At 39.2% G+C, this 576716-nt stretch overlaps 16 protein-coding genes, 1 long non-coding RNA gene and 1 other non-coding gene across 27 annotated transcripts in view; 8 read left to right on the top strand and 10 right to left on the bottom strand.

Moving 5' to 3' along the window:
* LOC134800524 (uncharacterized) overlaps nucleotides 1-11428 on the top strand; it is a 15267-nt gene extending 3839 nt beyond the window's left edge. Inside the window, exon 3 of the long non-coding RNA XR_010145547.1 lies at nucleotides 11337-11428. This is a non-coding gene — a long non-coding RNA (uncharacterized LOC134800524). The remainder of the gene's footprint in view (nucleotides 1-11336) is intronic.
* LOC134800522 (uncharacterized) overlaps nucleotides 1-99603 on the bottom strand; it is a 111031-nt gene extending 11428 nt beyond the window's left edge. The window contains exons 1-4 of the mRNA XM_063772992.1: nucleotides 99412-99603; nucleotides 45299-45897; nucleotides 3449-3586; nucleotides 2851-2987 (exon numbers count right to left, since the gene is read on the bottom strand). Of these exons, the coding sequence (XP_063629062.1) occupies nucleotides 2851-2987; nucleotides 3449-3586; nucleotides 45299-45866 (843 nt within the window). The 5' untranslated portion in view covers nucleotides 45867-45897; nucleotides 99412-99603. The remainder of the gene's footprint in view (nucleotides 1-2850; nucleotides 2988-3448; nucleotides 3587-45298; nucleotides 45898-99411) is intronic.
* A 12392-nt stretch (nucleotides 99604-111995) lies between these two features.
* LOC134800521 (serine/threonine-protein phosphatase 2A regulatory subunit B'' subunit gamma-like) lies at nucleotides 111996-120811 on the top strand. The gene is made up of 8 exons (XM_063772991.1): nucleotides 111996-112213; nucleotides 113425-113776; nucleotides 114173-114344; nucleotides 114721-114909; nucleotides 115613-115749; nucleotides 118110-118323; nucleotides 119519-119646; nucleotides 119985-120811. Exons 1-8 carry the CDS (start codon nucleotides 112075-112077, stop codon nucleotides 120082-120084), a joined length of 1431 nt encoding a protein of 476 aa, XP_063629061.1. The 5' UTR covers nucleotides 111996-112074; the 3' UTR covers nucleotides 120085-120811.
* A 110-nt stretch (nucleotides 120812-120921) lies between these two features.
* On the bottom strand, nucleotides 120922-158119 carry LOC134800519 (5-oxoprolinase). Its single transcript, XM_063772989.1, has 30 exons — nucleotides 158022-158119; nucleotides 157140-157314; nucleotides 155558-155749; nucleotides 154550-154841; nucleotides 153852-154053; nucleotides 152468-152565; nucleotides 151560-151667; nucleotides 145078-145230; nucleotides 144141-144280; nucleotides 143988-144055; nucleotides 143530-143663; nucleotides 142919-143070; nucleotides 142556-142701; nucleotides 142055-142139; nucleotides 141878-141934; nucleotides 141407-141539; nucleotides 139033-139177; nucleotides 138174-138321; nucleotides 128767-128879; nucleotides 128276-128451; nucleotides 127624-127721; nucleotides 127210-127320; nucleotides 126561-126694; nucleotides 126087-126198; nucleotides 125206-125337; nucleotides 124393-124485; nucleotides 123540-123675; nucleotides 122850-122957; nucleotides 122081-122178; nucleotides 120922-121760 (listed from the first exon to the last, which is right to left on the bottom strand). The coding sequence occupies exons 2-30, from the start codon at nucleotides 157302-157304 to the stop codon at nucleotides 121614-121616; spliced, it is 3876 nt and encodes a 1291-aa protein (XP_063629059.1). The 5' UTR covers nucleotides 157305-157314; nucleotides 158022-158119; the 3' UTR covers nucleotides 120922-121613.
* A 214-nt stretch (nucleotides 158120-158333) lies between these two features.
* LOC134800520 (tRNA (cytosine(34)-C(5))-methyltransferase) lies at nucleotides 158334-178707 on the top strand. The gene is made up of 14 exons (XM_063772990.1): nucleotides 158334-158527; nucleotides 158608-158700; nucleotides 158776-158987; nucleotides 159283-159460; nucleotides 160294-160378; nucleotides 160611-160750; nucleotides 161058-161191; nucleotides 161890-162077; nucleotides 163029-163173; nucleotides 163595-163870; nucleotides 164238-164387; nucleotides 165838-166004; nucleotides 167256-167411; nucleotides 178514-178707. Exons 1-14 carry the CDS (start codon nucleotides 158396-158398, stop codon nucleotides 178651-178653), a joined length of 2196 nt encoding a protein of 731 aa, XP_063629060.1. The 5' UTR covers nucleotides 158334-158395; the 3' UTR covers nucleotides 178654-178707.
* Nucleotides 178708-191029: 12322 nt separating this feature from the next.
* Nucleotides 191030-208180, bottom strand: LOC134800686 (centrosomal protein of 104 kDa). The gene is made up of 19 exons (XM_063773169.1): nucleotides 207811-208180; nucleotides 204033-204191; nucleotides 203693-203828; nucleotides 203350-203437; nucleotides 202834-203014; nucleotides 202397-202608; nucleotides 201995-202147; nucleotides 201231-201805; nucleotides 200818-200968; nucleotides 197716-197942; nucleotides 197248-197385; nucleotides 196163-196294; nucleotides 195246-195459; nucleotides 194512-194913; nucleotides 193990-194407; nucleotides 193567-193663; nucleotides 193093-193232; nucleotides 192702-192794; nucleotides 191030-192598 (listed from the first exon to the last, which is right to left on the bottom strand). The coding sequence occupies exons 1-19, from the start codon at nucleotides 207848-207850 to the stop codon at nucleotides 192477-192479; spliced, it is 3678 nt and encodes a 1225-aa protein (XP_063629239.1). The 5' UTR covers nucleotides 207851-208180; the 3' UTR covers nucleotides 191030-192476.
* On the top strand, nucleotides 195704-195775 carry Trnac-gca (transfer RNA cysteine (anticodon GCA)). The gene has a single exon. It is a non-coding gene; the product is annotated as a tRNA-Cys (tRNA).
* Nucleotides 208181-208974: 794 nt separating the features above from the next.
* Nucleotides 208975-215024, bottom strand: LOC134800945 (venom serine protease 34-like). Its single transcript, XM_063773476.1, has 9 exons — nucleotides 214925-215024; nucleotides 214094-214234; nucleotides 212312-212438; nucleotides 211676-211782; nucleotides 211169-211370; nucleotides 210635-210698; nucleotides 210214-210347; nucleotides 209613-209764; nucleotides 208975-209173 (listed from the first exon to the last, which is right to left on the bottom strand). Exons 1-9 carry the CDS (start codon nucleotides 215006-215008, stop codon nucleotides 208991-208993), a joined length of 1194 nt encoding a protein of 397 aa, XP_063629546.1. The 5' UTR covers nucleotides 215009-215024; the 3' UTR covers nucleotides 208975-208990.
* A 4414-nt stretch (nucleotides 215025-219438) lies between these two features.
* Nucleotides 219439-239336, bottom strand: LOC134800587 (protein Cep89 homolog). The gene is made up of 14 exons (XM_063773077.1): nucleotides 239149-239336; nucleotides 238934-239059; nucleotides 237885-238143; nucleotides 234899-235074; nucleotides 234269-234506; nucleotides 229431-229566; nucleotides 228712-228842; nucleotides 228095-228199; nucleotides 227626-227919; nucleotides 223126-223285; nucleotides 222129-222296; nucleotides 221363-221513; nucleotides 220829-221016; nucleotides 219439-220483 (listed from the first exon to the last, which is right to left on the bottom strand). Exons 2-14 carry the CDS (start codon nucleotides 238961-238963, stop codon nucleotides 220324-220326), a joined length of 2196 nt encoding a protein of 731 aa, XP_063629147.1. The 5' UTR covers nucleotides 238964-239059; nucleotides 239149-239336; the 3' UTR covers nucleotides 219439-220323.
* A 1002-nt stretch (nucleotides 239337-240338) lies between these two features.
* Nucleotides 240339-529260, top strand: LOC134800529 (dystonin). Of its 9 annotated transcripts, XM_063772997.1 has the most exons (108): nucleotides 316580-316875; nucleotides 326783-327390; nucleotides 336354-336415; nucleotides 347384-347482; nucleotides 348622-348711; nucleotides 353027-353197; nucleotides 399858-400051; nucleotides 400783-400868; nucleotides 405216-405403; nucleotides 406168-406299; nucleotides 407528-407697; nucleotides 408161-408382; nucleotides 408505-408709; nucleotides 410494-410598; nucleotides 410858-410976; nucleotides 411585-411729; nucleotides 413467-413583; nucleotides 414041-414165; nucleotides 414735-414963; nucleotides 421221-421400; nucleotides 422214-422306; nucleotides 423417-423591; nucleotides 429466-429681; nucleotides 430325-430421; nucleotides 430929-431049; nucleotides 431522-431754; nucleotides 432321-432471; nucleotides 433386-433469; nucleotides 434885-435154; nucleotides 447977-448092; nucleotides 448370-459350; nucleotides 461827-461973; nucleotides 462945-463049; nucleotides 463448-463566; nucleotides 463931-464129; nucleotides 464733-464960; nucleotides 465685-465822; nucleotides 466155-466378; nucleotides 466819-467019; nucleotides 467503-467703; nucleotides 468175-468277; nucleotides 468558-468665; nucleotides 469230-469373; nucleotides 470025-470130; nucleotides 470461-470589; nucleotides 470772-470929; nucleotides 471357-471488; nucleotides 471936-472048; nucleotides 472400-472541; nucleotides 472770-472936; nucleotides 473861-474020; nucleotides 474488-474684; nucleotides 475176-475366; nucleotides 475748-475872; nucleotides 476383-476543; nucleotides 477001-477125; nucleotides 477344-477543; nucleotides 478020-478214; nucleotides 478978-479205; nucleotides 479677-479811; nucleotides 480330-480569; nucleotides 481226-481396; nucleotides 482050-482244; nucleotides 482846-482977; nucleotides 483670-483803; nucleotides 484449-484641; nucleotides 484929-485155; nucleotides 485876-486140; nucleotides 486681-486878; nucleotides 487423-487586; nucleotides 487907-488006; nucleotides 488154-488339; nucleotides 494446-494564; nucleotides 494986-495144; nucleotides 495964-496195; nucleotides 496771-496959; nucleotides 498097-498251; nucleotides 499711-499936; nucleotides 500516-500648; nucleotides 502384-502507; nucleotides 502933-503053; nucleotides 503715-503872; nucleotides 504437-504588; nucleotides 504996-505236; nucleotides 505576-505671; nucleotides 505907-506089; nucleotides 506985-507144; nucleotides 507564-507641; nucleotides 508058-508177; nucleotides 508806-509078; nucleotides 510044-510167; nucleotides 510827-510954; nucleotides 511497-511573; nucleotides 511959-512030; nucleotides 513594-513671; nucleotides 514535-514706; nucleotides 515288-515405; nucleotides 515869-515978; nucleotides 516759-516881; nucleotides 517744-517861; nucleotides 523954-524165; nucleotides 524596-524750; nucleotides 524860-524966; nucleotides 525061-525223; nucleotides 525493-525561; nucleotides 526177-526533; nucleotides 527222-527314; nucleotides 527559-529260. In XM_063772997.1, the coding sequence occupies exons 2-108, from the start codon at nucleotides 327180-327182 to the stop codon at nucleotides 527737-527739; spliced, it is 27549 nt and encodes a 9182-aa protein (XP_063629067.1). In that variant the 5' UTR covers nucleotides 316580-316875; nucleotides 326783-327179; the 3' UTR covers nucleotides 527740-529260. The 9 variants fall into 9 exon arrangements, with proteins under 9 accessions (XP_063629070.1, XP_063629075.1, XP_063629067.1 ...); XM_063772999.1 differs by lacking the exon at nucleotides 347384-347482 and having other exon boundaries at nucleotides 326783-327354; XM_063772998.1 differs by lacking the exon at nucleotides 347384-347482.
* LOC134800944 (proteasome subunit alpha type-7-1-like) lies at nucleotides 286780-289175 on the bottom strand. The gene is made up of 4 exons (XM_063773475.1): nucleotides 288785-289175; nucleotides 287785-287998; nucleotides 287337-287489; nucleotides 286780-287012 (listed from the first exon to the last, which is right to left on the bottom strand). Exons 1-4 carry the CDS (start codon nucleotides 289042-289044, stop codon nucleotides 286893-286895), a joined length of 747 nt encoding a protein of 248 aa, XP_063629545.1. The 5' UTR covers nucleotides 289045-289175; the 3' UTR covers nucleotides 286780-286892.
* LOC134800649 (uncharacterized) lies at nucleotides 306110-309500 on the top strand. Its single transcript, XM_063773131.1, has 2 exons — nucleotides 306110-306592; nucleotides 308429-309500. The coding sequence occupies exons 1-2, from the start codon at nucleotides 306305-306307 to the stop codon at nucleotides 308957-308959; spliced, it is 819 nt and encodes a 272-aa protein (XP_063629201.1). The 5' UTR covers nucleotides 306110-306304; the 3' UTR covers nucleotides 308960-309500.
* LOC134800555 (protein wntless) lies at nucleotides 519379-522297 on the bottom strand. Its single transcript, XM_063773044.1, has one exon. The coding sequence runs from the start codon at nucleotides 521757-521759 to the stop codon at nucleotides 520122-520124; it is 1638 nt and encodes a 545-aa protein (XP_063629114.1). The 5' UTR covers nucleotides 521760-522297; the 3' UTR covers nucleotides 519379-520121.
* A 5431-nt stretch (nucleotides 529261-534691) lies between the features above and the next one.
* On the top strand, nucleotides 534692-540409 carry LOC134800518 (26S proteasome non-ATPase regulatory subunit 9). Its single transcript, XM_063772988.1, has 4 exons — nucleotides 534692-534969; nucleotides 536929-537164; nucleotides 537590-537703; nucleotides 540022-540409. The coding sequence occupies exons 1-4, from the start codon at nucleotides 534759-534761 to the stop codon at nucleotides 540121-540123; spliced, it is 663 nt and encodes a 220-aa protein (XP_063629058.1). The 5' UTR covers nucleotides 534692-534758; the 3' UTR covers nucleotides 540124-540409.
* On the bottom strand, nucleotides 540306-542111 carry LOC134800517 (dual specificity protein phosphatase 23-like). The gene is made up of 3 exons (XM_063772987.1): nucleotides 541700-542111; nucleotides 541145-541268; nucleotides 540306-540690 (listed from the first exon to the last, which is right to left on the bottom strand). The coding sequence occupies exons 1-3, from the start codon at nucleotides 542087-542089 to the stop codon at nucleotides 540386-540388; spliced, it is 819 nt and encodes a 272-aa protein (XP_063629057.1). The 5' UTR covers nucleotides 542090-542111; the 3' UTR covers nucleotides 540306-540385.
* Nucleotides 542112-543146: 1035 nt separating this feature from the next.
* On the bottom strand, nucleotides 543147-546329 carry LOC134800516 (dual specificity protein phosphatase 23-like). Of its 2 annotated transcripts, none has more exons than XM_063772986.1 (4): nucleotides 546229-546329; nucleotides 544883-545304; nucleotides 544115-544238; nucleotides 543147-543703 (listed from the first exon to the last, which is right to left on the bottom strand). In XM_063772986.1, the coding sequence occupies exons 1-4, from the start codon at nucleotides 546230-546232 to the stop codon at nucleotides 543552-543554; spliced, it is 702 nt and encodes a 233-aa protein (XP_063629056.1). In that variant the 5' UTR covers nucleotides 546233-546329; the 3' UTR covers nucleotides 543147-543551. The 2 variants fall into 2 exon arrangements, with proteins under 2 accessions (XP_063629056.1, XP_063629055.1); XM_063772985.1 differs by lacking the exon at nucleotides 546229-546329 and adding an exon at nucleotides 545384-545689.
* Nucleotides 546330-546892: 563 nt separating this feature from the next.
* On the bottom strand, nucleotides 546893-568543 carry LOC134800590 (partitioning defective protein 6). The gene is made up of 8 exons (XM_063773080.1): nucleotides 568305-568543; nucleotides 566014-566239; nucleotides 558102-558229; nucleotides 557069-557166; nucleotides 554239-554407; nucleotides 551975-552099; nucleotides 547389-551179; nucleotides 546893-547263 (listed from the first exon to the last, which is right to left on the bottom strand). Exons 1-7 carry the CDS (start codon nucleotides 568362-568364, stop codon nucleotides 551068-551070), a joined length of 918 nt encoding a protein of 305 aa, XP_063629150.1. The 5' UTR covers nucleotides 568365-568543; the 3' UTR covers nucleotides 546893-547263; nucleotides 547389-551067.
* A 1479-nt stretch (nucleotides 568544-570022) lies between these two features.
* LOC134800943 (coiled-coil-helix-coiled-coil-helix domain-containing protein 7) lies at nucleotides 570023-570894 on the top strand. The gene is made up of 3 exons (XM_063773474.1): nucleotides 570023-570192; nucleotides 570269-570367; nucleotides 570733-570894. The coding sequence occupies exons 1-3, from the start codon at nucleotides 570142-570144 to the stop codon at nucleotides 570844-570846; spliced, it is 264 nt and encodes an 87-aa protein (XP_063629544.1). The 5' UTR covers nucleotides 570023-570141; the 3' UTR covers nucleotides 570847-570894.
* The last annotated feature ends 5822 nt before the right edge of the window (nucleotides 570895-576716 follow it).

The raw sequence follows: 576716 nt of genomic DNA, 5'->3' as shown, positions 1-576716 counted from the left end.
TTTTTTAACAAACTGCAGTAATTTTAAAATGATTTGTTTATTATAGTACGAAAATCAGCGGGATTGCCTCTTACTTTTTAATTTAATACTTTTTCGTTCTAAAAGCCGCCACAGACTACCGGACCGTACCGCGACCTTGGTGCGTCGCACCACCTAATAATATAATAAAAGTATTTTAAATATTAAATAACAATTTAATTAATGATATAAGAAATTTTTATCTTGTATTTTATTTTATTTTCATGAATATAGTGCTAAATAACTTTAAAAACCAATTTAATATCGTACAAACGTTTAACTGTGGCTGTATAAGAATCTGCCTTTGCTCATTTACGCAAGTGTAAGGTTAAAAAAAATATTTTTGGTGTATTCCTTTTGGTTCCCGCCTTATGAAATCGAGTAAATAGAATTCAACGAAAGAAATCAAGAATAATTTGTTTTAACAATTTACTTACATCATTTTTTATAAAAAAAAAGGATCAACGTGGGATTAGTAAAATTAAAGAATTACCAATTGTTACAGGCGAGGAAATAAAGACACTATTTTTCCATTTTGTTTCCACCCAGTTGTTCGTGCCTCGTGGGACGGGGACGCAGAGGAGTACACCACTTTTCTGCGCTAGAGCATAAACGTATCACTTTCTGCGCACCTTTTAGAACAACAACGACCCACTTTCAGAGCATGAGATATGAAATAGTACATTTCGATGCTAGTGCGGAAGGTATGTCATTACTTCACGAGTACCGAGATATCTTGCCACGAGCCGCAGGCGAGTGGGAAGACTCGGGACGAGTGAAGAATGACATTTCCGCACGTGTATCGAACGACGTTTTTTAATACAGTTGCGAAAAAATAAGTAAAACATTGTTAATCGTACACTAAACAAAAGTGGTAACAGTGACAGCTCGCTTAGACGTCATCTTTAAGTATATTATATCTATGGGCGTTTGGCAGCTATTCCGTTCCATTCAGACACCTTATTAAGAACGGAATTTTCAATATTCAATATTAAAAAATAAACGTGTTATAATGATGAAGAGGTAAGTATTAAAATATGAAATATGTATATTTTTCATATTCTTACATTAACAATAGGTTTTTATGCTGATTACGACGTTTAAAGGAAACTAATATTAACACTCATCAATAAGTAGTCGTGAATTGGAACAAGTATAAATTTAAAAAAATTGGAAAAGTAAAAAGCACTAGTTCGACATAACCAACTTTCCGCACGCTAAACAGCTACGTAAAGTAGCACTTTGTGAGCAACTGTATTAAAAAATAATTTTGATGGCATCTCAAACTGTTTGTGAAGTCGGTTTTTTCTATCAACTATAATATTATGTAGTCTGCAAGCGTACAGAAGAATGCGCTCATACGAATACGACTCATAAGAATGTGCGCTTCGCTTCCTGCCTGGGTTATCCCTAACGCTAAACCATGGGAGTTTATAAAAATGAAGCTCGGCTGATTTTTATCTGCTGTTAACAAGGTTTAATCGATTATAGGAAATATTGCATCAGAGTCACGACCAGTTCAGAAAAGCGACCAGTTACGGAAAAACGACGAGCTTGTAAACTATTTACTGAATCACATTATTAATGAGTTTCAAATAAATATGCAGTATAAGAACGAATTCTACCACTATTCGCAATGATATACAAGAAATGTGCAAACATAAATCTTCATGTAAAGAGAGGATAGTTTCATGTGAAAAAATAAAAGCACGTGTTTCAACTAATAACCAAGTAATCAGAAAATACACAAAACTATACTGCGATGTCGTAAAAAGCTCCTAATGGATTTTTTTTTGTGCCAGTCTGATAAGAGAGATAAAGTTAGCATTATTACAGTAGCGTTAAATTGACTAAAGATAAAATAAACTTTATTGATTTAGATCGAGAGTGTGGATACTGTCGTAAAAGTAAATGTCAATTGTGAAAGATGTATCCTAATTAGATATCATACTAAAACACAACATTTTAACTAAATTAACTGCATCATCAAATTCGCAATTCGCTTGACTCCTTTAGCTTTTTCCATCCAAAGCTAGTTTACAGCATGGCTACTCCATAAAGCTAAGGCGGCTGCCGTCTCTGTGCTCCTATTTGGAATACCTTGAATGTGTTGTTAATTATCTATTAATTGAGATAATTAACGTAATTCATGTTGAAATAGTTAAATGCAATAAGGTGGTGCGTTGGGGCAATTTTTAGCCGTTCCGTAAAGGGTAAAAACGGGACCCTATTACTAAGAATCCGAGGCCCGTCTGTCCACCTGTCTGTCTATCTGTCACCAGGCTAGAACCTGATAGCTAGCTACACATACATACAGTTGAAAATTTCACAGATGATGTATTTTGGTTGCCGCTATAACAACTAATACTAAAAACAGAATAAAATAAATATTTAAGCGGGGCTCCCATATAACAAACGTGATTTTTTTGCCGTTTTTTACGTAATGGTACAGGACCCTTCATGCGCGAGTCCGACTCGCACTTGGCCGGTTTTTTAAATCAGTAATATCTACTAGAGTCGGACCAAAAAAAGTCTGCAGCGGATTTGATAGCCCACGCAGTGCAAGTGTCATTTATACGTCATAATTTCATAGAAGTTTGACGTTTAAAATAACACTTTCACTGCGTTGGCTATCAAATCCGCTGCAGACTATTCTTGGTCTGACTCTATCTAAACCAGAAGCACTTCATACTTTGGCAACGCTTACGCTACTGCAACGATTGTATCTTCATATTCATTTCATATCCAAATGTCACCTTACTGATCATTGTCAAGTGTCAAATCCAAGACGGTAAACAAGAGGCGGGATATCATGAAATGTTAGGAACTCACGTTGCCCTGCGGGTCGATGAGCTGCGCGTACTTGGGTGCCTTGGCCTTGCTGCCGTCCGCGAAGACGCCGGCCAGCCGCAGCGGCGTGCCCGGCCGCGCCGCCGCGCGCTCGTACTGCGCGCCCACACGCCCGCTGTCTGAGGACAATAGCATACCATCAGTACGAACTTAGGTGGAAGCTAGAAGGAGGCCCCCACAGCACGGGTATCCTTGAATCGTAGGAGTAGGAGCCGTTTCGTCGTGCAAGATTTTTGGAGACCACTGTGCTGTCATACAAAATGTAATGAAGCATCGGAATTATTGCACAGAGGATTGAGTAGGCGCAAGTGCGCTAAAGGAGGAATTCTCTTATCTGGCTTGTTTCTTTTGTGATGTGCACCTAAAGGTTGCCTACACACTACCATTATGCCTACTCCGACATCTTATATTAGAGAATTTTAAAAAGAACTTCAACCAGCTCTCGTAACCTGTGGATTAGATGTTGGCTAACAATAATAATCAGAAACATGGACTGTGAATTGTGATGACACGTTCTCTTTTGTGGTGTCATCAGTTGTACTGGCTGCAAGACCAGGATATCAGTAAACAGAAGAGTTACCTGAAGCAGGCCGGGCGCGGTAGGCGGAGAGCGCGCGGGGGGAGACGAGCGCGAAGGCGCGCGCGCGCAGCAGCGCCGCCACGGAGCCGCGCGGAGCGGCCAGCGCGCCGCCGCGGCATCCGCACGCTGAGAACCAGCCTGCAAGAGAAAAGATTGGTCAATATCGTGCTTCCAGTCTTCTTGGCCACTCAATCGCCCTAGAAATTTTACAGTCACCTGCAATAGTATGTTACTCTTCGAAGGCCTCAAAAGGGCGTTTTCAGAAATAAATATCGAAAACCCGATTCTCACAGATCCCGGTGTTTTTGGGTTCTTTCAACTCAGAATCACTAGCATATTCAATTCTGATGACAAAATAAAATGTCCCAATAATTTGTATGAAAATTGTACATTCCACTACGTCACGCACATACAAGTGAAATTTTTTTGCATACTAAAACGTGACGTAATGAAATGGACATTTTGGGACATCTTTTTTTAATGGTGGGATGGAGAATGCTGTCGATTCTGAGTAGAATGAGCCCAAGAACGTCCAGATGTGAAAGAATCAGGTTTTCAATATTTATTTCTGAAAACGCCCAAAAACATGTGACACGCTCTTATGGCTCTACATATAAGATCATGTCAGATATTTTTGCGGCCTTCGTTGTGTATATAATATTTCAGGTGACTGTAAGGCAGACGGCTCCGGCATTGGTAGCGTTCTTGTTGTGATAAGTTTGTTGTTAGCTCAATATTTTGCTTAGGAAGTTACTTTGTTGAATTTATGGGGCAAATTGTTCCGTTTTAAATGCTCTGGAGTGTAGTTATCGTTCGGCAATCATTTTGTGTATAAAAATCTGCTACAGTTAGCAAGCATAGTATGCTTAGGTAATACATATTGTGGTTTTGCTGCTTGTAAGACCAGCCGTGGTCCGAAGTAACTGCTGCAATAGGATCATGCTCAATGCATGGCGTGATCGTACTATAAAATTCACTTTACCAGCCACTAAGTCCACTTTACGGCCCATAAAGTTTATTAAAGTGTCTGCACTTTGCAAATTTCACACATTGTTAAACCGTTTTACTACTCTCATGCATTTTCCTTACAGAATGACATTACCTTAAAAGCCGAGCCGATAAAAAGAGACAGCCCTAACCGACTTGTCAGCTAACTGATCCTGCAAAAACCAGCGACCATAACGACTTTCACAGCGTCATTTGTCATTTTCAACCTTGCGGCTCATTAATAAAACGTAATTTCCTTCAACAATGACCTTTGACTTGGCCTGGGCTAGACGAAACCCTTCGATAGCTGATGTAATTAAGTAAAGGTCGATGTGTTAACCCTTTCGTTTTTATTGTTTCTGATCAACAACAGGTCTTTAAGAAAGGTTTTAGAGAAAAAAGTTGATGGAGGTAGATTAATTGACGATGTGGATAGATAGGCCATGCGAGGCATTTTACAAAAACATAAAATTAAACAACAATGTGCGGTAACGTCATTTTGCCTTGTTTATTCATTGGACTACACTTGCCTTAAGTTGGTATTATTTTGGGCTTCTTTTAAATGTATTTTACCTTTTTTTCCACTCTCCAATAAGGAACTAATAACTACCTATATAATTACATATTACAGTGAAATTATCTCGAAAACAATTCTCATATAAAAGTACCGTTTAGCTTAATGCAACATAATCAATCCTTACCATAAAAGCATCCAAAATTGTAAAATAACTAAATGTTTGCAGGTCAATGCGAACCAGGCTATGCAAATTGTCTGCCACATTTATTTCGTTGAAACATATTTATGTCGGCACTCGCCCGACACCTCGCGGACGACAGCCGACATCAATGGCTCTCGATTGTTATTCAATGTCGACGTTTGCAATGTAGATTGCTCCGTGTATTGCTTGCGAATGACAGCGCGCGGATAATAAGAAATAATTGACTAGGACTGCAGTTAATCTGCATGCATTTGCTTAGATTAGATGGACAAGTTAAGCTTGCTTCTTGTATAAACTTGTTGAAGATTATACGTAACTACAATGTCAAGTTTTGGAATACATATACATATACTACTTAGTGGCTCTGTGAGCTGCAGACCTCGCGATAAGCTTAGAAAATGTAAGTGTTAAAATACTTCGTTCAGTCGTTATCATAGTGAACTCACAATGATCTTAAGCACCATAGACCCTATTGGTGCTTAAGTCTTTATGCACAATGAAAAAAAATTAAAAACTCAATCAATAAAAATAAATAATTCATCATAGTATCTGGTTACAAAATTTCACGAGAATCGGTTGGGAATTGCGACTTGTAGAGGAGAACATCCGGACATACGAAAGCAATTTGCCCGAGTTAAAACGGAGACCAGAAACCTGCGAATTAAACATTCTGCGATTTCTATTTACTTACGACTTGAAAGTAACACGTTGTGCTTAATTTATAATGTCCTGCTGTGTATGCCATAAAATGTGTATGCTTTAATGCATAACAAAAAGTTGGTCGTGTAGGAGTCCCGAATCAACTGCGGTTCGCATCGGCGGGATGCGCCCGCGCCCGCGTCATAACGCGGACGTTCCCCCCGACACTCTCACTGCGCAGACTAATAAAATGCTGTTACAATAAACCTTACACATTTTATTTTTAGCCTCCATAAAATCACAGGATACCAAAAATGAACTTACCTCCTAAATCTATGCTTACCTCTATCTAAGCATGAAAATCGATGCAAAATCGTTCACTTTCACCCTGTCGCATATTTTCAGGATTCCTAGATTATTTAGACATGTTATCTCTACACCTTATAAAACAAAGTCCCCCGCCGCGTCTGTTTATGTGTCAAAAACTACTGAACAGATTTTCATGCGGTTTTCACCTGTTTAGGTGTAAGTTGATACGGTTTTGTTAATATAACCCGTGCGAAGTCGGGGCGGGTCGCTAGTATTTAATGTGATAATTATGTGAAATGTACCAAAATGTTAAGCTTGAGCGCCACATTGTAAACTAGGTACGTTAGTTTTTCTTCCAAATTCGATAAATTATTGTTCTGAAAAAGTGATCAGGTCATATCGGTAAAATTTTCTGAATCTTGTGTAACGTGCCCAACGTATTGTAAATCATGCAAAATACCATCCAAACCTTCCATCTAACATAAACCGACATGATTATTTCGTTGTTTTTAAATTTTCCCCGTTTTGTTTAAAAAAAAAACCATAAAAGCCTCACGTCTGTCTTATGCCGTACTCTATGCCAAGGATCGTTCTACGTCTCAGGCAATTTTATGGTAAAAAAAAAAAAACGTGCGCGCACCGACCTTCCCAAGGTCGTCCACTCGCGCGCCGGGACCCGGGCTGGATATTAATGGGAGGTTGAAACTCGCTGTGGAGATTAAGGCCCTTTTTTGATCGCCCTCGCACGTACAGTACAATGGCTGTTTAGAAAACATAAAGTAACGTTTTTATGTTGGTATTTTAATGTGACTGACTCTGAAATTGTATGTGTATAGGTACTATTTTTAAAAGAATGTGTAGGTATAGGTACCTAATGTATTCACCTGAAGTGTAGTTTAAAATAGCAAACTCAACAACATCGTTCATTAAAAAATGAAGTTGCTTAGCGCGCTCCTTCTTACTTATCATAAAATAATCATTTTAGTAGTCGTGAAAAGCTGAAAGTAAATGTGCACGTACGTAACGTAAGTAACACTATTTTAACTAACTAGAATTAAATGTGTCAATTACCTAACTTTGTAACTCCATCAATTGCAATTACCTAACTTTGTAACTCCATCAATTGGGATATTTGGAATTCACGACGATCCAACGAAACAGATATTCAACCATACATTTAGGTACTTGATTTTACCTCCTGTCATACCAACTAAAGTGTCATTCTATCATGTCAATTGAAATTGTCTCTGAATGATGATTTTACTAGTGACTTTTGTTTACATAGTTAGAGTCAGACCTAGAAAAGTCTGCAGCTATTTTGATACCCCACGCAGTACAAGTGTCATTTTAAACGTCAAACTTCTATGAAATTATGACGTATAAATAACACTTGCACTGGGCTATCATAATTGCTGCACTTTCCTTGGTCTAACTTTAGCAAGTTGCATAGAATGACACTTTATGTCTTCATGCGTGACACAATCTTCAAACCATTGCATTTATTTACCTGAGTCTTTTTATCATTCGGTTTGAAGCACAAATATGAAATCTGAAAATACGCTGAAAATATGATATTACGGATAGATATTCATATCCAATGATTTTAATTATAACGCCTGTTATTCTCAGTCAAGGAAGTGCGATCTAGTTCCTTCACTTCCTTACTCCGCCATTGATTGGAATCATGATGCAGTTCATCCTAATGCCGCGACCAAAATCATCGCCCGCGCAGTCTTCAAGTACAGTATCTAAAGCTAGTGTTACATGCCCTGCGTTGGCTTCATTTCTTATGCGACTGAAAGGGAGAAAAAGGTTTATTGAGCGAATATTAATAAAGCTAATTTTTACCTGAAATTCCGACGTTTCAGGCCTGTGCACACCGGCTTGCGTGTGCGTGACGTGCATGACGTGCGTGTTGGAGCCGCACACGCAGACGTCACACAAGCGGTGTGCCGTCTCTCATAAGGATCTGTATACTACAACGCCGCACGCGCACGTGCACGTCACGCACACGCAGCCGGTGTGCACATGCCTTTCAGCTGAGTTGCACCAGCCGTGGTCACGGAAAGACTGACGTCCCGTGACCTGGAATTTAAGGTAAAAACAATGAAATTATATCGCGGTAGACCCGTTCTCACTAGCCAGTGAATACTCAGTCGCCGAGGCCGAAACCGGCTAGGACAGGATGATGATGATGAGTGTAATTAAATATGTGTACAAAACGCGAGAGTTTAAAGTGCTCCTCTTCCTGTATAGTTCTTGATGCATTGAATGCTGGCTGGAGCTATTATAGTATACCTCAAGCTACTAGCTACAAACTAATTTTGTATGAGCTGTATATAAGCGTAGGTAAATCTGCAACGATTGAATTATGTGGTAAGATAAGAGCAACTGTCAGGTCTATGCAATCTCTATTGTTGCGTTCATTTCAATGCCGATTTGTTAACAAATTCATTCTTAACTAAAAATACGTATGTACTATCGACTTAAAAAAAGTTATCATCGTCCATCATATTTTGCTTCTTACTTTGTCGTAAATAAATAACTTAACCTCCTGTTTTTAATACTAAGTCTATGTTTACGAGTAGATTCTCTAGACTACACATATTCGTCAATTGTCTAACAAAATGTTCATTCAATCCTTCACATGTACCAATTAATCAAATACTCTCCTGTTACTTAATTTATCCTACTGATATTTATGCAAATAATCACACAAGTAATTTTTGTAAAAGTGTTTATGTCTGTTGCTTTGTTCATTTCCCAATTACGTACGTTACGACGTCTAAATAGATTGAGTCACACTTACACATGAGTCACATGACTTAGGTATTAGGTAGTTTTAGACCGTGATTAACATATAGCATACGTTCTGAAAAGCAGAAAATCATCTTAAGTCAATGAAATGAGGGTCGAACTTTGTATCGGATTTCAACTAACGATTTCCGCGTGCTGTAATGGGATTGACAACTGTCAAACTGCCATAGATGGCGCCAGCTATTATTTTTATTTTATTTGACTAAAAGGGCAACCAGGCCATAACATTTCAAAAAAATTGGAGACTATACGTAAGCTTCACAGGTTAAACCATAGAGAAAACAATACATAGACTGCTCACTCCATACATCGGTTTTAGTACCAACACGACTATTATTTTCGTAGTCGACATCGAGTAGCGGAATTATCAGTACTGCTTCTTAACAATAGATGTTGCAACGACCGAAAAGTCTAATGCTCAACAATTTACAACTAATATCATAACCAGATTAACCGGAACTCTATTTCAACTCCTTCTGCTTTTAATATTAGTTATAAATTGTTGTTCAATACAATTTTCGTGTGACACGACACTAGAGAATTCTAGTATCAAGTAGCGGTACTGATAATTCCGCTACTCGATGCTAGATGTCGACTGCGAAAATAATAGTCTTTTTGGTACCAAAACTGATGTATGGAGTGAGCACTCTATTCTTACTATATTTTTCTATGGTAAAACCTACGCTGGCGCCATCTTAAAATACTTCGACCGGCCAACCCTATTGCCAGTGCCAAATGATCGTTGCTTTCTTCTTCACCGGAATGGTCTGTAATTCTGTAGGTTGATAAGCTCGGATCAGCGCGGGCGCAGGGCGTTCACCCCGCCAGCCGGATGTGCCTTTCCGAACACCATTCGGGTTATTGGGTCAACAATACTTTACAGTATACTATTGGGTCTTTTCCAAATTTGACGATAATGTAAACCAACCATTATTATGGCACCCAACAAACGCCAGCTACATTAACCCTTGCGTAAATAAGATTAGTAATTTTACTACTACTACCCATGTCTACTCATTCATACTCTTCTGTACGAACCTGGGTTCATACAATGACCTTTGGTCTGGAAGCCGCACCACTGGGCTATCACTGTTATAATGCTCACTCAAATATTTAAGTAGAAGTATGCACGTGTCAAGTAAATAACGTTTTCAGCGACAATTTTCAATTAATTATAACATAGAGAGAACTTAAATACACAGAACCCTTAAGAACTGAAAGCATCTAATAATACTCCATCAATAAGGATTAGGTATTATATTATGAATGGGGCCCAAGACGAATAAATTGCAACTTAAGTCCTACGCCTCAAATTATCGGAGCGTTATGACTACTTACGATTATTACGGCTCTCAGATGGTCTAATCACTTTTCTATTCGTGGGCGTGGAAAGCTCGCTGTTTGTGTACAAGTTACGAAACTGTTTACTCTGTGCTATGGGATTGGGCAAGTTCTGATGCGTTACTCGTCAAAAGCTTTGCCGGTGTCCAACGGAGCTTTTAAGCTTCGTTTACATAGAGGTTTACACCTCATGCCAACTTACACACAGTGAAAATTACTAACGTTTTTTCTGTGAGCGAGCGTGAAGCGTGAGCGAAGAGTCTCCGTTTCTGTATGAGTAAAATGCTTTCGTATGTCCGGTTTCCTGTTTCCGATTATCGTGAGATTTTGTTGGTAGTCTAATTACACATTGATTTTATTACACATTTTTTTTATGGCGGGGCCATAAGAGCGGTTTCGCACTACGTCCGATCCGAATCCGATCCGAACCTGTGAAAATATGGTCCGTAGTAGCCGTAGAACTATTTCTATAGTAAGTTACGCACTAGATCCGATATCCGTCATCCGATTTATTTCCGTCATTCAACGTGTGCGGTGAGTAACTTACCATAGAAATAGTTCTACGGTTACTACGGACCATATTTTCACGGGTCCGGATCGGATTCGGATCGGACGTAGTGCGAAACCGCTCTAAGGGTTCTGTACAACTCACAGACTCACTTATTAAGCATTTTTTGACGGACTTGTGAAACAGTGAAGCCAACGGTTCATAGATAAGAGTTAGGATTTAACTCGTTAGACTTTCATTTATAAACTAGAGACATATTTTCACATTTAAAATCTAGTGGTAATAATTTTTAATCAGCAAATAACGTAGGTATTATATACAATCATAAAAAAATTGCTTTTAATTTTACTGCCCAACTTCATTAATCTCAATATACTAGGTACTAATAATCCCCCATGACAAATGAATCAGAGTGCGACCATTTCAGCTGTTTAATCTATCTTTTGTGTTGGTTAATACACGACTGATAAATTAGTTTATTCAGTTATAGATTAGTCATTTATTCATACCTCTTTATCAGCAGAGGACTCGCAAACAACCTTATCGTAATGCAAGACCAATCTTGCAGAATCGGAACGCCGAGAACAAATGGGTCTGTTGCATAACGGACCACGCCTTAAGGGTCAACGGTGACCCCGCGCTGCGTCCACATGGCTCTGGTAGGCTTCATAACTATATCATAACCCATCACATAAAAAAACGCGAACATAATGAAACGGATGAACCGATTTTGATAAAATACGCCTTAGAACCGGCGCTAGAAAACCTAATTAAAAAAAAACGCATCCAAATCGGTTTACCCGATTAAGAGCTATAGTGCCACAGACAAATACACACACATACCTATAGCGTACATAAACACCTCCCTTTTTGCGTCGGGGGAATAATTCGTATGCAAAAAATGAGATTCCACACATTGGCGATCATTTTTTAATAGGATTACCTAACGCACTGGATAACGCTTTCTTAATTTCATAAATTTTTAATTTAAAATGTAGAGTTTTAATAAAACCTAACTAACATACGTCGTCAACTCGTCACCGCTTGCTAAAGAGTTTCCGTTTTAAGCTGTATGTGCCAAAAAGAAACAGTGGCCAAGAAGTCCCTAAAGAGTTACAATTAAGGTCACTATTACTACGGAACGCTCTTTGCATACAAGTGTCGCGACACTCGCGACCCACTGATCGAATTTCGCTACACCGGCCGCCACCGCCATTGACTTTCGACAAGTGTTGTATTGCTTGGAGTTCTTTCACTTTGGCGCCAAACAGGCGTGTTGTTTCTGCGTTTACAGTTTGTTTGGGCTACTGATATTTGCTATTATAAACAGATTACGTGCCTGTTTCTTAATACTAGTAGCATTTTAAGTGGTTCGTACAAAACTTTGTTCAGGGAGCACTTATGGGATCACTTCGATGTTGAAAATCGGTAAATGCGTTTTTATCAGCGATAGTTTGACGCGGATACCTACAATTCAAAAAAGTTTATAGCAACCGCCACTAAAAACACCGTAAATAAGTCAAACCCGCTTATTTCTCATTTTATTTTAGGAGAACATATTGGGAGTAGGGAGGGGTAAGCTGAATTTATTTCATCTACAAATTCTACAATAATGTGCTTAGTAAGTATACAGACGCAAACAAAACTGCTTAAGGCCTTTGCACACCGGCTTGCATGTGCGTAACGTGGACGTGCGCGTGCGCTAAAATGTTGGAGCCGCACACGCACACGTCACACAAGCGGTGTGCCGTCTCTCATAAGGATCTGTATACTACAACGCCGCACGCGCACGTGCACGTCACGCACACGCAGCCGGTGTGCACAGGCCTTTAAACCTCACAGACGCGTTATGTAGAACGCTGGTAAATACCAAATGTCGTAAAATAAGCTATGTAAGTAAACCAAACAATGACAAATCACAGTATGCGCACGGCGCAACAATAATTTGCATCGCCCGACCGGGAAGCGACTTATCAATACCTCGCCCGTACATCAGGGCAGCTTTCTCCATCTAACGCGATCACGCACGCAACTACCGACTCTAACCTTATTAACATAAAGTACAAAATACTAAACTAACTCAAGATATTTGCGAGCATTAATCTTTTTCTAAACAGCTAAGCCTTACACCGGCCAGTGTTGGATTGTTTGGAGCCTTCGGCCAAAAATTATCCGGCCGAATGTACCTACGTTGTAATTTCGTTGTAATATCTATTATTTAATCAAAACACGGTTTGAGATCTTTATTACTGTCTAATAAAGGTCATTATGAATAATTCGGTCGAGTGAAAAGAGATCGGAAATAATTAAGTTGTCTGTCGATTCATCCTCACATACATTGAAAGGTACAAATAGATCTAATTTTTGTTACATTACATTACACAAGAGTGTTACTTTGCGAGGCCTTGTCATGATATGATACTTACATCGTAACTAAAAAATAATAACACAGGGTCATGCCCCCACAGAACATCTAAGAAGAAAATGCGTCTTATTAGACCCCGTCTACGCTAAACACGTCAAGTGCTACATTAAGGGTCGGTTGTACCAAACCGTCTGTCACTGTTAAAGAGTTCGCTAAATTTTATTGCATGAGAATTTCATAGATCTCTGCTGCGTGACGTTGATCAGTCTGTTAACTGTGCCAAACTTAGGGTCAGTTGCACCAAACTGACCCTAAGTTTGGCGCGGCGATACATTGTAACTACCTACACCGTGCACCGTGCACCATGTACCGATGCGGTACATACTTAAAGGTCTATATATCAGTCACACAGTGCACGTGCGTGTTGGAATATACAGATCCATAGCTATGACAAGCGGCACACCGCTTGCGTGACGTAGCGTACGTCTACGCACACGCGTCCGGTGTGCTTTAAGGTCCTACCACAAACCACGTTCGACGTGTCGCCTCCCTGTCACACTTACGTACGAATTCACAAGTGCGACAGAAAGGCAACATGTCGAACGTGGTTCGCGGTAGGCCTTCTGGCCTCATAGACGAACTCTATTCTTTCCATCCTTATCCCTGACACTGGCCACAAAATCAAACACCGAAGATAAGTTGAATTATGAATTTAGAATACCGTTAGGTTGTATAAACATGGCGGCCTCGGCTGGCATTGTTTCGGAGATAGTCCAGTAAATTATGATTGCCATTTGTAGCCGGACAGTGTTCCTTTTGTCTTGGTTTAATTATTGATTATCGTTCAAGACGTAGGTTTTGTTAATGGATTATTACTTTCAATTATCATGCCATTTTGTAAACAAAGTTTCTGGATCAGCTATTGATAGTAATTTTTCAAATTATAATCCAAAAAACATCATAATTTACGATTCGATTATGTATGTCATAATATCAATTTGACATTTCTCACACTAATATTTTAATTAAGTACCTATAGATTTTCAAGAAAGCTATAGTCTATGTTTGAGAGAAATAATACTAAAGAAAAAAAATCCTCTGAATACAAAACTAACATTGTAATGTTGCTAAAATTCAAGGGTGACATAACAACACAATTCTATGACAAAACCGTATCAATATATACAGTAAAGAATTCAACCAAGTCATCGAACGTTACAGGATCCATCACCCCGTTATCTCGCGACCTATCGCGTGTAAACAAACAGAAGTATGTGCAAGCTTTACGTGCGTCCCGATACCCATCAGCGGCACAATGGGTGTGGGCGGCGGCGTTACAACAGCCTCATATTCTTATGTAACCATCGATTTATGGACGGCAGATAAATGAGGTGACAATTATTCGCTATTGTTCATATTAGTGAACTAGTTTACATGCTATTTAACGTTTGTGTGAAAAGAACATGCCTTGTACTTAACACTCGCTTGTAATAAATTAAGCTGGCAATTTTCAAACGAAAGAATAGGTAAGTCTCCTTTTCTCTTACAAGGGACGCATATTTAAGGAAAAGTTGTTTGTTTACATAAAACACAATGACTAAATATTAAACCTGATATTTACTCGTCGCGTTGCAAAATACGACATGCCATTTCCGTAATAAGTATTTTTTTCCATTTTGACAACAAAAGCAAGCAAGCAATAATGGCGATTAGATAATTAAGCATTCAATTATTTCTATGTTGTCAAAAACACTGGTCAAGAGTCAACAATAATTCTGTCTTCATCACGTGGAAAATGCGACTATAAAAGGGGCCTAATAGAAGACAGTAATTATTATCCATACCTACATATTTGTCCCACATATTGAAACAAAGGTGTTGCAAGGGAGTTGGTCTGACCCGCTTGCCGCAGTCACATGGTATTATGCACCTTGGTTGAGATGGCTATAGCATTATGCCTGCATATGGTAGCCAGTTACAACATTTGGCAATTAGAAATGAAATAGCGCGATTGTTCCGTAAGCGATGATGGCTTCAACGGTACTAAAGTTGATAAATAAACCAATGGTTTTTTTATCCTGACAATATTACAACAATAGTTATCTAAGTCTCTAAACTAACACACCTGAGGCCCAATGTTTGAATTTCGATCGCTCGATTTCGTGTATTTCGTTCAATAACATCTCCACTACTAGGCATTTAAATTCTACTAATAGAATTGAAAACGAGTGGTCAATACCACTCGATTCCCAATTTCTATCGCTCGTATTTCAAAAATTAGCATTTCTCCGTTTTCCACCGATTTTCGAGCTAGAGTTTGGACGCCACAAACAAACACAGAAAATGGCGTAGCTATGGAGGTTCCCGAGGTCTATAGCTCGCAGAGCCACAATTTCCTCTACTCTTACTATTACTAGTTTCCTGTACTCATAAACACTTCGAGCTTATTAGATAAAGATATCAATCCATAAACGTACAAACGACAAGAAGTACAGCGAGGAATAAATAAAAAACGTTAATTAAAATAACACCTGTCATTCACTTGCAACGATAACGATTTGACGACATTTGATATAAGCTAAACCTTAGAAGTTTGTTATCAAACGCAGTACGCGCTCGACATTTTCTTACATCTCACCTACTGTAGACATTAATAGACAGCTGAATTGAAGTCGATACTGCTGACCCTGATATGTCAATCCAATGATACTTATCGATTGATAAGATAAGGTAAACAGTAAACACACTAGTATTTGCATCCAAAATAAACATTGAGATACATATTCCATTTACTCAGTATTCAGCCTCATGGGAATTCGTTTTTTAACCGATAAGAAAGTACGAAGCAGTTACGTAGGTATGTATAAAGATACCATTAATTCTCAATAGTCCTTACACACCATTGTGGGTGCAGTCTCTCTCTATAACACGAGCAAGGGCAGCATTCGCTCAGTTTACCCCTTACATCTCAATAAAGTGTCAAAACGGACTAGCTCTACCTAGACCTTGTTGGTTGGACGGGTATTGACAATACTTAATCTGAGAGTACAGTCGGCATTACCTAATTAAGGTGTTTTTATAGATGTATTTTTAAGTATTCTTTAAGGTGTGTTATTAATAGTACGGGTAACTTTCATAACATCTAATTATTTAGACAGCTTTGCGACTGCGTTGCGTAAATGCACTGTGTATCTAGCCGGCGAACACCTAATTACGCTCGTGTCAGGGGTTAGCAGAGTGCAACTCTTACCGCTATCTGATCTGATAGCATTGTGGAGAAACGAAAGCGACAAACACTAGATTTGCACAACACAAGTGTGAAAATAAATGATCTGGCGACATTGATATCTTAGGGACATTTTTGCACCTCTTAGAGTTATCAGACAGGTGGAGAAATGTGAGTGAATGACCTATTCAATTTATAATTTATTTCGTTAACATTTTTTCACGTTAATTACTTTCAGCAGACTACTGTGTACGGTGTTCACTAATTGTTCATTACGAAACATGAATCATCGATTTTAGGAAATAAGAAGTGAATTTTGGAACGCATTACAAGCTTAAGAATTTTATGACGTGGTTGGCTTCTTCAACAGAAATACATGGTGAAAGCGTTCTGAAAGTAACTCCTTATAGTTTCAAAATCGATGTTCGATATTTCCCCGGAATTAAAAGTAACCTCAGTTTACTATCCGCTCGTAGATCTGAAGACTCAATATGCATTGTATGTAATGTACGAGAATATAAATTACTATCAGGTAAATATGGTTAGCCAGCGAAGATTAATTTTATCAAGTATGTAGTTTAATCTTTTCGGCCGTTTTTCCATGGATTATATAATATCCTAATGATAACATAGGTTGATCTACTCGTTTGGTGTTTTACATTTCACCATAAATCAAAACTGAGTGAAAATATCACTTATTACTTAATGGAAACTAATATAAGTATTTAGTTTCCAATACAAAATGAACCATTACCATTGCTCTTGAAGAAAGCCTTACAACATATATACCCGAGTATATACTTGACCTGAGGTACCAAGTGTTGCCAACGCAATTACCCGGAGAATAATGTTTATGAATATATACCCCAGAGATCGATATTTGAGCTCGCAGCCGATATTCAAAAACGGTGAAAGGCGCATAGACAAACAGTTCAAGGCAGATAAGTCAAGTTTGCACCGCGATAAATAACTGTTTATGTTTACTAGTAGAAGGGAAGCGGAATATTACTAGATATTTCCACAAATCCACATGTGACACTCCTTAAACAAAAGATGTATTTGGTTCTGTTAACCGTTTACCCCTCAGATGATAGAAAGAAGATTTACCCAATAATGGACTACCCAAAAAATTGTGGCAACCAAATTGCACCGAATTTTCTGACCTGGCCCATCAGTAAGATATGGAAGTCAGTTAAAAACAATTTAAATTATATGAGTAAGTACACAACTACAAATGATACGGGTAGAAAGTAAATCTATGTTTCCACGTATCGCACGGTTCGCACGCCGCTGCGCACGCGTCCCTCTGAGGCACGCGCGGCGGCGCCATTTTTGGACAATCGTGAAACCGTCCCTATTCGCCGCTTTTTATGATAACTTTAATGACAAATTCAGATAGACCTTTGACACAAGCCTTCGGTTTACACAATAAATCTGATAGCGGATCCGTGGCACTTTTATTTGGTATTAAACGACTCGAAATAATCCTGACATCAGTTTATATCGCATAAATAAATTGCTTTACTTTAATGAGTTTAATGAATTAGTACTTAGTATTCCACCATTTTGCCCATAAACTTGTCACAAATGACATGTAAAAGTTAAGCCCATTTCGCTACCCCTTTTACGCCACGACAACAACGACCTAGCAGTAGACCCAGTGCTCATAGCTTCATTACGATGCTGTCAATTTTGCCAATCAATCAATTTATTTTTACCGCTTTTTCTAATTTATATGTGTAATCGAAGAAAGTGTTCCCAATGTACCAGGAAAGCATCGAATGGTGGGACGTTCACACGTCTCTAGGTAATTGTTACCTCAGTTCCTCGGTGAAAACACCCGGATGTGCCGATAGTTTTATCTAGCCCCGCTCTATGCGGGCCTGGTTACATGTAGATTGTTATCGCCCTAGTTTTTGCGACATAGATAAGTTTGTTTATGTATGTATAATGAGGGCGTGGACAGGATTAGACAGCAGGAATTTCACCTATAGCAAAGACACCTATAGTTACAAAACACTTATTAGAAGTACTTATTGGTTTTAGTTGGCCAACTAAAAGCGATAACATGTTCGGTTCCCAATATGGAGTCACAATATTTTTGTCATTGCGGGCCATTAGGTCGGTATTTGGCAATAACTATGTAATGAAATTAAATCGCCGTTAAATTACAAATGATTTGACACTTAAGTATTTAAATTCTACAATTAAAACGTATATGTTGCAAACTATGGTCCAATTAAAGTACACATCCGACGTCCTAGGGTTTTGCTATCCCTACACTCTAAACCTAAAGCAATAAGTACATAAATCAATATGCAACACCCTAGTATTTATGACATTTTATGTGATATCGATGTAATAAGATTAATAAGTCGTTTTAAGTAAAATAACTGTTACCTACCTTTTGTTATTAATTTACATAAGGTAACAGTCATTTGACTTAATTTAGTTGGAATTTGGAAAGTATGAATGGAGCGAGAAAAGATCGCTAACCTAATAAATGTAACTCATCGATAAAACTTCTTTCATTGGTTTAAATGGTATTATGAGTATTATGACCCTCCTTATTTTTTCCGGTCCGTTAAAATCGTTTGGTCCATTGAAGTTTTATTATCGTTGATGCCCCAAATCGCAACCGTAAGTTAATAATGCGGACCAATGAATGCTTCGACAGAGGTTTTAAGAAAAGTTATCAAAAATCTATAATCAGTAGTCTGAATCGGCTCTTTGTTCCCCGAAATTAGCGGTTACCACACTTGTAACGGGCGGTAACGGAAGCATCTTCCCAACTAAGTTCTATTTAGATGAAGATAAGAATGTACAGAATTGAATTTTCGTCAGTTTTCCAAGAGTATGTAAAAAAAAAAAAAAAAATTCAAAATTATTTATTTTTAACACACGTTTAAAGACATAGGTGCCGAATCCTCCTTTTAAGTTAAAAACTTGTGTTAGGAGGTATTCGCTCTTTCATACAGGGTTCAGCGCTAAAAATAAAATAACCTATAACTTAAGGTAATCTTAAATACTATTGTTAACTAATTACATAAGTATTATATTATATAAGAAAAAGACATAACAGTAGGTTACCCAAGTGGTCTACAAAACAGTTAAGTATCTACTAGCTAGGGTTGAAACATGCATATTTTTACACTAATGTTTAACAAACTGTATCTCACAACCGAATTCAAACATTAGCGTGATTAATAAGTAAGAAATAAAGTACATATCCTAAACAATTACCCGTTTGCATAAACGTCCCTTGTTCCGTACCATCCGTTATACAGTTACATAATTTATTTACCTATCCTATCTATTCTATGAGTGATTCAGTCTCATCATAGTTTTTATTTTTTTAACCAAGTTGATAAAAGTTTTTTACACTCTCCATAACTTTTTGTGTAAATGCTCGTTAGCCTGTTCACTTTGTTGTATCAGTATGAATGTTACGAATGTAAGTATCGTGAACGTCTCGATCTCACTGTTTTCTCTCCCGACTTCGAAAAAAAGCAGCCTATAGGCATGTTTATCTATCTATCTACTACCTTTAAACAAGCAATTCTTGTTTATTTATTTATATGTAGGTATATATATTTATTTCGGGGATATCGGAAACGGCTCTAACGATTTCAATGAAATTTGCTATATGGGGGTGTTCGGGGTCGATCAATCGATCTAGCTAGGTCTTATCTCTGGGAAAACGCGTATTTTTGAGATTTTATATGTTTTCCGAGCAAAGCTCGGTCTCCCAGATATTATTGTTGATGTCGTGTGTTTCATCGTAGATCGTAGCCGATTTAACTACGCAAGCGATTTTGATGAAACGAATTCTCTTCTTCATAATCGTTTTTGTGATCCGGGTGACGACGTCAATTTGAAGAAAACCTAGCCATACGATGTTTTCTTAGGTAAATATCAAAAGAGAGAACAACATAGCCGTGATTATTTTTTAAAAGCTGAAGGGGCAGATTTGCATACAGCCTCGGCCACTGTAGGGCTTGGTCACTTTTTCATCTTGAACCTTGATTATCACATACTAGATATTTGATATTAAATTGGTATCACATTTTTAGTTTCCGAATATGCTTCTTGAAACGAAATCTTCCAGCATTATCTTGCTGATATCCATCTCGGTATAACAGATTCAATTGCTACTCGTCCCGGGTTCGACGCCCGACACAGATCAGGTGGAACTTTTACAGGTTGATGGTTTTTGGTGATAATAGGAATCTTCCAAGTACCATAACTGTGTTGCTTGCTGTTAATGTTTAAACGACCGTTTTTATTAACTATTTAAGTCACCGTTTAGTACCTAATGATGATTCTATCTGTGAGTTCCCGTAATTGGCTCTGTATTGCTATTTAAAAAGTTAAATGTATCTGTTGGAATTCCTTTCTTTGGAATTGAAAATGACATTAGACTCATGATATTTTGATAGCATTATATACATACAACTAGGTAACAATTAAATATTATTTTGGATTGTGTTTTTACATAGTCACACTATTTAAGTAAATTATAAACTGAAATAGATGTCAACTAAAGAAAAAGTCAGTAAGCCCTCCGGTGACCAAACCAGACCATTAGACCACCCGGACGGTTTTCATTGGTATATTTCAGTGTATCATATAGAGTCTGTTCGGAAAGAGAAGAATGTATTGGGCCCCAACATTCCACGACTCTTCTCTTTCCGCACAGACTCGACATACCTACATCCACGCCTATGTACGTACCTTACAAAGACCTCAAGAGATTCTGACTTCACTATTAGTTTTTGCGCAACTGAGTATTAAATAATGTGTTTAAGCGACACAGTGTTCAAAGTCGACGGAATCAGACCGCGACCGTCACGGGCGCGCCGGGCGGTGCCGGACCCGAGACCTTTAACTTGCAGGTGCCATGAGATGTTTACATTCATCATCAGTGACGTTAGTTTACCCTCAAGGTCAAAAGGCCTTGAAAAGACCAGAAAAACATAGTTTGGTAGATTGTACGAATAAAAATAAATTTTGTGGGTTTTAGGCTGCGTTTCCACCAGAGATGGGCGAGCAGTGTCGGATTAACCCTTAAAAGCAAAATAAGCACTTGCTTAGAGCACCGCATCTAGGGGGGCACCAAAAACGTAGGCAAAAAAACGCGCAGGCTGCATCAGTATTGCAGTCGTAGTGGAGTGACTTGTAGTAACTTTTTGTACGTGTTCAAATACTTACCCATCTAATAACGAAGGGTCGTAAGAGTAATGACCAGGGCGAGGATGCGTAGGGAGGGATGTGTTTGTTAAGGACCAATAGAATATAGTCCGGTAGACCTCCGCTGAGCGAGAATAGGTAAATGAAGAAACGCAGCCTCATCAGTTTAGTTTATTCATGAAGTATCAAAGTCGTATAGCGTTTACATAATATATGTATGTACCTAAATGTAGCTTTCCCTCCTACGTCAATATAACTTAAAATTATACATGTTAAGTTTTCTTGCTAAAGCCTTTTCAGTGCAATGCAACTTTGGGACTTACAAATTCCACTTACACTACAACTACGTACGAACTAAACTATAAGTGCATCATTCGAGCGTGTCGACATTAAATTTAAAGACTTTAATATAAACAACTATATATATATATATTACACCACCTCTACCCAGTATTTTGTGAGGCGGCAGTCCAGACGTTCGGACAACGTCCTCAGGAGGCCGTTGCCACTGTTACGCACGTGCTTCAGCAGAGACGCTATTCTTATTTAATGCTAGCAAAAGAAAAACATACCTCCCTCAGAACTCGACTACCGAATCATTGCAAATCGTGTTACGCTTTTTCTTACATCACATATAACGAGTGCCGTTATTGTTATGCTACTTGGCATAAGCGCACAATTTACCTAGTTACATTATTTACATACATAACAATTATTAGCGAAACCCACGGTAAGTACCAGGCCTTCATAAATTAGAAGCGTGTTACGAATGTTATGATGTTACGAATCATCCGTAACGGAAGCCGCGCTTCTATTTTGAACTTTATTGTCCAGTAATTTGAATAGAAAATCCTTCATCTAACGTTCCGATCAGCTGTATTTATCGTTTTCCCTTCCTTCATAATGTAATACAGCGTAACTAAATTATGTAGTACCTTACACACGCTGAAACAGCCGATCGGAATCGCAATTATATAGTCTCTATTCCCTCTTCCGTAGGGAGTACAATTCCTTGATAATGTGCAATTGGCGTGATTATTTTGGAGGGAACTTAAGTGTGTATAATTGCCGCTGTTTCCTGATTTCCTAATAATATTTACATATCGAAAGCGGAAAGGAGATATGGTCGGCGAATATTCAGGTTAAGTTATTATATTGAAGGATCTCTAGTTTTACCTTATTTTAACACTCGCTCGTACGTACCTGTAACAGAAGGGAAGGTTTAAGAAGCTATTCAATTTAAACACGTTTACGTGTTCAAATATTTAGATATTCATACATGAAGATGTTTGTTTTCTTCTATTAGCAAATAAAGACACTGTAAAGCAATAAAAATGGACACATTTTGTATAAGTAGAAAATATATACATACAAATAACTGTTTTGTTTACTGTTGACTGTAGTTTACATACATAAATTCTTCATAATGTATTTGCAAACGCACGCTTACCTAATAAAATAAACCTTTTAGAAATATCACAAAGACGGTTGTGCTTCAAAATATATACTGTAAAATCCATTTCAAACGTGTTCGAGAACAGTAAAACTGAGACACTGAAGGAGAAATACAATAAATCATACGCTGACGGTCTCATTTAAGACACAAAGTTATATTTATTTAATAGCCCCGTCAGCATACAGCCTCGCTCAATACGATGAATACAACTAATCAAAGAGCTGGTGGGCACTAAACGTACTAAAGCATACCGATAAATTCTAGGGGTACTGCGTTTTAGTTCCATGGAACTAGAAATAGAACTGTATTTCTTCTCAATTTCAGGAAGCTACTTTCCAATAAACCGTTAATACACATACCTCAGTATAAATATATCCTCTCTAGATGATTCCGTTTTTTGGCACAACTTTTTTTGCCGTATTTTAGCTGCTAAACACTAATTTAGCTAATGATATCCTATCATTAGAGTGCATATCCGCCATAAGTAGTTAACGTGGTATGCTGAATTTCTACTCAAATTGACATTGAGTAGTGCAACCTATACTGATTAGGTTAGTTTACCGATATTCGAAGTTTAGACCAGTGATTTTATAAATTTTTCGACTAGTAGGTAGTTAACACATAAAAGGCTCATTTTGTATCAATTAGAACTAACTTCTGAAATTGGCGCTTTTATGAGTGCTCAATGAAATAACGATTATTAAAACCCTCTCCTACTTGGTTTAGAATTACAATAATTTTCTGATGGTTAGCGACCTCTCTATTACCCACATAATTGATCTAATGGTCAACATCAGGCAATCATGAATCTCGTTCAGTATAACAACATGTTTGCTACAAAAATATCTATTCATTCATTTCAAAACACTGTACCTACACATAAAACTTATCATTCAATCCACTTCCTGCCTTTATCACAAACTCTCAACTCCGTTAATTTCTGTGCCTTGAGCATTACAATCAGTTGTATCTAACCTCAATACCTAATTCTAGGACAAGCCCACTCGACCAGGACCTGTCTACAAAACCTGACACTTAATTATGAACTATATATCCAAAGAAATACCGCCCAATTTTCATTGCAAGTGTACAGCCAAGCGTACTATATGACAGGAGCACCACTTACAGCTAAAACACTAATAGAAACCCTAAGGTTCTTAAAATAGGGTTTATATTTAATTGACACCAGCGGTCGGCTCGACCAAAGAGTAATTTGACAGGACATTCTCGGCAGCCGTTTTGAGATATTCAACAATTAGCAATTAGCATAGAATGGTGACAGCTTTCTACGCGTTACGAAATATAAAGTCACACATTAACGGGTCGAAATGTGTGGAAATGTGACGTAAATGGGAGCCAGTAATGGAGGTGCTCTATGGCGACATCATCACTCATCACGACTCCGCTCGTGGCTCTGGGATTTGTACGAACAAAAGGAGGTACTTAAGGTGTATACATTGTATATGTAGGTAAACTACAAAACTAGACCAGGAAGATAACAGAATGGTACCCAAGAGGCTGTGAAGGTAACCAGGGTGGCCAATGGAAACGCTGGGAAGATAACCTCAAAAAAGTGGCCGGTCCAGGGTGGATTAGACTTGCAAGAGATGTGAGAAATGGCAATCTTAGAGGAGGCCTTTGTCGAAAGACAAACTGTTTTTAATAAACCCAATCGTCGGAAAAGAAATACTTAATTTTGGTTAACATAAAATTAGTTTGGCTTGCAATATCCTGATAAAAATTTTATTCGTTGAGAACACTGCTGGTAGACGGGCACGGCGCCCATCTCCCGCGACCTGGGCTGATCAACTGGTATTCATTCATTTGGTATAATTGTCGCAAAGAACATTGGCAGACGAATGCAAAAAAATCATATATCTTCAAAATGAGTTGTTCCACGTTAAACGTTGATGATACGAAGTGTGGGAAGGCAAAAGTTGACACTTTGTTAACAACGTATACTTCCTGGTGCTAGTTACTTCCGTAGTCAACTAGTCAGTCACCTCAAGACTATGGTTATGAGCCCGCCCTATCCAATCTCGTTCGGTCGGGTGTCCCACATCGCTTGTCGCGGGCCCGTACCCCGCCGTCCGCCTAACGGTCCGCTAGTTAAATAAGCCAGCGATAATGCAGCTGGCCAGTAGGCCGGGACGCGCTCAAACATTTTGACTGTTCACAAGATGCATATCATGAATCATAACATTTTACACTGAAACTATGTATTAACTTTACTCCAGTATTTTTAATCACTATTGGTTAAATGAATGTCCGATCCACTCATTTCCTCTTCTCTACTACCTACTTGGCATAAAAAAAAGAATTCCCGATTTAGTCCGAAACAAGTCCCGAAGAATGAAGGCATAATGAGTGCAGTTGGACTTCAGGCTATTCTAAGGATAAAAATAGCTATATCGTTCAATGTATCGTTGTTATAATGAAATTTATAGTGTAACGAAGTTTATGTATAGTATTTATAGTCTTTATTTGATTGGTAATGTATCTATTTAAGGAGAAAATCCCAATTCGAATGTTTGTAATACCCATTGTGAAGATCTCTATCTAGAGTCTATATTGCCGGCTTTTGTGTTTCAAGACTTTCAAGTAAAAACAGACATGCTAGTTCCTTATTTGCGTGTTGCTTCACATAATCTGTTCATTATGGACCGATCGAAAGTCCAATGAGAAGTAATGCAAATCCGTCATTATTTCTTGCATCCGCCATGACAGTCCTGACCTGTGCCTGTTGCAATGATTGGCCGTTTAACCCGCCGCGGTCGCTGTTCGGCCTGTGGTTATGTCCATGGGGGCATTGGGGGGTTAACCTGGGGTTGCAGCTGCTTTGAAGCGCTATAAATGTTTATTTAGCCAACATTGACTGCTATTACATTTTCTAAATATAAATCGATAAATTATACAGGGTGACGTGAGCAGGATTAACCTTACGGATTGAGTAAATGACAAGCTCAAATTTCTTCGTAGTATTAGTGACATTAATATTGACATCACTTTTTTTATACAGGCATCTTAGAACGTCTCAATTCGACCCAGTAGCAATGTAGAGTACATGTACCAAAACGTTTCGTAAAAAGATAATTACTAAAATAATAATTTCATCGATTTAATTAAGTATCCATCAACAGGAAATATTTAACTGATTGCGTTTAAGCTATTAACTAGAAATAATAGCAATCGTATAACATATTGATATTCGTATATATTGACATTACACAATCGCGAGAACCTTTTGATTTGGATGCTCGTATTTCAATTGCATTTATTACACGGCATTAGCCGCCATTAGGACAGATCCAAACTAATTTATTTTGATGGATTCGTGCCTGCTCGGATCGGTTATGTTTATTTGTAATGATTGTATTTACATACCAGTATACACTTCCTTGTTTACGTTCTTTATGTCGTAGTAGGGCGGGATGTTTGAAAGTATGTTTTAATAAATTTGTAACAAATATATATGCTTGCAATATATAACCTATATTCTGATGCGATATATCTAAGAGTAACAAACAACAAAAAACTTCAACAGTAAAGCGACACATTCCAATGTCTTTTGCTTTGAGTGGTGCAGAAACTGTACTAGGGGCCTAACCATGACGATAATCGTTGATAAAAATCGTAAAATCAAAACTTAAGTAGATAATGGAAAGAACCCACAGGAGAGAAAAATATACTGTTCGCGCGAACACACTAGTTTTCTCTCCTGTGGGCAATAGTTAACAGCTTGTGGGCATGTAAGTAATGATTTTATCATAGTTCTCTAAATAAAAGGAGGACCTTTTCACGTGGATAAGGGTTAAATAAGAAAATTAACCTTTATAGCCCTTAACTCTCGTGTATGTCTACAGGAAAGACATAACACAGTGATCTGTTTGACCCCGATGTACGATTGTTGGCTAGGCCCCCAGGTACTGAAATTTGCATTAGTGCAAGCAAATTTATTGTAATGGAAATTTTCACCAGAGTGTTGGCTTCCTATATTAGTTGTCCAGCGGACCCCAGGCTCGCAGGATAACGCGAGGGAAGAAGAATGCTTCCTGTAATATAGCATTAGAAACATCAAAACAGTACAATCGTATGCGATATTCTAGTGAAATATTGAAATATATTAAGGACAGTATATGTACCTAATGTAATATATTATGGCTATCACAGCTCTCCAGTGATTTCCACGTCCCGTGTGGCTAATCTAATCAGGCGCCGCGCATGCGCGCGAAAAGGAAAGTGCATCTGCATACGACGCGTGTTCCGATGCAGATGGCTAGCCAACTATTACATATACCAGTAGCAAGAATACAAGAATACGTTCTCGGACAGGTTTTCCCTAATTTTATGCAGCAATGGTTATAAACCTACACATTACTGGTTCCGAATCTGGCTCATTGAAGCTGGAACCGAAACGGTAACAACGCTATTCATCTCCGATAGCCCATCTCAAAACGAAAACTATTTAGGTATTTAATACTTTCAAATAGGTTTTGATTTTGGCGTCTGCGTAACGAGTTTGAATATCTACCATACTAGCGGTTGAAAGTCTAATTTTGACAATAACTTGGACAATTATGTCCCTACTATCCTTGTTGGGGCTTAAGAAGCGAATCCACTCTAAACAAAGATTTGTATAAATCTTATCCATTTTGGCGTGAGAAGTCCTTATTCCATGTCCATGACATATTCTACACACCATACTATGTATCCTAGAGATCTACTACCACAGTACAGAGACAATGTGAAGAACAAAGACTGTAAACCTCCATATGAAATTGTATCACTTGGCGAGGTGGCAAAATATTTGATAATACATTCAGGTATAATGCTACCACGCGCGCTTTTAGTTGAGCGCAGTATCAGAAAGCTGACTAACTTTATGAGTTAGTTATCATGTTTAACTATGATCAAAACCTTCCAGTCTGTTATTTACATGTCTCTGCATAGAGCATAGATCACTCAAGGGAGGACATAATCACACTGCACCATTGTATGTCGCAACCGTTCTATGGTCTATTGTCTTTGGTTCCCAGAGACGCAATCAACGTGTTTTAAATTTGCCTTGCCTTGCTAATTTGAGAGATACTTCAACTTTGTAATAGTATTTAAAATTTTACAAATAAAACAATTTGTATAAGTGCAATTATTGTAAATTTTTAAGCATGCATGACAGCTTTGTCGATGAAACTTACAAGTCTAACGGCTCGGCCGCGACATCACGCGACTGGCGACGGCGGCAGCGACAACCATAGCTAGGAAAGAAAGGTCCGATCGCTGTGTCTCGCTCCAACCTATGATTATCGCTGCCGCCGTCGCAAATCGCTCAATGTCGTGGCCGAGCCGTAAGAATAGAAATAGATCTATTATTAGCATCTTTTTATGTGACAAATATATCTTAATGGAATGCTTTTATTGTACTAGATTAGTACAATAAAAGCCGAGAGTTTAAGTATCATTTATATAGGATACGCGGAAATTAAAATGCCCTAAATTCTAAATGACATACTTTTATGGCGTTTTGACAGGAAATTAAGACATTATATTCTTTATACGACGTCTACAAATGGCTTTTTAGTAGTAATTGTATTACCTTTTATTCTGGGTATCATGCACTAGACTAGATTTATAGCGTAGTCTAAGTTGAGCTTAATAGAGATGGGCTGAGTATTCGGGAATAATTCGGTATTCGGCAAGTTTTCCAATGTTCGTATTCAGACAAATTATTCGGTTAAAGTGTCAAATGTTCGGCAAATATTTTGTATTACGTTTGCCTTTTTGCGACATGTAAAATGAAAACTCCTCCAGAACTTTTCAGGGTTCTTCTATCAGGTTACGTTTTCCCGTTGTCATTAAAACACGTGATGAGACATGTTGCTTCCATGGAATGGTTTGATTAAAATAAAGTAAATTTAAGTCTTGAAAATTTGTCGCAAGTACAATGACTTCTGACCTGTTTGTTTCTAGGGAATTGCCTAGGAAGCGAATCATCTTTACCTCCTCCTCTTTACAATTCGTCCGAATTCGTTAAGACCTGAACCGAACATTCGGCCGACTATTCATTTTCGGCAAACTCCATATTCGGCCCATCTCTAGTCGTGTCTGTAACCACTAGGCAGTAATATTAGCGTCATATTTTCAAAGGAGTTATGACTAGGCGTTACACCACTTTTTCGCTGCCAATTGTTGTAGACTTGAATATACTCTTGTACTTGATAGTCAGTTGATACCCATAATGAAAGATACAATTACCATAAGCCATTTGTACACGTCGGATAAAGGCCTTAATGTCTTAATATCCCGTCAAACCACCATAAGGAAGTGCGGTATAACGCGGCCTTAGCTTCGATTCCCATAGAGACAATGGTGGTGACGGCTGATGGGCCTTGGGCTATTATGGCGACATTATGACATAAGTCTCTGTCGGATTTGGGCCCTATTCAAGACGGTTAGACAACTCGTGATATAATGTATTTTGAATAATATAACTTCACAGATATTCGGTTATGCCATCGCCTTATTATCAAAAAGTTGGGTTTACTGGTAATTACATTGGCTGTCATTAAAATTATTGAATAGGAACCTGCAATGAAATTAACTAAGATATTTACACACCATGACAGTACCTAAGTCAATAATAACACGAACATTTCATAGGGAGTTTATGATATGTGTGTAGATACTTAAAACAGTGTTTGTAACTGTACATAATTAGACATTAGAATAGTCGTGTGATTCTATTATAAAACTCGCTTCGCTCTTTTATAAACCCATAGTCCTATTTTAATGCCTTTCATTATGTAGCAGTCACATAAAGTACTATTCTCAACCATGCAATGAATTATTGTCATTATGTTCCTTATAAGAGGCTTCTATTTATCCTGTTTCGGGCGCGAGAACTCAAGAAGTAAATAATAATCCCATCAAAAACATTACATGTAAAAAGATGCAAGTCTCGCAATGCAATTCTTCTACTACAAAAAAGTTTTGATATGTTATGTGAAACCAAGTCGGTTATTTTAGTCAGTGCCAGGGGGTGTTAAACCGTATCAATAGATATCTTTAATTTTTAATACATATAATGACTTGGCCATCGCACGGCTGCATAATGACACAAGGATCATCGTCAACTAATAAAAATAATTAAACGTAACTCTATTTACGATTACGGTACGTGTAAAGACTGTAAAGCATTATTTGCGATTGCCAAGTCATTATATGTATTAAAAATTAAAGATATCTTATTGATACGGTTTAGGGTGGATTTCATCACAAAAAATTTCACCATACAAAAAATTTTTTTTTTTAATGTTTAATTTAACACGATTCTAGCTGGGTAAAGTAATAGGGGGCTGTATATTGAGGATATTTATGGAATTTATACAATCATTTGTGTCTTATATTTGAAGTTATCGCTTTCGGAAAATAAAAACGCAAGATGGTGATGACAATCATGGTATGGTAATGTCTCTTTTATAGACGGTAATGACACTGCATGTACATGTACGGTAATGACGATTTGGGAACTAATTTATATATGTATTAAAAACGTATTAAAAAAACAAAAACTTTTTTTAATTGTAAGGCTTTAGAACTTTAATAAACATTACAAATAACATGTTATTGAAGATAAGACTAGCTACATAAATTATTTTAAAATTATAAAAAATACATTTTATTCATATAAATAAATATATAACAAGTATTTTTATTGTATAATTTTAAATAATTTATATTCCGAAATAGGCAATTTATGTATTCATTAATTTTTTTGGGTTTTTTCAATGTTAAATCATATTAACAATATTGTACTCTTATTATCAGTTTAAACCCGCATCTTCTTTTATCTACTGCATAACTTGGTATTTATATCATATTATAAAATTGCTGGCTTACCAGTGAGCTTAATTTTTATGATATATTACTTTTTTTGGTAATTTGATTCATTGCATAAGTTTGTATTTTTGTTGTTTTATAAATTAACTTTAAAAATAGCTATAATGATTTAAATCCATATATATGTTGTTTAATAGCTAAACATTATATGCATTTATTTACATTATCTGATACATTTTACATATTATGTATTTATAAAACTTAAGAAACTAAAACCCGTTCTGAGCCATGCCGGGTCCAAAGGTCCCCATCACACTAGCAGCGTTACCCCGCTGTATGGCGATGGAGACCTGTTGGACAAGCCATGACTCAGAACGGGGGTCATTCCCCTTTTCTCTGAGGCGCTTTCCAAGCTCCCTGAAGAGCTCTCGTGCCTCCCGTCCCCAGGGCCCAGCTGTCTCGACAGCGACGGGCACGAAGTCGTACGTGGCTCCCAAGGCAGAGTATTTCTGTCGCTTATTTTTGGCGGCAGTCTCTGCCGCTGAACCTGCCGACTTTGCCAACTAACCTAAACATTAATATATAATCAGTGTTTTATAAGTTGCAAGACCCCTACTTGTAATGCATGTCATAAATTACAAAATGTTAGGTATTGGGTCCGGTGACTACCCAATGGTATAATTATTAATTGCTGTAATTATATACATCAATTAATATAATATTATCAAAAAACATAAGGCCATCACGATAGTGAGCCAGTACTGTAGCCTATGGTCGCTTAAAACTTAATATATGTTGCTTGTTTAAATACTTTGTTTTCACACGACTAACATGCAATTACAGACTCTAAGTTGCACGATTTACATTATTAGATAATAAAAAATAAACATTTGTATGTTCTAAGTTCTAAGTGACCTAAATTTTGCCTACTTCAGTCAAAATGTTATTTAAAAACTAACCATCCTCTAGTGTGAAAGAAATAGTCATATCTTCTTCTACATTTATTCTACATTTATAAGGTAGACATTATATAGTGTTAGAAGACATAGAGAACGTTTTTCAAACATACAGCTTAATTTCATAATGAATTATAGCAAAATAACTAGAAAAGTTTCTGAGAATCGTCATCACCATAAACATGAAATCATCACCGGTCGTCATTTTTTCCCGGTGATGATGGGTATGGTGTTGACGATTTGAGAATATCTTGTTTTTATTTCTAGAATACGAATAATAGTAGTTAATGTCTATGCTACACAATAAACTTCATGTAGTTTGCCATTCATTTCAATAATTATTTCTAATATATCATTTGTAACTTTTTTAAACCAAAGCATAACGGTGATGATGCTCTGTTGTGACAAACTACGTTTAACAAATTTGTTCGTAATATTTCTCACGATTCAATCATGTGACTTTATAGTGAAATCATTTTTGGCATTCTATATTAAAGAGAAAAATAGTGCAAGGACCTTTAGCGGTATTTCGTTGTTCATACACGGAGATAAGCTCACATTGACATTACCATGACGGTGTTGACGAATATTCGTGACAAAATTTTAAATATTTTTAAATGTACTTTCTCGGTGAAGGAATTATTGCATATTTTTTCATGTGTTAAACAACAACATGGAAAAGATATAAGTAAATGAAAAATCGCAATCGTACGATAGGTATGCTATAATTTTCACTGCAAACAAAAAGGTTCAGATTTTTCCGGTAGACGGTGATGACTTTAGACACATAAAACATTTTATATAAAAAAAACTATTAAGTTATTGGAGATGGTAATCGAAGGAACATGAAGGTAATAGTTCTTAAAAATATATAAAAAAGTTGCAACTCGCACAACCTACTAGTTTTTTTTATAAAGACCGAACCATAAGTTTTCGCAGGATTTTGAAATCCACCCTTTAACACCCCCTGGCACTGACTAAAATAACCGACTTGGTTTCACATAACATCTCAAAACTTTTTTGTAGTAGAAGAATTGCATTGCGAGACTTGCATATTTTTACATGTAATATTTTTGATGGGATCTCATCTCTTTTTGTAGGTAGTCCTTCTTTTCGGGTACCACTTCTTGTACGTCAGCTACCACTTTTATCAAAGCTCATATTCATACCCATCCCGCACTATACTCGTACTCATACCTATACAATACTCATGGCCATACCAAACTATACTTGTACTCATACAATACTCAATACCCAAGTACCCATTCTACAACTCCCACTCCATACGCGGGTATGCCAAATTCATATCCTTACCATACTCATAGCCATACCATACCTACTCGTACTATACACATAATAACTACATACATATACACATCTTCATACTCACATCGTACATCACAGACCTTTACTTTACCTACTATTTGTTGGAACTGCAACAGTAACTTTGTAATACCATATATTTATATGGGACTACAAACTTACTTATGCAGTTCTAAAATCTTTAAAACGTGACTGATATTGCTATATTTTTAGGTTTTCTATGGCTTGATAAGCTGAAAACTACTTATGTTTAAAATTTGAAGCTTGTGGGTATGCTAGAAGTACCTTAGAATTATGATGATCGTGAGTGAGTGAGTGAGTGTGTCAGTGTTGAAACTAAGGAACTTTGACGTACAATAAACTACTTCTTCTTAAACTACAAGTTCAAATTGAATGTTTTTGAGAATATATCTAAAGCATGTTAAGCCCTATATGTCACTGAAAATTCAGCCTGAATCGCTTCGGGAAAAGGATGGTACGGCCGGTGCCTGTTTGTTTTGCTCGACTTGATTGATTGATGTTGATGTTCTAGCTAGGCCTGCAAATTCTTTTGGGTAAATGCGCACCATTCAAACACAAACATGGCGGCGGTTTTACTGAACAGCAGATTTTTTGCTGGTAACACGATAGTTAATAACAGTAAAATTAAAAAAAAAACCTACGGATTATGCGAAAAAAAATCAATTTTATACCAAAAATTACTTTGGAAATGAGCTTATACTCTTCAAACTGGCGGATCATTTTTTATAAAACAAAGCTGGAACCACCGCAAGGAAACTCGCTTACACTTAAAAAACGCATCGAAATATGTCCACCAGGATAGGTCCAGGTTTGAGAGCTACGATGCCACAGACAGACATTGGCGTTAAACATATAACACCCCTCTTTTTGCGTCGGGGGTTAAAAACCGACTAAGGCGCAACACACACGAGGTAAAAAATAATGTCTGACTATCTTACACAGTTGTGAGAAAATATCAATGTCAAATAAATTCAGTTGTTCGAGTAGGTAAACTGATAAATATTGAACTAGTGTAGTGATCTATTGAATTCACTCGCTGTGGCAAAACACCACGGCACGTGTACGGAATATAGCGTTTCTCATATCAGTTACACGGCAAGGCAGGGTTGGCAGTTTTCTAATTCTTTTATCACTTTTTTTTTTAAAACTACCTATTCGAAAAAAACAACGGGTTGCACTGCGGGAGTGCCGGCAAAAGTGAAAACTCAATGACATTGTAACTCAAAATATTAATAACAGCGCCATCTAATGCAAAATGTCTGTAGCACTATGTATAATTGAGGTTAACGCCATCTAGCGTTATTTCGTCGCATTACTTGAAACCCCTAAGCACATCACTGTTAATACTCGAGTTATATTAGTACCAGTTAGAGGGAAACTCACTAGATGGCTATAAAAACTCAATGACATTGTAACAGTGTCCGTCACACGTGACGTCACGTCTTACGAATCATACCTGTCGCGAGTTTAACATTTTTTCCCCATCACAAAAGTGCACAGCGCCACTAAAGAAGTTTTCACTTCAAAAGTTATTTGTTTTACAACTTGTCGTGCTAATATTGATACCCAAGCAAGCGAAAGATGCCAAAATTTACTCGCTACGCTCGTGGTCTGATAAATGGAATTTTGAGTGTTGCAGGGGTTTCAAGGCAGGAGGGTTAAACAAACTTCGATACCAAGTGATACACAACATTTTTCACCACAGGAAGCCGAGGAAAATACTGCCTGTAAAACGTTATCATTTAAAAGTCAATTCTACTATCAACATTGAAAAGACAGTTCAAAATTAGCATCAGATAACTTTGCTACTCTTGAAGGTAAAATGCAACATTTCGTCACTTTTTGAAGTACCATAAGTATTTTGATAACATAACGGCTCGTGGCAGCCCTGCCAAATTCCTCATCTCGAATGAATCACTCGATACAATCGATTTGTTTTGCCTCTACATATTCGGACAATCGATCGTTCGCATAATGCAGCTGTCATGTAAGCGCAATCACTATTTGTTCGCTCGTACTCGGTACGTGCAACAGATTGTTTAATAGTACCGTACACAAAAATGATAAGCGACTGTCGTTGTGAAATTGTTATAGACGGCCTTAGGTCAATCAATGCGGATATTTGATCTGGGTTTTCTATATCCGTAATGATTTTTAAATTCGAAGTTAAAAATAGTACATCTTTGTTTTGTTGTACCTATGTTTTTAACTGAGTGCAAAAAAAATAAGCTTTTTAAGCTCAATGTATTTTAAGTCAAACAAATTTTGGTAAACATACATTCGATGAAAAGATTACATACAAATTATAAACGAAATAGTACATTTCGATGCTAGTGCGGAAGGTATGTCATTACTTCACGAGTACCGAGATATCTTGCCACGAGCCGCAGGCGAGTGGGAAGACTCGGGACGAGTGAAGAATGACATTTCCGCACGTGTATCGAACGACGTTTTTTAATACAGTTGCGAAAAAATAAGTACAACATTGTTAATCGTACACTAAACAAAAGTGGTAACAGTGACAGCTCGCTTAGACGTCGTCTTTAAGTATATTATATCTATGGGCGTTTGGCAGCTATTCCGTTCCATTCAGACACCTTATTAAGAACGGAATTTTCAATATTCAATATTAAAAAATAAACGTGTTATAATGATGAAGAGGTAAGTATTAAAATATGAAATATGTATATTTTTCATATTCTTACATTAACAGTAGGTTTTTATGCTGATTACGACGTTTAAAGGAAACTAATATTAACACTCATCAATAAGTAGTCGTGAATTGGAACAAGTATAAATTTAAAAAAATTGGAAAAGTAAAAAGCACTAGTTCGACATAACCAACTTTCCGCACGCTAAACAGCTACGTAAAGTAGCACTTTGTGAGCAACTGTATTAAAATAGTACATTTCGATGCTAGTGCGGAAGGTATGTCATTACTTCACGAGTACCGAGATATCTTGGCACGAGCCGCAGGCGAGTGGCAAGACTCGGGACGAGTGAAGAATGACATTTCCGCACGTGTATCGAACGACATTTTTTAATACAGTTGCGAAAAAATAAGTAAAATATTGTTAATCGTACACTAAACCAAAGTGGTAACAGTGACAGCTCGCTTAGACGTCGTCTTTAAGTATATTATATCTATGGGCGTTTGGCAGCTATTCCGTTCCATTCAGACAACTTATTAAGAACGGAATTTTCAATATTCAATATTAAAAAATAAACGTGTTATAATAACTTTGTAGTGGTAGGTTTGTCAGTATTAAAATATGAAATATGTATATTTTTCACATTCTTACATTAACAGTAGGTTTTTCTGCTGATTACGACGTTTAAAGGAAACTAATATTAACACTCATCAATAAGTAGTCGTGAATTGGAACAAGTATAAATTTAAAAAAATTGGAAAAGTAAAAAGCACTAGTTCGAGATAACCAACTTTCCGCACGCTAAACAGCTACGTAAAGTAGCACTTTTTGAGCAACTGTATTAAAAAATACATTTCATAAATGCATTAAATTGCCAGGCTAGTTTCTGGCTTAACTTGAGGGAAGAAATAGGTGCTACGAGTACTAGGATTATTTAAATGTATGTATGTACACATCACGAATAGAAATTCTAGTTTGTTAAAACTTATACTTTTTTTACGTAGGTACATCTCAAAATAACAAAGTTTTGTATCTATTGGATCTTATTCAATAACTTCGACTCTTCCGCTATTCCTCAGTAAAACGAACAAGTAAACAATAAACAAAACAGTTAAAGTAAACGGAATTCACTTAGCGATATTACCCTGCTAACAAAGATATTCGGCCTCGCCTGGGAACGAACCTCGGACCGTTAGGCGGCGATCCCGCTTCATATTTCAGGTTCAGAGGTCGTTTGAATTGAAATCTTTGGTTAAATTTAAACTTCGGAGATTGTGTGATCACGACTCGTTTCTTGTTTGAGGGGGAGTGGTGGAGTTTTAGTACCTAACCTACAGTCAACTGCTATAATACCTTGCACAACGAAGCGAATACATATTTATTTGTTATTTATTTATTTAATATTTATTGTACAATATTATGAATATGATGGTACCGGACTTAATGCCTTAAGGCAAAAATATATGACACGACTTAATTTTTACAACTACCTATGTATTTATAGAGCCATAAGAACTTGTTATAGGGATGTATGTTTATTATATTATCACTATGTTCCTAAAGAACAATGCAAAAAAATCAGTAACTAGCTCAAATTAAATGTTATATTATATTTTAGTTAATTTTAATTCATAATTATTATGTATTAAACTAGGGTGAATTTAAACAAATATTCAATTTTGACTGGTTTTAAATGATTTGATAATCATGTGGTATTTAAGAAAGGTTTCAAGCCTACCGGTTCATTCGTTTAAAACAGCAGTGGTCAGAGGGCATAACCCTAGCCTCCGCCACCGTAAACGGTTAACTCTAGACTACCTCATTCCCAACATTTTATAAATAACTCACGAAATACTTATACGAAATAATTATGTATGAATATATTTGATTATAGTAACAATCAAATATTTTCATACATAATTATTTCGTATACGTATTTATCTGTACCTAGGTACAGTGAGTTGACATACTGTGTGTTAAGATAATGCTTATAATGTGTAACCAAATTGTGTTATCGAGCAGATACAAATTAGGATTATTCACTTTATCCATAAAGTAGAATTCGTTGTAATATTTTAAGCTAGAACAAAAATTTAAGCTTTTACCAAATACTGATCTTAATATAATATGGTAGGTATTTAAAAGGGATTTGTATTTTAAATCCAATATTTTTCTAAGGCTAGGTTCACACGGCGTAATTTTTTCCCGTATACCGTATACGGGATTTTATCGAATACCGTAGTGACAGCCAAATTTGTAAGGGAACGTTCAAAGTCGTTCACACGGCGTCTATGCGGGAAAGCCGTATGAACGCTTTGGAACATCTCTAATATACACATTTTGCTGTCACTACGGTATTCGATAAAATCCCGTATACGGTATACGGGAAAAATTAACGCCGTGTCAACCTAGCCTAAAGGTACAATTTTATACACCCTAATACGAGTACAAATTATAAGTACCTAGGTATTATGTAACTGTAATATACCCGCTACAGTAATGCTACGTATTTAAGACGTTTCTTGTCACATTAGACTATTCTATACTGATTCTATAATAAACGCAACTCATACCAAATAAGGCAAATAGAATAAGTCAAATTTTTTTTAAGTCTTAACATATTTAATTAAGATACACATACAAGAAGTACAACAAAAAATGTATCATATTACAACGTAAATAAAAATGTACATATTAATTAGTCTTATAGTATTAACATTACAAATACACCGTAACATTCCAATAAGCAGGCTCGCTAGTTATTCCTACCGCACAATAATACAGGTAAACATCTATGTAGGTACGCGTATAAATGCACGCACTCCGCCACAGTGGAACTATAAACAGTATGTTGAGATGAAACAAAGCTGATCGCTGTTAAACAAATCTAGATTTAGACTCGTGCTTGAGAGGAGGCCTGTGCCCAGCAGTGGGACGTATATAGGCTAAATTACTTACTTACTTTAGATTTAGACTAAGATAAATCTGCAACGATTTTGATAGCACACGCAGTGCAAGTGTTATTTTAAACGTCAAACTTCTATTAAATTATCTCTCTGAGGAAAGACGTTTTGCGAAAACTCAGAGACGGCTTAAAGGTGGCCACTGACGAGCCTTCCAACAGTCCAAATAGCGTCGCTGCAATCCAAAATCGGTCCGTGAATGTCAAAAACGTACAATATTTAATATTAGGATGCCATCCATTTGGATGAATCCATTGTAACGGCATCCATTCGGAAGGCTCGTCAGTGGTCTGCTTAACAGATCACGTTCGCTATAGTTTTTATTGAAAAACACTCTCAAGCTAAACTCTACTGATTCAAAACACAATTTAGCGGCTTATGAATAATTATTTCCGCACAGTTTAAAATGGTTACACATGTCTAGCAATATCTAACGTAGAAGTGACAAGGTAGTATTGAAGCCTGACCGTAATTGCCACTTCACTATGTCTTCCACAAGTTGATGCTGTCATACGAGTACTCATGCTGAGGTTAAAATACTGTTTGTAAGAGTAGTGTGAGGTCAGTAGTCCTCCGTCTAAGGTCTGCGGTAATGGGCCGGGTCTCCCACGCCGCGCTCAAGGCGAGTATGGGAATTATTAATGTAATTCCGTGTAGTTTTGGCGACAAAGCCAAGAGGGGGTCAAGAGGCCTCAAGCACATGGCAAAGGTCCACGCGTATAATTAAAATCAAACCAATAAGAAATATGAATGAGAAAAAAACCGCGCATCTCTGTTTGGGCCTATGGTTGACTGGTAGAGAATGCCATTTGGCATTAAGTCCGCCATTTGTACATTGTTGTGTATATTTTGTGCACTAAAGTTTAAATGAATAAATAAATAAAAAACCGGACAAGTGCGAGTCGGACTCGCCCACCGAGGGTTCCGTACTATTTAGTATTTGTTGTTATAGCGGCAACGGCAACTATCACGGTTCGTGAGATACAGCCTGGTGACAGACGGACGGACGGACGGACGGACAGCGGAGTGTTAGTAATAGGGTCCCGTTTTACCCTTTGGGTACGGAACCCTAAAAAACTACACAAAAATGCGTTCCACATATTTTAATTCGTTATAAATTTGGGTATTGAACTCTTGAATCTATAAATATTTCAAAGAGAATACCCAAATTACTGAAGACAGAGTTCTGAAGACAGAACTCTTCCAGAAAGACGTATCAAACATAAATGACAATTTACGAACAATGTTATGAAAACATTGTCATTTACAAATAACGAAATTCTAAACGTACTTCGTGGACACAAACAACATACAATGGAGTTATGTGCCCATTGCCTGTGTGATAATAATTACGCACACGACCTTCTTTCGGACCCGTAATGGTTTTAAAGCACCATATTTTTTGTCACTAACGTTTAACACTTTCATTTGATTACGTAAAAAGCCATTAGTGTCAAAGGGCCTCCCTAATGTGGACTTTTACTTTAACACAAGGGCTGTATAGCCCTATTAATGTGTCAAACGCGTAACAGCTTTCCAATGCATGGTCACTATTTTTTACCAAACTCATTGGCGTTTTTTAGAACAGTCAAAAGATGTGAGAACATTTACAAGAGAGTACACTGCTGCATTAATGAATGGATGGATAATTATTATTGTGTGTTTAAATGGGCAACATAACTATAGACTGCCATAATTTCAACTAATTAGTAATTATTTACCTATTAGGTTTCATGTAATAGGTCATTTACAGATGGAATAGAACTCCGTTGATACTCTTCGGAGCCGAAGCCCTAAAATGTTGCCGTTGCTTGTTATTACCGTTAAACTGATACACCAATCATTATCAAATAAAGTCGGAAAACAGACAGAACTTAAAGTGTATTCATCTTTACTTGTCCTATCATGTAAACAAACACTTCTCGAAGACATTATCACAATTTTCTCTGGAATTACTCAATAATCACCACTTAAAATGTTGTTGTATACTTAAAGAAACTCACAAAGTATTAAAATCAATCAAATAACCACTGCAAAATATAATCTCTAATAAGATTTTCACCAATAATCGCAGTAACGAACGGATCACCTCAAAAACATCTGACATTACGATGTCTAGAGTTTCTATGGATTTGCCGTTTGTTTACTTGATAGGACAAGATGAATACACTTTAGGTAACTCCACTACGATGGCGCCATTGCGGCGATGCTCACCTGACAGTTGCTGTCGCGCTATAGAGATGTGACCACTTCCAATACCGATTGTACGGCTGCACTCGCGAGAGCCCCATCGGTTATCATTACAGAAGCAACTCCTAACCACACATCGCTTCCACCGAGGGTGTGACGAAGTTCTTTGTTCTTCACCCGTGACTAAGTAACCGCACCTTCGAAGTCACAACCGTGACCGGAACGACTGTTTTTCCATATCGCACGAAAATTCATCAAACCTTTTATTAAAGTACGTTTTATACCGGGTGTGGCCTGTAACATGAACAAATAATTAAAACTTAGATTGTACTCCTCAAACGGTGACACTTTTGTTCAACAACTTTTAAAAATTATGAAGTATTTAGAGTCCCTATTTTTCATACAAAATAAATATTACCTTCAATGGACGCCATCGCCACGCCATATCATTGTGATTGACGTTGCTTGTCACGCCTTAAACATAACACAATTCGCAATACATTGCGTCTTAGAATAAACTTTAAAGTGTATTAAAAATCAAACCACAAGTTATTTTTAAAAGTTGCTGAACAAATGTTGGTCAGTATAAGGACAGCAGCCTACAGTTTAATTATTTGCTCGTATTACAGGCCACACCCGGTATATTTGTTTGTGATATTTATTTATTATATTTAACAATGTATTAGCTGGTACTTGTTTAACGGAACATATCTCTTTATTATATTTCTGCCGCCATTGTGTTAGTTAACTGTATTGCATGGAATTATAACAAAACTTGACAAGTAATGGAATAGAGTCAGTCAACGGGACATTAACGTTAAATATATCTTTTTAAACTTTTTAAATCCAGTCTACTTGATTTTTCACTTTCACCACAATTTGCCCCACAAAAGACTACAAATAGTGCAGACAAAAGTCTTTGACGTTTTTAATTGGTTTTCTGCCCAAGATGGTTAACTCTAAAACGAGTTACGAGTCGGCCTCCCCGCAAGGCCGGCTATTGTGTTCACGGATCATTGGAGGAGCGTCGGTTTTGTTTTTGCGGCGTGGTATGGGCGGCCGGCGATTGATAGCTTTACGGCTTCATTCCGGCCCGTATTAATTAAGCCCGTTAGATCTTATATCTTTGAAGATATATATTTGCAAAGTCTTAAAGCTAAAGACGCGCCGAGACCTGAGAGGGCAGCTAAGACACTATCAGTGGTTTAAGAAATAAAACAAGTCAAATGGAGTCGTTTTAAAATGTATTGTAGATGTTGCTGCTAATGGCGCGTGCATGGTATCAACTATTGGATTTTTGGTAGTGAAGATCCTTTACCTTACCTTATTTACTCAATAAATACCGAGTAAAGACAAGAGTCATAACATAAACAAATGAACCAACACAGCTAGAATATCCTGTTTGTTGAAACTGAAAAAAAAAATATTTCGACCATTTCGGCTACGGAACCTAAAAACTTGCTGCTGATATCTATACCGGGCGTGGCCTGTATGTAATATGAGCAAAAAATTAAACTGTAGGCTGTAATCCTCATACTCACCAACATTTGTTCAGCGACTTTTAAAAATAACTTGTGGTTTGATTTTTAATACACTTTAAAGTTTATTCTAAGACGCAATGTATTGCTAATTTTGTTATGTTTAAGGCGTGACAAGCAACGTCAATCACAATGATATGGCGTGGCGATGGCGTCCATTGAAGATAATATTTATTTTGTATGAAAAATAGAGAGTCTAATAACTTCATAATTTTTAAAAGTTGTTGAACAAATGTGTCACCGTTTGAGGAGTACGTACAATCTATGTTTTAATTATTTGCTCGTGTCACAGGCCACACCCGGTATATGTCATACCAGTCTATTTCACAATTAAGATACCGCATATTTTAAAGACCTTTTCTCAAAAATGGACGGCAAAGTCGACTTTGCCGTTTAAAAAATAGGTTGCGAAGCGCGTAGTTTATGGTCAGTCAAAAATTAAAAAGTTAAAAACATTGCAGTCTCGATTTTGGGACTGCAATGTTGCATACAAATTCCATTATTTGTCGAGTTCCAAACTTTTTAAAAGTTGAAATGGCCATATCAAATGAAGGCACAGGCCCATTAAACAGCCAAACAGATGATTAGTACCGCGACTATTTAGCTGTCTCAAATAGGTTGGCGTATTTTCGGCAGAAAAATACACTTCTATTTTTTTTATTAAAAAATAAAAAGGCGGCAAAGCTAATTTTTTCAATTGTTTCTACTTTTTTCTATGAAAATATATACGTAAGAAAGTTGCTTTTGTAAAATATTTCTATGATATTTATATTTCTTGCACCATTTTTGAGAAAAGCACTATATATGACTCGGCTGGAAGGCTACTTGCTGGCTTCGGATTCAATTAAACGGACTCCCAAGGTCGTCCGTTTAAAACGAATCCTCAGCCTGCAAGTAGCTACTTCCGAGCCTCGACAATAATGTACTATTTAGTTAGGCATCAATATGGCATAAAATGTACATAATTATATGTGCAAGAACATTTAATAATACACTTGAACTGACTCCATCTTCTACAGAAATGGAATGGCGTACATATTCGATAATCGATTGATGGTCGTCATCATGATCAGGCGCCGATGAGAGCTTTATGAAGCCGGTACGCGCTCTTACAGCAATTAGTTACGTAAGAGCACCATTGTCTCACAAAGCGGGCGTTTCCGACGGTCGCCACAGGTATGCGGGGACCAGTATGGACATCGACTAATAAAATAAAATAAAAACGCAAATAAAAGGAAAGTTTTATATTGTGTTATTTAGACTAGCGAACTTAAAGACTGGAGTGTTCTTTGATAAGAAACAAATACAAGTACATATTAATGTTTTATTATTATAATGCAGTTTCGTGCTACAGATGTAACCTAGTGCAAGGCGCCTTTTGATGGTGCACTTTATCCGGCATACATATTGTTCACACTTACTACCCTGAATATATCATCAGATTAATTAATTGCGATATCGTCCCGTACGAGTATTTAAATTGTATCGATATTCACATTGAAATCAGAAATGGTCCGATGGTACTGTACCGTAAAATGGGGTGAGTAGGGTCAAAAGTGGAATTCAAACCTCGATAACATTTTATTTTTAGGTATGAAAACTGAATGGCGTATATAATGAGTGTTCCGGACGTTTGTATTTTAGTTTTTATTTTATTTTGGGTAGTTCCATTTCATAACTTTGACGATAAAGAGGAAAACCCACCTCACCCCGTAGTGCCTCGTATTTGGGGTGAGAGGGGTTTTCATACAAAGGTGATTTTGGAAGATTGTTGGATCGTTTTTTTTTTATTATGCGTATTACTATAGCTCCATTTTAAATTGGAATACATTATTTTTGTAGCAGTAGCCTTAAAATCCCTTCTCACCCCCCTCTCAAACCTTCTCTCCCCATTCATAACCCACCTCTCCCCGCGAAACCTACTCACCCCGTTTTACGGTAATGAGAAATATATACCTATATTAGTTATCACATTCGTTGTCTTGGGGAAGCTGAGTAAAAATTTCAATTTTAAGTGTAAAACTATTAATAAAATATACTCTATCTTACGTTCAGTCACCTGAAATAATATGTCACTCTTCGGAGGCTGCAAAAATATGTGAGCTCGCTCTTATAAATAAGATCGTGTCAGATATTTTTGCGGCATTTGTTGTGTAACATATTATTGCAGGTGACTGTACAGTGCCTAAATTCGTAGTTTTTGTTCCGATACTGCACCTTAGGTTTACTGTGACTATGTAGTGCTGCCATTGTTACTGCGAACTTAGATGTGCGTCGTTCCGCAACATAATTACTTCAATTGACACTAGATTTCGTTGTAATTTCTTCATTACAACTTAATTAAAAGTATCATTATACTAAGGTATTGTTGTTAGTTTAATTATTTAGACATTCACAAGACAATTCATACTGGGTGTTTGTTAATAATCCACAATGTAGGTTTGCACAAGTATGAAATACCTTTAGAAACTAGAGCTGTTAACAAAAAACTATTCACTCTCATCAAGTCTCGATTAAAATGAAGCAATATCTGCGTAGACCAGGGGTCTCTAAACCCCGGCCAGCGGGCCAAATCCGGCCCGCGATGCGTTCCAATCCGGCCCGCAGACCCCCAGGGGTTCAGCATTCATTGAGAGTGGAACTGTACCTAACAGCAGCAATCAGCAGACACCCTCCTTCGGCGCAAAAACCGACGGTGGCCCGCGCGAAAATTTCTGAGGGCAATATGGCCCTCACCTAAAAAAGTTTGGAGACCCCTGGCGTAGACAGGGACTTTGGATATCTTCCGAGCATAGGATCTTAAAGTACAACTCACCATCATAGGAATCGGGTATGTAGAGCGGCTTGCCCACCAGCTTGCCCTTCTTGCCGGCCAGCGGCACGGCCTCCACGCGCCGGTGCGCCTCCAGCACGCGGTACAGCAGCACCGGTCGCTCCTCGCCCTCGAACCGCACCACCCGCGGCAGCGAGAACTTGTCCACAAACTCCTTCAACGTCATCACTTCACTGCAGTCCTCTTCGGGCTCCACCGACCCGTTCCTCCTGCCGAGGAGGAAGTTGTCGGCCCATTCTGGCGCCGGCCTCCTCTCCAAGTAATCCGGTCGCCTCTCGCTGCTTCTCGGCTTGTATCTTGGCGGTCGGTCTCGTCTCACCAGCGCCTCGTTCGCTTCGGCCAGCCATCTCGTGACCAGCCTCTCTCGCTCGACGTCGAGGTAGCGAGGTTTGGAGGCGTCGCAGGCGAAGCGGGCGGCGTCGAAGCAGTATTGCGGGGGAGGGGGCCGGATGCGAGGGGGGAAGAAGCGCGGTGGGACGTAGGGGGGGTGCGGGGCGTAGGCGGGGGGTGTCCGCGGCGCGGAGCCTTCCACTGACGCCGTCCGGAACATGCTCTCAGGCCATTGATGCGATGCGCTTCTCCTGCAACAACAATGAGACAGAATTTGTCAAATTCGTTGGTACTTATTTTATTGCGTCTTAAATTCTATACGAAAGAAGCTTAAACTAAACCGAATCCTCCGATTTCTGCTGGCTGCTGGGATTATGGTTATTTTTATACTGGTCATATTTTTTATTGTGATCGCTGACAGGATGTCAAATCGATAAAAACTTCTTGACTGACAAGGTCGAAGGGATAGAGGATACGTTTTTTTGCGATTTGGACATGTTCTGATGGCAGCATTTTTTATTTAGCCTACCAAAAGGCAAGGTCTTGGCTTACCGCCTTCAGCTCAATGTCTCTATCCATGTATACAAGTGCCATGGAACCTTTTACTCTAAGATTAAATAGACATATTGGAATTGACCGACTCCAAAAATAAAGTTTTATTAGAAAAAAAGCCGTAGTCGGATCAAAGTTTTAAAAACTATTTACTTTTATCCATTACTATATCAATATCATAACCAATTACTATAGATAATGCATTAATCACATGTATACTTCTATTGTACAATTCTCACCATTATCTCGTAACTAGTTTTTCCTGCAAATTCATCCGCGTAACCAGAATTCTTTAACCCACGGGAACTTCATGCTTTGGTAGGAATTTCAAAATTGTATTATACCTTTTGTGCATTTGGTATTTCCAGTTTCATTAAACTTAACCTAAACTTTAGCTAAAGCTGTTGCTATTTCAGCTACTGCTCCGGAATCCAAAGTCCTCTTTTCAATTTCGCCCTCCTCCTCGCACTATACATGATATATACTCGTAATGTTGCAAATATACTACAGGACATAAATATTCGAGTATAAAGGCAGTACACATAGATTTAAGTACAAGTTTACATTCATGTTAGTAACGCAGAGGCTCTTATGCCACGATAGCTAGATGTTCGCACGATGATATGAGGTGGCGACATGTGGTGGCACACGTTATGTAGTAGTCTACAACTGGAGACAAATGTAAGTACTTAGAATCAGACCTCCCGCATTGTGTATGCGCGGTGGCATTACTGTCCAAGGTAACAAGTAGGTACTAGTAGGTTCTGAGTGAGTTCCCTACATGAATAGACATCTTGTTACAGTTCCTCAAACATCTAATTAGGCGCCATTCATTTATTACCTAGGTACGTAAGACGATTTAGGGGGGAAGGGGGCTCAGACATATCTTATTTTTTCTTACAAGGGGGAGGGAGGGGGTTTTCATAGTTCTTACGTAAGATCACAAAGATGCGATTTTTTCACAAACATGGTAAAAACTGGCAATAATCGTCTTACGTAATATATGAATAGCGCCTTACAAAATTAAAATTAACCTGCTGTGCTTATTAGCGCCACTTGCACCATCCCACTAACCCGGGGTTAACCTGTTAAACCTGGAGTTACCATGGTTACTAGTAGAATTTGACACTGGGTTAACGGTTTAGCCGCTTAACCCCGGGTTAGTGGGATGGTGCAAGTGGCGCTTAGGGAATTAGACCGGGAAACTATACTGGGTCAAGCAGATCTTGTCAGTAGAAAAGGCGGTAATTTGAAAAATGTAGGCGCGAAGGGATCTCGTCCCATAGAAAATTTGAATTTCGCGCCTTTTTCTACTGACAAGATTTGCTTGACCATCTATAAGTACTTATTTCATTCTAATTAGGTTAAATTGGTATGTCTAGCCACCGAAAAACCCACAGATACACAAGTATGAGAATTTTTGACGTTTCATAGATTTTTTAATATTTTTTTATAACGAGAGTTAAGTTTGTAGGTACTTAAATAAAACACTTGTTACACTCAAACATAAATAATATCTACAAAAACAACGCATAAAACAAGATTTATTGTCATCTTTGCATTCAAAGTAAGTCAAGGTGTCTATACCGACAAACTAGTACCTACACCAGTTATTACGTATTGTTATATCACGCAAGTGGTCGATCTATTAAATTTTATTACAAGCAAAAAACTTGCTATAAGAATCGCAGCAAAAACTCTGAACGCGTAGAAATTACATTTGCCTTTAAAGAAGGTGGGTTCTGTGGATGGTTTTGTAATCCACTCAAATTTTCACTAAAACTAGGATTTAGTAACTAAATACTGAAATGGGATACATTTTAAATTCAAGAAAATATGCTACTTTTCCCAACATTTGCAGTTTTAAGTGAGGGTAAAAAGTCGCTGTAATCAAACGATAAAGAAAATCACTAGCATGGTCACTCTCTCTCTCTTCTCTAAAATATTGCAATTTGATTTTCAACAAGTGATAAACACGCCAAATTGACAAGATTACATTATCTGGAATGGATTATTTAAAAGTTTATTTCTGTAATTTAGTCATCGTTCTAACACGTAAACTTTTAAGCGTCTTATACACTTATTAACCTAGTTCTCTAAAAACCATGTACACTTTGATCCACGGTCAGTATTTATCCTCAGCTTGGACCCTAAAATATCGAACACGCAGCTGATTTAAATGAGGTTCACTCGAACAGGTGTGAGTCATGTCGTTTATGTAAATAGTCCATGTACGTGACTAGTGTTGTGATCGGGTACCTATCGATAATGATTTGGCGATGACTATGAGCTCAGATTTGTTAAGGAACCATAGAGCGTTGGTCTAAATAAACTTGTTGCTGAGCGAAGGAAGGAAGACTTAATTGCATTGTTTATTTACTGATATTTTACAAGGGACTACAATAATGATAATTTAGAAAACTATATCGGAAAAGCAGAATATAAGCTCAAGTTTCTTAAAAAGAGAGAGGGGACTTTTTAGTCTGTGTGGAAAAGAGAGGACAAGAGGTAGTTTTTTTGTCTGTAGCCCTATAAAAGCTTGATTTGTACGCTCAACTTAGTTAACAATTAAATTGCTTGATTGCTTTTTTGCAGTTTTTTGATTCGTTACGTATGTTGGTTCTACATAGTAATTACACAAACAGTTCTATTATGTTGTAGGTATGCTACATTTATTCTTATAAAACAGTTGTAGGTATGCTACATTTATTCTTATAAAATTATAACTAAAGACGAAGACTCTTTCTTCATATTATATATTTGTGTAATATGTACCATTAAGCTTTAATCTAGCGCTCCTATTGTAAAGACAAACTACTACCTACTGATATTCATAAGAATGGACTGGCTCTTATCGTCTCGTCCATGCATACCATAACAACAAAAGCTTTATCTTGCACGTGCAAGGTCCTTTTATGAGCAAGCTTGACTATTTTAATGTATTAGATTTCCTGTTCTATATTATGAATAGTTTTTGGTAGACGGGTTCATGACCTATTTTGTGATTCAAATGAGTTTTTTCCATCAAATTATGCAGCCGTCTTAAAATGGAGTAGTGGAGCGTCATAATCGTCAGTCTTATTTTGAATGGCGTCACCCGCATTTCGTCTATTGAAATCTATTCAATTATCGAGTTGAGAAGATTATATAAATACAAAGAGCCTTTGTACTATCATACTATTTAGCATACCAGTAGAATTAACATCATCTTGTCGTTTATTTAAGGGCTCTATATCTGTATAGGGAGCCGACAATTGATCTCACAAACTGTAAGTTTTATTTTTATCGATACCTAAAAGAACACTATACTTAAGTATTTAGTTGTCAAACGAAGGTATCGTGCAGTCATTAAATTGTTTCAGATTGTTTCTTTTTGTATTTATTTTAAATCGTGATTACTTAAAAATAAGTGATTTCCTGTTGTTGATATATAAATTCTAGGTTCACTAGTTATATGTCATTCAACTAGAATACTCCTACCTCGTTAAACAAGTGGGGTACCTACGTGTATACTGTATGTACGTGTCCGACGGTGTACTTACGATCGACAGGTTTAATTCTGATTAAGGCGCTCATTTGATACAATCTCAGACAAAGGCGCGTTAAGGTGCCCACGTGGGCGGAATGGTTCCAAATTGTCCAGCGAAGGACAGGTATTTCTTCCTGTCCTGCAAGTATTGCACTCAAATTACTAATTCATGTCCGAGACATGTTTCTGTTCGAATGAGATGACAAAGAATTTGGACATAAAATGTTATCTGTTGAGGAAATAAACTAAGTAGGTAGTTGTATAATAAATTGCACTGTATTGGAATACCAATATCAGATGAAAAATTTGGGCTAGGGCCGCTGGATTGAAACATTTTCTCATGATACAAGCCCAACTATATGAAGTTTTAAGTTCTCTCTGACATATTTTTGGATTTGAATTATAAATAGTATACTTATAAGTAGTAAACACAGTAAGTTATAGTAGATGTTACGTCGAGGCATACATTTAATATTTAACTAAAAAAAACTCAACAAAATAATCATAAGTTCATAGTCTACTGATTCCTAAAAACTTGTCCTTTTAAAGTATGCAATTCCCTCCCTTCTTAGTCAGTCTCACGGCACCATATTCGGCTCAATTCGCAACATCAACACAATATATGGTTTTCGTAAGTTCGTTTACATGTTCGTCATTATATCCTAAACCGTATACGACGTGGGCAGAGACAGCGTGTCTGACAAGTATTGTCTTCAACTTGCCTTGTACAGTGGCCTGCAATAATGTTACACAACCAAAGCCGCAAAAATATCTGACACGATCTTATTTGTCGAGCCATAAGAGCGTGTCACATATTTTTGCGGCCTTCGAAGAGTAATATATTATTGAAGGTGGCTGTACAGTATCGTAGGCATTCCCTAATTGTTTCATCATTGATTTGACATTTAAGTGTAAATAAAAACTGTAGTATGATTCATTAGATACTACCATGTGTGTGTCCGGTGCAATAGGTTTACGCTCTAAGACGGTATTTCCCGTCTAACTTCAAAGGCAACGACAGGATACGTAACGAGCATATACATCAAAGCGAAAGTTACCGATATATTTCTAAGTATTTAGGTTATAGTGGTTCCTTAGTTTCTGATAATTTCGTAATTCGAGTAGCCCTCCTGGTCATGTGTATCATAACTGCAACCAAGGGTGGCCCATTGGAGCTGACGAGTTTTGAAGACCGCGATTGAATAGGCGTAGCGTAGGATGCCTTGCAACCTGCTGAACTGATGTGATAACAGTAGTACCTATTGCTACGCTTCAGGGATAAACCCTAGGTTCTAAAAATATTTCTCTGAATTGAGGAGTAAGTTTAGTAGTCCTTGGTACGGAACAGGACCGTGGATAAATCCATACTTCCATACTAATATTATAAATGCGAAAGTTTGTCTGTCTGTTACCTCTTCACGTTTAAACCGCTGAACTGATTTGGCCAAAATGTTGGTATGGAAATAGTTTGGGCCCCAAGAAAGGGCATAGAGTAGGTATTGTCAATCATCATCATCATTCCACGCAGACGAAGTCGCGGGCAAACGCTACTAGTATAATATAAAGAAGAATTTTCCCTCGTAAGCCTGGTTCGCAGATTTTCTCCACTAAAAAAGTTTACTACCCATTCTCATATGTATGCAACTACTATCCCATCTAGGTATTTAATAAGCGTCTTCTACATACTGGTGAAATGTTTTTTTGCAACACATTCATGCATCGTGACCGTTAATTCAAATCAGCGGCAATCATCTCTGCCCTACCATAACATTCTCACCTTCGATACCCTAACCTACTATTAGTAACAATTTAACACAAACATGTAACACTTAAACTACGCAACCTTTAGATCATATCAATAGCGTGTAAAAACTTAAAAATCCAAGGACTTTCATACAATTACAAACATTGCGTGTGGGAACTGGCCATTCGGTATAATTGTTTATTGTTTCGCTACTGTTTAAACAATCGCGTTACATTGCGAAGTAGGAAGTGTGACCCTAAAAGACGTCTGAGAATTTGGTTGATAAGTTCATTTTCGGTTTGGCGTGACCCTGGTCAGGCCCTTGCAACGGATGCTTTTGATTGGCTGAGAGTGACAGGCGCGTGAGGCAACGCTAATTTGAATCGGGTTATTCAAATAAACATTCATTAACATTGTCTACGATCTTGTCGATCATTTATTTTATCATGTTATTGTGCATTGTATTTATATGTGTTATTTTGTCTTGTTAATTGGTAGCTTTTATTGTACCAACTTTTACAAATACGGGGTCATCCATTAATTACATCACACGTTTAGGGGGGGGGGGGGGGGGGGGTCAAGAAAATGTGACATGTTGTGACAAGGGGGAGAGGGGAGTCACAAACTTTGTGACGTCACTTTAACTTCATCAGTAACCAAAATCTAGACACGCGGCAGCGTGTCAAGCCAAGTTCAAGCAAAGGAACTGGCTAGCCAGCGCCGAGTGTATCTTTACACGAACCACTTGGTGCCACTTTTGACCCTTCTATAACTCAAAACATATTTAACGTAAACACATAAAACTACGTGTGTTTAATTATATCCATAAGGACATCTAGAAGCCTAAATTTCATGAAGCTAGCTCAAACGGTTATAAAGATATGAAGGTCAAAAAGTCGTAAATTTTGGGACTTACTGACTGACTTATAGTACCTAAACCTAACCTACTTCCAGATGACCTAGAAGGATGAAATTTGGAATCCAGCTTGGTTATTGTGTGTAAGCGTAGGAAAAAATCTAAAAATAAAAAAGAGTTAAAAAATAGGGGGGGTCCCCATACAAAAAAACCATTTTTTATTGTGACTGACATATAAGTACCTAAACCTAACCTACTTCCAGATGACCTAGAAGGATGAAATTTGGAATCCAGCTCGGTTATTGTGTGTAAGCGTAGGAAAAAATCTAAAAATAAAAAAAAGTTAATAAATAGGGGGGGTCCCCATACAAAAAAAAACATTTTTTATTGTGACTGACATATAAGTACCTAAACCTAACCTACTTCCAGATGACCTAGAAGGATGAAATTTGGAATCCAGGTCGGTTATTGTGTGTAAGCGTAGGAAAAAATCTAAAAATAAAAAAAAGTTAATAAATAGGGGGGGTCCCCATACAATTTTTTTATTTATTGTGACTGACATATAGTACCTAAACCTAACCTACTTCCAGATGACCTAGAAGGATGAAATTTGGAATCCAGCTCGGTAATTGTGTGTAAGCGTAGGAAAAAATCTAAAAATAAAAAAAGGTAAAAAATAGGGGGGGTTCCCATACAAAAAAATATTTTTTAATTGTAGCGTTGGAACCGTTACAAGCAGATATTTGAAACTATCCCAATATATGTATTATTATATTTGCTATATAAAAGAAATATAAAAATAAAGTTAAGTCAAAAAATAAGTGGTGTCCCCATACAAAAAACTTGTAATACGCGCTAAACGACCGGCCAACGGTTGGCGGCGCGCGGCACCACATAATTAATACAAAGAACAGAAGTGAAAAAACATGCGGCGGAAACACAAGAAAAAACATTAAATCTCAATACCTGCCTTGTTTTCTTTACAAAAAGTATTGATATCCCATCAAAAACATAAATGTAAAAAAGGAGAGCCAAGTTCAATACAAAAATTATGCTTGGCTGTGGGGTTCGCCGCAAAAAGAATGGAGATCTAAATGAGTGCCAAGTTCTATGCAAAATCCAAATATGTATTTATAAGAACAAAATAACATTATAAACAAGTATTAAACTCTATTTCTTTGCTTTATTGGATACCTATAACAATTGCTGTTATTTAAAAAAAATGTGAGATCTTAAAGTAGGTTAGATTTGGCTTGGCTAGTTTTTATCAGAATTACAATATATATATATATATATATATATATATATATATATATATATATATATATATATATATATATATGTTGAATAACTTTATAAAATGACTGATGTAATGAAAACTGGCCAAGTCAAATCTAACCTGCTTTAAGATCTCACATTTTTTTTAAATAACAGCAATTGTTATAGGTATCCAATAAAGCAAAGAAATAGAGTTTAATACTTGTTTATAATGTTATTTTGTTCTTATAAATACATATTTGGATTTTGCATAGAACTTGGCACTCATTTAGATCTCCATTCTTTTTGCGGCGAACCCCACAGCCAAGCATAATTTTTGTATTGAACTTGGCTCTCCTTTTTTACATTTATGTTTTTGATGGGATTTTATTTACTGTACAGTTCAAAAACAAGTTTTTGGAACGATAATCGTTTTTATTAGTTTAATTTTTTTTCATAATCAGTTTTGGGTTATAAATTTACTAATATTTTGACAAAAAATTAATAATACTTAATTCAATTTGCCGATTTCGTTGAAAAAATGTGACGTCACACCAGGGGGGGGGGGGAGGGGTTTGCCAAATGTGACCAAGTGTGACAAGGAGGGGGGGAGGGGTCAAAAAACCTTGAAATTCGTGTGACGTAATTAATGGATGACCCCTACAGTACAGGTATTTAAATGCAAAAAGATCGAAATACGATTTATTTAACATAATTATATCATTACCATATCACAAACATAGTAATTCAACTGAGTGTCTATTATACATAAGTATGTTTTATGCATATTAAGTATATAATTCCTTATTTATTAACTAACTACTGTGCCATTAGGTGCCATTGATATCGGTATCTGTATCGGTATCGCCGATTATTTACTTCAACAATCGGAATCGGTATCGTATCGGCAAAATCATGTATCGTTACATCCCCAAATTCAACAAACAAAGATATTACTCCTTTTGGATAGCATATAATTCACGCTACAAGTCTCATCTGAATGAACGTCCTCAAATTATTTAAATCCCTTGGGCACCAAAGTGGTCTTTTGGGCATGTCACGTCGACATCGTGTGAGTTGTTGGCTCAAGTCGTCGGAATGGGCCCGCCGACCTCAGCCCTGTGTGTAGTGCAATCAACAAGCGATTGGTGATTACTGATTTGTTTTGTTTCACATATGCTGACCATGTTGTTGTTGTAGTTTAAGTTAATATGGTTTCAGTAGACATTCTTATTTTACCATCGGTCGCCATCGGATATATCGGAGCGGCCATGGTGTCCACAAATATCTGAACACGCCTCTATTGTGTGTTTAGATATTATTGAGCACATCGGCCGCTCCTAATATATCTGATGGCGGCTGTACGTGTAGTAACTGCCATATAAATGTTTATTTAATTATTATTTATGCACTCCAACGAGGCTCTATTAAGTGACAAATACGACCGAGCGATACGTGACGATAAGAAAATCAGTTGTCCTTGTAAAATATTACAACTGGTAGCGAAGACCAGTTAAATAAATACCTATCGCTGATCATCAAATGACTCCTAATTAGCAATGTAAAAAAGTTGCAGAACATCCTCAAAAATTCAGTACCATTCTCGGGAATTTCCGGAAACTTACACGAGAATTTAAATTAAATTTCCAATGAGAACATTCCCTATGAGAATTATCAAAAAATGTACTATTAGTATTACTTTAATAAACTCATAAATAAGACAGTCAGTTAAAATAATTGATAACGGCGGTGTCCAGCGACTTCCTGAATAATTTTTATGGTTCGTAAAATTTAAGTTCTGAGAACATTCCCTATGGAAAATTTCGCAACTTTGGAAACTTCTCCTTGGTGCATTGCTACTCCTAACTCCTAATGCAACTGAACAGGTTGCACTCCCAACGGATGTGTACATTAAATTTTAGTCGCGATTGGGCCGGGATGCCTAAAAATTCTGTAACATAGTCACAGAAAATCTACACAAATGGCTCCTATGTAGACGTGTGCGCCGCGCCGGCGCGCCGCCGCCGCCGGGCTTTTTTGCCACGCCGCCGCCGCCGATAAATGATCGGCGTGAAATCGGCGTGACCTTAAGTGTTGTTAATCAGCTATCTTCACTTGATATTTGGATTACAATAGGATTTTTGCATTATTTATGTTACAGTTGTCAAATATATGTTACTGTAAAAGCCCGAAGTACAGCAAAACCTAGGTTTTACCGGTAAATCCTAGTTTTTACCGATGCCGATCGGTAAAAGTCCGAAATGTTAAATCTTACTAGTTTACCTCGGACTTTTACCAACACCGATATGGTAAATCCTAGGTCTTGCCACGGCGACCGGTAAAGTTTGAGGATTTACCGGTAAAACCTAGGTTTTGCCGTACTTCGGGCTTTTACAGTAACATATATATCAATTATTTATTAAATGAAACAGAATAGCCAGTTGCACAAACTATTTGACACACCAATTTAAGTAATCCTTAGTGTTCAGGGTCAAGAAAGTTGACGTCATTATATGAAGTAGGATTTTTTCCTATAAATTTTGTATTCATATTCAACTATTAAATAATTATAATTTTTACGCCTTCACCTCACATACGAAGTGAGAATGCTATTACATGAAAATACTTACATTGCAATTAACTAGGCATAGAAAACACAGGCCTCATGTACCATGGAACCTCAATGAGCAACAGAAAAGGAAAACTAACTAGCTAATGTTGCGTTGCGATCATCAATATCATCATCCTTGCTTGTACTATTGTCGACTAGCTTACGGAAATAACAACAAGAAATGCATTGAAATGGCGGCTCTTCTGAAGAAAATTGAATTTGAAAGTTCTAGAGTGGTCTTAAGATCAACCATTCCAAGACCAAAGTAATGGTTGTAGAAAGTTTGTATATCTTGGTGGTACGAGTTCTCGTCTTTCCTATATTCCATTATGGTGCCGAGACGCTGAGCCTCAAAAAGGGTGACGTGCAAAGGTTGGCGCTTTAGAGATGTTGTGTTGGCGAAGACTGCTGCTGTGCTGCTTATACCTAGGACAGCTAGAAGAACAAACCCCTTAACTGGGGTTTCCACAACATCTTTCTTCGGAAATAAGTATCATGCGGTTTCCAACGCATGATGTGGCGAAACATAATATGAATTTAGGCCCAATGAATGGCAAACGTGCTCAGAGTGGAACATGTGTGAGATGGTCGATGGCTGGCGGCAGTGCAACGGTTTCTGACAGCACGAAATTGAGACAAATTACATGTCGTCGTAATCGTCAGCAATAAGAAAACGATAAAGAAGATACTTCTCACTGAGCCTGGTGCTCGTACGACAAGAAAACCATAACCCTTTCAAGGATATTTGAAGATAAGCCATGTACAGCATGACAAAACGGAGTTACACAGAGATACTGATCTGATCGACAGTCATTGGGACCAGGTAACCCCTTAATACAAGCCAGTTACTAGGAAAATCAAGTTATTATACCTATCCTATTTATATTCATTTACAAACCCTATTTTACTCAAAACCTATTCAAAACTATACGTAGATTACGTAGTTCACTTACTAGAAACCTGGATTAATCAAAATTTTCAAGATAAACGACAGATTAATGATTTTTCTTTAAAAACCTGAAAGTCAAGGTCACGCCGATTTCACGCCGAAAACACGCCGCCGCCGCCGATTTTTCGGCAAACGCCGCCGCCGATCGTTTTTTAATCGGCGCACACGTCTACTCCTATGTCCCTTGTGTTGTGTCTACTAATTGCTCCCGCTACCGCCTGCGACTCGCGCCCGCTCACCCGTCGTCCTTAGCCTCCCTATTCGGGCGCGATGACACCTGATCGTATACATGTAAGGCACATTTCACATTAACCGCTGCAGCGCGCATACAAATAAGTTGTAATTTGTCACGTCTCTTTGGTTCGGGTCGTTTTGTTCCGGCGTGGGCGGTTTGTTCAGTTAATGTACTGATAATTTAATTAATTAGGTAGTACACGGTAATGTTTTAATGCTATTCAAAAGACCAATGCCAGCTTCAAGCTTAACATTGTAACAGTGCTTTACAAGCAATTATTATTGAATGCATACAGAATTTCAATAGATATCACAGTTATAACTTGACATAACTGCCCTAAAAACTGCCCAGTACGGTTACCATCAGTTTGTCACTGACATAAACGCCGTCGAGAACGTAATTTACTTTCTATACATCCCGTTTGCACTAATATGCGAGTGCGAGCGAGATGTATAGAAAGTAAATTACGTTCTCGACGGCGTTTATGTCAGTGACAAACTGATGGTAACCGTACTGAATTCCAGTGCAGTATCTTACAGACACTGTTTATGGTGAGCGGCATCCTATTTGGTGTATGTTTCTTTATTTAACTTGATGTTGTGCCTAATGTATGTTTTTACGCCAAATAAATATTTTCTATTTCTATTTCTTAATGAAAATAAGCCTAAGATATACTATGGGCTCTTAATTACTAGAAAAAACGTTGTGCCAAAACTAGATGCAAATAGGTTTAGGTGGGCACCATAGTAGTTGTATGCGATGTAGTTTACCTTCGACTAATTTTGCTAAATCCATTAAAGAGAGACTGATATTATCGTGTTCTGTTTATTCGATAATAATATGTGTAAAGGTAGATAAAGTAATCATATGCCATACTGCAATATCGTCGATACCGTCATGTACCCGCGATCATTTTAAAACTATCAATTTGGACCTACGTGAGACAGCAAAGGTGAGCAATAATAAATTGCTTAGTATCACAGTCTAACTAGCTTACAGTACCATGTGCTATGGACAGATCTATCATCAAACTGTCTAGTAGTGCAATCACTGTTCTCGTCGAATTTGATTGCGAATTAAAATGCCTACTTTCGGTCAATTCTTGGGATAAATTTGACTTTGATATACTCCACGTCAGTGACTTTGACTAATTACTTTATTTCGTTCGACAGAAAAAAGTCAACGTACTCATAATGTTTACACTGTAGCAGGCGGATATCACATGTAATGACAACCAGAAGCGACATCAGTTTTTGCGTGAGATCTCACGCGTTGGGCTACGCTGCCAAGGTGACAGGTTTTGTCGGACAGCTACATTGATTTTAAACGTTTGCTTTGTGACAAGCCGGCGTTTGCTTGCTCATGGCGTATGTTTTTGTACACTTATACAGATCAGTATCGCCCAGTTTTTTTTTTAATTCCCAAGTCGTATTTGGCCAGAATAGAAGCTGAGTACATCTGGTAGGAAGCATTTATAATCTAGGAATGCCATTTCTGTTTCTATTCTGTTCTGTTTCTGTATTAGATTTAAGTTTTATTTTTTTTATTTTTGGTACCCTGGAAACCAGCGCCGTGTCTTACAGACACTGTTTATGCTGAGCGGCATCCTATTTGGTGTACGTGTCTTTATGAAAATGTATTGCTGTAATGTATGTTTTTACGCCCACCTGAAAGAGGCATAGATTCAATAAATCTACGAAGATTTCCCTATTAGCTTGTATTGCTTTCAAAGTTGGGGAGGACGACGAAATATTAAAAACACGTGGTGGAGAGAGGTGGCAGTGGCACCCTAATGAAAAGAAATCCTAAAATACGGAACATCTATTAAAACTTATAAGAAACAACTTAACACACAGTCATGTAATGATATAATGTTTGATAGTACCTACTACTACTAATGGCTATCGTTTGTAAAAGCTATCATCAATAATTATTTATCTATGGTAGAAGATCAATTTTCCTGTCCCAGGTCAATGTACCGCTGCAAAAACTTCAATATTCAATAGAACATCGACTTTTTAAATATATACTAGTATTTTTTGTCCAAGTCGTTACCCTAGCTAATCAACCTTTAGTGATCAAAGTCATACCTACAGTGTTAGACGTGCTAAAATCGTCTATATTACTTGAGCATAAAGCTCTTAATCATTTAACTGTATCGACCAGAACCTTAATAAGGTATCACCACGTGCAATCAAATACCAAACATAAATTTATTCTATAGAGCTCAAATTAACTTAGCTCGGAGTTAAAACAGGTTACAATTTCGAATCATAATTTCGTTGACGTAATACTAAGTACAAAATGCAATTAATACAAACCTAGTAATCAGACAATTGAAATTGGACTTCAAGACTGTTGTTTAAGATCGTTTTAGTTACAATTTGTCTGAAGATATTGTACAATTCGGTGTGATAATCAAACGGTATGATATTATCTAATTTATGGGCTATTAGAACTACATATAAGTGTCAAGTGACTTCTAATATTAAAAAAAAAATACAATTGACTATCCTCTTTCTCATGTAGATAGAGACACCTGCAATAATATGTTACACAACGAAGGCCACAAAAATATCTGACACGATCTTATTTGTAGAGCCATAAGAGCGTGTCACATATTTTTGCGGCCTTCGAATAGTAACATATTATTGCTGGTGACTGTACGACATCTCATTTCCCGCAAATATAATTTTTAAAGTTAATTTCCTTATCATGTTCTAGGAATCACAAAACGTGACAATTTTATTGATACAAACGAGCAATCAACCCTCATTCACAACATCTTAAGAGTCAAATTGGAACATTCGATAAACACCAAACATCATTGTCCGCATTGCAACGCACGTGGTGAGGAAATTCCAGACTTAGTCATTCAGAAACAATTTCTAATAATCAATCAGGTGCTTAAGAAAAATATACGATTGTATAATTGTGAAATGTTTAGCGTAGTTGGTATTCAGATATTCTAAGTATTTGTATAGAGGTATCATTGTGGCCCATTCTTAACACGAACAACGAAATTAGTTTTGTAAAAGCAGAAGATAGAAGTAACTTTTTACAAGATACCTACATAATTATGTATCAAAGTCGAAAAACGCTCGACATGTTTCACTCCGCACCGTTCTTAATATATTTAATATGTCTGTGTGTCACGGAAGTTTTGTTACTAAAATTGATAGGATACGTTTTAATGAAGCATTAAATCCTTACGTTGGCTTCTACATCACAGAATCAGGCCTACACGTGTTTTCCTACCCCACGTTATCTTATACTATCTACATACACCTAGGCGGATATAACCAAACGGAGTAGCCATTAACAGGCGTTCCCCTTTGTCGAAACTCTATGACCAATCGTATCTGACATGGCTATTTTTACCTTACATATACATTTGACGTGCCCCTCCCCCGCAAAAATCGGCAGACTATTTTGTACAGAAAATTACAGACAAGGCGTCTCCATTTGGCGATATCCTTTAAGATCTACACGATATACCTACAAGCATGCTTTGTTTACAAACACACGCGTTGCGTCACAGACTAAGCCTAGCGATAGCGACGTACCTATCACATTGTGTTACAAACTTACAACTAAAAACAATTGCGCATCAGCAACACAGTCTGCCACTTTTCTTCACATTTCCATGTGCCAATTCCCAGCCCGAAGAAGAACTGACGTAACTCTCAAGATCCCACGATGAGCATTGTGTATAACCTAATTTAGGGTTTTTGCTGCTTAATGAAAGTGTTTTATGGTATCGTACTATTTCCTGGTGCTCTGATGCGTGGTATTTTTAATAACTAGAGTTTTTAACCTTTGACATGAAAAGGGAGGTTTCTTGGAACGTTCAGGTCATGTCAAAAATTCAAGAGTCGCCTGTCTGCATGAATACCCTTCAATTTATTTCCTACGCTGACACGGTCAAATTATTTTCTACACATTAGTCAAGAAAATCTTCTTGCCTTCTTCACTGAAAAAACTGGTGTAAGCAAGAAATTGTGAAGGTAAGTTGAGCTACGAGAAGAGCGGCCGAGGATTGTGGTCATCACAAGATGCTCTAATTAAATTTTCCTTTTCCTCTTCGCGTCCCTTGGAACTCAGGTCCTTTTATTTAGTAAATGTTTATAACGATATCAAATCCGTACTAATACAGCACCTGCACAGTATAATACCCGAGCACGCGCGGACGTGACAGTTTCCACGTTCTTACGTAACATACACCATCCCAAGCAACAACACACCGACAATACCTATAAGTATACTTAATACCTTTCATAGAAGTCTCGCACGCTTACCAAGCGTTACAGGTCATAGGTAACTTACGGCTTCCCTTTATCTTGCATAATATTGTTTGTCCGAAATACACTTCGCATAGCAGGTTTCGCAGAAACATTTTTAACCGAATGATACTTTTGCATAATTGTATAATTAGCATAACTTTCATGTCGCATAACATTCATTTGGCAGAATTTTGAATAGCAGAATACTAATATCGTCGATTTTACATACACAGAATTGTATGTAGCATAAATTACATTTCACCGAATTTCTTATGGCATATTGCTCATATTGCAGACTTGAATTTCGCAGAATGTTATGCAGCAGAATAAAAGTTCTGCCGAAATTGTTACCGCATGATACTCATGTCGCTGACTGAACCTACACAAAAGGATTGCTGCCAGAACTACAGGTTAGGTTAGGTTAGAACTGCGACCCCTACATAAAAGGAATTGCTGCCAGAACTGTAGGTTAGGTTAGGTTAGAACTGCGACCCCTACACAAAAGAAATTGTTGCCAGAACTGTAAGTTAGGTTAGGTTGGAAACTTGGAACTGCGACCCTTACACAAAACGAACTGCTTCCAGAAGTGTAGGTTCCCCTACATAAAAGGAACTGCTTCCAGAACTGTAGGTTAGGTTAGGTTAGAGCTGCAACCCCTACATAAAAGGAACTGCTTCGAGAACTGTAGGTTAGGTTAGAACTGCGACCCCTACACAAAAGAAATTGTTGCAGAACTGTAGGTTAGGTTAGGTTAGAACTGCGACCCCTACTCACAAAAAACTGCTTCCAGAACTGTAGGTTAGGTTAGGTTAGAACTGCGACTCCTGCACAAAAGGAACTGCTTCCAAAACTGTTGGTTAGGTTAGAACTGCGACCCCTACACAACAGAAACTGCTTCCAGAACTGTAGGTTAGGTTAGGTTAGAACTGCGACCCCTACACAAAAGGAATTGCTGCCAGAAGTGTAGGTTAGGTTAGGTTAGAACTGCGACCCCTGCTCAATAGGAACTGTTGGAGTAGGTGTTCATTGGTGGAGTAGGGTACGGAAAATATTAATCTCATCAACACTATGCCAATGAATTATTCTGCCTAAGGAAATCCTGCGAAAAGACAGTATGCCAAGTAAATATTATGCGACGCAATTTTTGGCAAAACAATTATTCGGTTATAGGATTATTCTTCAAATTGACATTATGCAATTGCATTATTCAGCTTTACAAAATTGTGCGAAACAACAGTATGCCAGGAAACTTATGCAAAAAGTAATTCTGCGAAATGATGATTCTGCCAAAGGTTGCTATGCGGAAGTAAAATATGACAATAAATTTTATGCAACATATTAGTAATCCGTAACTTACATGGGGTAAGATTGGATGGCAAATAAGGAAAAGGGATTTAACTCTTATCATACAGACGAGCTTGCTTACTGCGATCCTTAACTGTGGCATCGGGATTTACCTGTAAGGAAAATAAAAACATTACAATCTTCATTCAAGAAGAAATTCACCCAAGGGGTAACTACAAGAAACGTATTTTACTGGAAGCGGCTTCAAACAAACAAAACTTTAAATTTTTTGATATACATGTTACGTCCACGAGCATATATTTTGAATATGGTTACATTTAAATATCTCGCCGACTTCAACACGGGTGATTTCGGGCGAATATAACTCTCAGGTGAATTAGTATAAATCAGTCGCTCTTCGATTACTTATAAAATCGACTTGGTTCCCTTTGGTTCCCCCAAGAACTCGACCCGCTCCAATGACAACCCACTTGCAAATCGCCAAAATGACTCGTTGAAATTAATCTTTACGGCTACGTGGTGGATGATGCCAGATTCCGCGTGATGTCCACCTGCTCTTTATAGGGATTATTAAACAGGTCTTTTGCAAGCACACGTAAGGTACGATAATAAGGGCTAGTTGCACGAAACTCTGTCTGTCGCCGTTAAAGCGTTCGCTTAATACTTTTGTGTGACGTTTCATAGTTCAGTGCTGTGTGACGATGAACAGTCCATCAAGTGTGGTTGGACTGGATAGTTCAACTGGCCCTAACTACGTTACAGTTAATATTATCGCTAAAGAACTAAATTCGACGCACCGAAAAAAGTTAAAATCGGCGTGGATAACTACCATAAACGATATCACGGCAAAACCACGCGTATAATCAGATTAAGCCATGCCATTGCCATCCCTAATTATGACGATACAGATGTAATGTTACGTGTAACAAGCAAATTAAAAAAAAAACAACGGGTAGCACTCCGGGAGTGCCAGCAGAAGTGAAAACTCAATGACATTGTAACTTAAAATATTAATAACAGCTCCATATAGTGCAAAATGTCTGCAGCACTATGTATAATTGAGGTTAACGCCATCTAGCGTTATATCGTCGCATTACTTGAAACCCCTAAGCACATCACTGTGAGTACCACAGTTATATCAATACCAGTTTGAGGGAAACTCACTAGATGGCATTTAAATAAAAAAACAATGACATTGTCCGTCACACATGACGTCACGCAAGCGCCCTGCGCCGCCTAAACGAAACAGCAGGCTCAAGCATACATTTTCGGCCCGCGGTAGAAAGAGAGGATTACGCCTTACGCCTTACGTCTTACGCTGTCTCAAGTTTAACATTTTTTCCCACCTCAAAAAGTGCACAGCGCCGCTAAAGAAGTTTTCACTTCAAAAAAATAAAACCCGACAGCGTAATTAGTTAAGCGAGAATGGTTGCTAACCAACTTTCAATCGTTATTGATCTTAATCAGTCATTCAAAACAAATTCAAAATGAAATAATACCAAAGAAACCCAAAGATGATTTTCAAACCCCTATAATCCCACCCGATATACGTAGTACCTACCTACGCCGATTTACAATTATTTCTCGTTGACATGGCATCTTATTGTCGCCAATCACCATGATGTTTAATTTTTATTATCATGTCTTCAGTGACACTCGGTCAATGAAGACAAAATTATATGGAAACCTGACTAACCCAAAACATAGCCATTAGCTAGCTATAGGTACATCGCTTTCTTTTGGTATTTTATTTATCACTAAAAGTACAAACTTGACCTGACCTCAGCACAGCCGCATGTACACATACTTATTTATGTACTTGCTACTATTTTAGGGCATTGCGGTTATCTCATGTGGCAACTCTCGGAATCAGGTGACTATTCGAAACAATACGATGTGAGCTTGCGACATGGTTTAACGCCGCTCTCGTACTTATGTAAGCAAGGGACTAAATATTATAGCTTTGTAGAGCGTCTTACCGATATGAATCATAGTGATAATCTTCGTAACGACACTTTAAAAAGCTGAAGTTAATACAGGGTGGAACATTTCTAGAGACTGAGCTGAGAGGATAAATGTTATCTAAGTGATCTACAATCGAGTTATTATAATCGTAAAGCTGAAGTAACAAGTAAAACAAAATCACTAAAATGAAATATTTTTATATCAGTGACAACCCTACAAAGATACTTACATTTTAAATTGACACATGTCATGTCATACAATAGGATCTACTTGCTAGGGTTGAAACATAAAGATTTCTGCACTCATGTTTAACAAACTGTATCTCTAAAACGGTTAGAAATATGAACGTGATTAATAAGTGAAAAATAAAGTACGTAGCCTAAACAATTCCCCGTTTGTGTAAAAGTCCTTCGTTCTGTTCCACCCGATATACTACTTTGGATTACTTAGCAGTCATGTCGTAACTGCTAGCTTTGACAAAATACTAGTACAAAATATCTAACAGATATTATTATTATATGTACAGTTAGCGAGAGTTAATAGGTTAAAAATATGCCTCTAATAGCTTTTTTTGCGACAAGAATTCAAATTACCAAGTTAGTGTATAAATCGCGTAACTAATTGCATTTTGTAAATACCAAAATAAACAGTTATGAGGATTAATTGATTCTTCATTAGGTAATCACCTGTACATTAATATTATACTTACAGTTAGTTATCTAAAAACAGAGGAAAGGAAGTTCGTAATAGCATAACAGTAGCGGATATAACGGTGTATGTTCGCCATTTCGACAATCTCGTCAAAATAGCTGCACAATGTTCTATTTAAATTGGGCTAACTTATAAATTACGTATTTAACTATTTACCCCTTAATTTTAATAGCGATTAAGTCTAGAATCGAATGTAACAATTATCCAGATAATACCGTAACTTGACGCGATGGTGCGATTTCAAGCGGACGATGTGATAAGAGCACACATAACTGCATAGAATCAACACACTTGTAATAGTTTGTGGGACTTGGAACACCTCACCTGTATGTTAGGCAGTTCTTATTATAAGTAAAGTTCCGTAGACATATTTTGCAGAAAATCGGCGGCTACTCAAGCTACTTGTAGCTATAATACGAGTATGGCTTTCGAAGTTTAGTTTGAGAATTTGAGTATTTGTATATGTGATAGAGGCTACGAAATACACTAGAGTTAGACCAAGAAAAGTCTGCAGTGATTTTGATAGCCCACGCAGTGCAAGTGTTATTCATATAAGTTTGACGTTTAAAATAACACTTGCACTGCGTGGGCTATCAAAATCGCCGCAGACTTTTCTTGGTCTAACTCTAAGATTATTCTATCGGCGAATCGGTGGTTGTTAAGGAGAACTCCAAGTGCAGTACGGTTAGAGAATTACACGCCGGAGGGACCGTAACTACTCGTTTTTTCATTGCGTTCTCTCACACCTATTTATTTACTTAGTTTGGTTCACTGAACTCGGACCACTCGACACTGCAGTTTAAAGCAAACTTGCTTCGCGACTGTGAGAGTCAGTCCATGAAAACCCTGCAGCGGATTTGATAGCCCACGCACTGCACGTGTTATTTTAAACGTCAAACTTCTATGAAATTATAACGTATAAATGACACTTGCACTGCGGGGGCTATCAAATCCGCTGCAGACTTTTCTTGGTCCGACTCTAGTAAATTATTGAAGTGCAGTTTTTAAGCAAACATGGTGGAGGCACCGGGATGCATAGCTATGGGTGCATAAAATAACATAACAATGAATAATTTAACGTGTGTATATTTGACGTAGAGAAAGCAGTTGTTATCAAGTGAATTAGAAGGCAAAATGAATTCGCTCAAATAAGAAACTTACTTCCATCAATACGAGAATTAACTGTCAGTGATTACTTAAAATATTTAGAAGAGACTATTAGAGAACTAAAAAGGAGCATACAATATAAAATAACACATTGCAAAGATTCATCATCATCATTGGCCATCATCATCATCTGTTGTAGGTATTTGTTGCGGCGCTTGTGTGTTTATGGGGTCCCGCATCGCCGTTGATGGCTATAAAGTCCTATAGCAGCGCGGCATTTCTTGCCACATCGATCGCACATAAAACACGAGTCCACAGGAGGTGGTAGAGCACTACGAAGACTTTTCTGCTTAAGGTTCTCCAGCCAGTCATATTCATGTTTCGGTGTTCCGAGTTTAATGTCATAACGCCATTCCGGTCTCATTTCGGCGCGTTTCTCCGAACCGTCGGTCCGAATGTCAATGCGAATGCAAAAATTCAACCCACAAGTTATTCAAACCATTTGGTTTGTTCCAGCTAATGCTGGCTGAAAGCTCCTGGCGCAATTTAAGAAAAAAATAACCGTTAGTGTGGGGTCTAACTGAGCGTGTTTTTTCTCCAATTTACCTCACTTAGCGCGTCGATGAATGACTCTCGTCCATTCAGAAATCTGACACCTTGGTTTTTAAATTGCGTAAAAATACGTTCGCCGTGACACTATGGTTGCTCAATCGATTTCAAAAATGTATCGACCAATGGTAGGGTTATGTTACTAAATTATACAAAAAATTAAGATATTTGTTTGATTCAAGTTACCTTGAATTTTACTCTCCCCTGGTATACACCAAGTGTGCCAGCCAAGTACAAGAAAAATGCGATACACTAGTACCCAGGCCCGAGCTAATATTTCAAGAGCCACTTTTTCCAATTTCAACCGTCCTATAACTTCTCGTTGACCTTACATACGAAACTCACGTAACTATTCAAGTTTCGACGATTCGATTCCTATCAACCATTGGCATCTTGGCTAGGCCCCCAATACTTTTTGTGACTGTAAGTTCTCGCTAAATCTTAGGTCTTTCAAAAATATCGTCGCAGATCCAATCGATGACCCTTTTAAACTTCAAAGCCCGAATATTCACCCACGCACGTGCCCGGACTGTTTACCTGTTTCCCAACGTTTCCGCAAGCCTTAACTGTAGTCCAAAGCAAAAAACAATTGACCCCGGCCGACCTCACGCCCGAACTTGACAAAGCCTGCAGCGATGGGATACCGAGACATGCAATCCGATCCAAACCTTATGCAATCGGGTTAGAATTTAGAGTTGAACTCGTGAAGTGTAGTGTAGTCTCGTATTTATGAGAATGCGGTTCCGTAGTAGTAACGTATATGATGTAATTTGAATTTTGTGGCTGTGGGCGAAACTAGATGCCGTCTATGATGATAGCGAGAGCAACTTTACTTTTGACTCTTTTACGTAGCATATGTTAATGTTCATCATTCAAGCAAGTACATAAATATATTTAAGCGAAAACGTGAGAAAATCTGCATAAATCATCGAAGATATTCAAGTGTGTATATGAGTCTCCAATCTGCATAGATACGCTAGCGAAAGCAATATACGTAACAAACCCTCAATTCATGTTAAAAGAGAAGAGAACTGTGCCCAGAAGATGGATTTTATAGATAGATGTGATGATAGTAGACAAATTTTGTGGTGAGAAGGAATTGACCTGTTTTCTGACTCCATTGGCAGTTAAACATTTATGATGAAAGCAAACGCAGTAGTGTAGGAAGATTAGTCTTTATCACACTATAGATATTACGAACTTAAGTTATATGCCTAAGCGACATAAAGTTAAAGACTAACCGCCTACCCACACACATCGGGTAAGTGATCCATCTAACGTGTTACGCTACAGGACTCACAAGGATCTAAATTAATGATCTGATCCGGTTTTTTTTTATTTATAGCCCTTCATTTCTAGAATTATAGGACCAGTTTTGCAACTTGTCAGTAGGCAGATAAAGTTACAATGAACTAAGAATTGACATTAAATTAAGCAATCGTTCACTTTTTGGCTCTTTGGAGTTGGAATGTTAGAATTCGCCACAACGCCGCCGTTGAACTAAACTACCTACTTAAAGAATTGATCAGAACGCAGCTGGCCCCGGCCATCAGGACTTATCTTTGTTTTCAGACACTATAGTGAGCAGAAATAACTATTAGGTCTACGTCTTACCTGATGTAGACCTGCCCAAAGTTGGGGCTTTAAAGTTTAAAGCAAAATTTTCTGATCGAACCCGCGTAACGCGATCTTTTCCTACCTGTCGATACGTGTGATAAAATCATTACTTATTTATAATACACATAATTTAACTATTGTTCATAGGTGCGAGCTTTTGTTTTGTAACCTGTGTAAGACCCTTCTGCGGATCTCCAACCAGCTTTGATGAAGCCATCAAGCCGTTGCCAGCGCACGTACAGAATGACAAACGGTAAAAAAAACCTTTTGTGTGATAAAGTAATCATTTTGTCTATTTGCTCAGCCGTTGCGCTCCTGTTTTTCTATATTTGTTTAAAATTGGCGCGTACGCAATAGTTAAATAACTATTAACTAACCATAAAAACCTGCTTGTCTATGATAATTAATACCTAGTCTATGAAAACAATGGTAATTATAATAATCTTAACGTACGCCACACGATTCAATAATAAATAAACCCCTAAAACCTCATGAACGATATTTGAAAAACCATCCTAGACTTCTAAGTTGACTGTACCAATTTTTAGGGCATTTTGTGCTTCATGCACTTTTTTACAGTCTGGTTATCTACATATGTTGCCTAAGTACCTTTTGACTTATTTTAATAATTGCAAGAAAAGGTTCCCATATATGCATATATCCAAGCATCCAATTACTAGCAACATAACCCCTTTCAAAAGCATAGTAATACCATTATTTTAGCCATATGGGCTCACAGCGTCACAGCTGAGGCGCATGCTACAGAATTACAATCAACTACGTACAAAACGCATCTGCCAAACCATTACAGAGCAACCAACTTATTTAAAACCGGAATCAAGAAATGTAGACCTTAATATAAAGCAAAAGAGCTTCACCAGATGGCAGATAAAGTGGTGTGTGATAAAAGGTCAGAGCAGATGTCAGAAAATCTTGTTTGCAATAGAAATAGGCTCTGTGCAACTGGCCTACGCATGAAACGGTGCGTCGTAAATTTTGTATCCTATCGGCTTGAGCAGAAGGCAGCGGCGATCGCACACTGTTTTCTATTTTATATTTTACTATTAGGGTAGGAGAGTTGACAATATAAAACTTTAAAAGAAACCAACTGTATGTGTGTGTTGCAGATGTTTCATTGTGATCTTACGCACGTGCTATATGGAAAAAAATACAAAAGGTTTTGACACAATTGTTTTTTTACACACTTTTTGTGGCAGTATTGTTTACTGAGCATGCTGCATCAAGGTTTATCTTTAGCTATAATGACGAAACTTTATATTATATGTATCTTTTTAGTCGATTTTAGGTTCTTTACACTCATACCCAAACATTAACATAATTCACAACATAAATTTTATGTTCTTGCTACTTTTAAGGTAACAAGAAGGTAAAAGTTTAGGTTAAGATTTTAAATTGTAATGCATTTCAATGCCGACTTTTGTTTTATTTGAAACGAGATGAATGTATGATACCTAATAAGTCATCGTGTTGTATTTTATAGTTTCTATTTGAAATCAAATATGGAAATACAATTAGAATGACAACAATTTAAGATTTCATCCCAACTAACCGTCGTCAAGAAATTAAAGTTTATTTTGCAAAATTTTAATGACAAAAGCGAAATAACATGAGCTAAAAATATTTAATAACAAGTTGCATTTAAACAGTCGCTTTCTAGCCTAGAGGTCGTCCATCGACCTTTATTGCAGGACGCCCGCAATTACCTAACCGTACAGGTAACTGTATTATCTTTATATTGTACGGGTTATATTCGAGACCCATTAACTTGCTTATTAAAGGAAGCAGGCTCATGCCTCGGCTGATTAGCTGGCTCGAAATAATACAATGTTTTATGAGAGTGGCAGATTAACAGATGATTAGGGCGTTCAATGCAACTAACCCGGTTTAAATCCTTACAAGTTTTATGGTTATCTGTAAAATATCACTTCCTAGCGATAAGTTAATAAGTATGTTACGTTAGTATAGTTTTAAAATATAATATTTAAAACTTTCGCGTTTTGAACACATACCTATTAACTCACATTTATAGACGGGTCTAACGCATCACTCATCATCATCATTTATAACGGGTAAATAAAGGTAATTGAATAAATTTCGCGTTAGACCCGTCTATAAATGTGAGTTAATAAGTATAGTTTTAAGTTATTTTTTTCATAATTTTTGATAGTCTCAGACTCTTTGTTGTGTTGAATATTTTAGACTGATTGTATTTAATATTTAAGCGAATAGAAAAAAATTAAATAGCGTTTATTTATATATCCCAAGAAACATTTTATAATAGTGTTCCGCCTTATGAGGGAAGTATAGCACGCGATCGTCCATACAAAAAGAGAAAACGTTTTTCCACTTCTAAATATTTTCCATTCTCCATGATTTTTTAGTATACTGACACAATGAAAAACTAGGTTTATAGGTTTTCCTTTTTTCAAAATTTACAATACATTTTTTTTAAGCGAAACCTTTAAGTATAAACCTAGAATATATTATGCCGAAGCGATCGAAATCAAAATCAAAGTGATATTTAAGATTTAGTTAGTGGAAAACGTTTTACCCGAAATGAAAATTGTGTGAAAAAGTTACTTTTGTCAGTAACTATACTTCCCTCTTAACTGAGTATTTCACTCACTGTTGTCAACTTTTCTCAGAAACTAATTGCCAACTATTACCGCAATGGTAAACGGGACGATGAAAGTGGTGTTTATTTTTAAACACGTTCTTATCACCAAAATCAGACGCAATCTGGGTGAGATAACACATTATGTAATTAAAATTGCACACAACGTCACAACGGTAATTTCACGAGTTCACGGAAAGGCGTTAAATCCAAGTGTGTAAGTGCATACATGTTATAACACAATCTGTATTTTAATATCATGAGATCAACATTACACGTAGGTATACATTTAGGTAGAAACTATGTTTAGTAATACGCAGGTATGTAGATGAAAAAAATGACTCATATCCTTCTGGCAAACCTTAATATCTCTATCTTCTTTTCAGTCTGCTTTTATCCCGGCGGCCATCTGTGGTGTCCCGTGGGTCTCATTCAGTAAGACACTAATGTCAAGTTAAAAAATCGTATGTATTTATAATACTAGTCTAGAATATTGAACGAATAAATATAACACAAGTGCTAAACAGAAAATTAAGTATGTAAACGGGTCAAACAGATCACTGTGTTATGTCTTTCCTGTAGACATACACAAGAGTTAAGGGCTGTAAAGGTTAATTTTCTTTTTTAACCCTTATCCACGTGAAAAGGTCCTCCTTTTATTTAGGGAACTATGATAAAATCATTGCTTACATGCCCACAAGCTGTTAACTATTGCCCACAGGAGAGAAAAATGTACTGTTCGCGATAACACACTAGTTTTCTCTCCTGTCACAACAGCAATGATTTTATCATAGTTCTCTAAATAAAAGGAGGACATTTTCACGCGGATAAGGGTTAAAAAAGAAAATTAACCTTTACAGCCCTTAACTCTTGTGTATGTCTACAGGAAAGACATAACACAGTGATCTGTTTGACCCAAACATGCAGTAAAAAAAATCTCACGCTTCTACCATGCATACCTCGCCCTATAATCCGATACACAAACACGAGCCTTTCAACAGGCCATTATTAGTGTGCCATACGTGTGAACTGTTTACATACGCACGGATGAAACAATTAGTCGCCGCCAGCATGCGACTTTCACTGCTCTCGCGACAAATCGTACCTTTCTTTTATATCGTATAACGTATCTCTTCCTAACCGTTGCGCAACTACATGCGGGTTATTCCCACTAGTTACCACCAAGTTGTTACCAGTGGTAACTACTGGGAATTTTTTTCCCACCTTTTACCACTGGTACCATAAAAATTCCCAGTAGTTACCACCAACTCGGTTTAGTGGTAACTACTGGGAATTTTTATTCCCAGTAGTTACCACCAAAATTTTGTTAGAGTTAAATACTAATAAAAACACTATAAATAGTGTAGTATAAATGTATAGAGTAATTTAATAAATAATTATAAGTCGATTAGTGTTTTAGTAAACTCCCTTAAAAGTGACCAAAAATATTGAAACAGCTTAACCTGTACTAGTACAAAAACTATGATATATGTACTTAAGGATAAATTTAATAATCCATTTAGATGATTTTTCAAGTGATTTTATTAGGTAATTCATAATAACTCTATTTATACTATTCATACCTACTGTTTTTATTAGTATTTAACTCTAACAAAGTTTTAGTGGTAACTACTGGGAATAAAAATTCCCAGTAGTTACCACTAAACCGAGTTGGCGGTAACTACTGGGAATTTTTATTCCCAGTAGTTACCAGTGGTAAAAGGTGGGAAAAAAATTCCCAGTAGTTACCACTGGTAAAAACTTGGTGGTAACTAGTGGGAATAACCCCTACATGCTGGATGATTAAGCGTTCAAAAGGCAATTAGGTTCTCCGGTCGTATACAGTATGTCTCCCACCATGGGGCTTTAAATACAGGGCTAGATTCTACAGCTACTTTTAAATACTATGGGACCAACCCCGAAATCGCGAAATTTTGTCTGACTTTTCTTGATAGACAACCAGACTTGAAATTAAAACAATCTTACAAGATTTTGTGCTGTTATAGAGATTATACCTAATATACATACTGAACTGAAGTGGGTGTTAAAGTACATAAGTATTTTCACGTGAAAAGCTTGTCTTTTAACTCAGCAGTGGAAAAGTAGAGGAAGGGTATATGGTTATCCAAAGATTCAATAACCACATACATAGACTAATAAATTAGGTGTATTTTCTTTTCTGTATTTACGATAGTGAAGTTCTTAATATATGTAAAGAATTCAACCCTATACAGATGTTGTTCTTCATGGTTACTTATGGAGCTGACTATACAAACAAATTAGTTAGTTAATTTAATTTATACAGTAAAGTCTACGATAATCAACGAATACGACCTAGTAATAAATTTACTTTTTTTCTAATTAGCTACTCTGAGAAGCGGTCTTCTAACTGCCGTAAAGGATCATAAAAGGAGTACAACCACTAAATAACCTAGGCCGCCTCGCTAGTACCATCGGTATTCCTTTATAATTGTTTTTTAATGTATTTTTAATGCCGACAGCCATTAACCATAAAACCGAACGATACGACATGTGCATGCAACTCTTAAACGGCATGTAAAATAGTAAAATAAAGGGTAATACAAAATCACAAACGTAAAAGGTTTTATGAAGCAAAACAACGCTTTTGTACGAGTCGAGCCGGCTCGATACACAACGCACAGGGAACGCAGCACGTCGACATCAAAGATGTTTACATTTTTCGCCTTATTATAAGGGAGTAAGGTGCAAAAGTGTAAACATATCTTTGACGTCGACTCGACTGTACCTACAGTCTAAAGTCCGTCTAAGCTAATTTTGCACTGTCTTGAATAGAGCAAAGAGAGCGAGTATCATTATAAACGTCATATTTTCAGAGTAATTTGACATTAACATTAATGATGGCATTCCACAATTTGTCATTGATTGCAAATGCCATGTAGAGTTATCCCTTCCGACTCTATTTAGTACGCGTTTTGTTATTTAGGATGGCTTTTCAATTGCCAGAAAGAACGCCTAATGTTTATGTTATATTTAATAGTACATTGTGCGACGTGGGGGGTAAGTGGAATATTGTACGAGAGTCTATTATATTCACGACAGCCGTAGGCGAAGACTCGAGTAACAATATTCGATGAAAAATTATAAACATAGAGACGAGGTAAAAGTATAAAGAGTATTACTTCTTACCACGTAAAATTAGTTATGCAAAACGTTCTGACCGCGTCGTAATAGTACTAAACAACAATTTATTAATTCGAATGGGAGCAAATTTGTCTTTCGATATCAAACCTGTTTAGTTAATCTGAATCTGACACAATTCAAGGTGAAACATCGATCATTAATAATATGCTGTGGTATAAGTAGAAGTAGTCCAAATTATATATGAGCACCGGCACATACATCATTAGGCAGTCAAGTGTGTTAAATGATCTAATGTTTATTACCTAAGTATGTTTGATAATGCTAAAGTTTACGATTTTCGGCGTCTTTTATATGTAAATATGTTAAATACTGGTTTCGATGAGGGAAGTAATCTACCAATTCTTTAAATTTTTTATCGCATAGGTACTAGGTAAAATTATATGAGTTACCAAGCAAACAACCTACCTAATTATAAATACAATTTGATTTACACTATAATTCCAAATCCCAAAATAGTAGGTAAATGCTTTTGTGTAAACTTATAACTATTTTTCCTTAAGTACCTTCTTCATTCTTCAGACTTATTGTAAGTAGTATGAATTGGTTAACGGATAAGACATTGTATGAGACCCTAGTAGTACCCATATTTGACAGGACGGAAGTTCACTGTTGCAATAATTAACTGGCTTACGCTTCTGTACATTATATTGTTTCTTGAGATCGCGGATCAGAAATAGGTATACAAGTACATATATAGGTCGGTATATAATAGGCGTGTTCGGTCATGAACTAATAGGTGAACGTCAATAACCGTAATACTCGTCAGTCCAAACTGAGAGCAGAGTTATTTATTTGTAAACTTGACATGTGCATTAAATTATGTGTTTCCCACATAATGATGCTTGTTATAATTATGCTAATATGGTGTCTGCTGCTAACGGTATCTACTAAATTGTGAGCGGCAATGAACCCTATTTCACCGGCTATAAGGTTTACTAATAGGTATTTTTTTATAAGTCTTAAGATAATTAAACTATGCAAGTAAGTGAGGCAGTGCATACCGGCAATTATTTTAATACGGTAGGCTAGAGAATACTGATGTTTACTAATAATAAAATTATATTTTTAGTCCACATTATAAATACATTTAAGTAAGTATAATAATTTACTAGTAAAACAAATTAAAACGGTCATTCCATTGAATCTACATTAGACCGACCGATTTTTAATGATGATACTTTGACAAACGGCAAATCTAAAGTAGGTACCTACTGTCAACAAACACCTGTCGAAAGATTCGACACCAGTTCGACCATTTAGCCAAGTATAAACTATCGTGCCAAAGTGCAGCCAAAGAGGCCAAATATTTATATCGTAACACACCTTAAAAAACACGGATGTATCCCGATATATTTAGCCACTTTGGTCACCACCTGTTTGATGCTGATTACCTAGTTTCACATGAGCAAAACTTTAAACTAATAAAATTGTGTATCCAATGAGAATATACTCTAAGAGATCAGCGCAAGAAAAACATACAAAAGTTTTGCTTCGCAGATAAATGTAACAAGTTAATGTTGGGCGCAATAATTGGGACAATAAAAGCGTTTCAATTAAGCGCAGATCGCATCGCGCGCGCGGTCCGCAGCACGCACGTGAGGTATTACTGCACTTACGCCGCCGCCGCGTTGGAACATATACCATCGGCTATCGATTACACACATTAGGATGCTAGAAAAGTGACATATGTTATCTATATATCCCTGAACGATTTGATTTTAAGGTCAATGTGGCTAATTCTGTCATAGGAACTATTCCGTCCATTAGCGTTTCGACGCTCTCTAAGCGATAATAAATTCAAATCCCTTCCACGAAGACAGACTCCCAGAAGAACACCAAAACACAACTATTAATTCTAATCATTGTTAAATTTTCCCAGTCGATTGTTTTTACTGTGAACTAAACCATCATCCTTGTCACGATCACAATAATTGACTTGAGTCACATCGTAGTAAGAATGATGTATTAATTCAAATACTTTCCAGATGTTTTCGCAAAACAAAACGCATTCAAAGATGCTGGTTCAAAATGATCAGGGCAGCGGCGGCGACTCGGTGCGTAAATCAAGCCGTCACCCCGCCGCTGCGCCCATTATTCCATTCCGCTGCTTATCTATTTAGCGCTAAAGCCTATTCCATCATAGAGCCGTAGAGTTGAAGTGGAAATATTCTACAAGTTGTCACAAAATCGGCGAAGTCACAAAACAATCTCAAAGTCTTTTAATATATCCTAGAGGACGGGAAAATGAATGATCGATCAAACAGCGCCATATCTTGGATGATTTGAATTGATTTTTGCTGCCCTTTGCAACTTTTTGCTGGCCAGCCACTCCAACTAACAGCGACGCTCGTAGTAAAATTATGGCACACTAACTAAAGGGTTTTGAGAGTAACTATAAATTTTATAATATTTGTCTTGGGCTATGTCTTAGACCATATCATGCCATGAATGATAGGAGAACGAAAACCTTGCACAGTATAGTCAGATACAAAGCGCTACCACATGCTGCGCTTCATCACCTGATACATCGTCCAAAATTAAACTCTGAGCATTGAGCATCCATCGGCATTTGTAAACAATCGCTCATTCAGTAACTGAGACACCCTGAGTGCCAATTCGAACATACACTGACATCCAATGATTTTTAAATGATGTCATTTAGATATCGTGAATTTTTTTCGCGCCAATACGCCGCACGATAATTGAATGACATTATTTAGTTGTCATTCTGATGTCAGAGTACGTTTGAATTGGCCCGTCCATATGACCGATGCCTAAGCGCAGCAAAAAGCGGTCGGGACGCGGCGCGGCGCGGCGCGGCGCGGGCGCCGATCTGCATAATGCGCGTGGTGGAATGCGCCGCGGGCAGCGTCTGCGGGGGACATATGCCGGCTGATTGTTCATCCGCACCGTCCAACGTGATAAACACGAACATCAAGTGCCTGGATTCTCGGGAAAATGTAACAGAGGACACTCCACTGATATCTGCTTGGTAAATCGTGTGCACTTGCCAAGTGGGATTTGATTAAGTGATTATATTCCATACTAATACCTACACTCTTTATTGTACACCTCGATACAGAAAACAATTCAATGAATACAGCAACTCAAGTAGAAGAAACAACAGACGGTCTTTCTAAATTTATGTCATGTCAGTAGGTGTTCCAGATGCAATGAAAGAAACCGAACCGATACCTAATTACCAATGTTTTTTGGACACCGTTTGAATGATCGCCAATAGTAAATAAATGAAATGAAAAAGTGTAAACATAGAACTAGAGGAACAAACTTTTGAAATACTAATACTCTTTTTTAAAAACAATCTTAAAATACAATTTTACAAGTGTCATATTTTACATCAAACTTTAAGTTTTCAACGATTACCTACTTAAACAATCAATTGGCCTGAGCTTCTTGCCAATTTACTTTCAAATAATTAATAAACATTGTACGACGTCCGCATCACGATAGCGGCCAGTAAAAGCCTCCTTTCTTCCCGGACTCGATAACCCAATTTCCTGCGTGACCCGCGCACGCGCCGCTAACAGCTAACAGTTCATTTACAAGCCATAAAGCCTGTAATAGAAGGAAGTAGGGTCCGTTGGTTGCCTGGTCGGGCCAACAAAGTAATACTAGGGCTGAGACCTCTAGACAACTCATAAAACAATGTTCCTGTAAATAGGAAACCTCTAACAGATACCTGTTTGTGGATAACAAAATATTTTCTGAACATTGTATAGGATTTTTAAGCGTTAAGTTAAACCGGTTATAATTTCGAGTACATTATAAACGTCATATTATCATGGAAATTTGACATTTATGATGCCATAAACACAGTTTGTCATTGAATTTTCCATGCAGAATTATCTTGGTCTAACTCTATCTCAATTTCGGAAGATTTCTAAAACAGCACATAACACATAACATTGCATAGTCACCAAAGTTACAGGTACTTATGCAAAATTTCAGCTAAACCGCATATCGAGTTAAATAAAAGATTGTGAAAAACAAATCTCAAAAATCTGTGTATAATTTTCAATAAATACATATTAATAAAATCCACAAGACCAAAACATATAAACAGAAGCCAAGTCATGAATAAACCACAAATTGGACATGGCGAAGCGAACACGAGGTGTTCTCGATGCCCGCTCCTTGTACCGATACTTATTAGTTAAAAATAACCGTAGTGGTTAGCCTGTTTAGTAAAAACGTTTACGTACAACAAACACCCGGCATGTTAATGACGGTTCAAGCTCAGGTATAATAGATATAATCATACATATCATAGAGTTGCAATCGTACTAATTGCGTGGTAGAAGCTGCTCGAATAAATAGTCGTTTTTGCAGGAAAAATGCTGCGATATTCCAAAGATCTTATTTTGTGTAAGAACACAAAATAAGTTTTTGGCAAATATTTCATTTTTGGTACAAGCTTTTATCGCTGACTGTACTTTTCTTACGACAGACAACTAATACTCATCGAGACAATTCTAAAAACCCCTAACACAATTAGGTTGCGTTGTTTCATCACAGAGTTCCTATGGCCACCTCCTGTCTCCATCATCAGATCAGCTCGATGGTGCCATAATATTGCATTGTCATCCGATTTATACATGCATGCAAAATTTCAGCTCAATCGGAAACCGGGAAGTGGATCAAATTTAACTTGCAAGATTCCATTACATAGTTACATACAGGTCGACCTAATAAAAGCTTGTTAAAAACGTAAAAAGACAAGAGTAAATAACACTTACCTACCAAGTTCTAACTTGTGTTTGTACAAGTATAAATTGAAATCAAGTTTTGAAACATCAAAACTCAAAAGCATAAAATTGCCTTGATAAATTGTGCACTATCCGAAACGCGTTGATGTCGTTTACTTGTCGATCCCAGTATGTTCATAAACAAAATTATTTCGCATATTATACCTGAACGGTAGCTTTTCTAAATAGACCGGGAGATAGTGACACATTTTACTGGGTCATTTGTACCAGTATGGCGGTTCGTCAGGGGTCTAAGCATGTAATGAAGGAAAGAAAATGCTATGACCATAGCGCTGGTACCGGCAGCCCAATCGCGTGGGCGTTAGTCGAACGTGTCGGATAAAATACGAGTGTCGAACGATTTGTACCACAAAAATCCTCGTATTATTCGATAGTCCATAAAAAAGAAGTAGGCGGTAGCGTAATGCCATACTTCTCCGGTGTGACTTACAGCCCGCCATACTGAGGCGAACACGTTAATTAAAAAAAAACAATTCAACCATTTGTACCAAGCTAATTTTTGCACAGGTGATCATCGTCGAGCAGCCATTCATGGACATCACCATGCCATACTTTTCGGATGGTTCCAAATGCCCGCCATACCGCCGCAAGGAAGTTAATTTTTTTTTTTTGCTAAACGATTTGTACCAGTATTGCATTTAAATTTTTGGAGAGTATTTGATAAAATGTGACCGTTATTATAATTGCCATACTTATAGTAGGGGGATAAAGTGCTGCCATACTTGAAAAACTTATTTAATCGACACGTTTCAAAAATACGACTATGTATACGTAAAATAATTTTTTACAGCATGGCATCATCATATTCTGTTTGTTTGGATACAATTGTACCTAAAAAAATATATTTCAGATTATAACTACGGGGCGGACGACTGTGAGACTTAAGCCAAGACTTAAAACAAAAAACAATTTTTTGACGATTTGTACCAGTATGGCATTTGGATTTTTGGAAATTATATGATGCAATGTGACCATTATTATATTTTCCATACTTCTAATAGGGGGAAAAAGGGGCACCATACTTGAAATAAAAAAAAAATATTGTACACATTTGCCACCTCCTACAGGTATGGCATTATGAGATTTCCATTTATGATCACACAGAAAGTGTTGAAAAAAAAATTCAAGATGGTACAAATCGTTTAGCAATAAAAAAAAATTAACTCCCTTGCGGCGGTATGGCGGGCATTTGGAACCATCCGAAAAGTATGGCATGGTGATGTCCATGAATGGCTGCTCGACGATGATCACCTGTGCAAAAATTAGCTTGGTACAAATGGTTGAATTGTTTTTTTTTATTAACGTGTTCGCCTCAGTATGGCGGGCTGTAAGTCACACCGGAGAAGTATGGCATTACGCTACCGCCTACTTCTTTTTTATGGACTATCGAATAATACGAGGATTTTTGTGGTACAAATCGTTCGACACTCGTATTTTATCCGACACGTTCGACTAACGCCCACGCGATTGGGCCGCCGGTACCAGCGCTATGGTCATAGCATTTTCTTTCCTTCATTACATGCTTAGACCCCTGACGAACCGCCATACTGGTACAAATGACCCAGTAAAATGTGTCACTATCTCCCGGTCTAAAAGGCTTACAAACTTTTCAGTGTCTGATAACTAATGTGGCGTAAGGCAGCGTGTGAAAATCGATTTATACCAAACCAATAACTATAGTTCCATAAAAATCTTGTAGAAATAGTTATTTGTTTTACAAGGGGGCAAAGTTGTTCTTTAACCGCTCGTGCTAATATTGATACCCGAGCAAGCGAAAGAATCTTGAGCGTTGCGAGGATTTCAAAGCACGAGGGTTAAACTTTGACCCCGAGGTAAACACAAAATTTTTCACCACACCAACCCGAAGCAAATATTAAATGTAAAATATCAAACAAAATCTAACCAAATCTAACCAAATCTAATCCAAATGAATGTTATTAAATATTTATCATCCAAAATCAAAATTTAAAAGTCAATTCTACCAGCAAACATAAGAAAACAACTCAAAATTTGCATTTGATTACTTTGCCTGACATGTGAATAAAATGCAACTTTGCTATCAGTTTTTGAAGTGCAAAGTAAGCCTTTCCGAGCTGGTGTGGTGAAAAAGAACTTAATTCCTTTTACGTGCAAACCGCAGCAAACGCGTTTCCCATAAACAACACAATAAAGCTCCTCGTTAAAATATGGTCTATAAATTGAACCGGATAAATATTATCACAGAGACCACAGATGGCCGCGGATGCACGCAAAACGAACACAACATATTTGCCTCACGCTAAATGATGGCGGGAAAAAAAGTAACCAACAATGAACGAAAATAGAAGGGTTCAGTATAGAATTTAAATTGTTTCATCTTTCTAAGGACAATATTACACGTGGTAATACACTATAAGGTAGTCGTCAGACCCGAATAGGTCTAGAAATTTATAATTCATAGACCGTTAAAATTTTCATTTCAGACCAAAAGTACATTTCAAGCGCTATATGTTGTTGTCTCTACTTTAGGGAGACCCCCACAGCCCCACACTTAGCGTCTCCCGAGCGTCAGCGTCTAGTCAACTCTACGGCTGCTGCTCGACGCAACGTCGCAACTGCGCAGCGACGCCATTTTCCATAGCGCTGACTAGACGCTGACGCTCAAAAGACGCTAGTGTGGGGGTGGGGGAAGACAAGAGCTAGATATACCCAGAGTTTAAGAACAGGCACTAACATAAGATTCATTAAGTCCCAAAACATTAACACATCGATTAAAAGGCAAATTAGGCAAAAAGCATACCTATACATATTTGCCTAATTTGCTGGAATTATCTTATGTTAGACAGAACTAGGGAAATTTCATAATTTCCATAGTATAATATGTATGGCAAGCATTATATTTTTATAACTAGATGCCACCAGTTAGGTCTTCCTTTATTTGTGTCTACTACAAAATAAATATACGATAACTTTGTCTCTTCGTGCCTTAAGTAACGATAACGATGCGGCGAGCCATGTAAGAATAAATTTGAATGGATTTTTGTTCGTTTATTGCTATAAATATTGTACACTTGAAGAATATTCTTAATATTTATACTTGAGTATTTATTTTTCACTTATCATGCTTCTACAATTCGTCTTTGTGCGTAAAAATTGTACTTTACCGTATAAAGTGAGCATTAAGTCTAAGACTAGACAGTTAAAACCATTAGCCACCACAGGATACCAAGTTAAGTTACAAATCGATCTAATCTTTGGAATATGCCTCTCGTTTTATGATATAATTTAGTGAAGACCTACCAACGTAGCCATTATAAGTGTACCCTTTAATTTAGCAAGTCTCGTCTCGTAAAACTTTACTTGAAATCGAATAAATAAAGTGAGCAAACAAGAAATGATGACGCTCGTAAAAAAGCGTAATTAATCGCTGACTTTAATGATTGTCTCCATCGGAACATTTCTACCGCGATATACTGCGTCCGTTGGTATAATGCTATATGCAGTCAAATTGAGACAAGCCTTAACCCAAGTATGATCGTAAAGATTTTACAAGTGCAAACCAAAGAGTACAGTTATGTAAAAGCATTAAAGGAGACATTAAAAGAACTCGTATTATCAATGAATTAAAAACACAGCCAAAAAAGTTGATTTTAGTAACTTGTCACGCGGGCAACGAACTCAAAACCGGACTTTTGACACGTTTATTGTCAATAGTCACATGTATTTTTATTGAGACGCCAAAATAAAAGTATGGTAATAACGTACGTCGGTGGGACATGACTTTGTATTGGAAATATTTTAGGGTTCAGTAATTTTGACGACTCTAGTTTCTCTTCGTGTCTGTTTGTCACAAGAATATTTCTTTTTATACATTTATTTATTGATATTAAACCGTGGGAGTCGCGTCTACACCGATAAATATGAGTTTTTAGAATTTATGGTTGAGAAATTATTTATTCTGTAATTTTTTAGTGAATTAAAACATCTGAGTAACCCCAATAAGATCTAGGATATGTAGTTAAGCTGTTTTTAATAGAGTTTCTATTTAATAATACATAATGTTATCATAGTTTTCTTTTACAGCCCTTAAAAATAAAGGTACAAGTTGAAACCCGACCGCAAACTCCGTGTCGCTAACAGTAGGTAATATCGCAGCGACTCGTCGTCTGTTGCTGCTGTTTGCTGTCGGATTCCAACTTGTACCTGTAGTCGGCCGATTTGCTTTTTTCCCATTTGACAAATTCCGCTTGTCATCAACATCATTTTACACCTCGCGGTGCTACCGTTTAACGGGTGTTGGTGTTATATTCCGTCGTTATAACTGGGACGCGGTAAATTCGGCTGCTTATGATATTTACACCCAAGAACACATTTGGCAGTTCACTTTATTTACATTAACTGTGAGGAAAAATTAGCAATAAAAAGCTTGCTGCTATACACCGTGTCCCCGATCAAATTACTGCCAAGAGTTGTCAAGTAAACCGTTAAATAAGTATGAAACACCTGACGGTGTACCCAAAAATCGAATATCATACAATATTATGCAAAGTATGGTCTAGCTAGCGAATATAAATATGTACAATTGTAGATATCGTATTGTTTATAAAGTATGTTTAATGATTTTCTAAGCAGTCATTGAATTAAAAATGCGTAATTTACCAATCTCAGTATTGGATCGTTGACATCATCAAGCTAACCCGGCCAGGCCAACTTAATTGTGGTTATTAATTATTTTCCCACTGTTAACGAAGCGCGATAAACTATCTTCTTAGAAAAATGTCGCGAACTAACATAAAATTAGTAGCAGATACGACTTTATTATTTATAGAAGATTCGCGTATCTGACCCAGGTAGTCTCGGCTCTTAATTGGACGATGAAACATAAATACCGGGTGTGGCCTGTAACACGAGCAAAGAATTAAAACATAGATTGTACTCCTCAAACGGTAACACTTTTGTTCAACAACTTTTAAAAATTATGAAGTATTTAGAGTCCCTATTTTTCATACAAAATAAATATTATCTTCAATGGACGCCATCGCCACGCCATATCATTGTGATTGACGTTGCTTGTCACGCCTTAAACATAACAAAATTCGCAATACATTGCGTCCTAGAATAAACTTTAAAGTGTATTAAAAATCAAACCACAAGTTATTTTTAAAAGTCGCTGAACAAATGTTGGTCAGTATGAGGAGTACAGCCTACAGTTTAATTTTTTGCTCATGTTACAGGCCACACCCGGTATAATTGGTTAGAGAAGTCCTCGCGAAACTCTTTCGCACGGTGTTATAACAAATTGGTCGTTTATGTTATTGTGAAATATGAGTTAAAATATTATTTGTACGGTACAGTGGGTACTTACGTAAGTTTTCAATAACCATTTATTATTCAAATGTGTAAATTATTCTCTAGAATCATTAAGAGCGCTCTTACAAGAAAAGTCGAAATAATGCAAAATTGATGATACTAGTCGACGAAATTCAGGACTTTGCGCTCATTATTAGAAACAATGAGTGCTTGTTCCAGTAAAAGCGTCTTCTTATCTTTATAAATATCGTTGTAAATATTAGAAAAAGGACTTATTAAATTAGTAATGATTTTTTTTCTGATGGTCGTTTCCGAAAAACCCCGTGAAGCACTGAATGGCGAGCTCTTATTTGGAAATGTTGAGAATTTTACTCTGCTAAACCTGGCTATTTTGTATTACTAATACCCTGTACTTTAGGCATATCAAACTATATTTTTCCTACGTACCTTTGAGAAAGAGAAAATCAAAGTAAAACGAACTCGATTTTCTCTCCGAAACAAGTGTCAATTCCTACGAAAATCTACTTAATATCGAAGTCATTTTCATACTCAAGCAATCTGCAACGTTTGCTTATACTGTTGGTATACATTAGTGTTTATGAAATTCTACTATAATTTTTTGGCAATTTTTTGAAAACTACTCTATATTACCGATGACGCGCGCTGCGCCAGCTCAGTGCCGCGGCAGAGCTTGTAGAGGCAGGACGTGTGTCGGTCGGCTCCGCACATTTTCAACGGCGACGACGAGGTTTTTTATCATTGTGTGCGGCGGGCGCCGTGTAAAACGCTATACTGTGTGCGTGTAAACCGCAACGAGAGACTTTGATCCTAGCACTGTTTTTATAGTATTATAATTTATAATGGTACAGTTTAATAAACTACCGGACAGGATTAAAAATATTTGAAACGACCTGACATTCTATATGTATTTATTTGACTCAAGATAGTACTCAGGGTCTGATGATGGAGCCGGAAGGTGGTCACCGGTACCAATCAACCATGCAACTAAACCACTTCGTGTTTAGGCTCGTTTTATTCATCTCAACAAGATCTTTGACACAAGATGGTACTCAGGGTCTGATGATGGAGCCGGAAGGTGGTCACCGGTACCAATCAACCATGCAACTAAACCACTTCGTGTTTGGGCTCGTTTGATTCGGCTCAACAAGATCTTTGACTTAAGATAGTACTCAGGGTCTGATGATGGAGCCGGAAGGTGGTCACCGGTACCAATCAACCATGCAACTAAACCACTTCGTGTTTAGGCTCGTTTTATTCATCTCAACAAGATCTTTGACACAAGATGGTACTCAGGGTCTGATGATGGAGCCGGAAGGTGGTCACCGGTACCAATCAACCATGCAACTAAACCACTTCGTGTTTGGGCTCGTTTGATTCGGCTCAACAAGATCTTTGACTTAAGATAGTACTCAGGGTCTGATGATGGAGCCGGAAGGTGGTCACCGGTACCAATCAACCATGCAACTAAACCACTTCGTGTTTAGGCTCGTTTTATTCATCTCAACAAGATCTTTGACACAAGATGGTACTCAGGGTCTGATGATGGAGCCGGAAGGTGGTCACCGGTACCAATCAACCATGCAACTAAACCACTTCGTGTTTGGGCTCGTTTGATTCGGCTCAACAAGATCTTTGACTTAAGATAGTACTCAGGGTCTGATGATGGAGCCGGAAGGTGGTCACCAGTACCAATCAACAATGCAACTAAACCACTTCGTGTTTAGGCTCGTTTTATTCGTCTCAACAAGATCTTTGGCACAAGATAATACTCAGGGTCTGATGATGGAGCCGGAAGGTGGTCACCGGTACCAATCAACCATGCAACTAAACCACTTCGTGTTTAGGCTCGTTTGATTCATCTCAACAAGATCTTTGACACAAGATAGTACTCAGGGTCTGATGATGGAGCCGGAAGGTGGTCACCGGTACCAATCAACCATGCAACTAAACCACTTCGTGTTTGGGCTCGTTTGATTCGGCTCAACAAGATCTTTGACTTAAGATAGTACTCAGGGTCTGATGATGGAGCCGGAAGGTGGTCACCAGTACCAATCAACAATGCAACTAAACCACTTCGTGTTTAGGCTCGTTTTATTCGTCTCAACAAGATCTTTGACTTAAGATAGTACTCAGGGTCTGATGATGGAGCCGGAAGGTGGTCACCGGTACCAATCAACCATGCAACTAAACCACTTTGTGTTTGGGCTCGTTTGATTCGTCTCAACAAGATCTTTGGCACAAGATAATACTCAGGGTCTGATGATGGAGCCGGAAGGTGGTCACCGGTACCAATCAACCATGCAACTAAACCACTTCGTGTTTAGGCTCGTTTGATTCGTCTCAACAAGATCTTTGACACAAGATAGTACTCAGGGTCTGATGATGGAGCCGGCAGGTGGTCACCGGTACCAATCAACCATGCCACTAAACCACTTCGTGTTTAGGCTCGTTTTATTCGTTTCTATAAGATCTTTGACACAAGATAGTACTCAGGGTCTGATGTTGGAGCCGGAAGGTGGTCACCGGTACCAATCAACCATGCAACTAAACCACTTCGTGTTTAGGCTCGTTTGATTCGTCTCAACAAGACCTTGGACACAAGATAGTACTCAGGATCTGATGATGGAGCTGGAAGGTGGCCACGGGTACTACCAGTCTACCATGTAACTGAACCACTTCGTGTTTGGGCTCGTTTGATTTGTCGCAACAAGATCTTTGACACAAGGTAGTACTGAGGGTCTGATGATGGATCCGGAAGGTGGTGACCGGTACCAATCAACCATGCAACTAAACCACTTCGTGTTTGGCTTCGTTCGATTCGTCGCAACAAGATCTTTGACACAAGTTAGTACTCAGGGTCTGATGATGGAGCTGGACTGTGGCCACGGGTACCAGTCTACCATGTAACTGAACCACTTCGTGTTTGGGCTCGTTTGATTTGTCGCAACAAGATCTTTGACACAAGTTAGTACTCAGGGTCTGATGATGGAGCTGGACTGTGGCCACGGGTACCAGTCTACCATGTAACTGAACCACTTCGTGTTTGGGCTCGTTTGATTCGTCGCAATAAGATGTTTGACATAAGATACTACTCAGGGTCTGATGATGGAGCTGATGATGATAGACAGGTACCCGTCGCCACCTTCGCGCTCCATCGTCAGACCCTGAGTACTACCTTGTGTCAAAGATCTTGTTGAGATGAATAAAACGTGCCTAAACACGAAGTGGTTTAGTTGTCATCAGATCCTCAGTACCAGTTCGTTTTTAAACCCTCGTTGATACAAACTTTACAACCTATAGGTACCAAATGCAATGACGAAACATGTAAATAAGCGAGTAGGTACCTATAATTTCTTTCGAGTAATATACCTTCATAAGTACGAGTATGGGGCTATTCATAAATTACGTCGTTTCAAATGGGAGGAGTGGGGGGGGGGGGGTCAGGACATCGGATGATGGTAACATGACGTAGGAGGAAACAGATTCATCCGAAGCTTGATTTTTGGATGATTTGAGGGGTAGGGGGGGGGGGGGGGGGTCAAAAATCGTCAAAAATAGATGACGTAATTTATGAACAGCCCCTATGTACATTTGCACTGCATTTAGTATTTTCGTACTTACCAAATAACAGTTTTAGAACTTTAAAAGTTAAGTACAGTTAGTGTTGTTATGGTTGATTTCAATATGCTTCGCGAAGGATCAAGAATGTTTAATCCATCATTGTAGTGCGAGTGTGGTAGAAGGGATCGGCATACTGAGCTCGCACGGCCTGCCGCAGCGCGTAAAATACCTAAACTCGCTCAACGCCGAAATGTAATAGCGCTCTTAAATAAGAGCCAAGGCGCCAGTCGCAGTCGTACCTACTAATATTATAATGCGAAAGTCTGTCTGTTAGGTACCTCTTCAACTTAACGCTTAAATTGTTGAACCGACTGAAATGTACTGAAGTAAATATGAAGAAAATGAAAAATTGATTTATTGACCCAAAAAAAAAAACATAATAATAACAGCATAGATAGGTACCTTCAGATCCACAGCGCAAGCTTCGTCATCATACAGATAGCTCATCCACCTAAGTATATAATATGAAGATAGTTTGAAGTCTGGAGAAGGAATAGGAGGATAAATAAGGATGGTTTTTATCATCCTTCATCATAATTCCACACAGACAAACTCGCGGGCAGAAACTAGTTCAATATAATTGAAAATGTGTCAGTGTAAACAGTGTAAACTCTCTTAAACTAACAAACAAAGACATTTTATTAACCAATTCCCGAAAAAGAAGAGGTGCGTAATTCATCTGTATTTTAACTTTCCTTTATTAAATCGTTAACTGTAACAAAAACAAAAAGTGGTAGAAACTTTTTGCCGTTTTTAAGTACCTGTGTTACATGATATTTCGCTTGTTACATAATCGATTTAAGTAGTTATTTTTAACATATTCATTGCCAGCGACCCGCTAGACGGGTTCTCTGCTCATAGGCGCTTGCTACGCTACGAGTATTAGTGCGTACGGAGTCTAAGCCTTGCCATGGCAGTGAATGCACATTTTTTTTATCATATTCATCAGATCCGAGGGCCTAACCATGATGCCAATCGTTTGCGCCGCGCCGTAGCGAACGCAATGGTAATGTCTCTCTATCACTCTTCCATATAACAGCGACAAAGAGACATTTAGCGTTTCGTTCGCTTCGACGCAAACAATTGGCATCTTGGCTAGCCCCCCTAATCTTAGCCAGTTGGGTTCTCATTATTATTATTAATTAATAATAGCTGTTAATAAATATGGGCAAAAACACAACGAAGTGTAAAACCACAGCCTTCGTTTGCCTTATCGCTTCAAATACTGTACTTACGTTGACTGCGTTTCCTGCCCCGCTTTAACGAGACCTTACATATGCACATCCTGTAAGCGTTAGTGGGTCAAAAGAGCAATATACATTACATATTAAATACTCGCAACTTTATACACAAACTGTGGGAAGCCAGTGTCCTCTGCTCTGTACTTAACCTTGCCCCGGTGCATTTTATTTAAAATTTACCTTCACAAACTGCGTTTTCCTCAATGTTCATGATATCATTTATAGAATTTTCGTGTTTTATAATTGCTCTTCTTCTTCCTCGCGTTATCCCGTCATTTTGCCACGGCTCAAGGGAGCCTGGAGTCCGCTTGATAATTAATCCCAAGAATTGACGAAAGCAACTGCCACCTGACCTTCCAACGCTTAACTAGGCCTTATTGGGATTAGTCCGGTTCCGGTTTCCTCACGATGTTTTCCTTCACCGAAGCAACTGGTAAAAATATCGAATAAATTAAATAATATTTCGTACATATAAAGTTCCGAAAAACTTATTGGTACGAGCCGTGGTTTGAACCCGCGACCTCCGGATTGAAAGTCACACGCTCTTACCGCTAGGACACCAGCACTTCCTCGCTCAAGTTGAAACGGAGACGCTTCTCTCACGCGTCGTATGCGCTCGGTCATAATTTCATAAGACAAACAACACACTCGTTCTCACAAGCTTGTATGCCATCAGAATCATTCATTGAAAGACACAAATGTTTGACAGCAAAAACGCTTCCATTAGTTATCGTGTCAATCGTGGCGTTCCCAGTGACGTAACACATACGTTGTACTTACGTACAGATAATGTATCTTCTTCGGTGCTTACTTAATGCATGCTTGGTGCATTTGTTATAAAACAGCTGGATGGATACAATAAGTGTAAGGTAATAATAGCAAATTATTAAATCAAACGCAGAGCGACGAAAAATATCATTAAACGATTGTTTTTAAATACGACTATGATGTCTAATGCATATAGGGTTACCAGATACAAATTTAGAATTTCCTGACAAAATTCCTGATTTCCGAAAATTTTTCCTGACATTCATTTTTGTGGGGGGGGGGGGGGGCGTCTAGCCGTTAGCGATGGCCACCCGATTGAGCCGATAGCCGCGGTTTATTAATTTAAGTTTTATTAAATTCTCTTTATTTATTTCTCATCTTAAGTTAGGTTATTTTATAATATGAATATAAAAGTAAAATATAAAACACTTACAAAACAATAAAAATTTATATAAACACATTATAAAAAACCTAACCTAGGGTGCCGCCAGCAGCGGGGCAAGGCCCAAGCTACCGGTGGTCAGGGCCGCAGAGAGAGGAACCGGCGGACTATCCGCGCCGTGTCCAAGATCACCGCCTTCTGCATCTGACCCTTGATCCAACCACCCAACGAGAGTCTCTCTAGGTGTTGGTCGAGACTCTTCGCTATGAGACCGTTCGCTGACACAACTATCGGAACAATGATCGTCGAGTCAACATCCCACATGGCGGTAATCTCATGAGCTAAGTCTAGGTACTTGCTGGACTTGTCCTTCTCGGCCTTCACGAGATTCTCATCATGGGGGATGGTGACGTCGGCGAGCACGGCCCGGCGCTGCGATCGGTCTATCAGCACGATGTCAGGCTTATTGGCGACAATAGTCCTGTCAGTGATGATAGATCGATCCCAATAGAGCGTGGCACGACCATTCTCGAGAACAGGTGCAGGTAAGTACTTGTAGTACGGTACTTCGCGGTCCACAAGGCCGTATAGAAGAGCAAGTTGCTGGTGAATAATCCTGGCTACGAGATTATGTCTGTGCAAGTACTCACCGTTAGCAAGATGAGAACAACCGGAAATGATATGCCTGAGTGACTCTCCGGGACGGCGGCATGCCCGACAAATGTCGACCGTACCGTCCTTCAGGATATATTTCCGATAGTTGTTCATCATCATCACTTCGTCCGCAATTGCACAGGCAAAACCCTCGGTTTCTCCGAAGAGGTCCCCGAATCGTAACCAGTTCACCGACGCGAGCAGGTCCACATCGGGTCCCGTGAGGGCCTTGTAGAACCGCCCGTGTAGCACCTTATTCTCCCATGCCGCCTTGCGATCCGCAGTACTTAGTACCACAGGTTTGCGCCAGTTCTCGTTTGCCAAGGAGAGCGGCGTGAGGTTCCTGTCTACTGCCACCACATCACGATGCATCCCACACTCGTTATTAAGGAAATAATTCCTGAGATTGTACACCTCGCGGTTGTGGAGATCCTTGGCGTTTAGGAAGCCTCGGCCTCCACACTTCCGTGGGATGTACAATCTCATAACTGACGAGCGTGGGTGTAGCATGCGATGTGTGGTGAGCAGTGATCGGACCCTCCGATCCAGGGCGTCCAGCTCGGTCTGAGTCCACCTTAGTATGCCAAAGGAGTATGTGAGGAGGGGCATTACCCAGGCGTTGAAGGCGCGCACTTTGTTGCCTCCTGACAAAAGACTGTTAAGGACTTTTGTGAGCCGACTGAAAAAGCGCTCCTTCACCGACCGTCTAATACCCTCGTCCTCAATACCCAACGACTGTGACATACCAAGCTATTTATAGGTTTCTGATTCAGAGATAGATCTGAAAGACATTGTCTCAGAAAGTTGTAAATTTGTTGAATTTACAACCCTCCCCCGCTGTACATGCATAACCGCACATTTATCGACACCAAACTCCATGTTGATGGCACTACTGAAGACTTCGGTGGTTTTCAGTAGCTCCAACAAGCCTTGGGTATTTGGTGCAAATAATTTGAGGTCATCCATGTACAGAAGGTGAGAAATAACTTCACCCTCTCTCCGAAGCCGGCAACCTAGTCCCAAATCCTTCAGCAGGGTGCTGAGGGGATTCAGAGCTAGGCAGAACCATAGCGGACTCAGACTGTCGCCCTGAAAGATTCCTCGCTCAATCCTTATAAAATCCTGTGGGCCAGGTTGGTCATCCCCGCCTCCTGGTTGACGAAGGACTGTGGTCCACTGCCCCATACACGCGCTTAGGAAGGCTCTCAAAGCTGCATCAACTTTGTACAGCAATGAGGCACCGAATCATAGGCCTTCTTGTAGTCAATCCAAGCGGCTGAGAGGGCCCCCTTGGTCCGCCGGATTTGTTGGCAGATGGTCATGTCTATGAGGAGGAGCTCTTTAGTACCACGGGACCCAACCCTACATCCATTTTGAGCAGAGGCTAAAATATTGTTTGCGACAATGTGCGCGTTGATTTTTGCTCTCAAAATGGATGTAAGGAGCTTGTAGAGTGTAGGCAAGCATGTGATGGGTCTGTAGTTCTTCGCTTCCGTGGTACTACCGGACTTATAGAGCAGAAAGGTGACACCAGTTGTTAAGGAAGGTGGGAGAGAACCAAGCTCGAGGGCTTGTTGAAATTGTGCTGCCAAGCAGGAGTGCGAGCATCGAAACCATTTTAGCCAGAAGTTGTGCAATCCATCCGGCCCAGGACTTTTCCAGTTCTGGGCCGTGCGGATGGCACAACTTACGTCATCGGGGCTGATGGTAACTGCCCCCATAGGTTCGATAGACTCGCACTCACGCTCGATAACACTCATCCAACTCCCCTCGGTGTGTCCGACAGGCATCGACCAGATGCTACGCCAGAAGTCAGTCATGGCAGTAGCATCCGGCGGCTGCGTGTCGGGCGTACGAAGGTTGGTTTCCTCCCACTTTCGGTACACCTTCCTTTGGTCACTTTGAAAAAGGCGATTCTGCTGGAATCGCTCCACACGCTCTCTGTAACGGCGAATACGGTTTGCCCATGCATAGACTTTCTGCTTTAGAAAGTCGATGCGCTCTGTGACATTGGCCATGTAGTCGCGGGGCCTGATATCCGTCCCCGCGAACGCCTGGTTCACAAAGCGCATTACTCGGGGGCGATTGTTGCCCCCCCTGAAGCAGATTAGCTTTGCGATGAGAGTCCTAAACGAGCTGATACGTCGCTCGATCCGCGCTTGCCATGCAGGGACACCTCCGACGGTCCTAGGTGCACGTTCAGCGTCCGGGAACTTGACGCGAGCAACACGGCACGCCGCGATGGCTCCGCAGTACAAGATCGAGTGCGTATCATCTAAATCTTTACTAGTCCGTAAATGTGGCTCTAGTAAAGCGTTTAGGGCTCCCATTAGCGCTAGATTGCGTCTATTCATAGGCAGACGTGGTAATCGTGGCCTAGAGTTGGTTGTGGCGCGATATTGCGTAATCACCTCTTCCAAAGTCCTCCTCAGTTGCTCATTAGCAGTTGTACTCACATTCTGACTCACGAGGTCCCCCTCGTCGGTACAGAAATCAACCCGTGGCGCCCCCGGTGCCAGGTCGGGTGCGGGCACCGGATCCGGCGACGTGGCGGGCAGATCCCGCACCGAGATGGAGTCCGCGCGAGCAGAGAGAGCCTCCTGGCGAAGCCGATCAAGTGTCGCGTCATCCAAGCGCTTTAGCCGCTGAATGACGCGCACCTGATCCGATAATCACTGCTCCGACACGGTGATGGTGGGTTCAAGAGTCTGAAACAGAGGCAGTATTCTCGAACGGTAGGCGGACAGCTGTGTTCCCCCCTCTGTAGCCCCATAATAGGCGCGCATGACATTCTCGTTCATGTCTCGAGTCCATCTCATGCGTCGCACTATACCACCGGTAGCGGGAGCCGTGGGCGGGGCAGGATGTCCCGCAGGCCCCAAGCGTGCCGGCAGCGGTGGCCGCCCTCGTCGCGCAGGTGGTCGTGGCGGCGGCGGCGGCGGCCCGCTCTCGTCACTGGACCCGTCTGTGTCAGGCGCCGTTGCGAACTCGTCGCCTGACGACGATGTGGACGAGGAAGTGGACGAGGCGGGCGGGGGTGGTGGGCGTGCGCTTGTTGTTACCGCTTTAGCTCGACTCCTTGTAATCATTTCTAATTTCGTTCGTAGTTTTGCCGGTGGTGTATGACAAATGTCAACATGGTATTAATGCGACTGCAACCCATGGTTGCGGTATTTATCAATTATATCAATTGTCCGCATGATTCACTACTAACTGGGTTCACACATGAGTAAATTATCAGTCTTTTAGGGCAAAAACCACATGTAAAAATATATTATATGAAAAGAAATGTAAAAGGACGTCTGTCAGTGTCAGCGGTTATTATTTGTATTGATTTAAGTTAATAAAAAGGTACTTTATAAAAAAAGTCTATCAATTCAACAAATTCCTGACATTTTCGTGTTCCGTCCCCATTCCTGACAAAAGGACAAAATTCCTGACATGTCAGGAAAATTCCTGTCATCTGGTAACCCTAAATGCATGTACCTAATTGTTAATTTTTAGGGTTCCGTACCCAAAGTGTAAAAACGGGACCCTATTACTAAGACTCCGCTGTCCGTCCGTCCGTCCGTCCGTCTGTCACCAGGCTGTATCTCATGAACCGTGATAGTTGAAATTTTCACAGATGATGTATTTCTGTTGCCGCTATAACAACAAATACTAAAAAGTACGGAACCCTCGGTGGGCGAGTCCGACTCGCACTTGTCCGGTTTTTTTAAGATACACCTGTAATATGCACAGGGGGTAAACCAAAATGTAGATTGTATTTTCGACATTTGGGTACCTACATATACCCTATACGTATATTGGGGTTGAACATTCTGAGGTCTTGCAAAATATCTGACTTCGGTCAGTGACACCAAATTAGAAAAGTTGTAACGCTTAATCGCATGACACTAAGCTTCAATAGAGGATTTATTGCCAAATCAAAAATAATAATCGATACATATTCCTCGGTTTAAGCGCCGCCCACGTCCACCTACAACGTTGTGAGCATATTGGCTTCGTCGAAAAGTTGATGCACTTTGCTATAAAACTGATATACGTGCTAATAATAGACGCGTATCGTATTTTTAGAAATTATTTGAGTATATACATAGTTATGACTAGGTATTTATTCAAGAGATAAAAGAAATGTTTTACTAACTGTTTTTATCTAGTACCTACTCTATTTCTTATTGCATTGTCATCTATTCGCGTATTCTTACGAATTTTCGAGTCAATCCGTTCAACAGTGAATAAGCACTTGATTCCTAGTCACAAAGAAAACTAAATTTAAAAATAATTACTAAAACATTTGTGTTCGATCAAATTATTCATCGTCCAATTCGACCATTACGAGATGTCTAAATGAATAATAGCGGGCAATAAGGAAGCTGAACTACTTAAATGTTACCGCAAAAGACATGTACCTATTTAATAGTAGTAAAATAAATTGATCAAATTCCTTGATCCGTTTACTTATGAAAAGAAGATAAAGTTATTTTAACGTATGTATGTATATCTCTTTGTCATCTCATCTGTAACATGTAGAAAATAAAGATCGAAATTTATGCCGTCAATAATTATAAGCATGAATATATGCGTAGTTTCTAACTACTCAAGTTTTCCAGTGCAACAAGTGTCACCGGAAGACTTATTTTTTTTCTCTATTGGCTAATGTTCAGCATAACTTAGCCCTTTGACATGACATTAATTCCATTTGAAGGGTTGGTCAGTGTTTTGACAGCACTTAGCGGTTGTTCTGACAGTTAACAGCGATCCCTTTAGTAAATCGATTAAGGGCATTGTTGACATGTGGAATCACAAGCAGATTGAGAAATTAAGCAAGGCACGCTAGATAGAGTACTTAGAGCCACGAAAAGTTGCGGCTTTGGTCAGTCATACTTTGTGGTCCTACTTTGATTTCAAAACTAGGAGCGTTGGGGTTTGCACGTTGGGGTAAAACAGTTATTTTTTAAGGTAGAGTAGGATATAGATATAGATATTATTATAAATAGGTAGGTACCTGAAGTTTATTTGCTTGAATTGCTTGCTAACAAATCTGTAATGTCAAATTATGTATGTTGATTTCATGGGGTAACAATACTAAAGAGGTTACGAGCCACGCTAGTAGATCAGTTAATTCAGTGCTATACTTTCTACACATTTCGTTCCAAGCTTCGTTTTTTGTGAGTCTATAGACTAATCGCTCCATCTGTATTTGTTTTCGTAGATCATCAATGCCCGTATTGTTCGAGTTATTATGCTTTGTGCGCGATTCGGCACGGCAGTGCTGAAATGCGTGCCTAATGTTTGTTGGTCAGGGTGAAACATATTCTGTTATACTTTTGAATGTTTCATTTAATTTTATCTGATGCAACAAATCTAGCAAAAGTAACGGGGTACCACTTGCGCCGCTTTTTTACTTGTCTTAAGTAGGTACATAAGTATACTCAATATGAGACTATAATCATTATAATCAACAACGTTCCCACAAATTAAAACTTGCTGACGAATAATATCAAAGAAAAGAATGATTTACCATCGTAGGACTCCAGTAAATATGTTATTCAACCATACCATAAAACTCTTCAAACCATAAAAACAAAACCAATAATAGGAATCCAATCATTCTAAAGATAATCAAGCTGTGGAATACCCCTAAGGTGTAACCAAAGAAGAACACGTTCTGAAGCAATCTTGCATTGCTTACGGCAGTAATTAACAACACGTTATTTTCATCTAGATCATGTTCTCTCCGTTCACACCAAGAAAACAAGCACCAGATCAGAAAAGATCAATCTAAACGCATTCATTAATTCATAAAGCATATCGACCACTTCGCTACGGGAAAACCATTTTAAAATTGACGGATAGTTGTTGGAATCTGACGGTCACGTTACATGGGCAGCTAACTTCCATTCGCATACATAATGTTTTGTGAATTACTATATTGGTATCACTGAGCTCGAAGGTTGAATCTTCGAAAGCAAAAGCGAACGGAAACAGGAGCCTCGTTAATCAATCAATGAGTAATCAACGCGTCGAATAACTGCATTACGTGATTTCGGTGCATGTAGGCGCGCTAGTTAACGTCCTCCCGACACGCAACGCAGCGCCGCACCTTTGCTATTATTTGTTTCCAGTAGGAATAGAGATCATGGAGTGTGAAATTGGAAACTTATGATTTGAAGCACATTAAGTTTCTGATGGGGTGATTGTTCTGTTCAAGCGTTTGAAAATCCGTCAAGTAAGTCAGTCCGGGGACTGCTATGCTGAATGCTCCCAATTTACCCTTCAACGTATTTCGGGTATGTGAGTTGTTCCAACGAGGCTGTTACTGCTCATTTTCTAGGGACAGAAGGGACTTAGGGAAGAGACAAACACACCTTCTTACGGACGTGATGTGACGACTTGACTGACACAACTCTCAAGCGATTATGGAGAGAAGAAGAGGCGAGGCTAGAGGCTATGGTAGTAAATAGCTTGTGTCATCTCGTACCACGAGATCAAAAAGCTACCGCATGCAAAAATCAACTAGGAAGTTTAATATTCTACTGATAAAAAATAGGTAGCTAATAAACTAAAGATGAAGTTAACCTTCATGATGTCAGCAATGTACCCATTACATAAATCTACAAATACCTACTTAGTTTATTACAGTGTGCATTATATTTAATTCTAATAATATATAAACCCTCTATTTTGTATAGTTTGAAACCTTTTTCACTTAACATTAAACCGCTGGACTATATTCATTAATTTGTAAGTTGGTTTAGGAGCTGGCTTTAGCAGTGGATGCATGACAGTCATCCAAGATGGATTCAATTGGGAATCTCAATATTTCAAGAAACCTGAAAAGATTTCGTCACAGTCGATCTTCACACTAGTTGTTATTTGTATCTCAAATTTGCAATATGATTATTAATCCTAAAAGTGCAGTTTGCCATCAAATAGGTAGGCTATTGCAATATTCTTAAACAGAAGGGGGTTGACCGGAGCCAAGGTCTCGTGAAGCACATCTAAATGACATTAGCCTACTTCTCTGCAAAAACTCGATTAGTCTGCAGCAAGCAGAAAATAGAGCCATCATTTCGGTACTTTGGGGGCAAAAACGTCAACCGTTCCCACGAATAGGTATCTGAGTAGTGAGTGCTCCTAAATGCATTTCCGTTAAATCATTCCATTTTAAATTCCAATAAGAATTTGAGTCATTGGCTTGGAATTTATCTGTCGCGTTAATAAGGATAAGTTAGTAGTCAGGTAAAGTTATATGTAGTTAGATGTTTTGTAATAGAGTCGGATTACCTGTCAGTGTTGGTTAGGAACCAGTTTTGCTTGATCAAGGTAATGTATTGTTAGGCTTATTAGAATGTTGACTGCACCGACTCTACAATTGTTTCGGATATTGTCAACCTTTTTAAAGTGTTCATCCAATTGTTTTTATCTTAATCTATAAATGTAGTTAGTAAATAGAGACTGGAAGAGACTCTGAAGAGAAATGAAATGAATGTAAACTGAATGTTTGTCAGTGAGTTCTTTCGTTGAGCAATCCAGGAGGCTGCGTGGTTCAATAACTCGTGCTAGCCGCGTTCGGGCCACCTTTTCTTCGCCACATTCCGTTCCCTGACCAAGGCCGGAGAGATTGCTTATTGAATTAAAAAAGCGGGCCACAAATTAGGCGTTTCAAAACAATCACCGCAATAAATGAAGTATCAAACATTTAAATTGGATTTCGTAACGTATTGTTGACAAATGTTACCCGAGAATGCGACTTGCAAAAGTTGCCTACTTAACCCTTTAGCGGAGAAGTTAACTAGTAAACTAGCTTATAGAGGCTCGGCCCTTCGCAACTCGGCCGCGTAAACTCACCTTTATAAAACTCGCTTGCATTTATCCAAGGAGGTGAATGAAAATGAAACACTATTATGTCAGTTGGAACTTTTGTTATCACGGTAACGTTAAGCACAGATTCACTGTTTCCGAACGCACGGCGACTTATTAGTGTGTGGAGTAGGGCGTAAGTCCGCACCCCGCGCAGGCCCGGGCACTACTGAGGCTGGTGCTGACTCCGGCGCAGCGTCGCGGGGCGCGGAACTCGCCCGGCGGGTCGCCCGCGCCGCGCAGCGCGCACCCAACGGATGGTCCGGTTTGTTTCGTTACCTTATTGTTTTGTCAAACGAATAATCTTTTTATGCCAAATTATGTAACAACATTACTTGGCTGCTATTAACATTACAAGTCTAGGTAGGTATGCTATAAAATTCACTTTTCATCTAATGCAGCCATAATATGTCGGTACCTCTGATGGTGCAACGATCTGGTTTTATTGTATCGTAATGCTATTGAAATTTATGAATTGATGTCCCTATTTCAAACCGATGAAAGTATGATTTTGCGGTTAGGTAGGCTTAGGCTATATGCTCCTTGCTTGAAAACTACATACGTAGCGTAGTATTTCTAGAGTAGTGGTCGAATACGTGCAGAAAGGACATTCTCACTCTACTCTACCTTGCTGGTATGGTCCACTCTACCCGTGTAATCGAGCCTCATATAGAGACTCTACTTCACTGTGCTATTTCAGCTGTACCTAGGTACCTACTTATGCTGCAGAAAAAATACGTGTAGTGTAATTACCAGGGATCGTACAGTCACCTGCAATAATATCTTACTCTCCGAAGGCCGCAAAAATATGTGACACGCTCTTATTGCGCTACAAATAAAATCGTGTCAGATATTTTTGCTGCCTTCGCTGTGTAACATATTATTGCAGGTGACTGTACATTATCCAGCATTTTTGGTGCAGCGGAGTGGTGTTAACGGAATTGGTATAAATAATTTCAACCCTAATGATTAATTAGCGTTAATTACGTTAGTATTAACCTTAATTTACCATTTCAGTTGAAATTATCTATACCAATTCCGTTAACACCACTCTGCTGCACCAAAAATGCTGGAAAATGTACGATAACTGGTAATTACCTACACCCTCCGAGTTATATTATTACACTAGCAACCCGCCCGGCTTCGCACGGGTTACACAAATCCGTAACAAATTATGCACTTTACCTTCCTCAAGAATCGCTCTATTATTGATAGGTGAAAACCGCATGAAAATCCATTCAGTAGTTTTGAGTTTATCGCGAACATACAAACACACAAACAGACAGACGTGGTGGGGGGACTTTGTTTTATAATAATTTTTTAATACATTTATTTACATACAATATATATACAGTGGTACTACTAAACGAAATTAATAACTAGCTTAAATCTAAAATAGGCCCTTGAGGCATTGTACCAAGGATGCTGTATTATAATAATTATGTAGTGATTGCAAACTAGCGTCATATTCTCTTGAAATACATATTAATATTTAACTTATGCATTAATATTGAAATCTCGTCGTGTAAGTCGTCGTAGGTATTGTCGTTCTTCCATTTAATCAATTGACACTTGAGGTGTTAATATTAACACCTATATGCTAAATACAAACCTAATTGGACGAAAAACTAGGAGAATTAAAGGCTTTCTACATAAGATAAATGAATTATACTAATAATAAGTAACAGTACAGCCACTGAGTAGAAAGCGGCGCACACCTCTCGACACCCCTGAGCCGCTCGCACCGGTGTTGCCCTTGAGCCATCCTAGATGTCGCTTTTTGTGGGGGCCCATCTTGTGAGGGCGAGTCACCGTCTGCCGGAAATAAAATTGCATACCGTTTTATTAGGCAGGCGTCCGGTTTTTTACCCCATAGCTCAGTTCTTAGTCCATCGCTTTCACCCAATAACCTAGTTCATTTTAGATTCCATCAACTCTCAATAGTCCTTACACCCTGGCGGGTGCTGCCTCTGGGCAGCCTCCGCTCGGTGTACCCCTTACATTTCATTAAAGTGTCAAAAGGGCCTCTACGTGTTGGCTTCGGCTCCGCGCACGCCTCCCAAAGGTCCGGAACACCATTGTTCCGTGATGGGAAAGAGTAACATTGCAATTTTGAATTATATGTAATAAAGGGCTATCGTCATTGCCTAATGTACCTACCTATCATAGGTAATTATTTATTACCAAACAGTGAAAGTAAAATAAACATCTCTTACGTAGGTATAATATAATAATGAATACCAATAATATGTGTATCATCCACTAATGTTTGCAGTTGATTCATACAAAAGTTACGTTTGAAAGGAGAAATACAAGTCGATTGTGCAATGCATTTCTTCTGCTAATTAAGAGTTTAATAAAAACTTTGAATCGTTCCTTCATATCGCACTTTACGTAAGATCTAGATGCAATTTGTTTACACGTTGGTTATGACTGGCTGTTGTTGCGTTCTTGTTCACATAATAATGATTATAATGAGGTTAATAATTTTGAATAGGTAAATGATGCCGGTAACCCTCAACACTGGCCGATACACACGAATGCAAGTTGTACAAGTTATATTCCTTCAAAAAACTTATTATTAAACTAACGTTAAGTATGCACCGTTCCAGTAATAATCCTATGTGGTATTCGTAGTCTTAAATATGTAGTTATTCTTTTCCAATACGGGAAAGGTCCTAGTGATCGTCAATGTCCCAGTACATAGAGTCTGTGCGGGAAGAAATGAGTCGTGAAATACAAGGGAACCAATACATTCTAGGTATGATTCACTTTGCTCTTTCCGCACAGACTCTATCATCGTCACACAACAATGTGTTATCTATAGCAAATTTATTGGGCATTAGCATGTCGAGCACTAGGACCTTAGGGACCTTCACGGTCGTCTGCAGCAATCAGCGTGAACTATTGTCAATGTCGTATCAAAACCAATTTAAATCTATAATAAATTGTTACATCTGAATCCGGCTCCTGTACTAACTAACGTAGCGTACGGTTGTTGAGAAACGGCTCGCATTTGGACGTGTTCAATATAATAATTACACTCTAAAGCCAGACTTTATGTTTAAACTACTTTTCCTTCCTTTGGGAGAAGATGTACCTGAGCGTTTTTCAAAAAAAATGTATATACATTTCATTCATGTCTTCAAAATATTGACTTCATGGGCTCATTTTACTAAGAATCATTTGTACATTCACGCCTCATACATGAATTAATGTATCCCAAAATTTTGTATGGAAAAAAAAACAACGGGTTGCACTCCAGGAGTGCCGACAGAAGTGAAAACTCAATGACTAGTCCAAAATGTCTGCAGCACTATGTATAATTGACCCATCCTCCTTTCTATTGAAAAACTTTAGTTCCGAAATTGCTGGTCAGTGAGCTTGTTTAAAATTCGAAATTCTGTAGCGTTAATTGTTTAAAATTCGAATAGAAATTGTAAAGTTACCTTGCAGACCTCGCATCTAAATATATTTGGTCATGATATTGTGAGTTTTATTCACCAGTACTAGAGATCACTTTTATTAGCGATTTCATCAAGATGTAGCTTTATCTTTATATATAAACGCGAGCGGCTTTGACGGTAGAAACAAATTAAATTATGCTCAAACAAAAGAGCGTAAAAAAATAACACTTTTGAATCGACAACATATATCCGCAAAATTCGTATTGTCGCGTATTTTGCATTTAAAAGTGAAAAAATTTCGACAAACAATACTAAAGGCTCAATTTGTTGGTTGACATTTGACAGCTGTGGTTACGTTCAGAATATGTTGCATGTTGTTAGCTGGATTGTAACCGCGAACACCGAAGTTCGCAAATGATCTCTGTCATTCTTTCTAATTACGCTTTTAGGCGTCGACGGGATGATCAAATCGACCGAAAAGAAATTGGCGTCAATCTCATCTTGCACCCATCCCATTTATTGTGACATTGAAGCGCTCTAAAGAGGAGTTTGAGTTTCCGAACGGTCTTCTGTCACGTCAACGTCATTACATTGTGTTGAATAATTGAGTGTTGAAATGTTGAAATCTAAACTAAATAAAATCAGTTAGGCCTGAAATCACCCTGAAATGTGTAGTTTGAAGTGTAAAAATTGTATAAATAACGATAAACAGTGATTTACATTACGTTTTGTACTTACCAGCCTTTGTAGAAACCGAAGTTACAAGTTTAACGGATGTTAAAATTTGGATTTAACCTGGGCGAGTAAGTATTTGTTTTATTATTTTGTTAGTTTATAAGACAATAGTTCTCATTGTATTGCATATGTGAGACACATTAGCATTACATGTTACAAAGTTCATAACTTATAGCGTCGTGAGCAACGTCCAATTTCTCTTTACTTAACGTATGAGATAGTTTACACCTACATACATTACCTTATAATCAGTATTATGTATGTAGTGTCAACACTTTAAATATATTTGACAAATAAATAAAAATAAATATTATAGGGACATTCTTACACAAATCTCAGTCTCTTTGGAAGTACCTACTTAAATACATAGAAAACATCCATGACTCGGGAACAAATATCTGGGCTCATCATACAATTAAATGCACTTACCATGATTCAAACCCAAGACCATTGGCTTCATAGGCAAGGTCACCACGCACTAGGCCAGACCGGACAAACATTTTATATTGAATATGTCTACTAAGTTGTATTTAATTTCAGAAAGGCTTCAAACATGGCACTGCTAGCCACCTGGACGGAAAGCAACCTTGAAGGAGTTTGCATGACAAACTAATAAGTGAGCGAGATGAAAGTGAAGTGAGAAGAAGTCACAAAAGTAATTCAAAGAAAGTCTCGAGTTAAAGAACCGGCTGACTCCACTCTGATTATATGGACAGTGTAAAACAGTGTGAACAACTACAGTGTATGGTGGACATATTTGATATGTGTGCTTTAGACTAGCTTCAAAGAATCAAACTTGAGGCGTATCAGTGAATCGGAAAGTGAATTGAATGAAGCTAATTTATTAATAAGTGATCTCCGGAGACAATGTAAGTTGAATATAAGGTTAAAAGATAATAAGATATTATACATAGATAGTATATATAATAAGATATATTTTATGCTTATTCAAATAAAAGTGTAAATAACAACTTCAGAGTTTGACTTTAATAAATAGTCAGGTGACAACTAAAACAATATACTGCTAAAATTTCAGAGTCATAGTGAAGCTTAGTACATAGTAAACAAGGTTGATTTTTAGAGTTCTGTACACAAAAGGTAAATACGGGACCCCCCGGGAGACGGGACGGGGAGGGCAATGGGACGGGACTAAGACTTCACTGTCCTATTAACACAAAACAAATTATTTTCAGAAAATATTTAATTTAGGCTCAGGGATGGCCAGGGGGCACCATAAGCCTTCAGTAAGTAGTGCATATTATACTTGGAAAAATTCGACCTATGCCGCTGGGGCCCGGTGGCCGAATGGCACAGGCACCTGCTGCTATAGCAGGGGATGCTGGTTCGATTCCAGCCTGGGGCACTGGAGGCCATGATCACTTTTTAGGGTTCCATACCCAAAGGGTAATAACGGGACCCTATTACTAAGGCTCCGCTGTCCATCTGTCCATCCGTCTGTCTGTCACCATGATCTCATGAACCGTGATAACTAGACAGTAGAAATTTTCACAAATGATGTATTTATGTTGCCACTATAACAACAAATACTAAAAACAAAATTAAATAAATATTTAACCGGGGCCAATGCTAGACTGGATATGACAAATGAAATGAGTAAGTTTTTATTCATATGTTTTAAAATGCCATGTTGGTGGCAAACAAGCATACAAGGCTGTCAGTGCCGATGGTAAGTGGGACTTTAGACTAGATCTCTGCATCTCCAAGGGACTTACATTGCTGACGGGTTACAAATCTATACACTCTTATTAGGGTTCCATACCCGAAGGGTAAAAACGGGACCCTATTACTAAGACTCCTCTGTCCGTCTGTATGTCATCAGGTTGTATCTCATGAAACGTGATAGCTAGACGGTTGAAATTGCCACAGATATTGTATTTCTGTTGCCGCTATAACAACAAATACTAAAAACAGAATAAAATAAATAAAGTGGGGCTCTCATGCAATAAACGTGATTTTTTTGCCGTTTTGTGCGTAATGGTACGGAACCTTGCGTGCGCGAGTCCGACTCGCACTTGGCCGGTTTTTCTTAGTAGGTATATGACATTTATTCAGTTTACTTCACTGTCCGTCTGTCTGTCTGTCACCAGGCTGTATCCCATGAACCGTGATAGGTAGCTAGGCAGTTGAAATTTTCACAGATGATGTATTTCTGTTGCCGCTATAAGAACAAATACTAAAAAGTATGGAACCCTTCGTGCGCGAGTCCGACTCGCACTTAGCCGGTTTTCTTAGTATATGACATTTAAGGCTCCGTCACACAGGCGCGTTTTGCGGGCGGCGCATGAGCGGGGCGCGCCGCTTTTTCATATAAAACGCTCACGCCCCGCCTGGAAAACGCGCCTGTGTGACGGAACCTTTATTTCAGTTTACTCCACTGTCCATCTGTCTGTCTGTCACCAGGCTGTATCTTATGAACCGTGATAGCTAGACTGTTGAAATTTTCACAGATGATGTATTTCTGTTGCCGTATACTAAAAAGTACGGAACCCTCCTCGGTGGGCGAGTCCGACTCGCACTTATCCAGTTTCTGTTTATTTTTTTTTTGTAATCGAATTTAATATTTAACGGACAGGCTTTAATATTAAAGAATGAAATCGTAGTCATAATTTCCATATGTACTTTTATTTTAGTGCCATGAAGGGTAGGTACAAAAGGGTTCCCTCTTTTGAGATTGGAAAGTGGGTTAGGTTATAAATGCGGCTTTTACAGAACCGATCTGCGATCAGAACAGTGGGTCAGGTTAGAGCTGTAATCCTTATAGAACCAAACTGCAACCAGAAGTGGGTTAGGTTAGGTTAGAACTGCGACCCTTACAGAACCCAACTGTTACCAGAAAAGTGGGTTAGGTTAGGTTTTTTAATTACATATTTGTTTTTAGATATATCGAAATAGTAAGTTTTTAGAGTTATAACTGTATGTTATGGATTTAAAGTTTTCTGAGATGAGATTGGTATGTAACCGCCATGATGAAGGTTTGAAGTCTAAAAGTAAATAATTACTCAATTCAAAATGAGTATCTATTATTATTATTTATTTTACCCGAGCGAAGCCGGGTTTTCATCTAGTTGAATTATATTTGAGTGATATAAAGTTAGAATGTAACTGTGAGATCCTCGTATTTCAACCCGTACAAGATTAGAACTTTTTTCATGTAATGTTATTGAGTTTTTCTTTATTGATTTAAATGCCATCTAAATGAGTGGCCATCTAAACGTTACGGTCACGTGATCGCGTTACGCTGTCTCGAATTTATCATTTTTTCCCCACCTCAAAAAGTGCCCAGCGTCGCTAAAGAAGTTTTCACTTCAAAATTTTTTCCAGTGCGTCACGTTCATACAAATAAAAAAAAAACATACAAAAATGTGACGATCTGGAAAGGAAATCTTGGGAATGAAATGTACATTTTTTTGGAAAACGCTCACCTACAGTCAGCATCAATAGTAGGTAGCGAAAGAAACTACGCGCCAAAAGTATCTGCCACCCTCTTATACTTTTCAAAGTTGAGATAAGTTCACTATACTTTATTTTTTATTATACAATAGTTCATGTAGTAACGGCCAAGCCACATAATTTGACTAAAGTGTAGAGTTTGGGAAGTTAAGGCTTGTAGAGTTAGAAGCTTGGCTCTACTTACAAGAGATCTGATAACTATTTGACAGTGTGAGCCTTATGGTTTCGCCTTGGCAACATTTTACATGAAAATATTTTTGGTGGAAAGCTTATTTCCTGAACCTATTGACTAGTATTGACCATATTGTTTAATAATCCAAATCGACAGTAAGAATATTTCCAGCATACTGCTTTAGTTTCGATGCACGGTACTCTATAAAGTAATTAATTCAGACAGCATTTTATGTGGTGTCGGTATATTGAACAGATGATGCAGATAAACCCTGATCGCACGGAACGGTGTAACGTGTAAGGAAAACGCACACTTTAAGACTTTTTATAATGATAAGTGTTTGATGCTAATATGTTTCGCTCGCGGCTCATTTAGCAGGCGTTCATACTCGCTCAATTTCACTCTTACCACAACATAGCGTGTAAAATGTAATGAATTTCCTCGGCGCACTTCTCCATAGAAATTTTCTCTACTGATTTTCAAAGCTGTCTCAACGAAATCAGTTAAATTAAATAATTGTTCTTGAATACACTTCTTAATACGTATTACGGATGCAGTCGCCACCATCGGAACATACTTTTACATTCCAAACTCAAAAAACTCCTGCCTTTTTAGGGTTCCGTACCCAAAGGGTAAAACGGGACCCTATTACTAAGACTTCGCTGTCCGTCCGTCCGTCCGTCCGTCCGTCCGTCCGTCCGTCCGTCTGTCACCAGGCTGTATCTCACGAACCGTGATAGCTAGACAGTTGAAGTTTTACTACAAACTTCCTCGTCCTGACGAGGTGTTGGCTCAAAAGCTGAGAGAGGAGACTCGGGCGCAGTTCCTGCAGAAGAAAAGTAAGGAGTTGTTGGACAACAGTGAGCTGAAGCACCTCTGGAGTCTGCTGGAGAAGTCCAATGGAAGCTACAGCACGTCTAACAATGATGAGCTGATGATAGACTACTTCCAGTTTAAAAAGATCAGGGATGAGGCTGGGCCCAAGTACAGGTATGATCACAATAGATATGACAGCAGCAGCAAGCTGACACACGAATGTTGCTACACAAACAAAGTTTAATAAAACGGGACCCTATTACTAAGACTTCGCTGTCCGTCCGTCCGTCCGTCCATCCGTCCGTCCGTCCGTCCGTCCGTCCGTCTGTCTGTCACCAGGCTGTATCTCACGAACCATGATAGATGACAGATGATGTATTTCTGTTGCCGCTATAACAACAAATACTAAAAACAGAATAAAATAAAGATTTAAATGGGGCTCCCATACAACAAACGTGATTTTTGACCAAAGTTAAGCAACGTCGGGAGTGGTCAGTATTTGGATGGGTGACCGTTTTTTTTTTTGCTTTTTTTTGTTTTTGTTTTTTGCATTATGGTACGGAACCCTTCGTGCGCGAGTCCGACTCGCACTTGCCCGGTTTTTTTCCTCACAGTTGGGTAAGAATAAAAGAAAAGCAAGGTTCATTAATTTTAACATAAGTATTTTATTTTCTACTAGCCAATACTTACGAGTTACGAGTATATTGAAATATAAAATAGTCTGCAAAGTGATTATAAGTTATAGCTGGCTGTTTGCAGTAGTTAACATGGCTGCGGACTCTACCACTTCTTTACCTAATTAACACTCAACCAAGTCAAAACCTGGTAAACCATCATGTTTACTGACCACGAGTCGAATCCGATAATGGATTGAAAGTGGCGTTAGAATGTATGAATCCAACGTGCAACAACTGGAATACTGAATTTATTGTTCTAGAGCAGTAATGAATTGTGTTCACGTTTGGTTCCTCGAGGACTAATTATTAGCAGCTTTGAGCCGCACAGAACTGCTGGCATTGGTAGATTTACGAGTATTAGCTTTCTAGGGTTCCGTCTCTTAGAGGTAAAATATACAAGCTTCTGCCATTATTTCAATTTTATTAGGTAAGTATTTTAAAACCATTTTCATGAACCGGATCTCGACTTCATTGTCGTAGTTTAATAACAGTCTTCCGTCTTCATCACACTTGTAGTGTTTTACGGCCCACCTTATTTAGGTACAAGGTATTGCGTTAATTTATTAAGCAAGGGAAATGAATTAGTTCCCACTGTCTACACAGTGCATTTCAGAGAGCTCCATAATACTTAATTAGTAACGCCCTATTGCAACCAACTCCATACAATCTGGCCTGCGAAAAAGAGGAGGCCTGGCCCTCGGTACAAAAGGTAGGTAGGTAAGTGGGTACTTAAAGTCCCATCTAAGCTAACTTTGCACCGACTTGAACAGAATAAAGTGTGGGAGTGTCACTATAAACGTCATATTGTCACATTAATGATGCACCACACTGTCATTGCAAATGGCATGAAAGCAAGTAAAGAAAGAGTGGTAGCTCCATATCCATACATCAGTTTTCTTACCAAAACGCGCGTTATTTCGTAATCGACATCTAGCGTCAAGTAGCGGAATATATCAGTACTTCTAGTCGACAATAGATGTCGCGGCGAACAAAAACTGTAATGCTCAACAATTTTCAGCTAATATTATAACCGGATTACTTGAAACTCTATTTTCAACTCCTTCTGCTTCTAATATCAGTTGTAAATTGTTTTAGCAGTACATGTTTCGTCAGTAGCGACACTTGTGCCATCTGGTGTCAATTAGCGTTACCTACTGATAGTTCCACTACTTGACGTTAGATGTCGACTACGAAATAAGATAACGCGCGTTTTGGTAAGAAAACTGATGTATGGAGTTACCACTCTTGCTTTCCTTATATTACTCTATGATTCGCTGTGTGTTATGTACTTGTTTTGTGCATTAAAGTGTTTACTACTACTACCTACTTATAGATTTATTTGGGTTAACTAAAACCGACTGCTTCACCATCGACACTTACTTAAATAGGGTATCTATAGTGTGTTATTGTCGCCTACATAAATATCTCTGTCTCATTAGCGTGATTTAGTAAAGGAAAGCGAAATGACAGGCTTGCAAGACATTTGTTGAAACCTAAGTGAAACCGTGGATTGAAGGGTGTTCAGAAAGCGTCATAAAACCACGAGCTCTGCAGGTATATCACACCATACCGCCTGGGATATAGGGTTTCTAGATGAGACAAGAAAACACAAAACTCCGTGTAGGTATTTGGTTAAATCAACTATTTCTTGTTGTTATTCTGTCCCGTCAGCAAATTGCCCGTCAGCCAGGCAACAATAGTCTCCTCATCTACTCGAAGTTTAGCTGGAAGCAATCCCTTATAGGGATAAGTTCGCCTTGGTACCTCTAGCTATTTCTGTAAATTTTATGTAAACCTGTGTGTACAATAAACTGATTACTACTACTACTACGACTACAACAGTAACACAATTTGTTAGAAGAACTCGATCTTGTACCACATTCAATTATCTTGCTTGGTAGATGGCCTATCGTGGAAAGGGCTTATAATAGCATGGATAAATAATGAATTAATTAATTGATAAAGTCACTATGCATTTTTACGGCTGATGGTATGTTTGGTTAATTTAAATGCCATAAAACCAGGATTTAAAGAGTAACCCAGACAAAAAAAAAATATTCACCAATTGAATAGCCGCCAAATCATCTAACGCAGCATTTCTCAAACTATGGGTCGCGAGCGAATATTTAGTGGGCTGAAACTACTAAGGGAATCTGAGCGTTACCACTAATATTTTATGCCCCCTTTTTAAGACTGCCAAGAGGTGGGTCCCGAATTTGGCAGTATTTGTTAGGTGGATCGGAGCCTAGTTAACTTTGGGAACCACTGATCTAATGATCAAAGTGAGAAGTGAGTTTGTTTGAAATCATACTCTTAAGTATAATTTATCCAACATCCAGGAGAGGTAGGTAGGATCGTAATCTCTACAAATAACTAACTCTGTCTGTGTTTTCACTAAGGAATTAGAAGAGGGACACCTCATAATAGCGTTGTTTATGTTACTTTATTGAATTCAGTGCTTCTACGACTTAACTATCCGGCAGATGTAGTTATCTATATTGTTGTTAGCATATCCATACAATCTAGGTGCGCGCACGCAAAGGGGTTTCACTCGCATTTAACGCGTCGTCATGTAGTATTAGGCCGCTAATAGGCAGATTGCTGCAAAACGGCGGTTATTGTTAACTGATTACAGCTTGTAATCCGCGCCTTATTAAATTATTGGGTTTAGCTTACGTTGTAAGCGGTTAATGTGGGAGAATTAGAAAATGTTTATAGAAATTATGAGCAGAGTTAAGTTTTCGTCGTACGTAAGTACCTACCTCCGTAAATTTAACATATATGTATATACAAACCTTAAGTTAACTTGTGCTAACAGCGTATTAACGTAACGGAATCTTTTAAGTCAATTTAAGTCCACTTCTGGTTGTGGGATTGACTTGAATGAGTTGAATGTCAGTAAGCTTTTTAAGTGGATACGATAAAGAAAGTACCGTTAGCAAAGCTTGTATTACAACAATTTTTGTGCCTTATTAACAACTTTTACATAGAGCAATGAACTATATCAGATTGTTTACTAGCGCCATCTGTTGCCCAATAGAAATATAACATTTTCCTAACCGTTCCTCTACACGTTTTTTTTTATAAAATTGAATTACTACTCTACATTAGTATAATTATGTATTTATTTACGATCTTTTCAATAAAAATATAAATAACATTGTGCTTGTAACTCGTATCAATACACATTTTTAAGCGATGATTATAAGATTTGATTATAAAAATGTGGTTGGTTTTTATGTAATTCATGAAACGAAACGCGTTTGACATTGACACTTGACAGTTTAGAATAGTTGGTTTGCAGCTGTCTGTGCATTTATTTATTTACTTCTGAATTAGTTCTGCAACGACACAAGAATAAATTGAATGCAATATGTCCGAAAAAGACAGTAAAAGTGAAAATGATGACTCCAAAAACACACAGACGGTCGAGAAACCTTTGGACGAAGCACAAATCAAAGTTAACAACATGCTAAAAGATCGCTTACGGAAGTACATCAAAAAGTTGGACGGTGAGAGCTTGTGGTTTATTATTCCGATCTTTACAGAAACTTACTAAAATTGTACACCTTTTATTAAATCAAACTGAAATCCTATGTCACTTTATTTGTGTAACTACTTCAATGGCACCTTCACCTTCTAAACGAACCAGAATAATGGAGAAACTTAGGCTAAATACTTTATGAGTTTAATTGTCTTCTGTTTTATTTACACATGTAAAGTGTCTTTAGGACTAATTTTTGTATGGTGTCATAGAGACATAAGCCCTTTTAAAAAGACTCTCCTGACATAGCATCAATTTATTTATGCTGATGACCTTTTTAGGGTTCCGTACCCAAAGGGTAAAACGGGACCCTATTACTAAGACTTCGCTGTCCGTCCGTCCGTCCGTCCGTCCGTCCGTCTGTGACCAGGCTGTATCTCACGAACTGTGATAGCTAGACAGTTGAAATTTTCACAGATGATGTATTTCTGTTGCCGCTATAACAACAAATACTAAAAACAGAATAAAATAAAGATTTAAATGGGGCTCCCATACAACAAACGTGATTTTTGACCAAAGTTAAGCAACGTCGGGAGTGGTCAGTATTTGGATGGGTGACCGTTTTTTTTTTGCTTTTTTTTTGGTTTTTTTTTTGCATTATGGTACGGAACCCTTCGTGCGCGAGTCCGACTCGCACTTGCCCGGTTTTTTTTCAATACTTTCTGTATATTTAATGCTTATTTCATTTACTGCTACAATTAAACAAAACTAGGCCATGGCGTGACGTGAGCTTGTCAAGACACTTTTCCTATTCGATTTACCCCTCTCGTGTGACGCTTCAGGCCTTCGGCCCTATGAGGAGGTCGGCCTTCGTCCTTCGTAATCCTCGACGCTTCGCCATCAGGCCAAGTTGCTTGAGTGAGCACTCTATTCTTACTATATTTCTCTACCATTGTGGGGAAGACCAGCATATAAGAATTGCAGGGAAGGTCATCATAGGGCAAGAACTCTCATATTTGTATGCATTTGTCGCTCAGACACAGTCAGAGGGGTAGAGCTTCACACCTTCTGCTCTACCAACTATCTGTAAGTGGGTTATGTCTACAAATACAAGATATATACGGTTTTTCTCCACGCTGACCTTATTACAAAACATGGCAACTCATAGGTATGGTGTTTTGTTTTTGACACAAGATGTAAGAAGTCCTTTGAGTATTAAATGTGGTACTACTATTACAGACACAAACACTAGCATCACTAAGGAGGAAAGTAGGAAAATAGAAATAGAAACTTTCAAACAGCTATACAAGCCGAAAATAGAAGGAGACGAAGAGTCTTACAAGAAAATACCTAAGTTTTACTACAAACTTCCTCGTCCCGACGAGGTGTTGGCTCAAAAGCTGAGAGAGGAGACTCGGGCGCAGTTCCTGCAGAAGAAAAGTAAGGAGTTGTTGGACAACAGTGAGCTGAAGCACCTCTGGAGTCTGCTGGAGAAGTCTAATGGTAGCTACAGCACGTCTAACAATGATGAGCTGATGATAGACTACTTCCAGTTTAAAAAGATCAGGGATGAGGCTGGGCCCAAGTACAGGTATGATCACAATAGATATGACAGCATAATTACCTATACATACAAGCTGACACGAATGTTGCTACACAAACAAAGTTTAATAAATCCGTTTTTCTTAACATTTACTTGTTGCTACTTAAGACATTAAGGAATTTATTGGTTAAACATTACTACTGAAAAATTATTTGTTTTCAATGCCCACACTCTTTAATGTAAGCTCTACATCGGACTAAAACATTGTTCATATAGTAACGTCGGTCAGGGTATGGCTTCTATAACTCTGATGATGGATGCTTTTGATTCGTTCTTGTTGCTAGGTCTGGTCCTGAACACTTCTTCCTTATAGTCTCCCCACAAAAAAGAAATCCGGAACATTAGTTTAGCGTTTTAGTGATTTACAAGATCTTGATTTCGCAGGCCATACTTCACAGCGGAAGTGTTCGGCCGGCTGCAGGCGGCGGAGGGCGGCGCGGGGCGCGTGCGGGGCGTGTCGCTCTTCAACTACGTCATGCGACGCGTGTGGCTGCAACAGACGCGTATCGGCCTCTCGCTCTACGACGTCACCGGGCAGGGCTACCTCACCGAACATGTGAGTAATGAAGACTGTACTTCACTGTGGAAGTATCTTCAACTACGTGATGTAAAGTGTGGCTACGACAGACATGTATCGCCCTCTCGCTCTACGACATCACCGGGCAGGGCTACCTCACCGAACACGTTTGTTTATTATTATTGAGTTTTTTCCATTCCTCCCGGTTTGGAGCAGTCTTCGGCCATTCTTTTAAAAAGAAGTCTAGCTCGTCTCGCCATCGCCGGATAACGCAACGTTTGCTTATTAAAAAAAAAACCCTATCGTTAAAATAGTAACAATTCACATGTAGAAAATTGTGACCAACACCCAGACAAGCAAAACACTTACTCATCCATCCCGATTTTTAAAACAATGACATTTAATTCTGTCCCAGGACCTGGAGAGCTACATCGCCGAGCTAGTCCCATCTCTAGCAGCACTAGACGGTCTAGACTCCTCGTTCAGCTCGTTCTACGTGTGCACGGCGGCGCGCAAGTTCCTGTTCTTCCTGGACCCGCTGCGCGTGGGCCGCGTTAGGATACGGGACGTGCTGTCCTGCTCATTCCTGGACGATTTGCTTGAAGTAAGAAGGAGACAATTGCTGATCTACCTCGTTCTAAAGACGCAAAATAGGTGAAAATACGAATTCCGTAAAGTATTTTTATTTGACGAAAATCTTAGCATTACTTGACAAATCTGATTCCGCTCAATATGCAAGAGTGCAAAGAGATTGGTACTTGTATGATATTTGTTAATTATTCAGGTTTTACCATTTTCTATCTTTACTTGATAGATACGGACTAAGGTAATTCTGCACAGACTTCGCAGTAGTGTGAAAGTCCATTAACGTCAAATTCCTATGAAAATATTACTTTAATAGTAGAACTTCCACAAGCTTCCAAGTCGATGTAAAGTTAGCTTATACGGACTGTGGTTCTTGTCCGTGATATCTTTACCAAAGAGAATTTGAAATAAGAGTTACTGCCATGGTAATATTAATTATGTAGCTACAGTACATTTACTGCCATCTTTCGAGAAGATTAAACCTGTTAGAATGCCATTTGATTTCAATATTTAACAAATTAACACATATCAGTGAAAGAATAAGGATCAAAGTCAAATAGCGTTCTAACAGTTTTAATCATCTGTCGAAAGATGGCAGTAAATTTACAGTGGCTAGATAATTTACTTTGACTATCCGCGTCTGTACATTCTATTCTCTTTGTCTTTACTATTGCAATATAGTATTATATATTCCATCACAATGAATACAAGTGACTTTGCAGTTGCGCGAGGAAGACCTGCCGATGGAGCTGCAGGAGCAGAACTGGTTCAGCGCGGCCTCCGCCCTGCGCGTGTACGGGCAGTACCTCAACCTGGACCGCGACCACAACGGCATGCTGTCCATCTCGGAGCTGGCTGGGTAAGTAACTCTGATTGTAGTTGGGCGAGGAAGACCTTCCGATGGAGCTGCAGGAGCAGAACTGGTTCAGCGCCGCCTCCGCCCTGCGCGTGTACGGCCAGTACCTCAACCTGGACCGCGACCACAACGGCATGCTGTCCATCTCGGAGCTGGCTGGGTCAGTAACTCTGATTGTAGTTGGGCGAGGAAGACCTTCCGATGGAGCTGCAGGAGCAGAACTGGTTCAGCGCCGCCTCCGCCCTGCGCGTGTACGGCCAGTACCTCAACCTGGACCGCGACCACAACGGCATGCTGTCCATCTCGGAGCTGGCTGGGTAAGTAACTCTGATTGTAGTTGCGCGAGGAAGACCTGCCGATGGAGCTGCAGGAGCAGAACTGGTTCAGCGTCGCCTCCGCCCTGCGCGTGTACGGCCAGTACCTCAACCTGGACCGCGACCACAACGGCATGCTGTCCATCTCGGAGCTGGCTGGGTAAGTAACTCTGATTGTAGTTGCGCGAGGAAGACCTGCCGATGGAGCTGCAGGAGCAGAACTGGTTCAGCGTCGCCTCCGCCCTGCGCGTGTACGGCCAGTACCTCAACCTGGACCGCGACCACAACGGCATGCTGTCCATCTTGGAGCTGGCTGGGTAAGTAACTCTGATTGTAGTTGCGCGAGGAAGACCTGCCGATGGAGCTGCAGGAGCATAACTGGTTCAGCGTCGCCTCCGCCCTGCGCGTGTACGGCCAGTACCTCAACCTGGACCGCGACCACAACGGCATGCTGTCCATCTCGGAGCTGGCTGGGTAAGTAACTCTGATTGTAGTTGCGCGAGGAAGACCTGCCGATGGAGCTGCAGGAGCAGAACTGGTTCAGCGTCGCCTCCGCCCTGCGCGTGTACGGCCAGTACCTCAACCTGGACCGCGACCACAACGGCATGCTGTCCATCTCGGAGCTGGCTGGGTAAGTAACTCTGATTGTAGTTGCGCGAGGAAGACCTGCCGATGGAGCTGCAGGAGCAGAACTGGTTCAGCGTCGCCTCCGCCCTGCGCGTGTACGGCCAGTACCTCAACCTGGACCGCGACCACAACGGCATGCTGTCCATCTCGGAGCTGGCTGGGTAAGTAACTCTGATTGTAGTTGCGCGAGGAAGACCTGCCGATGGAGCTGCAGGAGCAGAACTGGTTCAGCGTCGCCTCCGCCCTGGGCGTGTACGGCCAGTACCTCAACCTGGACCGCGACCACAACGGCATGCTGTCCATCTCGGAGCTGGCTGGGTAAGTAACTCTGATTGTAGTTGCGCGAGGAAGACCTGCCGATGGAGCTGCAGGAGCAGAACTGGTTCAGCGCGGCCTCCGCCCTGCGCGTGTACGGGCAGTACCTCAACCTGGACCGCGACCACAACGGCATGCTGTCCATCTCGGAGCTGGCTGGGTAAGTAACTCTGATTGTAGTTGCGCGAGGAAGACCTGCCGATGGAGCTGCAGGAGCAGAACTGGTTCAGCGCGGCCTCCGCCCTGCGCGTGTACGGCCAGTACCTCAACCTGGACCGCGACCACAACGGCATGCTGTCCATCTTGGAGCTGGCTGAGTAAGTAACTCTGATTGTAGTTGCGCGAGGAAGACCTGCCGATGGAGCTGCAGGAGCAGAACTGGTTCAGCGTCGCCTCCGCCCTGCGCGTGTACGGCCAGTACCTCAACCTGGACCGCGACCACAACGGCATGCTGTCCATCTTGGAGCTGGCTGGGTAAGTAACTCTGATTGTAGTTGCGCGAGGAAGACCTGCCGATGGAGCTGCAGGAGCAGAACTGGTTCAGCGTCGCCTCCGCCCTGCGCGTGTACGGCCAGTACCTCAACCTGGACCGCGACCACAACGGCATGCTGTCCATCTTGGAGCTGGCTGGGTAACTCTGATTGTAGTTGCGCGAGGAAGACCTGCCGATGGAGCTGCAGGAGCAGAACTGGTTCAGCGCGGCCTCCGCCCTGCGCGTGTACGGCCAGTACCTCAACCTGGACCGCGACCACAACGGCATGCTGTCTATCTCCGAGCTGGCTGGGTAAGGCTTTTTATTGTGGTTCCCAAAGGGTAACAACGGGAGCCCTATTACTAAGACTCCACTGTCCGTCTGCGTCTGACTAGACTGTTAAAATTTTCACAGATGATGTATTTCTGTTGCCGATATAACAACAAATACTAAAAACAAAATATAATAAATATTTAAGTGGGGCTCCGATATGCTCCAACAAACGTGATTTTATTGCCGTTTTCTGCGTAATGGTGCGGTACCCTTCGTGCGCGAGTCCGACTCGCACTTGGCCGGTTGTTTTATAATGTAATTCTAAATCCCAACAAACAGCCTTATATTTTTGTTCCTTCTAGCTATGGCTCCGGCACCCTAACCCGCGCGTTCCTCCAACGCGTGTTCCAACAGTGCCTAACCTACGACGGCGAGATGGACTACAAGACCTACCTGGAACTAGTGCTGGCCCTGGAGAACAGGAGGCAGCCCGCCGCGCTCGCCTACCTGTTCCGCCTGCTCGACATCAACTCGCAGGGCTACCTGGACAAGTTCACGCTCAACTACTTCTTCAAGGTTAGACTACAAGACCTACCTGGAACTAGTGCTAGCTCTAGAGAACAGGAGGCAGCCCGCCGCGCTCGCCTACCTATTCCGCCTGCTCGACATCAACTCGCAGGGCTACCTGGACAAGTTCACGCTCAACTACTTCTTCAAGGTTAGACTACAAGACCTACCTGGAACTAGTGCTAGCTCTAGAGAACAGGAGGCAGCCCGCCGCGCTCGCCTACCTATTCCGCCTGCTCGACATCAACTCGCAGGGCTACCTGGACAAGTTCACGCTCAACTACTTCTTCAAGGTTAGACTACAAGACCTACCTGAAACTAGTGCTAGCTCTAGAGAACAGGAGGCAGCCCGCCGCGCTCGCCTACCTATTCCGCCTGCTCGACATCAACTCGCAGGGCTACCTGGACAAGTTCACGCTCAACTACTTCTTCAAGGTTAGACTACAAGACCTACCTGAAACTAGTGCTAGCTCTAGAGAACAGGAGGCAGCCCGCCGCGCTCGCCTACCTGTTCCGCCTGCTCGACATCAACTCGCAGGGCTACCTGGACAAGTTCACGCTCAACTACTTCTTCAAGGTATTGTCTTTTGCTTCCTTCAGTCTGATAAAAAATCTTCATGCACAATAATCCTGGACTGACCTTCCCCTAAACTCTTTCAGTTCTCATTGTGTATTTATGGGCAATTCACAAGTGGTGGATACTTAAATAAATAATTTCTAGTCAATTTTTGCAGTCACCAAGGCGTATTTTCCTTTTGTGGTGAAAAAAATATACACGTTTTTAACTCATTGAACTTAATAGGCCAAGTAAAACAACAATTTGTGACGCCGCAATGACATATAATTAATTTATGTCCTGTAACCACGTCTACACTATAAAAAACTCAACCGGAAATGTATTATATACTGTTGAAGTTTTAAAATCCGGTCACTATAAAATGAAATATCTGGGAGACCTAGATTTGCTCAAAAAACATAAAAACTCAAAAATGCGTGTTTTCCCTGAGATAAGACCTAGCTAGATTATTTTTTCGCCCCCGAAAACCCCCATATTGCAAATTTCATCGAAATCGTTAGAGCCGTTTCCGAGATCCCCGAAATATATAAATATACAAGATGTACGAGTAAATACTCAGACGTAAGGTCAGTTTTCTGTCTCGATTGAAAAACAGTATTATGAGAGTGTTAACTATTCTCTGCACAGGCCATCCAGGAGCAGATGGTGGCGCACGGCGCGGAGCCGGTCAACTTCGAGGACGTGAAGGACGAGATCTTCGACATGATCCGCCCGGAGCACCCCTCGCGCATCACCCTGCAGGACCTCATACGCAGGTTTGTATACTTTTCATAATTATTTATTTATTTAAAAATTTAAATCAGGCTACAAGGGCCATATTACAATTACCTTACATACTAACATGTACATATATGCATTTTATAAACTTAAAAACTAAACGCTATTTAGGCGACAAAACGGGGTGGCTCCGTTGAATCGTCTGGTCTTGTGTCGCGCACCGCTACGGAACGGACGCCTGCTCGCCTTTGCGCCACCTTGCGGTCATAGACGTAATAGACGCGTTTTGTTAGAGAGTGAACCATCTGTACCTAGTACTATTATTTATTCTGAGATGGAGGAGAGGCAATGTAACAGGATATTGTTATCGTTGCAGCGGTCACGGGCACACGGCGGTGTCTATCCTGCTGGAGCTGCACGGGTTCTGGGCGTACGAGAACCGCGAGGCGCTGGCCGCCGCGCCCGACCACTCCTGACAGGGCGCCGCGCACCCCGTCGTCGACGAGAAGAGGTTCTACGTCATCTAGAGAGGTTCTACGTCATCTAGAGAGGTTCTACGTCATCTAGAGAGGTTCTACGTCATCTAGAGAGGTTCTACGTCATCTAGAGAGGTTCTACGTCATCTAGAGAGGTTCTACGTCATCTAGACAAGTTGTACCTCTTGTCAAGACGAGCTACTTACAGTATTAGATCTAAAAAGATTCTACATCATGTAAGGAGGTTCAACGTACTCTAAATTATAAATTGCCGTCCCCGACCACTCCTGACAGGGCGCCGTCTGCCCCGTGGTTGATGAGAAGTTCTACGTCATCTAGAGAGGTTCTACTCGTACACACTCGTGAGAGGTTCTACCTCTTGTAGAGAGGTTCTACCTCTTGTACAGAGGTTATACTTCATCAAAAGGTGTCATGTTGGGAATGAAGAGATTTTACATCGTCTAAACTTCTAAAGGATCATTTTAGTTTCTGCTGAAGTATCTCACAAAAGACAATTTTAGGTTTAGGAGTTTCTTTTTCTATGATAAAAGGACTCAAAAAACTTTGTAAAATGCAGCAAGATTAATGATGTAGAAAGAACATTCATAGGCGAAATAGGTTATATGTAATGTAAGGTACTATGTAATCAAAATTATGAAGTTTTAGACTGTAGAAATCTTCATGCTATACATGTTGCAAGACCCCGAACCACTGGTCGAAAAAAGAGGGGCTATTTCATTCAAAATTATCTAAACATTTTAAAGATCTGTTTGAAGGATCAAAAACTGGTTTTAACAAACTTAACGTAATAAGATAGCACAAAAACTCTAGTATCAAACTTTGATATAATTTGTTTATTGATTAAAAACATACAACATTAACAATACTTTGTATAAAATTGAATAACAACATATAAATCAAACTTTATTTAAACTGATAACATGTAAGTAAATAATAACTTGCGTTATTCCTAAAAAAATCTTTGATATTATACTAATATTTATCTTAAATGCATATTTCGATTTTATTGTACTTTTTTCTTTATTGTTATTTTAAATATGACACGATTAATATTACAAAAGCATTATACCTATTATTAAAATAACAATGATACATAAAAACTAGTAGAAAAAACACGGAGTTAGTTTCTTTACTTAATGAAATTCGCTTTCAAAAACCTAATAATATTTATATAAAAATATAGACTAGCTGCCCGATTCGAACTTTAAGATACGTCAATTAATAGATCTAGGAACGATATGGATTAGATGTGTCAGTGTCAAAAGTGACGTTTTTGTTTGAATAAACGTCACATTTGACACTGACACATCTAATCCATATCGTTTCTAGATCTATTAATTGACGTATCTTAAAGTTCACGTTCAATAACTTTATAACATCTTGAATTAAAAAAGATCGACGTTTAAGTTTTTAAAAGGTTGAATATGTTCTTAAAATTGCATGGAAAACTTCATGAGAAATAAGAGAAGTTTCCATTTTGGAGTGGAAAATTTCACAATTGTGAAACTTCAGACAGATTCTTGGGCGCTCCTGTACTCGTAGACGCTGCCGCGCTCGAGAAAGCCGCTGCGCTGTTCGGCGCGGGAGTCGGCGGGAGGCGACTCCGAAGGCGACCCGTAGCCGCCGCCGGCAGGCGAGTTCATTATGTACTTATCCTGAAAAATGGATAAAAATGAGAAATGTACGGATTTTTTTATAATATAAAAATGGCAATCAAATTACCAATGTTTTTTTAGCGTAGCGGTACTCGATAAGGTTAAGTAAATCCAGGTCATACCGGACCACTCAGAACGTACATAATATTGGTGTTAAATGGGCTTTGATTGGGGAGAAAGATCCTTAATTACAGTATATGTTTTTGACAAATTAATATGCCGCTTTATCATTATCAGAAAGACTTATGTAGATGAATTGCAAAAGAAGTTGACTTTTTCCTTGAAAACGGCTCATATAACAAAGCTTAGTGAATATTTACCCCTGGGTAGGCTTCGACGGAGGCTTTCCCTCCAAGGTTGATGACCCGTCCGTCCACTCGCTGCAACAAATTCAAGCCTCTCTCACCCGGCTCGCCGCCTGTAATTATATACAAAACAGAGAATATAGGATTGTAACATCATGCTAAGACCTAAGTAGTACTAGGTATGTATATGTTTAATATAGGAAGTGCGCGCGTTACAGGGTCTGCAATCTTGTGGCAGTTGTGGCTGGAATTAATAGCTTCACGCTAATAAACAGGGCATTCCTTTGTTGTCCCCTACAGGTCCCGCATACTCCCTATATAAGTAAACGTAGAAAACATAGAGAGTTACTTGGGAATGCTGAATAAGTAGATGGATGGAAAGTAAGAGTTAGCATTTATAGTAGTTTGTGTTACAAGGGATCAAAATGATATATTTCCGTCAAGGGCGTACATTGAATCCTGAGCGTAATGAGGGATTCAAGTGTTAACGCCCAAGACGAAATAATTTTGATACCGTGTGACACATACTGCTTTTCACATACACTATGAGGAAAATAAAAAAAAAACTTAGTGTTGACTCAATCTGATGCTTAAACAGATTATTTAAGCTAAAAAAAAATTTGCAATAAAATATAAAAATAGTGTGCTAGAACAGAAAAGTGTTACTTTGATCCCTCCTAGCAGGGAAGAAAAAGCCTTTTTCCAAATAGGTGATGTGAAAAAAATTGTCTGGAATTGATCGAAAGTGTGGGGTGTATGAAATCTATAGTTATAAGAGATATACCGTTCATGCCGTAGGGCTGGAAGGCGCGGCGCTCGGTGAGCACGGAGAGGCGCAGCGGCCGCCGGACCACCAGCGCGCGGCGGCTGCCGTCGCCGCCGCGCCAGCGGCCTGCAAGCAGCCAGTTATCACACACGCACACTGTATAAGACAGCAGGCCTAGCCAAGGTTACAATCGCTATCGCTTCGACAGCGAAAAGCATTATGTCTCTCTATCACTCTTCCATATTAGTGCGACAGTGACAATTGCGTTTCGATCGCTACGGAGCGTAAGCGATTGGCATATTGGCTACGCGGCCAGATCAGAGAAAAAGCATCGCATGAAGCACAACAGTTTGTTTCTTTGACAAATAAAATCAATGCTAGCACCAATCGCCTTGGTGAAAATAAAACTGCGGATTCCCAAATTTGCCAACCGACAGAGACGCCCTATGAAGCAAGGAATTCGTAGATTTTTAACTTAGTTCGATTAGTCTTTTTACATAATTCAGAATTCAGAGATAGGTCCCAATATCTATGCTTATGACTACAAGTATAGTGTCGTGCGCTAAGTTACGAAAAGCGCGAGATTTCCTTAGAATATTGACTACGTGACCAAAACCTAAGAGCCCCCCTTCCCTAACCTGGTCACGTATGGTTCCCCATACGTTCCCTGAACGTGGCCGTGCCCGGCCCTGACTAGTATAGTGTTACCTCGGCCGCCCGAGTGAAGCCGCAGCGAGAACTCGGCCACGAGCATGGGGTAGCGCCGCTCCACGATCTCCACGTCCGTGATGCGCGTGTTGGTCATGTGCGTGTGCACGCCGCCTGATCCGTGCCAGCCTGGACCCTGAGCAAGAAAAACTCACATAACCTCCTAAGGCCCATCCATACAGAAACCCAAAATTTGCCAATGAAGTTTGAACCTATAGTACAGAGAATAGAGTTGATTTTTAATTGTTTGAAAATTTAGCGAAACAAAAGAAATGCAACTCTGTTCCAATTGAATATGGTATAAATTTCATCGAACTGAAGAAATACTATAAGTAGGACCGTGGGCCTTAGGAAGATACAATAATTGTATGAGGAAACAAATTGATAACAGAGGCTACGCATCACTAATAATAAAAACATAACGGAAAACTACAATAGGCCGTACACAATTCTTACAAAAATTGGCATGAGTATCATCGCCCACACTGTTAACTGTACATCGGTGGACCTTATGCCTTTCGTAACAAGGTCCACCGATGTACAGTTAGGAGTGTTGCTGTTTGTACATCAGAAACATATGTATAATTAGTACCGCCTTGTAAGTACGAGTTAGATATCCTGGTATCGGGCACCAAATTGTAAACTGTTGACGTCGTTACAAATTATAGTTTGTGCGCCACAATTACGCATGCGTTTATAAGACAACATGTAATTTCTACATGAGCTAGGTAGCTGTTAAACTAAAAAATATCTAATTCAAGTTGAACGTAAATTGTTACAATCCATCTTGGATTGAAGTAAGAATAAATTCATGAGCTTCTACCGTTTCGGAAATTTAGAGTAATTAACTTACCGCCCCACTGCCTCCCGCCACGGTCTCGTAGTAGCCCCAGTCGTCCTCGCCCAGCGTCAGGTTGTTCATGCAGCCCTGAGACGCGGCACACACCTGAAACATACATATTGGATAATACTAACAGACGCGTTTATTTGGGATTTTCTTTGTGTCGTCACTACCAAGCGATTCTCACTATAAGCACAGAATAAGTAATAGTACTACCGTACAGAAATGAAATTTCCTACAAAACCGAAGTTTGACAGCGATTCAGGGACGAATCATGCTGTCCCTTTCTTATGTATATAAAGGGAAAATACCCCTAATTATTATACTCCCTTTCGGCTATTGAGGGTTGTCAAAATTGAGGTCATTATCTGTGGTCGTACACGCAGGGGACGTCAAGTTGTGCCAACCCTAATAATTGCTCGGAGCAATACTGAGCCGAACAGAGCCGAGAATGCCCGAAAGGAGGAGTTTCGCACCCCTGCTATAAGTTGGAGAGATGTCACGCTTATTATAACATTATAAGACATAAAACTGTCAGCGACATTCACATTTTAAATTTCGAATCCTTATCCTTCTAAGGCCCATGGTCCTACCTATAGTACTTATTCAGTTCGATGAAATTTCAATAATATTCAATTGGAACAATCGCATTTGTTTTGTTTCGTTCAATTTTCAACCAAATCCAAAATCAACTCTATTCTCTGCACAAAGATTCAAATTTCAGTGGCAAATTCTGGATTTTTCTATTGTATGGCTGGGCCTTAGGAGGATAATCACCTTTTTCCAAATTTCGTTTCAAAACAAGATGGTTACATGTCAGTTTACCTGGAAGGCCTTGAGCACGACGTCGACGATGCGCTGCGAGGTGAGCACGTTGCCGCCCACCACCGCCGCGCACTCCGACGGGTCCAGGATGGACCCTGCGGGGATTATCACCCGCACCGGGTTCAGGCAACCCTGCCAACAACGTTAGGTTAAGCCCATAGACTAGGAATCCTCTAGACGGAGTTTAAAGCAATTATTTCATGAAACCGATGCTGCCAAAAATACAGGGGTGCGGGGGACGAGGTGAGCGAGTCCCGTGCTGTGATTGATCCGTTCAAAGACACGGGCGTCACACAAAGACACTTGACTCGAAAATGGAGTAAAACTACCGTATATTTGTGGCAGAGGGGGTAGCGCTACTATGCTCAGTCTGGAGGATGTCTTGTCCGTGGTTAAGCCACACACGATAAAGTCCAGTATTAATCGACAGTATATACAGTCAAAAAATTTAATTTCCTACCCATTCTGTACTTTGTCACAGTGAATGAGTATGAGGTTTCTAGCGACTTTCATATTGATTGTCAAGGTACGAAATGGGTCGGAAATTTAATTCTTTTGGCTAACATTAGCGTTCCGTGGTTCTCAATATTTTTAACCTTTTGAACGCCAAAGGGCGGATCCATTTGCCGTGCCACTGACGCTACGGGGGTAAAATTTAGTCGTGTGAATAAATAATGCCAACCTAAAAGTGGGGTGTTATTCAGTAGATTTTCATCAAAAAACGATCGACGTCAAATGCCATCTTTGGCGTCGCTGTCACGATTTTGCGTTGACGTCAATTGCCGTCTGTGGCGTTCAAAAGGTTAAGGAACTATAAAATACTATAAATCCTCGTAAATAAAATGGAATCAGACTTTATTGATACATTGTTCAAAGCGTACCTGGTTGAGCGGCACGTCGTGGCCCACCATGCAACGCAGACAGTAGATGAGCGCTGAAAGCGTGATAGCGCGCGGCGAGTTCAGGTTTCCCCACACCTCCACGCCCGTGCCCCTGCAACATACAATCAGTTCCAACTACACGATCATACTTATCGGGCATGTCATGATATAGCGTTGATCTCTTACTAACGCCACAGGGCGGACACGCCATACATCAAAAATCATTTGCGTTTATATGTGTGCGCGGCACGTCTGTACACGCGTCATTGTGTATGTGTGGGTAAGTCGCTTTACTGAGAAGACGCCAGAAGTCCGCCAGATTCATGTCGCGGCCAGTCGCGGGGCGAGGTAATGCGAGTCGGGGCGGGGCGGTGCGTACCCGTTCTGTATAATACTATTACTTATTCTGTGCTAACGCTTCACGTCATGGATTTAAATTCCTTCCTTCCATTGGTTTTCATACGCTGTACTCACGTGAAGTCGCAGAGCGCCGTGCCCGTGTCCTTGTCAATAGTGACGCTGAGAGCTATAGGTGTACCGTTGTCCAGGTACTCGACCGCTTTCAACACTGTTGCTCCTGTACTCGCGTACGTCTTATGCGCTATTTCCTGAAATGTCAGTTAAGGATAATATTTGTAGTCTTCTGCCGAATGCTAGATAAGGTTGTATGGACATGGGACATCTAATATTCCTTGTTTTAACTCAGAGAACGTGGCCCTTATTGGGATAGTGAAATGAAGAAGCTACATAGTCTACACCTCATGCAAAAGGTAACAATAAGGGGTCGTCCGAATACAATGCGATTATCACAAGTTCGCGCAAATTTTACTCGTGCGAACACGCGATCAAACATGTTGAACTCGAATAGGTGTACTAATTGACAATCGCGCGACTCGCGCTTGCGATATATCGCGTATAGTCGCGTTGTATTAGGACGACGCCTACGGATACGGATTAACGACTCGAACCTGGTTATGAACATTATAGTAATATAACTCTCACTTGTGAGCGAGATAACCAAAGTATTACGTCACAAGGACAAGACATTTGCGAATATTGTACATTAAAAACTTGCAGTAGTCAAATTTCAACCCTACAACTGTAACGATAAGGTCCAAATTACCTTGAGCATGTCCCGCACGGCGATCTCTGCGTTCTTCTGTATGTGCGCCATGTACGCTTGCACCACGTCCAGCCCGTAGTGGCTTATCAGCTCGCCCACTAGCTGGATACCCTGGATAAGCGAAATTTATTGGTGCAAGATATTTTCTATTAAATTTTAATTTAATTGCTACTGATTCACTTAAAAATGATTAGAAACCGAGAGCCCACATGGAAGAGCGGCCAATGCGGTAACTAGGTTTCTTACTGTTTGATAATAATGATAATCCAGTTTAAAAGGGCTATACAGCGCCAATTATGCGCTTAATTGTTGTTTGCACTTGCTCAAAAGTTAATTTACAAGACGATGTACCCAACTGTGTCGGCTACTTAACTTCATATAAACCTTGAAGGGATAATTAAATAGATAGGTTACCCGCTGGTTAGCGGCGACCTGCGCCTTCAGGTCGGACAGGTTGTCGGCCAGGTTCCGCGTGCCCGAACAGCCTTCCTCCTTGCCCGGCTTCATAAGCTCTGGAACAGTAATCATTCAGCATATATACGTCCCACTGCTGGGCAAAGGCCCTCTCATGCGCGAGAAGGTTTAGGCTATAGACCCCACGCTGGCCCAGTACTCTTCTAGAGTAAAGTAATCAGTACCGTCTTTACCATAAGGGCACACGGGGCCCATGCCCAGGGCCCCCATCCTCAGGGGGCCCCGAAGGACAGACAGTAACAGTATATTTGATTACCCATAATAAATAGAAGATCATAGTAGAAAAATGTTAGTTTAATTCGCTTTTTTCCAAAAGGGCCCCAAAATCTTATGTGCCCAAGGGCCCCATAGTGCGGCATAGATTAAGACGGCCCTGAAAGTGATAGGTCTGGAACAGTACTCTTAACAGTTGTCTACCATGCGGTAAGAAAAGGAATTACTATTGACCATTATCTTGCGCCAATCCCGTATGACTTAAACATGTTTCCACATGGTAATATCCCTCAATTTATCACAACAAATATGACTTGAATGTCCAACCTGAGTACAAGTTACTATACTAGGCTCTAATGCTTCTATAATAAGGTCTAACCTGCCGTAAGCTCTTTCTCATTGAATTTTCCTGCATCCACCAGCAGGAATGACTTGAAGGCAGCCCCCTCTTGTTTAAGAGACACGGAGTGGGGCGGCATGGAACCCGGGGTGAGTCCGCCGATGTCGGCGTGGTGTCCGCGGGACGCCACGAAGAATATCGGACGGCCACGACCGCTGTAAAAGAGATGAGTGAGGAATGGTTTCTTTGGTAGATCTTAGACATAGAGGGCTTTTAATTATTGATGCAAATGATTGGCTTCGATTTTTATCTACAGCAACATCATCAACAAAGTGTATGCACAAAAGCACGCAAGCCACTGCTGCGTCATGTTCCGGTGTGGTCGATCCTTAAGAACCACCCAACACTAGCGTCTTTTGGAAAAGAAAAATCGTCGCGCAGCAATTTCACGTTGCGTCGAGCAGCGGCCATAGAGTTGATTAGACATGGACGCTCGGGAGACGCTAGTGTGGGGTGGCACTAACACTCACTTGTGGAAAACGGGAGTAATGACGGTAAGGTCCGGTAGATGGGAGCCGCCTGCCTTGGGATGGTTGGCGAGCAGCACGTCGCCCGGCTTCAAGGAATCACCGCGAACCTTCATCTGAAAAACCCGAAATATGCGTGTTCACTGACTACACTGCACTGCACTTCCTACCTTTTTAACCGACTTCAATTTCATAGAAGGAGGAGGTTCTGTATTCGGTTGTGGCTATTTTTTTTTTTTTTTTTTTTCTATGTACGTTCACCGATTACTCCGACATCCGTAGTCCGATTTGAGTAATTCTTTTTTTGTTTGAAAGGAGCTACCTCCGAGTTGGTCCCATTTTAATTTGGTTCTGTTCTGATGATGGGATCCATGAGGAATTGAGGGAACTCCTCAATTTTTAAAGGCACATGCATGGTGTTTTGGGCGTTTTCTTAAGCAACTCGAGCATTTTCTCCCGAAAACCACCAATTTGATGAAGTAGACCTGATGATGATGATTATTTTGATGATAATGATGATGATTTCTTTAAATGTAAGTATGTTCAGCGATTACTCCGGCACCTGTGTTCCGATTTGAGTAATTCTTTTTTTGTTTGGAAGAAGTTACCTCCAAGGTGTTTCCGTATTATTTTTGGTTCTGGTCTGATGATGGAATCCATGAGGAATTGAGGGAACTCCTCAATTTTTAAAGGCACGTGTTAAGTGATTTCGGGGTTTTCTAAAGTAACTCGAGCATTTGCTTCCGAAAACCACCAATTTGATGTACTGCAACTGTAGCCTTACCACGAGTTTGACATTGACACATTCGCTAACAAGTCGTTATTCCCTAACAAGATGCATCTAAATGTAACTTTTTATGCATCTCGCTCACACTAAGGTTAGTACGAGCGAGATGCATAGGAAGCAAGTTACAAACATGCTAGCGAATATATCAATGTCAAACTCGTGGTAAGCTGGTAAGGCTACTGATCGGGGATTAGGGTTAGGAGTTAAGGGGTCAGGGATTAAGGGGTCGGGGAATGGCGGTTGAAGGGTTGCTGGTTCAGGATCGAGGGGTTCCTGGATCAGGGGTTGATGTGCTGTGAGGTTGAGTGATCGGGGGGCTGAGGGATTGGGTCAGTGGCGGGGCGGGCGGATGGATTTAGTTGACAGGAATTATAATTTCCTAGACGGACACGAGAAAATTTCTGGTTCAGGGTCGAGGGGTTCCTGGATCAGGGGTTGATGCGCTGTGAGGTTGAGTGATCGGGGCGTTGAGGGATTGGGTCAGTGGCGGAGCGGAGGATGGATTTAGTGTAGTAGTGACAGGAATTATAATTTCCCAGACGGACTCGAGAAAATTCCTGATTACATATTTATTAAAGAAATAGGTACACGAATTTAGTGTTAAACATGATCTTGTTTTTCATTCATGCGTCGCGCTCTTAACAATGCGTTAAAACTAAAAATGGAAAAATAAAAACTTTTTACAAAAAAAAGCAAACCGACTTCAAAAAGGATGAAATAAAATATTATCCTTTTTGAAGTCTATGCGTTACCAACTGATATGTTTGAAGTCGGTGCCAAGCCAAGTAGAAACAATACCAGTCAAAAATAATCAGCTTTATGGCTATAAATCCCATTAGAACTGTACTAATAACTATTACAAATGTGTAAGTAATTCTGTCTGCCTCTTTGTCGCCTTTTCATGGCTAAACAACTGAACCGCTTTAGGTGAAATTTGGCAAGAAGGTAAATTTCTTGAATTGTTTTATATTTTGAAATGTAGTCCTCTGGATAAGGGACGGGAAATTACTCAGTCCCAATCTCACACTTGCGTGCTATAGACTGTTCGAGCATTAGTAAGAAATGCTCTTTAAAAAATACGACGGAAAAAAAATGCATTGGATTTCCACTAATGTGCCGACAAACATGGTACAGACTGCGCCAAGAAGGTTTGATCGTGTGTTCTGAGGTGTGTTCTTAGATACAATCGACGTCAAAGATATGTTTACACTTTTGCACCTTACACCTTTGTTATAAGGCGAAAAGTGTAAACATATTTTTAACGTCGACTGTACCTACAGAAAGTATGTTCATTGTCGTCGTGTAAGGCAATCCAACGTAGGTACATCCTTATCGAATCGCACCAGAATCATGGTATGCTTCAAAATTTGGCTTGGCACCGACTTCAAACATATCAGTTGGTAACGCATAGACTTCAAAAAGGATAATATTTTATTTCATCCTTTTTGAAGTCGGTTTGCTTTTTTTTGTAAAAAGTTTTGTAATGAAACACTTCACTTGACAACTTAACGCATTCACTGCCAGGGGGCGTGGCCTAGGAACAAACTTGTATGACGGTGGACGTACACGTGGGTGTGTAATGATCCGTATAACAACTTTTGATATATTTTCAAAAGATATAACAACTTTTGATATAATTTCATGGTGTATAATCAATTAAGCGGTATAATGAACTTTTGATATAACAACAAAATAACTATTTTCATGGGGTATAATGCTTAATCGATATAAAAGCTATTCGATATAACGTTTACTGGATATAATGAATATTTGTTATAAGTATTCATGGTATAATGTATTCAAATGTATAAACATAAGTTGAGGTTATAATAAAAAAAAGTCGGTTCTGGCGCTTCGCCGGCCGCTACCGCGGCACGCTCGCTTCGCTCGCTCGGCTCGCGCGCTGTAGGGTCGCAGTTCTACCTAACACTCCTCCTCGCTTCGCTCGTCGTCGTACCTAACTGAGACCTGCCTTAAGTTCGAATACGTAGGTTGTTATAATAGTAGTAAATATTACAAATTATACCAGTACTACAGTATGCCAACTGAGCGTTATATCGAACATAATTATATGACATATACGTTATACGCTGTTAATGTTAGATTAGAAGTCGTTGTATTACAAGTTCATTATGCTTGATGTTAGTTAGACGCTCTAAGAATATACCATGTGTTGTATACATACATAGGTATATCATCATAATTATAGATGTGGGTAGCTGAGGAATGTGCGGTAGGTTTAGAATTAAAATAAATCAGTCTTGGTCTAGCTATCTTGGTGGTTTTACTTAGATCCCTAATCCCGAATACTACATGGTGTCAGGTGTAAATAACTCAGTGTATTAATCGTAAATCGGACGTCTCGGTTGTTTAGTGATGACGGGAAAAGAAATTGCAGGGTCGGCCGCTCAGAATAAGGGCTATGCAAGTTTACAACAGCCGCCGCCGTTATGCGACGGCAGCAACGGTAATATGGCGGACAATTGGCGTGATTGGAAAAAGACATTCGATTGGTACTTGGTAGCTTCGGGGCGTGATGGGGCATCGGGGAAGGAAAAATGTGCGTTATTCTTACATATCATTGGTAAAAGTGGGCGTGAAATATATGAAGAATTGGACTTTGAAGAGGCCGAAAAGGACGATTTTGATGTGTTGTGCGAAAAGTTTGAATCGAGGTGTGACCCAACAAAAAACATTAACTTTGAGAGACATCTGTTTTTTGAGTGCTCTCAGGGAAGTGACAAGTTTGAGAAATATTATGCCACATTGAAAGTGAAAAGTAAATCGTGTAAATTTGGGGATCTAAGGGATAGCTTGATTTTGACTCAAATGATAAGGGGGATAAAAGATGGCCAGCTGAGGGAAAGGATGCTCAGAAAGTCGGACTTGGAGTTAAAAGACGCCGCAGCATGGTGCAGGGCGGCCGAGGTGGCGAGCGAGCAGGCCGGGGCCGTGCGCGCCGCGGAGCCGCCTGCGCCGAGCGCCGCCATCGAGCCCGTCGTGGCGCGCCCGCGGGCCGCCGGCCGCCCGGGCCCGCCGCCCGCCGGGCCCCGCGCCACGACCGCTGCCGGTGCCGGCCGAAGGGAGCGCCGATGTTGGAATTGTAGCTACGCGCATGACGGCAACAGATGTCCAGCTGTGCAAGTGACATGCTTTAGGTGTAATAGGAGAGGCCATTTCGCGAGATGTTGTCGGTCGTCCGGATTTGTGAGTCATACGATGCGTGAGTTATCGTGTCAATCGACGGAGGAAATGAGCGAAGAGGAGGAGTTTATGATAAGGGGAATTGAAATTGGAAGTGTTGACAGAAAGGGCTGGTACGAGTGGATAGTAGTAAACGGAGCACGGGTGCAGTTTAAATTGGACAGCGGCGCGGACGTGACAGTTATCTCGATAAACAATTATGTGGGTGCCGGATTTGATAAGCAATTATTATGTAAGGCGAGTTCAATATTGAAAGAGGTTAGTAAACATATATTACCAGTTGTAGGTTGTTTTGAAGCGGATTTGAGTTTTAATGATGCTATAATTAGACAAAAAATATATGTGCTAGACGCCGACTGTGACAGTTTGTTATCGCGAGATGCTTGCGTACAATTAAGATTAATAAAGCGTATTTATGAAATTAAAGACTCGAGCATTAGTAAGATGATAGCGTCGCATAAGCACATATTTGAGGGAATTGGCCAGTTACCGGGGTTACATAAGTTAACAATTGATGAAACTGTCCCGCCTGTTGTTAGAGGGTCTCGAAAAATACCAATTAAATTACGGCCAAAATTAGAGGAGGAGTTGCAAAGGCTTCAGCAGTTAAATATAATAGTGCCAGTTAGTGAACCGACTGACTGGGTCTCCAATATTGTGATAGTAGAAAAAGCGGATGGAAATATTCGACTATGTCTGGATCCTCAGCATTTAAATAAAGCGATAAAGCGAAGCCATTTCCAACTCCCCACTCTTGATGAAATAACGGCTAATATCTCGGGTGCCATGTATTTTTCGGTGTTAGATGCGAGTAAAGGGTTTTATATGTGTGTTCTAGATGAACCTAGCTCAAAACTTTGCACATTCGCGACCCCTTTTGGGCGCTTCCGCTTCCTCAGGTTACCGTTCGGGGTCAGTTGTGCGTCAGAAGTTTTTCACAGTATAATGTATAAATTATTTGCAAGGCAGGGTGTGGAGGTGTTTATTGACGATATATTAGTTTACGGAAAGACGCGAGATGAACACGATCAGAGGTTGGGGGAGGTAATGCGCGTAGCGGCTGAGTATGGGGTTAAGTTCAATAAGAACAAGTGTGTGTTTGGTCAGGATACTGTAAAATTTTTGGGCCACATACTTGATAGAAATGGAATTCGGATTGATCCAGATAGGGTGAAGTGTATCGAAAATATGCCTATTCCGGAAGACAAAAAAGGGCTAGAACGCTTTATAGGCATGACAAATTATGTGTCTCGTTTTATCCATAATTATGCAGATAAGGTGGAGCCGTTAAGGGAGCTATTAAAAAAAGATATAAGTTTCGACTGGCATGAGGGGCACACGAAAGCATTCAATGATCTTAAGCGTCAATTAGCACATACGCCGACACTTAGGTACTACTCGCCGAATGAGCCGGTGACGGTGTCGGTGGACTCGAGTTCGCGCGGGCTGGGCGCTGTGCTGCTGCAGGGCGGGCGGCCCGTGGCCTACGCCGCGCGCACGCTCACTCCCACCGAGTCCAGATGGGCTCAAATAGAGAAGGAGCTCCTCGCTATCCTGTTTGGCTGCAGTAAGTTTCACCAATTTATCTATGGGCACTCTCAGGTAACGGTAGAAACGGATCATAAGCCATTGGAGGCTATTTTCAAAAAGCCGCTGAACGAGACACCGATAAGACTACAACGTATGTTATTAAAACTGCAAATATATTCTCTAAGTATTTGTTATGTACCAGGGCGACTGATGTACGTGGCTGACACGTTGTCAAGGGCGACCACGGATTTAGGCGGTAGGAGCGATCACCGGGTACAAGAGGAGGTAAATTTACATATAAATACTCTAGTGAGTAACCTACCATTTAGTAGCACTAAAATGCAGGCAATACGAGAGGCAACGAGAATAGACCAGAGTTTGTGTGAAGTAATGGGGTATTACAGAAAGGGATGGCCGCATACCAAAAGTATTGTAACTGAAAAAGCTAAGTCTTACTGGGAGGTCAGAGATGAGATCCATGTCGTGGAGGACGTAGTCTTTCGGAACGACTTGGTGATTATCCCTAATGGTTTACGGGCCGAAATGATCAAGAAGGTACATGAAGGTCATCTCGGCATCGAGAAGTGCAAGAGACGAGCGCGAGACGTGATGTGGTGGCCGGGCATGGCGGCTGCCGTGGAACGCGCGGTGCGCGAATGCGAGACGTGCGCGCAGCGGCGCGCCTCGCCGCCGCGCGAACCGCTCGCGCCGCACGCCGACCCCGATAGGCCTTGGCAGGTGCTCGCAGCTGATATTTTTCAGGTAAAGGACAAACATTATTTGCTCGTGGTTGACTATTACTCCAAGTACGTGGAGGTGGCCACTATAGTGGATTTGAGAAGCGCGACAGTGATAGGTATTTTGAAGCCGATGTTTGCACGTCACGGGATACCGCAAAGATTGGTATCAGATAACGGTTGTCAATTTGTGTCGCAGGAGTTTAGAGAGTTCGCTAGGGATTGGGATTTCGAACAGGTTACTAGTTCACCGCATTATCCTCGCTCGAACGGTCTTGCGGAGCGTAATGTGCAAACGGTCAAGAATATGATCATAAAATCACAAGAAACTAAAACTGATTTTTACGTGGCACTGTTGAATTTTCGCAACACACCAATATCGGGTGAAAAATACTCACCTGCTCAGTTATTGTTTGGTAGGAGATTAAATACAAAGTTACCGGTAAAAAGTAGCCTATTGAACCCTAAGACTCCGGTGAGAAAAGAAATAGCAATCAGACGCGATATTAGGAATGACAAAGCGAAGGAATATTACAATAGAGGAACTAGGTCATTAAAACCATTAAAAGATAATGAGCAGGTGCGTATTCGAGACCCGACCGAGATAAACGGCAGAGGGCGCTGGGTGCGCGCGCAGGTGGAGCGCGCCGCCGCCGAGCCGCGCTCCTACTGGGTGCGCACGCCGGACGGCCGCCGATACCGCCGCAACAGGCAGCAGATCATACCGGCGGCGCCGGCGCCGCCCACTGACAGCTCTGGCAATAGTAGCAGTTCAGGGGTAAATATTCCAAAATACTATTACGATGACTTGGAGGAGTGTGGCGGAGGTCAAACACCGGGACCACAGAGTTCCCGTGGGCCCCAGGCCACAGCTGATCAAGATTCCGCTTTCCGCTACACTCGTTCAGGCCGGCGAGTACGCACGCCGGATAGGTTTTAGTTATAAAGCTGAAGTTAATATGGTATAAATATTGCCTATGAATGGTGTATTTGCTATTATATATATATATATATAAAACCACTTAGGTACGTAATACGTAACGAAAAACATTGTCTATATCTAACTTACGTATCAAGTTTAAAATGTCAACTAGTAAATAAGGATATCATAAATAGTTATAAGTTATGGTTATAGGTAACTCGTAAATAAGTAATGTGCTTAGCAAAAGTAAACGATATCAACTGCATTGTATTCATACACTAATTACAGTTAATAACCTTGTGATGAACCTTAATGCAATGTAATAGGGTTCACAATGGCCTAGTGCAAGTATCGCTGCATGTTAATTTTTTTTGTAACATTAATAAAAAAAAAAAAAGGTGTAGAAGTAATATTATAAAATATAAGATAGAAGCTTAGTAGTGTTACTGTAGTGATTGTTAAATAAATATATAAACTTAGATATTAAAAAAGATATATAAATATATAGATGGTCTTGTTATGCATTTAATAAGATAAGATTCTAGTTTGATTTTGCTTGGCTAGGTTAACTGTGTTTTAAGCTTGGTGTACCTCAGATGAAAATATGCATGTTTATTCATAAGGGGGAAGATGTTGTATACATACATAGGTATATCATCATAATTATAGATGTGGGTAGCTGAGGAATGTGCGGTAGGTTTAGAATTAAAATAAATCAGTCTTGGTCTAGCTATCTTGGTGGTTTTACTTAGATCCCTAATCCCGAATACTACACCATGTATTGTTATAGCAAAAGTGCATTATGTCCCTCAATCGTTATATCGACTAAAAATATATCAAAAGTTGTTATATGGACCGTTACGCACCCCGTACACGTGCGTCGGGGGCAGTGAATGTGTTAATACTATTTTTTTTTTTATTATAAACTGATCGGCGATGGGCTCTAGTCATACCTGATGGAAAGTGAAGACAGATTGGCAGAGTGGAGAGCGATTTATTCCGAAACCAAATTTACTATATAAGGGGCTGTGGAAAAATCTTAACAGCGCGAAGTAGCCGACAGAACAGCGAAGTGGCAAACCCCTGGAGGCGTAATATTAACCTTTATTATTTAATTTATAAGTCTTAACCAAAAGATTTAGTACACTTGTCAAGTTACCATGAGAACCAAACACGTTCGCGGACGGTAAGTGACGTCATGGGTCATAGGCCAAAGGAAACAGCGCCCTGTAGCCCGGGCGTAAGAATACGGCTACGGTATCCCCTGCCTGTCGTAAAAGGCGACTAAAAGGGGTTCTCGGGATCGGAGACGGTCGCAGCTAGGGACTGCGACTGAAAAAAGAGGGGACCCACAAAGGGGCATAGCGCTAGGACGGCACTGGCGCGTTCATTGGAGATCCCAGAGCCGTCCGAAATGCGCCGAGGAGGACTACTGGGAGGTTTCAGTCGGTGAAAGTCCGACATAACCTCCGCGCTGTCCCTGCGGTGCGGAGGTATCCATAACGGAAAACACAAAACACTACGGAAACAAAAAACTACGTTAATGTTTATAGCATGCGTGTCCGCGAATATGTTAACTGGACTACGATTCGTAAAAATATGACAGCGTACGCTAACGCTACGGTGAACTGAGTAGACTGCTAAAATCATAACTCTTCCTGTGATCAAGTAAATAATATTGTATACTCACCACTAGCGACACACGGGTAAACCTTGACAAATTATACACCTAAATATTACTCAAGAATCACTCTATTGATATCTATCAATACCACATAAAAATCCGTTCAATCGTTTTGGAATTTATCGCAAACATACAGACAGATAGACGCGGCGGGGACTTTGTTTTATAAGATATAGTAAATATGCTAAGCATCATTTCAGGGTTCCGTACCCAAAGGATGCCAAAGGGTAAAAACGGAACCCTTAGACCGTCCGTCTGTCTGTCACCAGGCTGTATCTCAGGAACCGTGATAGCTAGGCAGTTGAAATTTTCACAGATGATTTATTTCTGTTGCCGCTATAACAACAAATACTAAAAACAGAATATAATAAATATTTAAGTGGGGCTCCCATACAACAAACGTGATTTTTTTGCGGAATGCTAGATGCTTGCGGAGTATAGATACGGAACCCTTCGTGCGCGAGTTCGCCCCTCGCACTTGGCCGATTTTTTAAGTACATTTAATTTTAAAATTGGTAATGCCTTTAGACATCTGAACGATCTTACCTGGTACTGCACGGTCTCCTGCATGGCGCCGAGGTGCACGGGTATGTGCGGCGCATTGGACACCAGCCCGCCGTCCGGCCCGAACAGCGCGCACGAGAAGTCTAGACGCTCCTTGATGTTCACGGAGATTGACGTTCTTTGCAGTACTCTGCGAAAAACTCAAAATATTTTAAAAACCCAAATAGAAAGACTAATTCTCAGGATATCGAACGATTTTAGAAACGGACACACCAGACAAAAGGGACTCTTAAACATCATTTTCAGGGCTCTAAGACTTAACTGTAGGTACGTGGTATACCATGGTGCAACCTGCACTAAACCAAAGGAACAGACTTTTGCAGAAATCGTACAACTCTTCGCTACATACACAAATTTCCGGAATCATGGGAGTTAATAATCCCTGCACGGAGAAGATTCCAAAATCGATCGATAGAAAAAAATCCTACTTGAAAAACCTTATCATCGTTTTACTCCCCCACTGTACAACATACACTTTCATCATCATCATCTTCATTCAGCCTATATACGTCCCACTGCTGGGCACAGGCCTCCTCTCACTCGCAAGAGGGCTTGGGCTATAGTCCCCACGCTGGCCCAATGCGGATTGGGGACTTCACATACCCCTTTGAATTTCTTCGCGGATGTATGCAGGTTTTCTCACGATGTTTTCCTTCACTGAAAAGCAAGTGGTAAATATCAAATAATATTTCGTACATAAGTTCCGAAAAACTCATTGGTACGAGCCAGGATTTGAACCCGCGACCTCCGGATATAAAGTGGGACGTCATATACACTCGGCCACCACTGCTTTATATATAATACATACACTTTGTACTGACTGTAATATTAGGTTTACTACCTGCCCATCTGCTCAGCGATAGACATGAAGCGGTGTGAAAAGATGCTGAGCTGTATGGGCTCGAGCGCGGTGGTGATCCGCTTGGGTTGGCCGGAGCCAATGATTATCTTGATGTCACCGAGCTTGGTTATCTCTGCACGGCAGTCTGCAACAACCAAAATACTATTTGTAAGAAACTTACCTACTTCTGGTATATCTCAAAAATCTGTTCAAAAAAAACTTATTCTAGCTAAGTCATTAAACATTATGAAATAAAACTATTGAAACGGATTATATCGCGTATATTGAATTCATACTACATCCCGACGTTTCGAACCCTTTACAGCGTTCGTGATCAACGGGTGACTGAGGAAAAACTACACAGTGCAAAAACTGCCCACTTACAAAACAATGAACCATCATAAACTATTAATTTTAAGGCCAGTTATACATGCAAAATTGGTTCATAAGACTTGTTCTACATTACAACCATACCATTACTTCCAAGTAGGTAAAGATAAAGATACGCGATAAAACTAGTTTCAATAGTTTTATTTCATGAGTAACTATCGCGGTAACCGAACACAATATCATTAAACATTAGCTTAGGAGAAGGCCAAGGAAAGACTACTCCTAGAGCAGACAGTACTTTTAGACCGGGAGATAGTGACACATTTTACTGGGTCATTTGTACCAGTATGGCGGTTCGTCAGGGGTCTAAGCATGTAATGAAGGAAAGAAAATGCTATGACCATAGCGCTGGTACCGGCGGCCCAATCGCGTGGGCGTTAGTCGAACGTGTCGGATAAAATACGAGTGTCGAACGATTTGTACCACAAAAATCCTCGTATTATTCGATAGTCCATAAAAAAGAAGTAGGCGGTAGCGTAATGCCATACTTCTCCGGTGTGACTTACAGCCCGCCATACTGAGGCGAACACGTTAATTAAAAAAAAACAATTCAACCATTTGTACCAAGCTAATTTTTGCACAGGTGATCATCGTCGAGCAGCCATTCATGGACATCACCATGCCATACTTTTCGGATGGTTCCAAATGCCCGCCATACCGCCGCAAGGGAGTTAATTTTTTTTTTATTGCTAAACGATTTGTACCATCTTGAATTTTTTTTTCAACACTTTCTGTGTGATCATTAATGGAAATCTCATAATGCCATACCTGTAGGAGGTGGCAAATGTGTACAATATTTTTTTTTTATTTCAAGTATGGTGCCCCTTTTTCCCCCTATTAGAAGTATGGCAAATATAATAATGGTCACATTGCATCATATAATTTCCAAAAATCCAAATGCCATACTGGTACAAATCGTCAAAAAATTGTTTTTTGTTTTAAGTCTTGGCTTAAGTCTCACAGTCGTCCGCCCCGTAGTTATAATCTGAAATATATTTTTTTAGGTACAATTGTATCCAAACAAACAGAATATGATGATGCCATGCTGTAAAAAATTATTTTACGTATACATAGTCGTATTTTTGAAACGTGTCGATTAAATAAGTTTTTCAAGTATGGCAGCACTTTATCCCCCTACTATAAGTATGGCAATTATAATAACGGTCACATTTTATCAAATACTCTCCAAAAATTTAAATGCAATACTGGTACAAATCGTTTAGCAAAAAAAAATAAATTAACTTCCTTGCGGCGGTATGGCGGGCATTTGGAACCATCCGAAAAGTATGGCATGGTGATGTCCATGAATGGCTGCTCGACGATGATCACCTGTGCAAAAATTAGCTTGGTACAAATGGTTGAATTGTTTTTTTTTTAATTAACGTGTTCGCCTCAGTATGGCGGGCTGTAAGTCACACCGGAGAAGTATGGCATTACGCTACCGCCTACTTCTTTTTTATGGACTATCGAATAATACGAGGATTTTTGTGGTACAAATCGTTCGACACTCGTATTTTATCCGACACGTTCGACTAACGCCCACGCGATTGGGCCGCCGGTACCAGCGCTATGGTCATAGCATTTTCTTTCCTTCATTACATGCTTAGACCCCTGACGAACCGCCATACTGGTACAAATGACCCAGTAAAATGTGTCACTATCTCCCGGTCTATTTGGTTAAGTATAATGATTACTCTTATAGAGCAGTTGTATTGAGGTGCCAGACTAGAGTCGGGCCACGCTTAGTTTTCGTGCCAAGTGTTACCTACGTAAAGTATGGTGCTCCTATATGGGCACAAACTTAGCGTGGTTGCACTCCATCTAAATTAACACGAATCTCCTAACCTCTAGCCGACCAGAGGCCTATAAAAAGATTTCCCTCTCATTCTAATTTGAATTGTTATTGTGACAAATCAAAATTGCATTTGTATTGGCAAGTTTTGATGTCAGGGCGGAGAAGATGATTAGATAACACATTCCTCACCAGGTTCAACAAGCACGGTGGACAGGCTGTCCATGATGATCGCAGGGCCGGGTACCTCCTGCTCGGGCCGCAGCTTGTCCAAGAGATACACAGCCGTATCTTGGTACCCGCCTTCGAAGTACACCTTCACTGTCTGAAAACGTAGTACAGACAGCAGAATAAGTAGCTAAACGGCCAAGGTATTCAAAATGACCTTGAATTAAATTGACCGAAATTGAATTGAGGTATTGAATTGAATAATTGGTGTCATAAGAGCCTTTAATCTTTGCTTAAAACCACAACAAACACGTGGGCCATACTGAAAGTTTCTGGATTCTGATAAATGAGACGACTTTTTTTTTCTAAGTGGCCAGTTCCAGGAATTTTCAGTATGCCCTAAGTATCACCTTAAATGTATTACAAAATTTTGGGGACCATTCAGATCAAATCATTCAGTCATCTGAACCATCTTTTTTCACATATTTCACTAACCTTTTCAGGCACCGATGTAGTCTCCTTTCCGCTGGGTGGCGCTGTTTCTTCTACCACCTGTAAACGAAAAACTGCTTAATAAGCAATGTATAAAGTAACACGTTCTAAAGTCTGGCCAGCGAAAATCTGGCTGTGTACTCCCGTTTCTTTGTATATTTACAGTCTTAATGGTCTTACCTCACTCAAACCAATGCCTCTAACTCTAATGTCATCCACTATGACGTCTCGGTCGGCTAGTGTGAACCCGAACTCAGTCTGGTACCTGTATATCACAAAAGTCACTTACAATAACTTTAAACACAAATATGTATACAAGACAGGATGTTTCGAGTAGTAGCTCTCATTTTATTTGGCAGTATAAATACAAATTATTTCCAAAGCTTTCTTCTACTATAGAACAACTCGCAGCTGGCAAGGTCGCCATGTGATGAGGGGCTTGAAATGATGAAACCTGGTATGGAGTATGATTATATTGGAACGAAGTTCCTTATCGGACGGTTGGCGGATGGGAGCTAGGCGAAAAAGAGTGTGATATTTTGCCGTCTCAAGCCATACTATTGCGATATATGTAAGTGTCAAATTTTGCCGTCACATACCATACTATTGCGAAATATGAGGATGACGAATTAAAATGAGGATGACGGACACGGACACTGACTCATTTTACAGCAGAAGTACCTAGTGACAAACGCGTTGTAGAAGTCGCCATGTTGTGTGGCAGGCTTGGTGGTGGCCGGCACAGGGAAAACCATGAGCGCGCAGTCTGTCCCGACGTAGCGGAGGTGCAGGTAGGGCTCCGTTTGAATGCGGGCGTCCGAGAAACCCTGCCAGGAATGAAAGTATAGCATTAGTATTCGTTAATTGTATGTATATATCTGACACACTTACATGTGTTTATATGGTTGTCGAAACGGGAATGATTATTTTTCATTAAGATCGATAAGCAACGCGTATGATAAAGATAACGTGGGTTAGAAAGGAGTAGCATGATTGGTGAATTCGTGACCTTAAAAAGACTGATTTCTTAGACAGCGGGCATACCTGTTTCCTCAGCTTGTCTCTACACACAGCCGCTAGCACGTCCAACTGTCGGTCGATATCCTGGAAGTTGTTCGGCGCGTACACACAGCCGCTCGGCTGCTGCGCCTCGTGTACAACGTGAGCCAACGCCATGCCGTAAGCCGATAGGATTCCTGCAATTCACAAAACAACGGTTGGACTAAGGGCCTCTCCACACTAGTCTTTTGAGCGCCGGCGTCTAGTCAGCGCTATGGAAAATGACGTCGCTGCGCAGTTGCGCCAACGTTGCGTCGAGCAGCAGCCATAGTTGACTAGACGCCGACACTTGGGAGACGGTAGAGTGGGGTATCTCTGAAGCAAGGAGGCTGTAAGAGTAACTTTGCCACGTCGGAATTTGATTAATACATACAAATGTAGTGCATAATTCTTTTCCATCGTATTTTCTCGGAAACATTCGTATTTGTCATGCTGCTTCAGTCAACCTCAGTACTGTTTGTGCCGAGACTGACTGAAATAGCAAGACAGGTTCGTACGTTTCCGTGAAAATACGAAGGAAAACAATTATGCACTACATCTGTAACTACATCTTCAGAGCTCTATTGATAGAGTTGTTAACGGCGTTATCGACTAACCTGCGTACTTGTGTAGCAGTACGGTGGTGACGCCGAGCGTGCGCGCCACGGCGCAGGCGTGCTGGCCGCCCGCGCCGCCGAAGCACGCCAGCGCGTGCCGCGCCGCGTCGTGCCCGCGCGCCGTCGTCAGCGCGCTGCAAACGGTAACCAACACACGCAATGCTAACACGCTAATAACGCACGCTGGTAACGGTAACGGTAACAGTGAATAACCAATCCACCCCAGAAATTAAATGGAATGAGCGGTCAAGTTTCAGAAGAATTCCCTTCTGCAAACGCTGCAGGCCTTTTCTAGCCCTGTTTTTTTTTCGAGATTTAGTTTAGTGAAGTTCTTTTCTAAACGACGTTGGTTTAAATTTCAAAATGTGGGTGAAATTCCACATGTCATATGGATAGTGCAACCGACAACGATAATGTCAGTAGCGAAAAAATAGTGCTATAGCTATTGATAAACTTACTTTATAGGTCTGCACATTGCTTCATTAGCGACATTCAGGAATCCCATAGCTATTCCTTCCATGGTCATCTAAAATGAAGAAAGTCAATTAAAAACTTTATTAATAGAAGTAATTCCAGCAATAAACTAACAACTTTAGTAATAAATGTTCTACCTCTTTTCCGCCATCAGCTTTCAGGAAACTGTTGATTTCGTTTGTCATCTTTTTGAAAGCCGTAATAGTTGCTTCTTTGTCTAAAGGCTCGTTTTCATTCGGACCAAAGATTTTCGGGAAATATTCGGGTAGCAGACGACCTAAAAATAAAGGGCAAATATTGCAACTGCCTGTGAAAAGTCCAGGTGAAATATCTTAAAGGAAAGGTAAATAGTGCGACATAAAATAGTAGAAATTAAATGAAATGGAACTACTTAAACAATTTATTCCATAGTAAATTGATGCCATGTTTAAGCATTTCACGTCAATAATGTTACAGTTACGTAGGAAGTGGCGCCCTCCATTATTTTCTACAATTTGTTCTAGCACTATACCCATGGGTTTATATTCTTTTGAGATTTTGTGAGGACCAATCCTGCTTTCAATTTTAAAAGTATAAGGTAATTATGAAAATGTATCTTTAGAAAAAGTCTGAAGGACAAAATGGTACCTGCCAGCCAACAGTGGGCTACTTCATGCAAAGAGCTCTGAGCCCGTACCACAGAATAAACAATAGTACTACCGTACAGAAAAGAAACTTCCTACAAAACCGAAGTTTGATAGCAGTTCAGGGCCGAATCATGCTGTCCCTATCTAATGTATGGCACTATCCCTTTCGGATAATTCTTCTCTTCTTCTTCTTCTTCCTCGATTCCTCATGACTGAAGGTCGCGACCACATGAGGTCGTTATTTTGTGCACCAAGGCTCTCCATTTAGCACGATTCTGCATTCGGCTAATTAGCGTTGTCAAAATTCAAGTAATTACGTGCGTCAAGTTGTGCCGACCCTAATAATTGCTCGGAGCATTGCTGAGCCGAACGCTCTAGTTTCCCACCCGTACCCGTACCCGTACCCAACGGTGAAAAAGGTTTACAGAAAAAGAAGCAGGTTTCTTACCCAAAAGCAGATTGGCGTCGGTGACAGTGAGCGGGCCGCCCTTCCTGTAGCAGGCGGGGCCGGGGTGGGCCGAGGCAGACTCCGGGCCGGCGGCGAACAGTCCCGAACGGAACGACAACATGGACCCGCCGCCGGCCGCTACGGTGTTTATGTCTGGTAAACAAATGGAATTAGTAACCACTACAACTTATAAAACAAAGTCCCCCGCCGCGTCTATCTGTTTGTGTGTATGTATGTTCGAACTACTGACACACAATAAATAATAGTACTACCGTACAAAAAGGAAACTTTCTACAAAACCGAGGTTTGACAGCAGTTCAGGATCGAATCATGCTTTCCCTTACTAATATATGGCACTATCCCTTTCGGCTATTTAGGGTTGTCAAAATTTAAGCCATTATCTTATCTGTGGTCGTGCACGCAAAGGGACGTCAAGTTGTGCCAACCCTAATAATTGCTCGGAGCAATGCTGAGCCGAGCGGAGCCGAGTTTGCCCGAAGGGAGGTTTCGCACCCCTGTTAATGAACGAATTTTCACGCAGTTTTCAACTCTCAATAGAGTGATTCTTGAGGAAGGTTTAGGTGTATAATTTGTTATGGCTTTGTGTAACCCGTGCGAAGCCGGGACAGATCGCTAGTAACTGATAAGTCACACACAAAAATATAAACAACAAAAACTTAAATTCTATCTGTTAGTTTGGAGGTTAAGGGGGCAGGAAGATAAACAAACGTGCTCGCTTATAGAAGTCCTGTATTCGACTGACCGTCGGCCGTTGGACGCAGCCAACGGTACTTAGCCTATACTTATAGATAGCTATAACATCCCTCCACCCTTAGTCTAAAAATATTTCTTATAATTAACTACGTTGCGGGGCCGTTTAGATGGCTCATGAGATGGTCGGTCAGAAACACTCGTAGAAACTGGCGCCGCGGTATTCTGCGCCGGCGACGGCGGGGGCGCGCCGACCTGGAGCGGCGGCGGTGCCTCGGCGTCCTGGGGGAGCGCAGTATTCGAAGGGGCGACTTGACTCGAGGCATTGGTGGCGGCCAGAGTCAAACCCTCTTCGCAGTCAGCCCAGTTGTCGGAGGCGACAGGGTCAGGTGCTGCCGGCGCATGCACCGTCGAGGTGGATTCGGACTGAAGTTGCTGACTGGAACCCGAAGACGTAGGTGACAAAATGATGGCCGGCATATCCATCTCATTCAGTGAAAGTTGACCATTATTACCACTCTCTCTTTCGCGCCAATTCTCAACGTTCTCCCCTTTATACTTCAAAAGTTGATTTGAGTGTTTTTTTAACACAGTATTGCAATCGAGTAAACTAACTAGGTATACAGTAGCACCGAGTTTTTTTACTATAACACCTTTCACCCAGCTCGTTTTCTGAGCTTTATAGACTTTAACTAAAACTAATTCTTTATCTAAGAACTCCACCACACGGTTACCACCATAACTAATAGCCTGCGAGCACTGTTTTTGTTTTACAACTTCGTCGAGTGTTGCGTTCAGAGGAGGTGGTTGTTTGCATTTTAAAAAGTCTAATCTGCTACGTAGTTTGGTTCCGAATAAGATTTCGGCAGGTGATTTTCCTGTTGTACTGTGAATGGAGTTTCTATAATTGAACAAAAATTCATTTAATTTACACGGCAAATCTCTTTTGTTATAACCGGATACAATGATGCCCTTAATAGCATTTTTAACAATTTTTACAAAGGATTCCGCTTGTCCATTACTTATAGGGTTGTACGCCGGTGATGTTACATGTGATATGCCATTTAAACTACAAAAATCCCTAAACTGAGTGGAAACAAAAGAACTCGCGTTATCCGAACATATTGTATGAATTAAACCAAATCTCGACATAACATCGCACAGCTTTTCAATCACGACTTGAGTACTCGACCCCGAAGATATGTCATAACATTCTACCCATTTGGAGTAGGCATCGACAATTATTAGGTAAAGTTTGTTATTTATAGGTCCTAGCATATCAACATGTACGCGATACCAAGGCTGGGGAGGGTACTCCCAGCAGGCAAGGGGCGCGCGGGGAGGGGCGGGCCTCAGCCCGGCGCAAATGCTGCAGCTGGCAACAAAACATTCGATATCAGCTGACATGCCTGGCCACCAAAACCGGTTGCGCGCTTCTAACTTCATTTTAGTACTACCTAAATGACCCTTATGCAGTTCTGAGATTATTTGTTTCCGACAGTTTGTTGGAATCACAACCTTGTGCCCACGTACTAAGCATGAGTTTTCTAATGATAGTTCGTGTCTGCAACTGTAGTACGGTGTTAAGCGCTTATCGCTATTCTTTTGTGGCCATCCATTTAGCACGCTATGTATAACATCTGATAATAATGGATCAGATTTAGTATAACATATTATGTCATCTAGGCTTAAAAAACGAACACCGTCGTAAACAAAATTAATATAAGTTGCTTTATCTAACAATTCATCGTCATGGTTAGTGCATGTCTCTGTGGCACTAGTCGTGGCACGACTCAAAAAATCAGCTGTGTTGTGGGCACTGCTTACGTATTCTATCTTAAAGTTATATGAGGCTAGAAATATAGCGTAGCGTTGCAACCTGTTAGCTGTGACTTCCGGTATGCCTTTGTTTGGGTTAAAAATTGATAGGAGGGGCTTATGGTCAGTTCTCAATACAAAAGGGGTGGATCGGCCGTATAAGTACTGATGGTACTTACGAATACCATAGATAATAGAAGTAGCTTCTTTTTGTATCTGACTATATGATTTTTCAGCTGAGGTGAGTGAACGAGACGCATATGAAATTGGTCTTTCAGGGCAGCCTTTTTCTTTTTGGGACAAAATGGCTGCCAAGCCAGTTGGTGACGCGTCAACTGTCAAAAACAAATCTGCATCTGGGTTGAAGTGTGCTAAAACTTCATCGGATGCCAGTATATTTTTTATGTTCGTTACCGCCGTCTCATGTTTGGCCTCCCATGACCACGGGGTGTTATTTTGCAATAAAGAGTGCAAAGGTTGCAAGATGGAGGCGGCATTTTTGACAAACGATCTATAATAATTTACTAGTCCAAGAAAAGACTTCAATTCTGTTACGTTAGAAGGAGTTTTCGCCTCTAAAATGGATTTTATTTTATCAGGCGATTTATGGAGTCCGTTACGATCGATTATAAATCCTAAATAAGTAACGGAGTCCTGGAACAGGGAACATTTGCTACTTTGTAGCACTAAGCCTGCATCCTGCAAACGTTTGCATACTTCTTGCAGCCTATGCAAATGCTGATCATGATTTTCCCCAGTGACCAAAATGTCGTCCTGGAACAAAAGGACCCCCGGTATACCGGACAGGAGGCTTTCAATTGTACGTTGAAAAATAGCCGCTGAACTAGACAAGCCAAAAACAAGGCGCGTGTACTTATACTAGTGGCTCTGTGAGCTGTAGACCTCGCGAGCAGAGCTTGAAATAACATGGTGCTAAGAGCTTTAAATACATATAGTAAATTAAAGAAAAACAATACGAAATTTATGTGTAAAAAAATACAAAAAGTTATAATATCCCAGCATACAATTACTGGGGATCGAACCCAGACCCTCTGTGCAAACAGAAAAAGCGAACGTTTACAAACTGAGCCAAATAGTTCTTAGATGGGTTGACGAAATTTAGCTACTCCTTCTCAAATTAAAATTAGTTAAAATTAAATATCTAAATACGGCCTAAACCAGCGATAATTTTTTTCTGCATTTTTTGCTATTAACTCTGTAAACATGTCTCAAAAAGAAAAAAGTCTTATGATATCGATACGACTATTTGTTTAGGCGCCAGGTATCACGACTCCGCCATTTTTAAAAATTTCCAAAAACCGGATTGACAAAAAAATTTTATTTAGTCATAAAATTCGGTCACAAAATTTCACGAGAATCGGTTAAGAATTGCGACCTGTAGAGGAGAACATCCGGACATACGAAAGCAAAATGCCCGAGTCAAAACGTAGACCTTCGCTTCGCTTCGGTCAATTAATAATCCACCACTAAATATATACTAGTGGCTCTGTGAGCTGTAGACCTCGCGAGCAGAGCTTGAAATAACATGGTGCTAAGAGCTTTAAATACATATAGTAAATTAAAGAAAAACAATACGAAATTTATGTGTAAAAAAATACAAAAAGTTATAATATCCCAGCATACAATTACTGGGGATCGAACCCAGACCCTCTGTGCAAACAGAAAAAGCGAACGTTTACAAACTGAGCCAAATAGTTCTTAGATGGGTTGACGAAATTTAGCTACTCCTTCTCAAATTAAAATTAGTTAAAATTAAATATCTAAATACCGCCTAAACCAGCGATAATTTTTTTCTGCATTTTTTGCTATTAACTCTGTAAACATGTCTCAAAAAGAAAAAAGTCTTATGATATCGATACGACTATTTGTTTAGGCGCCAGGTATCACGACTCCGCCATTTTTAAAAATTTCCAAAAACCGGATTGACAAAAAAATTTTATTTAGTCATAAAATTCGGTCACAAAATTTCACGAGAATCGGTTAAGAATTGCGACCTGTAGAGGAGAACATCCGGACATACGAAAGCAAAATGCCCGAGTCAAAACGTAGACCTTCGCTTCGCTTCGGTCAATAAACCCTTATGAGTGTTTATGCATGTTAACATCTGTGACTCGTCGCTAAGCACTAACTGATTATAGGCACGGGATAAATCCAGCTTTGAAAATTGCTGCCCGCCGTGCAGTTTCGCAAACAACTCTTCAATTCTAGGGAGGGGATACTTCTCAACTTCTAATTGCTTATTTAGGGAAACCGAGTAATCTGCACATATTCTAATTTTGCCGTCCTTTTTGAGCACAGGTACTATGGGACTCGCGTATTCGGAGTAGCTTACGGGTACCAAAATTCCAAGGTTTACCAGCCGGTCTATCTCACTTTCAACCATGTCACGGAGGGCAAAAGGTATTGTTCGAGCTTTATAAAAAATTGGTCTCGAGTTAGGTTTTAGGCTAAGGGTGACAGCTACACCTTTACAACACCCTAATTCCTCAGAAAATAGACCTGGGTATTTACTGGCTAACTCACTTAAGACCGTGTGTGTGCTAGAGGAGCTGTGTGATTTTATAGACGATATTTGGAGATTAAATCGCGAAAAGAAATCACGACCTAAGAGAGGAGCGCGACGACCACTAACGATATGAATATTTATGTTATTTGTGATACCCCTATAAGTAATAGGCAAGGACACTACGCCTACAGTTTCAATAGGGTCCTTATTATAGGAAGTTAAATTGGAGTTACATGGCCCAATCGGCTCAGTGAAGTGTTTATAATAGGTGTGTTCCGACAAAACCGTAACAGCGGCACCTGTATCTATTTCAAATCGTAAGTTGACTCCATTCACAAGTACTGTCTCATACATAGGCTCACCTTTTAAAGATTTAATATTATGTAAGGCTCGCTTACCGTCATCGCCGACCTCTTCCTCCTCTGGGCAACACTCGATAAAGTTGACTTTCGCACTACTTTTCTGACACATCCTACGCAAATGTCCCCGCTGACCACACGTTTTGCACCTGTACTTCGTAAACTTGCAAGTACTCGAACCGTGACCTTTGTACCCGCACGCCGGGCACACGTTGTCGCGCTGAGCTGGCCCCGGCGCGCGCGCTGATGACGACGCCGCTATCTTTAGTACAGCCTGCTCCTGCACAGTTGTATTCATCCCTGCGTTCGCTACTGTCTGGGATGAACCCTGCCGAGCACACCGTATAGCTTCTGCTAGCTCCAACGCTTTGTTCAGCGTGAGGTCCACTAACGGCTTGGTGAAAAGCTTGTCCCGCTCCGGGCCTGGCTGCATGCCGAGGACAAATCGATCACGAAGAGTCTCGTTCAAGACTGATGTCGAAAAGCCACAATGAGCGGCGAGCCGACGGACTCGCGCCGCCCATTCTGATAAGCCTTCGTTGGCTTGCTGCGCCGCGGAATGAAATTTAAACCTCTCCGCGAACCCGCACTTAACAGTTTCGAGATGATCGTTCAGGAGTTTAACAACGGCGTCGTAGTCTAGAGTTGTCACATCACTTGGAAGGGCTAAATCACGCACTAACTTATAACTGTTTTCGCATAGACTACTTAATAAAACCGCGCGACGCTTAACTTTCGATTTATCTTCCGTATCGTCCAAACTATTTGCTAAAAACCACTGCTCGAGTCGATCTTTGTAAGTCGACCATTCTTGTACTTCATGGTTGAATGTAGTGAGCGACCCGATGGTAACTTTAGCCATATTTAATTCGTGCACACGCGGTGTGCGACCCGTCGTCGCCAGTGTTAGTTTGGAGGTTAAGGGGGCAGGAAGATAAACAAACGTGCTCGCTTATAGAAGTCCTGTATTCGACTGACCGTCGGCCGTTGGACGCAGCCAACGGTACTTAGCCTATACTTATAGATAGCTATAACACTATCTTAGTATGTCTACTAGATAAACTCACCTAGTTGAGGTGCCTGGATGGTGACACCAGCCGTCGTGGCCTCGTGGACATGTTCCAGCGCGCCCGCGTACCGCGACACGTCCGTCGACGTTCCACCCATGTCGAAACCTAAAACATACCACCATTAGGACCACAAATAGCCACATAAACTCCTTCTTTGAAATCTTAAAAGCGGGTAAATAAGGCCCAATGGGATAATATGCGCAATAGGAAGCGTGCGTGAGCTGTAAACGGCAGCACTTAAACACCGTTTATGTGCGCGAAATGTCAATTCGGCCCTATTCGAACTTTAAGATACGTCAGTTAATAGATCTCGAAACGATATGGATTAGATATGTCAGTGTCAAATGTGACGTTTCTATAAACAAACACGTCACTTTTGACACTGACACATCTAATCCATATCGTTTCTAGATCTATTAATTGACGTATCTTAAAGTTCGAATCCGGCAGAATGTCATGTTTAAGTTTTAGATTTAGGCCACTAGGTGGCACAGTCACTTGGGCAGCACGCTGATATGGCTCCACAAATAACAATATATCAGTTATTTTTACACGATTCGTTTCTAAAGATAAATATATTATTCTAAGTGACCGTATGTACCAGTCAGCAGCAAAAGTTGCTAAGCGGGCGAGGTGTTCAAAATTACCTTGACACGCACTAATTGTCTTAACAATTAAGTCGCGTCAAGATCATTTTGAACACCTGGCCCGCTTAGCAACATCTGCTGCTGAATGTACAGTCAAGTGTAAAAATAAAGGTGTAGACGACTTACTCAAAAATATGTCCAATAGTTCTTACTCGTAATTCGCTGACATAAGTACTATGGGACATATTGTTGAGATGATTTGTGCACCCATATTTTAACACTTGACTGTACCAGGACCATGTCCATTAGTTCCATTACCTATAACTGGGAGTCCTGTCTCCTTCTGGTATGACGTCATGGCATACCCGACCACCCCGCCCGCAGGGCCGGACAAGATTGCTCGTGATCCGTTGAACCTATTAATACAATTGTAGATATATTTAAGAATTTCCAATCTTATTGCCATGACATAAGACCCATCAGGTAAGTCATCAACTGCGTGTTTTGTTATTAGCACGAACGTGTCAATACCAGAGGGCATACCGCGAGCACCCAAGTACGCAAATGTCGCTCTAATTAGGTATGCTGTTCTTCGGTGTTCGCGGTAGCTACAACCTAATGATTCGGCGTTTCATCAGGCATTGCATTGAGTTTCAAAATATAACATAGCTAATTAGCCATCTCCTTTAAAATTGACGGTACCAACTTTCACCAAAATGTTAAATAAATATGCATTGAAGATTTTATTTACATTACAACTCTATAGCAAAGTTTTATTGACATACACAAAACAATGAAATGAGCCTTTAGCAAATTAAATAGCAAACGTAGTGTAACAATGACATCATCATAATGTAGCTATCACAAAGTAAACTAATGGCTTTAATATATGTACCTATTGTACCTACATATAATTTTTCTCAAAAATGGACGGCAAAGTCGACTTTGCCGTTTAAAAAATAGGTTGCGAAGCGCGTAGTTTATGGTCAGTCAAAAATTAAAAAGTTAAAAACATGCAGTCTCGATTTTGGGACTGCAATGTTGCATACAAATTCCATTATTTGTCGAGTTCCAAACTTTTTAAAAGTTGAAATGGCCATATCAAATGAAGGCACAGGCCCATTAAACAGCCAAACAGATGATTAGTACCGCGACTATTTAGCTGTCTCAAATAGGTTGGCGTGTTTTCGGCAGAAAAATACACTTCTATTTTTTTATTAAAAAAATAAAAAGGCGGCAAAGCTAATTTTTTCAATTGTTTCTACTTTTTTCTGTGAAAATATATACGTAAGAAAGTTGCTTTTGTAAAATATTTCTATGATATTTATATTTCTTGCACCATTTTTGAGAAAAGCACTATATATGACTCGGCTGGAAGGCTACTTGCTGGCTTCGGATTCAATTAAACGGACTCCCAAGGTCATCCGTTTAAAACGAATCCTCAGCCTGCAAGTAGCTACTTCCGAGCCTCGACAATAATGTACTATTATCAGGCCTGATGATGCTGAGTTAAGCTGGTTCCTTAGGGTGGTATTCCATCTGTCCAATATCTTTGTCCCGTGTGTATTTGCATCTCACATTTTGCTTAATGAGAGAGTGAGACGCAATGACATTGGACAAAGAAATTGGAATACCACCCTTAGGAACTCGTGAACTAAGTTCACGAGTTACTGTGTAGTGTTAGAGAGAGTCAGATACACACAAGTCCATAGGCGTGAGTCCGCCGTCGCTCTGCATGAAGAGTACATTGGTGCCTTTCAACTCGTCCTTGAAGCCACGGGCGAAGCCGCGCAGGTAGCGTTGTATGTGCGGGGTGAGGTACGCGTCGGCCGCGGCCGTGTAGCCGCGCGGAGCGAGACGCACCATAGCGGTCACCGCGTGCGAGAGAGAGACGAGAGGGAACCCTATGGGGGATAAACTTCTTAATACCTATGAGCTTCTGGTACATTGTTATACAAATGTATAACAACGTTGTAGGTATAGTGTACCTACTGCTGCAGAGATAAATTAACCGCGGAATACTGGAAAGCCTTAGGTCAACAAATCAACACTAATGGCACACAAAACAAAACCAAGAATTTATTTGTAATGATTATGTAATTATGTACGTGAAGCCTTGACTTGCATTACAAAATGATTATTGCTACGTATGTAGCTCTATACAATTAGCAGGTACAGTAGATACTTTACTTTGTTCTTATGTGACACGTTTAGTCATCTCCAAGGCTGTCTGAGCGATATATAATTGCAAGTACGTTATTCCTTCCATATTTAATTATTATTTATTCGCCGGATCTTAAGAGCCATGTAACTTTCAATTTTTTTTAAGATTAGGTTGTGATTGTGCCAAAAGAACTCTTTGATTGACCTTAAGCTAAAATTACCAAATCATTAACTCACCAATCTCCTCAGCAATCTTCCCAATCCTAATCTCATGCTCATGATACGTGTAACTATGCGCCAGCACCACGGCCACGCTCTCTATCCCCTTCTCCCTCAGACTCATCAGATCCCGCCTGACTGCGTCCTCGTCTAACTCCTTCATGATGAGCATCTTCTCTCCCGTGATGCCGGTGACTGGACGCCATTGGCTCTTGAGGTCTCCGAGCTGGCAGCGGTCATCCATGGCGGGGATGACGCGGCAGTCCACTTCGATGACGTCGGTGTAGAGGACGTCGGGACGTTTTATGTCCTGGTGGTATAATGAAAATGAAAATTCTTTATTTGCATAAAATATGGTAATAACGAGGTGTTATTAGAAAGATCTTCCCGTACAGCGTAATACTCTTAATAGTTTTAATCTAACTAATATTTTTAATTAATACTATTACATTTCGAACAACTCACTTACAGAGTAAAACACCTGTTTTTTGAGCCATCAATATAACTGCACTTTAAATGGATTTAGAGGCAGGGGTTTGATGTTTTCCTGAAGGGCATTAAATATATTTCGGCTTTAGTTTAGATATAGAATGTTAAGAGGAAATATCTAATCGATAATTTACTTTCAGCCAATTAAAATTACGGAGCATAACGAAACGGAATGTTGTTGTTTGGCGAATTCGACTTAAGCATCTGAACCTTGGCTGCAATGCTAGTTATTACCCAACTATGGGATAGTCAACAGAAAGGGTTATGATTTAAAAAATCTATAAATGTCTTTGTATTTTTATTACGTGTGTTTCATTGTAGTGTCAAAATTACACAATCAATCATGTTGCAGTGTTTTAAAATTTTTAGCCCATTTCCCGACTTCTAACGTTCTGGCCACCAAATACGTCAACTGACGTGTCAGCTATAGCTCAATATCAACCTTTGTGCATTCCGCCAAGGTTTACGATGACGCACCACACACGATTGGCGTAGCGTTCAAAGGGTTAACAATGTGGTAAAAGTCACAAAACTTACCAATTGGAAAATGTTAGGCCTGGCCTGGTTGCCGATGAGCAGCAGGTCCTTAAAGCCCTTGTTGATGACCAGCGCCATCTTGGCGCCCTTGCGCTCCAGTAACGCGTTGGTGGCCACCGTAGTACCCATCCGGATGGACTCTATGAGGGAGGTGTTCACCTTGCCGTCTTTGTCTAGCGCATTACCAGTTTCCTATAGGAGAAAGAGAACAATGTTAAATAAGAAAATCGGCCAAGTGCGAGTAGGACTCGCGCACAAAGGATTCCGTACCATTACGCAAAAAACGGCAAAAAAACATGTTTATTGTATGGGAGCCCCACTTGGCACTTACATATTTATTTTAATCTGTTTTTAGTTTTTGTTGTTATAGCGGCAACAAGTTTCATCATCTGTGAAAAATTCAACTGTCTAGCTAACATTGTTCATGAGCTACAGCCTGTTGACAGACAGACAGACGGACAGCGAAGTCTTAGTAATAGGGTCCCGTTTTTACCCTTTAATGTATTTTGTACCATTGACAATTTATCAATTCCGTACACGGCAGAAAGAAGTTGATAACTCGAGATATTCTACCGAATAAATTTGAACTTTAAATAACACGAAACGAGTCGACCAAACAATAGCACACTGAAAAGAAAAAAATAATTATTTTGTCTTCAATAACGCAAGTGAATACCTATGAACTATGTATATACATACTTCTGAAATCAATCACAGAAATCTGCGTATTTATATATTTACAATCTGTTATTTTTGGAGTCGGTGCAGCTAGGTGCTTCACTAAGGTGCTCAAGTTTGTTTGAGGCTGGCATTCACTTGCGTTATTGAAGACAAAATAATTATTTTTTTCTTTTCAGTGTGCTATTGTTTGGTCGACTCGTTTCGTGTTAGTGCCGGTTTTTTATTTCCTTTTAGTTTTTTTTCGGCGGTTATTTTTTTGTTAAAAAGTTTTTATTTTATAATTTTCTGTGGCTATAATTTATACAAATTATTACATGCTTAATTTTTGATTACTTTTAAAATAGCTACCTACCTTGCTTTAGCTATTAACTGTTATATTAATAATCCTACTTTAACTATTATGTTCTGTAATATAAATAAATTACCCCTATTTTCCCACCCTTAGGGTAGGATTTTTTTCCAAATTTTTATTATTATTACGACTACTCTGTAAAAGGTTATGCGTGGTCATACGTTACAATCGGTGAGTGAAAAAATCAATCATCCCCTATTTTCCTACCCTTAACGTTGGATTTTTTTTTCCAAATTTATATGGGACCAACTTCGGGGTATACCCTTTCCAATAAAAAAAAAATTATCAAAATCGAACACCTCTGTAAAAAGTTATGCGTGGTCATACATAAAAAAAAAAAAAATATATACGCGTCGACTTGAGAACCTCCTCCGTTTTTTTTTTTCGTCGGTTGATAAAATTACATAAGGTGCAAATTTCTTCCATTTTTTCCCACCAGATATCAACTTCTTCCCGCTGTGTACAGAATTTATGAGGATACTAAACACCAGTGACAGATAACTAGGCTCATAATAAAACTACAGCACAACTTAAACATCATTTACAGACCTCCTGAAGAATCCTTCTAATAGCCTCCCTTGGGGCATCATCATAGTTTTGTGGGTCCACAGAAAGAAGTTTCATAACTCGCACTTTGCCATTGGGGCATCGGGCAAACACATCTGTAAATGTGCCACCTCTATCAATAGCGAACTGAAAACCCGGGGGAATCATTGTATATAATCTGGAAGCAAAATTTTAACTATTAATGAATAATTTAGTGCAATTGAAAAAAATAAGCATAATAGTAAAGTCAGTGGCGGATTTGCAGTCTTTGCTGCCCTAGGCCCAAGGCCCTGTACCCATCACATTGACTACATTTTGAGTTATTTCTTGTTAATTTGTTGCGAATTTGTTGTCACAATTTGCCGCCCCTAATATCTTGCCGCCCTAGGCCCGGGCCTACTTGACCTTAGGGCAAATCCGCCACTGAGTAAAGTAGCTACAAAATAAAAAAATTAATGGGATTTAACATACATAAAAAACGTGACACAGCAGTAAAAATGCCTTCAAGAAAAACTACTTAAGTACATGGTAACAAGTTAAAGGATAATGAAACAATTGATAGTATTCACCTTCTAACAAATAGCTATTTGTACTTCAATATCTAAATTGAATACGGCAATAATTTATCTTCCTTCACCGTGGAGATATGAGATGAAAACCAATATTGTCTGGGTCTCAAAATTATCTTATTAGTTCTTGTGCTACACGAAATACAACTTTAATTCTATTCGCAAAGAGTTAAATGTTTAACATACTAGGTGCACTATTTTGCACAAATGAGGAAGTAAAAATAAACTAAGATTCTTAAAAGACGAATCATTAGTAACATGCCTCTTCTTTGGACTGGGGCAATGAATTATTCTATAAAGAAAAGCAGTTACTTACGTGCAGACTTCTTCACTTTAAGCTTAAAACTAAATAAATGTTATGTTTACTTTTGATAAACTTCGAGGTTGTTTTGCTGACTGACAGTGACATTACTGATAAGACTAGGGCTGTGTTCAGATTTAATAAAAATATTGTATATTTTTCATCCAAAATGTTCTTAAATTACTTATTAAAAATATGATATGGTCTTTTGATGCATATTTATTAGGCCTTTATCTATTTTATTGAATAATAAATGCAATCCTAAACTACTTATTGTGAACCATTGTGAACAGACCAAAACTGATTAACATGAACGCTCTCATAACAGTAACCTAACCTAACCTAACTTTTTAACTGTCAACGTCACTTCTACTTGGTGTGTTTGTTGAATGCTGAACTTCTCATATTTATCACACAAATCCTATACAACACTCGGTGCCCTCCTTAGAAGAATGGGGAATAGAAAACGAAACCGTAATGTCAACAAATTCGCACAGCGAAAACGGGACAAGAAGGAACAGGTAACTAAACTAAATAACAACATTATGTTTTCATCTGTGCCGACTCTCATGTTAACTTTAATTATGCTTTCAACTCGCAGGAGAAAAACCCTCAAGCCAAGCCAGAAGGTGATACACGTAAGCACTATGAAGATATAGTCCGAGAAAACGCTACTTTTGAAGAATATTATAAGGTATGTTTTACAACCTTTTACATAGCAAAGGCTTTCACTAATTCAGCCTAAAACTTATAAGATTATATTTTTCAGGGACAAAAAGTATGCCCTGAAGAAGAATGGCCAGCATTCATGAAGGCACTTAAGGAAAATCTGCCCACTGCATTCCGGATAACTGGCTCCAAATGTGAGGCTGACGCACTGATGAACATTGTGAAGAGTGAATACTTCTCGGAGCTGCTCAATGTCAAGCTGAAGACCGAGGGAGAGGAGGAAGTGGAAATCAAACCTATGAATTTGCCTTGGTAATGACAAATTTTGAATTTTCATTATTTTTATATGTTAACTATTTACTAATGTGTTCCTGACAGGTTAAAATTTCTATCAAAATCAATTTTGGTAATGTTGATTATTATTACTATTGTTTGCCTGAAACTTTGTCCGCAAAGAACTCATTAACAACATACTTTATAACTGCTTCAGGGAAGATTTCTGAGATGAGAACTCTTAGTGACTAAGAGTGACTGAATGGACTAAGACTTAGTCCATCTTTTATGATAAAGCATGCAAAATTTATGTCAATTATCATATCATCATTAGGTACCCAAATGGCTTGGCATGGCAGCTGCGCCTGTCCAGAACAGACATCCGTCGCAGCGAGCCTCTCTACAAGCTGCATAACTTCCTGGTAGCAGAGACGGCTGCAGGCGGTGTGTCCCGTCAGGAAGCTGTCTCCATGATACCACCTGTTGTGCTGGATGTACAGCCACATCACAAAGTGAGTAGTGACTATACTAGTGGCTCTGTGAGCTGTAGACCTCGCGAGCATAGCTTATTGGGACCGTGCACGATGACAGCGCCACACAGTGGTTTGATCAATCAACAATACAAAAAATTTAATTTATTAAAAAAAATACGAAGTTAAGGTAAAAAAAAAATACAAAAAGTTATGTCTTACTGGGGATTGAACCCAGACACTCTGTGCAAACAAAAAAAGCGAATGCTTACAAACTGAGCCAAATAGTTCTTAGACGAGCTGACGAAATTTAGCTCCTCATTCTCAAGTTAAAATTAGTTAAAATTAAATATCTCAATACCTCCGGAACCAGTGAAATAAATTTTCTGAATTTTTGGCCATTTAATCTATAAACATATCTCAAAAAGAACAAACTCTTATGATATCGGTACAACTATTTGTTTAGGCGCGAGGTATCATGACTCCGCCATTTTTTAAAATTTCCAAAAACTGGATTGACATAAGAATTTTATTTAATCATAGAATCTGGTCACAAAATTTCACGAGAATCGGTTGAGAATTGTGACCTGTAGAGGAGAACATCCGGACGGACATACGAAAGCAAAATGCCCGAGTCAAAACGTAGACCTTCGCTACGCTTCGGTCAATTAGCAAGTAATTATAAAAATCTTACTATGATTTACCAGATTACTTAGAGTCTCTAGAGCGCTCATTGCGCAACTGTTATTTTAAATGTCAAACTTCTATGATATTATTACGTATTAATAACACTTGCACTTCGTGTTCTACCAAAATAGTTGCAGATTTATCTTGGTCGAACTCTATCTAATTAATCTAAATATATATGTTTCAAGGTACTGGACATGTGTGCGGCCCCTGGTTCTAAGACAGCTCAGCTGATTGAGTTCCTACATGCAGATGAGGATAAAATGCCAACAGGTAATGGTAGAATTATGTAGGTCTATTTTACCTGCCTATCTCTGGGTCTGTCAATTAGTTTTTTTTAGTTTTATATTACTAAGCTAAAGCCTCGTCTCCATATCGCGCGGCAAACCATCGAACATTGGCTCGCGCGGCAGCCGCGCGCAATGGATACCGGGCTGGCTCGCGAGCCATCGAGTTGGCTTGCCGCGCGATATGGAGACGGGGCTTAATAATGAGTTATCTTCAGGCTTCGTGATGGCGAATGACGTGGACAACAGCCGTTGCTACATGCTGGTGCACCAGGCCAAGAGGCTCAACTCTCCCTGCATCGTCATCACCAACCACGACTCCGCCGTCATGCCCAACATACAAGTCACGGACCCCAAGGTGACTCATCATCATTTTCAAATCCTTGTTCTAACTTTTTGCTAAGAATAAATAGGCGTCCGCTTGGCGATCGCGAATTGGCGAATTTTTACGTAATCTATTGCCATTTGACCTGTACTCATTAGGCGTGTCAAACTGAACAAGCCGCCTTAAAAAAAACTCGCCGCGCGAAGCAACTCGGTTTGTAAAGACGTGTCTCGCCCAAGGCAAACACACTCGCTTCCACAATGTTTCGGGCGAGGCAAGTATTCAGAGACCGTCTGTTAAATGAAATCCAACAGTTGTTAATGTTGTTATATATTTGCAGAACCCAGAATCCACTGTCCCGCTGAAATTCGACCGGATTCTGTGTGACGTGCCGTGCTCCGGGGATGCGACGCTACGGAAGAATCCCGACATCTGGCTCAAATGGTCCACGGGCAACGGGAACAACCTACACGGGTCTGTCAAATAAAAAATCCGCAATTATATATTCTGTCTTCACAAGCTTATCTTTATCTTGCAATGTTTATAAAAATCTGCAAGGAAGATTCGAACCAGTTCCTGGTGTCAGGTTGAGCTGACATTTATAATCCACCTACGTCCTACGCAACTGCTAGTGTTGGTAGGAACACGAGTTCTTTGAGTCTGAATTTGAAGAACTCAGTCCGTTTTTACAAGACTCTGCGCTTAAAAACTTCCGAGTCTTTTAAGTCCCGAGTCGAGTCCTTTGTTGAGTCTTTTTTAAGACCAACTCAAAGGACACGAGCCTCCGAATAAAAACTCTGAACAATTTTATAGATTAAATAACAGTTTTTAACAGTCAGCATCATTATTCATTATATGATTAGTGTACCTAAACCACAAATTTATACAAAAACAAAGGTTAATTTAAGAAAATAAAACATTCGGTTGAAACAAAGTAAAGAAAGGCTCGTGACGTGTTCATGCTCATGTTTTGTTTTGTTCTGTTCTTGTATATATCGCACAAGTATGGCCTCCGCAAACCGTCCGATAAGGAACTTCGTTCCAATAATCATCTGTGAAAGTTTCTACCACAATTGTATTTTTTTTACTAATGACTAATTAATATTGATGAGTTAAACACTCGTATTTGTTATTGGTCCGTTGTTTTTGATCCCAAATTACAATCCCTATAGCATCCAATACCGCGTGCTAAAGCGCGGCTGCGAGCTGCTGGCCTTGGGCGGGCGCCTGGTGTACTCCACCTGCTCGTTCAACCCCGTCGAGAACGAGGCCGTCATACACAGGATGCTGGCCGAGGCCGGCGGCAGCATCGCCCTAGTGGACGTCCGGGCCTCGCTCACCGGACTCAAGTCACACCCAGGTCATTATGGTGCTTAAGTACCTCACCTTTAGTTCATCTATACAACTTGGTTTGTGAGAGAGCAGAGAATAAATAATAGTACTACCGTACAGAAATGACACATCCTACAAAACTGAAGTTTGACAGCGATTCAGGGACGAATCATGCTGTCACATTCTAATGTATGGCACTATCCCTTTCGGCTATTTAGGCTTGTCAAAATTCAAGTACCTAATTATCTTATCTGTGGTTGTGCACGCAAAGGGCCGTCAAGTTGTGTCAATCCTAATAATGGCTCGGAGCAATGCTGAGCCGAACGGAGCCGAGAATGCCCGAAAGGAGGAGTGTCACCCCACTCGCAGTATTTTTTTTATTATATACCTACATAGCAAACACCATAACACGAGAATCTACTGTCTACCTTCTTGAGAACCAACGAAACCGAGCCTTTGACCAGTCGTTGAGTCTGTTAACTGAATATTAGTAAACTTTAGTCCAACGAGATTAAGACTACCAAAGGTCAGTCAAGCGTGTTATTGTCAGCACTTTTAACCTTTTGCACGCCAATGACCGATATACCGGCACTGCAGGTCCAACGCCAAAGACTGATTGATCCGTCACAGACCACAGAGCAACATAGACCTACGTGCATATATACATAAAATTGAATTTCAGTTTAGACACTTCGGTGACGTGGCGTCCGAGTGACAGCTTTTGTGTTTGACACGGCGTCGAAAAGGTTAACACGCTCAAGTCATTAACTAGAGTCAGACCGTGAAAAGTCGGCAGCGATTTTGATAGCCCACGCAGTGCAACTGTCATTTTAAACGTCAAACTTCTATGAAATTATGACGTATAAATAACACTTACACTGGGCTATCAAATCCGCTGCAGACTTTTCTTAGTGTGACTCTAACGAGGTTTTGGCAGAAATTAGTGACGTAAAATTGAATTATTTCAATGACTATTCAGGCATGACACACTGGCGTCCGGCGTCAAAAGACATGGTGTTCTACGACAAGTACGAGGACGTCCCGGAGAAGTGGCAGACCGTGGTGCGCCCGCAGATGTTCCCACCCAACCCTGAGGACCTGGACAAGTTCCACCTGGACAGATGGTAAAGTGCATTATACATCATCAATCTCATAATCACAAATCACATAATGAATTGCTAAATAGTGTAAAAATTGCTACGTACTTTGTTGTGTTCTTTTTAGTTTTTATGTATGGTCGCGAAAACTTAAGACGATAACTTTGTTACATCTAGTGATGTCATACCAAACTTTAAACACAAGAAATCATCATAGCTGCGCCCCTCAGAGCAGAGCTTGGACTGGAAGTCATTTCCACGCTAACCCAATGCGGATATTCAATCTCATCAAATAACGAACTATAGTCTGACCAGGCATTTCCGTCAGTAGAATAAGCGGCAAATTATTAAAGAAGTAACTTTGGCCCCTTAGAAAATTTGAATTTCGCGCCTTTTCCAGTGTATAAATGGTAAATTTTCCTAAATAACCCAAGTCAAAACCTTTCAGCATACGAATCCTCCCCCACCACCAAGACACGGGCGGTTTCTTCGTGGCCGTGCTCGAGAAGTCCGCGCCCCTGCCGTGGGAGAAGGACCGCGAGACGGAGCAGCCCCAGGAGAAAGAGAGAAAGGAAGGGAAGCCGCCCGCCAAGAGGAGGCGCATGGGCGGCTACAGGGAGGACCCGTTTGTGTTCTTCAAGGGGGATGATGAGGATGTGTTCCCCTCGATCAAGGAGTTCTATGATCTGAGCGCGGAGTTTGATTCCAAGTGTCTGTTAACTAGGTAAGGTACAACAGGATTTTTCAATTCTTATGTTAGTCAGACACTCAGTCAGAAATATCTCGATTTTTAGATGTATGTTACCTTATTAATTGGTTGAGCTATATTCATGAGATCTGGGGTTCTCGTTAGCCTTAAGGGTAAATGAACCAAATTTCATATGTTTATGTTTAATACATTTTGAGTTACGTATGGGTCAAAAGTGGCTCCAAATGGTTCGTGTAATATAACACACGGCCGATGCGTCGCCAGTTCTATATATCTATTCAAATCATTTTCCAAGGCTCTCTCTCAACACATTTTGTCGCTTTATGTATGATTGAAGTGTTTATGTATGTATTAAAATACATTGTCCACGTATTTAACACAGGTGTCACGTGGGCAAGAAGAAGAACATCTACCTGGTGTCCCCGGTAGTTCGCGACGTGGTGCGCCGCAACGAGGACAGTATCAAGATCATCAACACCGGCGTCAAAACCTTCGTGCGCTGCGACAACAAGAACATGACCTGCGCCTTCAGGTACCTACACTACACCAATGATTTATAACCCAAGATAGTATAGTATTTTTTTTTCTTATTTACTCGTGATGCATGTTAATTATAAGATGTAATAATGTTTTGAAAAGATGTGTCCCGCCGAGTTTGTTGCCGGTCCCATATTGGGATACCCTCCTCCAAATGAGGGGGGATTTAAATCTTCTCGAAACAGAGGTGTAGGGTTGGAGCCAGTATAGCTTTATTTGACGTTCATAAGCGCATTGTAATATGCCTACTTGAATAAACTATTTTTTATCTTTTAAGATAGGTTATAGGCGTTCCAAAATTGAAGCGCTTACCTTGTGACAAATTGTACAAGTTGACTTTAGTCGCACCTGGGCAAGCGAGAATTGTGCACGTGCTAATGAGCTGCCGCACACCGAAAGAGAAGACGAGCTTATGTTTAACAACAAGTATGACAAAGATGGATGGAATGCGAAATTTACTCAAAAATAACAGATTTCTTCGTAGGCACAGAAATAAGTATTTTTTCACTTCTCATGCTCAAAAAGTGCACCTTTATGTCGTGCGTAGACGACATAAAATCGCATTTTATGCTAGAGCATTTTATGCTCTAGAGAGCATAAAGTAAAATCATCTATTACGACCCTTATTGACTTCGCAATAAAGTCCAAATTCTGCCATACAAACTGCCAGCCCTGCCGGCGCGCCCCGACCGGCGCTGTCCCGATCGGCGTGCCCCGCGCCTCCGACCGGCCCAAGAACAATTTTCTTTAGTCTTGAATAAATACGTTAAAATAACCTAAAATATTTGATTTAGTTGTATATTTTCCTCGCAATCGAAGTGAAAAGCAGAGTGTACAACAAGGCCATAAATGTCCATGTTTACCCTCATCTACTATTTTGGTCTTCGATTCGCTCAGACCAAAAAATTGCCTCGGGTAAAAATAGGTCACTTTATGCCCTTGTTGTACAATCTACTATTTATGCTCCTCAAGTACGAGTATAACCTATCTACACAGTTATATAATATCATTGCACTACACCAACTAAATATGCATTCATAGCGTCAGTGGTAACCGAGGGATCCCATCGAGCAAAGATTGGATCGGCTTTAAAAAAACCAGCCAAGTGCGAGTCGGACTCGCGCACGAAGGGCTCCGTACCATAATTAAATATCTATTTTATTATGGTTTTAGTATTTGTTGTTATAGCTGCAATAGAAATACGTCATCTGTGAAAATTTCAACTGCCTAGCTATCACGGCTCATATATGAGATACAGCCTGGTGACAGACGGACAGTGGAGTCTTAGTAATAGGGTCTGTTCTGTTCTTATCTTCGCCTCAACTGAACCAGCACTATCCACCTCACCGCTGAACAGGGTCCCGTTTTTACCCCTTGGGTACGGAACCCTAAAAAGATTTCTTTAGCATGATGTGTGCTCTAAATTTTAATTTGTACTTTCCCAGGCTATCCCAGGAAGGGCTGGCCAGCGTGGCCCCGTTCATCGGCCTGCGACGCCGCGTGCGCATCCTCAAGGAGGACTTAGTGCTGGTGCTGCAGAACGACAACCCCAGCAGCCCCCCGGACCTCAAGCTCTTCAGCGAGCACGCGCAGGCGCAGCTCAAGGATCTCGGTGAGTTTTAAACAGCGCCCTCAGCGTCCGCAATGACAATCAAAGTTCACTCCTAAATTTAAAACTACAAAGTCATTTTTGCTGACAAATTTAGACCGTACAGTAACGATTAGAGTCTGTTCGGAGAGAGAAGAGTCGTGGAATGTATTGAGCCCCATACATGACGTTTCTTTTATTTTTTGCCATTTTTAAATATTGTGACTTTTTTTGCCTCTGTTGTGTTATTTGTACTCAGAATCACGAGCTCTTTCGATCCTAATGGGATAAAAAAATGTCCCAGAGTTATTTCCTATTTTGTTACCATTTCCCCATACACTTTGTATGGCGGTAACAAAAAGGAAACTGTGAAAAATGTATGGAAATTTTAGGACACTTTTTTTCTCCCATAAGGATGAAAAGGGCTCGCGATCCTTACTAGAAATAACACAAAAGTGGCAAAAAAGGTCACAATATATAAAAATGGCAAAAAATAAAAGAAACGCTCACATTCCACAACTCTTCTCTTTCCGAACAGACTCTATCAATATTACAAACAAAGATTACTTATTGTCGGTTATCAAGGATGTGCCTAAGGGTGGTATTCCACATGTCCAATGTCATTGTCTCTCACTCTCTCATTAAAGCAAAATGTGAAACGCAATACACGTTGGACAAAGAAATCGGATAGGTGGAATACCACCCTAATCAAGATTTAAATTTAAAACTTCAAAGACATTTTTACTGTCAAAGTTAGACCATACAGTAAGGAGTATCAATATTACAAGCAAAAGGTGCGTTAGGATGTGCCTAACGTAAGAATGAAAATTAGAATCACTAACGACAATATTTAAGACCAATAGCTATGTGCCCCATCAAAGAATAAATAATAGTACTAGGTATAGAAAGAAGGTTCACTCTCTAATAAAATGCGTCTATTACGACAGATATGACCGCAAAGTGGCGCAAGCGCGAATAGGCGTCCGTTCCATAGCGGTGCGCGGCAACTACTACTGCTAGATACCAAAATTGGTGTGATCGCGGAGTGAGCCACGATTGGCCTCATTTTGATTTAAAATCCCCCATTAAACGCAGAGCCTTTTAGTGAGTTAAGATCTAAAAACAATCACTAATGTATCACAAAACTTTTATGCAAAACCGCAACTAAATCGATTAATCCGTTTTTATTCAGATGCATTAAATAGCAGTCGAGTCTTAACTTTCTGACTTTTAGTTGTAATAAAACGTTACAAACCCAAAACAATGTGTTTCCAGCAACCGGCAGCTGTATCCTGCAGTACCAGGACCCGGAGTCGAGCCTGCACCTCACGCTGGTGGGCTGGCGCGGCGTGCACTCGCTGCGCGCCTACACCGCCACGCCCGACACCGTGCACTATCTGCGGCTGCTCGGGGCTGACTTTAGCAAATATGGTACGTAAGGGAATAATGTTAAGGTTCACATTTGATTGGAGAGGTCATGACATCTAATTATTATGTTAATATTATGTCGTTGGCGTACGTGTCGCCATCAACTTTAGTTTAAGCATAAAGTAATAAGTAAAGAAAGAGAAGGAACTCCATAGTCACACTCACATGTTTGACTAACCAAAGCATAGATGGCATTACTATACACTCATGAAAAATAATATTGATGAATTCGCCACATTGTTTCACTTAAATAACCCAATTCGTAATATTTATAAATATGAAACTCAATCGTACAAAATTATCACTTTATAACACCTAAAATTGGAAAATCATTTAAGGCAATTTTTACGAGTCGGCTACTTGAATCGGCTTGAATTGATGGAACCTTTTTTTTGTAAGTTAAATGACTAAATAACGAACGTCGTATTCCGGTAGATGGCGCGTGCGCAAGGTGCACACCAGTGCGTGCCAGTGTATCAAGGGCCCAACGTTTTCTGTTCTCTTTCACGGCGCAGCAACTAGTATCATTTCTCTCTCCTCACTCTTTTAAAAAGGCCGTTTGTCAAAAAAGGACAACCATACTGTTGACAAGGTGAACTTCAAATCAAGTGTTGCCTTTCTTGATGCGCCCAGGCTGTGTATGTGTGCGTAAAAGCGTATATGTGTGCTCTTTTAGGGATGTGAAAAGTCGATTTTAATCATGTTATATATCGATAAACACTACACAGCGGAACGAAATAGCGATTAATTGAAGCTTCAATATCTTCGTTAAACATAAACATAATTGAAATGCTAATGGATAATGAATATATTATGATATAATCATATAATTCAATTATTGCGGAACACCTATTTTAGGAGGTATTTATGTATTTTAATTAAATATCTGAACTTTCCCTTGGTTCCCTGCTGGGGCGTGACTATAAAAATTGTGATCTGATAACCACAATAAAGAATAAAAGCGTTTTTGGTCATTTTAGGTATCGTTAAGCCTTTGAAGTAAAATTAAAATTGCAAGAAATGTCGATAGTTTATCGATATGACTTTATCGACATGGCTACAGCAAGGTGGGCCTCATTGTTAATCGTACACTAAACAAAAGTGGCAACAGTGACAGCTCGCTGAGACACCGTCTCTATATATTATAAGTCTATGCAGTGTATGCCAAATAAAGTTGCCATATTGACGAAAAAAAAGAGAAACCTAAAATTTATATACAATAACGCATTCCGATTAAAAATAAATATTGCTAAAAAAACTACATTTTTATACTTCAAACTTCTTTTTTACAGTTTCCAAAACACATACAACATACAATAAATGACTTGACACCGTTTATCCACGCTTGAAAATCACAACGGCGACAATTAATTTTATGTGGATGGGATTGTTTAAATTTCTCAGCTTATGTTGCCTACATTACAAATTTCAAATCTGGAAAGTCTATTTGAACATTTCATTAGGTACTAGAGCCTGTGTGCAAGGAGAAGAGTCGTAGGGCTTTCGCATAGACTCTGCATAATTAATGAATTTTAGTTATTTAAATCAACCATTACAGTATTTTGAACAAATTATTTAGCTCTACTCATTAATTATACAAAACTAGACTAGAACATGAACTAGACTAAAGGAATATTTTTATTTATTTTTTGTTTCATTGAAATGGCAAAACTGACACTACACTAACTCGAATAATGAGTACACAATACAATGCAACGACAGGATGCGACGTTGTCTAGTCAGTGGTTTGGCGGTCATTGCGATTTGGCAACGCCGCGTGGTTCAGATACACACAAATTTATTATCAAGATTGTGTTCGCATAACGTTTCGTTTCAAATTCTTATTATGACCACGGTAAAATAAATTAAGTATATCTTAGCTAATATAAATAATAACAACGTATTAATGTATTTATAATAAAATCTTCTACAAAAAATATGCTTATTTTTTAGGCTGTTGCTAGAATGGACGCATGTATTTAAATTACAAATTATGTTCAATAGGGAGCCAACTGCGTAAATAGAAACTGTACCAAGTACGGGTTGTAATTCTATTAAAACTGTACCCTACTTCGGGGTGTTGTTATAATGCTGCTTCTTAAAACACGACTGGAAATTTTAGGCATGTATTTTAAAACTCAAACATTATAGTAGATTTATATTTAAAAAGTATTTTTGGACATTATTTTTTTATTTGATCCATTAACATGTGCAATTAAGAAGCAGAAACAATAATGACATGACAGATATATTTAGGGAGACTAAAAAAATCAATGGCAACACTAAATATAAACTGTCAGAGGGCCTACCGCGAACCACGTTCGACGTGTTGCCTCTCTGTCGCTGTAAATTCGTACTTAAGTGTGACAGGGAGGCAACATGTCGTACGTGGGTCGCGGTAGGCCCTCAGGACAGGACCATGGCGTCGACGGCCGCCTACTGCGTAGCGTCTGTTTATAACATCATTATGAACTTTTTTAATTTCATGTGTTAAATTTAGTTCGGTTCGGTATTTGATATTATTCGAAATGTAGTTCACAATAGGTACTGAATTCCTGTGGATTCCTGAAGTACCATCAGAATTAAACTAAAGCAGGTCAAACAAACCTGAGGAGAGGGTGTCAACGGTTTGCCAATCAATGATGAATATTGCCTTCAAATGGATTAATAATATGCATCAGGTAAGTTTATTAAAGGTTATTTATTGTAAACTACTGAAACATTTTAACATATTCAACGCTCTATACATATAACTTTTTATTTTAACCTCTTGTCAATCCCGAACTAACGACTGTGAACACGGTTAGGTATGTAAACTTGAGTGGTGCTTTGACATTATTTACCAATTATTTACTGTCGAAAATAATGAAGCAAATCACTCATGGCTGGTTTTACTTTAGTGAACGGAATTTATTGGTTATGTAATCTATTGGTTGCTCAGTTATTGGTAATAAAAGTATAATTATTCTGTAACTATAAGTTTTCCAGTTCTTAATTTCAAACCATGTAAGATAATCCTCAGTAACATTTTACTGAATCTATGTAAGTTGTTAATATAATCTAGTTTTACCAACAGAAAGGTCTTAATGTAAGGTTGTTTTAATTTTTTTGAAAAGTAACAATTTTAGAAAATACAGATGTAGTTATAAACACTCAAGTTATGGACTTTATTTTGAAAAAATAATGATTTTTATGATGAATGCTTGCTTTCCCTGCAAAAATGTAGTAAAAATCAGGGACCGTTACCGGGATCCGGTATAACTAATAATAAAATATCACATAGCATTCACAGTATTTTTTTTATAGTTTAGAATAGTATTTAGGTAAGGATAGTGATTGATAAGATAGCTAAATTAAATGCAAAAATATAGTGAATAGCATCAGGAATCAAAAATATACATAAACAACCATGATACTGAAATTGAATACCCGTTAATTTGTATGAAAAATATACTGGTATTCGGTCCCTGGTCAGAATTGTATCTTTAAGATGTTTTTGTATGCAACAAATTATTTTTTTGATTTCAGGTGCTCCCATTCTAGCTCCTATCACCCGAAAAGCGAACGATCGGAAATATGTTTTAAATTTAGAAGGGGAAACATGTCGTTAAACATCATACGCCTGCTAACCAATGGATAGAGTTACTACTGGTCAATGTATTATATCTGACTGAGCCGGAACGAGGCCAAGATGGATGCTCAAGACAGAAAAGCGTGGAAGGATGTTGTGGAGGCCCTACACACCTCCGGGTTGCCATTGAACAATCAACAACAACAATGTATTATATCTGAAAAAATGAAGTGACAAAGTATTATTTATATGGAATAAGAGGAGAAACATGAAATTGTCAATTCCTGCTTCAATGGATGCAGTTCGATGCAATGAAGAATTTTTAATTAGTTATTAATACCCATTAATAAATTTTATCCTTATTTCAATCCATGCTTTATTTTTGTCTACCCACCTTCATTATATTTGCTGAATTGCCACAACTGTGTTCTGTGTTCAATGATAGTTGACAACAGGATCCTATTTGCTTTAACTATAATTTGTAATATGTGGCTTTCCATCACAGAAGGGTCCTTATGGTTCAAGTACAATAAGGTCCTTTCCATCTGAAATTCCAACTGAAATTCTGATAAAAAGGTCCTTATTGTACATGAACCATAAGGACCCTTCTCTGTTGGAAAGCTACATATTTATACTCTGGTACACCAACATTGTCAATAGAAAAAGGCAGCAAATTTTAAAAATGTAGGCGTTTATTTACTGACAAGGGGGTTGTGTTTGTAGTTTAAAAAGTATTATTTGTAATTTAAAATTTTAATTTCTTGTAAGTGTGTTGGCGTAGGCTGTAAAAATATGAAATAAACAGAATAAGCCTAAATAAAGTTTTACATGAAAAGCCATAGCGTTACGAGTAGGTATTCTAGTTTCTGACGTTAGCACCAAGAGGGGAGTTAAAAATTTTAAGTCAACGCATTCAAAACATAAGTTAGGTTGTGTCAAATATTTCATACAAAACCCAACTAAGGTCTGTCCACGATAAAAAGTGGTCAGCATTTAATAAACAATAAAAAATAAAATAAAAGACAACTGACATCTGTCACTTTGATTGTTAGATAGCGGGAAGAATAAACTATCGTTTAGGGCTATTTGGAGTTTATAAATTCGTAACATTTATAAAATGTCGTCTAGCCAACTGGACATCCGAAAAAAGATCGTGTACACCTACAACCAAAATATCGGTATATCACAAGGAAAGTTAGCCAAATTATTAAAAGTTCCGAAGTCAACCGTGCAAAAGGTATTGGCTAATTATCAGTCCAGATTGTCTGTTTCAAGAAAAGGTGGTTCGGGTAGAAAACGCGGTCCTGCTGATAAAACTAAGGCAAAAAAAGTAATCGAGCATTTTAAGAAGAATCCAACTCTCTCTGTCCGTGACGTCGCCAGAAAATGTAAGGTATCGAAATCGTATGTCCAAAAAATCAAGCAGCGTGCAGGTTTACGATCGTACAAGGCAACTACAGTTCCTAATCGCGATGCTACAAAGGATAAATTATGTAAAACCCGGGCTCGAAAGTTGTATACAAAATATTTGACGAAGTTTGGTTGTATTTTGATGGACGACGAAACATACGTGAAAGCAGATTTTAAGAGCGCTATTACATTTCGGCGTTGAGCGAGTTTAGGTATTTTACGCGCTGCGGCAGGCCGTGCGAGCTCAGTATGCCGATCCCTTCTACCACACTCGCACTACAATGATGGATTAAACATTCTTGATCCTTCGCGAAGCATATTGAAATCAACCATAACAACACTAACTGTACTTAACTTTTAAAGTTCTAAAACTGTTATTTGGTAAGTACGAAAATACTAAATGCAGTGCAAATGTACATAGGGGCTGTTCATAAATTACGTCATCTATTTTTGACGATTTTTGACCCCCCCAAATCATCCAAAAATCAAGCTTCGGATGAATCTGTTTCCTCCTACGTCATGTTACCATCATCCGATGTCCAGACCCCCCCCCCCCACTCCTCCCATTTGAAACGACGTAATTTATGAATAGCCCCATACTCGTACTTATGAAGGTATATTACTCGAAAGAAATTATAGGTACCTACTCGCTTATTTACATGTTTCGTCATTGCATTTGGTACCTATAGGTTGTAAAGTTTGTATCAACGAGGGTTTAAAAACGAACTGGTACTGAGGATCTGATGATGATTAAGGTGGTCACGGATACCAATCAACCATGTAGTAACATGATTAGGCTCGTTTGATTCGTCTCAACAAGATCTTTGACACTGAAGATACACAGGGTCTGATGATGGAGCTGGAAGGTGGCCACGGGTACCAGTCTATCATGTAACTAAACAACTTCGTGTTTGGGCTCGTTTGATTCGTCTCAACAAGATCTTGGACACAAGACAGTACTCAGGGTCTGATGATGGAGCTGGAAGGTACCATTACCAATCAACCATGCAACTAAACCACATCGTGTTTAGGATCGTTTGATTCGTCTCAACAAGATCTTTGACACTAGGTGATACTCAGAGTCTGATGATGGAGCTGGAAGGTGGTCACCGGTACCAATCAACCATGCAACTAAACCACTTCGTGTTTAGGCTCGTTTTATTCGTTTCAACAAGATCTTTGACACAAGATAATACTCAGGGTCTGATGTTGGAGCCGGAAGGTGGTCACCGGTACCAATCAACCATGCAACTAAACCACTTCGTGTTTAGGCACGTTTTATTCATCTCAACAAGATCTTTGACACAAGGTAGTACTCAGGGTCTGATGATGGAGCGCGAAGGTGGCGACGGGTACCTGTCTATCATCATCAGCTCCATCATCAGACCCTGAGTAGTATCTTGTGTCAAACATCTTATTGCGACGAATCAAACGAGCCCAAACACGAAGTGGTTCAGTTACATGGTAGACTGGTACCCGTGGCCGCAGTCCAGCTCCATCATCAGACCCTGAGTACTAACTTGTGTCAAAGATCTTGTTGCGACGAATCGAACGAAGCCAAACACGAAGTGGTTTAGTTGCATGGTTGATTGGTACCGGTGACCACCTTCCGGATCCATCATCAGACCCTCAGTACTGCCTTGTGTCAAAGATCTTGTTGCGACAAATCAAACGAGCCCAAACACGAAGTGGTTCAGTTACATGGTAGACTGGTACCTGTGGCCACAGTCCAGCTCCATCATCAGACCCTGAGTACTAACTTGTGTCAAAGATCTTGTTGCGACGAATCGAACGAAGCCAAACACGAAGTGGTTTAGTTGCATGGTTGATTGGTACCGGTCACCACCTTCCGGATCCATCATCAGACCCTCAGTACTACCTTGTGTCAAAGATCTTGTTGCGACAAATCAAACGAGCCCAAACACGAAGTGGTTCAGTTACATGGTAGACTGGTACCCGTGGCCACCTTCCAGCTCCATCATCAGATCCTGAGTACTATCTTGTGTCCAAGGTCTTGTTGAGACGAATCAAACGAGCCTAAACACGAAGTGGTTTAGTTGCATGGTTGATTGGTACCGGTGACCACCTTCCGGCTCTAACATCAGACCCTGAGTACTATCTTGTGTCAAAGATCTTATAGAAACGAATAAAACGAGCCTAAACACGAAGTGGTTTAGTGGCATGATTGATTGGTACCGGTGACCACCTGCCGGCTCCATCATCAGACCCTGAGTACTATCTTGTGTCAAAGATCTTGTTGAGACGAATCAAACGAGCCTAAACACGAAGTGGTTTAGTTGCATGGTTGATTGGTACCGGTGACCACCTTCCGGCTCCATCATCAGACCCTGAGTATTATCTTGTGCCAAAGATCTTGTTGAGACGAATCAAACGAGCCCAAACACGAAGTGGTTTAGTTGCATGGTTGATTGGTACCGGTGACCACCTTCCGGCTCCATCATCAGACCCTGAGTACTATCTTAAGTCAAAGATCTTGTTGAGACGAATAAAACGAGCCTAAACACGAAGTGGTTTAGTTGCATTGTTGATTGGTACTGGTGACCACCTTCCGGCTCCATCATCAGACCCTGAGTACTATCTTAAGTCAAAGATCTTGTTGAGCCGAATCAAACGAGCCCAAACACGAAGTGGTTTAGTTGCATGGTTGATTGGTACCGGTGACCACCTTCCGGCTCCATCATCAGACCCTGAGTACTATCTTGTGTCAAAGATCTTGTTGAGATGAATAAAACGAGCCTAAACACGAAGTGGTTTAGTTGCATGGTTGATTGGTACCGGTGACCACCTTCCGGCTCCATCATCAGACCCTGAGTACTATCTTGAGTCAAATAAATACATATAGAATGTCAGGTCGTTTCAAATATTTTTAATCCTGTCCGGTAGTTTATTAAACTGTACCATTATAAATTATAATACTATAAAAACAGTGCTAGGATCAAAGTCTCTCGTTGCGGTTTACACGCACACATTATAGCGTTTTACACGGCGCCCGCCGCACACAATGATAAAAAACCTCGTCGTCGCCGTTGAAAATGTGCGGAGCCGACCGACACACGTCCTGCCTCTACAAGCTCTGCCGCGGCACTGAGCTGGCGCAGCGCGCGTCATCGGTAATATAGAGTAGTTTTCAAAAAATTGCCAAAAAATTATAGTAGAATTTCATAAACACTAATGTATACCAACAGTATAAGCAAACGTTGCAGATTGCTTGAGTATGAAAATGACTTCGATATTAAGTAGATTTTCGTAGGAATTGACACTTGTTTCGGAGAGAAAATAGAGTTCGTTTTACTTTGATTTTCTCTTTCTCAAAGGTATGTAGGAAAAATATAGTTTGATATGCCTAAAGTACAGGGTATTAGTAATACAAAATAGCCAGGTTAAGCAGAGTAAAATTCTCAACATTTCCAAATAAGAGCTCGCCATTCAGTGCTTCACGGGGTTTTTCGGAAACGACCATCAGAAAAAAAATCATTACTAATTTAATAAGTCCTTTTTCTAATATTTACAACGATATTTATAAAGATAAGAAGACGCTTTTACTGGAACAAGTACTCATTGTTTCTAATAATGAGCGCAAAGTCCTGAATTTCGTCGACTAGTATCATCAATTTTGCATTATTTCGACTTTTCTTGTAAGAGCGCTCTTAAGCAATTACCAGGTTTGCAGTTCTATGTGGCAAATCAAAGAGGGAATGCCGATAAAAAATTTACAACAAAAAAACTTGATAAATTTGCAAAAAAATTCCTTGTCTGGCAAGCCATCTGTACATGTGGTCAAAAAAGCAAATCGTTTGTTACTACGGGTACGATTAACCAATCCATTTACACGAAAGAGTGTTTAAAAAAACGTTTATTGCCGTTTATAAGAAACCACACCGAGCCTGTCATATTCTGGCCTGATTTAGCGTCCTCACATTATGCCAAATCTGTTTTAGAATGGTACACTGAAAATAATATCTCCTTTGTACCGAAATTAGCAAATCCACCAAACTGCCCAGAACTCCGGCCGGTAGAGCGTTATTGGGCAATAATGAAAAGAAAATTGAAAAATAGTGGTAAAATTGCTACAAATGAGAAACAGTTCAAAAGAATGTGGGATACGACATGTAAAAAGGTGACCGAAAGTGATGTACAGAGATTGATGGAAGGAGTCCGAAGCAAAGTCAGGGCATTTTACCAGTGTTAATTTGTTAAACAGGAGGTTTATTAATTTTAAAGAACACTAATAAAGCTTTAATTTAAATAGCCCATGAAATTGTTTTTCTTAGTTTTTTTTCTAATTTGTCGTTATAACACCGACCACTTTTTATCGTGGACAGACTTTAAAGTAAGGGAGTTTTTTTCGAAACTAAAGTGAAGGAAAATGAGGTTGGTGTCCAGGGGACAACTGCAATTTTAAGTTTGTATCTCAATGATAGGTAAATATCTAGATTCTATTTATAATAAGTATTATTCGTTGCATCACTAAGAAAAATCTATAAATCAGGAACAACTAATATTAACTATTTGAGAGAAACATATTACATACCTATCGGTAAGTATATTCTAAGTCCAAGGACTTCTTGTTTTGATATGATATATGAGCACAAATTAACATAAGATTATTATTGCTTTCATTTCGGGAAAACATACTTTCGAGTATTGTAGGTATGTCTTTTGTATCTCATTGAGATACAAAATGCAATATACATTACACTGTAGAACAAACACTCTCACATAATAAATACATCAAATACATGGCGTTAAATACAAAGATATTTTTACTAATTATGTTTTTTACATATAGGATGTTTTTGATTTTTTTATAATTTTTAATATGTAGGGGTTTCTTCAGATACATTTATGGATGTAACAATGTTTACTTCATGAATTGTATATTACATTAAAAAAAAAATATTTTTATTTATTTCGGATAATGTAAAATAAAATAAAAAAAGTGCCATCGGAGCTGGGTCTCGAACCCGAGTACTCAGAATTGCAAGTCAAATACTCAAACCTCTCGACCAAAACTGAAGTGGCGCAGGCGTCAAAATATAAAATCAATTCTTAGATATGGTTACTTGACGGTGTAATTCATTGCTACCTCACTAGATGTCACTATTATTTATTGATAACAACGCCATCTAAAAATAACGCGAAGACATTCGAGGTACCGGCGAAGATAACGCGATTTACGTAAGCCGTGTAGCAATGTACTGAGTTACTTTTCTTCGTTACTTCTTTTTCTATGGTTTAAGTCAGGTCCCCACAGAAAACCAGCGCCACGGTTTGCCACGGCATTATGCTGAGTAGGGATCCTATTTTAGCGTCCAAATGTTTTTTTATGTCTGCATTGCCTTTCTTTTTTCCATGTACTATGTTATGGCATTAAAATAAATGTATTTCTTCTTAATTTCTTAACCGCGAAGCGTCTGGTTGACGTAACTGGTGACCGAAGAGCTGGCGGCTACCTCGCACAACGTATCAGCATTGCGATACAGCGAGGAAATGACGCCAGCATCCTTGGTACAATGCCTCAAGGGCCTATTTTAGGTTTAAGCTAGTTATTAATTTCTTTTAGTAATACCCCTGTATATATCTTGTTTGTAAATGAATGATCCTTTTAATGTATATTTAACTTTATAACTTTATTGGTCCAGTAGCCGTTGGGTAATTCTGTCATAGTGCAATGCGGTTCTATAGGACTGACTTTACCTAATATGGTACGAGTTGAAATACGATTAAGGTCCATTTTTAATGGGGTTGGCCGGTCGAAGTATTCAACAGATGGCGCCAGCATAGCTTGCCCTGTCAATCCCTAGAATCTGGTTGCCAGCCCTTTAATCCAAATCTCATAGAAGAAGGGGCAAGCTATGATGGCGCCATCTATGCAAACTTTTGACAGTTGCCAACTCAATTGATATAGAGAAAAGTCGTGCACAATCTCAAGCTTATAGGGGACTGAATTTATCAAATATAGTCTATGTACTAAAATAAAATAGGATTAAGCTTAAACCTAATTTATGTAGCCATCCTTTCACAAATATTGATAGGTAAAATTAAAGCTATAGGTAAACCTTCGATAATTGGGTGACATTTAAATGATTACTGATTGTTACAGATGTAAATAAGTTTAAGAAGGCGTCAGATGTACCAGAGGGTGACGCCGACGCGACAGAGACATCAGAAGCGATGGAAGTGACAGCGACGGAAGAGGCGCCATCAGAGACGGGCGAGGCTAATGGCTCCGACAAGTTATAGCTTTAAGTATGTATTATAATGTTATTATTTAATAAATGACATTTGTAAACATTACTTCGAATTTAATATGCATAGTCATAAATTTAAATATTACTAGTAGTTCGCCCCGAACTGAGAACTCGCGGTTTGCCAAAAATTATATAGAGCGATTGACTTTGTTGCACCTACTTACTCGCATAGTTCGACATTAAATAGTAGAACATAATTTTCAAGAAAAAAAACAACTTCTATGGGGGCCGGTGAAAGATTATTGTACATAGATGGTGCACTATGTAGAAAAGGATGTAAAACCACCCACTTTTCTAGTAGGTATAGCATTTCGTTTCTGTAAGGATCGCAGTTTTAGCCTCACGAACCCACTTCTCTGATAGCAGTTCGGTTCTGTGAGGATTGCAGTTCGAACCTAACCAAAACCACTTTTCTAGTAGCATTTCGTTTCTGTAAGGCTCGCAGTTCTAACCTAACCTAATCCACTTTTTTTCGGTTATGTGAGGATCGCAGTGCAAACCTAACCTAACCCACTTAACGGTGCGTGCAGTGCGCTGTACGGTGGTTTGAGCGGGAGGGGCTAGTAAGTTTGGCATCATTATAATACCTACATTTTATGGTAGGTAAACATAGTGGTTTATTTAGATTAGGTATCAGTGGTTTTCCGGGTCAAGGTCCGAGTCCGGGTCCGGGTCCAGTTCCGGGTCCAGGACCAGGTACAGGTCGTGGTCCAGGTCTAGGTCCAAGTCCAGGTCCAAGTCCGGGTTCACGTCCGGGTTCAGGTCCAGATAAGAACCTGGATCCGGGTCAGGTCTGGCTCCAGGGCCAGCTCCGTCAAAATCGAAATTCGAAATCGCCAAACGTGTATTAGTCATTGAAGAGTTCTATTCTGATCATCATCAGCAGTTCCACTTCATCAAATGCGACAGTTTTTAATGTAAATTCTTGATTTTCTGATGAAAATACACAAATCGCTATACGCATGCCTTTAAGATTTGAGGAGTTCCCTCGATTCCTCATGGTTACCATCATCAGACCTCGAGCTTGACAAAAATGAGGCTTAAAAACTTAACTTCCTTAACAAACATAACGAAGAGGACAAATCGCCAAACGTGAACTATGCGTCGTTGAAGAGTTCCGTTCTGTTCATCACCAGCAGTTCCACTTCATCAAATGCGACAGTTTTTAATGAAAATGCTTGATTTTCTGATGAATTAAAATAAAAAGGATACATTCCGATAGTTTGATGTGATCTTTGAATACGGTGTACCATTTCTTCAGAACTATCTTGTCGTATCTCGTGCCGGTCTGCGCTGCAATCAGCTTCTTGAGGTCCCCCACGGTGTCGTCGGGATTGCATTTCACCCTCACCTTCTTCCCTAGACGATCGTTGCAAGTAACTTCGAGCATTTTCTAGGACAACAAAAAACGGGCAAGTGCGAGTCGGACTCGCGCACGAAGGGTTCCGTACCATATAAAAAAAAAACAAAAAAAAAAGCAAAAAAAAAACGGTCACCCATCCAAGTACTGACCACTCCCGACGTTGCTTAACTTTGGTCAAAAATCACGTTTGTTGTATGGGAGCCCCATTTAAATCTTTATTTTATTCTGTTTTTAGTATTTGTTGTTATAGCGGCAACAGAAATACATCATCTGTGAAAATTTCAACTGTCTAGCTATCACGGTTTGTGAGATACAGCCTGGTGACAGACGGACGGACGGACGGACGGACAGCGAAGTCTTAGTAATAGGGTCCCGTTTTACCCTTTGGGTACGGAACCCTAAAAATCGCTATACGCATGCCTTTAAGATTTGAGGAGTTCCCTCGATTCCTCGTGGATCCCATCATCAGAACTCGAGCCTGACATAAATGTGGCTTAAAAACTTAACTTGGGTAACTAACCTAACGAAGAGGACAAATCGCCAAACGTGAACTATGCTTCGTTGAAGAGTTCCGTTCTGATCATCATCAGCAGTTCCACTTCATCAAATGTCACTTCTTTTTAACCGACTTCAATTTCATAGAAGGAGGAGGTTCTGTATTCGGTTGTGGCTATTTTTTTTTTTTTTTTTCTATGTACGTTCACCGATTACTCCGACATCCGTAGTCCGATTTGAGTAATTCTTTTTTTGTTTGAAAGGAGCTACCTCCGAGTTGGTCCCATTTTAATTTGGTTCTGTTCTGATGATGGGATCCATGAAGAATTGAGGGAACTCCTCAATTTTTAAAGGCACATGCATGGTGTTTTGGGCGTTTTCTTAAGCAACTCGAGCATTTTCTCCCGAAAACCACCAATTTGATGAAGTAGACCTGATGATGATGATTATTTTGATGATAATGATGATGATTTCTTTAAATGTAAGTATGTTCAGCGATTACTCCGGCACCTGTGATCCGATTTGAGTAATTCTTTTTTTGTTTGGAAGAAGTTACCTCCAAGGTGTTTCCGTATTATTTTTGGTTCTGGTCTGATGATGGAATCCATGAGGAATTGAGGGAACTCCTCAATTTTTAAAGGTACGTGTTAAGTGATTTCGGGGTTTTCTAAAGTAACTCGAGCATTTGCTTCCGAAAACCACCAATTTGATGTACTGCAACTGTAGCCTTACCACGAGTTTGACATTGACACATTCGCTAACGTCTTATGCATCTAAATGTAACTTTTTATGCATCTCGCTCACACTAAGGGGCTGTCCATAAATTACGTCATCGATTTTTGGCGATTTTTGACCCCCCCCCCTTCAAATGACCCCATTTCCTCCTACTTCATGTTACCGTCATCCGATGTCCAGACCCCCCCCCCTAATTTGAAATGACGTAATTTATGAATAGCCCCTAAGGTTAGTACAAGCGAGATGCATAGGAAGCAAGTTACAAACATGCTAGCGAATATATCAATGTCAAACTCGTGGTAAGCTGGTAAGGCTACTGATCGGGGATTAGGGTTAGGAGTTAAGGGGTCAGGGATTAAGGGGTCGGGGAATGGCGGTTGAAGGGTTGCTGGTTCAGGATCGAGGGGTTCCTGGATCAGGGGTTGATGTGCTGTGAGGTTGAGTGATCGGGGGGCTGAGGGATTGGGTCAGTGGCGGGGCGGGCGGATGGATTTAGTTGACAGGAATTATAATTAGTCCCAGACGGACTCGAGAAAATTCCTGATTACATATTTATTAAAGAAATAGGTACACGAATTTAGTGATAAACATGATCTTGTTTTTCATTCATGCGTCGCGCTCTTAACAATGCGTTAAAACTAAAAATGGAAAAATAAAAACTTTTTACAAAAAAAAGCAAACCGACTTCAAAAAGGATGAAATAAAATATTATCCTTTTTGAAGTCTATTCGTTACCAACTGATATGTTTGAAGTCGGTGCCAAGCCAAGTAGTAACAATACCAGTCAAAAATAATCAGCTTTATGGCTATAAATCCCATTAGAACTGTACTAATAACTATTACAAATGTGTAAGTAATTCTGTCTGCCTCTTTGTCGCCTTTTCATGGCTAAACAACTGAACCGCTTTAGGTGAAATTTGGCAAGAAGGTAAATTTCTTGAATTGTTTTATATTTTGAAATGTAGTCCTCTGGATAAGGGACGGGAAATTACTCAGTCCCAATCTCACACTTGCGTGCTATAGACTGTTCGATCATTAGTAAGAAATGCTCTTTAAAAAATACGACGGAAAAAAAATGCATTGGATTTCCACTAATGTGCCGACAAACATGGTACAGACTGCGCCAAGAAGGTTTGATCGTGTGTTCTGAGGTGTGTTCTTAGATACAATCAACGTCAAAGATATGTTTACACTTTTGCACCTTACACCTTTATTATAAGGCGAAAAGTGTAAACATATTTTTAACGTCGACTGTACCTACAGAAAGTATGTTCATTGTCGTCGTGTAAGGCAATCCAACGTAGGTACATCCTTATCGAATCGCACCAAAATCATGGTATGCTTCAAAATTTGGCTTGGCACCGACTTCAAACATATCAGTTGGTAACGAATAGACTTCAAAAAGGATAATATTTTATTTCATCCTTTTTGAAGTCGGTTTGCTTTTTTTTGTAAAAAGTTTTTATAATGTATACGCTTCATTAGATGATAAAACACATAAATCACTATATGTATGCTTTTAAGATTTGAGGAGTTCCCTCGATTCCTCATGGATCCCATCATCAGAACTGGGTTTTGACAAAAACGGGACCAATCTGTATGCATATACATACAATCAAAAAAGTAATTTTCAAAATCGGTCCAGTAATGACGGAGATATATTATATGGAGTAACAAACATAAAAAAAAACACAATCGAATTTCCTCCTTTTGAGATTTGGAAGTCGGTTAATAAATGAGGGCGCCACTTTCTAAGTAGCTGTCACATTTTTGACGTAAAATGCTTACACATACCAACAATTTATAGTCTGTCAAGCCATTTCCGTCAGTAGAAAAAAGCGGCTAAAAAATGTAGGCGCGAAGGGTTATCGTCCCATAGAAAATTTGAATATCACGCCTTTTTCTACTGACAAACTTGTTTGACCGACTATAGTATGGAAATTTTAGAGTTCAATTTTATTTTATGTCCCACTATATACTGAAAATCGTAATTAGATTCCAAAAAAAAGTAAGACAATGTTGCCACTGCAATAATTTGTTTATAAAATAGTAAATTCCTTTTTATAAATAAACACGCTAAGATAATTTATTTATTGGTAATTTTACTCCTACGATTTAAAAAAGTACTTTTTCTCCAATATGCTCGGAAATGTTCACCTTATTGTAGCAAAAATAGTACGCGAAGTTCTTCGTTATTGTCAAACTCTAATAAAAAAAATCAAACTATCGCTGTCCTGCTCTAGCGGACGGGAAGTAAAAAAACACTACAGTAATAACTTATTACTGTAGTGTTTTATACTTTTTAAAAATAAAAACGCAAACAGCCAATTATTATAACCGCGAGCCGCGTCTACACGTCCCGATCAGCTATCATTTCAAGCTATAGGATAGAGTGAGATAATAAGATAAACGACCTTACTTGTCTCGTTCTTACAAGACCGTTGTGCTCGTGTATGATCGTGCGAATACTGCTTAATAAAATCAAAGATTATTTTTATATTTTTTTAAGGATTTCATCGGTGTTCATAAAGCTTATATAGTTTGTCAAAGGACTTTCTCATTTCAATCATAGACAAAGATAATCATACTATCTTTGTCTTACACTAGTACTAGCACCCAAAAGAAAAGGATGAGTATAGTTTTTCTGGTTCTTACTGACTGACAAATTAGTTTGACCAACTATATTGCACAATTATATTGAATGAACGAATATTGAATGGTACTGAATGGCAGAATAAGTTTGTGTCTTTAACTTTTAAAAATGTATTAAAGAGGGAAATAGTTTTTGACTTGACATTTTGATGTGAAGGTTCGATTTGAGTGATGCTTCATGCTTAAATAATTATTTTACCTTATTTCCTCGCATGTTTGGAGAAAAGCACTATATATGCCTCGGCAGGAATAGCAATTCGTGGATTCGTCTTCTTTGTCGGACTCCGCTTCGCGTCGTCCGACAAAATCGAAACTCATCCACGAATTGCCCTTTCCCGGCCTCTGCAATAATGTACTATTATTTACTTTTTTTACGTAAATACAAGACGCGCTAGTAAAAAGTGGCAACATTGTCTTACTTTTTTTGGAATCTAATTACGATTTTCAGTTTAGGCGGCAATGGATCAAAAATCGCGTGGATATAGACGGTCAAGCAAATCTTGTCAGTAAAAAAAGGCGCGAAATTCAAATTTTCTATGGGACGATATCCCTTCGCGCCTACATTTTTCAAATTTGCCGCCTTTTTCTACTGACAAGATCTGCTTGACCAAGTTTATATTACAGGGTCTGTGGAGCCCTTAACTGATACTGTATCTGTGGTAAGCCGAAATATTTCCTGTCAAATGTCAAATACCTATATTATGTTTATTTTTATCATGCTAATTATTTCAAAATAGTAAATTTAAAAACGATATAATAAAAGTGCAAGCCGAGCACTTTCATTTGATACCAAACTCGACCATACTTTCTTGCAAAAAGATGACCAGAATAGCAAGACCCGTCACAAATAGCTTTTTAGCCTTCTAAGCTCTTCTAGCTCAATAACCCCTTGATCGAGCCTGCTCATAATTTAATGACTAAAATATAATGCCCTCAACTATACGTTTACCCAATTTCATTTAAATTAGAACAAATTTACTTAAGTTCTTGAGTATCAAACTATCCTCTGATAGTTCAGCTTAAAAACATCGAAATGCCGGGACGTGCCCCTAGCCAGCCGCGTGTCCCAAGTCGAATGTAAGAACTTCGTTCGCTTCGCTCGCTCGTTCGATTAGGCTCTTATCATAAATTTGGTATATATTAGGATATTGTAACTCAATTACAAGGAAACCGGTCCAATCGTTCTGAACCAACTGAGCTACCGAAGCTTATCAGAAGCGTACGAAATTTTTTATTCCTTCCGTTTTCACCGCAAAAATTCACGGCTTCGGGCAAAACTTTCCATATTCCCTTTAAGATTCTTACGGTAGGTGTCGCTTAATGCGTGTAAACGAAAAACCGGGCAAGTGCGAGTCGGACTCGCGCACGAAGGGTTCCGTACCATAATGCAAAAAAAAACGAAAAAAAAAAGCAAAAAAAAAAAAGCGGTCACCCATCCAAGTACCGACCACTCCCGACGTTGCTTAACTTTGGTCAAAAATCACGTTTGTTGTATGGGAGCCCCATTTAAATCTTTATTTTATTCTGTTTTTAGTATTTGTTGTTATAGCGGCAACAGAAATACATCATCTGTGAAAATTTCAACTGTCTAGCTATCACGGTTCGTGAGATACAGCCTGGTGACAGACAGACGGACGGACGGACGGACGGACGGACGGACGGACGGACGGACAGACGGACGGACGGACGGACGGACGGACAGACGGACGGACGGACGGACGGACGGACAGCGAAGTCTTAGTAATAGGGTCCCGTTTTACCCTTTGGGTACGGAACCCTAAAAAGAAAGGAATAGATAAACTACACACGTTCCTGGTAAACTTCGGTTGCTCAGTTGATTGATTACAAGTAAGGTAAACGTACTGGTGCTCGACGCGCTCCCAGTACATGTCATCTTGAAACTAAAGTCATTGTCAATAGAGGTGACAGCAGGGTGTGATTTATTGGTCATTAGCATGTCGAGCACTAGTACGTTTACCTTAAATCTTCGAAAATATTACTTCCCGGTTAGGAATAGACCCTAAAGCACAAATAACTTGTATGTCATGGAAATGAAACACAGATTATAGTCAGAAACCCTTTATTCACTTCTTCATCCAAAATTCGCGTTCGCGATAACAACCCTTACGCCTTGCCGTTAAGATTCATAGTGCTACATCAACAAAACGGTGCTAGAATAATTGTACTACGAGTAAACACAAACATAAACAAATGTATGCTCCCATATGGTATAAACGTGATATTTTGTCGGTTCGTTTTGGGTCAATATGTGATATAATCAGGAATAATAGAAATGACCTATAATGACCACCAAAAAGAACAATTCTCTCAATAATATTCATATCACATCACATAATCATATGATCATAAATAACTTTAGGCATTAAGTCCGTCACTTCTATGTTTTTTGTATTTAAAATATATAAATAGTAATTTTTCTTCTGGATTTTCAGTAATTTCTTTGAGTATACCGTGTATAGTATTTTTATATTGGAAATAAAAAAGAGAATTTACCCATTAGAAGAATACTATTTATTATTAACCATGTTCAGATATTTATGAAATTACTGTATAGGAGGTACGAATGATAGCTTAGATAACGAAGTCAATACCCACGATATGAGAGCATAAAATATAAACAACAAAAAAATACAAACACTTGCACGCGGTTCCATTAAATTACTTTCGTTAAATTCGCAAATTCCCTAATTCATTTTCAGCTTAAACTATTAGAAACAACGGCTAAGAGATTTCTGTAGTACCTATGCTATTTCTGAAATGGCTCAAAATATGCTACACATTTACCCAGGCACCTTTCTCAGATATTCGCTTTTAAGTCGGTACATGGTATAATAATATACTCCGCCTGGTACTCTCTTCCCGCCTATTCGTGGTCACGTGACTGACACAAGCCTACGTCATCATGCGACAGCGCTATAAAGTGGCAATGTTATTGTGACGTAGGCTTGTGTCACTCTGGGAAGAGAAGACCATGTTTTATTAGACTATGAGTCGGTATAGGTTTCTTCAATGGGCATTATTAAAGGCAAACTATTACAGAACCACGGGAAAATTTGACATGTTTGAGTAGGCATATGATATTTTTTATATGTTGGATCATAACTTAAATCCAGTAACTGTAATGCCATACGACAAATAAATAAACAAGACCATAAATATTAAAACATATCAGCTTATTATATTTTACTGACTGTGCCTGGGCATGGATAGACTGGTTAACTATTGACTGACGTTAAAATGATGTGTAGCTAATATAGTGGCAAAAAATTGTAAAAATTTTGCGGCACGCTCGATTCAGTCCAATTGTTTACATTAATACTCTCTTAAATACAATTTTAAATACTGGCCAAATCGTAACCCCACCTCAACTTTAAGAAAAATGCTAAAAGCCACTGATATCATTACGCATATATGTTATGGCATTGAGCCTTTTATAAGGCAGAGGAAATATACCTATTTCCCACTTGATTTTGAACTTCATTTCAAAGTGATAGGGTTCAGTTTTGCATAATTTCTGGCACCCTTATGCCTTACTAAATCCTGATGAAACTGACACAACAGGCGCTATAATTTTAGCTTTATTTTATAACAAAATTATAAACGTGCTCTTCAGTCAGTCCATCGTAATTACCATAGCACTTGTTCAAAAAGTTGAAGTAGGGTAAATATATGTAAATATTCGTTTTATTATTGTTGTGCGAGATCTTGCAGTTAAGCTCAATTTTGTTTTATAAAGAAGAGAGAAGAGTACACAATTTAAAATAAATGCATTGTTTGAATATAATTTCAAAATAATATCTCCTTACATAGAAATAGGTAAACTGCAATATCAAAAGAGTCATCAGTTAAACGCTTATAAAATATGTAGGTATATTTTTTACCAATACCCTGTAGGATAGGATTAGTATATGTATATAAAAAATCTTTAAATCAAGTAATACATCTTACAATTTTAAATTAAGCCCTATATGTGCGTCACGTCAGGACGAAGTTTTAATAACATTGTAGACGGTTTGAAATCATCTTAGTTTACCATCGCCCACACTGTTAACTGTACATCGGTGGACATTATGCCTTTTCTAATAAGGTCCACCGATGTACAGTTAGGAGTGTTGCTGTTTGTACTCAGTTTATTTTAAAATATTTGTAAAAATTGATGTAAGATCACTCAAGAGTCGGAAACTAACAAAATGTAACTACACTTTATTTCTTATTCATCTCGTTTATACCTATAAAGTGCACACTATCCACAAACTTGTAGCGTCAGTTTATATTTACATAACGCACCTTAAGACCTACCTAATGTATATCTCTGCGGAATTGCCACCCGTTTGACGCGTTAGTGACCACTTAAAACTATCTAATACTACTTCGTGGTAACGCTCCACCGAAATCACACCTACCTTTTGATTGTATGTTCACGAGACACACTTCGGTCATTTCAATCTCACTTCATGCTCATCAAACGCACACATCTATATTCTACTCTATTAAAGGATACTTACGGCAAAAATCTTACGTAGGTTTTTTTACAGACATACTGGAATGAGCCACGTATAGGAAGGAGCAACCTTATTTACTTATATAATAATCGAATTGCATTTAGAAGAAGACCTTAGATCAACAATAACATATTTAGATATTTCTTGATTCTATTATCGTTGAGGTTCATGTGTATTTGGTTTTAATCGATTAACCTATCGCATATCAAGACAGATAACGCCCATATTTCATTAAGAATGTTTACCTATTTAAATTTCCTACTCAGTGTCCTCAAGACAGACCTTGGTATTGGTATGTGTATTTAATATTTAAGATCAGCCACCGTAATTCAAAAGCACAAGTCAAAATGATAGGATACATACATAAAGTTATCTTTATATCTCGTTATCGAGATATTGTGTATTAATAGAAGACCTGCTTTAGACAGTAACTTCTGAATTAGGTAGGTAGAGTGCTTGACCGTCTTGGAGCCACTTTAGATGGCACACATGCTGCTGAAACATATATTAAATATTGGAAACATATTATGACTTACATACAACTATTTGACTACCTATTCATTTACGGCGCTTTTGACCCTTTCCTTGTTCATTACATATTTACTTAAGTTTGCTATAAATACTGAGTTATGTTGAATTTTAGTAAAAAAAACGAAACTTAACTACTTACTTACTTAATACATAACCTCCTCCTTTTTTGAAGTCGGTTAAAAATACGTAACTATACCAATCTTATAAATCCAAAACAAATGAAGTGTAATTCAAATTATAAATATAGAATCACTCTCAAAATCAATGAAAACGAGGAATAAAGAATTCAATAAATAACCAACTTATTGAAAATGTTTTTAAGCTGTAAAACAAATAGTTAACTATTAGCATTTTGAACGCCAAGAACACCTAAAGGCGTCTTAACTAGTCGTGCCCACAGCGCCATGGACAACTAAGTGTTATGGCGTGCGCTGTCATAGTAACCTTCACACCTTCAAGTAAGGTTTACATTAGCTCGCTTGCGCCCATGACCTTGGCGTGTGAGTGACGTTTTTTGTTTATGACGTAAAGCGTTCAAAGGGTTAATAATGTTGATATCTACTACCGATACTTATTTCACTTACTATACTAATGGCACTGTTCTACTAAGGAAGAGCATTCGTAGTGAACTTTTGTTGTTTTACTAAACTAAGTATCATTACGTGTTATGTAGGTATCCTACTCTAAGCCATACACTATAAAATCCAGAACAAACTACCTTCTACCTATATTGTGTGTTTACGGTGTTAACTCTAATTAAACTTCCGCCTTTTCTTGCAATGACGACTACAAGTTCATCTTTTATATATTTAAATACCATAGACAGCATTTTATGTAAACAAAACAGTGATGATTCGTTCTAAAGCATACCAAGCATAAGATGCCTGAAGAATGAAACAAAACTTAAAAACGTATGGTTATATAATCATAAAAATATAGAATATAAATAATGTTGGAGCAGAATGTAGAAGATTTGAAGAGTTACATTACATTACGTATCCGGCTCAAACGACCAAATTTTATACCAGAGAGGTTCTTCGAAACAAAGATAACGAGGATTTTTAGAAAAGTCACCAACTTGTGTGAGGGAGATGCGAATATACGAGGAGAGTGAAGGAAAGAGGAAAAGCTTAGGGTAAACCTTCGAGTAAAAAACATAGATGAACCTTTGAATTCTTACAAAACAATCTAAACAGGACGAAGAGAGTTTACTTCAAGTTAACAACATCCTTTACTTATCGCGTAATATGTACACGTCTATTTAGGTTAATACGTATTTATAATCATTTAAATTTCTTCCACGTCGTGATAGTGACTACGTACGTGTACGTCATATCTACAACTTATGTAATTAACTTATACTACGACTATTGTATACGTATACCTGTATGGCCCAAAAATTCGTTGACAAAAAGAATTATTAAAAATATTTTTCTTATAAACATGTTTTAAAAGATATGTTTATAATAAAAATAAAATTTAACTATAATCATAATTAAAACCAAACGCAGATACTCGTATCTTCAAAATATTATCCACCAAAACGCAAGCGTTTGTTAATATTATCAACAATATGCCGCAGTAAATATTTACCCCCTTTACCATAAAACTTTGGCCTGATTTAGTTAAATTATGTTTTATCCCTTTCTTACAAATACATAAGTCAGAACGACAGATAAAGACAAACGATTATTAGCTAATCGAGGTTTGTAGCGCGTTTATGAAGAAGGAGTCAACGTATTTTTGAGCCACCATGTACTTATCAAGTTACGATTGGAACAGTGGTATATATCGCACATTTGAACTAACCGCGCCAACAGGTTTAGCCGTGAAACGTTCATAACAGTCCAAAAAACCAAAGGATTCTGCATGTTTAGTATTATTTTCTGTCCTTCAGTTAATGTGCCTGCTCCTTACGAAAGTCTAACGGTGGCGGTGCCGACTATTCAAAACTGTAAGTATTGTCACCTCAAAGACAATCACAGATCGTCAACAAAGTGCACTCTAAAGGGGTCTTCTCAGTTCTTGACATACATAAATACTTTGACCGCGACAGTAAGTAGTCCATTCCTAATTTAGACCATGCAGAATCCAGGGGTTAAATAGTCTGTGTACACATACTGAGATAATATGGAATATACAAATGCTGACAGTTCCAAATGTGCGAAAATATACCAAGAAACTGAAGTGGAGTGATTAATAGTTCTATGAGTCTTAAATTTAAGTTAAAATCTAAACCGTCAACGAAGTCCCGCGCTTTATTCCTGATTTAACGAAAACTCGACCCTATCACAGTGGGTGATGTGGCTACGCTAGTTAACTTTAACTACGATTACATTAAAACTATTCTACAACTAGTTCGCGCAGTTTGGTAGCTATTGTTTTGTGATCTACAACATTGTAGGGCATTCCGTGGCCTTATATGATATAGAACGTATTTCTGAATATCATTCTATGCAAAAAAGAAAACAGAAGTTTTGATTGCTACTCTAAACCATAAACGACTAATTTCTAGCGAAATTTTGCCAAATTCACTGCTGGTTGATGAAATAAATGAAGTACATACGATTAACTAATGACTCTTTGTGACATCTAATGAAAAATACTAACTTCAATAAATGAACAAATTAGTCTCTACCCTATGGTAATATTGTAAGTAACACGTTACATAACGAAAACAAACTGTCATAAAATTAATAACAACAATGTAACTAAGTTTAAAAAACTTTTTGTTAACAATAGATTAACGTTTAACTAAAATGTGCATATAGTTATGGCCAAGTTCTAAACATAAATAGTGCATATTTGTAAGTTAAATATAAGTAGGTAGAGTTTGTTTAATTTTAAAACTAAAGTACAAGCGTAACTGAGCATTTGTAAGACGGATTCTAGAATTTTGGACGGTAGCAGTGGAGGAAAGCAGTGCCTTAAATTTCATATACTAAATAATTTTGAGATAAAACATATTTAAAACTGTCCGATATATGCTTGCTATTAACCCTGAAAAAATGACTATTTACCCTTTCATCGCATATTTATTTCTAAAAAAAGTTTAATTATGAAGTTCTACCAAGAATTATGTAAGTTTTCTGTTATATATTTGTTATAACTTGTCGTCTATTACCTATACCTTTAAATTCATATTTTAATCATTTCAAAATGGACTTTACGTATTAGAAGTTAAAGTTCAAATTTGGCCGGTCAACTAGTCGCATATCATTTCATGATTTTAAGAGAAATTATCTAATTAAATTAGTTATAACTATCTAATATCTACTGAGATCTTTTTAAAGTCTAAATGAGTATTTATTCCAAACTTTGTGAAAAACAATGGACAGTCAATGGACAGCCTTAAATTCATACAAAGATGTAATATCCAATCATAGGCTTTATTTGCCTCTAACATACCCACTTTGAATGTGTGCGTTACTCTCAATAAGGCCTTCTATGCATTATCATTATGAAAATTGACTTCACTGAAAACAAAACAATCTCAGATTAGATCTATTTCTTACGTTACGAGGTTTTGCTGAGCCGTGGGTTTCTAGGGCACTGCATGAGATGGCGCTGCCAGGGCAGGTCGCGCGCCAGCACGTTCGTCAGGCAGTACGGACACTTCCACTCGTCCATGCCTAATGCTGTTACACAACAAATTGTTTGTTAGGAAAATAAACAATACTGTTCTATCTCTGTGTGTTGTGCCTGTGTGTTTGTTGGCTATTGAATTGTGTGTATACTTACGTATGCAGTTGTGGTATTCTGGATCGCCCACTGCTAGCGCGGCACCGCATTTCGCGCACGCCTTCCACGAACCCTCGCCCATTGAGCACTCTTCTGCAAATAACAACAACAAATAATTTAAGGAAAATTCAATAAAAGTTAGTTCCACTTCGCGTTAGTTGGGGCCGAGAGAGAGTGGGGAGACCAATTGATGGTGTGAAATCATGGACTTTGTAATACAAAGTAAACGAAAGAGAGTATCTGTATGATGGCTCGAATCACCAAATCAGCTTGGCGTCGTGGCTTCAAACTTCCAAGGAATTTGATCAGCTTTGAGGCCGTTCGCATACGTTTGCATTTGTTTAATATGCCTCGCTGGTCGCCCCGCTATTAAAGCATCACGCACACTTACCCAGCAAGTGTAGGTGCAGCACCCGCGCCTCCAAGGCCACGCGACAGCTGGGGCAGCGCGCCAGCAGCACGCAGCGCCGCCAGTAGTGCGCTTCAAGCCCGTCAGCGCGCACGCGACGCCCGCACCAAGTGCAGGTCGTACTGAAATAGTTAAGTTACAGTAGTGACCATCTCATTTCTGTAACCGTCTTCATCTATGGGTCTTCCTTTATTTGCTTCCTTGACAGCTAAAAGAGAACCAAACTCAAAATGTCTCTGTGAAGGCTGATATATATAGTGGTCAGAAAAAGTGGACTAAGAAAGAGCGTTTATTGCCTTTGAAGCCATTTTACTCGTTACTGTAGGCTGGATTAGATTCAGCAGTATCCAAGAAAGATACTTTACTAGATCGCTTGACATATTGAGACTATTGAGAGTACCTAGCTGTAGAGTTATCAAAGTATTTGAAATTAGTCTCCCAATATTCGGAACTTACTTGCAGACCGGCTCGGGCGTGGTGTCGCTGCTGACGTCCCCCGCGCCGCGCTCGTACGACTCGAAGTGCGTCTCGCTCACGGCCTGCTGCCGCCGCCCTGCCACATCATTATCCTCAAAAAATATTTGTCCCTCCGTTAAACTCATTTTTGCGGTAATTCTGACATAATGAAATACAGGGCCAAAGAAGTTGTTACCATGGTCCATACGGGCTCAGTCATGAATGGGACCCAGATCGTATTTTTGGTGGACTGCAGATTACCGGAGTGAATTCAGATAACAGTGGTATAATGTGTACTTGGGATAAAACTTTTCGGCGTAGTTTTAGACACAACATTAGACAGACAACATTATAGAGAACCAGAATAGTAAAAAAAATACTGAATTTAAAACCAGTTAATGTTATGTACGGTTAAATACTTACCAGGGCTGTAGTAACCGCTCTCATCCATCTGACTGTCATCCAGTTGTAAGTTCCTTAGCCCAGCTACTAGCTTAGGAGATTCCAGCACCGCCTCCCTATAATAATCCGCCTTCACTTTAGGAGAATCCAAGCTCCTGCTATCAGAATCACATCTCAAATCTATTCTGGACATTTGTGGTGAATCCATAGGCAGAGAGTCCATACTTCGAACGTCCATTCTGGATGTTTTAGGTGAACCTAAAGACGGAGAGTCTCTGTATTCCAAGTGCAGAGGTTCGTACACGGTGATAGGTCGCTCTTTGAGCTGTGGCTTGGAGTTGTCGTGATCGTAGTGGATCATGGAGTGGCGGTTTTCTGTGTTGCGGTTCGTGCGCCGGTACACCACTGTTGGCTCCTCTTCCTTGTCCTGGAAATGAACCTGGGAGAAAATATACCATTGCGAATTAAGAGCTACTCAGCTATTAGTCTCTTAAATTTTATCGGCAAGAAGTTTTATGAAGCGTTAATCATTTTGACAATTACCTTCTCAGCAGCATTGGACCTCGGAGAATGTTTCGGACTCACAGCACTGTCCAACCTCAGTTTATTATAACAAGGATAGTTTGCGAAATCCTTAACAGCCCTGCTCGGAGTATACCTCTTCGTAGGAGATTTTTTAAGACTGCTTTTCGACTTGGAGGTTGTATAACTTCCGCTTAAGCTGGATGGTGCTAGTGTAGCTCCACTGATGCTGGAGGCCATAGACTTGAGGCTGTAGGAGGAGGTGGCCCCGATGGATGACGTCATCCCGAACGACGAGGTTATGCCGCTGGTGGTGCCGCTGCGCGTGGATTGGGCGACGCTCGCGGTTTCTGCGGCGGAGTGAGATGCTGATTGGTCGCCATTCAGGAGCTGTTCTTCTGAAGGCGCTTGGTTTAAAATTTTCTGTAACAACAATGTTTTAATTACAGCCTGTTGCTTAGTTGTTTTATTGCTGCGATTGATTGATTTAAACGGAAACATCATGGAGGATCTTAATCAAATGAATTGCTACGTCATTGCCAAAATCAAGAAGAAATTATTATAGTCAATATATTTGCACCAAACAGGACACATACAAAACTCCAAGCGAGGCCAGAGAATCCTGTTAATTTACTGATAGCATATTTAATGCGGTGTGTCATGGTATCACCAAGGAGGAGTTGTGCTTTGACTACTCTAGGGGAAAGGACATAGACCGCAACGCGAAATTTCTGTTCAGTGACCCTGTCACTGACCTGCATGTCAATCCTGTCGAACTGCTGGAACAGATGTCTATAGATAAGGTTTCGGCGCGTCACAGCATCGTCGGGCGGCAGTTGAGCCCTGACTACTCTCGGTGAGCGCGCGTAGGCGGCGAGGAGGATGCGCTCCGCCGCGGCGCGCACGGAGCCCGCCGCGTGCTGCGCGCCCGCCGCGCCGCACTCGGCCAGCCGCCGGACCGTCAGCCCGCTGCGACACACATCAGACAGTGGAATCGATAAGTACCTACTCTTCAATTTATGATGATGAAAAGAAAAATGCAGTGAAAAATGCAAATATAATATACGAGTATGTATAAAACACGTATTAATTGATAACAGCTGACGCAAGTTTCTTAGCCGACGTTAATTAGTCATCGTTTTAATTACTATCAATTTCACAACTAGAGTTGATAAGTCAGTACCTATTCGTCATTTTCAACAAGAGAGAAGACGGGGATATAGCTCAGTGGTAGAGCAATCGACTGCAGATCGATAGGTCCCCGGTTCAAATCCGGGTGTCCCCTAAGATGTATTTTTGGATTCCGTATAAATGTAGCAACGTTATTAGTTTTATTTTTTTAATAAATCTTTCTCTAGACTATTTACGAAAAGATTTAAGGGTACAGACAGACGGAATGACTTTGTTTTAAGTATAGATTTAGGGCTCATTTAGACGATGAGAGAACTCGCAAGCGAGTTTCATTACATTGCGGGTTTTGATCGATTGTAACTAAAATCGCATGCGAGTTCGTACGCCGTCTAAATCAGCCCAGCCCTTAGCTAACACATTTTATGCAAAGTCGCACCGCAAGCAATCTATCAAGTAGATACTTACCTACGTCAAAAATTTGTTAAAGTCGTTTGCATTAAATCTAAAACTAGCCATAACGCCAAACATGATGTGACGTTACCTATTCTTATCAGTAGAGATGCCGTGGCTGAGTATGAGTTGCTCCAGCATCTGCAAGCGGGAGAGCGCCAGGCGGGGGTGCATGGATGCGGGCACCGCGCGCACCAGCTGTTGCGGGATTATGTGCAGGGCCCTGCAACCGGAGTTATCATAACTATAACTATACCATCTTATAAATTAGCGCTCCACTATTTTTTCAGCCAAGCGACATTTATTGCTGGAATATAGATTTCCAAAATCCACAAAGATCTATTGTATCATTAGGTCTCAGTCCAATTTACTTGACGTAATACTGATCAGACAGATAGCTGATCCAATTTTGATGATACTTTTATAGAATAAAATCAGTTTTATTATTCCTCTCTCGGAACACATGGCTCAAGAAAAATTATAGCAGTAATTGAGTTCCATATTATTATTTAGCATGGCGAAACAACAGGCATGATTGATTATGGCCGGGGCACCACAGATAATCAATGATGAATGATGCATGACAAACGTTTGGCGACAGCAAATGTGACCATTAGAAAACTGACAATAGTTATTTGTACAACAAGAGATCAAAGTTTGATATTTCTTCGAGTGCTTATTTTGAGTCCCGTGCAAGCGAAAGATTCTATAATAGATTCACGAGCGTAGCGAGTGAATCTAATTTAGAATCTTGAGCGTAGTAAGGGATTCAAAAGCGCACGAGATGTAAATAACTTTGATCTCGTATAGTACACAAAATTTTTCACCCTAAGCAGTGAGAACATACCTAGAGGGACAGAGATAATAGAACCCAAGTATATCGAAATTGTATTAGACCCCGCATGTTGAAATGACATTTGACTATAAAGGTCACTTGAATGTCATTTTGTCTCACTCAGTGAGCAAAATCGCATTTTGCTCACTGAGTGAGATACAAGCAAAATGCGATTTTGCTCACTGAGTGAGACAAAATGACTCAGTTAGCAAAATCTCATTTTGCTCACTGTTTTTAAGAAGCAGAGTACCCTTGTTCGAGCTGCTGAGGTGAAAACTTTTTTAAAAAACCATTAGAGATCAGACGATTATATGCATTGTGGTAGCCACGTGGTAGCTCACCTGACTTGCGGGCAGTCAGCGACAGTGAGCACGGTGTGTTGCGCGGTGGAGTGGACCCTGGGCGCCGGGTCCCCGCAAGCTCGGAGTAATTCTGGCAGCAGCTTCTCCAGACATCGGCCCACTTCAGCGGCGCACACCCTGAACCATTTTAACCAGTATTAATAATCATAAGTGGAGGTGGAGGTATGTACCAAAAATAATTACATATGACAATTACAAATCTAATTTTCGTGATATATATTATATGCAAGAGGCGAGATTTTCTTAACTGATAATAGGAACTTCACTGAAATCAGAGATGATCAAAATCCTCGAGTGTAGGAATTTGCATCCGTCTCTTTGTTTGCACGTTCTATATTATATTCGTTTGTATATCTCATCCAATTGCGAATAACTGTGATTAATCCAGGGGTCATGGTCCTCCAATCAGCTCTGACTGAGTAGTACAATGCTGTAAACGATCCTCACCTGCCCGGCACGAACTCTTGGAACAGCGTCTTGAGCACCTCGTTGGCCTGGCTGTACACGGAGAACACCTTGTCCCTGAGGGCCCGCTGCAACAGCAGTGCCGCCGCTCGCGCCGTCTTGTTGGGTGAGGTCTTTGTGCTGCCGTTGGATGGAGATGTCAGCTCGGCGCGCAATCTTGCCAGGCCTTCCTCCTTATCCAGGTAATTTTTCGAATAGAATTTCTCCACCTGCAAAATTATTTTGGTAATTTTAGTGGTATTTGCAAGTTTGGTAGACTAAAGCGACGATATTGTAGCAAGTCAATAGTAGATTGTTAACCAAGGGATGAAAGGTACTCATTTCTGCCTGCGTTCGAGCCAATAGTCCGAGGCTGAAATGATGCCTTTCACCCGAGTTAAACACTACTTTTCAATTCGAATACGAGGAAATTAAAATGCGTGTGTTTTTTTAAAAACCTGACTAAGTATACATTTTTATAGTATTTTTTTAGGGTAGGTACTTTCAATTAACAATTTAGGCAAAAGTATCGTTATTGACCGAAGCGAAGCGAAGGTCTACGTTTTGACTCGGGCATTTTGCTTTCGTATGTCCGGATGTTCTCCTCTACAGGTCGCAATTCTTAACCGATTCTCGTGAAATTTTGTGACCGAATTTTATGACTAAATAAAATTTTTTTGTCAATCCGGTTTTTGGAAATTTTTAAAAATGGCGGAGTCGTGATACCTGGCGCCTAAACAAATAGTCGTATCGATATCACTAGTAGCTCTGTGAGCTGTAGACCTCGCGAGCAGAGCTTTAAATAACATGGTGCTAAAAGAGCTTTAAATATAGTAAAGGGGTCATCCATTAATTACGTCACACGTATTTCTAATAGGTTATTTTACCCCTCCCCCCCTCCTTGTCACACTTGGGAAACTCCTCCCCCCTGGTGTGACGTCACATTTCTTCAACGAAATCGGCAAATATTTATTTAATATTTTATCAAAATATTTTTGACAAAACAAATATTAGTAATTTTATAACCCAAAACTGATTAAGAAATAAAATTAAACGAATAAAAACGATTATCGTTTCAAAACCTTGTTATTTAAATGATAATTAGCGTATAAAATAATTTAAATACATTTTCGGTTACTGATGAAGTTAAAGTGACGTCACAAAGTTTGACCCCCCCTCCCCCTTGTCACAACATGTCACATTTTCTTGACCCCCTCCCTCCCCCTAAACGTGTGATGTAATTAATGGATGACCCCAAATTAAAAAAAAACAATACGAAATGTATGTGTAATAAAATACAAAAAGTTATAATATCCCAGCATACAATTACTGGGGATCGAACCCAGACCCTCTGTGCAAACAGAAAAAGCGAACGTTTACAAACTGAGCCAAATAGTTCTTAGATGGGTTGACGAAATTTAGCTACTCATTCTCAAATTAAAATTAGTTAAAATTTATTATCTCAATACCTCCGAAACCAGCGAAATAAATTTTCTGAATGTTTGGCCATTTAATCTATAAACATATCTCAAAAAGAAAACACTCGTATGGTACCGATATCACTATTTGTTTAAGCGCGAGCTATCACGACTCCGCCATTTTAAAAAAATTCAAAAAACCGGACGGGCAAAAAAAATTTATTTAGACATAGAATCCAGTCACAAAATTTCACGAAGTTCGGTTAAGAATTGCGACCTGTAGAGGAGAACATCCGGACATACAAAAGCAAAATGCTCCAGTCGAAACGTAGACCTTCGCTACGCTCCGGTCAATAAAACTTTTTTCTTTTTGAGACATGTTTACAGAGTTAATAGCAAAAAATGCAGAAAAAAATTATCGCTGGTTTAGGCGGTATTTAGATATTTAATTTTAACTAATTTTAATTTGAGTAGGAGTAGCTAAATTTCGTCAACCCATCTAAGAACTATTTGGCTCAGTTTGTAAACGTTCGCTTTTTCTGTTTGCACAGAGGGTCTGGGTTCGATCCCCAGTAATTGTATGCTGGGATATTATAACTTTTTGTATTTTTTTACACATAAATTTCGTATTGTTTTTCTTTAATTTACTATACACCGTGTTTTTATTGAATTCCGTTAACTTTGGGGTATAGTTAAGTACGTTTATAAGAACTAAATGGCATAGTTAATTTTCAAAAAAAAAAATTTTTTTTGTTTTCTTTTTTGTTTTTTTTTTGTTTAAAAAGTAATTAAATGTAGCATATAGCGTTGTTGTAACACGGGCATTACATTTAACTCAACCAAACAATTGAAATCTGTGACATATCAATGTCATTTCGTACATCAATCGACCGAGATTGTACTTAAGTTTAGTAGCAAATGTATGAACTCATTCTAAACACTAATCAATATGTAAGCCGGCCCTAAGGCAAGTGTACACGCTTGTAGAGGCCTTATAGTAAAAAAATAAATTATGGATTATCTCCGAAATGGACTTAATTAGAACATCGGTGTCTTTGAGAAAGTTACTTGATTTAAGCTCAGGAATGCACCCTTGAAATTAACGGAAATCAAAAAAAAACACGGTGTATTTAAAGCTCTTAGCACCATGTTATTTCAAGCTCTGCTCGCGAGGTCTACAGCTCACAGAGCCACTAGTTTATGGAATGGGGAGTCAAATATCAGGCCGCGTAGCCAAGATGCCAATCGCTTACGCTCCGTAGCGATCGAAACGCAACTGTCACTGTCACACTAATATGGAAGAGTGATAGAGAGACATAATGCTTTTCGTTGTCGAAGCGATAGCGATTGTAACCTTGGCTAGGCCGGCAGGATGGAAATTGTATAACAAATTCATTTAACCCAAATTTCAATTGCTTATCGTAAAAAAAAATCGTACTTGGAACCTAAAATGCTCTAGTGCAGAAACGTATCATTTTCTGCACACCTTTAAAACAACTTTTAGTTTTCTGTGTTCTGCCTAAATTTCTCTTAGAAATAGACAGTTCTTGCAAAAATTGTCGCTCCAGATCAGGTACAGAAATCTATGGCTAAGATTTTATTTATAAACTGTTTTGCATAGTTTATGTATCATATTCTCAAGTAATCTGCCTGGAGCAGGCCTGGATATATAACTGGTCATACTTACAATAGGATAGCCGAAGATGAGTATGGGCAGGGCAGCCTGCTTGCGTTCCCGCTCGTTGAGCTTGTGAGGTGGCCGGGGGTGGGAGGAGGCGCTGCCGCCGCCGCTGCACTCCTCCTCGCGCGCCTCCCGAAGGTACTCGTTCGTGTGAGAACTGAAAACAAATCCATATGTCACATTATAAATAAAATACCGGTGGTCACGTCATACGCTTCATAGGAAATTTCTATACGATTAACTACGAAGATTTATTGCCCGTCACTGTCAGAGGCTCTCGTGTCAGGCTTTTGTTGAAGGTTAAAAGTAAAGATCCTTGGCATCATGAACTTATTCAGAAAACTGTATGTATATCATTAATTTTCTCATTTTAATGTTATCATTCTATACTGTCGATATCTAAACGGATCTTTACTTACTGTCTCAATGCTGGAAGCAGTCTTTCTTCATACGCTTCAAAGGTAGATCTAGGCCCCGCGCTTTTATTCCTCCGCCGGACCAAAGTGCCATTGGCAGCGTTAGGCGTGATGCTCCTTCTAGGACTATCGGTCTCTTTCCTCAACTCTTCTTCTTCCCTCCTCTGGATTTCTTCTCTCCTTAGGACCTCATCTCTCCTCTGAGTCTCTTCTCTCCTCTGAATCTCTTCTCTCCTCTGAGTCTCTTCTCTCCTCTGGATCTCATCTCTCCTCTGGGTCTCTTCTCTCCTCTGAAAATCATCTCTCCTCAGGGCTTCTTCTCTCCTCTGGACTTCTTCTCTCCTCTGTACCTCTTCTCGTCTCTGAAGCTCTTCCATTCTTTGCATTTCTTCTTTCTGTTCAAAATCATCCCTTCTTTGTGCTTCTTCTTTCATTTTCTCATGTTGGGTAGTTTGTAGTAATGGTTGCTGGTATTGTTGCTGCGTTGGTTGTTCAATTTGGAAGAGCTGGGGTTCTGGTTGAGCTTCTTCGTGCAATTGTTGGATTGGGGACTGAAACACAACGCTATTTTTGAGTATTCAGAGCAAGATACTTACATACTGTTGTATTTCCTGACAATGATCTTAATCTACTACGACAGAGAAAATAGACTTTAAGATGTAACCATTTAAAACAGCCACCTATTACGGATTTTTGTGAAAAAGTAAAGCTGATAAAATAGCTGCTAAAATAAAGGTGGGATTTTGCGTAAGACAATCAATCCTTACGTGAGGCACAACATCTTCCTGGCAGTCAGGCTCGTCGATGGGCGGCACGGGCGACGGGATGTCGAGGCTCAGCGCGCCGGCGGCCACGGACGGAGACAGGTGGTGGGAGAAATCGTACTCTTGCGCCATTGATGAGTCGTTGCGGGTGTCCGGCTGAAAAATAGGTCTATTAACCTCCCATGAACTCTTCCTAACGCTCTTATAATCACACTGTTTACGTACGTATGTTAGTGTCTAAACGTTAAAACAATGTAGCCGATTTTTGTAAGTATTTAAAGTAAATTAAAATGTTGATACTTATTTCCAACATTTGTAACCGTATTTGAAACAGGAAGATTTTTTTTAAACTGTGGTCCGCTTGAATCTTGTATCTTTGACTAAATTTTCAAATGAGCTTCTTACCCCTTCCTCCTCAAACAGCCTCATGAGCGCCGGATCGTCCTTGATCCCGGCGAGCGCGTCCGCGATGCGGTCCCGCATGCGGCGCGCCAGCTCGAAGTCGTCGCGCGCCGCCGCAGTGCGCTTGCGCAGCCGCCACCGCCCGATCCTGATGCCCGCCGCCGCCAGCGCTGACCCTGCTGACTTCAGGCGCCGAGCGTACTCAAATCGCTCTTCTGTACGACAAAAGGAATATGCTGACGTGAATGAAATAACCTAAACGAATGACATCGCCGACTACCACTCCATAAGTTCCGATTCTAATAATTGGCAAAAGTAAATTAGTCGGCAACTGAAACTGCTGATGATACTCTTTAGTCCGGACTATAGTGGGCCTATAGGCAACAAATGTCACCAAAAAAAGCTCTCCTAGATCAAACAGAAATCTAAATTAGGCTTACCACACACTGCAATCCGTTTCTTCTCATCCAAGCTCCTGACCAGGTCGGCGATCTCGGTGTCGACATACATGACGAAGGCCAGGTCGTCGTAGGGCGAATAGCACAGCTCCTTGTTGGACACGGGCGACTTCTCCAGGTCCTCCACCTCCTCGCCCAGCACGTTCACTGCCATTAGTGCTACCTGCGTACCAATCTTTATTAAATCTTCAGGTATATTAATCAAGAGGTATATCTACATAATGGAATATTAGATGTTTTGCTAACATATCGTCCACGATATATTTTAAGTGAGTCTTGATTCTTACCCGTAAAAAGAAATTGAATGTTTTACTCTTAATCACACTGAGGGCCTAGCCATTATGCCAATCGTTTGCGACGTAGCGAACGCAACGGTAATCTCTCACTATCACTCTTCCATATTAGTGCGACAGAGAGACATTAGCGTATCGTTCGCTCCTGAGCTACCCTGATAGGAATAGCTCCCTTTGCAATGAGTTCTTGTACTTCGTATTTTACCTGGTCGTTATCGTTTGCTGGTGGATGCGGGCCAGATAGTTTCAGTTTCACGAATCGTGCGATGGTAGGTTCTGGAAGAGCTGCCGACCTACAAAAATAAGCATATATAATATGAAGTATACGCAAAAAATATTCGGTTAAATACTTAAAACGGTTTCATAATTGCATTGCATTGCATGCCGTTGAATAGAAATCCCTTGAAGGAGTAGAAGCGTCTATCAAGAGTAGAGGTAGTTGCATTACCTAGGTAAAGCCACACATTTTGACACATGACCGTATAACACAAATATCTGAAATATCACCAATGGTTGATGCGGTGCATTTGAATGTCAACCGTAGGTACCTGAGCTCCCTGGTCCTGGCCTCTAGCGCGGGCCTGGCGAGGGTGACGCGGCCCACGCTGGTGTAGGTGGCTCCACAGGGCGTAGCAGCGCCCTCGGACACCAGGCCGCCAGATACGAGGACCTCCACGCTTGATGCTGGAAAATATCACCCATTTAAATCCTCTCTGAAAGATTGCTCAGTACAGGTGTTACTATGTTTTAATATGAAACCCAACAGTGGTCTTATAACAGTTAACCTGTGGAGAAGTTTGTATACCCGTTCTCTTGCTAAATTTAATTGCATTACAAAGTGACGTTAATTAGTGGCTCTTAGACAAGCTATAGAAATAAAATAATCACGGATTAGCTGGTGGTGGGCCAGGAGCTGGAGCTTGTGTACGCTGGCGACGCTCGTGAGCCGCAACAGTAGCTCGTGTGGCGGGCCGCCGGCGGAGCGCCAGCCGCGCGCCGCCGGGCCTTGCGAGTTCAGCTCGCATGCTGGGTACGAGCTGTCCTCACCTGGAATGATGGATTTTCAGTCTGTTTAGACATATACCTAGATTAGGTTTACCTCCTCTTCGAGGAAAGAAGCTTAAATGGCATATAATTTATTGGTGCCTTAACTACAAAATATCTGAATTTAAATAATTAAAACTAATTTCTTACTTATTTTCTTAAATATTTATATAATACCTACTAGCAGCTACTAGGGAACGAAGAAATCACTTGCTTAAAACAAAACAACAAAATAGCCATGGTAATGTTTAATCGAGTTCTAAATGTAATATGTATACCCATTTCTTTACATGACTTTGCAAAAATGATTCATACCTACAAATCGTTTTAGAAGGAAAATAGGTCGCGCGATTCTCGAGTCATGTTTCCGTAATGATAGCGTACAATTCAAACAACATCAGCCTTGCAGTGTAGGTAGGTATTACTGTTTCATATCTCGTTATGGCTATATGTACAGTCACCTGCAATAAGCAAGGGCGTATTTACTCTAGGGCCATCCGGGCCATGGCCCGGGGCGCCAACCTCCAGGGGCGGCATATGCCAACCCCCAGGGGCGGCATGCCGCCCCTGGCGGAATGCATTTTGGTTTTCTTCCTTGACTTCTGGGGCGGCGAAACGTATTGGCCCGGGGCGCCAAATTTCAAAATACGCCCCTGGCAATAAGATGTTACACAATGAAGGCCGCAAAAATATCTGACACGATCTTATTCGTAGAGCCATAAGAGCGTGTCACATATTTTTGCGGCCTTCGAAGAGTAACATATTATTGCAGGTGACTGTACCTATCATGATAAATGTCTAAGACAGTAGGTACGTTTCAAAAGTTTACACGTGATAACTACTTATTTGTTATTGTTAGCCTGTTGTGTCCCACTGCTGGGCAAAGGCCTCTGTCTCTTTCTTCCACGCGTCTTTTCTATGGCAATATTAGGCCAATCTTCCCGAAACTGTTCCGAAAGACGTCAAGATCGTGCCGCCATCTCCTTCGAGGTCTGCCGTGACGCCGCACTATGTTTGGTGTCCTCGGTAGTTTTCTTGGCCCACAAGTCGTTTGGCATACGGCAGATGTGTCCGGTCCGGCCCAGATAACTACTTACGTGACTAAAACTAACTTAATAAAGCAATAAGAAATCAGTTTATGTAATTGCACGGACCCATAATCAATGCAGTCCATTCATAAACTGACCATGCACTTTATAACACCTTCCTTCTAATAAATTTTTTATTTATAAAAAATAGCGTTATCAGCAACCGGTTGTCCGGTCGATATGTCACCTAGCCCTAAGTATTGATTCGAGCAGTCACTTAAATATTGAAGGCATAATGATGTAGCTTTGTAGCTCGCCGCTCGTTCGTGCTGTTCGACACATCTGTAGAGCTACGCGAATTTAGACCTTGCCACAATAACATTAAGCTTTCATATGGTTTGTTTAGACAGGTAACTTTTACACAATAGATGAGCCTCTGCGCTTTGCCGTACCATAATGTAATAATTGGTTCAAATTCAAAGGGGTGAGACAGTGTTGAAGTGCTATGGAACTTGTATTCTAAACTTCGCCGAGTTCGTCCTATACCGGTCAGGGTCTACAATTAGAACTCTATCTTATATGCTTACGTTTTTCACCTAGCAGCAAAAAGTTGAAAATATATAAGGTATAAAACTACTAGTGCTCGACGTGCTAATGCCCAATAGATGACTTAAGTTTCAAGATGACATGTACTGGGACCGCGTCGAGCACCAGTACGTTTACCTTACCTCTACCTATGTACATTTGCTTTGCATTTGCATTAGCGAGTTACAATGCAGCACTACAAACAGAGGCGCATAGTGGAAAAGTTAAAATGACACCCTTCTGATCTGATAATTCCTACACGGCCGTCTAATAAATGCTGCAATAAATGGTTCAATAAAGCATTGAAGGTCGTCTATTTAATTTCCATGCGCGCACAGAAGGAAATTAAAAAACTTATTATTAAAGTTTGTACTAGGGGCCTATACCATGAAACTTACAATTACAATTTACAAGTGACAAGTTACAAATATGTATTTAGTACAACTGGGCATATCACAAAATTTACAAATGACAAAATTGTAATGGAAAATTTATACAAATATGTAAATTGTCGCGACAAATCTACAATTACGCGTATCACAAAATATTACAATTTACAAGCAATTTTCCGGAAAATTTGACAACTTTGTAATTGTCAATTGTACGTAAAAGATTTGTGTTATAACTAATTGTAGAAGAAGGTATACATATTTGTGGAAATGTAAATACAAGTTGACAATTCTCTCGGCGTGAGTCAAGAGCTGCAAGAGCATAATACAATTATTGTAGATCCATTCTACCGCAGTACTTTTTGTTTCGTTAAAATGTTCAGTACCAGTGATAGTAGTAGCGAAGAAGAATTAGTTGTTAGGCGTCATAGGACGTACAGCGATCGCATAAAAATCTTGCATAAATATTTTCAACCAATTTTAATGACAACGTAATAAGATATGCTATTTATGCTCGTAAGGTATTTTTAACGATAAAAATGAAATACTCTCAGCATAAACTAAGTGAGGAATATTAATACATACTTATTTGTCAAATTGTAATAAATACAATTCTAAGTATGTCACAATACCCTCTAATATCTTGACATACCCTCTATGTTTTGTGTTACGGGTCCTCAAATGCAAAATATTTGTAAATTGTACATGTGACATATGTAAAATTATTGTGGTACGTATTTTTGTTTACAATTTAACAATATTGTCGAATTGTATACTTGTAAAGTTTCGTGGTATAAGCCCCTGGTACCAGTTTGTAGTTTTTAGCATTTACAGACTAGTTAGTAACGACTAGTTGTAGAGTTATGAACAGGACTGAAAGGGTTATCCCTAAAGGTGGAGGTTCGCGCCGCGACAGAGACAAGCGAAACATTTATGTTTACGCAATCAAATCCCGTTTCTCGTAGGGTTATGTTATAGTTATCATTTACGGGTCTACGGATCACCGTAGCGCCGTCTACGAGAATTCGTAGCGGCCTACCGTTCATTGTCGCTAGACCTAAACGAAGCATTTTTGCTACCTATTTGGAAAACTAATAGCGAAGTTAGTCGTAGCCTATTAGGCTACATCCACACGACACACACACATCTGACATCGACATCCGAGAGAAACTCTGAAATAAATCTGTAAATAAAGTACAATACTGAATTGTTCCAATTTCAATATTCTGATCCTCTTTAAACCACGCCGAGAAAATTTCAATTACCTACCTACAACGGTTCTTAAGATAGAGCCCGCTAACAGACGGACGAACAAGGTATGCATAATAATAGGTTCCGGTAGTTACCATTCGGGTACGAAATCCTAAACATTGGTTGATGGTACCAGACCCCTCAGGCCGCGATTCCAACTCTCACTGGGTTGTTTTTGCTGTATAATTTTACATGCTACATTTTTTTATAAATTTTCTATATACCTACATTAAAATCTCAAGTAGCCTGGAAAAGTACAACTATTTTATTATCTTTTATAATTTCTAATTTCTGGAAATTAAGGGGAGAGGCCTTTGCCCAGCAGTGGGACACTCAATAGGCTATAAAAAAAAATTCTAATGCACTTACTTGTTGCGTACACGACGTGGAACGGGATGCGTTTCGGCATATCCCTTTATCTGGCCACCATCACCACTGCTCCCAAATCTCCCATCACTAACATAATAAAATCCCCACTAACAAAAAAACACTAAATAAAAGGACACTTCATTCGTCAAATCATAACTAAGAAAATGTTTAGAATTACGTTTAACTACATTTACTGAGATATTTAGTGTAAAGTTATACCGGAGAGCTTGCGAGGAAATGAAAGAAGAATGCGAAGTCAGTAGGGAGAGGAAAATCAATAAGTTCGACGCGAAGTTCGCTCCTAATGAAAATTTTACTTTTTGATGACAGCGCCATCTATGCACGGCCCGTGAAACTAATTTATGGGTTTTCCCCGAGAGTTTACCTTTATTACATGCAGCGTTATAATTTGATATTAGACTTTAGAGGGTTATTAATGGCCGGGAATAAACGAAGGGAAAAATTTTAGGATGGGGTTATTACAAGGTTTTTTTTGTTTCAGACTTAGAGCGGGTTGCACCAAATAACCGTCTGCCACCGTTAAAGCTTTCGTAAAAATGTGTTAATAAATATTGGGATGGGATGTTTTGTTTTATAGTTCACTGGTAAGTGATAATGAGTGCAGTTATAATTTTTACATCGCAATTTCTCATAAAGGGTGGTATTTCGCAAAAGTTTAGTGGGTAAAATAGCAAAAATAATAACCCAAAATTTGCAACATATTACTTTGCTACTCATCATGTGGATAAAATATAACTTTCTCATCAGTAACGAGACATCTCAACAATAAAGAGAGCGTTTACCAGCTGTTGTGATAAAAATGTTGAAATCGGTTCATATGATAAAGAATTATCCTTGTAAAACCTACATACTGTAGGTCGAGTAGGTAAATTAGCCGATAGGTTTTTATATCCGCCGCGCCAGGAGTGTTGTTCTGTATCCAGGTGAGCGCGCTGCTCACTCGCTGGTGACTCGGTTGTGGCTTCGGGTGGTATTCCATCTGTCCAATTTATTTATCCAATGGCATTGCTTCTCATTCTCTTATTAAGCAAAATGTCAGACAAAATACACTTTGGACAAAGAAATTGGACAGGTGGAATATACCACCGTTAGTTAGGTACTAATGATAATGATGAATGTGTATGACAGGTATATTAAACACAGTATGCATCGCACCAGTTTATTTATAGCAATACGTGGCGTCGGGCGTGTTGGTGGTTATCCAGGTGAGCAGGGCAGTGACCCTGGTGTTGATGCCGGGCTGGCCGCTCTGCGCACACAGGCGGCCGTAGCTGCTGATGCCGCCCAGGAACAGCAGGTTCGTGGACGGGTCCGTGTACAGCGCCGGACCGCCGGAGTCATCCTGTATACAATACGTGTATCATATTTGAAGGATCATTTTTTTATTATGCAACGTGGGGGGGTGGGGGGGGGGGGGGGGTAAGTGGAATATTGTACGACAGTTTATTATATTCACGACAGCCGTTGGCTGAAGTGAATTAAAAACTCGAGTTCAGGTATTCATCGTCGGGTCACTGAATAAATAATAGTAGAAGACTCACTCTCTAACAAAACGCGTCTGTTGCGATCAGCACAGATATGGCCGCTAGGTGGCGACAGCGCCACGCGCGGCTTATGGCTAGCCACCAAAATTGTGTGGAACGGATGTACTTTTAGCTACCTGTAGCAAAGCGACGAAATCGCGGATTGAGCCACGCCTGGTCAGGTAGTCTCTCAAGTGGAACCCGACATTTTAAAACCATAAGACTATATAATACGAATGTCTGTAGGTATATACATACCTGGCAGGCATCTTTCCCGGCAGTGTAGTGGCAGACCTGGCGCGGCGTGAGCGAGGACACGACTCGCTGGCACGCGGCCTGGCTCAACACGTCCACGTCCACCTTCTGCAGCGTGTTGGACACGGGCCCGCCGATGAACAGGGAGCCCCAGCCTGCAAATTATTCATGCAATCTACACCTTCATTTGAGTACTGTGTAGACGCACTACTATAAAATGGAGTAGAACAGTAGGTAATTACAAAATTAGCTACAGATACGATTATTTATCATGACGAATCATGGTGATGTTTCATCATTTAAGCCGAAACACTTACGGCCGGGCAGAGGTCTTCATTACAGATTCTACACATACACAACGATATCGTACTGACCACGAGTAAGTAAGAAATAATGATGGCGTCAGTGGATAGGGTGGGTAGTGGCGCCCAACTATACAAAAGCAAAATCTCGCCGTTGGTCACCGTGGAATAGTAGGTAGTTTATGTGACTGCTACATAATTAAAGGCATTAAACCTCAAGTGTTGGTTTATGAAACGAACGAAGTGAGTTTTATAGAAGGTTTATGATATGTGTGTATATAAAGTTTCTTAAGAATAATTACCTAACAAGGTGAACCGACTGCCAGCAAAGTCTGTGTTGACAAACTTGAACGGCAGGCAGACGGGGCCCACGCGGTCGCTGTACACGATGTCCCTTGCCAACCGCAAGATGGCGATATCATAATCGTAGTTAGAACTGAAATCCGACAACGTTTTACAATTTAATACATTTTTAGGGTTCCGTACCCAAAGGGTAAAAACGGGACCCTATTACTAAGACTCCACTGTCCGTCTGTGTGTCGGTCTGTCTGTTATCAGGCTGTATCTCATGAACCGTGATAGCTAAAGAAATGAAATTTTCACCGATGATGTATTACCTACTTTTGCCGCTATAACAACAAATACTAAAAACCCTTCGTGCGCGAGTCCGACTTGCACTTGGCCGGTTTTTAAGAGCTTGGAAAACATGTTTTAAAAACTTACGATGTGTATTGAGGGTGAACTGTTACGCGTTCCACATTAAATCCTTGTGTTGCAGATGTGTCTCCTAAAAAAATATAAATAATTAAATTTCTATGCAACCAGTGGTCTGTACGCACAAGATCACGACGTAGGGTTGCCCCACATATGTCGACGCGGAATCGGCAAAATCCGACAGGCAAAAGCTTTATTCTGCGCAATAAGAGCAAAAAAGTCGTCATTCGGCTCGGCTCGCATCGGCTGGCGCCTGCCGACGCATAGTAGACGGCTTATTCGCTCTTAGGGGCTATTCATAAATTACGTCATTTCAAAATAGGGCGGGGGGGGGGTCTGGACATCGGATGATGGTAGCATGACGTAGGAGGAAACGGGGTCATTCGAAGCATGATTTTTGTATGATTTTAAGGCGGGGGGGGTCAAAAAACGATGACGTAATTTATGGACATCGGATTTTGCCGAATGCGCGTCGATATCTCTGGGGAGACCCATATTCGTAAGCTAATGGCGTCCACCAGGATTTTTCTGAAGTAAACTCACCACCAGTGGTCTTATCGTGCTCGCCAACCACGACGGCCAGTGCGCTAGCGGCCCTGCCCACCACGCAGTGGGCAGCGGTCACCACGTATCGCGGGGCTATGATGGTGGCTCCGCACCGAATTTGTTCCTGGTCCAAGTATATGACGCCGGCCATCATTGGGAACTCGTTTACGCCTGTCTCCTGGCCGCCGACGATGCGGTTCTGGAATGTATGTTATTTACTAATTAGTGCCTCATGTTGGCATGTACCTATAGTTAACAGAACGCAAGCGTTCATTATTGGTTATTCGCCGAGCGAGCGCGAAACGCGAGCGAAACATCTCTGTTTCAGTTTTAGTAAATAAGCTTTCGTAGGTGCTGGTCTGTCGTAGGTAAAACTCAACTACTTTCTTACAGTCTAAATTTACAAATGTAAGCCATAACAAGTTACGAGAGCACACTATATGGATAATTCTCCAGCTAAAGTTTGGGGTTTTAGTGCAAGTAACAGTGTATAGGTACACCTACCCTCTTCCTATAGCCGCAGCTACACGGTGTTGGAGTCGGCGTTGCTGCCTCCGCCCGCAGTTCGCAGTAGAATCTGCCTCCTTTGGTCGTGGCTGATGTGATTAATCCTGAAATTAAAAAAAATGATTTAATATTTAGGTAAACCTAATTCGACAAATATATTAATATACCATAGAGAATAGACGAGGCAAAATTATAGATCACTTGATAAGACAAGAAACTTTCTTCAAAACTATATTAGAAGGCAAAATCTAATCTACCAAAGGAAGAGGAAAACCACGAGCCAGCTTACACAACAACTAAAAGGGAAAGCAAATGTCGTGTCTTCCAGGGACCTAAAGAACTTGGCCGAGAGCCGCGAAAAATGACGCATACTCCACCAACAAGAGTCATGGTCTTAGATTATGATGATGATAAATTCTATAAACAGCGTTGGTGAACTGTGTGGCCTGTAAGTAAGGCAAAGATACATTCTAGCTAGACATATAATTAGGTACCTCGTTTACATATGCTCAAAATGTTTCTGCAAACAATGCCCCAGCATGATCGGGGGCATAAGGGAAGTGTTTACGGGGCATTATGATATTTAGGCATTCGAAGGACTAGCACACACGGTTTTTGAGTGGTTTCGCTCACCGACGCTAATCCGCTGGCCGGTGGACACGACGGAGGTGGAGCCTCGCCCGCAGTACACGTCGCCGCCGGCGAGCTGTGGGTCCCCGCTCCGGGAGATCAGCAGCCGGTCCACGGAGCACCCCGAACTCTGTTCATAAAGCGTAAAGCGTAACGTAAAAGATGTTAGAGAAAATTGTACGTTCCATATGATACCCTTCTTAGTTACCATTTTAGTCTTTGTAAAGAAATGCTAGTGATGGCACAGTATAAGCAAGCGCCAAGTGCAGTCGTGTAGTAAGAGGTCTGGTCCAACTAGACTGACTACAGGGTTGGGCAGATTAAGTGTCCTAGTTTAAAATAGCCATAAAATTAAAACAAAGCTTCAAATCTGAATATTAAACTTGTTTTTATTATAAGCATACTCTATATTTACAAAATTAATTCATTAGCTCAAATCGCTCTCCTTTAACCTGTATAACTTTACGCATTCTACCATAGAATGAGTTGCACGCGGCTACCTCATCTGTTATATCGTCCCATATCTTGATCAACCGATAATTGAATGAATTTAAATTAATTCCCTGTGTGCTGCCAATCCTGCTGAGCATGTATCCCCATATAGAAAAGTCCAACGGATTCAAGTCTAGTGAAGATGCAGGCCATTCTGGCCACGGTATAAAATCTGTCAAATTTGTTCGACACCAGTCTTGTGTACGTTTAGCTTTGTGAGACTGGGCACTGTCTTGATGAAAGCAATAATAGTCATCCCCAAACAACTTCCGGATATTTTCTAGCATGTGACCCTGCAACACGTTCTGAATATAAAAGTCTTGGTTAATTTTTACTCCCTGATCAATGAACAGCAGTGGTAGTTTGCCCCTAGGTGATATGGCACCCCATACCATGCCAAGCTAGCAAGTCCCTGCATTTTTTCACTCTAGCTTTTTACTGGGCTTCTGTTAATCCACGATTTTTTTATTTTTTGAAGGCCTTCAATCCAAGATCATGTCATACTATACGCCTCATTGATCGTCGGGATATTTTCATATATTTAACGAGTTTACTAGCACTTTGAGATGGATTTCGCCGAATACGCTCACGAACACTTTTAATTATATTTTTGACACAAACAGATGGTCTTCGAGCAGGTTTGGGCCTGATTCTTGAAGATCCTGATTTTTTAAATCGCTTAATGGTCCGAGATGTGAACCTTACATTAATATTCTAAATGTTTTAACTTCTTACTTATCTCGCACGGTCGGAATTTTTGCTTGCACAAATTTACAACGAGCTGGCGTTTCACGTCCATGTTGATAACAATATAAAAACAATAGATATCAAGCTGACATCTAGAAATCATAAAGACGCATAAATTCTCGATTATTAATAAAAAATAGTATAGTTACAAAAAGTTGCGCTATATTTAAGTAAAATGGCAGTACAAAACTAGGACACTTAATATGCCCAACCCTGTAGATTATGTTAACTGTATTTTTACCCAGCAAGCAACAGCAATGGACCCACAATGGACCGACCGACAAATAATGATTAAGCGCGTCTGATGTGTGTTGGTGCTGGTCTTCTCCAGGCACTACAGCCCGGTAGCTTGACTGGCAGATGCACCAGCGGCATTGTGGAATATCAAGGGCTGTAGATAGATATACGGAGCGTGGGACATATCGCGAGAAGGCTGATCTCCGGGCATTGCAGCCGGCAGCGGTAGCCAGACGAGCCGATTAACCAAGCGACATTGTAGGAATAACCAGAACTGTAGATATAACATTTCTGGAGTGTGGGACATACCGCGGGTAAAAGGATCTCCGGGCAGACCAGCCGGCAGCGGTAGCCCGAGGGGCAGATCCCGATCCAGCGACACTGCCGCGCGCCGGTGTAGTTTTGAGGGTAGCCGGGGCTGTATATATAGTACACTTGACCTGCTTGAACCTAAAAACAAACTGACATTACAGGATATATCGACAATTGGGTAAAGCCAACGACATACATACAAGGCTGTTGTAACGTAAAGTAGCTAATTGTTATATTCGCTGATATAATTTGTATAAATAATCATAGGTAGCAGGGGCGTATTTTGAAATTTCGCGCCCCGGGCCAATACGTTTCGCCGCCCCAGAAGTCAAGGAAGAAAAACAAAATGCAATTCGCCAGGGGCGCCATACGGACCATATGCCGCCCCTGGCGGATTGGCGCCCCGGGCCATGGCCCGGATGGCCCTAGGGTAAATACGCCCCTGATAGGTAGGTATCTCTTTAAATAATAAATAAATATATCAAATTTTAAATTGTCATCTATTTAAAAGGATCATGAAGAAAACAACATTTGTTGTATGAATCATTCGATAGGGAATCTGTTAAAATCCGCGATCGTTATGTACTTAATAGTAGTCATACAGACACTATATTTAGGCACGCCTCCCTTATATACAGTCACAACACGGGATTGTTATGACATTTACGGTTCTTGCTGACTTGTAAAAAAATATATATACCTATCTAAATATATACGGTATATAAAGAAAATTTTCGGCTATAAGTATCTACATCTCATCTCATAGCTCTTATTTCCATGAAGACGTTTTTGTACAGACAATGTTAGGTACGTATCATTTCTACTCACGTTTTGCGTGAAATCACAGTTGGTATCCTGCCCTGCAGCGAGGTGCAGCAAGAGCACCAACACCACGACTTCAGACACCGCCATCTCTGAACACAAGCCCGACTAATAAATTTGGTGAAAAGTTAAAAAGCTTCGTACATGAATATTATTATTGGTACGTACATAGCCTAATTAACTACCACTAATTAAGAGGTATCTACTATACAATACAATCAGTGCCGGATTTAGACATTTGCCGCCCGTAGGCTATGCCGATTTTGCCGCCCCTATCCACCTCGCTTATAGCTTTTTAAAGTACTTTCCAATCAGAGGCGTTTAATTTAATAGTACAACGCACCATAGTCATATTAAAATGCATATAAGGTGATGTCACTATGAGCCGTTTTTGTCAGCCAATGACGATGCGACCTCGTTATATTTGCCTGATCTGATCGGCGACATGGGTACCGCTGGGTTTCGGCCATTGAGAATCAAGGTGAGGCATTGGCAGTCAGGCTGGATAATAGCTAAGGAGTTTGGTCGGGTCTAGCATCGAGTGCTCGAGGGACTATGCTATACAAATGGCTTATATTGATGGGTCACAGATAATGTTCCTAAATAAAAACGCGAGCGTAGCGAGCGCGAAATTTGTTCTGTAGAAATAGCGCAAATTGATAGAACTAGGCTGGTTATGTCTACCACATGCCCAACAACTTGTGGGCCAAGTTAACCACAAAGTGGATGCCCCACGAGTCAAACCGGGGAACCGGTAGACCTCGTCGGCGATGGCGGGATAACTTGGACTCGTTTTCGAGAGACTGGCCAGATGTAGCTCAAAACCGAAACGAGTGGAAGAAGAGGGGAGAGGCCTTTGCCTAGCTTTATTTGTAGCCCATCAATAACGTTCCTAAATAAAAATGCGAGCGTAGCGAGCGCGAAATTTTTTCCGTAGAAATAGCGCAATTTGATAGAACATGGTATATTTTTAGAATTCCAATTTCCAATCTTCAAAACGGAATAGGATCACTTTGTTGTCCGTCCGGCCGTTTATCTGTTTCAATATAAAGGGTCTTGACATAACAGAGGGCGGCAAAATCGACAAATAAAGCCTGTTATTTAAATTTTACAAATAAATAGGGGAGCGGCAAAATTCTGGTCAACCCTATCTGAACAGCAAACAAAATATTTTTTAACCCAAATTTGCCGCCCCCTAAAATCTGCCGCCCTAGGCTTCAGCCTACTCAGCCTAGTGGTAAATCCGGCACTGAATACAATACAATACTCTTTATTGCACACCTCACATACACGTAGTTTACAATAAATGTACAATCTCCTCATTCATGGTAAAAATCCGTCTTTCAAAGCGTGCCAAAATAAGACATGCTTACATACATAATTATTGCAGGTACGAGTATAGGTACCTGGTGGCTAACAGTGTTATATGTACTTATGAATCTTATACTTAATAATTATAAATCTTATATTTAAAAAGCACCATTCATACTAAATTGATGATCTTACAAATTATGTTGTCCTCTAGTTGTACCTACACGAACTTTATCTTATACTCTGAATATTTTTAGTTACAATAGTAAACTGTTAGAAGCTACACCAACAATTACTTAACAAACAAAAAATATACTCACACAGAGAAACATACCTACACATAAAATATGTATAAGAAAGGGCTGTTAAAAAATAAGTTCTTAGATAATTTTAGGCAATTATATTACCTAAAATACGTTCAGGTGCTAATGAAGGTTTTTATTTTTGGTTACTCCTAGAATAACTTCACTCTTCCTCAGGCTATTTATTCCATATATTCCATTAATCCATATCTTACTGCCCATATAATATTTTGCAGAAATTTCCACAGACAAGAATACGCACTTATTTTCAATGATCCCACCACTCGGCCACTACTATAGAGCTCTACTAAATTTCAGCATTTTACTAATTAATTGACGTCAAATGAACTGTTTACTTAACTGAACGTATACATTGAATACCACCTGTACAAACGTGGAACATCTAGCATGATTAGCCACCTTCGATGGGACTACAAAGGCATGTTTGGCTCTAGGAAATAGGTTCGAAGTTACGTTGGAAGTAGTAATCGCTGAAATTGTTTTCGCATTGGTTAAAGTCACATAATATTTATTACAGGTATCATATAATAAAATTTAACTATCGTAAAATCCACCATAATTTGTAGTCTATACGGTTGGTTTTTAAAAGATTTAAATATGAAAGAATTCAATTGATATCTTTGTTTACCTATTTGAAAACGTTAGCCTGGCTGAAGGTTTGACATTCAAATAATTCCGTTAGTCTTATTCTGAAGAACCCGGATAGATCCCAAGCAAAAAAAGCGTTCTTACAACTAAATTACACTAAAGATATCTATATCTCACTGCTCTATTTCATCTGCCTGCTTCTCCTAAAATCTTTTTTTTACTAAGTAATTGAAACTTACCTAAATAACTTTGGACTGTAATTGAAATTAACTGCGAATGTCCCTTTTAATGGGACAACAAATATCCCTTAACCACTTTAAGGTAAGATCACTCTAGTTTTTTTATAGTAGCATTAAATGTGAGCATAACGACGCGTCCACGACTGAAGGCGTCGTAGGACACGACTCTCCTAGAAGCGATTAATTGTTTCAAACTAATTAACACATCAACTGATAACGAAGCAGAGCGGCACTAATCGCCTCTACCTTTGATAACAAACACATTTTCCGTCAAAACATCAGGAAAAGATAGCTAATCCATCCAAATTGACGTCTTCGACTATTTATAGTCGCTAATCTTAGGTTAGGGGCATTGCCATTACAACTACGTACCTACAATGTACAGTGAACTGTAAAAATATGGGTGTAGCCAAGTTATTCAAAAATATGTCCCATAGTTCTTATTTCGCTGACATAAGAGCTATGGGACATACTTTTGAGATGATTTGTGCACCCATATTTTTACAGTTGACTGTATATGTATACGGGCGTCCGCTAGCTGGCGCGGGTGCAAGCTCGCAGGTGCCATTGTAAGTAAAATCCGACGCAAGCGTCCGCGCCAGTTAGCGTAGCTCATACTATTTTTCGTTAACCCGCTCACCCGCTCCGTGCACCCGCGCCAGCTAGCGACCGCCCTAAAGATCTCATCTGACTGATAACTGCAACTAGTTATGTGCTTTGAGAACCTATTTTAGAATTACATATCGTTTCTGAAACCTTTTATTCATTAAGAATATTCGCTACGATACTTCATAAATAAACTCTAACTGATTTTAACTATTGTCAATACTATTATTTAATTATAAAAGATACTTACCTCATACTTTTGATTTCCTTAGGATCTCTACAGCTTGAGTATACCTTTCATTTCACTAGTTTTTCATTATAAATGTTTTCCGGCCGATTGCTCATAGTTTAAAACTAGGAGCTTTCATATAGGTAACTGATCACTGACAGTACAAAATTTTAGGATTTGATTGATTATTAACTTTCAGCCATATCGTTCATTTGTTACGAAAACATCAGCACCAAATGTTCACTTAGTTTAATAACATGACTACGCGAATATGTACTGAAATTTTAAACTGTAACTGAACAAAGTAGAAACATGCGTTTGACAATGCGTCTCGCAACTAAGTACCAACTAAGACCTTTCTCAATAAGGAACAGACGCAGTGAATACGTTTTGCAAACTCTTTACCTTTCCCAAAACTAATTTAAAACCCTGTGCGCCTGTCAAACGATTTAATATCCAGCATCGTGTGAAAATAAGAGCTTTCTTAAGTAAACTCTCTCGATGAATAATTTCTACGGCTCATGCTGGTGCAAGGAAACAGTCGACGTCACAAATTAAAATAAATCAGCCTTTGAGATAATTGAACGCTTATGCAGGTAGGTATGACGTCACAATGTCATGTATCGTCTTTTGCTCATCGCATTTGCCTTTTTGACGTAAAAATTTGGCATGTGTGGGTACAGAGATACAAATAGGAAGACTCTGTGCGGAAAGATAAGAGTCGTGGAATGTATGGGGCCCAATACATTCCACGATTTTTCTCTTTCCGAACAGACTCTACTTCGGCCTCGTTTGTATTTTCTGTAGAATATGGGTAAAACAAATGCTTAGTTTTGGTTTAGCCAAAAAATACGCTGGGTCCAGTTTCAGACGATATAAATCACCACTATAATGTTGGCTCCCGTTTATCTTTTGGGGGAAAAGTGGCAACTATTGTATTTTTAGCATGTGTTGACCCAAATTTGTTGTTGCACTTTTCCAATTGCAAGGTGCAAACGCGAAAGTGGGCACCGAGTCTCACTATACCGTATAAAACAAAATCCCCCGCCGTGTCTGTCTGTTTGTGTGTGTATGTTCGCGATAAACTCAAAAACTACTGAACGGATTTTCATGCGATTTCACCTATCGATAGAGTGATTCTTGAGGAAGGTTTCAGTGTATAATTTGCTAACCCGAGCGAAGCCGGGGCGGGTCGTTAGTGTAAAATAAAACTAAACAAAACAGTAATTTATCTACATTCCTATATTGCTCCAGTCTACATAAAAGCACATCTTGAACCATCTCCATATATCTCTTAAATAGCTCTTTTCAAAATTTCTAAATACATACTTGAAAAGCTTATAAACTCCGATCTCCGCTGAAATCTAAAACTCTACATCTATGACTAGGATGAATTAATTGACTTGCGTTTGGTGTCCAAATTTCACGTTATGTTTTTGACATACATCATGGCATAGAAATATTTTAGGTACTTAACTTTAGGTATTTAAATACGATTATCAACGGATAGAACACCTGTAAACGTCGACGACATAACAAGTTTAAAGACTTGAGAACCATTACAACAACACATTTATGCTAAACACTATTTTCACGGAATGAGCAAAACATTTTCAAGCGTAGACAAATATGTACAGTAGGCATGTGAATTTACGTCCTTCGTGTTTATTTGAATTCTTTCATTTAATATGCAGAAGCCGCAGACGGCTATCGACAGCTACAACCTGTCAACTTTACTAGTCTAAACATTTTAGCAGACCTTATCTCGTTTTATGACTGTCTTGTAGTGTATAATTATTTTCCATCGTATTTTCACGGAAACGTACGAACGTGTCTTGCTATTTCAGTCAGTCTCCGTACAAAAAGTACAGAGGTTGACTGAAGTAACATGGCAAATACGAACGTTTCCGAGAAAATACGATGGAAAACAATTATGCACGTGTCAACGATGATCTACATATAACCTGAAGGACTCTTTAACAGCTAATGGACTGCATTCACCTTTATATCAAAGCGATATTTGGCGTTCTGTTTAGCATTCTTATGGGTTCCTATGTAAAGTATTAGTATCGTAATATCCTTAGAAGACTCCCAATCATCTATCTGTTCTTATCCTTTGCCCTTCTTTTTCCCCCGATCCTCTTGAAAGTACCCGCCAGGGCCGGGCACGAGCTTAACGCCGGTCCGTTCCGGTCGGTCAGACGCGGTCCGCTCCGGGGATGAGTCCGACACGATGCCCTGCAGTCGGTGCGCGTTGGTTTGACTTAGCCTGTTGATATTGTCAAAAACTGTTGCTCAATCTGTTGGACGATTCATAAGAGCTGGTACGAAATTTGTACTGTACTCTCAATATTCTCAAACAAAATCCGCGCCAACGTTTGTGAATCAAAATACAGTGATAGCAACAGGGGCGCAGACGAAAAGGCAAACGGAAAACAACTTGGCTCAAAAACCTTTCGATGTGGTTCGGGATGAGCACTCGATTTTCGTTTAGAGCAGCCTTAAATAAAGTGTGAAGATCGCTAACCTCCGGTAGGAGATGGCAACGTATGACTGTAATAAGAGTATGATTTGTGAATGATAATGATGAATTCTCTACTCAAGGTTCACTGACCTGACCTCCTCGACGTCGGCCACCTTGTCTATGAGGCTCCGTATGATGCCCTCCTTGTGCTCCAGCGCGAGATTAGCTCGCTCCAGCTCGCGCCGATACTCGAGCTGGGCGGAGCTCGCGCGCCGCTCCTGTTCCACTATGCGACGCTCTAGCTCTTCGAGGGAGGAGTGAGCGCGGGATTTCACTTCCTAAAACAAACAGACATCTATTTTAACCTCTGGTCTGTGTATGATATGGAGCCTGACCGAATTTTAAATTTTCCTTTGCATTTCTTTGTGGTCCGTTCCAGCGCGTCCAATGCTCCTGAGCGGCTCGGCTTGTTGAGAACTTACGGAACGCTTGGCCTTGGTGACGCGCTATAAGGTACACAAACCGTAGCATATAAGGTACAGAATACACATCTTGATCACGAGGGATCGTGATCTGTTTCAGTGTGTCCGGCGCTCTCCTGAGCGGCTTAATGGCGTGTTGAACTGATGGAGCGCTTGGTAACGCGCTATAAGGTACACAGACCGTAGCAGATAAGGTACACACCTTTATCTCTCTCTTGATCCGCTCCAGCGTGTCTAGAGCTCTCCTGAGCGGCTCGGCGTGTTGCGAACTGACGGAGCGCTTGGCCTTGGAGGCGCGCGCCGCTGCGCTGCGCATGCGGTGACGGAATATCACCGCCGCTTTGCGATATAGCCTGAATAAAAAAAATACTTTTGACTACTTTTCACCCCTCTGAGTAAGTATCTTTTTTTTCGCATAGAAGTTCCCCCACTGCGGAATTCTATTAATAATGTGTGTGTTAGCTTATGTCCCTCTGCCTATAAAAATGAATTAACTGACATTAATTTATCAAAATCTGATACTCAACAGAGTTCAACGCTACTGAAACACGATTCAAGGAAACAAACTTACATACAAAGACTTAAAATCTCAACTCCCTCACCTCATTATGAAACCAATAGGGTATTATACTGTATTTAAATAAATTATTTTACACCATGCATGAAATAAAGCACCAGATAATTGTTAGAAAAACACAGATAGGAGTTATTTTTAAACACAAGTTCTATTTAATAAATCGGATAGAAATATAAAAAGTAGGCGAGTTGACCGTGACGTCACGATGTAATGTTTCATATAAAGCATATCGTTTTGACAGTTCTAAAAAAGTAACTGATTTGACTAGTAAGAAAATACCCTATTGTGTCATCATTAATCATAAAATTAACATTAGTCAGTTAACATTTTCATTCTCATGATAACACTATGGACATGGTCTGAAATAAATTAATTGATTGATAATATTCACCTGACGTTCTTTAGCGCCGCAGTCAACTCCTCCTTGGCGGTAAGCAGCTCTTTCTCCGCGTTGCTGCAACGCTCCTCGGCGGCGCGCAACTGTTGCTGCAACTTGGCCACTTGCTCAGTTTTGCGCTCGTTCTCCATGCCGTACTGGTGTTTCAGCTCTTCTAACAACCTGTTACAATGCAAGGTGTTGTGTATTTAAATAATGTGTATAAAATGGAGTTTCAAGAGGTGTGTAAGAAGAAGTTACGAATAATGCTACGAGAGTTTTAGCTGCTATTCAAAACCACGTCTGTAGAACAAAAATGGGTCTATAGACTAATGGCGTTATTCATAAACGATTCCGATCCGAACCCGTGAAAATATGGTCCGTATTAGCCATAGAACTATTTCTATGGTAAGTTACGCACTAGTCCGATCTCCGTCATCCGATTTCTTTCCGTCATTCAACGTGTGCGGTGCGTAACTTACCATAGAAATAGTTCTACGGCTACTACGCACCATATTTTCACGAGTTCGGACCGGATTCCGATCGGACGTAGTGCGAAACCGCTCTTACTGACCTGAATTAGCTGTGAATCGTTTGTGTTTATCTGTCATTTTGACGTATATGTTAAGAAAGGAATAAAACATAATTTAACTATATCAGGCTCGTAAAGTTTTATAAATAAGGAGGTGAAGAGTAAACTATCTTGATGTCCAACGCTTCCTGTACCGTGTCTGTGCAAACCGAGTGGATGTTTAAGCGGGAAGTTCAAATCCCTTGGACCTTGGAAGCTTTACATCACGCTGTACGCCTCATCGAACGACATTGGAGCAAGACAGCGATCGGACCTTTCGCTCCCACTTATGGTTGTCGCTGCCGCCGTCGCAAGTCGCCTCAATATCGTGGCCGAGCCGTAACCCTAGCTCCGAGCGTGCACGCTCGACGCTAACGTCGACTGCCATGCTTATTTTAATCAATGTATGGTGGCCGAGGAGTATCGCTAACGATGCGTTACCGCTTGCAGTGGTCGAGGCGGCGCTCGTGCAGGTCGGCGGGCACAGTGCGTGCCCGCAGCGCGTCCAGCGCCGCCATCTTGCTGTCCGACGCCTCCAGCGCGTGCTTGAGCGTGAAGTACTCGCGGTGGACCGTCTCGTAGTCGCGCATCATGGCTGCCACTGATCAAAAATAAACAGGCTGAAATGAGCCCGTGATTCTAAAGTGCAAATAGGCAGTATAGGCACCTGCCTATAATTCGTTCGTGTGAGAATATAATCCGATTTAGAACTAGTGGCTCTGTGAGCTGTAGACCTCGCGAGCTGAGTTTAAAACTGAATAAATGTATGGTTCCGTTGTTTTGAAGAATTTAGAGAATCTAATTTGACCATAAAAACTGAACTATCAATTGCTTACAAAATTCGGGAATTGGTTTAGATATGCGACCTGTAGAGTAGAACATATGGACATACGAAACAATTTTTGGCTAACAGGCCAATTCCAACTTACACTGATATCAGAAAGACATCTAACTGATGTCATTTAGTTATCGTGCATTTCACTCGTTCTTGTCCGTACATGTATTGGCGCAAGCGAGACGCACGATGACTACTAAATAACATGATAAAAATATCATCCCGATGTCAGTGTACGGTCGATGCCCCTAAAGTATACACGTCGCCATACTAATTGTATAGAAAAGTGGATAGAGTTAGACCAAGAAAAGTCTGCAGAGATTTTGATAGCACACGCAGTTCCAATGTTATTTGTGCCAGTGTCAAAATCTCTGCAGACTTTTCTTGGTCTAACTCTACTTATGTTAGGAAACCAACATTACCTTTGAATTAACCTGTAAACTGCAACTAAGAAGCTTCGTGCGCGAGTGTGGCCCATAATTTCCGAAAATCATTTTTTCTTCGAGGCAATTACTCCGTTCTCATATTTTGCGTTGCCCATAATTTCCCGAAATCATTCATTCTCGGTAGCAATTACTCCGTTCCCATATTTTCCCAATGGTTTTCTTCCGCAATCGCCTATTTTTAATATTTTTAAATTAATCTTTTCTTTATAGTTTTCGTTGTTTTAAATATCTAGGATAATATTTTCTTGTTACTGTATGTTAATAGTGTAGTAATTATATTTGTTACTTGTAGGTATTTCACATACAACAAATATCAAAAACACTAAAATTAAAACATAATCTAAAAAACTACAAGTAAAAAACCAAACGCTGTCAGCCAATAACTCTAACCTACCTATCTCTGGGAGCAGATTCGATTTTAGGCTCATCAAAAAAAAAAAATAACCCTAACCTACCTATCTCTGGGAGCAGTTTCGTTTTTAGGGTCATCAAAAAAAATAACCCTAACCTACCTATCTCTGGGAGCAGTTTCGTTTTTAGGGTCATCAAAAAAAATAACCCTAACCTACCTATTTGAAAAAACCCTGGTTATTTTTACCACTAGCATTAAAAAATATGGAGATAGAGAATATTTAGTTAGTGAAAAAAAAACCTACTGGTTATTTTAACTACTAGGATTAAAAAGAAAAGGGAATAAATTGAGAAAAGGAAAATTTAGTTTATGAAAAAATGTACACGAAAAATTAAATAAAGCGAAGAAATTCCACTGGGAAAAAATGAGAACGGAGTAATTGCCTCGAAGAAAAAATGATTTGCGGAAATTATGGGCCATTTAAGCGAGGCGATCCAAATTAAAAGGCTCAAAGTCTAACTAACATTATTGTTAGTTAGACTTTGAGCCCGGGAAAGCGCAACGTACGAGCAACCTACAGCTAGTTCCCTGAGCCCAAGGTCGACCACTACCCTAGGCAATGTTAACCCCTGCGATTTATGGATGGTGACCGCCCATGCTATAAACGTAAGTGGAAACTGACTCCTGGAACAGCCATGCCCTTGAACTAAAACCGCTAAAAAATGTTCAAACAAAAACTCAAACGAATACGCTTACCTCGCGCTTCGCGCTCGCTTGATCAATCAGCAATACGATGTTTAAGTGCAAAAAATAAATAAAAAAATTTGCATTTACTGGGGATCGAACCGGGTACCTATCCCATATCCTTGCTTGTAAGCGTCTTTCCAACTGCGCTATGATAGCATTTAGATAAGCTGACGAAATTTGGTTACTTATTCTTGAGTAAGAATTTAAATATCTAATCTAAAGAGAATAAAGTGTATAGGGGACGTGCATGAACTATAGGGGGCAGCACAGGAGCCGTCAGATCTTTGGCGCGAAGCGTAGATGTGTAGTTTATGATTCCGATGTAGCCCACAAGATGGCAGAACCTACTATGCACAAGGAAACGTACTTACAAGAACGGTAGATGGTAGCACTTGCTTTTGCAATGTACATGTGCACATATGTTTCCGATTCAGGCCACAAGATGGCAGGCCCTCCAACGCGCACGGTCCCTATAGTGGGCGTGCGTGAACTATAGGGGGTAGCATAGGAGCCGTCAGATTTTTGGCGTGAGGCGTAAATGTGACGTTTATGCTTCCGATGTAGCCCACAAGATGACAGAACCTACTATGCATAAGGAAACGTACCTACAACCTACAAGAACGGTAGATGGTAGAACTTGTTTTGGCAATGTACATGTTTCCGATTCAGGCCACAAGATGGCAGACCCTCCAACGCGCACGGTCCCTATATGTAGTAGAGGGTTATTGTCATACTAAATTTTGTAGTCACAGTAAATTTACTGCCATCTTTCGATACAGGATTAAAATGAAAATGAAAAAAAAATCAATAAATGTATATATGTATGGATAAATGATTTTTTTTATTTTTAGAACGCCATATGATTTTGACCCATGTTCTTTTACTGATATGAGTAAAAATTGTTAAATATAAAATGGTGTCGCCATCTAGACGAGCATAGGCCAAAGGTATGGCGCCGTATATTCAAGAATCAAATTTTCTTTAAAGCGCAAAAAGCCATCATCTCTTGCAAAAAATAAACGAATGCGCTTAGCCCGCGCTTGATAAATAAAAAATACGATTTTTTTTTTCATTTTTTCAAAATAAAATAAAAAACAACAATTGATACGAAATTTAAGTATAAAAAAATACAAAAAGTTATGAAGCAGCATACAATTACTGGGGATGGAACCAGGGACCTCCCTATGCAAACCAAAAAGCGAACGTTTGCAAAATGCGCCATGATAGTTCTTACTAAAGCTGAGGAAATTTAGCTACTCATTCTCAAGTAAAAACTAAATATCTAAATACCGCCGAAACCAGCGATACAAATTTTCTGAATTTTTGGCCATTTAATCTATAAACATATATCAAAAAGAAAAAACTCTTATGATATCGATACGACTATTTGTTTAGGCGACAGGTATCACGACTCCGCCATTTTTAAAAATTTCCAAAAACCGGATTGACAAAAAAATTTTATTTAGTCATAGAATCTGGTCACAAAATTTCATGAGAATCGGTTAAGAATTGCGACCTGTAGAGGAGAACATCCGGAAATACAAAACTAAATATCTCAATACCGCCAAAACCAGCGATATTTTTTTTCTGCATTTTTTGCTATTAACTCTGTAAACATGTCTCAAAAAGAAAAAACTCTTATGATATCGATACGATTATTTGTTTAGGCGCCAGGTATCACGACTCCGCCATTTTTAAAAATTTCCAAAAACCGGATTGACAAAAAAAAATTATTTAGTCATAGAATCTGGTCACAAAATTTCATGAGAATCGGTTAAGAATTGCGACCTGTAGAGGAGAACATCCGGAAATACAAAACTAAATATCTCAATACCGCCTAAACCAGCGATATTTTTTTTCTGCATTTTTTGCTATTAACTCTGTAAACATGTCTCTAAAAGAAAAAACTCTTATGATATCGATACCACTATTTGTTTAGGCGCCAGGTATCATGACTCCCCCATTTTTAAAAAAATCAAAAAACCGGATTGACAAAAAAATTTTATTTAGTCATAAAATTCGGTCACAAAATTTCACGAGAATCGGTTAAGAATTGCGACCTGTAGAGGAGAACATCCGGACATACGAAAGCAAAATGCCCGAGTCAAAACGTAGACCTTCGCTTCGCTTCGGTCAATTATCAAGGAGAATAGAGTGTATAGAGAGTTACTGCCATCTACTCGACAGTAGGCCAAAGGTTATGGCGCCATCGCTCAAAAAAATTGCACCATACCTTTGGCCTACTGTCGAGTAGAAGGCGTTAATTTCAATATTTAACAAATTAACACATATCAGTGAAAGAATAAGGATCAAAGTCAAATGGGGTTCTATCAGTTTTAATCTTCTGTCGAAAGATGGCAGGAAATGTATTGTGGCTACATAATTTACTTTGACAATCCGCCTCTATTTCAAATTCTCTTTAGAATTATCAAATAGTTGTCACGAACATGTCGTAAAAGATCCCTTTATGGGTTCTGTTCTTGGCAAGCTACACGCACGCTACATGGGCTAAAACATATTTAATAACTCTGTGAAAAAATGGTCACTAAATTTTCACTTACTCTTATCTTCATACAACTCGTAAACCTTTTTCAACTTGGACTCTGCCCTTTCAGCTCTCTCCAACAACGTAGCTTTCTCAATATCGCCTGTCTCTTTCTCCACCCCCAGCTTCTTGTAGCTCTGTCTCACTTGCGCCAACTCCGATTCTAGGGCTGTCACCTTATCGAGCAAGCTTTTGTTTTCGGCCACGATCTGCTTGGATTTCTTGTTGATGTTTTCGAATTGTTTCTCGTAGTCTAGAATGAGGGTATCTTTCTCTTGTAGGTTTTCTTGATATGCATCAAATAGAGGCGCTGTAAATTTCACAGTAACTTTAGGATTTTTTTTTAAATCATTAATGGTAAGTAACCGAAAATGTACTTAAAATATCCTCAATTTGACTCTGTTTTCACCGGTTAGCTACATATTCAAGCCAATCTTGGCACCACGCCTAAAGCAGACAGCAGTATATATCTTTCATTTTCTTACCTAAAGCCTGTGCACTCAATAGTCCAGAAAGATCGACGACCCTAGACGTGTGCGGTTGATCTTCCGTCCCGCTCTTCGATTGAGCATCGTCAGTGTAGCCAACTTCTAAAATAAAATAAAAATGTTTGTTAGGCCCACTTGCACCATCCCACTACCCCGGGGTTAAGCGGTTAAACCGTTAACCTAGTGTCAAATTGTACTGGTAACCATGGTAACTCCAGGTTTAACCGGTTAACTACGGGTTAGTGGAATGATGCAAGTGGGCCTTAATATCATTTCGTGTGCGTCACTTAAATGCTTCTGAAAACTTAGAATCTCGAAATTAATCTATTTTAGGGTTACCTACGCAAAAATCAAATTAGCATTTTTTAGATAAACAAGGCAAATAACTGAACTAAGGGAAAGTGTTCCTAATGAAAGCCTCTTCTCTTCCTAGGTACTAACCTGCCTGCACGCGGTCGAATGCTGATAGCGACCCTGCGGCACCCCATCTAAGGCGGAGTCGGCACTGGTTGGTGGTTTTAGACGGTAGTCCTCCACTGGTTAGTCCGTCATCCCCCCTGGTTCAGGTGACATGCGTAATCGCATTTTCCCAACGTAAATAAAAAGGTACTAACCTGGCCCTTTGTACCCGAGACTGGTGGTGACGAGGGAGTCCAGGTCGAATTTATCAGCTTTGTTATCCGTCGCCAGACTTTGTATGTTGGCGCGGAGCTTCTCCTGGTATCTCGATAATTGGACATTTAATCTGGAAATTATAAGTTACACAACATTCGTACAAATAACACACATACAGACACACACGCACACATCACACAAGACGAGAGCACATCCCGTGAGGACCATCAAGTTAAGTTAGACTTCACATCTTCAGCACAATTTATACAAATCTTATCCTCATAAGGCCCAAGGTCCTACTTACAGTACTTCTCCAATTCGATGGAATTTAAATCATATTCAATTGGAACATAGACGCTTTTTCTTTGTTTTGTTCAACTTTCAAACAACGCGAAATCAACTCTATTTCCTACACTATAGGTTCAAATTTCAGTAGCAAATTTTGGATGTTTCATTTGTATGGCAGGACCCAAATGGGAGACGCCCGATTGGACGTCCTACGTACCGCTGGAACGACGTAGTAACTCAAGACGTCAAGACCTGCTCAACCTCATGGCGACTGGCGAGAGCTATCTCAAGACCGAGAAGCATAGCGTGATCTGGTGTCGGAGGTCCGGACTCACTTTTGGTTGTTGGTTGTTGCGTCACCGAAGTAAGTAAGTAAGTATGGCAGGGCCTAAGGAGGGTATAATAAGCACAACAAATGGTTGATTGATACCTGTAGAGCACATCCTTGAGTGCCTGCATGTCTCTCTGCATCCTGTGCGTGTGCTCTCGAGCTTGCGTCAGCAGGATCTGACGGCTGCTGCAGCTCATGCATACTTCCACTAGTGGGATCGCTGTTTCCACGCGATCTAAAATTTAAAGAGGTCTTTAGAACCAGTGTTGGCCGTAATGGTTAATTCTAATTAACAATTAATCAATTGCATTAACCATTAATTCCGCAATTAATCAATTGCATTACGCATCAATATAATTAAAATTAGTTAGAATTGAAGTTTGAGACGTTTAATTACATTGATTGTCAATCTGCATTAACGTTTAATGGAATTAAATAATTTATTTCATAAACTAATAATTAATGTTACTTTTGCTTGGAACTATTAAAATTATAAATAAAAATAACTATTAATACAAGCTTCAGTGAATTATCAGATCGTGATACATATTTTAACATGAGACTCTACACTATATGTTTCTATACACTCATTATAGGTGTATTCCTATTTGTCGCTGCCATATGTGAGTTGGAGACAAATGGGAAACGGGGACTAATGGGATTTATATGCAGAACCTATTCCATCTGTTCCAGGTGGGAACAAATGGGAAAACATAAGAAAATGATGTGTTCCCATTTGTCCCCACCTTATTGGTGTGGAGACAAATGGGAAACGGGGACAAATGTGATTTATATGCAGCGTCTATTCCATCTGTTCCAGGTGGGAAAAAATGGGAAAACATGGGAAAATGATGTGTTCACATTTGTCTCCACACCAATAAGGTGGGGACAAATGGGAATGTTTTATACGAATGAATATGAACGGCGGGAAACAAAAGGGATACACCCGATATTAGTGTTCCCATTTGTCTCCGCTCCAATGAGATGGGGAAAAATGAAAATATTTCTATGCAGCGTCTTTTCCCATGTTTCTATACACTCATTATAGGTGTATTCCTATTTGTCCCTGCCATATGTGAGTTGAAGACAAATGGGAAACGGGGACAAATGGGATTTATATGCAGAGCCTATTCCATCTGTTCCAGGTGGGAACAAATGGACATACATCAGAAAATTATGTGTTCCCATTTGTCCCCCCCTTATTGGTGTGGAGACAAATGGTAAACGGGAACAAATAGGATTAATATGCAGCGTCTATTCCATCTGTTCTAGGTGGGAACAAATGGGAAAACATCGGAAAATGATGTGTTCCCATTTGTCTCCACACCAATAAGGTGGGGACAAATGGGAATTATTTATATGCAGTCTTTTCCTACATGTTCCCCGCGGGGACAAATGGGAATACACCCATTATTGGTTATAATGGGTGCATTATTGGTGTATTCCCACTTGTCCCCTATGCATGTGTCCTACGCCATACATGAGAAGGGACAAATGGGAATACATCATTTTCCGATGTTTTCCCATTTGTTCCCGATTCGCGTGACCTACGCCATGCATGAAGCTGGGACAAATGGGAATGTTTTATATGAATGAATATGAACGGCGGAGAACAAAAGGGATACACCCGATATTAGTGTTCCCATTTGTCTCCGCTCCAATGAGATGGGGAAAAATGGAAATATTTCTGTGCAGCTTCTTTTCCCATATGTTTCTATAGACTCATTATAGGTGTATTCCTATTTGTCCCTGCCATATGTGAGTTGGAGATGAATGGGAAACGGGGACAAATGGGATTTATATGCAGAGCCCATTGGGAAAATGATGTGTTCCCATTTGTCCCTTCTCTCATGTATGGCGTAGGACACGTGGATAGGGGATAAGTGGGAATACGCCAATAATGCACCCATTATAACCAATAATGAGTGTATTCCCATTTGTCCCCTCGGGGAACATATAGGAAAAGACTGCATATAAATATTTCCCGTTTGTCCCCACCTTATTGGTGTGGAGACAAATGGGAACACATCATTTTCCGATGTTTTCCCATTTGTTCCCACCTGGAACAGATGGAATAGACGCTGCATATAAATCCCATTTGTCCCCGTTTCCCATTTGTCTCTACACCAATAAGGTGGAGACAAATGGGAACACATCATTTTCTGATGTTTTCCCATTTGTTCCCAACTGGAACAGATGGAATAGGCTCTGCATATAAATCCCATTTGTCCCCGTTTCCCATTTGTCTCCAACTCACATATGGCAGGGTCAAATAGGAATACACCTATAATGAGTGTATATAAACATATGGGAAAAGACGCTGCATAGAAATATTTTCATTTTTCCCCATCTCATTGGAGCGGAGCCAAATGGGAACACTAATATCGGGTGTATCCCTTTTGTTCCCCGCCGTTCATATTCATTCATATAAAACATTCCCTTTTATCCCCACCTTATTGGTGTGGAGACAAATGTGAACACATCATTTTCCCATGTTTTCCCATTTTTTCTCACCTGGAACAGATGGAATAGACGCTGCATATAAATCCCATTTACCCCGTTTCCCATTTGTCTCCACACCAATAAGGTGGGAACAAATAGGAACACATCATTTTCTGATGTTTTCCCATTTGTTCCCACCTGGAACAGATGGAATAGGCTCTGCATATAAATCCCATTTGTCCCCGTTTCCCATTTGTCTCTACACCAATAAGGTGGGGACAAATGGGAACACATCATTTTCTGATGTTTTTGTGATGGGTGTGAGTGTGTATGAGTGTGTGTAAGGTGGGAACAAATAGGAACACATCATTTTCTGATGTTTTCCCATTTGTTCCCACCTGGAACAGATGGAATAGGCTCTGCATATAAATCCCATTTGTCCCCTTTTCCCATTTGTCTCCACACCAATAAGGTGGGAACAAATAGGAACACATCATTTTCCGATGTTTTCCCATTTGTTCCCACCTGGAACAGATGGAATAGACGCTGCATATAAATCCCATTTGTCCCCGTTTCCCATTTGTCTCTACACCAATAAGGTGGGGACAAATGGGAACACATCATTTTCTGATGTTTTCCCATTTGTTCCCAACTGGAACAGATGGAATAGGCTCTGCATATAAATCCCATTTGTCTCCGTTTCCCATTTGTCTCCAACTCACATATGGCAGGGTCAAATAGGAATACACCTATAATGAGTGTATATAAACATATGGGAAAAGAAGCTGCACAGAAATATTTCCATTTTTCCCCATCTCATTGGAGCGGAGACAAATGGGAACACTAATATCGGGTGTATCCCTTTTGTTCCCCGCCGTTCATATTCATTCACATAAAACATTCCCATTTGTCATAGCTTCATGCATGGCGTAGGTCACGCGAATCGGGGACAAATGGGAATACACCAATAAGCACCCATTATTACCAATAATGGGTGAATTCCCATTTGTCTTCGCGGGGAACGTATGGGAAAACCCTGCATAAAAATACAGAGACAAAAATTACGATGTTTATTCTTGTTAATTGTTAATTATCAATCACATTTTTAATTTTCATTCAAAATTGATTTAATTTTTAATGGTTTGTAAAGCAATAACCATTAATTATTTTTAATTGTTAGTGGTTCGAAATAAATTAATATTAATGCAAATTGATGATCAATGCAATTGATAATTTATTTCCCTTCAATGGTTAATGGTTAATGGCAATTAACCTTTTCAATGGTTAATTTTTAATGGTCAATTGCATTAACGTTCGGCCAACACTGTTTAGAACAAATAACAGTGCAAAAACTAAAAGGGATAGTGTCATATTTTTAATTAAGGTAAAAACGACGAAAATCATCGAATTTCAAGCTTTTGGAAGACTGTTCCTCGATCTTATCAACACGATGCTTGCTCGACCCCAGTGAAACTCTCCAGTACACCCTTCTTAATTTACTCGCCTTAACGCGTAGCAATATCTACCATTATAGTACGGTCACAGAGATTAATTGTTTATCCATCTAAGGTTCAAGCACAGAATAAGTAACAGTACTAGGTACATAAGGTTCACTCTCTAACAAAACGCGTTTATTACGAGAGATACAAGCACGAGCAGGCGTCCGTTCCATAGCGGTGCGCGGCAGGCCGGCAACTACTACTGCTAGACACCAAAACTGGTGTGGCCGCATGTACTTGTAGCGACGCGACGAAATCGCGGAGTGAGCCACACCTTGGTCAAGCTAATTTGGTTGTCAATATCAACAGTATGAAATGTCCAATGTAAAGTCAACCCTAAATGGCTCAACAATTAAAGTCCGTGAACCGTGACTGTACGTATTATATTTCTTAGCAGCACTAAAGACCCAAATCATATTGAGTATCATCGTTGTTAACAAATAAATCTCCACTAAAGGTACCTTTGTCAGGCACATCCAACTGCTTGACCCTATCGCCGAGCTCCTTGCACCTAGCCTCCAGCTCGCTGTTCCTCTCTCTCTCCCCCTTGAGCGCCGTCTTGCACTCCTCCATATATTGCACGAGGGTCCAGTATTGGTTCTTCAGCCCCAAAACATAAATACAGCTTCACAGAACATACCTTTGTCAGGCACATCCAACTGCTTGACCCTATCGCCGAGCTCCTTGCACCTAGCCTCCAGCTCGCTGTTCCTCTCTCTCTCCCTTGAGCGCCGTCTTACACTCCTCCACATATTGCACGAGGGTCGAGTATTGGTTCTTCAGCCCCAAAACATAAATACAGCTTCACAGAACATACCTTTGTCAGGCACATCCAACTGCTTGACCCTATCGCCGAGCTCCTTGCACCTAGCCTCCAGCTCGCTGTTCCTCTCTCTCTCTCCCTTGAGCGCCGTCTTACACTCCTCCACATATTGCACGAGGGTCGAGTATTGGTTCTTCAGCCCCAAAACATAAATACAGCTTCACAGAACATACCTTTGTCAGGCACATCCAACTGCTTGACCCTATCGCCGAGCTCCTTGCACCTGGCCTCCAGCTCGCTGTTCCTCTCTCTCTCCCCCTTGAGCGCCGTCTTGCACTCCTCCACATATTGCACGAGGGTCGAGTATTGGTTCTTCAGCTGATCGTTCTCTTCTGCAAATAGTTTGTTGTATTCGAGGACTGCCTTCAGTTTGTCTTTTAGCTTTAGGATGTAGGCGTCTTTCTCGGATATCTGCGAAAAAAATGAGATGTTGGAGTTAAGGCTATTGGCTATAGAAAAAAATGGTAGGTACTTATAAAGCATATCTTTCACATGGCTAGTACACAAATGTAATAGATAATCAATAATCAACTTATACTCGAAAATCAGAGTACCTATGACTGATTTAGTTGCTGACTTCACACCACATACACCACATTAGATTTATTTAGGTTTTCCAGTGTGATTAATTTTGCCGCTTTTTGCAGGCAGTTGATCTATAAAACCCCGGTGTAATCGTACTTCTTAGACTGTTCCGTCTTCTGTTCTTTAGCAGAAACTTGCTCTCCCGACAAGTCTGTGTGACGTTACAGTCAAAGCTCTGATCTGATCTTCTCATCTATATACACGTGGTAAACTCTTACCGTGATGACGCTCTCCTCACACCTACTAATAAGAGTGGTGATGAGCCCCTCGTACTTTTTAGATAGTTTCTTCTTCTGTTCTTTGAGGAGCGACTTACTCTCCCGACTTGGTGGGGGAGAGGTTATTGCCACGGCTTGTATGTTGCGCTTCCGTGGAGGCTTCGGAGGCTTCGCGCCTACGTGGAAAATATTTAATGTTGTATTTTACTACAAATTGGATACATAGTGGTAAGTGGTCTTGGTTAAGGTAGAGTTAGCAAAGAAAATAATGCTTGTCACATTTTTTTGTTACTAATTATAATTATTACAACTTGCATGGAAAACATGCATAAGTATTCTTTTTTCCCACTTTTTGTTAGTGTAACCTCAGTATTACTGTAATTTTTGAAGTGAAAACTTCTTTAGCGGCGCTGAGCACTTTTTGAGGTGGGGAAAAAATGATAAACTCGATTCAGCGTAACGCGTAACGCGTAACGTAACGCTGACGTCATGTGTCACGGACAATGTTATTCACCAAAGAACTTTACTCATAACGTATCATAATCAGGTCAATTATTTAAAACTGGAGTTTTATATTAAGCAATAAAGCTCAATGTTCTAATCTTGTACGGGCTGAAATACGAGGATCTCACAGTTAGGGGAGATGTGGGTATAATGATCTCCTTAAGGGAGAAACTTTACTGTGTTCACAGTTGGAGACAAAAACACAAGATTTAGGTCTTTATCTTTATGAATAGTCCATTTACTTAACTAAGTCTCTGCATACTTATTTCTCGTGTTTTTTATATATTTAAATAATTATGTTATGTTTTCTAAAGGTTTAGTAAAGGATCATTTTATACATAGGTGTGTATAAAACGATCCCTAGGGTAGAGTTAAAATAATCACAGATGATTCCTTTATAATATCAAGATTTCTTCGTCTTAATCATTTAAGTCAGTCGATTCCAGCGTTTATTTATTTTCAGAAGATGAGTGCTATTTTTTTTTTCTATTTTAGCCTTATTTTTAACGCCGCCAGGGGCACAGATTTTGCTTGCTATTTTAAAAGGCAATCCATAATTTACTCGCATTAAGAGCCCTTAGTATTTCTTCCTAAGGTCATTTTTTCGGAAGTAAGTGGCTTTGCGCACATAAATTCGGGACATGATATGTTATGGCCTATACAGGAAATGCTCATAGTAAATTACTTAGGGGGTAAAATTATTTCAGGGATCATTTTACGCCTACGAAAAGGGATCATTTGACCTCAAACACCAAATTTGAAATATCGACAAAAATATAACTTTAAATTCAACTTTCTTCAATATAAACATCCTTAAAGTATAGATAAACATCAGATCAAGATCCGACAATGAAACATAATTTGAATAAAACGCAACATGCTAAAAGTAATGGAATTCGGAAAATAGGCTACCGTAGATTAGACGTATATGTTTTAATTATTTTCTAATATAATCACGCTACGTGCTCATACTGCCATGACACTTTAAGAGGCAACTGGCGGGGTCACGGGGAAGACGTTTAATGCATATTTAGATTGATGGCATCAGTAGTTGCTCAGATAAGAGGGGGGATCATTTCACCTTGAGGGATCATTATGTACACATCTCCCCTACATTCTAACTTTATATCACTCAAATATAATTCAATAAAGCTACATCTTGATGAAATCGCTAATAAAAGTGAACTTCAGTACTGGTGAATAAAACTCAAAATATCATGACCAAATATATTTAGATGCGAGGTCTGCAAGGTAACTTTACAATTTCTATTCGAGTTTTAAACAATTAACGCTACAAATTTGAAATTCGAATTTTAAACAAGATCACTGACCAGCAATTTAGGAACTAAAGTTTTTCAATAAAAAGGAGGATGAGTCAATTATACATAGTGCTGCAGACATTTTGGACTAGTCATTGAGTTCACTTCTGTCGGCACTCCCGGAGTGCAACCCATTGTTTTTTTGAAGTGAAAACTTCTTTAGCGGCGCTGAGCACTTTTTGAGGTGGGGAAAAAATGATAAACTCGAGACAGCGTAAGGCGTAACGCTTAAGGCGTCTCTCCTCTCTTTCTACCGCACGGCGAAAATGTATGCCTGAGCCTGCTGTTTCATGTAGGCGGCGCAGGGCGCTTGCGTGACTTTATGTTATGTGTGACGGACAATGTTATTCACCAAAGAACTTTAGTCATAACGTATCATAATCAGGTCAATTATTTAAAACTGGACTTTTATATTAAGCAATAAAGCTCAATGTTCTAATCTTGTACGGGTTGAAATACGAGGATCTCACAGTTACATTCTAACTTTATATCACTCCAATATAATTCAATAAAGCTACATCTTGATGATATCGCTAATAAAAGTGAACTCTAGTACTGGTGAATAAAACTCAAAATATCATGACCAATATATTTAGATGCAAGGTCTGCAAGATAACTTTACAATTTCTATTCGAATTTTAAACAATTAACGCTACAAATTTAAGCTCACTGGGCAGCAATTTCGGAACTAAAGTTTTCCAATAGAAAGGAGGATGGGTCAATTATACATAGTGCTGCAGACATTTTGGACTAGTCATTGAGTTTTCACTTCTGTCGGCACTCCCGGAGTGCAACCCGTTGTTTTTTTTTGTAAACCTGTGTTGTGTACAATAAAGTGATTACTACTACTACTACTTTTAAAATAGTAATTTGTGAAAGTAACATCTGACATTAAACATTAAAAATCTTGGCTTTCATAAATAAACAAGTAAGAACAGTGCTTCTGATGTGCTTCTTCTCAGATCTAAATATGACATCAAATTTAGATGTGTATTGTAACTGTATACATAATGAAATGAAATAATTATTCATTACTTGAAGACTTTACCCTATGCAAAGTCTGTTGACTACATGCAATATTTATTAATGCATTTTCTACCATCTGTAAATGGACCTTAATTTATTTTCATACAATATTAAAATTGTTATTGGAAAATTCATACCAGCAATAACATCACGAGGATCTTCATACAAAGGGTTCTCATCAACCAGCTTACACGGAACCTCATCAGTGCCCTCCAGTAGCTTCGACTCGGTCCTCTTAATGACGGTGTTGAGTATGTCTCGTCTCATACTGGCTCGTTTTCCTGTACCCTGAATGTCAAACAGTCTGTGGTCTAATGTGAAGTTGCCGGAAAATGTTAGCTTCTCCGGACTTATGTGAACTAAACATTTCTTGGACTTTCTTTGTATTGAAGATGTCTGTAAAGATGTGAAATAAGAGCTAACAGCAATTTGAAAATACTGATGATTTTAGAATAATACATGTAACATTTTTAATATATTGAAACATCATCGTAGCATCATACACATATCAGTCGTTCACCCAGTAATATCATTTCAAAGATAGAAAGTGTGGTACCCCAGAAATTGATTCATAAGTATGTATAAAGTCCCCATTCTGCAATGGGCTAATGTTTGGCCATTAGCTCAAAACTTCAGAAGAGAAGGCTGCTGATGCTAGCAATTGCATCTAAATCAGTTGAGAGATTTAAGCGTGAAGAAGTTGTACCCAAACCACTGTAAATATCCACTAGTACCTTCATGTGTAATAATTAGACATCGTACATTTTATAGCATTTTTGGTGCACCGGAGTGGTATTAACGGAATTAGTATAGATCATTCCAACTGAAATGGTAAATTAAGGTTAATATTAACGTAATTAACGGTAATTAATAATTAGGGTTGAAATTGTTTATACCAATTCCGTTAACACCACTCCGCTGCACCAAAAATGCTATAAAATTTACAATGTCTGGTAATAATAAAACACAGTTTATCTAAGGTCAAATAAAGTAACTCATTATGCTGCTCTACGTAATTTAAAGACTCAAATTTGCTTTTGACTATAATAAAGAGTAACAAAAAACATGATTTCAATAGACATGCAAACATAATGATCTTTTTGTTAAATTAATTCAAGTATGTTATATGTAAACATTATAGCTTGGAACCAGTCATACCTAACTTCTTAATAAAAACGTAATTTACCTTTGGACTTTGATAAAAACCATCTTCCATCGTCACCTAGATTCAAGAAGCGAAATCTTAGCACCCATATTGAATATAAACACAACAAAGGGAAGAGTTCCGCTCTTTGTTCCGACGAAGACAACGCTGAAAAGATTTGCGTGTTCCGAATAATTTGTAGGCCACGTATTTATGTGAAATGAAATCTAAGTAGGTCACAAAAGTTCAATACTTACACGCGAACAATGTATTGACAAAACTTTTCGCTAAAGTATAATAACTGGTTTGTACTATAAGCACTATTCAGATTCAGTCATTTTTTAACTTATGAAAGAGGTGATTCTATTTGCAGCATATTTATTATTTCCATTTGAGTTTAGCTCTGATTTTTTTACTATTGCAGTAATCAAGTAGTAATAGTAAACACCGGTATTTTGACATTCGGTTGCCATAGTTACTGGGTTCGAACTATTTAAGACATTGTTTTACACGTACGGATACTGTTAAATTTTGCCATTTAGGTGCATTTTTATTTTTGGCCAGTTACTTGATAGAGGCGGGAAAAATTTAATATGTATAATCGTTTTGTTTTCATCATTTGTTTTTATTTTATTAAAGTTTTGCGTATCTTGCACTTAATTTTACTATGTTATAAATTTTTATGAAATTTACATAAAAAGTATAGTGTTTCTTAGTGCTACCATGGTGTTAAAATTCCAGGATTTCCTGCACTGGCTGCATAAGTATTACGTGAGTTTCAAAATTGTATTTCTAAAACAATTTTTTAAATCCAAATGTTTAATAGACCAAAAGATATTCCAAAAAAATTAACTAACCAGCCCATAACCAGCCTCTGTATTTTGCTATGTAAGTACCTATATTTTATTTCACTTTAAGTTTTTTTTGAGCAGATACCTATTTGAACTCCTTTATACAAATACAACGAAATTGATTTTCAGTGGATGGGAACCACAAATTAGAACTACACCCTTCCGCGGAATTTATTTAATTTATAAGGAAACACAAATAAAACGCAATGGAAGAAAATTGTACTTAATCATTTCGTTATTAATTTAATAAATTCTCATTATTTTCTAATTTATATGCAGAAGAGGATCATATGCGTTCAGTGACCCCGCATCTTCTTCTCAATAAGATTTTTATCTTATCACCTTATCAGTTCGTAGGCACCTGTTTCAATGTTTGCCATTCGCGAATAGATGTCGTTACTAGTCTCAAAAACACGTTAAAACATTATAATCGGGTAATTGCAATATGCTTCGTAACTTGAAAGTAAACCTGTGATACTGACGACTTTTGAATTTAGTCGGGTTATACTCAATAATGCGGCTGCGCTGAAACAGCTGAGCGACAGCAGCGACGCGGCGTGATGTGATTGAAGTTCGAACTAAACAGTCGCATCATGTCTGCCCGCCGGTTCGGTGTATAACGCTCGGCATTTAGAATAACCTAAAAGCATTTGTCTTACTCCGTCCTCGCAAATTGAGGTTCCTTTTAGTTAATCATATTCACTAACTTTAGTTACTTGTTACTTAGCAAGTATCGTTTTAATGTGTTTGTAGAGGTCACGGCAGTGTTCATCAAGATCCGCACTTGCTGCCGTATTCTGGCTTGCGTTTATCGATTTTCATTTTTACAATGAACATATTGTTTTGTTTACTTTATAATAGTGTGTAACGTTAATAAATCGATGCAAAATGTGTTGTATTCGTTGAGTGTTGTGGTGTAAGATTGATTCAAGTATGTGCGAAGGTGCGCGCGAGACTTCGTGTTTTGGATGACAAAAACATGGAATTTGAGAACGACTTCAGTCTGAAAGAATGGGCGAAGGACAAGCCTTTGTCCATTCTCCAGCTGGACCCGGCGGATAGAGCTGTGCTCAGGATAGCAGGTTAGTTAAAAAACTTAAAAAGCTCGATATACAAAAACAACACACCCATTTTTCGTCGGTTCGTCTCTAGCATATGGGTGTCATTTCCCCATAATTGTCTACATTAATCAGGACGCGTTATCACGCTTTTGATAACGTCACCATTCAAGATTAATGCCAGCAGTGTAAACTTGATAAAAACGGTATTAAAACAAAATGCATCGTGTTATTTTTGTACCGTGTTTTTTTTTTCGTGCAATTCTGGCTTCGCGTAGGTTTTCACTTTCGTCCAGTCTCGTAAATTGGTCTAGAACGATACATGCAACTTGAATAACTTGGTTTTACTGTTTTCGAATTAAAACTCAAGGTTGAGCACACCGGTTAATTAAGTAGGTATCTACGTACGTAGGTATTTGCAGTTTGTTTACATCCTGTTGTAGTAAAAATGTAATGTAGGTACCTAGTAAAGTTGATTGCCCTAGTCCCCTATGGACCGGTGGGTAAGTCGGTAGCCAATAGGATGGTTGTATTTTGCATGGACGTTTTCAAGGCCGGTCAATTTCCTCGGGAGTTTCCGAAAGGTAATTCTATTGTTGACTTCCTATTTCGACGCATTTGCAGTTACATAGGTACCTAGTTAATTATAAATTATAAACGTTAATTACAAAACTTAACTAACAGCATAATTTTTAATAGGTTCCGTAATTTGAAAATGTTATAATCACATTATCACGTAGGTATTTAATTTACCTATTATGAAGCTTATCTACCTGGGTACATAGTCTAGCCTATCAAATATTTGTGTGAATAAGGTAGGTATTTGGTTTGTTAATATTCTGAAATCTAGGTACTTACCTTCTATGTACTTGATCATCTATCTACCTATTCCACCTATAGGGTCTCAGTGTTTTACCTACTACCTAAATATCGATCTCGTATTGGGATATTTCATAAATCTATAGAGTCCATCTTGTCTTAAAAATGATGCTAAAACGTATTTAATATTATTATTACGTAGATTGATTTAATCCATTTTCTCCCATACTTACCTACATGACCAAATGTAGATAAGTACATACGATTTTAGGGTCTAGAAATTCTAGAACTAACACTAACATAAGTACCTATAACAAGTCTGTTTTTCTATAATACCCATAAGGGTGGTATTCCACATATCCAATTTCATTGTCCAATATGTATTGCGTCTCACATTTTGCTTCAATGAGAGAGTGAGACGCACTGACATTGGACAAAGATATTAGACAGGTGGAATACCACCCTAAGTGACTCAAACATTGTTTTCTTCATTATGCCTTGTGCAGTGCAGTGCAGACAATTACTTCATCTTCATTAGCACTTTTTTACCTACTATGTAGGTAAAAAAGTTGCTATGCTAATAGTAGGTATGTAATTAATGTAATACATACCTAACTTATAATAATTTTCATGTAGTTTACTCGAAAATGTAGAATCTCAGTAATCACACACTCATACAAATTAAAACTTGTTCTTCTGAAAATATGTGTTTTACCCGCGTGTATTCTAAAATAAGCTACCTATGTAGGTATCTACCTAGCAGTTAGCAGTACCTACCTAGTCAAATCACGTATCTTGAGCACTACGACTTTTTACACGACTGCCCGAAAAAAAGGAGTGTATTGTTTTCAGGGTTCATGTTTGTATGTGGGTATGTAAATTTCTTCAAAGATCGCATATTTATGGCCCTCACCTTCGGTTCGGGCCACAAACACCTGCGATCTGGAGCATTTACGAATTTACCTCCCTAGGTATGTAATGTACTATTGTTCCACCATAACTTCTGATTTCTGAATGACTGAACTCATTTAGATGTGTGATATATCATTAGGATCCTTACATCATCCCGAGTAATTTAGGCTATGTGACGTCATAATGAAAACAATATGGCGGACTTTTCAGTTCGCTTTCAACCTGTAGTCGTGTTTTTTAATTTATTATTAAACAGTCACATTTCATTTTACGGTCTTTGTGACGAAGTTGAAACACGTTGAAGCACAAAAGCATTGAAACAGTAAGGCGTGACGTCACAAAAAGCATCACAACACCTTTTCTTTCCTAATCAACAGTTCATTAACCCCCGGTATCGTGATCTTTTTGTCATTTCCATGGCTTTCACCGCGACCGGAGGCATTAGAATGGAAACTCAATGAAGGTTGAACTATAGCGTGATTAGGATTTTAAGTAGCCTAGTTAGACTAGAAACTAGCCTGTGTAATCTATAGGTGTAGGCCTTCAGGACTTTCCTTATTGGTTTCGCTTACAACTCTTACAAGCACTCTCAACTCCAATCTTTTTAACCAACTTAAAAAAGGAGGTTAATCTATTCGACCGTATTTTTGTTTATTTTGTTTCTAGCTTCGTCTGCGTGAAAAGATGGTGACGGTTCATAAGAAAACTATCCTTTGTCCTTCCTCGCGCCTCAGACTATCTCTATCATATAAATTGGTTTAGCGATTTAAGCGTGAAGAGGTAACCGACAGCCGGACAGAGTTACCTACTTTCGCATTTATAATATTACCTACTTTCGCATTTATAATATTAGTACGGATAATTTATATTAATCAAGCGAAAAAACTTGTTATCATTTACGACTTACGTAAAATATAATTTCCTCTAGATACTAGGCATGTACATTATCTCATAAATACATTTTGTAGATAATGCGTTATTTAAATCTACATGAACAGGTACTATGGACGAACTGCGTAGACGAGTGGACGAAATGCGATTTGGACGAACTGCGTATTGGACGTGCAGGTAACAAATCCTAAATAGATATGCAATTATAAGCTAATCCAACTCTCTACTAGTTATTAGCGAAGAAAAAGTTGCAATAATTATAAACGATGTAAAGGTTGATGACATTAAGCATTAGCTACTAATCCTATTCGAGTCTTCGCCCGTTTATTACTAAGACATATCAAATAACTACCTATTTAGCCGCACAGAAAAAGAGCCCATCTTTTATCGCTAAAAATATCTGAACTGGTTAATAAAGCGTGGGTGGATGCCTACTTTTCCACACATTTCAAACATTTATACATCTTAACGGCCAATCCCAAGTTTATTTATATGTAAATTCAGAACTATATCATAAAATTCGCATAATCTACATTTCATAATCCTACTTAAAAATACTTAGTCAAAACTAGTTTCATAATAAATGTGAGAATGTCCATATCACGAGAAACACTGTAATTAACGAAACAGACGTAAACCTGTTTGCAAATTACCTGTTGCACAATTAAATTTATAATTTATAAACATACCTAAACTTTACGTTCTCATTGAAATTAGTTAATTAAAAAAAACCGGGCAAGTGCAAGTCGGACTCGCGCACGAAGGGTTCCGTACCATAATTAAAAAAAACTGAAAAAAAAATGCAAAAAAAAAAACGGTCACCCATCCAAGTACTGACCACGCCCGACGTTGCTTAACTTTGGTCAAAAATCACGTTTGTTGCATGGGAGCCCCATTTAAATCTTTATTTTATTCTGTTTTTAGTATTTGTTGTTATAGCGGCAACAGAAATACATCATCTGTGAAAATTTCAACTAGCTATCACGCTTCGTGAGATACAGCCTGGTGACAGACAGACGGACGGACCGACGGACGGACAGCGAAGTCTTATTAATAGGGTCCCGTTTTACCTTTTGGGTACGTAACCCTAAAAACTCCTTGTGAGGTCGATCCTTCAAGAGAATATTAAGCGTGACTAAAGTTCGTAATTGTGAATGCAAGTTGATCTGTTCAGCTTTTAAAATCTTTGTTTATAAATAACAATATGCATGTACAGCGAGCTTCACAAATGCTTGAACACATTATGAATGGAATTCATTCATAAAGTGGCCATAGATTATCCAACTGTGTGTACATACGTTCGTAAATCAATTCTTTTAAACCAGGGGTATCCAAAAATTTTATTGCGCCATATTGCGCCTCAGAAAATTTCGCGCGGGCCACCGTCGGTTTTTGCGCCGGGGGAGGATGTCTGGTTGCTGCTGTTAGGAACAGTTCCACTCTCAATTAATGCTGATACCCGCGGGCTGGATTTGGCCCACTGCCCGGGGGTTGGAGCCCCCTGTTTTAAACGGTTCTCCCGATTTCAAAAGGTTCTATTATGGGTATATGCAGACTACGGAGAGCCCTTTAATTTCAAGAAATTCAAATGTTTTATTCACATTTATTATGCGGAGATGTTGCGGGTTACACATAGGTATTTATTATAGTTAGACGTTAAAGTCGTCAATGCGGCAATGATCTATAGTAAAAGTGCCATGTTTTGCAGACCTGTTTATATAATACCTTCATTTCCCATATCTTAAACAGTATCGTAGTACAAAAAAGCAACCATTACAATAATTATTATCCGAGCCACTTTCTTGGCAAGGCACCAAAATCACCACGCTCCGCCGGCTCAGGGCTCTAATTACAAGGTAAAAACCCATAGAAGATCTTTGTCTTACACCTTGCACATGATATACTCTTGAATATTTCTTAGGCAAAGAGTAATTTGTCAATGATTCGCTTAATTAAATAATACGAAACCTAGGCGATCACCCGGATCACCCCTTCAATTTTCGTTTCAATTAATATTTTGATCGCATGTTATTTTTATTAAGCCTGCTCTTCCTTCCACATGTCCTGATTTAATCAGAAAGTAACTAGGAACTAAAGTCTATTTTTTTATTCGGTAGACTAAAATGACATTTCATACTATGAAATGTTATTTTATGGTCATACTAGGAAATGTCATTTTAATCTACCGAATAAAAAAATAGACTTTAGTTGTAGTTACACAGTAAATATTTAACTACGACGATAAACGCTGCAAAATAAAACAGCACGGATACGAATGGTCGTTCTTGTCTACGTGACAGCGTGATAAAACGGTGTCCGTCACTTTCTATCCCGCAGTGTCAAAAAGTTACAGTTATTTTATCACGTGGATAAAGCCATCCATAATACGTACGCAGATGCATTGTTTAATGAAATAATGAACTACGGTTTGTTATTAACGTCCTAACACTCCTTAGACCTTACATATCTACAAAGGGCATCACGATTTCAAAACTGTAATTCCAACTTGGGACCAGGAAGTTGCAATTCCTGTCGTAAACGCAACTTCACAGCGTGCCTCGCCACTAATCAGCGCTGGCTACAGCTGTCATCGTAAAACAACACTCAATTTGTGGACTTCACACTTTACGACCCTAGAGGAAGTCGTCTAATTCAGGTTTATTGACCTCTTGCTGTGGAATACAGATCAAGACGCCTTAAGCTCTTCAAAGCGACATTTTCTGGCTTGAAGCCATACCTGGTTAGACGGTAACTTTTGACTGCAACTTGAAGTTGCTTTGTCTGCAATTTTAAAGAACAGATTGCCTTAGCTCATCGTACCAACTCTTTCTATGAACTTGGAACCATGCCATTGTCATGGCGAACGGTAACTCGTTTTGAGCATGTTATTAAATTACGCTGTCAACTCGTCAGATCAACTTACTCATGGTACATTTCACGTCTACGTGATGAATTGAAACATGGGAATGTGTCGAGAAGTTGACTTACAACGTTTGGTTAAACAATGATAAGTGACAATAAGGTAGGTGTCAAGATATTTTGATACACGATAGTAGCAAAGTTTGCAGCCTGCAACTGTAAATATAGCGGAATATTAACTTTTATTACCAGACCCCGTTATCAGTGGTGAACTTTATTGAAACGCAAAGGGTTGGCACTAACTCCCCTACCGTGAGGGTAAAATTCCGCAAGCTATTGGGTAAAAGTACGCATGTGGAGTAATTGTTCGCATCAAGAAAATTTCAATGGAATTGTCAATAAAATAAAGTTTAACGACTTTTTATGAAATTGTCTGATCAATATCCACGTAAGTACTAAGTTAACAATATTAAATAACTATTAATACTTTACTTAAGATATTGAATAGTGCTCGAAAATTGCATCAAATCTTCACTTAAATGAACTATAGAGGTCATAATTATACATCAATAATGCGACGTGTGTCGAACTGCTTTCGCTTTGCGTCCGCATATCACGTGGTTCCAAAATACTGATCAGACAATTTCATAAATATTCGTTAAACTTTATTTTATTGACAATTCCATTGAAATTTTCTTGATGCGAACAATTACTCCACATGCGTACTTTTACCCAATAGCTTGTGGAATTTTACCCGCACGGTGGGGGAGTGAGTGCCAACCCTTGCATTTCAATAAAATTTCACCACTGATAACGGGGTCTGTTTATTACAACTGTGAAAGGAAATTCTTGTTTATATGAGTTTACATTAATTAGACCCAACAAAAAACACATGTTCTAAGAATTAAGAAACTTTCCAACACTTTGCTTCGGTAAATATTGAAGACGAGCAACGGGATTTGTGGGATGTACCTACATGGTGGTATATAGACGGCGCCCGCTTACCTGCAATAAATCTCGCCATATCAGCACAATCAGTGTAACAAAGGCGTGGTTTTAATTGCCGGCTAAACTAAGGTTTCATCACGCCAAGTAAAACGAACTGAAAAATGTACATAGTACCTATTACCCGTTTTAATTTAGATTCGTTTTCGTAACTATGAATACCGTAAAATGGAGTGAGTAGGGATTGCGAGGAGAGTCGGGTTATGAATGGGGAGATAAGGGGTGACAGGGGGGTGAGATGGTTTTTAAAGGCTACTGCTACCTAAATAATGTATTCCTATTACAAATGGAGCTATAGTAATATTCATAATAAAAAAAATCGATTCAACAACGTTTCAAAATCACCTTTTGTATGAAATCCCATCTCACCCCAACTACGAGGGACTACGGGGTGAGGAGGGATTTTGTGTTTATCGTTAAAGTTATGAAATGGAACTACCTAAAATCATAAAAAAAACTTAAATACAAACGGCCGGAACATTTATTAATAAAATTAAGTTAGCATAAAATGTAAAAATAAAATGTTATCGAGGTTTGAATGTCAGTTTTGTCCATACTCACCCCATTTTACGGTACCTCCTACGACGGACTAAATTTGCTCAAACAGACAATCCGTTTTCCCGACAATGACATTTGGCTTACCTATAGCTTTTTTGCCGCCGTATGCATTCATATTATTGATATATACATTATTCAGAAAGGACTCTTAAGACGAAACGGGAGCTGAGCTAAAAGTCAATTTTGAGATTTCAAGCTGAATATACCCGTCGCTCTGACGGGGCGTGAGAGACTGTATTTGTGTGTGTAATGCACGCACACAGATGCGTACGCTTGCACCCGCGCGCGCCTCATTGCCGACAATTTGCAATGTTATTTTTCGTGCGTTACTGCCACGAGGCGTTCACTTATTACTTACTGTGTTGCGATTGAATTTTTTGACCCGGCTTACGTTTACGGAACTCGATAATCTTTCTACTACTGTGACTGGCTTTGTTTACTTGACTTTGCTGATCAGCTTATTGTTTTGGACTCCGTGAGTTGTGGTTACCTATTGGACCGCACGCAATTCATCTACCTTTATTCAAGTAATTAAGCGTAATTAGCCGAAACCTTTATAAGAGTGTAATTCATAAGAAGTACATAAGATATAATTTATGTACTGGTTTGCTGTTAGCTTTTAATTGTATCACTTTACATATATGTTACTCAAATAACTAACACGGTTACACTGTTGTAAGAACATTATTTTTCAGGTAGGCCTTATTATACCTACTATAGGCCTTATTACCTCCTAGTACCTTAGTAGTAGTAGTACTACTACGGAAATTGATTCAAAGACTCAAGACTGACTTAAGTGGCAGTAGGGTGTAGGGTTTTTTCTAGGCTTAATGAGTTCGCTGAAGCTTATTTTTTATACTTAGCGCACAGAACCACTAGTTTAACAGTATCAGCTCTAACCACATGTCACCATTTTGTCCTTTACGTAACAAACTCAGGGGCCCAGAATATCCGATGTACCTATCAAATCAAGGTTCTGTACCAAATAAGGCCCGGTTATTATAGTTCGTTATTTTTTTAGCATTAGAAAGAAGGTAAACAATCATGACGTGTCTTTTTATTAATAATTATTGAAAAACGCTTTCAAAAATTAGTTTATATTACTTATGAAAGCAAAAGAATATAAAAAAGTATATGATTAATACATACATACATACATACATACATACATACAATCACGCCTATTTCCCGGAGGGGTAGGCAGAGACCACGGATTTCCACTTGCTACGATCCTGACATACCACTTTCGCTTCCTTCACATTCATAACATTCCTCATACACGCTCGCCGGTTTAGGGTGCTCTTGCTCATTAATATGATTAATATGATTTATAATTCTAACATATTTGCTATGACTTATTTTTCAATGGTAATTTTTAATAAGACATGTCAAAATCTGTTACCTTAATGCAAAAAAAACGAACTTTAAGCGTGCTAACTTTCAAAATTTCATTTTTTATAAGATAGTTAAGTAGATGGGCAAAAATTTTGCGTCCATGTCCACCAGTGAGTAAGTGATTGAGATACCTAAACATTTAACTTTATAATGTAAAATGATATAATTTACTAACCTACTCGTTTAATTTCAGGTAGGTTGAATAAGGAACGCTGCTGGAGCGCTGGTGGCCTAGCGGTAAGAGCGTGCGACTTTCAATCCGGAGGTCGCGGGTTCAAACCCCGGTTCGTACCAATGAGTTTTTCGGAACTTATGTACGAAATATTATTTCATATTTGCCAGTCGCTTTTCGGTGAAGGAAAACATCGTGAGGAAACCGGACTAATCCCAATAAAGCCTAGTTTCCCCTCTGGGTTGGAAGGTCAGATGGCAGTCGCTTTCGTAAAAACTAGTGCCTACGTCAAATCATGGGGTTAGTTGTCAAGCGGACCCCAGGCTCTCATGAGCCGTGGCAAAATGCCGGGATAACGCAAGGAAGAAGAAGAAGAGGTTGAATAAGGAACCAAGTAACCATGGGGAGGAGCAGTATTTACTAACATTTTCTTTTTGGGTCTTCAGAGTGTATCGTTTCCTTTTTTTTGCACATATTACACTTAAATATATATTCTCTGTGTAAACCCTTACGTCTTTCAATGACAAAGGCAAGATCAGCAAATGTACAATTTGTATGATCGTGCCTGATATTTGAGATCACAGAAAATAAATATTTTAAATCCACTATTCTGCGACCTTCTAAAATTTTGTTTTATCATGATTCATGATCAGAAAGCTCGGATTCAATAGTCATATCAAACGTCGATTATGCAGTTGATGATGAGCTTGCATTTTCTACCATTGGTGCTGCAAATGCATCAACCGGTGGCGATAAACTTTGCCCTCTTGTAAAACAAATTACTATTGTGATTGTGTCCAGCAAAAGGCCAAAATTCGGTTTACTTTCCTGTTTAAAATATTACTAATTTATTCATATTTCAGATTAGGTACATAGGTAACTGTCTGAATGTTACAATGCCAGCTGGCAAATTCTATCACATTTGTTTGTTTGGTAGTCATGGTAACATTCACTTACATTGATATCCTTATTAAGATCTGTATCTTATTATCCAGACCTTAAAATATTGCCACCGTTGCCCTTTAAAAAAATACTGTTTAAATAATTGGCTACTCAAACAATGCTTCTATAGTATAAATAATGACTACACAAAAATGGGTAGTATTGTATATAATGCACGAAATAAGGCCCGATTCTTAAGCGGGTTTAAATTTTGAGGCTATGTCCGCTAATACTATAGACAAAATATCAAGTTTAATAAACACAAAAAAAAACATTGATGGGCCTTATTTTATAATTTAGGCCTTACTTTGTAATTTAAAGTAGAGTTAGGCCAAGAAAAATCTATAGCGATTTTGATAGAACACGCAGTGCAAGTATTATTTCAAACGTCGCTTCTATGAAATTATGACATATAAATAACACTTGCACTGCGTGTGCTATCAAAATTGCTGTAGACTTTTCTTGGTCTGACTCTAAAATATTCTTTATTACACCACAAACATAAAAACAAATTTAAAAAAAACCGGCGAAGTGCAAGTCGGACTCGCACACGAAGGGTTCCGTACCATTATTTATAAAAACGGTCACCCATCCAAGTACTGACCCCGCCCGACGTTGCTTAACTTCGGTCAAAAATCACGTTTGTTGTATGGGAGGCCCCACTAAATTTTTTTATTTTATCCTGTTTTTTAGTATTTGTTGTTATAGCGGCAACAGAAATAAATCATCTGTGAAAATTTCAACTGTCTAGCTATCACGATTCGTGAGATACAGCCTGGTGACAGACGGACGGACGGACAGCGGAATCTTAGTAATAGGGTCCCGTGTTTTACCCTTTGGGTACGGAACCCTAAAACCGATTTACAATGTAGATAAAGGTAGCAACAGGCGGTCTTATCGCTGTTAGTTCTTATTCTTCGTTTGTTTAGCATTAGAGTGAAGGTGACGTGTCTTTTTTAAGCATGCAATCGTATAATTATTTAGCTTTTTTTGTAATAGTTATGTACTTAGTGGTTAATATTAGTATTTACTATTTTTTTTTCCAATAATGCTTAAAAACGAAGTATAGACATGACAACCAAATATTAACGCCATTGTAGGGCAGGATATACAGAACATGAAACATTAGTACTGTCACGCTCCGTGATTGTTGAGCCATTTAGGGTTCTAGCTAAATTGGACATTCCATAGAGCACGAGTAAGTATGGAACAACCAATTCAGCTAGGACCCTAAATTGCTCGACAATTACGAAGCGTGCCTGTAGGTACCTAAAAATTTTGTTAACCCATTTTAACCATGCAATAAAATATTTTTGATTTTGATTTCTAATTTGAAATATTAGAATCAAAAAGTTCATAATAGATTGTATATCATAACTACAAAAATGTGTTCCCTACTCTCAACCCAAAACCCCTTGTATCTTAGGATCTAGATATTTTCACACAAGACGGTTTATCGATAACTTCTTACATCACTAGATTATCGACATTAAATGTCGACTATTGCCCATCACTTTTCTGGCTGTGTACGTATTTAGAAACTTGACTCCGCCCCTAAAATTAGTGCGATAGGGACAACTGCAGCTGAGGCGAAAAATCCTGCGTAAAAATGACAAAAATCGAGGTTTCGTAGTCCTCTTTTTCCTCCCCCAAAACTTAACCAATCGTAACCAAATTTGGAAATCTAAATGATTATGAAATTATCTGTGTCGGACCGTTTTGCTTTTTTGGCTAATTGATATCAGTTTTGAATACCACGCCTCTCATTGCGGCATAGTCTATTAGGCCATTTTGGCCGTTTTTGAAGGGCTCTAGCGCCTTAAAAAACAAAAATATCAAAAAAAGCAAAACGGTCCGACACAGATATTGACAATATTAATCTGTGTTGAAAAAATCATTGCTCTAGCTTCAAAAACCACGGAGGAAAACGAGGACTACGTTTGTATGGAGGAATGACCACTCCTGTTGGCTCTTAACAACAACCTTGATTGATTACATAATCCAGATTTAATGCCAAATAAATCTTGATATCCCTCGAGCGTTTGGCCCTTTGTCAGTCTCTAATCCCTAAATAAATGGTGCAGCAAGAAAAGGCTAAAATTGCAATTTATCACGAGGGTCACTGAACGCGGTACATAGATTCCACCTTTGTCAGTTACCATTAGTCATCAGTTGAATCAGGATCGCGAATTACCTTTGTCACACATCCGTACATTGGGGACAAAGATGTCAACACCGTTTTGCACTTTTGTTAAATATGTAAAATACAAAAGCCTAGTAGTTGACTACGAATTGTCTGTAACGCTTTCCACAAGAGATGGGCGAGGATGCGTAGAAAGGGATGTGTTTGTTAAGAACCAAGATAATCACTTCACACTGAGCAAGGATAGGTAAATTAAGTGATTCTATTGGTTCTTAACAAACACATCCTTCGCTACGCATCCTCGCCTAACGGGTGACTCACGCTAGACCGAGCCGGGGCCGGACCGGAGGTTCCTGCGCTTCGTTTTCTATGGAAAGCACCACGTGATCACCGATCAGCCGTCATAGAAAATGACGTGATGGCCGCATCGGCCCGGGCCCGGCCCTACCTGACTAGCGTGAGTCATCCTTAATATTGTAGAATATGTTCGAGGTTCACGAGTGGCAACCACGTACCGGGAGGCGCAGCCTGGGTAGACCCCCCCACAAGGTGGACTGATGACCTGGTAAAGGTGGCGGGAGCCCACTGGATGCGGGTGGCGATGGCGCAAGACCGGTCATTGTGGCACTCTTTAGGGGAAGGCCTATGTCCAGCAGTGGACGTCCTCTGGCAGATCAGGCCCCAATTTCACCACGGTGACAGGTGCGACAATTGTAAAACATCACTGTTGCTGACGTCACAGGCATCCATGGGCTACGGTTACCGCTTACCATCGGGCGGGCCGTATTCCTGTTTGCCATCATCGTATTATTAAAAATAACTTTATTATATCGGAAAAAACAGATATTTCTCTTGCTAAGTTTATGACAATTATCACAAGAAACACTACAATTGTCACGAAATTCCGACATATAACTCATTTCCTGTCAAGATTCACCGACAATTGTACAAATATGTCGACTAGAAAAAATAATTCTTGTTTCACAACATAATTGTAATACATACAATTGTAGCAAAATGCCTGTCATGTTTGTAAGTATTTCTATAGAAAATATTTTATAAAATTGTAATATGTCACCTGTCGCTTGACAAATTGTCGCTCGACATATGTCACTGACAACTGTAGCCGTGGTGAAATTGGAGCCTGATGATGATGTAGACCAGCGGTCGGCAACCTTTTAGCAGCCAAGGGCCAATAGTAGTTAACGGAGGTGACGCGGGCCGTACTTTGTTAATATATACGACTTTATGAGACATTGTCGTTTGTCACTATTACATACAAAATAGCCAAGGCGCCTCTCGGGTCGCAAGTGACAGTTTCGCGAGCCGCATGCGGCCCGCGGCCGCAGGTTGCCGACCGCTGATGTAGACGATGAAACGTTTGTGTTGTGTCCCGTCCCGTGGTGGCCGTGGTGCTGCAATATCCTGCCCTGAAACAACTTACATCACTACAAATCGATGTCGCAAAGTGGAGGCACTGAAGCGTAATAATGTCAATAAATAAGCACTAGATAATTTATCGAGTCCCGTCTCCTATCCGTATCTATTGTCTACTGGCATATGTATTGACACAAGAAACCTCTCTAACCGGTTTATTTTAAAACTCGCAAGTTTTTAGCTTATCTTTGTCTATTACAAATTGCCATTCTTCCTAAGACTAAGCAAGACAAGTTTCAAAACTAGATATTTTAACACCGACTACCTACTCTATAATAGAGCGAATTAGCGAATTTAAACACGCATCATTTGGTTACCTACTGAAACAAGTGAGTCAGCAATAAACAAAAGATGAAACGCAGGTTCAAGGTCAGCACGTTTTCAATGTACTAAATTTAACACGGTTAGAATTACTTCACAGATGTATTCGTTAGATATTTCTTGTGTAAATAATAGAAAAGATATTGAATGATTAATTGATTACCCCTCTGGTGTTGCGGGTGTCCATGGGCGACGGTAATCGCTTACCATCAGGCGATTCGTCTGCTCGTTTGCCTCCAATATCATAAAAAAGCTACTGTCCTACGTGAACGTGTGAATACATCCAATCCAAGTCCATTTCACGCACCTTACTAAAGAAACTATTTTTGATCTGTTAGTCATAACAGGAATAGTTTTCACTAGCGACCCGCCCCGTCTTCGCACGGGTAAACAAATTATACACTTAAACCTTCCTCAAAATTCACTCTATTGATAGGTGAAAAAAAATCCGTTCAGTAGTTTTTGAGTTTAACGCGAACAAACATACAACCACACAGACAGACGCGGCGGGAGACTTTGTTTTATAAGGTGTAGTGATTAGACATGGCGTTTCTGATGTATTGCTGGCTAGACGGTAGCTTGAAGAAAACAAGTCAGTAATAAACAAAGGCACAGGTCTGGTTCAAGGTCAATGCCGCCATCTTTCTCATATTGCTCGTACCTGCGTCCGCGCAGGTCTCTTATTCACATCACATACTTATAGAGGCATTATTCTCGGATGAACCATTATAGTTGAGACTTTGAGATTCATAACAACTTTATGAGCCCCAGTGCTGTGTTGAATAGTTTATTACAAGCTTTCATGAACTTCAATTTATTCTCTAGCCGCCCATAGGCCTATAAAAAGGTATCTCGTTCCATTCTTATATGCTGGACCTTGAGGCGAGCATTTACTTAGCTAAAGGAATAAATAGCCCTGGAATGGAGTTCCATGGACGATATTAAAACTATTTATAGAGCCAGCACGTTGCAATTTTACCGTGGATAAATTTTAATAACCGGAGTTAATGGTTCCAAGGGCCGGTATTATCTTGTCATATGTCGTAAATTGTATAGAAGAAATACGTCTGAGATCACAGAACTTACTCCCACAGTATTTTATTCGATTAAAATGTCCTGTGAGATGTCTCCGTGGAAGTGGAACCCTAAGGTTGCGCTGTAATGACCCGTCACACATGTTATAATTATGCAAGTTATAACAATGGAAATGTAATACTTTATACATGGACCTACGAGTACATGTGTCTTTAATGTCTTTTCTTTTGAATTTGATATAAATCAAGAAATAATCGCAAAATTACTGTAAAGCTGGACAGAAAGATAATATTCCATACCAATAAATAAAATTCGATAAAACAGCCGTCTGGCATTGCAAGAGTCATGCGCAATTCTTACAAAGAAGTTTTAGAATTTTCAATAAATCTTTGGCAATATTTAAAAATTTAAGCTTAACCAACCCTCAGTTTCACAGTGTTTGGTGTGAACCATTTCCTTAGTTTCACAGTGTTTGGTGTGAACCATTTCGAAGATATGACAGGTTTGTAACCATGTTTTCATGTATAATTATAATTAAACAGCCGTTGTGAAAATCTTCATTATACATTTCAGACGACCTTCGCCATAGGCACGCTTCATGTAAATTGGATGACGTCACTACCTAAATGGCTAAAGGTGTGTTCTTTATACAGGATAAAATACCATGAACTCAAGAATAATGAGTACATACCTGTGTGCAAATGTATAGAAATTCAGTACAAGGTGCACCCGTGTGTGTATGTGGTGTAACCTGTTTGAAAATTTAGATAAAATTGAGCGGGTTTTGTGTTTTGAATTAGCAGTAACACGTTTTTACTACTATTTGAGAATGTCGATAATTGCCTATGACATATATAGGCAGGCAAACATATGCCTATTATAGGCTTCGTCGAGGGAAAATGTTTAAAATAAAACAAACCAAGAATGATACAAATTGAACATCTCCAGGCTATGTCACAGGCCGTTTAATAAGACTGAATTGGGCAATGAAGCTCGATGTCTATTGTTATTCAACCTACGCTGGTTAATCAATGTAAATATGTAAATGCTGTAAAACTTCATGAATTAAGATTCTAAATAGACCGTACACAAAACGCGGGAAATAATATCTAAAGGGAGATCCTTAGAAGTGTATAAGAAATTTTGAAAAGACTGAATTATTTATTTTAATAAGGCTAAGAGTAGCCACTAGCGAAGAGTTTTTGCCTTGTAATAGCTCGGACCCGACAAGTATGATCTACATGCGCGTATTAAATTACAATACGCTGCACTAGTTAAGTGTAGTACGGTTCAGTGCCCTGTAAGGCGATGCGTTACTTTCTCTGCAGATGCACTAGCCAGTTTTATTTACCAACTACGAGACTAGGTAGACAAACTATTACTTAGGTACTTGTTTAAGACTTAATATTTTTTAGAAATTAAGTGGTGAAATGTTAACCGAGTAGTACATTTTTAGAATCCTTTTTTGTGGAAATACAATTTTAATTGTAATGTTGATTCGTAACGAAACTGATGCGGCTAATACGTCATATGGGCTTTGTGATTATAAAGCATGATTTCTGTAGTTCATTGCAATAACTTAGCAACCGTTTAGTAATAAATTATATTGTAACAACGATTTAATTAACAACCTACCACTTACACGGAACTGCCAATTATTGAATTGAATTTCCTGCCTATCTTTATTTGCAATCAAAACCAGATTTATAACGGGAGAAGGTAATAAACTAACTTCTCGATAATTGCTCATTCAATTAATTTTAATCTTTTAACATGGTTCGCGGTGAGTGAGATATATTCTCAGAGACTTGCTCTTGCTTCTCATTTGATATTTCGTCGTTTTGCATTTATTTTTTCTACACAAATGACACCGTGGTGTCTGATTCACTAGATGAAATTCCTGGTTACCCTAACTAGCAAAATAAAGTAAAAATTGTCTTTAGATACAAGAATGATACAAATTGACCACCTCCAGGCTATGTCACAGGCCGTGCTCCATTCTCCAAAGGAAATCAATACGCTACTAGCTGTTGAAAAAGTTTATCCGGCACCTAGAGAAGCTGGAAACTATCGGAATGTAAACCTTTGAGTTGGTGTAACTAAGGCTTAACTTGTAACAGTTGTAACTAAGAAACAACTGGATCACAATGCCATCTACATCTGTGAATCTTGACGTTAGGGAATCCCCTATCCTCTGTGACCTATAAACTCAGGCGCCGGGGAGACTGGCGACGGAGTGACGGACGCTCGTTGGTCCAAACTGGGCCATATTCCTTGAACGTCGAACTTGGCTTGCATTGTTGCGTTTTTAGTGGAAACTTTTTTTAACTGGAAATCTAGTTAAGTAATGTCATAAAAATGTATGCGGGAAAGAGTTTCTGTTTTATATTTAGGTATTGGATGACCTCTTCAAATAATTCTAGACCTTCTAAAGTACACACAAAACTTGGTATTTTACGTACTTAAATATCTTTTGATAAACCACGTACTACTTTTGTCTCAATAGCATGCGGTTAGCAAATAACCTTAATTTCAAGCTATTTTAGAAAATAGTTCTCTGAATCCCAAACATATTTCGTTTCGACGTGAAGTCATTCGTGACCACAATGCGAACTAGAGCACTTTCTACACCTTCGCTAGCATTGTAAACAAGATTAATTCAATTTATGCATACTTAGCAATCATCTTATTATCAATAATTGGTTTGTATCATGATATGTACTGTATGGTTACTTTCTCTAAGACTAATATTGTAAACGATTTGTACAACCGTATACAGTCTTGAGCTAATCTCGATAATTATCTCCCGGTAACTTCTTGGCAATGCAATTAGTACATGCTACTAAGTAGAACTACCGATTATGGCATGAACAATCTAACGTGACATCATGAAGGAATAATATAAACGTTTCGTTTGTGAAACATAATAGCGGGATTGATTATGTTAAATAGAACTATTTATTAAAATTTAATTTTTAAGTATAATTTCTGTTGTCGGGCATCTAGTGGTTTATAATGAGCCTAATAATTAATTACCAAGGCTACTGTCAAGCAACTACAAATTTTCAACACATGCACATTTTCAGCAATAAGTAATAAATAAATCTTCGTTTATTGTCTGCTAAAGCGGTCTAGACTTAGACTAGACTGATCGGCTATTAAGGTAGCAAAATCAATACGAAAACTCTTATAGAACTTAGACCAGTTGCTCGATATTTTTATAATAGGCTCGAGCATTGTCAATCCGGGACCCTGACCGCTCACTGGTCAGTCCGGCGGGCGTTCACCCGCCCCTCCTGTTACGAACACAATAATTGGTGGATTACGCGTATGCATTTAATCAAATCGCGCGGGAAAACGCGGTTGGAATTCAAAATTCGAACGTGACAGTTAGTAGCGGAACTAGACAAATATGGCGGGCCTTCTTGATGGCCAGAAGACAATTTATTTCATGAATGGACGATAGTAAATCATAATGAGTCATGGTATCTTGGCGCTGAGACCGAGTGCTCCTTTCGACGGGCCCGCTGTTAAATTTACTATTTCTATTTTTATTCTCATTCCTTCGGCTGGGCTACTGTTAATTTCTTATAGATGATTAACAGTTTGTTGAAACATTTGTGGGTATCGGATCCTTTTATTCACGATGCATTTATTGACCGAAGCGTAGCGAAGGTCTACGTTTGACTGACTCGAGCAATTTGCTTTCGTATGTCCGGATGTTCTCCTCTACAGGTCGCAATTCTTAACTGATTCTCATGAAATTTTGTGACCAGATTCTATGACTAAATAATTTTTTTTTGTCAATCCGGTTTTTGGAACTTTTTAAAAATGGCGGAGTCGTGATAGCTCGCGCCTAAACAAATAGTGGTATCGGTACCATACGAGTGTTTTCTTTTTGAGATATGTTTATAGATTAAATGGCCAAAAATTCAGAAAATTTATTTCGCTGGTTTCGGAGGTATTGAGATATTTAATTTTAACTAATTTTAATTTGAGAAGGAGTAGCTAAATTTCGTCAACCCATCTAAGAACTATTTGGCTCAGTTTGTAAACGTTCGCTTTTTCTGTTTGCACAGAGGGTCTGGGTTCGATCCCCAGTAATTGTATATTATAACTTTTTGTATTTTTTTACACATAAATTTCGTATTGTTTTTTTTTTAATTTACTATATTTAAAGCTCTTAACACCATGTTATTTAAAGCTCTGCTCGCGAGGTCTACAGCTCACAGAGCCACTAGTGTTAATAGCTTCGTGGAATGAGTAAATCTAATTGACCGGAGCGTAGCGAAGGTCTACGTTTCGACTGGAGCATTTTGCTTTTGTATGTCCGGATGTTCTCCTCTACAGGTCGCAATTCTTAACCGAATCTCGTGAAATTTTGTGACTGGATTCTATGTCTAAATAAATTTTTTTTGTCCGTCCGGTTTTTTGAATTTTTTTAAAATGGCGGAGTCGTGATAGCTCGCCCCTAAACAAATAGTGGTATCAGTACCATACGAGTGTTTTCTTTTTGAGATATGTTTATAGATTAAATGGCCAAAAATTCAGAAAATTTATTTCGCTGCTTTCGGAGGTATTGGGATATTCAATTTTAACTAATTTTAATTTGAGAAGGAGTAGCTAAATTTCGTCAACCCATCTAAGAATTATTTGGCTCAGTTTGTAAACGTTCGCTTTTTCTGTTTGCACAGAGGGTCTGGGTTCGATCCCCAGTAATTGTATGCTGGGATATTATAACTTTTTGTATTTTTTTACACATAAATTTCGTATTGTTTTTTTTTTATTTACTATATTTAAAGCTCTTAGCACCATGTTATTTAAAGCTCTGATCGCGAGGTCTACAGCTCACAGAGCCACTAGTTATGTACCTTTTGGTACAAAAACCGTATCCTAATATGACTCAACCTAGGTTTCCCCGTCGTACTGTAAAGATTAAGCATTTTAATTTGAGGCGTGTATCATCAGCAGGTATTTCATAGTATTAATTAGCAAATATTACTAATAAATACCAGTTTACTAGGAATTAAAACGACACTAACTTATCCATTTTAAATAATTGAAAATAGCTTCATCATGACATGATAAATAGTTATAACGATAAGTTGTGGACAGAAGACCCTGACATTTGCCTAATATTAAACGACACTTAGTCTAGGTTCTAAATTCTTATGTTATTGACATTTACATAAATGGGTTAAGCGTTTAATACCTATGTATGCAATGATGAAGGTAAATTTTATTTGTAACTTAACACCCAATCAAAACAGATTTAGGTTGCTTAATCTTGAATCTCGTATAATCTCATTGCTTATTCAAACTGCTACTAGTTAAATTGACTCGTTAAAGTGATCATATCAGGATTGCATTAGGAATGACCCAGTTATATGCTGCTGAATATATTGTGCAATTTATTTCTACTTAAATGTAAAACCTATCTTAAGACCGTTTTCTGTTGAAGTGTAGAAAGGACATTTTGGACATCAAATCTGTCGCGATTTTTGACAAAGTTGCGTTCAGCGTTCGAGGTCACAAACTTGGACTATTCATTGGGCCATCATCAACATAAACAATTCAGTAAAAAATCAGAACTACCGGATTTGACGCAAATGAACCCCGTTACGTATTTTCAGGCGACAAAGTTACTGGATTATTTACGGATATAAGAATATTAAGCAATACAATTAAAGCAAATATACCGTAAAATTTTAAAACCAAATTAATGACCGTGTCTCGAAACGCCTAGAAAACTTCCAGTACGCACGCTGCAACTTATCCGAGATCGATGGAATCTTACGTCACTCCCAGCCTTGGTAAGTACGGAATTATCATAATACCGGCGGTATTATACCGCATTATATTCAATCAGACTCTGAAACAGTAAGAGACTCTTAAGAGGAAATGGGACCGGCCGCTTGTCCATACAAATGTAGTCGCCATTTTCCTCTCTAGATATTGACAATATGCAAATTATTTTTTCCCCTTCGTTTAATTTTTCTCGATTTTTTATAATTTTTCTCGATTGATAGGTAAGTATCAGAATTAGGAGCGAAAAACAATTTCTATAAAATTTTGAAATAGGTATCCTTAACTCCTATAACAATTAAAAGTTCGAAAGAAAATTAAACGAAGGGGCATAGCTGTAGTTGATATACATCTTATTGTGTCAACATATTTTTAATAATGTTAATATCCAGACAGGATGAAATGAGGACTTGAGGGCTACGTTTGTATGAAAAATTTCACACGGCCGTCCACTTTCGTCTTAATAAAACTATATAATCAAATGGTAAAACTAAAACTATGGATACGAGTATTTAATGACGTAGCATAGTGCGTCGCAGCACCTTATTTATCATAGAGCAAGAAAGCTTGTCATATCATCTAACTTATATTGACAGCGAGGCAGCAGCGTGGAATAAAAACGCGTTTAATTTGTCTAGTTCAGCTTTTCTCATAGCGTGAGCTGTCGCTAGTGTCAACTCTAGCGCATCATTCATCATAGTTTTGATCGCAGCCCGATTACATTCTGCGAATGAATGGAATTGAAAGATTGCTGTTATTCAGTTGATAGATAAGCAGACAGTCGCTTATATTTATATTAATATTGTAGTTTTTCTACTTCATGCATCACTGGGCTTGAAGTTTGATAATAGGTAAGTATCAGTAACACATTTTCACACAAAGCGCTGGTGGCCTAGCGGTAAGAGCGTGTGACTTGCAATCCAATGAGTTTTTCGGAACTTATGTACGAAATATCATTTGATATTTACTAGTCTCTTTTCGGTGAAGGAAAACATCGTGAGGAAACCGGACTAATCCCAATAAGGCCTAGTTTCCCTTCTGGGTTGGAACGTCAGATGGCAGTCGCTTTCGTAAAAACTAGTGCCCACGTCAAATCATGCGATTAGTTGTCAAGCGGACCCAGTTTCCCATGAGCCGTGGCAAAAATGCCGGGATAACGCGAGGAAGAAGAGATCAGTAACACATTTTTGTGAAAATATAACGTTTATTATACTTTATAGAAAAACAACCTTGCATCTTGGTGAAATATTCAAGTTAGTTGACTGTTGCTAATACCATATTCCAATAAATAACCGGTATTTGTTTAATTCAACCTCTAAACCACCCAATATCATACAAGCACTTCAGCAACTAGTATTAAACTTCCGCGAACTGCCGTGGGCGGTGAGGTTGAGTCCTAATGTGATGACGTCACAGGGTGCGGCTCACTTGACACCTGTCATGCCCACTAATAACGCTCTAGGGTGCATAACAAAGTAACTAGACCAAACTAGACATGATCATAACTTACAGCAAATGAAGCTAAATTAATTAGACATAATTGGCGGGCTGTTACTTAAGAAAATAACAACATCAACACACTTAATTTGAACATTTATTGACCGAGCGTTAGCGAAAGTCTCCGTTTCAGCTTTGGCAAAAATGCTTTCGTATGTCCGGATGTTCTCTTCTGCAGGTCGCATTTCTTAATCGATTCTCGTGAAATTTTGTAAACAGGTTCGGTAGTTAGATATAATTTTTCTGTTCGTTCGTTTTTTTGGAAAATATTTAATGAGGGCGGAAGTTGCAATTAAGAACTTAAGCGCCAGTAGCCATAGAACCTAAGTCACGTACGACTGTCGTGAGTGCACTGTGATAATAAATCCACGAAGTATTATTTTATTATTACATTTTTTAAGCTAATCGCTAGGTCTACAGTTCACAGAGCCACTAGTATTTTCTTAGTCAAACGCGCGGTACGGTGATGTAATAGCCTGATTATTTATTCAATGTACCAAATCTGTCAATCTCGACTCGAACTAGTCCAAAAATGGTTACTGGCGTTGTTTATAAAGCAAGCACGTTCCTGCCAGGTGGGCCGGGTCTCCGAGAACCCAGTTTCACGGAGTCAGGTGTCACCCAAATATGTGAGGTCTCGGGTTTCAGCTAACTAGAATCATTTAGGTTAAGAATGATTTACTGTTTTTCAGAGAGTTTGTACGATTTTATTTCCATATTTTCTTGAAATGTTAAATGGCCACTTCCGTCAGCCAAGCCAGCGGTCAGCCAATCTTATACCTTTAAACGAGCAATTCTTGTATATTTATTTATATATATATTTCGGGGATCTCGGAAACGGCTCTAACGATTTCGATGAAATTTGCTATATAGAGGTTATCGGGGGCATTATATAATCTCCTTGATATGAAGGCGCTGAACACAATCCGTCCGGGACATCCATTTTTTAAGGGGAAGTAGAAAATAGGTACACGCCTCTTTAGGTGATGTGACCACATTCACAAAACTCATAAAGTTGTTGGTCAGTTAATGAAAACACGATTTGCTTAAATAAATTGCCTTTATTTATGTGCAATTTGCAGTTAAATTTTCTATTCCACTATTTTACTCGTGTCATGTTAGCTCAGAATAGAAATTTATTATTAATTCCTGCACGATGTCTATTTAGGTAAAGTACCTACCAAATATTAATCGGAAAAGGTATCTGTGGAATATGTGGTAGCCCTACAGGATGTAATAGGATTGACTCACTCTGTGTAATCTTAAAGTGCAATAGGCAGTTGGGAATTTGTTCCAACCACTGCTAAGTCTGGATATTCGAATTAAAATTCCATAATTATGCAAAACAATTTACCAATGACAGATAATACAAATTGCCCGCACAAATGCAACCCGCCCGTACTAGGCCAGGTGGCATTGTCACCTGCCCGCGTTTGTTCTCGCTCGCTGAAGCATACACAATCGCATGTCTCCCGAGCTCACGCCGAGTGTCGTTGCTCCTCCAATGAAAGTTAATTGTTGCCACATGCAAATAACTTGCTCATTATGTTTTTAATCAGCTGTTTGAGCTAATTTTATAGCCGACGCGGTCAATTAAGCCGGTTATCAGGTTGATCGGTGAATTAATGATTTATTTGTCGTATACGGTGTTTAGATCGATTATTAAAGGCCAGACCACACCGGCAGAGCTAAAATGTTTGAGCCGCGCACGCACACGTCACGCAAGCGGTGTGACGTCTCATAAAGATCTGTATATTACAACGCGCACGTGTATATCTACGTGCACAGGCCTTAAATATTACTATTTACAATGCGTTTAGTAGCTGGTTTTACGCAACACTGATTCATTGTTTAGGTTTTTATCCACAGCGTCATAACCGTTTAGGGCCACTCGCACCATTCACAAACCCGGGGTTAACTGGTTAAACCTGGAGTTACCATGGTTACCAGTACACTTTTACACTGGGTTAACGGCTTAACCGGTTAACCCCGTGTTAGAGAGATGGTGCAATGCAAGTGGCACTTATTTTCAACGTGGACACGAATCAAACGTTTTTCCTTGTCAGTCTAAGTAAGATCTGAAGCCGTTCTGTCACTGGAATGCGTGAGAGCCTGTCCCGTCACCTGGACCACCGTCCATCGCTGTGCCATGAATACTAACGAACCGGGAGTGACAAATGCACAAACTAACTGTTATATACCTACCACTGAAAAGAAACACTTATGGTAATTACTTCGTGCAGCGCGGAATAAACATTTTAGTCTGGTTTTGTTCAAACTATAAGCCGTGGAACTTTGTTCAAATTAAGATGGCCTCCCGTTTGTCAACCATATTTAAATTCTTTAAGAAGTTACATTTACTAATTAACTTTTTTCCGTGAGCGCATTACCACAGTATAGGGACAATGGCAGTAAACTATCTTTGGCTGTTTAGGAATTCTCTCGACTATAGCGTAACAACTGCTCGCAGATATCATAGGTCCTCTTTGTCGGATTCAGACACGGCTTGTCCTTGTAACATGTATCGTCACTTTGTTTTTGCGTGCTTCGTATGAACCTTTGTTTGAAGATGGATTACTCTGTAATAAATCTGTTCTGGTATCGTATGTCGTCTGGCAGCCGCACCAAACTGGGAAGGGAACGGTTCGCTCGAGCTCCTTTTTCCCCGCGAGCCTGATTTATTGCCGTCATGTAGGGCCGTTGGGGATGTAATTAATACGATCCTCATTTTCTTTATTAGAGCTTCAGTATTCTAGCGGTATGCAGAGCTTTAAGCATACGCACGATATGCAGTGTATGTTAAGGGATATGTATGTTTGGGGCAGGCAAAGATCACGCGGATTCCTTAATACCGTTTTTACCAATAGTATACCTACTCCACACAGTTTTCGGTTTATACATTTTTATAACATTTTTCAATTCTCTGTTCGTCCACTCTTGACTGACTGACTTTTCGTAATTTCTCCTTTAGTTGTTAAACTGATGGTTGAACAATCGTGCCAAAACTGTCTTAAACTGACCTATTCCCATTTACCAACGTATGAGGTAAGATCTACTATGATTTAACTTATTTCTGCACGTGCACAATGACAACTGTCCCGATTACAACAGGACTTACATTAATAAATTCTCGTTCTTGGCTCGACCACTTTTTTCTCCAATGAGTGCCAGCTAAGCACTGATATTCTGCATTACAAGTACCGCAGTCTGCATCGCGGTATGGCATCGATACAAGCTTACCCCAATGCCAATGAAGAAAGATGCCAAATGCATCACAAGAAAATGCTTTGTTTTGAAAATGCAGACGAGCTGATCCAGTTTAAGTACAGTATTGGATTGCAATAATCATATTTTTTACACTGAACTTAGATTCAACTAATAGTTTATTAAGTAATATAAGGCAATTTAAAGAAAAACTTCAAATATTTATTTGTAACGCTGCGTTTTTGTATTTACGTTAATCTTACAATCTTATACTCTAGAGTCATTCACATTCGTTAGTTTCATTACCCTTGCGTTAAACGAGCATACAAAATGTATGAATAAAACGTAACTTGTTAATAAAATCGTAGTTTCTCATCTCACCGCAACAAGGCGGTGTAAGTGTTAAGCGTAAACTTTAGCGGATTATTAAATGGCGGACTTGGAGTCCATTTCTTTTATAAATACTTATGTGAAAACTCATGTTACTTAAAGTTACAGACTCGATACCTTCTAAATATCTAAGTTAGAGTCGGACCAAGAAAAGTCCGTAAACGTCAAACTTCTATGAAATTATGACGTATAAATAACACTTGCACTGCGTGGGCTATCAAATCCGATGCAGACTTTTCTTGGTCCGACTCTAGTTACTTTTAGTTTAAGTAAAATTTGGCAGAAGCCGCTTTTCTTTGGTTTAAAGGTTAAATGTAGAGTTCTAGATAGTAATATGGCAAGTTAAATACCAAATTCGTTGCCGAATAAACAATTCACCACTTCAACTACCTAGGCTTTATAAGTCATGGCGCCAGGCCCAGGTTTAGGTTTAGTAACCCCTACGCTTTACTAAAAGTAACACTGAGTTTGTGCCACACGCTATTCGCGAAAAAAAATCGAATCTCGTGCTCATCGCACCGTAACCAGCACTTTCCCGAGTTCGCACGCGCGGGACGCTTGCAAATTCATTCTTCACTCTCATAACCTCGTATCTTGTAATATTCTGCAAGGAAATATCAACTATGCCTCAACAAAATAAGGATTAACTTCAGAAACATATAACTTAGGCACACGAGAGTGATAGAGTTGTCGTCGAAATCCGATGTTCGACTGTTTATATTCTTACAATTGTATAATACACGAATTCATTGTTAGAGAAACACCTTTGTTCTACGTAAAATAAAGTTCAAATTGCAATGAGACGTAAGCTACAATACAATGTTTGTAAATTATATCAATATCTGTTATAAAACTCGTGTCATCTGACATTCGTGATAGTGATGCGGTCTGAAAGAGTTGATTGATATTTCTTATCGTTACGATGTTTAATTGATTGGGAAATTTAAGCAGCCGTATGAAAGTAAGCATAGCGCAGTCGCGAGTGCACGTATTCAGCCAAAATATGGAAGACATTTTCCGGAATGTGGAAGTAAAGTAAACTTATTACTTGACATCCCACTAGATTCAGCATTTTGCAACAGGATATGTACAACTCTTGTATTCTTTATATCAGCGAAACCAATCTTAATAGTTACCGTCTAACGTGAGAAGGTAAGATAAGATCACTTTTTCTGCTTCAATTAATTACCAGACCATGCACAAAAACAGTGCATACGTTTAACTAAATATTAACACCTGTCAATCTCCACACACAGGCGAATGAACTTCAATTGATTGATTTAAATTATTCACGACAGCCGTGGAAATCAATCACCGGTTATTTTTACTTGACCTATGCCAACACTATCACCACGTGTTCAACACTAATAGAATCGGACAGACGTGATTGAAATATGTAAATATGTTGTGTATATATGAGCTAGTGTGCCTTATCGTTGGTTATTTATGTCGGTATTTGATCTTTGTGAACGCGGTGAAACGTGGGATTGTCACACATTGCCATTTTAGTTAGTAACTAGGCCTTTTTAGGGTTCCGTACCCAAAGGGTAAAACGGGACCCTATTACTAAGACTTCGCTGTCCGTCCGTCCGTCCGTCCGTCCGTCCGTCTGTCACCAGGCTGTATCTCACGAACCGTGATAGCTAGACAGTTGAAATTTTCACAGATGATGTATTTCTGTTGCCGCTATAACAACAAATACTAAAAACAGAATAAAATAAAGATTTAAATGGGGCTCCCATACAACAAACGTGATTTTTGACCAAAGTTAAGCAACGTCGGGAGTGGTCAGTACTTGGATGGGTGACCGTTTTTTTTTTGCTTTTTTTTTGTTTTTTTTTATATGGTACGGAACCCTTCGTGCGCGAGTCCGACTCGCACTTGCCCGAATTTTTTCCAATCAAAACAGATATTGTTTTCAACCAATGCGTTTTTAGGGTTCCGTACCCAAAGGGTAAAACGGGACCCTATTACTAAGACTTCGCTGTCCGTCCGTCCGTCCGTCCGTCCGTCCGTCCGTCCGTCCGTCCGTCCGTCCGTCCGTCCGTCTGTCACCAGGCTGTATCTCACGAACCGTGATAGCTAGACAGTTGAAATTTTCACAGATGATGTATTTCTGTTGCCGCTATAACAACAAATACTAAAAACAGAATAAAATAAAGATTTAAATGGGGCTCCCATACAACAAACGTGATTTTTGACCAAAGTTAAGCAACGTCGGGAGTGGTCAGTATTTGGATGGGTGACCGTTTTTTTTTTGCTTTTTTTTTTGTTTTTTTTTTTTTGCATTATAGTACGGAACCCTTCGTGCGCGAGTCCGACTCGCACTTGCCCGGTTTTTTTATTTATGTCTGGTTGTGTGCCGATTAATGGCCGACGAAGTAGATACCTTTATATCACGATCGGTTTATTGACCGAGCGAAAGCGATGGTTTCAGATGTAGCTTGGGCAAAAATTCTTTCGCATTTTTCAACAGATTTTCGTGAAATTTGGTGATCGTTGGGTAATTATTTAGATTGTTTTGCCGAATCAGTTTTTGGAATTTTCTCAAACGAGTTCACGAGGTCTACAGCTCACAGGACCACTAGTGTATTTATTCGTCTTGTAAATCAATTGTAAGCCACCTTATCCCTAGCATATAAACGAAACAGGAAACATGTGTTACCAAACAAACATTGAAACACTAGAGTCCTTAAATAGCTAATTAATCAACTTCAAATAGATCGTGAAGCCAAGATCAAAGATTCATCTCAGCATGTTGCGCAGGTCAGTGCCTTGTGGGCGATACGAGTACGTTCACGTTACTATAGTTTTTGTTCGGCTGAATCGTTTAATTTATGCAGACATTATTGGGACAACGACCGATTAACTGTCGTGATCCGATTGCTTTGTTTGCGTGGGGGAGATATTTGTGACCCACGAGTACAGACATTCCCTTTGAGGGAGGGATTCTTTGGCGTTACTGTTAATTGTGTTGTATTTGTTTATCAAACATTAACAGTTAATTAATACTAACAAAGTGTAAAACATAATAAAGAAATAAAGAGGCTTTAATTATTAAATATTGTATGTACTAACGAAACAGAACCAGTCACTATCTTTAAAATACAAGATTGTGTAGAGCGCCTCAGATTATCGTAAAATTAAACAATATGTATCCCTTATCATTGCTCTTGAAGGAGCTAATTCTATAATTTTTGGTACGTCACTAAATACCTATTGCTGCTAAAATTCAAAAAAATCCTAAGCAAGAATGAAGGGGAGGGTAAGCCCCACGAGCGATGCTCTATTTTTAAAGACGTTCGAAAATGTATCACCAGGGGTAAACCAGGCTTACCGTGTACGCGTAATGTATACCCAACTAATTTATCATCCCACTTCAGTTTTTTTTAAACCTAAATAAACCAAAATAATGCTAACGACCATGACACCGTAAATTCACATCCTGACGAAACGTGTTCTCTAAATCTTGAGCTCCTTCAAATTATCAAGTTTTAAGATCAGAACCTTGGGTAAATTGTTTACGTAGATAAGACCTTCGAGATAAACTAGATTAAACGGCGATTAAAGGGCATCTGGACAAATAAGTGATGTCATTTGTTACACAATGTTGGCCGTCACTGTATGCATAAGTACAAAGTTGATTGACCATTCATGGACCTTATTACAACGAGATAGGAATGAACAATAGTCACTTAAGTGTGTTGCTTTTAGTAGGTGCGATTAAACGAGTAAGCAGTTCGCGAGAGGGTGTAAAGTTTCAACTAATGATTTCCTCAAAGATGAGAATTAAGGTACAAGTATTTGCACTATAACGTCTATAACGCTAGTCAAGTTATGTCGTGTTGTAAGTTTACGGTTACGCCCGTTTGACACTATCCTTTCTAGTGAAATTTTCCTAATCGTTTTTGTTAGGGTTCCGTACCCAAAGGGTAAAAACGGGACCCTATTACTAAGGCTCCGCTGTCCGTCCGTCTGTCTGTCCGTCTGTCTGTCACCAGGCTGTATCTCATGAACCGTGACAGCTAGACAGTTGATGTATTTATGAAGCCGCTATAACAACAAATACTAAAAAGTACGGAACCCTCGGTTGGCGAGTCCGACTCACACTTGTCCGGCTTTTTAAGTTCTACGGGCACAAACATACAAAAAATTAAACCTAATTGAGACATTCCTTCTTTTTTCGTCAGTCAGTTAAAAGGCGGGTGATTTGATTCGGTGGGGTCGATACTCCGGCCGGCGAATCAATGGAACTCAATGGTCAATACTGGACGCCCACGTAGCATCACATTATTTGAGTGAATGACGTGTAACACAAGGGAACGGCGTTTTATTTAATTAAGTACATCTAACAATCGAAACTTTTTACAAACGTTTAATAATCTAACAGTGTTTTGTTATAGTAGTTTATGTGACTGCTACATAATGAAAGGCATTAAAATACGAGTGTGGGTTTATGAAACGAATGAAATGAGTTTCATAATAGTATCACACGAGTGTTTTAATGCCTAATTATGTACAGTTACATACACTGCTTTATCTACACACATATTATAAACTTTCTATGATATATTCACTAACCTCATATTACAACCGACATTGGAGCACTTTCCTCTCTGGCGGAACTCGCGGATATGAGATGGCGTCTCCGAAATATCTTTATCGCACATTTTACACGAAACTTTTGTTTAGTTACTTTAAAAACAACAAAACAAATTATTTTTTACTACAAACTAATTAAAAGATAAACTGTACGTCAAATGGCGGCAAATGAAAACTTTTTTCACGCATGTCACGCATCCGTAGTTTTTTTTTAAATTCAGAGACAAACTAGAGTCGGGGTCGATTACCATATCGTCCGATACCAACTTACAAGCGAGATTTGTCAATATTGTATGCAATTGACATTTGATTTCGAATAAAACGTCATCTCGACTGATATTAGAATAGGGGTCAAAATCAAATTGCTTTTTTTTTCAGAGATGTTCGAAATTTGAATTTCATTACCAAATCGATTTTGATATAGTAATGAAGCTATTACCACATTTTCACAGATAAGAAATTTGCTGTAACAAAACAGTTTATCATAATGTGGGCCATTATTTACGGATTTTGAAGGCATCATAGAGAGTTTATGATATGTGTGTAGATAAAAAGATGTTTTAATCAAATCTTGGAAACATGAGAATTAGTCATGTCAGTAAGCAGTAACGTTACCGGTTACTCTTTTAAAAGTTTACCTTAAAAGACGAGATTTCGATCAAAATGCACTTTATCCTTAGATTAATGTGAGATATTTCGTAATGCCTCATGTCATGGCAATGGTACAGACAGCAGGACACTGACATAATATGCTTGCAAATTTTTCTAACCAATTGCGCAAACGCATGTTATATTTCATTTGGGTTTTCCTACATTTAACGGATTACTATGAGACCGCTGTCATATCATCACTTGTGTCCCGACAATCGACAACTCAATTGAACCTGGCGACGGCTACAATCATGACATTTGCATATGTTTTGGGATATGACATGCGTACTCGCATGTAGTACATACTGCCGTAATAGGCAGTCTCGCTTAGGGTTGCCAGATGGTCGAGATTTGGCGGGATTCTCCCGATTTTAAGCATATGTTCCCGATTCCCGACAAAGTGAAAATTGTCCCGAAAAACAGCTTTACGTTATAAAACAATAATTTCAATTTCCCAACTGTCGTCGAGCAAGCGACCCGCGTCGAGCCGCTCGCCGCCGCGAATTTTTTTTGTTTGTTCATAATCTCAAAGAATTTTTATTATTTTTATATAAAAACGTCTATGGGCAGAGCTGCTGACATAGTGCCAATAATGTAAGATATCGTTGTTTTTAATACAATTACTTTAATTTGAATGTGTTTTTTTTTCCCGATTTGAGTCCCAAAATCCCAAAAAAAATATATTTTTTCCCGATAATAGCGCCTTTCGATCTGGCAACCCTAGTCTCGCTAGTTGCAACACTTGCAACTACAAATGTAGTGCATTATTATTTTCGTTCGTATTTTCACGGAAACGTGCGAACGTGTCTTGCTATTTCAGTAAGTCTCGGCACAAAAAGTACTGAGGTTGACTGAAGTAGCATGACAAAGACGAACGTTCCCGAGAAAATACGAAGGAATATAATTATGGACTACATCTGTACACTAGTTTCAAACACATTAAGGACTATTTATATTCATGGAGTAGGTAACATAAAAATGTAGATATGCTCGAATTGCTCGACTCACAAAGTCTCTCCATCTTTCGGTATTTTTTGTATTTGACTCTGAATATCTTGAATGACTTGATACAAAACCGACTAACAAAGCATTGTGGGGCTTTTACTACACACATGGTAATCTACTTGAATGTGTCCACCCGGATCATTAAAATAGAACAATTTAATCATTATCGTACAAAGCCCTTAAAATATTTCTAGTCGGCGTTGATAGAAACTTCAAAGAGATAGTTATCTTTATATGCGTTGTTAAATCGATGACTATCGAAGTATATGCATAGGTATACGATTTATTGAACTGAATTATATACAGTATAATGTATGTAATTATAACTTGTTACTAACGAATAAATAATATAAAATAATCATTTTAGGAAAAATATAATATTAATTTTCTACATACGCTAGAAAACCTGCGATAAGCGGTATTTATCAAATCATAAAACGAACTAGCATAGACATAGTACTTTGTTATCACCGAACACTCATACTATGAAATCTTATCAGTACATACTAGGTAAACTCATTTACCTAGAAATTACCTACACTTATATTATTAGGATATTATGAAACTTGTTAATACACTTGAAATACTTGAATACACGGCAAAAGTGCTGGGATAACGCGAGGAACAAGAAGACACGTGAATACAGGGAACCTAAACTGTGATAGTATTTTTACTAAGAAATTGACGGTTCGCTACTATCGCTTGTAGCTAATTAATATGTAGCTTACATTTACGTCTTATATTTTTCCTGCTTTTACTTTCTTCAAGCAAAGAGGCGTGTTCCAATTTATCTATCCATGCACGACTTCATTAAATACGAAGTTCCTGTATACATTATAGACAAACATAAAAAAGTAAATTGATTAACGTGCTGAAATTGATTGTAACCACTTTGTTACAACTATTCAATGCATAGGTGTCTCTGGAAGAGTATCTTAGATGTGTATGTTGATTAAATTAGCCACTATTTTCTCTCCCTATATATTACGAACTGGAATTCCCATGAACGTACTTCTATAATTATCAATTTGTCATTTGTCCAATCAGCATCATTCATACTATATTGTATATAAATAGATAATGATTGATAACATACCGGATTGCGGTTATAAGCCACGAAAACAACTTCACATATAGGAGGTAAATCAATTAAGTCATCCGACCTTAAACTTTGTCATCATATATCACCGCTGATGTCACGTGTCAATTCTTGACAAGATATTAAAGCGATGATGCCGCTCTATACCGGTCTGTAGGTAAATACCAGTAAAATATACTACATTCATGGCATGTACCTAGTCCCTACTGCATTTTTTATATGCAGAGGTCAGATATGTAAGGTCAATGATGACAGTCGATTTTCAAATCGATTTTACTGATGTTTCGATCAATCCCCTTCACAAATGCTTTTCATAAGTTTCATAACAATACAATTTCATTTTAAGATTTCTGTTTCAAATGTTGGCTTAATATATATTTAACAGATAACTGAAATAAAAGCTGTTTAAAGAAGAATAGGTAATTATTTTCAGGATCTACAGGCGCTTACATACATTTAAATATCACTTTATTTAACAACATGTATGATAATATACATATAATTAGGTTTAATATTGTGTTTACAGTAGTCATGGCTTAAAAAATATATCGTAGTCCTTAGCTCACAGAAATAAACAACTCATAAACCGCCACAAACTAGATAACCGGATCCAGGGGCCCCACAAAAAGCGGAGTTTTACTACGTGGAAACTGTTACACTTACCTATATGAGTGGCTGTTATGGCTATAAAGAGGTAACGCGTAACGCACTTAAAGTACCCTACTTAACAATTATGGTTTAAAGTAGAGCTGCATGCGACTTGTTTACGACTTGAACCCGATTTTAGTTTTAAAAGATGTTTAGTTTGACGGTTTTTTCAGCCGACTTTAAAAGGAGGAGGTTCTTAATTTGCTAGTTCGTGCTAAGCCGTATCATCGCCATGTATTCTGCTTTTATCGAACATCCATCAAGGGAGTTCTGTAAAACTGTTATTGGAAAAGTGTCTGGAATCTCTAACTGTACTGTACAGTCAAGTGTAAAAATATGGATGTACAACTATAGGTACATTTTATTCAAAAATATGTCCCATGGCTGTTTATGTTTGCGAATTAAGAACTATGGGACATATTTATGAGTACCAACTTATCGTATACACGGACATTTTTAATACTTATCGTGCGTTCTTCTTAGTTCTTACTCGTAAAAAAATGTCCCTGGCGTACTTTACACCAGGGGCCCGTTTCTCAAAAGTTTGTAACCTGTAATACAAGTGGAAGTCCCTTTCTAACAAAAGCTGTCAAAAAGTAACATCCGCTTGTATAACAAGTTACAAGTTTTTGAGAAACGGGCCCCAGAAAGAGTAGGATGCTTTGCGATGGCAATAACCGGTGTCGTGCTCGCCCTACAGGTCAAACAAAGCATAAAGGTAACAGGGATAATAATAGACTGTGAACGTTCGGACTATTCTAAACGCGGAGCGGCGTAAGAAAGGGACCGAAATAGACCGCTTCCCGGTTTGACGAACTTGACATTAAGGGTCTACCCGTCTTTCTAGTCAAGTATCCCTGTAACTCATCATTCAACGTGCCTCTGTTATAAAATGACACTAAAGCCGACCACTGACTAACAGTCCGCCGCACGATATCGGCCGGTCAGTGGTTCGGAAATGTAAAATTTTTGTTCTAACTGACAGGCCGATATCGTCCGGCGCCCTGTTAGTCAGTGGTCGGCTTAAGTTTCATACTTAGCAAGTCTGAAATGAAACGTCCAATAAGCTTACAAAGCTTAGTGAATTGTCGCCCTGATGCCATCCATCTTGTAGGATTTTAGTTAAGCTCCCTGCGGGGTACATGGCACGTCTTGGGATGATTTTTACCACTGGCTTCAGGGAAAGGATTTTCAACTCTATGGATCATGCAAGCATATTTCTGACATCAAGCTTTTAAGCCGCAGTGGTGTCTTAGTCGATGGTGACTCACTTTTATTTTTTTGTCATATCATAAATGTACTAAATAGATATTACTTAAAATTGACAAGTAGGGAAGTAGGTCAAACATTAATAAAGTAACACTTAAAACTTCAATCAAAATGATGAATTATCATTTTGTTATGTGACCCGACCTTGAGTGATACCTACTGGTTATCGTTCATTTCCTGTGTACAGTGCAAAATATTCACTGCACAATCGGAATTATCTGCTTTAACACTCAATAAATATATATGTAAACATGTGTTCAATTTAGAAAATCTGAGCGAGGAGTGGTAGATTCGGGCGGACTTTCAAGAGCGAGGTTGAATTTAATCCTATGTAGGGTTGCCATAATTTTTCGGAACTGATACGGACAGGTGAAAATACGGGACGCGTTACTCAAATACGGGACAGTCCCGTATATACGGGACGTATAGCAATCCTAATCCTGCCAATAAGTTAGGGACCATTTCATGTTTGTGAAATCAACCACCATTAAGGATATTGCCACTCCTTGTCTTTAAGGCGGAACATCTTGCATGTGAGGTTACACTATGTATAAACGATTTCAAATAGCATTTTAACCACTAAACAATCCTAAGCACTTAGCGTATCCCACTTCCAAATAACGACGTCTCACGTAGGCTGAGGGTAACTGTTGTCACAGCATGCATCCATCATGATCATCATAGGAAGCGAGCAGTTGCTGAATACCGGTTCCTCCGCTGACCTAATGGCGTCCCAATTGGTGGCTTCCTCGAGGTGTGCATGGGTTCGGTGCTAATGACTGGTCATAGTGGTCATAGACGGATTTAGGTACTAATTTGTCTTTCCTGGCGGCCTAGCCAAGGTGACAATCGCTTGCGCTTCGCTATCGAATCGCTTTTTGTCTCTCTATCACTCTTCTATATTAGTGTGACAGTGACGGTTCCGTTTCTTTCGCTACGGAGCGTTAGCGATTGGCATGTTTTCTACGGGGCCTGTTTATGATACAAGGAATGGAAGAATATCTGACTATATGTCTGCCTAGTAAACAGGTCAAAACAAAGTTGGGAGCGCCGTGTAAATAGTCGGCTTTCCAGCATAAAGGCAACTGTTTACTCGTATAAGATATGTATCGTTGATTCGCTATCCTGTATGTCCATCGTTGGACCTTATGCCTTCTGTAACAAGGTCTACCGATGGACAGTTAAGAGTTTTGCTGTTTGTACTTACAACGGGTAACGAATCACTACACTTTAATAAAACAAAGTCCCCCGCCGCGTCTGTCTGTTTGTGCGTATGTTCGCGATAAACTCAAAAACTACTGAACTGATTTTCATGCGATTTTCACCTATTAATAGAGTAATTCTTGAGGAAGGTTTAGGTGTGTAATTTGTTAAGGTTTTGTGTAAGTAACCCTTGCGACGCCGGGGCGGGTCGTTAGTTTCTTCTAAGAATGTCATCTATACTAATTATCAGTCCATTCATTTGATTTTCAAATTATTTAGACTAATAATTTAAATTAATTTAAGCAAGGTATTCGTGTCAATAGAAAAATATATTGCTTCAATGACATTGTAAATTTAAAATGCTGTAACTGTTAGATTATCTCAATGTTATACTCTCTTTTGCCATTGAATATTAGCGTAGCAGCTAATAGCACTATATTTACATGAACAAACGTTTTCTCAATTGGAAAAACTCCACTAATAGCCTTATTCGAGTAATTGTACCTTTTGGACAAGAATAGCTCCAAAACCGTTACCGTCATTACCCTAACAATATGGTCCCTACGAGACAGAGATAGACATAGGAACTCATTAAAGACGGACGGAGACGCTGTTATGTGGTATGCTTTTGTTCTTTGAGCTGAGCTTCTCAAAGTCTAAAATAAGATAGTTATTTTGGAAACACTAGTATTGAGTGGCTGCTAAAGCAGTGTTTTTCAAACTTTTTCATGACGCGACCCCCTTCGTACGAACAAAATGTTTCGCTTATGTATTGATTCAAGGCAGAGGCTTCGCGACCCACAGTTTGAAAAATACTGTGCTAAAGGTTAGATTTGTTAAGATTTTTACTATTACTCCGAAATCTCAATTATTTAATGACGATGACGATGCATAGATCGACATCTATCGACATGGAATTGATTACTTGGTCGTTCAAACGATATATTTCGATCGATCGATCAATGTATTACTTCGTTCATCTTCGAATAGTTTATTTTTAATCACCTTATCAGTATTTTTTATAAGTTACAGATTTTGATTTGTCGACATTCCTTCTTTAATTGGATTTATTTCTTAGATTCATCATTACACCTTATAAAACCAAGTCCTGCGCCACGTCTGTCTGTGTGTTCGTATGTTTGTTCGCGATAAACTCAAAAACTACTGAACGGATTTTCATGCGGTTTTCACATATCAATAGAGTGATTCTTGGTCTTCCCCAAGAATTACACCTAATTATACACCTAAACCTTCGAGTAGGTGTAATTTGTTAACCCGTGCGAAGCCGGGGCGGGTCGCTAGTATGATATATGATTTGGTGATGTCAAGTAATACATGTTCGTAAAGTGGTTTAGCTTTTCCAAGGATCAAGCACTTTGAGCACCTCTGTGTGTAAAAACTGGTTCACACGGCCGCGTTAATTGCCAAAAACCGACAATGTTTGCCAGTTAGCGTCGTTTGCGTCCAATTCACTTCCTACTAAACGAACACACGTTGTCTTCAAACATGCTACCTCATGTGTAGAGCTAAATGTATAAGCCAGGTCGCCGACTCCCTGCGTAGAAGAGCGTGTCTACACCAGTTGTAATGTTTGGAATTATTAGACAGATGTCACATCTCATGCATTGCATCTGTAATGTGTTCACGCCCTTATCTAATAAGCAGGGATCCGGAACCGTGTCTACCACGAATCTTAGTTATCACACAGGTGCGCAACTGCACGCCGCTCCGGAGTGTGGACGAGACAGCGCTATGCAAGTAAGCATGCACGCATAAACAATGTCCAGTTTCGCTAGTCCAATGTGAAGTGTCTGTGTGGAACCGCATCCAATGTGAAGACCACCACAAGCTTTCACGGTGTATTGGATTTTAGCTTCCGAATAAAATTCCAATCCTATATGGAACAGGCGGGTCAGTGTACGCAATTCCTTGTGATAAGCGTCCGTTCTTTAGATGTCAATTTCGGAACTGCCACATCGGATATCGCATCGCAATTAAAAATGTGGCATCATGGGGCTGTCCATAAATTAATTACGTCATCGACTTTTGACGATTTTTGACCCCCCCGCCCCTTTAAATCATCCAAAAATCATGCTTCGAATGACCCCGTTTCCTCCTACGTCATGCTACCATCATCCGATGTTCAGACCCCCCCCCCTAATTTTAAATTACGTAATTTATGAATAGCCCCCAATGCCCCCATACTTAAATCATAATGCGGTTAAATCAAAATATTTACCACCCAGGTTGCAAACTGTCATGAGGTCATGAGTGTCGTAATAATTACGGACAATAAGATCGCCTGTCCGATGACAAGGAATCGAGATTACAGCTCGGCTACCGAGAACGATTAACAATGTAATTGACGTCGTTAAATTACGATTACATGTGTAATTATTGTTATTAAGTCATTACAGGTCTCTTCATTGACTTTTATGACTTGTCAGCTTATCGAGAGAATGACTAGAGTTAGACCCAGAGAAGTTTGCAGCGATTTTAATAGCCCACGCAGTGCAAGTGTCATTTTAAACGTCAAACTTCTATGAAATTATGACGTATAAATAACACTTGCACTGCGTGGGCTATAAAAATCGCTGCAGAATTTTCTTGGTCTAACTCTTAGACTGACCCATCTCTAACTCTTAGACTGACCCATCGCTGGTACCAACGAGTGTGATCTAAGCTCTATCTATCGGTAACTGCCGAAGTAATCCAGACTCTACCGCTTAGAATTATCTCGAAGGGCATAATATTAGTTACAATAGCATGGCTGACGTTGAAAGTGACAGTGATGGTCATGGACCATTGCTTTATAAGCTTCCTCCATTTCTCCACTTACTTTACAGCGTCCTAACCACAAGACTAAAGTATAATTATTACGCACAGTATAGTGTTGTAAATACTGTCTAGTAGAGCAGATCAGTTACGAAATGTTACCGTTGGCTAGATTACATTTGCAGTTTGCACGTGTTGCCTTTACATATTAATTAACTTTCTTCTAGATTCATATTAGAAATTTTACTGTATTGACTAGTCAGCATCTAATAAATAGTGGCGGCCAGAGCGCCAAATATATCGCGATGTCATCTTTATTTGGATGGTAAGCAAAGGTATGGTAGGTAAGTACTATACATTTGGATACTTTGGCCGTGTATCTATTTTATGCTGATTGTACGAAAGTGAGCCCTCATACCATTTAATTTTATATTAGGTATCTCTAAGATTTGGCTAGACGGGGTAGAGTGAACGACATACAATATGTAAAATTGGCACTTTTACATTACCTAAGTTATTAATATAAATATAACCCATGAAAAGAACTACCAAGAAAATAGAAGTCAAAGCTAACGAAATACTGAATTAAAACATCGAGTCATTATACTGTTATAATTTATGTAATGCGACAAAACGTTTTGTATAGCGTACTTTCACACGGTAACCACCTCGCATTGCAGGTGGAATGCTAATGCAAATGCCATGTAGGTCACGGTTCAAATTAGCCATGTACGGGACAAAAAGAACAATAACTCCTTAGTCTCCTTACTGAGAATATGCTCCTTTGCTGCAACATTTTGCAATTCACAACAGTGAATTGAAAAATCCATTCAACCATTGATCGCTCATTGATGGTTTAATTTGTCATTGTGGTTAAAAGTCACGTTTACTTTCAAATTATAAGTTTGATGATGATGACAGTTGAATCAAATAACGAACAAATGTCATTTTGCTAGCAAGTTTTCGAAGTACAGTCGACGTCAAAGATATGTTTACAATTTTGCACCTTACTCCTTTGTAATATTGCCGACAAATGTAAACATATATTTGACGTCGACTGTACAATTCAGCGTTAATAGGCCAATAATTACGTTCGTTTCGAATTGCATAAAACATAACCTCTCAGATGTCGCCGGAAAGCGCGCCGATTTTGATTGTTTTGCTCCTCGGTCGTTGACCAAGTCATATGACATAACAATATATGCGTACGCGCCGCGCAACTCTCCCCATCTATCGGCACTCTCTAGCAACTCTACGCAGACTCGAGACCGAAACGCACCGATGCGTGGGACGCCACTCGAAGTCATTGTATTTTATAAACATTTGAGTAGATGGCGCTGAGAGCAATAAACTAATTTTATTTTTTATTATTCTTACAGGTAAGAATTCGGCCTCATGGATTGGTGTTTATGGTAAATATGTTAAGGCGACGGTAGCGGTGGGTAAAATTTCAGATTCTGTCAATTTACCCCATTTCACACACAAGCGCACTTCACGCACACTACCTCACTTTACTGGGACAGGTCAGTGACCCATCATGTTTTTTTAAGATTGGACTTTTAGTTTAGTATTGACCACTAGCCTCCTTTGAGGGTAAAAGCGTTTCATTGAAAGATGAAAGAGAAACAATTCATTTAATCTTGCTTTCCTTGTCTGTTCATGTCACACGTGACGTACTTACCTATTTAATTAATTTGATTGTTGACTGTTTTACTACCTAATATTGCTTTGTCGAGATACGCGTTTTGTACAATTAAAGCGAATAAAACAAGATGTCATTAAGTCAGATGTAAAATGTAATTTACTACTCTATACGGTTTTTCATAAGGTGCAAAATCCATTCAATAGGAATTTAAATAAATAAAGTTTCAGCAGGGTGGCAATTCCATTTTGGCGGATAAAGCGAAACAGAATAGTTCTATTGAACCTGCTTACAAATTTTCACGAGAATCAGTTGAGAAATGTGATCTGCAAAGGAGAACATACAAAAGCATTTTTGCCCAAGCTGAAACGGAGGCCTTTGCTAACGCTCGGCCAATGATGGTTTAGGTACACCTATAAAAAATGGTTGTCCCTGCTGTAATTTTAATATCTTTATATTTCAACTGTATAGTTTTGCCTTCAAAAATAATCGGTATCGCTAAACAATAGCGGTACCTTACTACTTATACGTTCACGAAATCGGTATCTGCATAACTTGATTGTTAGTAAACTAACCTGGAAAATAATCTCAAAATCACCGAAACATTTATGTACAGTCACCTGCAATAATATGTTACGTCATTAGCGCCAACTTTGCCTCCAGGGAAACTTTGCCCAAAACGACAATTTTAAACAAATTCGTTAATGTAGAAAAAAATATAATAGTTATGGCCACCCTGCTATTTTTAGTAGAAAATAGGTTATATTTCTGACAAAACTATATACCAAACTTGTGCATAACTTGACTTGGGAATTTAGAGTTTGAGCGAGTTGTCTAATATAGGGTATATTTCGGCGGGCAAAAAATTGATAAATAATGAATGCAAGTAGAAAAAATTGAGAACCCTTTGACAAATATTTCCGGGTTTGAGTTATAACACATGAAGCATAGATTATGTCTATTGAGATTTAAACTAAAAAGGCCTAAATACACAAAAGTTTTAGCGGTGGGCAAAGTAATCCGGTAATTTGGCATCTATACCAACATTGCCCACCACCAAAAACGGATTAGGGTTGTCACTTTCATCTAATTTACCCAACTTCGCAAGTAAAAGAAGGTTATGTTTGTACACTAAAATAAATTTATAAATATATACTGTATTTAATTTGTCTTATTATCCTTTATTTAGATGTTTTATCCCGTTAACGAATGAAAAACAACAAAAATCATATTTTTGGCCATTAAACTATTGTAACAGATTTTCTCAAAAGTGACAACCCTAGCCTTTGTAAAATGCTTAGGCGAGCCTTATTTGGAAATGGGCAAAAACGGGTAGGCAACATTGCCCAGCAAATTTATTTTAAAGTTTTTACACTTATCGCTAAGTTATTAACAGGGAATGGTAGGATTGCCCAAAACCTTTAAGTGATCCTTAGACATCATCATCATACGAGCTGTATTTGAATACCAAATTGACGTGGGCAATGTTGGCGAAAACCCCGGATATCTTTGCCCGCCCTCTAAAACGCAAAAAAATGAGTAAAAACACGATAAAAAATATTTTTTTTTTTCAAATAATCTGATGCGTTTGATCACAATGGACGTGCTGAGCAAAAAAAGTCATATGATGTGATGTTTTTTGAGAAATTCGTTTTAAAAAATAAGCGGGCAAAGTTGGTGATAATGACGATACCTACTCTTCGAAGGCCGCAAAAATATGTGACATGGTCTTATGGTTCTACAAATAAAATCGTGTCAGATATTTTTGCGGCCTTCGTTGTGTAACATAAATTGCAGGCGACTGTACATTTGGAATAATTATTTTATTTAGTTTTAACGAAAGTTTCAAGTTTAGTACGAAAATACTTCAGATATGCAATATGCACAAAATGTAGACCTAATCGAAATAAAACATTGCTTTTTATAGGTAATTTATAAAACATTCGATACATAGGTATACATAACAATAACTAGAGCGCTATTGGCCTGTAAGCTTCATCTCGGTCTCCAAAGCCGCAAAAACTCGCTAGTACTTAGTGCTGGTCTAGCCGTTATTTTTTCTTGAAGATTTTCAGAGAACAGCACGTACACGCATTATACATATAGACGGAACGAACCGCATAATCATTATCATTTATTCGTCGCAATCCATGGTATTACAGATCTAGGTACAAGACTTTCAGGTATTACTTATACGAATTACATAACTCTTCCTGTTAATAGGCATTATTTTAAGATAAAAGTTCTATAATATAATACAAGATTACAATTGTCATCAAAATTCATTGACGTACAGAAGTCAAATACGTTTTTAAACTGACGCAAAATGATACCAGCATAATAAAAATTGATCCCAATCAGTAAAGATGAGTCTTTAAACTTTTTTCATTTTAAGCGAGTTTTGAAGGAACATAATACTTAAATTCGATGTAATCGTATTGTTTTAAGATAGTTTACTGCGGTTTTCAACCATTATAACAGCAAATCAAATTTAAATGAGACGCGAGCTAATATTTATGTACCCTATTTTATGAAATACAATTTATCTACTGGTATACTTTCTCGTGTGCGTATATGATTTAATGTCAATATAATTGTCAAAAGCAAGAAAATCAAGCTGTCATTTTCATTTGAAGAAGTACACGTGTGCTCCGGTGTAGCCCCAACGGGCATCTGACTTGAAGAAGAATTTTTAATGATGTCGTCAATGTATGGAAATTGTTCGAAAGTTTACATTTGAGATTGAATTTCTGTGTTGTCTTTGTGAGTAAAAATATAAATCGATAATAAATTGGTAGCTGAATTATCTAGCTTTCAGAATCATACAATAATTCAATTACTGTCAAAGACAAATTTGTTTTGCTTCCGTCTCAAACGGAACTCCATATTTAGATTTTTTGATACTTTTAGTGTCGATTTGTAGAGAATAACAGCAAATTAAAAATACAATGGCATGAAGAGTCGGTACACGGTTTCTTCGTGAACAAATTTACGTGTAATTTTATGCAATTATTAAACATTTATTGAACAAATTATGGTTACAAAGTGAGGTCTAAATCGAAAACGTCATATACCGGCCCCTTAAGTTTATTCTGTACACAGCGTAGTCATTTGGAATATTTTTTTTAAGATTTCATGTATGTATACGCGAATTTTAAATATAAACGACTAGTGTAGTAAATGAAGCAAGTTGTTGTATGGAGACCCATGCATTAATTTCTCAGTCGATGAAATTTAGCTTGGTTATTGTATAGTATAAGCCGAGACTAACATTATAAATATCCAAAAAAAAACACTCCTAAGTTAGGTAAAAACACAAATCTGATTATATATTGAACCGAGTAATTCCTCAGTCCAAAATTATTTTACAAAATAAGTTATTTGTATCAGTATGTGATACTAGAAAAAAATCTAAGAGTTTTGTCAAACATGAGAATATTTTTTTATGATACTTCCTTTTTTTGACGCTCATTTTCATCGGAAAATTGCTCTGTAATTTTTTTCTTCTTATATGATCTTAGAATATAATTTGGCGCAGTGGGTAAAAAAATCCAAAAAAAATGCGTATCGAAATGTATGTATTATAGAACTATTAAAAACTGAGAGTGGAAATTTTTTAGATTTTCATTTTGTAGGTATAAAACGGCAATAAAATGGCATTCCAGTGAAAAAATTAGACTGAGCAATTTTCCGGTCCAAGACACGCCAAAAATTTTTATTTTATTAATTTCTGCTGGGATATTTTTTTGATATTTCATATATTGTTGCAATACGTTACATGAATATGGCTGGTGAAGAAAGTTTGAACGGAGCATTTTTCCGTAAAAAGATATTAACGATTTAAGACTTTAGGTATTTACTTTAATTCTATTATTATTATTCTTTGGAAATTTATACAATGCTTTTTATTTATTGATACTTTATCATACTGTAAAGTTTTTTCTGGCTGAGGAATTACTGCGGGGTCCACTACCTTTATTTACTACACTACGACAGGAAAATTTAAAATTAGAAGTAATAGTTATTTGTTTTACAAGGGGGCAAAGTTGTTGTTTAACCGCTCGTGCTAATATTGATACCCGAGCAAGCGAAAGATTCCAAAATTGAACCACGAGCGTAGCGAGTGGTTCGAAAAATGGAATCTTGAGCGTTGCGAGGGTTTCAAAGCACGAGGGTTAAACAAAATTTGCCCCCGAGTGAAACACAAAATTTTTCACCACACCAACCCGAAGCAAATATTAAATGTAAAATATCAAACAAAATCAAACCAAATCAAATCCAAATGAATGTTATTAAATATTTATCATCCAAAATCATCATTTAAAAGTCAATTCTACCAGCAAACATAAGAAAACAACTCAAAATTTGCATTTCATTACTTTGCCTCACACGTGAATAAGATGCAACTTTGCTATCAGTTTTTGAAGTGCAAAGTAAGCCTTTCCGAGCTGGTGTGGTGAAAATTAATCTTATCTTCTTATGATCAATATGCATTAAAATTTGTGTAACAATCTAAAAATGAACTTATGACGTCTCGTAATTAGGGTTACCAGATACAAATTTAGAATTTCCTGTCAAAATTCCTGATTTCCGAATACTTTTCCTGACATTCATATTTTTGACGACGACGAGTGGGGGGGGGGGGGGGTATAGCCGTCAGCGATGGCCATCCGATTGAGCCGATAGCTGCGTTTTATTAATTCAAGTTGTATTAAATTTATTATTTGTATTAATTTAAGTAAATAAAAAGGTAATTTATAAAAAAACATCCTGACATTTTCGTGTTCCGTCCCCATTCCTGACTAAAGGCCAGAATTCCTGACATGTCAGGAAAATTCCTGTCATCTGGTAACCCTACTTGTAATCCCTAGTCTCTGAACGGATACAAAACTTTATGTTTTGTTTCTTATCTCATAAATCGGTTAGTGATAATGTATCGAAAAGATTACGTTATGTCTGTTTGTCTTTAAACGTAGGTACCTAAGTAGTATGATGCCGCGTCAGGCGAAAGTGTCACGTAGACACTAACGCCCTAAAACACCGTGCTTATATATGGAATCTTAGGATTGAAAGTTAGGTCTTAACGACTTAAATATAAAATAAAAAGTGTAGTTTTTGAAAAATGCTTATGTTACGTTTTTTTTACCCAATAAAAAAGTTTCTAACTCTTACGTGCCTATTTTCATATTCCTACATGTGTTAATTAGGTACACATGTATATTGTTATGATACTTACGATTATATGATTGCCAGTATAAAAAAAATTACATGACGTGCTTTATGAATAGGATACAATTAACATATGTAAATTATGAATTTGTGATTGAAAGCATAAAAACGTAAGTAAATTGGGTGATTTTACAACGGCCTTAGATAACGACCTTGACGGATACGAGTAGTATAAAAAACTCATGAACATTGTAGGTAATGAACTTCAAGTTAAGTTGACTACTAAACGAATGCAGAGATGATTTATTTGATACACGATTAAATACTCGTACAGAGAAAAACCGAAGGTGATGAGTCGTCCTAATTCCTAAATAACGAGTAAAAAATCTTGTTTATTTATTATTGAAGAGCTTATTAATTATTATTAATGATACGTGAAGCTAAACAAATTGTTAAAATTATTGTGGACCGTTTATTCAAACTATAAACAGTAGAACAATTAAAACTGGTCAATGTACATGAAAATGTTTATGCAATCATCTAATGCCTGCCTACAACTTTTGAGGAAAAGCTTATTCGAGTGTCTGTGAGGTTTAGGTCTTTAAATATAATGTAATGTCTCAATCATTTGTTTTAACCGTCTTTTATTTCTTAAGCTTAAGTTCCTTATCCTCTTCTTTATCTTTCCCTATCTCCGCGATGATAGAGGCTATCGCATGTAGATCCAGCATTTTGACTGGTTTGCCACTCTTCAACACAGCCACCTATGAACGATGATTTGTTTCAGAAACGTTTCTTCCCAAAATACAATACGAGAAAGATTTTGAATCTGCATGTTAATTATCCTAGTGTGTACATCAGCGCCACGGTGACACAAGTCGTGCTTTTCGCCATTACTCGTATTCTCGTTTTAATTTGAAGACGAGAGTTTTGTCTTTATCGTGATTGTCATAAAGCAGTTAGCCTACATCTAAAAATCATATCCTCATAAGAGTTACTAAAACAATTGCTAGGCCAATTCAGCCCCAATTGCACCGAAGCTGCTCGAAGCATTCATACCTTCCTAAGTTTCTATGAATGCAACTTACTTCTAATTTTCTTTGATCTCTCCCCTGTACTACCTCTAGCAGCGCTCTGATGGCTAGCTTGATAGTCCCCGCATCCGTGGCAACTGCCTGCGGACTGTAGTTCTTCTCCAGGAACTCCAGAACCGCCCCGTCGCATCTGCCCGCTGCGCAAGCCTGACAAGACAACAGGCATAAATAAGTAATAGAATTTCATACAGAATTATCACGCTCCACCCCACCCCAAATGGAGTTACCTCACCTCTGTACCATCACCAGAATCTCAGTTCGATAAGCAACCGGTGACGGAGCGTTGAGAGGACCAACTTAGCTCAGATACTCCTGGGGACACGTGAGGGCCGAGAGTTGCAAACATCTTATAGACTGCGAAGACTAATACCTACCACCATCAAAATAACATCATATCAAGCTATCAGACTTGCAGCTGTTCAAACAAAGAATAAATATATACCTGCCACTCGTAATACGTTCCCGAAGGGTTTGTCTGGAACAGATGTGGTGTCCCGTCGCAGTCGAATCCGCCAATGATGCAGGAGATGCCGAAGGGCCGGCGGCCGTTGCCCTGAGTATACTTCTGCTTCAGGCCCGCGATGTAACGCGCGACGTACTCGACGGTCACCAAGTCTTCTACCATAAGCCGGAAGGATTGGCATTCGATTTGTGCCCTGGGGAATTTCAATATTTATTAAAGAGATGTCACACGTCACACATAACATAAAGAGCAGTTGTTTAGTTGGCTAGATTTAAGTCTATCACGGGGACGCAGACAGCAAGTATAAAATAATGCGACTCTGTAAAACATTGGAAGTCTTGTTTAACCTTATTATTATTGAATTAGAAGACAGCAAGACGGCGTGGATTATGAGCGTTCATTATAAGGTTTGATTTATTGAATCAAAGAACTAGTACGAAAAATATGACGTTTACTAATATCGCAGTTTTGTCCAACGCGAGACTAAAGTTCCAAATCATTTATAAAGTTTTATAATTTTACTGCCTGCAAAAAAATAAGTGTTTCGAAATTAAAATTCCTTGTCGCTCCATATTGCCGCCGCTTTAAATCAGATGTTTTATGTACGTCAAATTTGGCATTTTCTGGCTCGTAAAAATATTTAGTCGAAACCGGAATGACATCAGAAGGCACGGACGGATGCTACCACTGATAACATTATAAAATTATACCCAAGGGATTAACATTCCTGCTAAACTGCGTCGTAAACAAATCGTACAATTTGAATTTTATCTCGTTCAAAGTCGGCGCAGTCTAACGATGGAGCTTTACAGAAAATCACAGCCAAAAACACCTATAGCATTGGACAGAAGCCCATTGAATGCCCATTTAGAGTTTCGTTTACAAAAACGGAAACCTTATAGTCTCGTCAAGCCTGCGTATTGGCAATGCAGCATAAAAACTTTGCAATGCAGTGGAAATAAAAATGATAGCATCGAACCTAGAAACCATAACTCTGGCATCAGCGGCCCACCCACTAAACACCAACCCCAAATGCTCGTCCAGCGGGTATATCTTCTTCTCCATCCTGTCTTCCTGCAGTTTTGCCAATGCTCTCTTCTCCCCGGCCAGTACAACAATATTCGGCCCTCGAATACCCACGGCTGCGAAGCCCCTCTTTACTGCTTCTTGGGCGTATTGGACTTGGAGAAGTTGGCCGTCAGGAGAGAATACAGTCACAGCTCTGTCATAACGAGACATCGTATTCTTCTTTCACAGGATTTTTTTGATGTAGCTTTGGTAAACGGTGTAAAACATAAAAAAAATTATAAAGATAAAAAATAATGCTTCTGTATAAAACCAATATTATGACGTGCTGTCAAAAGCTGACAATACTAAATCATTCCCAAACATTGTTTATGGCCCATAAGGCGACCTGCACATTAACCGAGCTATAAATTATAAATATAATAAGAATAACTACAACCTTTGTAAGCCAAAATATGTAATATTACATTAAAAAAATTGTTTCTAAAGTTTTACCCACATTGGTGGTAACATACTTAGCATGGTCGCGCTTTATATGTTTGTAATTTATAACATATATTTGAAACATTTATCATTTTACGCAATAGTCACTATTCCCCCAGAATGAGGCCACAATGCATCTCTGTATCTAGACATCCATCAGGTCCATCAGTGTAATCTTCTGAGATAAGATTGTCAATGGAGGTATTGTGATTGGAGATGCAGCGAACCGTGGTATCTTTATTATATGGCTTCTAGTGTATGTCACCTGCTTAAAGAGATCATTGTTTGAGTTGTTGTGTACTTAATTACTGATTAAATTCAAAGAACAATGGCGTATGATATGGATAAATCTAATTTAAATCCAAGCAGGTTCATAATCGTAACATGATTATTGCAGCATCAAACAGGATTAAGGTAGAATATTGTGGTAAGGTAAGGCTTACCCGTCAATCGCAACTGTAAAGGAGCCCACAGGTTACCAGTTCGCCGGACGATATCGGCCTGTCAGTTGTTCGCAACTGTTTTAGTAGTTTCCACCGCAACAAAGATTCTATTTAGCATCATGAAAAAACGCCTTAATCCTGTTTTAATAAAGTTTAACATCAAAATTTAATCAGGTCGAAGAGTTATTGCAGGCACTGACTGCCACAGACGCGGAATTCGGACAAAGAGTCGTAACGACCAATTTAGCTCCAGTCGAGAGAACGATCGTTATTAAAAAAAAATCGATCGATCGTTATTAATTTATCTTAGTACTTTGGTACCGATGTGAGATTTACTTGATGAGGCATTATTTGCTTATCGTAAAATGTAGTGCGTGTGATTATAGAAACGTGTATAATATGCAAGTGAGATTAAAAAATGTTCCAGTGGCCTAATTATAAATAAATAAACTAGTGGCTCTGTGAGCTGTAGACCTCGCGAGCAGAGCTTTAAATAACATGGTGCTAAGAGCTTTAAATATAGTAAATTAAAAAAAAACAATACGAAATGTATGTGTAAAAAAATACAAAAAGATATAATATCCCAGCATACAATTACTGGGGATCGAACCCAGACCCTCTGTGCAAACAGAAAAAGCGAACGTTTACAAACGGAGCCAAATAGTTCTTAGATGGGTTGACGAAATTTAGCTACTCCTTCTCAAATTAAAATTAGTTAAAATTAAATATCTCAATACCTCCGAAACCAGCGAAATAAATTTTCTGAATTTTTGGCCATTTAATCTATAAACATATCACAAAAAGAAAACACTCGTATGGTACCGATACCACTATTTGGTTAGGCGCCAGGCATCACGACTCCGCCATTTTTAAAAATTTCCAAAAACCGGATTGACAAAAAAAATTTATTTAGTCATAAAATTCGGTCACAAAATTTCACGAGAATCGGTTAAGAATTGCGACCTGTAGAGGAGAACATCCGGACATACGAAAGCAAAATGCCCGAGTCAAAACGTAGACCTTCGCTTCGCTTCGGTCAATAAATAAATATAAATAAATATTATAGGGACATTCTTACACAAATTGACTAAGCCCCACGGTAAGCTCAAGAAGGCTTGTGTTGTGGGTACTCAGACAACGATAAATATAATATATAAATACTTAAATACATAGAAAACAACCATGACTCAGGAACAAATATCTGTATCATCATACAAATAAATGCCCTTACCAGGATTCGAACCCGGGACCATCGGCTTCATAGGCAGGGTCACTACCCACTAGGCCAGACCGGTCGTCGTAGTAATTATTTATTTTATGATTGTATGGAATTACAGTAAGCTCTATACATTTTCAAACATACAAGCTATTTATTAATAGGGAATATTAGGCAAAGCTCTGCGTAGGTGGCACCTTTGTGGCACATACAGTAAACAAACCACATTGACACATGGCGTACCGCGAAACAAGAAAATCGAAATTCCGTTATCTAATATCTCTATCACTCTTGCAAATTCGAGCGATAAAGAGGCAGATAACTAAGTTTAGATTTTCGCTTTTACCGGTAGGCCCTTGTTAACAAACCGCCTTGATGCATCAATGTCATATTTTATTGTCTGTGAAAACTTGTCAAAAAACAGTTTAAGGCACAGTATGTATAAGTTAGTCTATGAATTTACTGAGTCGGTAGTGCTGCACTCTGGCGGCAGAACATTGCAGTAATATCCCCTATAGTAGATAAAAACCTTCTTGTAGTTCCTTCCCAGTAATTTTATTTTTATTTAGAAGTAAACACCTATGTCATTTGTCACTAAAGTTCTCATTTGTCACTATTGCTTTGTATTTGTTTGTGTTATTATATGGTTTTTCAAAAGAATAGTCTATATTTCTGGAGGATGTGAAACATTGTGAAATTGCTGTCCTTAATATTAGGAACAGATTATTATTTATCGATTAACCTAGAACTTGTCTTATTGGAAACTAAAGAAGAAATAACACAAGATAGTGGCCCTATGTGACTCTTTCATCATATTCGCGCGTATCGTGCATCGTATTGGTCTTCCGCCTTCATATCAAGTCAGTCGCAAAAACAAGTAAGTTACCCATCATACTGCTGACGACTAATTTCTTACTTCTTGAATTGGTTTGTCTTAAAAATCATAATGTCGCTCTATAGGACTCCGTTGTTTTTAAATCAACCAGCCCTTGTGGGGATTTTTTTTAATCTTGTATACCTATTTTAGTTTTTCAGACCACAAGATGCCTTTTTGACCTCTGTAATTTTACACATCGTTGGTAACATTGCCGGTATTGATAGATGTTCTTACTGAATGTGCTTGTCGCTAATTCCTGGACGCCCGCCTATATTCGGCCTTCGCTAAAACCGACCGTCTGCATTCCACCCGTATTGAGATAACCCTCAAGTAAATAAACATGTTTTAAATTAATATGATTTCAAGTCGGTTTTGTTATTCAACTTCTTCTTCATTCTGACGATTTTGGTAAATTATGATGCCTATTTTTTATAAAGGATATCGCTTCGTGATCTGAGGTAGTTGACTTTGGCAATGTATTGCAATGTGGTCCAGCCCACGCTTCTAAATATGTATGTCATATAGGTAAACACATAATTAGTGCTCTACAACACTTCTGTTGTAGGTAATACCTTACCTGGTTTTCGTACTAAACTTCGCGCTGCCCTGTGCAAGTTGGTTATATCTTCCCACCTAAGGTACGAATACTTTGTATTAAGATTGGAACAGTAAATGCAGGATTCCACCAGTGTACGGCACTATGCGGCACAAACACATTGGTGGAATCCCGACTTTAAACGTGATATATGATAAACGTTTACATCTTCTTTACTTACACCACCACAGATATTCATCTGTTTCTGTTTTATTGCCATTGCCAAAGATGTAGGGGATGTCGCAACGCGTTTTAATCAAATAGAGTTAAACAAAAGCACATGTTGAATATTGAGATATCTCAATTTGATTGCAAAATATTCCACACGTTTCTATGTATGGGCATGTATGGTTTACAGCCCTAGAGTCCCATTAACAAAATGATTCACGCACAGTGGGCCGGATCGTCGCCATGTATGTCTCGGCAAACATTACACAATTATTGACCGCCTTGTGATGTGATTGTACAAATAAGCTACCTTCCACTTAAGTAATAGTATAAAAATAACTGTTAACACAATCGGCCTGTTGACAATATCACACCTTTGATCTTATTCGTTGCCACAAGTAGATCCGGTTATTTGTGGTCTCGACTTAACTCTATAGTTGCGTTAGCGAAGATCTCCGCTTGGGCAAAAATTATTTCGTATGTCCGGATGTTCTCCCGATTTTCCTGAAATTTTGTGAGCAGCTTCAAAAATGAATTAATTTTCACAGAGCCACTAGTATAAAGTACCAAGTCTACGGAAATGTGGTAAATAGGATAGTTTTGGAATTTTTTAACTTTACCTATACATATATAGGTTGAAATAGGCCGTTATAATAAAAAAAAAAATAACAGTTTTTGACAGTATCTTAAGTCAAAGCGGTTGCTATGTCGCGGCATGTTTAGCCAGAGATAGTATCAGTCTTGTTTAGATCTTTGAAATCATAGATGTGTCCTCTTTTGCTATTGTATAGCCTTACCTTACAAGAGAGATTGATATATTTTTGATAAATTATTGTGATTAAGTTTCTTAATTAGTTATTTTGTGGCCGAACTAACCTAATGCAAAAAACATCTCTTTTACATGTAATCACGAGCAAAGATCTTCCTATTCGCAGCGAGACGCGATTGGTCAAATTCATTATAGTGCACTAAAGTGTTTCGTAATAAAATCATTATAGTTGATCGTCCATAAGTATGCAATTATAGTTTGGTTTACGAAGTCTTAATTCAATCATTAAAGTAGAGGACTAGAAAACATAGTTATCTTTGTTTTATTGGTCAAAGAACGCAGTGACTCCGCATCCACTATGGATTTCATCTAGTATTTGTTTCCCATGGCCGTTGTCTCGCGACTTTCGCCCGGTTTCCCTGCGGTGGGAATATTATAATAAGTTAGCGCGAAATTAAGTAACGCTGGCAGGAAATTGCACGTTATCCCCTTCTCTAGGACACTTTGAGACGCACGGTTAATACGTATTCCTCAGCGCTTACTAAAGGGGCCCACTGTTTAACAGTCCGCCGGACGGTATCGGCCTGTCAGTTGTTCGGAACTGTCAAAGTTTTGTTCTAACTGACAGGCCGATACCGTCCGGCGGACTGTTAATCAGTGGGCCCCTTTAAGTGCTGTAAACTAAATATGTAATCAGTTGTGTTAAATTTAAGTTGCTTCCACGACAGTGTCTTAAATTTACTAAAAACAATATTATAACATTTATAACTTACTTTCGTAGAGATTTCGCTCGAGTATAGTGAATAGTAATTTAGATAGTTATTATAAATTAACATACAGTTTATTTTATTGTCTATTGGCCCATTGTCTTGTAAGTTTCTTTAAAAAAATCTTACACCCGAGAAAATTTAAGCGACGAAGTATATACTAGTAAGTATATCTAATCAATTATTTCCCAAATTCGTAACGTATTTCCCGTAGCCTTTTGCAGAACATAGTTAAGTAGTTTCAGAAATATGCAAATGCCTCAGGTTAGTGACCCACACCGACAAAAACGGCCCGTGAACACGATTTTGGGCTGAATAGATAGAACTAGTTATACTGTTTTATGCCTATTTAACATGCAAAGGAGATTGTAAAAGGCAATTTTATATGTAGCTAAATAATTTTCTTTTTTAAAACATATATTTTATATCGAAAAATAGTAAAATGCATCTAAAACTCAATACGCCATTAATTTATTGCGTTTGAAGTTGCTATCATAAGTACCAATCTGCCCCACCACGCAAAAAAGCCGAAACTGCTATTGAAAAACATCAAAAACAAATTCAAACTCGTTTCTGAACTGGTCTTTCAAATAATATTATGTATATTACTGTAGACAATAAAAAGTTGAATTGTCAGTGTTGCGATCCGATTGGATCCCGACACAACCGGGATAAAAGCTGTAGTGATGGTTCCTTATATTATATTCCTCGTAAATTTCTTATTGAAAAGTAATATTTGATTGAAACCAGCAAGTTCAAGTTCGTCAGTTCAAGGCTCCCGGCGCCACGAGCGGCATACGAATAGGCTTCGATTAGCCCGCACCGGCGTGACGTGCGCGGCTGCGCGTGCGTCTGTCTTTGGGTCGTTACGTTACTTAACTCATTGTAGAAAATTCAAGAGCCAAGTTTGTACGACGATAAAGACGTTCCATGTCCAAAACTAATATGAAAGAACTGTCATTATAAATTTAACAAACTTTGTTCCCGATTTAAGCATTGAATGGGTTAGTATATCTTCTGAACTTTGCGTGGTGCAAAATTTTCGCATTTGCCGACGTAGGATTGTAGGTAAATTATGTCCATGTTTATTTTTACCTTAGGGGCTGTCCATAAATTACGTCATCGATTTTTGGCCATTTTTGACCCCCCCCCCCCTATAATCATCCAAAAATCATGCTTCAAATGACCCCATTTCCTCCTACTTCATGTTACCGTCATCCGATGTCCAGACCCCCCCCCCCCTAATTTGAAATGACGTAATTTATGAATAGCCCCTTAATTTATTGTTGACTGCGATACAATACCTTAATAATATAATAAAATTCGACTTAATTATATGTAACGCAAAACGCAACCTAATATCGCTTTATTAAACAGTGTATTGAGTTTCAAGCTCGTCGAATTTTCTGGATAAACCAAGCTAAGTTTGTCTTATATGGATATGGGACAATGTCATTGGGCGAGTTGGCAGCCTCCTAAATCACGCTATTAAATATCGAGTATTGTCTCCCTTACATCGCACTACATACATTTTAAACAGTACGGCATTTATATGACCGCATCACTAAAACAGCAAAGCATCACCAGCTTTCTGTTATTATGGTCCCGTATTTCCAAATCGATTATTCTTCAATTTACTGGTCTAGCATTTGTTCTGGCCCGTAGGTGGTCTGTGTTGAGTCAACCACACTCGTTCTGCGCACGAGTACGATCTGTGGTGTTAACCGCAGCGCAGTACCGATTTTTGTAAATATATCACGATTTTGATTAGTTTCTTACAGGGTGTACGACGCCATTTTAAACAGTCGACGTCAAAGATATGTTAACATTTTTTGCCTTGTTACGGTGTAAGGTGCAAAAGTGTAAACATATCTTTGACGTCAACTATACACGACGTCTAATAATCTAAATTGTAATGGTACCAGAACATTGAAAGTTTCCTGATGGAATTGTTTATTAATCCCTATCATGTTAATTAACTGCACTTCGGGCTGCAAAGTTCGGGCTTCTTCTCCAAATAACACGTCGTCAAACTGTTGACCGTATTTCCACTGTGCCGCATATCACGTAGGCGCAGTGGAGGCGGCTGTTACCAAATCGGCGCCGGTTCGATCTCGCTGATCTCATCGGCTCCACAAACAACATTATGCTTATTATTAACGAATAATGCTGTCACAAGCACTACATGCTATCGATGAAACAGTGGACCGATATGGACATTTATGCTTGACTTTTGAATTGTGATATCATGTTTGATTTATTTAAGGTCTTAGGTATGATTCAATTCGAGAATCGCCTGAATCAATAGAACCATATGTGGGCAAGGCTTATTGGTGTTTATAATCGTCAGTTTACCACGTTACGCGTGGCTTCTTCATATCTACATCTACATGAGAGAACCAAACAATTTTCGGTAATTCATTAATTCAACCTGATATACGGTAACATTCCAATAAGCTTCTTATGTGACTCCTTGTATCATTGTCGACACAATTAACATACCATTTGTAAAGATTACTGCGACTTGATAATGGTCATTTAAGTATATTGTTGTTACTGCATATAGATTTATAGAATATAATAATGCACTACCCTCGTAACACTGCATTCATGTAACATATAAATTTATAACTGGGAGGTGCATTTTCCTCTAAAGAAAGTTAGTAAAAATTTCGGTATCGGTCAAAGGTATCAAAACATGGGAATTCGGTTTTAAGAAAGCCTCATCGCTCACAATCATATTTGCCGGTGGCTAATTGTAGAACTAAATCGGGAACAATATTTACCGGTTCCAGTTCGGTATGCTTTCAATTTAAGAACTGTCAATACTGACCCGCCGGCGGACACTCGGACAGTCACCGTTAACTTTTTTGTACAATTCTCCCGCGCCGTATACGGCCAGCTACTTGACTACTAGTAAGTGCCTCGCCTCCGCTTGCCACGTCACGTTGAGGTTTGGTAGCTGTTGTAACTCTAGAGTCACATATATTATGTAGCGGAGCCGATTTTGAATGTTGAAAAGAGTCGGGTCAGTTCAAGCGCGAACACTTTCGGTTGAAGCAAAATTCGGCATTCGTTCTTTGCATGTCAATGCGAGCTATAGAGCGCTCGTCATTGATTAATACAGTTTGTTTGCCGCTGTATTATCGCAGGTCCAACATTTCGACAGTATTTCCACGATGTAGTATTATTGCTATAAAACACAGTGACTACACGTGATACTTACAAAATGATGTCGCAACCACAAGCTTATAAAAGTATACACAACTTCATTGTAAAACAAATGAACGCCGTATAAGTGCATTCAATTTATCGTTAATCGTACCAGCCTCAATAACGTAACGGATCGTTTCATCCCACACCATTCCAGGGGTCTCATTCATGGCTGGCCGAGCATTCGCCTCAGTAACACCAGTATTTATATGGTTCCCAATAACCCATAGTTACTAAGGATCGCAAGATCACACTTATATTGGTTTCTTCAATACGACGAATAAGGGAATGACATTTTAGTTTTTGCTCGCAACAAAGGAATTACATAATGTTGGAGTTCGCCGTGAACAGCTGATTCAATCAGCCTAGACCTCGTTCGATACTAACTAGAATTCATTGCAAATTGAAACGTCTTCAGAATAAACCTACTAATACCTACACTAGCTTATAATACCTATCCTTGCGAGTTTGCTGGCTTCGTGATGACGCTGATGACAAGCGATGCATAGGAAATCTAAGTTTGCAAAAAGCTCTTTGTTATCATAACCGGAAGATTGCTTTCCTTTAAACTTTAAACCAACAAAATTCAGAGGTGTAATATCCTTTGCTTTTAAACGTTCCATATAGTACTGTAAAGTGTAAATGTCCTCTTGTTTCACTATCTTTTAACTCCAATTCGACGTTGTAATGTGCTACCAGTGTAACCAACAGCATGACACTATAGTTACTAGTTATAGGTTCTATAAATACTAGATTAACCAGTAATATTTAACTATGTCAAATCCAGACATTAGCATATATCGGCAAGATTTATTCACTTGGTTTCGGTAAGGCGAGCCAGTCGGGTGACTGGTGAGTAACGAGGATTGCAGTAACGCCCGATAGTGGCGAAAGTGCGCCGGTCTGATCCCGCCTTGATACTGTTTAAAGATTATATTAATGTTAGACTAGGCTCGACTACGAGCCTATGATGATCGCGTTTATGGCGTTTGTCTTTGTAGAGTAAACTTTCATAACTTCATGACTTGGTTGATAACCAACAGATACAATTAGTTTTATCTACTTAATGTGTTTTTCGTGTAGCCGATATTTCGGGGATAAAGAAAGATATAGAAATTAGTAGTTTTTTGGGATGCCAGATCTTAGCCCCATTTATAAAATTAAGATAATCGGTATTGGTGGAGCAAGCTAAAAATACACGTAATTTGTGCGCATATTGCAATGGGACCCACAAATATTGCACGCGCCATATCGTAAAGCACTGAAACAAAGATTCACATACTAATAATCTCTAAATAAATAAAAACCTCATCACTTTTGCATCATCATTTCTGATCTAGATGCATGATAGATGCATATTAGGTAAGTTAGTCAATTATATGTATTAATTGTTATGAGTACAGTCGACGTCAAAGATATGTTTACATTTTTCGTCTTATTACAAAGGAGTAGGTGCAAAAGTGTAAACATATTTTTGTCGTCGATTGTACTTACTGCGTCTTGCATCTACGGTATCTAGTATGCAAATTTGAGCGATTTATAGCCACCTCAGTGATTTGTTAGTCCTTGACAACCGTGGGCGAAATTATTCTGTTACAATTAACTTTCCTTTCTGTAGGTTATCCTTATGATTTACTGTACTGCAACCACTTAATGTAACCGGATATTTTATAATATTTCTTCTCTAACCAACCCTGCCTGCAAAGGAAAATGACTGTGTGGTAACTTCACATAACATAACCTTACCACTTTACAAGCAAAATTTAAAAGGAAGACATTCTAAATTTCCGTTATGGTTAATTAAACACACGTTAAAAAAGTTGACTCGCAAACACTTCATTTGGTCTATGAAGCTTGTCATATGTCTATTAATATGAACGTTGCGTATACTGTTCATAATTTATATTGCTAATCATAAAAGTATCATGATTTTCATTTCAAACTTAAGCAAAACCTAGTAGCAAATTAAATTGATCTTAGACTATAAATTCACGAGTTCCAGGAATCATTCTCAAAAGCTCTATTTATTAAGCTTATAAGCCAGTTAATTAGTTCTAAGCTTTCAATTGACTGTTTCTTAGAACCCAGCACAAGTTACATTACAGCGGCAAGTAGGTGGCCCAGTTAACTCACCAAAAGATCTATTATCTTATCAAAGAGATTTCTAATCAACTATCAACACAAAAGGTGAATGGACGCCGTATTACAAGGCTGCTTAGTGACGGTTCGTTTAAATGGGTATTCATTCGGTGTTTTGTTCTAAGATAACGTTCGCAAAAGGCATGTTTCAACGATACTTTAGAAAGGAAAGAAAGTACTCGAACATTATTTATACTAGCTTAATAAAGCGTGTTAATAAATGTTTTAACGTTAAACCCTAGTTAATTAGCAGTATTCATTAAATAACTGGAACTTGCTGTCACAATAACGTAGACTACGTAGTCTCTACGCAAAGTTTGCGGTTTGCACCAACTTGGCAGTAATAATATGGAAACCGCCATATTTGATTTAGCACTTGGCGTGCGAACTTAGCTGCAACGGAATCTTCAATACCTTTCAGCACCTTATATACAGAGAGCTGCAATATGTGTACTTTATGAATGAATGGAAATCATTCATAAAGTGGGTAGGGTGCAGGGGGGGCAATTGACTGCGGGCTAATTTAAACAAATCGAAATATCTTCCATGTTTTACATTATTAACTAGAATCACACACAACTCTTCTTTTTCGCTATCTGGACACAGGTATATGGCACTTTAGTTAATAATGTAAAACATTGGAAGATATTTCGATTAGGTAGTTTAAATTACCCCGCAGTTTAAATTGCCCCTCTGCCCTTTATGCACTTTGACAACTGTATCACCATGTTTGTGTCTGCTTTGGTAAGTAAAGGCTTGTTTACGCCGCCGAACCCATTCGCTAATGCACGGGTAGGTTCAGCAATCCATCAACATTAGGGTTCATGCACCCTTCTATTTGCGGACGCACCCAACTTATATTATAGGTGAATTATGACAGGGTTGCTGCCTGCATTTGATATAGGTACACCTTCGACAAAAGGAGCATTATTTTACATAGTTGTTTTTACTTTTTATTTGTATTTTTGTTTTTACAGATTTTTGCTTTAACGACACATAAGTACAGATCAAGTTCTCAATGACCTATTGACCTGATGTCATGTCCAATTAGCTGCAAATTGAGGGTTAAGTTATAGTCGAATGGTCATGTTAGGACCGCAAACCACCTCTAATTCTCATCATAAACCGGACCAAACTTAATGTAAAGTTCACCTTTGGTGACGCTGTGGTGTCAACCCTCGCTGGCTCAGACTCATAAATCCAACTTTGACATAACGTAACCCTTGGACGAAGGCAACTAATTCCGTTCGCCTTCCAACTTTAACATTTTCAAGTTTTACGACTACTCTGAACTATAACTACATGCGTTTGCAATAAAACCTATCAAACACGGCAAGTTAGCTCGTATTTCAAGTGATAGAAGAGTCACGGTGCAAAGATGCCTACAATGTTCTGTACACGGTTAACGATTTACTCTGAACTGTTAGAATGTGAAGTACAATCCACTAAAACATTGGTAAGTGGTTACACGTATTATAGGTATAGGTAAGGTAAGTATTAATAAACATCAAATCTAGGCATTCGCCGAAATTACCATTTTATCTGCAAGATCAACGTGAGAATGTTGACAGCTACTCGCCGCAAGAGAGCGTAGGTGATGCGTAGGAGGCATGGTGATCTAATGGTGATCTGGGGAAATATTTCCACTTTGGCTTTTAAAAACTGGTGACAAACCCAATTTTGTATCTTGGCCGCCATGTAGCGAATTAAGCTTTGAATCCACTTCAAAATTGTATGACTTTCGAACATTTGGAACAGCAAAACTTGACAATTCGCCTTTTACATCGAGACTTATTATTAAACTAATCAATGTTAATATCTGTCATTAAGAAGAGTCGAATTTGGCCTTCTGTTCCTTACAACCTTTTATGACATCGTGGACAAATTCGGAAGTAGCATTTCTATAAACATATTAATAGTATTTGGAGCGATGACAGCGCCATTTGTCGCTCGAAGTAAGATGGTGATGATCTAATTGCTGCCTCTTTATGGCAATATTCCAAAAATAAGTAACCTATCAGAAATAGACCGATTAGGATTTTATAGGATTCTGATATGGTGTTGTTGATTTGTTTGGATCATCGTACAAATCAACAACACCAGTCGGGCTTACATGTACCTGTCCACTAATCGTACTCTATAAATTAGGTAAAGCGTTTCCGTTTATCCCATAATATGGTTAGCTATATCATATACATTGTCTACTTTTAGAACCGCTGGATCTTGTCTAGTATGAGGAGATGTATATAATCACATAATGACACGCTTACATGATTAGACATTTTCATAGATTTCGCTAGTTTCAAATGAATTCGAATCGAAAATATGAGGTATCTCTTCAATACACTACAGGGCAACTAACCCATAAAGGTGGGATCAGACGGTTCATTTTTTGTTCATTTTCTAGTTTCATTATTCATCTTTCACTCAAAGTGACACGTCTGAACACAAAATGAACCAAAAATTAAAAACGAATTAATTAGTGAAAGAATCCAACAATGTTGGATATTTTCATTCGGCATCTTTCACTCGCCCTCCGAATGAACAAAAAATGAACAGTGTGAACACAGAAATGAACGTTCATTCGGATTTTGCATATTTTTCTCGAATCCTGTGGGTATATAACCTACTATCTAGCTAGACAAAGATAACGTAAAAGCAATAAAATGGTGTTCAAGTGGAACGAACAAAGTAGGATATGCGGTATTTCTAGGTACTCTGTATAAATACCCCAGAGTTCCAAAACAATCGCCAGTAGCAAGGTATCGCAGTATAATTTGGAGTTTTATTCGGCTAGGTATACTGTCTCTCATTAAAATGTTTTCATTCGCTATTAACGGACCTATTACTAATAATAGAAGTTCTACAATAGTAGTTTATGTGACTGCTTACCTACATAATGAAGGCATTAAAATACGAGTGTGGATTTATGAAACGAATGAAATGAGTTTCATAATAGTATCACACGAGTGTTTTAATGCCTAATTATGTACAGTTACATACACTGCTTTATCTACACACATATTATAAACTTTCTATGATATATTCACTAACTTCATCCACCCACTAACTTCAGCCGACTTTGCTCTCTGGCGGAACTCGCGGATATGAGATGGCGTCTCCGAAATATCTTTATCGCACATTTTACACGAAATATTTGTTATAAGTAGTTCCTTTAAAAACAACAATACAAATTATTTTTTACTTATAAACTAATTAAAAGATAAACTGTACGTCAAATGGCGGCAAATGAAAACTTTTTTCACGCACGTCACGCATCCGTAGTTGATATTAGAATAGGGGTCAAATCAAATTGCTTTTTTTTTAGAGATGTTCGAAATTTGAAATGCATTACCAAATCGATTTTGATATAGTAATGAAGCTATTACCACATTTTCACAGATAAGAAATTTGCTGTAACAAAATAGTTTATCGTAATGTGGGCCATTATTTACGAATTTTGAAGGCATCATAGACAGTTTATGATATGTGTGTAGATAAAATTACTTTAAGTCATCCGCAAATGACTGCAATACGATTTCGGATCTTCATCGGCTAGTTCTCTCAGCAATGTATTCGAGGCTCCAAATAAATTTCTTCTTGCGATCCAAGGTCGCAGCCACTACCGACGACGCTTTCTTTGCATCTTGTTTGTTAAAATCTTTATTAAATGATCACAAATTAAACTTATACCAACGCACAACTTCATTCGACGCCATAGTGAAAGAAAAGAAAAAATGAATAATCTTTCCAGCAGCCGTGTGAACGTGAAATGAAAGGAAAATGAAACATTCACTCGAGTGAACATTCATCCGAGTGAACCGTCTGATCCCACCTTTAAGGATGAGTATTCAAAACTACATCTGTAATTGTTGCATCGTTTTCCGACAAATGTCCCACCAGCAATACTATATCCCTAATCCCTATAACATTTTATTGTGCTTTTGCTTTATATCTAACTTAATGAACGGTGGCTTAGCGCCAACACCGCTTTCCATTGCTAATGCCCGCCCGCATGCGTTGTTATGACACCTTTAACTGCGCGTTACACTCACAACTATAAATGCGCGATTTGTCTGGACGACTGCCATAGTTGGTATACCAAGCAAGACAAACGTACTGTAACTGATCTCAAGATTCGTAGTTTGAGAACTTATTAGAATGGTTTGTTTTCGATTTGCCTGGGTTCACTCAACTACAGTAACACTCCCTTTTGGTTACAAACATGTCAACTTAATCAAATGTTGATTTTTGGCCTTGTTGGTTATTATAATAAGTCGCCCTTTGTGGATATATATATTTTAGTGAAAATCTTTGTTTTTTCCTTTTGTGTAAATAGTAGATTGTACAACAAGGGCATAAAGTGACCCATTTATGCCCTTGTTGTACACTCTGCTTTTCACTTCGATTGCGAGGAAAATAAATTATATTTTTCACGGCAATTTACACCACGAAATTGTCGTAAAGCGGAAGAACATAATACATAACCAATTCCCGCCAACTAACTTTTTAATTGTTTTTTAAATTTTCAACATGTGATCAGATTTCAGACGCTTGGTTTTCTGCCAAGTCAAACATTTCGGAGCATTTTTGAACGATAATTGACTCCTATTTTATGTGATTTTCTAAATTTAATGACAGAAAATACGGATTTCTAATAAATTGTAGCAAAAATAAAATAATCTAACAAGTTTTGTCATCTACACAATTGTATTGCTCACTAAAATTGTGCAATATGTTTTAACTGTTTGGCTGTTGAGACCGATTACCTTAGTCTTAGAAGAAAATTTTACTTTTATGCTCTACAGCATAAAATGCGATTTTATGTCGTCTAGGCACGACATAAAGGTGCACTTTTTGAGCATGAGAAGTGAAATAGTAGATTGTACAACAAGGGCATAAAGTGACCCATTTTTACCCGAGGCAAAATAGTAGACGAGGGTAAAAATGGACATTTATGCCCTTGTTGTACACTCTGCTTTTCACTTCGATTGCGAGGAAAATAATTATATTTTTCACGGCAATTTACACCACGAAATTGTCGTAAAGCGAAAGAACATAATACATAACCAATTCCCGCCAACTAACTTTTTAATTTTTTTTTTAATTTTCAACATGTGATCAGAGTTTCAGACGCTTGGTTTTCTGCCAAGTCAAACATTTCGGAGCATTTTTGAACGATAATCGACTCCTATTTTATGTGATTTACTAAATTTAATGACAGAAAATACGGATTTCTAATAAATTGTAGCAAAAATAAAATAATATAGCAAGTTTTGTCATCTACACAATTTTATTGCTCAGTAAAATTGTGCAATATGTTTTAACTGTTTGGCTGTTGAGACCGATTACCTTAGTCTTAGAAGAAAATTTTACTTTTATGCTCTAGAGCATAAAATGCGATTTTATGTCGTCTACGCACGACATAAAGGTGCACTTTTTGAGCATGAGAAGTGAAATAGTAGATTGTACAACAAGGGCATAAAGTGACCCATTATCACCCGAGGCAATTTTTTGGTCTGAGCGAAGCGAAGACCAAAATAGTAGACGAGGGTAAAATGGACATTTATGCCCTTGTTGTACACTCTGCTTTTCACTTCGATTGCGAGGAAAATATACAAAAAATCAAATATTTTAGGTTATTTTAACGTATTTATTCAAGACTAAAGAAAATTGTTCTTGGACCGGTCGGAGGCACGGGGCACGCCGATCGGGAGAGCGCCGGTCGGGGGCGCGCCGGCAGGGCTGGCAGTTTGTATGGCAGAATTTGGACTTTATTGCTAAGTCAATAAGGGTCGTAATAGATGATTTTACTTTATGCTCTAGAGCATAAAATGCAATTTTATGTCGTCTACGCACGACATAAAGGTGCACTTTTTGAGCATGAGAAGTGAAAATACTATTACAGATTTCGTTGCATTGCAGTCTAGCTTCTAGACCTTCAGCTTTTGAATTTGGAACTTTCTTTTATTTCTATAAAAGTTCAAAACTCGAATTTAATTTGTACTTGTACAAGTACGCCGGTATTTACGAGGCTAGATATACATGTCAGAGAAGCTGTCTGCTAGTTTGCTGTTAATTTTTTAGCCATTACCACCTGAGGCTTTTCACTATGACCTATATGTGCAGTAACTTTCATTCGTGTTCTTAAATGTGTGCTGTAAAAAAAGCCTATGAAGGTGATATGTGTTTAGGTATCACATTACCCCACTTATTCAGTGCAACATATAATCATTCGCAATTGACGTCACCATTACGAATGCAAGATCGCTCATTTAATAAAGCGATTATCATTCAGTATGTATGTTGGTCCCCTTGCCCATCTAGATATGGCGGCGACCCAGAATCTGAGCCTTGGTGTATATGGAAATAATACTTGGCTTAACATTGTCGGCTGTCAACGGCGCCGATTCCATCAATGGCCTGATGAATAGACAGGTTGAATTATTAGACTAAGTTAGTTTGTATTAGACTAACTTTAAGGCGGTCATATATTATCGCCGAGGTCAAAATAAGGGTAATAGCAATGAGGTTACATTAGACTTGTAAAATGTAAGCACTAGAGCTTACACTAGCAGCAGCTTACACAGCAAAAAAAAAACGGGTAGGCGAAGTAGAGACACGTATTTGAATTTTGCTGGCGAATTTTATTTTATTAAAATTATTAGACTACAGTTTTGAACACAAAAAGTTTCAAATGTGTTAATACCTCACCTCAGTGCAGTCAGCAGCTGTTTTCTCTACAATATTCTCACACATAAGCACATAACTGCAAGTCACTGTCAAGCACAACACAAACAATAATGGATCTCCTGTCAAAACTCCAAAAGGAAATGAACAGTATGAAGGAACTTTTCAATTCACGGATGGCTACTTTTGAGAACTCCATTTCCACTCAGGCACCAGCACCTCCAGCTGTCCGGGACGACTTCAACAGCTTCAAAGATTTTATAGGAAAAATGGTCTCGGGCCTGCAGAATCAAATGGATATAGTCTTGAAGACTTTGGAGGAGATGGAGACGCGCTCTCGGGCTGGAATATTATTGCTACACGGAGTCCCGGAGGCTGAGGGTGAGATAGCCCCATCTAAAGTGACCTGCGATCATATATAACCATGGATACCGCCTTTAGGAACATTACCGTTCAAATTCTCGGGCCAAATTAGCACACATACACAATTACGCCTACATTCAAATAAGACGACGCGTTTACAGAGCCTGTAATCAAAGCTGGTAAACAAAATAAGAGTCATCTTTATTACACTAATGGTACATAGCTAAGTGTAGATGAAATGCATATAATGTCAATAACTACCAATCAGCGACATTAATCCGCTAATAACCTTCTTGCTGTACGTACTGGCCGCTGAGAGTTCGCGGTTCATATTTGATTAGAATATGACTTGGACAGGGATAGGTTTATGCCATACAGTGAAGAACCAGTCAAATAATTCACGTATAATAATTTAATGCAGATTAAAAGATAACTAGTTAAAATGTTGTTAAGACATGACAGACTAACTCAACATAAGTAAATATATCATTGTTGTATATATGTTTTCCGCTATAATAAGTATTTTGTATATTTTATTATCAATCTGCATGGCAGTGCGAAGTCACGTTCAGGTATAGTCTATCCGTTTTTCTAAGATCAAGTACGCCATAGTAAATGTATGGCGAACTTGATCTTAGAAATCGGACTGGCTATACAGTCTGCAAAATTTACATGGGTACACGAATCGGGTCAAAAATATTTGAACAGGCGGAGTCACAATAAATCCCCACTTTCAGTTCAGAATATTTTATATGTATATAGCCGGTCAAGCAGAAAAAAGTTTGTCAGTAGAAAAAGGTGCAAAATTAAAATTTTGTATAGGACCACAGCCGTTCGCGCGCTTACATTTTCTAAATTTGCCGCTCTTATAATATTTTAAACTTTCGCGTTTTGAACACATATTAACTCACATTATACGAAACGAAATTTACGTCGGTAAATCAAGGTAATTGAATATAATTCGCGTTAGACCCGTCTATAATGTGAGTTAATATGTTTGCCGCTCTTTTCTACTGACGGAAATGGCTTGAGAGAGAACCTACATATATGTGACAGTAGAGAGTGGATTCAAATGATCAACATTTTCAGATAATGTGTGTATTTGTTAAATTAATTCAGTGAAAGCATGATAGGAAAAATGTATCTACATATAGGAGACCGGGTATGATTATCTCACGGGTTATATCTCATAAATAGAACATATTCTAGATATCTTGCCAGGCATCCACTCAATTTCATGTCTCTCTAATTGGACAGCTTTTTTCCATAGTTCTCTGCGAATAACATCTTGTGGGAATCTGAATGGAAAGTAATGTAAAATGACAATACCAAATTCGATTATTAATTTGAAATAACTAGGTAGTTTTTTTATAGCTCCATCTCATGAAATAAAAAAGGAAAATACAAATCTGTAAGAAGGAATTTATTACTACATTTATAATTATATAGAAAATACCTAAAGCAAACACAAGTTATTAAAATAGTCTACTTCATTTAGCATAACACCATCCCTATTATCCTCGCAATTTAAAAAGTCGTATGTTGTTATGAAAGTCGTATGCACTTGTTACGTTTTAGCTTAGCACGGTAGTATTGAAAACAAATCGTCATGTTTTTTCCAAATTCTACTGAAGTTATCTGTTTACTACAAGTGAAAAGTGATTCCACTGTCCTTGGTATGAACTAAAATAACTTCTGCACCACTTCACGACACATGAATATATTTTTAATTACAAAAAAACGTTGTTTTTATAAATCAATTTAGCCATTTGTCACTGACTGTCATCTCGGTGGTACTGAGATTGCCAATCGAGCAGTTTGTAAGTACCGCCTATCGCGGGGTAGTTTGCGTTGGGTCATAATTGAGCGGACAGAATACTTCCATGTATAGCATTTCGCTGAAAGTGACAGACATTTGTCAAAATAGGCTTCAGCTGAGTGACATCACAACTAACTCATTTGTTAGTTGCCACCGACTTGGTAAGAACAAAGCAGCTTCCAAACCTAGGGCAATATTAATCAAATTTTCCTGCTCCAGAACCCGGGATGTTGTGTGGGCTGCCAAGAAGCTCCTTAAAGGGTCTGGCTTCACTTTATCAGAGTTTCTAACAAATACCCGGCATGCTGTGTTTCTTGAGGCCAGGCGTATCTACGGAGTCAAAGGTAGTTGGACCAGCGATGGCCGGATTGTTGTAGTATGCCCAGATGGTTCACGACATAAAATAACAACTATGGACGAGCTTCGTGCACTGCCCTTGCCCTCTGATGCCAATGGGGCCGCCCTAAAGTCCACTGCGAGTGTTGGTGCAGAGGCCAGCGGTGAACCCGTGCTGCCTAACGCTGCCAACGCAACTTCCGCAGCTGCAGCACGCAGGGTTCTTCCAAATCGAGGCACGCGGAAATGAAGCCTCAACGCTGGTAGTACAGTGATATTTGCGGTTCCTCATTGTTATAGCTGATTTGCTCTGTTATCAACTTTCACTCTGCCATGTGAGCACCTTTACTCAGCAAATACTTGCAAAGTTCAACTTGTACCGGATAATACGTCACATTTATTTTAATTTGCATTGTAACATAATTATATTGAAGGTTGGGCGATAAATTTTGTTATTTTGTTTGCGGGGAGTTTGTAAGTGTCACTAACGTCATTGTCACTTCACTAGTGTCATTTTGACAAGTTACGTTCCGTTTCTCACTATTGTTTTGTTTTGTATGTCGTTTTTCAATTTACGTATCTGTTCTATTGTGTTAAAATTTTTGTGTGACTGTATTCAACTACTTAATTAACACTCATACTCAGAACGCATATTCAGTATATTTAGTAGCTTTAATTATTTTATTCGTTATGTAAACCAGCTGCTGGCGAGTATTTGAGGTGAATTGTGGAGTTTAGGCGTAGTATTTTCGCATGCAACTAAATATTTACATTTTAAGTATAGTTATATATCGTTAGTTTAGGAATATTGTTTTATTTATATATTTTATATTAGTTTTTTTTACTTACCGCAAATGTCTGATGTTCTGGATATAAGCCTGGACAGCGAATTCTTCTCCTTATCTTCGTCTAGCCTTTACGATTCTTTTAGCGATGCGTCTGATTTGCCGGATTTAAATGAGCGTTTGCACGTTACCTTCGATTCAGCGGGTAAGCGCTTTAACATTGTACACATTAACGCTCAAAGTATTCCGGCACACTTTCCTGATTTGTTAGCAACTTTTGACGTTAAAAACATACACGCAATCCTTATTTCCGAATCGTGGCTCAAGCCCTCATTGCCGTCTACTCTCTACCCATTGCCGGGTTACCGTTTATTTCGAAATGACCGAACTGGCACTAGAGACGGTAATGGCGGTAGCATAGTTAGGGGAGGCGGTGTTGCCATATATATTAAAAGCGATCTGGCATGTCAAGTGGTTTCTCAGTCCCCCGCGGTCTACTCGAACGCACCAGAATACCTTTTTCTTGATGTGAAGTTGCATCATAGAAGTGTTCTTTTAGGAGTTTTTTACAGCCCCTCTTCTATGGTCAATTATTTCGACATCCTTGAAAATGCTTTAGTCGATTTGTCTCCACGTTACGATCATCGCATTATTATGGGGGACTTCAATACGTGCCTTTTAAAAAACGACCACCGTTCGCGCAAACTTAATTCCCTAGCATCTTCCGTAAATCTTGAAGTCTTACCCCTCGGCCCCACTCACTTTCCACATAATGGTCCTCCCTCTCTTCTAGATTTAATTCTAACGTCTTCCCCGGAAATCGTGGCCTGTCATGGCCAATTTAATGCAGCAGCCTTTTCAAATCACGACCTTATTTTCGCCTCATTCAAAATTCGAGCCCCCAAAAGGCGTCATAAGATAGTTTTGCGCCGAAACCTACATGACGTTGATCTACAGGCTCTCCAAGATGATTTGCGGAATGCTGACTGGTCATCCTTGGAGTTGACAGATGATATTGAAGTTAAGCTGGGGACCTTCAATGACGTTTTGCTCGCGGCTTTTGATAAGCATGCTCCATTGAAACCTACTCGAGTCAAGCACTACCCCGCGCCATGGCTTACACCTGAGATTAAGTCACTCATGGTTAAGCGGAATCGTGCTCGCGTCAAACTCCGTAAAGACCCTACCGATGAAAACCTGCGTGCTTTTACTTCTTTGCGCAACCGGTGCAACAAAGCGTGTCGAAATGCAAGGCGTAATTATATTCACCAGTCCATTAACGATTGTCCTCCCGCAAAGCTGTGGAAATTTCTTAAATCTCTTGGGGTGGGCAAGAGTCATCAAGGTCACACGGGTGTACTCGATTTAGAAGCTATCAATCGGCACTTTAGTTCTTCCCCGGTTGAGCTTGACCCTTCTGTAAAGCAACGTACGTTATCCATTCTAGCCAATACTCCTCGGCCCGATACGTCCTTGTTCCACTTTCGCTCTATCTCACCGCAGGAGGTCCTTGCAATTCTTAAAACAATTAAAACTAATGCCGTTGGTGAAGATGCCCTGAGCTTGGGCATGATTGTGCTCGTGGCGGAAATTATCGCACCCGTTCTGGCCCAAATCATTAATTTCTCTTTCTCGTCTGGCTCCTTCCCCTCTTCTTGGAAACTTGCACATGTAATTCCTTTGCCAAAAGTATCTAATCCTTCATCCCTTTCCCAGTACCGTCCCATTTCTATTCTTCCAATCCTCTCAAAAGTAATCGAACACTTTGTACACAAACTTCTCTCCTCCTTTCTAAATAACTATAACCTCTTGAATCCCCTACAGTCTGGTTTTCGCCCCGGACACAGTACTGTCTCGGCTTTGGTCAAGGTTACCGACGACATTCGGCTCAATATAGAGAAAAAAGAGCTAACGGCTTTGGTTCTTTTAGATTTCAGCAGTGCTTTCAACACCGTGGATTTTGACGTACTTCTAGGTATTTTACGTAATTACAATCTGTCCCCCTTAGCACTTTCTTGGTTCCGCGATTACCTATTTGGAAGGCGCCAGCGGGTCATGGTCGAGGACACTGTTTCTTCGTGGTGTGAATTGACCGCGGGGGTCCCTCAGGGTGGGGTCCTGTCGCCTCTACTTTTTTCTCTATTTATTAACGGGATCACGAAGTCACTTGTTTCTTCCTACCACCTTTATGCAGATGACTTGCAAATTTACTCGGCGGCTAGTATAGATAATTTAGGACCACTAATAAGCCAAATTAACGGGGATCTTGACTCTATTCGCGACTGGGCAACATCTTTTGGCCTCATGGTTAACGCGAAAAAGTCGCAGGCAATTCTCATTGGGAGTCCTCACTTTATCTCTAAGTTGTCTGAAGTGACAATGCCTAAAATTCTCTTCGATGGAACACACATTCCTTTCTCAGCCACTGTAAGAAATTTAGGCATTGTCATGGATCAGACTCTTTCTTGGTCATCCCACGTGACTGAAACCAGTAGGAGGCTTTTTGCTTCCCTGCACTCGCTTCGTCGGCTGCAGAGTTTCCTCCCTGTCCACACGAAAGTCATGCTTGCACGTTCTCTGCTAATTCCCCTTCTTGATTATGCGGACATTGCTGTTCTGGATCTCACGGAGGAACTACTTGACAAGCTTGAACGTTTGCAAAATGTTTGCATCAGATACATTTTTGGCTTACGCAAATTTGATCACATTTCATCTTTCCGCTCCCAACTCAAATGGCTGCCCATTCGGCGTCGTAGAGACATTCATGTACTTTCCCTTCTATTTAACGTCCTTTTCTCTCCCTCTTCTCCCCCTTATCTCTCGGAGAGGTTTAAATTTTTAGCAGACGGCAGCGGGCACCGGCTCCGTTCCAGTGCAGATCTCTCTCTGGCTATCCCGCCACACAAACACCGATCCTATGACAAGTCTTTTACTGTGTACTCTGTCAAATTATGGAATTCCTTACCGTCTTCTCTTCGTAAGTGTCAATCGGTCGCATCGCTAAAGGCGAATTTAAAAAAGTTATGGCTTTCTGACGGAACTTGAAATCTAAAAGATGTATGCGGTTAGGTAGTTTTAGTATATATGTATTGTATCATATACAATGTATTATATGTATTATATATTTTAAATATATATAGTTGTTTACATATTTGTTATATTTCATATCCCATACTTTGTATATAGGTACATAATTATAGTAGGATATAGGTTTACCTATCTTGTAGGATATTAAATATTTTATCTTTATGCCGTTTAGTACAGCTTTTATGTCTACCGTTCTCCAATTTTCCCTCAACTGCTCAAGGGTTAACTGGAAGAGATCCCTGAAAGGGATAAGTTCGCCTTTGTACTAATGATGTGTGTTCTTTCATGTTTTATGTTTCTTTTTGTACAATAAAGTATTTTACTACTACTACTACTACTACTAGTATGCCCAAGCAAGTGGTTTAGAATGGGGTTTCAATACGAATTGGGTTGCTTGAGTCTAAAACAGTTGTAATAGTGGTTGTATTCGTTGTTTAAAAAATATCTGGGCTGTCGAAAGTACAAATGTTGGCGCATATCATAGTAATATAGCGTTTTGCCGGTAGCAGACTGCCACTTAACATCAATTAGGAGTGATAAAAGAGTTAAATTATCACAAAGTCACCTTCATAACAGTGTCAATCAAACTAATGCATGCAACTAATATTACGGACTACTATCAGCAGAATGATTTACATATTTATTAATTATAACCAATCCAATGTGAAAGCATTGTCCCAAAAGGGTCAAAAAAACCTAATTCAAAGTCTTGAATATTATTGACTATCACTAAGTTAGAGTTAAAATTTAAACCTAGCATAGCCTGAGTCAGCGTTAACTGGGTTACTTTAGTTATCAGGCATTTTTAAAGCCGTTCAGAAAGTTTGGTGGTGAAGTTATAAATGGGCGTTACGCCACCGAGTGACTAAACGAACTAAGTAATTAACATCAGTGGGAGGCTTAGTCACCAGATGGGATGCTAATCATATTTCGAGTAGGCTTTAATAGTCAGCTTGAGCAATCAAAATAACAGTTGCTGCAATGTTCCTGTCTGGTTTAATACCATACAAAGTAATAGACCTGACTGCCAGTCTAAATCTTTCTCAATTGGTTTTAACTTTAACCCCAAGTGCTGGGTCGAAACTGCCACAAGCAAATTCCTCCGAATTGACTCTCAAGTTTAGTGCAAAGAAGAAAGTTAGATAAATTATAGAAGAGTAAATCTAAAGGCTGCTTATTACACTAGTGCTTATCTTGAACGACCGTTTACGGAGTCCGGCGCCGAGGGAGCTAGTTAATCCAACACACATAAGTGTAGCTAAAAAGATATGTATGCTTTAACTCAAATCTCTGACGATGTGCAGTTATGTACAGGATTATTTTTTCAAGCCTGGGGCTTAGTCTGGACTTTACTTATGTTAGTTGTTTCGGTATCTGCTTTTTCCAATATATTACTAACTACTATGCTGCTTGGAATGTCTATTAGTAACAACGCAGGCAAGACTACAATTTTTGTTTCGTTTTCTACATATTCTCTACTTAACTTTATGGTGGTTGTCAAATACTGTCTCCTAGTCTGCGACGCGTGGCATCCATAACTAAGTTGTCGAAAAGCAAGCCCCCGAAGATAGGTAAATCCTATGCTTTCCGGGCAGATTTTCATAAGGTAAGATATACCTATGAAATACAGAAATTATCTTTCACATGAGGCATTCAATATATTTTAATACATTGATTAGGTACTGCAGAAGTTGATTTATTTAATATTCCTGTTCTCTTGCAAACTTACTTTAAACTTTCAGCAGACTATAAAAGTCGCTCCTAATTGATTAATTCTCAGTATTTGGTCTGAATAACATACCGATTTCATTAATGACACCGATGATTCAGTGACAACATCTGTTTACATAGAAACTACATGACATCATTCCCTGTTAAAAATGTCTTAAGAGGAAAATAATGAAACTGCATTAAATATACATAAGTAGGTTAATGTGTGTTCATACCTAAAAGTTTTCAATTATGAGTAGGAAATGTTCGTGCTAAGTTTATTTAATTGGATCATATTCATAATTATTTATTATCTTTGCTAATTTAGGTCAATTGTCTGTTTCTGCTCGTTCTACGAAATTGGTGACACGTTTAATTTATAACATAATTATGTTTAATATTTTATTTATTTCGCTTGAAATCATTAAGTACCTAGTAATCATTGTTTTATTTTTGTTTCAGGTAAATCCCGTAAAAAGCAGTTTTCATACAGAAATTGTTGTAGGTCGCATTGCAATGCCGGACGAGGTAATCCTTATAATCCTAAAGCTGTTGTCGTCCTAAAGCTCTAGCTGCAGACATTTCGTAAGTAGTTGTATACTTGTAATTGTTGTTTAACCACTCACATGATTGATATTTTTCAGTGACCTCTATTATTATAATAAAATAAGGGTGACAGCTGGTAGCTACAGTTACCAAAAGCATGTGAGTGGTTAAAAGGCAACTTATTACTAAAAGGTATATTTTAGAACTCTTTATACGATATTACTCCTAAAAATGTTAAAGTTTTACTGTCTATAGAAGATGCAGCCTAGAGAAGGTAAACACAACATCAGATACAGACCAGGATGTCTAGTCAAGGAACTGTGACGTCACTCTATTAATTTCTAACAGCATCTATGACGTCATCCACTTAATCATCAGTTTCTAAAGTATCTCAAAGGAAGTTTGCCAATATAACTTATTCAACTGAACTACCTTCTAAAAACGGTTTGTTGTAAATAAAGCCGCCGTCTCTTTCCGGTTTTATTGACGGAAGTAGGACAGACATTGCTGGGAATATTTGCTAGGTTAAATCGTTTCTACATGTTCATTAAGAAATGCCGCAGGCAAGTTATGATTTAAGGTTGCCTAATAGTCAAATTTTACACTAGCGTAGACATAAAAAAATACACGTATTGAGATGTTTTAGAACCTAACGATCAATAACTATTGCACAAATGTGTCATCTAGATAGCTAACTGCCAACACCATACCAGTAGAATTATCTGCATCGGCATTAAAACGCAAAATTTGGCAGCTCTGACCAACTGACAGGCCGATATCGTCCGGCGGACTGGTAATCAGTGGGCCCCTTTAGGCCCGGCTTTTTGCCCTAAACACGACACTGTAATCGTAATTATATTACGTTCACTGAAATTTCATTCTGTTTACATTTATGACTTCCGGAAGATAGAGCGGTTCAACGGTTTCTTGATTCTCATGTTCCACTTAAGGTGACACTCTGGTGACAAGAGACATTCCGCCAAAACTAAAAATGCTCGTCAAAATAGTATTTTCTCAAATTGTTTGCAGGAAAATGCACGGCAATGACCCTAGCGCGGTGACCGGCACCGGCTGCTGGGCCAATCAATCGGCCAGTCGGTTTATTAGCGATTTCCGAACCAAGATTTCAATCAATTTACCATCGTTTAGCCAATTCCACGCCAGCTCTTAACGAGCTTCAACTGAACGGCCAGTCGAGCAAACTATGTAGGCATACATAAGTATGTGTTGCGATTTCGTCTTCTGTTTTTTTTTTGTTGGATTCCTGATATCATCCAGATTTTAGTTCTTTGATAGGATTAGGATTAGGAATGTTGTGATTGTTGGACTTTTATTTGGTGTAGGTTTACCTTCCATTTATTGATTGAATTAGATATTAGAATAAATAAACAGGAATATAATTTAACTGGGTAGCCTAACCTAATGTGAGATAATAGGGTAAGCAGACGTCCTGAATTTTTTTGGAACGTACCGATTTTCAGCTGCTGAATTTGGCCATGTCTGAACATTGTCCTGAATTTGGTCCTTAATTACCAAAACCTAATAAATCATTGTTTTCAATATAGTCTTGGTAAATATATGTTTATGCATATGTATATGTATACATATGCATGTTTATTTTATTGAACTGCGTCTCTTGAATGAGATATAAATAAGCTAAACATCATTGTTGTCATAGATAGACGAATCTTGAAACGCAATACATATGTTTCAAGGTAGGTACGTTGAAAGATGAGACAAAAAACAACCTTGACTTAAGATAAGAAATTCGCTGCGTTGTTACTATTTAATAAATTGAGCAAATAATTGCAGTTCTTAATAATAAGTTGAGTCATCAAGTATTAGTAGGTATGCGCGGTGGGTTGCTTGCCTTATCCATTCAAGCCTTCACCACACCGACACTGTCCGACACACAACACACACACAGCTGAGCGCAAGCCAGTTTGACAGTTCTCGCCACACTCAGTTGGCCGGTGCACGGCGTCGCGGCACTATCGTCCGCCATTTTGTATTTACAAAATTCGGAGTTAAATAAACCGTACGTGTTACCAACAAGTGTTGTGTGTGCTAACGCTCTCTCGGAGGTTCGAAACATAAATTCAAAATTGGAAATTCGATCCAAGGACCCACTTTGTGATTTTGGTATTTTCAAACGGTTGTTTTTAAGGTTATAAACGTATTCGCGCTCTTGCCCGGTGTTTTTTTTTCTAACTCACCGATGGCGTGAGTCTGTATGATGTAATGCAATAATTATTGTTATTTATATTTCTCGTGAGTATTTAACATATGTGCATTAGAGTTTCCATCTCATTAAAAAAACCTAAACGCAGGTAAAAATGGCCCTAAAAATGAAAATAGTATAACAACATACATTCCAACCGGCTTTTGACGTTTTAAATAGGTGCTAATACTCAAATTTAAAAATAATTCAGCAACACAGACTTGATTGATTGTTCATAAAACTTCGTAGTTTGGGAAACTAGTTATCTGCACATCTACGATCGTATCTTTTTAAAATAGTCGGGAAATGGGTTACGGTTAACGTTCAGGAATTGGGTTACTTCGTCGGCCAAAAGATTTCAACGCACGCCGTTATCAAATATACATGATTTTATACAATATAAATAATGCCACAAAAGAATTTTGTTTGACGTTTGTCATTATTTTTGTTCATAAAATTAACGTTTATTTTCAAAATATGAGATTTAAATTTTGTGTCTGTTCATTAGCCGTCCTATTAGCGTGACTAATGAATGACATCCTATTAGAAAGTTATTAATAAGTCATTAGTTAAATCTTGATGCAAGGTCACTGTCATCAATTATATCATTATTAAATTTACCGCTACTGATGAGGAAACAATCCTTAATGTTATATTCGTATAAAATGTATTATTCAACTTCCGTTTTATTTATAAAATGAATATAGGTAATAACTTCTGAACATAAATTAATAAACAACAAAAACTACAAACATCAATTCATCATTACAGAAAACGAAAAAAATATTATTCTGTATATTGCGAAATACCTCCAGGTATTGTAAACCATAGACTAAATACTTCCCAATAAATACAAAGCGGGGAATCCCCTGAAAGTCTAACGCTTAACCTTTAAAGATTGTCCTGATGGCTTATTTCCTTACAAAAACTATAAAGTTCTCAACTTAAAAACTCGTATCATTTTATGTTTGACTCATTGATAACGTCATTCGTAACATGTATATTGATTATAAAGAAGCAACTTTATTACATTAACCGTAGGTTCATATTTTAAACTCCTGGTTTAGATATGTGACTTGCCGCTAAACCTTTGAGCAAACATTTTCATCAGCTCGAGGTAAACATTGTGTTTTTGTTGTCATTGGATTTTACTTAACGTTTCTTAGCTCAGTCCATGTCTGTGCTTCCTGCCTCTTATTTGAATTAGAACTATAGTCAATTCAGTAAAAAATACAAGAGCAGATGAAGTATAGTTATTGTAAAATTCTTCCTTTACTTTTTTGGATTAACGCACTACTTCAAACCTATAAATATATAACATATATATATGTAGATATTTTAATCGCAATCAGGTTTTCTCAATTGATAAGTTTAATCATCTTAATAGTCTTACCAACGGGTAAGTATAAAGACTCAGTTAAAAAGATTAATGATGATGTCGACTACTCAGATGTGTTTACAAACTGAAGACAATTGAATACCAAAGTTCTGAAAGGACATCGAGAGATAATGGCAATTATCTGTGAATGTACGCTGATAACAGCTACAACATGCACAAGCCAAAACGATAATCCTACTACGTAATCGCAATGATCAGATAATGTGATAAAGAAGGTCGTCGATTCGATTATTTTTGGAACTCCTCAAGATTAAGACAGAAACAAAAATTCCGACTTAAAATACGAGTAATGCATCAAACAAGCATCTCTTAATTTGTGTCTGGTGGTTTGGTCTCAGTCTGAAATATAGGATTGGGTTTATGTAGGTATTTTATATCCAAATGGCATTAGACTTCCGATGTAGTTGCTAAATCGGACGAATCCGATATTGTCATCGTGATAAACACAAAAAATGCTGATTGTCTAAATTAAAATATTATCAATCAATATCCGACATTTTTGAGAGAATTATTTAGTCACATCACTACACTGCGATTTCCACGTATGCATATTTTGCAAGCAGGCACATAAGCTGAAAATACAATATTAAGACGTATATTACATTGAATTCTCCTTATCTGGCATTTAATTCCGACCTCAACACCGACCTTCAGCCAGATTTCGCAACGAAAAAGGAAATCCAGTGCATTTCGAATGCACCATTGTGTCCGAAAATGACGCAATTGTTTTATCTGAAGTTGTTACCGTTTTGATTGTTGTTATTATGCTGTCTATCTTAGATAAGATGGATAAACACTTAAGCTAGTGCTTGGCCTTCTAAGTTAGGTCAACGTTTAGTTGAGACCTAGTTGTGGTTTTGTTAGAAGCAAAAAATTGTTTCAACCTGCTTTTTCTCTTAGTAATTGAAGGCCTGTATTGCATAGAATAGGAGCATAATGCCGGAAGTCTGGGTTGGAAGGTCAGATGGCAGTCGCTTTCGTAAAAGCTAGTGCCTACGTCAAATTATGGGATTAGTTGTCAAGCTGACCCCAGGCTCCCATGAGCCGTGGCAAAAATGCCGGGATAACGCAAGGAAGAAGAAAGGAGCATGATGCCGGATAAATAGAATTTTTCATTTTATGAAAATCATCAAGTTCAATTAATCTTTGGTACGTGGGCTACATTCCAAAGTTTGTCATCTATAGCTCATTCAACTATTGATTGCTCTCTACGATCTACGTCACTCTTGATAATGTGCCAAAATACAAAAAAAAATTCGTATCCGCCTGAGCGTTTACGCTATTTGATGCAAAATTAATGACTCGTGTCATGTTCGTGAATGTTTAACATATTGATGGAGAAAAGTATCTCTCTTCACGCGGTATTTGCAGAATTAGTGGAGACATAAGTCGCCCTAGCCCTAGGTATTAGTATGTACATTCGCCAGAAAATATATTAGAGCGCCAAAGGTACTCTAAAATATCTGAAGAGAACTTTAACGTCTTGGCAATAGAGGCTTTGTTCAGATATTTGTGACTGTGAACTATTATCTAATGGTTACTTTTATATTGGCTTTTAATCTTGTTTTTCTTATAATCGTTTACAATACTTAAGCGATTATATATGCGGCCAATCAATTCAATGGCGAATCGGCTGAGAAATGTGTTTTTAGAGTTATAATAACATATTAATATTCATGAACAATCGACCTTGTAAGTATTTTTATAATTCTTCCTCGATGTCCGATTCCGATCTCTATGATTGATTCATCGATCATATCATAAAAAGGCTAACTAGATACCTCTATGACAAGACTGTATTGATATTGAAAGATATTACGTTCACTCATTTTCCTATAAACTTCTGTTCTGCCTCATTCCAATCCATGTTGGCATCAAACTTTAAAATTATCAATGGTTAACAAATGCGAAAACACGTAGTAATTTATAAAATGCAACACTGATTGAGTATAAAATCTAACCACGTTCGGTCAAAAATAGTAGACTTTGTAAATCAGCAAGTTCTATAATAACACTTTCAATGTGTTTGGGTGAGCGTTGTTCATAACTATTCCAAATTTCAAATCGATAGCTCAAGTAGTTCTCGAGATACTTAGCAATCTGACAGACAGGCGGACGGACGGACGGACAGAGTCGCACCATAAGGGTTCCTTTTGTACCTTTTTGGTACGGAACCCTAACAAGCACTGGAGATAAGCACTGAAGACTGTAATAGTATAGTAGACCTATTCGCAGACTAAACAATGATACTTTTGCCTAAGTTGATTTTGCATTTTAAACATTATGCATTAAACAAATAAGATCACAACAACATGCAAATAAGATTGAAAAAAAATATCGCCTTAGATAATAGAAATATGATCGCTCTACTAAAATTTGTTTCTTTTGATATTGATTTGCAATCTGTACGACAGTTAATGACTGGAAACAAAAAACTGTCTTGTAAAAAGTTAATTAGAAGGTTATTGAGGGCGCCATCGGTGTACCGATCAGGTATCGAGACCGGCGAGCAAAAACCTCAGGTCTTTTACTTCACATCTGATACGTATTTAATGTGACACGTGTAACATTCTATTTATATGTAACTCGTGACACTTTTGTTCATAGACTAATTAACCAATTCTAGTGCAATTGACACTTTATTAAGTAGCCATAAAGAATACAGGACCTAATTGCCGCATCATATTTATTTTCGTAATTGTTCTAAATTCCAAACTAGTCGAATCCGAATTAAGGCTTTTAATATCGGTAGACGGGTTATAATAATGAAATCATGGAATCCGTTGGTTCATCTCTCCTTAGGTCTGCATGTGATACAAGTCCGTATATCTTTGCATATATTTAATTTGAATTAAACGCAATATTCCAACAAGTTACAAGCGATAGGAACGGAAACCGTAATTACATTGGCTAAACATCACAACTAATTCATATTTCAAATCTTTATCATTCTAAATCTTGCTGTTTACTTAACTATGTGCGTCCAAATACTATCCAAGGTAAGAAGATATACTTACGTTAGTTACATACCTGTTCATTATTGAATCAGTAATTCAATACATTTGGGAGTAGAGATGCATGGAAACCTACACCACACCGCGTTGATCATGCCGCATCGAATCTCGGATACTAGTTTCGTACGTGAAATGTACTTAGCGGTACCGTTAGAACCGGTCGGATGGCCCGCGTTCCGATCATTGTTCCCCATGTTTTGCTCGTTCCTCAATGGGCCAGTGTTGTGATTTTTATCTCCACTGTGTGCTTATCGGACACTTTTCTTATTGTGCGAAATTGCTGCGTTACTGTAAATATGATGATTATTCTGATTATTGCGTTCGTAACAATTAGCCTTTGTAGCAGCATGTATTGCATTCTGTGCTTATTATGGCTCTTCCTTTTATTTTTTAAAGTCAAAGTGTAAACGTTCAATCTGAATATTTTAACACCCTTGTAGATTAGACAGAAATACTAAGCATAATATACTCGTAGTCGTATTCTTAAATTATCGGTACCCAAAATGTACATCTTAAGATTCTTAAGTATAATTCTTGATTCATTGTATTAGTCGAAGTCATTATGACTAATACAGTTTTAATTAAAAAAGTTTCTGCTGCAGTTATTAACTTAAAAAATTGCATTTATAAATAAGTTAATATAATAGCGTTAAATTTATTTGCAAATATGAGATCATCCATATTATTCCCAATAGAAATACACAGTACGAATCAACAAGAGTCTTCGTTTGTAACAAATGTTTTGTTTCTTTGTGGCGTGTTATTGAGAAACGGTATTATTATGGTAATTATTTTATTGTCTTTAAGAGGTTTTCGAGAATGTTTGCCAGTGATTCAGCTGGATCGCAGTCAACGTGGTCTTGACATAAATAAGTATTACGGTAAACTAAATGTTCTGGTACATTTCTTTATGTTTGTTACTTAATATTATATGGATTATACTTGAGTAAAAACTATCATTGGGTTCATTTCGAATTTTCAATTCTATCCCTTCACATATTACTTACATATCTCAAGAGAAATACTTTCAAACACGTTTACGTGTTTAGAACCAGCTCACTAAGTACCGACCAAGAAATACTTGCGATCGGCCGAGGAACGTAAAACCATTCAGCGAGAAAATGGCCAACTGCATATTAGAGATTTCACGGCAATAACTAGTAACGGTGATCCCGGTCAATGGTCAAATGAATTGGATTATTTTTAAACTGTATTCTTCACAATGGCAGATCCGGCTCGAGATATTAAGCTTCCCACGGCAATGGGGTTTAAGTATTATCATCAAATTTGGTCTCATGCGCTGGCTGGCTGAGCTCTTTAACGGAATGAGGGAAATGTTTGTGATTCTTACATTTAAAAAGTCGTTTTCAAATTGTTTTAAACACAATAATTCCGGGGAAGTTGTATACGCCTACTTCGTTCACGTAGGTATGTTTTCTTTATATTCACAAAATAGGAAATAATACAATAAATCCTGAAGATAAATTGTGATGTGTTACACTCTTGAGGGGGATCGGTTATAATTATAACAAACGATTTTTATAAACGAAAATCGTAAATCTTGTAGCAATATCTGTGAAGTATAGTTGAATGAAAGAAAGTGATTTAAACAATATCTATAGAAACAAATGATCATATTACTGTTTATCTCTTAATTAAGCATTTCAGCTGAAATTTGTTATAAAAATCCCTTTAACGCAACATTGTTACACCGAATTTGCTACACAATTTACGATGTCTGATTATAAATACGGTTATTTTGGCTCATCGATTTCTTTTACTACTTATATTTTAACAGTAGGTATAACGTTCAACTGTTAGCCACTGTCCAAACAAGCAAATAGTATTTGTGTACCCTGAATAGACTTCTGTGGACATATCTGTTTGCAGTCGGTCAGTTTTACCCGCGAGACATGTTTTAAATACATCCGCGTATTTACTTGTTGCCGTTATTTTGCAATGCCTGATGTTGACGATGGCCTGAGTTATGGCTGACGATGTTAGCTTTTCATTCCATTAATCTATATCATATTTCATAAGAAATTTGCTTTATGATTACTATGTTTAGATAAAAGTTCTAACATTTCTTACTATGAAGAAAGAACGGCTAAAGAATACGAGATAGCGTCTTTAATTTTAACAAAATATGTATAACTAGAAATCTATGCATGCAAGCTATCATGGGAAATACTGTTGGGTATAGCATCGTCTTTTGTTTCATCGAACACAATTTTTCAATTAGGAGCAATTCGTGTGACATGTTACGGCCTAATTGAGTACAATGATAACATTAACGAAGAAAAACCTCATTCATTCGAACACTACTGTACTCCCAACGCGATAAGGCTTAGAATTGACGGAAGTTAGTTTCGAAACGGAACTGATAATATTGTTAGGAAGGTGTGTTTTTTAACCATCTTTAGTAAAAAACCGCCGATCACCACATAGGTTGAAAACAATTGAATGAAACTAATGCAATTAGGCAATGATTATACACGCTTGAAAAGAGGATGTCTCGATTGAAACCTTCGCAAGGAAACGCTACGTCTGGCAGTGATGCCATTCATTAATTAAACTCTCGTTTCCTAGGATAGCGGTGTCATATAGCGGCCGTCTCCATACAACATACTACTCTTTCCACATACTTTGTATGGAGTCGGCACCCCTATCCTAGGAAAACAGACCTTTACAAATTTAAGATAAATAATTTTCGCTGATTCCTCCCAAATGTACAATACGATACACTAGGTCTAGGACATTTTATCAGGACAGTTATCAGAAATTTCAGTAATTATTAGGCTTAAATGGTGAACGATACATATTTATAATAAACTTATGACTTAAGCTTTAAGCAATATTTACTCAGTTCATCTTTTCAAATACGTCATATTACTACATACAAATCCTTACTTTTTGCTTTAATTCTAACTTCATAAAATTAAATTGTTCCTCATAAACTTTTTGCCGTCAAGTCCCATCAATCATCTTGTTCTCGTCTGTGGCCAGATTACCCTGTAATGACAGCATTAGCTGCAATATTTAATCATGGCTGGTATCATTTGGAGTTTCGAAACCGTGTCACATGCTCTTGGCTCGGTTTGGAAACTGGACAATGCAGTGAAAATGCCTTGTGTGACCTTACCTGACGAGGTGGCTATGCGAGCGGTTACATTCGCTGAGCGGATTGATCGTATTTTTACTTGAACTGAAATTACGTATTTACACAATTTTATAGATTTAACAAATTGAACTATTAACTCATGTTGAGGGCGGAAATCGAATAAAAGTTATACTAAAACTATGTTTTCTTATGGGATAAATAGCTGTTGCCCGCAACTTTGTCTGCGTGGGATGATGAAGATGATTAATAAAAATTATCCTATGTCCTTTCTCGGGCCTCAAACTATCTCCATACCAAATTCATTTAAATATGTTTAACGGTTTAAGCGTGAAGAAGTAACAGACAGACAGAGATTACATCCGTCACTAAATATAATCAAATTACGATGTTGTTATTCTATAAATAACACAATCTCAAGTGATTGCTGTGGCCCCACTATGTACACAATCAGGTTATAGCCCAAAAAAGTGTTGGCAACTTGGCACCCATTGTCCCCGCTGGCACTGGGGCGCCGGCACCCGTCAGATTCCCACGGCGGTGCGCAAGGTCACCGCCTAGGATGAGTTATTTGTCTGTGCGTTTGGGGACTGTGGCACAATCGGCTTTGGCGATTCCGGACCCGAAAAGCGGGTTTTACTTGTTATTCGTGCCCGCCTGAGATTAATATGCGTACTTGGTAGATCCGATTAGTAAATTATTATTAAATTTGATGTTTTCCGAATTTTTAAAACTGTCAGATCTGCATATTTAACAATTATTATTTATTTATCGACCCTGATTTAACCTAAAAGTATTTTTCCTTGGCTTGGCAAGATGAATTTATTGAAACAATATATTTATAATGTTAAATAATATCTCAATGTCAAAACGAAAGAAATCTAGTTTATTGACTAACTTTTGGCGTCTTAATTAACTCGTCTGTTGTTTTGCTAGGTATTAGGTAATTCTAGGAAAACTCAGTCATCTTGAACCAGAGATAATCAAACTTTATAATTGGTAACAGTAGATGATGAAGGATTGCAATTAAAACCATGACGCGTCCATTTTTAGCCATCGATGTCAAGGCCGTACTCGTAAATAACAAAGTAATAATTTTCACTTAATCAACCCAACTCTGACAGTGGATGTACGAGTATGTACGAATTTATTTTGATGTTATAATTTTCTCTTTCGGAAATCGGCCGTGAAGCAAGATATTATTGTGCCAAATAAAGGGATAATTCCGGCCGCTATTGCGCTTAATTTCGATAAATGCACCGCTCTTAGCATTCCGGATTTTGAGAAATATTTACAACGTTATAGTAATTGGCAATGACGGATCAAGGATTGCTTTTTCACTTTGTTTTCAGTTGAGAGATGTGTTGTGAACACGAAATTATTGAATATTTCCATAGATATACGGTGGCAGTTTTACGGAATGAAGCATTTCTTAGGCATCTATGGAAACGTAGCCTTCTAATCATTTAAGCCTATTACTGATTTTACTTAATTGGCTATACTTTTGTTAGTCACTTCGACGAATAAGATTCTCGATTTAATTTCGGGTGTATCTTTGGTATTATGGTGCTGGCGTGCGATTTCGATTTGGTCAGTCGGATCCTCGGACCATATCCAAAGGTCTAACGTACGCGCAGGTAGATACCCCGTCAGACGGGTCGGTTATTTTTATCGCATTTATAACATATATTTGTAACATACCATTAGCTTCTAATATATCCGCAATTCTTGGAATGGATTTTAAAATTTTACGCCTTGGATAAGTTATGGATATATATAAGGGAAATGCGTATGATTTTATCATTATATGCTATGATTATATGCTTAGGTATTTATAAAAGAGTAGCCGCGTAACTTGATGAAGCAAAAACTTTAATAAAATAATTATACTTTATTCATAATCGTCATTTCTTATATTGCGTATAATCAAACAGTAATTATTCCTCATTCTTAAACGAGTTCGTCATCATCAGGTTTTGATCGAGGATCAAAATATAAAACGCTGATCAGAGCCGCGAATACCTACTCCTTAACAAGGTTTTTAAATACCGAAATCACCGTCGGGTTTTTATAATAGTCGTCATTAACTAACCTCCGAAAGAGCGTAAATAAAATGATAAGTGTATGAGGCAATCTGGACCTCGAAACTTGATATGGAAATTATCTCATTCCATTGTGTTTCCATTTCCGCAGGTGTTTCCACTGCTTCTCTATTTAACCAGATGCAAGAAGCCATGTGAAACCCCACGTGAATCATAGACAAACGAAAACGAACCGACATTCGATCTAAACGTAACCAAGCATTCCAAATTAACCAAAAGTTGCCATATTAACAAACTTTTAATCAATAAGTAACACAGTGACAGATAAATTAAGTGGAAAAAATTGTGTCAAGATCAAAAAGTGTGTGTCAAGGGATCTGTGCAACTTTCCTTTTGTGGAGTCGATGCCGTGATACTCTGGTGAATCATTACCAACCTTGGTCGCGAACGGGTTGCAGGATTTTGGCGGATCCTGTCTCATCGTTTCTGCGGATAAAAACGAAAGTGTATAGTGTTTAAAGTGACCGGCATGCGAGTGTTGATCTAACATGTCGACGCAAGCGTACTACAAGGAGCGGCTCGGGTTCGACCCGCAGGAGGTGGACGGAGTGACCGGGAACGGATTCTACGAGGGCCACCAGCCGAAGCGGCACCGCAGCGACAGGCGACAGGGCAACGACTCGCACGACCAGGTGTACGAGGAGAACTTGACCAAGTTCAAAGGTACCACATGTTGGGGGTTCTTTATACAGCAGGCAGGTTCGTGGTGGCGGTTATAGAGAATGCGCGTGTTGTGTTGTTTACAACGCTTGCGTTCTTTGCGTGCGTTGCTTTGCGGCGGTTTTGTAAACTTATAGGATAGTATAGTCACAGTCAGATATATCGGAGCCAAAGGCGCTCAAAAATATCTGTACACGCACCCTAAATGTCTTGATAACAGAAACTTTGTTCAGATATTTGTGAACACCTTGCCCGATCTGATATATTTGATGGTGACTGTATATTTAGCAACTAGGTATTTACTCATTGCACAACTCTTCATCATCTACTCATAACTGCCTTAAAAGAGAACGATGTACCTAATATTGGGTTCGTGACTGTCTGTCGTACCAGAAATTTCGTACGCCTCTGACTTTAATATTAGTCTTTTGGCGTAGTTATAATACAAAAACTAGCCAAATATTTGTACAATAGTTCGATTTTCATATCTATGTTGGACTAGCATAAGAAAACGGCACTGAATAGCAATATGTAACTGTATTTCAAAACAGTGAAAACTGTTTGTAAACTGCCGCAAAGTAAACCACATCAACAGTGAGAGCAGTGCGAGTGCGTGTGACTACTTGACAAGTTTCACTAACTCTTTGAACCAATGATAGGTCTCTCATTACATTTGCATATTTTGATAAAAACTAAACATTACCGACTCGACTCTCTTTAACTGCAATCTTTAGTGACAGATAAAAGCCGCGAAATAAACTAATTAGAGTAAAGATACCTCCATATTTTCAAATCAAGTCGCTAACACATTTACATATTTGACATTAATTGGTTGTTGCTTTTACGCGTGGCGATATATCTAAACGTCAGCATAGTAATCAACTTAAAATACAGTAAACGTATCGTGATTCAGAATACTGGTTTTACCTTCAAACTAAAAGTTGTGAGCCATTTTAAAAATCCAGTCATTAAAAAGTAAGACACATTAACATTGTCATTTATTTTTAATTGCCAGTTTTAAATGCTGGCAGTTTTTCGTAAATGGCTACAATGACAATAATTTAAAAGGATTTATCCAGTTGTTTCAGCCATGGATATTATTGAATATGTTATGATATTCTCTGCGACATTTAGTTTTGATAAAATTAAACACAACTAACCCCAAAATAAATGTGTAAGTGATACATATGTATGTATTATATGTATTGATTTGTGATGTGTTGTCAAACTTGTTTTGAGCGTGAAGTGTGTTGCTACTAGTTAACATCGAGCCTGTCTGTTTTACTTACTAACTAGCATTAATTAATGTGTAAGATAATAACATTATTTATAAACGTTTACCGCCACTTAAGTGGCCATTAATATACCCTGTTTCATTCTCATATGGATGAAATGGTTTGTTAAGTGTATCGTCGTTAAATTCGAAGTGTATGTAACGAAACAACATGCGGGGTATTAAGGAGATGTAGAATACAAGTTTTTTATCAAAATTTATGATATTCTTCGAGTTTTGTGTCTTACCCACGCAATGTGGAACGACTCCATACTCGTGGTTGGACATGAGAATTTTCTGTGATCCGATTTATAACTTTTATGATGTTGACAAAGAACCGTAAAATTTGGGAGGGTTAGCCCTAAACATATTCCCAAGATTTCATAGATTTTAGTTTTCGCCGAAAAACAGAAAATTCTTATGTTTATAACCACAAGTCCATGGCGTCGTTCCACACTCCACAGTGCTACGCTGCAGCGCTGTTGATTGTTTACTTTCATTTCTCTATAAATGTTTTTCTTGTGGTATTGAATAGGTATATTAAATTCCGCTAAAGTAAATTAACTTGCCTCAACAAGTCGGCTGTCATGTCTAATAGTAGATAAACAATAAATTTCAATTTCAAATTAACTGCAATGCAATGCAGCACTGAAACTGTCCCGACTGATCGAAGCCAATTAAATTCCTCGTAAAATACTAATTAAAGCCAATAACTATGAAAGCCGGTACCTGTGGCGGCATCTGTTGAATCAGCTAGAAGGTTAAAGGGTGACCAGTGAAGACCAGACGACATTGGAACGAATTTCTTAATAAGACCAATTTGGTGGCCAGCTCTCTACTGCACGGGTCTTAAGTGGTGACTTGCAGATATTCTTATTCAGATCAGGTCATAATTTAATAATCAATATTTTGATGTCCAGTCAGTGTCAATGATGATTTTAAATAACATGATATTAATTGTATGTAATATTTTGTAACGTGATCAAAAATGGATCACTTTCTTGCATTGGTTGGTTGACAGAAAATATTCGATGCTTCACACGATTTTTACCTTTTTATTGACGATGGTTTTAACAGTCTCAAACATAATGTAATCCTGGCGTATCTATTCGCGTTGTCGTAAAGTAACTAACGAATCAATTATAGTTCCAAGGATCGGACAAAGGTCGATGTTCTCTCAAATTTGTCGCCTATTTCGAAGCTCATAAACATCCGCCAACGCGGTTAAAATGGTTAAATACGTGTGTCTGCTCATAGTAACAAATCAACGATAATCTACCTAGATCTAGCAGACAGTGAAACAGACTGTTAAAGTAGTTGCGGAACTGACTACGCCATGTACGGAACAGCAGGAATCCGATAAACTCACAGATAGACTCCAGTTGGCAGTGGGTCAATGCGGACCGGTTACCAAGGTAATTAGGTAAACGAATAATACCTATAGGATATGTAGTTCCATTGAAAAGCCTTCATTATTTCTGTCAATTTAAGTGAATGAAGTTGTGCTGCTGATGTTTGTTTGAGCAGGTTGTATCCTCACGAGAAATTATATACATAGGTATATGAATGGCACTATAGAATCAGCAAATAGCGAGTATTGTAACAAATAGTTTGTATGCCACAAATAAATAAACATAGAAAATGAATTGTTTAATTGGAATATGGAGTCGTTTAAGTGATGTTAAATTAGTGCATATCAAAACAGTACAGATGACTAGTGCATAATTATTTTCTATTGTATTTCCACGGAAACGTACGAACGTGTTTTGCTACTTCAGTCTGTCTCTGTACAAAAAGTACTGAGGTTGACTGGAGTGGCATGACAAATACGAATGTTTCCGAGAAAATACGATGGAAAACAATTATGCACTACATCTGTAAGTGGTAAACTGAAGCGGGCTCGACTACGACTTGTGAACTATATATTCAATAAGTTAGTATATTACAACAGCACGCATACGGGCATAATAATCGTAAATCCTAGTTGCATCACTTGCTAAAGCCAATGCAGCAAATTAGCGAACAGTCGCTAACTGAGTGCGCCTGTGCTCGTCAGATGAGCATCTTATCAAGTGTAGAGTGCACTTGGGAAATCAAAGCACAGTCGTGGAATAGTCGAAACTAATCTAGGAACTAATTTATCATATGGACTCCTAGCCACTGGTCGTGGGGGAAGTTTGATTTTATAAGTTGTAGTTAAATCACGAACTCGTGATGAAACGAAGCCTTGTGTCAATTATTGACCGAAGCGAAGCGAAGGTCTACGTTTTGACTCGGGCATTTTGCTTTCGTATGTCCGGATGTTCTCCTCTACAGGTCGCAATTCTTAACCGATTCTCGTGAAATTTTGTGACCGAATTTTATGACTAAATAAAATTTTTTTGTCAATCCGGTTTTTGGAAATTTTTAAAAATGGCGGAGTCGTGATACCTGGCGCCTAAACAAATAGTCGTATCGATATCATAAGACTTTTTTCTTTTTGAAACATGTTTACAGAGTTAATAGCAAAAAATGCAGAAAAAAATTATCGCTGGTTTAGGCGGTATTTAGATATTTAATTTTAACTAATTTTAATTTGAGAAGGAGTAGCTAAATTTCGTCAACCCATCTAAGAACTATTTGGCTCAGTTTGTAAACGTTCGCTTTTTCTGTTTGCACAGAGGGTCTGGGTTCGATCCCCAGTAATTGTATGCTGGGATATTATAACTTTTTGTATTTTTTTACACATAAATTTCGTATTGTTTTTCTTTAATTTACTATACACCGTGTTTTTATTGAATTCCGTTAACTTCGGGGTATAGTTAAGTACGTTTATAAGAACTAAATGGCATAGTTAATTTTCAAAAAAAAATTTTTTTTTTGTTTTCTTTTTTGTTTTTTTTTTGTTTAAAAAGTAATTAAATGTAGCATATAGCGTTGTTGTAACACGGGCATTACATTTAACTCAACCAAACAATTGAAATCTGTGACATATCAATGTCATTTCGTACATCAATCGACCGAGATTGTACTTAAGTTTAGTAGCAAATGTATGAACTCATTCTAAACACTAATCAATATGTAAGCCGGCCCTAAGGCAAGTGTACACGCTTGTAGAGGCCTTATAGTAAAAAAATAAATTATGGATTATCTCCGAAATGGACTTAATTAGAACATCGGTGTCTTTGAGAAAGTTACTTGATTTAAGCTCAGGAATGCACCCTTGAAATTAACGCAAATCAAAAAAAACACGGTGTATTTAAAGCTCTTAGCACCATGTTATTTCAAGCTCTGCTCGCGAGGTCTACAGCTCACAGAGCCACTAGTTTAGTTACCTACTACACTTACTACATGTGTACAGCACCTGAGGACTGATAGCAGTTAAATAGTACCGAGGAAAGAGGAAAACCTTTCTGAATAATTACAATTGGATAATTTCGGTCAACAAGTAACTTCGCGAAAATGTCAATGTTGCTGATCGACCTTATTCCAAATTCTTGTTAAATTAGCTCCAATACCACCTCAAAAATAATCAGCCTTATAATTCAATTTGCTAACCAGTTTTGTAACACTTTTATCACGGAATTAAATAAGAATGCAAACGTAACCAAACCACGCGACCATTTGACACCGTTATACCTTCTGCCTTTTCGTTTGTCGAATTATAGCATTGTCCACGTTATCGTTGTTATATCATATCACAGAAATTATCATGTTTTTCAGCGGCCTTCATCTGTCCTTTAGCGATACGTCAAAAGTAGCAGTGGGACTCTAACTATGTTAACACAGTCACACAGTTTTGATTCAAGCTTCGTTCTTATCAGCGAATCAGATTCCAATAAGATTTAGTAACTTTTCAATTGTTTCCTGTACCACGCTTTTCACTTTTTTCAGATTTCGAAGAATTGTATGATACATAGGTACACTTCGATAATAAAAGCCCTCGTTTTTAAAGCCACATAAATTATAGTTGTACATTTGAGTTGGTAGACATAAGTTGTTCTAACAATCATTATAACTATCCGACAAATCATTAAGAAGAAAGTCAATCGATTAGAGTAAGTGTGCTATGTTATAATGAGGTTGCAATGATAATTGATCGATCATCACAGGTAGCTTTATAAACCGCCGATGCTGTTGAATTAACGTTCTTAACTCTTTGATCTAAGGTTCAGGTCATTATGGATAATAATCAGAATAAATAAGAAGGTCTGATTAAGTGCACGCGCGGGAATTCTTCCGTTATATCAATCGAAGTGTTTATGCTAGCTTTTTAGTTTGCTAGTCAATAAAACCCGTCTGCTAGGCGACTGTTGCTGTATGACTGCTAATATCTAATGGCTGAGATGCATGCAGTGAAGTTTTTAATTTAAAGAAAACAGAGCCGGAATAGTCATTTTGTACCTAACTTCCTGATGCATTTATTTATCAACCACTGACCAAAGTTAGCTCCAATTAGATTGTACATTCAGCAGCAGAAGTTGCTAAGCGGGCGAGGTGTTCAAAATAATCTTGACGCGACTTCATTGTTAAGAGAATTTTGAACACCTCGCGCGCTTAGTAACTTCTGCTGCTGACTGTACAGTTTGTGTCAGATAACATCTCCAAAATCAAACGGTGACAAATCAACTCCCGCAAACACTTGAAATAATTTCGCATCCCGTCAATCTTAATGATTCAACATCACATGTGTAATTGAGTTGTCAATCACGGCATCGGGTCCGCTAACTGATGATTCCATCTTGACTCGCCATTACACTTGATATGAGTAGGTCAGTCTGCAATTTTAATTAAGTAGTATGAAGAGCTGCAGATGTTAGTCAGCTCGGAAGTCCTAGTCGGTACCCGTACATTTCCATTGACATGCCAGGTTTAGGTATAATAACGTTAATCGGTAACAAGATGAGCTTGAGCAACCGGTTAAGGGAGTTTAGGAATATATAGCAGCAGTTGGCCCCACTAATGATTGATGTTTTAGTCGAGATAGACACCTTTTGCAAAAACATTTCATTTGTAATAATAGCCGATCGGACACTTTTTTGATGCATCAGGTATAAGATATGGATCCAAACTTACATTTAGCAACTATGCGAAGGAATAACGCAAAAATTATGTACCACTACCACCATATTACACACTGTCCTACTCATAACTATAAGGCCCACTTGCACCATCTCAATAACCCGGGGCTAAGCGGTCAAACTGTTAACCCAGTGACAAATTGTACTGGTAATCATGGTAACTCCAGGTCTAACCGGTTAACCCCAGGTTAGTGGAATGGTGCAAGTGAGCCTAAGTCTTTTGTAAGTACAATCAAACTAAAGTTAGTGATAAACACAATAAGTTTGATCGTCTGTGGTTTAAGCACTACGAGTATGCCATTCGAGAGCTGACGCTGGGCGCTACCAAAACAACAAGACAAATGACTGTAACTGAATAAGAATTTCATGTCAGATGTTACCTTCTCAGAACAAGACTTGCAGTAGTTAACAAGTGCAGTGCACTCACAATGCTCAATTGCAGTGATAACAACAGCCGCTCGTTAAGAATGCATTTCAGCGCACATCGCTTCAATTGTTAAGAAGTTTGCGGTGAAGGTTGTCCTAATTTGTTTAAGGTTAGGTCAAGTAACTTTATTCAAACGACTTTGAGAATTATCGTCAGAGGTTGCCGCGATACAATTTCAGTGCTATATTATAAATGAAAGGAAGATACACAAAACATTAAAGCCTATTAGAATCGGTTGAAGCAGAAAGTTTCTTAAGTGCTGGAAGGTTATCCTTACCAGGATAAAACATGGTAAAATGATTTTGTAAACATCACAGGGACAATTTCACCGGTCGCTCGGTCCTGTATAAGAACCTATTAAGTAACACCACTGTTGGCGCCAACATCTTTTTTTCTGTACTTAAATGAAGTTTTAAGTTTGTTCCTTGCCGTCTGTGAAGTATGCTGCACGCAAGTGTAGGTACGCAGCATATGTTTCCGCCGAGTAGCTTATAATTTCCGTCGTGTCGGCATTTCTCGAGATGATTGCTAATGAATGACTGCGATTTCCTCTAAATTGCACCTTCTACACCAACAATTTGTTAAATGTAACATCGCTGCTCGATATATATCCACGTTATCTCGTTTGTACAATATTACCTAGTTAGCTAATATTGGCAATGCCTAATCAATATGAACTTCGTTCGACTCATACAAGGATCTGTCTATATTCTTACATGTCTAGAGATTGCACTCCACTCCATACGTAACACGAGAAGCGAACATCTGCGAATGGTAATCAACTTGCTGATATGCTTAAGTGCTTATATTGGTACCTAACTGGGAACGTAAGTGTGTCAGACTTTCGTGTACTACACATACATATCTGTATATGTAGGTGGAGATATTTTGACGTCAAAATAAAGTCAATTATGCATACTTGACGCTCAAATGAATATACCATACAATAAATCTTATGGTGTCCCGAGTCTCTTTTATTTTGTTACAACAGTAGGACTCACTTAGCAAGCCGAGTATTTGCGCTACCTGCAGCACATATAAATCAATAAACAAATGATACCTAAGCTAACACTTCACAACAGATCTGCATAAACAGTAAAATGCATCACAACTAAGTAATACGGAATTCTTGCCCTAACCAGTCTAGTTGGAACCATCAATTCGAGATTGTGATCTGTATAGGCCATTACGTGGGAAGATCTGGCAGCGTTGGCCACACCTTACTTGGTCATCTAGCTCGTGGTGTGAGATATTTTAATTAGTACCACGGCTTACTTGATGTTGATTAAGACGTGTCTGAAACGGTTAGTGCACCATGAGATAGGACGAATAGCCCTGCATTCTTGGCATAGTAATCATAGACGTAATAACACTAGATGACTATAATAATTCAGTTTGGTGAATGCTCAGCCAATAAGGGCTTAAACAGATAAGGAGATAGATTCGAACCAAGTTCAAAGCCGAAATTACTTATATGAAAATTATGACGTTTATAATGAAGTCCCCACAAATCATAGTAAATTAAAGTCGGTGTAGAGCTATAGTTACCGTAGCTTAGATGGACTCTATTGATGTCGAGTTGAGGAAATGAGAGAAATGCTTTTTTTTTTCAATAAGCACCATGGTCATACCTAATTTACGTTCAAGGAAGTATTACAAAACATCCAGCCCTAATGCGTTATTGCAAATTCTCATAGCGAATGTTTGGCAAACAGTTCCTACTTCCGATCTAGAAATACGCGGTTCCCTGAAATAGCTGTGCCTATGTTTAGCCTAGCCGTCGATCCGTTCGTTCACCTGCTGTTATTGGATAACGCCTAAACTCTGGCTTAGGTGGGCTTATTGATTTTGTCGTGCTTATGTGTATGGTATCTTTGGACTATTTGATACGACTATTGCCCAAATTTTTTTATCAAAATTTTAAGGTAGACTATCATTAAGACCGGAGTGCGTTAATATTTAACTTACGTAAGTAAGTTCTATGTTACCAAGATAAAATATTTATGTTAATAACATATGTTGATTATATTGTACATCCTTTTTTTGAAAAGGGTTTTTATTATTGTTAGGGCGCACTTTTGAGACAAAGCGAAAATTTTCATTGGAAATTTCGCCGGTCGTAATTTCGGTTCGACGAAAGGGGGGCCAAAAACACCTTAGGGCGCGATCAATGTTAATACCATCGGCAGTCTAAATACTAAGCATCTATATCTGTATTTATCTTTTTTTTTTTTCTTTCCAGACGAGCGAGATGCCATACAGAAGAAGACGTTCACAAAATGGGTCAACAAACACCTTAAAAAGGTAAACATACTACTTTCATTTTATTAGTTTCTTAATATTATGTGTTCTTTTCGAAAGTTTTAAAATGTCTTATCATGGCTAAGGAAAATCTGTCTCAAGTTGATATCATACTCAGTGTTGAATAGAATAATGACAATGACCCGATCTGTCAACAATGTGAACATACACACGTGTGTCACCGTCATCGTGGTGGTCAATTGTATGAATCGACAGTTTCATTGGTTAGATCATCTGGGGATTTCATGATGTTTTTAATTATAGGTATTCAAGTCGCATTGAATTTTTGTTAATTTTTTACTCTAATAAAGTAAGCTTCGTCTTTAGCTAGTTGTAAATTCCAATAAATCATTTGTACGTCAACTAAATTTTAAGGTTATTGAAAACTAATAGTCCAACAAATAAAGCAATGAGGTAGCCTTAAACGTTACACTTCAATACGACTACTTATTAAACAAGTCGTGTATTACAAATTGACACCGGTGTCATGACATGTCAGATGACGATTGACGTAGAATCGTGACGCTGGGGAGTCAGCGCGGAATAGTAATGTATCATTACATAAATGCAAATATAAGGAAAACTATGGTAAAATAGACCTTGACTTAAATAATAAATTCCATTAAACTAGTTTTAATATTGTTGTTATTGACATCATCTTACCTTTTGCAACAGGAACTATAACTAACTAACCCTAACTTATCTAAGACGGTTGGGTGAGTACTTGCGCAGTTGTTTCTTAAGAACAGTCGCCATTCAGGTATATCGGAGTGGCCAAAGTGCGAAAAAATATCTTGATAAATTGATAATAGAGGCTTTGTTCAGTTTGTAGCTAACAGCTTGGTTGTTTCTTCAACGCTTTTAGCATTATGTACATGTACCTAGTATATTTCAACAGTAAGCACGAAACCTGGCTTTACTGATAGATCATGACTACACACGTCTTGATGACCTAACCTTTCTCTTTAAGTATGAGAACATACGCTTAATCAATCTAAGTGATGACTAACCGCTTTGCAACCAGTCGTGACATCCCTTTGTGTTCAATTTGCAGGCAGTCTTCCAATAACAAGGATCAAAGGACCAAGTACAGTCAGAGTAAATAAACCTGCATATACGATTCAGGCCACTGCCTTTCGTCTTAATTTGTTTTGTAAATTCTTCATTTAACATATTCGTTGATTATTTCATTTCATCTTCTCGAATGACATTTTGATTGTTTTGATTATTAATAAGTCTATTTCCTTATTGTATTGAGAGCCCTAAAATAACAGAAGACGCAAAAAAACCGCCTTCTTAGGCAATATTTATAATGTTATGACGGAAATTGTGACTTAATGGCACATACAATGTTCCATTAACTGTATAACAAATAGCTTGAAACTACTCGAAAATTACTTCCCCGAAATACGAATACGCAGCCGCGGCTTGTAGCTTGAGATCAAACATACCTACCTCAAACAAAGGCAGACTAAGCAAATACTCCTCTAAGGGGTCATTGCATTGCAGATTAATTTGTTTATTCGTTTGTTCTTCATTGCTTTGGTAACAGTAATCGCTCAGGAATTCCTTTTTGGTATTTTTCCTTGCACGTTCATTTTGAAGTTACAAATATGCCTAACGAGTTACAGGAAAATATCAACTCGACAAAACTTTAGGTAGGTACCTGGTAATGCTACTAAGTATTCACAAGTAGTACGGTTTATGGTCAATGTGTCAAATTTTCGATAATATGATGGCCGTAGAATATAAAGTAGAGTTTAATGGGCATTAGAAATCTAGCACCGAGTGCTGGCAAAAATATTAAGTACTTAGTCTTTAAATGTTTACTTATGCTTTCGTTGAATCTTGAAAAACTAATCATATTCAGATATGAAATATTGACTAAAGGCTGCAAACTAGACATACATAGCTACTTAAGTTATGTATGTACAATCTTTATCGTCGTTTTATTATATACCTACCTCACGAAAGAAACAAAGACGCGTTGAAACTTTTAAGGCTTCCTGTGAAAGAACATCAAACTCCACCAAAGACTGCCCCATTGAAGTAAATACTCACAACGACTCGTTACAGCAAACAGTACATACTAATGCTTATCGGACGTCTTTGCACTTTCACACAACGTCCGTCTGTCTGTCTGAGTCACCAATACTTTTGGCTCGTTGTTCTTTGTTGATTGATATTATGATTACAATCTTGTGCGAGTCCGCACATGAAATTACTTTGGCGGTTACCATATGTAATTTAGAGCTAATGACCTGGCTTGAACTGCTGAATGAATTCGCTTATTCTTATTGGGAGTAAGTATATCCGGGTATCGTTTCGATGATAGAAATAAACTAAATTAACTTCATACCTAACCTAATCTACACACATATTAGAAAATTGCCATTCTTTCTCGGGTTAGCTCCGTTCCGTCTAGTAAATTAGTTCCGGTTAGATACCCGTGGCTTAGCAAATCTTCCTAACAAGTTCAGTTGTTCTTATTTTTTGCCCATAAGAATGAATGCTGATTAGTAAATACATGATTACTTGCTTTGTTCCTTAACTTATTACCGCCACTCCTTTTCACACCGTTTAAGCAGCGGATCTTATGACTAAAAACTCATGATTTTCGGTCCCAAATACTAAGAGTGATTGCAATGCACCATTCACAAAAGATGAATGCGCCTGCAGCTGCCATCCCAAAAACTATAAATTTTCATTCAAGAAAATTTTAAGGAATTTCAATTATGTACGTTTTGATACAACTGATTCAACGTAACTTATGCGCATCCGTAAATCAATCCTGCTTGCACTCAAGCGGCATGTGTTGCAGATCCGAAGCAGACATTACCTTTCCTCCAAAAGTGGTGTAAGATTGTGTCGCTGCTTGCTCATGTGCGTATCGTGTTTAGAACATAAATTACCGTTTAGCAATCACTGTATAAAATATTAATAATCCGTAGTTCAATATTGACATAGTAGAGTGGGTCGACTGCTGGTTTAAGCAATAGCGATAACAAAGGATGTAGTGACGCATGCCGCGGGCGCGCTGGATGTTGTCGTTATCCGATTGACCCGCTGCTGACTCACAGGTGAAGTAATCTTAAGGGCGCTTTCAAAATAGGTACAACTAGCGACCCGCCCCGGCTTCGCACGGGTAGTTCAACCAATTTACACAAAACCTTAACAAACTATACACCTAAACCTTCCTCAAGAATCACTCTATTCAAAATCCGTTCAGTAGTTTTCGTGTTTATTGCGAACATACATACAGACAGACCCGGCAAGGGACTTTGTTTTATAATATGTATTGATAGCACCACGTAGCACACTCCCTATCTTTTCTAATGGCCTTTGGCCTGCCTCAAGACAGTCGCATTGGTACCGTACAGACAAAAGTATTCATGTCTGCGTATGTTACAATATTTGCCACCAAGAATATCTCTGTAAAAAACAATCTCTAATTGCGTTAGTAATAGTAGAACATTTGGAAACTGTAACTGTAAACTTACCTATTCCATTTCCATAATTTATTCTTTGATTGGTATACAAGGGCAAATGAAAACTTATGAACATTTTAGCACAAATCTTACGACACGAATAATATTTCCTTACAGTACAGGAAATTAATAAGATTAGCTTCATTTTATGGATTCTAAAATATGAGCTTTATCCCTGGTTTGGTTTTAAGTATCCAAGCACATTCCAACTTTATTACCTAACGGTGGGTGACTTAATTCGTTTAGCTCAAGATAAGGAATTTGCTTCGATATATTCCGAGAAAAACTTTTAATGTAACGACATTTACGCTAGGAGCTATTCACCAGAAATACAACACTAGCAATAGTACATTGTAGGAGAGGACGGAAAACCGCTAAAAGATGGACGAGTGCGTTTGAGGGCCGACACGTTAGTGGAGGCCCTCAAATAATACGAGTCCATCTTTAGCATTTCCGGCCGAGGCATTACATAGTGCTTTTCACGACTACTGCGAGGAAATAAGAAAACATTTGCATAACTATAAGTACTAGCCCGCGATTTCCCTGGTAGCAAATTACTAGCCACTGCCTGTTCTGTCTCTTGAATTTCGGTAGGGTCAGCGTAAGAATATCATTTTCTTCACTAGAAGAATTCATTTTTATAGCGAGCGTAGATACTTGTTTCTTGTATTTTTTAGTTAAACACAATTTACACTATCCATTTCAGCAAGTATTTTCAGATCCCGCCTTTTTTACTTTTTTTATCACTTTTAAGAGACGTTTTTCTGTTATTTGCTTCAAACCGACTCTAAACTTAGAAGCGTTTTTGCTAAAAAAAAACACAAATAGCTACAAAAGTAAAAAACGCCTTAAGCGTGAACGTGAACTGAATGGATAATTGTAAAAAAAAATAAACTGAATGGTTTTGACATTTCTTTTTTTTTAACAAGAAACTGGTCCTATAAATAACCTAAACGGAAAAAGTTGCGCCAAAAAAGACCTTTTATTGATTTTTATGTTTTAAATGATACTCATAGACTAGGAATCCTCTAGACGGAGTTTAGACCAATTATTTCATGAAACCGATGCTGTCAAAAATACGGGGGCGTGGGGGACGAGGTGAGCGAGGTCCCGTGCCGTGATTGGTCCGTTCAAAGACACGGACGTCACACAAAGACACTTTCGACTCGAAAATGGAGTAAAACTACCGTATTTGTGGCAGAAGGGGTAGAGCTACTATGCTCAGTCTGGAGGATGTCTTGTCTGTGATGATACTCATTGCTGTAGCGAACGTCACCAATGACAGATGATGATAACAATGAAACATTGTAGTAGTGGTGGTTCAGGTGCTACAGCTATTGCCTACTTTCCAGCTTGGTTTTAGACCATCTATTGCCACATTTCCGAACAGTGGCGTGAAAAGTAAATAGCTGGGTTATTCAGTTCCCAATTTGGGATGGATGAAAAATCACTGGGTCCTTAATCCTTCTTTGGAATTGATATTTCTGTACCTACATCTCCCTAATTTTGGCGATCGAGCTCCAGAGGATGTGTAAATGCCTCAATTGAAGAATAAAGAACATTGATTTTTAACTTTACTGTTGGTTGAAGCGTCTGCAACCGAATGACGGACCACCCTGCCACGGGAGTCCCTAACGTCTTAACGTTAACGTTCTATCATCCAACCCTTACGGTTGGTTTCCAGTCATCATTGTGGTATGAAGCCAACAGAATGACGGAATTATTTCCCAACCAGCCCACTCTCCAGAATACTCCGTCGTCATCAACAATGACCGATGACGCAAGGCTGTAGGTTGAAGTCAGATTTACGACTAAACCTTATGCGGAGTGGTCAATCCCGAACTGCCACCCACACAGCTAAGACACCCACGTCAAAATGACACCCTGTAGGTGAACTAAATGTCGATGAAGATGTTGTTATAAGTTCTGACTGTTCTGAGAAATATTGTATTTAAGCACACGTATGATTAGCGAGTAAAGCTTTCCCATGTCAAACTCTTGCTGATATTATATTACCATACGAATAAGGTTTAATTTTAGCTGACTCGTTTTAGTTTTACCTTTAAGGTTACCATACCAATTAATCTATGCACATCAGTCTCTGCGTTGATTGATCCCTTGGGGTACAGGCAAAGCCGCTTCTATACGATAATACCAGGTAGTGCGCCGTTTAATAAGAATAAAATCTGATTGATGCTATGATGAACATTGACATCTCGAAGAGAATGTGCAAGTTGTTTATGCAGTGTCTTCAGGCATCTTATATGCTTTCAAGGAAATATTAAAATATACTAGTAGTTCGCCCCGAACTGAGAACTCGCAGTTAACCAAAAATTATTATAGAGCGATTGACTTTGTTGCACCTACTTAGGTATCGTATAGTGCGACATAAAATAGTAGAAAATAAATGAGAGCACCACTTTCTACGTAACTGTCACATTATTGACGTAAAATGCTTACACATGGCAACAATTTAGTATGGACATTTTTGAGTTCCATTTTATTCAATTTCTACTATTTCATGTCGCACTATAGGCGGCAATAAGGCGGCAATGGATCAAAAATCGCCTGGATTTATTGCAAGGTCTGTGGAGCCCTTGACTGATAGATTTAAGCAAAGAGTAGTATGTATAATATATAGGACAAAGAGAGCCCTCTCGTGGAACTTTTTTGCATCCTTTTTGAAGTGCCATCTGTAATTATTAACCAGAAATATCAACGTCAATATCAGGGGGGGAGAGGCATAAATAGCGTCTAAGTATGTTGCGAACGTAAAAAACTTTGAAGAAAGGCTTCAGGATAATTATTAATACACGAAAACAGATTAGATACTTTTAAATTGACTGTTGATGTAAATAAAATACCTATCATACACGGCTGGAATACACAATTGACCACGAAACACAATTACACGCAGCAGGTTGTGAATCTACCCGCCATAATCTTTCTAATTTTTTGGTAATAAAGTTCTCAGCAACTATGATGCCGTATGAAAACTTTGTTTCTTTTAACATTGTAAAACTGAAAGTATTTTTATTTATCTGAATTATGTCGTAGTACAGACAATAAATGGGGTGCTATAATATTTTGAGTTTTATTTGACAAAGTTGTTTTTTTGTGACAATCGCCTCCATGGCAACGATGGCCATAAATAATCTGTTCTAACAGATGTTTTTTTTGTTTTATCCATGCCTTAGATACAAGACTTTTAAGACGTACTGACGAAATAAAGTGAAGCCATATTGAAAAAAAAGTTTAGCGTTAAGTAATATAGATGTCGCTATTTTTTCGAATAAAGTGCTTTATATACGACTGTCCCTCCCCTAGATTTAAGTCATCATAGAAATCATAGAAATCATAGAGATTAAAATAAACTGTATCTGTGCTAAGCCGAAATAATTCCTGTCAAATGTCAAATACCTATATTATGTTTATATTATTTTATTTTTTTCTTGCTAATTATTTCAAAAAGGTAAATTTAAAAACGATATTATAAAAGTGCAAACCGAGCACTTTCATTTGATACTAAATTCGACCATGTTTTTTGTAAATATGATGACCAGAATAGCTAGGCCCCTCACAAACAGCTTTTTGGCCTTCTAAGCTCTTCTACCTCAATAATCCCTTAATCGAGCCTGCTCATAATTTAATGGCTAAAATATAATGCCCTCAACTACACGTTTACCCAATTTCATTTAAATTAGAACAAATTTACTTAAGTTCTTAAGTATCAAACTATCTTCTGACAGTTCAGCTTAAAAACATCGAAATGCCGGGACGTGCCGCTAGCCAGCCCCGTGATCCAAGTCGAATGTAAGAACTTCGCTTCGCTTCGCTCGCTCGTTCGAAAAAGTAATCCAAATACATTTATATTCAGAATAAAAGAAATCACTGCAATCTTCCATCGTTTAAATCCAAAGGATATTTATTTACCTTTTGTATACGGATGAATATTGCAACCGAGAACGTTTATTTACTTTCTCCATTGTTTACGAAATGTGAGATTCGCTCCTTAAACACATTTCCCAGAAATCAATTAATCATCACAAACCGAAGCATTATTTACGCTGAGTGCTACTTTTGCAAGTCTACGCCTTACATGTTGCTAGGAACTATTATATAGCTTAGAAAGTTGATGAATGAAAAAAACATACAAAGAAAAGTATAAAATTTAAAAGTTATTCTCAATAACAAACATTGATTTCGCTAGCCTGCTAGTAGAGCAATACGAAAACGACGAAGAATCAATACGACTAGGTATAACATCATAATGGCAATAATCCCATAACATGAGCATCATGATTCAGAATTTATAGAAGCGCGTTCCGAGAAGTAGGGGTCACAAAACCGTGAGTATTTTAGAAAACCGGTTATTCGGTTCTTGTGAAACAGCAAAACCAGGTTTCCGGTTTTTTCGGTGATTTCGATTTTACGTATAATTTGTAAAATAAGCAAGTATTTTTAGGATCAATGCTTTAATATTAATTCTTCCACAACATATACACAACACATACTAGCTGGGGATATAGGAATTCTGGGCAGATATGAACAACACTGTTTTAGCCATTTCTAACAAAGGCAAAGGAACGTTCAAATCAGCTCGATGGAGAAGTGACCATAACCCGGATCTAGTCTTCACAACGAAAGCAATAGATGGTACCTCAGTGGCCCCCGAGCGGTACATGCTAGCGGATTTTCGACACTCTCAATATCGCCTTATCGCCTAGTATTAGTTGTCATAGGTCTGAAAATAGCGGTGGTTGAGTTGTATCCTGCCTAACACCACCTCGCGGAAGTTTGCTTATGCTGATGACCTGACCCTTTTATGTGACACAAGAAGACAGCTTGGAAATGGGACAAAATACCCTGGAGAAGGACCTGGATCTATTAGATGATTATTTCTCTCGGTAGCGTTTGTGCCCCAGTACTTCCAAGACCGAGGTGTCCTGCTTTCACCTGTGTAACAAACTGGCCAACAAGGAGCTGAGAGTAAAATTCAGGGGCAATCTTCTCCGACACAACTTCCTTCCTAAATATCTTCGAAGCATCCTGGATTGAAGCCTCAACTTCAAGGTGCACCTAAGCAGCCTATCTGCAAAACTGCGCAAATGGAATTTATATCCATTTGCGCAGTTTAATAACGTTGGAGACTAAAAAGCTGTTTATTTATACAATTAGTGCGTATAATGTATTGTTTTTTTATTATTCGCTTTTAAAAATAATTAACTTATATAAAACTGTAAAATCAAAAAACTCGAAAAAGCCGGTTTTGTCAAAGTGAAAACCCGGTTTTTGCAATTGGCTGTAAACCCCGTTTTGCCGGTTTTTTCGATTTCGGTGAAACCGGGTTTGTGACGCCTACGGAGAGAAGGTATATAGTTGGTTTGTTGATCGAGCAAATTTTTAACGTGTTTAACAATGCGTTATAATCTTGTGAGTAAGTTATTTGTTACCTTATTTAAGTCAAAATACATTAATGTAAGTAATTCAGAAGTAAATTTTGCTAGAGCAACTTAACTTAAATACGTTCCTTTCTCGTACGAATTTTTTACTACTGTGTTTGATCATTTTTTGCGCCCAAACCGGCTCAAGGTCGAAGGTCGAAGCATCGTTAGTGCTAAAAATAACTTTAAGATTGTTGTAAATCTTTCGAATTCGCCGACGATGCATAATGAACCAAACCTAAAGGGTTGTCTGACATCACCCTCGGAATGCCCAACAAAGATGGAGCGAATGCATATGCAAAGGTTCAAGAATATGCATTTGGATCCATGCTACCGTGTCCTAAATACCGAAGGGGTGATGTATCGTGTTTACCGTAAGGCTAGCTAGGAAACCTGAGCCCTAAGCACTGTGCGTTAAGCGTTGGCTTATTATTATTTTCGGACTCGGAAAAAAATGGGATTAAAAATATCGAGTTTTAGAACTTTGACAAACAAAAAATCGATCTAGCTGGGGTTGTCTTCCTTATAAAATTCAACTTGGCAAAGCCTTGAGACAGATTTTCTTTAAACTAACTAATTGGAGTTGAACTTAATTTTTTTGTAATATTTCTATCTTTAAATATTTAAGTACTCATTTTTAATATCGTGTTTTTCATTTAATACGTATTTGAGGATTACATCGAATACAAACTTCACAATTGCATACAGGTATGTGTACATATCGACCCGCAACAAGAGCTTTTTCTCCTGTTTGTCTTCTGATTGTATATTGGTCTGTTTCCGAAATTACAAGAAAATACTTTGCTATTTATATAAAAATTCAAGAACCTGTAGGAAATTTCTACAATTTGCCCAGTTAATGCTTATCGAGTACGTATATGTATATGGGAATGCTAATACTATACGGTAGGGTAATGAATGAGGTAGTTTAAACTTTTTTCTCTCAAGTGTCGTATATTCCTGTTCGTATGTGCAATAAAATCTGAATGAATGCAACAAGGTATTCAGAGTTGATTTGTATAATATCTTCAAGCATTAGGGGATTTTCAGAGTTTAACTTAGCTGGACACGCATTTTACGTGCACGTTTTGTTCAATAATACATTCTTTGACTTTTCATCGCTTATCATTTGGATGGAGCAGCACTGGAAGCATCTCAAGGTCTGTAACATACACTGCTTATTTAACCTCATTTTTATTTGCTTTGATTCTTTAATATCAACTGATTACTTTTCAAACTCATTTGATAGTAACTCGTTCTTATAACAACTTTACCGGCAAAGAGCCAATTGCTTTTTGCATCATTATGATACGAGTTTGCGAATATTATGTCCATTTTGAAGTCATTGAACTCGTCCATGTCCAATGTTCATTGACAGACTAATAAAAACTTGTCTTGTTCGTTTGTTTTGCTTCGTTGTATATTGTCGGCTTCTTTTGTTTTGGTTGTGCATGCCTCATCTGTTTAGGTATTTCATTAAGCAACTGTGTTAGTTGACACGAATCAATACTAACTAATATTAATGTAATGAATAATAAAAAATATCTGTAAAATATGACAATGTAGTAATAATTGTAATAGTAATATATTTTGTTCAAAAGTAGTTGTCATTTTACTATTCCTTCTACAAGACCCATTAGCGGTGCCTACCACAATGGACCGGCCACTAAATGTCAATTTGGCGGATAAATTTGTGGTTAAACTTCGCGGTTTGTGACTTTAGAGCATCCGTCAAGGCTGAAAGTTTAATGATTTACATGCGTACGTGCAAAAAATGTTATGGTGTTCGTAGAACCTTTGCAAATTTACTAATAATAAACTGACTTTGAACGCTGAATATTTGTAAGTATATCACATCATGTATTGTAATACAAAGTGTAAAACTACTAAATACTTTAATGTATTTGGGCTTTTGATGGACGAATTTATGCTATCGGTAGTTTATGGTATAGATTAAACTCATCGGACGATGTAACAGGATAACAATTAGGATTGTTTTGTGTGCTCCTTTGATTACTACTACAGTATATCTTATCCAGGTGTTATCGTATCTTTCCACCATGCTGCTCGGACAGACATATACGAGGCTACACGTATGTGAGATCGTCAACAACCAGTCGTGTTGTCCCCCTCAACAAGTAAGTCTAGGTAGTGTTGACTTTACAAATAGGATGAACCGTCAAACTAAGTAATATTACCTCTCTCAATCTCATATTTTTTTTGTATCTTAACCAGATATACTTTTGAATGATTTTTCGATGTAGGTACTGTAGATCCAGGTAGAATTTGTCTGTTTTTTGGGAGAGTGATCATTTCTTCCAAACAAGGGAATACAAGTTTGACGGTCATTCCATGTAATTTTGGAGTATGTAGAGTCAGCACATTGTTGTTGTTCGTTGTTGTTTAGATTCGCATGCAGATGCCAATAACGCAATTGTTTCTTTAGTTTATTTTGAGATCGTCATCGTCATATTCATCGACTACGTTATCATACACATCATTATATTTTTGTTTGTGTTGAATTTTTTGGCTTGTGTGATTTTCTTCCTAAGTTAATGAATTCTGATTTTTTATTGTTGAATTCCACTAATTTTCTTATAAGTTTCTTGTTTTCATTAGCTGGCTTCGTTTCGCTTTCTTATTTTGTTTCAATAGATTGTTGACTTATATGGTAAACAAGTTTTGCTTGTAGATTGATGAGTAAGTTTGGTCTCTGAAGTGACATAACTGCTTTTTGACACTTTTCAGCCGCCTTTTATAACATCATCTATAATGAAGTTTAGTGTCGTTGGAATTTACTTTTATTAATAATTATTATCTTATAACCCATTGACCGCCAAAAAACGCAAACTAGCGTGTGTGGCTCCAGCATCATATCAACTTCCGTGCATTCAGACAAGGAGACTTGGTTCACACTGACGCGCCGCACACGATAGGCGTGGCGTTCAAAGGGCTGTTACATATATTTTAGTGCCGTTGTTTTTTCCTTTTGGTTAGCAGCTTCTGTGATAAGACCTGGAAAATGCTACCTCTGCGGGATGCGACACAGAAGCCTCACCGCAAACACCGTGGCGCAAATTGCGGGCATCTTTCTCTGTCAGTCTGAATTACGACTTAATTGGAGTAAAGAGAAAGATGCCCGCAATTTACAAACTTCGGTGTTCGCAGTGTGCCCTCAGTTGTGAAACTGTTTAGAATTTGCAACTTCTTTGCTCTCCAGCGTTGCAAGTTTTGCTACCAGTAATGCAACTGTTCTAACGACAATGCTTGTGCGCAGGTGAACCGGCACGTGAACGACCTCTTCGAGGACCTGCGCGATGGACTCAACCTCATCTCGCTGCTGGAGGTGCTTTCTGGCGAACACCTCGTGAGTATACGCTTCTTTTGTTTTATACAACTCTTTAAACTCTCTGGCACTTCCAATATCGTGCACTGATATTCATATTTAAAGCAGTGAAATGCTATGAAAAGACTTTGCTTTGAAAAATCATATACTTAATTTTCTTTTCACTGTTGTTTTTTTAAGAGTAGTAAACTAGAACTAAAACTTTTGTGCACGTGGGCAGTATAAATATACAATAAAGTCTCCTTTATTAGAATCGAAATACTAAAAACATAACTTAGTCTTTAGTGCTTTGTCATGGTACAAAAGCGAATGTTTGTTTATAACGCTAAAAACAAAACGTCGTTTTGGTCTTTATCAACATTATTTATTTAGTACATTTCGTATTATAAGTAAGTCAAACAATATACAAATAACTACTTAATACTTTGTTAAAAGCATCTGATTACCATGGGAATGGTTCAAATCCATTATGGAAGATGATAATGCAAAATAGTTCGTCCTCTCAATATACTCATCTCATTTGCAAGCAATCACTTATTTTCTATTCAATCTGTTTTTAATGCGAATAAAAAACTTTAACTGCTCTGAATAAACGCAACATTAGATACGAATTGAATGTAAATTAAATTTGAAATGAATTATATACTTACTACTTATTTTATAAATCCATTTAGTTGTTAGGAGTAAAATCAATTAAATGTGAATCAAGGCATATGAGGCAGCATGATGTTAATTAAATAGCCATTTAAATGCAAGGTTCCTAATTAGAATAAGAATTTGGGAAAAACATGAACCTTAAACGTTTTTGATCAAATTAACAAAATCTTAGTAAGTTTCCTACAAAAATATGTGATGACGTCCGCTAATATGTATAACACTGATCTACCAGCGACGTTCAATAATATTCTTTGATAATTTGACTTTGGGTACTAACAGTTTACTAGTAGCTAAAAAGCAGATAAATTTGTGGAAGAATATATTGATTGGGTCATATTTTCATGTATATTATACAGACATACGGTATTAAACCTACAAAACCATGTAACTTTATGTGGGTCGCCAAAGAAAATTCTATCACAAAATGTTAAGCCATTAAACTTGACTCAAATCAAACTACACCCGACTATTCCAATTTTGAACCAATCAACTAGCGAACTAATGGCCATAGATTAAAAACTTTTGCACTCCATTGGTTAATTAAATTTTAAATTTCCGCCTGCGCCCGTTAACGTGGTATAATGTTGGTATCGCGTGCCATGGGGCCGATTTGCACCGTCTGCTCATAGATAACTATGTTGTGGTGATACATAAAATCTTTAGCCGCTTGACTTACTTTTGCCATGTACGTATTTAAAATTCATGAATCTGACTATACTATGATTAAATAAATAAGAAAATGTAAATAAATCAAATTACCTTTATTATTTCACAACTTGTCAACTAATCAACAATATATTGGTTTTGTAGGTATTAACATGCACTTTAAGTTAAAATCTGTTAATTATTCATATTTTAGTAATATAGTACATTTCGATGCTAGTGCGGAAGGTATGTCATTACTTCACGAGTACCGAGATATCTTGCCACGAGCCGCAGGCGAGTGGGAAGACTCGGGACGAGTGAAGAATGACATTTCCGCACGTGTATCGAACGACGTTTTTTAATACAGTTGCGAAAAAATAAGTAAAACATTGTTAATCGTACACTAAACAAAAGTGGTAACAGTGACAGCTCGCTTAGACGTCGTCTTTAAGTATATTATATCTATGGGCGTTTGGCAGCTATTCCGTTCCATTCAGACAACTTATTAAGAACGGAATATTCAATATTAAAAAATAAACGTGTTATAATGATGAAGAGGTAAGTATTAAAATATGAAATACATATGTATATTTTTCATATTCTTACATTAACAGTAGGTTTTTATGCTGATTACGACGTTTAAAGGAAACTAATATTAACACTCATCAATAAGTAGTCGTGAATTGGAACAAGTATAAATTTAAAAAAAATTGGAAAAGTAAAAAGCACTAGTTCGAGATAACCAACTTTCCGCACGCTAAACAGCTACGTAAAGTAGCACTTTTTGAGCAACTGTATTAAAAATTTTGTATAAATATTAGGTTATATACCAAATGCTCACAGTCTGTCACTTAATATTTCTTTACTAACGATATTACTTTTTCCCAGTTAATACTGAATGCCATTGCAACTTAGATTTCATAGCCCTTATTCTTTGTTAAAACACGAACTTTTAACACACGTCTTTAATTACGATCTCACTTTCTATTTTTTTTTTAGGGTTCCGTACCCAAAGGGTAAAACGGGACCCTATTACTAAGACTTCGCTGTCCGTCCGTCCGTCCGTCCGTCCTTCCGTCCGTCCGTCCGTCCGTCCGTCCGTCCGTCCGTCCGTCCGTCCGTCTGTATCTCACGAACCGTGATAGCTAGACAGTTGAAATTTTCACAGATGATGTATTTCTGTTGCCGCTATAACAACAAATACTAAAAACAGAATAAAATAAAGATTTAAATGGGGCTCCCATACAACAAACGTGATTTTTGACCAAAGTTAAGCAACGTCGGGAGTGGTCAGTACTTGGATGGGTGACCGTTTTTTTTTTCGTTTTTTTTTTTCGTTTTTTTTTTGCATTATGGTACGGAACCCTTCGTGCGCGAGTCCGACTCGCACTTGCCCGGTTTTTTTTTTTAGCCTATTAGTGTGTCCCACTGCTAGGCAAAGGCCTCCCTTCTTTCCCGCCACTTGTCTCTGTCTAATGCACACTCCCGCCACTTCACACAGAATGTATCTAGGTTGTCCCGCCATTCTATTTCTTATGTAATATAAAACAATGATCATTAATAATTAAAGAAATAGACTAATAATTGAGAACTAGATTAGATTAGATTAGATTTCTTTATTTCAAGATGAAAATTACACTATAAATTTGCTACATTCGTCAAAATTATGTTTATCTTGTTTATGTTTAGAAACCCCTGATAGAAGAAAATCTCTTTATTTTCTCTTGTTGAATTGAAAAGTTCATCTAGTAAAGTTTTCTTCCAAAAAACAGGAACAGAAAGCATACTGTTGGCAGCTTTTGCTCAGTTATCTAACTTACCTATTCCCTAATCAGTTTTAGTAGGCAGGTGTGGTGGAAGTTGAGCCACTCCCCCACAAAGAGTTTCAAATGGGGCCCAGGGGGTTGATGCCCTTAGTTTAATCCTTCTGCCTATAGATGCATGATTCAAACTTTACCGGTCGCCATGGTAAGACCTAGGATTTACCATATCGGTGTTGGTAAAAGCCCGAAGTAAACTAGTAAGATTTAACATTTCGGGCTTTTACCGATCGGCATCGGTAAAACCTAGGTTTTACCGGTAAATCCTAGGTTTTGCCGAACTTCGGGCTTTTACAGTGACATAGACATTGAACGAAATAGACCACTAAGTAGGAAAATAAATTCATATTATGCCTTTCTTATCCAAGTAAAAGTGTAGGTACTTTCAAAAGCATGTTAAAATATTTCCGTATAGTCAGACTTTTTCATAACCTCTTAAAAGTAATTCAGCCATATCATGCCCCATTTATCTTTTGAATATTTAATTACCGGAGAGGCGTGGTTTATGCGCCACTTATTTACGATGACTTTCATGGTTATATCACGTGAGTAAGCTTTTTTCATGTTTTGGAATAATACAAATATGCCTATATTTACAAGTTACAAAATGTGCAAGAGTGCCTAAATAAATGGACAGTTCTCTTTATTCAATTATAGCTTTTAAATAATACTAGCAGTTGTACAAAACTTAGTTGAAATGAATTACTTTCGAAAGTTTCGAATTCAACTGAGTCGTTTGTCCCTTATATTTATGTATAATTAATATTATTGTACTGTACAGAATGTACAGTTAGCATTAAAAGTGACCGATCAAATTCCGCGTCAAAGGTATATTCATTCTCTAATAACTTAACAAAAATAGTAGGTATGTCTCTACATGTAGAACAATAAAATTAGACTGTAAAAGATACTCTTGAACGCAACCTTTAGCATTATAAGTAGGTATCTCTATTTGAAAGAGTGTTCCAGGGTGGCATATACTTTTGGCGCGTTGTTTCATTCGCTACTATTGATGCTGACTGTACACTGAGTCAGCGTATAATTTTACGACACCTATTCGTCATGACCTTTTCTGGAGTTTCATATTTTTGAACTCTTACACGTAGAAGAAACTAAATGTTATTGGGTTAGATTTTTTCAAGCAACGGCGACTTGTTATTTAGAAGTTTGTAAATCATCTTCCTAGTAATAACCACAACATTCCACAATTCCAGCCGCGCGAACGAGGCCGCATGCGGTTCCACATGCTCCAGAACGTGCAGATGGCGCTCGACTTCCTGCGCTACAAGAAGATCAAGTTGGTCAACATCCGGGCAGAAGACATCGTCGACGGCAACCCCAAGCTCACGCTCGGCCTCATCTGGACCATCATCCTGCACTTCCAGGTCAGTGGCTAGGTCTAAACCTGTTATTACTCTTTGAACGCCACGCCTATCGTGTGCCTAGGTTGATTTTGGGCTGTAGCCGCCAGCCAGTCTGTTGATATCTTTGGTGATCAAGGGTTAAATGAGACAGCAATGCTTTGTCAATTATCGATATCGTCACACTTTTCCAGTATCTACTGTCAGTGTCTCTGCGTTAAATAGTAACACCGGAGCCGCTCTTTTCAAATTTCAAGTTTAATGATTAAGGACGATTAAGTGTGGGCCATCAACAAAATTAACGAACTGAATTAAACTTTATCGGCTTTTCTATAATATCTATGATAGTAATCATCAGTACTTATATTAGGCAAATATTTACGTTTGATTCGATTGATTTAATTTTCTCTTTGCAACTCGTTCTCAATGACAACGTTTAACTTAAGTAAAACCAACCAACATTCATTCATAGCTAGACATATGTCCTGTATGTATATATCGCCAGTGTAATAAACTCTCCGATCTTTTGCTGCGATATACAGCTGTGAGTTATCTACAATTTTAAAAGAGTTCCAATTTAATCAATGATTTTTCTGATAAACAAGCGTCAACTCTGTTTTCCCACTGCGAGGGCTCTTGGAACCCGTCTGCCACAAAATGTTTAACATAAACGAGCTTGTTGCATGACATAACATAATCATTGATGAAGAGGGCCCCTGGCGGCATTCCTGGTGCTTCATTAGAGATGAGAAAATAATGCCGCATGTGAAGAAATTCCCCGGCGGGCTATGAATTCTGTATCACATTGTAATATTGTTGAAAAACTTATTTTGATCCATACAGGGATTTTTAACAATTTTAACGACAGTAAGTGTAACTTCTATTCATATAATATTTTATCTGATGGGCTGTAGGAAATCTGATATGATTGTATTAAATATTTACGTCATCTAAATTACACTAGCCTATATGATGTTTATTTTATTTATATCTTCTCAGCTTAAGTAAATGACTTTATTTCTACTAGAGCTTCCTCACGCGCGATTAAATGTATCAACTTAATCTAATACACCTTTGTAGCTTCGAAATCCGTCTCTATCGCCATATAACAAGGCTGAATGTCCGTTGCAGGGTTAGTTATAGTGGTATTCTTGTATGTAACTTTGACACGTACTAATCTAATGATATTATGTAGATGTAATAGGATTATGTCTAAAAACACGCTATTGGGGCCAAGGTTTATGTCATACAGCCAGAAAATACCAAATTACGTTGTGGTTTCGTGGAAACGCGTTTTACGCATAGTGTTAGCGTTAGTCATTGTAATATTACAAGCACTACTTGTTAGGCTAATGAGAATGAAATGCCTAAAGTTGTTGTTATGTATGACTTGATAAATTAATTAGGTAAACACTTACGAAGCTTTTTAAATGAGGAGTGTGTTTTCAAAAGGGATTATTTCTCTATGAAAACCATACAAAAATAAGCCCTTTTGAAAAGACACTCCTCATTTAAAAAGCTTGATAAGTAGTTACCTAATTAAAAACCATATTGTAGTTTAGGTAATTGGAATTAAGTAACTAACCGAAAACGAAATGTAATAATTAATTGCCGTACGTTAATTTAACAGCAATTTTACAAAACAAAATACTCTGTTAATGGTGCTTAAATACGTGAAAACTGAAAATGCTACCCGAAAATTGGCATAAATATTTATAATGGTCAAAACATTTTTAATTTTATGTTAATCTCACAAGATCTTATCTATGTTAATTCTAGGATAAGGTCTAGTCCTACTTTCGCACAGAATTGCGACAAACCAAATTGGCAACCAGAAGGCGCCAGAATTTCACAAGTTGACCGGTCGGCTTCTTTTAAATTCAAATCCAACAGCCACTTACAAAGCCACGCCAAATATCCTTATTTGTGCACGGCGATCAGCATTCAGATCACACCGGGTGATTCTAGCGACTAGCCTGTGGTAATCCATATCCGAAAGTAAAACAGACTTGGATGTTTTTTGTAGAATCAGTAAGAGTTTCCAATTCTTTAATGTAATTGAATAACTCTGAAGGTATTATGTAAATATTTAAGCTCAACTAACAGCTATGCAAGTATGATAGCTATGAGGGGTGAGGTTAATGTTTTATGACAAAACGTTTGGAAGGATTTGTCATAAACATAGGATGTCATAAGGATACGTTGAGGATCACCAATTAGGTACAAATTTAGAGAAACGTTGTACAATTACCCTAATTAAAAAGCTGGTCCTAGTTACGAGTATATCATTTGCAGTAGAAAATTCTGTGAGTAAGCTTTCTTGGAACAGGAACTGAGTTTTATATAGGTATATTTAGATGTACGATGTATGTACATATAAGTAGGTACCTATAGAAACGTTTAAATGTGAAATTCAAGGTATGTTTAGATGTACGATATATGTATTATTGTTATTGCTGTCTGTGTGTGTGTTTGCCGATTTATGATTTTGTTCCACTAGCACTTAGTTTTTAATCTTAATAGTTACTAACCATTTTGGGCCATTGTTGTCTTTAAATAAATAAAAAATTTAAATTGAATAAGTAGGTACCTATAGAAACGTTTAAATGTAAAATCCATAAACCACAGAAATTATTCCGAAGCAACGCAACCTGCGGTTTTATTACGGCTGACATTGTATTAAAACAATAAGGCTACAGCTTCCGACTTCTGTTTGCCAACTTCATTACATTGTAGTGGTCCGATGATCTAACTAATATCAGTAATTATCTTGTTGGTTCAAATTATGAGGCGTGAAATAACATTGCAATTTAGTTACGCTTATGATTTTGCTTAACAATGTGAAATTATTTATAATATGTATTTACTAACTTTATGAAGTCGATTTATTTTACTAGACTTTATATTCAATTTTGCTATATCCTCTAGATGCCGAGATATCAAAACCTGCCCAGATAAATGCAGTTGTGATTTATCAAAATAAAGGTTCAAATTAGAATGGAACGGGAGACCTTTTTTCTCAAAAATGGACGGCAAAGTCGACTTTGCCGTTTAAAAAATAGGTCGCGAAGCGCGTAGTTTATGGTCAGTCAAAAATTAAAAAGTTAAAAACATTGCAGTCTCGATTTTGGGACTGCAATGTTGCATACAAATTCCATTATTTGTCGAGTTCCAAACTTTTTAAAAGTTGAAATGGCCATATCAAATGAAGGCACAGGCCCATTAAACAGCCAAACAGATGATTAGTACCGTGACTATTTAGCTGTCTCAAATAGGTTGACGTATTTTCGGCAGAAAAATACACTTCTATTTTTTTATTAAAAAAATAAAAAGGCGGCAAAGCTAATTTTTTTCAATTGTTTCTACTTTTTTCTGTGAAAATATATACGTAAGAACGTTGCTTTTGTAAAATATTTCTATGATATTTATATTTCTTGCACCATTTTTGAGAAAAGCACTATATATGACTCGGCTGGAAGGCTACTTGCTGGCTTCGGATTCAATTAAACGGACTCCCAAGGTCGTCCGTTTAAAACGAATCCTCAGCCTGCAAGTAGCTACTTCCGAGCCTCGACAATAATGTACTATTAAAGGCCTCTGCGTGGCTAGAGGATAAACGGGATGAAAAAGGGGGTGGAAAAGTTACCTGCCTAATTTGTTTTTTCACGCTCACAAATTCGCCGCATAATAAATCGGTGCTAGACAAGTAGAATAAAGTTTAGATCAAGTGTGTAGAGTTACCCGGCATGAAAGCTGTCTGTTTGTTAGTTGGCACGTAACTGCGATATCATGGGTGCAAGATCACGACTTGGCCGACGGTTCGCCAACAGTTACCGCACTTTAAGGTTCCCTCTAATTTCATAAACTGTGGCTTAGCCGCTGTCTAGAGGAAGAATAAAGTGGGAAATTGTGAAATAATTAGATATTTCTGTATCACTTCAGGAAACCATGACCTTATCGCTAGTTTACAGATCAAAATGCCGGATATATATCAAATTTTTGATAGTAGTCGCAGTAAGGTCTATTGTCTATCAAAAATATCATAATGGAGGTCGCTTTACGATCACTCTTGACGGTCGAGATTTCGCCAAGTTTTGCTTGCAATCTTTGCTAATAGACATTCATCCAACTATTCCTTTGGCATTGCGGAAATACTCCTTGACGGAGTTCAACGCGGTTTAACATTAATTCCTCGATTTAACGGTAAGCGACAGCAGGAAATTACTGTACTTTATTGGATTAACAATAAGAAGAAAATATTTTGCTATAAATATATTTCTCGGATATTTATTTCCTGTTGCTATTATGATGCTAACTTCATTGCTCTAAACATAATAATTTCATCTTATGTCTTTAATATAATCTCATATCACAGTAACAAATCGTCTTTTGAAAGCGAAAATTAAATTACTGTAACATAGCAATCATAATGCGATCTTTAAAATAAATCGTTCACAAAAACTCCACCATTACCCAAGCCCACCCACATGCTCCTAAAATGTCAATTGCATTGCGCAATTGCTCTTCAAAGAGATCGTACGGACCCAAAACTTTCGCTGTCACATTCATTACGTCATTTAAATCCTGTATGACTTTTAAACTTTGGCGATACCATTTTGAATATTTTAAGTCAGTGTAGAGAATTTAAATCGTTCGCGGATTAAGTAGGGGTTACTCTTTTACTTATATTTCTAAAGCGATGTTGACTCGTCATGTTTGCAAACCCGGTTTAATTCATATTTACATATATTCAGTCCTTACAAATTCGACATGATTCGTGTAGGATTATGCTGGATTTTGCTGTACAAGTGAATGATTTTACGATAATTACAAAATGAGACCATTGAAGAATTTAAAATCTTGAAGCGTTGTTTAATTTTCGCATAGTCGCATACATTCGCAGTTATTTAAATTTGAGCTTTATGAAAGTCAGATGATCGCTTAAGTTCATATCTTTGCAAGGAACGTTCAAAACGAAAGCGAATCGGTATTTTTGAACAGCTTTAAGTGCCGATTATTGGTTACTCTGGTGTAAGAACGAAAGTTTGTTTTCAAGTTGCGGAGTGTTTTTGTGCGATCAAGTTTCACTATAATTTGGGGTCTCATGCCATTTAAGGCCGTATTTGTTGTTGCTAATTACATGATACTTAAACAATTAACTTTAACTTTTTTTTAATTGGCGAAGGGTGTTGTTATAATGTTTCACAATCGACACTTTAGTTAGTGACTAACTTAGTAGGAATCAATGTTTCTGTTAACAGATTAAGGATAATGTCAACGATATTAATATATCAGTAAAAATCATATAAAGAGATAAAAGATAGTTTATATTTCTAATAGGCATGTTACAATCCGCTTATGAACGTCAAATAAAGCTACGCCGGCTCTAACCCTAAACCTCTCAGTCTCACCCGAGAAGATTTAAATCCCTCCTAAATCGGAGGAATGTAGGCCATTATGGGGCCGGCAGAACCTCGGCGGGACACATCTTATCAAAACATTACATCTTTTATAATTAACATGCATTAAATTAAAAAAAAACCGGACAAGTGCGAGTCGAACTCGCCCACCGAGGATTCCGTACTTTTTAGTATTTGTTGATATAGCGGCAACAGAAATACATCATCTGTGAAAATTTCAACTGCCTAGCTATCACGGTTCATGAGATACAGCCTGGTGACAGACGGACGGACGGACGGACAGCGGAGTCTTAGTAATAGGGTCCCGTTTTTACCCTTTGGGTACGGAACCCTAAAAAAGAAAACAAAAGTATAGAATTCGGTAAAATATATAAGGAAACTATTATTAAGAAAGTATATTAGGAAACCCCTAATTGATATGTTAAGCGTACCTATAAAATGAAACATTTGTATGTGATATATGTCTTTTCCTACAAAATCCCTGCAAAAACCAGCCTCATGGCATCACCCTCGCATCACCGCATGACTCAGCTTGTGGTAGGTACCGTACGTGGGCAAAATTTAACCGAATAATCGCTCATTTCACTTTCGCTCCATAACATATTGTATTTTACTACTCGTACTTGCGTATTGTCTGCCAGTTATTTCATTGTGTTACGTTAAACGACATCAAATGTGACTCACAGAAGTATCATCCTGTAATGGACTAGAAACTGCCCGATGCAGCGCATAAGGTGGATGTAAGAACGTTTTGATTGTCTCGGTGCTATTGCGATTTCTTCTTCTTTGTCGTCACACTCTTGCCAGAGTGGTCGTGGTCGTCATATCAGGGCCGGTGGCAAGCTTCACAATCCGTCGCCATTCCTCCCGTACTGCAGCCCTTCTTGTACATTCATGGAGTGGTTCATTGAATGCACTTTTGATTAACCATTGGTGACCTACCGCGCCTTGTCGACTTTTCCCTGCACTACAAGTCGTTCCACAGATGTATCGTCTCGACGTGTAATATGTCCAAAGAAAGTGAGCTATTGTGATTAACATTCGGCAATAAAGCTTACATAGTAAGATTGTACATAAAAGTTTGCGTAGATTTGTTTACTCCGCTTCATTACTTTATAGGTAAGTATAGGTATGTATGTGAGATAAGAGACAAATACTATCTTACCTAATAGTAGTAGGGGAGCCCACGATGCTAAATCGGGATTTACTCGAGCATCATACGGTCTGTATGACGCTTTATGGATTATTGGATTCGAAATATTAGGTCCTTACCTATGAAATTGGCGTTTTTGTTCATAGATATAAGTCTGATCCTAGTTTTTTTTTTTTACAAAAGTACATACACAATTACAATAAAACTACAGTGCACTCAATAAACAACGATTTTACATACAATTAATTGTTATTTTTTATTGTTAAGTGTTCAGAATTAAGCCTTGAAAATAGGTCTTTTCATGTGCTGTCGGTTCGAGTATTAAAATTACTTATATTTTTCTAATGGTACCAATTTTCAAGAAATGGAGATATTGAAAACATACCTTAAAGGTGTCAAAAATTACTGGAAAAATTTTGTTTGGTTTGAATTAGCCATCAAAAAAATATCCGCAAAATTAATTGTATGGAAATTCGTGTTTCGTTGAAATTCTCCCTACAAAACGCCAATTTCATAGGTAATGACCTAATATTAGATGATAAGAAGAAAAAAAAAGTTATATAAAGTTTTTTTTTCCAGCGAGCCGGAAAGCGTCTACAATTTTTTTTTAAATTTCGAGAGGTTGGTGGAGGGTTAATAATCGTTAAGCAGTTTGTGGATTTGGTCGTTTTTGTCCACGTTAATGCTATATTTTATCTATAACTTAATATAACACTTATTTGTAGGCATTTTCTTAATCTTACGAACACAAGTTTGACGCCTAATTTTTACATTGTAACCCTCAGATTAAGGAAATGCGTGCAAATAATTATCTGATTTAGTAATAGCACAATTATAGCGTTAATTTGGACTAATATGACCTAATCCACAATCTGCTTAACAATTTGTTGAACCCTCCACCAACCCCCCACCAACCAAGGGCTCAACATAGATGGCTAAAAGGGGTAAAGGTAGACTACACGGGGTAGCAAGATATCATTCATATCTTAATATGACGCGCTCGAGTAAACACAAAAATCCCCTCTTGGGCTCCCCAACCATAGTCCCAACAGCCCCCGCAAAGTTTCCTCATCTATTCGTACAGTTCACTTTTACTTTTGCAACAAAAACAGTGCTAGTCTAATTGCAAGTGGGGTATTAATGTAATCGCCTGAGACGCGTGGGCCGGCCCGGGACCTGTCGCGGCCTTATAAGGAGCGCTATACAGCATGTCCTGACGAGACTGTATACAAAAACAACCACTACCGTTACTAAAAGCTTACTAAAATAGTCTTGGTATAGGTTAGTCATGTTTTGTTGACGGTACTATGATTTATACATGTGGATTTATAAATCGTATCATTGTCGCAAATGAAAAGCGACTTAAAAGTTCAAATGAATGTACAAACACTGCGAACTTAAATAAATTCCCTTAAATTAGGTATTGTAGCAATAATGAGAGCGACAAAAGTCACCCTAAAATCCCTTTAAAAAGTCTCACACAATTATTTGCAGAATTATTGAAACGAACAATGTCAACAAAATGGTAAAACAACAAAACTTGTATAATAAACCACGTAACCTATTAAGCCATTACACATCAGCCTCTAAGTACACCTTTTATGGGCAAGTCGTTATAAATAATAACCGATATGATTATTCATACCTGCAGCCGGATACTTGCTAGACGACTTACCGTGGTTTATAATCTGGTTTAATAGGATTTTGATTAAATCCTTCATTCATAATCCGATTTCAACAACCCAATAAGCTAAAAAAGCAAGCAAGTCTAAGCTTTTATTGTTCAAATCTCATTTACTACACGGACGTCACAACGTCCTATAGTTACATTTTTACAGGATTCTTCTTCTCCGTCGAATTACTCTTGGCAGAGCAGTCGTGGTCACGTTGAACGACGAATGACCAGTTCTCCCTGGCAGATGCTTCTATGGCACATGTGTTAAGTGGGGTGTTGGTAAGGGCTTTTATCTGATCCGTCCAACGCATTGGGGAACGTCCTCTTACAGGATAATCTTACACTAAATCGACTTAGTCCCACAGTAATCTCAATAAGGCTCCGTGTCAGGGTGAATTGGGATCCTCAGTATTCAGTGACAGTTCCGAAACTATACTTCACAAGACTGCTTTTATAGAAGTCAGACCCCGTATGGAGTAGGTACTGTTGTCGTTTCTTACCTATTGCCTATTTGAGCAGAAGCACCCTGATACAAACAGCTTTGTTCCCTTGGCTCAGTTCAAAGACGCGCTGTAGGAATCCTTGACGAATCCAACTAATTAAAGATTAAGGAAATATTTAGAATTATGCTAATATACTTAAATTTTAAATTGGTATATGTTGCGGAGAATTCCTTAACGCTATTTATAAGTATTAGTAGCAATTATTAGCTTGACATTGCGTCAATATAGCTCAATCAAATAATAATAAGGAAGTCTTTGGTGCAGTTGCATTCTTCGCATAATATAGAAAACATTATATTATAAGCATAGTCACTATAGTTAGCAGCAGAAGTTACATTGTAGACAAGCTATAATCCAATTTGACAAATTTCAGTTCATTTATGGCTTTAAACTTGCAAGGAAAGTTGTAGATAGGCATGATAACACAACATTGACTGCGATGGTTATTTTTTTAGGAAGCATTTTATGTGGTTATCTATAGGTACTTACACCTAAAATAGGTGTAGAAACAATGAAGTGTATGTAAAGCTCATTAGTCCAGGCGCGCGCCTTACGGCGACCACGGCGCCTCCGGGCGTGCACCCGGGAAGCTAGAGGCTGCGTCGGTCGCGGGTCAACGAACCGCATTGTGTGCGACACTGGCGTGCCCATGACATTCTAATGCTGTTCCTTGCGGTTCCGGTAAACACGCCGTCTTCAACAATCACTAACCCCCTTATTCATAACATAAAACTTAGCATGTTTGCTAAATGTTGTTTCTTGCCAGCCAACCACAAATGTCAAAACAAACGATTATCAACGGCGGAATAGCACATTACTTGTAATAATATGTAAATGTTCAAATAATTAACGATGGCGTAATCATAATAAGTCCAAGTTTTTCGTAACTTGCCGTTCTGACTTCCTATTTTTATCAAAACGGATACGCTTAATTACTTAGTTTTTGCATGTGATGATTATCTTCACAAAATTGACTTTATTAATTATGAAACTAAATTGGTTGATTTAATATTTCGGAAAACTTAAGGTTGCTCTGAAATGCACATATATATTCTAATTTTTTGTTTCACATTTAAATAATTATGAAATCAAATATTAATTTTATCCTAAAAATCTAAACAGAAGGCTTGTTATCAGTAAGACAGCGTGTCCCATTCTTTATTGTTTCGTTCCAAGTAGTAAACATTGCGACGCCTAGCGCCATCTGTATTAGAATAGCTGAAGCTTCATTTCATTATAATAGCTTCGTTCGTTCTTCACTAGATGGCGCTTGTGCTGGTAAACAACTTTTTGTAGGATTTACATACATGTTGTTGAGTTGACATCTAATATTGTTTATCGTGACAAAATTAGTTTCCAATATTTTTTTACAAGTTAAACGAGAAAGCTAATTTTCAATTTTTCTTTCTGAAAATTGCTAAATTAATTATCTTTTAGAAAATCCTCTTACCTCAAAATTCATGAACTATATTACCTATTAAAATACAGCAACTGTTAATTCATTTATATTTGTGACAATATTCTTACTGAACGACAAGACAAATGCCCTGAACCTGAAAGTACTAAATTTAAACTTAATAGGACAGAGGAGAGCCTAAAATAGGTAGTTTTAAATGTGTAAGGAAATCTGGTAACAAGAAAGGAATGTTTCTTAGAAACTTTCTGGGACATTTTGGGAAATATAGTGGAAGTTGTTCTGCTTCATGTACTTTACCAGCATACCAAATTTAATGGAAATTAAGATAAGATCGAAATGTACAAATTTGAGAATTGCTCTACTTCACTCTATCAGAGGCGTGAACGTACGTTATGTTTCGTGCCAAGAAGGTGTGAACCAAGACTTCAATTTGGGAAGTTTGGTGATCAGGGTAAAACCTTTCTTGGGGATTTAATTATAAAGTTCTCCTTATGCTATCCTCGGTGGTAATATAGTATTATCAATGACGTCAAAGCGGAATGTACAAAGGATACTAGAAAGCCGAACGCGGGCGGCGGCGGCGTGGGTGCCGCCATCTGGTGCGGCCTTCCGACCTACGTGCGCCCTGTAGGTCGCCACACGTTCGCATTCAACACATCACGAGAAAAATCTTTCGAAATAACGTGTACCACAATATTGAGGGTCATTTGAGATATATGGGTGTCTGATATTACTTGAATTTTTCACAAGTCTAGAAATCACATTTTTTTTACATAAATTTCATAGTTTCAAAAATCTCTAGCTAGTAGTTAACTGTTGGGAACCGATTGAGATGATGATGCCATGTGAACTATTGTGAACGCTTTGTGACAAATGTTAGGTTCACATCTCCGGTCAACAACTGGATAGTTCTAAATCACTGAAGCGCATATGTTTCTTAAACTGAGCTACCCAGAATGGCGAATATTTTATTATTTTGTGGTAATTAATAACACATATACGGTATACATACATTGCGGTGCCATAAATTTTTATAAAACAAGTAATAAACAACTCTAATTACGATTGAAATGTATGCAGCTGCTTATAGCATCTACCGATCGTTACGATAACATGTCTAGATCTCTATATATAGGTCAACTAGTTGTATCTGTGCCATTGTTACCATACCAGTATGGCGCCATATATTCGAATCAAGGACGGGGTTAGGCTGTACTTTTGTTAAGATTTAATTTTAGGTAGGGAATTTGTGGAAATTCCACTGTTTAAGTGTAGGCACATTTGTTACTCGATCTTGGAGTGAACGCGACGCACTGATATTAATATTAGGTTTGTATTAATATCAAATGTAAAATGTAAGTAGCTGTATACAGGTCCAGGCTAGATCTTTTAGTTGTTACAAACAACAACACTCTTAACTTACAACTAGTGGACCTTACGTCTTTGCAAAACGGTATTAATATATGTATTTATGTCAATTAGAACTTGGTGATCATAAGTAACACTTAAGGAATTTAGGATCAATGATTGACATTAAAGTCCTTTCTGTTAGATATAGAAAGAGATTCGCGTGCGTTTTTCTTTTTACCACTTTTTCCAAATTATTTTCAGAAGTAGGCTGACTGCCACAGTGAATTGCAAAATTGGCGTAAATCAAAGAAGTGGATCTATGCCGTCTCTTGTAAATTATGAACTATTCTCACATGTTTTATCTGTCCATGCAAACGATGCAGACTGTGATGGTAAGTCTGGCGGAAAGGCTTTCGCTTGGCGCTTACTGTTGTGGCTGAGAGGTGGCGCTAGGCGTGCTGCGCAGGATTACGGGCTGAGCTTCGCTTGGCAACGGCTTCTGCCGCTTGACGATAGGTGGCGCTAACAGTGCCTGCGTATATATCTCGAATATATGAGAAAACGTTTGTAAAAGCGTATGTATGTATAGTGCTTTCATAATCATGAAAATTGTAGAGTTTATAGAGTTCCATAAACAAGTAAGAGCCAGGTTTTTTTATATATGTATATAGGTAGTAAATTTGCAATCCGATATGTATCTTTTCTAGTAGTACTTATACATAATTACATAGATCATACCTATACTAATACACACAAGTTGTCTCTCGTGTTATCGTAAGTAAGGAGCCTGTAGTTTAACTTCTGTTCTCGACTTTAGCACGTAAGGCTTCAGTGTATAAACCGACCTGTATCTATAATGGCCATAAAATTGCGACATGATATGTCCTATAAGTTTCGGTAGGTAACAGAAAAAGCAATATAGCATTTAAATATTTTAAATCTGTGTATGGCCCAAGTATGCAATTTATTAGCACGATTTTTTTTTTAATTATTGGGAGCCTATAATGTCCCACTGCTGGGCAAAGCACGATATAACACTTATTTATTTATTACTTAGTTCTTATCTTATCAATAATATCAACTGTATTTAAGTTACTTCTGTGCATGTAGTTGTAGTACTTACCTATTACTTACCTAACTAGTTTGTTTAAACAAGACTCTAATTTTATGTCGTGAATTTATGTTGACATTAATTTCTGGTTATTAGATCATCATAACAAGGTTGAACAGCTTACATATACTATTGATCATATAATTAAATTTTAGGCGGCTATCCTTTTATGGGATGTTAGCGTCGTATTAAAAAAAAACTTCCACATGATATTGATACCATGCGATTTATGTTAAGACTATTGTTTTCAATAACTATGTAACTCGATATTATAGCTACCGATATGTTCCTCGAATGTCACATAGATAGGAAGTAAGTATCAGGAAGAAATAGCATGATACTCGACAGGTGTGACCAGGTGCAACCCACGCCGAGCTTGTTTACTTCATATTAAGCGAGTGGGCATATGGGCGGTCTAAAATGTATTACATATTGTCTATATGGTATTGTACTATATTATTTAATTATCTTAGCTGACGAGTTTATGAAATATATTATACAACGTGTGGGTGCATATCGGTATGATTGTATGGAATGTGAACTAAATTTGCAATGACAAATAGTACAGTCAAGTGTAAAAATATTGGTGCATACAACTTACTCGAAAATACATCCCATAGTTCTTATTCGCTCACATAAGAGCATTGGACATATTTTTGAGTATGATGAGTTTACCCATATTTTCAGTTTTTTACACTTGACTGTAGGTACAAAGGTTCCCAAAAAGTATATCGCGTGAATCGCGTGATTAAATCAAGATAATCTTGATGTGGCGGGGTGTAAGGGGTCCAAATTCCATCTCACGGATCCCAAGCCAACCTCCCCTGCTCATGGCCACCCTGCTAAATAACGAACGAGACTCTGGCGACCCACCAACCCGCACTGGACCAGCGTGGTGGGCTTTCGGTCCAAATCCCCCTCATGAAGTACAACTCCCCGTTACGGCCCCGAGTGCCCGGCAAAAGGGGTGCTAAGAATCCCCGGGCGGAGATTTCCCACAAAATGAATATAACGACCCAAGCAAGAAAAACGGATTCCGATACGCTTAATGTCTTAACCTACAATGTTCGTACTTTAATGAAAGAAGAGCGTCTCATAGAATTAGAACACGCTTTGAAAGAAGTTAGGTGGGACGTTGTAGGTTTATCTGAAGTTCGACGAAATGGCGAACAAACAATAGAACGCAAAGACAATGTATTCTACCACTTCGGAACAGCCGGCGGTCTGTACGGGGTCGGTTTCCTCGTTAAAAAGAAGTGGAAGAACAACATTGTCGAATTCTTAGGTTACTCCGAAAGGGTAGCTGTGTTGAAGTTAAGTCTATCCCAAAATCACACTCTGACGCTAATCCAGACCTACGCACCAACATCTTCACATAGTGATGACGAGATAGAAGAGTATTACGATCTCCTAAACAAAGCTTGCGACGAGCACCGAGGAACATGGACCATGGTCCTCGGTGATTTCAACGCCAAAGTCGGAGTAAGGGCTGAATTGGATAACACCGACATAGTTGGACCACACGGCCTTGGTGGCAGAAATGACCGTGGCGCTCGGCTTATCCAATTCGCCTTTGGACAAAGCATGAGCATTAGTAATACCTTCTATCTCAAAAAACCTCAACGTCGCTGGACCTGGATCGCGCCAAATGGAAACGTCAAAAACGAAATTGATTATATCCTTTCTTCCGACAAGAGTTTAATAACAGACATATCCACTATCAACCAATTCAAATTTAGTTCTGACCATAGACCAGTAAGAGCAAAATTAAAATTTAATATCAAAATTCATCGCAAACAGCTCTTTCTGAAAAAGATAAGACGATTAAACAAAGGTACGCTCATTTCTAATCACGATCAATTCAACCTAGAGTTAAAAAACAGTTTTGACGCATTTAATAATAACACAAATACTCATCCCGATGTTCAACTACAATACGACACCATTATAAACAGTATTAAATCAGCTAGCAACAAAATCAAACCAACCAGAAAAAATAACAATAAACTAACAAAGGACACATTACAGTTGATAGAGGACCGAGAACACTACAAACACAACAGGGAACAATATAATACCATAGATAAACAGGTAAAAAGAAGTATCCGGCGTGATATACGTAACTTCAACACGAAACTCGTTGAAATAGCATTAGCAACACAATCATCTCTTCGAACAGCCAAGCAAGGCATAAATAAAGAAAAACCCTGGATAACAAGCCTAAGAGACGAAAACGGGATAAAATGCAGCAGTAGGGACCAAATTACAGATCTATGCACTAAATATTACAAAAACCTTTATTGTTCCGACACTTTGCAATAGCCACTCTTGTCCAGATAATATCCCTCCTATAACCTGTTGTGAAGTCAACGCCGCCCTCAAGAGCATGAAGTACCAGAAAAGCCCTGGGGATGATGGTGTCACAAGTGTCACAACCGAAGCACTTCAAACAGGAAAGATTACATTGTTACCATATTTAACGAACTTTTTCAATTCAATTTTGTACAGCGGTAAAATCCCTCCTAAATTATTCCACTCAAATATAGTACTTCTGCACAAAAAAGGCGATAAGTCAGATATAAATAATTACAGGCCCATTAGTTTAATCTCTCATATTTACAAATTGTTCATAAAGGTAATGATAATAGAATTGCCCCACTGCTGGATAAACATCAACCACCCGAGCAAGCTGGTTTTCGCCCTAGTTTCTCCACAACAGACCACCTTCATACTTTAAATCAATTGATAGAAAAGTCCAACGAGTTCAACGTGCCTCTATACCTTGCTTTTGTAGACTATAGCAAAGCATTTGACAGCGTTAAACACTCCGCTATATTTTCCGCCATGCAAAGTCAAGGTATAGATCCGACGTATGTTGAACTCGTTGGAACAATCTATAATAACAGTACAGCCAACATTAAATTACACGCACCTGGTCCTATATTCAAAATAGAGAAAGGCGTTAAACAGGGCGATCCGCTGTCTCCTAAACTGTTCACCAGTTGCCTAGAGGAGATATTCAAAAAGCTAGCGGTCTCGTGGGAGGGGTTGGGCATTGTCGTCGGTAATAAGCGGTTAACTTAGGTTACGTTTCGCCGACGACATTGTCCTTTTCTCCCACACTGCATCTCAACTGCAACTCATGCTACAAGACCTCAGCACTGCGAGCCTTGAAGTTGTACTCACAATGAACGGAGCGAAGACCAAGTTGATGACCAACAGAGCAAAACATAGGGTCACGGTAGATGGGCAGGATATACAGTATGTTGATGAGTACATTTACTTGGGCCAGATAGCTTCCTTCGAAAACAGGCAAACCATAGAAGTCAATAGACGTATCGATAACGCCTGGAAGAGCTTCTGGTCCATGAAGGCGCTATTGAAGGGTGACCTTCCCCTGTGTCTCAAGCGCAAACTCATCGACATGTGTATCCTGCCTATCCTAACCTATGGTGCTCAGACATGGTCATTGACTGAGGCTTTGAAGTCCAAACTCAAGGTTTGCCAGCGAGCGATGGAGCGCAGTATACTGGGTGTTCGCAGGACTGATAGAATCAGAAACACGGAACTGCGCTTCAGAACTAGAGTTGTAGATGTAGGTGTCAAGACCGCTAAGCTTAAGTGGGACTGGGCTGGACATGTCTGCCGCATGCACCCTGAAAGGTGGGCCAAAATGGTTACGGAGTGGGACCCACGGAACACCATAGATGGTGCTAGCCGGAGTGCAGGCAGACCGAAAAGGAGATGGCGGGACGACTTGGACGTATTTTGTCTGGATTGGCGGGAAACTACAAAAGACAGGGTTGAGTGGAGGGAGCGAGGGGAGGCCTTTGCCCAGCAGTGGGACACTTAACCAGGCTAACAAAAAAAAATAATCTTGAAGTAAACTTTAGTTTTAAATGCTACCTTAATTTAACAAATTACATAATTATTATAATTAACTTAGAAAATAATTGCAAAAACTTCAAAGGATTCGCATAGGACGTGCAGTTAAGAAAAATATATGAGAGATAGTTTAACTCTATGCTTCGTCTGAGAAGTCGGTTGAAAACTGAGAAAATCTTTCGCTTTCATCTCTATCGTATAGCTTTACAATTTATGCTCGTCACCTTCATGCTCGTGAACATAGCCCGCCAAAAGTTACCAGATGGTGCCATTTAGAAAGTTAGCATTGGCGCTGCTGACATATTTGCCGTGGAATTTCTATTGTGTATTATACTCGTAATCCGATACTTATTTAAATCTGTCATGAGGTCACACACAACTAAGTCACGAATCCATTGCAAAAGTCAAAAATCATGTTTGCAACGTAACAATGCTGATTGTAGTTAAACGTCGTATCATTGTTATTCAAAACCCGATTGAATACTAAGTTAAATACTTATACAAAATGAAATACGGATATGAATATTTACAATTAATAATCATCTTCTATGATTGATTTACATATGCTCTTCACACATAGTATTTAAACATTTGTAAAATAAATACACAATGTTAAACGACTTGTAGAAATGACTTCATCACAAAATATTAATGTTATAGTTAAATCATAAATCTGATCTCATATTAGTGACGTATACTTTAAGATGGAAAATCGTTATCATCAACTGACTAAGAGCCATTCGCCAATATATCAGCCATTGTTTTTATAATATAATCTAGTTAAAAAATCCTAATAAAATAAGTCAATATGTTTAATAACAAACCTGCATACGCCTCCGTCCGTCACGCTGCCTGCGCCAGCGCACCAGCAGCACGCCAGTCACCTGTCAACCCGCGCTCTGCTCGCACGCGCCGCGTCCGTCCCAACTCAAACACATACGAAACGAAACGAACGTTCACTAACACGACTAATTACTAACCAGTGACTTGAAAAAAAAATTGTGGTGTGTTTTTTTTTAATTAGTGACGTGTTTGGTGGATTCGATACGCGATTTTTATGCCGGTGACAGCTTTAACGGTTTAGTAGTTCGGTTTAATTGTAGAGTCGTTTGTTTGGCGTGGATTTTCCATTGGAAATTAAAATTATGAATTGAATTAAAGGCAAATGAAATAAACCTTAGGCTCCTCCAAGTCCCCGAACATGCTTATATTTAGAAATTATTAATTTTATTTATTATACACTTACAGTACCTACTTGGTAGATGTGAGGCAGTTATTAAAATGTAGTCCCGTACTATACTATGCAAAGGCTGTTTTCCTCTTAAAATTTCTTTTAGCTAATCATTTTGTAAAGGGTCGCCAATTGAAACCAGATTTTTTTCAAATTTCATACAGATGATAGAGACATTTAACATAACACCCACGACGACACACTTCACGACAAAGTGAAATACCGTCAATTCGCACTATACTTATAATGATCAAAAGTAGTATTCTAGTTAATGCTTTAGCAAATTCTACGTTAACTCCTTTTAATTAGGCAAGTAAATTTTTATTGCCTACATACAAGGACTGCATTGTCTAAGCGTTTGACGTAACGTATGAGCCAGAGCAAAGTTAACGCAAGGTAGCAAAAAGGCATATGCGCTGTGCTAGTCTTCATACATTTACTACCTTCGTCAATGGTGGACACCAAAGATTATTCATTAACGCTACAATCATGTCAGTCTATTGTTACTGGTTGTTTTTAAACAAAAATAGCAAAACACTAAATAATAACACCTGTGAGGAAAATAGATATAATTAATATAGGCAGGTATTTGGTGATACTTATGTCTGAAGAAAAGTTCTTATAGGAAGAGAATGCTAATATTTATCGATCAATGTTATTAGATGTGTAATTATTTACCTCATAAAAATGGCTCGGAAAAAAACCTACTCTCTCGGTAAACCCTGCAGACTTTTGTTTCGTCCCATTTTAAAACATCAACATTAACAAACTTGAAAAATAAGCCCATAAATGCAAAAAAATTAAAAGCAGATTTAAACGTCGAAATCTAAACATAGCCTGGCAATTATATCTAATAATTTATAAAAAATGCAAACTATTAGCTGGCCTTATCATACAATTGAACACATTTGGAATCGTTTTTTAGTCTCAAAAGTGACATCACTTTTTCCATAAACATTCCAATATAACATGCGTTTAATTTTTTTGGAAGACCGGTTTAGAGCAAATTGTTTTGAAGCATCGAATAGGTAAATATTAGGTATTAGTTTACTTGTTTGATTTAGGATCATTATTAATACTGATCACATATTTGTAATAAACACACGTATTTATCATTTTTATCATGTATATAGGTATATGCAGTTGCAGTATCTGTAAATTGATCAGGACCTCTTAGTACATTTGGTTAACGGAAATGTATACGAGATATACAGATCCTTTATCGCGGAAATCATTTATCTTATTTTTTTCATAACCTAAATGAACACGTATGCGGGCAAGATTTATGACCGACATTTTGGAAATAATCTGTAAAGAGTTTAATGTCTTAATTCGTGACTTTAACTTGGTTTCCACGTATGCTTGCGTGATGCGTCACAGGATATATTATGTGACACTCGGTTCAAAGCGCCCTCCTTACCCGTTAGCGTAACGTCTTACAACACATGACACATTAAATCTTTTGCTTGCCACCAAAGGACCTGATTTATGATATCTGGATTAATCTGAAAATTTAACATTTTTTCAATCGGTGATTCGAGGAAAAAGTTTGCTTCTCAAACCTGGATCTGTTAGGAAAGACGCTGATTGAAATTGATTTATAAGAAAACCTGAATTGGACGTTAATAACCTAAATTTGGTATACATGTATGTTATATTTTTTTGTAAAAATAGTGTTTCGTTAAATTCCGTTATTTGTGCTTCATTTGTTTGAATAAAACAATAAGTCACGATCGCTCAAGGTGCTGTTGCAAATGGACACTTGTATGTAGGTATGAATCTAGTTTAGCTTCGCATTCCTACAGTAAAAATACTGACAATTACAAGTAGCCATACAAGGAGTAGCAAGGCCCGTCGTAGGCGTCACCATTGACTCGACCCCCGCAAACATAACCCACACGCCAATACCTCAATCATTTGCATTATTTCGATAATGTTCTAATGCGAAAAAAGGCGGCAGGAATTTAAGGCATACGAAAATGTCTGTTTGAAAACGAAAATTAATTATACAAGGAAGGTTAAATTAAGATGTAATGTGCCTATTTAAAACGTTTGATAGCAAATGAAGATTAATGATAATGACGATTATAACCTTGTCAATAACACATGTTCTAAAAAGAACCTTAGGCAGATGATGACTAGAGACATATTGGCACTTGCAGGTTTTGATATCTGTTTGTAAGGTAGCTTTCTTTGACACCCTAAAGTCCCTAAACTAAAGGAATATAAAGGGAGGTAGATAGATGCTAAAGGGGTGCCCACGAATGGTGTTGTAACAAAAACTTTAATACAATCTAATTACATTTATTGAAAAATACTCTATTCCTAGTATATGCAATGAAATACTCTAACGAGAGTAGTTATCGCCAAGTTGTTTGCATCTTAGGTTGCTCGTATGCAACGCGGCCGCAATTAGCAAGTCCACCTTTTGCATAACTGTGTGCTTAACCAATCCAACATACCTGCTAGAAACACAGTATAGAGATGATAGTAACCTATCTCTGAACACTTAGGAATCCTAGATGCAACTTCTAATCCAGGTTAATCTAGGCTATCGGTACACAACGCATGTACATATCACCACTTCTTTCTTGTTTGTAGCTTGTGTACCTTTGTCCGAAGATAGACTACTCTATATAATTGTAAACTTCTATAACACTTCATAGTTAGTTGTAAAATCTAGGATGTGTCTAGTAGCTGCATTACCTTGTCAGAGTGTCAACTGTTTTATGTCACATCGGAAGCATATGGTTCCTAATGTATTCAAGCCATGTAATGGCGCCGCATACTTGATCTCCCATTATGTCAACATGTTTATTCATGTGTTTGCTCTCGTATTTCGGTCAAGGTTTACCTCATTTGCCTCAAATGTGCGTTCATAATTTCCAATCTTTCCCTTTGATCTTTCATTGATATTTATATCACTGAATTGCTTAATTAGTGCCTTGTCAGAAAGTTAACTTAAACGGTACCATTGTGGCTCAACATTTTCAGGGGCCCTTGTTAGGTACTTACTACATTTCCCTGACGTCTCACATTTCCCGTTTAACTCAAACAACCTGTTGTTAAACATTTATTTTAGCTAAGGTTTAACTCGCCACTCGCCTGGTCTTTACATGCCAAATACGATGTCACCGGTTGCTTAGCTCCGCCGCAGGCATGTGACGTCCGCCGGAAGGGTCGCACCATATTCGGCGCCCGCGCACCCATGGCCGCCTAATCCGTCAACTAAAGTCACGCCTTTCAATTTCAACATTTACAATTCACTTTCAAGATCATTGTCTAAAATTCCCACTTATTGTCGAGGAGAGAAATGAGCTTGTCTAAGGTTGTCACCGGTTTTATTAGAGAAATGCGTATCGAATTGTTAATTCCACATTTGTTGTAGTCTGCGAGCGATGATAAAATTACGCCTGTGAAGGCGTGAACGAATCGAAAATGTCAATGTACAGATTCGTAAAAGAAGGAGGCAGCAGCAAGCGCCTCTTTGTGCAAGGGACGCTCGAGAACGACGACTCGAAGCCTTTGAAGTCCAGCCTGAAGAAATCGACACCGTCTCCCGTCGGCTCCCCCATCACCACCAGCCTCAACTTGGCTTCCGTACCGAGGAGTCTCAGGGAGGGATTAACGAAACACGAGACGGTGTACGATGGTAACTACCCGGGCATGGAAAGGACGTCGAGCTACCGATCCGGATCGTACCGCGAGGAGAACTACAACGGTCGGATAGTCCACGACGGGAACCAAACCCACTTCGAGTATGACGCGGCCGACGGCGCGCTGGCCGTGCCCTCCTCGGCCGGCGGCTACGGGGTGTCGGAACTGCAGGCGATTCACACGAACAAAAGATTGTCGACCGAGATACTAGGCTCTTCGCTAGAGTCGACGAAGATCTCGAAGAAAGACGAGAACAGCGGCCAGAGGCGAATCACGACCAGGATCGTGAAGAAGGTTACCACCCTCACGCGAGGGGAGGAGAAGGCCGCGGCCGAAGAGTTGGCGCGCCGCGGAGAGGCTCGCGAGGTGCACAGGTCCGCCGAGCACTACAGGCACGTGGAGATGGAAGCGACTCACCCGAGAAGAGTGAAGGTAATTACGTCTAAAATTTTAATAGAGGAAGCCGTCTTTTTAACGAACGGATACCGATGGACTTGTCATGATAATGTCCATTAAGACCGATAATGTGTTTAAGTCGTTTGCTTTTGTTGTTTAAGGTTTTTTAACTATCAAGATTTTTGTTTTAACCAGTCTCTTCGATCATTCCTAATTCTTTTAAGAATATATTCTAACAATTAGCTTTCAAAGTACATCTTATCTTTGTTCTACATATACGATAGATTGGAGATAATTCGACGTTCACGAAAGATTTAAAGAGGCAAACAGTCTAAAAGCTCTCATCAATCTTGAACTCTTGCTATAAAAGCGTCGCTTAAAATCAGTGCTTAAATGAACGCGTGTAATGACGAAATTGCCTACTATTAGTTATACGAGTGATTGCCTGCACTAACCATTTACTATTACATCCTTGTAAGTTGTGATTAAGTATCTGTGGTTGAAAGAGAGAACGCTAAGATGCAATGGTATTTATCTATCTGTCTTCGTTAAATATCACCCATTTCCTAGTGTTTATGGGTTGTTTGGTTAGTGAGAGTGCCCTCTGACCTAGGTTTGGTAAATAAATCGCTCCCAACGAAGGGTGGTTCATTAAAAGCTACAACATCACGTCGGCCGTTTTAGATACAATCCCAAAATAGATAGAATGTTCCTTGGCTGTTCAAGTATATTTCAGATAAGGCTTAAAATTCCAATCAATTTAATAGTCCTTACATCGACCATAGAGCTTATATTGGATTTACTTATAAACCGTAGTGCTTTTCAGAGTATAAATAACATATCGTTGATGATGATGGGCTCTTTGTATTTGCTTATACGAGGGTAATCCGTATTTAAATTTCAGTGACTATCGCTTTTTGATGCCCACAAAATGTCAAGTGTAAAAATATGGGTGCAAAAATCATCTCAAAAATATGTCCCATAAATGGTCCCGTAGCGCTGGGCATATGGGATATATATTTGAGTAAGTTGTCTACACCCGTATTTCTACACTTGACAGTACCTACCTACGTCTAATTTTTAGAGGCTCGTCCGAAAATTTACGCATGTGATCAGACTATAATATCGGCCTGTTTGCTCCCTCTTTAGATAAATTAGCTCGACCGTATTGGGATGTTTCGATTGCGTTCTTCGCACACACATGGTCGAAAGTAACGGTGCGCTCCAAATCTGAAGGTGTTAAGGATGCGGAGGAGTGTTCATGCAACTAAAACATTTTTCAACGTCTGCCTTCATTAACCGTTATTGTGGCACTTCTAATAAATGCACCTAATTATAAGCTTCCAAAAATAGTCAAAGGATGGGTATTTAATATAGGTACGAATACATTCTGCTTTCCTCTTGCCGTTGCGATTATTACAATAATATATCTTCAACAGATAAGATTAATTGTATTAAAATAAACATCTAACATTGATAGCTTAGTTCACAATTCTCACGTCTTATGTGTGTTTTAAATAAATTTAAATTAAATCAAACATAACAAAGTCGGGTTGAAAAAATAATATATAAGCGCCGAATAAATTAGATAACAATAGCAACAATACAAATATCAAATCATTCTACAATTCAAATTTTGGGGTGGTCATGAGTGGAAAAAGCGCCCGTGACGTCATCGGTGGCTTCACAGCGTGGGTGACGCGCTGGCGACGATCAAGATCCGTATAAGGCTAAGAGCATAAGCTGGATTTATAATGGATCTGTCATAAATATATAATAAATTCTGATTGCCTACTTGTTGCCAATCGATAACATACTTAGACTTATCTCACAGTATATGTCTCTGTAAAGTAGTGCAGATGCACGTAGTGCATAATTGTTTTGTAAAAACGTTCGTATTTGTCATGCCACTTCAGTCAATCTCAGTACTTTTTGTACTGAGCCTGACTGAAATAGCAAGACACATTCGTGCGTTTCCGCGAAAATACGAAGGAAAATAATTATGCACTACATCTGTATGCTGTGGCGTCATTTTCCAAAAAAAAAACGTCAAAATCAACAACATTGATAATAATTTGAAATATGTAGAGCGATGTACTGCTACCTCTTGAAGTTGGTCTCTAGCGCTAAAATAAACAAAGTTTTACATTGGAAACAAATAAGGTGCGGTAATAAAAATCACTGTAATTATGTAAAGCAATAGCAAACCATAAACCGCTTAGCTTCAGGCTACACTTAAATAAATAATTGCACATTTCCGACAATTGCTTCGTACATCAAGGCGGAAAATACAAATATAAAGTAAATAGACCGCACACTAAACGCACAAGGTTTTTTCTGTATGATTCAAAATTCACTCGTAAATATTGCCTGCTTGCAAAGAGAGATCCTCTCTTGGATAATTGGGACCATGTCATTTTATCATTGCATTATTTAGCAGTAAGTATTGCTGCAACCTATTTGCTATCTCTTTTTAGAAGGGAAGAAAGGCAAAAATACATCAACTGTCAAAATGTGCTCGTTAAAATAACCGTTGGATTTGGATCGAAATTTAACATGGCAGATCGAAAGCCGGAGATAAGACCACAATAATAGCATAGACATGACGACGACGCCTAAAGTTCAACTCTTGAAATAACCGGAGTAATGTCAGTAGTTCAACCGTCTGTGAAGACGAAAATATTATACCAGGTTAATCGAGAACAGTCCTTATAAACCGTGTCATAAGAATCATATTTAATACAATATAGATTCCTTCATGTTGCGCTCGCGTTTAATATTTGAAGTTTGTAATTAAGATCTTCAATTCTTTTTTTAATTAACGCGTTGTTGGAATCCATTCAGCCAGTGAAAGTACGTTATCATTTTAATTCCATACAATGGATAGATTTTCTCTTAATTAGTAATAGGAAGGCCAGGCGTGGGCGATTTGTTCAGTTAACTAACCATGAGATATGCGCTTACATTGTCGTGGGGCCGGTATATGACGTTTTCGATTTAGACCTCACTTTGTAACCATAATTTGTTCAATAAATGTTTGATAATTGCATTAAATTACACGTAAATTTATTCACGAAGAAACCGTGTACCGACTCTTTATGCCATTATATTTTTAATTTGCTGTTATTCTCTACAAATCGACACTAAAAGTATCAAAAAATCAAAATATGGAGTTCCGTTTGAGACAGAAGCAAAACAATTTTTTCTTTGACAGTAATTGAATTATTGTATGATTTTGGAAGCTAGATAATTCAGCTACCAATTTATTATCGATTTATATTTTTACTCACAAAGACAACACAGAAATTCAATCTCAAATGTAAACTTTCGAACAATTTCCATACATTGACGACATCACTCAAAATTCTTCTTCAAGTCAGATGCCCGTTGGGGCTACACCGGAGCACACGTGTACTTCTTCAAATGAAAATGACAGCTTGATTTTCTTGCTTTTGACAATTATATTGACATTAAATCATATACGCACACGAGAAAGCATACCAGTAGATAAAATGTATTTCAAAAAATAGGGTACATAAATATCGGCTCGCGTCGCATTTAAATTTCATTTGCTGTTATTTACGGGTCATTATTGTTGAAAACCGCAGTAAACTATCTTAAAATAATACGATTACAGTCGAATTTAAGTATTATCTTCCTTCAAAACTCGCTTAAAATGAAAAAAGTTTAAAGACTCATCTTTACTGATTGGGATCAATTTTTATTATGCTGGTATCATTTTGCGTCATTTTAAAAACGTATTTGACTTCTGTATGTCAATGAATTTTGATGACAACTGTAATCTTGTATTATATTATAGAACTTTTATATTAAAATATTGCCTATTAACAGTCTTGTAACTAGATCTGTAATACCATGGATTGCGACGAATAAATTATTATGATTATGCCGTTCGTTCCGTCTATAATAATGCGTGTACGTGCTGTTCTCTGAAAATCTTCAAGAAAAAATAAAGGCTAGACCAGCACTAAGTACTAGCAAGTTTTTGCGGCTTTGGAGACCGAGATGAAGCTTACAGGCCAATAGCGTTGTGTCCTGGTTATTGTTATGTATACCTATGTATCGAATGTTTTATAAATTTACTATAAAAAGCAATGTTTTATTTCGATTAGGTCTACATTTTGTGCATATTGCATATCTGAAGTATTTTCGTACTAAACTTGAAACTTTCGTTGAAACTAAATAAAATAATTATTCCAAATGTACAGTCACCTGCAATTTATGTTACACAACGAAGGCCGCAAAAATATCTGACACGATCTTATTTGTAGAACCATAAGAGCATGTCACATATTTTTGCGACCTTCGAAGAGTAGGTACCGTCATTACTCATTATCATCAACTTTGCCCGCTTTTTTTTTAAACACGAATTTCTCAAAAAATATCACATCATATGACTTTTTTTGCTCAGCACGTCCGTTGTGATCAAACGCATCAGTTTATGTGAAGAAAACATTTTTTTATTGTGTTTTTACCCATTTTTTTGCGTTTTAGAGGGCGGGTAAATAAAAAAATATCCGGGGTTTTCGCCAACATTGCCCACGTCAATTTGGTATTCAAATACAGCTCGTATATATGATGATGATGTCTAAGGATCACTTAAAGGTTTTGGGCAAACCTACCATCCCCTGTTAATAACTTAGCGATAAGTGTAAAAACTTTTAAATAAATTTGCTGGGCAATGTTGCCTACCCGTTTTTGCCCATTTCCAAATAAGGCTCGCCTAAGCATTTTACAAAGGCTAGGGTTGTCACTTTTGAGAAAATCTGTTACAATAGTTTAATGACCAAAAATATGATTTTTGTTGTGTTTTCATTCATTAACGGGATAAAACATCTAAATAAAGGATAATAAGACAAATTAAATACAGTATATATTTATAAACTTATTTTAGTGTACAAACATAACCTTCTTTTACTTGCGAAGTTGGGTAAATTAGATGAAAGTGACAACCCTAATCCGTTTTTTGGTGGTGGGCAATGTTGGTATGGATGGCAAATTACCGGATTACTTTGCCCACCGCTAAAACTTTTGTGTATTTTATAGGCCTTATTCGTTTAAATCTCAATAGACATAATCTATGCTTCATGTGTTATAACTGAAACCCGGAAATATTTGTCAAAGGGTTCTCAATTTTTTCTACTTGCATTCATTATTTATCAATTTTTTGCCCGACGAAATATACCCTATATTAGACAACTCGCTCAAACTCAAAATTCCCAAGTCAAGTTATGCACAAGTTTGGCATATACTTTGTCAGAAATATAACCAATTTTCTACTAAAAACAGCAGGGTGGCCATAACTATTATCAATTTTTCTACATTAACGAATTTGTTTAAAATTGTCGTTTTGGGCAAAGTTTCCCTGGAGGCAAAGTTGGCGCTAATGACGTAACATATTATTGCAGGTGACTGTACATAAATGTTTCGGTGATTTTGAGATTATTTTCCAGGTTAGTTTACTAACAATCAAGTTATGCAGATACCGATTTCGTGAACGTATAAGTAAGGTACCGCTATTGTTTAGCGATACCGATTATTTTTGAAGGTAAAACTATACCGGTTGAAATATAAAGATATTAAAATTACAGCAGGGACAATCATTTTTTATAGGTCTAAACCATCATTGGCCGAGCGTTAGCAAAGGTCTCCGTTTCAGCTTGGGCAAAAATGCTTTTGTATGTTCTCCTTTGCAGATCACATTTCTCAACTGTGTCTCGTGAAAATTTGTAAGCAGGTTCGATAGAACTATTCTGTTTCGCTTTATCCGCCAAAATGGAATTGCCACCCTGCTGAAACTTTATTTATTTAAATTCCTATTGAATGGATTTTGCACCTTATGAAAAACCGTATAGAGTAGTAAATAACATTTTACATCTGACTTAATGACATCTTGTTTTATTCGCTTTAATTGTACAAAACGCGACAAAGCAATAGTAGGTAGTAAAACAGTCAACAATCAAATGAATTAAATAGGTACGTCACGTGTGACATGAACAGACAAGGAAAGCAAGATTAAATGCATTGTTTCTCTTTCATCTTTAAATGGAATGCTTTTACCCTCAAAGGAGGCTAGTGGTCAATACTAAACTAAAAGTCCAATCTTAAAAAAACATGATGGGTCACTGACCTGTCCCACTAAAGTGAGGTAGTGTGCGTGAAGTGCGCTTGTGTGTGAAATGGGGTAAATTGACAGAATCTGATATTTTACCCACCGCTACCGTCGCCTTAATTAAGTATATTACTTAGGGGCTTGCAAGTCACAGGAGAGTAGTGTAGCAGGAGCATAATCCTACTACATACCCATTCATAAACTAGTGGCACTGTGAACTGTAGGCCTCACGAGCATAACTTAAAACTATGGCTCCGTCATTTAGAATATTTCTAAACTGAATCGACAAAAAATGTCTATTCAATCATTGAATCTGCTCACAAAATTTCACGAGAATCTGATGAGAATTGTGATCTGATCAAAGTTGGACCAACAAACAAATTCTAGATTACATTATGATTTATGAACTCCATTCGGCAGGTGGTATTTTAGGTCCGTAGGAATATATGTAGTATATTCTGCTCGTATAAATCGTCTCACGGCCCGTTGCTTCGACTAACGCATAATTGTACTCGGATTGCAACGATTTTGCATAAATTGCACTGCCAGTGTGTAGTTAAATTGCGATTCTGATTTAGCGTTAGACTTCAAACGACGATTAGTTTCTTTGATAAGAATTGTACCCATGAGTCTATTGATGGCATTGCATGATTTTCACACATTTTAAAATTAAACTATTCTGATAATCCGAGGATTAAGCTGTTATCTGATTATTAATGATATACGCCCATAAATCCGCTGGCATACCACAAGGCACCCATCTGAAACCGCTGCTGCATATAGTTGTTAGTTGCATATAATTATTCTCCATGCTTAACGCTTTTTGCTCATTTCTAGGTTTTTTGCATAATCATGTGCTTTCTTTTGTTTAGTAATTAATGACCCATTATATCAATTCAATGGGACGAGCTTGGTTTTTCTGACCGTTATTTATAAGCGTTTATAATACATATAGTAGGAACAAATAGATTGAAACTTCTTTGAAAGGTGAATAGAATGAAACTTAACTATCGGCTGTAGATGGAAATCTATGGGAGGATACAATGACACTTATTCGCTTTTTGTCACGAAAATAATGTTAGGGCAGATAGTGTTTACGTTATGTATGTTCGAGTCCTAATAGCAAGATGTTGATCAGCGTGGATAGGAAGAAACATGTTTCTGGTACCTATACACCTTTTAACCTCATACCTTCTGAGGTTGAAAAGTGAGAAGGGTGCAGGAGTAATCTACGTGACGCAATCCGTAAATAGACGATAATGATATATAAACTCCATTCAAGCACTTTTCTGACGTCACTTTAATGGGACAATTAGCCACTTAATTTAAAGAAAAATCTCACAAATATCTATCTTAAAGCTTAATAGGTTATGAAGAAAAAAAAACAGCTGTTGAGGTGGTTGAACTCTGAAGTAAGTAGTGCAATTTACTGACTCGTGATACTTGGCTTGTCCTTTAGCCGTTGAGATTTCGCGGATTAGACACACTAGAGAGGTCCCCGTGCTGGCGATAGCTGTCATTGAGATAATAAAGTGAAATAATTTGTCTTGTGATTTTGGGTCCTCTGTTAATTTGACAATTTCTATTTACTTAAGATACTATAAAAATAAACAAGTACTTACTTGACATACATACATACATAAACTTAAGTGCTTACTTACAATTTACATGCGAGTAGGTACAGAGATGACTCGTACCAGTCCTTGTCAATATTTTCATAGACAATCGGCGCCAGCTCTTGCTAATCATAATCAATTTATACAGTGAACAGCAGAAATATAAGCGGGCGAAGTGTTTCAAATCGTCTATACGCGCTCTTATATTAGTCTTAACAATGAAGTTGTGGTCAATATAAGATTTTAACATTTAAGAATCAAATTCAAGAATTGAATTTGTGTTCAGATCATTTCACTTTGCGCCACTTCTACTGCTGATTGTACACCTAAGTTATGTCGAAATCGTGCACAGGCAATTTATTTAAACATAACTTTTCTAAAACCGCATATGTTCGTGAACTGACTTGAGTTTTATGTGAGATATCTCGATCGGTTTTCGCATCTCACAGTAGCGGTCGTACTCGTAAATCACCGGAGACGCGGAGATGCGCGCCGATGCGCACGATTGTCGAAATCATGTGCGCAGACGTTTGCGCAGCAGGTCCCATTGTCTTCCATTGTTTCGTTTAAAAAATTATGTAACGGTTTTAGGTCAATGTCGATTTTAATTGATTTTCAGCTGTTCATAGCTATACTGCATATATTATGTTATCAACAATCCAACACGATGCGATTTGTTATGGTTGCAAAACAAAAACTAATAGAGCCGTAGAACTGTGAAATAACTACGGTTAAAATCATGTTGTTTATGAGTAAAAATACTGAAAAAAAATCTAATATTCATGTGTGCTAAACCGAGCGGAGTCCAAAAGTACTTGTATTATTGAAACTCTACATTTTGAGTTTTATTTAGAATCAACGGTTTAAGTTTTAAAAAATGTTTTTTTATTTGCTTCTTCTCCAAATTTGAACAAAATCTGCTCATATCTAATGACCTATTTGAGTCGCTAAGGAGGCTCCGAGCGGTCAGTGTCTTTGATTGAAACAATAGTTAATCGCCAACCGCCAAGCTCGCAAGATGGCGGACAGGAAGGAGACAGGTGCGGCGCGCGCGCGCCGGCGCGTGAACACTGTGCTCTATGGTCGTGCTCTATGGGCGCGGGGTGACAAGACCGGGTGCCTCAAATTAAGCTACTTAACTCTAATATTTATTAAAACACAAAGGAGTATGTTCCATGTCGTTCAATACTGGTATCTTGGAATTAGATCTGAATTTAATTCAACTTTGCGTGTGTTCTTGCAAATATTTAGTAGAGATTTATCCCATCAAAAACATAAATGTGAAATGAGAGCCAAGTTCAATATTAAGAATATGCGTCGTTGTTGACTTCGCCGGAAAAATAATTGAGATCTATATGGGTGCCAAGTTCTAGTTCGCTAGGGATGTAATTAAAGTTCTGGATTTTACTTAGGTTAAGGCAAAATATGTGATCGCTTCACTCCTGTTAATATTCTTCTTCATAAAATGATAATCCGCGAACTTGTTCCGTTAATCTTATTTGGCAAGATGCAGTAACCACCTTATAAGGGTCTCTTAAATTTTTATTACCCTGTTATATTTTATTTACATCATTTAAGTCAATCTGCAGTTATAAGCTCAAAACAAGATGATTCAAGCTCTGACCGAACCATCTTTTATTTTTTACTGCTGAATCATTGCAGTGTTAAACATAAGTGAGTCAGATTTAAAAACGTTTACATTCTAACTAACTGCCTTTGTTTTAACTTTAAATTCACTTACTCTATATCGAATGAGGTTGTTTTAAACCATTGTTTAAACTTGCCATAAAATGAAGTATCCACAGTGGAGCCAGCATCGAAAGTGTTAGTTCCGAACTAATAACCACAGACAGAGAAAGCAAAGGGCTTCTAATTGGGAAAGTGAGACGGAGATTAGTGGACACGCGATACTGGAGACTGGCATTCAATACCGGAGATTGATAACTCTTCTGTTTAATGAGTTTCCTTGTTCTTTATTTATGACATTGGATTTCTTTGGAAAAATAAACGTCTTTGCATCAGATTAGATGTTCTTATATGGTTTGAGTTGCTTTGATAATTTTGGAGCTAGTAAACTTCCTGAATCATCTTAATGCTTTAATGCAGAATAACGCAAACATATTGAATAAACAAGTGTTTGCATTTGTTGTTTGTGATAATGTTGCTCCCCGTATAAATGTTACTGTACAGACATCAATCAATAGATCTGGACTATGCTACATTGGTGCTCAAAAATGTCTTGACATGCACTCTAACGCGGTGACAATAGTCGTGTTCTGATATTTCTATGCACCTTGTTTGCGATGATCTTGCGATCTTGACTCTGCCTTAATAATATGAAATCTAAAAAAAAAATGGAAAATGTTATCCAATTACGCTTTCTGCAGAAATGATAACAAACCGGGTTTAAGTCGCTATAACCGAGTGCCTAATGAAATCACTATCTCGCTAGTCTTATGCAAATGATTGTATTTGCATGGCGAATGATAAGAGCTCGAATCTAGCGCCCACGTAAAGTAAATATTGCGGATTGTGTTGTTCACCCCGGCCTGTTTTAGATGAACATGCAAAAATGGTTAGCCAATTTGCATACATCGGCGAAGATATTCTAAGTTGTAAGCACATGAAGTCCCTGCCTTAAACCGGTGTATATCAGAGGTCTGTGCTAGCTTTGAGATGGATATAATCTGATGATGATGAAGCAAAAAGTCATTCGTTTACCACCAAACTGAAATTCGTAACAAACTTTAGGTGAGAAGTTACGTAGGTACTTTATTTGTCGGCGTCACATTTTACTAAGCGACAGAAGTTTAACTGCATAAAATTCAGAGAATTTGCATTTCACCGTTGTGTCAACTAGCAAATTTTAAATAAATATGCGATATAAATGTATCCGTAACGGCATATTAAGTGATTTATATTAAGGCAGACATTTTTACGGTTTGCGGACCGTAAAAAGGATCTGCACGTGAGAATTTATGGAGACAGTTATACAAACGACTCATAGTTAGCTCTTATTATTTTATGTCTTACAGTAAGACATAAAACTATCGTGCCATCAAAATTGACTTACGAGTTATTGGCGATTGACATGACATGATTGAAACATAAAGTGATATTGATCATAGATTTTTATCAGGTTATCATTGGCAGTGTAGGATAACTTACTAGCAATTGGGTAGTTTTTAGCGAGACTAAATAAAAAACCGTAGCTCTTTATTTTTCGTTTGTTACTGTAGATTTTATAGACATCTTTTAATATTTTGTTGATGCAAAAGTTGATTCGCAAGAGAATCAGCAATCAGCACCTGATAATCCGTTAACTCCTTCCAAAAGTTACAACTGTTACAACTCTATCAGATCCCAAAACGGCTTCCCACATGGACCGTTACCTCCCCGTATGGTTCCTTCGCTCATTTAACTACGATTGTCCGTCGATCCAGTTCCTACAGATTTATTCTTAACGTGGATGTGGATTAATGGGCTTTATATTGAGCGACTGCTTTCCTATTCTTGGTGGTGTTGGTTCACATTATATAGTTAATAGTTTGGCTAAAGTTGTTTGTGAGAGAAGCGTAAGAAGAGAGAGTCATACATTTTTTTTGCTAATACTTCTTTATGGCTACTTTACCGGCTGATGATTCATAGGATGTTGAATAATAGACTTAATTAACAAATAAAAGGAATTGCAAATAATTATTTGTACGTAGTCTAAAGAAATTAAATTGAATGAGTGGTGTGTGCTTAATCGAAGAAAATTTTTAGACTTATTTTAAACATCCCAAATCCGAATTATTCAAGCAAAAATCAATACCAGCACCGAAAAAAGTATAAATACCTACCGAAATAATATTGGAATGTTTATTAGAGGTACATAAGTACGTCGGTTACTTCCGACGCGATGTTTTTGCCGCGTTATGATAATCACGATGATCTATCTATCGATGCCGGCCTTGTCGAATGCCCATCTATAGTCATGATGTCAACGGTTCTGCGATGACCTCACCCGCCTTGTTATTTTACTTGGACCCATATTTTTAGGGTATATAATTCAGTTCAACCTTATTATTATCCGAAATAGTCTGGGCTACATCAAATTTTGACCCATAGGCGGTAGGTGAGTGTCACAGTAACATTTTATACAACGACACAACTCACATTTCAGTCCGAAGAGGAGGCTATTGTTGGGCTTCTGATATTAGGTACTTTGTTTGAATATGCTTTATGATAGATTCACGTCCACCTCTTAATATGCATGCATCCATGTTTAAATGAGCCACAACGCAGCCAACCTGAAAGCGAGGTGCGAAACAATTAGCCAATTATTTTAACCATGCGACTCCAGAGCCGCAGACTAAATAAAGATGGGCGATAACGTGGGAGCAAGGATTGTCGGACGTGAAATGTTGCCGGATTGTTTCCTTATCTGTGCCATCGTCGGCGCTAACGGAGCAGCAGTGATCAATGTTACTTTAGTGCCCTCTTTTTCTTTCGAAAGTTGGAGTCTTGAGGATGGCAGTTACGTCCAGATTAACTCTGTTCTCAATTAAAGTTTTGTCAGTTATCATACCTAATAAACAGCTCCGATCATGATATTCGGAAATTATGTTGCTAATGAAACTACATCAGCAGTTTCGTCAATGAGGATCTATCTACGATTTACCTACATATTAGATTAGATTTCGGGATAGATTCCGGTTGATTCTTTGTAGTTGTTTTTTTCTCACCATCACGCTAGGATCTATACCTAATCCCGTTGGTTATTCCTCAATCTCTTTCAGTGCAAACATTGCCCACTTTGAGCAGCTTCAGCTCATCGTAAGTTGTTCTAGTTATAATTGTATACGAACTTCCCTCGTGCCCCATGGCTTGGCTCAAACCCGCTATGTTTACAGAGCGGTGACGGCAGCTCATTAGGTCGTGGCAGACGGTTATCGCGGCATCACGCTCGCAGCCCCACGATTCTTATGTTTCACTCCCAACCCAACCAAGATGCCAGGTGCTTGATACTGTTTGGACTTTATAGTTACTGGGATCAAATATTACGATGAAGCATTGCTTAGGTTTCTAATTTGGGATCCTTTTGTGCCTAATTTTTAGTGGTGTTGTAGGTGGGTGATGTAAAAACCTAAATAGAGTGTCCAACCACAAAAATTGATGAAAATTGACCTTAATTTACATTCATTTACAAATTATGTTTGACGCATTTAATATAGAAAGCTGCAATGCAAATTATTTAATTAATGTTCAAACGGTATGGCACATTCAGTGTTCAAAAATAGAGCCTTGAACAGTTAAATATTATGGTACCTGTACCTACTTTATATTTATAATAATGATGTTCTATCAGAATGTTCATAAATCTAACCAACTACAGTTAGTAAACATGAATTGATTAAATATTGTTTTGTTTCATCAAAGATGATCGATTACATCTGGCAATGAACATCATCCAGCATTGAACTTCAAATGCCAATGAACTCTCTATTTCAGTCAAGTGGCTAATCCAAAAGCAGACCACTTATTGCCATAATCATATTATATTGATTGAGGAATTTCAATATATTTCTTGTTGTATTGAATGCAAGATGAACTTCTTCTTTGGCACTGTGTAAAATGAAGTTACATTATAGGAAGTTATTACCTACGAGACGTCAAATCAAATGTTAAGAAGGAAAAATATTCCCAAAAAGTAAACAAAAACAACAAGATACGATCATCAAAAAATTGTTCAACACTTGCTCACGATTCGATTGACAAATAAGATGGATTCACGACTAAAACAAATTGGTGGGCACAATCCGATTCCGAGTGCTTGCACGCATTCTTGCCGATTCGATTGGGATGTAATGTCGGCGCTATTCGTTCCGCTTACTGACTTGGCGGTGTTCAGCAACTATGTTAAGATAGTGCTCTATTGTTTTAACTGTCAATGAAACTTTACTATCAGGTTCGTTTAGCAAGAAAGAACAAGAACGCAACGTGTACCCATCATCTTAAGGATTTGATTAATCTATCTCTAAGGACCATACATTAACCACAATTAGCGGACCGATCCACGTCATTCAACAGTGAACTATGAAACTTCCCATAGAATTAAGTTTAGCGTACGCTTTAACAGTGACAGACGGTTTGGTGCAATCGACCCTAAGAAAATCCGTAAATAATTGATCGGCGACAGACTATTTATATCTAAGTAGGGCTTGTTTTTTGTTTTGACATTGCCAAGCATATTCAATCTGTTTTAAATAGGTTTTTGATTATATATTTCTAAATAAATATTCCGCTAAATTTGCAGTTTCTAAAAACTACCTTTGAGGGTATCCATTGTGCTTCTAGCTGCTTGAATCGTGACTTGAATCCGCGCTTATATTCCGCACCATAGATCAACTGCATTAGGGTCAAAGATTTGTAATAACATAAAAAACGGTGAATCCAATCCGGACAAAACCTAGCTCGCTCCATATTTCACAGTGTCAGTCCATTGTCCATTCTGTTCGAAACCGCAGATCTCGCTCGAGCGAATCTAAACTCAATAGCGATAGCGATAAAGTTCTTAATGACAATAAAGACGACGGTGATTACTTGGAGCATGACCAACGTTTCATTAAAGTTGATGGACAATCACTACAATCAGCGGCCGCTTCGCGATTATTGTTTGCAGTCAATGATACTTGAGGTGATGGCGCTACTAAGATGCTAATGTTGCCAAAGTAAGGACAGTTGGGTAATATGGACATCCTGCCAGTTACATATGCTTCTACGCTACAAGTTTGACGACTGTAGGAAATGTTGCATTGTAAACTTACGTTTGGATTTAAGTTTTCGCCAAAGTTTTTGAACTACATTTATAATAATTATTTTCTTGGTTATGGTTACGTAATTATGTTCTTGTCGTTCTATTTATTGAGGTCATTGTCGAACTTGTACATGTATGAGCTATTAAAACTAACAGGTATTTAGTGGGAAGTCAAATTGGAAGACACCTGCTATATTTTAATACAAACCAACAATTGAAAAGTGGGCGTATAATAAACGGTTTTAATTGTTTTTTAACGTCGTATATATTAAAGACACAAGCCTATAAAGCAATCAGATATGCAATAAAAAGCCAAGTGTCGACTAAGTGAAGGCCCTGACACACTACCCGATGACATCATGGATTCTTTAGCCTCCGAGACTACACCCACGTATCCACGTATCCATACTAACCCACAAATTAATACCGCTACCTTATTGCTTATGGTTTAAAACTCAATATTAAACATACAATGTTACACCAGGTGTAACAGCTTATTGGTATCAAAATAGCCTCAAGCTTATCAAAATAAGATTCTTAGGGAGTATTAGTCTCCAAAAATGGTTGGTCTTAATTCATATTAAAGGGCAACTGGTTGGTAATGTCTTACGTAACGTGCGGACTAATTAGCATTTTCGTAAGATGGATGGATGGCCTTAACTTAAGGATGGCACTTTGACTCTTTTTGTTTAGCTTTTCTTTTCCTTTCTAACTCATTCTGCCTTAAGGTTGTCCTAAATTTTTACAACAACAGCAATTGCATACATTTGAGCAACACTTAGAATTTTTTCAGAATAACGTCGCCTTTCAGCAAAGTGTAGCCCTTTACGAGTATTATGATGATTTAAAAGTGCCTAGTTAAACTACAGTACCTACTCATTAGTACATTATTGTCGAGGCTCGGAAGTAGCTACTTGCAGGCTGAGGATTCGTTTTAAACGGACGACCTTGGGAGTCCGTTTAATTGAATCCGAAGCCAGCAAGTAGCCTTCCAGCCGAGTCATATATAGTGCTTTTCTCAAAAATGGTGCAAGAAATATAAATATCATAGAAATATTTTACAAAAGCAACGTTCTTACGTATATATTTTCACAGAAAAAAGTAGAAACAATTGAAAAAATTAGCTTTGCCGCCTTTTTATTTTTTTAATAAAAAAATAGAAGTGTATTTTTCTGCCGAAAATACGTCAACCTATTTGAGACAGCTAAATAGTCGCGGTACTAATCATCTGTTTGGCTGTTTAATGGGCCTGTGCCTTCATTTGATATGGCCAATTCAACTTTTAAAAAGTTTGGAACTCGACAAATAATGGAATTTGTATGCAACATTGCAGTCCCAAAATCGAGACTGCAATGTTTTTAACTTTTTAAACAAACAAACAAACAAAATTTACTTTATTCATGTAGGCCTAGCAACAAGCTCTTATGAATCGTAATTAATCTTAATCTAATTATCAGAGCAATTTATTGATGTTAATATTATTCCATAATAAAATTGGATTATTATACATATCAAATTTAACACTAAAAATTTCACAAAAGGATCGTCAAACATTAAAAAGATTGTATAAAAAAATACTAGTCTAGAATTTCTAGAATAAAATCTAAATGTCAAAAAAAAAGCATAAGTGACAAAAGAAGTAGATAGTATTACATCGGAATATCCATTTCCTCATCAATAATCAAATATACCTAATAAATAAATAATCATTTCGAATAACAATTAATCCCACGTTGTAATATCATTCATGTAGTCTTGTGTGGTATAATAAGCTTTAGAAATAAGTTTACGCTTTACATAATTCTTAAATTTATTAATAGATAATTCAGTAATATGGTTTGGAAGTTTATTATAAAATCTTACACAATTACCCATGAATGATTTTTTAATTTTATGGAGCCGAGTGAAGGGCACTGCGAGCTTATGTTTATTTCTAGTATTAATATTATGAATTTCACAATTTTTCCTAAAATTTACAATATTTTTATGTACGTACAGAATATTCTCATAAATGTATTGACAGTGCACTGTCATTATGTCAATTTCCTTAAATTTATCTCTAAGTGAGTCTCTATGGTTCATTTTGTATATTGCTCGAATAGCCCTCTTCTGCAGAACAAAAATGGTATTTATCTCTGAAGCACCGCCCCACAGTAAAATACCATATGCCATAATGCTATGGAAGTAACTAAAATATACTAATCGAGCTGTTTTCACATCAGTTAACTGACGGATTTTGCTCACTGCAAAAGCTGCAGAGCTCAGTCTATTCGAAAGAGTAGCAATATGGGGACCCCACTGGAGTTTAGAATCTAAAGTTATACCAAGAAAAACTGTACTATCAACTAATTCCAATTCCTCATCCTTCACAATGACACTTGTTTGCACATGCCTTACGTTACTACTAGTGACAAACTTAATACATTTAGTCTTTTTCTCATTTAACAGTAAATTATTAACATTGAACCAATTTACTACTTTTGAAATAGCGTTGTTTACATCATTGTAAGCTTGTTGCTGTCGTTTGACTTTGAAAATAAGTGAGGTGTCGTCTGCAAACAATACTATATCATGGTGGGTCTTAATAAGGAATGGCAAGTCATTTATGTAGATAAGGAACAGGAAAGGCCCCAATATTGACCCCTGTGGAACACCCATAGAGACCAATGACCCAGGTGATCGCTGTCCATTCACATCGACCCTTTGTATTCTACCATTTAAGTAGGACTTAAGTAAATTCAGTGCCGATCCTCTAACTCCGTAATAATGAAGTTTCCTGATTAATGTTTCATGACAAACACAGTCGAAGGCCTTAGATAAATCACAGAAGACACCTAAAGCATCTCGTGACTCCTCCCAGGCATCGAAAATATGCTTAATTAGCTCAACACCAGCATCGGTTGTTGAGCGACCCCGTGTAAAACCAAACTGCTTATTATGCATCAAATTATTAACGTTAAAATGTCGTACTAATTGAGAAAGAACTAATTTTTCAAAAATCTTGCTAAATGTTGGTAGCACAGATATCGGTCTAAAGTTAGTGGGGTCAGAGCTGCTACCAGATTTAAATAAAGGAATTACTTTACTATGTTTCATTAGATCAGGAAACTCGCCGCAATCAACACTGTTGTTAAATATAACTACCAAGTCAGGCGCTACAATTTCTACTAAGGATTTGACAGCATGGACAGAGACTCCCCAGAGGTCATTAGTTTTTTTGACATTAATTGATTTAAACGCCTTTATTACATCTGAGGTACAAACATGTTCAAAATGAAGGTCTCCACAACACTCTGGAGCGTTATGTTTTAATAATGTAACAGCAGATGAGGGTGATGAATTTAAATCCTTAGTTGTGGATACTGGTACCTCGGTGAAAAATTTTTCAAATTCTGTAGCTACTTCTAAATTGGAATCTATAATTTTGTTATCAATGTTTAGTTTAAGTTCTTTAATTGTATGTTTCGAGCGACCAGTCTCCACATTTATAACTTTCCAGGTTGCTTTAACAATGTCGGAACTACTTTTTATTTTCTGACTTAGATAATTTCGCTTAGCTATATGACAATCTACTTTAAACTTCTTCGAATACTCCTTCACATGTTCTTTAAATTCATCACTCTGATTAAACCGCCGTTCCTCATATAAGGCATACAGTTCACGTCTTCTTTGATGTAAGTCCGCAGTAGCCCACTCACTAAAAACTGATGCACCACTAACTACGACCGATTTTGAGGTGAATATCGCATTATAATGATCCATAAAAGTGTGAAAGAATGAATTATACATACTATTAGGACTCATATCGGAAGACAAAAAGGGTAGCGCCTGAACTAAACTTAGCTTCATTCTTTCCACGCGGTCCGAGGTTACTGGTACAAAAGTTATTTGTTTTCTCATGGTATTTTTCCTTAATGCCTCAAATACCATTAATTGACCTAAGTGGTCTGATTCTAAATTGCTGATAACTTTTTTAGCAATAGGAAAAATATCTGTGAAAATATTATCTATACAGGTTGCACTAGTAGCAGTCACTCTAGTGGGCTCCATAAACATGTGGTTGAGATTACAAGATTTAAAAAGATTCAATAATCTACAAGACATTGTTGAATTTTCCATAATATTTACATTAAAGTCGCCGCATATAAGCAATTTCTTACTAGAAGATGATATTTTAAGTAGGGCAGATTCCATTATGTTTTCAAATAATTCAAAATTACTTAATGGCGGCCTATACACACAGACAACAATAAATTGCTCTAATTCTACTGCACTTAGTTCTATAGTCCGTTCAACAGACATGGATACAATGTCCTTACGTTCCTTAAATTTTAACTGACTATTTAATATAATTAATGACCCACCATGTATGGAACTAAGTCTGGTGAACGAACTTCCTGCCTGGTGATTATTAAATTGGGGCATTAATTCATTATTATTTAACCAATGTTCAGTAAGACATAAAATATCAATATTAAAATCATTCAAAAAAAGTTCTATCTGTAAATTTTTCCCTCTAATACATTGAATATTTTGATGCACCAGGTGGATATACTTTCCATGTTTGCAGTATTTTTCATTATATTTATTTAAAACTAAATTGCCAGAGACAGAATCTTTTGTCTTAACAGCTAGTTTAAATCTATTAAATCATTGGTTATGACTGGAACCAATTCCATGTTCATACTGGGCTGCTCAATAGGAGCAGAATTGTCTGCCAAATTCTTGGCAGAAATGTCAAGTAAATATGATAGCGATAAAGCTATTTGTCTTTTGTAATAATTTGAAAGGCAACACTTGCCTTTAGTCAAAAACACCATAGGCATATGGTATTTACTAACAAAATTGTTAGTGTCAATTATGCTAAACTTACTACTATATGTACAAAGATTATATAGAGATATATTTAACTTATGTCTAGTGGTATTTTCTGCCTCTGACATTTGCTCACAATAGGGGAATGTAAAAAAAATAATTTCATGCACTGCAAGCGAGTTTAACTGTTCAAAGTATTTAATTAAATTATTTTTGTTCACATTACCCCTATTCCCCATAAGAATAAGCAGTGTTGTCTTAGAATTAATATTACTGTCATTTAAAATTTGTTTTAAGATATTTTCAAAGCTACTGTGAGGCAGACAATTGCTGATTGTACTAAGTCCCTTTAGGTAAAAGCTTAAAAATTAAAAATTAATTTTTGACTGACCATAAACTACGCGCTTCGCGACCTATTTTTTAAACGGCAAAGTCGACTTTGCCGTCCATTTTTGAGAAAAATATATTTACTAGTTGGACTATTCAATTATGATCACAGACGTACTCGTTTTCGACTGTTGCCAAATATAGTAGTCGAATGGACGAGCCAGATGTCAATAACAAAAACTTCGCACATTACACATTAGCAAACATTTGTATAGATAGACAGTGAAAGTATGTCCGCGTGCAATGCTCATACGTCCAGCTTCATGGACTGATTCCCCTGCCCATGGCATTTGCTATGATAATGATACTTTCATTTGATCCGATCATTCGAAAACTAGTTTCCACTGCAATTCAAGACCAGTGCAGATATAAGGTCGTACTGGATCGGTTGGAAATTGATTTAATACTCGTTCTCTGGTCCTGTCGAGTGTTTATCCAATCGAAAAGAAATCACGTAGATAATTTATCGATATGAAATCCTATACACCGACCTTGGCGCAGTTTGACAGGTTTGGTTACTAAATGTAGAAGTCGCGATCGTCCCTAGATATACCTACGCAGTATACACATGATCAGACAGTCAGAAATCCTGTATGAACTACATATTTAGTTCATCAATTGGTTTGCGATGCATCAAGCGTGGTGTAGACTCTTGAATGGACGGTATAACAAAGACATTGACACGTGCGCCTCGGTGGCGAGGTGCAAACAAAAACGGTTTAGGGATCTGTATTCTAACAGAAAATCCCGTTGTTTATGTCAACATTTACTAAGAAAAACGGCGAAGAACACAATACGATAATATTGAGTATTATGATGACTTTTCTAAGCAATATCTAACGCGAATTGATATTTGGAAACTGATCAAACATTCTAATTCTGCAATCCACCGTGTATACGGTAAATACGTTAGATTATGGTTCCTTTCTCTTGATGTAAAAATGTGCTGGACAAATATACTGAACCGTTCGCATGTAAGCCGTTTGCAAAACTGTTGCAGCATTGGTCTTATTTCTTTAAAGAACCGTTGTAACTATCAACTTTGTTAAAATACGAGAAGAGTTTGCTATGCAAAGTACCTATAGCGCCTATTGTCCACACGTAGGTATTTCAGCTATCTCTTTTGATGCGACAATGACCAACGGTAAAACAGGTGTACCTTTACTTTATTTTGGAAGTTTGGTTTTGTTTTAGAAGAAAATTCACATTCCATTGTCACATACCATCGAGAGTATGGAGACTTTTGTGTGTAGTTGAGGAAACCTATTAGTATTTTAGTTATGAGAGAATTTTATCCTGAGATTCAAGATTCCTTTTTACAATACGACTGAGTAGGTTCAGTAGGTAGTTGGTACCTACTTAAATGCCCTAAGCCGTTTGGCAAGTGGTCAAGCAGTTCGATGAACTATAATCAGCTGATCGATTCGATTTAGCATTGACACCGAGTTCATTGTCCGAGATTCGTTATTTCGTTAACAATAAAAAAATTACGTGATTCGTAACATTTTACAGAGGCTTCGTAGATACAAATAGGCTTCCCAATATGTAAACATTGAACTTGCTGTACTCGTTCTCAAATCATAAACATTTCTTATTAGTTATTACCATTTATATGCCCAGTATATAAGGCTATTCAATGTTTTTACTATTTTATAGTCATTAGCAGTACAAAATAGCAAAATGATTGCAATTATTGAAGTATAATTTCTTTAAATTATAGACATCTTTTTTGATGCCAGCTCCTGTATGATTGGAGCAATCAAAATGATTTATTGGCCTTTCTGTAATTATATGGTAGAATAATGGTAGTTAATCTTCATTTGTGGATAACCCGTATTGTGAATCCTATTTTTTTTATTTTATAAACCAGTTTTACTAATAACTATTTCATAGTTGGGCTGCACGCGTAAATCTTGGTACCTACTGCAAATATGGTGCGTTGATATGGCTCGGATATGGTTGTATAATAATTAACCACACACAGGGCAGTATGTTCCCACCCCTATAAGCAGCAGTATTTGCATATACGAACGTATTATACGGATTCTGGTAAACAGACCAGTAAGCACTCCTTTGAAAATTTTTACTATCATTAGTTTCTAAATTTGAGTTAATTTAACTGCCATTACGGACAAAATGTTTACCATATTTTCACGTTTTCCTGCAGTCAATTGCAAACCACTTAAAATAACTGTTGTTTGTCCGCTTATTACTTCTTAGAGCTTACTACTGGCGTGTTTTTCTCTAGGCTCTGGCCAGCTGCAGTTTTCCTTATAAGACACCGATAGCTTCGACATTCCAGGGCCTCAATAAACCCTAGGTTATCCAGTCAGGCTTAAATTAGAACTTAATTCGACCATTACACGTCCAGTGCGTGTTCGCTTCCTCATACTTTCATGCTATTATTGGTTTCAGTTAGACGCATTCGATCTATTGAGTCTTATTGCTGAGGTGTCAGTGGTGAATTTTGCCTGTTGGTTTATTGGTGCGGTTGTCGCTGTCTATGGTTGGCCACTGCTTGCGGTTAGTTTTAATTTCGCATGCTTGCATTTTGTATGCTTGAATCTCGTTATTGCCTAATATAATCAAAAGGAATGGAATTAAGTATATTTTTCACATAACCCTGGTAATACACTTACGTTAAAATACTATTTAAAGCATCACGCTTAACAACTATAGCATTATATGCTTGCTTAGTAATCGAATACTTACAGCAACAACGAGCAATGTTTCCGAGGTAACTTTGACTCCTATCATGGCTTATTGTCATTAGAATTTGAACCTTAGCTACCAACAACACAATGTCTATATTACCTTTCACATATTTGATGAAATCTGATGTTAGAATTTAAAGAAGCGCTAAGTTTTTTGGCGCATTCTTGTGGCCGTGGGAAGATGGCGTCATTGTTTATATGAAATGTATCGGCCACTCCGAATGCGATATGAGGTAATCGGGCAAAAACCAAGTAATCGTGGGTTAGTAGAACTCTGCTCTCGTAACTCTGTTGAGTGGAACCGATGATTGCGTTTATGTCTCCTACTCGTGTATTCCATGTAACTTGAACAAAGTATAAGCCAGGCAGTTTCAGTTGCCAGTTATCATAAGCTCTTGTAATTAAATTGTTTGACATTTTGTTATCGTTAAGGCCTAGGGTCTTAGCTTAGTATTAGGTACTTCAACTGTCACAAGGATGAGGTCAGGGGTCACCAAATGACGGACAGCGGTACGGACCGCCGACCTAGTTTATTTTTTTACTTAATTTATAAACTCAAGTACATACACAGTAAGACACAACGGACCGCAATGGTCATTTTATTTTAAGACCTGGATCCCTGCCCTGTAGAAACTAATTGGTGACCCCTGGATTAGGTTATGGCTGATTACGCAACTCAAAAACACGTAAAATATGTATAATTATTCCTTTGTTTTAAATTTTTTCTTTATTTATTTGTAATAGAGCTTTGCTCCGTAATAAGGACAGTTGTCTTAACTGCTATAATTAACATGAGAAAGTTACGTTGTAAAAACGCTACTTACCAATAAACCTATCTGTAATCATCTTGTTATTTATCGTTCCCGTTTGCATCTTGTACGAACTTACTACTAATTACGACAAAAAGGTACAAGTATTTTAATTACACTCTATTAGCTTCAATATACGGCTCAATTTCCTGTAACATCGAGTGCGGTACTGGTCTATTGTTGGTAGTATCATCATAATTGTTTTTTCCCAAAGCACGCGAATCGAGATTAAATCTTTAATAAGCTGTAGATGGCTTTGTTCAGTTCATTTGTATGTTAATGTAGAAACTTCAGAGACATGTTAAGATCTCTATTAAGTCATGTTATAGGTACTCGTATTTTCTCTGGCATTTTATTTGAGTCCAATATGAATTTGATACTTCATGATTTAAAAGTATTTATCTACACACATATCATAAACTGTCTATGATGCCTTAAAAATCCGTAAATAATGGCCCACATTAAGATAAACTGTTTTGTTACAGCAAATTTCTTATCTGTGAAAATGTGGTAATAGCTTCATTACACACACGACACAAGAGCAGCCGATGCAACGGAGCCACGCCGTTTTGTCGACTAAATAGTGTTTAGTTTTAAGTTTATAAAATACATATGTATGTTAGTCTGTAAGGTATTTGTAATATGGGCCTTGTTACCTGAATTAAATTTCTAAATAAATAAATAAATTACTATATCAAAATCGATTTGGTAATGCATTCTAATTTCGAACATCTCTGAAAAAAAAAGGAATTTGATTTGACCCCTATTCTAATATCAGTCGAGATGACGTTTTATTCGAAATCAAATGACAATTGCATACAATATTGACAAATCTCGCATGTAAGTTGGTATCGGACGATATGGTAATCGACCCCGACTCTAGTTTGTCTCTGAATTAAAAAAAAAACATGGATGCGTGACGTGCGTGAAAAAAGTTTTCATTTGCCGCCATTTGACGTACAGTAAAGTTTATCTTTTAATTAGTTTGTAAGTAAAAAATAATTTGTTTTGTTGTTTTTAAAGTAACAATAACAAAAGTTTCGTGTAAAATGTGCGATAAAGATATTTCGGAGATGCCATCTCATATCCGCGAGTTCCGCCAGAGAGCAAAGTAGGCTATATGAGGTTAGTGAATATATCATAGAAAGTTTATAATATGTGTGTAGATAAAGCAGTGTATGTAACTGTACATAATTAGGCATTAAAACACTCGCGTGATACTATTATGAAACTCATTTCATTCGTTTCATAAACCCACACTCGTATTTTAATGCCTTTCATTATGTAGCAGTTACATAAACTACTATAAAACTACATAATATTTAATTTAGTAATAACAAATCATTATTGTTGATGGCCCTCTCTAGTCTAGGAACGGTTAAGGTTAGATATTTTTGTTGTGTGTGAAATAATATTGCGATTGCTTATAAAGGATCGACTACAGCGTAAAAGACGTTGACGCTGCGTTAAGATGCTACGTTTCTGTGTAGCCCATTTTACGTACTAAGCTCCTAAAGCTCTCCCAAGTTGTACGTTCAGATTCGTCTCGACAAAATGTAGAAGTTTTTAGAGACAAAGTTCCATAGGTTTTAACGGATTTTCTTCTCCCTCAGATCTCTGACATCGTGGTGGGCCAAGAAGCAAACGTGACAGCCCGCGAGGCGCTGCTGAGCTGGGCGCGGCGCTCCACGGCCAAGTACCCCGGCGTGCGGGTCACGGACTTCACGTCCTCCTGGCGGGACGGGCTCGCCTTCAACGCGCTCATACACAGGAACCGGCCTGATCTGATAGACTGGCGTAATATCAGGTGAGGATCTGCATATGACTAGTTGGTCTGTGGGCCAGAGCACACCGGCTGCGTGTGCGGTGCGCAGACGTGCACGCCGTTCACGCGCACGCACACCCATCTGGTGTGCACAGGCCTTTAAGCGACGGCAGCTGAGTGTTAGGCTTACGACTTTCCATCTGTAAGTTTATGGTTTCGAATCCTGGTTCGTGCTGAGCCTTGATTCTCCTCTAGGTTTTAATGTTATTCATGTCTCATGCTAATGCTTGACATAAACTAGTCGAGAGGAGCTATGGCCTTAATTGAATGCCCGCGAGATAGAAGACGAGTACGGATATGTTTGTAATTCCTTTTCCTCTCTCCTTTGTGTGATCTCATCTTATCCATATTTAGCCGTATGAGCCTTCATTAGTGGAAATTAGTGTCCGATCAACTAAATGTATATCACCGGTTCAGAATCTGACATTTCTCGCGCTGTAAACATGCACGCTATTAAGCGGTCCCGTTAGTATAGCAAGCTTTCTTCTCCGGGCTAATAAAAGCCACGAGTAATTTACTTCGTGTGAAAATGATCATTAACACATTATGACGTGACGTGATATTTTATTGAAGGAACTACTTACCGTTAACTTTATTTATTGGTGTAATCCGTGTAGTCATATATTTACAGTACATATGGTGCTACTTTCCCTAACTTGACTTTACATAATTCATTGCGTGCTATGGCTAATATGACAAATATTGTTCTGCAGGTCAAGGCAGGTCCGCGAGCGATTGGAGACAGCGTTCCACGTGGTCGAGAAGGAGTATGGAGTCACCAGGCTACTCGACCCCGAAGGTAAGTTGACGTTTTACCCTTCAATATCCCAAACTTTTAGATTTTCAATACAAAGCAGTAAAGAATCGTTACTCTCAAGATATATGATGGAAAGACAGAATATCATTCGGAAGAAGGTTTAAATAGCCAATGATGTTTTAATTCAACATTGATAGTTTTTATTTATTTAGCGTATTTTCATATTTATTTGTAGGATTTTTTTAATCAACGCATATATACATTTTATCTTATAACATAAATTTCATTGCACCAGTAGGTAATTGTTGTATGTACGATGTACGACGTTGCTTATTTGGAAAATGGAAAAAGAAGCAAGTTGGGCGCCGGTTGGCGCTTAATTTGACTACCCAACGTTCATCCTCACGCGTCCCAGCTCTCCGCTTCCCACGCTTGAGGTCAGCTATTGACATGTCAGCGTTGCGGGCAACGTCCCGCGCTCACCACTCACATGTCAACAATTATCTCGCCGGGCATGACCGACCGTTGAGGCGATGACGGGACTTAAGTGTAAAAGCTCGCTGATCGCGACACGACGTCGCAGCACTAAAATTAGATGTAAAGTCAATTTGGAATAGACCGTTTACAAGATGTTTCGTCGCTTCTAACTCTTGCATTTATACATATTCTACACTTTTAGAAGGTCAGTAGAGAAGAAGGAGTGCAGCTCTTCCTTTTTGACTGTGTCTGAGCGACGTACGTATACAAATACGAGAGTTCTTGTCCTCTGACGGTCTCCCCAGCAATACATTTTATATGCTGGTCTTACCCACATAGATATATAGGTACAATGTGGCCGGTTTAAGAACCGAAATTTCTATACAAAGCGACCTATTTCGATTGAATATGAAAAAATATTGCTTTTAAAATATTACTGATGACTTTGGTACTGATATATTGCACAGGTTTCTCCCACTCCTTAGCACTAAACCAATAAAATTGTATGTGTACCATACGCTTCCCTCGTCCTTCCCACCTGTCCACGCTCCCTAGCCACGTATCGTAACGGTTCCGCGCCGGCGCGCGCGCCGGTGCATCGATTCATCGATCGCGATTATGCTAAACAATCAATTATGCGACGCTCCACTGCGTCCGGTTCGGAAGTGAAGGTTTAACTGGACAAAAACGACTGATATGCGCTCTTTAATTAATATTGCAGTGTTTTTATTAGATTTATGTAATGATAAATCACTTTCCGGTCGGTGTATAAACCTCTAGATTACGTTATTTTATTATGGCTACAAACCATTTAAGTACATCTCTTATTATAGCAGAGTTGCCTTATAATATTGTATGATATTTTGTTTAGAAATGTGAAGCCGTCCCAGTAAATAAGTAAGCTAAACATAAAAGGTAAGGTAAGGTTGTTGGCTCATGCGCTATTTACGGTGGATATGGCAAATACATATAAGCTAGAAAAACATACAAAGTGCACTAAACATTTTATTACCTATATACTGGCTCAAAAACAATGACCGGACGATTTCAAACAATTTCAAGACGTTTAAGTGGTGGTAAGTTGGTCAGGGTTGTCAAATTATAATTTATTTCGGTGCATTGAAATTGAAATACTATATTTTGAGTAGAGAAATCCATTTTAATTAAATGTTGATTTTGTATTTATAAACTAGCTATGTGTTACCTGTATAAAAAGTAGTGTCCGACCGAAGGTTCGGTTTCGGTTTCGGCCAGTTTCGGCCAAAAAATCATGTTTCGGCTGTAGTTTCGGTTTCGGCCAAAAAACGGCCGAACCTTTCGGCCGGGCCGAAACTTGCGAAATGGTACTTCAAATCAGACAAAGACCAAAAGTTGGGCAATAAGTAGGCTACGCTCAACTAGTGCCGCGAAGTTGATTTTCTCAATAGTTAATATTTTGCGAGGCTGAACAGCCGATTATTGATTAAAACGAAGAAAAAACCCTTAAAAGTGTCCCCAGTACAGTTTTTCATACGAGTGCTCGACCTTAGCCTCACTTTTTACCTCGATTTACCATTTTTTTGTGTTCCACATGTCCTCTACTTCAGCTTAGCCTTTGGCCTCGCTGAGCCATGCTCGGCCTGCGGTCTCGCTTTTTAATACAATGGACATTGGTTGGAGTCTGTGCTCAACTACTTATCCTGAAGCCTGAAACACGGCTTTGACTTCGCATGGAAATTCGCCTCACTGACGCACTTCGGACTTTTAGGCCCAGGTTAAGATCGGTACCCGGCCTTTCAATATTGTCAACAAAAAATTTCGCGCTCACTACGCTCGCGTTTTTGGTTCATTCTTGGTTGACCCTGTATCTACATGTTAGCATACGCAGTGTAACTGGTGCAAATGTTATTTATACGTCATAATTACATAGAAGTTTTGTCGTTTAAAATAACACTTGCACTGCGTGTGTTATCAAAATCGTTGCAGAATTATCTTGGTCTAACTCTAGTAATTTTCTTAAAAAACTGCTTAAGTATCATCAATTTCAAGGACATTGGGTGTTGACAACCCCATAATATGTGTGTAAAAGCGGTTTTAGGAAATTTTTTCAACGATTTTAACAAGTCTACGAAAGTTTCGGTTTCGGTTTCGGCCGAAACTAGAACCAAAGCCGAACATTCGGTTTCGGTTTCGGTTTCGGCAAACACATGTTTCGGTCGGACACTAATAAAAAGTCCTGACAAAATTACGAGGTGTTACGGCGCTAGTGCTCTACTGGAAGCTGAGTAGACGTCTTTTGACGGCTCAATTTTAACTTTTCTCATCTTGCAAAGCTAGTAACTATTAAATAATAGACCTTGTGACAGTCGTGACGTTTATCATATTCGAAATATACAGGGTGACCTTAGCCATTGGATAAAACCCTGAAATCCCACGTAAGGTTGCTGCTCAGAAATGCTCTAACGGTAATATTTTTTTAATTAGAACAAAAGATAAAAAAATTAATTATCAAACAAAAGTTATTTCCAATAATCGACAACAAAAAGAAACATACTTTAGTAATCATTAGCAGTGCTTTTGACAATTTGTTTGAGAATGTGCGGCAATGATGACATTTGTCAAAAGTCAGAATCTTATTAATGTCATAAATAAAAAAGATAATCAAAACGGTCGAAGAAGGTTTCATACTATTTATTACCTCAGGAGCTACTAACGCATACAGGTTGCTCCAAAGTAAAAAAATCGTAATTTGTTAATTTCTTCGTAACCGCTACACCGATTGTTATGATACTTTGTATACTGATTCTAAATACCCTAATGCATATGTACATTTCGGCTTTGTCCAATGGCTAGGGACACCCTATATATGTATATATGAAGGCTGTCCTTCAACCCAACTTGATATATTCCAATGGGCAGGGATATACCTTCCGTTTGCTCACTGCGGGGCAACCCTGCCCCGTGAGAGCTGCGCAGGAGTTTACGAGGCATTGTTTACGGCCGCCGAGCATGACGTCACTCGCAAAAAATACACCCACAACCAGTGCAAAGCATATTTGTTCCGATTTGAAACATGTAGCCAGTGTTGAACTTGATTTATGTGACATGATACATAACGTTACAGATATTTACGTGCTAACGTCACCAACGTATACTTTACGTTTAAACAGAGAATGGCTAGTTAGAGGCTTGTATACGGAACCTTCAAGTAGCAAGTCGCGGCTGGGCACGTATGTGTTGTCGCGTGGCGTAAATAATCGCGCAGCCTTCCTTTGTCGGCGACTAGCGACCCCGCAGATAACAAATCGTTTCGAATTAACCACCGCAGTTAGATGCACCCCTACCATGACTGATTTAATGGTTTTTGAAGATGCTCTCTTAAGTAGAGACTCCTTAGATAGTTTTGGCATGTGGGTGGTGAAATCAGACTTTAGGCAATTATTAATCCATAGTTACCAAGACAGGATTATCAGTTTTTTGTTAAAACCTTGTACCAACATTGATTGATTGTCAACGTGACAAGCAAGAAACCTTTTCACATCACCTATACGGAAATGGGCTTTTTCTTCCCTGCTAGGAGGAATCCAAGTGGCACTTTTCTTCCCTGCGAGGAGGGATCAAAGTAACACTTTTCTGTTCCAGCACACTATTTTTTAATTTCTTTGCAAATTTTTTTTTAGCTTAAATAATCTGTTTAAGCATCAGATTGTGTCAACACTAAGATTTTTTTATTTTCCTCATAGTTGATGTGAAAAGCAGTATGTGTCACACGGTATCAAAATTATTTCGTTGTGTGTTGGGCGTTAACACTTGAATCCCTCATTACGCTCAGGATTCAATGTACGTCCTTGACGGAAATATATCATTTTGATCCCTTGTAACACAAACTACTATTCTTCGGTTCACATAAAATAACCTATGCACTTATTCCAGATGTGGACACCCACGAGCCGGACGAGAAGTCCCTCATCACGTACATCTCGTCGCTGTACGAGACGTTCCCCGAGCCGGCGGCCGTGCACCCGCTATTCGACGCGGAGTCGCAGCGCCGCGCCGCCGCCTACACCGAGCAGGCGGCCTCGCACCGCGCCTGGTTGCACGAGAACATTGCGTTACTGCAGGTATGTCACGAGCCTCATCCTCCTTGCTTCGTTCTCCTCAGTGCTGAGGGTCGTGACCTCCTACCATATGATTCCGGATCGCAGTTTTCCAGCCTATGCGATCCCTTGCGACTTCTAAGGCATCATGGACTTTGTTGGGTAGCGATCTGCGATTTGCTAACCTGGTCGGACCATCGCATTGGACTGCGACCCCTTCTCTTTCCTTCCACCGAACCAGTGACCTTTTCCAGGTTGTCGTATAAAACCCTCTGAATCTCTTCATGCTCTTGAGCAGTTGAGCGCCCAATTGCACAAAACTACTGCGTTGCTGCGGATATGTCCCCCGTTTGAGGATTCTTCATGACCCACTTGGTCTTCAATCAGGCTGTGCGGGAATATTCCACTGCTACAAGTAATACATGGTACTCTTGGCCGAATTTAGCGCCTGTCTTTTCGAAAACATTGCATTGCTGCAAGAAACCACTGCAGAAATCCTGACATTGTTTCGGAGTCAAAACAATGTCAGGATTTCTGTCCGTCTTGTAAATTCAGTGTACCCTGTCTCACAGTACAAGAATAATCAATGGCACACCAGAAACTTCACAACGTAAAAAGTGTTTACTAGCTTTTTAACAAGATGTGTCATTGAACAGAGAGATCATACTGGAGCTATGCCAAGATAACAAACAGGTGGTTTAAATTATATAAATGGCTAATCCAGGAAGAACCAATGAGATCCCAATGAGCTTCCGTGAGGAATGTCTGAAATGTTGTTGTTTCCCCAGGACCGTGCTTTCCCGTCAACTTTGATCGAGATGAAGAAGCTGCTCAGCGAGAGCACGCGGTTCCGCAGCGAAGAGGTGCCCATCAGGCAGCGGGAGAAGCAGAAGTTGTTCCACCAGTACAGGGAGTTAGAGGTTAGTTTTATATTCACACATCTCTTGCTGTGATTATTATTTTCAGATGGCATATGGACTGAGATTATTGATAAAGTGTCTGACTTGTTTATTGTGGAGCCAAAAAAAGATATACTGTGGTGGTTAGTTCTCGCTTGTCACATTGCACAGGCTATATCGCAACTCCTTGCGTCTGATACACCAGATGACCAACTTCTAAAGTATAATTCTAAATCAATAGTTTTTAGAGCACCGTACAAAACTTTGTTCATGGTGCTCTTATGGGATCACTTCGGTCTTTCAAATCGGTTAAATGCGTTTTTCTCAAAGACCGTTTGATGTAGGTACCTACAATTTGGAATAGTTATGGCAAGTACCATCATTAACACTGTGAATAAGTCAAAACTGCTTATTTCTGATTTTAGGGGGAAATTTAGGGGGTTGAGAGGGGTAGCCTGAATTTTTTTTTATTTGTAAGATACGTGTGGGGTACCATTAGAAAGCTTGCAAAAAATTGAGTCGATGGACTGATTTTGACTTCATTTTAGAGTGCAATTAGTTTCATACAAAAATTTTCACCTCTGTCCTGGCGATTTTCGCGAAAACTATAGCTAACAGGCAGCTGACCAGTCAATACCCAACTTAAAGAAGCATGGAGACGGCGGGAAAATTATCAGCTTAACTTTATCTTTATTAGTTTTCCAACTGCAGCCTGATCTTTGGTTGCTTAGGGCTAGCTAACTGATGCTTACACTGGTCATTTCATATTAGGAAGTAGTTTTAGCGAGAAGGATCCTTAGTTAAAACTTTGGCATTGAAATTTATGACTTATGTCTTTGATACAAAGTTTAATTCTGCTTGCTTATTTTTGTGGGATATTATTTTTTTTCTGAATAGCCTACTATAAGTATGAGAGAGATCTACAAAATACAACCTTATTATATTGCAAATAAGTTTAAATTTCGAACAGGCTTTCCAACCAATTGACTATCTCAATGTGCTCAGTAAGAATCATATTTATTATTGCAGTTTATCTGAAAAAAATCCGTTCTTCACTGTCGTTGAGTTTTTTTTTTTTTCACAATAGAGCACATAGAGTTAGTAAGGCGTATAGAGAAAGGGAACGGTGCTCTGAACACCGTAGTCTTGACTTCGTGCTTGGCCAATTATTTAATTCTGATTCTAAAGAAAACTTTTCAATATATGTCATAAAGACACTGTAGTAATCTCGGTACCGTTGTGATTCCAGAAATATTTCGAATCGGTGGGAGAATGCGACATAGAGCCGACGCTCCGGCCGGAGGCGCTGGAGCAGGCTTGGGCGCGGCTGCTGATGGCGCAGCAGGAGCGCGAGCGCGACCTCGCTGACGAGATCCGCCGCCTCGAGCGCCTGCAGCGCCGGGCGGAGAAACTGCACAGGTAACATGAGTACAATTGAGTGTTCGATTTGGTTGCAGGGCTAGATGACAAGCCAAACAGGCCTTAGTTATTTTGTCTTTCTATGGAGTGGAGAAAAATGAGCAATATTATTATACTAGTAAGAATGTATGGCCAGTGTTTAATTATTCCACACCAGATGCTTCCACTTCCGATAGTAGTTCGGATAATGATCAGTTTTGCATTCCATTCTTCTTCGTCTGCTATTGCAGTTTGATATAAATTACAACCTGCAATCATCATATTTTCAGCCTTTTACACAGCAGCTCTGAAATGTGATCCGAGTGCATTCTACTTCAATTTTATTCCATTCCACTAGCACTGCCTTTGTTCACCTTTATGTCAAGCTTCATTCTGACTACTTGCCAAATTATCAAACGTCTATTTAATTGATTCCGTCATTATATGCGAATATTTTTCTTACGTGCCTGGTATGTTTTTCCAGAGACATAAAACAAACAGAGTCCGGCCTCGACAGCGTGGAGCGTCACATCGAGAGCGAGATCCGGCGCGTGGAGCGCGGCGTGCACCCCGCCGAGGCCAAGATGGCGGCCGAGCAGATCGAACAAGAGCTCAGGACCATGGAGAACACCATCCACGAGATGTTCCAGGACGCGCAGGCGCTCAAGGAGGGCCGGTACCCGCAGGCCTCGGACCTACAGCGACGGTGAGTTTGCCAATATTTAGATGTAGCCAAGGCATTCGTCTCAGCCTGCCGTTTGAATCCTGCAGAGACGGTTAAAACGGATATGAATAGTCATAACTAACTTTGAATGGTTGTTATTGCAGCGTCCAACAAATCCACGACCGCTGGCTGAGCGCGCGAACTGCGTTCACCGGCCGCCTGCTGCCGCGGCTGTCGTCCGTGCGCCTCCCCGTGCAGCACACCACCGTGCGCCGCGAGACGCGCACCGTGCTCGAGACCCGGGTGCACGACGCCGACCCGCTGTTCCAGCAGCTGCAGGACGCCACCAAGTGGTGCAAGGAGCGCCTGGTTAGTACCACCGCCCACACTGTTAACTGCGTTCACCGGCCGCCTGCTGCCGCGGCTGTCGTCCGTGCGCCTCCCCGTGCAGCACACCACCGTGCGCCGCGAGACGCGCACCGTGCTCGAGACCCGGGTGCACGACGCCGACCCGCTGTTCCAGCAGCTGCAGGACGCCACCAAGTGGTGCAAGGAGCGCTTGGTTAGTACCACCGCCCACACTGTTAACTGTCTATCGGTGGAACTTAATACAAAAGGCATAAAGTCCACCGATGGAAAGTTAAAAGTGTAGTTGTTTGTACTTTTACTAGTTCAGTAACTTTGGGTTGATCGACCGGTTGACGACTAATATACGTAAGCTCATTTCGTCCTGCAAATCATGATCCGTATACTGGTATGAAAGTTCTGTCAGACTAATTCTAAACCTTACAGAGATAAAATAAGGTATAATAGGCCTGTTGCAAGTAACAAAGAATCATGGAAATAATGGTTTCAAAGAAACATATATGTTAATATGATTCTAAAAAATGGCCTAATCTCAGTATAAACTGAAGGATTATTAAGATATTCAATAAAATAAAAGTGCAAAATTCTCCAATCGGCCATTATTACTGAAACGCCAATCAGAAGCGTTCCAAACAGTGACGTCATCAATCCATAACATATTTCTTAGAGCAACATAGACAACCTCATTGACCGAAATCTATACGTCCTCACCAAAGAGTTCGAAAGGTGCAAAAAAAATATTATTTCGCCACTAAACATTTATTACGTACAATAAATATTATTACACGATATAAAATAGATATCTATTTGTTATTATTTAAATAAAATGCTAAATAATACGATATTTCAACAACAAACTTTTAATTATTTGGCTGAATGGAACTATCATTGCCTTGTTGGCTGTCGTAATTAGAAAAAATGAAAAATTAAAAAGTAAAACCGGCGCTCGGTGATTTTCACTCAAAATTTACATGTATCTAAATAATTCATCTTAAACTGCAACCGTGTGAGAGTTTTTGTGTAAAATGAGTTATTGTGATAAATTGTTGTAATGTATTTATCATCCCTAACCGTAATATATGGTGCTGAATTAACAATATCATTCGGATTCAAGGGAAATTCGTAACTGTAAGTATGTAAACAATGTCTACCACCTTACCACCAACTAAATAATGACGTCACAAATGGCATGCGAGGCGTTTTCGCGCGAAGTTTAAACTAGCTATAATAAAATGCAATTATCTATGTTAAATCTTATGAGTATAGCTGAAATATTGTGTTTTTCGGAACCAATACAAGTGTACCGACAATAATAAAAGGGATTTCAAAATTTGTCATCAGGCCTATTATACCACACAATAGAAGTCGTGTAGAAGCCGCAGCTGTGCATTTCTGGCACCTTCTTTTGAGGTGCCAGGTGTTTTTAGGGTTCCGTACCCAAAGGGTAAAACAGGACCCTATTACTAAGACTCCACTGTCCGTCTGTCTGTCTGTCACCAGGCTGAGTCTCATGAACCGTGATGACAACCGCTAGACAGTTGAAATTTTCACAGATGTTATATTTCTGTTGGCGCTATAACAACAAATACTAAAAAGTACGGAACCCTCGGTGGGCGAGTCCGATTCGCGCTTGTCTGGTTTTTTTAGACATGTCTTCTCTGATATCTTACAGGTCGTGACTTTAAATTCCAGTTTTACTTATATCTTTAAAACCTTTGAAATGATTCCTCAAGTAAAGTAAGTAACAAAAGAACGATACTAAATCCCCGTTGGTTTTGTTATTGCAGAAGAGACTCCACGAAGCAGAGTACGGGTCGGACCTGCCCGGCGTGCAGCACGAGCTCGACAAGCACCAGCGCGAACACAAGACCATCGACCAGTTCCATTCCAAGGCATGTATCCAACTTATCTAGAGTCAATACAGTTAACTGTGAACCTTATTTCAAGGAAATAAGGTCCAGTGCTATTCTAAGCCACATGGCTTAGAATACATATTCTATTAGCTAAGAAACGTGATCGACAAGACAATGAACGTTTGTGATCCTTACTGCTAGGAGATCTGCCGTTAGGTGTATTGCTCATCTCTTTCTCCTCGAGTGTTTAATTCTTAGTACGTTATGTTGTCCCTTTCTAATGATAACCCGTGTCCAGGTGGAGCAGTGCGTGCACAACCGTGCCAACTTCTCCGGCGAGGAGCTGACGCTCTACAACCAGCACCTCAACCAGCTGCAGAAGCTCTATGCTGAGCTGCTCTCTACCAGCACTAAACGGTAAATATGAAGCTTTGGTTTAGCATTTGTTTTGGTTTCTTTAGTTGTAAAATTAGCTTAGCCATCAGCCAAGACACGATTTTCACTAGCAAAATAAAAGCACTACAAAGAGTTTCACAAAATAAAAGCAAAGGAAAACCTCGCTTTCAGTTGTAACGAGAAGTAACTATCGAAAACTTAACACGTTCGTTGTGGCAACGATTCGGTTTGGTCAGATGCAGTATGTTTAACTGTGTTGTGACAATGTGGATATATTCGAAAACATAAACATAATTTTTCTCTATCACTCTTGCATATTCGAGCGATAAAGAGGCAGATACCTAAATTTCGATTTTCGCGTTTCCCGGTAGGCCCTTGTTAATTAACCGCCTTGATGAATCAATGTCATATTTTCTTGTCTGTGAAAACTTGTCAAAAAACAGTTTAAAGCACAGTATGTATAAGTTACTCTATGGTTTACTAGAGGCGCTAGTGCTGCACTCTGGCGGCAGAACATTGCAGTAATACTCCGGGGATTCAAAGAAAATGTTAATGCAAGGGCAACATAGACCATCTGAAAATTAAACTTGCTTGTGACTCAAAATGAACCATATTCTGTATATTTGCAGTATGTCGGACCTCGACGCGCTGCAGGAGTTCCTGCAGAGCGCGACGGCGGAGCTGAACTGGCTCAACGAGAAGGAACAGGTGGAGCTGTCGCGCGACTGGGCCGACCCGCACATCAACCTGCCCGCCGTGCAGCACTACTATGAGGTAACTAACTACACACTATTCAGTTGTCCAACCAATAACGACCTTGACCTCTTGGATTTAGAGTTGAAATTTGACTGATATTTCGGATACGTATCGTGTCCATGGGATTCAAAAGTTGAATACTTACTAGTAGCAAAGACAATAGAGTGTATAGAGAGTTATTGTCATGGTAAATTATGTAGCCACAGAAATTTACTACCATTTTTCGACAGAAGATTAAAACTTTTAGAACGCCATTTGACTTTGATCCTTATTCTTTAATTGACGTGTTTTAATTTGTTAAATATCGAAAAGTACACGCCATCTACTCGAGACTAGGCCAAAGGTATGGCGCCATCGCTCGAAAAGATTGCACCATACCTTTGGGTTAGTCTCGAGTAGATCTGGCGTTACTTTTTAATATATAAGGTGCTACTTTATTAGTTGCAGATATTTTAACAGATGATACTTTACTTTAAAACAATTAACTTTAAATAGGAATTAAGAATATATATATTTTTTTTGTTTTAATTTACCGAACAAAAAATTAAATTTAATTATGGTTCGGCGGGAAAACTGCAAAAGGTTATTAGGATGAAGTGGCCAGACAGTTAGGTATTAGGTAAAAAAGGTTCTAGAATCTGTTCAATGAGTTCACATTTAATAATCAGTGATTATTAATCACATTAACAGGGTGTTTTTACGTAAATTTGTTTTTCAGTTTTCTCCAAAAAAACATCGTAAAAGCTATAATGTTTCATACTTAAATATACTCCAGGTACCGAGTACTGTCAGCTGTGTAAATATCTGCAACTAATAAAGTAGCACCTTATATACAAAAACACATAATATGTGTTTTTGTTATCTGTAAAAGAATAAGGATCAAAGTCAAATGGTGTTCTAAAAGTTACAATCTTCTGTCGAAAGATGGCAGTTAATATACTGTGGCTACATAATTTAGTTTGACAATCCGCCTCTACCTCAAATTCTCTTTGCTAGTAGTTTGCCCCGAGCAATGATCCCATTTGATTAGAGCATTGTTGGCAAGGTTAACCATTAGTGAACCTTATTGCTATGGTGTAAGGTATAGCAATGATCAGTTTAGTTTGTTGCTGTAAAACCTCAGCTTGATTTCGAGCAGATACTTAGCCAAGAATACTGTATGTTGATATACCACAAATAAGATGAACCAGACTATAATAGGCATGTAATTAAACATAATCTTAACTCGATATTGTAGATAAGATGAAGCATGTTTGACTAGATAAATAGTGTTCTTTTCTCTCGTCCTGAATGACGTAGCAGTACTGGTTGCAAAATAACTATTCGGAATGTCAATAAAGTCTAGATTTCATTGTCAATTACCTCTCTGGGTATTTTTTGTAGAAATTAAACTAGATGGCCAATTGTTTCGTAGATTTTAGTGCTCACTTGCATCAGCTAAAAGCTACTTTTACTCATTGTTTCTTCATACTAAAGAGTAACTCCGAGTTGAACATGCTTGCTCTAGCCTTTGTAACTGAGCGCTAAAATTGTGAATGACATATCCATAAGACGATGTTGTTGTACCGTTTATTTGAAAATATGTTTACCAAATTCCGTTTTCAATCCTTGCAAGCATTCCTTTGGAGAAGATAGCGAGGTTTGTTCATTTGTTTTAATTTAATTTACTCCTCAGTTGCCTTTATATTTTCACGCTTGTTGACGCTTAAATAAATTTAAGTCTTATGTAGATAATAAATAAGGTTCGTTTTGCAGCAACTGATGTCATCGCTGGAGAAGAGAGAACTCCAGTTCAGCAACGTGATCGACCGCGGAGAGGCGTTGATCGCTCAACACCATCCGGCGACGAAAACGATCGAAGCGCACTTGCAGGTACAATTTCAACTTTATTTGTAGGTACATAGAGTCTATTTTTGACTACCACTTAAATTTTGTTACCTTAGGAAGTCACCTGTCTTCAGTGCCCAAGGGGTACAAGTCTAACGATTCTATTTCGGCGATACAATATTAACCCTTTGAACGCTTCGCTTATCCTGTAGTATGTAGGCACCTTGACTCTGCTTTTAAGTTCATGCACAATCTTATTTAATATTGATATTAAATGGTGTCAGCAGAAATTAGTCTTGAAATAGCAACGATTCAGTGTGTAAACAAACAAGATGGCTGTCAATCACGATCGACATTCCACAGATAATACATTGATGATACGCGATTTTGGAATTATTCGAAAACAGTGTTGCTAACCCGCGTTTTTTCAAATTTGCCGCCTTTTGCTACTGACAAGATTTGTTTGACCGAGTATATTTAACGTTTCTGTTTGATATAACAGGTGATGCAGTCGCAATGGGCGTGGGTGCTGCAGTTGACGCTGTGTCTCGAGACTCACTTGAAGCACACCACCCAGTACCACAACTTCTTCGAGGAGGTCAAGGAGGCCGAGAAATGGATACAGAAGTAAGTATACTAGTAATAAGCGTGGCACAACCAACAAGGACGTAACAAGTGGAGTTTTCACTAGTAAGATTTATCATTGTCGGTTTTTTAATAAAGGCCACTTCAAAATTACGTATTTGAAGTACATTCTCGCGTGTGGCGCTTTTGGCCTCTACCAAAATAAAGATAGTTTATTAAGTAAGCATATTACAATGCGCTTATGAACGTCAAATAAAGTTACTCCGATTCTAACGCTGCACCTCTGACCCGAGAAGATTTAAATCCCTCCTAAATTGTGAGGATATCCGAACATGGGATCGTCTAGATATTTTTGAGTTGCGTCACGCACAATCAACAAATTTATCAACATGAAATATGGTAGCGGTAGCTGTCATCTCATAGAGAACTATAAACATTTCAATTTGTTATCCAGCGCAGGGTGGTATTCCATCTGTCTAATGTATATTTTGTCTCACATTTTGCTTAATGAGGGAGTGAGGCGCAATGACATTGGCTCAAGAAATTGGACAGGTGGAATACCACCCTTAATAAATGTTGTACAATTATTGACTCAGGTTTTTTCTCCACAGACGCGAAGAAGCTCTAAACTCGACCTTCTCCCAGTCAGAGTTCACCCTTGATCAGGGCGAGCGCTTACTTAAGGGCATGCAAGAGCTCCGTGAAGAGCTGAACTCCCACGGCGGAGTAGTGTCTCGGCTGGTGGAAGAGGCCCAGTCCGTGAGGCCGGTGAAACAGCGACGGGCGCCTATCACCAGGCCGCTCAGGGCCGAGACTGTGTGCGCCTACAAACATGCCAATGTAAGTAGAATGAGTTTGTATTCTTTAGCAATTGAAAATTAAAATTCTATTAGATTAGAAGATATGAACGATCTAGAGATGCGTCCATGCCTGATGACTGTGTTGCATCACTCATGTTTCGCACGCGCATTGTGAGTGCTGCATGTCGCTGGCCCAATATTACAGGGTTACTATGTTTCGCTTTTATCGAGCTGAAATTTGAACATTGTTATAGTGACATTAAGTAATTTAAGTCGAATTTCAATTATTTTGAAAATGTAACATAGAACTCTGTAATATTGGGCCAGCGATATGTGTAGTTATTGTAATTGTTTGCGTGATAGAGTGCACTATGCGCTAGTTTTCTGCAAACAGGCGTAATCGCTGCGCGTTTTCTAGACGACGGCGGTCGGCGCATCTTAAGAATAAACGATGTCAAGTAAAGTAACGGCAGGGACGCCATGTAAGGCTTAATATAAATTATCCGTATAAGCTAGAGTCAGGCCGAGAAAAGTCTGCAGCGATTTTGATAGCCCACGCAGTGCAAGTGTCATTTTAAACGTCAAACTTCTATGAAATTATGATGTATAAATAACACTGGCCTAAGACTGTGACTGAATGGACAGGACCACCTGGAAAAAGACATCAAGGAAGGCCACAGAAGCGCTGGTCAGACGACATAGTTCAAATAGTTGGAAAAACAGGAATAAATTGGATGAAATTAGCTACAGATAGAGAACAATGGAAGGGACTCGAGGAGGCTTTTACCCAATAGGGATCAGTGAAAAGAATTAACAAATAATACAACAACATATAAACAAACGTTATATTCGCTGAAATAAATAAAGCTGTAATAATAATAATAACCAATGAGCAACTGAGGAGGACTCTGGACGAGGCGATTACGCGGTACCGCTCCACACCCGATACTAGGCCACGATTACCACGTTTGCCTATGAATAGACACAATCTAGCGCTAATGGGAGCCCTAAACGCTTTACTAGAGCCATATTTGCGGACTAGTAAAGATTTAGATGATACGCACGCGATCATGTATTGCGGAGCCATCGCGGCGTGCCGTGTTGCACGAGTCAAGTTTCCGGACTCTGAACGTGCACCTAGGACCGCCGGAGGTGCCCCCGCATGGCAAATACGGATCGAGCGACGTATCAGCTCTTTTAGGACTCTTATCGCAAAGCTGATCTGCTTCAGGGGGGGCAACAATCGCCCCCGAGTAATGCGCTTTGTAAACCAGGCATTCGTGGGGACGGATATCAGGCCCCGCGACTACATGGCCAACGTTACGGAGCGCATCGACTTTCTAAAGCAGAAAGTCTATGCATGGGCAAACCGTATTCGCCGCTACAGAGAGCGTGTGGACCGATTCCAGCAGAATCGTCTTTTCCAGAGTGACCAAAGGAAGATGTACCGAAAGTGGGAGGAAACCAACCTTCGTGCATCCGACTCGCGGCCACCGGATGCTACTGTCATGAATGACTTCTGGCGTAGCATCTGGTCGGTGCCTGTCGGACACACCGAGGGGAGTTGGATGAGTGTTGTCGAGCGTGAGTGCGAGTCCATTGAACCTATGGGGGCAGTCACCATCAGCCCCGATGACGTAAGTTGTGCCATCCGCACGGCCCAGAACTGGAAAAGTCCTGGGCCGGATGGATTGCACAACTTCTGGCTAAAATGGTTCCGATGCTCGCACTCCTACTTAGCAGCACAATTTCAACAAGCCCTCGAACTTGGTTCTCTCCCACCTTCCTTAACAACTGGTGTCACCTTCCTGCTCTATAAGTCCGGTAGTACCACGGAAGCGAAGAACTACAGACCCATCACATGCTTGCCTACACTCTACAAGCTCCTTACATCCATTTTGAGAGCAAAAATCAACGCGCACATTGTCGCAAACAATATTTTGGCCTCTGCTCAAAATGGATGTAGGGTTGGGTCCCGTGGTACTAAAGAGCTCCTCCTCATAGACATGACCATCTGCCAACAAATCCGGCGGACCAGGGGGGCCCTCTCAGCCGCTTGGATTGACTACAAGAAGGCCTATGATTCGGTGCCTCATTCATGGCTGGGGAGGGTCTTAGAGCTGTACAAAGTTGATGCAGCTTTGAGAGCCTTCCTAAGCGCGTGTATGGGGCAGTGGACCACAGTCCTTCGTCAACCAGGAGGCGGGGATGACCGACCTGGCCCACAGGATTTTATAAGGATTGAGCGAGGAATATTTCAGGGCGACAGTCTGAGTCCGCTATGGTTCTGCCTAGCTCTGAATCCCCTCAGCACCTTGCTGAAGGATTTGGGACTAGGTTGCCGGCTTCGGAGAGAGGGTGAAGTTATTTCTCACCTTCTGTACATGGATGACCTCAAATTATTTGCACCAAATACCCAAGGCTTGTTGGAGCTACTGAAAACCACCGAAGTCTTCAGTAGTGCCATCAACATGGAGTTTGGTGTCGATAAATGTGCGGTTATGCATGTACAGCGGGGGAAGGTTGTAAATTCAACAAATTTACAACTTTCTGAGACAATGTCTTTCAGGTCTATCTCTGAATCAGAGACCTATAAATACCTTGGTATGTCACAGTCGTTGGGTATTGAGGACGAGGGTATTAGACGGTCGGTGAAGGAGCGCTTTTTCAGTCGGCTCACAAAAGTCCTTAACAGTCTTTTGTCAGGAGGCAACAAAGTGCGCGCCTTCAACGCCTGGGTAATGCCTCTTCTCACATACTCCTTTGGCATACTAAGGTGGACTCAGACCGAGCTGGACGCCCTGGATCGGAGGGTCCGGTCACTGCTCACCACACATCGCATGCTACACCCACGCTCGTCAGTTATGAGATTGTACATCCCACGGAAGTGTGGAGGCCGAGGCTTCCTAAACGCCAAGGATCTCCACAACCGCGAGGTGTACAATCTCAGGAATTATTTCCTTAACAACGAGTGTGGGATGCATCGTGATGTGGTGGCAGTAGACAGGAACCTCACGCCGCTCTCCTTGGCAAACGAGAACTGGCGCAAACCTGTGGTACTAAGTACTGCGGATCGCAAGGCGGCATGGGAGAGTAAGGCGCTACACGGGCGGTTCTACAAGGCCCTCACGGGACCCGATGTGGACCTGCTCGCGTCGGTGAACTGGTTACGATTCGGGGACCTCTTCGGAGAAACCGAGGGTTTTGCCTGTGCAATTGCGGACGAAGTGATGATGACGAACAACTATCGGAAATATATCCTGAAGGACGGTACGGTCGACATTTGTCGGGCATGCCGCCGTCCCGGAGAGTCACTCAGGCATATCATTTCCGGTTGTTCTCATCTTGCTAACGGTGAGTACTTGCACAGACATAATCTCGTAGCCAGGATTATTCACCAGCAACTTGCTCTTCTATACGGCCTTGTGGACCGCGAAGTACCGTACTACAAGTACTTACCTGCGCCTGTTCTCGAGAATGGTCGTGCCACGCTCTATTGGGATCGATCTATCATCACTGACAGGACTATTGTCGCCAATAAGCCTGACATCGTGCTGATAGACCGATCGCAGCGCCGGGCCGTGCTCGCCGACGTCACCATCCCCCATGATGAGAATCTCGTGAAGGCCGAGAAGGACAAGTCCAGCAAGTACCTAGACTTAGCTCACGAGATTACCGCCATGTGGGATGTTGACTCGACGATCATTGTTCCGATAGTTGTGTCAGCGAACGGTCTCATAGCGAAGAGTCTCGACCAACACCTAGAGAGACTCTCGCTGGGTGGTTGGATCAAGGGTCAGATGCAGAAGGCGGTAATATTGGACACGGCGCGTATAGTACGTCGGTTCCTCACTCTGCGGCCCTGACCACCGGCAGCTTGGGCCAAGCTCCGCTGCCGGCGGCACCCTAGGTTAGGTTTTTTATAATGTGTTTATATGTATTTTTTATTGTTTTGTAAGTGTTTTTTTATATTTTACTTTTATATTCATATTATAACAAACCTAACTTAAGACGAAAAATAAATAAAGAGAATAATAATAATAGCCTGGATTGACTACAAGAAGGCCTATGATTCGGTGCCTCACTCATGGCTGGAGAGGGTCTTAGAGCTGTATAAAGTTGATACAGCTTTAAGAGCCTTTCTAAGCGCGTGTATGAGGCAATGGACCACAGTCCTTCGTCAACCAGGAGGCGGGGATGGGAGCCCTGGCCCGCAGGATTTTATAAGGATTGAGCGAGGAATATTTCAGGGTGATAGTCTGAGTCCTCTGTGGTTCTGCCTAGCTCTGAATCCTCTCAGTACCTTGCTGAAGGATTTAGAACTAGGTTGCCGGCTTCGGAGAGGGGGTGAAGTCATTTCTCACCTTCTGTACATGGATGATCTCAAATTATTTGCACCAAATAGCCAAGACTTGGTGGAGCTACTGAAAACTACCGAAGTCTTCAGTAATGCCATCAACATGGAGTTTGGTGTCGATAAATGTGCGGTTATGCATGTACAGCGGGGGAAAGTTGTAAATTCAACAAATTTACAACTTTCTGAGACAATGTCTTTCAGATCCATCTCTGAATCAGAAACCTATAAATACCTTGGCATGTCACAGTCGTTGGGTATTGAGGAAGAAGGTATTAGACGGTCGGTGAAGGAGCGCTTTTTCAGTCGGCTCACAAAAGTACTCAACAGTCTTTTGTCAGGAGGCAACAAAGTGCGCGCCTTCAACGCCTGGGTAATGCCTCTACTCACATACTCCTTTGGCATACTAAGGTGGACTCAGACCGAGCTGGATGCCCTGGATCGGAGGGTCCGACAGCTGCTCACCACTCACCGTATGTTGCACCCACGCTCGTCTGTTATGAGATTGTACATCCCACGGAAATGTGGAGGTCGCGGCTTTCTAAACGCCAAAAATCTCCACAACCGTGAGGTGTACAATCTCAGGAATTATTTCCTCAACAACGAGTGTGGGATGCATCGTGATGTGGTGGCAGCTGACAAGGGCCTCACGCCGCTCTCCTTGGCGAACGAGAACTGGCGCAAACCTGTAGTACTAAGCACCGAGGACCGCAAGGCGGTATGGAAGGATAAGCAGCTACACGGGCGGTTCTACAAGGCCCTCACGGGACCCGATGTGGACCTGCTCGCGTCGGTGAACTGGTTACGATTCGGGGACCTCTTCGGAGAAACCGAGGGTTTTGCCTGTGCAATTGCGGACGAAGTGATGATGACGAACAACTATCGGAAATATATCCTGAAGGACGGTACGGTCGACATTTGTCGGGCATGCCGCCGTCCCGGAGAGTCACTCAGGCATATTATCTCCGGTTGTTCTCATCTTGCTAACGGCGAGTACTTGCACAGACATAACCTCGTAGCCAGAATTATTCACCAGCAGCTTGCCCTCCTATACGGCCTTGTGGACCGCGAAGTGCCGTACTACAAGTACTCACCTGCGCCAGTTCTCGAAAATGGTCGTGCCACGCTCTATTGGGATCGATCTATCATCACTGACAGGACTATTGTAGCCAATAAGCCTGACATCGTGCTGATAGATCGATCGCAGCGCCGGACCGTGCTCGTCGACGTCACCATCCCCCATGATGAGAATCTCGTGAAGGCCGAGAAGGACAAGTCCAGCAAGTACCTAGACTTAGCCCACGAGATAACCGCTATGTGGGATGTTGACTCGACAATCATTGTTCCTATAGTCGTGTCAGCGAACGGTCTCATAGCGAAGAGTCTCGACCAACACCTAGAGAGACTCTCGCTGGGTGGTTGGATCAAGGGTCAGATGCAGAAGGCGGTAATTTTGGACACGGCGCGTATAGTACGTCGATTCCTCACTCTGCGGCCCTGACCACCGGCAGCTTGGACCCTGCCCCGCTGCCGGCGGCACCCTAGGTTAGGTTTTTTATAATGTGTTTATATATTTTTGTTATGTTTTGTAAGTGTTTTTATATTTTACTTTTATACTCACATTGTAAAACCCTAACCTAAGACCCTAATTGAATAAAGAGAAAATAATAATAAAAAATAACACTGGCACTGCGTGGGCTATCGAAATCGCTGCAGAGTTTTCTTGGTCTAACTCTAACTTTGCACCGACTTTGACAGAACAAAAAGTGAAAGTGTAAAATTTCATAAAAAAATTACGGTTTTAATAACATTCCACACTTTGACTTATTAAATTCTACGCAGCATTAACTCGCTCCGACTGTACACACAGTACGTACAGATCGTACAATATTTTAATGTCGATGTATTACGTGTATGCTAACGATGATGATGTTCTCCGTCAGATCGCGATCGAGAAGGGGTCGGCCGTGACGGTGGTGGACAACTCGGGGCGGTCGCGCTGGCTGGTGCGGCTGGGCGGCGCGGGCACGGAGGTGCAGCTGCCGGGCGCCGTGGTGGCGCTGCCGCCGCCCTGCGCGCTCGCCGCCGAGGCCGCCCAACGGCTCAGGAACGCCTACGATAGGGTAACTTGCTAGTCGACATTTCGAAGATTTTACGAAAGTTTTCCTCGCGCTTTTGTACCTTCCCATTCCCTCGGCTTGAGTATAGAGAGACTCATATGACAACTGTACAGTCGGTACCCTCCTCCAACATTCCTCTGGTTACCCACGTGGACTTCAGGGTTACGCTGAGTAATTCAGGGTTTGTTATCGCTTAGTAAAGCTATACATTGAAAATTTCTGCAAATACTGTCATATGTGTTGCTTGTGTAGCTAATTGAAGTAGCTAACGTAGTTAGTTCCCTCCTACACACATAAATACCAAGTTATAAACAAATATTTATATGATTTAAATAATCTTCATCACACGATAAACGCAATAACTTGTTACGATAAACTTAATAATACATTGGAAACAGCAATTAGAATTATATGTGTCTACACAAATTTTACCTCATATGAATGAATAAGAAATTCATATTAGAAACTCCTAAATATATCCTTTGTTTACAAATCATTACCGCTAATCTTATTGTTAATTATCTACGAAAACAAATATTAATGTTAATTGCATATTGAACTCTACATTACTGTCAATAAAAACTATGAAAGCACAACGACTCATTTTATAAATAATATTAATTAAATTAAATGTAAACAATCAATTTAATCCATATGTACAAACTTAACAATAACATCAGTCGCTTTTAGCCATTCAAGTGCACTTGACCGTTTTATTTCCTATTTCCCTTTTACTCGTGATCAACTAAAGTTATGTATACTGTATACATGTTGTACAGCAGTACAGTGTTGTTAATGTGGTGGTTGTGGACACAGGTGATCCAGCTGTGGCAGCGCAAGCAACTGCGCATGCGACAGAACATGATCTTCGCCACCATCAAGGTGGTCAAGGGATGGGACTTCCCGCAGGTAAGATTGTTAAGACAATCTAAGTAGTTTGTAAATGTGTTTAATTTAATGTCATTTACACATTTTGTAAATGTGTAAATAGATAAGTGTTATTGGCATTGCAAAAGGATAAGCCTCACTTTTTTTCTAATAAGTTTGAAGCTGCATTTTATGACTATTTTTAAACAGAGTGGAATGGACATATAAACTTTCTAGTTTTACACTGGGACTTAATTGGCCATTTTTTGTTTGACACACAACATGAAGATTATTTTTAAGAACCGTGTTGATACAGTGGAATAAAATATATGGTAGAACTGTGCATAGCTGGTCGAAACATCTATAATTCGACGTAGCAGCTGCTAAATGTCAATACGTTAACATAACTGCTAAATAAGTTTTTGTCAAAAATTTCATTTTTGGTACAAGCTTTGCTTTAAGACAACTAATACTCATCGAGACAATTCTAAAAACCCCTAACACAATTAGGCTGCGTTGTTTCATCACAGAGTTCCTATGGCCACCTCCTGTCTCCATCATCAGATCAGTTCGACAGTACCATATTATTGTATTGTCATCAGAACAACATACAGCTGCCAATTTTTATGACGCTACAATCCTTGGAAGATGGTTAAATTAGTTACCTTAGATTCCATTACATAGTTAGTTACATACAGGTCGAGAGTACCTATGGCCACCTCCTGTCTCCATCATCAGATCAGTTCGACAGTACCATTTTATTGTATTGTCATCAGAACTACATACAGCTGCCAATTTTTATGACGCTACGATCCTTGGAAGATGGTTGAATTAGTTACCTTAGATTCCATTACATAGTTAGTTACATACAGGTCGAGAGTACCTATGGCCACCTCCTGTCTCCATCATCAGATCAGTTCGACAGTACCATTTTATTGTATTGTCATCAGAACTACATACAGCTGCCAATTTTTATGACGCTACGATCCTTGGAAGATGGTTGAATTAGTTACCTTAGATTCCATTACATAGTTAGTTACATACAGGTCTACCTAATAAAAGCTTGTTAAAAATAAGGTCTACGATTGGTCCGTTGATAATATTTCTGTTAGTTCCTGTTTCTAAATAGTAATGTACACGTTTGTCCGACAGTTTGTGGCCATGGGCGCGGAACAGAGGCAAGCGATCCGGCGCGCGCTGAACGAGGACGCCGAGAAGCTGCTGGGCGAGGGCGACCCCGCCGACCCGCAGCTGCGCCGCCTGCGCCGCGAGATCGACGACGTCAACCGTCTGTTCGACGAGTTCGAGCGACGAGCCAGGGCCGAAGGTACGTGATAAACAAACAGCTAGCCTAAAGTGTCATTCTATAAAACTTGCTAACTATGTAAACAAACTGCCATATTGAAATTGTCTCTGAATGATGAATTTACTACTGACTATGGTTTACATAGTTAGCAAGTTCCATAGAATGACACTTTATGTGACAGTTCGGGCCATGGGCTAAAGGTAGGTGATTAAGTCCATGGATAGAGAAACTACGGCCTGTGGGCTGGATCCGGCGAGCGAGCCTGCCAATACGACCCACGTAAACAACCATATTCCGTGCTGTCAGACATGCAAGAATATAACAGAGGCCTTAACGTTGGGGAAATGCGTTTACGCATGCCACCTGGCCCGGGGGAACCAGGAGCGATGACGGACTAACCAGTATTAGGACTACCGTCTAAAACCACCAACGAATGCCAACTCCGCCTTGTAGAGGAGCGCCGCAGGATCACTGTCAGCATTCGACTGCGTACAATATAACAGAGGCCTAGTCGTGACCCTTAGACCCAAAAATTTGGAGACCTGTGATATATGAACAGCTAGCTACAGTAACCCTACTATTACAACGTGACAAGATTTTTGACGTAAGAATTTGATGAAATGTGTCAACCATAGACTAGGAATCCTCTAGACGGAGTTTAGAGCAATTATTTCATGCAACCGATGCTGCCAAAAATGCGGAGGTGCCCGGGACGAAGTTAGCGAGATCCCGTGCCGTGATTGGTCTGTTCAAACGACGAACGAGTTCACGGACGTCACACAAAGACACTTTCGACTCGAACATGGAGTAAATTTACCGTATGCGTGGCAGAGGGGGTAGCGCGACTATGCTCAGTCTGGAGGATGTTTTGTCTGTGGTGTCAACAAACCTAGTTGATTATCTTATGCTTTCATGATTGCTATTTGATTTATTTAACCTTTCAAGTCTAAAGCACTTATTCATTCGCATTTATAGCATGTACTGATTCGATTAATCAAAGCAATTCATTGAAGAAAGTCGTTCTAGCGATAATTTCACATTGACAATAGCAATAAATATCCCGAGTCGTCGGGAGATAATTGAATTGAAACCGAGATGCAATTAATCAATTTTACTCTGTTACCAAGACGCACACCAATTAAATAATTGTAGGACAATTGGTTTGTTTTCTTACCATATTTAGGGCACAACTGTTGAAGAGATCTTGGGTTTTTATGACCGAAAATTATAGTGTTTAATAATATTTTAACTTCCTCTAGTTAGTCTAATACTTTAATAATATAGGATTGCTATGATATGATGTTTGTGAAGTGCATAGGTTTGCGATTATCTACAGCATTTTATTGGCAACATTTAACATAATCAAACTTAGGTATCTTTTGATAAAATTACCACTAATATATAAACTGTACTTTACGTCTACTAATTCAAAAGTATACTTTTGTCAAAAAATACTAATCTAAAATTCATCCATCAGTAAACTCAACCTTTTTTTTAAACGGTTCTTAAAATCAATTCGGTTCTCAGTAGTTTATTATTGATCTGTCAAATAAAGTCTAGGCTATTAACTAGAATGTCCGGCCTTGCAGCAAAGTTGTCCGTATGGGCGGGACTGTCGCGTGCGATGGCGAGTGACGGACTGATAGCGTAATTAGGTAATTACAGTGTGGGTGGATGCACCTTAACGCTTTACTTTTAGTCGGTCTTGATACTTGCGTAACTTGCCCTGTAGATGATCAGTTAACTCAATATCTGAATACTCGTAGAATGAGCGGGATACGGGCGCCTTTATGAGACCAGAATTGACTTAGATGAAAAGAAGAATTTTCTCTCTGACATAGGGTAGAGCGCGTGCTTGACAGTACATAATTAATAACTATAACCATTTTATTTAGTAACTAAATGCTGCATTAGAGGCAGAGCAATGCAGTGAGCGACTGACACGTACATATATTACATTGCATTGTTCTGATTTGGAAATTTGACATATTTTACCCATTTTAGAAGACCACAAATCCTCTCTTACAAGTATCAAACTTTGCGCGTGTAGCCGTTAATGTTGAGGTCATAAACTCTCAAACGACAGTAGCGTAACCGTCCTACGGGAGCCAGCCGCAATTAGTCCGTACTACGGGGACGAGTCCGAGTGACGCTGGACGCGTTCTCCTTTCCAAACAAGTGCCGTTCATTGCTTTAAATTACGCCCTTTTATTGGTTAAAAGTAGTGTGAGTTAGGCTACTGCACGCTCTGTTTTGATCTGTGTTAATAATACATTTCGCAGGAGTAAATTTAAATTGCATTGTTTTAGTAATTTACACATCATTTCGAATTTTGTTTATCAACAAAAGTTATGAATACGACATTTTGTGCCATATTGTGTAGGCAATAGAGGACATCAAAAATGAAGAAGATAAAGCGAATTTTCTCGAGAGGAAAAGATGGTAAATATTCCAGAATAATTCTAATATTAGGGCTACAACTGTCTCAAAGTTTTTGCTCAATATGTGCTAAAATTTCTCCTTAGTTTTATAATTATTACGTTTACTTTTCGAATGTTAATGTTTTATCGTGTAAAAAAATTTAAACTGTGCTCGTGCTTAAGATAATATAACATCACATACCACATGAAATTAAGTACTTACTGAGATTATAATTTTTGTTTAGCGTGGCGCGCCGCTTTTACATATAAGACGCTCACGCCCCGCCCGGAAAACCCTGTGTTACGGAACCTTAATTCTTATGCACAAACAGCCTGTCACCCTAATACATACCTGTTCAGTTCTGCCGGGGGTAAACGACTCACTCCAATAATAGAGTTTATAATCACACTAATTAATTATAAAGATCACAGGTAAGGTATTCATAAAGTGTTTATTCTGGCACGAGCTGTCAACCAACCGAGCTTTGATATTTATCTAATTATAGAACTCATTTGCACTAACCATGGTATAATAATATACTCCGCCTGGTACTCCATTCCGAGATTCGCGTATGACCTAACTGACACGCGCCTACGTCATCATGCTGTTTACAGGTTCTCAAACTTTGAAATGTGGGAGAATTTTAACCAACGGTGAAAATTATTTTAACGGCATTAATTTTAAGTTATTCATGTAGAAACATAGTAAAATAAAACAAATCTAATGTATTAAATTAAACTTTATTTATCTATACAAGACAAACGTTTGAAAAACTAATTCACAGTTACACATTAATTACCAAGCTTACGGCGTGAAAAGTTTGGAAAACACTGCGACTGCTGACACTGAGCGAGAAGGAAATAACAATTAACACGCGTTCGACAAGGATGACGGTCAGGGCATGAAGTTATCTAGATCCGAATTGTCAAATGTGCACAGCGCTATCCTGTGTTGCCAGTAGTATAAACAGAATTACCCGAAAGTCTGAAATTTCTTTCGTGAATCGGAAGATATTGCTAACGAGTAATTAAAAATGACGTGTTATTGTAAAATTTAAGCTAAAATACATATAAATGAAAATTATAAAATTATAAAGAAATATTTTAACTTATTAACCATAGGTATAATGTTATGTAACATGTTATGTTGAAATAAAGTGGCAATGTTATTGTGACGTAGGCCCGTGTCACTCTGGGAATGGAAGACCATGTTTTATTAGACCATGGCACTAACTGCCTGTTTTCAAGAAAAAATATGCCTCTAGCTAGTCTGGACCGTAGTGAATAAGGAGTGCCTTCCTTAATAATTTAATACGAAATCGATCTTGTCAGCATTTGATCAGTAGCTTTTTTTAATGTCTTACGACTAATTTTTGAAAATCCAGTACTAAAAAAAATCAAGGCCTGCCTACAGTGCTATCAGTTACATTATGGTTTATATTCGTGGTAAACACAAACAACACATACCTGACTGTCAAACCTATTCGTAACAGGCTAAAAAACTGCAAATGTCAGTAACGTGGAGACGAGACCGAGGTACCAACTAAAATTTGACAACAATTTAAATAATGCAATTACACCAACGCCTGATATGACCTTCAGCGTGTTTTCAACTGCCTCAGGTCATGTTATTGTGGCCCGCTTCTTGTGAAGTGCCATCACCGTTATATATAGTCAACAAGTAACACAATCGTTCGAATGGATCTATAAATGCAATCGTGACAAATGGCAGTAGTTACGAAGACGTTATCGTACACCTTATTGACCTAGGCTTCTAACTTGTATGAAAAACGTATGTCAATATTCTCTATACGATGTTGAGTTAGTATCTCCTGAAACACTGTAGCCATAACCCATTGGCTTGTCACTTGTGTTTTCAATATCGACACATGCTTTTAATTTCTTACTTTTACCAAAAGTAAATAGGTATATCAAAAGTATTGCTGTCTTGACAGTTTAAAAACTCAAGAACTGTTATTGTTATTATGATGTATCTATCGGCGATATTTGTCAGTAAAAACATCAAACCTTATTTTATTTCAAAGCAACAGTGATCCTTGGAAAAATCGCCACTGATAGCTTGTGTTTCCAGTCTAATTTGGCTTCTCGTCCTAAAAAAAAACAACCAAACCAAAGTACAGACGTACTTTATTAATGATAACGACTCCTTGAGAATAAGAGAGCGCCTACACGAGAGTGACATCACGGTTGTCATTGCTCAATTGCAAGGGCAATTTTAGGTGTCGGGCGGCGATCGGCACTTAGGTGACCGCATGTCCAAAACATTTCCTGTGTACAGTCAAGTGTAAAAATACGGGTGCATACAACTTAGTCAAAAATATGTCCCATAGTTCTTAATTCGCTGATATAAGAGCTATGGGACTTTGAGTGGTGAGTGAACCCATATTTTTACACTTTACTGTACAAAGACAATTTTGGAGCCGACTGATTCGGTTTGTTAATTTTTGGCAATTAAAAATTGCAAACACGGGTAAAAGCGGTGTTGTCGTATCAGTATGATGCAAAACTTTAGTAATAGTTATTGTTATGTTTATGCATAGCATAATTTAACATTGAATAAGGCTATCGAAACCAAACCCCAAGTCAGCCGTCAGTTAAAATAGCAATTAAATTGATCGACTGTAGTATATCATTGCTCTAGCTCTATATTTTTATAGTTACGTACAACGTTAAAAACAAAATGTTCTTAACTCATTATATGCGAATGAGCATAAAATATTTCTAACATTGGTAAATAAATAAACAACTAAGTGAGTTTGACCTCCACCTCTTAGGCCAAGTATAAAATGATCCTGATGTTGGGCGGCAATTTGTCATACGTCCAGAATTCACCCGCTCACTGGTCTCGATCGCTTACACACGGTTTAAATGTTTCAGAGAGTTGTGACAGTGTTTAGGGCGAGGAGTTTTGAACGCACGTGGTGTGACTATATGCTATCAGGTGATTTATACAGTTGTCATAGTGTATTGTTTTGATATTGTAGGTTGAAATATAGTGTCATTAGGTCATTATCTGACTAGTTTTGTTTGAAGTATTCGTTGTGTAACTAGGTAATAGGAATTTAGGACATCGTATGTGTCCATATTCTTATGTAGGTAGATATAGTTTGTAACTGACAAAAATGTGCCACAGAATCAATTGGTTCAGCAGTAAAAAGATTTATAGTGATAATCATTAATGTCTAAATCAGGTTTTATACATCTTTAACTGTAGGTTATATATATAGTCCTCCTCGCCGTGTCCGACGATAGCGGTTCCTCCAAATGTTTTTATTAGGAACATGGAATTCTCTAATATGACTTGCGAAGCCGAACTTGTTTGAAAATGCGATTGCATGGTGCGCAATGAAGCTGGCCGGCTGATAAGTTATAAGTGGTATTTAATGGCTACATTTTTCATTTTCATGTTTAAATCTCGCTTAATAAAGCAATAAACAATCGTTCACGTTTCCAGAGGAGAGCAAGAATGCCGCGCGCATCTTCACCGAACAATCATCCTCGCTGCTGGAGCGGCTCGAGGTGCTGGAGCGACAGCTGCACGAGCGCATCGCGAGCCACATCCCGCGCGACCTGGACTCGCTCGAGCACCTCGTGCTGCAGCACAAGGACTGGGAGAGCTCCGTGCACGCGCTCACCAGCCACGTCGAGGAGGTGCAGGCCACCTTCAGAGGTAAGCCACGAGACATTACTGCCTTGAACCTGCCTTGTAAACCAACTGACTGTCTCTGAACCTTTCCTATCACAGCATACCTCCTTTAGTAGCCCGTCTGCGCACACTTCTTTCGAACTTTTAAAATTAGAGATCGAGGCAAGTCAGTTAACGACTAAGGGCCTCTTATAACACTTTAAACTCTCGCGTTTTGTACACATATTTAATTACACAACCGGGTCTACCGCGATATAATTTCATGACAACGAAATTAACAATGAAATTATATCGCGGTAGATCCGTTTGTGTAATTAAATAAGGGCCTCATGCATCATTCACTTACCCGGGGTTAACCGATTAAACCTGAAGTTACCATGGTTACCAGTACAATTTGACACTGAATTAACGGTGTAACGGGTTAACCCCGGGTTAGTGGGATGGTGCAAGTGGCCCTAAGTACGCTTGGCCTTCCCAAGTTTCAATCAACTCGTCTTGTAGTGTGAATTTACTGTTACGAGTATAAACTCGGCCTCACTTTTCCGCTTCCGCACGGAACTCGAGTGCGGGCCAAAGATGCAAGATTTCCAGTCTAACTTTTTAACCCTCGAACCAACAGTAAAACACGCTCTTCACAAGCAATTTTCTCACGCTTGTTTGTTTTCAGGCATTGCCCTAAAGACACCAGCCATGAAGAAGAACCTCGACAAGGTCATGGGCAAGTGGAACGACATGCAGTCCAAGAGCCAACTGTTCGTCGAAAGGTGGGTGACATATTTTACTAATTCTTTCATTAACAGTGCAAAAACTTTATGAATTAAAAAAAGATACCATATAGTACTTCGTAGTTTTCCCCACTTTAAAATCTTTATCTTTCTTAATGGACAAGTGCGTTAACGTAATATGGTTATATTGAGGATAACACCACTTCCAGCACTTTTTCCTTCAAATTAATTGTCGCCAATATTTCAATAAAATGTTGTATGTATGTCAACGAAGCATATCAAACATATGAGCTAAATATAACTAATTATCTCAACTGCGTAGGTTTTAAATAAGAAACCTACGTAACATGTTAATAAAGATTTCAAGTGATTTCTGGACCTCGACACCACACAAGTTATATCCTAATACATATTTTCTAATCGATTTTTTCTGATAAAGTGTCTCCGTTAATTGATTCCCATATTACTGCGAAAGCTATATTTGAACTCGAACAATAACTAAATACAACCTATCTATATTCTTAATTTCTTATGTTATGTTTACAGGCTGAAGTACGTAGAAATCGTGGTAAACAGTATGGAAGAGAACCACCAGAGCATCACCGAATTCGAAATCAAGCTCGCGCAGTTCAACGACTTACCCAACGACATCGAACTGCTGAAGGATGTAAGTAAACAAGTCCTAAACACTTTCAAATTCAAATGAGTACGTTCAGCAGAAGTAGGCAAGCGGGTCGGGTGTTCAAAATTATTGAAACGCACTTTAATTGATGAAGTATCAAAAGGGTGTGTGTGCAGATCATGTTCAACACCTCACCTGCTTAGGAACTTCTGCTGCTTACTGTACAATTAACGACACTTAGTACTTTTTGTTTTGGCTCCAAAGTCCAAGTGATACACTAAATTGACTTAAACATATCTGGGTGCGTAGCCTACGTGCCAATCGTTTACGCTCCGTAGCTAAACGCAATTGTCTCTGTCGCACTAATATGGAAGAGTGATAGGAAGAGATGACTACGATACGCTACGGAGCGTTAACGTCTGTTTACGTCCGATATCGTAGTCAGTGCCTTTCTGGAATCTTTAAACTCGAACGTTGTAGATTTGATATTAATAGAATCTTGGTACTCTTCCCCCAGATGCACGAAGACCTGCTCCGCATGCAGGTGGCGGTGAGCAAGCAGCAGATCCAGGTGGAGGCGATGAACGACGACGCGGAGAACTGCCGCCGCCTGGTGGAGAGCTCGCGCGCCGCGCTGCCGCACGCCTCGCTGCCGCGCGCCGGCAAGCACCTCGACCTCGAGCGGCTCGACAAGGAGGTCGCGCAGCTCAACACCCGGTGGAACAACGTGTGCCAGCAGCTGGCTGAACGGTCAGTACCATACGAGACGTATATTACTAATTTATAGACCTTAATTCAAGGTGATAAAGTCTAAAATGGCTTTAAGCATGTTGCTTTAAAAGTGTAGGTATATGTATAAGCCCAAAAAGGCTCGAAGGAACTAAATGTCACTTACATGTGACTGTATTAAAGACACATGAACTTCATCATAGGAAAGGTGACATTTCCAACTGTTGGTTGTTGCCAGATATGTTTTTAATTTGGTCTTTGTGCAGTTGACTGTTAGTAACCGTTTAACTTACCACAAGCTTAGTTATCATTTGTCGAATAGTCGTCTTCCTATAATGGTTTATCTTACCTTAGGATAGGTACCTACATATGTAGTGCATAATTGTTTTCCTTCATATTTTCTCAATATTTTTTGTACCGAGACTGACTGAAACAGGAAGATACGTTCGTACGTTTCCGTGAAAATACGAAGGAAAATAATTATGCACTACATCTGTATTTTACAATTCATTTGATCTTTTTGGTTATCCAAGAACTTAATTACACTTACAAACAGCATAAACGACAAGATAATTCTTCCATTGCAGCCTTCGAAGCTGCGAAGCCGCCTACCAGCTCCTGCGCAACTACAACGCCGGGCTCGACAAAGAGGCCGAATGGATTGACGACTCGTTCGGCAAGCTGCAGGCGCAGCCGCCCATCGAGGTGCGCCCCAAGGAACAGTTCGAGCCCACCAGGGTGAGTCCTCTGCCAACAACTACCTGCACTGGAATTCGCAATATCTATGCAACCGTTTCTTGACAAACGTGTACCTATACTTATGCTCTGGTTTCCTAGGATAGCGGTGCCGTCATATAGCGGCTGTCTCCATACAATATACTACGACATCCATATTTAGCCGTATTATTTTGTATGGAGACGGCCGCTATATGACGGCACCGCTATACTAGGAAAACCGAGCTTTACACCATGAAATGTCGACAAACTTCAACATCTATCGATGCGTCGAACGTTGAACGATCGATTGGCGTGGTAACATAACATTGTCGACACGGTTAACTAAACATTCGTGAACTAAACATTTGCAACCCAATTAGATTCACGAATAGTCAATGAAGTGTGTTGCTGCTCTTTTGCGTATTTAATGCGAATTCACAGCGTATTCGTCATAATACTTAACTATAGCAACATTTTAATTGTTGTTGGCAGTTTAATATTTTCAGATTTAATTGTCTCAGATGAATTTCGACTTCAGATATCGACTTGTTAGGTCTCGAGTCCTTTCTTTCTCGTCTTCAAGTTGGTCATAAATATTAAATTAAACCAGTTATAACTAAAAAGCATGTGATTACTGACAAACTGGAGACGTGGGCTGAATGTGGATTACCACTTACAGGTCCTAATTTAAAGTCATTGCATGTACAAATATATTAACTTCAAAGAAATCAAAGATACACTATACCTACTAATTTCATATTGACTAGATATTATTGGTTATATTATAAATAAAATTCTCGATAAATTTGCATGTTGTTCAACCTATAAACCTAAACTATAATTTATCCGTCACGAAATAAGGTCGATTATTGCACGTGTGCACCTTATTTACTAATTAATATTCATTTCTGGGTGTCTTGTGGTTTATATTACAGAATCTACTGACCAGTGTTGTGGAGCGAACGCCAAAGATAGAGAAGGTTAACGTTGACGGTGGCAGATTCATAAGAGAGGCGAAGGTAAATCACAGAACACTAAAACACACCACATAATTTACTTAATCTGTGACCTGTCTGCGGACTGGTTCGAAATTTGAAACTTGTTTTTCGAGTCAACATAATGTTTTCAAAAACAAAATAACTGACGATCTATACTCAGGAATTCATTTGTTTTTGTAAGTTATTTTGTTTTTAATAAGAAAATTTGACAATTTCAATTCGTCAGATTTTGTTACAATTATTTTATGGAGTTAAATATGCCTCATGTCTATTGAATGAGGGTTGTTTATGATTGTCGTTGGATGGAAGATATGAAATAGTTCAGCATTTCATCACCTTTCCTCATTCCTCGTTTTCGCTTAGTCGTCTTGTCTTCTTTGTTTTTTTGGGTCTCTTCGTCTAGGTTCTATTGTCTATGAATCGTCGCACCTTTACTTTTAGACGCACGTCCGCTTTGGCCGTACATACCCCTGGAGTGAATTTTTAATTTTCAATCTACCTTCACAGACGTAGATTTAAAATTGTGACGCATGTGATCACTCTAGTGGTGCTTTTGCGCTTATAAAATAATATCCACGCCTTTTGTGACTAAAGTGTGTGCAACTTACTAACATTAACATGTATGTGTGACGTGTGGATGAAAATATGATGGAACCAGCAATATATTACTGCTCATCTGAAATCGCATTGTGACTAAAGCGAAATAGAATTAGCAAACAATTATGTTACGCACCATCTTGAGCATACATTTGTGATTCAAATTTTGTACATACCCATTTTAGTAAGATCTTATTTTACATTAAAAGTGCTATGAAGAAGAGGTCAAGTTATATTTGTCTTGTCGTTTGAATTGAGGTCATTGATCTCTAATGACTACCTTTGCATGCATTGTTTGAGTTTATCAGTGTAGTGTTGCTATAAATTTTGTAAAAAAAATATTGTTTCTTTTTTCTCGCTTTGGTGATTTCTTGGGGTGTTAATGCACGAAAAATGGGTATGAAAAGTAAAGTGTTTCGGTGTTGCACGCTTTAAAAGATAAGTTAAAGCTTTGACTGTCTCCCAGCATGATTCTCTCCTGGGATACCTTGAAACTGAACAAATTAGCTCTATTAATCTATATTATGGAAGTGTGATGTTTGCAAGGAATAATAATTTTGCGTGAAGTATGTATGACTCTTACCAAACATATATAAATCATTCCCAAAGTAGGTATTGTATGAATGGTGAAATGAATGTCTCGAGAATCAATTTTCTAATATTTAATGCTTAATTATAACAAAGCAGCTGATTGCTCTTTCTCTAAAATCTCTAAAACAGGTATTTCAATTTTATAATTGCTACATACATCAACAGAAATTATAAGAAAAGCATTACTGCACAAAAAAGAGCAATCAACTAACTAACCTATAACATGCTTCGATCCTAACTCGACTTAGATCCACTCATCGAGATGCCAGCGTTACGCCGAATGGCTCTGCGACGAGGTGCACCCCTCGCTCGACATGAAACAGGTCAAGCGGCAGGCCGAGCTCGAGCAGGCCGAGAGACACCGCAGCAGGAACAAGCCCGTGCCGGAGCTGAGCGGCGCCGAGAACGTGGCAAGAGAACTGGATGACCTGAACGCGAAGCATCAGAGACTGTTGGATATGCTATATGAAAGATTGAGGAGGATCGCCGCCGCCAACCCTGGAGACATTGTCACATTGGTAAGTGTTTTTATGTTTGCTTGGATGAGGCATCGACGAGTACCTATGTGATGCCATATATTCGGCTTCTAAATGGAAAATGCTACTCGTCAATGTGTCAACCAGTTGTGAATGCATTTTGTTTATTTTCGTAAATTCTGTTACTACTACTACTACTACTGTTTGAAACTTGTATATGCTTCGCAATAAATGGATGGTGTTTAGCAAAAATGAGTCATCCCACATCCATTTTGTAATAAAATGTCAACTTTAAGCGTCAATATTTTGAGTTGACATCTTATTGAAAAACCGGGCAAGTGCGAGTCGGACTCGCGCACGAAGGGTTCCGTACCATAATGCAAAAAAAAAAACGAAAAAAAAAGCAAAAAAAACGGTCACCCATCCAAGTACTGACCACTCCCGACGTTGCTTAACTTTGGTCAAAAATCACGTTTGTTGTATGGGAGCCCCATTTAAATCTTTATTTTATTCTGTTTTTAGTATTTGTTGTTATAGCGGCAACAGAAATACATCATCTGTGAAAATTTCAACTGTCTAGCTATCACGGTTCGTGAGATACAGCCTGGTGACAGACGGACGGACGGACGGACAGCGAAGTCTTAGTAATAGGGTCCCGTTTTACCCTTTGGGTACGGAACCCTAAAAATGAATGTGGGTTGACACATTATTGCGTATCAGCATCCAAATAATTTTAAATACAATACGTAACCTATACCGGAATTTTCGAAAACTTTTAAATTTTTAGGACCTTAACTAGATTTAGAAATACTCCTCCTTGGTTTGGATTTAGGATAAATGAATCTTATCTTACTCTGACATATTTCACACAACGTTTATGTTGAAAGACTACAAAGCGCTACGTTTTATTGCAATGCCAATTGCATAAATTAAAATTTAAGTGATTTATCGAGTTATTGTTTTATAAATATGACCGCTCTGACACTGCGGTTGTGTTGTGTGTCACGTTTAACGTCCACTTTCAAGGTCATTTAAATAAATAGGAAACGGAAATATTATGAGCACGCGATCCGAACTGCAAAACTGCAATATAAATCAAAAAGATTACATTTCAATTGCGGTAAATAAGTCCATCACTTCACGACTCTTTGCCTAATATTGACTTTAACGTTATAAACTGTCATGAAAGTTCGTTAAATTCTGAGGAATTGAGTAATAAGCTAACCGAAACGAAGTTTAAATTAGTATGTACGCGATATATTCTCTAAATTGCTGACACGCCTATTATAATTATTTAAAATATTTAACCACCACGATTCCACGGGCGAGCATCACTTCGCGTGTTTACGTATAATTCACGACAGTGATGTCACCACATTATGTCATTAGGCTGGCCTCGAGGAAGACCGGCTAATGCCAAGATAGGCGCCTTAACGACATTTCGTTTTTACGTGCTTTTCATACTTCCATTAAGAGGTCTGTCATACTTATTCTACTTAGTCGTATGAAATCCTATGTATCTATAATAAACAGATGTAACTTAAAAAAAAATAGTCTTCTTGTTAAGATAGACTATAAGTTATTAGTTAGTGACTATAGATATAAGTTATTGTTATACCTAACCCTATATATGGACTACATGTTCGAAATAAATATTTCATTCATTCATTCATTCATAAGCCTATAGAAATTATTTAAGAAGTTTTTTACTTTGTTTGCACGTTACATGCATTTTTATAAGACCTACATAATTAATCGTTCCAACCTTTTAACATTATGGCTAAACATTGACTATGCTTAACTATTATACTGGTAACAAATAGTAGGAACTGGACCTCCAACCTGTGCTCTTACAACAATCATATTATATGTACAATAAAAGTGACTTGTTTATTACCTAGCGGTGTAAAATGGTGCGCAATTCCGAGCACATTGTTATGAAATGTGGCAGTGTGAAGGTCGCACGGATAATGCATTCGTTGCACTAAAAATTACTCACCTGCCGAATCTTCAGTCTTCCGTCTAATATATCTTCTTGGATATTACATATGAAAACGTTCTGGAGCGACCATGTGGCGACATTGTGTGATCGCAATAGGGTTGAGAATTGGTCCGACAGGTTTGTCTATGATGGTACTAGTACAAGTTCTAAACCATGCATCGCTTTTGTTTATCTCGTTAAAAAACATCTACATTAATATAGGCACAATATTAGGGTATGATACTTGGTTACTGGAAAATAGCTACACACAAATTTATCTTTGTCTGCAACCAAGCAAAACCAGATAGATTTTAAGTGCCAAACTATGCAAAATCCCACACATGAAGTAATTGTAAAAACCTAGCCTTCTAATTATTTACGCCATGCAATTAAAGTCTCGATAAAGCCTCCATTTATCGTCCACCCACAGGCTGAGCTCATGCCGTGGGCAGCACCTATATATGGCAGTTGGGTGAAGTTTGTTTTGGCTTTTAATCCGAAAATATAATATCCGCATATATAACAGGCACGTTTTGTCTAAACGGGTGATGTGATGTTGTTGAAATCAGGGATTATTTTGCTAGCTTAGTATTTATATATGATATATGATATACTATTGTATCATTTGTCTCCAACTAGCAGATACGGTGAAAAGGGACGACTTAACTTCCTATTTGAATTTAGATTAGTTCCCGACTAATTTTAATAGAGACGTAGTTATGTCTTGACTAACCATCTTTGTTACTGGCCATATTGCCTCGAAATAATTGAATGATACAAAGAAAATTAACCCTGGAGCTTAATACGTCAATTGTGTGTCTGGATTACATTCATACAGATAATAACGGCTCTTATAAACTTCAATTTATTATATTGAAGGGTAATCGTAATGATTTGAAGAGGCATTTTAAGATAAGTAGTGGCTTACTTACTCGTATCGTAAATAACAATTATAATATTCATATTTTACGAATGAAAATTTCATGATAAATGTGTTAATGCACATTTTATCAAGGAGGAATTTAGTTCAACTATTAGTGGTTAAATTAGTAACGGTTTTAATGGTCGATTGTTTAGATGGTCGGTGTCAACGACTTGAATTCTTTATTAATAATATTAGCATACCTCTGTTAAGTTTTGTCTTTTTCTAACAAACACATTGTCTAAATGACAGAGATAGGGACAACTGAGTATCAAAGGCTTGTTAGATTTGACAGACGTATACGAGTAGTGATCCAAAGGACTCGAGCCCTGTTAGCTCTTTTTTTAGGGCTCGCCTCATTTCTTGACGCCTAAAAGGCTAAAAGCCTATCTTACTAATGAAATATAAAAGGCTTTTAGCCTTTTAGGCGTCAAGAAATGAGGCGAGCCCTAAAAAAAGGCTCACAGGGCTTGAGTCTTTTGGATCACTATACACCGTGTTTTTTTGATTTCCGTTAATTTCAAGGGTGCATTCCTGAGCTTAAATCAAGTAACTTTCTCAAAGACACCGATGTTCTAATTAAGTCCATTTCGGAGATAATCCATAATTTATTTTTTTCCTATAAGGCCTCTACAAGCGTGTACACTTGCCTTAGGGCCGGCTTACATATTGATTAGTGTTTAGAATGAGTTCATACATTTGCTACTAAACTTAAGTACAATCTCGGTCGATTGATGTACGAAATGACATTGATATGTCACAGATTTCAATTGTTTGGTTGAGTTAAATGTAATGCCCGTGTTACAACAACGCTATATGCTACATTTAATTACTTTTTAAACAAAAAAAAAACAAAAAAGAAAACAAAAAACATTTTTTTTTTGAAAATTAACTATGCCATTTAGTTCTTATAAACGTACTTAACTGTACCCCGAAGTTAACGGAATTCAATAAAAACACGGTGTATACGAGTATGAATAATGCCATTAAAATTTAACCTGACAAAAAAAAAAGGATGCTAAATAGTTTCGTAACACTTTTCAAGTTCAACGTTCAAGCACGCTTGATTTTACTAAAGATAAGAGTGATTTTAGTAAAGCTTACACCTTGAGCAAAGTCAACAATAAGTAGCAATATTAAATTAGTACATAGATCAAACACCTTTGCACGATACCGGAAAAGGAATTAACGGACGAGAGCTAATAGGGTTACATTATAATTAGACGTGAAATACCTATTACAACTTTTCATTCAGCTGAGTGAGTTGAACGTTTTAAAGCATTACATTAGGTATTCTAAAAACATTTTAATTGGTTCATTATATGGTATAACTTGGATCGTACCTTCTTGCCTGCCTTGGACATTATTTAAATGTAGTATTGTTACACTGAACGTATTAGGTCACACTCTGACCCACACATATCTCTACTGTAATAAGGTAAACTATATTTAGACGTTACGTGGACTGGTATAGTTAAATCGTTGTCATTCGTATGGTGCTAATTTTATTGCTGTAACATGGAACCGGTTTTTTTATGACGCCATATTGCCCCTGTTGTGATTTTGGATAAGTTGGATAACTTTTTTACATACTGAAACATTAATGACTTCTATACTTTTAAACTCTCACTTGGACAGAGATGAAATAATTCAATGAGATCATTTTAAGTACCTCTTATTAAGATCATATCTTTGGGCCCACTTGAATAGGACATAATAAGTAGGCGTGACAAGTCTGCGTAACCAGACGGACTTTTTTTGCATCTTTAATGTCTCGGGCGTGTTGTTTGTATTGATGAAAATGTTTAATACTTTATCGTTTCTCAAAGTAATTATATGAGAATCCCAAGTTCCGACACAATTTTAAATTACTGCGAACATTCCTATAAAATTCGTTAATATAATTACTCATCATGACGTCATTTTACTTGGAAGCAAGCATCGAGTTAAAAAATCTTATTCCGTCGGCTAGTAGGTAGCTAGTCTTCAGTGCGGAAAAGTTTTAGCTTACTAAATTCTAGCTAATTATTTCAGATACCCGATTCATTAATTCGGCGGTTCAACGACAACCAAACTTTACAAGTAATTTAACTTTGTCAGTACTCTTAGTTATAATTTTCAACTTGAATACTATCATAATAGCTAAGAAATCAGAAAATCGTTGCAGTTACGTTAAAGTGCTGCTGTATTTTTGACGGCAGAATGTATTTGCGTGACTGCTATCCGTGAACGGGCTTTGAACCTGCCAAAATACCGCAGCGATGGACGCCGGTCACGAAACTCGATGAATGGGCGAAGGGTTTTTTGCGATTAGGTTTTTGCTCTACTTTTTGTCCTTATGCGCTGATGAGTTGATGACAGACAAGGAAAAAACTTATCTATTTGGCGCCAATGCTCTAAAAAACCTGAAAATAAACAATGTTAACATAATAGTTTTAACTTCTAGAATTTAGAATGATTGATGAGTTGTGATCGGTCCGTTCAAAAGTTGCAAGTTGCAACTGTGATGTAGTGTCGTGCCCTAACGCATCCGCTTGCCGTGGCCGACAAAATTAAGTTTAAATGGTTAATTAAACTATTTCATATGACGGCAGTATTTTTGCTATATAATCTGAATCATGAGTTAACCCTCAAGGTTTTTCCTCGATATCCCATCCGCATACAAAGAGTCGTTTCACCTCTCGCCAAAAACGGCCATGTATCAAGTACGTGTGGAATTCGCAAGAGTTAGTGTTGTTATTACTTGGGTGACGTAAGGCGACATCAATCGTCATGGTCATGATGTCAAGGTTTGCAGATTACCTCCACTTGTTTGAATCGAATACTAAACAGTAATCGGGGATAACCAGTTATGGCTTTAAAATAATCTATATTAGCAATTTAGTTCGTTCGTAAGGTTAGATCAAATGTCAGGGACTCGCTATCACATGTGAAATAACGATAAGAACTGTAGGCACAAGTACATATACCAAAAGAAAACATAAGTATCGTTCAAGACGCCCCGCTCAAAACGGGGAGTTGGACTCCTTTTTAAAAGAATGGCTGAAGACTGCACAAACCCGGGAGGAATGGAAAAAGCGGCGGTGTTACAGAACAAGGTCGAAATAATAATAGTCCTTCAAGATTTGACTTTAAAATTCAGCAGCTACTCTTAAATACAATGACGTGGCAAAGGACATTGCATCGAATTATTCAGTCGAACTGATAGCAAATTCGATACGATGACGCGTGCTAGTGTTTTAGTAACGCGCGAACGACGGCCGGCGACCGACGCTCGGCGCAAACTAAACCGCTTTACGAGCGACGAACGAATTTTACGTTTCCGAATATCGAAGAGTTAATGAGTGTTTGAGTGCCAGTATTTTTGGTGTTGTGTTGAAAGGTTGTCTAAGGATTAGTGAAGTTTAAAAAAAATGTGTTTTTAAAAAGTTTACGTTTCGTTGTCAAGCGTTTTTTTTTATCAAAAACCTTGACTTACGAGTTTAGTATTTCTGCAATTTGGAGACATGTTTTTATTGCATTTGATAAGACACGCTGTTTATCCGACATTGTATAGATATAAATAAACAACATACATGTGCAGCTATCTGTCAGATAACACTTGAATATAGATCTAGAGGCCGGATTGGCATACAGGCGAATAATAATTATTGGTTAAACTTTAAAACTTTTTGAATTGAGTAATGGACGTCAGGGAATTGAACATTTATGGTTACGAAATTTAAACATTTTCGACCGGCATGTCAGATACGAGGAAAAGCACGTTTAAAATAAAACCACTTTTTGCTGTCACGCAATTATGCGGTTTTGTCGAAACAAGATTTAAATGGAAAAACTTCTTTTTTTTAAAACACCAATTCTCGTTTTTATAGCTCCCACTGTAAAAGTTTTCGTTTGGGATTAACATATTTACCGGTTTGCGACAATAAGACAATGCGGGCTGCAACATGCGCTCTGGTTCGGATACGAGTACTCGTATCTGATAAAGTTTACTTATGCTCGAAATAATATTCGATAGGTACCTAGCTGAAATTATTGCGATAGCTTTTTGTTATTATTACGAGATAACACAATAACGAATGATAGCTTTATCGATTTCTTAGAAAACAATGATGGTATTAATGTAACAAGCTACTGTAGGATTCTCCTCTGATTATGAAGTAGGTATTCGTAAATTAAAACTGTATTTGTTGACATTGAGAGTGTAAAATTACTACATAAGTAGTCTTAAGTAGCATTATTATCTCTGCTCAATAAGAGAGTGATATCCTAATGTTGTTATTGTTACATATCTAATACCTTTAAACGAGCAATTCTTGTTTATTTATATGTATGTATATTTTGGGGGTCTCGGAAACGGCTCTAACGATTTCGATGAAATTTGCTATATGGGGGTTTTCGGGGGCGATAAATCGATCTAGCTAGGTTTTATCTCTGAAAAAACGCGCATTTTTGAGTTTTTATACGTATGTATTCCGAGCAAAGCTCGGTCTCCCAGATATTTAATATGATGAACAAACTTATCTACAGACGAAAAGTTTAACAACTCACTTAAAAACCTTAGATTAGATCATAGCGCACCGTGACATCACAGCTTGTTTCAGCAAAACGAAACCAAATACGCGCCGGAAACGTGTTTGTTGGTCATTGTTTTTTTCCTTCGTCTGGCCGTTGACAGATCCTTGGATCGTTCATGTCAAATATTTTAGAAAACATTTTTTTTAGGGATGTACCGACTAGTCGCCGACTAGTCGGGAAAGCCGACTATCCGGCCACATATGTAGTCGGCGATTAGTCGGCGACTAGTCGGCAAGAATGGCCGATTAGTCGGCACTTAATTAGTGAAAGAAAACAGAAAAATAAAATCAACATTCAATATTTGCCATATGTTTTATGTCTTTTTTACCAAAATACCTATTCAGGGTGCAGACGAAAACGTTTATTCATATAATTGACCGTTAGATCGTTATCGTATGTTGGTGGGCTGGTGTTTTCCTCTACAGGTCGATCTCAATTGATTCTCATGTAATTTCATGGCCAAGTTCTATAGTTAAATGATTTTATTAATATTCCGTTTTTGTTTTTTTCTTTAATGGTGTAGCCATGGGGAACTGTTAATGTTATTGCAAAATATAGAGACTTATAAACAGGGCACGTCGCTCGTAAAGACGCTGACTACTGGGGATAGGTTCTTAACTGGCGACTACGCTACGTACGGGAAATAGAGCCTTGGAAATACTTCCTACAAGTTGTACTGACGGTCTGCTCAGAATCGCAAAATAAAAGAAAGACAGAAATTTAACGAGGATTCTTGTGTATAGGTCTTTGAACCTGTAGAGAACACCTTTTAGCCATGTTAATATAATGAATAGCGCAACCAAAGGAGCAAAACTATTGTTTTTCACCTGAAATTATACGAAACTAATGATCTGGCCGACTAGCCGACTAATCGGCCATTCGTGCGCCGATTAGTCGGCTAGTCGGCCAAATCAATAGTCGGTACATCACTAATTTTTTTACTTGGAGGTTGTATCGAAAAAACTAATGCTTAAACATATATGTCTTGCTTTTAGTTTAAGGATAATTAACAACAGCTTTCAATTATCGGTATAGACATAAAATCAGACTTATGCGATCAATTCAAAATTATTCAGATATTTAGCTGTAGCCTTTTACAAATTTCATTTATTCGTGTATATATCTAAATATTCGCTGTGTATGTTACCTGTTTGTGTTAATTTAAATACATACCTAATTAGCATCGGCGCGTCCAACTAGTGTGATCGTAGCTGCATATACAGAAGTGGACCAAAACAAATTGCCGCAGTGCTGAATTAATCATGGCCGGGGCCGAGACGCAACGTGCATTGTGCATTCGGAAAATTTTACACCGACTTTTTATCCTGTTTGTAAATTTACTTTTTTTTTTCGTTACGCCCTAAGTTCTTTTGTCAAATATACTATGCCATTTACTACAATATTCTATCTGTAATAGAAAACTCGGTACAGGAAAAACATGGCTAATCAATACCGCGTGTACACTGTACCATGTGATGAAGTAAGGATACGCTTAGTAACGATACAGAGATAAAATCAAGAGTTTATTGTTGCGAAACCACCGGGGAAAACGCGTCAATGCATGATTAACTGCCATCTTGGAAAACTTCACGCTTTCGCCCAGTTATTAAATATGAGGAATTTTACATTTAGAAGAGACTGGGTCATAAATACGATGCAGGCGATGCAGCCGTTATATGCAACGTCAATCTGCGATTTTGAGCTCCTATTCCTGTATTCCCGATTTAAATCTTATAATAACGTTATTAGAATCGATATTGTTTTCAAACCTTTGTAGTGTTTGGAACTTTTCTAGTCCCAGGCATCGATTTGGCAACGATCGCACTACAGAATGCGTTCACGTTACTATTTTTACTCACTGCCATATGACATTGCTTAATTTGCTGCCCTTAAAACTCTTTTCGGGCTTTCATCGATCTTATACTCTTGTATATAAGAGTTATGTTTATTTTCCCGCAACGCATCTTAAATATCGGCGTGCTTTTGTTTTCATTAGGTCTTTCACTAGTTTCAATATGTTGTAATGGACCTCTTTACATGTCTTTGCCGTTCCGTGAGTTTTTTAATAATTAAATCTATATGACTTCTAATTAAAATGTACTTATCTTTGTACTTCCAAGTGCATGTGTGTCTACTTAATCTAAGTAAACACATTTCCGTTTTCCCTAACCTTGAGTGTGTTGTTTAAATGAAGTGTTTTTGTTCATATATATTGCTGGCGGTTAATTTGAAGGTTAAACATCACATAAATGGCAATAACAAATGTTGCACTAACTTTTATTGTCTAAATTAAGGTATCAAGGTTGCAGTTAGTCATTTCTTTGATGTTGTGCGGAGTAAATTAATTTGCTCAGATCTTATCCAAGGTCTCGGTCGCGCGAAGTGAATTTAGTATTATAATGTATACCAGTTTTATTTTGCTTCCTTGAATGTCACTAGATATACCTAGAAATACCTAGACATGCTGTCTCTTCAAACTTTACTATGTATTTTTAACACAAAAACCGGTTTACAGTGGTAAATAGATAGAATAAATATAATTCCATACTTTTCGTCTTTAATTAAAACAAACAGTCATTTTATAATCACCGTTCTTACTCATGCTATTGTAGAATTTGTAGAAGTGGTCTCGCTCTCTAGAATTATGCATTTTTAAATTTAAGACATAAAATCTTGAGAATACGAACGAACGACATTTGTAAATTGTTATTGTTGCGTTTGGACCCTACTGCGTATTATCGCAAGGTGGTTCCTTAGGATGACATCACTAAGCCCCTGTTGACAAAAATATGCATAAATCGGTCACATTATTATTTAAGTGTGCGATATTATATGCGTATGCGCTAACGCAACCCGTTCCCTTTTGATTAACAACCCACTGCGGAACCCATCTGGGTCGCTGACCCCATTTAGGGCTTTTTGAATGACTGCCAAAGACAATTTTGCTATCATAGCTCCAGTTTGGTTTGTTGTTCAAATATTATTGTAGATTTTTGGTGACATCATTGCTTGTTCGGTCTAGAAGTTTTCTTAATTTTGGCTATCGCACTGATCTCGTGTTTTTTGTCCAAAGGCAGTTATTTATTAGCAGTTTCCTGAATGAAATGTACGATGACGTTACTTAAATTTAAATTAGCGGCATAATGACGTTTGTATGATAATATCAGTAGGTATTATCTTCCAGCGTGAATCTCTTAGTGAGTTCGAATAATTGTAAAATAATTTTTAATGTATTGAAATGACGGAACAGTTGCATTTCCAGCGATATTGAAAATTCTGTAACAGCCTTTTGCTTTCCAGTGTCCTATTTGTTGTGTATTTGTAGTCACTTAACATGACTAGGCTAAACTTGGAAGTGGGTAAATACTTGTAGTTGAGTTCACAACTCACGCCTCATTGTTTACTTATGTTCAAGTTGTTCAACAACTATTAGTACGAATATGTTTACACGTTTGTTAATCAGTAGCATGTTTTCTACGTTATGTTTATGTTAATCCTGTTGTAGGTTTATCTTAAGCATTTAAAAATGTCACTTATGTAATCAAACCTATTTAAATTCAGAAATTGGAATTATGGTGCAAAGAAGTAGATATTCACATATACCAGCCACTCCATCATATCCGGAATTTGGAAGAATGCCGCCGTTGGATCATTGATCTAAATATAGCGATTACTATATGTCATAACTCATAACCCCTCTCGCGTTACTTCATATACGTCTAGTCTCTGTTTATACACGTCTAATCTCTGTTTATACAATAATACCATACGCTTTTGAAGTGATAGTAAAATGACCGCTAATTTTTATTCAATTAATTAATTTTTAAAAGTCATAAATTTAATTTACGTCTGCCGTAATTACCCAAAGCGAATATAACAAAAGTCATTAAGTTTGAAGTCCTAGGACGTAGAATTAAGTCGCATAAATTATTTTTCGATAAACTTTCGATGGATACGAGGAACGTCCCTTACAGGGAAGCCTTAGTAGTACGAGAGACTTCGTGAAAGACGTCAACTTTTTAATAAGCTCAGGGTTTGTAGCTGTCAAAAGATCCGTAAACGTCATTCATTTGACTCTACTGTCGAGTGTTGTTACAACCGCGGTCTGCCGACTTTTGAACTACATCTGTTCTCGCTATTCGACAATCACAACCCAATGTCAACATGCGAAATTTTAACTGAACCCAATTTAACCTTTCAATAAATTAAATGCGGTATGTTATACAATCCACCCACCTTTACATAATGCGATTTTGTTTTCAAAACGGTGTCAGAGTGTCAAGATTAAGCGGTCACCGCACCGGCGCGGCGAAGTGCGCGCGCACTATTTCCACGCATTTTCCCAATCGAATCAGCCAGTCACCACCCTAACCTCAAAAGCTGTCGAACAGCTGTTTTATCTAAACCTTACTTGCAGGAAAAGTTAGCTCTATACACAATTAAAATGATGGTAACTAACGACCAAGTAATTACACGCGCGGGCTAGACGCGCCGGTCGCCAGTTCGGAATGATTTAAAATTAGAGTCTGTAGTTTTTTCGATTTACGGTTTTCTGGCTTCCATTCAGTTTCCAGACAGGACGTTTGTTAGCTGTATTCTTAACTCGTTAACTATCGTTTGTTTTAATATTTTAGTTTTTAATCTCTCTATTTTATTTACTTGTTCATCTTATAGTAACTTAGAGTTTAACCGGTATTTATTTAGGTACAGGTTACATTTTAGATAAGCATTTTATAGTGATGATTAGTAGACGTTGTGTGAAATGTGTCAGTGTTGTGTGAGACGGATTTAGTGTTTGTGTTTTAAAACTGACAATGGAGGAGTACGAGTATGATTTCGCTTACGAGTGCCGGGTTGGTATTACAATAACAATAATTGCTTTCATTGATAAAAAATCGCATTATACTATTTTCCCTTGACTGCAGAGGTCGCACCCTTTATGATTGGTGGTGATATGACCTAATAACTGTTAAAGTTAACGCTATAATTCTAGATTTAGGGTGTCTATTATAACTATAATGGCACATGCGATCTCGACCTGGCCTGCCCCGTTAACACGCAAGCAAAATAGTACATTTTTATAATTATAAGTTAGTAACTTACCAGCTTTTGGTCAAGTGTGTTGATGTTTTCATAGAAATTTCTGAGGACTATTAGTCAACACACTAAAAATGATTCGGATTCTAGGTTGTTGGGGTGCCGGCTCGAGACTTCCCACAGTAATATTGTTGTAGAACCTTATAATTAAAACGTATTTTGTTGGATAATAAATCACTATTACACTCATTTGAGTCTAATATTAAAATCATTGCAATGTTAATTTTCCAATTATCTGGTATAGAGTTGTAAGCAAGCGGATTTTAAACTGATACATTTTTTATAGCGTCTCGTGGAGGCTATGGCGCCGCGCTCCGCGCGCTCCTTCCGCCAGGAGTTCAATATGCAGGACCTGGCCACCTCCACCGAGCACACCTACACCTCCACATATACCTCCGAACAGTAAGTGTTTCATAGATTTAGGCTTTAGCTATACCTAAACATAGTAACTTTAGAGACTTAAGAGTAACTTGGGAGTGTTTCCTTTCCTTTTTCAATAAGCAAAAACAGTAACGTCAAAGATATGTTTACATTTTTCGCCTTATTACAAAGGAGTAAGGTGCAAAAGTGTAAATATATCTTTGACGTCGACTGTACATTTCACTTGTTGGTTATAAGAGAGATCAGTTAATTTATAGATTTGCGTGTCAGTTGTTAAGCAAAATTACTTTGATAACAGATACGTCAGGACATCGCATTCGACAGAGCTAGACGGGCACACGCCCATATCTAACGGCAAACTAGTCTCGCCCAACTACACGACCAAAACTATCATCGAAGACGACAGACCTGACATAAGGAATCTCAAACGAGTACACAAAATGTACGAAGGGCCTAACATAATAGAGTCCAGAGGTATCGTCCACCCAGAGACGAAAGAAATACTCACAGTCGGACAAGCTATAAACATGAGAATACTCGATGTTCGGACGGGCAGATTACTATCATCGCCCGAAACGAGACAAACTATGACAATCGAGCAAGCAGCCAAGCAAGGGCTCATAGATCCCAAACTCGCTGCGAGGTTAACAGGACCTTGTGGAGTAACAGAAGACGGAAACGAAGTTACCTTACTGGAAGCAATCCAGAGCGAACTGTACGACGCCGAACAAGGACTGGCGGACCCAGCGGAAAAGAGAATAAAGGTAACAGTTCAAGGGGATAGACCGAGCACACAAGGAATGAGTATCTCCGACGCCCTCAACAGGGGACAAGTCGATCTACAGAACGGTCTCTACAGACTGCCCAATGGCAGCTACATTACCATCGCCGAAGCGTACCAGAGGGGTTACCTCATCTACAATGAGATTATCAAAATAAAGTCTAGCGTTCTGTCTTTATCTGACGCGATTAACCAAGACCTTGTTGACAACAACGGTTGGATTTTGGACAGAAATTCGGGCGACAAGTTCCAGTTAGATGTCGCCATCAAAAATGAATTAATCAATCCCAACGTTAGGGAAATCGTTGATCCTAAAAATGACGTAAAAATAACGCTTGCTGAAGCAATAGAAAAAAATATAATAAACACTAAACATTCGAAATACGTACACAATGTAACTAAAGAAAAGCTCTCTTTCAAGGACGCGGCTAATAAGCGCTTAATTTGCAAACCCATGACACTTAAAGACGCTTGTGACCATAATTTAATGACAAACGACGGCAAAATATTATCGCCGGCCAAAAGGACACCTTTGAATATTTTGGAATCTATTTCAGTAGGTGTATTAGATAGCGATAACGTAAAATGTGTAACAGATACTAAATCTGCTCAGTTACTGACCTTGTCGGAAGCCCTAGGCGCGTTCATCATTCAACCCGATAGCAAGTTCCGGGACAATCTGACAGGAGAGATCTGCTCCATTCCTGAAGCAGTTGACCGCGGTTTGATTACGTCTGTGTCCCAAAGATCTATTTTCGACATCGACGGTTTCAGAGACCCAAAAACAGGCGAATTTGTCTCATTCAACACTGCCATGAGCCGTGGCAACCTTAAGTATGTCAACGGCGAGACATTCCTTAAATCGGAAAGCGGTGATTTCGTTTACCTAGAGGACTGCACGAAAGTGTCCATTGTTAGGCCTGAAGTATTAGAAATGTTTAATCGCAAGATAGGTATTTACGAAAACGGAAAAGAGCTCAGTGTTCTAGACGCTGTGTTTAAAAATATTCTAGACCCTAAAACAGGTTATTTGCTCGATGCCACTACCAAAAGACCCATTCCTTTCAATCAAGCCGTCGAAATTAACATGATTACTCCCGAAGGAGCGGCATTGTTGAATTCTCTCCTTAACATTACTCTAACGTTGCAAACTGTTACAAAAACCGTCAAAAGATACGTCACGGTTACCAATACCAACACCTCACAAAGATCTGAAACAATTATTACTTTCGCGGAGGCCGTAAGACGAGGGCTCATTGACGAAACCACCCAGACGTTCACAGACCCGCTTACCGGTACCGTCTTCCCCATACAACAAGCTTTGGATGAAGGTTTATTAGGCGTAGAGAAGAACGAGCCCCGCGTCATCCAATTACAGGATCGTATTAATAAGAAAGACCTAGCTCCGGGGCAAGTAGTTGAATTTAAAATTACGAAAAAATCTTATATCCAGGACTTGCCGGTTAGTCCTGAGAGCAAAGTTCAAGGAGACTCTCGACCTGAAACCGTCAAGAGTCCCGACCACATAGTCCGTGAAACCGTTCATCCGTCGAACATTACGATGCACGAAATTAGATCATCAAAGTCAATTGTCACAGAGCCGACAGTAACTTCTATGACTATTAAGAAAAATACGATTGAGCTACCTCGTGGTGGCTGGTCCCTCAAAGGCGCGATAGATCAGCGTTTGTTTGACCCTGAATCGGGAACATTTACTATTCCAGGAACTGACAGAGTCCTCGACTTTGAAGAGGCATTAAAACTAAACATAATCAACCCTGATTCTGCCATGGCAATCGACCCTAAAACGAAGAAACAAATCCCTCTAGATAAAGCTCTCGAATTCCGTGTACTCGATAACACCGGGCGATACAAGCAAATTTCGGGAACACTTAGTATGAAAGTAGCAATTGAAAAGAAACTAATAATCTTCTTACAATCTTCTATATCTATGTCCTCGCAGAAAATTATAACTATCACGTCAGTAGCCGGTATGCCTGACAAAATGGAAATTTCAGAAGCCCGCGACTCTGCTTCACCTTATGACGTAACCAAAGAAGATCAGTCTGCGCTTGAACCCGTTCAAGTAACCTCTGGTGTTATCTTTGACCCAGCTACTGCTTTAGTCATATCAACCTCAACTGGTATTTCAGAAAACGTTTTAGAAGCCGTCGATAGAGGTGTAGTACCAGCAAATACAGTTAAGGTCGTTGAGCCTCAAACAGGCATCCCTATAACTCTTAACCAAGCAATAGAACGAGATATTATTGATAAGAAAACAGGGGAATATAAAGATAAATCTGGTAAGAAAATGAGCCTTACGGAAGCCGCTCAGATAGGACTCATTGCGGTGGTCGGAGCACCACTAGTAGGCGCGTCTAAAATTATTCAAGTGGTTAAAAGCACTATGGTCGTAGATCCACGTACTGGACAGAAAGTGCCTATGGAAGTAGCATACGAAAGAGGATTGGTCGATGCAGTTACTTTTAAGAAATACGAGGAATCTTTAAGAGACAAGACACCTGACAGTGACTCAACCGATAATGCCCATGGACTGCCAAGCTCTAGCACAACAAATGTTTCTCAAACTACAGGGAAACAAATTTCTGTAGGAGCTGCCGTATCGGAAGGCTTTATTACAGTAGAAACTATTCAGAACAGTCTCTCAGCCGACACTAGACGTGTTACTGAGCTACCTGCGGACAAGCATAAATCACTTCATCCCGCGGATGTAATTCAAGTAGGTAAAGTTACACAAAAACCGAAGTACAGCGTCAACGTAGCTAAGAAAAACGTAGTTGAACAGTTTGAAACAAAACCAATCGTATTACAAAAGCTTAGAAAACAAGTAGTTACGCCTTTAGAAGCGGTTGAAAAAGGTCTTATTGACAAAGAAACAGCTACCATTTTGGAAGCTGTCAAAGTTTACAAGGATGAAAGTGGGTCATCTATAACCCTTGAAAAAGCCATCCAAAAGGGCTTAGTAAAAGAAAACACCGGTAAAATCATAGATCCCCTACATGGTGATGCTGTCACTATTAAAGAAGCCCTGAAAAGAGGTTTGTTAGACGGAGAAGGTCAAGACGAGATTCTGATTCCCCTGGCCAAGAGTTTATCTATCCCTGAAGTCTTAGAACAAGGATTATTAAATCCGGCGACTGGAAAAATAATCCACCCTGAAACCGGTAGCCAATTAACACTACGAGAAGCAATTATTTGCGAAATAGTTGATCCTCTGTCAATGGTGACCATTTCTCCAGGCAGAAAAATAACACTAGCCGAAGCTATTGAAAGGAACATAATTGATAACGACAAAAATATCCTAACAACTAACGAAGGTTCACTGGATTTAGTCACGGCCGTCAATGCAGGCGTATTTCCAGAGCCCAAGACTGTGAAGTATTCCGAAAATATTCCACCTGCTGCCATGACGCTCTCGGTTGCTATTAAACAAAACGTGATCAATCCTAAAACGGGTGACATCAAGCATCCTCTAACAGGAAAAATAATACCTGTTCAGGAAGCTGTTAAGAAGGACCTCATAATGGCTATACCGTACCCACAATCGGAGGAAACTATAACACTGGAAGAAGCTTTAAATAAAGGGACAGTCAATTTGAAAGACGCCACTTTCACAGATCCTAAAACAAAAGAAATTATTCCGTTAGATAAGGCAATGGAACAAGGTCTTCTGGCAGTCAAGCCGAATACAGAAATAATGGGAGGCGTAGTTACAACAATTACTGAAACCTTTACGTCTCAACATACAATAACAACAAAAATGATTGAACTTCTAGCCGATTACGTGCTGGTAAATGCCAACGAAGTACAGAATACTAAGACTGGAGAAGTCATCACAATTGAAGAGGCACGAGAAAAGGGCATTGTTAGAGACGAACAGGTTAGCAAAGAAGAATTTACAACCAGCGACACAAACATTAGCTTTGAGGATGCGCTCACTCACGGGTACATTAACATTGAGCAAGGTACGTTCACTCATCCAAATACTGGAGAAACCATACCTATTGCTGAAGCTGTAAGCACTGGGTTATTAAATACTGAGGTACCTAAAGAAGTAACTGAACCCAAGCAGAAAAGCGAAATGGAAATGCTTGACTTAAATGAAGCATTCGATCTTCTGTACGACGAAAGATCACAGAAGTTTAGAGATCCCAAATCTCCAAACAAAACTATCACGTTTAAGGAGGCTTTGGACAAGAAAATTATTAACCCTGACTCAGTTATTTACAACATTAAAGCTGGCCAACCAGTTACTTTAAAAGATGCCGTAGACTCGGGTCTGATCGACAAGAAGACAGGTAAATTAAAGGAACCGAAAACCGGAAAGTCAATCGACGTTAAAAACGCGGCCAAAATGGGCTTAGTAGCTGTAGTTGCCGCTCCAGTACTTGCTGGTATGGCCGTGGTTCAAGGAGCTAAGTTGGTAACAAGTAAAATTATGAAACCAAAACAAGAAACCGCCCAAGCGACAGAAACGCAAGGCCGAGTTATCACAGAGAAGTCACTCAAAACAATCGACATACGTAAAATAGAAGAGCCAAAGAAATCTGTAGTCGAACAACACGATGTGGCTCCTAAGCCAGCAGCTGTACCAGCCAAACTTTCTCAATCAAAGGAAGTCACTGTAGAAGATATTAAGCCGGTAACAAGTCAAACAATTGTAGTAGAAAAGAAAACTGAAGTAGAACCCAAGACAACCAAAGCTCCTTTAAGCAAGAAAGACGAGCCTATGACACAGTTCCAAAAAGAATCCAGTGTTGTAGAAACTAAAAAGGCAGAAGAAATACTAATAGTATCTAAGACTGCTAATATTGAACCCGCTCAGAAAAAGTCAACGGAACAGAAATCAAAAGAAACTACTCTTATTCAAGACGTTAGTCCACAAGAAACGCTTAAACCACAACAGGCCATATTAGAAGAAATAAAACAGCAAAAGTTGCCCAAAGAGAATGATAAAAATCGTGTGGCAGACAAGACTGTCATAGTAACACAAGGCCAAATGCCAGAACATTCAAAAGTTGATTCTGCTATTCACGAAACACCTATTACAGATATAAGACCAAAGCAAACACCCGGGCAGCTGATTCAAACTCTCGAAAAAGGGCCAGTTATACAAGAATTCCGAAAGACGACCCCCGAAGGCGATGAAATAACGACTATTGTTAAAACTGTTGTGACTACATCTGAACCTACTGAACACGTTACGGAACACGCCACTAGTACAGTAGTCACAAAATCTTCTAAAGTAACAACAGTTGAAATAACACAGAATGAAACATCATCTTATCACGTAATTAGTGAAGAAGTTTCTGTTCCTCCTAGTTATTCTGAAACTACTATTGAGAGCTACTCGGAAGCTCCTGATGAGACAGATAAAACAATAGTAAAAAACGTAGTTACAGACAGAGTAACGCCAACAAAATCAAAACCTGTTGAAGAATCCAAAGACCCGGCCCACAAGGAGGGATCGCCGTCTAAAGATGATATTGCTCCAAAAAAGAAAATCCAAAAAGACCAAAACTCCTCTAAAGAAATCACAAAAGTGGTACAAGAAGTACAGTCAGCTACACCAGTGGAGGTGGCTCCGGGCGTAGTATATGATCCTAAAACAGCAGCCGTGATTTCCACTGAAACGGGCTTACCAGATGATTTATTGAAAGCTGTGGATAAGGGAACGGTATCTAAAGATGCTGTTAAAATTGTTGATCCCAAAACAGGTAAGGAAATTACATTGAAGGACGCCATTGCTAAAGGTGTAGTGGACAAGAAAACTGGAGAAGTCAAAGATAAATCGGGAAAGAAAATAAGTTTTGCAGACGCTGCGAAACTTGGCCTAGTGGCTGTTGTTGGAGCTCCAATATTAGCAGTTTCAAAAATAGTAGAGGTTGTGAAAAATTCTTCTATATTAGATCCTAAAACGGGTGATAAAGTAACCGTAGAAGAAGCCCATCGACGAGGTTTAATTGACCCTGACACATACAAACGCACCATTGAAGTTGTAAAGGTCCATACATCACCTGCACATGGAGTTGAAATAAGTGAAATAACTCCAGCTGAGGCATTGGCTATTGAAAACTCCTCTAAAGGACCTAAAATAACGGATAAAATAGAACAAATTTCTACTAAAACGTCAACACGTCCAGGTGAAGTCACTATCACAACAACTACGCAATATAAACCGGTAGAATCAGTGACTACAACATCGTCGTCAGTAGAACACAAAACTTTGGAAGTTCTGGTCACCAAACATACATCTATTGAACATGACCCTAAGACAGTATCGGCAATGCTCATTGACGCTGAAAGGCAACCTCTGAGAGTCATTGACGAAATTACGGAACAAAATGTCACAAAAGTTAAATCAGAACCAGTGCAGATACTTTACGAAAACATTCCATTAATAGACGCAATCATGCAAGGTAAGATTGAGCCTAAAGTGTGTAGAATTATTATTAACGGCATTGAATCACCTTTAACAGTACAAGACTCATTAGAGCAGGAACAAATTAGTAGATTCACCCCTGTAGATGTAGTTTCGAAAAACGTAGTTATAGTCAGAGAGTCTAAGCCAAAATATAACGTGGCCATTTCACAAAAGCTCACACCCGAAGAGCTTTCTGAAATGGGTGTCTACGACATAGAAAAACAAATCTTTATGAATCCCAAGACACATGCCAAAATATCCTTCGAAGAATTAGTTTATGGATTGCAAATTTTCGACCCTGAAACTATTTTAGTCAAAGATTTAACTTCCAAATCAGATAACTATGTTCCATTCGATGAAGCAATCGCACGACCAATTATCGATAAAACGACTGGTCATATGGTTAATCCAAAAACTGGTAAACGCGTTTCATTCTTAGAGTGCGTACAGGTAGGCTGGATTGTTGAGAAACCTGAAGATGTTTCGGTACCTGAACAACTTACTATCGAATCTGCTTTAGAACAAGGATTGTATAATCCTACGACCGGTGAAATTAAGGACATCAACACTGGTGCTTTGGTACCCATTGGTTCAGCGATTGAAAGCGGTCTTGTTGATAATGAATCACTACTTATTAGAGTACCTCATTCAAACGAAAGCATAACCTTGTCCGATGCCATTGAACGCGGCATCGTTGAAGTTCGACATGGCGTTATAACGATTATTGAAACGCAAGAAATTATAGATATAACTGTCGCCATACAACGAGGTTTAATTATCATCTCAAGGAGACCGATTTCAATCGAAGCAGTTATTGTAAATGACATGTATGAACCCAAATCTGGAAAAATTAAAGACATTGCAACGGAACAACTCGTTACTGTTAAAGATGCTGTGGATAGAAACATAGTTCATCCCACAATATCTGAAATCAAGGACACGCAGTTAGATAAGTTTGTACCGTTATCAGAAGCTCTTGACACTAAACTTATCAATCCTGAAACAGGTAAACTTGTAGACAAAAAGACTGGAAAACACATTCCATTAGATGATGCATTGAAAAAAGGTTTAGTTGCCACCAAAGCGGTTACTTATTCCTTATTCGATGTGATCGAGTTAGGTTATTATTCCCCCGATTCCTGCAAAATTTTAGACCCCAAAACTGGTCATACCATTCCCCTTAGCAAAGCGATTACACAAGGACTAGTTGATCCTTCTGATGTTAAAATTAAAGAAGACAAATCTGAGGCAGTCGTGCCTTTTGACCAGGCAGTTAAATCTGGACTGATTGACTTAGAAAAAGGAATAATTACAGCGCCAGTTCTAAACCTTAAAGACGCTAGTGAAAAGGGCTACTTGCTAAGTGACAAAAAGCCATGGACGTTACAGGAAGGACTGGTACAAGGCTGTTACGATCCAGATACGGGTTTACTAACTATTAATAACGCTACTATGACTCTCGAAGACGCTATCAAAATCGGAAATATTAACTCAGAGGCCATGACTGTCAGGAATTCTGTAACTGGTGACATGATCTCTCTATCAGATGCTATTACGGCAGGTATTATTGACTCTAAAGAGGGTAAGGTTAGAGATCCAATTCAAGGAGATAAAATTTCTTTAACAGACGCATCCGAACGTGGTCTAATAGTCCCAGCCAAACGCAAGTTAAGCTTGCCTGAAGCAGTTTTCAAGGGTTATTATGACCCTAAAACTGGCAAGTTCTCGCATCCTCAGAGCAAAGAAAAGATTCCAACCGATAGAGCTATTAAGAAACGCATATTAGATCCTCAGTCCACCTTAGTTCACGCTGGTGGAAAGGTAATTCCGTTTGAATTTGCAGTAGACAAAGGTATTGTAGATAGTAGGACAGGTACTATCATATTAGGTGACGAAAGGATAGATTTCCGCGAAGCATTTGAACGGGGCATCTTGGTTGAAGTTAGAAAACCGCTTTCTCTCATCGAAGCCATTGAAAAGGGTGTTTACAATGAAATAACTGGTCTTTTCATGGACCCTCAGAGCGGTAAGAAATACACCCTAACCGAGGCTATTCAACTGAACTTAATCGATCCGCATTCAGTTCATATTCAAGACAACAGATTGGGCAAATGGGATAAAATCACAATTCCCGAGTCACTAGAAACCGGTGTAATTGATGATAAGACGGGCAAAATAATAAATATCAATGCAGATAACGAGGAAATTAGTCTTCGTCAAGCTTTCGAGATAGGATTGCTCGTTGATAGCAAAGCTTCAATTAGTCTACAAAGAGCATTGCACCAAGGACTATATGATGATAGCACCGGTAAATTCATCGATCCCGCTACCAGTCGCAAAATCACCTTGCATGAGGCTCTTAGGAGGTCAATAATCAGTCCCAAATATCTTTGCTATTTCGATAAAAAATCTGAGAAGCCGCTGACTTTGGCGGAATGTTGTCGTAGTGAGATCATTGATAGGAGGACCGGCAAGTTCCACGAGCCGTGTTCTGACGTTCAAATCCCTCTTTCCGAAGCCATGAGCTTGGGTCTCATCGTCGATATCGAAAGTGCGGGCTTCACTTTATATGACACACTGGCTATGAACTTATACGACATTGGCGATCACGTCTTTGTACACCCCGTTACCGAAAGAAAAATCTCCCTCCAAAACGCGATAGTTGAAGAATTAATACACCCCGAAACCTCATTGATTAAAAACATTCCTACGAGCAAGTACATCAAATTAGATGAAGCAATTAAATCAGGCATCGTTGATGATAAAAACAGCGTTTACGTTCTACCAAACGGAAATCAAATCAATTTACTTGACGCTAAACACCGCGGTTTAGTAGTCACGGCTAAGAGAAACCTGGGCCTGGAGGAAATCATTAGAAACGGTTTGTTCAGGGCAGATAACGGTAAGATAGTTGATCCTAGCACCAACGAATTCATGGATATTACGAAGGCTATTGAAACAGGTCTGATGAACCCAGAGCTAACTGTGGTTAAGGACAGCTACACCAACAAATTCAAACCGCTGCCCCTAGCAATTCAACAGGGTGACGTAGACGTTACGAAAGGTAGGGTTCTTGACACTAAAGCCAAGAAAACCTATAGCTTGGACATCGCGTTCGATAAGGGTCTACTTGTAACCATCGTTCAACCGATTACTTCTCAAACGGTCACGAAACGCCACGTCACTGACTCGTCGGCTCCTAAAGAAGCCATGCTTAGAGAATTCACGTTAGACGAAGCTATTAAGTACGAATTCATTGATCCCGAAACGGCTGTCATTAAGGATCCTCATAAAAACAAATACATTCCATTAAAATTAGGTATTACTGAAGGTTTAATTGATAAGAATGCTAAGGGATCGTTTGATCCCCAAACTGGTAGGTCGCGTACGCTTTGTTTCGTCTTTGAGAACGGTCTGATTGTGTACGTCCGCGAGCCTCTAACGTTTGAGCAAGCGATAGAAAACGGTCACCTGAACATCACGACAGCTCGCTTTACTGATCCACATTCCAAAGAAGTACTTACCATCAAAGACGCTGCCACGTTGGGCTATATCGATCCGGACACAGCGCTAATAAAAGATAATCTCAAGAAGAGGTTAGTAAAACTCCCTGAGGCATTCCGTAAAGGCCTTATGGACGCAGAAAAAGGCAATATTTTAGATACAGAGACCTCTAAGTTAAACACGCTCCCATCGGCTATCGAGAGTGGTCTGCTTATGACACCGAAGAAAAGTTTCAGTTTGATCGAAACCCTGAACTTTGGGATTTACAACCCCACCACCGGAGCGTTGAATGACCCGTTCATAACGACCAGTGTTATAGATAGAAAGAGATTGAACCTGGGCGAGGCCATCCACCAAGGCATCGTCGATGCTTCAAGCACTGTCGTCAAAGAACCTAACACAGGCAAGATCTGTCCGTTAGTGCAAGCCATTGAACAGAAATTGGTCGATCCCGTTGAAGGCAGACTAGTTATTGATCCAACCAAAGCTATCACATTGGACTTAGTCAAAGCTCTAAAGAAGGGATACCTACTGCCCGCAGAAACTAGGGTAAGTTTCACTATATTATCTTGTTATTTGTGCTTCTATCAAGCGAAGGTGTTGCTTTATTTCCTACTCTACTCTTAAGGTGATCTCTAAAGCGTTTGGCTTGAACATTGGCATGGCACGACACCCACAAGACTTACAGTGTCGATATGTAATGGGTTACATGCAATGGGGGAGTCACTGTTGTGGCATACACTATATTACAATGTTTTTATCAATTCATGGATTAGAATTTTGGAAATATTTTGAAGGGCGATTTTCTACCGATTTTTAACTGAGCTTCAACAAAGTCTGAACATAAATATTAAATCAAAAGATATAAACTTAAACACACAAGAGTGTAAAACAGAATCACGTTAAAAATCGGTTGAAACATTCGTTAGTTTTCACTGTAAGAAGTAGTTAAATGCTTATCACAAGTTCATTGTACATTTTATATTGCCGCATAGTTGACTTTACACTTAGGGATAGAGCAAAAATTTTATAGACAAATCTAGTAGTTGATCAAAATTTCAATAGCATATTTTTACTCTTTGTTCTCTAGATCATTAGAAGCTTAAGTTTAGGTTTTATCGCTTTCAATTGTGAGTTTTCTACTAAACAGTGTTCTGTTTGAGCGAACTAGCAATTGCGTTAAGTTGCGCGTAAACGGGCTGCCTTTTCACGGAAATATGTGCTGCAACTAAGGGCCTCTTGCGCATATTGCTGAGAAAGTGTAGCTTTTTTACCCGCGCTAGAAGCGACGATGCTTATTCACAGTGTACTAAGGCTCGATGTATGTTATTTTTATTTCCAGCCGTTGCCTGCGATGCTAAAGAACCCTTTTGAGCTAAATCGTGAATGCTTGCCTGTGAGGGATCATATTAACGACGATAAACGAACCATCACCGTCTCGCCAATACCTAACATCCCATGATCACTATGTGCTAAGAATTTGCGAAAGAGATCGAATGGGTGTTCGTTCATTACGATCCACCTTTCGAAGCTTTCTTTTGTTTGCTTTTTTCATACGAAAACCAGTGATTTATGACTGACTGGTTTTTTCGGTTTATACCCTGAATAAGTCGATATACTCATTCCTTGGACCCGCTCACGTTTTGGAATGCATGACAGCGCTATGCTATTGTGATGTTTCCTGCGGCCTCTCGCGACAAACACTCACAATATCATCAAATGGTAAAACATTTTCGACAAACACAAACACTGAAGGTATTTGAACAAATTAAATTATTTTTCAGAAAATATTTTAATTTGTTTTTTATCAAGTAGAAACACTACTATATAAATTATAAACTGAAATAAATGTCATATACTAAGAAAAAGTGACCAAGGCCTCCAGTGCCCCAGGCTGGAATCGAACCAGCGTCCTCTGCTATCGCGGCAGGTGCCTGAACCACTCGGCCACCGGGCCACAGCGACATTAGTCAAATTTTCCAAGTATATGCACTTCCTACTGAAGTCACCCTTGGTCACTTTTTCTTAGTATATGACATTTATTTCAGTTTACTGAAGGTAGTATTTATATTTTCGTCTTAGTTTAAATGCTCGTTTTGTTTTGGGAGTTTATTTCATTATGAGATTGTAAGCATGTTTGATATTATTTCTCTGATTCGGAATTTATGTTGATATGTCTAAATCAAATACAATAATATCCATTAAAATTACATGACACCTAATAGTTAGTAATGAAATAAAATCTCATTTAAATTCAATGTTTCTCGTACAATTTTAAATTTACGTGTAAATCTTTAAGTTACTTGTTTACCAAAATTTTCTTGTACCTTTTACCTTACATCAAAACATTTCAAAGTTTCAGATTTCAACAGGTACTTTTAATTTTAAAACTTAAACCCAATTAACTCTAATCAAAACGTAATTTTAATTTAAGCCTAAGGAAGATGTTAATACCATAGCTCACAGATGTCAAAAGCGGTCATTATTGTTTTTGTAAACTTTTGACGTTTGTGGCATTGATTCACTGCTTGCATGTCACGCTTTGCATGTTATGTTACGGTGTACGCAACGTTCTGACTGGTTGTGTATGTGTTGTCATCTCCACGCTATCGTGTATTGGCTGTCTGTGGTCTCGCCTTTGTCTATTTGTTTTTTCGTGGACTCGTGTCTTTGCTTTTGTCTCTGCGTAGTGTTGTCTGTAATTATAAGCTTCCTTTTCAGGTACACAACAAAAATTTTCGTTGTAAAATTTACAATTTGCATGAAATAATCGAACTTTAGAATTTTGTAAATATTTGAATGATTTTTAACGTCTTGGTACAATATTGCATCTTTATAAAATTCAAAGCACTGTATGATTTTCCAAAATGAAGTCGTCCTGTATAAACTGACTGACTGCACTTGTCTGTAGATAGATGCATTGTATAATTTGCTCAGTAGTTAGAGGCACAGCGAAGCCGGCGGGCTTTGTACATCCGCGTAGCTACATGGTGTGCAAATAGTAATCCGTGTGTTGTTAATATAGCAAGCAGTAGAGGAGAAGTACAGACTTTGCGACGAGACGCTGTCGAAGCTGTTGGAATGGATCGCGGTGGTGGAGGAGCGGCTCGCCAACCAGGAGGCCGTCAAGGAGGACCTGGACGAGCTGCGCAACCAGATCAATATTCTCAAGGTACGTCTATAAATTCATCATCTTAATGACTTTTACTTGTGCCATTGGGTCATACACACGCAGAAAACTCGTGTCTTACGTGTTTCGGAAAGTTAACTGTAGTGGAATCTAACTCTTAATTTCTGGGAGAGTCTGATTTTTGGGTATGACTGTAATTGGTGCCGATCTTATTTAGCACAAAACCTAACAAAACTGTGCTAATTTCTTTCACCAATCCGAGAAGGCAAATGAAAACCTCATTATGTGTAAAACCCAATAAAATCGTAAAAGGTCAAATTCAAATACCGTAAAACGGGGTGAGTAGGTTTCGCGGGGAGAGGTGGGTTATGAATGGGGAGAGAAGGTTTGAGAAGAGGGTGAGAAGGGATTTTAAGGCTACTGCTACAAAAATAATGTATTCCAATTTAAAATGGAGCTATAGTAATACGCATAATAAAAAAAAATCGATCTAACAATCTTCCAAAATCACCTTTGTATGAAAACCCCTCTCACCCCAAATACGAGGCTCTACGGGGTGAGGTGGGTTTTCCTCTTTATCGTCAAAGTTATGAAATGGAACTACCCAAAATAAAATAAAAACTAAAATACAAACGTCCGGAACACTTATTATATACACCATTCAGTTTTCATATGTAAAAATAAAATGTTAACGAGGTTTGAATTTCAGTTTTGACCCTACTCACCCCATTTTACGGTACTTCATGAACTCATAAGATTATTTTCAATTTACTTATCCGTGTTTTAACTCTTAACCGGATAACAAAAATCTCCGACGACATAAAAGGCCGGCGCCTAGTCGTGGGCGAGCGTTTTTGGAGAACAATAATTAAATGTACCTAATGTTACGCCATAAACATTGCAATTTTACTGCTGCTGCATATTTAGACATTTCAATGGTTCTTAAGTAGGTAGGTCCGATTCAGCTGTATTCGTTGTGCAGATCTATTATTAACTGAGTGTTTATTCCACAGCTGATCAAGGATGACCTGGAGAGCCACCAGCGCCAGGTGTCGGCGTGCGCGGACCAGGCCAAGCAACTGCTCGTGTCCGGAGGAGATGTGCTGGCACCGCATGAGGTCAGGAATCACTCGAGTTTTACCATTACGGCCTTAACCTTCTTGTATAAAACTTAGCAAAACTTATGTCAATTTTGTCTTTTCTAAAAGTTTTAAATGTCAAAATGACGGTGGTACAGACTCTACAAACGATTATCAACGGCATTTTAGATTGACAGAAGTTTAATTCTCCCTCCCTCATTCTGATACTGCAACGTACTGTGTCAATCGGATACCTTAATCATATCATTATTATTTGTGTCATGCCAACGTCATTCTTGTAATGTCGCGGCAGGAATATTTTAAAGCGTATTCATAAGATATATCCTTCAAAAAGATTAAACCCATGAAGCTTGCATTTCATGCAATTATAACAAATGTATGTTATGTAACGTATGACATGTAAACTCGCGATATAGGTGGCAGCACTGGAGCGCGGCGTGCGCCAGCTGAAGCAGCGGTGCGACAAGTGCTCCGACAAGTGCGACAAGATGCTGCGGCGCCTCGCCGCGGCGCGCGACGAGCTCGGCAAATTCAAGTGAGTCTCGACTACTTATCTGTGCACTGCCGTAACCCTAAAACACGATCAAAGCTGTGGATCTTTGCCCAAGTTGACTTATGGACCAGGTAATGCGAAAACCCTGAAGAGAAAACAGATCACAGTATGTAAATTTTGCTAAGGGGTCGTAAGTGTTACAAGCTACTTGAAGACTTCTTTTAATGTTTAATGCATGGGATTTCATGCGTTCCAACCAAATCAAAATTGTTATTCTTATAGACATTGACAATGATGGTAGCTTGCTTTGGTCTTACAATTTAATTTTAATATCTGTTTTCCGCGCGCCGCTACCTTTAATTTTGCATAATCAGAGGACAACCATATAAAACGGCACCTTTTCCAGTAACGAGCTGAACACGTTCAACACTTGGATGGAGGGCGCGTACCGCACGCTGGAAGAGAAGGAGGCGGCGATATCGAAGCTGAAGAACCTGCCCGGGCAGAGCGAGGACGTGCGCGAGTTCGTGTCCGACGTGATCGCGCACCAGGCCGACCTGCGCTTCATCACCATGGCCGCGCAGAAGTTCGTCGACGAGAGCAAGGTATGTAGACCATCTTACTTACGGAACTGGGGCCTTGCCATGATGTCCTTATTACGATTCTGTTTAGGACCTAAACTGAATTGCTAAACGACGGAGTTATGCGAGTTATATAGCTCCATCCTTTAGCAGAATCGCAATAAGGACATGTTGGTAAGGCCCATGATCTTAAACCATGACAATTGACCATTATTTGTGGGAGTCCAAGTGGATGGATGCGACGGCCAGGACTCTCATCATCGCTGCCTTTTTATGTATCCCTTGTATGAAACAAGGAATCTAGACACGAAAAGAAAAGAAGAGTAGCAAGAAAAATGTTTTAAATGTTGTAAAAATACATGTTTTATGTGCCCATACTTACGTAAATGGTTTGTTATGTGTCAATACATTAAACACCTGAAGAACGCTTACCTGTGATGTACTTACGATATGGCTTTGTAACGCAAAAGTTTGATTCGTAAGTAGTACAAAACAAATTGTAAATGGTACTTCAAATCCAGACCAGTCTAGTATGGGGTATAAAAATTACCCCAGTGTGTCCAGGTTGCATATATCTAGTTTCGAATCATCATTATCATCTGGCTATTAATCTCTTTGTAATTCCAGGAATTCCTTACAATCCTGAACGACTACCGCACATCACTGCCCTCTCGCCTATCGCACATCCACCCGTCGGGCGACAGCGCGCTGCGCGAAGCCGCGGCTCTAGCCAGGAGAAGGCACGCGGAGCTGGCGGCGCGCGCGCAGCGCCTGCAGGAGAGGCTGAGAGGCGCCGCTGACGTCACCAAGCAGTACCACGACGCGCTGGACCGCGCGCAGCGGTGGATGAAGGAGGTACTAACATTATATCAATTACTCTATACACTTGTCAATTATAACCAAATCCAATCTGCCAAATCCTACACCGGAACATGCGACACAAATGAAAACCGCCGTGTCGCCGAAATAATTTTTAGCTTGTAAGATTTTTACTATTGTATGTATGTTAGTTTGTAAGGTATGTATCTATGGGCCTTAGTTGCCTGATAATAAATGATATTTAATTTAATTATTAATTTATAAAACTTTGGCATCAACATACAAAACTTAAGCTATGCAATCGTGAATTTATCTCTAACTACACGTATGTGATTCACAATTTTAAGTTTAGGCTTAAGGATAGGGTAGATGTCGCTAGGGTCCCCTAGACCAGTGTTTATCAAACTTTTTCATGACGCGACCCCCTTAGTACGAACAAAATGTTTCGCTTATGTATTGATTCAATGCTGGCAGAGGCTTCGCCGACCCACTGTTTGAAAAACACTGCCCTCCTAGACTCATATGGTGGAAAGATTCGCTGGCTATGGACGAGGTCTTGGTGGCTCAGTTGGCAGAGCGCTGGAGTATCGATCCAGAGGCCGTAAGTTCAAGTCTCCCCCAATGCAGTAATTTTTCCACTTTTAAATTTATTTTAAGCTGCATCGTTCGCAGACGTTTCTGCTTGTAAAATTAATTTAAGCCTAAGGACTTCTGAACTTGCTAATTTTATAATTGGTTTGGTTGGTTGGTGGTTGGTTAGGTTGAACCTCAGGCGCGCTCGGTGCTATCAGAGCCCGTCGGCGGCGAGCCTCGCGCCGTGGAGACGCAGCTTGCACGCGCTAAGGCGCTGCACTCTGAGATCTTAGCGCAGGGCCGCCTCGTCGACAACGCTAAGGACGTAAGTACTTGACATTGTTGATACACGTGTTTTTCAATTTGAAATACGCTCGCATACGGTGTAAGGGCTATGTTATATGCAAATGGGCGAACTTAACCGACCTTCCCGTGCCGCACGTCACACAGATTTTGATATTTTTGGTTGAACTGTATTGGTATTATACCGAATTATTTTAAATTCGTATTAGTATTTAATTTTGTTTAATTTATGACGAGAAAATTGGTTTCCTGACTCTTGTTATAAAAGGCCTCGTCAATGCTTCGGCTTCTAAAACTACACACGTCAAATACTTTTGGGAGTATCTGCTTTAATAATACTCTATCGTCCAACAGGCATGCGACCAGCTAGTCAAATCCCTGGAAGGCAACCTGACACCAGCAGAGATCCGGCAGCTTGAAGTCCCGGTAATAGACCTGACGGCGCGCTACGCGGAGCTGACGGGCGCCGTGGGCTCAAGATGTCAGGAGCTGGAGGCGGCGCTGCTGCAGTGCCAGGGGCTGCAGGACGCCGCCGAGACGCAGGCGCAGTGGCTGCAGCAGGCCGAGACCCTGTTCAAGTGAGTCTCGTTTTTGCAACACTTTTGCTGCTGCCTGTAGCTTAGAAATGAACAGAAGAATCTTTTTATCAGTTTTTGAAAATAACTTGCGTGATTCTAGACATTTAACATTTGAAAATAGCGGCCAAGTGCGAGTCGGACTCGCGCACGAAGGGTTCCGTACCATTACGCAAAAACGGCAAAAAAATCACGTTTGTTGTATAGGAGCTCCATTTAAATATTTATTATATTCTGTTTTTAGTATTTGTTGTTATAGCGGCAACAGAAATACATCATCTGTAAAAAATTCAACTGCCTATCACGGTTCATGAGATACAGCCTGGTGACAGACAGACGGATAGCGAAGTCTTAGTAAACGGGACGTTTTTACCGTTTAGGTACGGAACCCTAAAAAGGTATAGAATGGAAATTTCAATGTACTAATTACACTCTGATTACAGGACGCAATCAAAACCAGCGTCCCTCATCCGCGAGCGGCTCGACGAGCAAGTCCGCGAGCAGCGCATCGCGCACGCGTCGCTGGAGGCGCGGCGCGCCACGCTCGCCAAGCTGCTCGGCCAGGTGCGCGACGCCGCCGCCAACCCCAGCAACGCCAGGATCGCCAAGAAGCTGGAGCAGAGAGCGGAGGATATTTACAACAGGTATGTGCAGTCGAAACTGTTATGAGTAGGTGTCTCAAACCTGTCAGTCGTTTTTTTTTCAACCCTAGCAAATGACCTAAAACTGAAAATTGAAGTAAAATACAACATGCATTTTACGCGATAACAGTCCACGCTAATACATTTGATTCGATCGTTCTGGACCAAAAAGGCGGTGGGTAATATACAGTACACACACACCCATACGCCCATAGAACCCATAGAGCCCGTAATACACCCATAGAAGGGATAGAAGGGTATTTCTAATTAACGAGAGAAATGATGAATTATATCAAAAAATTTCTTAACTTAAGATTAAATGAGAAACAACGTAGTAATTATTTCTACAAGTTTTTCGGCTTTCTTCATGACTTGACTTTGTGAATTCAAAGATTTATTCATAATTAAGATTATATTGTATTACTAACAAATGATATGGGCTTCTGTCTGAAAAAATAAATGATTGATTGATAATTCCTCCCACAGATACGAGAAGCTACTGGAGCGCTCTACGAAGCGCAACGAGTTCCTGGAGAGCGTGTGGAGCGAGCTGTCTCACTTCACGCAGCTCGCCGGCAAGCTCGACGCCGCGCACGCTCAGCTGCTAGAGCAGGCCGACTCCAGGGAGCTGGCGAGGATGAACGCCGATGAGCTACGCTCCAGGCTGAGCGACCTGGCGCACTTCAGGTTAGTTCTCACTACTGTAACTACCACATTAGGCTTGAAATTATGAGCTTCGATAACCGACGTCTTATTCTTGATGATGGCATAACACATGATTGATGATTAAATGTCAGCGAATTTGGCTCACACAAGATGTTTAAACGCTCGAACAAAGTGAAATTCTAATTATGGTAAATGGTCTCATAAATAGAAGCTTTTGATATTTATTTGGCCAGGATTAACCTTTTCGACGCCAACGACGGATATTCCTAACCGCAGGTCCAACGCCGAATACGGATTAATCCGTCACTGACCACAGAGCAACATAGACCTACGTGCATATGAATAAAGTTCAACATCAGTTTTGACACTTCGGTAACGTGGCGTCTGAGTGACAGCTTTTGTGTTTGACACGGCGTCGAAAAGGTTAAACCACGCAGCATTCATATTTACCTCAATACGATGGATTTTTTTTAATGGTAATTGATTTTACAGAGACGTACAAATGCCGCTGCTGGACGAGTGCCTGCAGCAAGGCAAACAGCTGATTTCGAAGAAGGATGTCACCGACACACACGTCGTCCGTGACAGGATGAAGGTAAACAACCTTGTAACTCTTTGATAGCTATTGCTTAGGATCAGTTGCGCAAAAACTGTCTGGTAACGCAATAGAAAGATTTGCTCTGTACAAGCAACACTCCTAACTGTATACATCGGTGGACCTTATTACAAAAGGCATAAAGTCCACTGATGTACAGCTAACATTATGGGCAATGGGTCTACTGTAGATCCAAAACCACTCATCTTCCATCCTTAAATGGGTTTATGCATATAGATGTGAGAGTATTATGGTTAAATTAATGGCTTGTATGTGTCAGCTCCTGGAGAACGCATGGCGCGACTTCAACACGTCGCTGGAGGAGAAACAGAAGCTGTCCAAGCAGCGCGCCGACCAGCTCAGCCAGTATGAGACCCTCCGCGCTCAGGTGAGCCCACATTACACTATTTATTACGACATTTTTACTGAATAAATACCTAGTGGCTCTGTGAGCTGTAGACCTCGCGATAAGCTTAGAAAATGAAAAGTGAAAAATACTTAGTTCATTGAATCATTATTACAGTGAACTCACAATGGTCTTAAGCGCCATAGACTCTATTGGTGCTTAAATAATTTATGTCAATTTCCACATGTTGAAAAATTTTCAAAAACTATATCGACAAAAAATCTATTTAATCATGATATCCGGTCACAAAATATCACGAGAATCGGTTGAGAATTGCGACCTGTTGAGGAGAATATCCGGACATATCAAAGCTTTTTTGCCTGAGTTAAAACGGAGACCTTCGCTAACGCTTCGGTCAAAAATAGCACCCGCACTCAAATTCTTTTGCATGGTTGATGAGCCCCGCTGTGCGGGTTTGTCATTTCGGATAAGTAGTTTAGTTAGTGTAGAGATATGATATGAAAGACAAAAAGTAGACTTTTCAGATAGTCACCTAAGTTGACTAAGTTACTGGTATATTTGAATAACATAAACCATGATTCCCAGGTGTTGGAGTGGCTCCAGTCGTTCGAGAACAGGGTCGGCCGCCTGCAGCCCGTGGCGCTCGACCTGGAAGTGCTCAAGCAGCAGGCCGACGAGCTGCGACCGCTGGCTAAGGAGTACCGCGACTACTCCATTACTATCGACAAGGTAATATTCTAAGATTTCGTACGTAAATACGACCATCTTTCACTTTTTTACATTATTATATTCTAAGATTTCGTACGTAAATACGACCATCTTTCACTTTTTTACATTATCCCCGTCCTATGAGTCTCTAAAACACTAATTTCTTGATTACATTGCTCCAACATAAGCAAGCTAAGTGAAATTTTGATACGTAACAATGGGAATCACCAAATCGGGAGTCATGGAAATTCAGGGGAGAGGCCTTTGCCCAACAGTGGGACACTCAAATAGTCGATATTAAACTTTCGTGAGACATGTTTTAAATTGTTTATACGACAACGGTTTCACTCACTTGAATTTTTAGTCGCTATTGGCGACATGTTTAGCGACTAAAAATTCAAGTGAGTGAAACCGTTGTCGTATAAACACTCAAATGGGCTGGAAAAAAAAACAATGGGACCAACATCAAAATGTTTTGCAATTAAGCCCCATTTATTGCATGCAATATTCGATACATTGCTAACCACAGAGTACAATGAATTAAGTTGAGCGACTAATTCAAGTTCTTGATCCGTCTAAATGGGGCTTCTAGTTGTGTTTTCTGACCGCTATTTTGAAAGCGATGATAGTTGCAGCTTAGTGTACTGAAATAACGAAAAATCAATTAAATAGGTGAACGAGGCAGGAGCAGTGTACGAAGCCCTGACACGTGGCGACCGCGTGGACAGCCCGCACCGCAAGAGGCAGCTCTACAGCCCCACCAAGCGACAGACGCCAGGTCAGTATTCTCACCTATGTTGTGACAATTAAGTTTGTGGTGGATTAATATCAAATATCTTTGTATCAAGTTTTGGTTTCTTTATCGACGTTTGGATGTATTATTTATAAAAATCATCAGACTTTCTATATTATTGTTGATAATAAAATCACTTATCATATTTATATTAAATATAGTGATGTGTTATGTTATGTAATTTAGATGTAAATAGTTGTAAATATGAAGTTTGTAATTGCCATGTAAAACTATGTTTTATAAAGGAATAAATGAATGAATGAATATTAATTGAATTTATTTACCAAAAATTTTTGAATTGCGTTTTTCTTGCAGTACGCACACTGGACGGTCGCTCGCCCTCTCCAACCAAGGGCCACGGGCTGGTGAGCCCGGGATCTACGCACTCCACCTCAAGTGGCTTCTCATCTCGCCGCTCGTCCAGCGACCAACTACATCTTGAAGGTAACATTCTCATTCCAAAGAACACGAAAGAAATTCATTAAAAAGATGAACTATTATTCGCCAACGTCCCTTTTTTGTATTTTTTCCTAACCAGAATCATTACAACTAACTTGAACTCAATCTTCCGTGTTTTATGTGAATAAGGGTTAAGAAGAAGTGTTAACTGTTGTATTTTATTACAGAACTGTCGCCGGTACAACAACAGCTGTCAGAGATCAACAACCGCTACAGTCTGCTCGGAACTAAACTGGCTGACCGCCAGGGCGAGCTCGACTCAGTCCGTGAAGAGCTGAGACGCCATGAAGACACCATCCGCAACACGCATCACTTCCTGGACAAGGTACGTGCAACCTAGAAAACGATTAACTAACCAAATCTAGCAAACAGCATAAATTACTAAATTAAAAAAAACAACATTACGCAACATATCAACAAAATCCATTTTATTCCAAAATTGCCTAACATCATTTTGAAAAAGAGCTGCAATTCTTTAAACTGCTGGATCGATTTCTATGAAACATAGCTAAGAAACACCGCAAGTTAACCTGCTTTCACGTAAAAAACTGCTTCGTAAACGGTCCATTCGTTGGAGAGCTACGATGTCACAGACAGACACTGGCATCAAACATACGACACCCCTCTTTTTGCATCGGGGGTTTAAAACACAATATGGTGCCGTGACCAGGATATTACAGTTCCTTAGTCTTACGAGAAAATAATTGAATAAAACAAGAATTTAGTTGACATTCCTGTGTTGTATTATTCAGGTCCAGAGGCAACTGCCAAAGGATTGCGTCCCCAACACGAAGGAGGAAGCCGACAAGACCATCAAGCAAGTCCGCGCCGTGCTCGAAGAGATGTACGAGAAACAGAGCGCGCTAGATTCCGCCAAGACTCAGGTATTTTGGATTCTTTTTACCCGACTACGGAAACGCCTAAACGATGGAAAGGCAGATTGTGTTTGTGTTGCATTCTTTGTGTGTGTGTCTGTGCCCTGCAGGCCAGCAGTGGGACACTTAGCTATTAACCTAATAAAAATAAAATCTACTGTAACGTCAAAACTACCTAGTCCGGTTTGATAGGTGGGGTTACAATCGGTTCATTTTTATAACCCGACTTATCAGGACAGTTAAGGATGTCTAACTTTTTACTAAACTTTCTGTCTTTGCACCGTCATTGGATCTGCAGAAGTACCAAAATTAAAAGCTATGTGATAATTATAACAAGCTTGCAATTTAATTCAAAGAACGCAGATAAGGAAAGAACGAATCGACCATTCACGTCTTCTAATTTAAAAAGTAGGCTATTTTTGATTGGTGATGATATATTTGGTATGTTTCGTATAGGTTCGCGAGCTCCTGAAGCGCAAGCAGGGCGTGGCGGGCGCCGACCGGCTGCACGACGCCATGGAGGACGTCGTGTCGCGCTGGAGGAACCTGCACGACGCCTGCAAGGACAAGTACATATCTGAATTCATTTACCAGCCATTTACAAGTTGTATAACAAATTCACAACTTGTATTACGAGCAAACGTCTCATAATTAATAAAATAATGTCCACATGTATCAAATAGTTCGTGATAATAGATGAGTTGTAAAGACTAAGAAGAGTTTTAGGGCACAAGAAGAAATTGGCAATTGAAGTAGCTGCGCTCTTGACATATTTTTTATGGTAACTGAACTTATGGATATTTCTTAGACTATTCAAGTCCGTTATTTGACTTCTGCTTTGTTCACATTTAAGAACACATTGTTTATAATATTCTAGTTAAATCACACGATATATAAACGTATCCCTATCATTTTACCAGGATCCGCCTGATGGAAGAGGTGAAGGACTTCCAAGACACGCACAGCAACCTGTCCTCGTGGTTACTTTCCAAGGACCGCATGATGACTGCGCTGGGACCCATCTCCTCAGACTCGCGCATGGTGCAGACGCAAGTGCAGCAGGTATGTACTGACAGATACTTAATTAACCTCTAGCGAACCAGAGGCCAAAATGACAGATAAAGACAAACGATTCATAGCTAATTAAAGCCAGTAACGTGTTTATGAGTAACGCCATTTGTTTAACTTAAATCCCTTATTGACTTTACTATTTATACTACTTTACTAAACCAACTCATAGACCTGCGAGTTTTGTATATCGTACAGAAAACTAAAAGCCACTATTTCCAGGTGCAAGTCCTTCGCGAAGAGTTCCGCACGCAGCAGCCGCAGCTGTCCCACCTGGAGCAGGTGGCGGCCGGCGTGCTGGAGCGCCTCGAGCCGCGCTCGCCCGACGCAGAGAAGCTGCGCACCAAGCTCAAGGACCTGCAGGACCGCTGGAACGATCTGCTCAACAAGTGAGTTACATGGCATGGAATAAGCAGGGCGAGAAATATGATTTACTTTCAAGCAGAAAAACTATTCTTCTTCCTTAAATGGAATAAATTTTCGATTACGAAGTAATTATAATGTAGATTGAACGCTAAAAATACTGGCATCAATATCAAATTACCTCATGTAAGGAATTTGGCTTAGTCTGCTTCAAAGGCTACAGTCGGTTTTCCATAGTAAGTTGGCCCTTAAGTCAATTTGATTCGGGTTTTTTTTTGTGAGTACCTCTTATGGTGAAGGATATTTTTGCTGAGTATCAACATCCTACTAGTGACAGTTTTTGACTTATGATTTTATTGTATTTTTTCTTTAATGTATAGTTTTTCGGGATGTATTCAAGCGAATTGCTTCAATTTTTTAAATAGTGTTCTTTATTTAGGTATGCATCGATACTCAAAAAACGAATACCAGTAGTCATATAAAAAAATAAAATAAAAAAAATAAAACAAAAATAAAACATTTTTTTTATATTGTGGTGAAGTAGTGACACCTCTAATTTTTTTAGAGGTTTTTTATAAAATCATAAGTCAAAAACTGTCACTAGCAGGAAGTTGATACTCAGCAAAAATATCCTTCACCATAAGAGGTACTCACAAAAAAAAACCCGAATCAAATTGACTTAAGGGCCAACTTACTACGGAAAACCGACTATGGCCTTTATGGAAGTATTTTAAATGACTGATGTATTTTTCATATACCTAAATTGTTAAATCGTCGTTGCGTTAAATAACGTTTAAATTGTGAATCACTAGGAGCACTTAACTTACCAGTATTGTGTAGAGTAAGACGTGTGTCACTCCTTATTTTTGCTATTAACCTACATAGTATGGTCAACAGTTTATTGCGTGAATCTCTTGTACTTGGGTACTAATTTATATCTTGTGATATAGACTGGAGCAGCGTGCCTCAAGCTTGGGCGCGGCAGCGGACACGTCGCGCGAGTTCGACGCCGGGCTGACGCGCCTGCGCGACGCGCTGCAGACCATCGGCGAAAAGCTCGACGACCTCGCCATGGAGAAGGAGCCCGAGGAACAGCTCAGGAAGATCGAGGTGCGTTACACTTTGGGTGCCGTGACCAGGATACCACTTGTTCATATATGAGCTTTTGTAGATTTTGTTGACTGTGGCTATACATTTGACTTTGAAGTAAATATTTGTAGATCTAAGTTCCAAATTATGCTTGAATTTCTAAAATAAAGTATTTCTCTGTTAAATTAAGAAAATAACAGAAGATTTGACCAATAAAATAAGGTTAGGTCACCACAACCTTATATTTTGTTCCGCTAAATTCTGTGAACAGGTTTTTGACGAAGTGTTTCGGAATTTGATGATATTCTTGTTTAGCATGCAGAGAAAATTTAATGATATGTCGTGTAAAAGGGGTTTAAAGAAACTAGACGTTCGAATCGCCCGTGCTACTGACGCATATGACTCTTAAAATGGCAGTTTCCTTCTTAAAACTGGCTGCTACTATCCATAAAAATCAACACTATACTAATGGCCCCTTCATTCGTTAGAACCTCGAGCGTCAACTGGAGGGCCAACGGCCGCTGCTGGCCGACCTGGAGGCGGCGGGCGCGGCGCTGGCCGACGTGCTGTCCGACCCGGCCTCGCGCCAGGACATACAGAGCAAGCTGGCCGCCGTCGGCCGCCAGTACGACAACCTGCAGAGGAAGCTCGACCACAGGAAGGCGGAGATCGAGGCGGCGCTCAAGTCAGTATCGTACATATTATGTTATAAAATTTGTGGTGTTGTAAATTATGAATGACAAATAGTTTACTCACTCCACCAACCCAAGCCGAAAAGTTCACTTGATATATTTTAGATCAACTATAATTCATTAAAAAACTATGTAACCTCTTGTGCAAAATAATACAAAGAAACAACAAAGAAAGGCAGTTTTTCGGTTGATTACTAAATTAGTAGACAACTAGTCAATTACAAGTTTATCAAGCCAACAAGAAAGCATGTTGGGAGAAATTCTGTAACATAACGTCTAACCCCCTTATTCATAAACGCGCTACAAACCTCAATTAGCTAATAATCGTTTGTCCTTATCTGTCATTTTGACTTATGTATTTGTAAGAAAGGAATAAAACATAATTTAACTAAATCAGTCCCGTAAAATTGTATGTATAAGGGGGTCATTTACTTAGAAGACCAGTTCCTTAATAACGTTTATAACATGAATATTTCGTATTCAGGGACGGCCGCAACCTGGAGGAGAACGTAGCCCGCACGCTGGGCTGGCTGCAGTCCGAGCTGAACTCCCTCCCCGGCAAGCTGCAAGTGTCCGCCGACAAGCACAAGCTGCAGCAGCAGCTGGAGCGCCACGAGCCGCTGTACCGCGAGGTCACACAGCGCGAGCACGAGCTCATCATGCTGCTCGACAAAGGTAACGCTAACCTTCAGTAATTCTCAATCAAAATGTGCTGCTTTGTCTCCGGATAACGAGGTGCTGCTGGCGTTATGGTACTATTAAAATGGTCCTTATTGACAACGTCAAAATGATACATTTTGCATGAAAACATCTCTCACAATATCCCTCGAAAATCGGCCAAAAGTATGCAAGCAGCAAGTGTTCAAGACATGTTGCACTTTGAATTTAGCCTTTAAACAAGGCAAATTTGTGATTTTATAGTAATGTCAGTATAGCACATAGTAGTATATGTTTAGCTACAGAATAAATACCAAATCCTCTAGATCTCGACTGTTCTGATATAAAAGCTAGCCATAAAATTACAAGATTAATTTACGCAACACTCTCTTTGTTTAGGTCGTGAGATGGAGAAGAAGCCCGCCCACCAAGGCTTACGCAAGGACCTGGACCGCGTGCAGACGCAGTGGGAGAAACTCAAGCGTGAGACCCACGATCGACACACTCGTCTACAGGCCGCTATGGTAAGGACATCTCTAACCATATTCTTGCTTGATATTTTTCATTGATTAATATATTGCCTAGGTATCCTACCGACTGCGCCATGTCAGGAGATATATAAACGACCATTACCGTGCATAGACTACATAGTTTATTAATATTTAGCTAAGGGCACAAACAAATCTGCAGTCAACATAACAAAACCATCTATCAATGTCAACTAGATAATGTCGTTCTGTCACATGATTTGATTACTACGAATACTAGTTGATTCGTCTTTATGCATGGACACAATGTAAGATGGTTACAACATGAAATCATCTTATTAGCCCTTTATCGCCCACTGCTGAGCATAGGCCTCTCTTCTAGTACGCCACTTCTCCCGGTCCTGAGCTAATCTCATCCAGAACATCAAATCAACAACTGTAAACCGAAGATCTATAGTACCTATGTGAAGGCGACCTAGGACACTTTTATTTAACATCGTATTATTCAAAAATGTATATTATTAAATACTTGTCATCCCCTTACAGGAGCACTGCCGTAAATACTCAAAGGCGCAAGAGAACTTCCTCCCCTGGATCTCAGAGGCAGAGGAAAGAATCAGCAAGCTGCCGCCCGCCGTGTTCACCAAGCGGGACGTGGAGAAGCAGCTGCGGGAGCTGCAGAGCATCAGGAACGACATCTGGAAGAGGTACGTACCTCTGTCTCTCTCACACACATACACACGTGTCTGAGTACCATTAGCTAAGTGGGTTTCGTTAAATTTTCTGTCTGTGAAAGTATCATGTCAGTTATGATGATCCTAGATACGATAACGATAACTCGTGAGGTTTTTCTGCTTTTTTTGTGGTTTTACAAAGTTATGTCTATGCACTTGTATGCGTAGCACAAAAGCGCGAGCGCCGCGACATTATCTCGCCTGCGAGATAGACTACCTGTCTTTTTCTAACTGTATGTAATTAGTGAGGGATGGCTAATCTATCTCGTGGGCGAGATACTGTCGCGGTACTTCTGCGCTGGCATTATAGCGCGATTGTTGTTGTTGCGAGGTGTTAAAATTGACAGTGTCTTTACGTAGCTGCCGATTTAGTCATTATAAACTATATATTTGGCGTGATCTCAAACTAATATTGATGATATGTGGTCAGGTCTGGTGAATATGAGAACAACAAGACGCTGGGCGAGACGTTCATCTCGGCTTGCGACGTGGACCAGGACATCGTACGATCTCAGCTCGACAGCATGAAGCAGCGATGGGACCGCCTCAACAACGGTGAGATCTTTTTACTATATTATTAGGGTGGACTCTCTCATTATCTAGACATAACATTAAATAGTACATTGTCAAAGAGTTTAAATAATTAGCAATGAATTCTTGATTCTTAATTGACGAAGTTGATTCGAAGGGATAGTTTGCATACCTAATGCGGGTTGAAAAAAATAGTAAATTCGAAAAAAGACATCAAATAACCATATATTTGTCCCTAACAGAGGTATTCCAACAAGTGGAATTCCTGGAGTCGACGGCGCGCAAGCTCGGCGAGTTCCAGGAGCGCGTGCGCGCGGTGGAGACGCCGCTGCAGCGCTGCGAGGAGCGCCTGCAGGACGCGCTGGGCGCGCCGCCGCAGCAGGCCGCCGACGCCGTCGCGCGCGTCGCCGACACCGTGCAGGCGCTGCGCGCGCCGCTGCAGGTAACCCTGCCCACTGTAGCCTCTGTTACAGTGTCTGTGTCTGTGTGTTTAGGTGTTGTCGACTATGTGTCGGGTGATGGCACACACACACACACACACACACACAACACAGAAAAAGACAATGATGATCGACCAAATGTTGAGTGCGCGAATTTGATTTTGAAGAAATCGGCAGTATCTATTTTCTTGTTTTCAAAAAGTTTGAACGTTCAATGCACATATTTCTGTGTTGATGTTGCTAAATTAACACCGACTATAATTTGCTCTAACTGAAACTGTTTAGTTAATATGAATAGTCACAACCCAATTTATCAACTCGATTATTCAACCAATACCATAGTTTCTCAAATATTTGTAAATCAATTAATTAGTATTTCTTCAGTTCAATATTTCTGGTCATTTACCAAAGCATTTTTTTTACCGTTTAATCCTTTGCCGTTTGCAGTTATTCTTAAAACTAACCTCTTTGTTGACAGAGCGTAAACGCGGCAGTAGACGATATCGTGACGATGGCGCACGAGATGGCCGGGCCGGACGCGGCCGGGCGCGCGCGGCAGGTGCTGGACGCCACGGCGGGCGCGCTGGCCGAGCGGCTGGACGAGCTGGACGCGAGGGCTGGAGACGCCCGAGACAGACTCGCTGGCGCTGCTAGCGCTATGACGCACTTTCAGGTACGGAACGGCACGAGTATTATTTTTATGGACAGATCTTAAACTGTTCTAAATGACATAGACTGATCAGTTATATTAGTAGGACAGAAAATGCAGTAGCTCTGTGACAACTAGTCTTACTCAAATACAAAAAAACCGGGCAAGTGCGAGTCGGACTCGCGCACGAAGGGTTCCGTACCATAATGCAAAACAAAAAACGAAAAAAAAAGCAAAAAAAAAAACGGTCACCCATCCAAGTACTGACCACTCCCGACGTTGCTTAACTTTGGTCAAAAATCAAGTTTGTTGTATGGGAGCCCCATTTAAATCTTTATTTTATTCTGTTTTTAGTATTTGTTGTTATAGCGGCAACAGAAATACATCATCTGTGAAAATTTCAACTGTCTAGCTATCACGGTTCGTGAGATACAGCCTGGTGACAGACGGACGGACGGACGGACGGACGGACGGACGGACAGCGAAGTCTTAGTAATAGGGTCCCGTTTTACCCTTTGGGTACGGAACCCTAAAAAAAAAGTTTTTTTAATTTACATGGATTGTTTTATGTCTTAATGGTGTTTTTAAGATACTTCTGTATAATCTAACAAACTGCTGTTAATGGTTTGCCTTTATTCGACAATTTTGTAAGAAAGAGGTAAAATTACTGAACAGTATGAATTAATAAGGGGAAAATCTCTACGATGCGATAAGCAGTTTAAGTTGGCTGATTTTTAATTGTGACCGTACTTTAAACCCCAAAAACTAATTCAATCTTCACTTTCAGGAGAAAGTCAAGAGCCTATCAGCTGACCTGTCAGACTTAGAGAAGGAACTAGACACGATGAAACCGCCCGGCCGAGACATCAAGACCGTCCGCCAGCAGCTGGACGACATCACGCGCTTCTACAAGCGGCTGGAGCGAGCGGACGACGTGGTCGCCGACGTGCAACGTGCAGCTGAAGGACTGGTCGACAGTGGGTACGCGGGTGACGCTGCCAAGACTAGAGACCAGGTGAGGAACTACACTAACTACTCGTATATGTATAAAGTCTTATATACCTACTATAAAATCATTAATTGTAATTAATTTTGATCTTATTGTAAATTGTAATTTTTAACCAACGTTGACAGTGTATGATCAGTACCATTAAATCAATATATCTATCTATCTATCTATGATTATCTGGGCCATGATTCGACTTTGAGTTGGGTATATTTCTTCGAAAAGATAGGCCAGACAGAGTAGATGATCTTTAGTAGCTTATTTCAAGCAATATTTCCCTAACTATCACATACCTGGGATAATGGATCCCATTAACAATAGGATTTATTTCAATATGAATGTTCATTATAACTATGAATTATTGTTTCTACGTTCTCTGTCTGAAAGGGCAAAATACTCACATAAGTAAATACTTCAAATTTATTGTGATTTTACTCCGATAAAGATACAAAAATATTCATACCAAATGTCCGTTCCCAGGTTGAAGGACTCCGTAAACAGCTGGGCAAGTTGGACGAGCGTGCCCGCGCCCGCGAACAGGATCTCGACGACACACTCAGCAAGCTCGAGGCCTTCTACAAGGCCTACGACTCCGTCATGGACGACGTTCAGGAGGTAAGCACAACATAACTTAGCTTAGTATAAAGATAAACTAGTTTGGCAACGCTTAAATCAGCCAAAATTTACTCACAACTTTAATCATATCAGAAATCGTGCTAGACATACGTGTGCAATGTAATGAATGTGTCAAAATAATAAAGCGTAGATTCGTATCCTACCGGCTGCGGTCTTCAAATGAATGTTAGATTCAGGACTCAATAACACACATAAGCTGGCTATTAGACTGAATGATTGTATTCAGATATTCAGAAGCAGTGGCAATCTTAAGAGTGTCTTGAAATTGTTATACACGCACAGCGCTATGTATTTTATGCTTTGGTCTCTGACTGACGCCTTGTGTGTCTTAAATGTCGCTGTGTATCTATAACCGCTGTGTCGACGTCAACCGGCGATCAAAACTTTTAATAACGACTCATAAAACGCACGCAGCTATCTTTTTTACCAGATTAACATACATTTTTAAGTTGAAGTTCTCATTCAAATACCATTAATACCACTATGTATTCCCCCAGGCCTCCGAACAAGTCCGCAGCCTCAAGCCCGTATCCTCCGAAGTGGAGCAGATCCGCGCGCAGCAGAAGGACTTCGCGGAGCTGCGTCGCCGCACGCTGGAGCCGCTCGGGCAGAACGTGGCGCACTGCAACAAGATCGGCCAGGGGCTCGTGCGCTCCGCGCTGGCCGCTGTCTCCACGCAGCAGCTCGAGAAGGATCTCGAGAAGATGAACGACAAGTGGAACGCGCTCAAGGAGAAGGTGAGCTAAGTTGTGTAATAAATACAATAATCAATGATGCTTTGTATTCAAGCATTCATTCTGCTATCAAATATTAAGGATGTTTTCATCATCCTTTGCATCCAGCTGGCACTAATGGAATTAACTGTATGATCACTCATATCACCTGTGACACCTGTATCGGTATACATTCAGAGCCACCATTTAATTGGTTAATGTGATTCATACATAGATATTTTCATTCACTTATTCATTCTATTCGTGCTAGCTCTTGTGAATCGACCAGTACTTTGCAAACATTGATGGAAATGGATTGATGGATGGAAACTTGTGGGAAGAAAAGCCAAAGGAATTCCCCGTATGAATACACTTATGCGATGAACAGTTAAACCGTTGATGACATTATACATGACACTACAAACTTCGTCGCAATAAATGAAGATGTTATCACACGTTCTATGCATACTTTAAAGTCTAATCTTGATCCCCCGTACTTACACTACTTTCAACTATGAAGCAAAAGATCATCTGTAGGGCAAAGATGGTCGCCTCTTTATCTTCAGTCACCTGTCACGTTCTAACAAGAATGTAAGTGCGAAAGTGACGCATGACATGACATCATGCTATCCGTTCTGAATGAAGACTTCAGACTATTAATCTATATATTTCGTCAATAGATGAACGAGCGCGAGCGCCGCCTGGACGTGGGTCTGCTGCAGTCCGGCAAGTTCGCGGAGGCGCTGGCCGGCCTCGACAAGTGGCTGTCCGACACCGAGGACATGGTGCGCAACCAGAAACCGCCCTCCGCCGACTACAAGGTCGTCAAGGCGCAGCTGCAGGAACAGAAGGTATGGTCTTAGCTCATTTAAACCCTTTGTTTATAATCAACAGAATGTACCATTACCCTCCGCGATTGTTGCGCCATTTAGGGTCCTAGCTAAATTGGTTGTTCAATACTTACGCTATAGAATTCCCAATTTAATAAGAACCCTAAATGGCATAACAATCCCATGTGGTGACTGTACATTTTGTGAGTGCAGATGGAAACAAATCAGTGAAGTAACACGCAGCACAACGTAATACATTTGTCATGAGCTGTGCTTATTGATGTAGATAAGAGAACACGCGACGTTTAATTAGAAATTTACCTCCAGTTTCCTTCCAGTTGTTTCCCCTGGCTGTTCTTTACGGCGCTTACAAAGTGTACATGTCCTGTTTTAACATTGTTTTCTTCAGACAAAAATAACACGGTCCTTATATATTGATAAAAATATGTATCCTACTGACTGCGCCAGTTAGGTAACAGCAGTGCACGACCAAATTGTATGTTCTTCTTCTTTTCGTGTCTTTGTTTCTTGTTCCAATAATTTGATAAAATCATCGCAGTAAAAGGATTAGCCGCTCAAACTCTAGACTGTGCCACCGTCATAAAATCATAGAAAGCAGTGCAGGAAGTCTCCTTTCAAGCATATCAATCATATGTTGTCTATTTTGTTAACAGTTCCTGAAGAAGATGCTGATGGACCGCCAGAACAGCATGTCGTCGCTGTTCGCGATGGGCAACGAGGTGGCGGCCGGCTGCGACAGCGGCGAGCGCAAGGCCATCGAGAAGCAGCTCAAGGGGCTCATGCAGCGGTTCGACGCGCTCACCGACGGCGCGCAGCAGCGCATGCTCGACCTCGAGCAGGCTATGAAGGTATTTACTATTAACGTTTGGCCCAGGACTGGTTCATTTCAAATACAGCCACAGAGAATCATAATGTCTTTGTCTTACGCTAGTACTAGCAACCAAAAGAAAGGGATGAGTATAATTTTACTGGTTCTTGCTGACTGACAAGTTATGTTTGCCAGACTTTATTTCAAGACTAAGTCTAATGGTGTGCTCGAAGTGAGGCCTATGCTCAGCAGTGGTATATATAACAGGTGACAGCACTGACAGGTTAAATATGATGATAATAAACTTACTGTGTAACATCGTTAGATTGTAATCACTAATCAAATATCAAAAATCTTAACTGATATTTGATAAACTTCGTTCGCTACACGACAAGTGATTTAAAATTGGTCTATGTTTTTTTAATGTCATCTCACTCTTGGGCAAAGATCCTTTAATGGAAGTCCATAAAACCTACCACTAAATCAACAAATGTGAACTAGGAAAGAGCAAATTCCATATCAAATATACATAGTTCAAACATCATATTTAAAATGGCTTTAATATAATAAAGCAATTGGAAATCATTTCCCATTTTAGACAACTTCTTTGTGTAAATATACTCATGAGTGTAACATTGCAGGTTGCAAAACAATTCCAAGAAGAACTGCAGCCCCTAGTGGAGTGGCTGACCACCACCGAACGGAAGGTCAAGGCGTTGGAGCTGGTGCCCACCGACGAGGAAAAGATCCAACTCAAGATCAGAGAGCACAAGGTACGGTACTATAAAATAATACTCTGCAACTACCGCGATATAATTTCTTTGTTTTTACCTTAAATTCCGACGTTTCAGCTGAGTTGCACCAGTGTGTGTGTGTGGTGTGTGTGTTGTGTAATTAAATACGTGTACAAAACGCGATAGTTTAAAGTGTTATAGTCTGCTACTAAATAAAACGGAAATACACACGGTCCAAACGTATGGCGGCATATAGCGTCATTCAACCCTTTTCCAGGCATAGTACGATTTATCGACCACATAAGCGCCAATAGAATTTCAACCTTAGCAATCCGATTTAAGGTTGAAATCGAAGAATAATGCCGACAACCCATCACGGAAAATCGACGCAATACTATGACGTCGAGTTGCGGAAACCAAGCTCGCGATAACCTATAAGGTTGAAATTAGATTGGACTTTCGGAAAATGTGACTTGTCTTCAAATTAATCAATTATAATCATTTAAGCTGGAATAAATTTGGATTTTTTGGATAAAGCTTGTAGATTAGTGCGGCTGCGGCCTGGAAAAGGGTTCGTCGACTACTGACAAATATGCAGATACTTACAATATTTTTCCATGATTTATGCGTGTTACCTTTACCGTAATACATTGTCATTTATCATGATGTTATTGTCCGCACGTTATATTGTACCTCTTTTACCTGCAAACTCACCGCGTATCTGGTTTCAGGCGTTGCACGACGACGTACTATCGAAGCAGGGCGCCTTCCAACAACTGACGGAGACGGCGTCGGCGCTGATGGCGCTCGTCGGTGACGACGAGGCCGCCGCGCTCGCTGACCGCCTGCAAGCTGCCACTGACAGGTACATATACCTTATACCCAATAACAAGCTGCTAGTAACAACACTGATAACAGTATGGGAATACCATACCCTCACTGAAGTTCAGTCTGATCGGAGTTGAGACATGGACAACCTGTCGCCTGTCAAAATTACAAGTAAAAATCAAGTCTCCAGCACACGAATATTAAAAACCGTTTGTCCACATTACCCATTTAACGAATTCTTGCTTATTTTGGTCTCATAGTAATGATAAGAAAATATGGAAAAACTCTAGTGGTTGAGAAGAACTATATATTACTAGACCTATAGATCAGATGACCAGACTGATGAATTGAAGAATTTAAGTTACAGAGTATGTAGTAATGATGACTATCGTTTATTTGGGCTAAACAGTTTGATTTTGTTTAGTAAGTATATGACATTTATTTCAGTTTAAATTGGCTGAATTGGCTTTAAAATTTTTCTATGTACCATCAGGCTCCCTCCGCGATTGTTACGCCATTTATGGTCCTAGCTAAATTGGTTGTTCCATACCTACACTTTGGAATATCCAATTTAGCTAGAACCTAAATGACGGATCACGGAGCGTGATTGTACTTAGTTGTAGCGAAACACATCAATCAAATTTTATGAGATAGCCGTTTACAATGTTTACCCTCTCCCCAGATACCAAGCCCTGGTGGAGCACAGCCTGAACATCGGCGAGCTGCTGGACAACTCGCGCAAGGGGCTGCGGCACCTGGTGCTCACGTACCAGGACCTGTCGGCCTGGATGGACGGCATGGAACAGTACCTCGCCAAGAGGAAGGTGCTGCCAGTGCACATGGAGAAGCTGCTGCGGCAGATGGACGAGCTGGCCGTGAGTACCGAGTCCTACTGACTTGTTGGCGGTAAATTTCGAACTCTGTACAGAGATGAATACGATTCAAATTACTTCAAGCCATTATTTCCAAGAACTTCATAAAAAGCTCGCCGTCGTATTTTTATTAGCGATACCTAGCGTTGGAATTATTAAACTGGATATCTGTGCTTAAAGCATTGTGTTTGTTTGTGACAGTTGTCATCGGTGTACAATATTTACTTTTTATATTGAAAATACTGTGTTTACTGTAAATTTTTAAACCTTATCGATACTGTGTTCTCCAGGAAAAAACCGAAGAAATATCCTCCAAACAAGAGGCCGTCGACAGCACCGTGGACTCCGGCCTCGAGCTGATGAAGCACATCTCGGGCGACGAGGCCCTGCAGCTCAAGGACAAGCTGGACGCGCTGCAGAGACGTTACAACGACCTCACCAGCAAGGGCGCCGACCTGCTGCGCATAGCCTCGGAGACGCTGCCGCTTGTGCAGCAGTTCTTCAATGCCCATAACAAGTTAGTTTACAGTGCTATAATAATCCCTTGCGATGCTATATAGGGTCAGCAATGATGATCAGAATTGTATTCTAAATTTTAAAACGATTCTGGACCTTTTTTTTAGCTCTTTTACAGGCTTTTAGATCAGATGAAAGTGACTTCGTTTTACGTTTTGTAGGTACAGTCTACTGTAAAAATTTGGGTGTAGTCAACTTATTCAATAATATGTCCCATAGTTCTTAATTCGCTGACATAATAGAGACATATTTTTGAGATGATTTGTGCACCCATATTTTTATATTTGACTGTACATATAAAGGCTAATCTCTGTACCTAATATTCATAAAACTTAGCAAACCTCTGTGAAATTATGTTCCTTTATAACAAACACAAATGTCAAAATGACGGACAAACGATTATTAAGTTAATGAATAGAGTTAGACCAAGACAAGTCTGCAACGATTTTGATAGCACACGCAGTGCAAGTGTTATTTTAAAAGTCGAATTTTATGAACGTATAAATAACACTTGCTCTGCGTATGCTATCAAAATCGTTGCAGCCTTTTCTTGGTCTAACTCTAACACCGTATTAGTATAAGACTGTGTATGCATTTAAAACACACCAATTGATCAACAGTACAGATAAATAGGCAAGTAACAGTGGGAAACTAAACTATTCCTTTCTGTATCATAATTTGCAAAAGAAAATCAAGTATGTAATTCTCATTTTGCTCGTAGCTTGACGGAATGGATGTCAGGCGCGGAATCGTGCCTACAATCCGTGGAGCCTCGCGAGGAAGACATCCTTCGCCTCGAAGGCGACTTGCAAGAGTTCCGTCCGCTGCTCGACAATATCAACCTGCTCGGGCCGCAGCTGTGCCAGATCTCGCCGGGAGAGGGCGCCACGCACATCGAGGGCATCGTCACGAGGGACAACCGCCGCTTCGACGCTATTGCAGAACAGGTGCAGCGCAAGGCGGAGAGGCTGCTGCTCAGCAAGAAGGTAAGGAGAATGTCCTGTAGTTGGGTTTATCAATGTACATATGAGTTATGAATACATGAGTTTCCAGCAATTCAGTATCGATTCTTAATTATTGCGACATGTAAAAACTAAGTTTGCAAAAAATCACGAATGATAAAGATAGAAGAACTCTTAGGGAGCATTCCACGGGCTGTCCCGTACAAACGCATTTTATATCCTGTGTTGCAACTTGTTTTTTTCGGCATTTATGGCAGGCGATTATTTTTCTGTGCATATTTTTGACCATTTGTCATAGAAAAGGTAACTCTTATACCATACCTGCAAATCGCAGAAAATCGCGTTTGTACGGGACAAACGGTAGACAATTTCATGGAATGCTCCTTAGGGCTATTTTTAACTATTACCACTCAATGAATTCTAATAATCTAACAAGTGCCAAAGATAACGCGTCATGCGTTAGCAAGGAGCAGGGATTCATGTATTTCCGCTGATGTTTTACAGCTCGGTTATATTAGAGTATGAGAATTTGATTTATCACCGGTATATACTCTCTTTCCGCAGCGCTCTCTGGAAGTGGTCGGCGACATGGAGGAGCTGCTGGAATGGCTGCGCACCGTGTTCGCGCAGCTGCGCGACGCGGAGCCGCCGTCCAGCCAGCCGGCGCTGGTGCGCGCGCAGCTCAAGGCGCAGCGCCCGCTCAACGACGACGTGGCCGCGCAGCGGGTGCGCGTGCGCGACCTGCTCTCGCAGGCCAAGAAGGTGCGTGTACTTGTGGTTGCTGGAGTTACTAGCGCCCACCCTTATTACTAACTGTCCGCAGTTGACCATGGCCCCTATTCGACAAACGAAGTATGACGTATCGTGTTGATCTCCCGTTGATGTGGGAAAAATCATTAGTTCTCGAATACGTACAATGACATAATTTGACATTAGCAATCCACAGTTAGGTGACAACCAAACCAAACCCCCCCGAGTTCAGTGTTGAGTTTTGGTTGTACCAATGTATTGCCCACAGGTGATCGAATCAACATGTAATAAAATCAACTGTTGATTTGACGTGGATGCGAAATCTGACAGTTGTACATGTCGAATGTGACCCCATTATTTCTGTACGACCGTCACAGTTAAAGGGTTGATCTAATTTCTTATGACATAACATAAGATATTAGTATAAGTGACCTGATCTTAGTTGACTGAACTTTATAGGCAGTGTAAGCAAAATGTCAATTAAATGGCGTGACAAAAAAAATGAGGTTTCACGTGTCTGACTAGACATCTCTAGAAACTTTTGCTATGTGTACAGGTGCTCCGCGAGTGCCAGTCATCGGAGGAGACGGCCGTGATCCGCGACCGCAGCGAGGAGCTGAAGGAGATGATGGAGGAGGTGGGGCAGCTCAGCGCCGAGCGGCTCGCCGCGCTAGAGCAGGCCCTGCCTCTGGCCGAGCACTTCGCCGACACACACCACGGGTAAGAGTTGTCAAACCAGCTGTTATCATAAGCCTTCTTGAGCTTACTGTGGGACTTAGTCAATCTGTGTAAGAATGTCCTATAATATTCATAATATTTATTTATTTATTTTATTCATTTATTTATCATACACATCTGAATGTATGCGAAGGGATATTGGAATTTCGTTCATTTTGACGAGGCTACAAGTCCCATGAAAGAATTTTTCAGCTTATCCGTCTGTGAACCCTGTTCGATGTCAAAAAGTAGTCCCTTTAGAAAATTCTGTTTATCTCGTGTTTTCTAGCTGGTAACTGATACTTGTGTTATGTTATGTGCAGACTGTCGATGTGGTTGGACGACATGGAGAAGCAGATTCAGATGCTGGCCATGCCGGCGCTGCGCCCCGAGCAGATCGCGCAGCAGCAGGACAAGAACGAGGTATGTTCACTATTTACACACTTACACAGACAATCTTAAATGAAGCAAAGCAAAACGAAGGATTTCATACTGAGGGATTTAAATGAGCGTTTCTAAGAAAAATAAATAATGAAGGTGCCGCTTCTAACTCTATATTGTATTGTACAGATGCTGCAACAGTCGATCCTGGGGCACAAGCCGCTGGTGGACAAGCTGGTGAAGACGGGCGAGGCGCTGGCGCGGCTGGTGGGCGAGGAGGACGCCGCCAGGGTGCAGGACGTGGTGGAGGCCGACTGCGAGCGCTACAACGCGCTGCGCGCCGAGCTGCGCACCCGCCAGCAGGCGCTCGAACAGGTACATCGCGATACTGTTCATTAACCATACCCCCTTTGCGAGATAAGTTATTATGTGTTCCGTACTCTACGTCAGAGGTCTCCATTGAGAGAGTAACGTCTCCGGTGTCCGATAGATGCCGCTAGCGTCTATGTAGTCGCTCCGCCCCACGCCGTGACGTAGTTCCGCTTCCCCTTCCTGCGAACTGTTACTCGCTTTCCGCGACTCGCCGCCATGACACATTGTTTCGTCGACCGTCTTGTCCGATGGTCCGCAATTTTTTTTTGCGTACATTTTTGCAGCATGGTGCTTTAAAATTTCCGAACTAAAGCTTGTTCCATTAAATAGTGAAATATAGCAGAGATCGCTATTATTAGTCTTTTGGCGATCCCGCGATCGAAAGTGCTTTTCGATTCTACCCACTTTTTATTTTTATTTTTCTTGCTAAATTATTTTTTACATACCATGCTGCTAAAATCGTTACCGTTAACAAGCCTGGGAGTACCTCGTGTTGTTAGTTGCGCATCGTAAATGCCTACTTTGACAGGCACGGTTCTCAGGCGGGTCGCGCATTTTCGAGATCGAAGTAGGAAGTGCGTCAGTAGTTTTTTGTCAACAAGTGGTAACGTAAGTCGCTCCGCGTTTGGAGAGGGAACGTGCGTCGTGCCTGCGGCGGCGGGCGCGGCGCCCGGGCGGCGCGGAGGCGGACAGCCTGCGCGCGCCGCTGCTGGGTGCGGCGCTTCTATAGGACTGATAAGGAGGTTTGGATTGTCTCGAACCATCCGGTGAGCCAGTTTAATGATATTCTAGTTTTATTTGGCGTTCAGAAGCGACGCGACAGGGAGCCCCCGCCCGTGGCACCGGCGCCCCGCCCCCCGCCCCCGCCGTGTCGCGCGCCGCGCCGGCGCCGTCGACTTTCTTCTGCTGTCGTCCGAGATGACTCCGAGACGCCGCGACGCTGCGGAGTGGTGTCGCGGTGCGGGCGCTCCCAGTCCGCGGGACTCCGAGACACGTCACACGCCCACTCCTGTTGCTGCGGTCGCGGCGCGAGTGGATCACGGACCTCTCGATCCCGTCCTGGCGTCAAGGTGAAAGCGGACCGCTCCTGCGACTCCCGACTGCTCGATGTGGAAGGAAGGTAAGTTACGTGGAAGCAGTGGAAACATTACGAGTACAGCGGCGGTGCCGTTCGCCCGTCGGCTGCCGTCCGTCATGACGTCGCTGGTGACCTACGCGCCGGTGGAGGCCACCACGATGGAGCCGCCGAGGGCAAAGTGTCGCCGTGATGATGCGTGCAACTACGAGCCAGCCTACAGCGCTACGATGGCGCTGCCCGCCACACGCATCGGCGCCTCCCGTGCAGGTAACGTCCGTCATGTGCACCGGCGCCTGTCGAGCTGGCCGCCACGATGGCGCCTCTCGCCTCACGTATCAGCGCCTCCCGAGCCGGCGGCAGCGGCCGCCACGATGGCGTCGCCCGCCTCACGGCTTTCGAGCTAGCTGCTACTATGGCGCCTCACGCACCAACGCCACCTGAGCCTGGCGGCGGCCGCCTTACGTACCGGTGCCTCCCGAGCTGGCCGCTACGATGGCGCCTCTCGCTTCACGCACCGGCGCCTTCCGAGCCGGTGGTGACGACCACCACTTTGGCGCCGCCCGACACGATGAAGCCGCCTGCCTCACGCACCGGCGCCTCTCGAGCTGGCCGCCACTATGGCGCCTCTCGCCTCACACAACAGCGCCTCCCGAGCCTGGCGGCGGCCGCCTCACGCACTGGTGCCTCCTGAGCTGGCCGCCACGATGGCGCCTCTCGCCTCACGCACCGGCGCCACCCGAGCCGGCGGCGGCGGCCGCCACGATGGTGCCACCCGCCTCACGCGACAGCGCCTCTCGAGCGGGCCGCCACGATGAGTCCTCGCCACACGCACCAGCGCCTCCTGAGCCAGTGGCGGCCGCCATGATAGCGCCGCCCGCCCCACGCACCGGTGCCTCTCGAGCCGGCCACCACGATGGCGCCTCTCACCTTACGCATCTCCCGAGCGGCGGCGGTTGCCATGATGGCGCCGACAATCACGCCGATGCTGTCCACCTACAACTACGACGATGTCGTCCCTTGCAATGGCGCCCATGTTCTGTTCGCAAGAATACCACCGCGAACTTACCCGTCCCCGATGCCCTGCCCACCAAGCAGACGCTGGGCGCCACGGTATCAGTTTTGTCCTGTCCACATGGTCCCATTGAGGTACGCAGGCGCATATAGTTATGGTGCCACAGCACGAACAGACCGCTAAACTCTTGGTTTCGGTTAAGGATGGCGACGGCAGGCAAGGTCGTTAGGAGCCTCGTCCTAGCGTGGCTCGACTGCCCGGAGTTGAAAGCGGTAAGATTGTCGATACCCAGAGGAAAATACGTCGCGTCCCTGAGCTTCATAAAGGTGCTGATCGACGAGGAGCCGTGCCGCTTCGAGGGTCCTACAACGTCTCGAGGCCAGCGAGCGATCCAACCGGAGAGCAGCTTTGCGACACGATCCTGTGCGACCGCTCACAACCGAGGTTGAAGGCATCGAAAAGGTCTGCAGACCTCACATAATTATCTCTCTGCTGCCCGCTCTCTCCAGCTTAAGTTCCGTCTTACAAAGACGAACTCGTTCGCCAAGCCCCTAATAAACAAAATGGGACAAATAAACCCGCTGCGCCTGAACAAGCTTGAGTTTCCGGTGCTAAGAAAAAGGGGCCAGGGGGACTCCAGCAGTTTCCATCTTCGACAGACGTCTTCGACTTTATCGAAACAGTTTTGTTACGCAAAGCGCCAAAATCGATTTTAGACTTGATTTCATCAGTTCGATTTCTTTAAAAGCATGCTACCATACCCCTATACTAGCTCAATATAGGCGTTTCTTCGGATAAAGTGAATTAGACCATCACGCTCCTAGACATCACGTGGGACACGCGGCACAGCACCCCGATTGAAAGTTTTCTTTTTCGTGACATACAGGCCTGCGTTGCTGCCGAGTTCCTCGCAGAAATGAGACTCAATGCCTCCTGTTTAGTCTTAAATTCGCAAACTTTAGTTCATGGAGGAAGGTGACACCTTCGCAGTCCCCAGCAACACTTCTGACAGCTGCCGAAAACCTCGTGCCACTTCCCTCCTCATCTTATGCCTGCAGTCCGTTACAATCTCCAATAATGGTAGACAATGTACGAGGTAAGGCCCTTTCAGTGGAGAGTAATCGTTAACGGGCCGCATCTGCAGCGCTGACGACAGAAGTGTCCTACAAACATACAACCGGACCGTTACAGTATACATAAAACGACGGCGACACTACATCCCTTCCGTTACTACGGCTGTCGCAAAAACTGCTGATGCCAGCAGACCGTCTACAGGTCGCGCTGGTTCCTTGCTACTTACCAGGTCGGTACAACTCCCGAGGGCGACGGTTTATCAAGAAGTCACTGCGCGCCCGAGGGGCCGCTGCGCCCAGAAGCCGCCGAGACTATCTTCGCCTGATAGGCGCCCTGTTGGCCAGCCTCCGCTTTCGAGAGCCCTCGCACTGTGCCACGGTATTTCTTAACCGACTCTTTGAACTGCTACCACGACGCGTTTGGCAGCTGCCGGTGATACGACTTGGCATGGATGTCTCCACCTCCCAGCCTAGTCTGTTTACTGTGACGGCGTGATGAGGAGAGCCTTCACGCAGCTGCGGTAAGCTTGCAATTTACTGGCGGTCCTAGTGAACACAACGTCAGACCGCCCTTTCTAACGAGTCAACGACCTTAAGAATCGAGGCGTAGCTCCTGTCAGATAGGACGCTCCAACACCGGGCTAGCGGGATCAGGAGTGACGTCCGCTTGATGTACTTACTGGCGTGACTGGCGCATGCATGCAACATGCCAAGGGCTAACGCTACGTAGCGAACGAGACGCAACTGTCAGTGTCTCACTAATATGGAAGAGTGATAAAGAGACAGAAAGAAACTCAAGTGATCGTCCGGGGGATGCTCCCGGTACTGAGTTTGTATGGCGAGAACCGGGTATTCCCGGTTCTGGTACTGTGTTTGTATAGAAAACCAGTACCGGGAGCACTCCTTAGATCGTCGCCTTCTCTAGGCCGCCTGTACACCCACAATGTAGAAATGGTCTTCATGGTGCATCAAAAATAAGATTGATTGCCAGGTACCTCTAATATCCAGTGAAGTAACGAGCTATCTCAGGCACCTATTTCTACTGTCCATGTTAGCTTTCAGAACGACACTTGTTCATAAGCCTATCGGACACTATGCCTTCTTCCAACGCCATTAATAGCAAGACCAGCGCCTCCCAAACCACCAGCTTGGGACGCGAGAAATCTAATTAAAATTACTTGCCCTAACTTGAATAGCCCTACAACGTACCTATATAGAAGAGCTGCCGCTCTTTTACTGTTAGCATCAGGCCGCAGGGTCAATGACCTTACTCTACTACTCTGTAGCCCGGGCAATTGCATAGATAACTTTCGCGCTATTATTTTGTGTCCGAAATTCGGCTCTAAACCAGATAACGTGTCTTACCGACTGGACTCTTAGAGACTCCGGAATAAAGTATAGACCCAGTAAGTAGGTAGTCTGGGTACGTTAACTTGTGAGAATTACACAAAATGTTAGGGGACACTGCGCCTATTTCTTCCAGCCACAGTCTCATCCAAGCCGGCCTCGCCTACGATTGCTTTCGATCCACGATGTACTTATTCACTAAATTGGCTGGAAAACTATCCAATTAGCTTAAGTTAATTGGAAACATGACTTTTTCAGACGATTCTATCGCCGAAATTCTGCGGATCGGATGCGATTTCGAATGAGAAATCTCTTAAACCAGTTTAACGTCAGATTCGAACCTGGGATTACAATTTAAATTCTCAATTTCCTGTAATGCATCATTATAACGAGTCACTGTGATTTCATGGGTTGCAATAAGGCGTATATATATTTATTCTTTCTCTGAGTTCTATGACAGTAGGTGTAGCCCTAACGCTTGCATGCCCGCTGACTCGCCACCAGGAGATAATAAACAGGTCTCAATGGAGACCTCTGACGTAGAGTACGGAACACATAATATAAAAATTTTACCTTCCAATAAAATTGTTATTATGTTTCCTTCTACGTCAGAGGTCTGAGTAATGCCTTCCTGGCAGGCTACTAGGCTACTTTTATGCCGACGGTACTTCTCCTCAACAATGTGTCATGGCGGCGAGTCGCGGAAAGCGAGTAACAGTTCGCAGGAAGGGGAAGCGGAACTACGTCACGGCGTGGGGCGGAGCGACTACATAGACGCTAGCGGCATCTATCGGACACCGGAGACGTTACTCTCTCAATGGAGACCTCTGACGTAGAAGGAAACATAATAACAATTTTATTGGAAGGTAAAATTTTTATATTTCTCTGCACCAGTATAACATCACTTAATGGGGTTGGCAACTGTCAAAGGTTGTATAGATGGCGCCATCGTAGCTATCCCCTTTCTCTAGTCTTGTTCTATGAGATTTGGCTTAATGGGCTGGCATTCAGGCCACAAACTTCCAAAAAATAAAACAAAAATTTGTGCCAATTCTCTAGACGACCGGTCTGGCCTAGTGGGTAGTGACCCTGCCTACGAAGCCAATGGTCCCGGGTTCGAATCCCGGTAAGGGCATTTATTTGTATGATGATACAGATATTTGTTCCTGAGTCATGGTTGTTTTCTATGTATTTAAGTATTTATATATTATATATATCGTTGTCTGAGTACCCACAACACAAGCCTTCTTGAGCTTACCGTGGGGCTTAGTCGATTTGTGTAAAAAATGTCCTATAATATTTATTTATTATTTATTTATTTTAATTCTAGGGATTGTCAGGAAAACCTATGCTGGCGCCGTCTGTAAAATACTTCGACGGGCGAAGCCCTTGTTTGGTCGCACTCATGACTGCTCCGAGCAGCAATTAGGGCAAGGTTTAGCGAGATAGAAAGAGAACTTGTCATGCATTAAGGAGCGACAACGTAGCAATTCTATTCTATTCTACTTTTCATTTTCCAGCTGAAGACATCCATTGCTGCTTTCAATAAAATGATAATCCCGTTCCACCTTGTATTAACTGCTCGATTTATTTTGACAGGCACTGCAAGAGTCATCGCAGTTCTCGGACAAGCTAGAGGGCATGCTGCGCGCGTTGGCCGGTACTCAGGACCAACTGCAACGCGCCGAACCGGTTTCTGCTCATCCGCCCAAGATAGAGTCAGTATTCACTTTCTACGATCACACTTTACACCGTCAATTAAGTTGAAACCTGCTCAATTCTTACTTCAGATGTGGCTATTATTTTTAAAAGATACAATTCTTATTTTGTCTCACATTTTGCTTAATGAGAGATTGAGACGCAATGACATTGGACCAATATATTAAACAGATGGAATACCACCCTAAGCCCGATTGATGACTTAGCACATCTGAAATAAAAACACCTAACTTATAGTTTTATTTTTTTGGTACATGTTACCTAACTCAAAAAGTTGAATGCTTCCAGAAGATTTTAGAGTATTCCATTACAATTTACATAGCTTTAAAATATAGAAAAGATATATACATTCTGTCGCACATATATTTAGGAATTGGTTCATATGTTAGGGCGAAATTTAATGTAAATGTAACTTTACAGAGACCAAATCGAGGAGAACAACGCCTTGATCGAAGATTTGGAGAAGCGTACCGAGGCGTACAACGCGGTGCAACGTGCCGCCTCTGACGTCATCAGCAAGGCTAACAAGAGCGACCCCGCCGTGCGCGACATCCGCAACAAACTCGACAAGCTGCACAAGTGAGTGCCACCTTCTCAAACAATACTCTATGTTCGCCTTTAACACTCGTCTGGCTCTATGCTTGACAATGCCAAATTACCTTCATCAAACACTTTAACGTACGAATAACTCAGTGTTTAGGATATATCTTCCTAGACGGCCATGGTGTCGCTTGAACATACTTAGAACGGGGCACGGCCGATGCAACTACCTCTTGCACAGATGGGGATGGAAGGACTCAGCCTTGTGTGAATGTGGTGAAGAGGCCCAAACCATGGGACACATTATCCAGCGCTGCCCACTGCATTCATACTCTGGACCACCGGAAGACCTCCTTCATCTCACAACCCATGCCGCTTGGCTGAACACACTGAATGTTGACATCTGACTTTATAATTGTTTTGTTGTAATTTTAATTATTGCCTATATTTTATGTACTTGTGCCATACGATTAAAATAAAATAGGATATATTATTCGATATGGAAACCCCGCCAGTGTACTTACGTATACGTGTTATTAATGAAGAAACTACGCCTAGGCAAGTAAAGATATGTAGTGAAAATATTTGGCTTTTCTCCTCGCTTCACTTGTCGTCGCATTTTCGTGCACCGGTCTTACAGAGCAGAATAGAATTTAAAAACTCAAGCGCCTTTTACACGGCGCGAGAGCTTGCATGCAATATTCGATACGTTGCTAAGTACAGCGTACACTGAATTCAGTCGATCGAGCAAATACCGCAGTGTAACGAAAATCGCATCCAAGTTTTTGGTCCGTCTAAATGGGGCTTCACACTTGCTGTGTTAAAGTTGAACCGACGCTAAAATCCCGTATTGTCCAGACTATGGGACGAGGTGCAAAAGGCGACGTCGGACCGCGGGCGCTCGCTGGACAGCGCGCTGGAGGTGGCGCGCAAGTTCTGGAAGCAGCTGGACGCGCTGATGGCCACGCTGGCCGAGCTGGAGGACACGCTCACCGCGCAGCCGCCGCCCGCCGCGCAGCCGCGCGCCATCCAGGCGCAGCAGGTCGCGCTGCAGGAGATCCGACACGAGATCGACCACACCAAGCCGGAGGTTAGTCACCAAACCCTAACCTAAACCTGTTTACCCTAAGCGCCACTTGCACCATCCCACTAACCCGGGGTCATCCGGTTAAACCGTTAACCTAGTATCATATTGTACTGGTAACCATGGCTTAACCGGGTTAACCCCGGGTTAGTGAATGCTGCAAGCGGCCCTAAGAGGGAACTAATCACTGGTTGCAAAGCAGTTGATAATAATTTGCCCATATCCATAATTTTGAGATTTATGTTTAAATTTGTCAGAAATTTCCTCGATTTTAAGGGTTAATAAGAGGGATAATTTGCCGGACAGAACGTCCTAGCCTAAATCCTTGAACACAGAAAGCGCGGTATCACGCTACGATATTTTGATTTATGGTGGGGGAGGGGGGGCATTTGTAGAACCATTCTTGCTTGAAAACATAAAGCAAAAATTCTTTAAAACTCACTTTTGGGTGAAATAGCTGCCTAATAGATTAACCCTTCAGGTTAGTTGTTGGAATTTTAAATACTCGCTGCGGGAATATGCTATACGAAGGGTTAATATCATGTAACCTTATACCAATTCTAACACTCATGTCATTATAGGTGGAGAAAGTCCGCAAGACGGGCTCGCACCTGATGTCGCTGTGCGGCGAGCCGGACAAGCCCGAGGTGAAGAAGCACATGGAGGACCTGGACAGCGCGTGGGACAACGTCACCGCGCTCTACGCGCGCCGCGAGGAGAACCTCATCGACGCCATGGAGAAGGCCATGGAGTTCCACGACACGCTGCAGGTATGACAGATTATACATTGCAATGAACTATGCTTGCAGCGGCCGTGGCACGGTCCTAACAAGTATGTAAGTGCGAAAGTGACAGGCGATAAAAATACGACCATGTTGCCACCGCAGAATAGAGTTTCAAATAAACTTCCTCAGAAAGGAAAAAAACAGGTTTCCAAAGGAGACCGTTTTCTCTCTTAGTGGCCTACTGATTAGCAGTCCGCCGGACGGTATCGGCCTGTCAGTTAGAACAAAATTTTGACAGTTCCGAACAACTGACAGGCTGATACCGTCCGGCGGACTGTTAATCAGTGGGCCCCCCTTACAAATTAGAACATTAGAACACTGATGGAGCTTCTCATATCATCATTTGTCGTCCATGTTTTACCGAGGACGTATTTTAGATAGAACTGCTAAATCGTGGTCTGCTAAAAACTGGTAAATTCCGCAGTTGATCAATTTGTTCATCTGATAGTTTTATAATAGTCGCAGTATACTCAGTCACTCTTCTCATTCTGATGCTTCGGTCTACTAAATTTAAATAATATATTTTTCTCAAAAATGGACGGCAAAGTCGACTTTGCCGTTTAAAAAATAGGTTGCGAAGCGCGTAGTTTATGGTCAGTCAAAGATTAAAAAGTTAAAAACATTGCAGTCTCGATTTTGGGCCTGCAATGTTGCATACAAATTCCATTATTTGTCGAGTTCCAAACTTTTTAAAAGTTGAAATGGCCATATCAAATGAAGGCACAGGCCCATTAAACAGCCAAACAGATGATTAGTACCGCGACTATTTAGCTGTCTCAAATAGGTTGGCGTATTTTCGGCAGAAAAATACACTTCTATTTTTTTATTAAAAAAATAAAAAGGCGGCAAAGCTAATTTTTTCAATTGTTTCTACTTTTTTCTGTGAAAATATATACTTAAGAAAGTTGCTTTTGTAAAATATTTCTATGATATTAATATTTCTTGCACCATTTTTGAGAAAAGCACTATATATGACTCGGCTGGAAGGCTACTTGCTGGCTTCGGATTCAATTAAACGGACTCCCAAGGTCGTCCGTTTAAAACGAATCCTCAGCCTGCAAGTAGCTACTTCCGTAGCCTCGACAATAATGTACTATTACTCATCTACATTTATTTCTTCAGAATCTACAAGAATTCTTGGACAAGGCAGAAGACAAGTTCTCCCGCATGGGGGCGCTCGGGTCCGACATCGACGCCGTCAAGAGGCAGATCTCGCAGCTGGCCTCGTTCAAGCAGGAGGTCGACCCGCACATGGTCAAGGTCGAGGCCCTCAACAGGTGAGATCCTACCAACTGCGCCAGTATTGCAAATTCTTTATATTAATTATGAAACTTAATGGAAAGCATGATTATTCTGACGTTTTATATGTTTTACGTCAATAGTTTAAAACATATTAAATCTATTAAGACCGGGTCACTCACGTATTTAAGTCGAAAATCGCTCGACATGTTTCACTCCGTACCGAGGAGTGTTATCAGGAGAAGGAGGAGTGTTTTTCGACTTAAAATACCTGAGTGACCTGTTCATAATAGATTTCATATGTCTGTGTCTCACGGAACTTTTGTTATGAAAGTTTAAAACATAATCATATTGGTACACGTAATTGACGACTAAGTTTAAAAGGTGTTATAGGACTTTTAGAAAGACCCAAAATCATGCTATCCGTTTTGTTTCACAGTGGTTAAAAAGGGTGTGTTCAATTGGGGCTTGAAGTTTATTCAGGAAATCGTTGTTCATAGAAAAATCGTAAAAAATACAAAGGATTTTTTTTACTCTGGTGATGGGTTACTTTAATCGAAGCTCAACTCTCCCCTTATTTTCTAAGACTGTTTATAATATTGTTATAATTTGTTAAATGTTTATCGATTTCCCCTGTATGCTTAACTTTATTTAAATATAATTACTGTATATCCCAATAGCTGATCCCTTATACTTACAGAGATTATTAAATTGTGTGAAATAACTGAACCTCCTCCAAATGTTAATACTTAATTGTGTATTTTTCTATGCGACCCTTTCCTACGGATTGACACCGACCTGACAAAAAAAAGGAGTTTGATGAGGCAAGAATAAATAAAAGTTTTGTGTGTGCCTGTTCCGTAGACAATAGCCTAACAGTAGAATAAGTTACAGGACAAACTATTTGTGTGTTGCAAGATCATTTATTTCTATTGATTTGTCTTGTAATTTTAAATTAGTACCATTTTTAATGATACTCACTAACATATTCTTAGAGTTTTAGTCGTTGTATGTATCTTTTTTTTTCGCAACGTGTGATCGTCGCTTTGCTTTACTTTCAGTTATCTTCCCTCCTTCACAATTGTGTAGCTTTAGGCTTTCTAGATTTTTATGTGGATAATTGAAATGAATGTATTTATGGACAGTTTTACCATGCTACGTCCTAGATCAGCGGTCGGTAACCTTTTAGTACCCAAGGGCTACATAGTAGTTAAGGAAGTTGACGCGGGCCGCACTTTTGTTAATGTGTGACTTTATCAGACATTGTTGTTTGACAATATTACATACAAAATAGCCCCCTCGCTCGCGGGCCGTAAGTAAGAGGTTCGCGGGCCGCTTGTTGCCGACCGCTCTCCTAGATAATACGTTCGCTAATACCAAATTAATGTAGTTTCGGTTTATTTCGATGGAAGTTAAAAGACCCTTCAATGTTATCGACATAAAACTTAGCTTAAAAACGAATCCCAACACCTTTGTTAATCGACATAAATGTAACAGGCAAGCTCAAGAGCTAACGGAGCGCACGTCATCCGAGCAAGCGGCCGCCATCAAGCAGCCTCTCACCGAAGTGAACACGCGCTGGTCGGCGCTGCTGCGCGGCATGGTGGAGCGCCAGCAGCAGCTGGAGCGCGCCCTGCTGCGGCTGGGACAGCTGCAGCACGCGCTGCAGGAGCTGCTCGCCTGGATCAATCACACCAGCGACACGCTCGACACGCTTAAGCCGGTAAGATTAACTTTAGGTCTAGTTAGCTGAAGGAGAGGTTAGCCAACATCAATGAATTAATTTTATGAAGAAAACCGACATGTCAGAGATTGATTCGTACAGTCACCACATTCTTAATTGGGTTCTTGCTTAATTGGAAATTCTATAGCGTAAGTATTGAACAACTAATTTAGCTAGGACCCTAAATGCCGCAACAATCGTGGAGCGTGATGGTACATGCAATGTTAACAGTCAACATAAATGACCAAAGTGGCATGGTTAGTATACCTGCCGTTTACCAGGATTACAATAACAGGATCGAATTTATACAGCTTTACAAGTCTGAAGCACAAAAACGCCACAAGCTTTTGCAGTATTCTTGTTTGGTCAAGTGGGTGTCAAACGCTGTTTTACACTCTCAAACTTGTACGCTGTTGCTTTATAAAATACTGACTTGATTTCTCCCGTTTATTGACGTTTAAGTCGAAGCATATATTTATAAACGTAGCTGTACCGGTAATAAGACCGGTATTGTAAAGTTTAAAGGGGAAGTCTTATTAGATCTACATTGAACATGTGACTAAACTCAATATCGGACAGGTGGCCGGAGACCCTCAGATCCTGGAAGTGGAGCTGGCCAAGCTGAAGGTGCTGGTGAACGACATCGCGGCGCACCAGGCCTCCGTGGACACGCTCAACGACGCGGGCGCACAGATCGTGCAGCAGGGTACGGGTATGTGCCACGCGCTTGCGCTATCATTCATACTACATTCCTTGATAGCTATCAGTTGTTATTCAATCGAATCTATGGTTTTATATATTTGACCTCACCAAATATGAGGAACTAATTTTACAAAACGTTCACCCGATACCTAACAATAGTACAGTCGACGTCAAAGATATTATGTTTACACTTTTGCACCTTACTCCTTTGTAATAAGGCGAAAAATGTAAAAATATCGTTGACGTCGACTGTACTGTCCGCTTTGATATAATGCTGATAGCTATCTATCAAAATTATACTTAAAGATGGTATTCCACCTATCCAATTATTTGTCCAATGTGCATTACGTCTCACTTTCTTATTAGGCAAGATGTGAGACGCAAATACACATTGGGCCAAGAAATTTTACAGGTGGAATACCACGCTTATATACATTTTCGCCGTTTTATCCCCTAGAGTCCCAGGGATCTAAAGATAACCAGAAAATGTTGTGAAAATTATAAATTTAGAATTAAATTTACTGCCATTTCTGATCCGTTATCGCGTCGTAGGACTCAAGGGGTTAAGTTGTTAATTTTGTCATTTGGTTCATATACATATGTACATCTTCAGGTTCCATTTTTTCATTTTGTCTCCTTTTGAGCCTGATATAACATGGTAAAGATATCTTCTGCAGAGTTCTAAAATGAAAATAATTTTGTATTCAACGATTTAACTTAATCCATTCAACTAAATAAACAAATTAAAACTAAACTAAACCTATCTTAAGTTATGGGGTCTAAATCATAGCTACAAATATCTTAGAGTTCTTAATTTTCAGCAATATCATTTTAATTTTCTGTGTAGATATGATAACCTCCATTAGCATTACAATTACAATCACCATAATCAATCGGTCACGTCATTTTCCAAATTCAAAATCAAATTCAACTTCAAACATGCTATTGGCTCTAATGCTTCAGCTTCCGTGTTTGTCCGTGTGTGTGTGTTCAAATATTGTAGGTACCTAATATGTCAAATCTGTATTTTTCTCACGTTTTCCTGTAACACTTGTACAATCAAAGAATTTAACTTCCTACCCATTTTATACTTTGTCAGAGCGACAAAAGTATGAGGTCTCTAGCGACTTTCATATTGATTGTCACTGTGACAAGGTACGAAATGGGTCATAAATTAAATTCTTTGACTGTACAATTAACTAAATACCTAATGAATGTATCACCTAAATAGACTTTAACAGACCATAGTCTACAGTCGTTAAATGTAAAACACCATGTTGGAAACACCACTTTAATTTAGGACCCACAAAGAACCTTGTGGCAGTAACATATTCTCTTCCTTTCAAATATGTTGTCACTGTAACTATAATTATAACAATACAACTTCAACGGTGACGACTAGTTGTGTTTCGTCAGTCGATCAACTTCGTCAGTCGATGGCCGAAACTATTTCCGTCCGTTTATTTCATCTGGTTGAGTTCTGGAGAATGCCATTAGGCACTTGGCCATCACTACACCTTGTAAAACAAAATCCCCCGCTGCGTCTGTCTGTTTGTGCGTATGTATGTTCGCGATAAACTCAAAAACTACTCAACGGATTTTCATGCAGTTTTCTCCTATCAATAGTGTGATTTTTGAGGAAGAAGAGTATAATTTATGAAGGTTTTGTGTAACCCGTGCGAAGCCGGGGCGGGCCGCTAGTTTGTAATAAGTAGGGGTACTTATTATAAAAGTGTTATGTGCAGGCACCGACGAGGCGAGCGAGACGGCGGAGAAACTGAACACCCTCAACAGGAAATGGCGCGAGCTGCAGCAGAAGGCGCGAGACCGCCAATCCGAGCTCGAAGACGCGCTCAGGGAAGCACAGAGGTTAGTTGACTGTGCCTTCCTTGTATGAAAACTTCACTTGTTCAATTTAGGGTATAGTTAGGACCTACGCAAACTTAAAGATGGCGTCACGTTTTTAACGTGACGCGCGTTAGTGTCTTACTCATTTCTGATGTAGTTGGAACATATAGCGCTTGCTTATATTACAGCGCGGTCTAGTGTATTATCTCAGTGAATGTTTGTGGCCGTTTTTGGTTAATTCACTCATGACTATTGGCTAAAATGCGAAGTATGCGGCGGAGAAAATGTTAGCAAGAACAACGTACGGCGTGGGATATTTTTCCTGAGACATCTCGCTACTATTTGACCCTATTTGACAGCTACCAACTGTCAGATAAGTAATGTTTCCTATGCTCGCTATGTCGTGCACGTAGCGAATATACCGTCTGACTCCATTTTTGTTTCAGCTTCAACGCGGAGATCGGCGACCTGCTGTCTTGGCTGTCGGAGGTGGACGGTGTCATCGCCGCCTCCAAGCCCGTCGGCGGTCTGCCCGAGACCGCCTCAGAACAGCTCGAGAGGTTCATGGTAAGATCGCCACTAATATTGTGGCTATAGTCTGTCAAGCTGGATATGTCAGTACCAATGTAAAGAAAATTAAAGTATGGTATCCCTAGGAAAAGAACAAAAAGCAGCAATGTACATCGAACTACGATGAAATGTAAACAAAACAGTTCCACAGATAAGATATAAATAACACGCGATTTTCGAACAATTCAAACGTAGTGTTGCTAACCCGCGATTTTTCAAATTTGCCGCCTTTTTCTATTGAAAAGATTTGCTTGACCAAGTATAAGGATGGTATTCCACCTGTCCAATTTCTTTGTCCAATGTGATTGCGTCTCACTCTCTCATTAAGCAAAATGTGAGACGCAGTACACATTGGACAAAGCAATTGGATAGGTGGCATAACATCTTAAGATAGGTACGTAATTCTATGTTGTAACCAGGTTTGAGCTATAAAGGCGCAGCAACCGCCTTTAGCTTCTTTTTTCCCAGCCGTTATAAGGTTTTTCTTTATGGGGTTATGTTGGGGAGTCTTAATTAAGAGGCGACTAAAAATTTAAATAAAATGTATTACATGTATTGTATGAAAAATTTGTGACTCATTTTACACTAAATTGTTCAATTACAGACGTATTACCTTTGTATCTATGTGAGTAATTATATCACCTCATCATATCAACAGGAGGTGTACAACGAGATCGAAGCCAACCGTCCGAAGGTGGAGGCGGTACTGCAACAGGGCCAGGAGTACCTGCGTCGGCAGGAGAAGCCCAACCCCTCCAGCCAACTGCACCAAAACCTCAAAAACCTCAAGTCGCGATGGGACAATATCACTGCCAGGTAAATAGTAAATACCGACACCAACGGATTAAGGATAGGAGCAGTGCTGTCGCAAGGAAATGTAACAGGCAATTCCACCAACAGTGAAACCTCAATGAACCCAAGAACCTCAAGTCGCGATGGGACAATATCACTGCCAGGTAAATAGTAAATACCGACACCAACGGATTAAGGATAGGAGCCGTGTTGCCACAAGGAAACGTAACAGGCTATTCCACCAACTATGAAATGTGCATGAACCATCAATTCCCATCACCTCGTGCGTTGGTTTTTAACTACTGGTCCTTGGAAGCACCATTAATAGTCCGTGAATTTATAGACAGAGCTGTCTGGGCTTCCAAACAGTCCTTGGCAAAAATAAATTTTATTAAAAGGTAAAGGGAGAGGGGAGGCCTTTGCCCAGCAGTGGGACACACACATAGGCTAATAAAAAAAAATTAAATAGTCCCTGACAGGTTAGAGACACTGAATGTTGGCTTTGATTTATTTACTGCCTAATACAATGTTCGAGGTACTGAACAAGCATTAGAACATAAATTAATTCTAAGTATTTTATATGTACAGAGCATCGGACAAGAAGATCAAACTGGAGATCGCGCTGAAGGAAGCGACAGAGTTCCACGACGCGCTGCAGGCCTTCGTCGACTGGCTCACCGGCGCCGAGAAGACCCTCTCCTCCGCCAAGCCCGTGTCCAGGGTTATGGAGACCTTGCTAGGTGAGTATTGATCAAGGTGATCGTCATATATTCTTGGATCTCGTTGAATAAGTTCTTCATACGAACACTAGAGGTCTGTTTTCTGTAGGTGGTCACTGTGCTTTCTTACAAGCTCTAATGGTGCAATCATGCTGGGTCATTCGTAGCATGAAGACAACCTAACATGAAGCCTGGCTCCTTCATGTTTTGATTGATGACTATTTACTAGTACTTTAGGGCCAGTTGCAACAACCACTATCGACGGACTGATCACCATTACTCAACAAAAAATTTGAAGACTTCACATACAATAAAATTTAGCGAAGTTTTTGACGGCAACAGAAAGTTGTGCAACCGACCCTTAAAGAAACGGGATATGTACTTAACATATCTAAATTAAATAATTACTTAATTTTTTTCTCCAACAGTTCAAATCGAGGAGCACAAATCGTTCCAAAAGGAAGTGGCGACGCACCGCGAGACGATGCTGCACCTGGACAAGAAGGGCACGCACCTGAAGTACTTCAGCCAGAAGCAGGACGTGATCCTGATCAAGAACCTGCTGGTGTCCGTGCAGCACCGCTGGGAGCGCGTCGTGGCCAAGTGCGCCGAGCGCACGCGAGCGCTCGACCACGGCGTCAAGGAGGCCAAGGAGTTCAGCGACATGTGGTCAGTGCAAAGCCTTTTATAACACTTTGTTTTTGCCGAAATACCTCACCATGAATATTCTTTAGTTCATCAGTGAAACTTACGAAAAGGATTTCCTAAATCGTGTACTCTGCGAAAAAATTAAGTGAACTCCAGCCATTCTAAAAACGAATTTACTAATGACATTCGTGAAGCACTGAAAATCATCCTAGAATGACTGCTATTCCCCACAGTCCAGTGTAATTGTGGGCAAAACCCTCATCGTGAATGATTTCATTTATCTGTTTTCTAAGTTTATTATATTTTTTCCTTAAATACCCACCGGAGACGTGTATGTTTATTGATATTGTGTTTTCGTAGGAACAACATGATGAACTGGCTAAACGACACCGAGAAACAGCTGGACGAACTCAACTCGGAGACCACCGTCAACGACCCGGAGAAGATCAAACAGAGGTAAGAATGTCCATCTATTACTCAGTAATACATGGACACAGTAATACATGGACACAATAATAATTACTGCATCACTACTGTAGTACTGGTTTCCTTGAAAAATTAAGACTTGCATCATTACTATAGTGACTATAGCATAGTCTTTTCTTCTAAATGTACCTAAGTACGTTTTGATAAATTATAAAATTGCCAGTTTTCAACCTTCCACGCATATCTCATATACCTTATCCCTCAGACTGGCGAAGCACCGCGAGTTCCAAAAGGCGCTGGCGGGCAAGCAGCCCGTGTACGACCAGACGCAGAAGGTCGGCAAGACGCTCAAGGACAAGGCGCCCAAGACCGACGAGCCGACATTACGCACCATGCTGCAGGACCTCAAGACCAAGTGGACCACCGTCTGCTCGAAGGCCGTCGACCGGTGAGTTTCAACAACCAATATATATTTAAATTTATTTTTCTCAAAAATGGACGGCAAAGTCGACTTTGCCGTTTAAAAAATAGGTCGCGAAGCGCGTAGTTTATGGTCAGTCAAAAATTAAAAAGTTAAAAACATTGCAGTCTCGATTTTGGGACTGCAATGTTGCATACAAATTCCATTATTTGTCGAGTTCCAAACTTTTTAAAACTTGAAATGGCCATATCAAATGAAGGCACAGGCCCATTAAACAGCCAAACAGATGATTAGTACCGCGACTATTTAGCTGTCTCAAATAGGTTGACGTATTTTCGGCAGAAAAATACACTTCTATTTTTTTATTAAAAAAATAAAAAGGCGGCAAAGCTAATTTTTTCAATTGTTTCTACTTTTTTCTGTGAAAATATATACGTAAGAACGTTGCTTTTGTAAAATATTTCTATGATATTTATATTTCTTGCACCATTTTTGAGAAAAGCACTATATATGACTCGGCTGGAAGGCTACTTGCTGGCTTCGGATTCAATTAAACGGACTCCCAAGGTCGTCCGTTTAAAACGAATCCTCAGCCTGCAAGTAGCTACTTCCGAGCCTCGACAATAATGTACTATAGTATAGTCACATTTTTTGGTAGGACAACCCCGACACTCCGAAAGGATGCATACGTTACGTTTACGTTACGTTACGATACGTTTACGTTGACGCAGGTTCAACGTAAACGTATCTTGCACGTTTCTGTTTGTTTTATGTTTAATTCACAATATTTCAGCGTAGGTACTCCTCAGGCGGAGATATTACGAATTTCTCAATGACAATTTATTTCGATCCAATATACAGAAGAAATCATGTCTCGATTATTACCGCTTGACGCCCTTTTAACTGTAATATACCCCAACAGACAACGCAAGCTGGAAGAGGCGCTGTTATACTCCGGGCAGTTCAAGGACGCGATGTCTGCGCTGCTGGAGTGGCTGAAGAAGCAGCAAACCAAGCTGGCCGCCGACTCGCCCGTGCACGGCGACCTCGACACCGTCATGGCGCTCATTGAACAGCACAAGGTAATCTTTGACTATCTATATGTTGGTAATCGTGGGCGTATCATACTAGAAAGAATACATTAGATCTTCCGACATATGTCTTTACAAGGACGATCTTTGTGCCAATTTATGTACTGCACCATATGTTTTGTGATCACTGAATTTTTAACTTCTCACAAACAGAGTCTGCATAATGTATGGAGCCTTACAGCGCCATCTACAGGACCTGTCAAATTAGAGGCACGAATTTGTCTTACACTTAGATGCCTTACATTCTAAATAGAGACCTCGCGACGGCATACCTACTGTATAAGTGTATATATCTTGTAACAAACATAGCTACATATAAACGTTTAAATTATCGCTCCAACAAAGCTTGTTTCATTATCAAATCCAAACGGAAGAAGAATATTAGAGATAACATTTTGTATCTTTTCCAGCAATTCGAGGATGATTTCCACTCTCGCGAACAACAAATGCAGTCTGTACTGAAGACCGGCAAAGATCTAGAAGCCACGGTAAGCTAATACATCCATATCTACTATAATGTAATATTACCTCCAATAGGCTACATTCCTACTAGTCAAATCAGCTTCTTTTTTAGAACTGTCAAAACAATTTTTTAGTATGGAATTTATATGAAAACAAATATAGTGACGTCACGGTAAATTCACCTACTTTTTATATTTCAATCCGATTTAGTAAATACAAATTGTGTTTAAAAATAGCTGCTATCTACGTTTTTCTAATAATTATCTGGTGCTTTATTTCGTGCACGATTTGAAATAATTTATTTTAAGTACAGGAAACATCCCTATAATCATAACCTACAAAATACTTATGGCAGTAGCAGAGACATGAAGACCAATCTAATCATAATTACATCACATCAAAATAAACCTTAGGCGAATATTCATTATGTTGGTTTTGTCAGGTGCCGCGCGAGGACGCAAGCAGCATCCGTCAACAGTGCAGCGAGCTGAAGCAGGCTTGGGACTCCGTCAAAAGCTTAAGCGAGAAGAAAGCGCACCGACTAGAATCTGCGCTCAAGGAGGTATGACACAAACGCACAGCTTATGCACAAGAAGTCTTTTAGATTTTGCAAATTCTCATAACACCCGGAAGTAATTAAACCCTTTTTTCTGAAATCTAAAGTATATTTAGGCTCTGGCCACGCTATGTTTGTAACGACTTGGCAGTGATAATGCAGGCATACGTCATAGGAGCACTATACTCACAGACAAAACATCCTCCAGACTTAGCATAGTCGCGCTACCCCCTCTGCCACGCATACGGTAATTTTACTCCATGTTCGAGTCGAAAGTGTCTTTGTGTGACGTCCGTGTCTTTGAACGGACCAATCACGGCACGGGATTTCGCTCACCTCGTCCCGCGCACCCCCGCATTTTTGGCATCATCGGTTGCATGAAATAGTTGCTCTAAACTCGGTCTGGAGGATTCCTAGTCTATGACTATACTTAACATATCATGCACCTGACATGAACACTTAGCATGGTCGGACTCAACATTTAATTGTAGTATTTGGTAAGCTGATATCTGGTCTACATCACATTAAAGCTCTCCAAAGGACCTCTACGTATTGGATCTATATCCCCACGCACGCCTATCAAAAGACCGGGATTTATAGGTCCTTGAAATCCAAAATGGTATTTTTTTCTTAGGCTGAAAAACTGCACAAATCCGTGAACATGCTCCTCGAATGGCTCTCCGACGCCGAGACCAAGCTGCGCTTCTCCGGACAACTGCCGGAAGGCGACCAGGAGACCCAACAGCAGATACGAGACCACGAGAGGTTCATCCGCGAACTGAAGGAGAAGAAGCGCGACAAGGACGACACCATCACGCTGGCCCAGTCTATCTTGGGCAAGGCGCATCCTGACGCGGTGACGGTCATCAAACATTGGATCACCATCATACAGAGCCGGTGGGATGAGGTGAGTTCATATAATATACAATACTAAAACATATTTAATTACACAAACGGGTCTACCGCGATATACTTTCATTATTTGTATCTCCGTTGACATTTGCTGAGACATCAGTCTTTCCGTGACCACAGCTGGTGCAACTCAGCTGAAACGTCGGAATTTAAGGTGAAAGTATATCGCGGTAGACCTGTTTGTGTAATTAAATATGTGTACAAAACGCGAGACTTTAAAGTGTTATAATACTAAAACAAACTAATTTCTTTCACCTTGGCATAAATCAGTATTTAATGCATTTCGCTGCTAATCTTGTATTTCCTTTAATTATCAAATCAGTTCTTATCACAAGATAGTCTATATCTCGTGATATAATTAATGGTTTTGAGGCGCAATTTTCTCATTAACATAATATTATCTAATGGGCAAGTTTGTGTTTATATTGTGAAAGATGAGTGAAAAGGCGAAAACACGAAAAACAATGGTGTCAATTATGCCCGTGATACGAATCTTTAGCAGGGTAACTCCGGGACAGGTTAAACCTTAATTTTACCATAAACTACATGCTTTATTTGATAATATTACGCAGATAAAAATCTAGAGATCTGAGCGTTTTTCGATCAAAACTTAATTGCAAGTCAAATTTAGATTGTAATTACTAGAGAGACGTCCATGCTCTTAGATAACTCCTGGGCGTTAGGCTTGAATTATTTGGACAGGTTTGATTGGTTGGTCGTCGATGGGGAAAAAATATGCCATCGTGGGCTATGGAAGCCTAAGGCTCATTTAGACGGTGCGAGAACTCGCATGCGAGTTTCATTACATTGCGATATTTGATTGGTCGGCTGAATTGGAAGTAAGCAATAGTCCGCAATGTAACTAAAATCGCATGCAAGTTCGCTCGTCGTCTAAATCAGCCCTTACTTCAACCCATGTTTAGCAGTAAACAGTTAATGAATGATTGTCGAGTTTCCCAGGTGTGGCAATGGGCGATGCAGCGCGGCGGCAAGCTGGAGACGCACATGCAGAGCCTCAAGGACCTGGACACCGTGCTGGAAGAGCTGCTGCAGTGGCTCATGGGGCTCGAGAACACCCTGCTTTGTAAGTATTCTGCTAGTCTTGACGGGTCACTGGAACTGGATCGGGTAGGTATTATTGATGGCCCAGTGTGTCTAGAATCACACTAGGCATACTACTCCTTGTATCAGACTTTTGAACGCCACAGGCGGTAATTGAGGTCAATGCAAAATCGTGACAACGACGCCAAAGACGGCATTTGCGTCCGTCGATCGTTTTTTGATTAAAATCTACTGAAAAACATCCCACTTTTAGGTTGGCATTATTTATTCACAAATTTTACCCCCGTGACGTTAGTGGCAACGGCAAATGGATGCGCCGTTTGGCGTTCAAAAGGTTAAGGCTACCGTTTTTTTTATCATTGACTTTGGGTTCGAGCAGTATGTTTTTTTTCTACCTAGGTAAGTTCAGAGAGGTCCCTGTTGTTCGCCATCTTATCATTTAGTTTTTTTTTTGCAGAATGTACTAAAACCTTAAGAGGCGAATGGCAATTCGATTTTGCTCAGCTTTATGATGCTATTTTACAAAACCTACTGGTTTATGCATTTTAGTATGTATTTCCTGTTTCCATGTCCAGTGTCCTCATCTTTCAAAAACCTCTGGGCAGACATGTTGTGTGTCATACTCATAAGTAAGACATCCACTAATACCCAGAAATTGTTATAAAATGTAATCTCTCTTAGCACTGGAAGCGGAGCCCCTGCCGGAATCCATCGAGCTGCTGGAGGGCCTCATCGAGGACCACAAGGAGCTCATGGAGAACACGCAGAAGAGGCAGAACGAGGTCGACCGCGTCTGCAAGGCCTACCAGGTACGTTGGAAAATGAAGCGCAAGGCATACAGGATAAGGCGGACATTCCTATATTGATGTTCAGGTCACATGCCAATGTGAATCTAAGAACCATAGACAAGATAAGGAGACTTGGCTGTAAAATATCTCAATACTAGTTTTTACTCCTGCTTCGCCGTTCGCCGTTTCGCTTGTCTAAGACACTTTTACTACAATGTTTCTACTATTGTCTGACATGGCAGTGAAAACGTTAATGGTGACCAAAGATTAATTTATGTCGACCTAAAAGAGGTTTCAATATCACTACACCTTATTTGACCTTATTAAACAAAGTCCCCTGCCGCGTCTGTCTGTTTGTATGTAAAACTACTGAACGGATTTTCATGCGGTTTTCTCCTATCAATAGAGTAATTCTAGGGTGATTCTGGTTTAGGTGTATAATTTGTCAACCCGTGCGAAGCCGGGGCGGGTCGCTTGTCAAGGATAAAGGATTGTTGGATTAAGGTGTGGATACATACACACAGGGGGTTTCTTAACAGAATTTAATGTACAACCATTTGCAGGTCAAGAGTCAAAGCCAAGGAAGGGAGTCGACACCGCGCAAGGTTTCGGCGAAATCCGCTGTCAAGGGTGCACCTGGGTTCGTATACAACACAATATGTCCAAGACCAATTCACCAGTGGACTGCAAATGCTGTTACCTTTTTCAAAAACGATTTATTCTCATCAACTTGACTGTATATCAAGCGAAGTGTTTTAAATACAGGCAAATTCGCATTCCCACTCCGTAAAAAAAAGGATCATTTGTACAAATTTTTCAAGAGTTATCGATTTTATTTGTTTGATCTATGTCCACTGGTGCTTTGGTCAAATCAGTGTATGTTACTCCTGTATTGTCAATTTTATGTTCCATTATTTCATTTGTCGTTCCGTCTCTTTCACGTTCACGCACGCCGCCATTGTGACGTCATTGCATGGTGTGACTCTTCACTCGTGTTGTCTCGGTGTCCCCTCACACGCACACAGACGCGGATCGCAGCACGACCTGAACAGGGAACGATCGGTGTCGCCCGACTATTATGGCTCTAGGCGGTACAGGTGTGTTTTTAATTTCTTTCCCTATTTTTTTTATGATTAAAATTTCTGTTTTTAATTTTTTTAATCTTTGTGTGATTTTCATCCAAGGTCATATTCTATTGGACAATCACCTACTAATTAGAAACTACATAAGTTGAGTTTCTTGTTTTTTTTACTTGTTTTAATGATTCCTATTTTTTGTTATCTGAGCTTATCTGTAAACGTGTTGTTGTATTGTGATTTTGGTGTAAATAACAATCATGTGCCTTATGTCATTATTTCCAAATCAGAAAATGACATGATATCGATCACTGTATTATATTTCCAAGTAGTGAACCAAGTTGAATATAAGGTCATGTCATTATCTGACGTGGAATAACCACCTAACTTCGTCTCGCTTTAACACACATAAATGTCGCTTTTTGTCTCATCTCGTCACGCTGGGGGCAGGTCCAGGATTCACCCTCGAAGTAGGAGAGGAAGGTTTGATTTGTTTTATTATTTTTTGTAGAATTTTTGTGTGTATTTTGTCTTTGAATGGCTTTTGTAGTTTGATTTTCATTTTGTTAATGCCCAAAAAAAATTATTTTAATTATTTGATTATAATTTAATGCAGTCGATTCGAATATATTAGGTAATTATGTTGACACATATTTTTAATATACGTATTTAATTATTGAGTTTCCTAAACTACCTCTCTCATCTACATTGGGTGATACTGATATATATTCATATACACTTAAATTCAGATTTTCAAGCTTATTTAGTCCACTTTATGCATTTTGGGTAATATTTTTGCTTGTAGAAATAATGCTTATATTCATTGGTTGGGGCTTATTGCATGCTTTTAAAACAAATTTGGGCTGTCAATCGATAGGGAAAAAAACACCATAAAATTAATTAACTTTTAAACCCAAAAAAAAATTGGTTAACTTGTATCTATTGCACAAAATACTATTTCTTCAAAATAAACACACTTCAATGCGACTACTTTTCACATGGTAAAGGAAACCGCGAAACTCCTTCCTTCAATAACACTAAACTAACCCGCCACGCCACGCCACGCCACTCACAAGTCTCACGACTAACCATAACCGACGATGTTGTCTACCTAACACGCATCCACCCTTACCTGTTACAGTTGTACCTTATTGGAGCTCTTTTATCGATTATTCTATTATATTGAATATAATCGTTTTCACATTGTCAAATGTGAAACACCTGGAAAGTGTAAAATGATCGTCGAGTTGATAAAGGAGTGTGAAACTATATGGAAAAGTATCACCCACAAACAGTATAAACCACACCGTATATTGTATGTGGTCGGTTACTCATTAAGAACGTTTAAAATTACCTAGTTTTTTCCGAAACTCATTCCTAATTGTCTCAAGATTGGATCATACACAAGTCGAATTCAATATTTTCATTCATTCATAGACAGTTTCCCCACAGCATAATGCCGTATCGCAACATGGCATGTGCATATCGGTAGTACATTATAATGTATTTGGTAAGGGACACAATAAGGTACACTGTCAGTGTTGTGTAAGTGTGGTATAAGTTTGTACAAATGTGCGTGTGCTGCAGTCGCGTGAGCCCGGGCCGCGAGACGCCCGACCGCAACCTGCCGCACTACGGGCCGCGGTTCCCGCCGAGGGGCAGGTAAGGCATCACACACACACACACACGTCGACAACAATACGAACAGATGAGGCGTACACACACGAAGAGAAACACCTGGAAGAAACTTTATACTGAAATTTTAACTCCGATTATACGATATACATATATGTGACAGCACAATCTTCCAACTGATATTGATTTGAGGAACTAAAATTATTTTCACAAAAAAAACTGGTTTCAAAATCTTAAATTCAATATGTGGACACTGTTTAAAGAAATATCCTTTGTCAGTAGGTACATCATGATATCTAACAGATCCTTAAAACATTCCGTACACTTTCAAATAAAAGCCACTGTTATAAACATAAAATTCGATACCGTACTTTATGACAGCTACGGCGATGACATGGCTAAGTACTTATATATTTTTTAAAGTTTTTGGGGATGTTTGATCAATGTCCGTGCCATTTGAAAAATATTTGCTTGGGTTTTATTATGTAATCATGTGTGTGACAGCCCTCGCTGCTATGCGTTTTTAAGTTCAGCATTTTTGCAATTTAATTTTGATATATTATGCACGTATAAAATTCAAAGCTTTTTTAAATTTTTATTGTACCATCATGGCCACGTATGTAATTTGCAATTTTGCATACTATTTATCAGTCCTGTGTAAGCTTATTCTAAATGCCGGGCTTATATTTTAATGAAAAAAATCGTAGTCTCTTGAACTTAGTATTAAAATTTCAAACCCTATAAACTAAAGCAGAGAGCATAACAAAAGTCTTACAGTCCGTTTACTTTCAAGTTCGCGTAAAGTTCAAGTTAACTTAACACTAAATTCCAAAAGCCACTACCCACTACCCATCTATTACCCAAACTAAAATGACTGTTTGCACGTGCAGCAAGGGCGCCGAGCCGGAGTTCCGTTCGCCGCGCGTCCGCCAGCTGTGGGACAAGTGGCGCACGGTGTGGCTGCTGGCGTGGGAGCGCCAGCGCCGCCTGCACGAGCGCCTCGCGCACCTCAAGGAGCTGCAGCGCGTGTCCAACTTCAGCTGGGACGACTGGAGGAAGAGGGTAACAAATCAATTCATACTTATGTACTCAACGGGAATAAGGCACTGAAAAAATTCCATTGAAACTGGCGAGGAGCAATCTCTGGTGTCAATATCGGGTCAACAAAGAAAAGAAACGCTAAACTCTAAATTTAAGACTTCGTGGTCGTTTTTCTGGCATATTAGATTGAGGGATTAAGAGGAAGAAAGATGGTTCGCATAGGTAACCATTGTGTAAAGAGTACATCATTTACAACATGTTGAACTTCTTGCACTAGAAAGCTAGGCTCATATTTAAAAGTAGGTATTCTAGTGCACACTGTTACATAGATAGAGGTAATAAATGTTAAGAATTCTACACGTTTCTTGTAAATTACGAGGTTCGGTTACCGAATGTCAGAAAGTATTCAGCTACCGGTTGACAAAATTGTACCACCACGCTCCGCGATTGTTGCGCCATTTCGGTTCCTAGCTAAATAGGTTGTTCAATGCTTACGCTATAATTTCCAATTAAACAAGAACCCTAAATGGTATAACAATCACGGATCACGGAGCGTGACTGTACATTTAAACGTGTACTTAATATGAATCTTTTTCCCTTAGTTCCTGAAGTTCATGAACCACAAGAAGTCCCGCCTGACGGACCTGTTCCGCAAGATGGACAAGGACAACAACGGCCTCATCCCGCGCAACGAGTTCATCGACGGCATCATCAACACCAGTCAGTATTGCCATTACCTTCATTCTCATATTTAGCAGCTCAGGTTTAAGCGTATTATGCTTAAACTGAGGCTTATTTCCGAGAGGGAATGATTTAATACCCGCGCTAGAATTAGATGGCTGACTGTATTATCCAGGCTAAATTTTACACTTCATTTTTTTGTACTACTTAAGAAAAAAATTACTACTTAATCTGTTGAATCTTAGAGAAATACATATTCCTTCATGATTTAAATGTTAAAAGCAACATCAGGAAAACTAAACCCTTGGGCCAAAGATATCCTTAGATACGGGAGTAGAGTAACAGACGCGAACACTTTGAAAGCTTGCGCCTTATTTATCTCCCGCCACAAATATTCTCTTGACACAGTACTTCCACCAGCAAATTAATTCTTCTGCGGACTGTACATTAGTATCTCGTACTGACTGACTCTTGAGTCTCATGACATTTGTTTGTTGTGCAGAATTCGACACGTCCCGCCTGGAGATGGGCGCCGTGGCCGACCTGTTCGACAGGAACGGCCTCGGACTCATCGACTGGGAGGAGTTCATCGCGGCGCTGCGACCCGACTGGGTAAGATACACATTTTACAAATATTTAATTACGTCACTTTTTCTCTTACATCAATTTCAGTACCCACAAATAGAATATAAACCACACTGTGACACCGCATATTGCACGCGGCCGGTCCCTTTCCAAGGTTGGATCCTACTCTAGTCGATTAAGTCGATACGTAAACTGTTTCCCCACAACACAATGCTGTATCGCAGTCAGGCATGTGCAAAGTCATAGTAAACGATGTTTATAAGAAACTATTACCACAATCATTTTAAACTTGAATTAAATACCTGTCAAGCATGAAATCGTGAAGCCGTCCAATTATAATATTTAAAGTGGGTATTTATTAGTCCATGATTATAAAATAGCTAAATGTACGGTACTCATAAATGATAAAAACTACTGTGGTATTTTAGAAAGTGACGAACATAATAATAACGTAGGATTTTGTTAGCTTTACATCTAAAATCTAGATTGAAGTTATCAATCGAGTCCGTGCTATCTAATCTCTCGAAGTGCGCGAATCGATCTCAGTTTGATGTCACAGTGCGGTTACAGCTAGTAGTGCTACTTATAGACCTATGACATCCGACACTTGGTATTTGTTAATCGTGGTTCTTTTATAAATTATGAGTATTTAAATCCCACGTAAGTTTATCTTAACCGTGTATAATTTTAGCAATAAAAATGTTATATTTCTGAACTTTCGATTAAGCCTTAAAAAGTCGAGTTGTCAATGTTGAAGTACCTAAGCCTTCTCTTGAATAGCGAAGCTAAGTTCCGTGTTGTTGGCAGGTGGAGCGCCGCGGGCCGCCGACGGACGCCGACAAGATCCACGACGAGGTGAAGCGGCTGGTGATGCTGTGCACGTGCCGGCAGAAGTTCCGCGTCTTCCAGGTCGGCGAGGGCAAATACCGGGTAAGTGTCTTCTAAATTTTACATAATATACACCGTGTTTTTATTGAATTCCGTTAACTTCGGGGTATAGTTAAGTACGTTTATAAGAACTAAATGGCATAGTTAATTTTCAAAAAAAAATTTTTTTTTTGTTTTCTTTTTTGTTTTTTTTTTTTTTGTTTAAAAAGTAATTAAATGTAGCATATAGCGTTGTTGTAACACGGGCATTACATTTAACTCAACCAAACAATTGAAATCTGTGACATATCAATGTCATTTAGTACATCAATCGACCGAGATTGTACTTAAGTTTAGTAGCAAATGTATGAACTCATTCTAAACACTAATCAATATGTAAGCCGGCCCTAAGGCAAGTGTACACGCTTGTAGAGGCCTTATAGGAAAAAAATAAATTATGGATTATCTCCGAAATGGACTTAATTAGAACATCGGTGTCTTTGAGAAAGTTACTTGATTTAAGCTCAGGAATGCACCCTTGAAATTAACGGAAATCAAAAAAAACACGGTGTATTACAGACAGTATACGCAGTTCGTCTGCCCCTCAATGCCATAGCGATTATATTCTGATTGGCAAGGAAAGGAATTTGGTAACAACACTATACATGTTTTCTTGGTAAACTGACATCAATAATTATTCGTTGATTGTATAAGATGTATAAAGACATAAGTAGACAAATTCGAGATGCTCCATCTACTCCAGCTGTCTTGGAGGCACGATTATTTTCTTAGAGATTACATACACTTGAACACTTGAAGTCTTTAGACTCCAAACAGTATGATTACTACCATAGTTTTTTTCTGGAGAAAAATGCCAGTTAACATTGGTTTACGTACAAAAACTAACCTCAATTATTTGTTCCAGTTCGGCGACTCACAAAAGCTGCGGCTCGTGCGAATCCTGCGCTCCACCGTGATGGTGCGCGTGGGCGGCGGCTGGGTGGCGCTCGACGAGTTCCTCGTCAAGAACGACCCGTGCCGAGGTACGTGCCTGTCCGCACTCAGGGGCCAGGGGTAGAGGTGGCTCGTGGTTACCGTGCTAAGGTTTAGAGAGACCCCACACTAGCGCCTTTGGAGCGTCGGCGTCTAGTCAGGGCTATTGAAAATGGCGTCGATGCACAGTTGCATCAAAGTTGCGTCGAGCGGCGGCTATAGATTTGGCTAGAGTTCAACGCTCGGGAGACGCTAGTGTGGGGTGGCCCTGTGGTTGATACTGTATGACGAGTATATACGTCTGATTCATGGACAGTATAAGAGAGGACTAAGTGTGAGGACTACACTGCATATTACAGGTTAAAAAGTTGATGATGATTATCGTTTCTGTAATTGTGTACATTTTAAACATGTAGTGAGTCGTAATGTTTATGTTGATCCGACACTTTGTTGGTTTTAGTGCTCCGTAAAAACCTTGTTCACGGCGCACTTATGGGATCACTTTGGTCTTGTTTGAATTTAAATATAAAATTGTTTTTTCAAGAATTTACACGCCTTGACAATAACGCTTGGCAATGGAAATTATTTATATAAAATTCCGTTAATGCTCATTTGCAATTAGCAATGGTAATTGGTAAACCACTAGCCATCTCGTAATAGATACAAAAATAATTACGCAGTTCACTTCTACTTGCCGTCGCCATATTTTAAATAAATTATTAACGATATACGAATATAGGAAAATTTAACGGCACCAATAATACAAAATGATAAGTAGAAGTAGAATGTGATATTTCTCAAGACATGAATAATGAATTTATTTCAAGTTTTACAGTAATCGAAGGTTTGACTTATCAGGTATTGCTCAAACAATTTCTTGACGACTTGTTTGATATCTCTTACATTATAATTTAATGATATTTAAATTATAATTTCAAGTCAAGAAAATTTATTTGAGAAAATGATTTAATTTCTAATATTTATTCAGATCCTTTATCTCAAATGAAATGTCTTAATTTTCATCATTTTGTTTATTTTATGGGCTAGTTAGTTAGGCTTTAAATTCAAATAAAAGTAATTGCATACAATGGCAAACTATTTTCGTCATTAAAAAAGGGTGCGATATTTAAATTTTTTTTTTAAATTCCTGTATTTTACCTACATGTATTTAGAGATGGATGTTGTTGGCCAGACTATACATTTGCCTAACTGGCCAGCCTAACTTTTTTATATGTACTTTGTAACATATACAGTACTCCACTTTTCTACCTAGTCTGTACATGTTACAATGATGAAATAGAATATATTATGATTATACTGGCTCTTCCGTATGTAGTATGTATTTAACTGGATGTATTTTAAATAATTCCAAATGCATCAAATACGAGAAGAGCTGGTTGAATTAATATTTATGGTGATATTCAAAGTGTCAATCCAAGTATCGGGAAAATAATAATTGTGTTTAACCCCTAACAAGGGCACTAACTGTGACGTCTAATATAACAGGGCGAGGGCTAATATTTTCGAACGAAAATACTTGCCCGATTTGCAGAAATAACAAAATAACTACAATAATTGATTAATTTTTATTGTTATAACTTCTAACCGCTTACAAAATCGGAGTTACGATTACGACTACACATAAAAATACGTTTCATTAGACTTAGTACACCTATTTATATCCTCTAAATTGTCCAGACAGATTACTAATAAACATATCTTATTATCTCTTTTATAATTCAAAATAGAAGAGGTATAAAATATTGGCATTATTAACGCAAAATCCGTCTAGAACATGCTAGCAATACAAAAAGAAGTGTTTTAATAATACTGTTACGTCACTTAGAATTAACATTAGAAAAAATGATACATAAAAAACTATCACAGAAAAATTTAAGTAACAAGTTTTTGAGGCAGACGAAATTGGATAAATTTGGAAGCACAGCGCGAACCAAGGTCACACAACCTGTTTAGCTCAGACAAGCCGATTTTATTTAGTTTAGACCGACATTCTTTATGACTAATACACAGGCTAGATACTACATGTATAAACTAACAGCTAAGAGATTGTATTATAAATAATTGTAATTACACAACAAAACTCATAGGCAAAATAATACAGACACGAACCTTAATGCTATATGGCATGTAAATATTGTACCACAAACTATTGAATACAAAGATAGCATAGCAGCTATTTCCTACGGGCAAGATAAACATTTCTAAATATGGCCTACACTTCCTTCTAAATATTCGAGTACAAAATTTGTACAGTTAATACTGGTCTTCAAAATAATGCATGACAAAACTTTAGTCAACATTAGGCTTTCTTATGAAAGAGGTGAGAGAGGATATCTCGCTGGTCACACCCTCGTTTGGCAAACGGCTGAATTCTATCTCCTCACTTAAGTTCTGGGTGTCAGATGTATTTTCAGCGGCTGGCCAACGCTTGTGGCTCGGAGCATACAAAACGAGCAGAGAAAAGATGTATATGTTCCACATTCCATACACACCAGTAAAGAATGCAGAAGTATATTCTAACTCAATATTCTCATCCCACTTCCACTGACCCTCTGCCACCTGTCCAAGTATAAACCCGATGACAGTGAGAGCAGCACAGAGCAAGGTGGCCAACATCAGAAACTTGAACCGGTAGATGATTCCCTCATAGTGAAGACGCCTAACTGAGCTCATTGTGGGTAAAGATTGTCGCTTGTGGGAGATGTTTACAAAAACCTGCCAAATCATATAGCACAGGAAAAGAAAATACACTCCTGTAGATATTCCAGCCAGTATTATGAAGGTCAAAGCGAGATTTGTCCCCAAATCTGTAACCCAGATGGAGTAAAATGGATTTCTCAGTTGCACTCCCCGCTCGCACATATCAAAAATGAATAGAGATATGCAACCCATTGCAACAGCACTTAAATGACGCCAGTACTGCTTAAGAGAGCTTTGGGTAGATGCATCCTGAATTAACATGTGTTCACCAGCAAAAACGAGCCAAAATGAAAATAGCATTGCATAAAAGACTCCTTGTCTTATGTCCCCTAGTAACAGCATAAATGGCAAATCAAAGTGTAATGTAAAGTATTCAAGAGGCATGTTCAATATGCACAGGGATATACCCAAACTCAGCAGCATCTTCTCCAAAAGTACAGGCTTCCGTTGTAAGATGTGAACCCTCCTCCAGAACCAGGCAATAATAGCTATGATGCAGGGGAAAAACACTGTTTTCAGAGACACCCAGACCTTTGTGAAACCCCCATTTTGGTTTATAACTGTCAGCCACATGTCCTGCACATGGCCAATATGTGCATTCATTTCCGGAGTGTCCACCGGTAGCCTGATGTTAAGTAGATAGAAGTCATGGAACAAAGAGCCCAATTCAAACAAAGGCAAAGCAGAACAGTTGTACAAATATTCCTCAGATTTCACTGCAATATCACAGTCCAAATGTCGCTTTTCAACAGATTGTGTGTACAATTTCCATTCGTCCTCGGGATCCCCTTTGTTCCTGTACGCCAGTCGCGCGTCGATCGTCATCAAACTCCGAGGCTGCACCTCCATCGCCGAATGATACCGTATATCCACCTGCAGCACTCCAATTAAGTTCTGTTGCCATCTAGAGAAGTCTAGAATCCTGTTCTCGCGCGGCATCGGCATTTGAAACGCGAACACGATGTCGTTCTCCGTGTAGTCTAGGTGCGTCCCGGTTATCTCGATCTTGGTACATGCGCCCTTTCCTCTGTTGTAAAACCATTTCGTCGTGTCATTTTTTACCGTCAGAGTATCCTTGCACACCGTTCCGAGAATGGTTTGGGCGTTTGCGGGCAGGGGTGCGACCAATCCACCGATTAAGAAACATGTTAATTGGCACAACAATAGAAATGTTACTAGAATGGCGAGTTTTCGACCGCTCAGGTTCTCAATTATAGTACCCGTCATGTTGTGGGCGATTGAATCGCGAAACACATTAAATTAAAACACTGAGTCACAGTAAAATCGACCGGCAGCGCGTTCCATTGTCTTTGTGATGAAGCGACAAGCGGCACCGACCGTCCGACCGAAGCTTCGCGTTTGACATGCGCATGATGCGCAGTGGGCGGGGATACCAGCCTATAAAATAACGACCGTTATAACGTTATCGCGTTAACGTTAATAATGCCTTAAAATACAAAATAGTTGAAAACCCGTGTTTGTAAAATTTAACAAATTTTGTACTGCGTTGAAATGAAATAGTATCGGGAATGCAAACCACTTTCATATCCATCGTTAGCACACGTTACACATAGCAGCGTAAGCTAGTATACCACAACTAAGTTCTTGCTAAAACGAAAATACGTTAGCAACAAACATTGTTGTTGACTTGCTACTAATTTACTAATGCGTTCTCGCTTTCACCCTTCCAATTCCCATTGTCCTTAAAAAATTATACATTTTGTTTGTATTGTTTGTATTGCGTTAAAAATCCTTTCGAAACCCTTTACATAAGTAGTGTCGTTAGTGCTACCGCTGCCTGACCCGAGCAAGCCGGAGCAGCATGAAGCTTGTTGCCCGCTCGGTAAGAATCGCGGCCTGCTTTTGGAGTTCATTCATTAAAAACTTGTTCACTCAGCTTTATTTTCACTGAAATAAATGAAAACTCCATTGCAGGACGTTGACCGTTCTAAATGCTTTATTTATTTAAATTTAGTGTCGCGTTAAATTTAGCAGTATTGTGTAAATTGTCAATGTTTTAAAAATAATGCTTTTAGTAGTTAGAACATAATTACATATTTTAATTAATCGTGTAGTATGCTTTTGTAATCATGTATCAACATCCGAATTTAATCATGGCTTTGGTATTGATGTATAAATTGTTTTATATAAACAACATGAATTGCTTAGATTCACTAACAGCATGTTATGATCTTTATTTGCGTAAGTTTTTTTTTTTGTAGTAAGTGTGTATATAAGACAAGTGCAAGTTAAAATGTTACCTACATGCATAAGTCACTGAAATGTACATAATACACTAGATATTATGCACCTTACCAATTGCAGTTCTATGTAGTAAACATTGCTGTATTTTGGAAATCCTCTTTTTATAAAAAAAATACGATAAAAGTTGAAATCTTGCGCTTGATTTATATTCGATGCATAACTTGGTGAAAGTGATAACTAATGGTATTTTGAAATTCCTATCCCTAAATGCACACTATTTAAAATATCCTAATTTTTTACCATTAATTTTGTTTTGTTTTGACGTGTTCTGATTTTTGTTGTTTTTTTCCTCACTTCCGTTGCACGCTGTCCTGTTTTCTTAACACTTTTTGGTGTTATTTTTCACCTACCCTTTAACCGAACGGTTTTCTTTGACCTTGTCCTTTCCCTACCTTTGTAATCCCGCGCACCGGACGCCGCATGCAGCCAAGGGACGTACCAACATCGAACTGAGGGAACAGTTCATTCTGGCTGATGGAGTCTCGCAGAGCATGGCCGCGTTCCGACCGCGTACGCCCCGCTCTAACACAAACACCCCTCCGTCCACCGGACCCATCACCAAGGTAAGCAGCTAGAAACGGCTACTATTACAAATAATTTCTTCTCTTCAACAGGAGTTCATTTTAGTTATAATTTGCACACATACTACATAAAGCGCACTGTAGTTACTGGAGGGAGCAATCGGTTTGGGATGTTCAATTTTTCGCTTTTTTGCTGCACCTTGCACATGGATGGATACATCCGTTTGCAAGGGGCCCGTGAGTACCGCATGTGTTGAGCTCGTAGTGTTTGGTCGTATTGCATTAGTGTGATCAAGCTATGCATTGAAGCACAGGCTCGTATAGTTTTTGGTGTTGTTTGTTAGCATATTCATTGGATCCACTGCATTGGAGAGGTGGCACGTCAGCGCATTTGGATGTTATGGTAACGTATTTCGTCCCCCTTCCTGCTCGTTCCCATCACACCCGCATTTCGTGAAATCGCGCGTCGTCTATTAAGCGTGTGGACTAATCGTAACAAAGTTTTCTAAAAACATCGTAAGCGTAACGCTATTCGTCGAAGCGATTGGCACTATGAAGGCAAAAATTGTTTTGTTTTGTAACGGATCTTTTTCTCTTCGTAATGTTTTGCCCCGGTTTTGCATTGGTGCGTTTAGCTGAGGAGTTTTTGGAGCAGCTGAAGCCTATATTTGAGGCATTAAGGCAGCGAGAAGAGCTACCGTGTTCATACCCGCTGCACGTCGGTTCCACGCACGGCACAAAGCAGGCCTTCATATACGGCCACTCAAGATCTCAGGGCTCGACGACGCCGGGCGCGCATCACTACACGCATCACCATGGCTACCAACCCTCTCCAGGATACCACTGGGTAATATATAGGCTTCGTGATAGTGCTGCGGTTGATTTTGCACTTTTGACATCATTCAGTTTTGCAGCTCTGTATTTTTGTTTATTTGTCTTTTGTGTAAGTCCACTGTCAATGTTTACTAGTAATGAGATGGGCGACCTCCAATGTGATAGTCATTATAGCTTAGCATGACAATATGAAACAGTGTTAAGTAATATTACCTTAATCGGTATCATTTTCAAATAATACAATATACGTTGTCAAATTATATTTATATTCAGATGATCCACATTAACTTATACTCTTAAATTTGATTGTGATTACTAATGGCATGTCGAAAATGTTGCGGATGAGAGAAGAAGTGCAAAGGCATCCGTAAAAAATACACTTTGCACATCGTCTTTAATCCGCATAGAAAAGAACAGTATTTTCAAGTCGATGTAACGTTTAGGTGCGCGAACGTACGGCGCGCTCGGTGCCTATGTCGGGCGGCGTGCAAGGACGTGCCTCGCGTTCATCACTTAGCGCTGGAACGCCCGACTCTCTCAGCGATAACGAAGCCGCCAGTGGACTCGGGGCAAGATATAGGAAGCCCAGTGTGCCAAGGTAAGTCCTATAATGTTATAATACAACATATTGAATGCATAGAGAGCTTTGGTTGAAATATGTATGACTTTATTTATAAATACTAATCACTCAAATTATTTGTTTATAGATCAACATTGACTCCTGGAGGTTCACGGCCAGGATCCAGACCAGGATCGAGGACAGGTTCCAAGCCTCCTTCGAGACATGGCTCTAATCTCTCATTAGATAGTACAGGTTCGTAGCACACGCAATAAAATTGAATAAATATAATTATGTTTTTTGTACATCATTCCGTTCATTTATGTAAATTTTGTTGCTATCTTTGCAGATGACGTATTAACGCCTTCCCGCATACCGATGCGCAAAGTGACTAACACGCGTACATCAACGGCGCGCGCGGCGGCCAACGCCGCCAAGCTCGGCGTGGCCACGCCCAACGGCAGCTCGCGACCCCGCACTCCCACCGGCCTCCTCACGCCAGCTAGTGGAAGGTACGAACAATTTATTACATCATTAAAACATACTTTTGCATGGGTGCAGATAATCTCGAAAATTACGTTTTTGAATACTCATCGGTATGACGTTTAATAATATAAGTAACTGTTGTTTTTAACCGTGATTACCTACATCCATGCAATCCAATAATCGTAAATAATCGTAATGGAGGTACCATAGAGATAATTTTGCAGGAAGCTATCGTTTAAATGTTTTAGTAGCGATATTGTTTAGTGTTATTAAACAGTGCTGTGCGCACGAACAGGTACCCTAGCGGAGCGATGTACCGCACGTCCAGTATACCAACACTGTCGCCGGTCCCGGCGCTCGTGAGGTACAGGCAATGATTGAGAGTTTGTTCACGAGTCACGACTAGACGAACGTAATCTGTTTCAAATAATAAAAGTTAGGTATAATTGTATATAGATTTAATGTAACCAACCAATTACAACGGCCTTAAACGGCCCAGTTATCGGGAGTTGATATTTTCAGGATAGTAGAAATAAAGGATAAAGAATTTATACATTTTGAAACAGGTTGTGTCCGTGCAGTTTGTTTGGGTGTTCACGATTGTGGAAGCACGTCGCTTGAAAGGGATTAGGGATAGTAGTGAACCAGCAACTGGCAGTATTTGAAATCTGGACAGCACACATTGTATTTTGATTCGTCATGCATATGCTTTCGAGAACGTTCTACATTTTCTGGTGGTGGTGGATTTTTGTACCTACGTATTATGTGGTATGTTCAACGAGGCCTTGCGTTAAGAAAATATAAAACTTTGAATATGGCGGCATGACCGTATTTAGTATAACATTAACACAGCTTACATTTCCACTTTTTCGATATAACTAATAAACTTGTAGGTAGACAATTTTGAAGGAAATAATTAAATTTGTATTTTTTGTTCCTTCCGCATGCATCGAATCTGAAAATGGATACGAAATAACAGCTCGACACATTCCCAACCATCCTCAATGGTTTCCGAACTTCCCAAATCTGCGTCTCACACTCATCCCGCATTCCATACCCAGGGCTCTACAAAAATCCCAGTGTACGTGGGCACCCGATCCCAAAGGTCCCCGTCAGTCGAGAGACTGAAAATATCTCGAAAATCCCAATCCCGAGAAATGTCCCAGGAACCAAGTCCTACCTCTCAAGACCCTTCGAGGAAATCCGAGCAGAGAAGTCCGGAGGATGACTCCTCGTTATTCAGCATATCGGGAATGACGAGCGACAATGAATATGAGAGTAACATAAGCGAGTCGAGTGGCGACGCATCAAAGCCGACCCAGCGAGACATTAAAGGGTACAAGCTTGTAGAATGCTAGTTTCGTTATTGGCCCGAGAATTTGATTGTTGCCCGTTGAATTTTGGATTTTCAGTTGATCATCATGTTTCAATATTCATTAATCATTCATCATCATGGAATAAAACATGCTTGATGTCCGGTCGCCGTAATGAAAATTCATATCACTTCTCTCATTCTATACACAACCTGGGTCATTTTGCGTTTAGTACCTTTGTCATTTCCTCCTGTTCAATTGTATTTGGTAAATCATACACGTATTAACTCATCAGCTCATACCCATGCTTCCAAACTAACTGCACAAATGCCATAAAGTGTACACTTTATGTTTGCTATCCTGATGTTTGGCTTACACTTTTTATATTCATATTCATGCTGTTACATTTATTGAACACATTATTTGTTTATACTGTTCATACACCATGTTACTTACCTATATGTATTACTATTACCTACGTTAATGCACGTACTCTTTACCTCTTTAAACATCTGATCCGAATTAATTAATGATACTTTTATAAGTTGTAGAGTTTACTTCTTTTCTATCACTAATTAGAGAATAATGTTTGTGATTTAATAAAGGTAACCTAAACTACTAATGTTTTCCAGTACATGCATTGACTCTCATTTATACTTATTTCTTCTGTCTGTGACTAATCAACTTGTTCTTTCGCGCGCTAACTCTTAGGAGCGGGTCGTTTGCCTCGACCGATGGCCACACTCCCGGCCGCAGCCGTATACCAGTGCTTAAGGATCACCATACTAACAGTAATTCCAATAGGTAATGTCACTTTATGATTGTTGCTTGTGTTTCTTTCCATTGCGCCTTTCTTGTGATGTGTTGTTTATTTGAGTTTCTTATTTCATTTTGTTATGTAGGTTAGAATTTATTTCAAAAATTTAGCAGAGAGAGTAGTGAATGTTGTGGTTTTGGTTATTTTAATTTAGTTTGGTTTTTTCGTAGCAGTGGTGCATGATGTCAGACCAGAATTAGAACGAATTATAATTTGATTGTACTGTGGCAGGCAAAGGACACCATCCGGCAGCACGACGCCAGTGCGGCCGGGGCAGCAGACAGCGGTGTCGCGGTTGCTGCGAAAGCCGTCGGACGCGTCAGACAGCGGAGCGCCTGCCACACCGGGCTCGCGCCGCGGCACGCCCGCATCCTCAAGAACGATCGAAAAGCGCGAGCCTTTCAGGCTTTAGACGATTTAAGGACGATATAAAAAGTAATACTGCTCTAATTACACTGATAAAGAAAAAATGTCTTCCGAAGACATTTTTTTCCTAATAGTGAAGTTTGCGGATAATAGTTACCTGTGTGATGAGAGTCGCTTTGACTTGTGATATTACGTATTCACGATTTTTCTTTCTTTGCTTAATTGTATTTGATGTCTAGGCCAAATATATGTAAATTTATTCCATCTTTAAAAAATCTATTTGAGTCGTTGCGACTGTCATGAGCATAGAGAATGTTATAATTAATACTAACCGAGAATTAACCGATTCGCGAATTAAGCCAAGCTTAATTTTATAAAAGAACGAATTTGCGAATGTGGCTTTTTAGTTAAGTAAAAGTTAATAGATGGTAGTAGTAAAACGTAAAGTCTGCACTTGTTGCCTTGTATACTTATTTTTTTCTACAATCTGTGCAGTTTTGTGCACATTGGATTACTTTATTTATTTTGTGCTGTCAGTATTCTCCAGTTAACTCTTGTTGTGTCTAAGCAAGATATTATTTCTGTATCAATGTGAATATTCCCCCTTTCTCTTATTTATTGTCAACGTTGCCATATGTTAGTGTATGTTTTGTATGTAAAATACGTATTACGGTCTCTCTATTGAGACTGGCTGGACGGAAAAGTGTGATTTTGTAACCTTTTTGTAATATTGTTTTTCTTTTAGGGACCATTTTGTAAACGAACTATTGAGTAGGTAATGGCGGGCCAGCGTTTGTATTGGTCGAATTCACGCGCGTCGTATACGCCAGACTTCGTGTGTTGATAGCCCAATAACAAATTTTGGCCAGTCATTTGTAAAGGTGATAAATAGTCGTTGCGTGATTAAGTTTGTATGCACAATCATGTCTTCATTATTTCACTTTTAATTCTTTTGTGTTCACTTTTAGTGGTATGAATGATTTCATGGTTATCATTTGATATCGTATGTACACATTATGTACATGTTATTATATTTATACGGTGATATTGCACAATTACTTGTTATAACGGGAATAAAGTGTTATTTGGTTAACAAAAAGCATGAAGTGCACACTGCTATCGCCAAAGCGGTGTGCCTTTTATGTGTAAAATATCTGCTCATGAAAATAATTCCAAAACGGACTTTTATGTTTAAGAGATTTAACTAAAGTACACGTTGTCGCAAAAGACATTACTTCTAAATGCTAAGAATAACTTTGATGTATGAAACGTAATGCTTTAAAATGTAACCTTCCTTCATTTTATAAAAAAAATGTTAACCAACACTCACACTTATATTTGTTAATTTTATCTTATATCTGACTCTACAATTAAGTCTTTATTATTAGAGTTATTAAACTATTAATCTGGTCATTTTTATTTAAATCATTGTTATATTTGTTAAATGTAAAATCAAAGCAACTAAAAAGCTTGCAATATTTTTTGTATAAAATAAATAATGATTCTGAAGAGCTACAGTGTTTAAAATCTCATTTTTGATTTCAAAATATAAAATAATAACAAATAATATGGCATTTTTACTTATGAATTCCCTCAAAATATAAATGAATAAAATAACGTTTCAGACTTATTTGCCTATATTAAGTACACAAAATTACAGTAAAATTCAGAATTGAATTTCGTATTACTAAAGGTAAAATAAAAAACAATGAAAACTTTTAAACAAGAAAGAAAAAATTACAAAAATATATGTGAAATATGATATAGTACTTCAACATTCGAATTTTAAGATGTGGTTATGTGATTTTGCATAAGGTAAACGTACTAGTGCTCGACATGCTAATGCCCAATAGATGACACCTTGCTGTCACCTCTATTGACAATGACTTAAGTTTCAAGATGACATGTACTGGGACCGCGTCGAGCACCAGTACGTTTACCTTATAGGTACTTCAACATTCGAATTTACCTTACTACTTTTTCTATGACAAAAAATACGTCGTTAACACGTTCACTGCGGCAAGCCAAAACCTTTACCTAAAATGTAGTGCGTTACGAGGCCTAATCCGCCCCGTAGTGGTTTACACCTTGGTGCGTTACGGGTATAAAAGTGCCCCGTACACCCAAGTCTCTTAAAACTGCAATAAAGTCCTGAAATATTTTATTATTTAATTTTTTTTTTACAAACTTAAAGATTATGAAATTACCTACGTCATGTTCCCTTCGCACGTAGATACGATAAAAACGTATGAAATTATAGAGAAATGAAAGGACGGGGTTATTTTCTCCCCGTATCGCACTAAAATTGAAAAACTACGGGGCTTAGCAAACCCCGTAACGCACATACCTTATTTATGTCGATAAATCAATAGTGATGGGAAATAAAACAAATATTTTGGCCCTTACTATAGTAATAACTAGATATCGTTTTTCAGATTGAAAGCTAAAGTTTTAATATTAAAAACGTCAGTTTCGGACACAACATGTTTGGTACTGACTGGTGTCAAAATTGATTACTGAGCAGCAGTCAACAATACCTAACATTCAGTGATATGATTATGTCGTGAAGTATAATTACTTGTTCTAAATTATACAAATTGTTAACTACATTATTTTTGCAATAACACCATTCTAGCATGCTTCCCAAACGCATTATTTTTAATTTACCGATAAGAAGTCTTGCAATGCTGACTGCACTAGTGACTTTGTGGTACGGGCCAGCTAAAATCTATACGGGGTTCACTGGAACCCGTATCGCACTAGAAGGCAAAATTTGTTCCCTGGTCGGTACGGGGTTCCTGAGACCTCGTATATTCTGAATATACCACTTGGTTATACTTTTGACAAGAAACTCAAATGTATATTTGTTTTTATCGTAGTCATAAAAATATCCAAGATACAGCTTCCGCACCAGCGAGTAGACACGATTTTTAGCCTCCGCACTGAATGATGACATCGTACGGGGTTCAAAAGCCCCCGTAACGCAGTGAACGTGTTAAACCAGGGGCGTATTTACCCTAGGGCCAAGGGGGCCATGGCCCGGGGCGGCAGGCCGCGGGGGGGCGGCGAAGCCGCCCCCTCGCGGCTTTTTCTGGGCGCCTTTTATAATCAAACTTAGCTATATTTTTTATTATATTTTAATTGACATTTAAATTAATAAACAAACGAACGCTTCAAACCCTAAGTACCTAAATTAAGCAACATATTCGTTCAAGAAGTATTAGTACGGCGCAGTGCCGGATTTACCACTAGGCTGAGTAGGCTGAAGCCTAGGGCGGCAGATTTTAGGGGGCGGCAAATTTGGGTCAAAAAATATTTTATTTGCTGTTCAGATAGGGTCGACCAGAATTTTTTCGCTCCCCTATTTATTTGTAAAATTTACATAACAAGCATTATTTTGCCGCCCTCTGTCATGTCAAGACCCTTTATATTGAGACAGACGGCCAGACGGACAACAAAGTAATCCTATATGGGTTCCGTTTTTTTCCTTTTGAAGTACGGAACCCTAAAAATTTACCTACTATTTTCTCGAAAAAATTTCGCGCTCGCTACGCTCGCGTTTTCACTTACGTACCTACATTATTTGTGACCCATCTGACTACATTGGGCGATTCTTGTGTCTTCGTGATATTGAATCTCACTAAATTGTTCCGATCCCATGCCGAAACTCCGTATAGATAGAGTGCTCTCGATATCAGATACAAATACAATACTTTTCTAGACTTTCCAGCACCACAGAATGTGGGATAATGGCACGGCCTGTGTAATACGCGTCTTTACTACTGTCGTCTGCATAGCAATGATTATCATTGATATGCAGCAATGACAGCACAGAACCTAGTGCAACGCCAGCGGTAATATCCACACTATCGGAGCAGCTTCCGTCTACTACCTATACGGCTCATATGCGTCTACCGGAAAAAAAGCTAGCGATCCATTTGTATAACATAGTCCTTCGAGCAGACTCGATGCCAGACCCGACCGAACTCCTTAGCTATATCCAGCCTGACTGCCTGAGGCATTGGCGCCTCACCTTGATTCTCAATGGCCAAAACTCAGCAGTACCCACCGGTCACCGATCAGATCAGGCAAATATAACGTCATTGAGTGACAAAAACGGCCCATATAAATCTGTTTCTGTATCTAGAATAGTGACATTAGTGACGTCACCTTTCTGCACTCAAAAGAATAAAAAATTATATACGTTCCACTATCAGCGAAGAGCGCCTGAATAGCTTAGCTCTTCTTAATATAGAAGCTGAGCTGACAAACGTTTTAAATTACGACAGCGTCATTGATGATTTTGTCAACCAATTTGTACATAGGAAAACAATGTAAATGCCTATGTGAGTAAATGTTTAGTTTTTTAGGGTTCCGTACCCAAAGGGTAAAAACAGGACCCTATTGCTAAGACTCCGCTGTCCGTCCGTCCGTCCGTCCGTCTGTCACCAGGCTGTAACTCATGAACCGTGATAGCTAGGCAGTTGAAATTTTCACAGATGATGTATTTCTGTTGCCGCTATAACAACAAATACTAAAAAGTACGGAACCCTCGGGTGGACGAGTCCGACTCGCACTTGTCCGGTTTTTTTTTTTATTTCACACCCCAAAGATATAGCTTGGCAAAAAAGAGTAGAAATTAAAAAGTGGCAACACTGTAGCGTCATCCCGTTTTTTTATATATATTGTTTTGAAAGGGACGACACTACAGTGTTGCCACTTTTTAATTTCTACTCTTATTTGCCAAGCTGTACTTGTTGCAGGTTTTTTTTTCTTAAATAAAATTATTTATCACCAGATCGTCACTGATGAAGGGGGGCGGCAAATCAAAATGGCCCGGGGCGCCAAATTTGTAAATACGCCTCTGTGTTAAACTAAATAATCACAGCTTCCGATGAGAAAATGTGTTCTAAGTAGTGATGTACCGACTACTGATTTGGCCGACTAGCCGACTAATCGGCGCTCTAATGGCCGATTAGTCGGCCGACTAGTCGGCTAGTCGGCCAGATCATTAGTTTCGTATAAGTTCAGGTGAAAAACAATAGTTTTGCTCCTTTGGTTGCGCTATTCGTCATATTAGCTTGGCTAAAAGGTGTTCTCTACAGGTTCAAAGACCTATCACAAGAATCCTCGTTCAATTTCTGTCTTTAGTTCTTTTATTTTGCGATCCTGTGCAGACCGTCAGTACAGCTTGTAGGAGGTATTTCTAAGGCTCTATTTCCCGTACGTAGTCGCCAGTTAAGAACCTATCCCCTGTAGTCAGCGTCTTTACGTAAAACGTGCCCTGTCTAAGTCCCTAAATTTTGCAATAACATTAAAAGTTCCTCATGGCTCCACCATAAAAAAAAACAAAAACTGAATAATAATAAAAAAAAACGAACTTGCACATGAAATTACACGAGAATCAGTTGAGATCGACCTGTAGAGGAAAACACCAGCCCACCAACATATGATAACGATCAAACGGTCAATTATATGAACAAAAGTTTTCGTTTGCACCCTGAATAGGTATTTTAGTAAAATAAACATAAAACATATGGTAAATAATGACTGTTGATTTATTTATTTGTGTTTTTCTTTCACTAATAAAGTACCGACTAATCGGCCATTTTTGCCGACTAGTCGCCGACTAATCGCCGACTACAAATGTGGCCGGATAGTCGGCTTTCCCGACTAGTCGGCGACTAGTCGGTACATCCCTAGTTCTAAGTTCTAATTGCGTCCAAAAATAGTTATTTGTACAACAAGAGATCAAAGTTTAATCTTGAGCGTAGTAAGGGATTCAAAAGCGCACGAGATGTAAATAACTTTGATCTCGTGTAGTACACAAAATTTTTCACCCTAAGCAGTGAGAACATACCTAGAGGGACAGAGATAATAGAACCCAAGTATATCGAACTTGTATTAGACCCCGCATGTTGAAATGACATTTGACTATAAAGGTCACTTGAATGTCATTTTGTCTCACTCAGTGAGCAAAATCGCATTTTACTCACTGTTTTTAAGAAGCAAAGTACCCTTGTTCGAGCTGCTGAGGTGAAAACATATTTTCACCATACCAGCTCGGAAAGGCTTACTTTGCACTTCAAAAACTGATAGCAAAGTTGCATTTTATTCACATGTGAGGCAAAGTAATCTAATGCAAATTTTGAGTTGTTTTCTTATGCTTGCTGGTAGAATTGACTTTTAATTTATGATTTTGGATGATAAATATTTAATAACATTCATGTGGATTTGATTTTGTTTGATATTTTACATTTAATATTTGCTTCGGGTTGATGTGGGAAAAAAAATTGTTTCACTCGGGGGCAAGTTTTGCTTAACCCTCGTACTTTGAAATCCTCGCAACGCTCAAGATTCCATTTTTCTTTCGAACCAATCGCTACGCTCGTGGTTCAATTTTGGAATCTTTCGCTTGCTCGGGTATCAATATTAGCACGAGCGGTTAAACAACAACTTTGCCCCCTTGTAAAACAAATAACTATTTTATGAAAGGATATAAACGAATAATATTAAATTAATACAATATCTATAGTTGCAACAGTAGAGACGATCGCGCCTTAGCGCTATAATATTTTTTTCAGGTTGTGAGCTTTTGCAAGTGACCACCTAATTTAATTAATTACCTATTTTAATGACGTTTTATTGCAAAATTATACTCTCCATTTAAAAAAACAGGCAAAAACTAAATAATTTGCCTTTTTAACTAGTTATAAACCGTTATATACCGTTTTTTGTTAAGCTGGCAATATTCAACCTAGTTTTTTTTGTTGTTTCGACTTTTTTTCTTCATATACTTTTCGATTATTTGGAATGAAATACCCCCGAGGATTTTGGTCTCTACCATTTTCAGAAAGTTATAAGAATGCTGAATAAAAATACTTAAAATAAAAATTTAAATCCCTAAGTCCAAAACACTAATCGAATAAGCGGTTTTAAATTCACCTCAAACACACTGAAAGTGAAACGTCAAATTACATCAGATTTGAACTGTCATAACAAAAAACGCAAGTCAATCATAATAAAACCCGATTATTTCCTAAATTTAAGGATTTCTACGTTAATATGGTCGGTTTTAACATGGACGGGCCGACGAGAGACCGCGTACTGAGACTGATGGAGGAGAAGGATAGACTGGAGAGAGAGATTCGCGACCAGACGGCGGTGTTGGAAACCAACAATGTGGGTATGCACGACTCGCTGGTTGACGCTGATGGGTTTCCGCGGAATGATATAGATGTGTACAAAGTGCGACTTGCTCGGCATCAGATCATCTGTGAGTATCGTGATATTTTTATATGGTTTCCCACTATTCAATGCCCATTGGTCAATGTCTTAGGGTGGTATTCCACCTATAGTAGTATACCCTATAATGGACGTGGAACCAGTAATGGGACAAAAAACCACAATTCTTCTAAAATAAGTATCTAAAAGTAGTTTATAAACACTGGATATATTTTTATCATAAATAAGAGTCCTAGAGCTGTTTATGTTTGATTTTTTATTAAATTCGGTTATTTTTTAAGAAATGTGCGTTAACACAAAAGTTGTCGTGCCACTGAAAAAAAATATCACTATGAATTCTTAACAACTTCGCTAAGAGAGGTGAGTTAATTTATTAAATTTTAATTAATTAATACTTGATGAAAACTAGAATGTGTTTTGTTAATTGCATTTACCATGAGATAAGGTATACAACACACTAGATTGTGACTCCACCGATGTAAAAAAAATAGTGGTATTTGGCCCAATCCCATTATAGGAGCTGTAAAACTGCATACCTCCTATGATGGGACATTTGACATAATGATGCTTGCCATGCCATAATTTCATGTTTAAACAAGTAAAATGTAGTTACCAAATAATATGTCAACGAATGTATTTTCGGACTTCGGATAAATTAATATCGTTTTTCCAAACTTTTATTTAACTTGCCCTGTTAGTTAGTGTGGGTCAAATCTTGGTAGCTGAATTTGAGCTACTTATCGATTTCCGATTCAGTTGAAATTTTGTGTAAGTACGTAATTAAGTATGCAAATCGGATGATAATAATGCAATATTATGATAACATATGGACCAGATCTGATGATGGAGAGAGGAGGTGGCTATGGGAACTTTATCGCAATAAACCCTAACTAATTGTGTTTAGGGTAATAAAACATTTATTTACATACAATATATATATATATTGTGTTTGGGTATATTAGAATTGTCTCGATGGATCTAATACAATAATAATTGGCTGTGGAAAGAGAAATACATTCAGCGATAAAATCTTATACCAAAAATTGATTTTTTTGCCATAACTTAAACCCCATTTCAATATTTTAAACTGATAGAGCAATGTCCATCATAGGGGGCCCATTACTGGATCCACGTCCATTACCGGGCGCCCATTACTGGAGCTTTGGTGTCCATGACTGGAGAAAAAAAACATAGTTTTAATTTGTTAAGTATGTGGAAACTCATTGCAGTATCTTTGATACAACACGCCTAAAACATGACAGACCGATAGGACTGTCATCTTTTAACACGCTAAGTGGTAGACCATTTACATGTATAAGGGAAATATCATAAATACTCCAAATTTCCTCTTAAATGTCCCATGACTGGTGCTGTTACTATATCCAGTTTCTTTGTGCAATCTGTATTGCTTCTCACATTTTGCTTTTAATGAGAGCGTGAGACGCACTGAAATTATACCACCCTTAGTAGATTTTTAGGGTTCCATACCCGAAGGGTAAAAACGAGACCCTATTACTAAGACTCCTCTGTCCCTTTGTCTCACACCAGGTTGTATCTCACGAACCGTGATAACTAGACAGTTGACATTTTCACAGACTCCCACTTAGCTGGTTTTTTTTATTTGAACAGTAGTGTTGATGGAACGAAGTCCTATTTATATACAACTCATGGAGAGAATTATTCATAATGCAAAGGAAAGGCTAGTTTGGAATACAATAATTATCTTTGTTTAACACAAAAAATATAAATAAAGGGCCTATAGTTTTTTAAATATTGTTTTTTTTTTTAAATAAGTACTGTTTATGTTTACTAAGTTTTATGAATAAGGGTTAGGAACTATACTCTGGCACAGCCACTATGTCAGTAGAAAAAGATGGAAAATTAAAAAAAATATAGGCTTGATCTCCCAATCTCCTATCGAAAATTTGAATTTCGCGCCTGTTTCTACTAACAAGTTGGGTGTGTTTGAGTATATAAGAAAATATTCTAGGTCTCCAGAATGACCACAAAGCCCTAATGAGAAGAATAGAGCAGGGGTTGGCTGAGGTACATGCAGACCTTATGGGGTCCACTGGGGAAGGTTCCGCAGCCCAGGCTCTTGAGTCCCTACACATGAATGGAAATGGGACACATCATCAAGCTGATAGCCCAATGGAGGTGGAAGATGAGCGGCAGGTGTTTGCAAAGGTTTCTTTTGTACATAATGGGTCTCCAGCTGATGATGCCGTGAGTATTCACATAGTAACTACTATTTGTGAAGTATTAAACTTGTAATAATATTAAGTAGTTCATCTGACAGTGGCACACTTATTATAAAAGTTGCCATTTCAAAGCAATCTAGTCATACAAGCAGTTTTTTTAGAATTGGTTTAAATTCCAATTCCTACTATCTCCATAACTAAATTGCATATAGTTATTAGTTACATTGCCTTACCTGCAGTTTTTGCTTTAAACTGTTGCCAGCATTATCCTTAGTTGGATTAGATCTCTTTGAAATATGCAAGCAATACTTGCATTTTTTAAATTAATACACTTAAGAACAATGAAAACTGATAATTTTGTCTAGAATTTTAAATATTGTGGAATTGTTGTGGAACACCAAATGATTCTGAAACTGAGTACCCAACAGGTCCATATTATTTTACTTGCAGGGTTTGTGTGTCGGCGACGAGGTGATCCAGTTTGGGTCCATCACGGCGCAGAACTTCAACGATATGTCGCAGGTGCACGACGTCGTGTCGCACTCTGTGGGCCAGCATCTACAGGTACTCTTCCAGTGTTAACTGTTTTTTAACTCGTAGCTACATTTGCGAGGTGAATTAGTGGTGATACTAACTTTTACTATGCAACTGACCAAAAATCGCGTAAACAAAGTAGCTGTCCCATCCCATGGAAAATCGATATCTGATGAAAGACTCATAGTAAAATTGTTCAGTGTGTACAGATATATTTACCTTGCAAAGTTATGGCTAAAGGTTGAATAACACCCTATACAATGTATAATTTTACTTTGATGCCTTACAGCTGACTCAAAAAGAAAGAATATTCAAAGTCATGTTCCGCTGACTAAACCAAACTATTTCGCGACTGCCACCAGTTCAATAAGTTATAAACATTATATTAACTTAATAAGCTGACCTATAAAAAAACAACGGGTTGCACTCCGGGAGTGCCGGCAGAAGTGAAAACTCAATGACATTGTAACAGTTTTTCGATCAGGTCACATGTCCGTCTTAGGAATCTTACGTCAAAATATTAATAACAGCGCCATCTAATGCAAAATGTCTGCAGCACTATGCATGATTGAGGTCAACGCCATCTAGCGTTATTTCGTCGCATTATTTGAAACCCTTGTAGTACTCACATCACTGTGAGTACTACAGTTATATTGGGAACACCCAAATATTCCGAAATAATTATTTCCGACTTTCATAACCTCGATTTTCATTATCCCGATTTTTTATATGTCCGAAATATCGAAATTACGACTTTGAAAACCACGAAAGAAGAAAATCACGGCTGTGTTATTTCCGAATACTTAGAATCCGATTTTCATATGGACGAAAGCTTAAAGTTCCGATTTAGAAAAAATCCGAAAATATATTTTCCGAATTTGTCTATTCCGAAAAATCATTGACCGATCGGAAATAAAGTAATTCGGTATTCAGAAATTCGATCTTTTGTAAACTCGGAATAATGAAATTCGTGATTTTCAAAATAAGACTTAAACGCACTTTTTTAAGTCTAACTAACCAAAATCCTAATCGGAGCACCCCACTATCCACGTGGTCTTGTCTGTTCTACCCCTAGTGTATGTAAAAAGCCGAAGGCGCGGAGGGGAAGCAGCCCTCAGTGCTCGCCTCCGCAGCTTCGGCTTGCTGGTTGCCTTCGGCGACCAGCCTCAGCTGCTTCGGCTCACATTGTGCTCTGCGCTTTGCTACGCAAGGGCGAAGAGGCTGCTGCATAGCGTAGCGCCGGAGCAGATGCTCCGTAGATGCCCGTAGCGCCCAACAAAAAAACTGTTGCCAGAATAGTGGCTTAGGTTAGGTTAGAACTGCAACCCCACGAAAACAAACTGTTGCCAGAAAAGTGGGTTAGGTTAGGTTAGAACTGCGACCTCACGAAAACAAACTGTTGCCAGAAAAGTGGGTTAGGTTAGGTTAAAACTACGTCCCCCAAGAAAACGAACTGTTGTCTGAAAATTGGGTTAGGTTAGGTTAGAACTGCAACCCCCAAGAAAACGAACTGTTGCCAGAAAAGTGGGTTAGGTTAGGTTAGAACTGCGACCCCACGAAAACAAACTGTTGCCTGAAAGGTGGGTTAGGTTAGGTTAGAACTGCGACCCCCAAGAAAATGAACTGTTGCCAGAAAAGTGGGTTAGGTTAGGTTAGAACTGCGGCCCCACGAAAACAAACTGTTGGTCGCCGAAGGCGACCAGCAAGCCGAAGCTGCGGAGGCGAACATTTATTGTGCCTGCGCTTTGATACGCAAGGGCGAAGGGGCTGCTTTGCCCGTAGCGCCGGAGCAGATGCCGAGCACGAATCGATAAATTCGGAATTTAAAAAATGGGGATATTTAAAATAGGAGTCACGTGGAATCGGAATTCAAATTTTCGGAATAATGGCATTTCGGAATTCGTGATTTCAAAAATCGTAAATGTTAAATTCGGTGTTTATCACTATCGGAATTATGTGGTTCGGAATTTAAAGCAATTTAATCGTCTTTTTTGCTATTCGGAAATATACACTTTCGTGATTTTCATCGTTCGTAATTACGACAGTCGGAATTTTGATGGGTCGAGCATTTAAAAAACGGAATAATAAAATTCGATACTCTAAAATTCGGCATAAAATATTTCGGAATTATGTAGTGTACCCAGTTATATTAGTACCAGTTTGAGGGAAACTCACTAGATGGCACTTAAATCAATAAAGAAAAACTCATTGTAACAGTGTCCGTCACACGTGACGTCACGTCTTACGTCTTACGGTCACGTGACACCTGTTACGAGTTTAACATTTTTTCCCCATCACAAAAAGTGCACAGCGCCGCTAAAGAAGTTTTCACTTCAAAAATATTTCAGGTACGCGTCCGTCGCGCACGGCTGGTGCTGAACCTGTCGGTGGTGCCGCGGCCGTGGGCGCAGCCCGGCCTGCTCGGGTGCCAGATTAACAGGATCGCCTAGGCCTAGGAGCCCTACAGAGGTGAAGCATCGTGTTGCACACTACCTGGAATATTCTGGCTTTTGTTTTTGCCTCTGTTGTCTCAAAATTCATTTAAATAAACGAATGTATTTGAATAGGTGCGGATAAAAATATTTGACGCAATTTAATTACTAGATTTGTGAGGTGTGAATTTGTTAAACTGTTCACCGTGTGAAATGTATTTATTTCCGTACAAAAGTACTAAAAATTGTTCAAGTTGTATTGTACATGTACATAATAAAACTAGAAATAAATTCTATGATTGATTATCATTGTGTTCGTTTTTTTTTCGCACAACTTTTTGATTAGCTCTCGTCTGTCAACGAAGTCTTCTTCAAACTTGACGACCGTTTCTTTCTTGACGTTTTTATCTTTTCTCGTGGTTATTTGTTCGTCATCATTGTCGCTGTCTTCGAGCATGTGTTTCATCGAGCAGTCGAAGTAGAGTTTGTCTTCGACGAGGCGGTAGTCTGGCTTCTCTATGGTCCCGCGCACGCAGTCGTGGTAGTGGCACACGATCTTTTCTTGCTCGTATGTTTCACAGGACCCTGAAAATGATAAAGCACGAGTGTTTGTTATGAAATGTTAACCTAACAGAGCTTTAGAGATTTTTAGTCAAGACCGGATAAGATGTTTGATTGACAAAGAGGTAGAGTTAGACCAAGAAAAGTCTGCAACGATTTTGATAGCTCACGCAGTGCGTGTTTTTTAAACGTCAAACTTATATGAAATTATGGCGTATAAATAACACTTGCACTGCGTTTGCTATTAAAATCGTTGCAGACTTGTCTTGGTCTAACTACAACGAATACCCCTTGTCTAAAAACGACCTATTTCCTCCTCATCTTCGTACTTTTCCGATTGCTTCAGAAATCCCAATATAATACAAATAATCTAATCCCAAGAAGGCGCAGGCATAGGTGCTTAAGGTTAAGTCTTACTGATATTAATTCGGTTATTACATTATTTTGTTGCGAGTCCCAGAGAGCCAACGATACTGACCTGGGCGCTGCACGCGCACGGTGAGCACGGCGCGCTCGGGCGCCATGTCGCGGAAGTGCACGAGGTAGCACGCCAGCATGGTGCCCGTGCGCCCGCGCCCGTGCCGGCAGTGTACGCCAATCACCTGCGACACCACGGTAGCATTAGTTTTTCGAGGCGACGCTAAGGTATTCTCATATGAGGGTGGTGGATTTTTATTTGGTTTGGTTTTGGTCGCTCGCGTTTCGTAAAGCATGAATGCGCATTTAATCGAAATTAGTATAGTCAAAATATTCACTATACATAAATTAATAACCGAACGACGAGCGTCTTTGTCCGAGATTCATGCCATAATAGTATGAAAATACCATAATACCACCAAGTACTATAATAATTTAATAGTACCTAAATGCGATAGAAAAAAAGTGCCTGATAAAATAAAATAGCACAAAGTTCTCTTTTGAAGATTGATTACTTGGTCAGGCGTTTAAGTTCTTGATGATGATGAAGTACGTAGGTGGCTTGTTTGGAGATTTATTGTAACTGTACGTAAATATAAAATGAGTAAGTACATACCTCTCCCCTGATCTCTGCTCTCTCACAAATTTCAATAAACTTAATGATCTGCCGCAACGTCGGCGTCCCGAACTCTTTTATCCTGATCTCAGTCCATTTTAGCTTCTTTTTGCAGTCCAGGATCGGCGGTCTCCTCTCGGGCGACAGCGTGACCAAGTGGTCGATGCCAGCGTCTGCCAAGTAGTTCAGATTTGCCACAGTTTGCGGCCAGCCCATGGCGGCGACCTTGCCTTCGACGAACCACGAGAAGTTGTAAGGCGGGTAGGATTCGTACTCCTCTTCCACGGGCTTTGGACTCTCCTCGATAGGTTTTTCCTCTTGTTTCTCTTCAGTGTATTTATACAGGAGCCGGGAGAGCTTGAGGTTGGTTCGCATTCTTTGGGAACTCATTTTTATAGGTTGTTTAATAACACTGGAAGTAAGAATGTATGCAGTCAGGTAACAATATTTTTTAACTGATGGCACAAATTCCCCACTTTCTCTATAGTTCCAGAAAGCTCATCAGGAATACTGTGGCATGTTATACATAGCTTGAAATTAATTTGTTTAAATTGTTAAATATTTACCTCTTCTTGTACTGTAGGTATATTAATTGTATTCTCAAAATATCAACCTCACTAATCTCACTAGATACCTTATCCTCTCTGGTGAAATCAATAGTGTAATAGTTTTCAATTGAACAAGTCAAATCATGTAGGTATTGCACTTGCGTCTTAATGCAAAATTTTCATTTTATTTATTTTATAAAATCATTACATTCATTACATTTAATCTAATTCGAATTGATCAAGACAAAACATCAGAATGTTCATGCATCGAATTGCGCACATCCTGCACCTACAGCACTTGTTTATATTTATCCAACACGTCACATGAAACATTTACGCGTAACCGCAACTTACCTTACGTTCACAACTCCATTCACAAATAAAATAAACAAGAATGCAACTTCCTACAGTGAAGTAATACAAGTCCATAAAACAATTGCGGTGCTACACGACGTTGCAGCTATTTCAGCCGGCAGACGAGTTGGCATCGCGGTTGGGCGGGTGCCAGGGTTCGTCCGTTGGCAAGTCTGGCTTGAACGTGTTAATTAATTGGTTATTTTAAGCAATGAGAGCACTACGTGAGAGTATCGATTTGAGTTGACACTTAACTGCCGTTGGCACATCACATCCGACAGTCCTCTATCCATCATATAATGACAAAACCTACATGTCTCCTCAAGAACACGTGCATGTGCATTAATTATTACGTACACCTTCTGATAAAAACATTAAGTAAGATTGCTTTAGTATTTTAAAATATAAAGTTATTACGTGTTTAAATTAATTTGTTTCCCTCCTTTTTCATGGTCATTTATGTAATAATAAACCTTACTTTAACGTAACTAAACGAGGACAAAATCCGGTTCGAAGGACCAATTTTAATTAAACATTCTTACACGTTGGTTATAACCATTTAATGTTAAGTTTCAGGTACAACAAATAACATTCACAAACAATCAATCAAATCAGTCGTTATCTTAGATCACAGGCTTACACTTACATTAAATTAATCACGTACTTACACGCCTCGCTCAATACGAAATTCTTACGTTCAATGGTTTCGAATCAAGCATGGTGTTTAAGCGTCATATGATAGGTGTATGGTTTCACATTTTCTCTTAGAATACAATGCCAAAAACATTAGCTCCTATGTGCCTTCCCATACTTGTTATGTGGTACTTATTTCCCGTAGCTTTCATCCAACCCGAATAGTAAAGAAGCTAGTAAGGGTTGTTTAGATGAGAGATTAGACGTAGGCCACGACTTTACAACCACTAACTGTTTATATCTTTAGCAAAAACCACTTATTGGATGTTATTCTTGTTGCAATCTTTAGCGGCTTGTATGAAGTCCTCCATGACGTCGCCGGACACGCCGAACTTGAGCGGGTTGTCCTCCGTCAGGTATGTGAAGTACTGGCCCACCGCCTCTTCGTGCTCCGCGAAGTCGCAGGAGCCTGGAAGAGGAAGAAAGCGAATTCAAATACAAATAAATAAACTACGATCGACAAGAGCTGTAGACGGGGTTGACAAGTGAATGACCGCACCTATTTATTCGAACATAAAGTAGCTTTGCCATAGGTTCATGTAGGTACCTTTACTTTTACAAAACCAACATGTATTCATCCCATCATGTCGTCCTTAAACTGATAATTTTGTGTTTTCAATTCAGTTTTGGAGTTCTATCATATATGTAGAGGTGTTTTTAACGAACGAACCTAAATCCACCTGGGCCTGGAATTGTCAAATCAAAATAATAGCAATGTACAAATGCGAAACCAGCAGCAGACGTCTTAGCTACGTTCAAGCAATATGTGCCTCCCGCTTCTGCCGCTGACTGCCACAGATGGGTGTCTGATCGTAGTTACCTGGGCGGATCATCCGGATGGTGTTGAGCGCCTGGTCGGGCAGGAACCGGTGGAAGTGCACCAGGTAGACGGCCAGCATGATGCCTGAGCGGCTGCGGCCTTGCCGGCAGTGCACGCCCATCACCTGCACAACAAAATACTTCCTACACCTTCTGAGACTGAGCTCTCACTTTTTGACTTCAGTATCGAATCAAACTATGTCTGTCCGACGGCTGCGTAGCTGATGAATTAGGAATGTATTAAGATTTTATACAAATAAAAGGTTGCGTTCGCAACATAACTAATAGCTATCTATTAGTTATGTTGCGAACGCAACCTTTTATTTACCAAGATACCAATTTATTCGTTAGTCGTTACTCGTACGTCTCAACTTAGCGTGTCGTATTTAATGATATAATGAGTTATTAATTATTATGTTCAGCCAAAAGAACTCCCTTGAACTCTCCGACCGCTTTGCGGCGATTATGAAGCTTGCCAATTTTCTTTAACACATCGTTAACTTATGTATAAATAAAAACCACGTGGGTTTGGAATAACCACAACATTTTTTTAACGCAATTAGTTATTCGTTTAGAGGCTGGTAGGAGAACATTGGTTTTACAAGTACAACTAGGATCATTAAAATGAAAAATATCTACTTCAAGAAAACCATACTGCTCTATAGTAGGCAGGCAAACTGTTATATCCACAGCCCATCATCTCTTATGTGATTTTAGATGTGTACTTATGTATGATGTAAATAGTGTTGCAAGGAAATAAATACAATACCTCGTCATTTTTATCAGCCCTTTTGCAAACGTCGATGAACTTCTTAATCTGGTCCAGTGAGGGCACCTCGAATTCCTCCACCGGTATTTCCGTCCATCGTATCCGCGAAAACTCTTCCACCGGGGGTTTCTTCCCCGCCGTCAGTGTTACCAGGTGCGTTATACCTTGATTGGTCAAATACTTTATGTTTTCTGTGTTTCTCGGGAAGGCCATGGCTGCCAGCTTTTTCGGTATAACCCAGGAGAATTTTAGAGGTGGATAAGCGTCAACTTCTATTTCTGGGAACGGATTTTCAGGGATTATAACAGTCAATTCGTTCCTTATTTCCTTTCTAGCTCCTGCTAGCTGCTTGTCGTCTTGCTCCGTGATATCTTCCATCCTGGTAAAAACTTGATATTCTTCGTCACCCATTTTGGATTTCACTGTGTTGACAAAAGTTAAAGGTTAATTTAGTTGGGACGACTGGCTAAATCTATAACTTTTTAAGTTGGGTTTACAAACACTGGCACTTTTCACACTGGCAGGTAGCACTGTTGACCATCGAGTTCGCTTTTTAACGGTGGACTGCCGAGACAACGGACGGAGAAAACTTGGCACTGACTCCAAACTCTGGAGGATGTAACATTTATTTCTGGAGACCCTAACCTTGGCCACGGGAAAATTACACCTTGAAAACGCGCATTTATCTAATTTTCAGCTTTCTGTCGTTGTTATACGGCGTATTTATATATATTTCAGGTTGCAACGTAAGATTGTTGTGCCAGTAAATAAAGCATAGAGAAAAAAAAACAACATGTCGTTATTAAGTCTTTGAGACGCTTTTCAGAATAATAAATGGCCGCGCAAACCGTAAATAAGATTCGGTGGAAGATGTGACGCCATTGATACTTTAGTGAATGAGGCAAATGACGTCAGAGATTTTCGTAAACACATTATGTTATGCTGGAAATTAACTGGATTAAATTAGATTGGCCAGAGTTTGGAATAGCGGTCCCAATTTACCGGATTCATGCGCGTCAATTACGAGATGAAATTAGAAACGCAACGGTTCGTAAAATAACTTACATATTTGTTTTTTTTTTTATATTTTACGATATAATATAAACTATAACTTAGCTTGCCAGAAAGGTAAGTACTTTCGAGAGTTTGGTTGGTCACACTATAAGTCGCAATTTGCTGATGCTACCAAAAAACTGGAACTGTATGCCACTATGAAATGGTATCAAAGTCGCGTTATTTATCAAAACACATTGATTTTATAAATTTGACATGGTTGTATTACGCAGTGTGTGCGAGTAACAGTACTTGGTATATCTTCATTCAACAATATAGTCTTCAATACTCACACATGTTAACTTATGAATTTAATAATCACCAACAGTAACTACAGTGAATGTGGCCTGAAATCACTCCTAGCACTGGCTGAAAACAAACCGTCTTAGACCACCTGTGAGAATGTCACTGGCCTATATCTTAACTGAGCACATTCAATCTGAAATAAACCTTAAATATAGCACAGTAAGGTACAATATTAAAAAGAACAATGGTGAACCGGCCGAAAAAAACAATATTATCGATATGGATCGATTTTTGAAGGCGATTTTAATGCAACACAAATTCGACTGTATGCACTACACAATATGATACTATTTTCTGTACATCTGACCTTGACATAGAGTTGACACAATTCATCTGCCAAAAATATCGAACTGTATGAACTTGATCTGTTTGATTTGTGTTTGTTTTTGACAGCAGGAGTCGTTGACCTACTTTCGTGTTAAGAGTCAAAGTATTTATGTTATTTTTAAAATCCAGGTCTGATTATTTCGAGCGAGTGGGTCATTGAGGCGGGAGTCGTAAAAGCGGGGACACACGTCTACATAAGTCAGATTGCGCGTTGTATTCCCTTTTTCCGTTTTCTTGTAAAGGTGTCTTCTAGGCTATTTGTGTGCGAAGTGCGATTGTGAAAACATATTAGTATGTTCAGTGATTATAATAAAAATATAGAAATTAAATAAGAATATATTTTATTACATACAACACAAATGTATACTAGCTTAGAGTGTAAATATAACGTATCTCCTAAACTATGTATAATCATTTGACTACAAACATCATTTTGGACCAATTTTGAGCCAATCAGCAAATAATATGTAAATTTCATCCAAAAATGCTTAAAAGGCAACATGTGATAAAACAATTAAGTACAAACTGAACATTAATACAAAACATAAAATGTATACAGAAACAAAAATGATGTCAAATGAAATATCACTCACTGATTAAAATATACATGACATTACAAAAAAATACTAAGTAATACTATGGAATTCATTTCATACGAGACCTATACGCTCGGCGACATAAGTTTATATCGAGACCTGCGGGCTCAGCACGGTTCCATTTTTATCGACTATCACTATGCGCGTCCCTTTCGCACTTACATACTTGTTAGAACGTGACAGGCATGGTGACAAGGGATAAAAACGCGACCGTGCTAAGCCGCCTGTAACTGTACATTTTGTTGTTGATGATATAATGTTGACCGCTGTATAACATTGGTACCCTGATCATGATATTGGCTGAACTGAGATTCGAAACTCAACAGTGTACGCTAGAACGAACACAACAGTCCCTTAAAAATATATTGAAGGCTATTCCGTGTTTCTAAAAAATGCAGACTTGAAAATCAGGCCTTTAGCATGTGAATACAATCATTAATTAGCAAATAGAATACAATTGCAATTAATTGACCATAATGCCTGTGCCACTAACAATAATTGTGAACAACATATGTATATTTCATAAATGATTTCGCAACAACCAATGAACCAATACCTACCAACATTTGATCCGCCGACTCCTCGTAGCCATACATGATATGTATAACTATGCTAACAATACATGCGTTAAGTAAATTAAATACAAATAAACCTAAATAATTAATTTAAGCTCGAAACTAACATTATTTTGATCTAAAAATCAATAACTAAAGCATTTGATACGATAAAGGTGTCAGAAGAATAAAATCTAAACATTATATTAATACATGATTTTATCGCTCAGTTAAAACGCGGCTGATATAAATGATTATATCTCAAACCTTTTATTTTTTCACATTCTTACTTAGGTATTTTCATATAGAACTTTAATAACATAATTCATACTGTAATTGCTTATAACATTTTTAACGCCATACATGAGTTACTTAAATATTTGATTGTATAGGTACGATAGATGTGACATATAGGCTTTAAATATGAATGCACAAAAGGTAAACTTTATAAATTATGTTATGAATGTTAGTATACGTAAATGACGCCACGAATAACAAAATATGGACGGTGGAATATACAGTTGCACAATATTCTAACATATTTTCTGACATGTAAAAGACGAAGTATATACAAGTTAATGGTATTCGGTGTTACACTTAATAATAATGTGTATAAACTGGTCAATAACGATTGCAAATTACCGTGGTCATAATACAAGGCACGATATTAGGCTGTTACTATATCATAAGGCCTGGATTACATGCATTTTAACACATGTAGTTGTAGGTATTTTCATATTTTAAAAACTCATGCTTAAATTAAGAATTAAATAGTTTTCATAAGGCCGTGAATACTTTTTGCTTGATGGCTAAGCTAAAATTGTAGCAAATAACTTATAAATGATAGTTGTGTACAAGCTAAATGCATATAAAACAAGGTATCTATAGAGATTCAAGGCACTGATGTGTCTTTTACTGGAATGTATGATTTCGTTTACTTTCTATTCTATGTCCAGTACCTTTAGATATTACTAAGTTGTCTTTTGCTAGATGTTTTAACATAATTTGAATAACGACTTCACAACGTAGGAACTAAATACTGATTTCGCGTATTAAGTACTCGGTTACGATAAGCCTATATAATTGATATCAAATGTGCTTATGTAATCAAACGTTTCACATAATTTCATTTAATGAATTTCAATCACTTCGTAATAGCACCTTCCATGGGAAGAGTATAACATTAATACTAGTTTTATAAACAACGACGGATAAGGTGAGCTAGCTTCAGCAAAAGTCTATTTAATATAAGAGTCAACTTGCTAGAAATAGTACTTATTCAGATAACAACATTGGTATAGTCTTTCGATTTGTAGCAGGCCCCGACGGCTAAATGCGGTTTTACTTAACAATAGACAAAGGATTAGCCGCCGGGGCCTGCTACAAATCGAAAGACTATAATGTTGGCTGACGAATATAGGTACACATGTGTAAAATTTATTGTAAGCTCTCTGAACCTTCCGCACATGTTGTGTTTTTGATTATTTTAAGGCCAAGTCCAACTTATTTGTTAAATGCATGAGGTTAGACAAGTTGCATTGCAGCAAGATGTGTTGAATGGTACTTGGCACTCTGGATGGACATATTTGTGGTTTTCTGATAATCTTTATATGTGCCTATGACCCTCTTTTTCTATTTTTTTCCCTAACCAGAGCCATTAAGGTCTATTGAGGGTCAAAGGGGCTTAAACTACCTTGACTTTATTGTGCCAAAACAAGGTTTAACACATAATAAGATTGAGATTACCTACTGCATCAATTCTCAAAACGATTAAAATGATGTTGTAGGTAAGTATGACAACGATTAGTTTAAAAAATGTTTTAAGTTCCGAACCCGCAGTATTTTCGTACCAAGACCGCTGGTACTGAAGCAAATTAGATTAGCATTCTTGCAAGTTGACACTATGGAATATAATACATTAAATGATATGGATTTTTTATTCATAACGGATGGTCTTTTGACACTAAATATAATAATTTTTAAAACTATTTTTTATTGTCGATAGTATAAAATGATTTTCTATAAAAAAAGGGAGCTAATCTTAAAAATAATTGTTTCAAGCCTTCTGGAATGTTAAGGTTCCTAAATTGACCAAATTAATTATTGCTACAGAGTATTGTGATGCTGGTTCCCACATCACGGTTAGTAATTATAAAACCGGTTCTATAACTGGTTTTCACCCCTAATAAGGATAGCATAGCACGGCCAGTAACTAGGCCAGTTAAGGTCATCCCACACTAGCTTCTCCCGAGCGTCAGTGTCTAGTCAACTCTACGACTGCTGCTTGACGCAACGTTAACGCAACTGTCGCGACGCCTTTTTCCATAGCGCCGACTAGACGCCGACACTCAAAAGACGCTATTGTGGGGTGGCCGGTGGCCCTAAGTCCAATCATTAAGCATGATTATTGGTATTATTGTATTATACAATACCATACCTCCCTGTGTTAACTTTTCTGATTGGACTTCGACGTAAACATGATACTACCATTCTATTTGGCCTCCAAAATTCATTTGGAATGTAGCAGAAAATAAGTACTTACAAGGTGCCTCAACATCAGCCTATGAAATACGGTTCGCAAAGGTGTAACATGACAGCGACGCGTGGAAGCCTGATGAAATCTACATACAAAGATTTCGCTTTTGACACGCGTGTGCCTTCCACAGACTACATGACACCACATGAAGCGTTAACGCAGAGTGTAAGGTCACCACAAGTGCAATTTTTCTTTTATGTTAAAAACAGCCCATATTTAAGTTCATCTCTAGAACTCAATTTTTGTAGATATAGTCTGACAGACCAGCTGTGTCAATAAAGGTTCGATATCCCTTATCATTTTAATTGCACGCCTTTTTCTAATTGGTTTGCCAGACTATATTTTAAATGTAATGAGTACAGGTCATAAACGAACTGAAATAAGCGGTCGCGCTCATACTAAGTTAATACTGGAGCACCTAAGGGCTACTTGCACCATTTACTAACCCAGGGTTAACTGGTTAAACCTGGGGTTACTATGGTTACCAGTACAATTTGTCACTGGGTAAACGGTTTAACTGGTTAACGCCGGCTTAGTGGGCTGGTGCAAGTGATGCTAAGTGTGGTAACGGCTGTTGTCGGAACTGCTCTGTCTCTGTAGACCCTTTTTTAACCATATGACCGCCAAAGAAGTTAACTGTGGCACGCCCAAGCCGCCTAAGCCCAATATCAATCTTCGTGCATTCGTCGATGACGCGCCGCGCACGATAGGCATGGCGTTCAAAGGGATTAGCGTGGTTCAACCGGCATTTCTGCTATCTATGAAGATGTAGGGTTTATATGCACTGTATCACTGCACTGCACTAACACTGCACTACAGGTGTAGCACCTGGCCGTCGTCCTTGCTGGGCAGGGGGAAGGTCTCCGGCTCCTCGAGGGTCACGGCTGTCAGGTCGACTATCTCGTCCTGCTCGTCTTGGTCGAACCTGCAATCAGACAGACAATTAAATACTGAAATTAATTATAAAAAGACTGTAAAGTAACTACCATTTTGTGTCTAAATGTGTGGATTAAGTATTCTAAGAAAATAACATTGTTTTAATGATAAAGAAAATAATGTGTAAAACATTGTTATGGCAGGTGTCCGACCTCTCTACAATAGCCCAGTCTCATTGTCCACCCAAACTTCAATCTATAGACCGATATACTTCACTTTTTCTACAATAGTCCCAATGCCTGCTGAGACCGGTTCATGGGTGTCTATTGTTGCGCCTGTGAACGGGTTCAGCAGGCGTTCTACATGACATTAAAGCTCTCCAAGGGGCCTCTACGTGTTGGATCTATATCCCCACGCAAGCCTATCAAAAGACCGGGATTTATAGGCCCGTGAAATCCAAAGAAAAAAACCGGGCAAGTGCGAGTCGGACTCGCGCACGAAGGGTTCCGTACCATAATGCAAAAAACGGCAAAAAAAAACGGTCACCCATCCAAGTACTGACCCCGCCCGACGTTGCTTAACTTCGGTCAAAAATCACGTTTGTTGTATGGGAGCCCCACTGAAATCTTTATTTTATCCTGTTTTTAGTATTTGTTGTTATAGCGGCAACAGAAACACATCATCTGTGAAAATTTCAACTGTCTAGCTATCACGGTTCGTGAGATACAGCCTGGTGACAGACGGACGGACGGACAGCGGAGTCTTAGTAATAGGGTCCCGTTTTACCCTCTGGGTACGGAACCCTAATAAGGATAGTGAATGACGTCTCTGTCAGGAGTGGTACCTGTCGTCGTCGGGCTCGGAGCTGGGTTGCGAGGCGGTCGCTGGTGGTGGTGGTCCGGCGCGCTGGTTGGCGGGCCGCACCGTGATGATCAGGTTCGACGAGTTCGCCACCATCATGTCCGTCACCTGCATAAAGTCATCATGATACATTTATATTTATTACAATAAGAGTTTTCTGAAACGTCAGAGTCTGTTCGGTAAGAGAATATCCACATGCATATCCACCATTATATCACCTACACTATCCAATGTCCTTCTTTTAATTAAATTCGTCACCCACCAACATCTCTTCCTTTTTTTCTTTTTGAGTAATTGAGTCAGGATGATAAATGAAGCACTTGCAATCACAATATCAGTCTCAGAGTCTGACATAGTGCACACAGTCCACAGACACCCAGCGAATGATCAACGGGCACTCGTTCGCCTGATCTAAACATCTCTAGAGCATATGCTCTAGAATCCTAGTTCTTGGGTTGCATTCTTGCTCGTTGATATTCGTGTGGTGTAAACGCTGAAAACGAACTTTTGTTTACACCAAAAGATCAAGAATGAATGCTCTGCTCTGGTTCTAGCTCTTTGTTAGTTTGGTCTAAACCCACCGTAATACACACCCAGACGCTGTCTGGACACTACTAAAACGGGCCCGAACTAAGACAAGATACGATGGGTACAAACTTTTTAAATTAATTTCCAAATGCGTCTTGGTACTGGTATACGCAAAACCCCATCTAGACAGCACCTCAAAGAGCTCCAAACTAGAATAAGTCAGAGACATCCAAACGGATATCAACTCTAATCTTTAAGATGTCGCTGGTATCAAATCAATGGTGGCACATTGCACGTAGAACCGATGGCCATTGGGGCGGAAAGGTTCTCGAGTGGCGACCACGTACCGGAAGGCGCAGCGTGGGTAGACCCCCCACAAGGTGGACTGACGACCTGGTAAAGGCCGCGGGAGTCCGCTGGATACGGGTGGCACAAGACCGGTCATTGTGACATTCTTTGGGGGAGGCCTATGTCCAGCAGTGGACGTCCTCTGGCTGATATGATGATGATGGTATCAAATGAGCCGTATACCGACCTGGTCGAGGGTCTTGTTGCAGACGTCGATGCCGTTGACCTCGAGCACCTCGTCGTTGACGCCGAGCAGGCCGGTGGACTCGGCCAGGCCGCCGGGCACGAGCCGCGAGATGAACATGTCGCTGGTGTGACATGAGCCGTATACCGACCTGGTCGAGGGTCTTGTTGCAGACGTCGATGCCGTTGACCTCGAGCACCTCGTCGTTGACGCCGAGCAGGCCGGTGGACTCGGCCAGGCCGCCGGGCACGAGCCGCGAGATGAACATGTCGCTGGTGTGACATGAGCCGTATACCGACCTGGTCGAGGGTCTTGTTGCAGACGTCGATGCCGTTGACCTCGAGCACCTCGTCGTTGACGCCGAGCAGGCCGGTGGACTCGGCCAGGCCGCCGGGCACGAGCCGCGAGATGAACATGTCGCTGGTGTGACATGAGCCGTATACCGACCTGGTCGAGGGTCTTGTTGCAGACGTCGATGCCGTTGACCTCGAGCACCTCGTCGTTGACGCCGAGCAGGCCGGTGGACTCGGCCAGGCCGCCGGGCACGAGCCGCGAGATGAACATGTCGCTGGTGTGACATGAGCCGTATACCGACCTGGTCGAGGGTCTTGTTGCAGACGTCGATGCCGTTGACCTCGAGCACCTCGTCGTTGACGCCGAGCAGGCCGGTGGACTCGGCCAGGCCGCCGGGCACGAGCCGCGAGATGAACATGTCGCTGGTGTGACATGAGCAGTATACCGACCTGGTCGAGGGTCTTGTTGCAGACGTCGATGCCGTTGACCTCGAGCACCTCGTCGTTGACGCCGAGCAGGCCGGTGGACTCGGCCAGGCCGCCGGGCACGAGCCGCGAGATGAACATGTCGCTGGTGTGACATGAGCCGTATACCGACCTGGTCGAGGGTCTTGTTGCAGACGTCGATGCCGTTGACCTCGAGCACCTCGTCGTTGACGCCGAGCAGGCCGGTGGACTCGGCCAGGCCGCCGGGCACGAGCCGCGAGATGAACATGTCGCTGGTGTGACATGAGCCGTATACCGACCTGGTCGAGGGTCTTGTTGCAGACGTCGATGCCGTTGACCTCGAGCACCTCGTCGTTGACGCCGAGCAGGCCGGTGGACTCGGCCAGGCCGCCGGGCACGAGCCGCGAGATGAACATGTCGCTGGTGTGACATGAGCAGTATACCGACCTGGTCGAGGGTCTTGTTGCAGACGTCGATGCCGTTGACCTCGAGCACCTCGTCGTTGACGCCGAGCAGGCCGGTGGACTCGGCCAGGCCGCCGGGCACGAGCCGCGAGATGAAGATGCCGGGAGCTCGCTCCACGCCGCCCGGCGTCACGCGCACCGACGTGCCGTCTCTGCAACCACACTCAACTGTTACAACTGTGATCGCCCCGGTCCATATAGTAGGAACTAGCGACCCGCCCCGGCTTCGCACGAGTTAGCAAATTATACACTTAAACCTTCCTCAAGAATCATTCTATCGATAGGTGAAAACCGCATGAAAATACGTTCAGTAGTTTTTGAGTTTATCGCGAATATACATACACACAAACAGACAGACGCGGCGGGGGACTTTGTTTTATAAGGTGTAGTGATGATTATCACGAATAACATCTAGCCCCTTGAGCCCCGTGGACGCAATATTGTGTCTCCGGTGACAGTATTCAATTATAAATTCTTAGCTGACAAATTTCGATTCGTAGGACTAAAGCCGCTGGAGTGAGTCGAATATTTTTCGAATCTTCTTGAAGCGTAATTCAAAAGGAATCCGAGGACCAAGACACTTTGTTTATCTTAACCATAAATTGTATCAAATAACGGTTATTGAAAAGCAGTCAAAATGTACTAGGAGAGACGTGATCGAAAGGCATAAAGGTACAGACGTAGTTAGTGATGTGCCGGCGAGAAATTTCTCGTTCTCGAGAATTCCTTCCCCTGGAAATTCTCAGCGATTCTCGAGAAATTTCTCTTGGACGGAAATTTCTGAGAAAGTACATATAATCAAAACAATATCAAATTTCATATTTTTTTAATTTATAACTGTTAGTAATTGTTAATTAAGCGTAAGGTATTCGAACCAATTAGACGATACTAAAGGCCAACTTCTCTTTGTTCTAGAGAAGTTTCCGAGAAATTTCTCGGGAACGTTCTCCATAGAAGCTTTCCAGGAGAAAATTTCCGGACTGAATATTTAAGAAAAAATACTGGTTATTTCGAGTATTATTGTTTAGAAGCTCAAATAGTCTGGATTTATGTTATATACAGCTGTTGGCTTGATAAGTTGGTTTCTGCCAAATGAAATGAACGTTCTAAGCGATAATTTAATTTTGTTCCCGAGAAATTTCTTAAAAATTGTTCTCGACTACATTTGGCGTTCATGGAAAACAGCCAATCCATACCGATATTAAATAATTATACATAAATGCGAAATTGTGTCTGTCTGTTACCTCTTCACGCTTAAACCGCTGGACCGACGAAATTTGGTATGGACTAGTATGGAGATAGATTGGGCCCCGAGAAAGGATAGTTTTTATCAATCATCATCATCATCACGCAGACGAAGTCGCGGGCAGAAGCTAGTTGTGCAATAATAAAACAAAAAATGTTTCATATTAAAGAACTTGAAAACTGTTTTGACAAACTGTAATAAAATATAATATTATGGAGTTAATACAAAATGACTAATATCTACTCAATAATTAAATGAACGGTAATGAACGGAAAACAGATTTGAAATATTTGGCAGAGACTCATGGTCATGTCATGAACAATCTCAGGTACCTAGTTAATAAAACAAAAGAAAGCCGCCAAACTTTCCTGTACCCTGTACATAACGCTTATCGCCAATAATACTCCATTGTTTTATTTGCATGTGATTTTTTTTATTCTCTAGGTAATTTTCGAATAGGGAAGGGTACAAATGCTTTTTTCTCTCAGTGTCATCAATGCTAAGAAATTGGACGGTTGTGACAAATCAAACGTGTTAATAAATTAAAATTAAAAAGGTAAACTGTTTGAGTAGGTACTTTAGAACTTTGTCGGACGGTGGATGTATCAAAGACGTGTGTTCATTTTGTGATGCAGTGTATAGATGCAAAAACATCACAAGATTTGGTACGGCATATGATAAATTGCGAAAAAAGTCCGGTTGAAGTAAAACACGAATTAGGAAAGAAAGAACCTGAAGTGATAATCAATCAGGAGTGTTTCGGATGAGCCCATATTACAGGGAATACATTTAATGAGGTAACCTTTAATGTGTTTTTCCAGTAGCTAATACATAATAGTATATTACGATACAAAAGTAGTACGTAAAGTAAGTAGTAAGTGCAAAATTAGAAAATTCGTAACGAGTGGTGATAAATAATTAAAACACGACCGAAGGGAATGTTTTAAATCGACACGAGTTGCGAATTACCTGTTTGACAATAATGTGTTTTTTTTTTGTTGGTATACCATTTAAACGGTACTGAATGATCCCGTGAAAGTTCTCCGGAGAACATTTTCAAGAAATTTCTCGAGAGCGAAGAGAATTTTGCCTTAAAGGTTTTAGAACAACTAAAATGTATTGCGAATACCTATAAATTACTAATATCAACACATACAAAAAACAAATAATCTAACTTTTATTATATTTAAAGTACTTTCTCAGAAATTTCCTTTAGAGAGAAATTTCTCGAGAAGCTTCTCGCGATATTCTCTTGTTTCCGAAACTTCTCGAGAACTGCCCATCACTAGACGTAGTGCATAATTGTTTACCTTCGTATTTTCTCGGAAACGTTCGTATTTGTCATGCTACTTCAGTCAACGTCAGTACTTTTTGTACCGAGACTGACTGAAATAGCAAGACGTTCGTACGTTTCCGTGAAAATACGAAAGAAAATAATGCACTACATCTGTAATGGCGTTAGCCGCAAAAATTTATGACCCCGGTTTGTATCAAGCTGGGGTCACTTTTTCTTTTCACAATTCACAAACTTTATACATTCAGTTGTACACAAAAAGCAATAAGCTACCTTATAAAGAACCCTAGCGGCCGATCCGAGCCGTGCTTGAGCAGTTTCACCCTCCGACACGTTTCCGGGACGATGTCCACGTCGATGATGGCCGAAACCTGCAACACAGACATAAGTTTTACACCTGCAACTATAATAATTAGGACGAACTTGGTTTCAGTTAGCAATAGATGGCGCTAGCAATCCATACAAGTTGTCAAAAACATTTTTTTTAAAACACCATTTTATTTGCCAACTGCATTTCCTCTGCTTTGTACGTCAATCACGTATGTTTTGAGATCTTTCTAGTCAGCCTAAAGCCAGGGTTGTGTTTTTCCTCCTTTGGTTTTCCGACAGCATCATATTATGAGCTTTATATCGTATTATCAAACTACGTAATGTCTTTTCGTCCGACATACCTCAGTGCCTCAAGGCGAAAGTCTTTAATCAATGTGTGTTACCAGTGATTACTTATGGCTCCGAACCATGGTCTTTCACAATCAGCCTCATCTCAAAACTCAAAGTCGCTCAACGAGCTATGGAGAGGGCTATGCTCGGAGTTTCTCTACGTGATCGAATCAGAAATGAGGAGATCCGTAGACGAACTAAAGTCACCGACATAGCCCACCGGATTAGCAAGCTGAAGTGGCAATGGGCAGGCCACATTGCACGCAGAGAAGATGGCCGATGGGGTCGAAAAGTGCTCGAGTGGAGACCACGGACTAGCAAGCGCAGCGTAGGACGTCCACCCACAAGATGGACAGACGACCTTGCTAAGGTCGCCGGAAGACGCTGGATGCGGGTCGCTTCCAACCGGTACGTATGGAGGTCCAAGGGGGAGGCCTATGGCTGAGATGATGATGATGATATCATATTATCGCATTGAAATCGGCATTACATAAGTACACAATTTCACCTTAAACAAACAGCGGGAATTGGTTCAAATTTAGACAATACAGAGAGTTCAAATTTAGAGAATACTTATTTTTAAGGCCTCTTTTATGTGAAATTTGGTTTGACATGAACTCAACAAAAAGTTTAAGGTGATACGTACCATTCTGAAGTCGTGGGGGTTGGAGATGGCCAGCCCTTTGTTCTTGGCAGGCGTGCCGCTCAGTATGGAGGAGATGAAATTCCGGTGCCGCATCGTGCCGTACCCATTCAGCTCTTCGAGGCTGTCACCTGCAAAATACAATAATGACTATAAATTTACAAGCAACACGTTTGAATAACCAACTCCATCACGGTTTCTCCGTAAAAAAAACTTTTCTCTTTTTTTTTTAATACCACATCGGTGGCAAACAAGCATACGGCCCGCCTGATGGTAAGCAGTCGCCGTAGCCTATGGACGCCTGCAACTCCAGAGGTGTTACAAGCGCGTTGCCGACCTTTTAAAAACCTGTACACTCCTTTTTTGAAGAACCCCATACTGTAGACCAGCGGTCGGCAACCTGCGGCCCACGGGCCGCATGCGGTTCGTGAAACTGTCACTTGCGGCCCGAGTGCCGCCTTGGCTATTTTGTATGTAATAGTGACAAACGTCAATGTCTCATAAAGTCATAAATATTAACAAAGTACGGCCCGCGTCATCTCCGTTAACTACTATGTGGCCCTTGGCTGCTAAAAGGTTGCCGACCGCTGCTGTAGACCCTCGGCAAAACCTCGGAAGGGAGCTCATTCCACAGCCGGAGCGTCCGCGGGAGTAAATTCCTCTTAAATCGCACAGTACGCGACCATTTAGGTTCTAGGGTGTGAGGATGAACACCCTGCCGACGGCGAGCGGTGCGGTGATAGAAAGCGGCCGTTGGCATCATGTCAAATAATTCCTTAGAGCACAGCCCATTGTACAAGCGGTAGAACACACACAAGGAGGCTCACCCAAGGAGGATTTGAGTCTCTCCTTAGACTTAAAGGTTCAATGGGGCATTCCACGAGACTGTCGCTTACATAACGCAATTCTTCTAATACTTCTGGAAATGCTGAGTAAGCGATATTGGGTCAGGTAATATTTCATGACTTGGCTAACAAATTGGCAGTATATTCTCGAGATTCACGTATTTTATTGAGGTAGCTGCCATACAAGGCAAAAGCGTTATGTAAGCGACAGTCTCGTGGAATGCCGCTTGTGAGTTTGGGATCATCGACGATTCGTACAGCGCGCCTTTGGACTGAGTCGAAGGGTCCAAGCTGGCATCCAGGTGCTCCTGCCCAAAGGTGACAGCAGTACTCCATATGGGGTCTGACTTGCGATTTATAAAGCAGCAGTCTTTGCCCCGGAGTAAAGTATCGCCTCGCTTTATTGAGCACACCGAGTTTTTTGGATGCCAGCGCAGCCTTACCTTCCAGGTGGCTACGGAATTGGACGTCACTGGAGATGTCGACACCTAGAATCCCAATACTCCCTGACATGGTAAGGGCTGTGCCCTGGAACTGTGGGAACACAGTAAATGGGGTTTTCTTAGCGGTGAACGCGCAAACTTGTGTCTTGGTGGGGTTGAATCGCACTAAATTGTCCCGACCCCACACCGAAACTCTGGATACAGTGCTCTCAATGTCCTACACAAGCTTTTCACGACTCTCCAGCACCACAGAACGAGGGATATTGGCACGGCCTGTGTAATAGGCATCCCCAGTACTGTCGTCTGCATAGCAATGAATGTAATTGATAGACAACATGTCATTGATGTGCAGCAAAAACAGCGTTGGGGATAGCACAGAACCTTGCGGAACGCCAGCGTTAATGTCCATGCTATCGGAGCAGCTTCCGTCTACTACGGCTCGTATGCGTCTGCCGGACAAAAAGCTAGCGATCCATTTGCATAGTCCCTCCGGCAATCCATAAGATGGTAACTTCGACAGAAGACCCCGATGCCAGACCCGATCGAACGCTTTCGCTATATCTAGGCTGACTGCCAATGCCTCACCTTGACTCTCAATGGCCGAAGCCCAGCGGTGTGTGAGATACACTAGAAGATCACCAGTCGAGCGACCGTGGCGAAAACCATACTGGCGGTCGCTGATCAGGTCGTGTTCTTCTAGGTATCTCAGGAGCTTTGCGTTAATTATACGCTCCATGACCTTAGAGAGAAGGGAGGTAATAGCGATAGGCCTGTAATTCGATGGGTCCGATCTATCGCCCTTTTTAGGCACAGGGTGCACAAGGGCCGTCTTCCACGAAGATGGAACATGCCGTTTGTCGCTAGAGAGTGTGAAAAGACGCGCCAACACGGGACACAACTCAGGAGCACACTGCTTAAGCACAAGAGCTGGTATGCCGTCTGGCCCGCTCGACTTATGGACGTTCAGGGATAGCAACTCCCGCCGAATATCCCTCTGCGTGAATGAGATTTCTGGTATGGAGTATACGCACCGCGGGATGGTGGGCGGCACGGCGCTACCGTCGTCGTTCAGGGTCGAGTTCGAGGCAAAAAGAGTACCAAGTAGATCGGCTTTCTCTTTTGCACTGTGGGCCAGATCCCCATCAGCTTTCCGCAGTGGTGGTAAAGACGACTGACAAAAATTTCCCTCGGCAGCTTTGGCGAGCGACCAGAACGCGCGACTCCCAGTGGGATAGCCCGCTAGTTTCTCACCAATTCTGCCGACGAAATCGTATTTAGCCCTGGCAATGGCTTTTTTACTGGACCTCGAGGCAGCGTTTAATTTGCGTTTCACATCAGAATCGTTCGGATCCTTATTAGCTACGGCCTTGGTCCAAGCCCTGTAAGCAGCTTGCTTGCGAACTGTAGCTTCTTTACAAGGCCGATTAAACCAAGGACGTCGCTTTGTTCCCGCAGCTATTACCGAGCTATTCTTTCAATGTTGGATAAAAATGTAGCCTAATATCATCCGCCTCATAAACGCTAATCACTGCGCCTCATCACTTCGGATCTGTAGTTTTGACGCTTAGGTGGAACACAATACTAACATAGCCACATACATATACTAGTGGCTCTGTGAGCTGTAGTCCTCGCGAGCAGAGCTTTAAATATAGTAAATTAAAAAAAAACAATACGAAATTTATGTGTAAAAAAATACAAAAAGTTAAGCAGGCCACTGACGAGCCTTCCTAATGGATGCCGTTACAATGGATTCATCCAAATGGACGGCATCCTAATATTAAACATTGTACGTTTTTGACATTCACGGACCGATTTTGGATTGCAGCCACGCTATTTGGACTGTTGGAAGGCTCGTCAGTGGCCACCTTTATAATATCCCAGCATACAATTACTGGGGATCGAACCCAGACCCTCTGTGCAAACAGAAAAAGCGAACGTTTACGGTTTATGCGTCGTTGGACTAAAAGTAAATATGGCGATGTATAAAAATGTCTACATATAAAATAAAAATTGGTCCGAGTATTAGAAAGCCAATACTTCAAAATGTTTAAGTCTTATCAAGTCGGAATATAAAAATGACTACTTTCAAAGTATACAAATGTCTAAGTCTTATCAAGTCGGAATATAGTGCCGCAACATATTTATATTTGGTCTAATGTACAGATGCACATTTTTATACTTCGTCGAAATTATATACGCACGAACTTATGCAAGTAGACATTTTTATACATCGCCATATTTACTTTTAGTCCAACGACGCATAAATCACGTTTACAAACTGAGACAAATAGTTCTTAGATGGGTTGACGAAATTTAGCTACTCCTTCTCAAATTAAAATTAGTTAAAATTAAATATCTCAATACCTCCGAAACCAGCGAAATAAATTTTCTGAATTTTTGGCCATTTAATCTATAAACATATTTCAAAAAGAAAACACTCGTATGGTACCGATACCACTATTTTAAAAAAATTCAAAAAACCGGACGAACAAAATTTTTTTATTTAGACAGAATCCAGGCACAAAATTTCACGAGATTCGCTTAAGAATTGCGACCTGTAGAGGAGAACATCCGGACATACAAAAGCAAAATGCTCCAGTCGAAACGTAGACCTTCGCTACGCTCCGGTCAATAATAAGACTAAAATCACAACCTTTCTCGTAAAGAATTGAAAAATGTATATTTTCCACGAAATTATAGTGCCATCTGGCGAGTGGAAATCAAAAACCCATCGCTAGTGATTCACAAATCCTTTATAGACAACCGCAACTCATTTTTGTTTTGGACATAAATGGGAACACAAAACCTCTTAATCTAAACGCATATACCGCCTCCGTTCCGTTGGTGAAAACATTACTATGTACTTATTTGTTACAGTTTATTTATTTATTTATTTTATAATGTAATATTAGCATTAACAGATAAACCTTACATGCTAACACTTAGATATTATTTATATTTACTTCTTAACTTATCTTAACATTGTACAATATGTATTTCATTATAATTTGATGTAGGTAGTCACATTTTTATTTTTACAGTTACACTACATAAAGTCGATTTCGGCGAGCGTTCCATACATTGAATGGACAATCAACAAAGAGTTATCACCCAAATGACGAATTCCTTCTATTGTATACCAACATCACGTTTATAGAACAGCTATTTAATCATACATATTGTTCCATTTGTTTCTTACACAATGCTTTAGTCATTAAAACATGTTGACAGGCACCTTAGTTGGTATACCTTAGTCATACATAGTTTGAAACATGTTGCATTCAAAGTTTCCGAAAGAGGCAAATGAGTAAGGCCCTATTTAGACGGCATGCGATTTTCGTTACATTGCGGTATTTGGTCGGACGACTGAATTCATTGTACTCTGTAGTTAGCAATGTATCGAATACTGCACGACAGTTCTCGCGCCGTGTAAATGACGCTTAATACGGAATAATGTGACTTGATAACTAGTTAACGTTTTAACTCTTGGCTTTATTCTGCCCATTATGCTACTCTCATGCGAACGCGTTTAAGTGCTACGTTTCATGACACATAATGGAATGTAACTAACGAAACATGTCAAAATACGATGGGAAAAGAACTTCCGGTACACAACAATGGCTCTGTTGTCGACAGTTCAGTTACAAATGTAATCCTAACTCATTGAGCTTCGTGTCTAACAGTTATTATGCACTCCTTGTAAAGACTGCAGTATCTGCATTGTATAATACAGAGGTCGTAAATGTGCATAGGACTTCGCACCTTACTTAGATGAAATAAGGAAATAGTGAGCCTTATTTAGAACTTCTGCATTTTTATAACGAGGCCGAGGACTTCATGCAGGCCAAGGTGTTGATCTATGCGCCAGGCCAAAGTATCCTCAATTATTTTATTTACCGACTATCGAAGAATTCGAAGATTTATAAGTATTTTGACTTAAGGGGCCCACAGATTACCAGTTCGCCGGACGATATCAGCCTGTCAGTTAATCGCAATAGGTGACAGTTCCGAACAACTGACAGGCTGATATCGTCCGGCGAACTGGTGATCTGTGGGCCCCTTTAAGGGATTTTAATGTCTGAGTGTCTGAGGGAGCAACTGGGATTGAGGTTATCCTTGGTACAGTTAACTACAATTGTTTGATATGTGTTCTGTAAATAAAATTCAATAAACATACTCTTAATTACACATTATCTCAAGTAGCGGTAAACAACAGGCGGTCTTATCGCTAAAAGGGGCTCTTTTCCAAACAACCATGTAATGTAATTAGGGCAAAACTAATACACACAAAAACAGTGAACTCGAATCGTTGCGTTCAGGAGTGTCTATTATAAGGAGACCCGTTTTCAATGCCAAGTTTAAATTGATTCTAGCGCATCGTCGCATCGTTGCGGGTTTGTCTGTTTTAGCGCTAGTGCGACGTGGTACTAAAGCGATCACCCACACCGAGTGTAGCTGTACAGATGTGTAATTTAATTACGACTCGCATTGTACCCATGACCATGGCACGGGAGTAGGTGACTTGAAACGTGGGTGCAAGTGAAGAGAGTAATAACCGTTGATCTTTAAATGTAGGGCGGCGTAATTTGCAAGGCAAGAATCTTGCGAGACCCGAATGAATCCTACTAGAACTTGTATTACAAATCGACTATGTTTAAGAATTCACAGGCACCTAGACTATTACCTCGATTATCCTCACTTCCAAAAGTAGTCCCTAGGGCGTAGGGGAATAATTCTTATAGTATGAAAAAACTTAAAAATATTATGTTTCAAAGCATTGTTCTAAAATAATAGAACTTATGAATCAGTTCCAAAACAGGAAAACTTAAAGAAAGAAACAATAAAGGTTGGAGAAAACTGAAGCTTTCTGGCTTGATTGTGATGAAGTGTATCGGCGTAAAATGAAAAATTTTTCGCCTGTATCTAAATTGTACATCTAATGTTCTCGCTTTAACGCTACAGCTTGTAACTTACTAACCGTCATACTACGCACCAATGCCAAACGATCACATGTCACTACTAAATTAGTATGGAGATATGCATTTATATGACCACGGCAGCAAGTGTATTCAACCTGTGTTTATGCATCAGTGGATATGCATGACTGACCATTATATAAGTAACTCTGAATTCTATAGGATTCTAAACAAATTATAGGCCAAAGTCCCTGGTCTTTAAATGACCGAGGTATGTGTGACCCTAAGCGGTATGCGGCCGTATACAGAGGGTGGTCATACAATATTGGTTCAGCTGTACTATTTTGCGCTACTAATTAAGTAGGTATGAGGATAGAGAAATAATTAAATCTAAATATTAGACCGAGTCTTCAATTAGTTTTAATTAAAGCTGCCAAGACTGCTTTTGCCTTTTATGTATCACGTCTTCCTTAATTGTAACTAAGCTATTTAGGTTCGTTTGTCTGAAGTTCTTAGTTTAGTCGTATTGTTTTTTACAACAGATTAAATAACTATAAAAATAATCCTACATAAAAGGAATAAATTAATTCTAGGTTTTGTTTCTTGACCCTGGGTTGTTGTAAATACGGATATTGAACAATATTATTTAGTATTACATAATACCTAATATAATGTAGTATAGGTCTATTCACTATACCTAATTAAGAACTGGAACTGGTTAGAGTACTTATGAGCGTTCTTTTATATTAACTCATTTTTAGGGTTCCGTACCCAAAGGGTAAAACGGGGCCCTATTACTAAGACTCCGCTGTCCGTCCGTCCGTCTGTCACCAGGCTGTATCTCACGAACCGTGATAGCTAGACAGTTGAAATTTTCACAGATAATGTATTTCTGTTGCCGTTATAACTACGAATACTAAAAAGTACGGAACCCTCGGTGGGCGAGTCCGACTCGCACTTGTCCGGTTTTTTTTAAATTTAACTAGTTCGCACACCATCAGGCGGCTTAGCACGGTCGCGTTTTTATCCCTTGTCACCATGCCTGTCACGTTCTAACAAGTATGTAAGTGCGAAAGGGACGCGCATAGTGATAGTCGATAAAAATGGAACCGTGCTGAGCCCGCAGGTCTCCATTCACATATCCGAAGAAAAATTTAATCTCCAACAACAATAATAAACTGCACATAACAAGTGTGAAAATATTCCAAGACAAGCAAATATGAACTCTGTCTTCAGCACGATAAGAACTAAATCGAGATGGCTGTCATTAATTATACTTCTCGTATTATATGTTAATTAACTTCCTTTAGCTGATGCAGGTTGCGTCTTTAGACGTGTAGTGACGTCATCAGATTTATTAAAATAGTAGTACAAATAATTAATAAACAGTTTCATTACGAGTACTCAGTCTTGCTATAAGTACAGTCAGCTTCAATAGTAGCAGATGAAACAACCATCCAAAAGTATTTGTCATAGTGGAATTAATTAAATAAAGATATATCTTCTCTACAGTTTGCGTTCTAAAGTATCTATCAAAGTCGTATTGTTACAAGCTGGTATTTATGGGAATGGTAGATACTTTTGACGCGTAGTCGGATCCGTTAGTTTTGATGCTGACTGTACCTATCATCTATACTGTTTCGAACTTTCATAAATAACCCTTATTGCCAAGTAATAAGGTACACCAAAGGAGTATATATACAGGACTCACCCTTCCTCTGTATGATGACCCTGAGCAGCGGGCGCGCCGTGAGCAGCGCCCGCGCGAGGTTGTCATCGTTGTTGATGGGCAGCAGGTCTCCGTCCCGAGGGTCCGTGTACGAGATGAGGAATGTGACGTCATGCAGCCGGTGTAACTTCTCGATTAGACCCTTGAAGTCCTCGTACTTGAGCTTCTCGGAGCGGTTGAGGGAGAATCGCCGGAATTCCGCATCAAACTGGATTGGAAAACGCAAGTTAAGATGTGATAATATTTTATATAAAATTGTGTAAAAAGTACCTATCTATCTATCTATTAAGCCCTTTTATTCTGAGTTAAAGTATGTCTCTTAGCTCAGTGTGCCGCTTGGCAAAGGCCTCCTCCAGCTGTTTCCATAAAAGTATAACACATTATAAATATAAAGGTATCAACAATTTTGCCCATTTCGAGAGTACAATACAATCTTATATTACTAAATTTAATGTCTAAGAAACAGGTATTCAAATTAATAATATCATGGTGGATTCATCAGATATTTGGGTTTTTGATATAGTCATATGACTCCTCCTGGGTCCCAGATGCATTTGTAAATGACAAGTATTAGGTCCTAATAATAAATAGTGGTTTTATACAATAAATTGCATCTTTCCTTGATTATTTATTTGACTTTGACACAGATTATTTAATAATATCTGGGAGACCGAGAGCTTTGGTTGGAAAACATTAAAACTCAAAAATGAGCGTTTTGCCAGAGATAAGACCTAGCTAGCTAGATAGATTTTTCACCCCCGAAAACCCCCATATAGCAAATTTCATCGAAATCGTTAGAGCCGTTTCCGAGATACCCGAAATATATATGTATAAAATAAATAAATAAATAAGAATTGCTTGTTTAAAGGTATTAGATAAGCATATTACATTAACTAAAAATTTATTACTAAAAATGCTAGTTGAATCATTGTCACTCATAGTGGTTATACTTTGATATTGAAATACATGATATACAATAATAATAGCATCATTGAGAGAAGAAACATACCTAACTAAGAAATAGTATTTTCCTTATACCTACAAGAAACCAAGTGTATATACATACGTAATTGGTAAATTTTAAAAACAATAAACTATTCTACTCCAAAACAATCACAGTACAACATGGAATGTTTTGATTTCATGTCATTACATTATAAACACTTTGGATAAAACTACAATGCCAAATTACATTCTGACTATCTCTTGTGCGATATCTCCAGTTTTAAAGTACAATTTACATTTTTTTGTCAATAGCTTTTGATGCTAACTAGATAATTTTGACCATGTCTTCTTGTGCTACATTAAAATCATGAATCTAGTATATAAGTGGATCTGGCATGAGGGGTGGGGGAAATGATCGAATGGGATAGTCTTATGTATCTTTCAGTTTGTCCTTGTCAATCTCACTTTTTTTTTATTCCCCACCGTGAATTTAGTATGTATTATGGTAGGCAACAAATAAATTCAACCAATCATAGTGTCACATTGCATATGTTTTGTCCCTCAGAGATGCACGCGTATACCACTTCTATAATTAAAATAGTTACTTCTATCGCTGCTGTAGTGAGAAGTGCAGCAAATAAACATGTTTGCATGTAGATTATGAGTAGATAATGGCTTATCTTTTAAGCATTCAGCACTGTTATCAGGCACATTGCTTAATAGAGCACTAAATGCTAATTTCCTTCTGGTTTTCTAATGAGGTTAACCTGAATGATAGGCTATGTATAAGTTTTACTTCCTTACTTTACTTTTTATTTGTGTTGTTAATCATTTCTGCTACTGGTGACTTGAGCTGTGTTTTATTTTCTTTAAATAAATGATGTCCACAGATTATTGGTTTCATTATTTGGTTTTTAATAAGGCTGTGTATATAGCCTGCATGATGCTCGAGTCTCTAAATTTGAATTAAGATCCAAGCCACAAAATCCACTTTTTAAGTGGTTTAGAATTATACATTTACAAATTTTAAGAGCTGGGTAAAAGTAAATTATGTATTTATTATAAAAACAAGCTTCATAGCTATATAAAGTGCAATTATTGTGCTTAAAAACGACACCTTATTGGGCTGTACGTGATTTTCATTCAACCGACACATAATTATACGATTTATCTCGATTCACCTTGGTAACCGCTGCCTACGAGCATTCCTCAACTCATCATCCACAAATGCTTAAGTAAATTAAACACTCGTTGCCCCAAGAACATAAACTAGGCCTCAAAGATAACGTGACTCACTTTATTCGTAAGAAATATTAGAAATTACTTACCTTAGTTTTAACTTCAACATTTTGACTGTCTATCCGTGCGGCGATTTTGTTCTTCGACATCACTATAGCATTAAATGCACTACTTATAAAAAACCATCAAAATATTTAGGCACTTCATTAGCAATATAACATTGTAAAATATAAAAGTTTTTATTAAATTAGACGATTATTGCTTTCAGAAAAAGGCTGTTATTCGACTCTCGCTCGCGTCGTAAGTTTGGTCAATTCTCATTTACAACATTTTTACTGCATTAGTAATCGCTTCATTTGCTACATTTCTATTGGTCGCTGTTGAAAACTAAGGAGTTTTAATTGGGTGGTTTGCACCGTAATACGAAACAAACTTACGTTCCGATTCAAGCAGGCTCGCGAATAACAGTAGGCGATGAAAAAATGTTTGAGGCAACGAGTAAAACGCTGAAAAGTGTACAGACGTTAGCTGTCAATGTGTCACTGACCGTCTAGCTGTCACTTTCGCTGTCCTACTATTTGACGTTTCGGTTTCGGTTTCGTCCAGTGTTGCCAACTTGGCATATTTGATGCCAGATCTGGCATATTTTCACTCGCTTTGGCACCAACATTTTCCATTTAGCATCTGGCATTTTTTTTAGCATAATTTAGTCTAAGCCAAGTTTGCACCAACTTGGCAGCAAATATATGCGCCATCGCCTTATGCGGTTCATATTTTCATATGAATCTTGACTTTTGTGGGTGGATGGACGTCGACGGACTATAATATGTGTATATTTGTTTTTAAATGGCAAATAAATTAGTTAAATTTACCTCTGATTTTTTCGTGGATAGACATATTTGAGTTTTGAGAGACAATTTAATCAGGTTGGACGAAAATTGTCCCGTCTGGACTGGCCTTCACTGATCTTGTGTACTTACATAAATTTAGCCAAATCTCATTTTTGCTATTTGCTGGGATGGGACAGCAGTCGGCATTTTAGTCCTAGCAGAGGGCCTACCACGAACGTCGATAACGAAAATTTCGAGCAACTACCTCTTTTACTCCAATTAAGGCGTAATTAGATTGACAGAGATAGTTGCTGGAAATTTTCGATTATTGATGTTCGCGGTTATACGCCTGAAGCCCCCTCCTCACTCGTGCGCGAATCGCGGCGCGAAGCCGCGAACGCGAGTGTGGCGTCGATTTTCGCAGACAGCGAAATCGACTCCTCACTCGTGCGCGAATCGCGGCTTCGCCCGCGATTCACGCGCATAGTCTGGAGGGGGCTTGAAACGTAGAAGCTTTGCTCGCATTTTGAGCTCACTTGGTCAATAATAAGGCTGGCCACAGACGCACGGAAATTTCCGTATGGAATGACAGGTGCAAACGAGACATGTATGTGTATAGCGACGTCCCGTTCTCACCTGACCTTCCGGAAACCGAATGAAAATTCTGCGGCCAGCCTATATTGCCAAACAACAGCAGACTCGTAACCGTCGTAACTTTAGTCTGTCAAGCCATTTCCGTTAGTAATCAAAAGCGCAAATTTAAAGTAGGCGTGAAAAATTATCAGCCCATAGAAAATTTGAGTTTCGCGCCTTTTTCTACTGACAAAGTACGGTGTTTTTTACTGAAAATTTTTAGACACAGTATTCTATTTTCAAGTGACATTTTAGCATATTTCAAAAAACTTTGGCATAATCTATAATCTAGACATTAGTCTAGCATTTTTTCATAATCCGAGTTGGCAACACTGGTTTCGTCTTTCTTCACTTTCTTGGTCTGAAGAAGAGGCAGAGGCTGATACGATTTTCTGAAACGAATGTATTATTTACGTACTTTTGAGTACAAGTATAACACAGACGTTAATTGTAGACATAAACCATGACGAAACTGAATAATCCGAATGCTGCACGAATGAACCCCTGCTTAAAGGTTTGTTTATATTTCTAAATTAGTGTTGAATTAGTACCTCAAAACGAAAATAAAATTATGTAATTTAATTTTTCAGGAGCAAGAACAATCTTACGAGTGTCTGAATAAAAATGGTTATGACCATAAGAAGTGCGAAGCGTACTTTGATAACTACAATACTTGTAAAAAGTTCTGGGTATGTATTTAAAATTTCTGATTAAAGGCTTTCATCTACTTTCCATTCATTTATATAGACTTCCCTAAAGCATAAAATACGACCCTTCATTCTGTTACTAATTCTATCCAGTCTGTGTTTGCCATAACAATTCAAGTGTGTGGTCTTCCTCTCTGATTGTTACTTATATGTGACGTTCGATGGCAAAAGGTACCTTATGGCGGCTGGCGCTTACGTCGCATAGCGCCGCAATAATATTGGAGCGGCGTTAATAATAGCGTAAGCGCCAACCGCCATAAGGTACCTTTACCCGTGGAACATCAAATATAGTCCTAACTTTATCTTACTTTTTAGGTATAATAATAAAGATTTATACTATTTTTCAGGGAAAGATTTACAGCGACAGAAAAGCAAGAGGCATTTATCCCTACCTGCCTGATGTTGAAGACAGAGAGAAAATCAAGTCAGATTATATAAAAAATGTGAAGGACTCATTGTGATCATTGCCTAACTTTTATAGTTTTAGACATTTTATTGCCATAATTAAAGTTACGCATGAGGGCTGAAATCCATATAAAATCATCAGCCAGAATGGTAGACCTGGCTATCTGTTTCACATGAATGTACACAGACTCAAAATGAATTCCTTTCATAATGTGTCCAGGCAATTTTGCAGCGTACTGTACACAACTTTAGTATTTCAGTAACTGCAGCCTTCATGTCACCAATTATAATTTGATGATCATTATCTTATCCCTTCTGATACATTTAACTGTTTTTTTACATACTTCGATAGTAAAAGTGTAGACTTCACATATTATCATCTAAGCTGGCATTTATTTTACCATTTTCTAACCATCTATAATGGGTTAACTTTTTAATAATGTACTATTAATTGATACTGAACAAACAGAGTATATCTACATATATAATTTTATTGTTGAAGTACTCTAATGCACAATGGCCGTTTTCTGTATAATACAAATAGTTATGCTGTTGGATTTAAGTGATCATATTTTATTACTGAGTAGTCGTAATATTATTTTGATGGGATATGTGGTTAAAATTTTTAGTAAAGAAAATCTATTTATTTAATTTCTTATTTTTCTGACCTTTGTTTACTAATGTTGTTTAAATTCCTAGGTCGGTCAAGAAACTTACCATATGCAGACAAGAGGAATTAAAAAAAAAACAACGGGTTGCACTCCGGGAGTGCCGACAGAAGTGAAAACTCAATGACTAGTCCAAAATGTCTGTAGCACTATGTGTAATTGACCCATCCTCCTTTCTATTGAAAAACTTTAGTTCCCAAATTGCTGGCTAGTGAGTTAAAATTTATAGCGTTAATTGTTCAAAATTCGAATAGAAATTGTAAAGTTACCTTGCAGACCTCGCATCTAGATATATTTGGTCATGATATTTTGAGTTTTATTCACCAGTACTAGAGTTCACTTTTATTAGCGATTTCATCAAGATGTAGCTTTATTGAATTATATTTGAGTGATATAAAGTTAAAATGTAACTGTGAGATCCTCGTATTTCAGCCCGTACAAGATTAGAACATTGAGCTTTATTGCTTAATATAAAAGTCCAGTTTTAAATAATTGACCCGATTATGATACGTTATGACCAGAGCTGGGCACCGTTAATCAAAAAGTTAACTTCGTTAATCGTTAATACGTTAAATAAAAAGTTAACTTCGTTAAACGTTACTTTTCAAAAGTTTTAACGGAAGTTACAGTTAATCGTTAACTCAAAATCGTAAATATACGCAATAACAAATAAAACTAGAAGAAATCATCATAAATTTTGATTTTTATTAAAGACTAATCTACTAATTAACATGGTAATCATTACTAATTATTAGGTCATTACCTATGAAATTGGCGTTTTGTTCGGAGAATTTCAACGAAACACGAATTTCCATACAATTAATTTTGCGGATATTTTTTTGATGGCTAATTCAAACCAAACAAAATTTTTCCAGTAATTTTTGACACCTTTAAGGTATGTTTTCAATATCTCCATTTCTTGAAAATTGGTACCATTAGAAAAATATAAGTAATTTTAATACTCGAACCGACAGCACATGAAAAGACCTATTTTCAAGGCTTAATTCTGAACACTTAACAATAAAAAATAACAATTAATTGCTGTCAAGCAGTTTGGCGAAATCATATTGTAGTTTTATTGTAATTGTGTATGTACTTTTGTAAAAAAAAAAAACTAGGATCAGACTTATATCTATGAACAAAAACGCCAATTTCATAGGTAAGGACCCAATAATAATAGCATAGCCAATAAAAATATCATTTGCTAGCATATGCCATAAGGTGCATGTTCCCCTTCATGAACATGAGCATATTAAAATTGTCGTCTGATAGCGACGCCCGTTTTGGAGAAAAAATATCTTTTCCCGCCGAAAACAGGCGTTCCACAGCAGCACTCGAAGATATACTAGTGTTATATTTGAGGCAGCGCGCGGCCTTGGTGTGAGTAGGTACTTAGGTATTAACGATTAACGGACTTAAGAAAAGTTAACGGAAGTTAACAAGTCCGTTACAGGTTTTTAAAGTTAACTTAAAAGTTAATCCGTTACTCGAAAACTTAACTTCGTTAATTAACGATTAACGGGTTAACGAGTTAATGCCCAGCTATGGTTATGACTAAAGTTCTTTGGTGAATAACATTGTCCGTGACACATGACGTCAGCGTTACGTTACGTTACGAATTGAGTTTATAATTTTTTCCCCACTCAAAAAGTGCTCAGCGCGCTAAAGAAGTTTTCACTTCAATAAATTGACTGAACATAAGCAAAGCGCGAGTTGTTTCTGACGAGATAATTATAAAAGTATTTTTTTAAACTATTTTTGAAGTGAAAACTTCTTTAGCGGCGCTGAGTACTTTTTGAGGTGGGGAAAAAATGATAAACTCGAGACAGCGTAACGCGTAACGTAACGCGCTGACGTCATGTGTAACGGACAATGTTATTGTCCAAAAAGAACTTTAGTCATAACGTATCATAATCAGGTCAATTATTTAAAACTGAACTTTTATATTAAGCAATGAAGCTCAGTGTTCTAATCTTGTACGGGCTGAAATACGAGGATCTCACAGTAGGCTTCGTTCACACGGCATTGTCCTGCACGTTTTATTTGCAGTATACGTCTTAACGGATAAATAGTGGCACATACTTTGGGCATAGAACCATTCACACGGCGTTTGTACTGCAAAAAAACGTACATTGTTTATACGTTTAAACGGATACTCACCGGACTTGTCAAGCAAATCGAATGAACTTTAACGTATTCGGCTTGCAGTGGCGAGTAGTATAGTTCTGTACGGTTACCATCAGTTTGTCACTGACATAAACGCCGTCCAGAACGTAATTTACTTTCTATACATCTCGCTCGCACTCGCATATTAGTGCAAACGGGATGTATAGAAAGTAAATTACGTTCTCGACGGCGTTTACGTCAGTGACAAACTGATGGTAACCGTACAGTTTGATTCACACGGCACGATTTTACACGTTTTATTATCGAACAAGCGTCTATAGTACTCGAGCGTTTTTTGGAGGGATCGCAGGTATTTTGTTTGTAATTTCGTGGTTATTTCAAAATTGTTGACGATTCTTCTATACATAACTAAGTATTAATTAATTTAGTGGAACAAAACGTTCAATAGACGAATGTACTGATTTTTTATATATAGGATGTACCCAAAACCTTCTATTTTGTCGGCGGCGAAAGCGTTATCGCCTTCGATACCAAAATAAAAGTACGATGAAGCGTGGATCCATCTCAGATTTCTGCCCACTGCGACATCTGCGTGAAAACTGTCGCTATTCGGTGTGAAAACGGATTTTAAACGAATGAAAATCTACCGTGTGAACACCTGACTCGTTGTACGTTTAAAATCGAATACGTGAAAAAACGTGCAGGACGTTGCCGTGTGAACCTAGCCTTACATTCTAACTTTATAACACTCCAATATTCAATAAAGTTACATCTTGATGAAATCGCTAATAAAAGTGAACTCTAGTACTGGTGAATAAAACTCAAAATATCATGACCAAATATATTTAGATGAGAGGTCTGCAAGGTAATTTTACAATTTCTATTCGAATTTTAAACAATAGGGGATATTACTGCAATGTTCTGCCGCCAGAGTCTGCACTCTGGCGGCAGAACATTGCACTACCGACTCAGTAAATTCATAGACTAACTTATACATACTGTGCCTTAAACTGTTTTTTGACAAGTTTTCACAGACAATAAAATATGACATTGATGCGTCAAGGCGGTTTGTTAACAAGGGCCTACCGGTAAACGTGAAAATCGAAATGTAGTTATCTGCCTCTTTATCGCTCGAATATGCAAGAGTGATAGAGAGTTTAGATAACGAAATTTCGATATTCTTGTTTCGCGGTAGGCCATGTGATTGACGTGACGTGTGATGTGCCAATGTGGTTTGTTTACTGTATGTGCCACAGAGGTGCCACCTACGCAGAGCTTTACCTAATATTCCCTATTAACGCTACAAATTTAAGCTCACTGGCCAGCAAGTTCGGAAGTAAAGTTTTTCAATAGAAAGGAGGATGGGTCAATAAAATTATACATAGTGCTGCAGACATTTTGGACTAGTCATTGAGTTTTCACTTCTGTCGGCACTCCCGGAGTGCAACCCGTTGTTTTTTTAACCGCCCGATTTTGTCTGTATATCTCCATATACAATCTTTGTCATTATTTCAAAGATTTTTAGAAGAAGAGGTTAACATTTTGATGAACACTTAATATGGCCGATACAGACGGACTGGAACTTGTACCGCAACTGCATGTCGACGTTGCAGTTGACGTGCAGTCAGCGTGCAGTTCCCATACAAATTGCAGTCGGGTTGCAGTCCGTCTGTATTTAGAGTCGCACCAAGAAGTCTGCAGCGGATTTGATAGCCCACGCAGTGTAAGTGTTATTTATACGTCATAATTTCATAGAAGTTTGACGTTTAAAATTACACTTGCACTGCGTGGGCTATCAAAATCGCTGCAGACTTTTCACGGTCTGACTCTAGACAATATCTATGGGAGAAATTCAGTCTTAATTTAAAATACATGTATGTATGTATAATGAACTGACCCAAATAACGTGACTAAAATAAAACGAACATTGAGTTCACATGATTTATTGATCGTGACATTACATCGACCGCTGTAGGTGAGTGAGCCTGAAGCGAGGCTCGTGTAAAAGCACTAGCCTACTCTAACTATCACAACGACGAAGGCATATCGGGAAGAACCTGTTTCATACTCGACCGACTTGTATGCCGGCTGTACACACGATGAGAGACCCCGAGACAGACAAGAACGAGTGTGTACATGCTCCCTTCTCCGATTGGGTCGAAGCGGTGCCGAGACTCGGCGAGAGGCTCTCGACGAGTGTGTACAGCCGGCATTACATTTTACAACTTGCCCAATCGTAACAACTACTGGGAGTGTGGCCGACAGTGGCGCCGCCACGCGGTTTGGCCACATTGGTTATTTACGAGTTGGCAAATAGAAAAAAAAATTGCCCGTGGCACTCGATTGAAAAGTTCAAATCCTGAAGGGCGTGCCTTTTCTTCTTCATCAACCATTTATGGGGTTGCTTGAACATGTTGAAATAACTGAGCCAGTGATAAAAAAAAGAAATTATGTAATTTCAAATAAATCGGTCGAGTCAAGTACACAAACATCGTTTCAACAATGGTTCAAGGCGCGGTACAGATCTATATAGGCCCCAATACCACCCGTATCAAAATTCCCACGTTGGTTGTGCCTTAAGCCTCTTAAAGCCCAACGTCCAACCTGTAGTACTTATTCAGTTCGATGAAATTTAAATCATATTCAATTGTAATAGTCGCATTTGTTTTGTTTCGTCAATTTTCAAACAAATTCAAAATCAACTCTATTCCCTGCACTATAGGTTCAAATTTCAGTGACAAATTCTGGATTTTTCATTTGTATGGCCGGGCCTTAGGAGGATAGATAGTGCCGATCCCTGATTAAGAATATTAAGTAAGATACAATAGTTTACTTAGTTTGATTTTGACTGGACTGTGGTCTCTGACTTCTAAATCAACTTAAATACTTAATTGGTTGTAAAGTTCATGCTTTCAATACTTTTTTTTAATACCACGTCGGTGGCAAACAGGCATACGGCCCGCCTGATGGTAAGCAGTCACCGTAGCCTGTGGACGCCTGCAACTCCAGGGGTGCTACATGCGTATTGTCGACCGTTAGTTTTTTTAAGCCCATTGAACTTTAGTTTTGATTTAAGTCAACCGAACTACGTCCAATGCTGGTCATAGTCATACTTATAGGATCCACAACGA

This window comes from Cydia splendana, chromosome 20, assembly GCF_910591565.1.
Source record: "Cydia splendana chromosome 20, ilCydSple1.2, whole genome shotgun sequence".
NCBI classification, from domain to species: Eukaryota; Metazoa; Arthropoda; class Insecta; order Lepidoptera; family Tortricidae; genus Cydia; species Cydia splendana.
This window is presented reverse-complemented; position numbering and strand designations above follow the sequence as displayed.

What these genes read in the sequence shown, in the direction of transcription:
- LOC134800518 (XM_063772988.1), top strand. Translation starts at nt 534,759, where the DNA reads ATGGTCGGTTTTAACATGGACGGGCCGACGAGAGACCGCGTACTGAGA. An exon ending in TGCTCGGCATCAGATCATCT is followed by an intron (nt 534,970 to 536,928) that starts GTGAGTATCGTG and finishes AAAATATTCTAG; the next exon opens with GTCTCCAGAATGACCACAAA. An exon ending in GGTCTCCAGCTGATGATGCC is followed by an intron (nt 537,165 to 537,589) that starts GTGAGTATTCAC and finishes TTTTACTTGCAG; the next exon opens with GGTTTGTGTGTCGGCGACGA.
- LOC134800649 (XM_063773131.1), top strand. Translation starts at nt 306,305, where the DNA reads ATGGATCTCCTGTCAAAACTCCAAAAGGAAATGAACAGTATGAAGGAA. An exon ending in GTGAGATAGCCCCATCTAAA is followed by an intron (nt 306,593 to 308,428) that starts GTGACCTGCGAT and finishes TTGAGCGGACAG; the next exon opens with AATACTTCCATGTATAGCAT.
- LOC134800521 (XM_063772991.1), top strand. Translation starts at nt 112,075, where the DNA reads ATGTCCGAAAAAGACAGTAAAAGTGAAAATGATGACTCCAAAAACACA. An exon ending in GAGGCTGGGCCCAAGTACAG is followed by an intron (nt 113,777 to 114,172) that starts GTATGATCACAA and finishes TTGATTTCGCAG; the next exon opens with GCCATACTTCACAGCGGAAG. An exon ending in CGCTCAACTACTTCTTCAAG is followed by an intron (nt 118,324 to 119,518) that starts GTTAGACTACAA and finishes TTCTCTGCACAG; the next exon opens with GCCATCCAGGAGCAGATGGT.
- LOC134800590 (XM_063773080.1), bottom strand. Translation starts at nt 568,364, where the DNA reads ATGTCGAAGAACAAAATCGCCGCACGGATAGACAGTCAAAATGTTGAA. An exon ending in GGTCATCATACAGAGGAAGG is followed by an intron (nt 558,230 to 566,013) that starts GTGAGTCCTGTA and finishes TGTATTTTGCAG; the next exon opens with GTGACAGCCTCGAAGAGCTG. An exon ending in CCGCTAGGGTTCTTTATAAG is followed by an intron (nt 554,408 to 557,068) that starts GTAGCTTATTGC and finishes GTGTGGTTGCAG; the next exon opens with AGACGGCACGTCGGTGCGCG.
- LOC134800587 (XM_063773077.1), bottom strand. Translation starts at nt 238,963, where the DNA reads ATGGAAGATGGTTTTTATCAAAGTCCAAAG. An exon ending in TCCTCGTGATGTTATTGCTG is followed by an intron (nt 235,075 to 237,884) that starts GTATGAATTTTC and finishes TTTTCCACGTAG; the next exon opens with GCGCGAAGCCTCCGAAGCCT. An exon ending in GCCGACGTCGAGGAGGTCAG is followed by an intron (nt 220,484 to 220,828) that starts GTCAGTGAACCT and finishes CAATATCAACAG; the next exon opens with GCTAAGTCAAACCAACGCGC.
- LOC134800517 (XM_063772987.1), bottom strand. Translation starts at nt 542,089, where the DNA reads ATGAGTTCCCAAAGAATGCGAACCAACCTCAAGCTCTCCCGGCTCCTG. An exon ending in GAGCAGAGATCAGGGGAGAG is followed by an intron (nt 541,269 to 541,699) that starts GTATGTACTTAC and finishes GTGGTGTCGCAG; the next exon opens with GTGATTGGCGTACACTGCCG. An exon ending in CGTGCGCGTGCAGCGCCCAG is followed by an intron (nt 540,691 to 541,144) that starts GTCAGTATCGTT and finishes TATCATTTTCAG; the next exon opens with GGTCCTGTGAAACATACGAG.
- LOC134800945 (XM_063773476.1), bottom strand. Translation starts at nt 215,008, where the DNA reads ATGGCGGTGTCTGAAGTCGTGGTGTTGGTGCTCTTGCTGCACCTCGCT. An exon ending in GCTGCGGCTATAGGAAGAGG is followed by an intron (nt 211,371 to 211,675) that starts GTAGGTGTACCT and finishes CATACATTCCAG; the next exon opens with AACCGCATCGTCGGCGGCCA. An exon ending in CAGTCGGTTCACCTTGTTAG is followed by an intron (nt 209,765 to 210,213) that starts GTAATTATTCTT and finishes AATAATTTGCAG; the next exon opens with GCTGGGGCTCCCTGTTCATC.
- LOC134800520 (XM_063772990.1), top strand. Translation starts at nt 158,396, where the DNA reads ATGCTGAACTTCTCATATTTATCACACAAATCCTATACAACACTCGGT. An exon ending in CTTTTGAAGAATATTATAAG is followed by an intron (nt 158,701 to 158,775) that starts GTATGTTTTACA and finishes TATATTTTTCAG; the next exon opens with GGACAAAAAGTATGCCCTGA. An exon ending in TGAGGATAAAATGCCAACAG is followed by an intron (nt 160,379 to 160,610) that starts GTAATGGTAGAA and finishes AGTTATCTTCAG; the next exon opens with GCTTCGTGATGGCGAATGAC.
- LOC134800944 (XM_063773475.1), bottom strand. Translation starts at nt 289,044, where the DNA reads ATGTCTCGTTATGACAGAGCTGTGACTGTATTCTCTCCTGACGGCCAA. An exon ending in GAACGTATTACGAGTGGCAG is followed by an intron (nt 287,490 to 287,784) that starts GTATATATTTAT and finishes TTGTCTTGTCAG; the next exon opens with GCTTGCGCAGCGGGCAGATG. An exon ending in GAGATCAAAGAAAATTAGAA is followed by an intron (nt 287,013 to 287,336) that starts GTAAGTTGCATT and finishes CATCGTTCATAG; the next exon opens with GTGGCTGTGTTGAAGAGTGG.
- LOC134800519 (XM_063772989.1), bottom strand. Translation starts at nt 157,304, where the DNA reads ATGATTCCCCCGGGTTTTCAGTTCGCTATTGATAGAGGTGGCACATTT. An exon ending in ATTACTCCCGTTTTCCACAA is followed by an intron (nt 128,452 to 128,766) that starts GTGAGTGTTAGT and finishes TCTCTTTTACAG; the next exon opens with CGGTCGTGGCCGTCCGATAT. An exon ending in AGGTCGCCGCTAACCAGCGG is followed by an intron (nt 127,321 to 127,623) that starts GTAACCTATCTA and finishes TCGCTTATCCAG; the next exon opens with GGTATCCAGCTAGTGGGCGA.
- LOC134800555 (XM_063773044.1), bottom strand. Translation starts at nt 521,759, where the DNA reads ATGACGGGTACTATAATTGAGAACCTGAGCGGTCGAAAACTCGCCATT.
- LOC134800516 (XM_063772985.1), bottom strand. Translation starts at nt 545,423, where the DNA reads ATGGTCAACAGTGCTACCTGCCAGTGTGAAAAGTGCCAGT. An exon ending in CCAGTGTGAAAAGTGCCAGT is followed by an intron (nt 545,305 to 545,383) that starts GTTTGTAAACCC and finishes TTGTCAACACAG; the next exon opens with TGAAATCCAAAATGGGTGAC. An exon ending in CATCCGGATGATCCGCCCAG is followed by an intron (nt 543,704 to 544,114) that starts GTAACTACGATC and finishes TTCCTCTTCCAG; the next exon opens with GCTCCTGCGACTTCGCGGAG.
- LOC134800529 (XM_063772997.1), top strand. Translation starts at nt 327,180, where the DNA reads ATGTCGACGCAAGCGTACTACAAGGAGCGGCTCGGGTTCGACCCGCAG. An exon ending in TCAGGAACGCCTACGATAGG is followed by an intron (nt 421,401 to 422,213) that starts GTAACTTGCTAG and finishes TTGTGGACACAG; the next exon opens with GTGATCCAGCTGTGGCAGCG. An exon ending in ACTAACAGTAATTCCAATAG is followed by an intron (nt 527,315 to 527,558) that starts GTAATGTCACTT and finishes GTACTGTGGCAG; the next exon opens with GCAAAGGACACCATCCGGCA.
- LOC134800943 (XM_063773474.1), top strand. Translation starts at nt 570,142, where the DNA reads ATGACGAAACTGAATAATCCGAATGCTGCACGAATGAACCCCTGCTTA. An exon ending in GAATGAACCCCTGCTTAAAG is followed by an intron (nt 570,193 to 570,268) that starts GTTTGTTTATAT and finishes TTAATTTTTCAG; the next exon opens with GAGCAAGAACAATCTTACGA. An exon ending in ATACTTGTAAAAAGTTCTGG is followed by an intron (nt 570,368 to 570,732) that starts GTATGTATTTAA and finishes ACTATTTTTCAG; the next exon opens with GGAAAGATTTACAGCGACAG.
- LOC134800686 (XM_063773169.1), bottom strand. Translation starts at nt 207,850, where the DNA reads ATGCCGAAACGCATCCCGTTCCACGTCGTGTACGCAACAA. An exon ending in CAGCAAACGATAACGACCAG is followed by an intron (nt 203,015 to 203,349) that starts GTAAAATACGAA and finishes ATTGGTACGCAG; the next exon opens with GTAGCACTAATGGCAGTGAA. An exon ending in ACGCCCGAGCCGGTCTGCAA is followed by an intron (nt 193,233 to 193,566) that starts GTAAGTTCCGAA and finishes TAACTATTTCAG; the next exon opens with TACGACCTGCACTTGGTGCG.